We start from the raw sequence: 576,716 nt of genomic DNA on the forward strand, positions 1-576,716 counted from the left end.
TCAACAACACGCCACCAGGCTGACAGAGCACAGCTTCTTGAGGAAAGAGCTTCGTGCCCTGCAGTCCAGCTCCAGCCCAGGCGCGGCCCAGGGCATGGGGCAAGGCTGGGTGGAACGAAGTTGAAGGGTGGTGAGAAGGGCAGGGGAATCTATAAACAACTCTGAGGGGAGGTCACTGAGGTCTCCAGGCCCCCTCTCTAAGACGGTTCTAGAACCGACCAGTCTCTGAGACAAACCTGAAACCAGCCCAGTTAAGGTTGGTTTCTGATAGATCTGTCCGGTCCAGTTTGAGGGCCAGAAGCTCACAGCATGAGACCCACTGGGGGGGATCGTCTGAGTCAAGCTGGGTGAGTGTTGTCTCAGCAGACCTTTGTAGACCGTGGAGAAGGGGCGTGTAGGCCAATCAGGGGGGCGCCGTGACCCAGAACAGGAAGGCAGTGCTCGGCAAGCACCCCTGGGCACTCTGGGAGGCTGGGACCTGCCCCAGGAATCCAGGCGGTGGAGCAGAGGCAGGGAGGCCTCCTCCAAACCCCTGCTTTAGGACGAAGCTACGTGCAGGGGGCAGGCTGCTGTGGAAGTTTTTCCACCCCCTGAAAAGGCGCAGGCGATTTCCAGCGGGGGAGAGAGGGCACGCTAACCGCGAAAACCCTCTGCAGGGACTCAGGCCCCCTGGCGTGGTTTTCAGCATGGCCCCCGCCCAGCTACACGACCCAGGGTTGACGCTGAACCTCACTCTGATGAATGGGGCTTCCTGTAAAACTGGAAGAAGCAGCCCATTTTGCAGACTTAGGGCCAACATCAGCTAAAAGCACTTGTAAGAGCCTGTCGCATCCTCACAGGGAGGCCGGGAGGCCGCGTGGTCAGCTTCCCTCGGTGGTCAGTTTGCCGCAGCCCTCTCCCTTCCTCTGGAAAACAAAAGGCAGCAGGTGACCGGACTCTCAAATAAGACCCTGAACCCTCAGGGGTCACCATCCTGGAAGCTGGAGAAGGGAGAGAATGCTTTTGTTCAGCGGGGTCCTCAAAGGTAGATGACGGTAGGGGAACAGACGTCCAGAGGCCTCCGAGAAAGGTGAAAAAGAGAGGAAATGGTCCCCCCTAGGAACCTGTGGAGCTGGTTTCTGGGTGCCGGTCACAGGGCTCGGGAACTGGAGGGAAAAGGGAAGGATGGGTGTGGAGAAGGAGCAGGGCGTGGCCCCAAAGCAGTGCCCGCCTGCGCTGGAAAGGCCTCGCTCAGACCCATCTTTGATCCACGGGGCTGCGCTCTGCAGAGCTGTGGCTGGAGGATAAGCCCAGGGCTCGTCAGCAGAGGTGACCTTGGGCTCGGGGCTTCCAAAAAGGAGGAAAGATAATCCAGGCTCTTCAACTCCCCACTCATCCCTTGAACCCTTAGGGCCAAGAAACAGTACCAAAGATGACAGGCCAGGAACTCAGGGCTGGAAGTCAGAAACAGGGCCCAGAACCAGGCGGGGGAAAACCGAGTGTGTGTGTGCACCTCTCTACCTGTGCAATGGCAGTCACCGTCAGACACCTGAGAAGGACAGTGTGAGAGTCCAGACCCAGAGAGCAAAAACCAGCCTAAGAAAACGGTGTCCAAATGATGGCCTTTCTGGGGTGGGAGAGCAGGACAGAACAGTTCCTCGGGAGGGAGAATAAGCTGGCACAGACTCACCTGCTTACTTTGGCCACGGTGACACCACCTGGTGGGCAGGTCATAAAGCCGTGTGTGGGGTGGGCCGCAGGTGAGGGAGCTTTCTGCAGGCACGGAGCAAGAAACCCTGCCGACAGCTGGGGCGGGCCGCACAGACTGGTTCTCAGAGGCCAGATCCTTACCTCCTTGGTGTGTTAGAAAGAGTTAGAAAGAGACTGCTTTCTCTTTGTTGATCTCAACAGCCAGGGGAAAGAAGGTGCTGCCTTAGCAAAGTCGAAATTGGAGTCACTAGGCTTGAATCCATTCCTGTCCAAAGGAGTTGTATGTTATAAGCTCTCAGGCTTATGAGTTTTTGATATTTAAATTTTAAACCAAAGCCACCCTGAATAGTCACCACAGTACCTGAAATTTTTAACACTAATAAAAGATATAAAAACGTCAAAAAGAAAAGAAATTGAAGTGACTGTCCATGTAAATGGAGGGAAGCAGGAAGCCAGACTACTAAAACAAGCAGATCATTCCCGTTTAACTTCGAAAAGAAGTATATGATTTGTTTTACAGAACTAGTGACAGGCTTTACTTCCTAGTTGAGGCAATTATTAAAGTCAGTTTATATTTCCCCAGCCCACAATCGGGAGTTACTGAGTAATTAATAATTGGGGGTCCATAAAAGGGGCACTGTGCCCTTTAGGACATCACACGTGAACATGTCAGGGGAACGGTGACACGGACAGCCCCTGTGAGATCAGGCCTCAGGCCCGTCTGCAGGATAGTCGGGCAAGAAGCAGAGTCAGAATTCTCTCTTTCGGAAGCCTGGAACCCACCTCTTTCCTGGTCTTATTGAAAGTGGGACATGATTTTAAGTTTAAAACCACAGAGCACATCTAGCCAAGTAGTTCTCAATTTTTCTTTTGTTAAAAGTTGTAGAGCCCATCATTCAAATGGCTACTTACTATAGAAAAATACACAAGAACCAGTAAAAACAGTTCCCTGTAGGGGATGGGGGCATTGGGTGGAGAGGGCGGGAGGGAAGCAAGACTTCTTTTCGTATAGCTTGACTTCTGAAACCTATGAATTTATTGTCTCTTTGAAAAAGTAAAGCACTTTTTTAAAGCTGGAAGCTCACCATGTAAAGTGGCTACAGCAGAGCCCCCTGGGCAGGAGACGGTGGCAGGTGAGGCGGGGGCAGAGGCCCTGCTCCCATTTCTCTCGTGCTGTTTCCATTTGCTCTGCACTTGGACACCAGTGGGCCTGGCCTAATCTTACATGTTCCTTCTGGGGAAATTAAAGCCCAGGGAGCCAGGCCATCTCTGGGTCTCTCTTTCCATAGGACATATTCAAGAAGGGCTAAGTAGTACTCCATTGTATATATGTACCATATCTTCTTTATCCATTCATCTGATTCAATATCCTGTGATAAATCATAATGGAAAAGAATATGAAAAAGAATGTATATATATGTATAACTGAGTTACTTTGCTATACAGCAGAAATTAACACAACACTGTAAATCAACTATACTTCAATTAAAAAATAGATTAAAAAAAAAGGGCTAAATATACTCCCCAGAAGAAAGAATACACCCAATCCTTTTTTGAAAGATTTATTTTTAATTAAAAAATAAAAGTTATCTTAACATATCTGCATTACAGCTTCAGGGATGGAAACTTAATGAAGCAAGAAAAACAAGGTTTATCAGTTCTTGGGTCACCTGACCACCTTACAATGGATACAAAGGCACACGTGTCTTCAAACAAACTTTATTCTATTAACTCAGAACTCCCTTCCCCCAACTCTTATTTGCCCACCCTCACCAACCCCCCCCTGCCAAAAAAAACCAACCAAAAACATTAAATTCTCTTTTAAAACTACAGAAATAAGTGCTGAGTCAGCAAGGAACCTGGGCATGCTGCCCACTCCTCCATCTCGCTCTGCTTTGACGGCTGGCTGTCCAGAGGCTGGCTGGAGCATCCTCTGCAACACCGGGGGGCTTGGACCCGGACAGCCCCACGGCAGCACCCCAGCTGGGGTCGGCAGTTCCAAGGCACTGTGTCCCTTAGTCAAGGGCATCCGTGGCTAAAGCAGCCTTTCAGGAAGAGTAGGCCAAAGCCAGCAAGTCTTCCTCAAAGTCTCGAGGTGAGACCTGTGGGCAGGAGGGAGGGAGCCGGCGGTGGTCTTCTCCCCCCAAGTTACCGGCTGTCGGAAGCTTTCCTCTCCCGGGTCTCCCTGCATTCTCTCTTTCCCTTCTCCCCAGTCTCCCCCTTCCCACTCCCCCCAAGGGTTTTATTTTAGCTTGATGGCGGGGGTTCCGAAGAAGCTACTGGCAACTCCTGGGGCTGGCCTAGGGGCTCAGCCACCTCTACAGGGACACCGTGCCCTTTTGGTTCCTGCGTGTCACAGAGCCCCTCCTGGCCCTGGGAGGGCTCCCAGCGCTCCTTGCTCTGGGCCTGGCTGTTCAACTTCTCTTCAGCTTCAATCTCTTCTGACGTGGGGATGGAGTTCTTCTTGGGACGACCTTTGGGTTTTGTGGGCGCTTCCTGTCCGCCTTTAAGAACCTACGTGGGAGAAAAACAGTCATCAAACCTAAGAAATAGGGCTTCCCCGGTGGCGCAGTGGTTGAGAATCCGTCTGCCAATGCAGGGGACACGGGTTCGAGCCCTGGTCTGGGAAGATCCCACATGCCGCGGAGCAACTAAGCCCGTGTGCCACAACTACTGAGCCTGTGCTCTAGAGCCCGTGAGCCACAACTACTGAGCCCGTGTGCCGCAACTACTGAAGCCCATGCGCCTAGAGCCCGTGCTCCACAATGAGAGAAGCCACTGCAATGAGAAGCCTGCGCACCGCAACGAAGAGTAGCCCCCGCTCGCCGCAACTAGAGAAAGCCTGTGTGCAGCAATGAAGACCCAACACAGCCAAAAATAAAAAAATTAAAAAAAAAAACAACTAAGAAGTAACTCCTTCCCTCCACTTTCCCACTCCCAAGGCCTCTAAACCATTCCTTCCCAGCAGTGAAGTCACAAGTTTTGGCCAAAAGTATTCTCCACGGGTCACCTGCAGTCTTCATTCATGAAAGACTCAATGCACTTTTAGTCAATATCACTTCTATTGGTATTAAATACAATGATCATAAGCACATGAAAAAAATCCAACTTCAACGACAGGGAAGGAAATGAAAATTAAAATATGAATGTGATAACAAGTTGACAAGTTATAAGGAAAAGACAATATTTGTAGCAAACAGGAAAATAAACACATATGCCAGTGTAAAAGTGTAATTGGTACAGCTTTTTCAAAAGACAATCTGAGACTGCAAATCAAAAGTCTGAAAATGTGCATACCCTTTGACACAGAGATTCCATTTCTAACAATTTAGCCTAAGAAAGTCATCAAAGATTGGGACAATGATTGATGTGCAAAAATGTTCATCACAAAATTGTTTATAATAGCAAAAATCGGTTATAACAGCAAAAAACCATACTCTAAGGCTTCCACCATATGATTGAATACATAATTATAGTATATGGCAAAGAGAGAACACTTGAAAACCATTACAGTCATTATATAGGAGAATGTATAACAACATGGGAAATATTATTAATATATTTTTGTGAAAAACGGGTTCTAAACCAGCATAATTTAATTTGGTGGCTAGACAACTGCACACCACCCTGTTTGTAGTCTCAGGATCATGGATAATTTAAAATTTTTTCATTCTGTTTTTTTCTATACTTTCTAATTTTTCAACGATGATCATGTATAAGTATTTCTGAAATCAGAGAAAAAAGACGTCATGAAACATGGTTTTGTAGTGTTCAAAGAGGCAGCGCACAGAAGAGAGTGTTCTAGCTTTGAAAGTGGAATAACTAGATTAAATTCTAACTGTGCTCCTTATCCACTTTCTCTCTGGGAGAGTCCTTTAAAGACTCTGAGCCTCAGTCTCCCAATCTGTAAAATGGGGATAAGCATACTTTCCTGCACAGGGCAATGGTTAGGGGAACCAACAGATAATGTAGGGTAAGGGCCAGAGGTGTTCCTGAGTGTTCCAGAATCTGCCTCCCACCCTCCTTGCCTGGGTGACTCTGCTGAGACAGTGCCTCTCCTGGGAGCCTGACCGGACCTCCCAAGTCTAAGTTAAATGCCCTATGAGCATCCTATCAGAGCACTTTTCAGATACGCCTGTCACTGCATGTTTACTTGCCTGTCCCTCCCACCCAGTCCCTGCACACAGCAGGCATTCAACGACTGTCATCAAATGAACTAACTTTTCTCAACAGGCCTTTCCATAGGATTGAAGAAAGATATAAAGTAAGCAAAATAATGATAACCCAATGGCCTTTACTGATTGCAAATGACTTGCACATTTATTATCCCAATTCGTGACTTACATAAGAGTCCCATGAGGTAGGCAGGGATAATTTTTAAAATATTTTTATTACTTTGGGATATAACAGACACTCCTTCTTCCACTGGCTCTGAACTCTGGCTGGTGTAGCTATTGACCTGGGCAGCTCGTGAGAAGGGCTTCAGGAGGACCTGGATTAGCACAGATAATCAGGAGTGGGATATATTTTCGCTACTTACACACCTTTTGTAATCTTAGCTTCCTCATTTGAACAGAAGCTCTTTGAAGGTAAATCCTGCATCTGTTCCTTGCTTTGTGCTCCAAGCATCTAACTTCCAACTAACTTTCTATGCAGTTGTTAAATATTTACTGACTATATCTCTTTCCTCTAAGAGCAGCAGAGGACCTCCGGGTGCTGAATTGTAAGAATGAATGTAGTAACTTGATAAACCATAAATTCTTTTTTTAAAAAAAGCTTTATTGAGATCTAATTCACATACCACACATTTCATTCATTTATAGTGCACAACTTAGTGATTTTTTTGTATAGTCACAGAATTGTGCAGCTCTCATCAGAATCCAATTTTAGAACATTTTCATCACCCCCAGAAAGAAAGCCCATACCTGTTAGCGGCCACTCCCCATTTCTCCCCTGCCCCCCAACCCTAGGCAACCATTAATCTGCTTTCTGTTTTTACAGATTTGCCTGTCCTGGACATTTCATATGAAGGGAAACATACAATGTGTCATCCTGTGTGACTGGCTTCTTTGACTTATGTTTCCAAGGTTCATCCATGCTGTGACATGTGTCAGTATTTCATTCCTTTTTTTGGCCAAATAATATCCATTGTATGGATATACCACAATCTGCTTATCCATTCATCAGTTGATGGCCACTTGGATTGCTTCTACCTTTTGAATATTGTGAGTAATGTCTGATGTGAACGCGGGTGTACAGATACCTGTTTCCGTCCCTGCTTTCACTTCTTTTGAGTATATGACCAGAAGTGGAATTTCTGGGTCAAATGGTAACTCCGTGTTTAACCTTTGGAGGAATTTCCAGACTGTTTTCCAAAGCAGCTGCCCCATGTTCCATTCCAGTCAGCAGTATATGAGGGCTCCAGTTCTCCTCATCCTCGCCAACACTTGTTATTATGTCCTTTTGATTCTAGCCATCCTAGTGGGTGTGAAGTTGTGCTGCGTTTTTAATTTGTACATCACCGACAACTAATGAAGCTGAGCATTTTTTTCATGTGCTTATGGGCCAGTTGTATATCCTCCTTGGAGATATATCTATGCAAATCCTTTGCCCATTTAAGAATGTGGTTGTCTTTTTTAATTACTGAGTTATGTGTTCTCTATATACTTTGGATAAAAGTCCCTTATCAGATAGAAGATTTGCAAAGATGTTCTCCCGTTCTGTGTTCCTTTTTCACTTTCTTGATGATGTCCTTTACAGCACAAAAGTTTTTAATTTTGATGAAGTACAATTTTGTTGTTATTGTTGCTTGTGCTTTCGGTGTCATGTCTAAGAAGGTTTTGCCTAACCCAAGGTCATAAACATTTACTCAAAGAGTAAACATTTTCTTCTAACAGTTTTATAGTTTACATTTAGGTTTATGATTCATTTTGAGTTAACTTTTGTATATGGTGTGAGGAAAACCGTAAGTTCTCAATAAAAGCCTCCTTTTAGCTGGGCATCTGCTCAACCACTGTACTTTCAACCCAAACAGCTAACACAGAGATGTGAAGGGGACCTCTAACAAGATATAGATGCTGACAGAATCAATCTCTGGGCAGAAGACGTCCCTACATTCCTTTTCACGTAAGTCAGTATCTGATTTTGATTTCAGTCTGAGCACAGGCTGTTGAAAGCGCCCAAATGTGCCAAGATGAAACTGACATGTTGAAAGCAGCTCCACTGGGTATGAAGGAGGTTATACACCATTGAGTTGCTCCATGTAGTAATCAAGTTATAAAAGGGCAGGTCTAAGGAAGCCGCCTAATTGGCAAAAGAAAGTCCAGCCCAGCAATTAGAGAACACCACCTATACAGCTTGGCTAGACCCCACCTGGCTGTTTTCCTACAGCAGGAAAAAAAATCAAAACAATCAGACCATTTTCTAAATGGAATAAAACATTCCAGCACAAGCAATAATTAGGCGATAACTACCCTCTTGGCTGCTTTCCACACTTGACCTCTGGCCCCTGCCTCCGAGCACACCTGAGACACGCAATGATCTCACACCACCCCACACCAGCAGCTACACACTCACATGCACCCTGCGGCCCTTCTCCCAGGACCCCTCCTCCCCAGGCATCCCCAGAGCCCATTTAGTCCCCTTGGTCCAGAGAGGCCAGACAACCCCTTGCTGGTGAGGTCACACACCTCTGGGAAAAACACCTAGCACACCATCTACTTTTATTAGCCAGGCCCGCTGGCAGCCCTCCTTCGAACTCTAAAACCAGATTCTTCCATGTCCTCCTGCTGAGGATGTCAGGACCAGGCCTCTCCGTCCTTCTGGATGGGCACAGGTGGCTGGGGGACAGGCACTTTGATTGGAGAGCCTGGATGACAGAGAGGAACCTTCTACCTCTCCCATTTTTCAGGCAGGAAACTGAGCAGACAGAGTGGTTTGTCATGGTGGAAAAGCAACCTAAGGCAGAGCTGGGATATGAACACAAAACCCTGATCATTTGAATCTAACACTCTTTTTTTTTTTTTAATTTTTTGGCCATGCCACACGACATGTGGGATCTTAGTTCCCCGACCAGGGATTGAACCCATGCCCCCTGCAGTGGAAGCACGGAGTCCTAACCACTGGACCGCCACGGACGTCCCCTGAACCTAACACGCTTATCAGTATTTCATTGCATGTATGTAATGTGCAAGGAATATGTACAATGTGAAGCTGATATTTGTTTTTATTATTATTTATTTACTTTTTGGCTGCATTGGGTCTTAGTTGCAGCACGCGGCATCTTCGTTGAGGCATGCGGGATATTTCATTGTGGTGCGCGGGTTTCTCTCTAGTCGTGGCGTGCAGGTTTTCTCTTCTCTAGTCGTGGCTCACAGGCTCCAGGGCACGTGGGCTCTGTAGTTTGCAGCAAGCGGACTCTAGCTGAGGCGCACGAGCTCAGTAGTTGTGGCGCGAGGGCTTAGTTGCCCTGCAGCATGTGGGATCTTAGTTCCCTGACCAGGGATCAAACCCATGTCCCCTGCATTGTAAGGCAGATTCTTTACCACTGGACCACCAGGGAAGTCCCTACAGCTGATATTTCTGACTCCAATATTTATCTGCACTTACCCGATCTCCCGGCAGATCCTAGGCCATGGACTCATTAACCCAGTGCTTTTTTTGCCCCTTTTTCTCTCTCTTTATCTGCAGCTCTGTGGAACGGTAAGAGCCATGTAACTGACAGTATTTCCCCAAAGCTGAGAAGTTCGCAGTCTCTAGCAGGGATCTCTCCCCAGCACACTGTTTGGCAGATTTTCCGCCCGTAGATGGGATGTTCCACTCCATTCAAGCCTGAACGCTAAGGCGCTGACAGGGGAAGGCTGGTGGGCAGGGAATGAGGACGCACAAACGCCCAGGACTGTCTTAACCAGAGTCCCGGCAGCCTACAGAATTCATTTTCGTGTTATCTCTCCTGGCCTCCAAAAGTTCACATTTTCTGGAGACATGAACTTTGTGGATAGGTAAATACTTCTAAAAAAATAAGAAGAACAAGAACAACAGCTAACATTTCTTGGCTGTGTCCTATGGGGCAGGCACTGTTCCGAGTCCTCCAGGGATTGGCTCAGTTAGCTCATCCGCATCCCTAGAAGGTGGACGTTAGGCATTTAATGATGAAGAAACAGGCACGCAGAGGTTAAGTCACCTGCCCATGATGACATGGGTAGCAACTGGTAGCAGTTTCCCGGAGCTGTTGACTAGCTGGAGACTTTCGGCGAGAAACATGACGATGCACGTGGTATGTGGCCCACCCAGTTCCGTGACTAGGAGAGGAAGGTGCCGCCCATCTGGACCCTCTCACGGAACAGAACTGTACTTTGGAGCTGAAAAATACCACTGAATGATGAGGTACTTCCGGTCCGCGGCAAAGCCCAGTGGACCCTACTGGAACCAAAGCCAAGCAGAAACGGGATGGACGGTGAGCATCCCACCGAATGTGCAAGATCACATTTTCCTAACCCGCTACAGGTCACACATGTTGACTGGTAAAAACTAGTCAGAGATGCTATCTTGGTTCTGGCAGCGCTGTCCTTGGCAGAGTGCAAATAACTCTGAGAAGCAAGTGCTAATCTTCTTCCAGTTCCGATGAGGTTACTTGCCTTGAGACATCTTTCTTACTCAATTATCCTTTTCTTCCCCAGTCCCTGCAGAGACAGCCTTGAAAGAGTTTTACCAGGAGAAACTATGAAGCAATCAGGATCCCAACAATGCCTTGCTGTCCTGGAGGAGTAAGAATGTGACCCACACCCGAGCCACTTCGCTCTCATCTTCACTCCAGCCGTTCTGAGGTCCTTCCTGCGCCCCACGTACTCCTGTGACACCCTTCCCACTTTCACCTGACACGTGTGTATTCATCCGCTAAACCCAATTTAGATGGCACCTCTTCCGGGAAGCCCTCCCTTCTCTACTGATTCTGAACCCTGTAAATCCTTCCACTGTTGCCCTGATCACTCTGAATAATGAGCAGCTTACAGGTCTGTCTCCCCCACGTGACTGAGTACCTTCTTTGAATTTTATTTTTTAATGGATGGGTTGGTGTCTTATGGTCGCATCTCCATTGCCTGGTGAAAGTAAGTGCTCACGAGATGAAATGAAATGGAGTCTTGTTTCCCAAAGGGGCCTGAATCCGGTTGGCCTGTGGAATGCTCTCTGAGGTTAAATCTGCGAAGTTACTTCCATTTTGTTTCATACGACATTGATAACCATCGACACCCGGCCCACGGCTGCGCCAGCAGCGCAGTGGCTGGTGGAAAACAGGTGACGTCAGAGGCAGAGGCACACGTGTCCCCCACAGGCACCGGGCGGTGCTGGCACAGATGGCAGGCTGTCAGTTCGTTCACCGTCTGACGCATGAAAAGATCGCTGATAACCAACCTAAACAATGCCTCTGCAGCTCAGGAGACGTTGATTTCGATGATAATGATGGACAGGGAAGGAGGTGGGTGGTGGAACTTGCACAGAAAGCAGTGAAGAGACTTGCCCGAAACCAGCCAGGGAGGGGCACGCCTGGGAACACGGCCCAGTGTTTCCAGCTCCCAAATCTGGTTCCCTTAGCGATCAATCCCCCAAAAGGTTTCATGGGTGTCTTAGCATTCTAGAAGTTGGGGAGCAACAGTATATTTAACTGACTCTTATTTATCCTTCAATTTCACCTTCTCCCTGCAACCTGTCCCAATATCTCTCCTCTGGACTCTTATGGGGTTCGAAATCTATAAATAAACAACCAGCACTTAATTACAGTGTGCTCCTTTGCTGCTTCCTGGACCTTGCTTCTTCAACTGGATCATAAATTCCACGAAGACAGGGCTCTATTTTGTTCCATGACTTCCTGTAGTGCCTAGGACGAGGCGTGGTTCACGAGAGACACTGAATACGTATCTGTTGATGCATGCGATATATGTGTGTTTGTTTGTACATGTGTCTGGCATTGCCGCCTCACTGGGAAAGCATTTATGGGCCAGGCCGCCTCCATCTGAAAATCCTTCCACCTCGGGGGCAGGTCCCCCCCAGAGGAAATGATGAAATTTGCCCAGGAATTTTTTTTCTAGGGATATAATAAATGCTGCCTTGGTGGCTTTCCTCCCACTTCCATTAATATTCATTTGCAATTTATTTATTTAGTCTTCTCTTTGTTAGCAGGCAATAGCAAGAACTAAAGTTTTCAGAAAAAAAATATTGGACAGAAACAAAATTGAGAAAACTCAAAATCTATTACCTATTATCAAGAAATACTGATCAACTTTTTTTTTTTTCTGAAAACTAGGTGGTAGGGGGACCTTAGTTATTTGGTAACTGTGAAAAAAATTCATATTCCAGCCCTTGAGACACCAGGAAACATGGCTTGTGACCAGATGGCTTAGCAAATTAGAACGTCATGCAGGCAGGCCTGAGCTCCTGAGAGGAGAGGGGGCCGGCGGAATCCAGTGAGGATATGCAAAGGCCTGGGTCAGAGGCCACGGTGCATATGGTCTCTGAAGAATCGGAGCAAGTCTTCTTCCCACCCTCATGCCAACCCTCCTCTTTTCTCTGGGCTTTGACCTTGACCCTTGGGGTTTACAAGACTGGAAGTGAAACCCAACTACTTTGGATTTAACTGTGCTTTTTCCAGAAAAGAGGGGTGGTGAACCATTATGAAATGGAGTTCCTCAAAATGTAGAGATGTTTATTCTTTTTTGAAAGAGATGTTGATACTAATAAGTTCATTTTAAAACCAAATAAGGAACAGCTCATGAGCTGGGCACAAGGGCAGCATTAGGGAAGCCAGAGTCACTATGCCATGTGTGTCAGAGGCGTCTGGGTGCTGGTTAACACCCCCCGTCCTGGGAACAAGAGCAGCATTAGGGAAGCCAGAGTCACTATGCCATGTGTGTCAGAGGCGTCTGGGTGCTGGTCAACACCCCCCGTCCTGGGAACAGGACAGGGAAGCAGAATCCTGGGAGGGGCCTCGAGTTCTGCATTTGTACCTGCCACCCAGGTTACTCTGACCCCGCCCACTAGAGCTGAGAATCACTGCATTAGGGGGACACACAGCTACAAGAGCAGATGTGCCCTGTATATCCTCTAGACAAAGAGGACTGGCTTCTATTCTGAGCTATTGGTGGAAGGGGGAAGGAAGTTCTTTGAAAAGTCTAGCAGGTGGGGTTAAAACCTGCAACTGAGAAGCTTGGGGGCTTTCTTTTTATTTTATTTCTAATGAAACTGTGAAAAAGAATATCCTTCTGGTCAGGAAATCCAGGTCACAAAGAATGGCTTATCCTATTAATTCAAACAGCCTCCCTCCTAGCCAGCATCTTAAAAGGCCTTCCAATCTCTGGAGCTCAAACCGCCAAATGGTCCTTCCTGCCTTCTTACCAGCCCTGTAAGAAGAATTTTTCGTGTCATGATGGGCCCATGGTTAAGACCTACTCTCTTTCTTACCATTTTCTTCCATTTCATCCTGCGGTTCTGGTACCAAGTCTTCACCTGCAGTTGAGTGAGTCCCAGAGACTGGGCCAAGTCCAACCTACAAGGCACGAGAGACAGAGGAAGGATGAGGAAGGGGGAAGGGGCAGCAAAGGTGGGGTCCTGCTGGCTACCTCTGGGCACTGCTGCCAACGCATGGACCTCCCCATGAAACCAATTCCTCCCCAAAGAGCTTTGCTTTCCTTCCAAGAATCCTATGGAGGAAACTCTGCGAAGCTAAGAAACAGATGCCCAAGCCCAAGGACTGTCTACATTGGACTTGAAAAGAATTTCTGAGCCTTCACTGCAAAGTCCTCTTCCTGACCCGATAGGCTCTTGACTCTGATCCTGTACAAAAGGAAGGCTCTGCTCCAAAATCCAAACTGGGGAGAAAAGGTAAAGCCGTATTTTCCTTATCAGAATCCCACTCATCACTCAGACCCGGCTCAAGCCCCACCTCCCGGGGGGTGAGCCTGCTGCTGCCCCCCCCACCAAGCAGGTTGCCTCCTCCACCCAGGTTACCCGTCACCCAGGTGGCTCTGAGTTCTTGCTGGGCTCTGATTGCTTCACAGGAACTATTTCTGCCTCCCTAACTGAACTGCAAGAGTTGACTTCCTAACTCAACTGCTGCTTTTACAGTCGCAAAAGTGCCGACCGCACTCTGAATCCAGAACAAGGGCTCACAAATACCTTTCGATGGATTGACTCATCCACCATCGCTGCCCTCAACTGTTATGATGCCAGCTTCCAAAATAAACATTACACCCGTAGCGCCTCCTGCTTCCCATTTCACGGCTGAGCGTGGTCCTGCATTTCTCTGTAGCCTCCTGCAAAGCCCTGAATGTCAAAGCCGTTCCCGGGGAAGTATGCAGTTGGAGCTAATTCTAACAACATGGCACCTGTTTCCAGAGCACCACCACGTCCCAGGCTGTGTGCAGAGCCCCTGACATGTACCATCTCGTTTATTCTTTTTTTTAAACATCTTTATTGGAGTATAATTGCTTTACAACGGTGTGTTAGTTTCTGCTGTATAACAAAGTGAATCAGCCATACATATACACATATCCCCATATCTCCTCCCTCTTGTGTCTCCATCCCACCCTCCCTATCCCACCCCTCTAGGTGGTCACAAAGCACCGAGCTGATCTCCCTGTGCGATGCAGCTGCTTCCCACTAGCTATCTGTTTTACATTTGGTAGTGTATATATGTCCATGCCACGCTCTCACTTCGTCCCAGCTTACCCTTCCCCCTCCCCGCGTCCTCAAGTCCATTCTCTACGTCTGCGTCTTTATTCCTTTCGTTTATTCTTTTCACCTCTGTTCCTTCCTGCTGTGAAGTAGGTATGATTATTCCCGTCTTACAGATGAGAGATCTGAGGCTCAGAGAGACTAGAATCTCTCGGCGACCACGGTGCTGAGTGTCCACCACCTGTTTTTTGTAAATAAAGTTTTATTGGAACACAGACACAGTCATTCATTTACATATTGTCTGTGGCTGCTTTCGTGCTACAACCTCAGAGCTGAGTAGTTGTGACACAGACCGCATGGCCCACAAAGCCTAAAATACCTACTCTCTGGCCCTGCACGGAAAAACTGTGCTGACCCCTGCTAGGTGGTCCTAGAGAAAGAAGTGGAGGTAGGATTCAAGTCTGCTGACATCTGTGTGCCTCCCCCTGTACAGGGGCTCCCTCCACGCATCGTCCTTTTGTACAAGACAGGTCTGTCGGAGGGAAGCTCTCGCTCAGGCCTTCGGGGACGCTGCATCCCAAGGAGCCGCAGACAACCCGAGCGGAGCATATGAAACCGGGAAGGGAACCAGGCTGAGGCTGTCCACCTCAGTCCCTGAGGCTGTGGGAAGTGTTGACCTGTGTTTACTGATGACAACCCCAGGTCCACCTGAGCACCCACTGGAAGGACCACCTCTGGCTGGAAGGCGCCCACACGAGCTGCCCCCCCTGCCGAGGTCCCAACCCTGGTCCCTGCAGCAGCGTGGACTCGTCACGCAGCACCCCTGACACAGCTTGAGCAGGGCCCACCACTTTGGGAGGCGCCGGGGTATCTGAGGCTCGAGCTGTGGATGTCACGCCCACCGTCTCACAGCAGCCTGCACAGCCGCCAGCCTGGGCTGTGGGGACTCTCGGGTGCGGGTCCTCAGCTGCGACTTTCTCTAGCTGAGGAGTAACGAGCGACATCTCACCATCAGGAAGACCAGCGGGTACAGGAGTGAAGGTTCCAGGTGCAGCTCCTGGCACTCCAGGTGCAGCGGCCCAGCCCCCCTGCTGTGACCAGAGAGCCCAGTTTCAATCTCCGATAATAAAAACCGTGTTCCTTCCAGGAACTTCAGCTCCTGGCTTCAGTCAGCATTCACACATATCTGCTTGTCCCAGTAAAAGGGCTACTGGAAGGTGACAGATTTATTGAAAGTGATTAACAGACTGAAGCTAGTAAATTCCCAGTGCCAGCAGCCCTCACTCTCCCCACTAACGAAGCCTTGCTTCCCAAACAGCTGTTCATTAAAGCCTCAAGAGCCCAGGGGGCCATCCCACAGGTCTCCCAGGTCTCCCCCGGCTCCCGCTGTGCCTTCCCGGCCGGTTCACCTGAGGCCATCAGGTGCATCAGTGAACGGAAGGTTCAAGTTCACAGCTCTGCCACCGCATTAGCAAACGAGGTGAGCTCACTTGGGAAAAATGCGCCCCTGACTCACTCTGGCTCCAGAAACACGCTTCACTGTCATCAGCCTTCTCTCATTACCTGCCACCCTTACAAATTCTCACTACCCTGCATATTCGCTTAGACAGGGTCACCCAGGAAACTGGAGAAACAAACAAAGGGGAAGAGGGAGTGCACCGTGGGAGGAGGGCGTGCTCATGGCCCCGGTCACGTATGAGGTGAGGAACAGCTGGCAGGGCGGCTCGGGCTGCAGCCTCCACGCCCACCAGAGGGTTCTCCTCCCCCAGCAAGTGGATGAAGCCCGCATAGCTCACCTGAGAGGTGCCTGGGCAGGTATCAGGAAGCCCCAGGAGGTTTATTTAGAACAAACGTTTCTGCGAAAAAAATCTGCTGACTTCCAAAATAGGTCTAAAACGTCACCCGAGCACGCTGATTCATAAATCGGGGCACCCACCCTTCCTGGGTGCCAAGTACATGAGGCTCTCCGTTACACGCTGGGGGCATCAGAGTAGCCATTCGATACCTAGAGATCCCATTTATTAATCCCCAATTCACAGACCCGTCTCCACTGTCTGCCCGAAGGTGCCCCAAACTGCTCACGTCCGAAACAGAATACACTCCCCTCCAAACCCACTCTGTCCTCAGTCTTCAGCTTCAGAAAATGCTTGTCCCTCCTTACCTGGTGGCCCATCCAGGAACCACAGAACTCTCGGCTCTCTTCCTCACGCCAGCATCTGTCTGTTCCAGCTTCAGAACTGTTCTCCGATCTAGTCTCTCCTCTCTGTTCCCACTGTCACCACCTTAATTCAGGTCTTCAGTGACCCTCCCTGGACTCTGTCCACCTGCTTTCCCTGCTCCCTCTCTTCCCTAACGGTCACCTGTGGTGCCACCGATGTGAGGATTTGAAAAGTTAATCTGGCTGTGTCGCTTCCGGCTCTTCATGGCTGCTGACGCACGGCCTACACGACAAAGCCCCTAATCTTTGGCCAGACATACAGGGTCCTTCCCGCCTCTGCAGCCTCCTCTCCCACTGCGCCCCCCTCCACACCTGAGGCTGGAGACGCCCGACCACCTGCAGGGCCTTCAGCACACCCGGCGAGCCCGTCTGTGCCTTTTGTGTGTCGCTCCCTCTGTGCAGGGCTCTCTCCCTCCCGGGATGAAAGCTCTTCTGAAGAGTTGCCTCCTCCGAGAAGGCTTCCCAGCCCCCGCCAACATACTCAGCAACACCTCTGTGCTCCTGCAGCCCGCGGGAACGTGCCGGCACCCGCACCCGGCGTCGTGATGTCATTACCGCAGCCTCGTCCTTCCCCGTGACCTCCTCTAGAGCAGGTCTCTTGTCTGCTACTTTCTGGACCCGTAATCCCTGCCACAGTGCCTGGCACACAGCCGGTGGGTGCTCAGCTAACTGAACCGGTAAACAAGTTCCCTTCCAGTCAGTGTGATCTGCAGCCTCCTCTCTCACTTAAGTTTTGATCGAACAGCTAATAAATAGCTTAAGAGATGCATTTGAGTTTCCTTCCCTTCTCTTTAATAGGAGTAGGGTCAAACCTGATATGGACAAGGCAGTGAGCAAGAGAAAAAGTACCTGGAAAATCCTCCCAATAAATAGGATCACACATTAGCTCAGCCATTCCAGAGTGAGTTTGAAGGAACAAGGTAAGACACACACTCTTGCAGCGTATTTTTTTTGTTAAGATGCTAAATTAAAGAAAGTGGGGAGGTATTGAAGCCTATGAGTAAAGCAGGGGTCACAGCTGCCCTCACTGGGATCTCAAAAGGGTTTAAAGAAGGGACCCTCATCCAGGTCCTCTTAGGTCTCAGCCAAATGCTTCTGACTTGCTATCTGTCAAATCCAGCAAGACATCTGACAGCGCCACAGTCCCACCAATCCAGCGCGTCCAGGCAGGAGCCGGGCCGACCCACTGAGCCAGCTGGGGGTTGGGGGTGGGGGGAGGAGAAGCCTGAGAAGATCACGGACCCCAATGTGGGTCTAGTCCCACTGCATCTGATCCTAAGTGTAAGTGGCTTTAAACACCAAACCTGTTTCCCAACTGAGAGCCTGCGTAAGCATTGGCTAAGCTTTACTTTGCTGGTTGTACTGGAGAAGTTAAGTTAATATACAGAGATATAGTGAGCAGTATAAATTCAGCAGCAGGCAGGGACCCGGGCTGAGATGAAGTCACGTGGGCTGGCTTCTGTTAAACCCAGGCTGAGACTGCATGAGCCGAGGGATGGACAGATTCCTGCCATGCTGTCCTGCACAAGCTCTAGAACAGTCCTTGTGGCTCTCCATCCCACGCCGAGAACCAAAGGAGTCCCCCTTCTCCAGGGCCTTCCCGGCAGACAGTCCCCTCCCCGTGTCCTCACCTGTCTGGGGTGGACAAGTACTTCTGCTTCTGGAACTTCTTCTCCAGGCCCATGAGCTGCAGCTCGGTGAAGATGGTGCGGCTCCGGCGGGGCTTCTTCTGCCGGGGCGTGGGCTGCTCCGTCTCCGACTCGCTGCTGCCGTGGTTCTCGCCCGCAGCCTCGGCAGAGGTGGCCTCGGCGCCCGGGTGGTGGGACAGAGCCTGGGCGATTCCCGGGGTGGCGGGGACCAGGTGGGGGATGACTGTGGGCTGTCGGGTGATCACCGAGAGGAGAGGATATGCCCGAAGGGAAGCGGGGCCTGGAAGACAAGCAGGGAGGCAGGTCACACAGGAGCAGTGGGGGAAGGGGGCCAGAGGCCCTGAGAGGACCCCGGGCCGAGACCCATCTGTCTGGCAGGGCCTCCTGTTCACAAGGAGGTATAAATGGGGGAAGGCTGGGTGGGCAGGGCACACGCAGATTTGCTCAGCCTGGTCTGGTTTGAAGTGAATCTTTCTCCATCTCTCCCGTTTGAACCCCTAAATTCTGGTTTCAGAGATATGGGTCAATGGCACTGAGTAGATGGAAAGAAGTACTCAGATAAAGCTAGAAACACATACTTAAGGAAGCTGAAACAGATCTGTAATATACAGTGTACCTGAGAACCACCTCCGGTCTTTATAAAAATACATGGTTGTAACTAAAAATTCTTCCTGAGAAGTCTACATACCTTGAATCATAACATTTTTCAGAGCCGGAAGGATGCTTAAGGGTTATTTAATTCAACTCCCTCATTTCAGAGACAAGAAAACAGCCCCAGAAAGCCTAAGGGTCTTGATGGTGTCACAGAGCTAGGAACAAGCAGACTCAGGAGTCAAACCAGGTTCTGGCTTGAAGTCCAGGGCTGTTACCACATCATGAATCACACGGATGCATCATTTAGAAGAGGGGGCCAAAAAGATTTTAATTCATGTGAAAATTCAGATCCATTACATTGGCTGCCTCTGGCACCGTGTTACGGAGGATTCTCAGGCTGGGTCAGAGCCTGGCTGAGGAAATCGAGCTGAGGTTGAGTAGCAATGTCTGTCATGGGTGTGCAGGGGTAGGGGGTGTGGTGGCCTCCACCCTAGTTCTGTGCCTCTTCTGCTTTAGGAATTTCAAGGCAAGAGGACTTTTCTGTCCAAGAATCTGTTCTGTCTTTTGTCGACTGAAAAAAATTGCACAACCTAGAAGTTGAGAATTATGTTTTATATTTTTGGACTTTCTGAGGACTTCAAGCCCAGGAGGCAGCCTCTCAGATAGCTCTGGGGGACTGCTCTGAAGAGGTGAGGGGGGAGCTAGGATATACAGGAGTTTTTGCAACAAAGACCAGGTGGTCAGAACATCAAAAGAGTACTGTTAATTAAACAGAACCATGGATAGACACAGAGACTGTCATACAGCGTGAAGTAAGTCAGAAAGAGAAAAACAAATATTGTATAATATCACTTATATGTGGAATCTAGAAAAATGGTACAGATGAACTTATTTGCAAAGCAGAAATAGAGACACAGAGGTAGAGAACAAACGTATGGATACCGAGGGGGGGAGGGGGGCGGTGGGATGAATTGGGAGATTGGGATTGACATATATACACCACTTTGTATAAAATAGATAACTAATGAGAACCTACTGTACAGCACGGGGAACTCTACTCAGTGCTCAGTGGTGACCTAAATGGGAAGGAAATCCAAAAAAGAGGGGATATATGTATACATATAACTGATTCACTTTGCTGTACAGCAGAAACTAACACAACATTGTAAAGCAACTATACTCCAATAAAAATGAAAAAAGAAAGGGCTTCCCTGGTGGCGCAGTGGTTGAGAATCTGCCTGCCAATGCAGGGGACACGGGTTCGAGCCCTGGTCCGGGAAGATCCCACATGCCACGGAGCAACTGGGCCCGTGAGCCACAACTACTGAGCCTGCGTGTCTGGAGCCTGTGCTCCGCAACAAGAGAGGCCGTGACAGTGAGAGGCCCGCGCACTGCGATGAAGAGTGGCCCCCGCTCGCCACAACTAGAGAAAGCCCTCGCACGGAAACGAAGACTCAACACAGCCAAAAATAAATAAATAAATTAATTAATTAAAAAAAAAAAAGAAAAGAAAACCAGACATCTCAAGTCAATGAATTTAGCGCTTTTCTACGTATGGGAAGAGTCTGTGCTCACCGAAATCATTCCTTTGATGTGCACCTCAGCTATCTGGGGCCAGTATCCTGTTCCTTCCCATCCTGAGTCCCCTCAGGGGGCACCGTTGGGGATGGCTGCAGTGGCCAAGGGCTTCGCAGCGGGCAGCCAGGCAGCCCATTTGTCTCCACCCTGAGTTCCCTCAAGGCTCACCATCGGGGTGGAGATAGATAGTGGCTGATGGCTTGATGGCTACAACATCCTTTGTTTGCTGATAGTTTAAAGTTCAAGTGAAAAAGCTCTTCCTTTTCATTGTTCCGTAGTATTGGGTTTAAAATGTCACCATCATTACCTATGGAAATCATTTTATCCCTCTGGGCCTCAGTTTTGTCATTTGTATAAGTGAGTAAAAGTAGGTAACTTCGAAGAATTTTTCAAACTCTAATATACTGATGTCACAAAAGCACATCATCTCAAGCCCATCTTGATATCTGACGAAAACAGAGAAGATTCTGTGGCTGCCCTTTGGGACTCAGCCCAGACCTGACAACTCACTACAAGGGCAAGGTGAGTGTCGGAGCCAAACATCACTCACACTCCTCGTCCTGGGTTAAAACCAACCAAGGTCACAGAAGCACCCAGGTGCTACGTGCAAGCTCTCTCTCCTCTGGGTTGGCATTTCTCTTCTTACTCATTTCCATGCTTCTGTTTTGGACCCCAGTCATAGTTATTAAAAGAGATAACTTCTCTTGTTCTTTGACTACATGTCTAGTAAGGCCCAGTAGAAACCACAAAGCTGTTAAACAATAAATCACGACTTCCATTGACTCTCCAGCCAAGGCTAACACTTGAGGGTTTTTGTTATGGATTCTTTTAATGAAAAAAAAAAAGAATCTGGGAATGACATTTTATAATGAGAAAATCAGGATACCTGGGACAGTAGTTTTGGATCTGTATACATTATGAAATGCTACTTCTTCAGAAAAGTATCTAGGTCTTCCCTGGTGGCGCAGTGGTTGGGAATCCACCTGCCAATGCAGGGGACACGGGTTCAAGCCCTGGTCCAGGAAGATCCCACATGCCGCGGTGCAGCTAAGCCCATGCGCCACAACTACTGAGCCTGCGCTCTAGAGCGTGCGAACCACAACTACTGAGCCTGCGCGCACAACTACTGAAGCCCATGTGCCTAGAGCCCGTGCTCCACAACGAGAAGCCACCGCAATGAGAAACCTGTGCACCGCAACAAAGAGTAGCCCCCGCTCACCACAACTAGAGAAAGCCCGCGCACAGCAACGAAGACCCAATGCAGCCAAAAATAATTAATTAATTAATTAATTAATTTTAAAAAGAATAAAGTTGTAATATATTTTTAAAAAGTATCTAAAAGCTTCTTATACTGCTATTTTGTTTTTATTACCAAAGTAGCACAATTTCTTATAAAAGAATTTTAAAACAATTCAGAAATATATAAAATAGAAGTCTCCCCTCCCAGTTTTCAACCCCAAATCTTTGAGGTAAACTTCCATAATTGTTCCTGTGTATATACAGACATACATATGTTCCAAATCTAGTAATAATGTATTCTAATCTACTGAAACACATAGTTACAAAGTGTTTATTTTGTAAAATATAAACATGTCACTTTATTTTTTCTAAATGGACAGCCAGCAACCCCCAAACCCTTTATTGACTAGCCCATGACTTAAAATGCCAGCCTTGAGATACATTAAGTTCCCAAAGAAATGAAGTTGGGAATTTTTGTTTATCAGAATTCTGAGAGTCTACTGGGGAATTTTAGTCACCGGAAGTCTGAGAATCTCCTGCTTTCTAGAAAATCAGCCAAACTGGGACAAGAACCACCCTTCCCAAGGGCTGCCCTTTGTCGGGATGGTTATAAATAGGTGTGGTGCCTCTATGTGAGGGCAGTGGGTATGCGGGATGAGGAGGGGTCGGGGAGGGAAGAGTTAGGAAATCAGGTGGATCAGAGAGGGGGGCAGATTTTTTTGAGGCTGCCATGAGTCTGCAACTCTGGGGAGAGTGAAGGCTACTTTGAGAGGATTTCTGAAAAACATTTTAGGGGTGTACTGGGTAAAACCCTTGAATATATTCCTTTAAGTAAAACTAAAGATCTTCCTGTTCAAGGCTTCTGTAATCAGATTTCTGTTGTCTTTAAGTATAATTCTATAGACACTGGGCCATATGGGGCCCTAGAAATAGCTGGGTTACGTCATGAATGCATGTGTCTGTTTCTGGACTCTATTCTACTGAACTAAATGTATGTCCTAGGATAGGACCATTCCACTTTTATTATTGTAGGGTTTAGGGAGTTTTATTATCTGGCAGAACAAATTTCCCCTTTTTATTTTTTCTACAAAATTTTCTTGGCTATTGTCATCAATTATTTTTTCCAGTTGAATGTTAGAATCAACTTGTTAGTCTCTTAAAAGGCAAATCCCACTGAAAATTTATTAGACTTCCGTTGACCTTATAGATTACTCTAAGGAAAGATGATTCTTTTGATGATCCTATTCTCTGGTAGGTTGAAAGAAATTGCTGGTATTTAAAAATGGCTTTTGGAGATTTATGCCATTTGGTTCCATAAAGCTTAAGCCCAATGAAAACCTTCATTAAAAAGCAAAAACAAAACAAAAAACTTCAGAAGAATGGTAGTGATGTAAGGCAACATTCTAATCACCAAAGTCTGTAGTTTCAGGAATCTTGACCCAATGTTCTGATGCAGATTCAGTGACGAGATTGCACCTCTCCCCAGTGGCAGAGAGCACCTTCTCATGTTGGAGACGCACCCACAAAGCCACTGTGATGCTGATAAATATTTGGAGGATTCAGGAGGACCATCACTGTAGTAAATAAATACAATTGCAGTGAAGCACTGTGTTGAGGTTTTAGTGTTTGACGTGTGTCCCTAAGGAAGGAACAAGCGTGGCTGGACCAGGATACAAGGTGGGTAATGTGTGTGCAGCAAAGCACTGCATTTCCTGAGAGGCAAACCAATGGGAGCGGAAAAGTGAGACCAAACATACTCTCGCCAGCTGCTCTATGTCTTTCCTTGTTTTAAAATACGACCCGATTTCCAACAAAATAGGATCGGCCCAGAGCTTTCATTTCACAGAGCACTTACGCACCCCCATCTGATATTCTCACAAAAGCACTGTGAGATAATCCAGCCGTCTATTTATATTTTGGCTAAAAATCAAATTTAGGTTTTAAAAATAGGGGGGGAAATTATAAATTAGCTCATACACTGTGGGGTGGGGGACTTGGGTTACTGAGAAGGCAAATAATGTATAACACTATGTATTAAGTATGTCTTTCTCTTTTCCCGAGAATTATCACTATGTGAAAATGTTGACTAGAGACAGCTGTCCCGCCACCCTGGATCATTTACATACACTTGTGAAATTCAAGCACATTATCTGCTACTGAGAGGGAGTCATGCCTGTCATAAACCAAAGACTTTGTTTAAACATTTTTAGTTGACAAAAGGAGTGTAAACATGACCACAGTGAATGCATTTTCTAATAGTTGCTTTCCTTCAACCCATCCCCCTAACCAATGTTTGGCTGTGGGATGGATATCACATAACTGCGTGTATCGTATACCTAGAAATAGCTGCCTGCCAAATGTTTGGCCGTTTTGAGAATCTGTTTTTGGATTAGAAAACCTGAGCACATTCGTGGTAGGCTGATGCCCAGGGACATCCCCGGGAGCCTGGGGAGATGCGGACCATTTGGGAGGCTAAACAGAATTTTCCGTCGAGTGGATTCTGCAAACTGTAGTGTAGATCACGCATACGAACGCACTTGGGCCAAGCACGGGCACAGTGCAGGGTGGCAGATTCCAGGCACGTCTCCCCAACATAAGCCCTCCTTCCCCGCGGAGGCCAGTCCCCCCAGTTACAGCAGGACATGAACCCCAGAGCAGAGTCCCCAAAGCACAGTGTCGGCTTCCACACACCTCCTGGGGGCTCCTCTTCCCTTGCTCCAACATACCAGCCCCCAAAATGGCTCTCCACGCCCACTATTCCGGTTGACACAAGCGAGGTCCAAATGTCTGAGTGGATAAGGATCTCTAAGCTGCCTGCTTGACTGATTTATGTCCCGGGAATGTGTGACCTGTATACCCGCAGAAAGCTTCCAAGGGACAAGCAACACACATAAAGCCACAGGTGGAGACGGTATTCCTGATGGTTAACCTGAAAGAAAGGCTCAGTGGAACAACTGGGTAGCTCTGGCTGAGTTTCCTGGGAAAAATCATAAAACCACCCACACCGAATTATTCCCATCGGCTCACATCCCTGCAGATTGGCTGGTAATTTGGGGCAGTGGAAAGAATAGGACCTCACTGACTTGTGGAGTGAACTTGAGCAGGTTATCAAAACTTTCTTAGTTTCAATTTCCTCTTCTGTAAAGTAGGGCTAATAATAGTTCCCCCTTGTATCTTACTGGGAAGATGAAATGCATTAAGGTATGTGAAGTGCCTGGTGGGCATTTCATTACTGTTAGTTCCCTTTCCTTTCCTCTTTTCACTTTAGTGGTTTGATGCTCTGTGAATGAGCCAAAAGAAAACAGACGGATTTTCTTATCAAGAAAGCAGACCTACCTGTGAACTATGCATGTGCATCTTCTTATCCTCTGTGCATTCGTATGCAAAGCAAGATGAAGCAGCACTAGAATCTGCTAGCTTCTCTTTGCCAAATGAGGGTCTTCAAATGCCCTGACAGCAACAAGAGAGCTAAAGGATATCGGTGGGAGGGCTAACCAGGCCAGACATCCCCCTAAAATCATCAAGACTCCAGAAATAACTACTGTGGTTTTGCAGACCTGTATAAACAATGCACAGCCCTTCCCAAGATTAGCCGTAGGCAAAGAAGGATGAAGTTAGTGGGACACAGGACTGTACCCAAAGTCAATTTGTAAACACTGCAGAGAAAACAGAGATGGGGTGGTGAAAATTGACTTGCCTGGTGGTACGCTGAAGGTGGACTAAGGAAAGGCTGAGCGGAGGGTAAGTAGCCACCAGACGTGAAAGTTCAGTGCTTGTTTGTCTATATGCATAACCTGTAAGAATGTCAAGGAAGGGAGGAAATATAACGAGGCTGAGTGGCCTTTTAACTTTGTGATACACTAAGTTTCTAGCCCAGTAAGAGTTAATGGAATACGTGCCCCCTTTACAGGTTATGGCTTTGTATGACTAAAGAAAAGAGAAAATGTTTTAAGAGGCCAACTCAAAGGCTGACAAAACATCTTAGCCATTAATCACCTCATTAAAAAAGAGCGGGTGGGCATGTTGATGAGTTAAGTGTAAATGAATTAGAAACATGTGAAATGAATTTATTCCAAAATCCACACGCGACCGCCATAATGTAGACTCTGGAATAAGCATCTAGTTAAATCAAACACTGAAGAAGGTGCACAAAGGTTGATGAATAAAGGGATGAAAACATTTCTGGGGATTTGGAAAAATGAAGATTTGGGTAATAAAGAGGAGACCAGAGCAATGCTAGTAGGCTTGACTGCATCACGCCACCTTTTCAGAGTCTTGATTTTGCAAAGAGACAAGCTCGGTCTTACCACATTCAACCTGCAATGTCATCAAAATTATAGACACCCACAAAAACACTGGGCTGCACTGGGAGCTACGTGAAATCAATTAAGCTAGCCTGGCAGGTTTATGGTCCTTCCCATGCTGCCTAAAATGCCCTACCGCCCAAATGTGGTCATCATGCACCCTCTAGCCGTCACCACTCCACATCTCCCTCCGCCAAAGAACACACTGGAAATGGCATTGTCTTTCTCCTCCTGGCCATTCTGTTGTCTCCATACACCCACACCTGCTTTCAGCCATACCTCATAACCACTTGCGGACAGAAAGCTTCCAGAGCAGCTGTAGTTTAGTACAGAGACCGAATTAATCACTCCCACCTTCATGCACCCCCAGCTTTTTGTTTGTGTCCTTACTCACCCTTACTTAATTCAAACCTTGGAGCAAGAGTTAATGTGTTTACCCACTTATTTCTCACTAGACTGCAAACTTCTTTAGGACAGAATTAAAAAGTGCATCTTCCTAGCGAAAACTCCATGCCTGACTTGAACTGATTTTACCTGGAATCAGAAGACTGGGGCTGGAGATGTGGTTCTGACATCTCTGACAACTTTGGGCTCCGTGGCCTTGGTTAAACCATACTTCCAACCTTCTGCTTTCTCTTCTAAAAACTGACACTAATAATGCTTCTCCCAAGCTTGTTGAAGGATCACATTGGATAATGAGTATAAAAAATTTTTTAAACAATGAAGAACTATACCCAAAAAGGCAGTAATTTTTTCCAGCAGTCAAAAAGCACTAACTTTCCAAATTTTAGAGATGTCTCTATTCACTAAGAAATCATACTCCTGCTTCCTGTGCTGACCTAAACCATCCCTGTGTCTCGTCCCTTATCCTTCATAATTTCTAGTTAAGGACCTATTGTCACAGGGACAGAGGCTACACAAAGCTGACCAGGAGAAATCTTCTAGTTCACTGTCACCATCATCTGTGAACTCTACCAAGTAGCTACTCAGCCCTGTGCTAACTGCTAGAGACGGGAAGAAAAGCGATTCCTCACCTCTGTCCTCAGAAGGTAGTTATCGCACTGGAGGCATGAGACATTACAATAAAAGATAAATAAGAAAACAAAGAAGTTTTTGTGTGGCAAATGCTGAGTGGCAGAAGACCTACAGGAATTCAGGATGGATTGCTGCACTCCAGAGCGTACAGTGCCTGGTTGTGAAAAGAGGAGCCGGGGTTCTTAGGGGAAAGGAAGAACCCACAGGACCTGGAGAAACACCAGATTGCGGTGGGAGAGGAGGGCAGACACACAGAAGGTGCGGGAGGACTCAAGACTCCAGCAGTGTAAGCTGGGACGAGCGAGAGAGTGGCATGGACATATATACACTACCAAATGTAAAACCGATAGCTAGTGGGCAGCAGCTGCATAGCACAGGGAGATCAGCTCAGTGCTTTGTGACCACCTAGAGGGTTGGGATAGGGAGGGTGGGAGGGAGACGCAAGAGGGAGGAGATATGGGGATATATGTATATATATAGCTGATTCACTTTGTTATAAAGCAGAAACTAACATACCATTGTAAAGCAATTATACTCCAAAAAAGATGTTTAAAAAAAAAAAAAAAAAAGACTCCAGCGGTAACTGCTGGGATGGGAGCACCTCTTCCTCTGCCCAGTGACAATGTTTGGGTAGAAAAGATAAGGCTCGCAGAGGCTTATTTCGTTTGCAGTAAAATCAGACACTGAAGTGATGATTCCTGGCAGGCCTGAACAGTCACAAACTAGGGTTCCCCGAAGGACTCTGAGATGGATCTGTGGATTTTACACAGAACAAGAGTTGAAGGGTTGAAAGTAGAATTTGTCTTCCAAGGAGAAAGACTTAAGACCAACAGAGGATGAATGACTGGGTCTTGGGGTACATCTTCATCAATGGAGCTGGAAAAGGAAATAAGACCAATAAACCAGGCAGACATTGTAGCCTAAGAAGCAAGTAGCAGAAGTAAGAGCACAGGGTCAATGAAAATGGCCAGAGAATTTCAAGAAGGATACACTTTCAACAAGGTTACTCACTAGGAAATCTCTTGACGTAAGTTTTGAAAATTTCCCCCCTTCTCTGATACTTCCAGACCTATCTTCATGGTATAGGAATCTCCACAAGGCAGGCTGGGAAAACGTGCGTTGTGCCAGGGCCCTGGGCGGTTTCGAGGAAAAGCCACAGGAGATAACTTTCTGCAAGTGGCCCTGTGGGTCCCAGGCAAGCTCTTGATTACCCAGGAGGAGAAGCATCCACCAAACTCAGAACATCTCATGCCAAAATGTAATTTTCTAAATTCAATTTAATTTCCCTTATCTCCCTATGCATCCTAATCCTGGCTTAAATATATTCTCTACAGTTTGCCTTTGGTTGTAAAGAATTAGAAACAAAGTGGGATAAAAGAGAGTAAAATTCAATTAAGTTTAACAAATTATGGAACACCTAGTGTAGATACTATGCCAGGAACCGGGGATAAAACAGTACCCAAGACAGACCAGGTCCTTGCCCAGCCCAGCTGATGGACAGCAGACAGTTAAGGAAGAAGTAATTCAGCAAGAGGATTTAACCAAGTATAGGTGGTGAGGATCCACCTGAAAGAGTGTCATTTAAACTGAAGGATGACGTTAGCTGAGATTCTAATCAGAGAATAAAAAGAAACAGGTAAAAGTCTACAAATTTGCCAAATACTAACTGTGAAAAGAAATTTATTTGTTTTTTATAAATTTATTTATTTATTTACCTATCTATCTATCTATCTTGGTTGCACTGGGTCTTCGTCTTTGTCGCTGCACGCGGGCTTTCTCTAGTTGCGGCGAGCGGGGGCTACTCCTTGTTGCAGTGCACGGGCTTCTCATTGCAGTGGCTTCTCTTGTTGCGGAGCACGGGCTCTAGGCGCGCGGGCTTCAGTAGTTGTGGCACATGGGCTCAGTAGTTGTGGTTCGTGGGCTCTAGAGCGTAGGCTCAGTAGTTGTGGCGCATGGGCTTAGTTGCTCCGCAGCATGTGGGATCCTCCCGGACCAGGGCTCAAACCCGTGTCCCCTGCATTGGCAGGCGGATTCTTAACCACTGCGCCACCAGGGAAGCCCCCCCATTATTTTCTGATAAAAGTGTGCCCTTAAAACTTATGCAGATAACTCAGCCCAGGGACACAGAGCTAGGTTGCAAAATGGACTCAAACTCTGGAGGAATCTGCTTATTGAAGACAGGAGGATGGAGCACTGCACTTGGGGGAAGGCTCTTGTTGGAGAGAATGAAAGAATTCCTCTCCTTTCTCTGTTACTCAAGGTGCTAAGATTGAATGGCAACCAGTGTACCCCCAAACAGTAGTGGGAAAATTATACAACAGACATCAATATTTATTTGTTTGAGTCTTGCTCTTGTAGGTAATAAGGGAAAACAGTAATAAGGAGTAGGAGTAGGAATAACAGTAATAAGATTCTGCAACACAGTGAACGTGAAGCATGTGGACCATGGTACCCAACTGGCCAACCAGGACCAAAGACAGTTGCTCCCTACAGCAAGATGCTCCCTGCACTGAGCCACACCCTGTCTATTTAAGATCCAACTCTACCCTCAACAACGCCATTCAGCTTGCTTTAGCTTCAGTCCACCACGAGGTCTCTCTTTCTCTGAATTTTCCTCATCAGTAGATGGGGGGAGTTGGCTGGGCTTTAAGGTCCCTTTTGGTACCAAGATGCAATGACTTTATCAGCAATATCACACTCAGACACAGTGAGTCTCTCTTACATTTCTCAACTCGATTGTAAAGTCTTTGTCTTATACTTCAGTTTCCCACAATGTACTTCCCATACTTTGCAAATGGTATCAACTAAACAAATATTAGCTGAATTTAACGAGTGAGCTAAGAGAAAGAGTATTAATGCCTGCCTGCATGTAAACCTCCGCAGCACTACTAAATCTTGTCAGTTCACAAGGGAGTAGAGTGATGGACTAATTACTCACCTGATACCCTCTTAGGTGATCCAGATCGTAATTACAAAGGCAGAAGACTCTCTCTGCATAAGTGTCACTATGCATAGTTAAGCCTCTGAGGCCAGGTGATTTACAGTGAATCACACACTGAATAACAAAACGGAGAGATTATTTTTTTCTAACCCAGCCTTTGCTGGGATGAGGTGTTAAAGTCACAGAGAAGGTCGATGTCTGAACTAGGAGCAGAGCTCAGAACTCCAGAGGAAAGGACAAATGTGCTGTTCGTGTCCCTGTACTGCCTTTCTAGGCAAGAGCCACCAAAATGCTGAGTACTGTTTGGCCTCAGATACTTATTTTTCGTCATTCATGTGGTCTATTTATTTTAATGGTTAACTCTTTCAGTCTGCAACCCAGTGTGAAAAGCACTATGATTTAAATAATCTGAGAAGACATGGTAAATATTAACCTTGGAAGTTTCTGGGCTTTTGCAATTTCTCTCCTTTTCTTTCCAGCTTTACTGAGGCCTGACTGATAAATAAAAACTGTATAGAATGAAGGTATACAACGTGCGATTTGATGCATATATATACCTACATTATGCAATGATGACTGCAATCCAGCTAATTAACACATCCATCACCTCACATCGTTACCTTTTGCGTGTGTGATAAGAACCCTTAAAATCTACTCTCACAACAAATATCAAGTATACAATACAGTATTGTTGACTGGAGTCAGCATGCCGCACATTAGGTCTCCAGAACATATTCAACTTATAACTGAAAGTTTGTACCCTTGGACCAACATCTCCCCATTCACCCCCACTATCAGCTCCCCACAACCACTCTTCTGTTTCCACGAGTCCTACGATTTTAGACTGCACCTGTAACAGGAGGTCATGCAGTCTTTGTCTTGGCCTAATTTATTTCACTTGGCATGATGTCCTCCAGGTTCATCCATGCTGTCACAATGGCAGGATTTCCTTCCTTTTCTTATTTTATTTTATTTTATTTTTTATTGGGGTATAGTTGTTTTACAATGTTGTGTTAGTTTCTCCTGTACAGCATAGTGGAGTTCCCTGTGCTATACAGCAGGTTCTCATTAGTTGTCTATTTCATACATATTAGTGTATATATGTCAATCCCAATCTCCCAATTCATTCCACTCCCCCTTTCCCCCCTTGGTGTCCATACATTTGTTCTCTATGTCTGTGTCTCTATCTCTGCCTTGCAAACAGGTTCAACTGTACCATTTTTCTAGATTCCACATATAGGCGTTAATATGATATTTTTCTCTTTCTGACTTACTTCACTCTGTATGACAGTCTCTAGGTCCATCCACGTCTCTACAAGTGACCCCATTTCATTCCTTTACATGGCTGAGTAATATCCCATTGTATATATGTGCCACATCTTTATCCATTCATCCGATGATGGACACCTAGGTTGCTTCCATGTCCTGGCTATTGTAAACAGAGCTGCAATGAACATTTTGGTACATGACTCTTTCTGAATTATGGTTTTCTCAGGGTATATGCCCAGTAGTGGGATTGCTGGGTCGTATGGCAGTTCTATTGTTAGTTTTTTAAGGAACCTCCATACTGTTCTCCATAGTGGCTGTATCAATTTACATTCCCACCAACAGTGCAAGAGGGTTCCCTTTTCTCCACACCCTCTCCAGCATTTATTGTCTGTAGATTTTTTGATGATGGCCATTCTGACCAGTGTGAGGTGATACCTCATTGTAGTTTTGATTTGCATTTCTCTGATAATTAGTGATGTTGAGCATCTTTTCATGTGCCTCTTGGCCATCTGTATGTCCTCTTTGGAGAAATGTCTATTTAGGTCTTTTGCCCATTTTTTGATTGGGTTGTTTGTTTTTTTGATATTGAGCTGCATGAGCTGTTTGTATACTTTGGAGATTAATCCTTTGTCCATTGATTCATTTGCAAATATTTTCTCCCATTCTGAGGGTTGTCTTTTTGTCTTGTTTATAGGATTTCCTTCTTTTTCAAGGCTGAATAATATTCCACTGCATACAGAATAGTTATTTATTTATTTCACATTTCTTTTTCTATTTATCTGTCAACAAACACTTAGGTTGTTTCCATGTCTTGGCTGTCATGAGTAATGTTGCATTGAACATAAGGGTGCATTTTTCTCTTCAAGATAGTGATTTTATTTCCTTTGGATATATACCCAGAAGAGGGACTGTCAGATCATAGGATAATTCTATTTTTAATTTTTTTAGGAACTTCCATACTTGTTTTCCATGATGGCTGTAATCATGTGGTCCATTTTTTTAGGAAGCTTGAGCATGTTAGAGATTAACAGCTAATAATCTGATATTTTGCCAGCCAGTCTGAAAGACTTCTGCTTGGAAATTTTTCCTAAATTGGACGAGTAGATGTTTAGCAGGGAAGGAGGAAGTGAGGGTAGACCTCTGACTATATTACAGCTCAATGGCCCACAACACTGGCATTGATTTGTTCATAAAAAAATAATAACTCACCCTACGGTAAGGGCCTGAGAAAGGGTCAATCTCTCCAAAAGAAGAGAGGCTCAACAAGCTGCTAAGTCAATCTCATGTCCCTTAAATTCCACCCGTAATCTCAAGGCGATGGACAGACGGAAGGGACAATGGAAGGAAAGCTTATTGCGCACCACCATGGGCTAGACTTTGCACACACCATATCTCTTTTACTCCTCACAAAAATTATCCAATGATGAGGGCACATATCTGGAATCTGAACAGAAATCTGTTTGACTCATGGCCATGCTCATAATTATATCATGCTACCTTTCAAAATCCTAAAATACACCTTCCCAGGGACTTTCCTTTCTGACATCCTAGTGTTCCAGATAGTTGATGTACATTCGTGCACCATTCAAACCCTCTGCCTCTTCCAGGGTGTGCTTGTGACTTAGGTACTGGCGTTGGCTCACATGGCATAAAAATAGTAAGACCTCATAATTTTCATGACTCAGCACCCTATTCCCCCTCCCCAGAAAAGACAGGCAAAGGATATAGTATTTCTGTTTCTTCTTAAATCACAGTAATTTTTTCCCAATAGAAAGCAACATGTTTCAACGTAGAAAATTTAAATCTACAGAAATATAGACACCAAAAAAAGTTGTGTACACTCCCACGTACAGAAAAACCAGTGAAGCTCACAGATTCCTGAAAGATGTAGGAGGTCCTATTTGGAGAGGCTCTGCTTTGCCTGGAAGAAAGATGGCACCATGGCTTTAGTCCAGCAGGAAAAAGAGGACAAACAGTTGTGTTTCCTGGGGAACAGCTTGGGTTGAAACAAAGCATGAGTATGACATTCTGAAATCCATCTAACACAGAAATAATGGGCCTATTACCAAGACCAAAGAACTGAGCCAAGCCACACACATGGGCAAAGAACTCGAATTTGTAGCCAGACGCCCAGGTATTCTCTCATTTTCCATGAGCCATTTCCCCACTGACCATGTGAGAAGTAGAGAGGCATTTTTATAGAACTTGCAACTATTCCTAGAGATATGTATCAATACTGCTTCTCCCAATTAGTCAAATTTATTTCCCCAGCTGGTAGCAAGTTAACAAATGCTGTGGAAAAGTTGTACAAACACAAATAAATACTCCCTCTCCTCACTAGATTCTGAGCTCAGGATTATCGGTTCAAAAATTGTCATTCTATTAACAGAAAAAAAAATAAGGTCAATAAATAGCAGTGCAGAATTTTACCAAGATTACTTCAAAGCACAGATATTCTTTAAACTGAAGTAAATTTACAAAAGCACAGATTTTTAAAATAAGCGTATGTAATTCAATATCCTGAGATAAACCGTAATGGAAAAGAATATAAAAAAGAATATGTATATATGTATAACTGAATCACTTTGCTGTACAGCAGAAATTAACACAACGTTGTAAATCCACTATACTTCAATACAATAAGTAAATAAATAAGGATATATATTTTTTAAAATTAGGATCTTTTCTGCCTATTTAATAAGATGAACATTAGAACAAGATTTTGAAATTTAATCAGAAAATGGAAAATTATACAAATGTCAATGTAATAATTGATATATTTCACTTTAAATACATACTATTATAAACTGAAAAGGGCAATACACCTGTAGGCTGATAGTATCATCTGGCCGGGACCCCTGGGAAGGCACAGTCCTTCCCAGAACATCTCCCTTCCTGCTGTCAACACTACAGAACCCACACAAAGCATAACTAACTACCAGCGCAGACTCAGTGCGACTCTGCAGTAGGTCCACATCCCTCCAACAATCGGAAAGTATTCATCTCTGCTGTTCGGATTCAGCACAGAAAAGAGGACTTTTGACAAAAGCAACTTCTAGGCCCCAATGAGAAGAGCTTAACACACAGTTTGTCCTGCAGGCATGAGCTCTCTTCCAGGGGCCCAACCCCGAAGGCCCTGTACCCAGCAGCCCTAGGTCCTTTTTTGAGGCCAGATCCTGCCTTCCCTCTCTCATCGCGCATCTGACAGCTGAGGTGAGGACTGCCCCAGGGAAGCATCTTCCGCGTGCAGGAAGCGGAGCTGAGAGTGAGTCAGAGCACAGCGGGGTCCGTCTCTGGTCCGCTGCGTCCACGTCACTATCCCACTGTTCAGCAGAGGACCGGCAGGAGGCAGGAGTGTGGGAATGTCGCTCGAAGTACAAATAAAGACATTGGATGGGTGTACTCCTAGGACACTGCAAAAGCCTCCAAAAATAGCCTCCCACAGCAGCCAATCTACACCCCACCAATATCTCAGTGGCAAGCATCCATGCACCGAGGAGAGGAAGAACCGCAGTTGGTCATTTCTATTTTGAGGTCTATAGCGAAATTCTTAGCGTCCGGTTCGAGCTGTCACTTTTCTAAGGTAGCAATTAAATACAAACAAGTGGTGACACTTGTTAACCCGCTCACTTACTGATTAGGGGACCTGGCCGGTCAGAGTTCAAAGGGGAAATAATCAGCCCCAACACGCCAACTCCAAGTACAGCTGATGGGCGCTACATTTCTTCTTATTCTTAACTAGCAAGGATCTATAGGATCCTTAGTTTCAAAAATCTCTGGGCATTATAGCCAAAGAGAATCCTTCAGAAACACTGAGCCAGCTCGTTTCTCCTGAGGAATTTCTGAGAACGTTCGTGTAGGAAGGGCCTGTCCTGACAAACTTCTCCATCCCCGGCGCGGTTCTTTCTACTGTCCAGACACTAACGTTTGCTGCTCTTTCTTAACCAGCTTTCCTACCTCCGCCCCTAGCCACACCCTACTGCCCCCACACCAGCGTCACCTCCTGTCAAGGCTGGTAAACAATGTAGGACCCAGACACGGCATGACGCCCAAGCACTGAGAGACACGAGGCCCAGCTCAGAGTCACACGTGAGGATTTAAAAAGCACCTCCAGCCTTACCCTCTGTGCCAGCCCTGGCTCTGAACCCACCTGCAGACCAAATGGAGTATCCACATGGAGGTCAGCCAGCCCAACTACTCCAATCCTTCCCACAGACAAAGATGAAACGAGAGACAGGAGATGTGCAAAAAACCCACATCTCTGAAACTGGAAACTGGGTGTGGACTCAGCCTAAGAAGGGAGAGAAGAGCCCAGGGGAGGTCGGATCCCGGAGGAAAGAGTCTCCAGAAACAGCATCCTTGGACGATTCAGGGAGATTAGTGGGTCTGCAGCCACACTTTTACTTCAGAACCATCTAGGGTCAGCTAAGGCTTCCGAGAAGACCTAAAATGGCCTGTTGGCCTCTTTCCTGCAGGAGGAGGAGAACAAAGAAAAGTTGGGGTGAGGGGAGAAGAGTTTATTAAAACAAGTCTTGATAAATGCCTTGTCCAAACATATCTTGTGCAATGAAGGACATGGTCCTCCTTAGTTTACAACTCTTTGAACAATTTAGTTATGAAAAGCAGCCAAAAGATTCCAGGACTCAGTGCTGTGTGATCTGGGAAATGGTTTGCAAGCATCTGGTCTTTCTTGAGGAGAAGGGAGAGAGGCCGAAGGTGATGGGAGATGCACTTAATATTACAAGTTATGAGAAATGGGCTCAGCAGAGCAACAAACATTGCTCATCTGAAATCTCTGGACAGCTGGAGAAAGGGAAGCTTGCTGCCTGGAATAGTTCTGTGGGGCACTTCCCATGACATCCTGGAGGCTTGGCTAAAAAAGTAAGGTGAAGGGCGTTTCCTGATGCTTCTGGATCTCAAAGGGGAAAAGGGCTCCGAGGAGAACAATTGGCCGGCCGGCCCGACAACGTGAAGTCACAGAAACATCAAAGGGTCTGTCTTATTGGGCGATGCTAGCACGCTGATAACGCATCATCATCTTCAACACCATCAAAACGCCTATTAGGACCCTAATTATGGGGCCTATCACAGGAAAGGAACTGAGAAAGTCACAAAGCACCAAAATCATTCTTGCTCGTAATGTTTATAATGGGGTGGGTGTGGGGGATGGAATCATCTAACTTTTTAATTAAAACAAAAGACTTGATATTAAGTTAAAAGTAAAAGAAATGAAAAGTAAAACAACTACTAAATAAAGGTAAAAATAACTATTAAATAAAGGTATAAATGAGCAATATTGTACTAGTCATCATGACTTAAAATGAAAGGCTTAATGCCCTAGAGCCAAAAAGAACAGGGAGTCCATTCATTAATTGCTATCTCATTATTCGGGAGATTTGTTGACAGCTCTATTGCTCACTCTAATTATTTTTGGCCCGAACACTTTAGCCCTTAGGAAAATCATTAGTAATAATACATTTGAATTTCTCACACCTAGCTCAGGTAGTATTTTCACACACCCAGGATCCTTGTAATCAGGCACAGGGTCTTTCTTAAGCTAGCACAGGACAGCAATTGCAGAGAGCTCCAAGCAGGCTCTCATCTGTCCCCTGCTTCCCCCTGCTGTCATCCCATGCAATGCAAACACAGGACTTGAAGATACGCGTATCAACAGAGCATTATGGAAGTCTAAAAAAGGAACTGGAGACGTTTCCCATCCGAGACATGGAGAAGAGCTCATTCGGTAAAGTCTTGGGTTATTAAAGAAAGATCTGTACCCAACCTAGGAGCTGTAATTAATACTACAGAAAAGAAAACAGGGGAAATGAGAACTAAGGCTTATTCGCTCCCTGAGAAACATTACCAGTCCTACAACAGAATGAAAGATTGAATTTACGTAATTCCTTTATCTCAGAAGCTTTAAGATAAGCCATATAAAGTAGCTTAGTCACAGGGCCTAACTTAAATAATATCCAGAACTGAACTGAATCAAAGGTCATACAACCCTTACAAGCCTAGAGCTAATTTAGATAAAAGTCAAACAATTTCAGAAAAATTGCCATTTGCCTTTTTCTTAAAAGAAGGATACACATTCTCAACTCCAAAACCTCCCTACCTTAGTGAAATATAAGGAAATTCAAACTCAAATCAAACCAAAATAACCCCCGAGGTATTTATTGTCCAATCCCACATGCCCTGCTATCTTTGGATATGAAGAACGGTCGTTCTTTTCCAAAGTGCCCTACACCTTTCCCATCCTTCCCCATCCCTCTGTCACTGACCTTGTTCAGGCCCTTAGGCCTTCATGCCTTGAGCACTGAGACATCTTTTTTTTTTCTTTTTTAATTTATTTTATTAAAGTATAGTTGATTTACAATGTTGTATTAATTTCTGCTATATAGCAAAGGGATTCAGTTACATATATATATACACCTATATATATATATATTCTTTTTCATACTCTTTTCCATTATGGTTTATCGCAGGATATTGAATATAGTTCCCTGTGCTATACAGTAGGACCTTGTTGTTTATCCATTCTATATATAACAGTTTGCATCTGCTAATTCCAAATTCCCAATCCAACTCTCCCCTGCCCAACCCTCCCCTGCCCCCTCCTCCTGGGCAACCACAGCCTGTTCTCTATGTCTGTGAGTCTGTTTCTGTTTTGTAAATAAGTTCATTTGTATCATATTTTAGATTCTACATATAAGTGATATCATATGGTATTTGAATTTCTCTTTCTGACTTACTGCATTTAGTATGATAATCTTTAGGTCCAACCATGTTGCTACAAATGGCATTATTTCATTCTTTTTCATGGCTGAGTAGTATTCCATTGTGTATATGTACTGCATCTTTTTGATCCATTCATCTGCTGAGAGATCTTTTTAACTGGTCTCCATATCTTCAGGCTTTAAGGTCTTCCTAAAAAGTGCTTTTTATCATGGCACACCCTGCCTCAAAAACCTTCACGGACTCCCCAGTATCCAGATATAAAGGTAAATTCCATGTAATGGCAATCAAAACCCCTGATAAATTGAACTGGGCCCCAACTCACCTTTCCAATCAAAGGCCTACTCAACCTCACCTGCTGCTTACTCGATGTGCAAGAAATATACTTTGCCTACCCTGGCCTCCCTTCTCTGCTCACACTGGTCCTATAGATGGTGGTTATAAGCCCAGCCCAAGGGCCATACAGCCCTGGTTTTGAGTTTAACTCCACCACTTAGTACCTTGTGTGGCCTCTGACAAATGTCTTTAACCTTGATAAGCCTTGGTTTTGCCACCTGCACAAGAGAGATAGTGATAACACATAGCTCAGAACTGTACTGTGAGACTGACTGTGAGAGTTCCCGTAAAGTGCTTAACACGGCTCCTGGGAAGAAGTATGTCCTCACTGTTTGCCCTTTAAATTGTACATTTAAATGAATTATTTGCAGTTCTCTAAGGCAAAATTCAAATTCCACCTGCAACTAGAAACTTTTTCCAAACATATCTAATGATATCTCTTCAATATCTTTTTTTTTTTGGAGGGGGGGGCCACGCTGCACACCTTGCAGGATCATAGTTCCCCAATCAGGGATTGAACCCGGGTCCACGGCAGTGAAAGCGCCGAATCCTAACCACTGGACCGCCAGGGAATTCCTCTTCAATATCTTAAATTCCCAACCATAATTTAGCAGCAGCAAATAGCCTTCTGGTTATTTTTGTTTTCCTCTATTTGAAACAGAAGTCTCTTGTGTGTTATTCTCATCTGTATCTCCTTCAGAACTTATCCCATGGCTGGGTACATACTTGGCATTCAATTAATTGTCCCTAACTCTCCCAAGTACAAAAATACGTCGCTATTCCAACCTCGTCCACATGTGTTACAAACTACTTATGTGGCATACCTTGTATTATTACTTAAGTTTTTCCTGTTAAATTTCAAGATCCAATCAAGCACGTTAAGGACAGGTGTCCTACTGTATATCTGATTATCTTCCAAAGAGACTCCACGCCTGTGAGTCTCAATCCCAGTTGCAAATTAAAATGATCTTGGGAGCTTTTAAGAATATTAATTCCCAGGCCCCACTCCCAGAGGTTCTGATTTAATTGACCTGAGGTGAGGCCTGGGGAGTCTGTTGTTACAGCCAGGGTTGAGAAGTAACTTATCACCAAGTACAAACCGTAAGTCAACAAATTCTTATTGATTTACTGATTGGCATGCTTATAAACTATAATGAAGCCTCCCAGGCTTCCTGTCTCTAAGTTAATAAACCTCTTTCCTCTGAACTTTGCCTTACAGGAGCCTCATGACAATTCCACTCCTCCCCTGATTTCACATAGCCCATCACCCCAAGATTCCATTACAAAATCCCCATATAAGCACAGCTCCCCAATGATTTAAAGGGCTACTTACTGAGCGTAACTCCATCATGTCCATATTATTCTCATTTATATCTACTCTCTGCCTTTCTTTATAGACTCAGCTCTACAGGGAGGGTCACCATAGCACAACCAGAGAGACTGTGACATCTTCTGAATCACAGACCTATTTCAAGCCTGTCCAAGAATGTACTTGGAAAGAATCTTGCTATAATTCAGCCTTATCTATAATATGGCCATCACTCTGGATTCTGGATAATAATTAGACTCCTCCTTGCTTAGCCTGAGGTCAACAAAGGTCATTGTCCATATCTTAGGGCTCATGTTCAACCATATTTAATGGGTGTTCATGTAGAAACCTCCACATTTAATAGCACCTAAATAGGGAATTACCTGGTGGTCCAGTGGTTAAGGCTCCACGCTCCCACTGCAGGGGGCACGTGTTCGATCCCTGATCGGGGAACTAAGATCCCACATGCCGCGCAGCGCGGCCAAAAACTAAATTTTAAAAAAATAGCACCTAAATATTTCCTGAGCACTTGTGGTAGACAGAAGAGACATGGTCTCTCCTCTCAGAAAGCTTACAGTCTAGAGAGAGAGCACATGAATGAACAAATAATACAATAAACGAATATATAATCATACTTACAATAAGTACTATGAAAGAAGTATTCAGGCTGAGTGATGGAGAATATCTAGGTGAGGTTTGGGGGTAAGAAGGCTGAGATACAGTCTCTGAAGAGGACACCTTTGAGAAGAAATCTGAAGGTTGAGAAGAACCAGCCATAGAAAGAACGAGTGTTTCAGGATGTGGAATGACAGAGGCGAAGGACCAGAGCAGGGAAAAGCTTATTAGCACATTCCAGGAACAGCAAAGAGGATGCGCGTGAAGCAGAGCGGGGGTCTGGGGAGGCGGGAAAAGCCAGGTCGGGCGGGTGCAGCAGGCTCTGCAAGACCTGCACGCTGCTCGCTGACCGCCCATGTTCGGCGCTGTTCAACGGCTACCTTCACGTTAGGGGCCTCCGTCCTTGTTCTATTATTCCTTTTCCAATATTTTAATCCACAATTTGTCTGGAAACAGAAAAGGTATTCTTATCAAACCCTCTCATGTCACAACAAAGTAATAACTGCATGACATCGTCAGAATTTGTAAAGCTTGGCATGGGCTAAAATCAACAGATATAAATATACAGTTCAATGGCTTTTCAGGACAAAATCCAATCTCTAGCACAGCATGCAAAGCCCTGCCCACCTCTGCAGCTTCCTCATTCATCATGGAACCTGTTCTGGTCAGTCCTCCAAACACCCCCGGCCTTCTCACACCCCAGCTCTTACAAAGGTTGTTCTGTCTGCCTGGTTCTTCTTCACCCGGTTAACACTTTTAATGCTTCAAGCTTTCACAGAGGTACCAAATCCTCCAGGAATCCTTCTCCAAGCTTTCTCAGAGGTACCAAATCCTCCAGGAATCCTTCTCTGCCCTCCCCGCCACCCTCTTCCATTCCAAGAGAGTTGGTTAAATGCCCCTCCTTTGTGTAACATCTTGCAAACATTTCTATCACAGCACTGTCGCACTCTATTGGTAATTTCTGTTTATCTATGTCTTTTCTACTACACTGAGCTCAATTTCAAAACTGCATCTTAGTCCAGAACTGTATCTTAAAGACAGCATCTGGTAGAGTACTGAATATTTAGTAGATACTCAAAGTTTACTGAATGAATAAATGAATTAAATACATATAACACGGAAAACATCTGATTTATCAGCTGTTTGTGGAGTGCGGATGGGTGAAAGGGGGGATGTGAGTTGATCACATTTCAAAGAGAGCCAACCCCAAGCCAAGGCGTCCTTAATAGAAGTGCTAAACACAGACCACTGCAGAGTGTTGGGGCCAACTGTTGAAAGCATCCTTTAAGGGAGACTTCACTCTCCAGGAGAGGGTGATGGGAACAGGGTAATTAGAAACAATGCTGCAGCAAGACTTGCTAATTGAATCAGGCTATGAGCTCTTGGAGGGGAAAAAGCCACGTCTCAATAAAGTTGGAAAAAGAAATGATGGGCAGGCACAAGGGCACAAAATGATGGGCACGAAAATAATATTATTTTTTTAATTGTATTTTTAATTAATTTTTATTGGAGTATAGTTGATTTACAATGTTGTGTTAGTTTCAGGTGTACAGCAAAGTGAATCAGTTATACATACACATATATCCACTCTTTTTTAGATTCTTTTCCCATATAGGCCATTACAGAGTATTGAGTAGAGTTCCCTGTGCTATACAGTAGATCCTTATTAGTTATTCGTTTTATATATAGTAGTGTGTATATGTCAATCCCAATCTTCCAATTTATCCCTACTTGCCCCCCACACAAGGGATATTAGATGAATGTGTGGTCATCATGGTTGGTACCGTCCATCTGCTTTTTAAAGTATTTATTTAGGAGTTACCTTATGCAGGGCACCATGCTACGCTCTGTAGGTAACAAGTACGTTTAAGGGAAAAAAACTTCCATCAACAGACAACTAGTTTAAGAAGATGTGGTACATAGATACAATGGGATATTACTCAGCCAAAAAAAGAATGAAATAATGCCATTTATAGCAACAAGGATGGACCTAGAAATTATCATATTAAGTGAAGTAAGTCAGGCAAAGACAAATATTGTACGATATCACTTATATGTGTAATCTAAAAAATAATACCAATGAACCTATATACAAAACAGAAACGGACTCACAGACATAGAAAACAAACTTATAGTTACCAAAGGGGAAAGGGAGGGAGAGGAGGGGTACATTAGGAGTATGGGATTAACAGATACACACCACTATACATAAAACAGATAAGCAACAAGGACTTATTGTATAGCACAGGGAACTATATTCAATACCTTATAGTAACCTATAATGGAAAATAACTTGAAAAATATACATATATAACCGAATCACTTTGCTATACACCTGAAACTAACACAATATTGCAAATCAACTATACTTCAATTAAAAGAAACACAATAGGGCTTCCCTGGTGGCGCAGTGGTTGAGAATCCGCCTGCCAATGCAGGGAACACGGGTTCGAGCCCTGGTCTGGGAAGATCCCACATGCCGCGGAGCAACTGGGCCCGTGAGCCACAACTACTGAGCCTGCGCGTCTGGAGCCTGTGCTCCGCAACAAGAGAGGCCGCGATAATGAGAGGCCCGCGCGCCGCGATGAAGAGTGGCCCCCGCTTGCCGCAACTAGAGAGAAAGCCCTCGCACAGAGACGAAGACCCAACACAGCCAAAAATAAATTAATTAATTAAATAAAATAAGTATTTAAAAAAAAAAAAAAAAGAAACACAATAAATAAAATAAAAACCCCTCTTGTCCAGGAATCCATAACTTACTTAGTAAGGAGACAGGTAAGAAATATACACAGGAACCTATAAAGCAAGGTATTCAATTAAATGTGGAATAAAGAATATACAAGTTCTAGAAATTCAGTAAAGGGAGTGAAGACTTCTGCCTGGAATGTTCTGGAAGGACATGGCCGTGAGCCACTCTGATTAACAGAGAGGATGTTGATGGGCAGAAGGAAGGAATGAATGCAAGCATTCTAGGCAGAGGGAGCATTGTGACACAGGTATAAAGACAAAAACTTGCAGGACAGGTCAGGGAGGAAAAGCCACAGAAAATAACCAGAGACCAATGTTAGACTGTGAAACAGTTTCTAAATGTTTAACCTCTGCAACCTTTTGAAAGTCATTGTTTCTTCTCTATTCTCCCAAGCGTCTAAAGGGTATGTGTGAGCTTTCCATCCTATCATATTATTATCCAAACAATTTTATGTATCATCTTTAAATGTTAAGTTATATTATCAGTTAGGAAACTGTTTCATTAGTCCCAGTCAGGTCCATGGCCTGAACTCATAGTGTCAAGGAAGAGACAGACTAAAGAGAAAATTTTCGGAGACTGCTCCGAGGTTGGGAACAAAGGAGACAAATCTAGGGCACTCCAGAGCTCTGTGCCTGTGAGCAGGCAAATGGTGATCCCATTAAATAAGTGATAGGTGTCAAAAGAAAGACCTCCTTGGGAGGGAGGGGCACAGAAAAGAAGATGAATTTGGCTTCAGACTTGCAGACTCTATCATCTAAGTGGAAACTGATCACCTCTACTGGACAATCATCAAGTTACCTACCTTCTAGAGTGTGAGTAGACTGCTTTTGGCATATTAAGGAGGGCTGTCTTATTATACTTGAAATTACTGCATTTGGAATGTCTCAGAACTTCTGCGTGTCCAGGGGAGAGAAATGCTTCTACCCAAATGCTCTGAGGCCTTAAACCCCTCGAAGCATTAAGGGACTGGATTTTACTGTATCCGATGGAAATCTCTCTCAGATCAAGCAGTGGTCACAAGGATGCAAGACCAGATCAAGAGGATATATGTACGAATGTATATATAACCCACATATTTTTTGCATACTTCCAAATTGCATTGTTTATACAGCTGTTCACAAACTCAGCTTCTCTGTTTATTTTTGTCCTTAGAGGAAACAGAGAAGAGGGTTCTGCCTATTAGGCAAAGGGAGATCAAAGAGTCCCCTTCCCAGCCTGAGAGGGGATCCCACTAAAGCCTCCCATCTGAGCGAAGATCAAAACAAGCCTGGTGCCCTCCGAATGGCTCCTCCACTGAAAGCTCCTGAGGGCACCTGTTGGCCTCCTCCTTCCACTGCTCACACCAAATGGACAGGCTCTGCGTGCTCCTGGGAAGGAAACGTGCAATAACAGCTAGGCTCTCCAAAGAGAAAAGCATTTCCCACCGGGTTCATTAAGACAACGTGACTCTCACTGAGCAGGTAGCATCTCAGTTGTTTTATGAACCAAGGGGGAGAGGAGCCCGGAAAGGTCAGCCGACAAGCTGAAGGTATCCAGCAGTTCACAAGGGCACTTGGGAAGCAGGCAGATGGCAAATGCTTGCTTTCTGTCTTGGGCCAAGGGAAACAAATCGACACCCTCTGTGTTTTCCTTCCCCATCTCTGCTATGTGTCACCCACTTAATTGGTTCTAATCACCTGAAGCAAGACTAGAAGAGTGACATCTATTCCCGGCACCATTTTGGTTGGCTCATGAGACAGGCCTGCCCTTGTGACCTGTGAATAGGGCATTGTTCCCCACGTGAGCCTGCAGCCTCCTGCGATGACCCCTCCGATCTGGGTTTCCTTCAGGATGTGGCAAGAGCAGTCAGAACTGCAACAAAAATGGCTGTGTCAGCGGGTGTGGCTGTGAGTCTCAATAGTTCTCCTCCAGAAAAATTGCAGGGTGAAATGGACACTAGATAATCTTTCATGGAAGCTTTGATCAAATCGTTATTTAGGACAGGTTCCTGCAGGCGTGTGGTTGCCGAGGGGGAGGGGAGGTGGGGGAGGGATGGAGCGGGAGTGTGGGCTCAGCAGATGCAAACTAGTATGTATTGGATGCATGAACAACAAGGTCCTACTGCAGCGCACAGGGAGCTGTATTCAATAGCCTGGGATAAACCATCATGGAAAAGAACATGAAAAAGGATGTATATATGTGTAGAACTGAGTCACTTGGCTGTATGGCGGAAATTAATACAACATTGTAAATCACCTATACTTCAATTTAAAAAAAAAAAGAATGGGTTCCTGGTTCAGCATCCCATCCCTTGTTCTGATGCTGTCCTTACCCCTACTGACCTTTTGTTGCCTACAGAAAAGTACAAATTTCCATTTGATCCAAAATCCACTTGCCGTGGAAGCAATCAAGAACGATCTCAGCAAGAAACAGGGGTGGAGGCTAAGTTCCTGCTTTCACATCCGGGCACCCACAATTCCATATCAGCTCTACAAAAGGAAATGCCAGTCAGTTACATGGGAAACATAAGATGGACTCACAGATGGTGGCAGAGCTGTGCCATCCACAGTCACCACCAGCTTGGGAAACACCCGTGCTGAGTGAGCACTGCGACCAAAGGTGGGGGGACAGGTTGGGAAACGGTGGTCCAAGAATGGAGGCTGCCACCTGCGAGGCTGAAGCTTGAGAAGCCAGCAGCAGCCTCGTGGATGAACTGGGAATAACAGTTGCGAGGCAGATCCAAATTTCACACAGCCTTCAAGGATGCCCAAGAAGACACGGCAGCAATCACCCAATTACCATGATAAACATGAAGTTTGCAACACTGCCCTGTTACGTCCACTTCTATTTCTCCCACCACCTATTCTGTAGGTAAGAAGTAGTGGAAAGGAAGAAATTTCAAAGTAATCGACCAACAGCGACCACCATTCCAAACCAGCTCATTGCTGACTAAGAAACATAAAGAGGCTGAGGAAACCGCTGGGCTCAGAGCTCCGCGAAGCCCTGGAGCTGCCAGGGAGGCCGTCGCAGCTCAAGGAACGCAATTATTCCAAGGACACCACTGGTCTTAGCAGCTGCCAATTTCTCCAAACATTGTGCAATTGCAAAAAGAAGTGATTTGCAAACGCCATCCTCCTCCTCTGAACAAGTTCTTTACTGTGAACCGGTTGAGCTCCTGACGTGGCCAGAATCACTTCCTTCCCGCAATGTCCTGTCTTTTGTTAGACTTTTAAGCTCCCCGTGGGTTTTCGTTGTTGTTTGTTTTGGATCTCCCTCAGTGTCTAGAATGTTCTCTTACATACGTTAGACATTCGATGAGCAACTGCTGACTGATTAATTGATTTCTCTTTTAAAGGCTCTAGGAGGAAACTGTTACAGAAGGAGGTAACCAACCAGTTAATCCTCAGTATTGCAAAATGTTTCCTTTCACTTCTGAAACATTAAATGTCATAGAAGTGTTTCATAAATAGCTCCGTTTTCTCTTTATAAAATCCTGTAAATGAAAGGGCACTACTATTCGCCCTTTTCCACAGATGGGGAAATCGCAACATTCCAATATAAAACAGCCTGCCTGGTCATGTGCTGATTTTTACATCAACTCCCTTAGACATTCCTTCAAAAGGTCGTTGAGTGCTTATCCCATCTATGCTAGTATGGGACACCCAAGAGTTTTCATACACACTCTATTATTTAATCGCCATGTTAACTCGCCATAGTGTGCATTACTATGCCTTTTCTAGACACGAAGAAACAAGCGTTAAATAATTTGCCCACATTTACACACTTAATGGTGAGGGACTCAGAATTCAAACCAGGTCTGTGCCTTAAAAAGCTGTGGGCTAGACGTAGAGAATGGACTTGAGGACAAGGGGAGGGGGAAGGATAAGCTGGGACGAAGTGAGAGAGTGGCATGGCCTTATATACACTACCAAATGTAAAATAGATAGCTAGTGGGAGGCAGCCTCATAGCACAGGGAGATCAGCTCTGTGCTTTGTGACCACCTAGAGGGGTGGGACAGGGAGGGTGGGAGGGAGACGCGAGAGGGAGGGGATATGGGGATATATGTATACATATAGCTGATTCACTTTGTTATACAGCAGAAACTAACACACCATTGTAAAGCAATTATACTCCAATAAAGACGTTAAAAAAAAAAAGCTGTGGGCTATTATTAATACACAATGTATTATGAATACACAAGGTTTCTCAAAGAAACCTTGAAAAACAGAGCCAGAACTAAACTCCAAGCCTCACGACCCCAGGGCAGCAACCATTTCACTCCATCCCACATTACAATAATTTACATTTATTCATATACTTCTATGGAAGGATATTTATGTCTTCTACATATTTGTTTATTCTTTATCCACCTCCTTATCATAAACCTCAATCTTCCTACTTTCCTTTAAACCAAAAAACAGGTGCTCAAGTCTTGGCCAATGCTAAGAAATGTGTCTTCTTGACTTACATCCATCTCTAACAATTTTGCTTTCCTATCTTGTCCAAGTTTCTTGCAAGGCGATATTATCTCCACTTTCTCATTTTATATCAACTCCCAAATTGTCTGCAGTGTTGATTCTGTCCCAGCCATTCCAATGAAAACGATCTGTCCAGGTCATCGACAACCATCTCCACATCTAGACTGTGTCTCTGAAGTGTGGGTCATGAGTTTGCTTTCGTAACCAGCTCCCAGGTACTGCTGGCACTGCCAGGTCACAGACCACCGCTCTGGACACTTCTCAGCCTTTAATCAACTGGATCCCTCAGCTACATTTAACACTGCTGATGACTCATTCCTTCTGAAATTCTCTTCTTGACACTCTTTGCTGATTTTTTCTTTTATCTCTCTGACCAGGGTTTTACTTAGGCTCCTAATTTCCTCCTGCCCATTAAACACTGGGATTCCCCAAGGCTCCATCCTTGACCCGATCCCACCACTGTCCTAGCTCATCATCTTTTCCCTGGAGGATGGCAAGAGCCTCCTCACTGGTTCTCCTGCCTTCAGTCTTGTCCCTGTCAAAGTCATCCCCATAGTGATTCTCCCCAAACCCACATCCAATTGTTCTTTCCTTGCTTGGACCCAGGCAGGGACTCTCCAGAGCCTACAGAACGAAACCCCCATGGCATGCGCCCCTTCCTTTCTGACCCCGCCTCTCAGCACTTGCTCTCTGCACTTCACACCCTGTTACTATTGAGCTGCCTGCAGTTCCCAGATGCACACTATGCTGTATCAAGCCACCTCATCTTTGATCATATTTCCCCTCTTCCCAGGATGCCCCCAGCCTCACCCCAGGACTCTTATTCCCCTGGCTAATTCTTTTTTTTTTTTTTTAATTCCAAGATTTATTACCATAGGAGTACCTGATAGTTCAAGTTTGATGGAAGAATTCTCCATTCCAGGATATGCTATGCATGGCAATTAAAATAAAATAGCACAGCAATTATTCCCAGGAATCTGAAATGTCATATTACAATGAAACATTTAAACCTTATAAGGTCAGAACTATTTTATTTTAGGAGACCAGTGTCAGCATCATAAGGACTAGTTAAGTCTTTTGATAATAAGGTTAAATATCAGCTAAGGTTCAATTTGCTTCCTATGAAGTTTTTAAGTTAATCATGTGGGAAATGAAGTCACATTGTCAGAGTGAATCATTCAGAGAGGCTACAGTGAAAATTAGGGGCTCTGAGGACACACTGTGTGGAGATTAAGCCTAGATTCCCCACTTACTAGTTGTGCGACCTTCGGGAGAGCTACTTAACCTCAACCACAAATGGTTGTAGAGACCCCTGGCTAATCCTTATTCATCCTTTAAGGTTCAGCTCAGGTTTTCTCATCCATAAAGCCTCCCCCAGCCTTTCCTGCTGCTTCCTACATGGATGGGGCTGAATCCCTTCCTCTGTGCTCCCACAGTGCCTCCGTGCTGACCTTTCGCAGTGCTCTCCACAGAGTATTTAAATGCAATTATAATATGCTTATAGCCCTTTACTACTCAGTAAGCTCTTTGAGGGGATAATTCATATTGTAGCTGCTCCCTCATCCTGGCAAAGAGTAGGCGCTCCATGAATGTTTCCTGAGCTGACACACACCTGTTTCTCCTCCACCAAATAAAGGTGCTTGAGATGAGCAGCATTAGTACATGTCAGGTCTAAAGGTCTATGGTTCTAATCAAAGAGCCACAGACTCTCCAGATTCAGGAGAAGCAGCAGCTGACTTACAGTTTAATCTGTTCTCTTGGCTCTCCAGAACCACTGGTCCTCCCACTCTGCCCCTCCAGTCAATCTGGAAGTCTTCCCATGAGAACAGTAATCCAAACAATAAGCTGTCTAATTAACTACACTCCAGGAAAGCCTAGTGTGCTGAGGCATGTGTGTTACAAATGCAATACTGATGGGCTACTCTACCAGGTGGACGTGAGCTGGTCCGTGGACCGTCAAGTGGTCCGTATGATGTTCCTTGAAGAGCTATTGAAAAAAGTGCTTATGCTTTTTCTCTTTCTGAAAATATCCCTAGAGTTGAACTGTAATCCCAAAAATGGTAGGTTAAGGAGGTAAAGTAGTCAGAAAGGATTTTCTCCAAACCACTGTATTACCAAGGAACAAAACACAGTTATCCCAAGCCTTCTGAGGACAAGAAAACTCATAGCTGCACAGCCCTCTTCTCTCACAAACCCCATCATGGCCACTTGGCTCTCTTGAGGTTCCATAAGCCAAGTATTAGAACTCAAACCAAACTCATCTTTTGCAAATGGTGCTGAGCTGTGTTCTGTACAAAGTGAGCTAATACATTTCCTGACTTCCCATGCAGAATCTGATGAACTGAGCTAACCAAATGATGAACGCACCAGAATCAAAAATACTCACACACCTGAAACTCCAATGGGAACAGCAATGAGATATTGTTTTCACCTGCTGCAACTAGGATTCCAATGCTTTACAATGAACTGTGAATTGTTAAATTCTCAATCAAATTTACGTCAGGACACATTTATTGAACATCTGCTTGGAAGAGGAAAACAACTGTATGTATAGAATCGTATTTTGCATTCTCCTAAGTTTCCTGTTTGATATTTAAGGACCTCCAAGCACTTGACTAACGAGCATACTGCCTCTGTTCAAAAGGAACAGAATTCAAAAGAAGTGAAACAACTTACCCCTGTCACTCTAGGGGCTCATTACAAAATTAAAAGTAAACTCAGTACAGCAAATGAACCTCCATTCCTGGTAAAACACAAAGCCCTAACTTCATCAAGAAATATGAATAATATCCCGACCTTCCAAGGCAAAAATGATGAAAAGGGAAAAACAAAAAAAATGGATTTATGAAGCAACAATAAGTCATGATTCAAACACACACAATTCACCCTAATTGTTTGCATTGTCCTTCTACTACACAAATATTATGGTTGAGTTTATGCTGGTTTATTTTTATTTTATTTTTTTAAATTTTATTTATTTATTTATTTATTTATTTATTTATGGCTGTGTTGGGTCTTCGTTTCTGTGCGAGGGCTTTCTCTAGTTGTGGCAAACGGGGGCCACTCTTCATCGCGGTGCACAGGCCTCTCACTATCGCGGCCTCTCTTGTTGCGGAGCACAGGCTCCAGACGCGCAGGCTCAGTAGTTGTGGCTCACGGGCCTAGTTGCTCCGCGGCATGTGGGATCTTCCCAGACCAGGGCTCGAACCCGTGTCACCTGCATTGGCAGGCAGATTCTCAACCACTGCACCACCAGGGAAGCCCTATGCCGGTTTATTTTTAAAACACAACTTCTAAAGATGCATTTCAGACAGTGTTGTCATTAATATTCTATTACACTTGACACAACTTTATCTACAACATTATATAAAGACTGGTGACAAAAATAATTATCCTTGGGATTAGCAGATGCAAACTAGTATATACAGGATGGATAAACAACAAGGTCCTACTGCATAGCACAGGAAACTATATTCAATATCCTGGGATAAACCATAATGGAAAAGAATATAAAAAAGAACATATATATAAGTATAACTGAATCACTTTGCTGTATAGCAGAAATTAACACAGCATTGTAAATCAACTATACTTCAATTAATAAAGTACTAAAAGCGCTTCCCTGGTGGCGCAGTGGTTAAGAATCCGCCTGCCAGTGCAGGGGACATGCGTTCGATCTCTGGTCCAGGAAGATCCCACATGCCACGGAGCAACTAAGCCCACGTGCCACAACTACTAAAGCCCGTGCGCCTAGAGCCCATGCTCCGCAGCAAGAGAAGCCACTGCAATGAGAAGCCCGTGCACCACAACAAAGAGTAGCCCCTGCTCACCGCAACTAGAGAAAGCCCGTATGCAGCAACAAAGACCCAACACAGCCAAAAATAATAAATAAATTAATTAATTAATTTAAAAAATAATAATAATAATTTTTATTTCCAAATGGGTCTGCACTCTTAAATGATGCTTTCAACATTTTTAGGGCATTTTCCCATATCCACTAGCTTAGGCCAGATTCTTTCATGAAAAGATGTTTAATGCCAGTTATGTGCATTAGGTGACTTAACTTCTTTCAATTTCTTATCACTTTTCATCTCTGAAAGTTTTTAAAGGTTTTGCAGTTATCCTGATCATCAACTTTATGGTTCATGAAGGGGGCAAGTCTGTGTGTCTCTATCATAGGGAACTTCAAGGAAGAAAGGAACAGGTGGTGTGTGATGACATAGTGTAAAGGTCCATGAGCTGTACTGGAACCTTGCTGGTAATTCCAGCAGCCCTTCTTCTGGGGCACCGTGGGGCTGAGCTCTGTCTTTGGAAGAGCAGTCATTGTCTGCAACTGTACGTTCACATCCCATGTCCTGTAGCACTCAGTGTCCTCACCAAATTCCAGCATATTCTACTACTCCGATTCCTTTTTCATGTTTAAGCCGTTGTGAGGAGGTGCTATGCACTGTTTAACAGCTGCCATTTAACTCCGCTCCCCCTCCAAATAGGTTACACTTTAGTCTCACAGATTAACTTGAAATGAACCGTTATCCGTCATGGTAAAGTACAATCAGGATGAACTGAGAGAATTAAAAAAAAAAAAAAAATACAGCGGACACTTTAAAATAGGTAAATAAGGCCTTCAACTTAAGGATTCTCACGCTGGAGCAGGCCATTCCAGATAATAAAGTCTATTACCTAGGTGTGGCAAGCTGCATATTATAAATACTTAGACCAAAAAAAAAAAAAAAGTGGGTATGGGGAGGAGCAGCTACATTTGAAAACTGCAGGTGTAGGATCGGGGTGGTCCCCAGAAGGGGAGAAAGATCAATGGTGTGGAGGAAGCAGGGAAGATTGAGTGAGAGAGAAACCTATTAACTACAGTAAAAAAAGTCCTGTAAAGAAACACCAGGCACAGACAATTCTCAACAGTTTAGTGACTTGCAAAACTACACTGCTTTTAGCACCTCCCATATGACACTAATATGCTAGATGCTTGAGGCACAAAGAAGAATAAGGCACAATCTTTGCCTGATGGAAGCTCAGAGCCCCACAGGAGGGGCAGTCGGAAGCAAAGTCTCAATATATGTCCCGACTGAGCCCGTGCTGCTGGGGCACAGGGAGGGGGCGGCTGGTGCGTGACAGGGCTGGACAGACTGTGAATCCAGACACCGCTCCCACTCTGGCCTCTGGCAGATGGGTTCCTGTCTTTGATGCAGAAACATAAGGAAACACGTAGGATTTTTTTTTTTCTTTTTCTTAGATGTAATTCAGAGGTGAAATCCTTTGTCCATATAAGATTCAGGAGATTCAGATCATTCAATCTCTACAGCAAACCCAGGAGTGTCGGTGTTATTATACCCGCTTCACAATGCAAAAGGAGAGGCCCAGGAAAGGACCACGGCTTTCCAGAGTCACCGAGAGAGGAGCAGAGGTGGAAAAGCAGTCTCCACGGTGGGACTCCAGGTTCCTATCAGGTTCTTAAAACAGATGTTAAGCTTTCAGGGATTCTCCTGAAAGGAGAAGAAAGTAAAAACCCATCCCCTTGGCAAAAGCAGGGCTCACCAGCTCCTTAGGATTAGAGGAGCACATTTCTTCCGTGCTGAGCCGTGGCTATTTCAGGATGGGGCAGCGGGCGAGGGCTGGAGGCGGTGCTGGCGGAAAGGATGGGAGGGCTGGGGCGATTCCAGGAGCACAAAAAGCCTCACACCCAGCCCCAAATGCACGGTACTCACTGCCCACGATCGAGGCCTGATATATACACCACCAAATGTAAAATAGACAGCTAGTGGGAAGCAGCTGCATCGCACAGGGAGATCAGCTCCGTGCTTTGTGTCCACCTAGAGGGGTGGGATAGGGAGGGTGGGAGGGAGACGCAAGAGGGAGGAGATATGGGGATATACGTATATGTGTAGCTGATTCACTTTGTTATAAAGCAGAAACTAACACACCATTGTAAAGCACTTATACTCCAATAAAGATGTTAAAAAAATAAAAAATAAATAAAAAATAAAAAGATTGCTCCTGCAAAGCTGCTGCTTCCTTAAGAGGGAAAGCCCCAGGACCAGCTGCTGAGCCAGGCCTGGGCCATTACCTGTTGACATGACCCAGGATCCTTCGAGCTCCGTGTTTGTCTTCCAACACCTTCAGCGGCCGGGATGCAAGACAGTGGGAATATTGTTCACTGCCAGAAACCGGGCTCTGGGAACCAAGTGAAAACCTCTCCAGGGTCAGCAGTGGACACGGTGCAGAAAAGCAATTTAAAAAATCAAACCTCAAATTGTCATGATAGATTGTAGTAATGGTTTTCTTTTTGGAAGGATACTAAATAATTCAAGATACATTGAAGCAAAAATATATATATATATTTTTATGAAAAGAAGCTTGTGGCTTCTAATTTAGAGATGAAACTACAGATCACATCGCTGTTTTAGAGAAGTTGTATTTAAAAGGCTGACGGGCCTCGCTGTGATCGTGGCTAAGTCATTTAATTACTCTGAGCTTTGGTCTTCTTTCCAGTCAAAAAAAGCAGAGTGGACTCTAGTTCCTTACCTGCTTTAAATCTCTGTGCCTTTGCACAACTCTGTAAGTGATTTCAAAAGCTTTTTCAGGCCTATCTTTTTAAGTTGGAAAATGTTAAGGATTTCTTTTCTAGTCTCCAAATAAACAGGAGTGGGCAAAGACCCTCCGTGCTACATAATGCAATATTGTTTGTCTGTTGCTCTGGATGACAAATGCTTATTTAGTGTTTAATTTAGAGAAGAAAGTACTTCACGTTCTAATTTACACTAAGTATTTTCAAATTTGTTTATCAAAATATTTACAAAGCCTTTACTGTAAAATTGGGCAGAGTCCTTTGCCAGTGATTTTTACAATAAATGCTTCGATTTGTTTACAAAATAAAATACACAGATCATTGCCAATTCTGGAAAAAAATTAACCCAAACGGCAATTAAAAATAAACCCATTGGGGACTTCCCTGGTGGTCCAGTGGTTAAGTCTTAGCCTTCCAATGCAGGAGGTGTGGGTTCAATCCCTGGTTAGGGAGCCAAGACCCCACATTCTTCGCAGCCAAAAAACCAAAACAAAAAACAGAAGCAATATTGTAACAAATTCAATAAAGACTTTAAAAATGGTCCACATCAAAAAAAAAAATCCTAAAATAAATAAATAAACCCATTTAATATGTAGTATGTGCCCCCAAATGAAAACTACATTTATCTGTGCCAGGAATAGACATTATAATTTTCATTAAGCTCTAAGACTATGCTTTTTCATTGAAAAACTAATTAAATAAGTCCTCCTGGCCACTGGTTTTTCAAAAAGAAATTAACAAGAATGTTCAAGCGGCAATATCTATACTAAGAACTGGAAGCAACCCAAAAGTTCATCAATGGAGTGGGTAAATACATTGTGTAATATTTATACACTGGATTCTATATAGCAATGAATATGAATGAACTGCAGCTACACACAGCATAGGGGATTCTTGGAATCTATGTGATTCCAAATCTTGAATGCTACATGAAAAAGCAAGTCACAAAAATACATGCAGTATGATAACATTTATGTCAAGTTCAAAAACGAGCAGAGCTAAACAACATGTGATTAAGAGATACAAACATACGGTAAAACGCCAAACAAAAGCAGGGTATGCACAGAGAACTGAGATGCGGGTTCCCTCTAATGGGCAAAGGGCTGGGGACAGTGCCAGGGAGGGGCACAGGCAGACTCAGACTAAATGCCCTTTTTCTTAAACCAAGTGGTGGGTACACAGGTGTTCGCTGTATTGTTATTCTTTGTGTTTTATTGAAGTATAGTTGATTTACAATGTGTTAATTTCTGTTAATTTCTGATTCAGTTATACGTGTGTGTATATATACTTTTCATATTCTTTTCCATTATGGTTTATCACAGGATATTGAATATAGTTCCCTGTGCTGTACAGCAGGACCTTGTCGTTTATCCATCCTGTATATAATAGTTTGCATCTGTTAACCCCAAACTCCCAGTCCATCCCTCCCCCAACCCCTCTGTATTGTTATTCTTTTTACCCTACATATATTTTATAAATACTTTTATCTACCCAACATTTAGTCTTTTTAAATATTAACAATCAGGTGAAATTTATTTAAATCATATGCAGCCTGGAACAATACCTAAGGCAGTGAAGCATAGTGGATAAAATAGTGAACCTCATCCATCACTAACTCACTTGGCAAATTTAGGCACCAAGACATTCCCTAGGTCTCCAGCTGTGTAAGAACTTTACTGCTCCTTGGGAAAAAAAAACACAAAACAAACATGTCCTCATCACTCTAGGGGTGTATAGCCTAGAAATAAAGAACTAGGTAAGGAAAGTCCAATGAGTTGTAACATAAGAAAAAGTATTTTTAATATTGCTGAAGATCTACTCTGTACCCAATCCCATGCTTCTGAAAATAAGAAATTCTTCAGGCGTCTAAGCTCCAAATGAGGCAACACAGTTCCCTACGTGTGACAAGGTTTGACTTCTCTGCTTTTCCTCCTGTACCGTTTGCGTAGGGTTTTTGTCTTTCTGTGTTAGCATCATGGAGATCAGAGAATCTCCCTTCATGTAGTCAGTCTCTGTATGACTTAGAGTGTTACTGCCTGTCCTCTTCTCTTCTGTACTCTCCACCCAAGAAGAGGTCTATCTACCTCCCTACTTCTTTCTGCTTCCTTCTCTATTAAATGAGAAGAATAATAGTACCTCATATGATTGGGGTAGGAATTAAATAAGTTAATTCATGTAAGGCATTCAGAGCTGTGCCTGGTACATAGGAAGTATTATGTAAGTGTCTGCTGTTACGTTTATTTGTTTTTATATTTATTTTGTTTATTATTGTTATTATTGTCGTTTTGTGACTTCACCTCTGATCTGGCGTAAGAAAGTCAGATGTAGCGTGTCCCACACGTACTTCTCTTTGAGGTAGAATTTTACCTGCAACATCAATCACTTCTTCCTCTGAAGGTACTCTACCTTCCTCTTGTCCTTACCCCTCTCCACTCCATCCCAGTGGGAAGGGCTAAACCTAAAGGATTCTCAGCCTAGTGGCTGGAGAAACCCAACAACGAATAGGAAGTTATCGCCAAGTCAGATTAATTTCAATCTCCCACTTCACTAGCGCTTCATGACTCAGGGGCTGCCATAGAAAATACTGAAGCCTTACCCATTCCCAAGTGCCTAAACAAAAGTGAGAATGGGACGGAGGCACCAAGAGAATCATGCTTGGTCCTTCCCGAGAGGCCTGGCAGCCCTGACCCTCACGAGCTGACAATTCTGACAGGCACATATAGATGTGCATTTCCACCGCAGAAAGCACCCCAGCAATTAAGTGCTTTATCCAGCGATGCACACCCTTCCAGACGGGCCTGTGTGATTACACAATGTTCATGATTATTACTATTATTTCAAGGGCCGGGCAACAAATTAAAGTCAAAGAAGAAGCATATAAAAGTCACCCAAACCTCAAACGGAATAAGGTCAGTAATTCTGATGCTCCCAATCTCTCATCAGTTGTCATCCTCAGATATCCTCTGGCAAAACCAGGGAGGGTTAGAACTGCAAAGAAAAGTCCCCCAAATTCAGTGGAATCCCAGCCACCTTCCTGTAAATATTTTTGACCCCTCTCTCTGTGCAGAAAAATCTAGTGTTATTTCTAGAAAGGTTTGGGAATGTTTCCGTAGAGCTAAGAGCCTGATCTCAATTTCAGAGAGTCCTTGTAAAATTCCCCACCAAACTGACTTTCAGGCCTCCGCACATCACGGGATGACAAGAGACCCCGATCTGTGACACAACAAAGGAGGTCTTTGGGGGCCGAGAATGACATCACATGTTGTGGATCAGTAACAACCTCATTTCACAGCCGAGGAACCCTGTTTCCAACTGTCTCGTTCAAGGGTCTGTAAACTTTTCCCGAGAAGGGCCAGACAGTAAATATTTCAGGTCCTGTGGGCCACACTCTCTCCGTCAAAATGACTCCATATGTACACAAAGGGGAGTGGCTGTCGCCAGTAAAGCTTCGTGGACACCAATATCTGGACTTCATATACTTTTCACATGTCACAGAAGATTGTTCTTCTGATTTCTTCTCTTCTGTGCACAGATGTAAATGTCATCCTTAGCTCGTGGCAGCAGGAAGACAGCTGGCCGTCCAGGTTTGGCCTCCCTGGGGTCTAGTTGTCTAGGAAGATACGGAATGACCCTGACACTGAACAGCTTCCCTCATGTGGAGACTGCGCTTGTTCACCGCACCCTGATCTCCTCCAGGCATTACGTTAATACTCTTTAATCAACCACTCTTCCCACACACAGGGGAGGAGGGTCTGTTTTAACAATGGCAGAAACCGAGGCACTGAGCCGGCCCAGAAAGAGCCCGTGCGGAGCCCTGGGGGTGGCTTTCTGACAGCTCTTCTACCTTGAACTCTGCGCCCCCATTGCCTGCTCACCTCAAGTGCACACACCTCCCGCACGGTGCTGCATGAAAGCTATTACTGCATCTTAATAGGATAATAGCGATCTTCTGTGAGCCGGGATGGTGCAACTCTTTATTGCATCATTAATATATATTATCATAATATATATGATGATGAGGCAACCTGTGTGGCTAGGCGGGCCCTGGCCCAACCCCAAGTCATCGCCTGGCTGTCAGTTCTGAGTTACGCCTCTGAGAAGAAGCACGTACTCACGGGGCAATTTCCCAAATGAAATGTTCCATTCTCATTTTCAGATTTGGACAACAAATGCTGAACAAGCACGTAAGGATCCCTGTGTCAGGAGGATAATCGTTTCGTTCCCCCCGACTCTCCTCTCCCCATCCCCATCATTGCTTCTCACCCCTCACCCACTCCTGCCTACTCCCCTCCTACCAGAGTAGAAACACTTGGCTTCTCTGAATTCACAGACTGAACAGAATAGTCTCAACAAGTTGCCAAAGGTCCATATCTCCAGCTCAGTCCTATTTCCACAATGGTTCTGAGGCACTTAGGGGACCACGTCGGCGTTCTCTCCACGAATCAGTACCACCCCACGGCACCAGGATGACACATCCACGTGTCTTAGCCCACCTGCTTCCAGCTGGCCCCCACCCACCCCTGAACCTGGATGATTTCACTAGAGGTTGCTTAAAGGAATCATCAGTATAAACGGTTGGACGGGGGTGCTGCCCTGGTCACTGGGGCTTCCTTCAACCCATGGAAGAATTCCATTCACCCTCATCAAAAGGATTTTTCTCACCCTGTGGAGGGCATCCACCAATGAAAGTATTTCATCAGCAGCTACTTGGCTTCCTAAGACGCTAGTGACTAGTTAAGAAACACAGTTCCAGGAAAAATCCATGCAGAACCTTGTGCATTCAGTCCCTTCCACACAGAATGCAGTTGTAAACAATCCCCATGAGCAACTGAAAGTTGTAATATAGAGGCTTCATTTGGAACTCCCTCTGAATCCCAGACCCAGTACTATACGAGGACAAGGATTATCTCCCAACCTGCTACCTCTTTCCACACCACCAATTAGAAAAGAAGGTCTCAATTGAATTTCTTTTCTTCTCTCAGTACTCTGAGACAAGAGAATAAAAATACTCATAGTCTCTTACAAAAGAAAAGACTATCCCTAACTCTACTCTTCAAAGGAAAAAAAAAATTAAACGTGCTGAGAAATTCTGCCACTTTTCTAAACACGGTTCTTGAGAGGCACAGCCGCATGATGAAACACTTCCTAGGGGTAATTAATCCTGAGCAACTCTTGTAAAAAAAAAATAGAGTAACAAAGCACATTCTGTGATGCTGTAGTGTTTGACCAGTTTTCGCCACTCATGTATGAATTTACAAAATTCTGAATTCACACTATAAAACAGTAAGATGGAGGGAATGAAACATACCTATTCATGAAGACTTGAACTTCAACAGCTCACGGACCACCCAGGTTGCAAGAGGCCCTAGGAGGCAGCCAGTGTAATGACATAACCCACAAGAATGCCCTAGAGTGAAGTGGTTTTTAAAGGATATTTAATATTTCTTGAGCTTCATTCACCACCAATAGTAATCTTTCTCTAAAGGGCTGTGCTTCAGCCAACCAAGTTGAGGTTATTATTATAAGATAATTATTTGTAATAGAAGCTATCAATTACTGAGTACTTACATGCCAGGAACTATGCTAAGTGCTTTATACGCACTATTTCATTTAACCTACATGACTAACCCTATTAGGTAGTTATTACTATCTTCCGTTTATAGATGGGGAAATTGAGGGTCAGAAAGGCTAAATGACTTGCCTAAGGTCACACAGACAATAAAACACAAACCAACCCAGGACCATCTGACTCAAAACCTATCCAGTAAGATCACTCCACTAAACTGCTTCATAGATTTGACTCATGGCTGTAAATTACCTCAAGCTCATCTTTAAGCCATCATCTACAGTACAGTGATTCCCAAACTTGACTTTTCATTATAATCTCTTTTTAAAAATACAGATTCCCCAGAACCCACCCCAGCCCGACTGGATAGAATGTGGGGAAAAAATATTAATCTCTTATTCTTCTGTTTTAAGCCATGCCAAACAAATGGCCAGATTTTTTTTTTTTTTCCACTGAACTTAATAATGAGTATTTCGTGAAAAATATTCCAGGTCTTAAGTCTCAAGGCAATTGGCTGGCATTCAGTTGTTAAGTACTTTCTCTCTGGTTCACAAGAATGAATAAATGAATGAACGCATGCATGCCTGGGAATTCCACCCTCGACTCCCATAGAAAAGCTTTATCCAGAAGAAGCTTCCAAAGCTTGTGACCAAAGGAGACTTGGGAATGTTACACAGATACGGACACTGATGTCTAGAGGCAGTGGGATGAGTTCAGGGTCGCCCAGCCGGACGGCAGCAGGCCCCAAAATCTCCCAACCACCCACTTCCTCCAAAGACACCACTGCTGCTTAGAATTCGTCTGGAATCATTCAGAAACCCAAATAATCACAGGAAATGAAAGACAGACTGGCACATGTCAAATGATTATAAATACGTGTAAAGGAGTTAACAGGTTCAAAATATATCCCTCGGGAGCCGGCACACTCCCTGGACCTTTCTTTACGTAAAGCATGGGGCCTCCGTGGAAGGAGACAGACTTGACTTCTAATTGACATATGATTGTATATATTGTTAGGATGGCACCTGATATTGAAAGAGACAGACCTGAGTTCCAACCTCAACTCTGCCACTTCCTCATGTGGCCGTGTTGCCATTTACTCAACCTCCCCGAGTGTCACTTTCCTCCCCCCAAAACCAGTGATAATAATAACTACTTCCTACAGGGTCTCCATGCAGTTTAAATTCCTTAGTGTAGACAAGCACCCAGCGTCTGGCTCACAGTTACCATTTATAATTGTTGTTATTTTTACTTTCCAGTTCCCTGAAAAGTGAAACACATTCTGTTTACACAGCTAATTGTTCTAACTGCCAAGGCTCAATGTCCCAGTTTAAAAAATCAGCCCTCCAATAGGACATTCCTTTATGCCATCCTCCAAACCGAGGATTGAAAGCATGCTTCCAAGACACACAGCTGTCTAACGTGCTAAGAGCAATAATGAATTGCCATAATATCCAGGGATAACAAAATTAACAACATCTTCCCAAAAAAATCTCCTCTGGGATGATTTCAATCAAATGTTTCAACCAATTATTTCAGTCAAATGTTCAGTCGTGAAAAAGAAAGGACTTGGATTGGAACCTTATTCAACTATATCCCTCTCCCTCAGTGAAACTTGTTCAAAGTTAACCATAAATATCCCAAATCCTCGCCTGTACTTTCCCAAGTCGTTCCAAAGAGAAGATCCACGGCGGAGCTGTCAGATTTGCTGCCAGTGATCGGACTGTCCGGGCAGCAGGACCAACACCTGCATATTATCTTCCTCAGACAGCCACACACAGCCCTTTGGAACATCTCTCTCGATAACATTCACTCCTTTCACAGCCTCGAGCCTGGAGAGTCCATTTTACGAGGAATAAGGTTTCACTGGAGAGACGCAGGAAGGGGACAGAGTAAGGCACAAATGAAGTTTCAATCTGTTCCTTTCACTGCTGCCGTCCTGTGCATCCATCCAGGTAAGACAACATGCAGAAGGCCTCGCTCCTGCAGCCCTGAAAGTCTGTCCACTGGCAGCAAATCTGATAGATCCACCGGCCTTTCAGTCATGTCCAATTTGGCCACCCTCCTCTAGATGCGCTCATTAGTTCCTGCCGACCACGGCTGCACTGCCAAGCACCAAAGACAGCACAGCGACCCTGGCTGTTGATGGCTGGCGTGGGACGTGGGCTCCGAGGGCTTTGATCTGTTTGCTTCTCTGTTTACATATGGATTTAGGACAGAGAGGTGTGGTCTCAGAAGGAGAAATGCTTGGGCAAACTCTTGACTGTACGAACTGTTTCATTCACACCAAGGACTACTTTCCCTCTGAAGGGACACAGAAAGAGCTCCCAAAGGGCCAGGTTTTTGTCACAATATCTTAAAGCAACATTTCTACATTGGAACTATTTTGCAGAGAAAAGAAGAATGCCTTGGCTGTTAAGATAGGCTGAACAAAACACCTGTCACCAGAGTTGTCGCTGGAGAGTAATGTGGTCCAGGTTACCCTCTCCAAACCACAGGACGACCATTCATCATCCCTAACAGACAGCTCTCTGTGTGATTACCATGGTAACAGCTCTCATCCCTTCCTAACAATCCCTGATACCACACACCAAAGTTTTAAAATCAAATCATGGTTACAGAATATAAAGAGAACTCAGCCAGTTTACATGCCAATACCAACATGATTCTTCCCTGCCAAGAAGCTATATTTTAATATTTTTTTTGATTCTTTGGTATTCACAGATGTCCCTAGACAATTTTTTAAGTTAAATTGTCAATAGCAATGACCATTGGTCAAAAGCCAAGGGTGGTATATCATTTGAGCAGTTACATATCAAAGCAAGATGCAATCAAAGGCAATTTACTGGGATTTGAAACATCATTAAGAAGAAGGGGAAAGAACCTACTGACTCTTCCTTGCATGATCAGTGATGGATATTTGCAGAAAACAAACATACACTCCATCAGCAGTTCCTTCCAGCCCTAGTGCCCAGCTCAGAGCCCATTTATTCACATGCCAAAGCATTACTCGGGGGAAAGCAGTTATCTTGGTGAAAAATGACATCCCCACCCAGCCAGGAGAGGTAAGTGAGATCCAAAAGCCAATTTCAGAAGCCGCAGTGGTTGTTTCAGGGTGAGTTGTACACATGTGTCTAATTATAAAGTTCTTTCCCCACTGTGAGACTGTATACAAGAAGCTTGTATTTAACAGCTTGTCTCAGGATAGAAAGCTATTAAGAAAACCATCAAAAGTCCCCCAAGATCAAGAGTTTTATGGATATGTGGGGTCTCCCATACTATCATTTTTCAATGTTTATATTATAGAAAATTTCAAACATACAGAAAAGTACAAAGAATAATGTAAGGAACATCTTGTGCCCATGACCAAGCTTTGCCCAATCTTAATGCTTGGCTGTACTTACATTAGGCCTTTTCTTTTCCTTAATAAATAAATTACTACACAGGAAAGTAAAAATCTGTGTATAGCCCTCCCAATCCCATGCCCTTGCCTCCCTAAACAATATACAATATTGGCCTGCATGTTTTCCAGCATTATATAAATGGTATCAGACTGTAAGTATCAATCTACAACTTGTGTTTTTTTTCCTCAGCCTTGTATTTCTAAATCTTACCTGTATTAATACAAGTAGATCTGGGTCATTCATTTTCATCACTGCATAGAATTTCACTGCTTGAATATAATACACACAATTCTGTCCTTTTTCCTCTGAAGGGCAGTTAGACTCTTTGAGATTTTTCACTATCATAAACAACATAGAAATGAGCATTCCTCTACCAGTGTCCTGTTGCACACATGCAGTGATTTCTCAGGGCATAAACAGAGGTGGAACTGCTGGGTTGAGGGCATGTGTGTATCTGCTTCGAGGTGTTGCCATGCTGCTTCCAAAGGAATTGTGCCAAATAACCCTCCCACCATCGGCGAATGAGAACATCTATTGTTTCACATCTTTGTCATTGAGCGATACCATCAGAGTCTTTCATGTTTACCTGTCTGACGGGTATGAAATGGTACCTTGTTTTCATTTGTGTTTTCCTGATTACCAGGGACATCCTTTCATGCTCACTGGACACCTAGATCTTCACTTCTATGAGTTGCCAATTTTTCTACTTGCCTTTTTTCTTATTGCTGTGGAAGAGATCTTTATACATTCAGTGACTTTAGAAAGTTACTTAACTTCTCAGCTTCCATTAGTAAAGCAGAGATACTATCTCTTAGGAACGATTGGAAGCTGAATGAAAAGCACTGGGTCCAGTGCCTGTAACATGCTAAGCCTCAAAACAAGTCACTATTTCTATTACAGTAAGTCCCCTACATACGAATGAGTTCCATTCCGAGAGCGCGTTTTTAAGTCCAATTTGTCCATAAGTCCAACAAAGTTAGCCTAGGTACCCAACTAACACAATCGGCTATAGAGTACTGTACGGTAATAGGTTTATAATGCTTTTCACACAAATAATACATTAAAAAAAACAAAAAAAAATAAAGAAAATATTTTTAATCTTACAGTACAGTACTTTGAAAAGTACAGTAGTACCAGCTACATCACCACTGCTTTTACGCTTGCTTCCGGACATCCTAGGCTTGAAATAAAGATACTGTACTACTGTACTCTACACACTACTGTACAGTAAAGTACACAAAAGCACAACCATTTGGAGAGGATGTGCGCACGTGACAGTGTATGCCAGACACGTGAACTCACCTACGTGATTGGACCTGCGAACGCATTTTCGCATCTTTGAAAGTTCGCAACTTGAAGGTTCGTATGTAGGGGACTTACTGTGTCGTTATGAAGATGAATAATGAGGTTCAGGGTTTAGAGTATACATTTCTAGCCTTTCTCCCCAGTCTGTAGCCCCCTTTGGGATAAACACTGCAGAACTCGGGAAGAGGACACTGAGTACCTCTGGCTCCGATTTCCCCAGGATACAAAGACATAATATCAGGACTCTGTTGTTTATAAGTTACAATGAGGAAAGTGTGCAACGTTGACTCTCTCAGATGGTGCTTAAAAGAAACATCAGAGTTACACATCCTCCAATCTACAAGTGGCTGTGATCTTGTCTGTGAGACCCTGAGCCTGAATTTCAGCAATGGTTAAGTACCTGCGTGAAAAGACCTCTGGGAAGAGGGAAGTGGGCGGTGGAGAATGGCGGGTAAATCAGTATTAGGGACCTGTCCGGTATTCCCGGGGTGGAAACACAGCCATGACTACATGCGATGCCACCAGACCCAAGACCTCTCCATGTCCCCACACGTCATAAGTGATCCTCGCATAAGAAAAGTGAAAGGACAATCATCCTATCGCTTATCACATACAGAAGTGTGTTTTTCAATAATGACCAAAAGTACATTGACATCACTTTGGTGGCAGGCACATTGTGAAAATACTTCCCTAATATTTATCCAATATCCAGAAGCACGTGTTCCTAAGGACATGGTGGTGAGCTAGAGAGATGCAATAAAAAGGAATCACATAAGCTTCTCTGCTTGGACCCTTAAGATACTTAGTTTCGTGCTGAGATCCTCCAGATTGGCTTCTACTCAGTTGCATCCTGGCCTCTCCTTGGAGAAAGGCCATGTTCATTTTTATGAACTCTGCCAGTGGAGTCAGGGAGCATACACAGCTGACCTCCAGGCCGATCAAGCAGTCCTGACACCAGCTTCAACCGGGGGTGACTAGTGGAGTCCCTTTTTACACGTACTTGCACCTCATCTAACATTCAGAACTATCTTCCTCCGTATTCAATTTCCACCGGCACTAAAGAAACCAGAGACTTTCCTTAGTGACCCTCTGCCTGTTTTTCGCAGAGTAATCATGGGTAAGAGTCAACTCCAGACCAAATATAATTAAGCCATCTTCTGATATCTATCTGGGTGTACTGCTTTCTTCCTTAAACGTGTGCCAAGTTTCCACTTCCAAGAAGTTAAACTGCCATATAAAAATGCCCCGGTGATGATAAGTAATTAGACACTGTAATGGAAAATTAACTGTGTTTTTATTTACAGCATTCATTTTAACAAGACATTTCTTTTTCTAACTGTTATTAAGCTGCAATAAAAATAAATTAAATCCTGAGGATCTGCAAAGGTTTTCTGGTTAAATAAAAACAAAAACAAAAACAAAAACAAAAAAGAAGAAGAAGGAGAAGAAAAATCGCCTCTTCTCCTAGAGTCAGAGTATTTCTTATTTTGTTAACATCACTAAGTTGGTACACGGTCCTGGTCTGAACCCCATTCCTGGTAAATTCTAAGGCCAATTCTAATCCTGTCACCCGTGCTGTGGACAGAGGAACAACCCTTCCACTGCCATGGCAGCTGACCCGGAGGCAGTCATGCCAGGCGGGACGGAGGGCCTTCGCCACACGTGGGAAGCCTTTACCCAAATGTTCTCTCTCCTTCTCTCTCTTTTTTCCTCCCTGTTTTGCCGCTCCCAAGAGACTTGCAGCCAAGTGATTCACAACAGTCTGGCAAGCACCTGTGGGCTTTGGCAAGTCCTGGGTTAGAAGGCGGCTAATCCAGCTCAGTGGGGTCCACTCTGACGCCCCAGTAAAAACACCACCTCCTCGAGATAGGAATGGAAAACAGCATTCCCCAAGACAGAATGCAAAATGAGGCCTCCACCTGTCCGTCTCATCCAAAGCCTTGCAGCCCTCTAACCATGTTCCAGCTAAGGGTTCATCAGCAGGTGTAGCCAAGGGACGCGAACTGACTTCACTCGGAGCGGACGAGTGGCCGGCGTGGTCCGCAGGCTCCGCAACCCCCATAGAAGTTCCCAGGCTTCGTACTAAGGCGGGAGCCTCAGATCTGTGCCCTACCTAACTACCGTCTCTGTTCCTCTTCCTCCCGACCTCAAAACAAAGTGCAAATAGCACCTAAAAAATGCTTCTGGGTTAACACGGATTCAGTCGTGCTAAATGCTGGGCAGGGCCACACTCCCCCCACCCAGGCTCTTCCCTGAAGGCGCCCCAGCAGGTGTCTACGTCGGTGGGCATTTACTCTCCAAGCAGGGACAGAAGAATTTCAGAAGCCACCTTTGTGTTGCCCCCAGGGTCATTCGGAAGGACACTGAGCTACATACCAGGAGGAATCAAGTGGCTTCAAGAATTTCAAAGAAACCCACTCTTTTTCTTTTCCCCTATTCCTTCCCTTTTTTGTTTTCATCTCTCTTTACAATCTAAACAACAATTTACCGTCCTTACTGCTTTTCACATAGATTCCTGGGATGTAAAAACCTAACAATCTTCTCATTTAGATTCCTGAGGTATGTTAAAACCAGCAGCTATATACCAGCCACGCTGGGATCACAAATTTTATTTTCAAGCCAGAGGTACAACCAACACTGCAGGAAATTGGTTTCATAAAAGATTTACTGCATATACAATTTCAGTTGAGTTGTATTTAAGGAGGTTAATATGACAATTTTGATGTTGATAATACCCTTTAAGTGGAGTTCAAAGAGAAAATTCCAGACGGTAAGCAAACGGATTAAATTATCATAATGTTTCACAATTCCAAAGTGCCCACATAGACTCTAGAGGACCACAAAAAAGAGCTTGGCAGTGGCTCTACAGGTGCTTCAGAGAAAGATTTAAAATATCCCAACTGTTAGCCAAGACTTAGAATAAACTTAAAAATAATGGCAGTGGACTTCCCTGGTGGCGCAGTGGTTAAGAATCCACCTGCCAATGCAGGGGACACGGGTTTAAGCCCTGGTCCAGGAAGATCCCACATGCCGCGGAGCAACTAAGCCCGTGTGCCACAACTACTGAGCCTGCGCTCTAGAGCCCACGAGCCACAACTACTGAGCCCACGTGCCACAGCTACTGAAGCCCACGTGCCTAGAGCCTGTGCTCTGCAACAAGAGAAGCCACCGCAATAAGAAGCCCGTGCACCACAACGAAGAGTAGCCCCCGCTCACCACAACACGAGAAAGCCCGCGCAGCAACAAAGACCCAACGCAGCCAAAAATAAAAAATAATTTAAATAAATTAAATAAATTAAAAAAAATAATAATGGCAGTGCCGTCATCAAGCAAGTGTAAATATTTGTTGAATTAAATGATACTGAAGATTATAGACCTTTGGAAAGGCATTTTAACTTGCTAAATTTCTAATCATTTTCCCATTTGCTATTAGAAAAATGAGAACCAGCAAATAAATTGCTAATAAACTATTCACTCATTAACACTGACCCCTAAGGAATCCCTCAGTCTCTCTATTTAACAAAGGTGTCATAAAATTTAAGGAGTAAGGAGACAACAGCTGAGGATCCCAAAAGAGCTCAGCTCCAAATATATTCTGACCTTGGATGAGTCCTCTATCCTGTGTTTCCCTCAATTTATTTTCCCTTAGAATGGGAACAGGAGAGGCAGTGATGAGTGATTGCTAATAAAAGCATATTTGCCTCTGGCAGAAATACAAATGCTTGCTAATAAAGATCATTTTCCAGACCCCCAGTTTACATTTCTCTATCAACGTTCCAGTGCCCAGGATCCAGGTTCCCAAGATACTACAGGTTTTGGTCTCCAACTAAAAGACTGAGCTAGGATTGGGGGAATCACTGGAGCCAACTCATGAAGTGGCAGCCTGACTCCCTGACCCCCATCACACAGGTCCACACCTCATTTCATTTTTCACCAGGATGACACCCAATCTTTGTGATAAAAATGAGCCCAGGGAGGGGTGAGATGTGACAGGGTGAGAGAGTGTCATGGACATATATACACTACCAAATGTAAAATAGATAACTAGTGGGAAGCAGCCGCATAGCACAGGGAGATCAGCTCGGTGCTTTGTGACCACCTAGAGGGGTGGGATAGGGAGGGTGGGAGGGAGGGAGATGCAAGAGGGAAGAGATATGGCAACATATGTATATGTGTAACTGATTCACTTTGTTGTAAAGCAGAAGCTAGCACACCATTGTAAAGCAATTATACTTCAATAAAGATGTTTAAAAAAAAAAAAAAAAAAAAAAAAAATGAGCCCAAGGACACCACCCCAAAGAACTTGTTTCTCTTGGACCCACCAAAGAATAAAATGTTCTCAAAGCCCCCTCCTAAGTTAAACACCCTTCCCCACATGCCTCTTTTAATTGGCTGGTTAACTGTCCCTTGGGTGTGACTGCACAGCTTTATCCCGGGTGTGTAATGGAGTTGGAAAAATCTTCCTGATTTCTGAGTACCCTAATATGAAAGACAGCGGTGTACAGTGCGGGCTGAAACTACGTTTAAGCCCTGATGTGACCCTAGCACTTCGCAAAAAAAAAAAAGTATGTTATGCTTGGGAAGGTTGGTCTGTGGTCACTGGGATTCCTCCCAATCAGCTCTGTAAGACTGGCCGCTGGAGGTCACGGAGAGAGCCTACAGAACCCTTCTGCCAGAGAAGAGAAAAAGAATTAAACTATAGGTTTTAGTGAAATCACTAAAAGTCATGCAGGGGCCATGGGTTGTAAAATGTACAAATACCCATATTCACCTCCCCCCAAATGTGCGTGTACAAGTCCTAGGGTAATTCTAGGTTATAAGTATCAATAATTATAATAAGTTATAAGTAATTATGCACAGTACTTAGGTTTCTCAGTATCCTCTTATGAAAACTCTTAGGGTAAATTGTTACATCCTTGTTTTTGTGAAGCAAGTTACTCATTTTTTCCAAACAGCCCTCAAATTTAGAAACTCTGCCTATTTCTAAAGATCAAACTGAAAGAGAGATCCCTCGAAAGGAACCGTGCCGCTACCTCTGCAGTCTATTCCGTCCTGAGAAGCCAGTTCAAGGGACTCTTCCACCAAGAAACATTAATCACAACCAGAAAAATAAAACAATGCACCTGAGAGTTAAACAATATTTACGATATCATAAACTGCAAGTCATTTTTGGCCTTCAATCACTGTCAACGTTCTAATGTTTATGAGAGATCATCACTGGTTTCTAAATGGCAATACAGTTCCATTCTGAGTGAGGATTACTGTTACCAGATTTTAAAATAAGAACAACATGTCATAAACTAAATTCATTCTAAACATGTTCCATACCTTCTCAACGGTCTGAATAACAAACTTTTTTTTTCAAATGGAGGCTCTCTTTGGGCTTGGTTTTTTAATTTTATTTTAAATTTAATGACAAATGTTCCTTTAGTTTGGCTTTAAGAGAAGGATTCCTTTACTCAATATCTATTATGTGATGCAGGAGATCTATTAGGAAACTTAAATCAATCTGGAGATTGCTTCCTAAAACTAAAATTACTATATTTTAATAAGAAAGGGCCTGTTCAAACAAACAATTGTTTTTGAAGATGAGTAGTCCGTCAAGGTTAGGGTGTCTAATAATAAATTACTGTCAAGTGATTATCTACCAGATGAGAAATGTTTCCATTTCTCAGTTTACTTGAATATACATGCTCTTCTGCCCGAGGAGATCAGGATCATAAACTGACATTAGGATTTTGCTAAATCTGAACGACATGGTTTGCTTAATTACGTAGAGGCTTTTTAAACGCTGTAGCTTTTTTCCCACCACAATTTCATGTACTTACTGTGCAGAGTGGTCACTTTATTATCTTAGTTTTCATTATTTTAGCTGACAAAGGTCACGTCTGTTAGTTATATAAATCTTAAAACAGCAAACCAAAGGATGAGATAGTTCAGTAACTTTAATTCCAATTTATGCCTTTCACTTGATTTGAACATTTTATGCACTGGTTCCACCAAAAGTGCTAAACATTTATCTCTATCCAGAAAAAAAAAAAAATATATATATATATAGTTTCATTATGAATGCCAGCAACTTATTGCTGTTTTTTTAATTAATAAAAAAAAGATTAAGTTCATCCAATTTAAGATTTGTGATCCTGAACATAACTGTTAAAACCAACAAAAACGCTTTGAAAGCATGGTATTTGCAAAACCTTTGAGAAGTCGCTAATGGTATTCCCATGATCTAATACATGTAAGGCTTTAACTGTAATCGTAAACCCACTGAAAGCTTATGATCTGAAAGGATGGACTATTGTAGCCAGTTTTTATGGGTTTAATTCCACTGGCAAATCCCAGTTTCTATATTTTAAATCTCAACTAGAGCAAAATCACAACACATTTTCAAAAGAACAACCTAAAGAAATCAAGCACGGGAACAATAGGGCAAGAACGCCAGTGCCAACAACCACCCTCTCCCACAAACCATCAAAGAACTTCAAAAGCACAAGGCTGAGCAAAACTTTTAGTTCGTGAAATATGTGCGATTCACTTTTAACACTCACAAAAGTACATATGAATCACTGTATTTTCCTCTGATTTATGTCCCACACAAGGTTCAATAAAACGCAAAACTTACTCAACCTCGACTGATGACTGGATCATTGTTTTTGGAGGCTATTTATTACTCTTTTTCTAGCATGATTTCTTCTATGATCCAATTCTGTGACTGCTAAAAGCCAGGAAAAGCTGCCTTCAAGTCAATGCATGGCACGAAGTCACTAAAAAGTTTGCAGGCATCAGGCTATGCTTAGGTGCTTAGGAGAAGCTGTTCTGCTTTGTCCTAGGGACCTCCAGGTATGCAATGTCTTTTCAGGGTGCGAGAGATTTACGATTAAAACGGATCCTCTCTTTTTCCTTTAAGGGATTTGAGTTCTCATGGCAAATGATTATTTACGCTCAAAACAAGAATCAGCCTACTTCCCCGCTCCAAGATCTATGTAGACAACTCATCCCAGGTTTAATGCATGGCAGACATACAAATGTAAAAACATCAACCATATCTATCTTGTTTTTAAAATTTTTTCTTCGTATCTTGTTTCGTATATTTCTTGGCTTTTAAAATGCAGTATTACAAGTCTTGTTCTGGGCTACCAGGCCTAATTCCACCTTACAGACAAAATTTATTTTACAAAGGAGTAATTGAATATAATACTCATTTTATTACCAAATACATGTAGGAACAACTTGGTTGTAAAAGAACTTTACTGTATGTATTTACACACGTATTTACTGATTGTCCTAGAGAGCCTATCAATGGAATCAACAGAAAATGCAGTATTCCAAACACAGTGTACTAGCAGCTCTTGGCCTGAACGTTCCAAAAATATCTTTCAAAACCACTGCTATCTCTTCACTTTACTTTTTCAATGTAAGTACAATTAAATTCATTTATTTCATGCCACCCATGCAACAAATATACCCTCAAGGGGTCTTTCGGTTTGGAAATACTAAATTTTTACCTTCAGTTGAAAGCAGAGTCAATAACTTTTTTGATAAAAATTGCTTCAATTTTTTTTTTTTTTTTGCTATACCCACGTCTGGAGCGCCTAAATCCTTATAATGCCAGGGCACTATGAAACTTGGAGCTTCTCTTAATGCAAGTTTTTTAGAAATAACTTTGGATTTATTTTCTACATAAACCTATGACTTTTAAAGTATATTTATTAAGTGTTCTTTATTTTTACTACGGGTCTTGTTCTTGTGGAGAAAGCAAACCAGATTTGAGGAATGTTTTTATTGTGATCATTGTTTTTTAGTCACTTAAAACTCACAGGGTTGACCTCCTCAGCTGGCTCCACAACGCGACACATTCCAGAACTACTTCCCCAGAGGGAGATCCTTTTAAGTAAAGTTCAGCGGATTCAGGATTTTGCGGGGAACCTCAGGATACTGACTTACTTGTAAAATTCCCAGTGGAGACAGGAGGAGGTTGGACGAGTTAACTCAAGGTGAGAAGCAACGCCACTTCCTGAGACAATGATTTAAGTGCTGAACCAGGTCAAGGGTTTGAACTTTCTTCCTGAAAACCACAGCAGCGCTGGGAAGGAGGAAGGTTCTCCTGCCAGCAGATCCCAGGCGCTGCGGGGCGGCCGGCTCTCGGGGGCGCGCTGCCTTGACTGCCTTTCTAACCTTGCCATTGACACCTTGCCGGGCCCCTTCCAGGTTGCAGAGGCCTCTGCAATGCTCGCCTCGGACAAGTCTAGTCCTCTTGCAGGGGCCCACAATTCCCGGGCCCCTTCCTCTCGCCCTTGGGCGGGAGGACAGAGGTGGTCAAGCGCCCGACCCCGGCACGAAAGCGGCCGCACCCCACTGCGCTCCCGCGGGCCGTCTTACCGGTACAGGAATGCAGGGGCTTGGGTCGCACGACCAGCGACGGGCACATGGAGTAGAGGGAAAGTTTCTCAAAGTAGTCGCAGGTCTCCTTGGAGAGGATCTCGTCGATCATGAAAGTCTTGTAGCGCCTCCTGGCTGCTTTGAGCTGGCCGGGCGAGCTCAGCCTCAGCTCTGCGTGGCAGTGCATGGTGAGCCCGGGCGAGCGCCCGCCGCCCGGGGCCGCGGGGCTGGCGCGCCGGCGGGGGCTTCCGGCCGGCTCCTCGGCGGCCGGGAGGCGGCGGGTCTCGGGAGGTGCGCGGAGGGGAGCCGGCACGGGGCACCGGGCGCGCGGGCTGCGCGTCTAGACCCACCCGCGGATCAGCATCTTCGCCGAGCCTTTTGGGGACAGTGCAGCCGTCAATCAGAGCGCGCTTCCCGCAGGGCCTGGTGCGGAGCCGCGCGGAGGGCCGGCCGCTCGGCGCCCACCCCGCCCAGCCCGCCTGTGACACCCGGCGCGGACCTGCGCGCCTCGTGCCCGCCGCTCTTGATCGCCTTCTCCAGCCTCTCAGCGTCTCGCGCTCGTCTGCGCGCCTATTTTAAGACACTCGCTCCGGCTCTCCTCCCCGCCCCCCTCCTGGGACGAGCTCCAGGTGTGTGTGTGCGCAGTGTGCGCGCCCGTGTGTGCGCGCGGTGCGGGGAGCGCGCGCCGCCCCCGCCAGCGGGCTAGGCCTCCGGGGGCCGCTGCCCACGCCGAGCCCCGCGCGCCACCCTCGCGCCGGGCATGCCGCGCTCCCATCGCCGGCACCCGGCGGGCGGGCACGTCCTGGTCTGTTAGTAGAAAGAAGTCGAGACTTCGCCGAGGCTCCCGAGACTGCGGGCCCCAGAACCGGCGCCCCCGAGGAGCCGGGTGCCTTCCTGCCTCCCCACGTGGACTTCCGCGCGCCGTTTCCCGAGGACGGCGCCCGCCCCTAGCGTCCCCTACGCTCGCAGCCGGCTCCCAGCCCGCGCGTTCCGGCACCCGGAGTGTACGCCGCGATCGCGAACTTGACCGTTCCACGGAGATCCCAAACCATCAATGACCTTTGCCCTGTCCGTTATCCCAATAGTAAACTGTTAAAAAAAAAAAAAAAAGTAATCAAAAGCACGTATTCCTTTTTTATTCTTGAGCTCTGTTTATAAACCTTTTTTCGTCTCCAGAAGGGCCAGCGCAGCGGGACTGCCGGGTGCGGCGAGTCAGCCCGGTCGTGGCTCCTGGTGCCGGATACTCTGGCACCACGGCTTTCGTCCCCCGGGTCCCTGGCGACGCGTAGGTTTGGGGGAGCCGCGAAGACACGCGTTCATTGGGTGGTTTGTCTTCTGCCTCCTGGGCGCCTAACTTCCGAGTCTGTTCCAATCAGTATCTGAACGAACTTTTGTTTTCAGTTGGAATTGTCGGGCGAGGGGCGAGGGAACCCCACCCAGCCTCGGCACCCGGACCGTCCCGCTGCCCGCGTCCTGCCCCCTCGCCCGCGCTCGGCAGAAACTGCCGGTGCTGCCGGTTTCGCGCAATTATGCCTGGGAGTTAGTTTGCACAGGGCCTGAAGGGAAACGCACGGTAAGGAGACTGAGAATTACAGACGCGGATGGCCTTCTCCGAGACCGAGTTTGGGGCTGGTGACGTGTCGCGGCCCCGGGTAACGGCGGACTCGCCGCAGAGCTGCTCGCCCTGCAGTCCGAGTCGCCGCGGAAGCAAGCGGACGCGCGCGCCTGGGCCAGTGGTTCAATTCAGAGGGAAGGGGAAAGCCTGGAGAACCAATAATTAGGCACTGAGAGAAAGTAGTAATAAACCGAATCAGAACCTTGCATTAGACGTGGCCCGCAACGCGCCTTTGAGGACCTTCATTCCCGAGGTGTTCGCGTGCGCCCCGGCTCCCCTCCCCTCCTCCTCTCCATTTAGGATGCTTTTCATTTATTCTCATGACATCTCCTTATGCTCGTTCTTCTCCCGGAGCGGCGGCTCGAGGGCCCGCGAGAGCTGCGGCCAGGTGTCCCGGTGGCGGCGCGCGTCCCGCCGCAGAGCCCGGAGGTCGCCGCGCTGGGCCCGGCGCGTCCGCGGCTGTGGTGGCCGGTCCCAAGGCCTGTCCGCTGCCCCGCGCGGGGCCGAGAACGCTCCCAGCTCAGCCCGGGCAGCGCCGCTCGGCGCTGCGACCGAGGGGTCCTCCTGGACGCCGGCGGAGCAAGGACCCGCTGCGCCATGAGCGGGGGACCGTCCCAGGGGCGCGGCGTTCGCACCGAGGACATTGTTGGGTGGGGAGTTATATGTCCCGCTGGAAAGTGCAGAGCTGTCGGCAGCGCCGAGAAACTGCGTGTTTGGTGGGATTGGAGGGCGCGGCGTGGGGGAGACCCCCGGGCCTCTGCATCGCACCCGGTGACCCTGGAGAGGGACCGAGCGTTAGCCCTTCGGGCCGTCTGTCGGGCCCTCACGGTACGCGCGCCCCCCGTTACTCTTCGGGCCCAGTCTTTTCCTCCACCTCTTGTCCCGTCCTCTAGCCTCGCCGGCTCTTCCCGTCCCTTCCGCCGCCACTGGCCCCTTTCTTCCGCTTCCGTCCATTTCCCCTTCCCCACTGTTCCCAGCACTTTGGGCCTCCTCTGCTGGATCGAATTCCCCCATCTCTCTTCCGCATCTTCCATCCTGGTCTCTCTTTTCCTTCCTTTCCTCTCTTCCTTTCCTTGCTCCTCTCTTCGTTCCCTCTCTTCAGACCCGGATCTGGAGCCGCGCTCCTGTGCCCCTGCGCCCCTGCGTCGCGGCGCTGCCACCCGGACGGCTGCGGGTGGCTCGCAGGCGGAGACCGCGCCGAAGCCCCAGCCGCCCGGCCCGGCGGCAACCGGCCTTGCCTCCGCCCGCCGCGCCCTCCAGCCCGCTCTCCTCCCCGCGTCCACTTGACCGCCGGCACAACATTCGCTCACACTCTCCCGCAACTGGTCCTTTGATTGGAAATCTGCAGCTCTTTCAATAGCTAAAGAATAAATTAAATAATAGCTTATTGGATTTTCCATCTTTTCGATTTTCTACCACAGAGGCAAGAAATCTCATAGGGGGTCTGAGAGCACAAGTCCCCAGGTATTGGAAAGAGAGATTCCAGATCTCGGGAGTCTGGAGCCTTCAGCTTTCTGTCGCTTATAATCAAAGCTGAGCCTCAGTTTTTTCATTTGTAAATGATAATCATAATACCTACTTCACAAGGTTAGCCTTTCATGATCCATGACTACACAACTCTTCCCTTCAGTGGGAATGCCCACGGCACCCCATCCCCTCCCTCCTTCGCTGCCTGGAAAACTAATTCAAGGCCCATCTCAAATGTCACCTCCTTTGGGAAAGATCCCACACTCCCCAAGGCTGTCCTTGCTGTTCCTACCTCTATCTTAGAGGTTCCTTTACTGTATTATTGCCTTCTGCATATTTCTTTCACCCACTGGACAATTCGTCTTGTATCACCAATACCAGCATAGCAGTGGCACATAGTAGGTTCTCAGTACATGTCATGAATAAATTAATGCATGAAAGCTGGGATAATTATATAATGTGTGTAAGACCCAAGCACATGGTAGGACTTCAGATCTTCACTAGTTGTACTACATTTGTCTTTCTCCTTAAATGAACCTCTCTTTCCTTTATATTTTTGGTTTTTCAGCAACGGCATCTAGCCCAATTCCCATTTTGCACTCATCTCTCTCTTTTCACTCCCTCTCTCCTGATCTCAGACTGTAAAGGGCTTTCGTGGGAGGAAGCACACCCCAGCTGTCAATCATGAAGTGGGGCTTTGGTCAGGAATAGTCAGGGGTTTAGTTTCCAACATTAATGAAGTGGCTGGAACAGCAAACATCTGCCAAAGAGCCTCAAACCTTTTCCAGCTGCTGGAGACCCACAGACACTTCCCAGCCTCCTGTGACTGTACCCTGGCAGTGTCTGCCCCTCTACCGGGAGGAACACACATGGAGAGGAACAGACCTGTCTGTACCCAGCCATGCTTGCTCAGGCAGGCATGGAAGGGGATAAAAATGCACATCCCCAGGAGGCTTCAGGAGATCAGCTCCCCTCCCCCATCCGGCGCCTGATTCCTGGGGATAGAGCCCAGCCAGAAGGAAGGGGGTAAAGACACCTGTGCAAAGTTAAAAGGGTCTGATAACTAGAAACCAAAGAATCGCTCTTTCCCATTTCAGCTGACAGCCAGTGTCTCCATTCAACTAGAACACATGAAATTTAATAAAGCAAAATGGTATTTAAAAATCCTAGGATGGCATTTAAATTGCATCTAGGATCTAACCCTAGGTAAATGAGCTCAGCTTCATTTTTTTGTGTAACTATCCTTTTATAATGCTGGGCTTTGTGTCGAGGTAGATGTCAGAAGCGGCCGGGGCACAGGTCTTCCAAATACATGAACTCATTCGCAATCATCTTTTCTCCAAGTGGGGGGAGTGGAGCGGAAGCCCTCCTTACACTCCAGTAAAGTGTGTTTAATAACTTGTATTTCAGTTGCTAAGGTTTGAAATGGTTTCAGACGTGTAAAAGCAAAATAGGGAAAGCCTTGTAAGTTAATATTCCCCTGGGCCCCAGGGCTATGCCAAAACTGCTGCGTGCGGAGCCCAGCACCGCAGAATTGCACAACGAGAAGTTGAAGGAGGAGAAGAAAGCCAGCTTATTTTTAATGATGATATTAATTTACAAAAACTGCTCTCATACACTGTAAAGCATCTTTTTAAGAGAGGGCACAAATGTAATCCACTTGACAAATGGGCTTGGAAATGTCTGAATAGGTCTTTCTTTCTCAAAACATCTTTCTGGAGCAAAAGTTTACTGAAAAAAAAAAAAAAAAAAAGACGATGGTTGTGTCGACAAAGCACCTAACAGTTATGTGAAGAGTGAAAATGCAGTAAATCATCCAAAAGTTTCCAACTTTTTAGAAGCTTGGTATACAGATTAAAACCATTCGTTAAAAAAAATTTTTTTTAAAGCCATTTGTTTTGCTGATTATTTCCCTTTTTAAATTGTGCTATCCTGACATGAAACAGCCTTATTTCTGCCTATGTGTCTCAATTATCCCATTGGATATAGCTAGGAAAATAAAATTGAATCGCTCCTATCTTTTTCATAATATTGTAGAAATGGATATTGATGTTTGGAGCGTCACTGGTTTTGACTTTTTTTTTTTTTTGTACATGATACCCCTCACTAATGAGAAAGCTGCCACAAGAGAGGAGAATCACTTTTAATATGTCATGGAGCAATGCCCTGGCTGCCTGGGGCAAGTGGAAAGAACTTTTGAGTCAGGCAAACCTGTGTTCCATTCCCAGCTCAATCACTTAGTAATTTCCCTGACCTCTGGTCTTCAGCCACAACATGGGGTGATGATAGCCAACTCAGGTTTACTGGAGGATTCCACGGAGGATTGTGTGCACCGCACTAACTCATGAAATGCCAGTCTTCCCACTGCCTTCACTTTGAGTTCAATAAAATAATCAGTTCGCTTTCAAAAACCATCACAAAATAAAACTGCCTTTTTAAAAAAGCATCAGAGCCACTGCTGTTTCATGTGCTTGGGGTTGGTTTTTGTTCAACGTTCAGAACCTAGGAAGCAATTCTCTTTCAAAAACCATCACAATATAAAACTGCATATTTTAAAAAGCATCAGAGCCACTGCTGTTTCATATGCGTTTGGGGTTGGTTTTTGTTCAATGTTTAGAACCCAGAATCAACCAAGAAATAAAGAGTGAGAGGAGCTGGCGTTAGAGTGAGGGACTATCTTTAACCGAAGGAAATGGCCCTGGCCACCAAGCGTCCCTAAGTGCTACTCAACATCTGGCACCTGCAGCCACAGACTCAGCACATCTGCAGGTGTCAATCATTCTAACCAGCACTTCACAAGAGAATGGCTCATATATCGTTGTTATGGTTTCTGTCTGCAGAAAAAAACTGCCATGATCCTGCACCCACTGGGTGACATCTCATCCAAATCATCTCGTAAATTATTTTTATTCTCTTCTCTGCCTCACGCAGGCCTCGATTAGGTGTCATGTGAATTCTCTGTAATCTGCTCTAACACAGAGCCGGCCAGCAGCAATGAACCCAGCGAGGCAGGGTTGCAAAGTGAATGAGCAGTCGGTCTGTCGTTGGCATGGGCTGTTATCGAGGACAAGAAGGTTCCTGTGTCAGCCAGCGCAGGAAAAGACTTGTGGAGCCAGTCTGCCTCTGACCATACGAAGGAAAAACAACACTCGAATGATTAACTTGCTGGCGTGATTGTTATTATGCTAATACAGAACAATATTTACCAAGAACGCTGGGTGCAGAGTGCCAATCAGAATGGAATGGTCTCTGCTCTCCAAGCTCTAAGGAAAAGGAAGTTTCTATGGACTCTTGGACACAGGTGCTAATCACCCACTTAGGTCTAAGTGTAGGGGGCGGCGTGTGCACACCTGCCTGTGCCTAGGTTCTGTAAACTTGTTTTTCTTTAATATAGGAATGAAGAGAGGGGTAGGAAAGGACAATGGAAAAAAAGGGAAATAAGAGACATTCGGAAACCTTGTTTACTAAACAAATTCAAGAGGAATCTTTAATCTTAGAGGAGGAGGGAAAAGAAAACCGAGGCTAAGTGAGTCGTCCAGCCCAAAGTTTGACATTTGTTGTATCTTTCCGTCCCATGCTCAGCCTAGGTTAGCAGGCTTTTAGGCATGGAAAGATGTGCAGACTGTTTCCTTTTCTAAGGAATAAACCACAATTTGAAATCTTTCTTCTGGTGATAGGCTTTTAAGAGAAAGTTGACCTCGGTGAGTTATTTATAATGAATATTTTTATCTTCAGTAGAGATTACAACACAGCAAGTGTGCTCAGAGCAAAATGGAGAAGCAAAAAATAACATGGAGAATTCTGGCATTAAACAGTCTCATAAAAAACACTCAAAAACTTAAGGAAAATGCAATTGTATCATTTTCTAGATAATCTGAGTCAAATGAAATTCTGCTGCAATCTTTTCATCTGGGGATTTTTCTGCGGAGAAGTATTTCATTTCACTTTGAGCAGACAGCGTCACAGACAATTTTTATAGGTCTCTAATACTGAAGCTTTTCCTTGCTTTCTTTCAAAAGTTACAGAGATGCTCGGATCTAAATAGGCTATAAATTACTAAAGTAAATGACTGAGATGGTGCCAATCTCTGCGCATTTCAATTACACAAGCAGCCTGCCTTCTAAAAAGGGATTTGAAGTCATCACAGAACAGAGAAACCTCAAATTCTATTGCCAGTCCACATCCTGATACGTTTACTTAAGTCAATTATTCAGTCTCTTAGATTATGTCTACATAAGCTGCCGAAACATCTGGTCATTTCAATCAGTTCAATAAAAGATTCTGCCAAGCCAGGGGAAAAAATTAGTCAAATTAGTCATTTGTACAGCAGAACAATGGGTTGTTTTCTCAGGGTAGACAGTAAGTGGATATAGCTCAAAAGGTTTTAATTTTCTCTTCTGAAATCAGTTCCTGAAGGAGGTTGTGATTTTTATCAGTTAATGTTTGGGAGGTGTTCTGACAGATCTTCAGTCCAAAATGTCATGGGTATGAAGATGGCGTAGCCATGTCTCTGAGACAATTCTGTGCTCATTTGAATTCTACACTCTCAAGGTTGAGACCACACCAGAACTAAGCCAGACTGGTGTTTGTTAAATGTTGAAAAATAAAAGCAGCAGTACTAGAAATCACTGAATAGTGTTTATTCTCCTGGAATTTACTAGCATTCCTGTTCGCCTGTGTCCTCATTTTCAGGAAATCTGATACATTATTTGAATGACCAAATATAGGCGAATACAGCTTTTTCTTTAAATCGCTGTTGCACAGAATGCTTCTCTATAAAATCAAAACCATACAATCCTTTTATTTTTTTCAGTCTCATGTGAAATTGTCAAAGAATATTTGGAATTTCAGCTCACTATCTTTCTGGATAACATAGAGACAGCCCCAGGGAGGAACAAACGCTCAGAGAAGGGAAGAGAAAGTTCCAGGTCCCCAGCCCAACATTCTGCTTGTATTAACCCATTTTTCCTTTCTCATTCACGTTCTCATTCATGGATTTAAAATCCTCCGATCCAAAAGAGTTTATAAAATGATTTGCTTCAGAAAGCTGTATTAGAATGCAAGCTCCCACTTGCATAAATGTATTAGAAGAAAAAGACATTTTTATATTTTTGGGGGCAACATGAAATACAGATAACCCACCTATGTCTAATTTTACACAGCTTTATTCTCTGTGCATAGATTTAAAGGTTTTTTTTAAGACACAGACAATTAGAAATAATAATTGTCATAAACTGACTAATGTAAACTTTATATTAAGTCTGAGATGACTCATCCTCCTACTAAATATTCCAGGGTACATGACCTCTTAGGCTGCTGTCTGTGTATACCTTGTAAGATGTCTGTATCTTAATTGTCAAAGGTTAGTTGTTAATGAATTAGTAAAAAAAAAAAAAAAAAAAAAAAGTCTTTCTGTCTCCTTTAGGAGAGAAAATAGCTCTTTACTTTGAGGACAAAGAAATTCAAAGAAATCTAGCTTCCTAGGTAGGAGGAAGATAGTTTTGGAAAAGGAGAAAAAGAGTTTTATTTAGAACTTTAGTACGAGGAGAATCTTGCTTTGTAAAATCTGGGGTTCAGTAAAGGAACGATGCTCACATAGCTAAGGGGAAGGATTTTAGTTCTGACATGGGGAGACTGGAAGTTGGTAGGATTAAGAGTTTGGAGAATTCAGCAGAAGGACCCTAGATTAAGAATAGGATAAACTAAGGGGATCAAACAGGGGGGCAGAGGGTAGACTGTAGTTGACTTCTTGTGCAAAGAATGAGAATTTGTTTTCCATCTGGAGGTACTAATTGTGCAGAGTTTATACCTTCATTTATCCAGTATAATTTTAGAAAAGTAGGTTTTACAGCCCTGAAGACAACGGCTTAGAGACCAGACAGAGAGCAGCACATGAGGCAAGGTGCTGAAGAGATGAGAGAGAAAGAGAGGGTATCATTAAACAGAATATGCAGAAAGCCTCCTGAACCTCAAAATAATTAACATATTTGAAGAAAAGTGCTCAGCCTCAAATTGAAACTTTAGTGGGTGCACACACACGTGCGCTAAAGAGCCTCCAAGTAGGTTACTGTCCTGATGACAAACTAGGAAGCAATGTACAAGGTAATATTGTGGAATACAGAGAGATCCAAACAAAAGAGCCTAAATTAGTCACACACGGTTTGTGCGAATGGAAACTGGTTGACATTTCTGGAGGGCCGTTTGGCATTATGTCTAGAGTTCAAAATCGATCCAGCAATCCCAATCTAGGAATTTAAACCAAGGTTGTGGTTCTCAAACATGACTGTACAAATAACAACCTCCAAGGACAGCTTGTTTCAAAATTCTCAACCCATAAGTCTCTTCCCCTAGAGATTTGTAGGTGTGAGAATTGACATTTTTGAACAAGCAGCCCTCTTGATTTGTCTACTAACAAACAGAATGCTGAAGACATAATAACAACAGTGGGAAAAGCTGTAAGCAGAAGCAAATACGTTTGTTGTAAGATCCCTTAAAATGGCAGAAAATCGGAAAATCTGTTATTTCACTTCTCTGAACCTGTTTCCTGTCTTTACAATAAAAGTACACACTCAGACAAAAAAGTACACACTCAATGCCACTGCTCTGAGATTAAATAAGGATTCACTTAAAAGGCTTAGACAAAGCCTGACGCATTATTAAAGATCAATAAATATTAGCTGGTCCCACCGGCACCATGTGCCACGGAAAAAGAAACTCGAGAAACACCTTCCTGCCCTAAATTTCAGCGGAAACGCTGAATAATAAAGAAAATTTGAGTCAAGTACATTTCCGTTCTTGGCGTGCTTCCAGTAGACGTCTAGGAGGAATCTCCCGGCGTGGGCGTAGGGCTCTCGCGCTATATAGGAGAGTCGTAACGAAAGCCGCATCCTTTTTCGCCTCTTCGCTTCCAAGATGACCAAGAAAAGAAGGAACAATGGTCGTGCCAAAAAGGGCCGCGGCCACGTGCAGCCTATTCGCTGTACCAACTGTGCCCGTTGCGTGCCCAAGGATAAGGCTATTAAGAAGTTCGTCATTCGGAACACCGTAGAGGCCGCAGCCGTCAGGGACATTTCCCAAGCGAGCGTTTTCGACGGTGAGCTCCTGGCGCGCGAACTGTCCTATGTGATTCCCAAGCTGTATGTGAAACTGCATTACTGCGTGAGTTGTGCTATTCACAGCAAGGTAGTCAGGAATCGTTCTCGGGAAGCCCGGAAGGACCGAACACCTCCACCCCGATTTAGACCTGCTGGTGCTGCCCCACGACCTCCACCAAAGCCCATGTAAGGAGCTAAGTCCTTAAAGGCTAAAGAAATACTGTTCCCTGGAAAGACAATAAAGTGGAAATTGTACTTTAAAAATAAATAAATAAATAAATAAATAAATAAATATTAGCTATTATGCAATGTTGAGTGTGTGGGGGGAGGCATTTAAATAACAATGTATAATACAATTCAATTTTTGAAACATTGTTTACATACATATGTATATATGTACATGCAGAGTTGTCTGAAGACATGTTCAAATGTTAACAGTGATAACTCCTTGAGAGTGAAATTTTGAGGGACTTAATTTCCTTTCTGTAGTTTTGAGTATTGTTTAAATTGTTCTACAATTAACATCTATCATTTTTCCTCAAAAACATTTAAGTTCAAAAATAAAAAGTGTAATTCAATAATACCTTACGTGTGCAGAACACTTCCATGTACAGAAAATTTCCAAATACCTTGCTTCATGGGAGCCTCACAAAGTCCTGTGAATGAAAAAAGGACATATCTCATCATTTCTGTTTCACAGATGAGGAATCAGGGTAAGTGGTTTACTTGAGGACGCCATGCACAGCTAATGACTTTGCAGACCCGAGTCCAGCCCCAGGTCTTCTGAGTCCAAGTTCACCACACCTCCCACTGGACAATAATTCCTCAATGATCTCAGTTATAGTTTTCAACAACAACAACAACAAAAGCGGGGGGAGGGATTACAGTTATACAAATGTCTATTTTTCATTAATCCTCCACATTTAAAAAAATGCTCAGCACTAGATAAAACAGATATATTGAATACTAAGTAGGCTGATATGAAAACATTAAAGTCAGGAGATACCAAAGTTAGGTCTCAGATAGTAACCCTAAGCATCTCATGTGTCCTGCAGCTTTGGTTACTCTAAGTACAGACAGTCTCAATCACGTGTTAAAAGTTAACAGAAATCTCATGAGCAAGGAAAATGATTTGATAATCATGTAGAGTGTAGACTGTCAGCGGGCTTTCTCTGAGTTCTCACAAGCTTTTCACCTCTTAGCAGTTCAGCCGGGCGCCCGACGGAGGTTTAAGGCCGAACCGCCTTGGCTTTGTTTGGAGCGACCCTGCCCGGAGTCAGGAGCGGATTGTCAGGGAGCCGCGGTGTCTCGGCCGGCGGTGTGGCCTGCACTGCCCCCTCCCGGACGAAAGCCAGAACTGCGTCTGTGCTGTGGAGCCACGTCTCCCGCTATCAGCAGAAAAAACTCCATCACCGAAGACGGGCTTCAGCGAGGCGCCCGTAGGCTCAGAGCATCACCTGGGCCCAGACCAGCTCCCGAGGGCCTCAGGAGGTACCATTCGATTGGTTTTCAATGCAGACGTTTAAGGAATTCCCCCATTGGCTAACAAGTTCCCCTCTTCTCCACTCTGGGGCCTCCTGGACCTCAATTCTGTGTCAGAAGTGCCACGAGTTGCTATTCTGTCCTGAAATAGTGAAGCAGATCAAGGGACACATTTTCTTTGCTGGTCCTAAACCCTAGTTTCCTTTCTCCCATGAATCTGAGTTGCCTTCTGATTCATTGTGACAAGTCCTTACAGCAGAAGTGACAGTTCTAGGCCTAGCGCTTCAGAGAACTGGCAGTTCCACTCTTTCTCTCTTGGAAGCCACACACCAAGTAAGAAGTCCAGCTACCCTGACAGACCACAAAGCCGTGAGGAGACCCAAATCGGCCACGTGGCAAGGGAGTGGCCGTGTGAAGGAGCCCCGAGGAGCCCAGCACCTGAAGGAAACCCTTTCGGATGATCCAGCCCGAGCACGTTCGTGACCTCGCAGCATGGAGACACAGCAAGGAGCGGATGAACTGCCCAGCCAAGTCCTGCCTGAATTCCCAGCCCACGGAATCGTGAGAAATAACAAGTCCTTGTTTTTTGTTTTTAATTGGAGTATAATTGCTTTACAATGTGTTAGTTTCTGCTGTACAATGAAGTGAATCTGCTCTATGTATACCTATGTCCCCTCCTTCTTGGACCTCCCTCCCACTCCACCCCCCCATCCCACCCATCTAGGTCACCACAGAGCACCGAGCTGAGCTCCCTGTGCTTTACAGCAGGTTCCCACTAGCTCTCTATTTCACACATGGTAGTGTATATACAGATGAACCTATTTCCAGGGCAGGAATAGAGGCACAGACGTAGAGAACAGACATGTGGACACAGGGTGGGAAGGGGAGGGTGGGACAAACTGGGAGATTAGAATTGACATATAAATAAGTGCTTGTCTTGAACCACTAAGTTCTGGGTAGTTTCTTGCACAGCCATAGATAACTTGAAACACTCGTGCCTTCTGGGCGTGTTCAGGCTTGACCTCATAGGATGTTTCCATCCTACACTGACATGCTGCTCTGTAGTTGAATTTAGTTGTATTATGAGTGTTGTAGTTTAGTCAAGCAGTTAAGGCTCAGTGCAAGGTCAGTAGTTCAGGTTGCATACTCACTTGGTGTCCTATAGTCAGACATCTCGTCTCTACCAGGGCCCAGTTGCAAGTTGGCTGTATTTTCAAATAGAGAATCGTTGTTCACGGAACAGGCACGGCCTTGCCCTGGGGTCTCGTATGGGAGCTGGCTGGAGGTTGCATCTCTGTCTGCCAGAGACTCAATAATTTTAGGTCTGCTGGATTTTACAGTGAAATTTGTGGGACAGTTTGAAATGAAGCCTGGACCTCTGCCAATGCTTCTTGTATTGGGCTCCACTCAAAACTGACGACCTAACGGGTTAGCCAGTGCTTGAGTCAGAGCAGCACGGCCAAACGTCAGATATGAAGCTCCAAAATCCAAAGAGGCCCACAAACGGCATGCCCTTCCTTTGTGGAGAGCAGTGCGAGGTGCAGCATGTGCCTCGCTTAACAGTGGCTGTTCCATAAAAAGGAACGAAATTGGGTCATTTGTAGAGATGTGGATGGACCTAGAGTCTGTCATACAGAGTGAAGTAAGTCAGAAAGAGAAAAACAAATACCGTATATTAATGCATATATGTGAAATCTAGAAAAATGATACAGATGAACCAGGGCAGGAAGAGAGACACAGATGTAGAAAACGGACGTGTGGATATGGGGGTGGGGAAGGAGGGGTGGGATGAATTGGGAGATTAGGATCAGCATATATACACTACCATGTGTAAAATAAATAGCTAGTGGGACCCTGCTGTATAGCGCAGGGAGCTCAGCTCGGTGCTCTGTGGTGACCTAGATGGGTGGGATGGGGGAGGGGGTGGGAGGGAGGTCCAAGAGGGAGGGGATATATAAGTACACATACAGTTGATTCACTTCATTGTACAGCAGGAACTAACACAACATTGTAAAGCAACTATACCGCAATAAAAACAAAAAACAAAAAAACCGTGGCTGTTCCAATATGCCCCAGACCACAGGACTCTAGAAGTTTCACTAATAGAGCAAGCACTTTTGAGCTCCCACCCTCTAGCACACATGCATCTTACCAGAGTGGTTTGTAATTACATCTTCCAGATGCAACTAGAAAAATGTCATCAATGTCAAGGGCCAGCATGATGTTCTGTGGGAGATCAGGATGGTCAAGTCCTTCTAGACTATATGTGCCAGAGAGCAAGAGACTTGGCGAGGCTCTGAGACAGAACTGTAAAGGTAATCCTTTATTCCTCCCAGGTGAGGGCAAAATGCTTCTGCTTCTCTTTTCTGATAGGAGTGGAGGTGGGGCACGTAGGATGGGGTGGGGTGTTGGTCAGTAGTTGCCAACCAGGAGCCAAAAGCCATGTGCTGATTTGCTCCAGTAAAGATGATATATCCAGAAACACAGCTCTGATTAGCATCATGACTTGACTAAGTTTGTCTAATCTATAATCATTCTCAACTATTCATCTGGCTCTTAACACAAGCTAAACAGGAGAGTTTGAAAAAGATACAGAAACGGGAAAGATTATGTAATGACAGCATAGCGTTTTACTCTTTCTGAGTCCCGCCATAAAAACAGAAAGAATAACTAATAGAAAAACCAAACCAATGGATCACACTTACAGGGAAACTAAATGACAAGGTGTCCCCATGAACTACAAAATGCAAGCAGTGAGGACAACCCACCAACAGCACAGACCGGTAGGGCATCGGCTGTGTGCAGATGGAAGCAATGGGGTATCTGACAAGATGACAAAAGGTGAACCCAAAAATAGCAACTGGTATTCCCTGAAAAGTGTGATGGTCTAACTTAAGAACAGCGCCTGAAACTGAGCAGTTTTAACCCCCTGTTAGTACTATTTGCATGGGTAATAATTTAGCCCAATGGTAGGTGAGTGCAAGGAGTCCAAGGTGAAAATGGAAAGGTCTAGAGAGCCTAGCCTCTGTAACTCTCAAAACTACCCTCCAAGACTCCCTTCCAGAACAGGGCCCAAACTAAGGAGAAAGTCCCAAAAGTGAAATCAAAATTTCACAGGACACAGAAAATAAAGACAAAGGAAGAAAAGGCCCAGATAAAGTTGGGGGGAAGGAAGAGAGGAAGGAAATCTCAGAAAGCAAGACACCATATCTGTTAACACCCCTGTGAAGTTAGAAGAGCCACTCTCAACTATGCCTCCTTCTAAAAATTCAGAAAAACTAACTTCACATAAAAAATAGCAACAGAGGGCTTCCCTGGTGGCGCAGTGGTTAAGAATCCACCTGCCAATGCAGGGACACGGGTTCGAGCCCTGGTCCGGGAAGATCCCACATGCCGCGGAGCAACTAAGCCCTTACGCCACAACTACTGAGCCTGCGCTCTAGAGCCCGCGAGCCACAACTACTGAAGCCCGCGCGCCTAGAACCCGTGCTCTGCAACAAGAGAAGCCACCGCAATGAGAAGCCCGCACACTGCAAGGAAGAGTAGCCCCCGCTCGCCGCAACTAGAGGAAGCCCGCGCACAGCAATGAAGACCCAACGCAGCCAAAAATAAAATAAATAAAATAAGTAAATTAAAAAAAAAAGCGGGGCTTCCCTGGTGACGCAGTGGTTGAGAGTCTGCCTGCCAATGCAGGGGACACGGGTTCGAGCCCTGGCCTGGGAAGATCCCACATGCTGCGGAGCAGCTGGGCCTGTGAGCCACAACTACTGAGCCTGCGCGTCTGGAGCCTGTGCTCCGTAACAAGAGACGCCGCGATGGTGAGAGGCCCGCGCACCGCGATGAAGAGTGGCCCCCGCTTGCCGCGACTGGAGAAAGCCCTCGCGCAGAAACGAAGACCCAACACAGTCAAAAAAAAAAAAAAAAAAAAAAAGCAACAGAAAAGCATCAAAGTTAAATCCCATGGAAATTCTTACAAGGAAAAAAAAAAAAAAGAATAAGGAGCAAAATAACATTCCTACAGATAAGAAAACATGGCATAATCTTACCCACAGAAGAGAACTGTGGATTTCTATTTCAAAATAAATTTAAGTACATTTTTAAAATAATACAAGTGTATTTCCTTCTTAAATATCAATAATTCAATAGAAGAGCCATTTGGCAGGCCCAAGCAAAGAGGGACATTGGGCAGAGGGGTGGCTTAGCAGGTGGTTGAGGACAGAGGGAGGAAGGTGGCCAAGAGAGACCCAGGGGGGTGAAAAGATTGGTTGCAGAGGGTGATTGAGCAAATAAGTCATGGTTTTCATTGTCAGAGAAGAAAATCTTAAATTTGAAAAGAGGGAAAGGCAGAAGGAACACTCTGTTGTCGGACGGGAATTGGCAGTGTTGGTGTGAACTTGCAGGTTTCCATATAAAGAGAATACGTAAATGTACATGTGTGTGCCTGCATGCGCGCACATGCATTTGTCTGCCTGTGCTGCTGTAACAAGACACTGTAGACTAACCATAGGCTTAAACAATAGACAGTTACTTCTCACTGTTCTGGAGACTGGAAGTCCAAGATCAAGGTACTGGCCAATTCAGTTCCTGGTGAGATCCCTCTTCCTGGCTTGCAGATGGCCAACTTCTCACTGTGTCCTCACATGGTGGAGAGAGAGAGATAGCTCTCTCTTCCTCTTCCTAAAGCCACTAATCTCATCACAAAGTTCCCACCAGCATGACATCTAACCCTAACTACCTTCTAAAATCCCCACCTCCAAATACCATCACACTCGGGGTGAGTTCAACACATGAATTCAGCTCAACATATGAATTTAGGGTGGACTCAATTCAGCCCATAGCAGTGTGGATATACATATAATTTCTAGCTCTGTCCATTAAGACTACTTTGAGCAGCAACACCCCAATAGCCATGACCCTACTTAGTACACCCAGACCTTGGTTTCCAAATACCATTTCCACTTAAAGGAGAAATGGCTAATTCTAGGGGTGGGGCATAGAAAGTACAAGATGGGCCTGGAACAGCCTATTGCAACCAAAATAAGGGAGTTAAAATACTGATGGGGGCATATCAAAAGGGCACAGATGGGACTTCCCTGGTGGTCAAGTGGCTAAGACTCTGTGCTCCCAATGCAGCGGGCCTGGGTTCAATCCCTGGTCAGGGAACTAGATCCCACATGCAGGAACTAAGAGTTTGCATGCCGCAACTAAGACCCGGCGCAGCCAGATAAATAAATAAGTAAATATTAAAAAAAAAAAAGCGCACAGAAGTCAGCAGGAAGGGGCTTTTGCTAGACAAATCTGGGGCAAATTGAAAACCAAACTAAATGGTAAAAAAATTATATCCCATTGAATAAAATAGGAACCCATGAGCCAGCACTGATGTAAATATATAAATGAATATATAAATGAGAAGATAAATAGTAAGTGCTAAGTGGTAAAAACAAAAGGAATGGTGAAACGAGAAAATCACCCTTTGGGAACCATCATAGTTATAATTCAAATGAGAAATCTCAATGTATCCTAAACTAGTGGATTAAAGTTGGATAAATAATGGAATATCTCAATATTTTTAAAAGATCTCATCACAAAATGATAAATACAAAGGGGAAAAGTCTAACTTTACAGTGGAGAAACTTGGTACATAGCTTTAACAAAGTGACCAAAGTAACTTCACAAGAGATGGACGAAATTAACACCACCTGCTACTGGAAGTGATCCAAGGGGAAGAGCCCAGCATCACTTTTGTGATATTCCTGTTATCAAGTCAAGAACACAGGGAGTGGGGCTTCCCTGGTGGCGCAGTTGTTGAGAATCTGCCTGCCAATGCAGGGGACACGGGTTCGAGCCCTGGTCTGGGAAGATCCCACATGCCATGGAGCAACTGGGCCCGTGAGCCACAATTACTGAGCCTGCGCGTCTGGAGCCTGTGCTCTGCAACAAGAGAGGCCGCGATAGTGAGAGGCCCGCGCACCGCGATGAAGAGTGGCCCCCGCTTGCCACAACTAGAGAAAGCCCTCGCACAGAAACGAAGACCCAACACAGCCATAAATAAATGAATAAAAAAAAAAAAAAAAAAAAAAAGAACACAGGGAGTATGGTTCTCATGAGCCCTCCTTGAGGACTCTTTAAGAGAATCTGTTTCAGGCACCTAAATTGATTAGAGAGAGAATGATACAAGGACTGTTGAAAGAAAATCTTAAGTGTTTTCAGAACATACACAAAAGGTGACCATGTGAAGTGATTCATGTGTTGATTAGCTTGACTGTGGTAATCATTTCACAGTATATAGATATAAATATTGTATATATATTAAATTAACATATTATACACTTTAAATAAATACAAGTTTTGGGGACTTCCCTGGTGATCCAGTGGTTAAGACTCTGCACTTCCACTGCAGGGGGCACGGGTTCAATCCCTGGTCAGGGAACTAAGATCCCGCGTGCCGTGTGGCACAGCCAAAAAAAAAAAAATTCAATTACAAGTAAATAAATAAATACAAGTTTTACTTGTCAATTATACATCAGTAAGGCTGGAGGAAAACTAAAGATCCTGGGCACCAGGTGCATAGAAAAATAAAAGATTGGTGATGAACATTAAGCCTATGCTTACTTGTAAACGTTAAGTCTAAATGAGGATTAAAAGGGAGAGAACATGGTGTAATGGCAATATGCTCCATAAAAATACAGTACAGCTATCTGGGGAAAGTAGAGGGAAAAGCTTTCAACCTTGTAGTGATTATAACTAAATCACTTTTTAGTGAATTAGTGTTTAGTGACAAAAACATTCTATTATATAATCTAGTCGGTAGTTTCAGTGTCTTTATCCTGGGACTGTAAACTGTATAATGTGGAATAAAGTTTACTTGACCTTGTCCATTAAAGAAGCTAGAAGTAATCACCAATCCAGGGACAATGGGCTCCCCTAGTGTATTAGTCTGCTCAGGCTGCCATTAAAAAAAAAAAAAAATCACTGACTGGGTGGCTTAAACAACAGACAGTTATTTCTCACAGTTCTGGAAGCTAGAAGTCCCAGATCCAGGTGCTGGCTGATTCACTTCCCTTCCTGGCTAGTACATGGCCACCTTCCTGCTTTGTCCTCACATAGTAGAACTCTCTGGTCATCAGACTAGGGCCCCACCCTTATGAACTCTTTTAACCTTGGTTACCTCCTAAAGGTCCTATTGCCAAATACAGTCACATTGGGGGCTAGGGCTTTGACATATGAATTTGGGGAAGTGGGTGGACACAATTCAGCCCATAGTACCTAGTATCAGATTTCAAATTGAAACACTGTTTCCCACTAAAAGAAGCTAGTACTTCTTGACAAAAGCAGCTGACTTTCAGGTCTAGGGAAGGAAATGTGTAAGATAAGCCTAGAACATCTTGTCTTTCTAGATAGCAAGGAAGCTATCAAATACTACTAGGATCTTGCCAAAAAGAATCAGGAATCAAAGTAAAGAGGCTTTCACTGGTCAAAGAAAATACAATTTGAGCTTCAAAAATGAAAATAATTGCAAGTGTTTGGAACCCCTCAAACAGGTTTAAGTATATGAGTTCAAAATTATATTTTTTAAAATTAATGAGTTATCTTTGGAGAACAGTTAGCTCTCCATATTTGCAGGTTTTGCATCTGCAGATACAGAGGGCCGACTATCCGATGCCACTTTAGAAATGAAAGAGGAGTCATTACAACTGATACCACACAAATAGAAATGATCATAAGAGACTACTATGAACAAATTGAACAATGCAGAAGAAGTGGATAAAATCCTAGAAATATATAACCTACCAAGACTGAATCATGAAAAAATGGAAAATCTAGACAGACTAGTAGTAAGGAGATTGAATCAGTAATCAAAAACTTCCCAACAAGGACCAGGACCAGATGGCTTCATTGTTGAATTCTACCAAACATTTGAAAAGAATTAGTAGCAATCCTCTCAAACTCTTCCATAAAATAAGAGAGAACACTTCCAACTCATTTTACAAAGGCAGTATTACCCTGATACCAAAACCAGACAAGGACACTACAAGAAAACTACAGCCAACATCCCTGATGAATATGAATGCAAAAATTCTCAACAGGGACTTCCCTGGTGGCAAAGTGGTTAAGAATCCGCCTGCCAATGCAGGGGACACGGGTTCGAGCCCTGGTCTGGGAAGATCCCACATGCTGTGGAGCAACTAAGCCCGTGTGCCACAACTACTGAGCCTGCACTCTAGAGCCCGCGAGCCACAACTACTGAGCCCATGTGCCACAACTACTGAAGCCTGCGCACCTAGAGCCCGTGCTCTGCAACAAGAGAAGCCACCGCAATGAGAGGCCCGTGCACCACAATGAAGAGTAGCCCCCGCTCGCCGCAACTAGAGAAAGCCCGCGCACAGCAACAAAGACCCAAGGCAGCCAAAAATAAATAAATAAATTTATTAAAAAAAATAAGTTCTCAACAAAATACTAGCAAACTGAATTCAACAATACATTAAAAGGATCATACATCGTAATCAAGTGATATTTATTCCACCTAAAAGTTCATTTTTTTGGTTCTGATTTTAAAAGAATTAAAACATTTTCACAGGTCCCTAAAAATATTGTGGGCTCCAGGTGCTGGGCCGTCTGTACCCAGTGGATTAAGTTGGCCCTGGTCTTTCCATCTCTGTACCCCTAGATGCCAGTATTGAGCACGATCAATAGTCAATAAATTTCTGTTGAATGAGGGTAATATTCTAGACCAGCCTACTCCAAAAAACTGTTTGAGGATCAAATGAGAGAGTAGTTTCAGAAGAAATTTCTAAACTGTGACTTCTATGCAAATAAAGGGGATTTGGGGGAGGGAGAGAGATGTTAATTTGGTGAATGGAATTCAAGTTTTCATCCAAAAACAGGGAACACCAGGCTGCTAGCATCATTGAAAGGCAAAGCAGGAGAAAATCAAAGACAATTGTTGCCTCCTGCAGTATTTTGCAAAGACCTAGACCTGCATGGATCTCGCCCTTGGATTTGGACAGCTGTCAGGAAAATCAGCAGGAAACGAGAACAAACATATGTCAAGACACAGGCACATCAGACTGTGAAAGGCGGTCCACAGGCCCTGTTCCACCAGATGGCAGTGTGTCAACAGGGAGTCAGAGAGAGAGTTTCCAAGAGGCCCCAATTAAACGACTTTGTGCTGATGCCAAAGCAGGGGCACTGTTTGTCTGAATTACTGCTGATAATTTCTCTTTTTATTATGTAATGAAGATTTTTTTATTGACAGCAAAGAATACATAAAGGAGTACATTATTATAGTCCTTGCCAACGACAAGACTACAATCAAGATAAAGACATGCAAATAAACCAGTAATATTTATCGACTGTACACAGATTAAATCACCATCGTTATTATCAATGAATAAATACCATTGGTGTCGGCTTTTCATTGAGTTGACTTGGTGAAACTCCTTCAGAGTCTTGTGGGTACAAATTGATTCATGGGGTGTGGTTGTACATTGTGTAGGCACTCATTCCAAGAGTCGTCCAGGGCTGGAGAAGGGCCAAGTGTCAGAGGCCTCTCCCTGTGCCAAGGGCAGGCCCCGATCTTCCCTCAGCATCTGAGGACTTGCAGAGAAATCCTGCCTGGCAACGGAAATTTATTTTCTCATCATTCTGGAGGCTAGAAGTCCAAGATCAAGGTGTCAGCAGGTGGATTTCTTCCGAGACTTCTCTGTTTGGCTTGTAGATGGCCATCTTCTCCCTGTATCTTCACATGGCCTTCCCTCTGCAGGTGTCTGTGTCCAGTATCTCTTTCTAATAAGGACACCACTCACATTGGATTAGGGCCCACCCTAGTGACTTCATTTTAAATTGATCACCTCTTTAAAGATCCTATCTCCAAACACAGACACATTCTATGCTCCTGGGGGAATAGGACTTCAACGTATGAATTTGGGGGTACACAACCCAACCAATAACAATACCCCAGTTCTCATCCTGGCTCTCCCACTAACCAGGTGATGTAGTAACGCTGAGCAAGTTACTCTATGGGCCTCAGGCTTTTGGCTATAAAATGAGGTTACTGGATTACGTCATCTCTGTGGTCTAGAAGTCTGTGATCACGACAATCAATACAAGTCTGAACTTTGCAAGACCAGGAACAGGATGATTTCCAAACCAGCCACAAAGGACAATTGTCTCCATGCATAGAAATTGGCATGCGTGTGGACATAGATGTTTCTATATACTCTTGTAGGTATAAAGACAGCTTTCATCAACTTATGGGGGTTGCCTTCACATATACACATGCAATCGGTGCTTTCAGGACAATAGCAGAACAAAACACAGTAAGAATATATTTTCTCCAAGTAAGTTGGTAATTTTCCCTTTATTGCATCTTTGAAAGAAAAGAAATGTATTTAAGGACCTACAAATAATCAGTCAACTGTTAGTTTTCCAGTCACCCCATCCTCTTTCATGAGTCCTTGTTCATGCATGTGATGTTCTGTCTGCATGGATTAACCTCTCCTGTACCTATTCCTGCCCTATCTCTGCCAGCAAACAACTATATTAAGGCTCAACTCAAGTGTCATCTCCTCTATAATCTTCCAGAATTATCTGTTCTTTCCTCTGTGCCCATATGGTATATCGTCTGTAATAATAACTATTGTTGCCGACACATACATAGCACTTATTTTGTGCCAAGCAGAAGTCTATATGCTTTATGCATAACTCATTCAATTCTCACACTTACCGGATGAGGAAAAAGGATACTGTGATTATCCCCATTTAATAGACGAGGAAACTGAGTCACAAAGCAGTTAATTAACATGTTTACTCAGAAAGTTTCCATTCATTCCCAGTCATCCAGGGGAATCAAATTAAAAACACAATGGTCTCATCAGCCTCTCCCTGCTCTCCCCTATCCCCATGTCTACATCAGGCAGGTGCACCTAGAGAACAGCTAGATATAAAGCATAACCAGTTGCAACCTGCCTACTCTATACTCAACTTGTATTTTTCTCTCGGGCATCCTCCACACCAATATTCCCCACCTGATTTGGATGATGTGTTAGAAATAGTCCCTAAATCTCTCTGCGTGGTCTTCACATTTCTTGTAGAAAAGGCAGAGCCTCTGTTCATTCCAAGTGTGTACACTTGTTGTAATTAAGGGGAGGCAACACTGGAGCTCGGAAGGAGAGATGGAGGACTGGGAGTTCTGGCACAGAAGACAAATTACCCAAACAAACGCCAGAAGTCCACGAAAAGGCATTACAACACTCTCTTAAGTGACTAACAGTCGGCTAGCAGCTAGCTGTGTAACTGCAAGCAAGTCAGCAATCTCTCTGGTTCTTTCATCTGCAACGAAATAATGGTGGAACTCTATGATTGCCAAGACACTCATCTAGCTATGGAAGCCTCGTTCTGCTAAGCCATCCCAAGGAGGTTTTTCTGAAGAAAGAAATTTTCGAGACAAAGGAGAAGAAAGAGTGATAGATAGGGAATTAGAGCCTCACTGCTTTCTCTTGATGAAAAGAGACCAAATTCACAGCAAATTATCCTACCAACTGACCAGGAAAAAAACTATAGATATAAGCCAGTTATTTATATTTCAGCTTTTTACTAGTGAAAATATTTGCCTATTTGAATTGAATTGAAGACTGAATTTGCTTAACTACTGAATTTGCTTAATAGGCTGGCATTAGAATAGGAGATCTAACATGTATCTCTGTAATTTATCATTTTTTATTCTGAATTCAATCATACATTTTGTATAAGTGCAAATGTAAAACATTTTGATGCAAAATTCATAGAGCAGAAGCCTATGAAAATGAAATTAAAATGGAATCCTTTTTCTTTGACATTTAAACTCAATAACTGTAGCGTCAGATGTAGTTCAGAAGCTGCCATTTCGAAGACTTTTTAAGCACTGGACCATGGGCGAGGGGAAGGTTATCTCGGCACCCCTCTCTTCCCCGCCACACCCCAGGCCTTTCCTCTCGGCCTCCTGGCTGGAATGACCTCCCCAGGCACCCCTGCTCCTATTTCGTCTTTGACTTTTCGGGATCCCTTCCCTTTCCCCATTTCTCCACCCATGATAACTCCCAACTTGGCTTTGCCTCTCCCACAAAACTCCAGCTCCCCAGATAGCTCTCCATCCTATTCTCATCAAAACTCAGCCGCCTTGTCCTGCATTTCCCCAGGGCTGCATTCCTGAGAATCTACACTCTATTGTGGTGGCCTCTTAAAAAATCTAAGTGCTCTGCAGGTGCCTCTGTCAGTCCTTAGAAAAAGAAAGCAGAAGGCAAAGGAGGAGATTACACCGAGCTACTCTGTCTAGGTGAGCCTGCCCCAAAGCCTGGAGGGCAATTCCTGGCACTCACCTTAAAAGGGTTATTAATAAGCAGGAGTAGTTTCAGGGGAGAATACTCAGACATATGCTCATAAATATGAACAAATATTCAAAGAGAGTCACCCAGGCAATGAGCACTAAGATAGCTTGTCATGTAAGAGAAAATTCAAGGAATTAGAAATGTTTAACATGGAAAAGAAGAGACTTAGAATACCAAATATGACACAGGAAGAGGTATTTGATTTGCAGTTTTGACCCCAGAGGGCGAAGTAGGAAGAATATTTGAAAGTAATAGAAAGGCAGATTTCAATTCCACGTAAGAAAAATCTCCTAAAAAGTTAATAAGTGCCTGTTAGTGGAATTGAAACAGGAGGGAAGGGGGCAGGGCGCAACCTTTAAAAGAATGACATAGCCATAGCATGTGACAAAAACTGGTTAGAACCAACTAGGTCCAAGATTGTGGAAGATTCAACTGCCAGTGGACCTTGAGCCTCGTTATATGTTCACTGTAATGCATTAGCTACTGACACACCTACCAACACCGTGACAGTTCCGAGGCCAACCCTAAAAGGCCAAAAAGTGGGCAGTGGCCCAATTCCTGGAAATCCCGCCCCTTCCCCAAAATAGTTGGAATAATCCTCCCACTCATTAGCCTATGAAATTACCCAGCCCATAAAAGCTAACCACGCCATATTTTGGGGCCTCTCGCCTTCTGAGATGGCCCACACTCTGTCTGTGGAATGTCTTCCTCCCAAGGCCGTTCTCGCCTTTTGAGATGGATCGCATTCTGTCTATGGAATGTGTCATCTCTCTAAATAAATCCACTTCTTACCTATCACTTTGTCTCTCACTGAATTCTTTCTGCTATGAGACATAAAGAACCTGAGCTTCGTTAAGTCCTGAGACCAGATATGTGATCCCAATTAGAAGACAGTGGGTTCAAGTCCCAATCTGAATTTTGGCTGGGTTCAAGTCCCGACCGGTGCATTCAAGGCCCATCTGCATTGTGCGGTTTCAGCATGGGCTAGTCTGTGAGGTCAGAAACTTGCCCTGTGCTGCAGATAATCACATAGAGTTAACCAGTCACATTGAGGGATTATTTCTGAAGAGGGAAATGTGTTCAATAACCATTCATTGAATACTTTCTATGGTCAAGCACTGGGCTAGCTTCTGAGGATGTAAAGCTGAGTATGGTATGGTCTCAGTCAGGTAGGAAAATAATATCAACAAGTAACAACGCCACAAGTAATTCATATAACACTGGAGAACAGAATGATAGCCCACTCACTTCTTTTTTTTTTTTGAAGGTATATAAACTTTTTTTGGCTCCCTTGGGTCTTCGTTGCTGCGCGCGGGCTTTCTCTAGTTGTGGCGAGCGGGCTTCTCACTGCAGTGGCTTCTCTTGTTGTGGAGCACGGGCTCTAGGTGCGTAGACTTCCGTAGTTGTGGCACGCGGGCTGAGTAGTCATGGCTCGCGGGCTCTAGAGCGCAGGTTCAGTAATTGTGGCACACGGGCTTAGTTGCTCCGTGGCATGTGGGATCTTCCCAGACCAGGGCTCGAACCTGTGTCCCCTGCGTTGGCAGGCGGATTCCCAACCACTGCACCACCAGGGAAGTCCCCCACTTACTTTTTATATACTAAAGTTATTTCAGTACCAATCCCCGCCTACCTAAATTCCAGAAATAAGCCTCCTTTAAAGTGTCTCTCCGGTTATTTCTCAGTCTCCTAGGATAAAGCCTTCCTATCTGGCCAACCAGGAAAAGGAGGCTTAAGAACAGAAAACCATGGCAATCCTTGCAGAGCAAGCTCCAGAATTACAGTCACAGCTGGAGGGGGAAGCTTGCTGGGGAGTTGGTGTGGGATTGGAGGCTACTGGATGAGGCCAATCAGGATATTGGAGGGTGGAAAAAAGAGCTTCAGAATTTAGTGACTGAGTAGATGCAGTTTTGACCTGGAACTGGGCTTGGTACCTGAATCCCAACCCCAAAGAACCTGGTTTGCCCAGAAAATTGGGCCAAGAATGTTGGAATCACAGGGGAGAGGTGTGGACAAGAGAGAGGCACCTGAATGTGGTGAGCTTTGTGTAGCAGATGGTTTCCAAGCCAAAGGTCTGTTTAACCCTCAAATTCCTCCCTTTTGTGAATACTTCTTAATGGCCAACGAAGCAGAAATGTGCAGATGACACCGACCTGCTGAGGAGGGAAAAGAGAGCAGACCACGTCTGAAGGTCTGAGACTGATAAGGACCACACTCTAACTGCAGATGGTAGCACAGCCAGGAGCCCAGGTCCGGGAGCTTTTGCCCCGTGGGTGGTTCCTCACTGCTCTGTCATGTGACTTAACAACCAGATTTTCAGGAGAATCCCCTGGTGGATTTTCTTTATGCATGAGCGTGACTTGCCCAGACTTAGGGAAGTGGAACCGGCCTGGGCAGTCCATTTTCAGTTCCTGAATCTCAATGGTTAACACAATCTCGTGGCCTCTGGCCGTCCCTGAATCACTCTCACCTGTACCTACTCACATCACAACCCAAACCTGAACCGGCAAAGTCAACATCGCCTCTGCTGGTACGATTTCCCTTTCCAGTCCAGACACGTCTCCTGGGTCAAGATGCCGACCCAGGACAGATGGGATTCCTTTCGGCAGAAGAAACCCCGAGGCTCCTTAGTGATCCTGAGGGGGGATCTCATTTTACTGTTTGCCGTGCAAACAGGATGCCACCTATTTCAAGCACAACAGAATAATACGTCTCACGGAAATACCAAGAAGTCCTTGAGGGGGGAGAATAGCCTTGATTCTGGAGAAAAGGAAAAAATGTAATAATAATACTACCCCAAAGAAGCCACTTAGAGAAGTCAGATGATTTTCTAACACAGAGAGGCTGAAGTAAAACACCACGACCTAGAATGGATGCCAAAAGGAGGTCCCTTGAAAGAGTCAATATTGTAACATTAATATCCAGATGGCTCTCTCTAGGGCACGCAAACTCTGTTGGAGAAGGAAGCGTGTAGGAGGCAGGGTGAGAAAGGCAGCTTCACACCAGGCACGGAAAGGGAAATATGCATTTAATTTTAAGCTGTCCTCCCAGGCTCCCCACTGCTTGAGCCCACCAGCGAACAGAGGAAGGGAAAACAGTAACATTCTGGGCTGTGTGTGTGTGTGTGTGTGTGTGTGTGTGTGTGTCCTTGTCTCTCTGAACTGTTTGTACGGTTCACCCATGTACCAGGGCAGTGGATTCCAGAGGGGTTCTGCCCAACAGAGCCTGTTCTTCGAGATGTTCATCTGTGTTATTGCTGGGGGATGAGGGGATGTCCTGTGATCAAACTACTTCAGAAGTACTGGATTTATCAAAATTTTAACTATTTGTTTACTGCAGAGTTCTTAGACTGATTTAACCTGTTAGCGTACATCATGACTTTTCAAACAGGGAAATACGTGGCATTTCTCAAATTTAGATGAACAGGTACTTTTCATGGAGTGCTTTCTGGATCTAGTGTTCTAGAAAATGCTGCTGTGGAAACTTTCAGAAGCAGTTCTCTTCCCCTGTATCTGATCTGTCATTCAGTCTCTAGATCTGTCTCGCAGGCTGCCCCACCCCCGTACCTTGATCCCAGCAGCAGCCTCCTGGCTGGGCAGCCCGGGGCAGCTTCTTCAACCCAAATTCTATCCTGTACACTCCCCACTGCCTTATCTGACCAAGCCCAGCCTAACTCCTCCATCTGCCTTTGAGAGCCCACAAAATCTGCACCAATTTACCTTTACTCTTACCCAAAATAAGAACGAACATTTCTTGAGTGCTACGTGCACAGAACTGTTCTCACTTTACTTCTAGTGGCTCGTTCAATTCCTGCCCCACCCTGCCCCCGCCACGACCTCTTCTAAAACCTGACAAATGGGAAAACCCAGATACAGAGAAGTTCATGAACCAAGGTAGGAAACTCTGCAATCCAGCTGCCGGACCAAGGCTCGCTCACAGCCCCGCGCTGCTTGCCTCTGCATCCGCCTGCCTGTCTCTGCTTCTCAGGAAGCCTTCCCAGCTGGAGGGCCCTCTCTCCCGGGCCTCGTTCCATTGCATATGATGGATGAAACTGGGTCCGACCTTGGAGGCTCTAGTTAAGCCCTGTTGAGGAGTTGGGACTTTGTCCTGAGGTCAACAGGGAGCCATCAGAGGATTTAGGGAGGTGTGTGACAGCATTCAATTTGTACTATGGATGGCTCGCTCCGGAGAAAGAGGAGAAAATAGACTGGGCTGTTTGACAAAATCAGAGAAAGCTAGAGAATAAGGCTAACACACACTGCCTGTAAATGAATGAATCATTCTCTCAGCCCCATGCGTGCCCGCTCTCATCGCCCCCATTTCATAAGTGAAGACACTAAGGTATAGAGCAGTCAAGGAACTTGCCTCACGTTACCCAGCTAGAAAGTGCTAAAACCAGGATTTGAGCCGAAACTGTTTATTTCTAAAGAGATCCTTTCTTACTAGTTCCCAAGTGAGCCTTACTGCCTCTCCTGACAGTTTTTACACTATTCTTTAAACTTTTGTCCGTGCTCACAATATTCTGTAACTGTTTTTAAGCGGGCAGGAAGGGGGCAGGTTGGCTGCAGTGAACCTGCAAGAAGCTGCTGCAGGTGACCCCTTGGGATGCCCTCATGAGGTCCTGAACTCAGGCAGAGGCTGGGAAGATGCAGACGAGTGGACAGATTTGAGAACAAACCAGGAGGGAGACCCCACAGGGACTAAGGTTGAAAGAGGTGTGAGGAGAAGAAGGGAGGGAGAAGAAAGAATCAACCTCAGTGGTCAGGCTGGAAAATTGGGGGCCTCTCAGCTCTCACTGCCTTGTGCAGGGGTCACTACAGCGGCCTCCTGGCTGGGCCACCTGGCTCCCTGTTCTTCAACCGAAATTCTACTCTGGATGGCCAGTAGGCACATGAACAGATGCTCAACATTGCTAATCATTAGAGAAATGCAAATCAAAACTACAATGAGGTACCACCTCACACCAGTCATAATGGCCATCATTAAAAAGTCTACAAATAACAAATGCTGGAGAGAGTGTGGAGAAAAGGGAACGCTCCTACACTGTTGGTGGGAATGTAAGTTGGTACAGCCACTGTGGAAAACAGTGTGGAGGTTCCTCAGAAAACTAAAAACAGAATTACCATATAATCCAGCTATCCCACTCCTGGGCATATACCCGGACAAGACTATAATTCAAAAAGATACATGAGGGACTTCCCTGGTGGCACAGTGGTTAAGAATCCACCTGCCAATGCAGGGGATGTGGGTTCGAGCCCTGGTCCGGGAAGATCCCATATGCCACGGAGCAACTAAGCCCGTGCACCACAACTACTGATCCTGCGCTCTAGAGCCCGTGAGCCACAACTACTGAGCCTGTGCACCGCAACTACTGAAGCCTGCGCACCTAGAGCCCGTGCTCCGCAAGAAGCCACCGCAATGAGAAGCCCGCGCACCACAAGGAAGGGTAGCCCCCCACTCACCTCAACTAGAGAAAGCCCGCGCGCAGCAAGGAAGACCCAAGATAGCCATAAATACATAAATACAAAAATAAATAAATACATAAATAAATAAATTTATTAAAAAAAAAGATACATAAACCCTTATGTTCATAGCAGCACTATTCACAATAGACAAGACATGGAAACAACCTAAATGTCCATGGACAGATGAATGGATACAGAAGATGTGGTACATATATACAATGGAATATTACTCAGCCATAAAAAAGAATGAAATAATGCCATTTGCAGCCACATGATTACAACTAGAGATGATCATACTAAGTGAATTAAGTCAGAAAGAGAAAGACAAATACCATATGATACCGCTTATATGTGAAATCTAAAATACAGCACAAATGAACCTATCTACGAAACAGAAACAGACTCACAGGCATAGAGAACAGACTTGTGGTTGCCAAGGGGTGGAGGCAGGGAAGGACTGGGAGTTTGGGATTAGCAGGTGCAAACTATTATATATAGGATGGACAAACGACAAGGTCCTACTGTATAGCACAGGGAACTATATTTAATATCCAGTGATAAACCATAATGGAAAAGAATATTAAAAAGAGAACGTCTCTATGTGCATAACTGAGTCGCTTTGCTGTACAGCAGAGATTGGCACCACATTGTAAATCAACTCTACTGCAATTAAAAAAATACATATATCACACACACAAAAAAAGAAATTGTATTCTGCACGCAACTGACAGCCTTTTCTTTACCAAATATGAGTCAACTATGAGTATTTACAACGTGTCCCCTTATTATTTTTCTTTTTAACAGAAACCAAAATTACCAGGAAGCCTATATTGTATGCCATGCACAGTGCTAGCAATTACAGAGGATGTGTGGAGACATGGATAAAAGTACTAAAAAAAAAAAAAAAAATCTGCTCTATTGATAGCCTAGCAGGTCCATGGGAGACATGGTTGCCTACTTATGACTTGAAGGAAAAGGGAGTTTTCTCTGCCCCCAAATATCTCCCTATTGATGCCTGAAATCCTCCATTTGAGTCCATAGAACCTCCAAACAGGAGACCTTGGAGCTCATGGAATCAAATATTCTAATTATTCATATGAGGAAACGGGACCCAGAGAGATTATGGGATTTGTCCAGCATCACCCAGATTGGTACTGGACCCAGATTTAGAGTACCTGAATTCCCTTGATGTTCTCTCTCTAGAATCTTCTTGGATAATGGAAGGAGAGAGGAATACTTTGACATTCCCAGGACCTTGGAGTGAATTCCTGAGAGGCTTTCCTCTGTTCCCAAAAGAAAGTTTGCACAGGAAACTGCTTAAGAGGCCGCCGATATCTCACCAGAAGAATTCCTTTCTCTACAGCAAGCAGCTAGGATGGTGCTCCTGGTTCTTCTCCAGGTGGCGAAGGGACGTTGCCCTCGGGGACACCACTGATCCCTCTGCTGAATCATTTGGGGAACAGTCTGCAGGCCTCCTTTAAAAGCCTAGGAGTCCAGCTATGCCTTTGCCCAAGCAGATGGGCCCCAGTCCTCGAATCATAAATCTTTAGCAAGGAGGGATCTCTATCTAGCCCAGATCCCTGCCTGGAGATAAGATTTTATTATCCCTAATTTTGCAGATAAGGGCCTGAATCCCAGAGAGGTTAACCGACTTGCCCAAGGTCATATCTCGAGTAATTAGAACAGTCACTTAAGGCTATTACCTACTTAGAATCCTAGTGGCATAGAATGTCAGTGCTGAAAGTGATCTTAGAAGTACAGGGACCATATTTTCAGAACCCAAAACTAGGACATTTAGTCTGGCAAACCCAAGTGTACTTACGGGGACAGCAAACAGATTATTTGAATTGGTGATGCCCCAGAAAAGAGGGGTTTATGGCTGTGGTTCTCAGAGATCGTCCAGTCCAATCCCCTTCATTTCACAGTGAAGGCAACTGAAGCCCAAAGAGGCTCAGTGACTTGCCGGAGGTCGTAGGCAGAAATGTTTGCTGTTTTCTCAACTCTGAAGGTTGAGTCAACAGGGTGTGGGTGGGAGGAATAAAGAAGGGGCCATTGTTGCAGGCGGCTTGCCCTCCAGTGGACTGATCTGACTCCACAGTGCCTGCTTTAATCCAGGGTGGGTGTGGCTGTCCCCTACACACCAGAGAAATAACATTCGAAGCCAGATAAAGCTCGGGGTCTTGAGCTCTTCCAGATTCAGGCAGGCAGCGAGGCCGAAAGGAATCTGGAAAACTAAAAGTCCTTTTCCTTCAGGGGGTGGCATTCTGTGGAAAGGAGATGTGATTTTCTGGGGTTTCCTTTGTTTTTTCCTCCCAGAAACAAGGTGTTAAAATGACAAGATATAAACTAATCACTCCTCTGGCTTTCTAAATTCTGGTGTAAATCAAAGAAACAAGTCAAGTTGACAAGTATTTAATAAGGATCTGCATAAGCCCTGTCATGAGCTAGGCACTGTAAATATGTATTATTACATCTTCAATTTGCCCCTAACCCCTGCCTCGTGCACTGTGTGACCTCATTTTATATTTAGTAGGAGAAAAGGAGACCAAAAACCAGCTCAAGGGCTCCGGGTGAGTCCATTCCCAGACAGTTCCTTTGGCCTGGAGGCCCCCAATCTCTAGATCAACACTCCTTCCCACATTAAAAAGTGCATTTCATCGTGTCCTTTTAACACTGTGGAGTCCAAGTTAGGACTCCAAGTAGCAGATGGACCCCTTCCAAGAGTCTGCCTAGCCTCTCCTCCATGCAAATGCAGAACTACTCTGCTGATGGAGAAATTGCTTCCCGGAAAACCAGTTTCCTCCTTATTATCCTACAGGCTGCTGGGAGACACCCTGCTGTGTAGGGTGGGCTCCCGGCTCGTTTATTCTTCCCCACCACCCCCAGAAAGAGGGATTGCCGCAAACACACGCCACTCAGACTGAGATTTAGGAGACGATTTTGAATGGGAGCTGTGTTCCCACTCCCCAGTTTAGAAATTGTTTTCCTGATGCTTATTTTCCAGTGTTCCAGTTGCTTTGCACCCTCCGAAGCCCTGGAGCCAGCTTTCTCAAAGCGTCACCGCCCTCGATCCACCCGCTATTGTCGGGGTTCAACAAGTATTTCATTCATTACTTCGTTCATTCATTTCCTATGAATTTGTTTCCAAAGAACCGTAACCTGCCATTCAAGCCCACCCTCTATTCCACTGGCAAAGAGTCAAGACGGAGGTGAATGGCTGGCCTCCACAATGGGCTCCCCAACTCTGTCCAAATGAGAGCACGTTTCCTTGTCCACCATTCACCCCAGCCTTCAATCCTGCCTTGGCGAAACCAAATGACGGTGAACTTGAGAAGAGCTAATAAAAACCTGATCTCCCAGATAGCAGCTTCTTTAATTATTTAAAGAAAGGGACAGTCGGTTTAAAAACCCTTCCTGTTCCAGTTCTTTTGTTAAAACTTCTCTTAGAGTCAGTGACAGGTTGTGGAGCTGAGAGCGGGAAGGGGCTGGCCCTGGGGAGGGGGTCCAGCAGGAAAGATGCTTTCTGGATGTAAAGGAAGGGTGATGCAAAAGACCCTTTGTTTACAGGGCAGTTATGCACACGGTTTCTCTGACAACCAAAAATGCCAGCAAGGACACCTTATGTATTTTAAAGAGCAGATTGGAGAAGGCCAAGAGAACAGTCAAGTGTAACTTCTATGGGAACTTGCTGGTTCCTGTGAATATAACAGAGGAAGCATGACCTTCGGAAGCAGGTTTAGGGACTGGCTCTGCCACTGACTAGTTGTGTGACATGCGATGGGTTATTTAACTTCTGTAACCTTCAGTTTCCTCACCTATAAAACAGACCTCATAATAGCTACTGTATAGAGGTGATTTGAGGATGAGATGGGAACAGCTTAGGGTGCACCTGATACATAGTAAAGGCACCGTAAATGTTATCTTAATCATGAATAGGGCACTCCGTGAATTGGGAAGAAAGAAAGTCAACAGAGTGACTAAGTGGACTGTTCTAACACTGTTTCTGGGGGATTTGTTTCCTTGCTGGACTTCGTACCCTGGAATACGCATTTGAATTCCTCACCCAAATTTAATAAATATGTACTTCATCAGGATGAGACGCTTCATTCAGTGGAAACTCTGGGTCTTTCAATCTGAGGTCACAAAAGGAAATTCGGATGGAGAGCTGGACAGTCACATGCTTTCTCAGTAGATGCGGGGAGCCTGGAGTCAGCTGCTGTTCCTTCCTTGAAAGATGAAGTACCGGCCAGGGGGAACAGGGGAGAGGGCTGGTGGGAGGGTACAGACTAAGGAAGCAGGAACAGGAGAATAAGCAAGGAGAGGGAGAAAACAGAAACCTGCTTCCCAGTCGAATCAACAGCCGCCTTCCTCGTCTCTTTCCTGAGCTTTATGGCTGCAGTGGACTCATGTCAACAACACTTATGACAGCCCCTGCCTGGGCAAGGCAATGCCCAGATACTGTAGAAAGTGACGGGAGGATGAATTTTACTTACTAACAAACACCATGTGCGAGGCACCTTTCTAAGAACTGTATAAACATGAACTTAGTTAATCTTCAAAACAACTCACAAAGATGGGTAACTTATTATCCCTGTTTTACAGCTGAGGAAACTGAAGTCTGACTGTAATCGCTACATTTATCAAGTATTTATGATGTGGCAGGGTCTTGATGTATCTTAAACACAGTCCTCAGGACCCTATAAAATGGAGTTATTATTACTCCGTTTATTATTACTCGTCTTTTACAGATGAAGAGCTGAAGCTCACGGAGGCCAGGGACTTGCTTGCGGTCACGCAGACGCTAAGTGGTCTGACCCCACCGCTCCACACACCCCCTGGACCCCCAGGACACGCTCGCTATGCTCAGGAGGCTCACATGAGACCAGGGATGATGGCTCCGTCTAAGACAGACACAGGTGCCATCAAAGTGTAGCAAGAATGCCCTAAATCCTATCCTTCCTTCCCTTTCCCCTCACCACCCCCTGGTAGGATTGCAGCCCCCGTCTTGCTGTGGGAGGCGGGGTGGGGGGGAATGGAAATAATCAGACTTACAGAAAACCTTGAAATGAGATTCTCTCTCCTCCTCCCAAAATTGCCCTCTGTCCTGCAAGTTTAATGACAGACATTCCATTCCGTTGCTGTCACCACTGTGACCCCAGCCCCTCGCTCCCCACCCCAGGCTTTCTCTGCCCTTACTCTCCCTTTATCCCAAAGTCCACGAGATTAAAAAATAATCATCTGGGGCTTCCCTGGTGGCACAGTGGTTAAGAATCTGCCTGCCAATGCAGGGGACACGGGTTCGAGCCCTGGTCCGGGAAGATCCCACATGCCGTGGAGCAACTAAGCCCGTGCGCCACAACTACTGAGTCTGTGCTCTAGAGCCCGTGAGCCACAACTACTGAGCCCACGTGCCGCAACTACTGAAGCCCGCGCGCCTAGAGCCCGTGCTCCACAACAAGAGGAGCCACCTTAATGAGAAGCCTGCGCACCTCAACGAAGAGTAGCCCTCGCTCGCCGCAACTAGAGAAAGCCCGTGCGCAGCAACAAAGACCCAATGCAGCCAAAAATAAATAAATAAAATAAATAAATTTATAAAAAAATAAAAAATAAAAAATAAAAAAATAATAATCATCTGGCCGCAAGCCACAACTAAGGAGCCCGCCAGCTGCAACTAAGGAGCACCCTTGCCGCAACTAAGGAGCACCCCTGCCATAACCAAGACCTGGAGCAACCAAATAAATAAAATAAATAAATTAAATAAATATTAAAAAAATAAAAAAATACTCATTTGGGAAGGGAAGGGATCTCAATGAGTCAAGAGAGACAGGAGGAGAGCGGTGGCTGGGAAGGGTGAGAGGGTAGGGAGCCAGGGACCCCGAGGTGGGGCTCAGAGGCGCGTTCCCTGGGAGACAGCCAACCCAAGGAGGGTGAGGCCACAGCTCACGCTCTGTGGCAGACTGCAGCCCGGCTTCCAGAGCTGGAGCTGGGGGCCTGCACTGGCAGGTGCCTTCTCCAAGGCAGAATGCTCCTCAGTCATGAGGCAGGAAGGGTGAGAGGACGGCCAGGGTCTCTAGGTTGGGAGGTGGTACCTCTCGCACTCTCTTCCCCTCATGCAGTAACTAGAGGTCCCAAGTTTGGCCCATGCTGCTTGCAAGCCTCGCCCTTTGTCCATTCCGCAGGGGCTGAGGCAAACCTGGCCCAGCAGGTTGGTTCTGGGGCGGAGCCCTGAGACTGACCTGACCCAGGGCAGTTGTTACCCAAAACAGCCAGAGTGCAGCCATAAATCACGCCTCACCTGCTGTTTACATTCCCTTCCCCCAACGCAGGGGCTTGGGTCCTTCTGGGTGGGACTGGGAGGCGGAGCCTCTTAGCCAAGGCTTGGGGAGGATGAATTCAGACGATGGGAAAAAAGGTGGCACACAGCAGAAGGTGGGGAGTTAGCAGGGAGTAACCAGTCTGGGACAATTGCCTAGAATAAACACTATTGTCTGCCACAGGCTTTTCTGTGCCAGCCAGGGCCTGCTGAGCTGACCCTGCTTAAAGGGCCAGTTGCCATGTTCACAGAGGCAAGCTGAGATTGGTCCTGGAGGAGCTGATGGTCGCAGTGAACCTGAGGGCGGGAGCTCGTGGGAGCAGGAAGAGTCAGGAGATGGGGAGGAAGTCACAAGGCAGAGCGTGGTCCAGGAGGAAGGCTAGGAGTCAGGCTTGGTGACAGAGCATTCTGACCCCAGGCTGGCTGCCTGGCGTCATCTCGGATTGTTCCGTTTAAAAGAATGAGACACGACCAGAAACCTGGCAGCCTCTCTAGATGTTTGGGGCTGGACTTGCCATGTGCCCGCTGCTTTCTCATGCCCGGGAATTCACGTGCTGCTCCGTTTGCCCCTGTGATCCCTCCCAGTTTTCATCCTCCTCCGATGTGCTGTTCTTTTCTATCACAGGAAACTTGCATCCTTCTATTCTTATCTTCATTCCTCTGAAACCCAAACTGTGAAGACGAAAGATTTAACCATATTAAAATCCACACTTTACCCTCATTTTAACCACAGTGATGTAATCCATCTCCTACTTCCTGAGGGAGGATTTATGTCCTCCTTCTCCCTCTCCTTGAGTGTTGGGAAACTATTACCTGGATTCAAGACCCATTGACGATGGTGCTGTGGTTACCTGGAAAGGGATCTGCAGGAAATAGCCATCCTGATCTGAATAGGGACTGGTTTGTCTTCTGGGAAACTGGTCCCACCTCATCCCCGCCCCCCGCCCCGCCCTGAGGATATTTTAATTCAGGACCGGTAACAAGGATGTCCTCGAGCAAAGAGGTTTCTTGACCACAGTCAGTCAGGTGGGAGTTCATGTGGAGGAAAGAGGGGTGTTCTCTAAGGGAGAACCAAGGAGATCTATCTGTATTGTAAGAAAGAGTAAGGCAGAGAGAAAGCAAGACAGGAAGAACGGAAGAAAGAAAGAAAGAGAGAGGAAGGGAGGGAAGGAAGGAAAGAAGGGAGGGAGGGAGGGAGGGAAGGAAGGAGGAAAGGAAGAAAAGGAAGGAAGGATGGAAGGAAAGAAAGAAAAAAAGAAAGAGAGGAAATGGGGAAGAATAAAGAGTAAACACAGAGTAATAAAGCAGGGGTAGCTCGGTGCCACATGATTCTAACTTGTCTGCCTTTTTTCAAGCTACAGCTTTCACCTGAGAGGTAGTTACAGATGAACAGGAACTAAACAGAGCAGAAGAAAATCATGGGGGCAGGGCTTGGGGGGAGGGCATGGTCAAAACAGTGGGGTTAGACTTCCTTTTACTTATTTCCAGCCAAAGAACAATCAGTAAAACCCTCGATGTTTCCTTTCAGGAAATATGTAGGACTTGCTCTGTTTCAGCTTCTTCTTTGCATCTCTTCATGGGAAAGGCAGCCTGAATGCATGCTCCTGTCTTCCTTGAAGGCAAGGGCCCACCTGCCTAGCCTAATACATCGCATACAAGCAATTAATGAACATTTCTAACTTGAAGACTGCCTGGCTGGCTGGGCTCCTGTAATTTGGCTTCACAGCAGCCCCTGTTATGACATTCCCTGGCAGATGCTCTTGGACACCATAGCCATGTCTAATCTGGAAGCTCGTGGCAGAAGGACTAGCAGGCTCATTAAACCTCTTCGCAGTTTCCCACCTACCAGAGTAGGTACCACCAGCCCAGAGGCTAGCACCAAGGCACCAAAAGCAACTTCAGAGTCTTTGCCATAAGTTCTGGCAGAAGCAGCTTCCCAAAGGACCTACATCGTGCTGGTTATCGTACTAAAGTTCTGCGCTAAAAGGCGGAAACTAAATATGGTGTCTGATGCCCCAAAAGGCTCTTGGAAAAGTTTTTGCTGCCAGAAATGGGTCTTTCCTTGAGGACAGTACTCAGCCAATCAGAGTTTTTTCTGATGATGTAATGCTCTGCCAACAAGCTTTATTGGTGGGAAAGCTCTTGGGTGTTTTGAGGGTGTAGAGTTTCCACTGCAGCTCAGGGAAAATCATCTGTGGCTTCCTTTAAGGTTCTACAGAATTCCATTGTGCTTATATTTCCAACCAAGCTGAGTTTATATTTGGTACTTGTTAAAAATTTGGGAAATTGAGAAACTTTCCTTTTCCTATGATGTCAAAAGCTGCTGATTTCTCAGTGGTTGCTATTTCCCTGGACACACCTTCGGCAGAGGGCTTAGGAAGTTGCCCAGCAGAGCATCAGTATATGACAGTGGGTAGAAAATGATGTCACCACAAGTTAGGTTGTAGAAAGGCATCTTTTGGCTGGAGAGGACGTTAGTGAGCAGGCTGCACGTGAATATATTCCCATCGGATGAATTCGCAGGCGTGCACGTGCCTCAAGTCTGCTCCGCACAGAGATGCAGCACTAAAAATAGCTCAAAGCTCATTTCCCTCCTTTCCAATGTGTTGTCCCCAGCTCTCCTAGACAGAGCCCCTGCAGTCTGCCAGCCTGGGCTGGAATTAGCACACCAGTGTCTATGCTGGAGGCTGACGCTCTACAGTTTACCTTGAGCAGCAGTGGAGTTCCTCGGTTACCTGCATCCAGGAGACTGGGAGTGCCCACCCTGAACCGCAGGTTAAAAGGATGTCACCGACAGACTCACTGTCTCTGTTATTTCAGACAGCAGGCTGTTCCTGCCACTACGGCCTCTCCACGGGGTCCCAGCCTTTCCCCCGGGGATAATCGGCTCCTCCCTCACCTCATCCGGGAAAGCTCAGAGGAGCTCCACCTTGCTTCACCCTCCCCGCCCTTCAGTCAATTCCCTCTCCCAGCTTTTATCCTTGTCACCCATCTTCCCAAATGACACTTAATTACGATGTGTCAAGCTGTGTTAGTGACTCATGAGTATGTTTATGTATCTCAGCCCTTCAAGCTTCTGTGTACTGACTGTATTACTCCCCACCCCGCCGTAACATAGTAGAAACAGTGCTGGGCTTGGACTTGAATGCCCTGGGAATAAAAACTGGGATAATAATACTTATATTATTATTATGTAGGGATTTGGTAAAATTAAATGAGATGATATATACTTAACACATCAGAGGAGCTTGGTAAATAATAGTTGAATCTGAATCCTAAAATGTAAACTCTATAGGAATTCTCCATATATATATATATATATATATATATATATATATTTCCGCCAATGCCTAGTCTCTCTGAGGATAGAGACATTTAATGAATACCAGCTGGCATACTTTGATTTTTATCTTATTTATTTATTTATTTATGGCCAAGTCGCGCAGCCTGTGGGATTCCAGTTACCCAAGCAGGGATCGAACCGAGGCCCTTGGCAGTGAAATCGTGGAGTCCTAACCACTGGACCACCAGGGAATTCCCATACCTTGATTTTTAGGATACCTTTTTGGATCAGTCATCCTCTGCAAATGGGTGATTTGGGGCATCAACAAATTACAGTGACAATGAGTTAACACCGTTTGATAATTAAGCATCTGTATCCAATGGTCCCCGTAGTTTGGGAAGGGGAGAGTCAACTACTTTCGGTGGCATATTCAGGACCAAGGCAAGCAAAACTGCAATAGGCACATTGTGATGCGCTTACTTGTCACGACAAAGGATCTTTCTCCAACTACTTCCTCCTACTCTTCTGATGCATTCTTTCTTTCAGCTGACACTCAGCTAATTAATTCCTACGGAGGTGTTAAGAGATAAGGCATGACTGATAAGGCATTAGTTGATAAAGGCTTGAGAACCCAGCCTGACTTGTTTTGCTAGACCTCCTATCACACCTGCAAAGTGGCTTCTAAAACATCGAAAGCCCTTTGCAGTCTCAAAGGAAACATTTTACTTGGGGTCATAGCGGAGGGAGGGGCAGTGAGAGATGCTGATCATCCCTAAGGCCTGCCATGTTGTGGCAGCTCAGATGCCGAGGGAGGTTTTCTCAGCCAGGAATGGTAGGTGAGACCTTGCCTCCTAACCTGTCCCTTCTGGCCCTTCCGGGCATCCCTTCCTTGCTGCCAGGAGGCCAAATCACACTGACTCAGTTTACTGGGCTTCTCTCTGCCTCGCAATCACCTCACTTCTCAGCAGCTTCTGGAAGGGTTACCTTCAGAAATCTGACCATTCCAGACAAGCCCCACCCACTGCTCTTACTCCTGGAGTCCCAGCCGGGGACACCTTTTCTGAAAGGCTGCCTGGTCTTGCACATGGTTCTCATTCTCTTAGCAGGGTCCCTGCATGACCCTGGGGTGAGATGCCCTCGGCACCTTATTCGCATCACACTAATCCAAGGTCTGCAAAGTTGCTGGATGGGTAGATACCCACACGCACCTCATTTTTCAATTACATTGGGTCATTTAAACATTGCTTTCTTTGGTCCTCACTAGAACCATATGAGAATTTGGAATCTTTGATTCTTAATCCAGAGTTTTCCTTCCACACCGTGCTGTCCTGAGCACTCAAGCCCAGGCATTCATGCACAATGGATACATTCAGCTAAAGAAGTAAAAAAAACCAAAAAACAAACAAACAAAAAAGCTAACTTTTTAAAAAAAGGTTCTCTGTGTCTTAAAATATCTTTCAAGGAGACAAAACATGGGATTTTCACCCAAGGTATTCAATAAACCAATAGCAGTAGCTTGGTAAATAATGGTTACTCGGCCAGTCTAGGTGTTTTCTCCCACCCTACTTCTCTGTGTCAGTAACTGGTGATACCTAGCCACGTGGATGTTGTTGTTGGGTGAGTGGAAGAACCTACCTACAAGGTGAATAACTTTACAAGGCTGTCTTGGAAAAGCTTGTCTGAATTGTTGGGCAAGTTCTGTTAGTAGATATGCATCCAGCCTCACCAAACCTGCTTTGCTTCAGGTACTGATGCCTTCTATCCATGGGCCCAACTCTATTCCATCCCGAAGCCAATGCAGACCAAGTCAGGCAGGAGAGAAGCTGCCTCATCTATAGATCTTTCTGTCCTACCCCTTTATCAGAAGTGAAGTCCTGGGCAACCATGTACGCTCAAAGCTGCGGTCTTCCTTTCTCCTTTATTCTTGCCTACGATGACTATTTTCCTTGCTTTCCGCATAGGCATTCCAGTTCTCCTTCTCGGGTGGCACGTGTTGTGAAGCCCTGTCCCTTAGTAGGACCCCAGTCGCAGTCTCTCTTGCTAGAACCTTTTGGGGAGCTGGACCCTCCTCTCATCATCCCCAGCTGCTTGCTGGGGTCCTGATCCAACCATTCAGATCACCTGGAGTCACTGCTGCCTCCCCGACGTCAGCCATCTATCCCCACTGTCTCCACAGCCTGCCCCACTCTATGTCTGGAATGACGCCTGATTCAGCCTTCAGTTTTCCATGTAGCCCTGGTCCCTAATTTAGACTGTGGGCTCTTCTTGCAGGCCAGGGTACTGCTGAGTCGGTTTCTGTTGTCTGTCTTACGAATGTCCCTTTAAATCAAACTGATGACAAGTCACAACCTGCAGTTTCTTAAGAGTATAAACCAAATGGTAGGGCACATTTGAAGGGAGTTGCTCAAATTCCACTTCCATCCCCACCCCACATTCTTGGCTTTTTATTCTGACATTAATTCCCACCTTGGGCACTGCCCAGATCTGGCAGTCTTCCTAACTTTTTCCATCCTGCTTGGACCAGCTCTCCTCCCCGGTTTCTAGCCAGCTCACGCTTCTGCCTGCTATTTCCATGGTCTACGGGGAGAGGTCCATGTTCTGCCTCCTAGTGCCTCAGAACTCCTCATTCTTTCTCCTGGCCAGCCCTTTCCCGTCTCAGTTCTGTCTTCCCTCTCTCCACTCGAACTACGGTTGAGACTTAACTTTATGCATTAAAGAGCTAGGAGGGGGAAGAGGACACCTTTAGTCTTGGCCTCATCTTTTCCCAGTTTCCCCCCTCTTCCTCACAGCCAAGGCCATTGTTGACTATTTTAAAAACTGTAGCAAGCACGCAACCATTTATTCTGTTGTGTGTGTATTTTTAAAAATCAGTTTTAAAGTCAGTTATTTACTTGTGATGCTTTAAATTTTGGGTTTTGGATGAGAAAAACGTAATCACCGTATGTGTATGTGGCAGAGACAGTGCTCACTTAGTATACCCTATATACTACCCCAATTGCCCAGCCTCCCTTGCAGGTAGGTGAGGGCTATGCGCAAGCTCTGACAGGTCAACCAGAAATGGAAATGTCTTCTCTACCTCTCCTTTCCCCTGCATTGACCTTGAGACCTGCAAGCTGAGATGGATCCCTGAGCCACACCTGATGGACAGATGTCCCCACTGACCCACACTGGATTTTACATGCATAAGATATCCACCTCTGGTGTGTTAAGGCACTGAGATTTTAGGGTTTTGTTTGTCATCACAGCATAACTTGACATCGCTCTGACCTATGCAAGTGTGGAGGTTTATTCCTGCCACCACCTAAGAATTGCCTTTATTTTTCGGCCGAGCAGCATGTGGGATCTTAGTTCCCCAACCAGGGATCGAATCCGTGTCCCCTGCATTGGAAGCGTGGAGTCTTAACCACTGGACCACCAGGGAAGTCCCAAGAATTGCTTTTTAAACAACTTAAAATGTATATAAATCATATGTGTTGATCATGGAAAATTAGAAAATACAAATAAACGGAATAGAAGAAAATAAAAATCATCTATAATCCTACTAGCCAGAGATAAATACTGGTAACATTTTGGTGTCCGTAGTTCCTGTTTTTTCTAAGTCTGTATAAATATATATTTATTTATTATTCTGGAATCTACTTTTTTTTTTTTTGACAATGGTATGGATCTCATTTATTTAAAACACTATTTCTCACCTTTCTCAAATTGAAGACTGTGAAAAATAAAAGCAGTGCTTTACTGAGCTGTCGTTGTCCTGGGAGCAGTGCCGTGCGGGTCCGCACTCCCGCCCCCTGTGCCCTCGGCTCCTCCTGGCAGCGCCCAGCCCGCCCACCTCACTTTACAAAACAGTCCTGAAGCTGAATCCCATAAAGCTATTGTTCACGACATTTACATTAGAAAAAGAGAGCTGGGTGTGGGAAAGCCAGGTGTGCTGTTCCCTTTAAGAAAAGTTTGCTCCACAGTTGGGCCATCTTCGCTTCCTCAAGGCAAAACAGCAGATGAACCCAAAGGGGCACAAGACGACGGCCAGGAAGATGCCCAGGAAGGTGAAGGAGTCCTCCGGAGCCCCGACCCTGCAGACAGGGCAGCCTCCAACGACAACGATGGAACTGGCACGGTGCCGGCTGACATCTCGACTGTGGATGTTGCAGACCCTGGGGTGGTGGTGGGGTAACCCTGTGACGAGGTCGGGGGAGGGCGGCCGCGGGGAGGGCGCCGTAGCCGTGCGGGCCGCACGCGAAGTCGCCCTGGCCGGCCTCCAGGTGGTAGGCGGGCGGCCGCACCTGCAGCCGGGGCTTGTGGTCCAGGGCGGGCGGCTCCCGCTCGCGCTCGGACTCGGCTCCGGCTCGGACTCGCGGGGACGCCCAGACGCCCGGCGGCAGGGCTGGGCCCCCTGGAGGCGGCCGCCGCGGGCTTCCCCCGCGCGCCTCCCCACGCCTGGAATCTACTTTTTCACTTGACAAAATATCCTGCAGATTTCCCCAAAGCAATACATGTGATTCTAGAACACACTCTGTAATCATTGGGTAGCCTTGCATTATGGCAGTATCATAATTTACATACTGCTGGAGTCTATCTTCCTCTGCCTAAACTGCTTTCAGTAACACTGCTGCTCCTTTTCCACGTATTTTATCCCTTACTTCCCTTCCCACTCACAGAATGACTCTTAATCATCTACATTTATAGAATGCACATGAGACCTTCCAAAAATAACTACAGTGGCCGTGAAATTCACAAGGTGATATTTTCGGTTGGGGAAGGAAGAAGCAAAGTTTTTGCAACGTATTTATCCCTTTGATGATTATTATTGTCATTATTATTCTTATTTGCTTGGGAAATCTTAGTTTTTATTCTCTGAGTAGAAACAAATGACTTGGAGGGGACAAAGGAGATGTCAGGATGGGTAGCAAGAGGAAGCCATTTAAGTTAGGGTTAGGTGTGGCTGCAGGAAAAAAAGCCACAACAAACTCAAAACTAACAGTAGCTTAAGTGAGCAGAAGTTTATGTCACTCTTATATAAACGTCTGGGGACATCCCTGGCAGTGGGAAGACTTCACGCTTCCACTGCAGAGGGCGAGGGTTCGGTCCCTGGTCAGGGAACTAAGATCCCGCATGCCGCGTGGCGTAGCCAAAAGGAAAAATTTTAAAATAAAAAAGGAAAAGTCTGGAGGTAGGCACTCTGATACAGTACTCCATGGAGTATCAAAACCCAGACTTCTTCTACTTGCTCTCCTAAACATTTCCTTCCACTCCCAAAGTCACCTCACAAGGTTCACATGGTTGCTTTAACTCTAGCCGTTACATCGACATTCCATCCAGAGGGGAGGATATGAAAAAAAGGAGAAGAAAATGTCATTCTTTTAAAATGCACTTTTTTTGGAAATTGAACATATCAGGTCTGCTTAGTCACTTGGCCACCTATGGATGCGTGAGAAGCTGGGAAATATAGTCTTTATCCTCAGAGTTCATGTGCCCAGATAAAAATCAAGAATGCTATTGCTGGGAGTTCCCTGGAGGTCCAGTGGTTAGGATTCTGTGCTTTTACTGCCAAGGGCCCGGGTTCAATCCCTGGTCGGGGAGTTAAGATCCCACAAGCCGAACAGCGCGTCCAAAAAAAAAAAAAAAAAGGATGTTATTGCTATAGAAGAAGGAGAGAATGGATATTGGGTATTGGGGGACAATCAGATATCTCTGCCATGAGAACCACCAGATGATTAATAAATGCCAAAATTTTTCTAAAGTAAATTATTTAATTATAGGTAGTTTAATTGAAAGTAACTATAAAACTAGTCCTTCCTGGAGGAGGATCAAACTCAAGGAAAATATCAATTACATTAACAGTCAAATGTAATCAAACTCTTGCCATGAACAGATGGGCTAAGTAAATACACATTCGGTACTTGAATCCCTGCTGGATTTCTGAAATCAGCCAGCTCCCTCTGAACGAACATGTGTTAGAGGAAAGAACAACGGATATCCCTTGAGCATCTTCATTAGCACCTGCTTTCATCAGAATGGGGCTATATAATCCATCAGGAGCTGAGAGCTGCAGATTCCATGGCACACCCAGATCCAATTCCCAAATCCCTTGGGTAAAGGAAGTGAGAAGAGTAGGCTATATGGAGAGAGGAAGAAAGCTAGTCGCCTTGACAACCCAGTGACTTTGCTCCTGCTGCTTCAACTGTCTAGAATCTCTTGTCCCTTCTCTACATGAAGAAATGCTGCTCTTCTTTCTCATCGTTTAAGGTACCATTCAAATATTTATTTGCTTCCCATGATGCTTGTTCCCTGACTCTTTAATTTTGGGATCCATTCATTCATCCATTCGGCAAATACTGAGAAGTCTATCACATGCCAGGAGCGGTACTTGGCACCGGGTGGGGGGACTCACTAGTCAATTAGATGAGTCTGTGCCCTCAAGCCACATATAACACCAATTAGGATGGCTAGCCTAGCGCTCCCCCAGTGTGCTAGGCTATCTGTCTAAACAAAGGATGGAGAGCTTCTACAGAGCAGAAACCTGGTGTTTTAATTGACAAATACTTACAGAGCACTTACTATGTGCCAGCCACTGTTCTGTTCTGTGTGCATTAAGTATATTGATTCTTTCAAGTCATACAGCAACCCCATGAGTTATAGTCTCATTATTACCTTATTTCGCAGATAATGAAACTGAAGCATAGAGAGGTTAAGTGTGCCCAAGGCCACACAGCAAGTAAGCAGTGAAGCTAAGATAAACGCACATTCAGTGCTTTACTGTGAGTCTGGCTCTAGTGTACATGCTTCACTAGTATGCCATGTTTTATAATGATTCATGCTACCTGAATTCCTAGTATTTACTAGGATGCCTGGAACATAGTAGGTATTCAATAAACATATGTTGAATAGAAATGAGCCAGCTGCTTGACACTGGACAAGTTATCCTCTCTGAAACACAACTTCTACAAAGAAGAAATTGGACTGGGAGATCTCTAAGGTCCCTTGAAACTCTAAATTTGTTCCCTGTTCACATACTAGATAACTTAGGTCTGGCAGAGCTCTTGAGGGATCGTCAGACGGAGTCCTAGAGTTTAGTCTGATTTCATCTATAGCAGGCAGGGGGGAATTCCTTTAGTTGATTGAGTTTTTTAGGATGTCCCACCTTTTTGAGTCTGAGGAGTAGACGATTTATAGGTTCTGTGAATGATGTACTGTAGCAGGATAAATAGGATATCTAAAAAGTTCCTTCATTGGGTGGAAAGGTAAAGCGCTTTCCTCTTGCATGGACAGTAGTTTTGTAACAGAGAATATTTTGGTCACACTTCACTTCAATTTCAAGTGGCCTTGGATTATATTCTGAACTGCTATGGATTCGTAATAGAGGGAACACTGTAATGCTTCTCAGACCTCTAATCTTTGTAAATGTGGCTACAAACAATGCATTATCCCCAATAATAGACTGCTCTAAATTACTTTTTCAGATTACACATTGTGCCCCAAAGACCTAAGGGTACACTGCCAGACCTTTGACCAAACACCAGCAAAATCCCCATCCTCTGACCAAATGCCAGCTTCGGTCACTGTACTTTGGCCGGTCTTCTCCCCCCCTGCAGCGTCAGCTGGCCTTCACATTCCCTTCCCCACTCAGCTCCTGCTGCCTGGTAATCACTGAATTGGCAGGACTGCCGGCTATGGTGAGTAATGGTCAGACAGGGGCAGTGCACTGGGCTAAGACTGACTGTATGGGAGAACATTGGTTGTCATGAGCTTCCCTAAACCTCCATCAACAGTCGTATTATTTTCTCTGTGGAGCAGGGCCGTGTGCCCTTGCACTTGAGGATCTAATGTACCCCGACTGGTTTCGACTATTTGCTTGACTCTGAAAGCCTCTGACGTAACACTTTATCATTTTGCTGAGGCAGGAATTGAACGCACGCCCTGTGAGATTGGTATACAATTCAGAGTGAGACTCTTTGCCAGTTAGTGAGTGTTAGTCAAACACCTAACAGCTGGGCATGGCTCCTTTTAGGTATCTAAGATTTGATCTCCATTAATTTTCCTGACAACCCAGTGAGATTCTTCTTACTATTATCCCAATTTTATGCATGAGAGAATTATATGTTCTAGTGCTAATCATACATTTAAAAATTCTTGGAGGTCTAAGAGTGTCTCCTTCCCCCAGAGGGAGGAGAGGTAAGGGCCAACTGTGGGTTAAGGGGCGAGTTCCTAGCGCACACCATTGTATGGAGGCTCTGCTCTTCATTGATGGATGAATTTCTTCCCTTCATCCCCAGTCTCTATTTTTATTCCTTTCCTCCATGAATTCTTGTAAATAATGTAGTGTTTTGTATGTATGTGTTTTTAATTGACTTATGTGTCTAATTGCGCTTACATCTCATTTTCCTCCTTAATTTTTGAATTCAAGGGAATTCCCTAGTGGTCCAGTGGTTAGGACTCTGCGTTTCCACTGCAGGGGGCACGGGTTCAATTTCTGGTCAGGGAATTAAGATCCCGCATGCCACACCATGGCCAAATGAAAAAACATTTTTTTTTAAATTCAAAACTATGTTTTTAATATCCAACCATGTCACTAACTGTATATCTAGTTCAGTGCTTCAATCTGCAGCATGTTATTCCATAGGATACATTCTTAGCATTTTATGTATCCAGCCCCCTAGTTGTGGACACTAGGGGAATTTTATATATATAAATCATATATATATCTCATATCTATATATGTAGAAGTGATGTGTCACAGCACATATGTAAACCACACTTTACTAAGTACCGCCAGATGGCTTTCCAAGTGACTGTACCTGTTTCTACTCCTACCACCAATGCATACTGTGATATTATCCATCAAAGTTTTATTTGAATTGGTTTCTGATTTTCTTAAGTTTTTGTATGGTTGGACAATTACCTGGAAGTCTTAGCAAAAGAAAGGTGAGGGGAGTTGGGTGAGTTAGGGCCCCCCGGTCCCCTCCCCCCACTGATTTACCTCTCCCATCCTCCTGTCCTCCCCAATGCCCCAGAACCTGCTGGAAGAAATTTTCTCTCTGAACCTTCTCCCTGAACAGCTTTTTCCCTTTTTCTCAGAGTTTTCCCCACACATCAACAGAGTGTCCTCCTCGTTCTCTGCTCTCAGAATCCAAATACTTCCTACTTTTGTGAGGTCCAATTTAAGACCTAGTTCCTCCATGAAGCCCTGTCTAATGATTCTAGCCTACATGTGTATCTTCTCATTTTGACTGTATCTCTCTCATTTGGGGGATTTGTTTATATTCAATTTAACTCTCTTTTATGTTCTATGTTGTTTCCAAAAGAGAGACCGGGCAAATTAAACGTGTCCTATCTGGTCAGCCCCATCATTAGTTTCTTAACTGCATTTGACTTATACTCTCCCAGCACCTGTGGGAAAATCAGATATTCCCAGGCCATCTCATCCACCCCCTCAAGTCAATCCTCCATAGGATTATAGAAAGATTTCACTAGCAGAAGAAACATAGAACAAGCCTTATATCTGCAAAGTATACATCCCGGGGGCCTTGCAAAATTCCTCTCACTGATTACCCATATCCGTATTGACTCAGAGTTTGTGCAGTTAAAAAGTGTGAGGTAAGTCCCAGGTGTGTCTGTGGAACTCACTGCTGAGCTTCGGCCTGGTCCCCATGGTGCTGTCCTCACTGAGCCTTCAACAACCTCCTGCTCATTTCCTGAGCAAACACGGTTCCTAGCAGAAAATGATCTCTTTCTATCTCTTTCCCATAATCCACCCACCGAAATTAAATGAATTGGGAAAGATACCCTTTCCCACCACTGATTCACTATACTGTTCTCCATTCTTAGTTTTCACAAAAAACCTCCACTTTTTGTAACAAAAATTTCTAGTTACTAAGCCAAAATTGACTTTCTTCTTTCTTACAATCAGAATTTTGACGTTATTCAGGATGGCATGAATCTCACTGTAAAAGTACATTTCTCAATCTGTTTGGCAGCTGGAGTTTTATGTGACGGTTATTGCCATTAAAATGAAAGCCAAAGTTACTGCGTAAGACTTTCAGTGATGTTCCTTAAAGAGAAATAACTCAGGGGCACTCACCATTGCCCCTCGTCCTTTCTTCTTATTCCTCTTAGACTGTGGTCATGATGCCTGGGGAAGAGGGTAGAGCAGGTACCACTTGGGTGTCATGAAGATGCAGACAACATACGCTAAGGATGGCTTAAAAGAAAGATAAAAGGAAGCTGGCTCTCTGATGCCGTCGTGGAGCTACCACACCCACCCTGCACTCTGTTCCTCTAGGTGCTTTGTAACGTAAGAAAAAAATAAAACTTCTAATTTGTTCAACCACTGGTTTTTTTTGGTGTTTTCTCTTACACGCTGTCAAACTCAAATCCTGATTGTCATTTGTCTTTGACAAACCTCTTCTCTGGAAGAATCGTGCCCTGGTTCAAAGGCAGCTTGGTAGGAAAAAAATCTGGTGTTTTTGGAGAGCCCAAAGGTTCTCCAGGTCAGACCCCTAGTGTCCACATACCATGCTGTGCACTCTGCCTCTTTCTTCCATCTCATGAACCTTCTGTAGGTGATATGGGATATCACCCAGTGGTTTAGGCGTTTTCGGCAGACTCTTCCTTGCTGGTGGAGAATTCCTGCAAGGATAAAGCATTTTAGTTTCTTGCGGTGGGGGCAAGAGCATGTGGCCTGCTTCTGTCCAAGGAGATCCGGAAGGGAAGGCAACTGGGAAGCTTCTCTCACAGAAAGGGACCCGTGAAAACAAAGGTCCCTTCCTCTTCACTGGATATGTTGCTTAGAAATGCTGAGTCATCTTGTGATCAGTGACTCCGTGAGGGGAGCGAAGACCTGGATGGGAAACACTCAGGCCCTTGACCTATCTCCAAGTCACACCACCGATCCTGGACACGAACTGCCTTTGAACATCTGGTTAATTGTTTTTTCCACTTTCGGGTATATTCTGTTACTGGCACTTGAAAGAACTCTAAATGATACAGGGTTGTCAGAATAGGGCTGGCTGCCATCTTCACAATTTCTAGATCTGTTTCTTTGAATTAAGCTCCTCAGTTCCCTTGCCATGTAGATCCCTGAACCGCCTGTGTTGCTGGTCATCAGAAAGCCCAGACAGGCCTGAATCTGCAAGGAGTGTAGTTCAGGCTTTATGCTGGGACTCTGCTTTACAAGCGCCATGTAATTCCTATTCTAATTCTTGACTTTTTTAGTATTGTAAATTTTAATACAATCACCACTGTGTGGTATGTTATTTTTTAAAATAGTAAAACAATTTAGATGCTTGATAAAAAGTCTTTACAAGGGAAACAGGATTGTTATAAAATACCAGAATTATATTTTAAAAAATCCACAAACAGGAATTAAAATATGTGGAGTCAAACTTTTATTACCTAATTGAAATGTTTGAAAATATTTTGCATGTTTTTAGGAACAATTAATAGCCTTCAAACAAAATACCAAAGATAAATATTTTATTTGCTACAGGTAAGTATTGCCTTATTTCCATGGGTACATCCTAATATATCTCCAGATGAGATATTTGCTGCTAGTTAATCCGGTGGTATTAATTTATGCTTTAAATCAAGTAGGGACTGCAGGGTAGATAGGCTGAATATTTAACATTTCCCTTCGAATCGTCAAGATACATATAAATCTTTTTTTTTTTTAATTGTATTTATTTATTTATTTATTTATTTATTTATGGCTGAGTTGGGTCTTCGTTTCTGTGCGAGGGCTTTCTCTAGTTGCGGCAAGTGGGGGCCACTCTTCATCGCGGTGCGCGGGCCTCTCACTATCGCGGCCTCTCTTGTCGCGGAGCACAGGCTCCAGACGCGCAGGCTCTGTAGTTGTGGCTCACAGGCCTAGTCGCTCCGCGGCATGTGGGATCTTCCCAGACCAGGGGTCGAACCCGTGTCCCCTGCATTGGCAGGCAGATTCTCAACCACTGCGCCACCAGGGAAGCCCAAGATACATATAAATCTTAATCGTTCTTCGGTCTCTTTTCCCACAGTGGCAGGAGTGCTGTCTAGATGGTCAGTTCTAAACCAAGTCAGTCCAGCTCTGTCTACCCGCACAGAACACTTGAGTGAAACATGAAAATTTCAGTCAGTCATCTGAATAGTTTCAGACTCACAGGCAAGGCATTGGAGTGATTAAACTTCTCACTTTCCACAGAGATTTGGGCAAGTTAGTGATATAGTCTTTGTTTTTTTCCTGAAGAAGATACCACATGACCAAGAGGAAAGCTCTGACCTGTTATAATTAGGGAAAATAATCCTGTATCTCTGTGTATTACAACCACACATTGTTACCAAGAATGTTCAGCTTCCTGAATGTCGAAGTGGTATTCTGAGAGGAAAGACTGCTAGATAGAGATTTGGGAATTATCTTTTAGACGAGATTAACTAAATTAGTAAGGAAATAGCGGGTTAGCCTAGGATTCTGGGTCAGTCAGAAACCAACCCTGGTCTAAATAAAAATTAGATAAGTTCTTTGTGTAGCTATTACTAGAGGGCTTTGACCCCCATTCAGAAGACCCTTTGATTTTTATTCTACTGGCAAGAACCCCAGGGAGGGAGTGGGCGACTGGTGTCTCTAACCTAATCCCCAATAGCGACACTGCCAATGTTAAACTAGTTTAAGAGGTACAGGAGAAAGGAGAGCTTTTGAGACTTGAGTGTGGTGTGCCTTCCTTGGCAACACTCAGACCACGGGAGAGCATGTGACTGAAGCACTGTAGCCATAGAACCAGAGCAGGAAGTACTCTGAAGAGTCCAATCATCTTCATTTTCACAAATGAGAAAATACATCCAGGCAGATTCTGGATGAAATCTCAGATCTCTTGATTCATTTACTTCCACGTTCTTCCGGTACATCATTGGACCAAAGGACTTATTAAGAGAGTAATGAAGGGGCTTCCCTGGTGGCGCAGTGGTTGAGAATCTGCCTGCCAGTGCAGGGGACGCGGGTTCGAGCCCTGGTCTGGGAGGATCCCACATGCCGCGGAGCAACTAGACCCGTGAGCCACAATTACTGAGCCTGCGCGTCTGGAGCCTGTGCTCGGCAACGAGAGGCCGCGATAGTGAGAGGCCCGCGCACCGCGATGAAGAGTGGCCCCCGCACCGCGATGAAGAGTGGCCCCCGCTTGCCACAACTAGAGAAAGCCCTCGCACAGAAACGAAGACCCAACACAGCCATACATACATACATACATAAAAAGAATGTAAGCAGACAAGAATAGCATTAAAAAAAAAAAAAAAAAAAAGAGTAATGAAGGGAAAAAAAAAAAAGGAGATGCTCCAGCTTTGGATATCAATGATGTATATGAATTTACCCCAAAGAACACTGGGAAGTAGAAAGGAATTTGCTATGGGTCTCAAAATCTAAGAAAAGACTTCACCAAAAATGCCAAAATAGTGCCCCAAATAACAGTCTCACTTGGGTGTGAAGGACTACTACAAACGTCATGATCACTGTAATAAAAGTTGTTCACACATCTCCACCTTCAGGGTCTGGCCAATAGTGTATAAAAACAAAGGACTGGGCTACACGGGAGTTGAAGCATAACATTATTAGGACTTTGGTGATGGCTAGATTGGAAGTGGTGGGGCTGGATGTAGGGGGGAGCGGCGGGGGGGAGTCAGCTTGCTTGATGGAAGCAGGTCTGAGAGAGACAGAGAGACAGAGACAGAGAGACAGAGACACCGGTGGGAGCAAGCAAGTATTTGTTGCCCAAATTTCAAAGCAGGGACGGTTGGTGAAAATGGATGTCAGATTCTCTCTAATCCCACCAAGGTAAGGCACTCTCCTCCTGTTTATTATAGGTATTATTACCTATTATTATTATCTTTTAGAAATCTTTTTATTATTTTAATAGGTACGGAAAATTGCCCTTCCCTTGTTTTTGTTTTGTTTATTTTATTTTTCAAAACTTACCTAGTTACTTTTAAGATTATTCTTTCGATGACCTTTAGAATTTTCAGAAAAATCATCCAAATCCTGGAAATAAGACAAAGGTGAGCAGCACACCTTTTTAACGGCATATCACTTTAGGACTGTAGAGAAATGTACTTAGTTCATTGTTTACTGTTGATTAAGGCCCCAGACTTAGTGAAATTACTTGCTAACTTCTAGATTTTTGTCTGGTGGAGATACAAATAATTTCTGTCTTGTGAAACAGATCATCTCTAAGATTTACAGCCTGTTGGGAATTAATCAGTTTAAAAAAAAAAAAATCAGACTTGGCAACCTTGGGACTTCCCTGGTGGTGCAGTGGGTAAGACTCTGCGCTCCCAATGCAGGGGGCCTGAACCAGCGTTCGATCCCTGGTCAGGGAACTAGATCCCACATGCATGCCACAACTAAGGAGCCTGCCTGCCGCAACTAAGACCCGGTGCAACCAAATAAATAAATATTTTAAAAAAAATCTCATTAAAAAAACCCAAAAAACTTGGCAACCTTATCCTAACATTTCTTTGTTAAATTGATTATATATACTGAATTTTTCGAATACTCTCTGAATCAATCATAACATCTTACTGGTTGCCTCATTAATGATCTTTGACATGTGTTCATTTTGTATTTGCTGGATGATTATGATGTTACCTTTTTGAAAATTATCCTTTAACAGAATTTTTTTTTTCCTAGTATCCCTCCAAAAATATCTTGTTGAGCTTTTGATTGGAATTCATTTCATTTATAGATGCTTTTGGGGAGAATTGACATCCTTACAGTACGGAGATTTACTATCCAAGAACTAGTCTTTTTTTTACTTCACTTAGTTTTCTTCATTTAGGTACTACACATTTTTTGTTCAGTTTATTCTTGGGTAATTTATGTTTTTGTTGTTAATGGGAGTTGTTTCCATTTTTATTTTCTAACTGGTTAATTTTTGGAATAAAAGAAAGTGTATGTGCAGGGTATGTTCTATAATTATGCCTTACTTTACTGAAAGTGAGCAATAGTTTGCAATAAAAAGGTTTTTTAAGCCACCTGATCATGTAAATAGTCTAAATATGGCAATTAAAAGACAAAAAGTTTCTCATCACACACCAAAAAAAAAAATTGCAACTATGTATGGTGATAGGTATTAACTAGACTTACTGTCAACATTTCACAATATATATAAATATCAGATCATTATTTTGTACATCTGAAACTAATATGTTTTATGTCAATTATATCTCAATAAAATAAAATAATATCCATAATAAAAATAAAGTGTGTGTGTATTTATTGGATAACCTCCCATCTTACTGAATTCTTATATTATTTCTAATAGTTTTTTTTAGTTTTTTTAGATTTACTATAATATTATAATCAAATCATGATAATTTTGCTGCTCCCTTGCCAATATTTGTAATTCTTATTCTCATAAAGCACATTTAGAACACTGTTGAATAATAAATGGAATAGTGGGCACCCTTGTTTTGCATAACATTATCATACTTAGTTTGAGGTGCAGTTTTTGAAGGCACTAGAGAAAGAGCGTGTTTTTAGTAAACTGACACAAAGGAAAGGTCTCCTTAAATAGCTCAATCTCTATTTTCACTTAGTTCTCTTCTCCTATTAATCATACCTCAAACATTGACTCCTCTGTGTATTGAAGACAGGTCGGGAGCTCTGCTGATACTCACGTGCTAACATACCAGCTTTATTATTGTTATATTAATCAATTCCATATAAGCAACTGTAACGCTCTCTAAATTTACCTGGCATCTCAAAAAAAAAATAAATTGCTGCTTTTGGAGGTAAAATAATGTTTTTTATTTCTTTTTTTTTTAAAGTTGGACGTGCACTTAGAGAAAGTGGTAGGAACAGGATGCACCATTCCTGCTGCTCTTTCTACCAGGGTACCCCGTCCAGGTGAAGCGAAGGGGCCAAACAAACAGCTTTCCCATGTCTGCCAAATGGTCCTTGTCACCGCTGTGGCCTTGCCAAGGGCAGGGCCCCTGCTATAGACTCTGCGGAGCTGAAAGCTGAATACAGAATACTTTCCTGTGCTTTTGGCCTGTGGAGCAGGCTTGTCTGGCCCAGATCACACTTGAATAGATGAAAAGAATCTGTTTTTGCCTTGGCCCTCGGCCTGCAGTGGAGGCCACAAAGGCTAGTACAGACACACAGGAGTGGAAGGGCAGCTAAGAAAGGAGAGAGAAGACTTAGGAGATTTTGAGACGAAATAAACAAACCCTCAAGAACATTTCCAGCTGATGTAGATTACGAGTTATTCAAATGGCCCCTTTCCTCTTACTTGGAGAAGAGATGAAAATTGCAAAGAAACTAGTTACAGCCTCCTGTGGTTTCACTGGGATCCAGTCTCCCAACCTCTTTAAGGAAATCTAGGTAAAAATAAAGTTACAGGCCTAAAGGTGACCCTGGGAGATGAGAAACATCGTGAACAAGATGGATTTCTCCCCCCTCCCCGCCCCAGCTTGATTCAGGAATGCAAGAGTTTAACCAAAGTAAGAGAAATGCCGGTTCGTGCATGATAATGATGTTGGGGAAACTAGCAGTGGTTTTTATCAATGTGCTTTGTTTGGTGGGTAATTGTGAGAAGCAGTCCCTTTGTTTAAAAGCTGTCTTTGGAGTAGCTGAGAGCTTTCTACTCTGGTTAGAACCAATGAAATGGGATTTTTCACATCTGAGCAGTGACTGTGCCTAACGTTGCCGCCTGCAGGGCTTTGAACACAGTCCCAGGGATGCACAGGGGGATCTGTCTGCAGCCAGAACCCAGGATGCAGCAAGGAAGTAGGGTCTGTGGGACATGAGGAAGCTCCATCCTTCTAGTTACCAGGTTGGTTACTCTTGGTTATTTCCACATGATGGGAAACACGTGTTTTGGGAAAAAATAAGCAGACGATCAGGGCTATCAGAGACTATCAGGTGAAACCTCTTCTACATTTTTTCCACCAATTTAGTTCCGCCCTTGTTGCCCGCATGCTTGTTCCTGGTCTTTGCTGCTGCGTGGGGTAGTATTTTGGTATGTCAGGCGTGGGGACTGGAGTCCCCATGTCAACAACCTCCGGGATGCACGGTAAAATGCAGACTCCCAGGCCCCACCCCGGAACTGTTGAATCAGAATGTCTGGGAGGGAAGAGGAATGTGCATTTTTAATTATCTCAGGTTTGAGAAGAACCGGGGCTCTGATGACATGAAGATACGCCTTTAAATCATAGTGTTGCCGGGTATTACGTGGTCTTAGGCAAATTATTTAACCTCTGTCTCAGTTCTCTGGGCTGCAAAGCAGGGATCATTATACCTACTTAATATTGTTGTTGCAAATATTAATTACTACATTTTTTTTTTTTAATTAAGGGTTTCCCCCCTGGATCCTCATAAGGCTTAATTTTAATTAATTAATTAATTTATTTTTTATTTTTGGCTGTGTTGGGTCTTCATTTCTGTGCGAGGGCTTTCTCTACTTGCGGCAAGCAGGGGCCACTCTTCATTGCAACGCGCGGGCCTCTCACTATCGCGGCCTCTCTTGTTGCGGAGCACAGGCTCCAGACGTGCAGGCTCAGTAGTTGTGGCTCATGGGCCCAGTTGCTCCGTGGCATGTGGGATCTTCCCAGACCAGGGCTCGAACCCGTGTCCCCTGCATTGGCAGGCAGATTCTCAACCACTGAGCCACCAGGGAAGCCCAATTACTACATTTTTAATGAATGTACACAGGATAGCATGGAGCAGAGTAAGTGTTGATTCTACATCAGCAATTGTATTTGCTATCATCTCAATAAACCTTGAAGGTCAGAGCCTCCTGAGGGGCTGCAGGTCAACTGGTTTACACCTTACATGTCTGTCCCCCTTCACCCTTTGGTACCCAGTCCCCCACCCCCCCACGCCCCCCCGCCTTCATGAGCCAAGAAGAGCCAGCTGATAGAAGCCTTGGTCCTGATCTCGGGTGGCCTCGGCCTGCAGCGGCTTGAAGCAGGGTTTCGGTTCCTTGCCAGAGACTGAGGTCAGGTCGCGGCAGTGAAAGTGCTGAATCCTAGCCACTAGACCAGTGGTCAGTGACAAGGCCCTGGCCCTTCGGCTTTGCAGAAATGAATTCCCACAAAGATCGAAAGTAGTGAAACAAGTAAAGTGTTTATTAGGAGAAAACAAGAGTACAGCACGTGTGGATAGACACACTGGCTGGCTCAGAGAGAGAGTCGCGCCCTCATGGTAGTTTAAATCACTTATATGGGCATTTCTTCCGGGTTTCCTTTGGCCAATCATCTTGCTGTGCCTGGTTCAGAGTCCATATTTGGTATATCTCAGGGTCCTCCCCTGTGTGCATGCACATCTCTCAGCCAAGATGGATTCCACCAAAGAGGCCTATGGGTAGTTGACATCACTCCCCTTTTGACCTCCAAGGAGCTTTCTAGTCGGGAAGGTCTCCTTGACTTCGGGAATGAGAAATATGTGGTCTCTTATCATCTATCTGGGCAGGGCCCAGCCCCCTCTCTGGATTGTCCTGCTATTCTCTTGGAGTATTGGTCCACAGGGAACGAATCTCCAACTGCTTACCCTGGGGGAGGGGGGGGGCACCCATCTACCGCCTGCCTCAGTCCCAAGGTCAGAACAGACTCCCTTTTAGTTGTCGACCCCACTGCTCCCTGCTTGGTCCTCTTGTCTCTCTGCCCCTCGCTCTGGTCTCTGGCTTCCTCTTCAGCCTCCCTTGGCTGGCTTGTGATCCTTGCCTCTCTGTATCTGCATGCTGTCTCTGTTTGGCATTACTCACAATTCTCTGTGGAAGACTCCTTCATCCATTCTCTTTCCTGTGGATCTACCAGTGGTGTGACTACGTCCTCAATTCCTTGTCAGAGGAAGGGAATCCAGACAAACCACACTTTAAGCCCCAACTCTCTGTGAATTGACACAGACAGAACAGTAGAAAACAATTGGAGTATTTGCTTAAAAATACTGACCTTCTAGAGCTAGAGCCTTTGGTCCTTACTCCATTTTATGAAAGCCTTTGTATTTCCTTTTAAACTCCATTCCACTCTTTTGCCTTTCAAAGCCGAAAAGTGGGTCTGTGCTGAGCCTTTTCAGGAAGGAAGGTATGCTTGGTAGGGTGTGTGAGAACAATTAAAACAGCATTGTAAGCAAGACAGCTTCCGACCTAAGGAGGTGGTTATTAACTGCTCAAAGCTTGAAATGCCAACTATGTGTGGGTGGGTGGTGATGATCTCTTTCTCTTTCTCTTTCTTCTTATAATTGTGAAGCTTCAGCATTGGGTACTCTTCCCAAGAGAGCAGTATAGAAAAGAAACATCTCCAGCAAAGTTGTCCTTCCTCAATGGTTGAGTGAAAATCCAAACGATATAAAAGGAGCCTGAAGTAAAAACATCTTCATTGAATCTCAAAACCCCAACTGTAAATGAATTCATTCTTATGCCTTTGTGATGGAAGGAGTCGGAAAATTTTACTGTCCTTGGTGTCCAGGTGTGAGATGGAAGGAATGGAAGCATTCAGTCATTTCCCCAAGGTTGCCCTGTGAGTCTCTGGTGGAAAGAGAACTTTAGTAACAGCAGCAATTAGCACTTAAGTACCTGGCAGGCCTTGACATTGCTGACCCTCAGTCTCTGGAGATGGACGCCACTTCTCTCTCTCTCACACACACACACACACACACACACACACACACACAGTTGCACAGATACAGGAAACTTCACTTCTCCTTAGGCTCTGCCTTTTGCAGAGTAACCGGTATATTCTGATCACACACCTCAGAGACACACTGATTGGGACACGTGAATAAGAAGAACTATACCGTCTCCGTGGGGGTCAGAACGCACCAGACCGGAATTCTGGAGCTGGCCAATCGTAGTTATGCTGCTTGGAAGTGAAATAAAAAGTGAGGTCTCAGGTTAATTCACTGACTATGCAGTAATGAAGACAGCCTATAAGGTAAATAGATGTACATTTACAGAAAACCAAAAGATGTACAATATAAGAAACATGAGAATAAAATTAATGAGTATCTGGATCAGGTATTAAGGGAATAAGCCAAGACTGAGTGCATTTCCTATACTAAACTAAATTTAGGTAGTAACTAGTACCAGACAGCATTAACTGTGTTACCAACTGCTCAAGGATTTTAGTCAATTAAAAAGTACAACCTGAGTGGACTTTGGAACTTTTCTGGTTTGATCAGCCAAAACTTGGGGCTAAGGCCTGAGCCTGGAACCCAGCTTTGAGGCCCTTCTCAGGAATTCCCAAAGAGAGGTTTAAGTTGGAAAGCGTTTAAGGAGCACCTCTCCTGGCACTCTCACTTTTTTTTTTTTTAAACGTTGGCTTTTTAATTAATTAATTAATTAATTTATTTTTTGGCTGTGTTGGGTCTTCGTTTCTGTGCGAGGGCTTTCTCTAGTTGCGGCAAGCGGGGGCCACTCTTCATCGTGGTGCGCGGGCCTCTCACTATCGCGGCCTCTCTTGTTGCGGAGCACAGGCTCCAGAGACGCAGGCTCAGTAGTTGTGGCTCACAGGCCTAGTTGCTCCGCGGCATGTGGGATCTTCCCAGACCAGGACTCGAACCCGTGTCCCCTGCACCGGCAGGCAGATTCTCAACCACTGAGCCACCAGGGAAGCCCCAGTCTCACTTTTTAACTAGACAAAATCCTTAAGCCAATGGCAGAGGCACTGAGCATGGGATTCTAGGCATCAGCTAGTAGGTGAGGGAAGACTTCAGAATCTCATGGGTCCATGATGTGCATCTTTTAACATCAAAGATGACCCATCAGCCATTGCCAATTAGAGCAAAGAATCACAACCCTAGAAATATCCAACCATAAGAGAATCTTAGAGGAAGTATGTTTTGGACAGATGATCATATAAAAACAATGTAGATAAACATTTATCGACATGGAAAGTGAAAAAACTTGTTAAGGAAAAAAGCAGATTGCACACATTATTTTCAATATGATCTGTTAAAATTTTTCTATATAGACATGTTTGTAAAGATATGTAGGAGAAATGTACCAAAATCTTAATAGGGAATATCTCTGAACTGTAGAATTACGGATTTTTCCATTTTTTCTTTTTTTAAAAATTTTATTTATATTTGGCTGCATTGGGTCTTTGTTGCTGTGCACAGGCTTTCTCTAGTTGCGGTGAGCGGGGGCTACTCTTTGTTGCGGTGTGCGGGCTTCTCATTGCGGTGACTTCTCTTGTTGCGGAGCACAGGTTCTAGGTGCGCGGGCTTCAGTAGTTGTGGCACACAGGCTCAGTAGTTGTGGCTCACGGGCTCAGTAGTTGTGGCTCGCGGGCTCTAGAGCTCAGGCTCAGTAGTTGTGGCACACAGGCTTAGTTGCTCTGCGGTGTGTGGGATCTTCCCGGACCAGGGCTCGAACCCGTGTCCCCTGCATTGGCAGGCGGATTCTTAACCACTATGCCACCAGGAGAGTCCTCTCTGTTTTTTTCTGCCATTCTAATTTTTAAACAATGAGTTTGTATTGTTTTATCTTTTTAAAAAATCTTTGTTTTTTCAAATATAGGACACTCCCCAGAATGTTCCTGAATAACAATACCATTTTTATTTAAAATAAGCACCAAGGCCCATACTTCCTTTCGCCTCCTCAAGTAAGGAGAGATTCATGGGCAGCTTGGTAATTCATCAATCATTCATGTCTCCATTCATGATCCAGGTGTCGAGTATAGGAATTCAGGCTAAATAAAGCTGTGCTGCATCCCGAGTTCCTGCATAGAGAAGGCAGGAAATTTCCACGGTGCGGGCTAGCAGGCAGAGTCTCCAATGGCAGTAGGCTACTGTAGCTTCTTTAATTTCACCCCAGATACATCTAGAAGAGCAAGATATTCTTTGAGGTAGGACAGTACAGGTCACCTCCTTGGGTTCCTGCTATTGCCCCATGAGGGTGGTCTCTGACTCTTTAAAGTGATTCCCTGACATAAATTCCTAGAAGCATAGTCTGCTGTATAAAAGTAATTTCTGAGAAAGAGAGTCACTTCAGCCTGAAGACCCGGTTTAGAGGCTGTGCATCAGCGGATGACAGTTACATAACAGTTTGTCTTTGTTTCTCCGGCCATCTGTGACCTCTCCACTCCTTCCTGCTGACACGATCCCCAACAGAAAAATAAAATCTGTGTAGCCTAATGTACCTCCTTCCCTCCTGAGCCTTCGCGGAGAATAATAACAGCAGCTGCATGACTTTTACTTAATGTAAATACTTTATTTACTTTTGTATTTAATTTATGCATCGGTCCAGTGTTTGCACAGCTGTTTGATGTCTGTGTGCCCATAGATTAGCCTTTGCTGATTTGATCCAGCTTAAACTCTAAGCATTGAGAAACGGAGAGGGCTCCCTGTTCACTTTTTTTTACGCAGCCTCCAGCATGATACCATACAGATGAAAACTTAATTAAGAATGCCAAGATTTAGACATCTCCTTGAAGATATCTTTCTCCCTTGATAAAAAGAAAGACCAAAATTTCCTGATCTGCTCAGGGAAAACATGATGGTTGACTTTGTTTTCCTTGTAAAAGGACACCATTGTCGTATCAAGGTGACATTGTGGAGGTCTTTTCTCCCCCCAAAAGTGTACCAAATGATTTGGGGAGGTGTGGGATGTGAGACCCAGCCTGGATGCAGGGCTAGTAATTAAGGGATGGGTTGGGATGGAAAAATTGCTCTTACTGAGGTTTACTTGCCCATCAAAAAACCAAGAAAGGACCTGGTAGTGAAATGGCAATGGTTTGGTTAACCCATATACTGGAACTTAGTTTGCACCCCAGTACCTGAATGTGGATTTGTTTTTGATGCTGTCTTGTGGGAAGAGTCATGGTCAGCTGCACCAGGTATGGTTACTAGAGGCAGTGGTAGGAATGCAAGGGCAAGGATCCCCCAGTCTTCTCCCCTCCGGTAGGAGAGAGGAGGAAAAAGGGTGGACAGGGGTTTTTCTGTTTGGCTGGGCTCTCTCTTGTAATGTACAGATAACATTATCCTTCAATAACATTTTTGTCAGTTTTATGTGACCTGGCCATCATCAACTGTTTATTTAAAAAAAGAGCAATAATAAAGATCAAGTACAGGGACTTCCCTGGCGGTCCAGTGGTTAAGACTCCCCGCTTCCACTTCCACTGCAGAGGGCACAGGTTCGATCCCTGGTCAGGGAACTAAGATCCTGCATGCTGCACGGCATGGCCAAAAATAAGAGATCAAGTACAGGTTGAATTTTAGGCAGAATTTGAATCTCTCTGTGCCTCAGTTTCTCTCAATATTAATAGTGCCTCGTACCTGTTGATAATACCTTAGATCTTGTACTAAAAGGTGAATCACAAAGCACAGAAAACTCTGAATTACCTAAAGTATAACTTTCTCAGCTGCTTGACCTTCTCTATCACTGTTGCAGTGTTCATTTTTTTTTTTTTTTTTTTGGCTGTGTTGGGTCTCCGTTGCTGTGCGCGGGCTTCCTCTCTAGTTGCGTTGATCGGGGCTACTCTTCATTGCGCTGTGCAAGCTTCTCACTGCAGTGGCTTCTCTTGTTGCGGAGCACAGGCTCTAGGCGCGTGGGCTTCAGTGGTTGCAGCACGTGGGCTCAGTAGTTGTGGCTCGCGGGCTCAGTAGTTGGGGCGCACGGGCTTAGTTGCTCTGCGGCATGTGGGGTCTTCCTGGACCAGGGCTCGAACCCGTGTCCCCTGCATTGGCAGGCGGATTCTTAACCACTGCGCCACCAGGGAAGTCCCTGTAGTACTCCTTAACAAAGTATTTTTTTTGCCATGAGTAAGATGGTTGTCATTGCTTTTTTGTTAAAATTCATCAAGAACTAAAGAGAAATACTTTTAAAATTAGATCATGACTCAGGAAAGAAGGAGTGAACTGGTAAGTTTGAGTCTGTTATCAGCTTTGCTTGAGACTGGCCTTTTTTATCACTCTGAGGAGTAATGCTGTTTGTTTTCAGCATGAAATCCGTAAGAGAAAAAATTGAGAAGGGAACAGGGAAATAATATTTTGATAGGGTAGTTTTATTGTTTTGTCTGATGTGTTATGATCCCTAACCCCCAATGTATTTAGGGATCATTCATATTTAAATACAAAATACCTTCCAAAGCCAAGTGCAAGTGGTTTTATAAAAACAGTAAAATGGCATATTGGATTATTCTTCTCAAGTTGCCCAGGAAACTTAGCATTGACTGAATTAAGGTTCAGAAACATAGGTACATTCTCAGCCAACATGTATTTTGAATATAGCAGGGAAACACAGATGGTTTAGACCTTCTGAGATGCATTAAGTTCTGGAAACTGGAAGCCATAAAAGACAAAATCGTGGGAGGGGAATTGCAGGGAACACCCTGGGGAAGAAGCAGCCCTGGAGTTGAATGACCTCCCTTTGAACTCTAGCTTTCCCAAGTCACCTTCCCATGCACTTCCTCAACACTGGTTTCAGTTCTTTAGATCTCATAAAAGGCTTTGGGCCTGGGAGCATCACTGCCCAGCTAAGAAGAGTGCTGATTCAGGCAGAGCTCGGAGGGAGGGCTGGAGCACACGGTGTGTTTACAGTGAAATATTGTGTGAGCTTGAGTGACATGCATGTGTATGTGTGAGTGTGTGTGACTGTGTGCGTGCATGTGTGTGTGTGTTTTCTCACGAGGAGTAGCGATATCTCACCACTGTCACAGCCGCCAATGGGAGGTTTAGTTTCCTCCAAGTCACCTCAATTAAACATACATTTTAAATAAAGCAGCATGTTTGCATGAGAGATGCAGCTTCAAAAGCTCCCCGAGACCTGATTCCCCTTCCAAACATTTCGCTGCCCCTTAAGGATCTCATATATAGAAATGTTTGAGTTGCTTCTTTGTTCATTCTTTCATGAGCCGCCACATAATTTTGCTTGATAAGAAGTGGAATTAATACTTCTACATAAGCTTACATTTCAATGCAATTCCTTTCACTTCCTGGTCTAAGTTCACATCTGACTATAAAATGGATTCTGTAGAGCTCAGACAGTGGGTGATATACTCGGGTGACTGTATCTTGCTTTGCTACCTCAGAATGTTTTTTTCTGATCAATTTAGAAATGTTGAGTGATTTTCATGAGTCTTTAGTTGTATTTTAAAAATACATTCATTTCTTCCTCATTTCAAAATATTAGACAAAGAAGTTTGGGGAACATAATAATCATGGATAATTTCCAAATTTCCTTTCTTCCAAAACTTTTTCATGATAATTAAATTATTCTACTTTTATGATACCCAACTAAAGAAGAAATCGAGTAGGCCCATTTTGCAGATGGAAAAAGAGATGTTAATTGACTTGTTCAAGGTTACATAGTGGGACAAGATAAAAAATGAAAGGGACACTAGCCTCTCCTTAAATTTACCACATTCCTTTTCAACATGGTGATTATTTCAGTTGGAAGTGAAAAGGCACTTCATTTAATTTGCCTTTGATTTTCTGTGCCTCTTGATATGTAACTTCTACATTTCAAAACCTAATTGCAAGGTTAGGCTATGATTTTGCCGTATAGGAATTAGATTATTCATTAATGCCCCTCTCCATTGAATCTTTATATAATCTTAGATTTCCAGTATAATTTGTTTTGATTTGATTTGCAGTGAATTGCAAATGATATCATTTTATAATTTGCACTTGTTCCCACTTGCAATAAAGATACATCCATAGCAATAAAGAATGGCAGAAAATAAGTGAGGATATAGATCCTGTATTCTGACAGTACCATTTATTCATGTATTAGGCAACATGGATACAATGGTGAATAAACAAAGTCCTGCCCTATGGGATGTTCATTTTAGTGAGAGAGGCAAATAATAAATAATCAATTTCAAAACACAATCATGGGGACTCTCCTGGTGGTGCAGTGGTTAACAATCTGCCTGCCAATGCAGGGGACACGGGTTCGAGCCCTGGTCCGGGAAGATCCCACATCCCACATGCCATGGAGCAACAAAGCCTGTGCACCACAACTACTGAGCCTGCGCTCTAGAGCCTGTGCTCCGCAACAAAGAGTAGCCCCCACTTGCTACAACTAGAGAAAGCCCGCACGCAGGAATGAAGACCCAACGCAGTCAAAAATAAATAAATAAATTAAAACAAACAAACAAACACAATCATTGATAAGTGCTGTTAAAAAAAAAAAATAGCAGAGGAAGGGGAGAGAAGGCAGAACTATTTTAGAAAGTAGTTGAGAAGGTTAATTTAAAAGCTAGGAAGAGGGACTTCCCTGGTGGTCCAGTGGTTAGGACTCCATTGTTCCAATGCAGGTGGCGCGGGTTCGATCCCTGGTGGGGGAATAAGATCCTACGTGCCGCCCGGCTCAGCCAAAAGATTAAAAAAAAAAAAAAGCCAGGAAGAGGTGGTTCTCCCTGGTTTAAAGACCACGTAGCTGGAACAGAGTGAATGGAGAGGTGAGTGTCGGCTGAAGAGATTTGCAAGGCTGGGGAAAGGACTTTGGATTTTATTGTAGTGTTATTAGAAGCACAGAGCACTGAAGAGTTTTGAGCAAAGAGAATGACTTCTTACTCATATTTTAAAAGAAATTCTCTGGTTGCTGAGTTGAGACTGGACCATGGAGGGGTAAGAATAGAGGTAGGAGACCACTTAGTCACCCAGGGGAGAGATTGTAGGAGGCAGACGTGGGTGTTAGCAGTTAGGAGGGAGGAAAGAGATTGGATTCAGAATATGTTTTGAAGGTAGAAGTGGAAGGATTTCCTGCTAAAATGAATGTGGTGTTTGGGAGAAAGGGTTGTTTTTGTCCTGAGATGGGGAAGACTTGAAGGAAGCAATTTTGGGTGTTGGTTTTAATACAGAAAGTCCAGTGTTCTGCTTTGGACACATGCAGTTTGAGATATTCAAATAGAGAGGTCACGGAGGCAGCTGGGTATAGGAGCCCGAAGTGCTGGCGAGAGGTCAGGGTTAAAGATATACATCAGTGAATGGTGGCTATTTAAGGGCAAGGGCTGGGAGAGACTGCCTTGGGAGGGCTCGTGGAAAGAGAAGAGGAAAGGCCCAAGGTCAGAGCCGTGGGGCAGTGGACATTTAGAATTCTGAAGTGGAGAAGGACTCAGTGGAGGAGAGAGCAGTAGAGCTAGTATCTGGCTAAACATTCAAAAGCAGATATGTAGATAGGTACAGCTGGTGTTAAGGTTTAGCGTCTGGAAGAAAAAAAACCTTTGTGGGAGAACAGCCAAAAGTTCTATATTATTGTGATAGAGGCTAATGAACCAAAATGTGACCGGGAGAGGACAGAAGAGGGGAAGTTTATCATTTTAATGACTGCCCTGGGGATTCAGCACTACTGACCACTTCCTAAGATGTTGCCCAGTAGTAGTTTCTTGTGGTAAAGGGTTCAATGTTTAGAGAGGCTACTCCGTGGGCATCCAGCTTAGCTAGGAGGATGCTATACACAGACAACACACCTTTTTCAAAAATCTATTTTGTTATCCCGTTTAATGGGGACACAACATGGAGCTGGCCCTTTGGCCAGGAAGAAAATAAATAAACAAGGCAATGTCAAATGTCACTTTGGGAAAATTCTCTCTTAAGCCTGGCTGGCTTTCAGCAACTCATTTTTCTCAAGTCAGCTGTTGAGCCTTCAGTTTGGGGATGAGAATAAGTTTTCTCTCTCTCCCTTGCTCAAATTTCCAGGTTCTCTCTAAAACTCAAGGTTAGGCAAGCAATGCAGTCGTCTCTGTGGCTGCTCTCTGTGCTGGCTCGACTTGTCTGCACCGTGACGCTGCTTCAGTGCCTGGAGGGGACTGCAGTGCAACAGATCTGAGATGCCAGGAGTGAGCCCAGATGCTACTGTCAGGAAGACAACAGTGTCAAGGCCGAGAAAGGAGGCCAGGAGGAGGCCTCCGACAGCTTCAGAGACAGAGGGAATTTGCCTTCTCCCCGGCTCCCCCCAACCCCTCACCGTGAGAATACTGAATCAAACTATAACAAATGCAGTTATTTACCGTTTTACATCCAGACAGGCTTTTTCTTTTTTTAGGGAATGTTGCAATTATTGGAATATATGTATTGAATCACTAAAGGTGTTACTAGGACAGAGGTAATTGGTTACAGACTCTGAAGCACCAACTTCAGATGGCTGCAGAGTTGCCCAGAAATCACAGCCTTCTGTTTATCTGCAGGTATAGCAAGAATAACTACTTACCTGTAGGCTATCTGGATGCTTCTTTCTAAGGAGGGGAAGTGCTGGCTCAGAACGAGAGTAAGGAACATCAGCACCCTTGAGCTCGCTCAAACACCCCTGACATCTGGAATACACAGCAGGAATCCATTTCTTCTTTCTCTGAACTAGACAGAATACCAATGGGGGGAAAGTTACCAAGATGTTTTGAGACCCTGGAATAGAGTATCTGTGTCATCCAATGTATGTAGAGATCCCAGTTCCTGTAGGTATTATTCACCTTCTCCACCAGCTGAGCATAAACCATTTAACATTCGGTCAGTACAGCTGAATTTGGGGGTGTGATGGCCAAACTCTGGGATGTGAAGTCTTTCTGAAAGAATACAGAATGTCATTATCTTAGCTGAGAGTAGCCAAGGGATGAGAGCCTTGGGCAAAACTCCATTCTCACGGTGACTTGGTTAAATGTCCCATCCTGACCTCCTCTTGACATCACAGGAGATTTTATGTTTCATGCTCACCAATCCCTGGGAACAACACAAGCTATTAAATCCCTCTCTGCATACTCTTCTCTCTCTGGCAGAGATGGCTCTCTGTGGCCAAAAGGTGAACCCATGGAACTCCTGCAGTTGGGAGAAAGAGTTATTTTTAAACTATGTGTTTGTGTGAAGCTGCAGGTCTCTAGTTTTCTTCATTCACCTGGCTGTTTCTCCAGCACTTAGAAGTACCCATTAAGACCGTTACAGATCCTAAGTGTACCAGTTTCAAGTAGATGGCTACCATACCAGGATACATTTCTTTAAAGTACACGTCTTTAAATTTTCCAGTCCAACCCTGTGCTTCTATGGGAAACTCATTCCATCCTTTCCCTCCTTCTCTGCTAGAAAACATCTAGAATTTTGGTCTTTAAAAAAACTCTGGTTATACTGAAGTTGGCAAGAGTGAGATTATTATGCATGTTCACTCCCTAATTTCTCTCCAGGATGTGGTGAAACCCTGCTTCATGTCCATGCCCTTGAAATTCTGCTAACTGTGGTCAAGGCCACGTTTTATATTCAGTGACGCCCACTGAAATGACTAAACGCCGAGTGGACCTGAATCTCTGCAGTGACATTAGATGATGCAGTATTTGGCATGGGTGGGTTTGGGTACTGGGTTAAATTATGTAGGTTAACCCCCTCCCCAACATTTAGATTCCAAAGGCGTCAGAAGGAGGGAAAGGTACAAATATAAAAGAAAAAGATCGAAACAAAAAAGGGAGAATGTCAAGATCTGTTCTGTTACACAGACGCTTGTTGCAGGTCGAAGTGCTGCGCAGCCTTCAGAGGCTGAACAAAAGGAACAAGGGCAGTGCCATCTACGGGCAGGGGTTCACTTGTCTCCTGGCCATGCACCTTCGGGGGCTGCTACTCTTTCACCCTTTCTTGTCCTTCCTCTCCCCTGCCAGGTCACTTCCAATCTTCTGGTCCATAACCCTGAATGAAGAAGACAACCAAAGGAACTTTTAGGCCCAGATTCCAAATAATAACCGATGCGAGTTGATTTTACACCAATATGCGCAAGAGATGGAGAGAAGAGGAGCTTCCCGACTTGCGGCAATGCCCCTCTCCTCCGCCGCACGGTGACAGTACCCAGGGGTCAGCTGGCAGTGGAGAGGAGCCACTGCCATAGTCTCGGAGGATGTGTCTTCCTGCTGCTGCTGCTGCTGCTGCTGCTGCGGCAGGTTCAGTGTTTTTGCACCGCAGCGCAGTGCAGAAGCCGAGGCTGCAGACCTCGCCCAAACCCCCGAGCCGGCGTCCGGGCCGCGTTCCCGCGCCCCGCCGACCCCAGAGCCTCGGGGCGGGGGGGGCGGGGGACGAGCCGCGCGCCTCTCGCCGCCCTCCCGCCGCGCACGTGCGCTCCCGGGACAACGGCAGGCGAGGCCCGGGCGCGCCCCCGCCGCCCTCGGCCGCGCGCGCGCTCCGCCCGCCCTCCTCGCGCGTGCTCGTGCCCGCGACGACGGCGGCGCGCCTCTTCTCCCCGCTGCGGGCGTCGCGGGCGCTGGAGGAGGCGGAGCGCGGGAGGCGGAGGCCGGGCCGAAGGCGGGCTCCGGCGGGCGCGCGCGCCGCGAGCGGGGCGGGGGCGCTGCGGGGGCGGCCCGAAGGCGGCGGGCGAGGGGCTCGGAGGCGGAGGACCGCGTCCCCGGGGCCGACTCGGCCGGGTGAGGGCGAGCGCGGTGCGTGTCGGAGGTGGGGACTCCGAGGCCGCGGCCCGGAGCCCGGCGTCCCCGCCCCCGAGCCTGACGGGGCGACGCGGCGGGATGAGGCGCTGGCGCGGGGGGCGCCCGGCCGAGCCCCCGCGGCTGCCCTGGGCGGCCAGGCGCTAGGCTCGGCGCGCGGGCGGTGCTCGGCAGCGGCGAGGACCGGGACGAGGACGAGGACGAGGAGGAGGAGGAGGAGGGCGTCGGGCCCGGCGCCCCGCAGGGCAGACACGGAGCGGCGAGCGGGGCGCAGCGACGCCGCGGCGGCGCGGCGGAGCCGCGGGGCTCGGTAAGGCGGGGGCCGCGGGAGGGCCGGGGGCGCCGGTGACGTGGGCAGGCGCCGCAGGGGAAGGCTGCGGGGGCCTGGGTTTCCTTGTCGGGAGAAATTCTTTTTAAAGTAAAGGTTGGGGATCGAATGTTCTTAGAAGGCCATCTCGGGTTTCCCCCGTCCCCGCCGACTCCCTCCCCGGCCTCCCGGGGCGGACCGCGCTCGGGCCGCTGCCTCCCGCGCCCGCCGCTTCCCCGCGGCCTCGTCGGAGCGGGCCGGGCGGTTCCTGGCCTGCTGCGGCGCTCCGGACCCGAGGCGCGGGCGGCGGGCCTGGGGGCTCCGGGGGCGTCCTCGCCGTGCCCGCCCCCTGCCGTGCTCGCCGGCGCACCCGTGGAGTTTTCCCTCTCATCTTTCTAATTGGCTGAAGTTGCCACTGCACATTGGACGGTGCTGGTGACTTAGTGCCCTTTTCCCCCGCCATCACCCCCCACGCCCCCGGCTTGCCTTTCTCGTTTTGTTGACTTGAGTAAATATTCATATTAAAAAATTACCCAAACAGATGACGAGAAACGGCAGAGGGAGAAAGTCAAAGCTGATTTCTTAGCTGTCGTCTACTTCTGGACCCTTTATAACTCCACCTTCTGTTGCGGAAGCTTAAGGAAGGTGGGGGGGAGGAGGAAGAGACCCCCAGCAGGATGCTTGGGATGCAGTTTGATAGTTATCTTTTAGGAAATAGAATTTGAATCATTATAATTTTGATCCGCATGCAGAATTGCAGTCTGCTTTTAAACTGCTTGGGGCACTGCATGATGCTACATGGATAGCTGGCAGCTGGGCCACATTGCATTGTTGTCAGCATCTCTTTTATTTTCCATTCTTTCAGAGTTTTGTTTGGCACAGATTTAGACCTTTTAAGTCAATCTGAATGGGAATAACTTCTGATACGTTGGTTGCTTTTGTAAACGTTGTCTGTATTTGTATTTCTGTTGGAAGAAAAAAAGCATATGGTGCTAGAGTGCCCTGGCTCTTAGAGTCCAGAAAATGTGCTAGTTTGAATCAGTAATTGAATTTGTTGTAATAGTTTTGGGTAGTGACTGTTGTGATTCATTATTTTTCCTTATTGGGTAAATTGAAATCTAACTCGGAATCTTGACATTTGGTCCTTGAACTTGAGAGTGAAGGAAATAGAAGCTTTAATTGCTGCTACAACACGACCTCAAAGTTTTTCAAGCCCTCATTGGTGTGAATTATTTTTTAATAGGGCTGTTTGTGAAGATGGGATATTATGATGTTGTGATTACCATTTTCAGGAATATCTGGAGTCTACTTCATTCCTAAAATTGGGTGTGTGATGCTTTATAGAATAAGTATTCTAGAATGGTGTGAGGTTGGAACTATGCTCAAGCTGGTTATCTTCATACCATCGTCCCTATAGCCGTCCGTGGAATAAAGCAGCACTTTGGACAGAGACTTGTCCAGACCTAGCTGGGGTGGAAGCCCAGTTTTTTACTGTATGGTGATGCACATTGAGGTGGGTGATAGCGTGTAAGTGGGCCACAGAGGAAATGTTAGTTGGAAGAACCTTCGTTGGTTATATAACTTTTTGTTTTCTAGGGAGAGACCAAGAAGCAGACAGGCAGGCTCAACTGTCATTAGTGTCTTTGATGTTCGTTTGAATTCCAGTAGTTACGTTCCTCTTATTTTCTTTTCCTAACCTCCACATTATTTTCCAATCACCAGAAGCTATTCCACAGTTGGGCCAAGACTTTAATGGCATTTCATTCATCTCCATTTCTCTTTCTCTTATTCTCTGTTTAGATGACTTGTTCAGCAGTTTCGCCTTTCTAAGTTGGTCTGGGTGTATTGTCTGCATAGTACACATAGATTCACTATTGAGTCTAAATGCATTTAACAAATGTCAAGAATTAGCAGCTGTTTTCTTCAGAAGACTGTGATAGCAGAATAAAAATCGAATGAAATGAACTAAATGTTTTCATTGCATTTAAAGATTTTGACAAATATTCTTGAAAATCTTAAGGGTTTAACCCATTAATGTGAAATTTGATGTCCATGGAAGTAGTTAAGAGGCAGCGAGGACTTGAAATCAGGTCGTAGTTGCAGTTATGCTGCTTAGTAGCTGTGTGGCCTCGTCCCTGCTTTGGGCAAGTTATTTACATTTCTGAGCCTGTTTTCCGTAGGTGTAAAATGGGGATGAGAAGGCTTGCACTGTCTTCCTTACAGAGGAGGGGTCAGATGAGAGAAAGGGTGTGAAAATGCTTTGTAATACTTCTTATATGCGTAAGGTATTACTGTCATTACCTATAAACTTAGTATTGAACTGTTTTAAATGTCTTAATATCAGTTTTAAAAAATGCACGTAAGGAATTAGAATGTGTTAGATCTCTTTGAGTTCCAGAATCTTGTGATTCTATTTCATTCTTAGGAAATCCATATGTGGTGTCTACAGTTTTGGACTCCGGAGTTTTTGATTATTTTGGGACAGATGTCAAGTTTATTGAGACTTTGAGCTTCTTTAAAGTATCAGTTCAGAATATTAAAGGAGATTACAAGTTAGGAGTTATGAAAAGAGCTGTTTAGCAAAAAATATTTTATATTTGTCTGCATTATTTAGGACAGACATTGGCAAAATTCAGCATGTAGGCCAAATCTGGCCTGCAGCTTGTATTTTGTATGGCCTATGAACTAAGAATGAAAAATTTTTAAATGGTTGAAAAAAATAAAAAGAATATTTCATGATGTTCAAATTACATGAAGTTCAGATATCAGTGCTCATAAATAAAGTTTTATTGGGATACGGTCATACTTGTTTATGTATTGTCTGTGGCTGCGTTGGCAGTACAGCAGCAGAGTTGATTTCTTGCAACAGAGACAGTATGGCCCGCATAGCCCCCAAATTTTATTAGCTGGCCCTTTCCAGAAAAAGTTTGCCAATCTTTGATGTAGGACTTAAAATTTTTGCTTTACTTAGCACAGAGTTATTTCCTATCATAGCATTATAGGGGTTAAGACCCCTGGAAAGGTAATAATTTTTGCTTTGGAGTCAGATAGACTTGTATTTGAGTACCAGCTGTGATATAAACTTTGATTCTGGACAAACAAATTAACATCTTGGTGTTCAGGTACCTCCTTTGTAATCAGAGAATATAGAATCTGTCTTAGAAGGTTGTGATGATTAAATGAAATGTCACATGTCAAAGCTTAATACGATTTAGGCATACAGTAAGTACCTAGTAAGTTATACATGACAGTGGTCATAAATTCTAGTGTAAACAATAAGCCTAAAATATTGCACATCACCTTGCCCCAGTATTGTAGAATTGTTCTCCTGAGTGGTATGCTACTTGGTATGGAATTTTCTCCTTTACTGAAACAATTAGTTTAGTTAACAGCTGATAATTGGAATAGCTTGAGAAGTTTCCCATATGTTGTACTGTATTTTTATTAATCACTTGCTTATTTAGATGATTAAGAATGGGTGAAAAGGTAATTCTGCTCTGTTTTTCAGAGATCCTGGTTCTTGATAATTTCTTGGTATTAATGTATGTTTGCAAGCTGAATTTAAATACCAGTTCTCTGTTGGTTTTGGTGTTTCCTGTTTTTATTTTTTTGAGAAAGATATTTGAGAAAAAACATTAAATAAGGCCAAGGTTAGATAACTTTTTAAATGTATTTGACATTCTAAGTCTTCCTCATGATTTGCATTAGCATCTCTCTAATATCCTCTTCAGAATTGGAATAATAAAACTTAATTTTTTTCCCTAAAGATAGACCTAGTGTACTATCTAGAAGCTTCGATGTTAAGCTGCTTTCTGAAGTATTTGGTTTAAATTATCTTACAATTGACAAATTGGATGTGCTTCCCAACTTCAAGTGCTGGTTTATTTAACATTAATCCTAAACTAAGAGTGAGCAAATAAACAGAGGCCATTGTTCTGACTGAGTCAAACAGAACAGAATTGGGGCCAGTGTGACTCTTGCCATCCTACAAATTGTGCAGTTTTACACCTTGGATGTTGCTTACATGCAGTGGGATGATCCAAGGGAGACATGGGAGGGCACTCATGCTGTCCCCATTCTGTCCTTGGTGGGGCAGAGGGCCTTTCATCAAACTGTAGAGCTGCAGCCCCTGGAAAACTACACTGCAGGGTTCTAATTGTAGCACCTCAAAAACAGTAGAGGCCTAAAGAAGACCCACATGGAGACAGTATTCTCTTTTGAGGTTAAAACATATAAACAACAAAACCAACCAGAGATTTCCTCTTTGAAGAGATGCAGGTTGAGAGGGAATATTCCCCATGGTAGCAAAACGTAAAGATTTGGTAAAATAGGTGTTTATAGTTTCATAGTATACCTGGACAAGGGAACTTCCTTGGTATTTAAAGGAGATTGTTTTAGGAAGGTAAAAGGAAGTGAGAAACAAGGTGTTTGGTTTAATTTCTCATAAGAAATTTATGAATCAGAATGTTCAGAGTGGAAGTAGAATTCTGATTTTCAGGGAGATCCTATTATTTGGCTTATGATCATATATTCATTTACTACTTTATTTTATGCCATGGATCATAGTATACATTAGTATTGGAGGCTGTGGAGATGGAAAGCACTGAGTGGAAAAGCATACGTGACCCATGTGGTATGATATGTTTACGTTGTCTCTGTTAGGAAAGATAGGTACCACGCTCTGGGGAAGAATTCTAAAATAAATATTCCGTTCATTTTCCCTTAAAATAGTAAAATTTTTATTATCTGGGGTTCAGCCTTGTGGTCTTGGGCAGGCCATTTGATTGCATTGTTTTTATTCTCTTGTGTGTAGGATGGAACGGTAATTCCTGTTCCTCTTTTTATTGGAGAGGTATATGGTAAAAGGACTCTTAAGATGAGTAGTATTTTCAACAATTTTGAAGAACATATTATGTGTACTTTATAAATTACCTAGTATATTAAGGACAGACAAAGGAGATTTTTGTTTAACAGAAAGGAGATTTGAACTTGAAGTCAGGACCTGGGTTCTTGTCTTGGCTCTGCTGTAAGTAATCTGTGACTTTGGATGAGTAATTCATCTCTCTAAACCTCATTTTCCTTATATGTAAAATGAGGGGTCAGACTACAGGTCTCTAAGATCCGTTCTTGCTCCAAAATTCCATGATTCTCTGATTTTTTTTTTTTTTTTTTAAAGTAGGGACCATCCTCTTGCACTTGCCCAGTTTCCATTGACCTTTTACCTGAGGAGAACCTGAAATCCAGTGGTCTTCCGGATTCGGTAACAATCCTGGCTCCGGTAGGATGCAGGAAACCAAATCTCTTTTATCAGTGAACTGAAAAGTATCCATTCAGTACAAGTGAGTATTTTGTACCATGCTAAATGCAGTGGAAGATAGATATGAAAGAAGGTGGCATTGAGTCTCTGCCCTTAGGAAGTGTTCATTCCACTGGGGAGATAAACTATATTATGAAGAAGAATATCTATAAAAGAGTAGACAAGGGGACAGTGGGATGATCCCTGATCTGGCAGTTCGAGGACTTGGATGTACTATTGGAGAGGATACTTTGTGGCTTTATGGCCTTGTGGCCTTGAACATTTGTAACATGAGCTTTGTAGACTGTCTCCAGCTCTGAAATTTGGTCATGTTCTCTTTGACAGAGAGGCAGCATCTTTGAATCAGCCTGTTAGGAGACAGCTCAAGTGAGAACTACTCAATCCAGGCCAGATTTTTATGTTCATTTTGCATAATTGCTTGATTTACTGGATAGAAGGAAAGGGTTACTTTAATTTGCTGGAAATGCATTCAAGGGGCAACTTTTCTTCTGGAAAAGTCAAGCATGTGAGAAGTGACAAGAGACCAAAGTGTCCCTGCTTCTTGGTCAATAACTCTGAGCCCTGGATCTCATTCATTTTTCCCTTCTTAAGGCTTTCACTCCTGCCATTATTTTTTTCTTTAAATTATCATTCTCTCCTTACTGGATCATCTCTTTTAGTATGCAGACATGCCCTATATTACTTGCAGCAGTGATGATTAACTGTTCACCAAATGCCATTCTGTGCAGCTTCATTTCAGTAATAGGGCCCTCAGGTTTTCTCTGGCACATGGATGCCCAACTAGACTACATTTCCTAGCCTCCCTCTTACAGCTCGATGTGACCACATGATGAACTTTGGGTAAATGGATATGACCAGAAGTGATGTGAGTGATTTCTGTGTCATGGCCTTAGAAAGGAAAGCAGGTTGCTTTCTGCTTCCTCTTCCTTTCTGCCAGGAGAATGTAGTGCTGGTGCATGTTATTCAACCTTGCTGGTGAGAGCAGCACTTTAGGGGGGATGGATCGGTAAGATGGATCCTCGGATGGTCTCGTGGAGCAGAGCCGCCCTACCACTGCTCATTTATCTCTGGGTGGTTAAGTGAGAAGGGAATACAGTTTTGTCTTGTTGGAGCCCCTAATACCTTAACTGAATAAATCACCTCTGTTAAACCAGCCTCTCCTCCACCTTATGTTTCCCTTCAGCTGTTGCCCAATTTCTTTGTTCCCGTTTGCAACAGGAGAGGTTTATGTTTGCTGTGTCTACTTCCTTACCACTGATTCTCTCTTTAGCCTGATCCGTTTGAGCTCCTGTTTCTCCACTTACTGACATTGTTTTTAATCAAGGCTGCAACGACCTGTGTCTTGTCAAAGCCAGTGATGAGCAGTGTCTATGTCTTATTGACCTCTCATCAGCATTTCACATTGGCCAACTACTTTCTCTGACCTCGTAGCTACTCATTCTCTATGTCTTTTTGCAGCTTATCTCTACCCACCCCCACTCTAAAATTTGGAGTGTCCCTGGGCTCTCCTCGTGTGATTTCATCCATTTCCATGGTTTCAGATACCATTTATATGCTGAGGGAGCTCAGATTCCTTTTTTTTTCCCCTTGAACTCTAGACTCATCTAACGCCATTCCTCCACTTGGATGTCTAATAGACCCCTCAAATGTAACGTGAACAAAGCAGAACTATGAGTTACTCTTTCTTTCATTTACTCTTCCCTCCACCTTTCCGAAGTCTTCATCTTCTCAAGTGAAGTGACACCACTGTCTACCCAGTTGTGCAGGCCAAAACCCCTGGGGTTATCCTCCATTTTTTTCTTCTCATCTCATATTAAAGTCCCGTCAGCTCCACCTTCAGAATACAAACTGGACGTGACTACGTTTTTTAATAGTTTTTTCACTGTTAACACCTAGGCTGGCAGCCTTTCTCCTCTGGAAAACTGCCAGCAGACTTCCCTGCCTCTACTCTTGCCCTTATTTTCCTCACCTGTCCTATAACAGGAGTCAAAAATAATGTTAAATGTTAATCAGATTGTATCACCTGTTTACTGGCTTTCCAATACACTTAACACTAAAACTAAAACTTAAAGGTTTATTATGGAAACAAAATCTCCACTGTGGCCACTTATGAGGCCCTGTATCAGCGGTTTTTAGTTGGGGAAGATCTTGCCCTTAGAGGACAGTTGCCAGTGTCTGGCTGTCAGGACGGGGTGGACGGGTGGTAGGGGGAGTGTGCTGCTGGCATCCAGTGGGTAGAAGCCCGGGATGCTGAGCATCCTAAAGTGCACAGGACAGCCCCAACCGCGATGAAAACTGTCGTCCAGAATGTCTGCAGGGCATGGTCTGGCTCCTTGCTTCCTCTCCAACCTCGTCTTTCTCTGTCTTCTCCTTTGTTCACGGGGCTGCAATCACAATGATGTGATTCTTCTTTTTTTTTCCTTAATAGACTTTTTTTTTTTTTTTTTTTTGAGCACCTTTAGGCTCAGCAAAATCGAGCAGAGGGTACAGGTATTTCCCACATCCTGCTGGCCCTCATACACACAGCCTTCTCCACTGTCAGCGTTCCCCACCAGAGTGGGATGTTAGGTACAACTGATGGAGCTGTGACAGCACACCATCACCACCCAAAGTCCGCAGTTTTATTAGGGTTCATTCTTGGTGTTGTACATTCTGTGGGTTTGGACAAATTTATAATGACATACATCCACCATTGTAGTGTCATACAGAGTGGTTTTCACTGCCCTGAAAACACCCTGTGCTCCGCCTATTCATCCCTCACCTCCCCCCACTCCCAACCCTTGGCTACTCACGATCTGTTTAATGACTCCATAGTTTTGCCGTTTCCACAGTGTCTTATAGTTGGAATCGTACAGTATGTAGCTTTTGCAGATTGGCTGCTTTCACTTAGTAATGTGTATCTAAGTTTCTTCCATGTCTTTTCATGGTTTGATAGCTCATTTCTTTTTAGCACTGAATAATATTCCATTGTCTGAATGTACCACAGTTTATCCATTCACCTGCTAAAGGACATCTTGGTTGCTTCCAAGTTTTGGCAGTTATGAATAAAATTGCTATAAACAATCCGTGTGCAGTTTTTTTGTGGACATGTTTTCAACTCCTTCGGGTAAATACCAAGGACTGTGATTGTGGGATTGTATGGTAAACGTATGTTTTGTTTTATAAGAAACTGCCAAACTGTTTTCCAAAGTGGCTGCATTGCCACCAGCAGTGAATGAGAGTTCCTTTTGTCCCACATCCTTGCTGGCACTTGGTGGTGTGAGCATTCTGGATTTAGGCCATTCTAATAGGTGTATAGTGGATGATGCTCTTTTTTTATCTCTTGAAGAAGCTAAGCATGTACCTTTTCAGGGATTTACAGTTGCTGTTCCTTTTGCTTGGAATGTACTTCCTTCAGATCTTTGTGTGACTGCCTTCTCCTACCCCAGAGAGGCCTTTGTGATTACTGTGTACATGCAGTACCGCAGTCTTTCTCTTCTATATTACCCCATTTTATTTTCTTCATTTTAGTTTATTTATTTGCTTATGTTTTACATTTATAATCCCTTTCTCGGCAAGCTGTTTGAGGGGCACGGGCTCTGTCTAGATATGTACTGTATCCCTAGCTTTCCTATTAAAACATATTTGTTGATGCCGGAGAGGTGCCATCCATCGTGGGGATGGGAAGACAAGCTTTTCAGTGATAATGATAAATCAGAGCATCCTGAGAGCAGCAGGGAAGGTTATGATTTTCTGGAGGATGGAAAAAATCCCTTGAGACAAGGCTGCTTTAGTCTTAAGTAATTAATTTTGTAGAATGGAAGAATTTACCTCGATTTTTGTAAGGAGGCAAATGACAAGAGTAAGCTGACAGCAGGGACTTTTTAAGAGAGAAAGGTTACTTCAGGGTTTAACTTCCATTTTGCCTTGTGTCTCATACCCTTGTCTCTGCATGTAGAGCTACACGTTCATACTGCAGTTATATAGGCCTTCTGGTTATACATAGTTTTACATTTTCCCAGTATCGGAGTTTCTTCTACATTTTCCTTGGAAGAGAAGCACATACCCTCTGCTTCTGTATTTTCAGTGACTGAAAACTCAGTTACTCACCTGACAGCCCAATTCTTTTTTTTTTTTTTTAATTGAAGTATAGTTGATTTACAGTGTTGTGTTAATTACTGCTGTAGAGCAAATTGGCTCAGTTATACATATATATACACATTCTTTTTCATGTTCTTTTCCATTACGGTTTATCACAGGATATTGAATATAGTTCCCTGTGCTATGCAGTAGGACCTTGTTGTTGCCCAGTTCTTTTTAAAAGTTCTTATTTTTAAAAATTCCTCATTATATTAGAGTGGAATGTACCTGCCTGCATTTCCAACACCACACAGATCTGCTCTGTTTTTCACATGATGGCCTTCAGCTGTCATGGAAAAATGGCTGGTTCTTTGATCTTCCCACCAACTTTTTCTCTTTCCAGGCTAAATATACTTATTTTCTTCAACTGTTCCTCATATGCCTAAGATTTTTAGCTCCTTTTCCAGGAGCTGTTTACAAGTTATTAATCAAGCTAACTGATACAGATGTTCCATTGCCTACCTTAACAAAGAAAAGTTCATAATGACCTAACTCAGGGTCAAACAGGGAATTCTCAGATTCCTCTGAGTTCTGCTGCAGAACATGGTAAAGGGCAAAGACCCAGCCTTCAACCCAAGATTCCATTCTCCCTCCAGGTTCCTTGCATGAGGGACTTTTTGCATGTGCACATATGTGGACACTTGAATCCGTGCATCCCCGTTCACCTTTCAGACAGCAGCTCTTTGATCATCCCTTGGACCCAGCGATGTAAATACCAATGGTGGGGTCATCTGCCATTGGGAGGATCAACTCACTCAGGGAAGAGACCTGAGCAAAGCCTAGAAGTAGCCAGGATATTCTGGGGTCCTGGCAAAATGAGGGCTGGGTGTGTAGGCTGCAGTTGGGCATACCTTTTAGGTCCTGAGATCAGCTGGCCCCATGCATGGTCAAGGGTGTGGTCAGAGGGAGGCCAGTGCATGGCCCTTCAAAGATCCAGGCCTAGGACAGGGGTTTATTGCTTAGGTCCAAGGTATTACTGTTCTGTCATCGTCAGACTCTACTCTTGATTCTGTTTCCCAGAGCCAGTTATTGTGGAAAAAGTTAAATTCCCTCTTACAAGTGTTCCAAATTAGACATCGCATTTTAATTAGAGCTTCCTAACGAGTGTGCCAGACAGCACTCTGAATGTGTTACAGATAGGGCAGAAATACTGATGTCCTTATTCCTCAGAGAGGATTATCAGTGACAGAGTGGCAAGAGCTTCTGCTGATCACTGTTGGCCAGCAGCAGCATGGCTTACTTACTGCCGTGTGCCTGTATCTGTACTGTCATTTTCTGTATGTGTCCTAAGTGCAAAAGGCTGAGAAACCCTGCTCTAGACTGCTGTGTGGTGACTCTGCAGGTCTCATGGTATAACGTGTTTACATACAGCTTTGAGAGCATTTTCATCAACATTAATATTTGGTCCACCTGATGATGTTGGAGGTGTCAAAGTAGGTTTGTGCCCTTCTTATTAATGAGGATATAGGTCCAGGTTAAGTGGCTTAATCTAGCTACACATTCTCACTCAAGTAGGGCAGTCGAAACTAGAACTCCATTCTTCTGACTCTTATTCTGGTATATTCTCTCTACTAACCCAAATTCTTTTTCTCGTACTTTTTTTGGACAGCCTATCACTTCTGGTTCATTTAGGGCATGCAGGCAATTACATTTTTTAGAGTTTTTCTGTCCCAACTTCTGTTATGTTGTTTCCCTTTATTGTTACTTTTTAACCTGAAGACTCAGCTTGACATTTAATCTCTATTAATTGGTATCATTTTTATCAGATTCAAACAATTCATCCAGTGTCTTGCAACTTAATTGTGTTATGCATTTTGATAGCTCTCTTCCCTAAATTAGTGTCCTATTTAGTTGTTACAGTGACGTTTGTCTGAAATGGTCACCCTGCATTGTTTATAAAAGGTTAGATTACGTTAAAGCAGGAAAATGTGCAATACATTTTAGAAATCTTTCTTTCCTAAACCAGTTATGATTAAAAAAAGTTCTGGCATGTAAGTGTAAATTCACTTCCCTTTTTATTTAGTGCCCATTTTGTATTGATCTTTACAGAAGTTATTTTATTTAAACCTCAGTAACCTCACTTACTCATGTTACCTGAGTGCTGGATTGATTCATAATTCAAATCTAGGTCTGTTTAACCTCAGAGTACCTGTGCTTTTCCTCAGTACTAGTCTATAAATAATGTGAAATGATTTCTAAACATTTAACTTGAGCTGAGAAAGGGATGTTTCCCAGATTTATATTCTTACATTTGGAATAAGTAATTCTCTGTTACTTATGCACAGGACAGGCCCCTTCACCGCACCCCCCGGCCCTCTCATTATCTGGTCTAAATGTCAGTAGTGCCAAGTTGAGAAACCCTGCTCTAAAGGTTTTAAGTAGTCAAGGTTTTACTTTGAATATGTGTGTGTGTATTTAGCCAACAGCATCATGGTGATAGGTGCTAGAATGGATCAGAGATAGTTTCTCCTACTCCCTGCTTGGGAACAGGTTGTCAGTGACATTAGAGCATGATGTTTTTATTCATTTCTGTTCTGTGTTGCTTCTAGAGAATCTGGGATTTAATGCTAAAGGCTTTCTGAGTTAGAAAAGGTTAGGCTTTTTATATTGTAATACTTATGTTTGTTAGAACTTTTGATGGGTAAAAACGTGAAATATATGAAACTTAGCTGGCATTTTGGTATTGACCTGCTAACCAACATAACTTCTATGAGAAGTTGTATTTATTGGTTAAAAGCACAGATTTGAAGGGATGGTTGCTTAGCATTCTAACACCAGTTCTCTTTTCCCTTGTTTTTGAGTTGCAAGGCATGACTGGAACGTCACTGTAGCACCTTTCTCAATTTCTTTACATTAATTTTCCCAGACTTGATTTTGTGTTCCTTTGTTCTAGATTGCTGTACCTACCTCCTTAAACTAAAGTTTAATTCTGTTTACTCTACCTGATCAAGAACCATCAGAGGTTCTGTATTCCTGTTATACTTATTAAATGCTCTTGCTACTACACGTACTAAACTCTCTTGCTTGATTTTCAAGGAAAGCTTTTTTTTTTTTAATAACCCTCAATTCACGATTCAGTGTCACTAAATGATACATATCTGTCTTTTTAATACTATCAGTAGCTCCTGTTACTGCTAACATTTATTTATTATTGATATGCCAGAAACTATTCTAAGCCCCTTACATGTATTATCTGGTTTATTATCGCAATTGCCCCATGAGGTAGTTACTCATACTATTTTTTTTTATTGTGGTAAATTTACATAACAAGATTTACTATCTTAACCATTTTTAGGTGTCCGGTAGTTTTAAATATATTCACATTGTTGTGAAACAGATCTCCAGAACTTTTCCATCCTGCAAAACTAACACTCTGTGCCAATTAAACATCTCATTTCTTCCTCCCTGCAGCCCCTGGTACCCACCATTCTACTTTCTGTTGTTATGAATTTGACTACTTTAGGTACCTCATATAAACGGAATCATACACTGTTTGTCTTTTTGTGACTGACTTATTTCACTTAGCATAATGTCCTCAAGGTTCAACCATGTTGTAGCATGTGACAAGATTTCCTTACATTTTAAGGCCGAATAATATTCCATTGTATGTATATATCACATTTTATTCATCTCTTCATCCATTGAGGGACACTTGGGTTGCTCCTGTCTCTTGGCTATTGTGAATAGTGCTGCTGTGAACATGGATGCAAGTATTTCTTTGAGATCTTGCTTTCAGTTGTTTTGTATGTATACCCAGGAGTAAAATTTCTGGGTCATATGGTAATTCTGTTTTTAACTTTTTGAGGAACTACCATAATGTTTTCGACCCCAGCTGTACCATTTCACATTCCCACCAACAGTGCACAAGGGTTCTTATTTCTCCACATCCTCATGAACATTTGTAATTTTCTGTTTTTTTTTTTTTTTCTTGTACCATCCTTATGGATGTGAAGTGATATCTCATTGTGGTTTTGACTTGCATTGGCTTAGTGGTAGTGATGTTGAGCATTATTTTCAGAAGTTTGTTGTCAATTTTCATATCATCTTTGGATACATGTCTATTCAAGTTCTTTGTCCTTTTTTTTTTTTTTTTTTTGGCTGTGTTGGGTCTTCGTTTCTGTGCGAGGGCTTTCTCCAGTTGAGGCGAGCGGGGGCCACTCTTCATCGCGGTGCGCGGGCCTCTCACTATCGCGGCCTCTCTTGTTGCGGAGCACAGGCTCCAGACACGCAGGCTCAGTAGTTGTGGCTCACGGGCCTAGTTGCTCTGTGGCATGTGGGATCTTCCCAGACCAGGGCTCGAACCCGTGTCCCCTGCATTGGCAGGCAGATTCTCAACCACTGTGCCACCAGGAAAGCCCTCCATTTTTAATTTTTATTTTTTTGGCCGCGCCATGCGGCATGTCGGATCTTAGTGCCCTGACCAGGGATCGAATGCCTCCTGCAGTGGAAGTGCAGAGTCTTAACCACCGGACCGCTAGGGAAGTCCCTGTCCATTTTTTTAAAATCAGGTTTTTTGTTGTTGTTGACTTGTTGGAGTTCTTTATATATTCTGGATACCAGTCTCTTACCAGGTATGTGGTTTCAAATATTTTCTTCCATTCTGTGGGTGGCCTTTTCACTCTGTCGATGGTGTCCTGTGATGCACAACAGTGTTTAATTTTGATGAAGTCCAGCTTATCTATTTTGTCTTTTGTTGCCTGTGCTTTTGGTGTCATATCCAAGAAATCATTGCCAAATCCAGTGTCCTGAGGTTTTTCCCTTACGTTTTCTTCTAAGAGTTTTATAGTTTTAGCTCTTTTATTTGGATCTTTACTCCAGTTTGAGTTAAATTTTCTGTATTTTTTAAGGGTCCAATTTTTTTTTTTTTTTTTTGCATGTGGATATCCAGTTTTCCCCAATACCAATGTTGAAAAGACTATCCTTTTTCAATTGAATGGTCTTGGTACCCTTGTTGGAAATCATTTGCCCATATATGCAAGTACTCCTACTGATTTTATAGATGAGGTGATTGATACTGAGATGTGACTGATAGATAATACTAATACATTAAAAAAAAGAATTAGTTTACCGCAAAGTAATTTATATTTGGTACAGTAAGATGAAGGAGGTTTTTAGGGTTGTGAGGTCTTTTTTTGTGTTGTAGTCTTCTCCCAGGAGAATTGTGTCAGTAACCCAGTTACTGTGTTTGCACCCCAGTTCTGATAGGTTGCCAACTCCATGCACTAAGTCAGTGATTTTTTCAAACTTTTCTAGCAACAAAACCCTTTTTTTTCCCCCTCAAACAAAATCATAGGTGGACCCCCAGGGTTTTAGTGATAATTAGTATTTTGTTATTATATATTCATCTAAAAAAATCAGTGTATAATATTTACCTATTTTTGCTAATTATTATAGCACGAATTCATGCATTTGTGGTTTCCACTGTGTTGAAAACATGTGCATATTATGGTTTTAAAATTTCTGCCTGTTATCGTTTTAAGCATAGGGAATGATGTATGAGAACACCTTCAAATCGAATGTTTGCAAAACATCTGAAGCTCTTCCATGGATGTCAAGTGTGAAAAATACTAGCTTAATTAGGTATCTTTGAGGTTCAACTTGTGATTATGGAGAACCATTTTTCTTTTTTTTTCAAAGATGCTATCTTTTTTTTTTTTTATTTAATGAAAGCTTCATTATTTATTTATTAATTTATTTTTGGCTGTGTTGGGTCTTCGTTTCTGTGCGAGGGCTTTCCCTAGTTGCGGCGAGCGGGGGCCACTCTTCATCGCGGTGCACGGGCCTCTCACTATCACGGCCTCTCTTGTTGCGGAGCACAGGCTCCAGACGCGCAGGCTCAGTAGTTGTGGCTCTCGGGCCCAGTTGCTCCGCGGCATGTGGGATCTTCCCAGACCAGGGCTCGAACCCGTGTCCCCTGCATTGGCAGGCAGACTCTCAACCACTGCGCCACCAGGGAAGCCCCCATTTTTCTTTATGCAAAGTTGGCTAGAGAGTTAATATGAGAAAGTCTTGACTTCTTTAGTGCTGAGATGCGGGGCTAATTTAATAGCCTAACAGCTGGCTCAGACCGACCTCTTTTCATTTTTATACTCAGGATCGAAGGGTTAGTGCCAAAAGATATCTTTTTTCTGTGTGTCCTATGGTGGTTTAAACTTAAGGTCAATTCAGATCTTGTATTTTAAGATACTGACATTGATAAGGATACCAGAATTTGTGTAGCTAGTTGTAAGAATTTTATTCTTTGAGATTTGATTTTAAGTATGTCAGCAGCATTTGTTAAGTTTGGAAGATAGTAATTTTGGGTTTCACCATTCTTATTAGATAAAGTAAGGTCTTCAAAAAACGAATCACTCTTTTTTTAAAAAGTTCTTTTTCCTAATGGAGTGTCTCCCATGAATTAACTGTATTATAATGAAATATACTCTTTTCTAAAGCTGTAATCATTACTTAATCACTGTGCAATGGCATTAAGTAATTTTGTAGAGCCCAAGATGCTTGAAAATTGGTATAGCTGGTGATATTTTAAATTTAGCAACAATAAGAAATAGTCCTATTCAGGCTATATAATACAAGTGTTGGAAAAGGTTCTGTTTGATTTCTTTCATACTCTTTTTTTTAGAGCTTTCGCAGCCCCCAGCTTTATTGAAATATTGTTGACATGTAACGTAAAAGTTTAAGATGTACAAGCTAATAATTTGATACAGTATATATTGCAAAATGATTACCACAATAAGATTAGTTAGTATCTCCATCCCCACAGGCTATTACCATTTTTTTTTTTTTTTTTTTTGGTGTGGTGATAACATTTAAGATCTACTCTCAATATCTTTCAAGTGTATAATAACAGTATTGTTAAATGTAATCACCATGCTGTACAGTAGATCCCCAGAAAACATATTCATTTTATAGCTGGGTGTTTGTACCCTTTGACCAACATCTCAGTTTCCTCCACCCCAGCCCCTGGCAACCACCATCCTACTCTCTATTTCTATGAATTCAGCTTTTTTTTTGGTTCCACATATAAGTGAGAACATACAGTATTTGTCAGGGTCCATTCATATTGTTACATATTGTTTCCTTCTTTTTTTTTCTTGGACAGGGTCCATTCATATTGTTACATATTGTTTCCTTCTTTTTTTTTCTTGGCTGAATAATATTCTGTTGTATGTATACCACATTTTCTTTATTCATTCATCCCTTGATGGACACTTAGGTTCTTCCCATGTCTTGGCTATTGTGAATAGTGCTGCTCTTCAAGATAGTGATTTCATTTCCTTTGGATATACACCCAAAAGTGGGATGGCTGGATCAGGTGGGAGTTCTGTTTTTAACTTTTTTTTTTTTTTTTTTAAACATCTTTATTGAAGTATAATTGCTTTACAATGGTGTGCTAGCTTCTGCTTTACAACAAAGTGAATCAGTTACACATATACATATGTTGCCATATCTCTTCCCTCTTGCATCTCCCTCCCTCCCACCCTCCCTATCCCACCCCTCTAGGTGGTCACAAAGCACCGAGCTGATCTCCCTGTGCTATGCGGCTGCTTCCCACTAGTTATCTATTTTACATTTGGTAGTGTATATATGTCCATGACACTCTCTCACCCTGTCACATCTCACCCCTCCCCCTCCCCATATCCTCAAGTCCATTCTCTAGTAGGTCTGTGTCTTTATTCCCATCTTGCCACTAGGTTCTTCATGACCTCTTTTTTTTTTTTTTTTTTTTTTTCCCCTTAGATTCCATATATATGTGTTAGCATACTGTATTTGTTTTTCTCTTTCTGACTTACTTCACTCTGTATGACAGACTCTAACTCCATCCACCTCATTACAAACACCTCCATTTCATTTCTTTTTATGGCTGAGTAATATTCCATTGTATATATGTGCCACATCTTCTTTATCCATTCATCCGATGATGGACACCTAGGTTGCTTCCATGTCCTGGCTATTGTAAACAGAGCTGCAATGAATATTTTGGTACATGACTCTTTCTGAATTATGGTTTTCTCAGGGTATATGCCCAGTAGTGGGATTGCTGGGTCATATGGTAGTTCTATTTTTAGTTTTTTAAGGAACCTCCATACTGTTCTCCATAGTGGCTGTATCAATTTACATTCCCACCAACAGTGCAAGAGTGTTCCCTTTTCTCCACACCCTCTCCAGCATTTATTGTTTCTAGATTTTTTGATGATGGCCATTCTGACCGGTGTGAGATGATACCTCATTGTAGTTTTGATTTGCATTTCTCTAATGATTAATGATGTTGAGCATTCTTTCATGTGTCTGTTGGCAATCTGTATCTCTTCTTTGGAGAAATGTCTATTTAGGTCTTCTGCCCATTTTTGGATTGGGTTGTTTGTTTTTTTGTTATTGAGCTGCATGAGCTGCTTGTAAATCTTGGAGATTAATCCTTTGTCCGTTGCTTCATTTGCAAATATTTTCTCCCATTCTGAGGGTTGTCTTTTGGTCTTGTTTATGGTTTCCTTTGCTGTGCAAAAGCTTTTAAGTTTCATTAGGTCCCATTTGTTTATTTGTGTTTTTATTTCCATTTCTCTAGGACCTGGGTCAAAAAGGATCTTGCTGTGACTTATGTCATACAGTGTTCTGCCTATGTTTTCCTCTAAGAGTTTGATAGTGTCTGGCCTTACACTTAGGTCTTTAATCCATTTTGAGTTTATTTTTGTGTATGGTGTCAGGGAGTGTTCTAATTTCATACTTTTACATGTACCTGTCCAATTTTCCCAGCACCACTTATTGAAGAGGCTGTCTTTTCTCCACTGTATATGCTTGCCTCCTTTATCAAAGATAAGGTGACCATATGTGCGTGGGCTTATCTCTGGGCTTTCTATCCTGTTCCATTGATCTATATTTCTGTTTTTGTGCCAGTACCAAACTGTCTTGATTACTGTAGCTTTGTAATATAGTCTGAAGTCAGGGAGCCTGATTCCTCCAGCTCCATTTTTCGTTCTCAAGATTGCTTTGGCTATTCGGGGTCTTTTGTGTTTTCATACAAATTGTGAAATTTTTTGTTCTAGTTCTGTGAAAAATGCCAGTGGTAGTTTGATAGGGATTGCATTGAATCTGTAGATTGCTTTGGGTAGCAGAGTCATTTTCACAATGTTGATTCTTCCAATCCAAGAACATGGTATATCTCTCCATCTATTTGTATCATCTTTAATTTCTTTCATCAGTGTCCTATAATTTTCTGCATACAGGTCTTTTGTCTCCTTAGGTAGGTTTATTCCTAGGTATTTTATTCTTTTTGTTGCAATGGTAAACGGGAGTGTTTTCTTAATTTCACTTTCAGATTTTTCATCATTAGTATACAGGAATGCAAGAGATTTCTGTGCATTAATTTTGTATCCTGCTACTTTACCAAATTCATTGATTAGCTCTAGTAGTTTTCTGGTAGCATCTTTTGGATTCTCTATGTATAGTATCATGTCATCTGCAAACAGTGACAGCTTTACTTCTTCTTTTCCGATTTGGATTCCTTTTATTTCTTTTTCGTCTCTGATTGCTGTGGCTAACACTTCCAAAACTATGTTGAATAATAGTGGTGAGAGTGGGCAACCTTGTCTTGTTCCTGATCTTAGTGGAAATGGTTTCAGTTTTTCACCATTGAGGACAATGTTGGCTGTGGGTTTGTCATATACGGCCTTTATTATGTTGAGGAAAGTTCCCTCTATGCCTACTTTCTGCAGGACTTTTATCATAAATGGGTGTTGAATTTTGTCGAAAGCTTTCTCTGCATCTATTGAGATGATCATATGGTTTTTCTCCTTCAATTTGTTAATATGATGTATCACGTTGATTGATTTGCGTATATTGAAGAATCCTTGCATTCCTGGAATAAACCCCACTTGATCATGGTGTATGATCCTTTTAATGTGCTGTTGGATTCTGTTTGCTAGTATTTTGTTGAGGATTTTTGCATCTATGTTCATCAGTGATATTGGCCTGTAGTTTTCTTTCTTTGTGACATCTTTGCCTGGTTTTGGTATCAGGGTGATGGTGGCCTCGTAGAATGAGTTGGGGAGTGTTCCTCCCTCTGCAATATTTTGGAAGAGTTTGAGAAGGATAGGTGTTAGCTCTTCTCTAAATGTTTGATAGAATTCGCCTGTGAAGCCATCTGGTCCTGGGCTTTTGTGTGTTGGAAGATTTTTAATCACAGTTTCAATTTCAGTGCTTGTGATTGGTCTGTTCATATTTTCTATTTCTTCCTGGTTCAGTCTCGGCAGGTTGTGCATTTCTAAGAATCTGTCCATTTCTTCCAGGTTGTCCATTTTATTAGCATAGAGTTGCTTGTAGTAATCTCTTATGATCGTTTGTATTTCTGCAGTGTCAGTGGTTACTTCTCCTTTTTCATTTCTAATTCTATTAATTTGAGTCTTCTCCTTTTTTCTCTTGATGAGTCTGGCTAATGGTTTATCAATTTTGTTTATCTTCTCAAAGAACCAGCTTTTAGTTTCATTGATTTTTGCTATTGTTTCCTTCATTTCTTTTTCATTTATTTCTGATCTGATCTTTATGATTTCTTTCCTTCTGCTAGCTTTGGGGTTTTTTTGTTCTTCTTTCTCTGATTGCTTTAGGTGCAAGGTTAGGTTGTTTATTCGAGATGTTTCCTGTTTCTTGATGTAGGCTTGTATTGCTATAAACTTCCCTCTTAGAACTGCTTTTGCTGCATCCCATAGGTTTTGGATCGTCGTGTCTCCATTGTCATTTGTTTCTAGGTATTTTTTGATTTCCCCTTTGATTTCTTCAGTGATCACTTCGTTATTAAGTAGTGTATTGTGTAGCCTCCATGTGTTTGTATTTTTTACAGATCTTTTCCTGTAATTGATATCTAGTCTCATAGCGTTGTGGTCGGAAAAGATACTTGATACGATTTCAATTTTTTTAAATTTACCAAGGCTTGATTTGTGACCCAAGATATGATCTATCCTGGAGAATGTTCCATGAGCACTTGAGAAAAATGTGTATTCTGTTGTTTTTGGGTGGAATGTCCTATAAATATCAATTAAGTCCATCTTGTTTAATGTATCATTTAAAGCTTGTGTTTCCTTATTTATTTTCATTTTGGATGATCTGTCCATTGGTGAAAGTGGGGTGTTAAAGTCCCCTACTATGATTGTGTTACTGTCGATTTCCCCTTTTATGGCTGTTAGTATTTGCCTTATGTATTGAGGTGCTCCTATGTTGGGTGCATAAATATTTACAATTGTTATACCTTCCTCTTGGATCGATCCCTTGATCATTATATAGTGTCCTTCTTTGTCTCTTGTAATAGTCTTTATTTTAAAGTCTATTTTGTCTGATATGAGAATTGCTACTCCAGCTTTCTTTTGATTTCCATTTGCATGGAATATCTTTTTCCATCCCCTCACTTTCAGTCTGTATGTGTCTCTAGGTCTGAAGTGGGTCTCTTGTAGACAGCATATATATGGGTCTTGTTTTTGTATCCATTCAGCCAGTCTGTGTCTTTTGGTGGGAGCATTTAATCCATTTACATTTAAGGTAATTATCGATATGTATGTTCCTATTCCCATTTTCTTAAATGTTTTGGGTTTGTTATTGTAGGTGTTTTCCTTCTCTTGTGTTTCTTGCCTAGAGCAGTTCCTTTAGCATTTGTTGTAAAGCTGGTTTGGTGGTGCTGAACTCTCTCAGCTTTTGCTTGTCTGTAAAGGTTTTAATTTCTCCATCAAATCTGAATGAGATCCTTGCTGGGTAGAGTAATCTTGGTTGTAGGTTTTTCTCCTTCATCACTTTAAGTATATCCTGCCACTCCCTTCTGGCTTGCAGCGTTTCTGCTGAAAGATCAGCTGTTAACCTTATGGGGATGCCCTTGTGTGTTATCTGTTGTTTTTCCCTTGCTGCTTTTAATATGTTTTCTTTATATTTAATTTTTGATAGTTTGATTAATATGTGTCTTGGTGTGTTTCTCCTTGGATTTATCCTGTATGGGACTCTCTGTGCTTCCAGGACTTGATTAACTATTTCCTTTCCCATATTAGGGAAGTTTTCAACTATAATCTCTTCAAATATTTTCTCAGTCCCTTTCTTTTTCTCTTCTTCTTCTGGGACCCCTATAATTCGAATGTTGGTGCGTTTAATGTTGTCCCAGAGGTCTCTGAGACTGTCCTCAGTTCTTTTCATTCTTTTTTCTTTATTCTGGTCTGCAGTAGTTATTTCCACCATTTTATCTTCCAGGTCACTTATCCGTTCTTCTGCCTCAGTTATTCTGCTATTGATCCCATCTAGAGTATTTTTAATTTCATTTATTGTGCTTGTCATCGTTTCTTGGTTCCTCTTTAGTTCTTCTGCGTCCTTGTTAAATGTTTCTTGCATTTTGTCTATTCTATTTCCAAGACTTTGGATCATCCTTACTATCATTATTCTGAATTCTTTTTCAGGTAGACTACCTATTTCCTCTTCATTTGTTAGGTCTGGTGTGTTTTGACCCTGCTCCTTCATCTGCTGTGTGTTTTTCTGTCTTCTCATTTTGCTTATCTTACTGTGTTTGGGGTCTCCTTTTCACAGGCTGCAGGTTCGTAGTTCCTGTTGTTTTTGGTATCTGTCCCCAGTGGTTAAGGTTGGTTCAGTGGGTTGTGTAGGTTTCCTGGTGGAGGGAACTAGTGCCTGTGTTCTGGTGGATGAGGCTGGATGTTGTCTTTCTGGTGGGTTCGTCCACGTCTGGTGGTGTGTTTGGGGTGTCTGTGGCCTTATTATGATTTTAGGCAGCCTCTCTGTTAATGGATGGGGCTGTGTTCCTCTCTTGCTAGTTGCTTGGCATAGGGTGTCCAGCACTGTAGCTTGCTGGTCGTTGAGTGAAGCTGGGTCTTGATGTTGAGATGGAGATCTGTGAGAGATTTTCGCCGTTTGGTATTACGTGGAGCTGGGAGGTCTCTTGTGGACCAGTGTCCTGAAGTTGGCTCTCCCACCTCAGAGGCACAGCCCTGATGCCTGGCTGGAGCACCAAGAGCCTTTCATCCACACGGCTCAGAATAAAAGGGAGAAAAAATAGAAAGAAAAAAAGAAAGAGGATAAAATAAAATAAAATAAAGCAATTATAATAAAAAGTAAGAAAAAAAATTATTAAGAGTAAATTTATTAAGAAAAAAAAATTTTTTTTAATTTTTAAAAATAGATTTATTAATTTTTTATACTAAAAATAAGAAAAAAATTATTTAGAAAAAATTTATTAAGAAAAAAATTTTTTAATTTTTTAAAATAAAAAATATGAAAAAACTTATTAAAAATTTTTTTTAAAAATAGAAAATAAGGAAAAAATTATTAAGAAAACATTTATTAGGGAAAAAAAAATTTTTTAAGCCAAAAAAAAAAAAAAAAAAAAAAAAACGGACGGACCTAACCCTAGGACTAACGGTGAGAGCAAAGCTATACAGACAAAATCTCACCCAGAAGCATACACATCTACACTCACAAAAAAAAGGAAAAGGGGAAAAGTTAATATATCCTGCTCCCAAAGTCCATCTCCTAAATTTGGGATGATTCGTTGTCTATTCAGGTATTCAACAGATGCAGGCACATCAAGTTGTTTGTGGAGCTTTAATCCGCTGCTTCTGAGGCTGCTGGGAGAGATTTCCCTTTCTCTTCTTTGTTCGTACAGCTCCCGGGGTTCAGCTTTGGATTTGGACCCGCCTCTGCATGTAGGTCCCCTGAGGGCGTCTGTTCCCCGCCCAGACAGAATGGGGTTAAAGGAGCAGATGATTCGGGGGCTCTGGCTCAGTCAGGCCGGGGGGAGGGAGCGGTACGGAGGAGGCGGGGCGAGCCTGCGGCGGCAGAAGCCGGCGTGACGTTGCAGCAGCCTGAGGCGCGCCGTGCGCTCTCCCGGGGAAGTTGTCCCCGGATTACGGGAGCCTGGCCGTGGCGGGCTGCACAGGCTCCCGGGAGGGGCGGTGTGGAGAATGACCTGTGCTCGCCCACAGGCTGTTTGGTGGCGGCAGCAGCAGCCTTAGCGTCTCATGCCCGTCTCTGGGGTCCGCGCTGATAGCCGCGGCTCGCGCCCGTCTCTGGAGTTCGTTTAAGTGGCGCTCTGAATCCCCTCTCCTTGCACGCCGCGAAACAAAGAGGCAAGAAAAAGTCTCCTGCCTCTTCGGCAGCTGCAGACTTTTTCTCGTGCACCCTCCCGGCTAGTTGTGGTGCGCTAGACCCTTCAGGCTGTGTTCACGCAGCCAACCCCAGTCCTCTCCCTGGGATCCGACCGAAGCCCGCGCCTCAGCTCCCAGCCCCCGCCCGCCCCGGCGGGTGAGCAGACAAGCCTCTCGGGCTGGTGAGTGCTGCTCGGCGCCGAGCCTCTGTGCGGGAATCTCTCCGTTTTTCCCTCTGCGTCCCTGTTGCTGTGGGATCCGCGCTGATAGCCGCGGCTCGCGCCCGTCTCTGGAGCTCGTTTAGGCGGCGCTCTGAATCCCCTCTCCTTGCGCGCCGTGAAACAAAGAGGCAAGAAAAATTCTCTTGCCTCTTTGGCAGCCGCAGTCTTTTTCCCGGACTCCCTCCCGGCTAGCACCGAAGCCCGAGCCCCAGCTCCCAGGCCCCGCCCGCCCCGGCGGCTGAGCAGACAAGCCTCTCGGGCTGGTGAGTGCTGGTCGGCACCGCTCCTCTGTGCGGGAATCTCCGCTTTGTCCTCCGCACCACTGTGGCTGCGCTCTCCTCCGTGGCTCCGAAGCTTCCCCCCTCTGCTACCCGCAGTCTCTGCCCACGTAGGGGCTTCCTAGTGTGTGGAAACCTTTCCTCCTTCACAGCTCCCTCCCACTGGTGCAGGTCCCGTCCCTATTCTTTTGTCTCTGTTATTTCTTTTTTCTTTTGCCCTACCCAAGTACGTGGGGATTTTCTTGCCTTTTGGGAGGTCTGACGTCTTCTGCCAGCGTTCAGTGGGTGTTCTGTAGGAGCAGTTCCACGTGTAGATGTATTTCTCATGTATCTGTGGGGAGGAAGGTGATCTCCGCGTCTTACTCTTCCGCCATCTTGCCCCTCCCTCCTGTTTTTAACTTTTTGAGAAATCTCCATATTGTTTTCTATCATGGCTGTACCAAATGACATTCCACCAACAGTGCACAAGGGCTCCTTTTTCTTTACATCTTTGCCAACACTTATTGTCTCTTGTCTTTTTGAGGACAGCCATTCTAACAGGTGTGAGGTGATATTTCATTGTGGTTTTGATTTGCATTTTCCTGATGATTAGTGATGTTGAGCACCTTTTCATGTACCTGTTGGCCACTTGTTTGTCTTCTTTGGAAAAATGTCTATTCAGTCCTCTGCCCATTTTTTAATCAGATTTAAAAAAATGCTCTTTTTCTTTTTTGGTGTATTTAAAAGGTAGTGTTTAATAATTGACTTTGTTGTTGATACATTTGGGAAAACAAACAGGTTCCCATATGCATGTTCAACTGTTCTCTCTTGTAGGGATACATTCTGACCTGATGTTTTAAAAACTTCCCTAAGTGTGTAAACTGTATTTTGAAATGGTTTTAAAATAGTAGATTTAGCCAGATTTTACAGCTCTTTATTTGTAAATTTGGTTAAACTAATAACTCAGCATTCATTCAGTAGATATTTACTACCTACCTATTAGAAGTGGATTTGTAGGGGATTAAAAAGTAGGGATTTTCTTTTGCTATCTATATTGTTAGAAATTAAAAAAAATAAGACAGCTAGAATAATATTAAATATAGTACAGTATAAACTTTTTTAGAAATTGAAGAAAAGTTAAAAGCTCAAAAGGTATATTTTAATTCTATTTAGTTTTTGTGGCATGCTCGATTTATTCTGTCATAAGTAAATATTATTTGTGAACATTTTGTTAGATTTCCATATTTTCTCTTAATTTGTGTGTGAAAGGCAGACATTTCCCTGTTTCTTTTTTAAGTAAATAAATTTATTTATTTATTTTTGGCTGCATTGGGTCTTTGTTGCTGCGCGCGGGCTTTCTCTAGTTGTGGTGAGCGGGGGCTGCTCTTCGTTGCGGTGCGCGGGCTTCTCATTGCGGTGGCTTCTCTTGTTGTGGAGCACGGGCTCTAGGTGCACGGGCTTCAGTAGTTGTGGCTCACGGGCTCAGTAGTTGTGGCTCACAGGCTCTAGAGCGCAGGCTCAGTAGTTGTGGCCCGCGGACTTAGCTGCTCCGTGGCATGTGGGATCTTCCCGGACCAGGGCTCGAACCCGTGTCCCCTGCATTGGAAGGCGGATTCTTAACCGCTGCACCACCAGGGAAGTCCCCATTTCCCTGTTTATATGAAGCTCCATCTTCACTTATCATATGGTGATATGGCAATGGCTAGCCATAAACATCAATACGTTTAGTTATAAAAATCACCAGAATTTGAATATTTTTTTCTATAGGAATTTCTATATATCATTGCTAGTAGCATATTAATTTCCTGCTAAATAAATAAGATTCTAATATGATCAGTTTGCCCTTCTTTTCTTTGCACCATTAATATTCTAGGAATCATTTTAGATTCCTAGACATGTTTAGAGTCTAAGTTACTTCGATAAACAGAACAAGTTGCTTATCAGCTCTTTGCTCCTCGTAGGAAGCAGTTCTCATACATTTATTTGCTTAAGAGTATGTCTTGAAAACTATTTGGTGAATTCCTCGTTACCTGCTCGCTTAGCATAGGAAGAGGTGGAAACAGAAAAAAATGCTTGGTTTTTACTGGTTTTCTTTCTTTTAGCATTACTGTCTAATCAAAACAGGGGCCTGGGCTTCAGCATATGGAGAACTGAGTTCACGTAACTGGCTGACCTCTTGGAAGGTAGAAAGGGAAGGTCTGAAACAGGAGAAGAGGTTTAGAAAATCCTTTAGCTTAGTCTTAGCTAGACTAGTGATATGAAAAATATTATGATATTCTTAGTGTTTAGGATTAAGGGCTTTAGTAGAAGTAGAAAAAAAGAAATGCTTGGTTAAATGAGCTGATAAAAAGGCCCTAGTGGTTTAGAAGTATTTCTGAGTTACTGAAGTTCATGCAACAAGATCTGGAATAACTTTTCCTTTACTTTAGACCCTCTTCCTTTGTTTAGCCCTGTCCAGAGCCACCTTATACTCCATTTCAACAATATTTCTGTATTTCTGTGATCTTTGGTATATGCAGTTCATTCTTTTTGCTTCTTTCAGCTGTATTCCTTTCCATTGCATGCTCATTAAAATTAAAAACATTGTGATCTTGGACCCATTTGCTCTGAGGAGTATGGTGTTTAGCACACTGTTGGAGGCTCAGTAAGTTTTCAGAAGTCTTTTCAGCCTTCCAGAGTGTTTGCCTTAGTTAGAAACAGTTCTGGAAAGTTTTCTTTGTGGAGGAAACTGCCTCTTATCTTTGTACTGGCAGAGTCCTTCCAGCATCATGCTTCAGTTGATTTGTGTTCATTTACCAGCTCTGCTGCTAAAACTTTTTTTTTTCAAAGATGCTTATGTAATTCCTTTTTGGATTACTTACTGGTTAATTTTTTGGGTAATTATGTTTTGATTAATTATTCAGCTATAATAAAAGTATTGTATGAGAATAGATTTTGGAGGTTGCTGTTAGCACATGAAAGTAGTAGGAATTTATTTAAAAATTGGTTTAAATGGACAGTTTTAACAATTAAATGTTTGACTTCTATGCTTAAAGAGTTGTTAAAGTATATGCATAAAGGTAAAATTACTTGTATTCTAAATTATATTACTGTATTTATACTATTTTTCAAACATATTCTTTAGACTCTTTTATTTTAAAATAAATTTTATAACTTTGAGATTTCTTATTTAGATGTATTTATTGTCACATTTTAAGAAAGAACTTTTAGATTTACAACTCTGTATAAAAGTCAATAATAAATTTCTTTACTTTTTATCATGTGGGTATGATTTAAAATAGAGAAAGGCAACAAGGATGAGAAAAACCCTGAAAAAGTCTTTAACAAAAGCTTTACTAAATCATGTTATAGAAAGTATGATAATTATGACAAGAAATTGTTAAGACCATTACTGTCAGTGATGTTCTTTGTGTTTGGCTAGAATCAACATTCATTTATGCCCAGGTAAATAAATTATTTTATTTCACAAAAGAGATTTAATAATTTATGGCTGAAGCGTAAATGAAATACTATGGCCCTTCAGTTAAGTAATGCACATGTAGGCCTCAGATGTAAAATTTCAGTCAGTGTAGTTGTTGCAGCCCATGTCATTGAAGGAATGGGGACAAAAGTTTGTTTGTAACTACCATGGAACTGAGTACAAAGACGCCAGTGACCTTTGAACTTCTGTGGCTGTGCGTCTGAACAAGGAATTGTTTGAGGATGGGAAAAGCTGCCAGTAGACTTGGGATGTGCTTTTCCCTTGCTTTCTATGGAATTGTTGAGTGACCCTCCTCCAGAAGAACAAAAAAGCACAAACCCAAAAAACAAAAAGCTTAATTGGAAGAAATTCTTATTAGTCCCAGAGGAATCTCATGTCCACACAGCGAAATCTAATTAGATATTCATATCCCAAAGTGTGATAGTCTCTATAAAAATATTGTCTCCACTTACAAAAATGGCAGTGTTAATTACTGCTTTTTATGCATTGACTAATCTGGTAGATGCTCGTGGTTTCTTCCTCTGCAGTTCTTGTTATCTTCTTCGTAAAAGCTATCCTGCAGCTCTTCTGGTTGAAAAGTCCTTCTGTATCTGGGTCACACTAATTCCTTAGCTTTCTTTTTTACATTGTTTAAAGGTTGGGCATTATTCAGTCAGTGAAACCTATAAATATTTGGCAAATGAATGAGTGGGTTAATAAATCCACAGGAAAAGTGTTATTTTTTTGTGTGAGAAAGTAGGAATAATGGCATTTGCAGTAGTGTTTTTTTTCCTTTATCCCAAGGTGGTTAATAAAAATCTAGTAATATCTCTCAATATGAGAATACCATAAATGCAGTATCTCTTTTGCAAATATAGAGTAGCTTGGCCTTTGAGTCTTGGTTGCATTAGCCAGTGTTCAAACTGGGCTCAGATAACAAGGTTTTATTTCAAGTCTGTTGTCCTTGGAAAGACTAAGGAATCAATACTAGTATTACCATTTCGGAGAAAAGCTGCCTCTGGCTTATGTTGTTGCATATCTCTCACCCATGATTAATAAGGCAGGAAGTTTGTATTTGAAACTAATGCACTGATTCACCATTGAGTAGTGCATGTGCTTTGAGGTAGTTCCTCTTTCCCATCAATAATGCATTTGTGTATTTTTTTCCGTATACTTTTGGGTAGTTCTCTTTCTGATCAGTGGTCAGCACCATGGTTTGGTTTATACGTTATGATATATGTGGTCATATTGCTTAACCGGGGCCATTGGGATTGAGTCTCTGACTTTAGGAGGAGCTTTGTCTCTGTGAGTGGTAAGAGTTAAGGTGGGAAAAATGAGTATGGTAGTTATGATAACTCTTCTAAATGTCTTTATGTATTATGTATGTCTTTATGTCTTTATATATTAAAATCCTGATTTACCAGAAGTTTAACATAAATTCTTAACTTATTGCTACTTGGAGAATTTTGTTCATCACACTCTTATGGAAAGTTACTTAGGAGGTTTAGCCTTGAGTCTTGATTTATCAGCTACTGTTATGAAATATAACAATTTTTAAAAATAAATGTATTTATTTTATTTTATTTATTTCTGGCTGCGTTGGGTCTTCATTGCTGCGTGCGGGTTTTCTCTCGTTCCGGCGAGCGAGGGCTACTCTTCATTGTGGTGCATGGGCCTCTCATTGCGGTGTCTTCTCTTGTTGCGGAGCACGGGCTCTAGGCGCGTGGGCTTCAGTAGTTGTGGCACGCGGGCTCAGTAGTCGTGGCTCGCGGGCTCTAGAGCGCAGGCTCAGTAGTTGTGGCGCAAGGGCTTAGTTGCTCTGTGGCATGTGTGATCTTCCCAGACCAGGGTTCGAACCCGTGTTCCTGGCATTGGCAGGCGGATTCTTAACCACTGCGCCACGAGGGAAGCCGGAAATATAACAATTTGCTGCCAGAAGTTCTTCAGACTCTTGTTAGGCCTGTTTAAATTGCCTAAGATGAGCACGGCCTCCAGATGTTTGTTATCCTGGAGACCAGCTCCTCTGGAGGCAGAGATGTAGCACGGAGAAGACTGTGGCTGAGACCCGAAGGAAGGTAGGTGAAGAGTGGGCGCTAGGAGACGGGCGGGGCTGAAAAGAGATCAGAGGAGGTACAGACAGCTGCAGATGAGAGCCTCTCAGATCCCAGCTAAAGGAAACAGGAGAAACTGGAGGCATCCTGTAGAGGAGAAAATCCTTAAATGTTTTGAAGATTACAAAAAATTAAATTCAGCTTCCTTGGGTTAATTGATGTATATCTTTTATTCAGTTTTGCTTTGTTTTAAAGTCTTTCCTGTGATATGTATTGAACTTAGTTTAAACTTTAATGTGATAGTTGTTTAAGAGAGAACAAGCAAACCTTTGCACAAAATAGAGAATATATTTGACAGACTGCCTGAAAATTGCGACGTAACATTTAGTGAATTGAATATTCCCCTTTAAAAATCTTCCAGTAAGTGTATTGTTACTGATTTGGATGAAAATAATTTTTTGAATAGTCTACTTTATTTTATTAAAATGGATGGTTTATTCAGGGGAAGGATAAAGAGGAGGACTAAAGAATATGGGAAATACTGGTTGAATATAGCATTATTCACATCTGTTACATCGAGAGGACATGTTTGAGTTCTGATAACTGTATTTCAGCAGAAAAGTGCCATGTTACTTTATGAGATGGCAGAGGCTAACTAAAGTTAATTTGGTTGAATGGTGAATAATGCTTTAGGTCAGAAAAGGGCAGAATGAGAATTCACTGTTCATTCTGAAAAAATTTGTCAGGAAATAAATACTCTCTTTAGAATTTAAGAAGTTCTGTTTTTTTGGGGTTTTTTTTTTCGGATTCGTTATTACTACATCTAAGAACTGGGTATTTTAGAAAACGTCATTCAACTCTTTTGTAATTTCCGGTTTAAAAGATTAAAATTGAAATATGAAAGGAAAACAATCTGGACATTGAGCTTCAGCTGCTAGCTGGAGAAATGGTGGGTGTGCCTGGCCTTGTGATGTTACAGGGCCTGAACTTTTAGATTTCTTCCTGTGGGAAATAGTGTGAAACATGCTTCGGAAAAATAGTTGCCAGAGTTGTACCACAGAACATTGCCTCTAGTGCCATGAGCCACAGACTTGTAAATTGCTAGATTAAAAAAATATATTCAGTATTAGTAAAGACATCAAGTACTCATCATAGCTATGGCAGAGATTCCTCATTGCCTATCCTGATATCCATTTCCCTATGTTTCCTTTCTAATAGAACTTAAAGTTTTGCTAGAAGCAGAAGTAGGCCTAGCTAAAAAAACTGTACATTTCTTAGCCTCCTTTCCAGCCCGAGCAGCCACGTAACATAGTTCTGGTCAGTGAGATGTAGGCAGAAATTTCTGGATGAAGTTGTTTTGAAAGCCCTTTTACCTGTTTTTTTTCCTCCTGTGTAGAAATCAGACACCATGCCTGGGGCTAGACCAGTATTCTAGAGGCCTTTAGAGGAAAGCCAGGAGATTTACAGAGATCTTCCCCCATGTATTCCTGAGCTGCCAAACCAGTGTCAGCAAGTGCCTCTGTGCACTTCCATTTGATGAGAAGAGTAAACCCCTGTCTTGCTTAAACCAGTATGATTTAGGCTTCCTGTTACATGCATCAGAACATTATTCCTAACTGATATAATTATTTACATGCCCGTTATGATCTGCTTCCTGGAGATTTGGAATCGTCTTATTATAATTTAACAAGGGATTTTATCTAACTTCAAATCCGGAAGACCTTGGGAGTTTTGGAATTATTTCTGTCTTTTAGACTTGATTGGACCAGCTGGATATCCAGCTGGATGGATATTGGTTACCAAGGAGGTCTGAGGAAATGTGAGGAAGTATTCATAAATAGTCTAGCATCTCCCACTGTCACTTCATCCTCTCTTTCATTTTAGTTCCTGGCTTCATCTGGCTACATAATCTATAGTGAAACTACTGGAGCTCCCTCTGAATGGAGAGGATTTCAGGTAGTTACAGCACAGTCAGGAATCTGACTGATGACCTGATCTCCCTCCATACCAAAGTTAACTGTGGAGACCGTTTCCCTTTTTAAAAAAAACTTATTCAGGTGTAATGTACATACGGGGAAAGTACACAGATCATACATGTACAGCCTTATGACTTTTCACAAACTGAACATATCTGTGTAACCAGCATCTTGATCAAGAAACAAAGAAGTTCCTCTATTGCCCTTGTGGATTATCAGTGTCCTTCTAACAGCATACATTAGTTTTTACCTGTATTTGTATTGTATATACATGGAATCATACAGAATGTACTCTTTTGTGCCTGGCTTCTTTTGCTCAGCATTTCTGTGAGATTTGTCCATATTGTTATATATAATTATAGGTCATTCATTCTCATTGCTGTGTAGCATTCCATTGTGTGACTATATCCCAGCTTATTTATCTCATCAACTGTTGGTGGGCACTTGGGGTGTTTCCAGTCTTGACTTATGAATACTGCTGCTAAGAACATTCTTTTGGTAAACATATGTAAGTATTCTGTTGGGTATGTACTTTGGAATGGAATTGCTGGATCATAGGGTATCAGTGCTTGAGAGTTTTAGCTCCTCTGCCTTCTCATCAGCACTTGATTTGTCATTGCTTTTAACCTAGTCATTCTGGTGGGTGTGTATTTTGTGAAGTGCCTGTTTGTCTTTTGCCCATGTTCTGTTGAGTTGTAGGTCTTTTCTTACTGTTTGTGGGAGTCCTTTTTATATCCTGGATACTAGTCCTTTGTCAGGTATTTGTATTGTGAATACCTTTTCCTATTCTGTGATTTGTTCTTTCACTCTTTAATTGTCTTTTGAGGAATAGGTCTTTATATAATCCAATTTATCAGATTTTCTTTTATGGTTAGTGCTTTTTGGGTAATGTTGAAAAGTATCTTTGCCTACTCCAGCGTCACAAAGATGATGATCTATATTTTCTTCTAAAAAACTTCATTATTTTACCTCTTATATGTAGATCTTCCCTCCATCTAGAATTGACTTTTGTCTAGATATGAGGGAGAGGGTCACAAAACATTTTTCTCCATATGGTTATGTAGTGGAGTCAGCACCATTTGTTAAAAAGATTATCCTTTCTCCTCCACTACAGTGTTAGGTTTGTCGTAAATCAGGTAACCAGATGTGTGGCTTGTTTCTGGACACGATTCTATTCTGTTCCATCAGTCAGTTTTTCTACCCTTGTGCAAGTAGCATACTGTTTTAATTATTATAGCTTTATAATGGGTTTTGTTAACTGTTAGTGTTAAGTTCTTTACCATCTTTGTTCTTCTTTAAGATGGCCTTAGCTAACTGGTGATTGTCAGCCGGTTATGTGGAGTTAATATTCATTCTGTATGCCTTCCACCCTCTACCATACACATCCCTCAACCAGCTGTCTGAAATACTGGCTTAATCTACTTAGCTGTCAAGAGAACTCAGTTAGGACCTCTAACCTCTTAGTGGATTTTCAGATTTATTGAGTAAACAGAAAACAATTTCTTTTCTGTTTATTGAGTAAACAGAAAATGTGATGAATTAAATTATTCATCACATTTAAACTCAGTGCTCACTTTTAGCATACATCACTGCTGTGTGCAGTAATCAAATATTTAGTTCAAATGTGTATATTTAATTGCACTGAGGCTTAATTTTCTCATTTGTAAGTAATCAGCTGTTTTGTTTATTATGACCAACTCTGTAGATACTGTGTTTGGGGTTTTTGAAGCAAAAAGATGAAACAGGAATAGTAAAATAAAAATAAGACGAATCCATCTGGAAGACTGAATCATCTGTGCCTGACATTTAAAGGCAGTGATCTTTGTTAGTCACAATGTGATATTGTCAGTTGGAAGAAATTTCTCCTCAGTATCCTGCCTTCTTTTCCCCTTCCATTTCATGATGAATCAATTGAGGGAAATCATAAGTTTTTAAACTAAAATATTAGTTATTTTTCTTCAAAATGAGTCATTCATAACTTATTTTCTTTGGAGGCTGGAGAATGGGAAGGAGTCAGGGAAGTAGGGGTCTTCTGGTGACAGTGACTGTGCATTCCACGTTCCCATATGACACACGTCATCATGTATGGTACGTCAGAGTTGACCCTGGAACAGTGCAGGTGTGAACTGTGTGGGTCCACTTACATGTGGATATTTTCCAGTAGTAAGTACTACAGCACTACGTGGTCTGTGATTGGTTGAATCTGCGGATGCGGGGGTGGGAGGCGCCTATAAATTATATGCTGATTAACCCTTGCATTGTTCAAGGTCCAACTATTTAAAATTGAGATTGTCTTGGGAAATTGAAAATATATGAATTATTACAGTACCTTTGGGGAGCTTTCTTTCTAGTTTTTAAACTCGGGGGCCAGACGATCAGAGAGCTGTATACATGTGTGCTGCATGAGTTTTTAATTCCTCTCTCAATTAATAAATGGTGAGTTACAAGGGTTCATGTTTGCTTCAGAAGTTGGAATTGAACTGAATGTGAGTTAGGCACATAAGGCTCTAACCCCACCTATTTGCTTTTAATTACAAATAAAGAATATACCATTTCATTTATAATGTAATTTTAATATAATTAAACTTGAATAGTTAAAAGTTGCATAATTATATCCTGCATGAATTAGAATAACTAACCAATCCAAATCTGCTCAGATCCCTGGCAGCAGTCCATTTGTACAACCATGTGGTAGGCAGTTCTCCTGTGTTAGCAGGTCTGATACAGATTTTTGCCTAAAGATCTTGGTGGCAGCATTTTTGAACAGGTACTTACTGAGTGCATATTGATTTTCAAATACTTTGTAAGCTCTGGCAATACAAAGATGAGCAAAATAGGTGTGTTACCTGCCATCACAGACGTTTCCAGCTAGAGTTGTATAACTCTGGGTTATAATGCCGTGTGTTTGCCTACTGGTAACAAGAAATAATTTTTTTCCAGCTTTATTGGGATATAATTGACATATATATAATATTGTGTAAGTTTGATGTGATGATTTGACGCACATATATATTGCAAAATGTTTACCACGTAAGGTTAGTTAACACATCCTTCACCTCTCAAAATTACATTTTTGTTGTTGTTATGGTGAGAATATTTAAGATCTACTCTCTTAGCAACTTGCAAGTATACAGTGCGGTATTGTTGACTGGAGTCAGCATGCTGCACGTTAGATCCTCAGAACTAACTCATCTTATAACTGGAAGTTTGTACCGTTTGACTAACATCTCCCCATTTCCTCTACCCCCCAGCCCCTGGCAACCACCAGTCTACTCTGTTTTTATGAGTAAGTGATTTTTGATTGCCCTGTGAGTATTCAGGCCTTCTGCTCCAGTTAAGTATAAAGTTTCTAGGACAATATATTGCTATCAGACTTTTACATATTGTGGACTATTTTTCCTCAACATGTAATTAGTTAATAGTGTGTAACGTAGCTGGATTTAGCCGTTTGCACTCTGTGCAGAGCATATTCTGTCTGAAAATATTAAGGCTCTGTTTCTGAGTGCTCCTGGAAACAGGCACTCAAAAATTAACGTGCACTGCACGTTCTTTATGTATCACGTTTCCTTATCTACTGCTCTTTTTGCTTGGATTGGGAAATAATGAGAATGTGTATGCTTACCTATCCATAGACTGTGGCCATATTTGGTATCAAGAGTATGTCCTTATTCATAGATAAGAGCTGTCTCCATATATCACAAGTTCCTGTTTAAGAAGCAAAGTGAGGTAATGAACAGGGAGAGGATGGATCCCTATCTGACAGAATTTAGGTGGCCACTCCCTAGGTGTCCAGGAGTAGGAGGGCAAGATTAGGACCAGTCTTCTTCAGAGGTATGTAGGTTTGGTGCCCCTTCCTTTCCTTGTTGTCTTCCAAAGATCCTCCCTCTGTCTTCTTAACTTACCCTCTGGCTCTCCAGTTCCTTCCCCCAAAGCACACCTGGATTTAATTTATCTATGTAGTTCTACTTTTACACCTTTTAAACCAATGTCAAGTTTGTCTGCCTCTTGCCATCGCCACTGCTACATCTGATAGATATTCTCTTTCAGTTATTGCAACAGCCTCCTTACTGCTCTCTGCCGAAAACTTTTCCATTCCAGCTCATTCTTCCTTCATTTTGGAGCCAGAATAATTTTACTGAGATGCCCCTATGGGTATTCAGGGAGTTTCCCTAGGTGCTTTTCCCTGGTTGGGCTTAGAGTTTGGCCTGGCGAGAGGCTAAAGCATGCTGTGTAGAGGGAGTAGCATTTACAAAGCTTTGATACTTTAACTGATGGCAGCATCATTACATCAAGTAGACAGCCTCCAAGAAAGACTGCAGTTCTTTCAGACCTGATAGTCATTTACCTCTAGGCATGCTGGCAAAGTCAGTTATATTACTTACTGGTGGTATATCCTTACTTTAATTCAAGCACAAATACACTTGAACCTTGTTTCTCTTACACAGTTGTATTTGGAAGACCTGTTCTGCCATTTATATCTAAGAGCTTGTTCCTATTATTTTCCTGGAGTATTTGATTCACTCTGCTGTGTTTGTTTGGTTAAGAAGAATAACTGATTTGCAATGGTGATCAATATTTTGCCCAGTTCAGCAAACATCTTTGATGAGTTGGCATCCCCTGTCGAGGAGAGAAGTTGCCAGTTAAACTGTTAATGGAAAGCAGTGTATTAGCATAGACAGCATCCTGAAAATGCACAGGTACCATCTACTAATTAGCTGACCATTGTTGCCTCTTAACCAGTTTGGTGACAGTATATCCTAGGGGAGTTTATTTTCCTCCATTGATAATCAAAGATTAGACATGACTACAGTTGAGAGTAAAGCTGTTAAGCTGGAAGTAGACCAGTTAGTGTAAGTGATGGTAAAGGTGTTAGAGAAGATAAAAGTAAACTGTAGTTGTAAAGGTAATGTCAGTTTAGAATTGCTCCTAAACTATAAATTATCTCCCTTTTCTGTGGTGGAGGTGATACAAGGGTGAGGCATGTAATCACATTGGCATGTTTGAGATAAATGTCCTTTGTTGTTGTCTTCAACCCTCCATATTTTTTGCTCTATTTCTTCCATAATATTTTAGTTATAAAAATGTGTAATTAATATATTGTTGATGTGTTTCATTCAGTAAGTTTCTGTCAAATATAATTTTAAAGTATAGTTGCATTTAAACATTGAGCTTAAGCAAATTAGATGTTTTCTGTGTTTTCATGAATACATTTACATGTATTCGTATAGTCCACTTACTTTTAAAAGTTTACTGTTTTCTGCCATGTGTTTTTTACATTCAGAGGCACATTTTCTTCTTATTGAAACTGTTTCAAGATTTTGTGATGTAGGCTGGTGGAAAAATGATTCATTTGACAGTATTGTATTCTACAGTCAGGGTTATTGGAGTACATCATATTTCATTAAGGGAGAAAAGCTTGAGAAAAGGAGAGTCTGTAAACCAGATAAAAGTAACAGTGTCTGTTAACTTCATTATCTTATCACCATCACCTTGGGAGTTACTTAGTGGTGCCTCATCAAGATAGGACCAGTCTACTTATTGTCTACTGGTTTAGAATTCTCTTAACCAATATCTAAGAAATCACAACTTGCTGGTTTAAATTATAAGGTATTTTTTGGATCTAAGCCAAATTCAAAGATGGGTTTTATAGCATTCAGTGTAATTTTTTTTTTAAATTTACATTTATTTATTTATTTATTTTTGGCTGTGTTGGGTCTTCGTTGCTATGCGCAGGCTTTCTCTAGCTGCGGCGAGCAGGGGCTACTCTTCGTTGCAGTGCGCAGGCTTCTCATCGCGGTGGCTTCTCTTTGTTGCGGAGCATGGGCTCTAGGCGCATGGGCTTCAGTATTTGTGGCTTGCGGGCTCTAGAGCGCAGGCTCAGTAGTTGTGGCGCATGGGCTTAGTTGCTCCGTGGGATGTGGGATCTTCCCGGACCAGGGCTCGAACCCGTGTCCCCTGCATTGGCAGGCGAATTCTTAACCACTGCGCCACCAGGGAAGTCCCCAGTGTAATTTTTAAACATCTGTTCCTTGAATAAATAATTCTTTAAAAGGCAAAAATAATGTAATGGAATTCATACACTGCTGTGGGTGTGTTAAATGGTGTGATTTTTCTGAAGGGCAATTTAGGAATATGTATCAGGAGCCTTGAAGCGCTACCTTTGACCTAGTAATTCCACTTCGAGGATCTTAAAGATTTAACCAAAGATACTCATTGTAGTATTATATCTAATGAAGAAAATTTGGTAAATCATAATATCCAACAAAATATAGTTATGATATATCCATATAGAAGAATGTTACTTAGCCATTATAAACTTTATTACTTAAGACTATTTAATAACAAGGGAAAATCATGATATAAAAGTGAAAAAGGTATGAAGAACTCTATAAGAAGTTGAGCTCTATCAAACAAAAGCTAGCAGTTAAAAGCATGAGTCAGGGGACTTCCCTTGTGGTGCAGTGGTTAAGAATCCACCTGCCAATGCAGGGGACATGGGTTCGAGCCCTGGTCTGGGAAGATCCCACATGGCGCGGAGCAGCTAAGCCCGTGTGCCACAGCTACTGAGCCTGCACTCTACAGCCCACGAGCTGCAACTACTGAGCCTACGAGCCACAACTACTGAAGCCCGCACGCCTAGAGCCCGTGCTCCGCAACAAGAGAAGCCACCGCAATGAGAATCCTGCGCACTGCAACGAAGAGTAGCCCGTGCTCGCAGCAACTAGAGAAAGCCCGCGCACAGCAAGGAAGATCCAATGCAGGGAAAAAAAAAATAAAAAAATAAATAACTAAAATAAATTAAAAAGCATGAGTCAGCCCTGCATATAAAAGATCTGGAAAGATCATCAAGCCACATAAGATGCAGAAAAGCAAGGTATAGAATAATACACACACGTGCACAGAAAAACAAGATATTTATGAAAATACACTAAATGAACCATATTTATATTTGTATATAAGCATGTACAGGCATAAAGAAAAGTCTTTTTAGTAAAACTGTTAATAATGACTGGAACTGGAGATAAGAAAAGGCTTACTTTGACTCCTACTTGACTTTTAACAATGAGAGCGTATCCATATATTAATTTGTAATTTAACGTAATAATAAAAAAAAACCCTGAAACTTTTCTATTTTATAAAGAAAAAAATTCACTGAGATGTAAGCAGTGGTTATCTCTGGATGGTAGGAGTTCAGATAGTTCTTAATAGTCTTTGTATTTTTTTGTACTTCCCAGAATTTTGGCAATGAACAGGTATTATTTTTATAATCTGAAAAAGCAAGATTTTTTAAAAAGCTGAAATCACAGGTAATAGCGTGGTCTGGAGTAAGGATTGCTGTTATTCAGATCCTGGCTGTAGCATTCTAGAGCCTTGTGACCTTGGGGCTGGGGCAGGGGGAGCTGCTTTACTTTTTCTCACAGGATTTTTTGAAGATTAAATTAGGTATGACATATGTAGGTTAATTTTTATAGTGTCTGGCACGCATTTGGTGCTTAATGAACCTTAATTTCCTTCCTTCTTGTTTTTTCTCATTAATGACATAATAAACTCTTCAAAAGAGATGGAAAATACCATAAAGCTATTAACAAAAACACAAATGTATTCAATAATTAGACAGTTGAAGAGCTTACAGTGTGATAGTTTCAGAAATAATCCTGCTACAGTATACGAAGTGAGAATATTCCTTAGAGCAAAACAAAGAGCTATGGTATTTCACTTCTGATGATAGGAAGAGGCGGGTATCAATCCTCACCGTTCTGTATGAACCAGTTGTTAGTCAGCAGTAACATTGTTGTCTAAGTATAGTTTAAAAAATTCTCCACAGGTTCAACCTGAATAGTTTTTTTAAAGCTTTGTTATAGATAAATTGCTGTTTTTATTCATCATAGCTGTCAATATTAAGAAATAAAATTAGGGTATCAGGGTAAGTCTTATATTAGTAAATTAATATGTAAAATGAGATACCTTAATTTCAGAGGCTATATTTCAGTGACATAAGATAATTAGGGAAAATAGACATCAACATAAAATTCTCAAAGCAGTTAACGATTGTATTCTTCGTACACATTTGTTAGACATACAGTAGAAAATACAGACATCTGCTTTTCCCTGTTTTGCAGAGGAGGTATCACAAGCTTAAAGAGGAAGATTGATTGATATCAGCTGGTGAGGTGGCAAAGTAGGATCTCATCCTAAATACATTGGACTTGAGAAGCACCAACATTGCTGTCTCTGGTATTGCTGCATCTGATGTTTTCATACAAGGAAGCAATTTTTAAAAACACGAATTCAAAAAGATACATGCACCCCAGTGTTCACAACAGCATTATGTATAATAGTCAAGGTATGGAAGAAACCCAAGTGTCCATCAACAGATGATGAATGGATAAAGAAGCTGTGGTATGTATATACAATGAAATACTACTCAGCCATAAAAAAGAATAAAATTCTGCCATTTGCAGCAACCCAGATGGACCTAGAGAGTATTATGCTTAGTGAAATAAGTCAGAGAAAGACAGATACTGTATGTTATCACTTACGTGTGGAATCTAAAAAATAAAACAAACGAATGTCTGTAACAAAACAAACAGACTCACAGGTATAGAAGACAAATTAGTGGTTACCGGTGGGGAGAGGGAAAAGGGGAGGGGCAAGATAGGGATATGGGATTAAGAGGTACAAACTACTGTGTATAAAATAGATGAGCAACAAGGATAGATTGTACAGCACAGGGAAATATAGCCATTATTTTATAATAACTAGGTGGCGTATAATCTATAAAAATACTGAATCATGATGCTGTATACCTGAAACTAATATAATACTATAAATCAATTATACTTCAACACAAAAAAAGGAAACAATTTCTTTAAAGGGCTGAGAGGTTTGGATAGGTATCAAGTGTTCCTGTTAGTTCATTTGTTTCCTTATTTAGTCATATTTCTCAAAGGAATACATTTGATATCATGTATAGCTGGCTATGTTTCTTCTTGTAATCTTTCTCTTGAATCGCAACCCTTCAAGAATGCCACATAGTGAAAAACAGTTTGGGATAGATTTTCGTGTGGTAGAAAATGAGTGTGCTTTGGGAAACCACTCTGCTCATGTGACTCTGAGTCAGCAGCAGGGTCTCAGCTGGGAGCCTGCACTTATGGTTTGGCATGAGCACCTCTTTTCTTGAGTATCTACTAGTAATAAAAATTTCAATATTAATGCCAATTCAGTGCTTTTTATAAATGTATGAAATCCTTTAGAATTGAGCCCTCTGAGTTCATTTCCACTCTGATATACATATTTTCCTTTATTCTATATGATTTTTTTTTCTAAAAAGCTAAAAAAATATGTTGGAATATATTGTTCTTTCATACCCGTATCCGATCTTTTACCTTGTAGATTGGTCAGTGGTCAGTGTTTTTTTTTATGTCTCAGTAGTGTCTTTATATTTTTAACCTTGTAGTTGTTTGACTCATTATAGGTTTTCTAGGAAATTTTTTTGCTGTTTTTAATGAATTTCAGAATGGTTCTCTTTTGACTTTGTCCCTTATTTTAATGGCATCCTATTATTTTCCTTATCTAATTTAGTGTATTATTGTCATCCTTGCACTACAGCATTTGTTGTAAGAGGTAATCTGAGGGGCATTGTGTTACCCTTTTCTCTTGGTTGGCTAAATGACTGTGAGAGAGGCAGTGGACTCCAGGCTCCAGGAGGGCAGAGACCATGTCAGCTTTACTCACTGTCCACTGTGTCTTGCACAGCAGGTGGTACATAGTAGGCACAAGTACAAGTACACAAGTACACGAGGGTGTGTCTAAGCACGGATAGAGCAGAAGGCACCTTGGGGTCATAGGTCACTACAGCTTGAGTCATCAGCGTGTTGTTGGGGGTGTGGAGCACGAGAAAATGAGGAGAGGGAAGATTCAGCCAGGATTTTAGAAGTATGTGGAGAAACGAGTAATAGTGATAACAGTACTTTTTTTTTTTTTTTTAGCATTTTAACCTTTTTTTTTAATTTTTGAATTTTATTTATTTTTTTATACAGCAGGTTCTTATTAGTCATCCATTTTATACACATCAGTGTATACATGTCAATCCCAATCTCCCAATTCATCCCACCCCCCCATCACCCCCCCGCCGCTCTCCCCCATTGGTGCCACATGTTTGTTCTTTACATCTGTGTCTCTACTTCTGCCCTGCAAACTGGTTCATCTGCACCATTTTTCTAGGTTCCACATACATGTGTTAATATACGATGTTTGTTTTTCTCTTTCTGACTTACTTCACTCTGTATGACAGTCTCTAGATCCATCCACGTCTCTACAAATGACCCAATTTCGTTCCTTTTTATGGCTCAGTAATATTCCATTGTATATATGTACCACATCTTCTTTATCCATTCGTCTGTCGATGGGCATTTAGGTTGCTACCATGACCTGGCTATTGTAAACAGTGCTGCAGTGAACATTGGGGTGCATGTGTCTTTCTGAATTACGGTTTTCTCTGGGTATATGCCCGCTAGTGGGATTGCTGGATCATATGGTAATTCTATTTTTAGTTTTTTAAGGAACCTCCATACTGTTCTCCATAGTGGCTGTATCAATTTACATTCCCACCAACAGTGCAAGAGGGTTCCCTCTTCTCCACACCCTCTCAAGCATTTGTTGTTTGTAGATTTTCTGATGATGCCCATTCTAACTGGTGTGAGTTGATACCTCATTGTAGTTTTGATTTGCATTTCTCTAATAATTAGTGATGTTGAGCAGCTTTTCATGTGCTTCTTGGCCATCTGTATGTCTTCTTTGGAGAAATGTCGATTTAGGTCTTCTGCCCATTTTTGGATTGGATTGTTTGTTTTTTTAATATTGAGCTGCATGAGCTGTTTATATATTTTGGAGATTAATCCTTTGTCCGTTGATTCATTTGCAAATATTTTCTCCCATTCTGAGGGTTGTCTTTTCGTCTTGTTTATGGTTTCCTTTGCTGTGCAAAAGCTTTGAAGTTTCATTAGGTCCCATTTGTTTATTTTTGTTTTTATTTCCATTACTCTAGGAGGTGGATCAAAAAAGATCTTGCTGTGATTTATGTCAAAGAGTGTTCTGCCTATGTTTTCCTGTAAGAGTTTTATAGTGTCCAGTCTTACATTTAGGTCTCTAATCCATTTTGAGTTTATTTTTGTGTATGGTGTTAGGGAGTGTTCTAATTGCATTCTTTTACATGTAGCTGTCCAGTTTTCCCAGCACCACTTATTGAAGAGACTGTCTTTTCTCCATTGTATATCCTTGCCTCCTTTGTCATAGATTAGTTGACCATAGGTGTGTGGGTTTATCTCTGGGCTTTCTATCCTGTTCCATTGATCTATGTTTCTGTTTTTGTGCCAGTACCGTATTGTCTTGATTACTGTAGCTTTGTAGTACAGTCTGAAGTCCGGGAGTCTGATTCCTCCAGCTCCGTTTTTTTCCCTCAAGACTGCTTTGGCTATTCGGGGTCTTCTGTGTCTCAATACAAATTTTAAGATGATTTGTTCTAGTTCCGTAAAAAATGCCATTGGTAGTTTGATAGGGAATGCAATGAATCTGTAGATTGCTTTAGGTAGTATAGTCATTTTCACAGTATTGATTCCTCCAATCCAAGAACATGGTATATCTCTCCATCTGTTGGTATCATCTTTAATTTCTTTCATCAGTGTCTTACAGTTTTCTGCATACAGGTCTTTTGTCTCCCTAGGTAGGTTTATTCCTAGGTATTTTATTCTTTTTGTTGCAATGGTAAATGGGAGTGTTTCCATAATTTCTCCTTCAGATTTTTCATCATTAGTGTATAGGAATGCAAGAGATTTCTGTGCATTAATTTTGTATCCTGCAACTTTGCCAAATTCATTGATTAGCTCTAGTAGTTTTCTGGTGGCATCTTTAGGATTCTCTATGTATAGTATCATGTCATCTGCAAACAGTGACAGTTTTTACTTCTTCTTTTCCAATTTGTATGCATTTTATTTCTTTTTCTTCTCTGATTGCCATGGCTAGGACTTCCAAAACTATGTTGAATAATAGTGGTGAGAGTGGACATCCTTGTCTCGTTCCTGATCTTAGAGGAAATGCTTTCAGTTTTTCACCATTGAGAATGATGTTTGCTGTGGGTTTGTCGTATATGGCCTTTATTATGTTGAGGTAGGTTCCCTCTATGCCCACTTTCTGGAGAGTTTTTATCATAAATAGGTGTTGAATTTTGTCAAAAGCTTTTTCTGCATCTATTGAGGTGATCATATGGTTTTTATTCTTCAATTTGTTAATATGGTGTATCACATTGATTGATTTGCATATATTGAAGAATCCTTGCATCCCTGGGATAAATCCCACTTGATCATGGTGTGTGATCCGATTCTGTTTGCTAGTATTTTGTTGAGAATTTTTGCATCTATATTCATCAGTGATATTGGTCTGTAATTTTCTTTTTTTGTAGTATCTTTGTCTGGTTTTGGTATCAGGGTGATGGTGGCCTCATAGAATGTGTTTGGGAGTGTTCCTTCCTCTGCAATTTTTTGGAAGAGTTTGAGAAGGATGGTGTTAGCTTTTCTCTAAATGTTTGATAGAATTCACCTGTGAAGCCATCTGGTCCTGGACTTTTGTTTGTTGGAAGATTTTTAATCACAGTGTCAATTTCATTACTTGTGATTGGTGTGTTCGTATTTTCTATTTCTTCCTGGTTCAGTCTTGGAAGGTTATACCTTTCTAAGAATTTGTCCGTTTCTTCCAAGTTGTCCATTTTATTGGCATAGAGTTGCTTGTAGTAGTCTCTTAGGATGCTTTGTATTTCTGTGGTGTCTGTTGTAACTTCTCCTTTTTCATTTCTAATTTTATTGATTTGAGTCCTCTCCCTCTTTTTCTTGATGAGTCTGGCTAATGGGTTATCAATTTTGTTTATCTTCTCAAAGAACCAGCTTTTAATTTTATTGATCTTTGCTGTTGTTTTCTTTGTTTCTATTTCATTTATTTCTGCTCTGCTCTTTATGATTTCTTTCCTTCTGCTAACTTTGGGTTTTGTTTGTTCTTCTTTCTCTAGTTCCTTTAGGTGTAAGGTTAGATTGTTTATTTGAGATTTTTCTTGTTTCTTGAGGTAGGGTTGTATAGCTATAAACTTCTCCCTTAGAACTGCTTTTGCTGCATCCCATAGGTTTTGGATCATTGTGTGTTCATTGTCATTTGTCTCTAGGTATTTTTTGATTTCCTCTTTGATTTCTTCAGTGATCTCTTGGTTATTTAGTAACATATTGTTTAGCCTCCATGTGTTTGTGTTTTTTACGTTTTTTTCCCTGTAATTGATTTCTAATCTCATAACGTTGTGGTCAGAAAAGATGCTTGATCTGATTTCAGTTTTCTTAAATTTACTGAGGCTTGATTTGTGACCCAAGATGTGATCTATCCTGGAGAATGTTCTGTGTGCACTTGAGAAGAAAGTGTAATCTGCTGTTTTTGGCTGGAATGTCCTATAAATATCAATTAAATCTATCTGGTCTATTGTGTCATTTAAAGCTTGTTTCCTTATTAATTTTATGTCTGGATGATCTGTCCATTGGTGTAAGTGAGGTGTTAAAGTCCCCCACTATTATTGTGTTAGTGTCGATTTCGTCTTTTATAGCTGTTAGCAGTTTCCTTATGTATTGAGGTGCTCCTATGTTGGGTGTATATATATTTATAATTGTTATATCTTCTTCTTGGATTGATCCCTTGATCATTATGTAGTGTCCTTCCTTGTCTCTTGTAACATTCTTTATTTTAAAGTTTATTTTATCTGATATGAGTATTGCTACTCCAGCTTTCTTTTGATTTCCATTTGCGTGGAATATCTTTTTCCATCCCCTCACTTTCAGTCTGTATGTGTCCCTAGGTCTGAAGTGGGTCTCTTGTAGACAGCATATATATGGGTCTTGTTGTTTTTTTTTTTAATTTCTTTAATTTATTGCTTTACTTTTTTTTTTTCTTAAGTATTTATTTATTTATTTATGTCTGTGTTGGGTCTTCGTTTCTGTGCTAGGGCTTTCTCTAGTTGTGGCAAGCGGGGGCCACTCTTCATCGCGGTGCGTGGGCCTCTCGCTGTCGCGGCCTCTCTTGCGGAGCACAAGCTCCAGACGCGCAGGCTCAGTAGTTGTGGCTCACGGGCCTAGTTGCTCCGCGGCATGTGGGATCTTCCCAGACCAGGACTCGAACCCGTGTCCCCTGCATTGGCAGGCAGATTCTCAACCACTGCGCCACCAGGGAAGCCCTGGGTCTTGTTTTTGTATCCATTCAGCAAGCCTGTATCTTTTGGTTGGAGCATTTAATCCATTCACGTTTAACGTAATTATCGATATGTATGTTCCTATGACCATTTTCTTGATTGTTTTGGGTTTGTTTTTGTAGGTGCTTTTCTTCTCTTGTGTTTCCCATTTAGAGAAGTTCTTTAGCATTTCTTGTAGAGCTGGTTTTGTGGTGCTGAATTCTCTTAGCTTTTGCTTGTCTGTAAAGCTTTTGATTTCTCCCTGGAATCTGAATGAGATCCTTGCAGGGTAGAGTAATCTTGGTTGTAGGTTCTTCCCTTTAATCACTTTAAGTATATCATGCCACTGCCTTCTGGCTTGTAGAGTTTCTGCTCAGAAATCAGCTGTTAACCTTATGGGAGTTCCCTTGTATGTTATTTGTCGTTTTTCCCTTGCTGCTTTCAATGATTTTTCTTTGTCTTTAATTTTGCCAGTTTGATTACTGTGTGTCTCAGCGTGTTTGTCCTTGGGTTTATCCTATATGGGACTCGCTGCGCTTCCTGGACTTGGGTGGCTGTTTCATTTCCCATGTTAGGGAAGTTTTCGACTATAATCTCTTAAAATATTTTCTTGGGTCCTTTCTCCCTCTCTTCTCTTTCTTGGACCCCTATAATGCGAATGTTGTTGCATTTAATGTTGTCCCAGAGGTCTCTTAGGCTGTCTTCATTTCTTTCCATTCTTTTTTCTTTATTCTGTTCCACAGCAGTGAATTCCACCATTCCGTCTTCCAGGTCACTTATCTGTTCTTCTGCCTCAGTTATTCTGCTGTTGATTCCTTCTAGTGTAGTTTTCATTTCAGTTATTGTATTGTTCATCTCTGTTTGTTTGTTCTTTAATTCTTCTAGGTCTTTGTTAAACATTTCTTGCATCTTCTCGATCTTTGCCTCCATTCTTTTTCCGAAGTCCTGGATCATCTTCACTATCATTATTCTGAATTCTTTTTCTGGAAGGTTGCCTATTTTCACTTCCTTTAGTTGTTTTTCTGGGGTTTTATCTTGTTCCTTCATCTGGTACATAGCCCTCTGCCTTTTTATCTTGTCTATCTTTGTGTGAATGTGGTTTTTGTTTCACAGGTTGCAGGATTGTAGTTCTTCTTGCTTCTGCTGTCTGCCCTCTGGTGGATAGTCCATCTAAGTGGCTTGTGCAAGTTTCCTGATGGGAGGGGCTGGTGGTGGGTAGAGCTGGCTGTTGCTCTGGTGGGTAGAGCTCAGTAAAACTTTAATCCACTTGTCTGCTGATGGGTGGGGCTGGGTCCCTCCCTGTTGGTTGTTTGGCCTGAGGCGACCCAACACTGGAGCCTACCCGGGCTGTTTGGTGGGGCTAATGGCAGAGTCTTTGATGGCTCATGCCAAGGAGTACTTCTCAGAACTTCTGTTGCCAGTGTCCTTGGCCTCACAGTGAGACACAGCCACCCCTGCCTCTGCAGGAGACCCTCCAACACTAGCAGGTATGTGTGGTTCAGTCTCCTATGGGGTCACTGCTCCTTCCCCTGGGTCCCGATGCACAGACTACTTTGTGTGTGCCCTCCAAGAGTGGAATCTCTGTTTCCCCCAGTCCTGTCGAAGTCCTGCAGTCAAATCCCACTAGGCTTCAAAGTCTGATTCTCTAGGAATTCCTCCTCCCTTTCCCAGACCCCCAGGTTGGGAAGCCTGATGTGGGGCTCAGAACCTTCACCCCATTGGGTGGAGTTCTGTGGTATAAGTGTTCTCCAGTTTGTGAGTCACCCACCCAGCAGTTATGGGATTTGATTTGATTTTGATTGCGCCCCTCCTACCGTCTCATTGTGGCTTCTCCTTTGTCTTTGGATGTGAGGTATCTTTTTTGTTGAGTTCCAGTGTCTTCCTGTCAGTGATTGTTCAGCAGGTAGTTGTGATTCCGGTGCTCTCACAAGAGGGAGTGAGAGCACATCCTTCTACTCCACCATCTTGAACTCTGTGTGAAATTTAAATACTTCCAGTTGGAATCAGTACTAAAACTGACTTGAGAGTGACCCCTCTTTAAGTCAGTTTCTGATTCATGAACCAGCTCACCCAAGCTCAGGTTGACTTTGATGTTTAAAGAACTGTGATCCTTTTGAAGGTAGGGATAGTATTTTATTGATTTGACCAGGGACTAGTATCATACCTGATCCTGGTGGGCTGTCAATAAAGGTTTGTTGAATAAATGAATGAATAGAATATTATCAAAGCTTTAAAGAATATTTGGATAGGTTCAGAGCTTGATTTCCTTTTGTCTATGTAAATACTATGAAATAATTCCCAGTAAATTATTCAGGCAGAGTATCTCTTAAAACATCATTTATGAGAATAGCAATAACTACCCCAAAACACTGGTCATAAGCCTTAAGAGTACTATTATTTAAGATGAAGAATTATGCATGTCATCCTTTGCCAGTTTGAACTAAGAGAGTGGGAAAATGATAGTGACGTACTAGGCTGACAAGGAGGCAGTAAAATTGTTATCCTCATACATTGTTGGGGGTTTATAAAATAGTTAATCCTTTTAGAAAGCATTTAAAAGTATAAGAACCGTCAAAGCATCTATACTTTTGGCTCAGTGTTATAATTTTTAGAATCTAATGAAGTAGTCCAAAGTAAGGAACTAGCTATATATAGAAAGATGTTAATTGTAGAATTACTTATCCAGTTGAAGAATATTATAGTGTTAAACCTCGAGTAAGTTATCTCTCTGCCTCAGTTTTCTTTTCTGTAAAATGGAGATAATAACAGTACCTTTCTCAAGTTGTTGTGAGAAATAAATGAAATTATATGTATATTAAAGTAGTATCTGGCATATATAAAGCACTCAAATTTAGCTGCTCCTGCTGTTGTGTTTTATTACTGATGAGTAGTTCTCTCATTTCTTGGAGTCTTTTATGTAATTATGCTAGGCATTATGTTGGGTGAATGGGAGATAAGTAAATAAAAGTTGTGGTTCTTGTTTACAGGAAACTTAAAATTCATTTGGTGGTGAATATAATATATTTATAAATATTTTAATTACAGATCAGTATGTGTTAAATGACACAAGAAAGTTACAAAATGCTGTGAGTGCTCTAATACAAGGAAGACTGCAGATTGCTTTGGGTTTGTCGTGGTGGAGAAGTGACATTTTCACTGAGCTTTGAAGGATAAATAGGATTTTGAGAAGTAAAACTATGAGAGATGGTATTTCATGGGGCACATGAGCAAAGACAGAGATTGGAAAATAGATCATCTATGTGTGTAGTGGAATAGAATTTGGGGTAATAAAGCAGAGGAGAGAGGAAGAGTCCCCATGTTGGAATGGTTTGAATGCCAAGTTGAGTTTTTATTTTATTCATGTGACATTGCTAAATAATGGCTTTTGTGAACTGATTAGAGCTATGTTTTAGGAAGATTGAATAACTGCAGAATGATTTGGTGGAGGAAAAAGAGATGGGAAGTGGGAAGACTATTTCTTCCTCCCCTCCCCTCCTTCTCCTCCCCTCCCCTCCTCCCCTCCCCTCTCCTCCCTCCCCTTCCCCTCCCTCCCCCTTCCCCTCCCTCCCCCTCCCCCCTCCCTCCCCCTTCCTCCCCCTTCCCTTCCCTTCCCCTCCCCTCCCTTCCCCTCCCTTCCCCTCCCTCCCCTCCCCTCCCCCTCCCCTCCCTCCCCTTCCCTCCCCTTCCCCTCCCCTCCCTCCTTCCTTCCTTCCTTCCATCAAAAAACATTTGTTGTTCACTCCTGTGCCGTGTTTTATGTTTTATATTGAGGATAGTAAACTTTATCATATTTATTGCTTGACCTGTGGTTGTTAGTGGTATTTCAGAATGTAGATGATGAAGACTGAAACTAGTGTGGTGTTTGTAGGCATGAAATATTAGAAGTCAAATGCATTACAGAGGTGGCATGGCAGGCTTGATAACTTTGTATGTGGGGTAAGGGAGAGGTCCAAGTTAAAGACAACTTTTAGGTTTTAAACTTGAGTGACTTGGGACTTATTGCACTTCTTGTTCCTAATGCACATTGGGAAATAAAGAGGGTGTGCTAGTGTATGTGGACAAGTGGGATTTTCTATTAGATTTATTTCGTTTGCATTGCCAGTGGAAAATTCAGTTGATTCCTTCTAGGAAGCAGGTAGCAATGGGGAACTGGGACTTGGGGAGTAGGGAATAGGGGTGGCCAGAGATGTTAAGAATATAGATTTGTAATCATGTCTGCAGAAGTGGTAGATAAAGCCTGAAGTGAATTAAACTGTCATGGGAGAATGTGGGTTTGTGCTCTTAGTGGGGGTGGGTCTGGAGCTGAATACTCTTCATTTTAAAAGAGTCACTTTATTCCTTAAAAAAATTATATATGCCCATTATAAAAAACCTGGTGGTATGGAGGGTATATCCAAAATCTTACTACTCAAAAGTAACTGTCATTAATATTCAGGAAGATCATCCTAGACTTCTTTTTATACATATTTGTAGGTAGTTAGAAATAATTTTGGAAATTACTATTTATTGAACAGTGTATTTTGTTTCATACCATGACTGTCTTTAACAGTCCAAATCCCTCAGTTGTTTGTTTGTGATATTGAGTTCCTACAACTGTAGCCCTGAATAGGGCTAGGAGGAGTACACTCTCGGTATGTTGCAAGAGCTTGCCTTGGGGGGCAGTGATCAAGGGAGGTGACAGGAATGTGACACATGATGGAACTAGTTGGCCTCAGGGTTCCAAGTAGAGCTGTGGTATGGTAGGTTAAAGATGACTGCACAGTCTTTGCCGCTCTTTAAAGGAGGCATTTAAATTATACTAAGAAAAACTTTTTTCTGTCACATCATTAAAAACAGTTACTTCTGATAGCACTTAGTGAATTTAAGTGGTATTTCAGGATTAGTTTGTATTAATATTATAAAAGCTAGATTGCTACTATTGCAATTCCTGTCTTTAAGCTATATCGCATAGATATATTTTCAAGAATATATTATTCATATATAGAAAATGTAAAATTAAAATCTGTAAAGAAATATTTCATGAACTTAATGGTGTCCAATTATTTCCACTTGTATCATGCTGTTATATGCTCCCTTCTGAGTAGGGAAGAGTTTGATCTTGTTGACTAGCTATAAATGGGGAGAATGCGCTTACAGCTTAAGAATTAAACAACTTGGTTTAGGTATTGATATTTGATGGGGTTGGTTATCTGAAAGTCAAATCTTAAGATAGTAATCTCAACTAGTATAACTGGCAAGTGGGACCTGCATCTTTAAAAACTGAAGTTTTATGCCCAGAATTAATTCTACAAACATTTTATGTGCAGGTGATATGTAGGAAATGAAGATTACAAAAAACAGTCCCTCCCCTGGAATTTATATAGTCTGAGAGGTGAGAGAAGGAATTTGTATGAACAAGGTAGAATGATAGTTGCCTAAAAAACTACAAAATGCTGTGGGGTCTCCAAGAGGGAAAAATCTGTTTTTAAAAAAATTGTATGTGTATGTCTTGTAAGTTTTTGGGAAAAAAATTTCAGGAAGAGTGGCATTTGAGTTGGATTTTAGAGAGATGGCTTGGTGTCAACAGATTGAGGCTGGTTTGATGGATTAATGTGAGAACAACACAGGTGGAATAGTATGGAACATATTTGGAAAATGGCCAGTAGTGTGTGTTGGCAGTAATGTGGAGAATGAGGAGGATTAATTGGAGATGAAGTTAAGGCTAATATGCTAAGGAGTTTGTACTCTATTTTGTAGGCGTTTGAAAACACTTGGAGGTATTTTATTTGAGCAGGAACTGATATCATTCAATTTGTATTTTAGGAAGGTTTCCTAGATGGACTAAGAGATAGTTAATGGTAGTTAATGTGGAGCCTTCAGTACAGGGACACCTCCTGGCTCTGTCACTCTTGGTAATCTGATCAATCACGGGTTTACTCATCTGCAAAGTGGTGGTAATGATAGTACTTAGCTGTTGTGATGAATAAATGACATTATGCAGTGGAGTGCTTACTGCAGGTCTTAACACAGAGTAAATGCTCACAAAAAATATCTGCTACAGAAGAATATGATTTTGGAAAAGGGCAAAAGCTAGAGGTAGAAAGAACACACAGGAAAGAGGAAAGTCAGTCTGTACTAACTAACAAGGTATATAATATGCCGGGGTTTTAAAAATTATGGAGATAACATTTTATTGCACTATTGAAAAGTCTTAATTGTGTTTGTTAGATATATGTGTGCATGTATTTAAATTAAGTTCTCTGAAAAGGCAGCTGGTTATATTAAATCTCGCCTGTCTTTGTATCAGAGTGACCTTAAGCCTGCATGAACGCATGGGTTAGTGATTTTTGTAGATACACAGTGTTGGTGGAACAGGAGATGATTAGTAAACCCAGCTGCCTGGGAAGTCATTGATAGAAGAAAGACCATCGCTGAAGTTTTCACTCAGTGCTTCCTCACCGTGCAGCTTTTTTTCTTACTGGGTCATGAGAAATGAGAAGAGGTGGAAAAGAAAGGACATGAAAGGGCAAAGGCTCCATTACTTGGCTTTGTTGTTAGGAGTTATTCCTGAGAGGGTATAAAAGTTAGAAGGAAGAATCCTTTAACATAAAGGTGCTCTGTGTCCTCAAAGGGACTGTGAATAAATTCCGTGATTGATTGGCCTTAAGATGAGAGATTCAGGGTGAATTAATTTTACCTAAGCTTATGGGAAGAGTTAGGATTAGTCAGAACTGTGATTGAGAAAATTGAAAATTACCTTGAAACATCAAAGTCTTTGGGGTCAGATGCGACTCTGCTTTTTCTCCAGTTCATACCCACTATATGAGCAAACTCTGTTGTCCCTACCCTCAAAACAGATCTTGGCTTGGGGCATTTCTCACTTCCTCCATTGCTCCCACTGTAGCTCAAAATCACCACTACCTCCTTGACTAGACCAAGGCAACAGCCCTAAACTGGTCTCCTTGTTTGATTTGTGTCTAGCTCAGAACTAGTCTTTATATAGCAGCTGGGTTAAACCTCTTTAATATAAGCAAGGCCATATTCCTCTTTCACAGAAACCTTAGTAGATTCCTATTTCAGGTGTTCTTAGTACAACTTGGAAAGCCCTGCAAGGTCTGGCCCTATTTCTGGAGCCTTTCCTCCTGTCACTCCACTGATACTCTATTGCACACCCTAAGCTGCTCTTGCCCCAGGGTCTTTGCACTTGTGGATCCCCCTGCCCAGATGGGCTTTCCACAGGTACCCACGTAATTCACTCAGTTTATTCAGGTCTCTGTTCACAGGTCACCTCCTCACAGAGGCTTCTCTGGTTACCTACTGTAAAGCAGGCATTCTCCGTTCCCTTTAACAGGCTTTATGCACTTATCACTACCCAACAAATACATCTTTTAAGAACATTTGTCTTCCCCATTAGGATGTAAACTCCAAGAGAGCAGGGATTTTGTTTTTTGGAGTATTCCTACCAGCTAGGACTTAGTAAATGGCCAGTAAATATTTGTTTAATGGATGAATGATTTATAAACAAAAGGGGATTTATATTTCTTTAAATCTGAAATTTACTATTTTCATCAATATTTACTTATTATCAGCTATGTACTGGAGCAGGCAAAATGAAAATATGAAATATTTAAGAAAAGGAACAACTAGGGAACCATAGGATTATGATAGGATATCCAAGCAGCTTTTGCTTAAGATCGTACTTGGTGGTATAGAGGATATAGTCTTTAGAAGCTTCTTTCCCTCTGGCTGTAAATTATCTTTCTTATGACATTGTCTATGCTAAACTTGAGGGCTGACAAAAATTGTTTGATTCTTACAAATTATTTAGTAGCTGACTGATTTTGTAACTCTCTGGTTAACAGTGTGGTCTTAATCTTGTGTGATTCTTTTCAGAAATACAATTTTTAGGTCTTATAGTATCTAGAAGTTTTCAATCTTAAAGTGAATTTCAGCTCTAGATCTTTTTGACAAAGGTTCAAACTCTCAGTTCCAAATATCAGAGAACTGTGTTGAATTTAAATGGCTAAGTGAGGGACTTCCCTGGTGGTGCAGTGGTTAAGAATCCGCCTGCCAGTGCAGGGGACACGGGTTCGAGCCCTGGTCCGGGAAGATCCCACATGCCGCGGAACAACTAAGCCTGTGCGCCACAACTACTGAGCCCGTGTTCTAGAGCCTGCGAGCCATAACTACTGAGCCCACGTGCCACAACTACCGAAGCCCGTGTGCCTACAGCCCATGCTCTGCGACAAGAGAAGCCCCCGCAATGAGAAGCCTGCACACCACAACGAAGAGTAGCCCCCGCTCGCCGCAACTAGAGAAAGGCTGCACGCAGCAACGAAGACCCAGCGCAGCCAAAAATAATAAAATGCATAAACTTATAAAAATAAATAAATAAATGAATGAATGAATGGCTAAGTGAAAAACAAACGTTGCAAACACCAGAATGCTCTTTGGGATCATTAGGAAACCCAGCATGCCTTAGTGCATAAAACTAATGTAAGTCATACTTAAATTTAAATTTGAATTCTTCCTTACTAGTATTATAATTTTGCACAAGTTTTTTAACCTTTCTTGAGCCTGTTTATCTAATGAGTAAAATGGGTTTAAAATTATCTAGCTACCGTACAGGGTTGATGTATGAATTAAGAAGATATTTGTATCATATAGTTTGTACATAATAAATGGTAGATAATATTATATAATAGTATATGCATGGGTTGCTGTGAGTGCGTATGTTTTTGTATTTTGATAGTTGTGATGTTTCTAATTTTCCAAAGGTATTCGACAGTATTAACTAACATATTTTAAATCTATCCAGTTGTCATGAAATCCAGTCAATTTGTTTTACGCTTTTTATTTTAAAAAGCAGGTGTATTTTGAATTAATATGTTATTCAAAATAGTATTAGATAGGGAGGGTGGGAGGGAGATGCAAGAGGAAGTAGATATGGGGATATAGGTATATGTATAGCTGATTCACTTTGTTATACAGCAGAAACTAACACACCATTGTAAAGCAATTATACTCCAATAAAGATGTTAAAGAAAAATAAAAAATAAATATAGTATTAGAAGTTATGAACATGAGAAAGTGACATAATTTCTGCTTTTAGAGATTAAAAAAACATTTTTAGGATCAATATTTTTGAAGCTCTGTAACTGTGTGTGTGTGTTTTTTTTTTTTTTAGTATATTTATTTATTTATTTATTTACTTGGTTGCGCCAGGTCTTAGTTGCGGCAGGCGGGCTCCTTAGTTGCGGCATGTGGGCTCCTTAGTTGTGGCTCAAGGGCTCCTTGGTTGTGGCACGTGGGCTCCTTAGTTGCAGCATGCGAACTCTTAGTTGCGGCATGCATGTGGGATCCCTGACCAGGGATCGAACCCGGGCCCCCTGCGTTGAGAGCACGGAGTCTTAACCACTGTGCCACCAGGGAAGTCCCTGTAACTGCGTTTTAAAATTATACTATGAAGGGGCAGTTGGCAGAAGAGATCGTGCTCCAAGGCCGCCGGCTCACTTTCTGCTTGGAGTTCTCGTGGCCCGTGATTCAGCCTCTGCTCTCGACCCGGGGTCCATTTGTTGGGCGTCCTGGTTGCCCTCTCTCACCCGGCTGGGGCACAGCAAGGAGGCCCCATCTTCCGACGGCGTCCTATGGAGTAGGGTCCCGGACCGTTGTCCTGAAGAGCGAGATTGAGCTTGGCCCCCTCCCCCTCCTATCCCTCCCTCCTTCCTTCCCCCGCAACGTGGCTAACCACAGCCCCGCGCTGAGCCGCAGCCCCAGGCGGCCCAGCAGCAGCAGCAGTGTGGCGCGGAGGCGCCACCAAGCCAGCAGCCTCAGGCAAGCAGGGCAGTGTGCTGCCGCTGTGGAGCCACGGAAAGACTGTGGATCTCAACCCCATGACCGGACCAGTATCCCGTCGTCGCCTTACTTCAAAGTGCAGCTCTACGAGCTCAAGACCTACCACGAGGTGGTGGACGAGATCTACTTTAAGGTCACACATGCTGAACCATGGGCGAAAGGAAGCAGGAAGACAGCTGGCCAAACAGGGATGTGCGGAGGGGTTCTAGGCGTTAGGACAGAAGGAATTGATTCTACAGCTTTTTGCCTGTTATACAGATTATTTACTCTGAAGTTAACTCGCAAGCAAGTGATGGGTCTTATAACACACACAGACTTTCCATATATTAGAGCCCTTGGATTTATGTATATAAGGTACACACAGCCCCCTACAGATCTATGGGACTGGTTTGAATCCTTCCTTGATGCTGAAGAGGACCTAGATGTGAAGGCTGGTGGAGGCTGTGTAATGACCATTGGAGAAATGCTGTGGTCTTTGCTCACAAAACTGGAGTGGTGTTCTACCTTGTTTCCAAGAATTCCGGTTCCAGGTCAGAAGAATATTGATCAACAGATTAAAACGCGGCCAAGAAAAATCAAGAAAGATGGAAAGGAAAGCGCTGAGGAAATAGACATGTTGAACGCAGGTGTTCAGGGTCTCCAAGGAGATCACTGAGTCCACGGAGGTCCGCAAGAAGATCCAGAAGTAGAAGCCATCATGGGGAGGGCCATGGGTCTTCTAGTTTTGACCGAGAATTAGAAAGAGGAAAGAACGCCGGCGACCAGAGCGTGAAGCCAAAGAAGGAAAAAGAAAGGCGAAGATCCCGAAATATTGATCGGGGGCTAGAAGGTAGGCATAGCAGGAGTAGGGAAAGACATAGAAGCCGTAGTTGAAGTCGTGATAGGAAAGGGGATAGAAGGGACAGCGATCGGGAAAGAGAGAAAGAAAATGAGAGAGGTAGAAGATGAGATCGTGACTATGATAAGGAAAGAGGTAATGACCGAGAAAAGGAGAGGTCAAGAGAACGGTCCAAGGAACGGAGAAGTAGGGGTGAGGTAGAAGGAAAGAAATATAAAGAAGACAAAGATGATAGGCGGCATAGAGATGACAGAAAAGATTCCAAGAAAGAAAGAAAACATAGGAGTAGAAGTAGAAGTGCGGGGAAACGAAGTAGAAGCAGGAGCAAAGAGAAATCAAGTAAACATAAAAATGAGAGTAAAGAAAAATCAAATAAACGGAGTAGAAGTGGCAGTAGAGGAAGAACTGACAGTGTTGAAAAATCAAGAAAAGGGGAACATAGCCCCAGCAAAGAAAAATCTAGGAAGCGTAGCAGAAGCAAAGAATGTTCCCACAAATGAGATCACAGTGATAGTAAGGACCAGTCTGACAAACATGATCGCCAAAGGAGCCAAAGTATAGAACCAGAGAGCCAAGAAAGACAACATAAAAGCAAATTGGAGAGTGTGTGAAAATTTTTTGTATAAGTGGATCACATTGAATCCTATAAATGTTGGATTAAATCTGCTTTTTTTTTTCCTCCCAAGTTGAGATGGTGAAGTAGTTACACACTCTTCAAGCTCCCTGTAGGCTGCATTTTCATTTCCTCTTTTGTGTAGGGAAGTGCCTTTGTAATCCCATTTATTGCATTGATGTTTTCACCCAACTGTTGAGTTTGATACATGATGCACAGATTATTCTTGCATTTTATTGTTTAATTGTTTTTGAGATGTACAGTCTGTACATATGTCCTGAAAATGTTTTAATTCCTTTGGCATGGTTGCTATGTTGGTTAAGTTTGTATAAGGCAATAAACTGCCACTAATTCTATTTTTGTTTTGTAGGTGTGGGATTATGGTTTGTGTACTGAAGTTAGCATGGCTGTGCTTTTCGTAATAGAATGCTAAAAACTTTGAAAATGGATCTTGGATGTCTATTATAGGAGAATTACCTGCTTTCAGTGTACATGAAGGCAGCAGTTGTAGGATTCACATTCTTGTCCACTGTGTATTATCTTGGAAGGCTCTTGTTAATACGTCAAACCTAATATTCTCCGCAGTTAACTTTAGAGAGAATTTAAGAGAAGTTAGTTTCTGATGCAAAGGTTTCAGTTAGGCTGTGATTTGATCAAAAGTCCTTTTAGCATTCTACCTCAAAGGGACACTGTTAGTATACCTAAAATTTATTCACTAAGTTTTCCTTTTTTATTTGAAAAAATACATGACATGTAATCTTTTTCTTGAGTTTTTCAGATTTTAAAGTACTATATAAAAGAAATTAATGTCTAAAGCCTAGCATTCTTGCAGCAACCCTATACTAACGTGAAATTGGGAGGGGGGGGCAGATGAGTAGAGAAATAGATGTAAGCCTCAAGCTTCCAAAGCATTTTTATAAATGGAAAATACTTAAATTATGAAACAGCTTGATATAGTGTCCTTTTTTTAAATTCAAAACTTTTTTTATTGATAATGAAGATTGCTGTTTGAGGTTTTAAACTTAATCTAGAACAGTGAAGTATTAAAAGTAATGCTATGCTGCATTATTTAAGATTATCAGCAAATTATTTGATAGACTGTTCTAATGGCTTGTATTCTGATTAAGAGAAGGATCGTGAGTGTGGAATAAATACTAGATTAAATCCTTTAAAAAAAATAAAATTATACTGTGGCTGTACCTGGTCACCTCATGGATGTTAGTGTAGGACCAGTGCACAGAATGGCTCAGTAAAATAAAATCACATATTGAAGTTTTCAAGTAGCGGATTCCAGCTTTATTAGATAATCTTTTGATGCTTCTACAAGCTTTTTTATGGTTAACATTTTGCGGTGTAGTTTTATTCCTTAGATGCTTTTTTAGTCTTCCATCTCTCAGGTGAGATAATTAGCTTCATTCCATGAAATACGGATTTTAATGAACCTATAGGCAACAATAAGAAAAACATTATTTCTCCTGAGTCCTCTGAATATGAATTAAGAAGGCAATAAGATGTACATAATAGACTTATAAAAACAGTGCTGCAGTAATGACTGATTTTAAAATATCCAGTTATATACAGTTCATTTGATACAGCAGTTATGGCAATATTCTGGTCATTGCCTATAGAATATATTTGACTTAGAAACTCCCTCTGAGTCTTCATACGCTACCCCCCTCTCCTCTCCAGCTGTGTGGAGAAATATAAAAATATATGGTTAAGCAGAGTCAGTGGGTGAGAAAATGGAATAGACACTCAGGAAGTAGGCAGTTAACTTGAAAGCTGCCTTAGAATAAGCTGAATGTGCTGTGTAGGAATTTTGCAAATTGTCATTAAGATTTGTGCAAATGTAAATGCAAATACTGGGTTCTTCTGATAGTTTGCTCTTTCAAGTACTGTACACAGGGGTACACTGCTGGAGGCTACTGCAACCGAAGTACCGGTTGAGCTATATAGTCTTGTACAAAAATATAGAGAACTGGAGAGTAGTAGCAGGGAAAGCAGTCCAGCAGGGAGCAATCAGTGTTTGCTTAGAGGAAGTCATTCGACAAAACTTGGCTAAAAAACAGGTTGCAACTGCAACCTGCCTGCTTTATCTGTGTGAAATGATTTATCATTCTTTTATTTGATGTCTGCATATACAAATATAAAGGTGGTCAGTCACCAGTGGTCACCTATTCTACATAGCAACTCACACATTGTGTGTGAATGTCAGCAGTTATTCACCAGGCAGCGGCATGAAAAGGCCGGACTCAAACGTGTCATCTTTAAAGGAACTTCAGGTACTAAGCATGGAAACCTTGTCCATTATAGCAAATCAGCAAAAGGTTATATTATTTTTTTCAATTTGTGCATTAATACCTGCTGAATAACTGTACTGTCAAGTACAATAAATAAATATGTCATCACCATTTAGTGGTAATTCAAACCTAGCAAGAACTGATAACCAAAATCAGGAATATTTTGAAATACACTAGCCATTTTAGTTGATCTGTTATCTTAACTGCTTTCAAATCAAATGCAAATTTCTGGGGAAAAAAAAAAGAATAGGGATCTTGTAAGTAGAACCCTATTTTATTATTTGTATACATTTTTACTGAACTGGAATAAAACCAGCTGATGGTAGGTTAGTAAGTCACAAACACACTGTCGAGGTACAGCTGATGTCAGATGTGAGTTAAGTAGCTCTAAATGTCTTTGCAATTTCGTATCTGTCTTAAAAATCCAGATGACTTTTACAATGCCCACACCATAATATATTTAAATTTATATAAATATAACAGTGTTTAAAATTACCCCTCCCCTGAAGATGTGCTGTATTAACTTTTTGTATTCCTTGGCACTTGTTATAGTACTTCCATTTTGAAAAGTAATGTGAAGATGGTAGGTTTTTGATTTAATTATCTGTTTTAAAATTTATTAGTTTGAAATGTCCCACACGAGGAAGTACAATCACCATTTCACTTTTGAAGTCTGTGGTTGGGTGTACAGGCAGGTACAGGTCATTTTAGATAAAAATACTGTTATCTAACACTGAAGAAAAACCCCACAATTCTTATCAAAAAAACAAATAAGGCCAGTTTTTAATTTCCAGTTAAAAAGGTGAACTATCTTACTAGTGATTCAAAAGTTGGACATGAATTGATACTGGTTGTTGGTACACTTTTGGTAATAATAGATATAAATCTTTTTCAAGCGGAAGAAAATGTAAATAAAAGGAGAAATAAGCCAATCTTATTTATATGTAGGTAAGATATATAGCATTCAGGGACTTCCCTGGTGGCCCGGTGGCTAAGACTCTGCACTCCCAGTGCAGGGGGCCTGGGTTTGATCCCTGGTCAGGGAACTGAATCCCGCATGCTGCAACTAAAGATCCCGCGTGCCGCAACTGAGACCCGGTGCAGCCAAATAAATAAAATAATAAATATATATTAAAAAAAAAGATACATAGCATTCAGAACATGAAAAGAGTTGTTAAAAAAAGCTTCAAATAAGATCTGTCAGAACCACTGAACAGTGCACTCCTTGTGAACGATATTTTCATCATCTGGATTGCGAGTGTATACAGTTAAGATAAGAATAGCTATCTTGGAGTAGTTTCTCTTTGAAAAACACCAGTGCTCTTCAGAATGTATTTGTTTTCCATTATAGTCTTCTTTTATTATTTTAAAATTTTAGAATTTATTTTTTGAATAATAAATACATTCAGATCTTCAAAATTCAAAGGAAATAGCAGAGTTTATAATATTCACTCCTTGTGTCTCCATCTAGAGATATTTTAAGCATCTGCAAGTATGAGTATAGTTATTTTACATGTATATGTTTTTCTTCTCCCTCCTTTAAGCAGAAATTTTAACCTACTGTATGTATTGTTCTGTACCTTGAAAACTTTTTTTTTTTTTTTTTTTTTTACGTAATTCTGTATCATTATGTGAAGTGTCTCCCTCATGGTTCTTTTCTTAGGACTGCCTGGTATTTTCTTGAATGGCTGTATCCCTTTTTTTTTTTAACCAGTGCCTGTTGTTATACTTTCAGATTGTTGCCCTATTGTCTTGACTCCATAAATATTTTAGTGTTGAAAATCATTTGTTTCGTACTTTCAGGCAGAAATGGTTCGGAGTTACGAAAAGAATAAAGACTGTTGGGAGCTGGGTGAGGAAGGGTAGTCCTCAGCTGGTTTTTGATTGTTGAAGAGTTCATTTAAGGACTTTTAAAATCTGCTTTCATTCATGTCTGTACATAAATGATAGCATTCTACAGAAAGGGCTTAAAAAAAACTTGAACAGCCCCAGGCAACGTTCAGGCATCCACTGGGAGAACCTTGTGTCATAGAGCCAGAGATCTGGGTTTTTATTTCCATTGAATTGGGACTGTGGGCAAGCCCGAAATTCTGAACTGACTATATCTTTTTTACTTTACTTTCTTTATATTGTTTTGTAATAATAATAATAATAAACCCCTAGTTGTAAACAGTTTAGACAGTGGTTCCTATATTCATTCTCGTGCTTCCCTTTTAATATAGTTTTATTGCATCTATATGTTCCTAAGAATATTTTATTTTTAAAAAACTAGTTTTAAATTTTATAAAAAGATTATGATGCTCTGTCTAATCTCTAGAATTTCTTCCACTTAATATTACATTGCTGGGCTTCCCTGGTGGCGCAGTGGTTGAGAATCTGCCTGCCAATGCAGGGGACACGGGTTCGAGCCCTGGTCTGGGAAGATCCCACATGCCGCGGAGCAACTGGGCCCGTGAGCCACAACTACTGAGCCTGCGCGTCTGGAGCCTGTGCCCCCAAACAAGAGAGGCCGCGATAGTGAGAGGCCCGCGCACCGCGATGAAGAGTGGCCCCCGCTTGCCGCAACTAGAGAAAGCCCTCTCACGAAACGAAGACCCAACACAGCCAAAAATAAATAAATAAATAAATAAATAAATAATATTACATTGCTAAAATTCATCTATATTATTACTTGTCACTAAAATGTATCCATCTTATAATGTATGTATATCTCATTCTATGATTATGACTACAATTTATTTATCCAGTTTTCTGTTTGTGGACATTTGAGTTGTTTCCCAGGTTTTGTTATTGTGAACAGTGCTTCTAAGAATATTTTTATACTTGTTTTCTGTTGTACTTGTGCAAGAGTTTCTCTTAGGTATAGACACTAGGTAGGTGTATAGCTAGGAAATGAGGAGATCCTCAGGTATGTACCTAGGACATTAGTTGCTAGGCATATGTGAATGTTCCACTTCAGGAAGTAATGCCAGACTGTTGACCAAAGTGCTTGTACTGCATGCAACAATTAAGTTCCCAGTTCTGAGTTGTGCGTACAAATTGGGTTCCTGCTCTCATGGGAATTATAGTCTAGTTAAATAAATACAAGAAGATAATTTCAGAATTGGTGCAGTGTTATGCAAAGGATAGATAATGTTGGGAGCTGGGCGATGGATGGTCTTTAGCCAGTTTCTAATCATTAGGAGCAGAGTGATGGCAAGTGATTAGGAGGGTTTGTTTTAGTTATGGAAGGCCTGGGGTGGGGTGGTCATTTGAGGTGAGACCTAGATGAAGAGGCAGCTGGGTCAAAATCAGGGACCCCAGGAGTAGAGAGCGCAGAGGCACTGGGGAAGGAACGAACAGGGTCTGTAGCAGGTGCAAAAAAGCTACTCTGGTTGGAAAGCAGTGGAGCAGGAAGGAAGTAAGAGGTCAGCAGAGTCGGAGCATGAGAGGGTGGTGAAGAGCCATTAGAAATTTAAATAGATGAGTGATGTGAGCTTATTTAGATTAAAAAAATATATATTTATTTATGGGGCTTCCCTGGTGGCGCAGTGGTTAAGAATCTGCCTGCCAATGCAGGGAACACGGGTTCGAGCCCTGGTCTGGGAAGATCCCACATGCCACGGAGCAACTAGGCCTGTGAGCCACAATTACTGAGCCTGCGCGTTTGGAGCCTGTGCTCCGCAACAAGAGAGGCCGCGATAATGAGAGGCCCGCGCACCGCGATGAAGAGTGGCCCCCGCTTGCCGTAACTAGAGAAAGCCCTCGCACAGAAACGAAGACCCAACACAGCCATAAATAAATAAATAAATAAAATTAAATTAAAAAAAAATATATATTTATTTATATTTATTTTGGCTGCTCCGGGTCTTAGTTGTGGCACGCTGGATCTTTTAGTTGCGCCATACAGAATTCTTGGTTGCGGCATGCGAACTCTTAGTTGTGGAATGCATGCGGGATCTAGTTCCCTGACCAGGGATCAAACCTGGACGCCTTGCATTGGGAGTGTGGAGTCTTACCCACTGGACCACCAGGGAAGTCCCGCTTATTTATATTTTGAAAATATTACTCTCGCTACCATTTTGGTAATGAATACCAGATCGTGATGTGCAGGAATGGAGAAAGGGAGATGGGTTAGAAGCAAATGCTAGTCCAGTTGAAAGATGATGATGGCTTAGACTAAGGTAGCAGCGCAGAGGAGAGAGATAGTGAGGTTCAGGATATGTCTTACAGATAAAGTGACAGGATTTGCTGGTAAATTAGTTTTGGATTTTTAGGGAGATAGAAGCTTTTAATTTCTAGAACATGGTCTTTAAAACCAGTATGTTATTAATTTAGAAGCTTTGTCTCTGCTCTAAATAATGTACTCAATGATTTTAGTAGAGTTAATTGATTTTCACTCATCACTTGAATCTGTTTTCTGGGATGTTGCAAATGTTTGCTGCACAGATGTTAAAACTGGTTCCTGGGTCTAGCTCCAGACCTTTCCTGTACACTTCTATCACTGCAGTCCCTTTTCTGGCCTCTATCTGGGGACATCTGTCCTTGTTCCACCAGCCATTTCTTGTTCTTTGTTCTGCATTCTTTTTTTTTTTTTTTTAATTTTTAAAATTTTTGGCTGTGTTGGGTCTTCGTTGCTGCGCGCGGGCTTTCTCTAGTTGCATCGAGCGGGGGCTGCTCTTTGTTCCGGTGTGTGGGCTTCTCATTGTGGTGGCTTCTCTTGTTGTGGAGCACAGGCTCTAGGAGCGCGGGCTTCAGTAGTTGTGGCTCGCGGGCTCTAGAGTGCAGTCTCAGTAGTTGTGGCGCATGGGCTTAGTTGCTCCGCGGCATGTGGGATCTTCCCAGACCTGGGCTCGAACCCATGTCCCCTGCATTGGCAGGCGGATTCTTAACCACTGCGCCACCAGGGAAGCCCCTGTTCTGCATTCTTGCTGTCACACTTACTTTGCAGGGATGTGCAGAAGCTGCATCATTTGGATTAGGGCCATGACATCCAAACCTGAAACTGTGGATGGTAGGTTGGGTCAGAACAGCCTGAGGCCTTGGAGATTTGGACTGAGGAAAGTAGTTGAGTCTTAACTGTCAGAATTTCTGCAGAATCCAATTACTTTTGTTTCTGTGAAATTAGAATTGATAAGATACAGCTGATTCATAAATTGATGTTAGGTTCAAACACATCTTTTAATGTAGCCTTTACATTTTAATCAGATTAGTTTTTGTAAATCACATCATGTTGTACTTTTGCTCAGAAATTCTGTAATTGTTTGTGACTGGAGACTCTGTACTCCAATAGTATCACTTATTCCTGCTTCTCTTTTTATATTGCCACCACCCAGGGCTGGTTTTCTCTTATTTGAAGACCAAGTTCAATGGTACTTTTTACCCACACACCTGCATTTGTGTCCATGGTGCCCTGTCACTTTACCAGTCCTTTAATTCCAGCTGATAACAGCAAAAGTGGTACAGACCTACTTTTGCTACAGATGATGGAAGTTTCAGAATAGGTTATATTGCTACACATATAGCATCTAAGGGTAGGGGCTCAAGCAAGAGCTCAGGGAGGGGCACAGGAAATGTGCACTGAGATTCTACAGAGCAAGGAATGTCATGGCAGGTACCATGTTGGGTAGCTAGTTGAATTGGTAGGGGAATGTCTGGAAGGGGAGATTATATTGGTGTCTGGTGGCTGCTGTAACAAATGACCACAAACCTGGTGGCTTAGAGCTGCAGAAATTTATTCCCTCACGGTTCTAGAGGGCAGAAGTCTGAAATCAAGGTGGCAGCAGGGCCACACTCCCTCCACAGGTTGTAGGATCCTTTAGCTCTTCCAGATTTTGGTAGCTCCAGGCTTCCTTGGCTTGTGGCCACATCACTCTTGTCACTGCCTCCGTCTTTACATGGTCTTCTCCTTTGTGTCTTAATCTCCTCTTCTGTCTCAGAAGGATACTTATAACAGGATTTAGGGCCCACTGGAAATACAGGATGATTTCATCTCAAGATCTTTAACTTCAAAGGTCTTTTTTCTAAATGATGCAACACTCACTGCATGTGAATATTAGGACATGAACATATCTTTTTGGGGACCACCATTCAACCCACTACAGTGATCAAAACCTGTGAAGTCCTACTTTAAACCTAGAAAACTAAGGTAATGATCAAGTGGGGAATCAAAGATAGAAACAACTACCTTTGGGTTTTGTTTGTTTGTTTTTCCTAGAACACATTTATCCTGACAGAGCCTCCCCTTCAAAGAAGCATAAAATTCATAAAGCATAAAGTTCATATGCTGAGTAGGTCTCCCCATTCCACTCTGGAGAGGTGGTTTAGTTTGTATAAAAGTGGCCAGATTCGTTCAGGTAGAAGATTAAAAATAAATAAACATTTTTCTTTTTTGAACAGCTAGTATGGAGATCTTTGGGAAGAATTTCCTAGAATGCTGTATATGTATATATATGTATATACATATTATATAGTTACCATTCTTTCGGCAGATATTTCAATTATATTTATTTTTCTCCACTTTGTAAAAGGTTTCAAAACATAAAGTACAGAGAATCACAGCACTTAGGTGCCCGTCATCTAAACTTAATAAAATTTTGCATTTTGCCATATTTACTTTGGATATATATTTTTAAGAAGAATAATGTAAGTATAGTAGGCTATTCATCTTACATATATATTTTATAATCTTAAAATTATTCGGCACAATGCTTTGACTACATTTTTGGGTTTAGTTGTTCATAATTCATATTTTGTACTATGTGTTATTAGTGTTGTCAGCAGGACTTCTTTTAAATCAGTATTTAACTGTGGGTATTTTTTTTTTTTTTTTTAAATGGGACTTTTATTTATTTATTTATTTATTTATGGCTGAGTTGGGTCTTCGTTTCTGTGCGAGGGCTTTCTCTAGTTGCGGCAAGCGGGGGCCACTCTTCATCGCGGTGCGCGGGCCTCCCACTATCGCGGCCTCTCCCGTTGCGGAGCACAGGCTCCAGACGCGCAGGCTCAGCAATTGTGGCTCACGGGCCTAGTTGCTCCGCGGCACGTGGGATCTTCCCAGACCAGGGCTCGAACCCATGTCCCCTGCATTGGCAGGCAGATTCTCAACCACTGTGCCACCAGGGAAGCCCCTAACTGTGGGTATTTTGAAGTGAGATAGTTTATAGTTCTGAAATAGTATGTAATGTTTGAAATTGATTAAATTGATTCTTAAAAGAAAATCTTGGGGCTTCCCTGGTGGCACAGTGGTTGAGAGTCTGCCTGCCAATGCAGGGGACACGGGTTCGGGCCCTGGTCTGGGAGGATCCCGCGTGCCGTGAAGCAGCTGGGCCCGTGAGCCGCAATTGCTGAGCCTGCGCGTCTGGAGCCTGTGCTCCGCAACAAGAGAGGCCGCGATAGTGGGAGGCCCGTGCACCGCGATGAAGAGTGGCCCCCGCTTGCCACAACTAGAGAGGGCCCTCGCACAGAAACGAAGACCTAACACAGCCATAAATAAATAAATAAGCAAATACTTAAAAAAAAAAAGAAAATCTTATTTGAAAACTTTAATGTTCGATAACTTGTCAGTTATCAAGTAGTAAACTCTCTTGAACTCTTGCAATAGCTTTACAGTTTTTTGTTTCATGTTTTCCAAAAATTTTGAAATGTTTCAAACAAACAGGAAAGAATAGAGAGAAGCATAAACCAACATACCAGCTTCATTAATTCCTTATGTTTTACCAACTTGCTTGATATTTAAATAAAAGTAAAAATAAAACATTACATATATAGTTGAACCTCTGATGTTATTTTCCTTTCTTCTTACCTAGAAGTAACCATTAACCTGAATTTGGTACACTATCATACTCATTCATGATACCCTTTCTATTAAGTACATACATCTAGCCATAAATAATATGTACCGTTTCTTGGTGCATATTACAACTATATAACAAGTATCATATTTATTACTCTGCAGCTTTTTTCTCATTTTAAAAATAAATTTATTTATTTATTTATTTTTGGCCGTGTTGGGTCTTCGTTGCTGTGTGCAGGCTTTCTCTAGCTGCGGTGAGCGGGAGCTACTCTTCCTTGCGGTGCACGGGCTTCTATTGCGGTGTCTTCTCTTGTTGCAGAGCATGGGCTCTAGGCGCGCGGGCTTCAGTAGTTGTGGCTTGCAGGCTCTAGAGTGCAGGCTCAGTAGTTGTGGTGCCCGGGCTTAGTTGCTCCGCGGCATGTGGGATCTTCCTGGACCAGGGCTTGAACCCGTGTCCCCTGCATTGGCAGGCGGATTCTTAACCACTGCGCCACCAGGGAAGCCCCCTCATCATTTTTTGATAGTCATGTAGCTATATGAAGATACAGTTCATTTTAACTATTGTGTATATTTTCACTGTGTGAGTATTCCACAATTACTTCATCCATTATCTCAGAGATATTTAGATTATTGCAAATTTTTTGCTGACTCTGCTGCATGGAACAGCCTTGAACGTTTACTTCTGCGTGAGTTTGTTATGGTGTCCTAAAAGTGAGTTGCTGGGCTGAAGAGCATATGTAGCCTTAGGTTTAGTAGGTTTAAACAAATTGATCTCTAAAGGGGTTGTACCCATTTGTACTCAGACCAATTATGTATTAGAATTCCTGTTGTTTTGTATTCACTGCCAAGAATAGGTTAGTTCAGATATCTTTTTATTATGGACATTTTCAAATATGTACAAAAGTAGAGAGTAAATATAATGAATTCCTACGGACCCCTCACCTAGCTTCAACAGTCTTTAATATATGACCAATTTTACTTTATCCACAAAGCCGCTTCTACCACCCAGGATTGTTTGGAAGCAGATCTCTGCCGTCGTATCATTTCATCAGTAACTATTTTCATACACAATGCCTGTCTTCAGAAGATAAGGACTCTTTTTAGTAGCATTGGTATTTATTTAGCATATATCTTTTTAGATTGAAGTATAACTTTTATATAGTAAAATGCATGTCTTAGGTGTACTGTTCTCTGTTTTGATAAATGGATATATTTGAGTAATTCATAGCCCAGTCCAGAGCAAGTCCATCCCTCCAGCTGGAAGAGATCTGTGCAGATCTGACCTCTGTGAGGGAGACAGAAGTAAAGGAAGGTGGGTAGGAAAAGCCCCAGACTGTGGCATAGTTTTCAGAGTTTTGGCAAAGCCAGTGGGGAACCATTGAGCCAAAGTTACCTGTCAGGGGAGCCACATGGTTCCCAGGGACAGGCTTGCCTTTATATCCCTGTGGCACTCAGTCCTTATCTGGGGGCAGCCCGTGAGAAGACTGGTGGACAGAATTCCAAAGACAGTCCCCAGGATTCCTGTCCCCTGGCTGTTCTGTCAAACACTGATCTAGGTACTGTTGTGAAGGGATTTTTACAGATGTAATTAAAGTCCAAGTCAGTTGACTTTAAGTTATGGAAATGACATAGGCCCTTTAAAAGAGAGTTTTCTCAGGTTGGTGACAGGAGGGGAAGTCAGAGAGATTTGAAGGCAAGAAGGATTAGGTGTGCCGGTGCCGACCCAGAGGTAGAAGGCGCACAGGTGAGGAAGAATGTGAGTGTCCTCTAGAAGCTGAGGGTGACCCTTGGCTGACCGCCAGCAAGGAAACGGGAACCTCAGTCCTGCAACTGCAAGGAACTGAATTTGGCCAACAACCTGAATGAGCTTGGGAGCAAATTCTTCCTAGAGCTGACAGCTGAGAGTCAAGCCTGGCTGACACCTTGATTTTGGCCTTGTGAGACCATTTATTAATATTATCACTGATCTCATCAGAAAAGCTATCAAGCTCAGTGTCAGATACAAATTTTTCCAAAAATCTGACTTTACTTGAAAGTTCAGATTTTATCATTTGCCACAAACACTGACAATTTTTTTCCTTGAAGTGAGAGACTTGCTTCATTTCTGAGAAAATTCCTGACAAATATGGTTTGAGTAACCGTAATTGGTTCTTCTTTCAAATAAAAATGTCATTCAGTGAAGAATGGAACTAGTTCATCCCTTATTGCAGTCACTCGAGTGATTTCCTCAGACACCTCAATCTGTTGTGTATTGAAGCCTGAAGTACTTTATGGGTACTTCCCCTGTCATCACACAGAAAGAATATTAAAGAGATACATCGATTCACGGGTCACAATTGAATACAATTAATAATTTTTGCTGCTTCAAACGTATTTTAAATGAAAGTAGATTTTGCTTTTTGGAATTGTGAGTGCATGTTAGTGAAGAATACGATGACTTGCTATAGTTTATTACACTGCCCTTGTTCATAGTTACACCAATATTTTTATCTATCTGCTTTTACACCATCATGCAACACAGTGACAAGGTGATAAGTTATTATGAAAATAGTTTTACCGTGCCAGACTCCTGAAAGGATTTTGGGGATTCTTAGCTATACAGGTACACCTTGTTTTATGGTGCTTTGCTTTATTGTGCTTCACAGATAATGGGGTGTTTTCAAATTGAAGGTTTGTGGCAACCCTGTATTGAGCAAGTCTACTGGTACCAGTTTTCCAACAGGATTTGCCCACTTTGTGCTTCTGTGTCATATTTTGGTAATTCTCACAATATTTCAGACTTTTTTGTTATGGTGATCTGTGATCAGTGACCTTTGATGTTGCTGTTGCAAAAAGATTATGACTTGCTGAAGGCTCAAACGATGGTTAGCATTTTTTAGCAAAAAAATTGATATTAAATTGATCAAATATTAGTTAATTACATTTTTTAAGACATAATGCTATTGTGCTCTCAGTAGACTGCAGTTTAGCGTAAACATAACTTTTATATGCACCAGGAAACAAAAAACATTTGTGTGACTTGCTTTATTGTGAAATTCGCTCTACTGCAGTGGTCTGGAACTGAACCCACAATATCTCTGAGGTATGCCTGTACGTTGAGAAATGCTGCCCTACATCTTTTTGTCTTGTCAGTTCTTCAGTTTTAACCATCTAGTGGGTGTACAATTGTATCTCGTTGTGGTTTTAATTTTCATTTCTTTCATGACTAATGAGCATTGAGTACCTTTTTATGTGCTTATTGGGCACTTGGATATCCTCTTTGTCGAGGGCCTGTTGTCTTTGAAATGCCTCTTCTGGACCCTATGATGGAGGTAGACAACCTTGGAAAGCCCGCTTTTAGACCCAGCACACTTAACATTTTTACTGGGCATCTGCAAGTCAATTAGGAAAAAAATGTCATTTATTCAGTACTATGTAGTTTGTAATTTTTTTTGTTTTTAAAACCTTTTTTTGAAGTATTAACATCAGTTCAGCAAGATGCTTTTCATATTTATTAATCTTTTAGTTTTTTAAGTTACTGATTTTCCATTTTCTATTTCATTTATTTTTGCTTATCTGCATTATTTCTTTCTACCTATTTCTTCCTAGGTTATGAGTGGCAATTCAGATGATTGGTTTCAAGTCATCTTCTTTTCTAATTTAAGCATTTAATGCTATAAATTTCCCTCTAACCACTGCTTTAACTGGATTTTACAAGCTTTGATGTATATTTTCTGTATTGTTAAATTATGAAATATTTTAAATTTCCTTTTAATATCTTCTTTGACCCATTGGCTGTGTATATGTTGCTTAATTTCCAAATATCAATATTTGAATCTTTTCTAGATATCTTATTACCAATTTCTAATTTAATTATGTTATCAGAAATTTTACTCTGTAAACTAAATCTTTTGAAATTTGAGCCCTGGTTTGTAGCACAGCATATGCTCCATCTCAGTGTTACGTTCCACATGCATTTGAAAGAATGTGTATTCTGTGTTTGTAGTGTTCTATTAATGTCCATTAAAGCAAGTTGATTTAACAGTATATTATCCAATTTTTCTATGTCCTTATTATTTTTTTGTCTAGGATTTTCTAGAGAGGAAGAGAGGTGTTAAATTTTCTAATTATGGTGTGGATATCTGTTTTTCCCTTTATTTCTGCAGGCATACCTCAGGTTTTGTGGGTTCGCTAGACCACCATAATAAAGCGAATATTACATAAAGTGAGTCACATGAAGTTTTTGGTTTCCCAGTGCATATAAAATTTATGTTGACACTAAACTGTAGTCTATAAGTGTCTAATAGCATTATGTCTAAAAAAACAGTGTACAAACCTTCATTAAAAAATAATGCTGTTGAAAAAATGGCTCAGATATATCGACTTGCTCCAGGGTGGCCACAAACCTTCAATTTGTTAAAAACACAGTATCTGCAAAGCACAATACAGGGAAGTGCAATAAAATGAGGTATGCCCATATTGGTGTTTACTTCATGTATTTTGAAGTTTTGTTATTTGGAGCATACACATTTATGATTAAGTTTTCCTGATGAGTTGACTTTTCTTATATTATTTGCAAAAGTCCCATTTTACCTCTGCTAATACATTTTTTTCTTAAAAAGTGATTATATTAATATAGTCAAGTCAGCTTTTCTTGGGCTTATTATGTTGATGGTTTATCTTTTTCTGTTTTTATTCTCAACCTATCTTTGTCTTTATTTTTATTTTTTATTGAAGAATAGTTGATTTACAATGTTATGTTAATTTTTTCTGTATAGCAAAGTGACTCAGTTATACCCATATATACATTCTTTTTTATATTCTTTCCCATTATGTCTTTATTTTTAAGGTGTATTGCTTGTCACTAGTATATAAATGGGCCTTGCTTTTTTATCCAGCCTGACAACCTCTGTATTTTAATTAGAATATTTACTCTATTTATATTTAAACTACCTGCTAATTCCAATATCTCGGTCATTCCATGGTTTGTTTCTGTTGACAGCTTTTTCTCTTTACAATGGCCTAGTAATTTTTTGTTGTATCCTAACCATTATGGGTGATTGTTGTAGAGAGTCTGTCTTTTCTGTTATCTTTCTCTGAGTATCAATTTGGTTTTAGTAGGCAGTAAAATTACTGGGTGATCACATTTAACCTTTGGTACCTTAGTTTTGTAGTGTACCAGGGTGGGCTGGTTTTGCCCTAGTTCAAGAGGACCTCTTTAATCCTGGGGTATAGCCTTTACTCTTCAGGAAGGAGCCTCAGTGTAAAGCCTGAGGTTTTTACCCAGCAGTTTTTAGGCTTGGCTGAAATTCTGTTTCCTCTGGGGTGGCAGCAGCTGAGATACCATCTCAGCCTCTTTCAACCTTCCAGCCGTTGCTCTCCGGTGGGCTCCATGGAGTCTTTCTTGCACATGTGAGTTAATGGGTCAGCCACGAATTTGAAGTGAGCTTATTTTTAGAGTATAGGTCTCCTCTGCAGCCCTCTCCTTTCTGGAATTTCTACATTCAAATTTACACTCACTTTGGTGACCCCGAACTCTGTCGTTGGACACCTCCAGCAAATAAGACTGTGGCTTTCTGCTGGAATTTTGGTTACTCCCACACTGTGGGAACTGGGATGTGCTCTCGGGAAGAGCTTAGGTATGTGGACCTTACCCATGAGTGTAGTTGTTTAAGTGGTTGAATCCCTGATAGTTTTGCTGGTGTTTGGTTGCTGTTGTAGGTTGGGTTCCTTTGGGAAGCAAACTCTGTGGGGCAGAGAGAGATGTGAAGGAAGTTTATTAGTATATTATTGGTATTGACACCTGAGGAAAAAGGGGGAAGAGAAGGGAAGGAAGAAATGGGTAGAGGGAGAAGGTGGGCTGTGATGCATTTTTAGAAAGGCCGTAGCTGACTCTGTAGGGGGTTCTGAAATGGGATGGCCCTTCAGAGTTTATAGCCATTCATTAGATGTTCTTCTTCTGTCTTTTCAAGTACTTGTCTTATATTTTGTTCACAGTTGATAGTCCTTAACCTGTTGGAGATAGACAACGTGGTGGAAAAATATAAGCTGTTATACCATTACCAGAACCAGGATTTCCCTAGGTTTTAAAATTGAAAGTTATTTGATTTTCTGGTAGTGTATCATGCTTACATTTGACAGTGTGAAGACACTCCAGGTGGTTTTCATTTAGTTTGAAATACTTGCTTGTTAGTGTATTTAACTTAATAAGAAAATGCTACTCTACTGAGCTTTCATCTGTAATCAGAAAATGTAATTGTTTGCCACATGTTTAATAGCTGTCAAAAATAGGGCAGGATTTCTTAACATAAAACAACAACATCAACACAACAGAGTAAATATTTGTACAAGAACCGTAAAGTATGTGCTATATAACTATAAAAAGTTATTTTATATATTGAATACTATATGAAATTTTAGGCTCTTATTTGTTAGATTTTTACATTTTAAATGTTAGCCAGTCATTGAATTGATTTGATGTGAAATCACTTAGTCCAAAGATATTTCAGTCTTATTTTAAAAAAAGTTTTACTGTCAGTTCTCTAAGTTGTGAAATATTACTTGTGAGAAATTTCATTTAAAAAGCATATTCTAGTTTAACGTGATGCCACAAATTTAGCCTGGAGAAGACAAAAATACCTAAACAGTTGTTTGCTTTCCTGCCATATCCCAACAAAAATGCTTTACCTTAAGATGTTTTGTAACCAGATTAAAAAAAAAAAAGTAAATCGAACAAACTAGTAAATATGTTATGGAGTACAGTTGCATCATTCATTATATGTTTTACTTGCATCCTCACTGTAAATTTAAATGAGACAGATTAGGGAGAGTGAAGATGAAAGCTCCTTGACCTTTGTCCGGGTCCAAAAAGAATGACTTTTTTCAGTAGCATCTGAAGCATTTCCTCAAAGATATGGATTGTGTATTCGGAAAAAAATTAAGTAGTTTCTTTTGAAGTATGTTTTAAAAAAGAGTCTGGATTGGCCAAGTAGTATAATGTTAAACTTGAGGTTCATGTTCTTAGCCTGTGTTACCATTGTTACCATAATTATTTCTTTTACAAGAGTGCCACCTGACGTTCCAGTTCTTCAGTAGCAGCTAACTGCGTATTTTCATCTAGCAGCTTATACATAATTTTGTTGCTTGCTATCTGGCCATGTTAATGTAATATATATACATAAAATTATGCAGACTTTGTCCCAGTTAAGGTGATAATTAAAATCCTTAAGTAACTTAATTTAAAGATTGGCTCATTTTAAGAGATTCAGTTATGTGATTCTTTTCCTGTGTCCCCAAACCTTGCCGAGCCTCTCCATATCTTACCTTTTGTTGCCCTTGCAACCTCTACAGGCTTCCAACCCTCAGCTTGGTCCCTGAGTCATATCAAATAAAGATAGCTGTACAAGTGGGGTGTTCTAGGGAGGTACCAGGTAGGTCCCTATATTGAGAATTCCTTGGGAACGAAGCTTTCAAGCAGCTCCAAACCTCTGGTGTCTGCCAGTTTGCTGGTTTTCATGGGTTGTAGGTTGTTGGTTTTCAAGGCTACCGTGGAAATGCGAGGCAGGGGTGGGATTAGGTCAAGTTAAAGCAACACAAAACTCACTCTTTCTACTGAGATTCAGTCATTTTTATTGAAAAAAAAAAATGCTCCCTGGATTGCTGCAAGCCTTTGGTTAATTTTCAGAATTTTTTAAAAACTGAGGAGAGAATTTTCAGAGGTTCTTTCTTCACCATTTTCACTGATATAACTCTCTTGGCCGGTATTTAAACCTCAATAAATGTGGGTTCCTCTCTTTGACTCTCTTTGGTTTGAATTACTAAGTTTTTAATACATAACCATTCCGTTGTAGAGCTTTTGTAATCTGAATGCAGGGACCAGAGCCTTCTAAAAGTTTGAATCTCTTGCCACGTCTTCTAGTATAATTCTGAGAGTTCTGCAGTGATGGCAGGGTGTGGATGCTGTAGTCCCCAGTACGGTGGCACCGCCATCTGTTTGCCACATTTCTTGTGGATGTAAAATTTCAGTTAGTGATAATAGTGCAGTTGGTTCATCTGTTTTCTTGGTTGGCATTTTATTACTTCACCGTCACCGTGGAGCCTGTGAGCTCATCACCAGTATTCAAAATGAAGGCCAGTAAATGGACTTGGCGTCTTTTTATTTCTACACAGAAATTTCTGGTATTGGCTCTTTTTAGCCTTACTTCAAGACAGTACCACAATGTGATTTGGTTCAAGTGGCATATGTGTGGGCAGGTGTCCAGCTGATTCTTTCTTTGCCTGAAACTTCAGTTCTGGTGAGCATGGTAGACCTTGTTAACTTAGTTCCTTAATTTTCTTTGGTTCTTTGTGGAATCCTGGCCTATAGAAACTTGTTTTTGGAAAGTTGAATTTACTTTTCATTTTGTCCGCTTTTACTCCTTTCACTGTTTTTGAAATGAATGTTCGATATTTAAATTGATATTTAAATCTTTATTTCAGATTTTAAAAAATGTCAGCAAAAAGTCTGAATTCATAAAAGTAAGCAGGTATCTTTTTCATTTTGTTTCCTGAATTATGCCAAGATTACATTTAAAAATATCATCAATTCTGCTTTTCCTGTTAGCATTCCTGGTGTTACTCAGCCTTCCACCTTTTCTTTCCCTATAGTGCGAATATTTGACTAATTATTATGTCCTTCCTGTGCTTTAGCACTCAGTCATGGATTGTCTGGCAGCCTGGGTAAAAGGAAAATGTAAAAAACAAACAAACAAAAAATAAACAATCTGCTATTCCACTGATACCACAGATCAATAGCTAAGCTTAAATAGTTGGCTAATGAGAAATTTTCAAGCATTCAAACATTCTAAGCAAGCTAGAGGTGCAGAGTAGCTAAAATTCAATAATATACTGGGTCTGTTCTGTTCAAAATATAGCCACTAGCCATTTGTGGTTATTGAGCTCTTGGGATATGGCTGTTCTGAATTGACATGTGTACTGTAAGTGGAAAATTCATATGGAATTTCAAGGGCTTAGTATGACGAAAGAATGTAAAATAGATCATTAATTTTTAAATATTGAATACTTGTTGAACTGATAATGGCTTGGATATATTAGAGTAAATAAAATATATTATGAAAATTAATTTTACCTGTTTTAAAAAGTTTTGTTACTAGGCTATTAAATTTTATATGTATGTCACTTACATTATTTCTATAGGGGAACTCACCATTGCACTAGACTCTTGCTAATGGATGTGTCTGAAACGTCAGTGTTCTCAGTTTCTAGAAGTTATTTTTTCATTTTTAATTTCTGTACACCTTTTTTCCCCTAATCAGAATGTATAGCATCATCTGAGTCAGTGATTTTTAAACATGGCCTCACATCAGAATTACCTAGGAGACTTTTAATAAATGCTGATGCCCTCACCTTATCCTTAGAGAATTTGATTTAGTTGATGGGTCTCAGGCTTTGGAAAGTATTAAAAAAGCTCCTTAGATAATTCTAATGTATCGTTAAGTTTGAGAACTGTTGTACCATTTGGTTCAATTCTATTTGTTAAATAGTTTGTAGAAATGAATAGATATAACTTGGAGCAAAGATATTATTACCATTATGGATTCTGCACGAAAACAATAACCAGGCTTTAAGCTGTAAAGGGAATGCCTAGAGGTTGTTAACAATGCAGAGTTTTGAGTCGTGCTAACGGAATCGTTGCAGGGTTGATCCTGGAAATCTGCCTTTTTAATGGCCTTGTAGGTGATCGTGATGCAGGTGGGTCACCATCCGTTGAGTGAAGCCAGGCTGGATCCCAATCAGAGGACATGTGTTTACTGAGGAATTGATGTCCCTTCATGTTGGGAAAACCTGACTCTGGCAAGGCAGACATTTGAGTGTGTATTCTCCTCTCACCTTTTCTGTGTTGGGACAGCTTGTTTTTTTTAATTTAGGTTGCTGTAGTGATTTCTGTATATATTGATTATTAAAAAAACATGCAGCTGTTGGAGAAGTTGATAACATTTGTGCTGTTTGCATTAAAAAGGAGTGTGAAAAAAAAAAAAAAAAGGAGTGTGTATGAAGGACGTTGGCAGGGCTATGTTTTGGCCATAATTCACAATTTCATTTTAATTGAATATTCGCAGTATGCAGTAGGCTCATTTGGACTGGAGAGTAACTTTACTGCAGCTTTTGCCATATACCTGCTTTTGAAAATGACCCTCCAGCATTCTGCTGTAACACTCAGTTTAAAGCCTTTATTGGGCATAAGATATATTCTCTGCTAGTAAGCAAAAAGTAGTAAGAGTAACATTTGGGCTTCCCTGTTCAGCGAGCTGTCTACATTTTTGAGTTAATAACCCCCTGATAAAAGTGGCATTTTTCGTTTTGTCTAGAAGTGAAAGGTGACCTTTGGTTTTCTGTTGTATTGTTGCACTAGGGCTAAAATAATTTTTTCCTTTCCCTCTTTCTCCCAAAGCTTATTCACATGTCTTTATTGTTAGTCACAGTCTCTGTTACTCCAAGTCCTTTGCCATATACAAATCCTTTCTTTTGCCTTAAAATTCACCTCCAGTTTTAAAATCTTTTTTCCTTGTTTTGTCTGTTCTGTGCTCTCCTGGACGCTCCAAATGGTGAATGAACACATTATAGGTACTTAAGCCACAGTATTTCAGTTAATGATACTCTGGTTTTAAAAAAGTTAATTCATTCTAGAGAATGTTCCAGTTAAAGGAAAAGCATATTCGTTGTTAAATGACCTGCTCTGCCTGATCCAGCTTTCTTAAGCAATTTATGCAAGTGCTGTCGTATTAAAACCCCCACTTACCCAGAGTATAATTCCTTTTCATTGTTTGTCTATGAGCTTTAGAAAAAAGAGATGTGTTTGGAAATGGGATTGCCAGGATTTGTTTTTTTCATGACAAAGTGGTTATGGCTCCCTCTGTTTGAGGCGGACTGAGTTGTGTGGGATGGAGAGTGAGCACTGCGTATGTGTGGATGGGTCGTTAACGTGAACGTGACTAATCTCTGGATTTTAGGTACTTTTTATTTGCAAGTAGGAGCATGTCTCTATCTTCCATTTTCAGTCTGGGAGAGAGAATATTAATAATTGCATGGCAGAAAAATAAAGTTGTGGTCTGACCTGAGAAAGTTTGAGGCAAGTCTTAGTAATTATCTTTACAAATAATGTTAATGTTTTTGAAATTATCAAAATATTAGAAAAGTTTGAAAATTACTGGAGAAATTATATTTCTGGGCCAGAAGAATAGAGATTTTGGCCAGCTAGTCTGAGAGACTGCCTAAGAATTTGTGTGAGATTGTAATTCTCTGCTCTTTTGTGCTTCCTAAGTAAAGCATGGTTTGCATAACAGGCCTTAGAAACATTTAGCTGAAAAACAGGTTTAAGCTTTCTTAGGTATCATTTGGAGGAGAGGAGTAATAGAAAAGTTACAGGAAAGGTTCCTCAGCCTGAACTCAATAAAACAATAGGAGCAGAAGGGAAAGATATGCTTTATTTGTAAATCTTTAACCATTTTTATAGTTGATAATTATAACTTCCGAAACATCGTGGAGAAAGTACGAGAAGACAATTTCTGTATATGTATTCCTTATGTACACATAACTGAAATTTGCATTTTCTGGTAGGATAAAAGTACAGCTTTCAATATAAAGCTATTTCTATTTGAACTAATGCCCCAACTAAAAGGTGAAAAGAATTTTGAAAATTCAACTATCAAGTTCTCCAAGAGCATAATCTGAATTTGAAACCTAGCTGGTGTGTGTTTGTGAATTTAGCACCCCTTCCCAGTGTGGCCCGAAGACTGGTTGGTATAGGATATAAAGGGCCCTCTTGCCCCTCCTCAGTTTTGGGGGCCACGTCAGTGCTGCCCGTGGGATTGGCGTTGACTGTCACTAGGTCTGCAGTGCAGGCCGGCTTCTCTTTTTGCTGAGTGTTGCTTCTCCCCCTCACCACAGATGTTGATCCCTCTGGTACTTCCTAATAAAGAGTCTACATGCCACCATCACCTGGAAATTAAAACTCTGTAAATAATTTTTGATCAAAGAGGAAATTTTAAAATGTAGAAAATGACAAAATATATTAGACAAAATACGTTAGAACCTATGGGATCTAGCTAAAACCATATTCTCATTTTATTGCACTTCACTTTATTGTGCTTTGCAGATACTGCATTTTTACAAATTGAAGGTTTGTGGCAACCCTGTGTTTGTCAGATGATGGTTAGCATTATTTAGCAATAAGGTATTTTTAAATTAAGGTATGTGCATTGCTTTTTTAAACATAATGCTATTGCACATTTAATAGACTGCAGTATAGTGTAAACATAACTTGTATATGCACCAGGAAACCAAAAAATTCATGTGACTTAATTATTAAGATATTTGCTTTATTGCGGTGGTCTGGAACAGACCCATAATATATCCAAGGTATGCTTGTGTAGGAAGATTATTTGTCTTAAATATGCATATAATAAGCAAGAAAGAATTAATGAATTATCCATCTAACTCAAGGAGAGAGAAAACATCATAAAATAAATCCAAAGAGAGCAAAGGAAGAAATGAATGAAGACTGGTGGGCATGAATAATGGCCTCTTAAATATGTCCCTGTCCAAACCCCAGAACTGTGAATGTGTTGCTTTACATGGTGTATTAGTTTACCATGGCTGCTCCAACAAATTACCACCAACCTGGTAGCTAAAACAATGTAAAGCTGTTCTCTCAGTCTCGGAGGCCAGAAGGCTGAAATCAAGGTGTTGGCAGGGCCATGCTTCCTCCAGAGGCTACAGGGGAGAATTGGTTCCTCACTTTTTCTTGCTTCTGGTGGCTGCTAGTATTACTGTGCTTGTGTGCTTCACTCCAATCTCTGCCGCTCTCTTCACATCACTTTTCCCCCTTCTGTGTGTCTAATCTCCCATTGCCTCTTTCTTATAAGGATACTTGTGATGGCGTTTAGGGACCACCTAGGTAATCCAGGGTTATTTAATTATCTCAAGATCCTTAATCATATCTGCAAAAATCCTTTTTCTAGGCATTGGGACATGGACAAGTCTCTGGGACTCATACCAGATTGCCACACATCGGCAAAAGGGACTTTGAGATGTGATTAAATTAAGAACTTTCGCATGGGGAGATTATCTTGGATATCTGGGTAGCCCAAGGGGTCCTTAAAAGTGAGAAGCAGGAGAATCATTGTGAGTAGCAGAGGTGATGATGGGAGCAAAAGGTTGGAGTGATGTGTGGAAGGGGCCGTGAGCCAAGGAGTACAAGTGGCCTCTAGAAGCTGTAAAAGGCGAGAAACAGATTCTCCTCTCTCCCCAGGGGACCATCCCTGCTGACACTTGGACTTCAGCCCAGCGAGACTGATTTTGGACTTCTGATCTCCTGAACTTTAAGATAGTACATTTATGTTGTGTTAAGCCACTAAGTTTGGGGTGATTTGTTCCAGCAGCAGTTGAAAATGAATTCAAAGATCAAAGCAGAAATGAATACATAACAATGCATTGAGTGCTAGAGTGTGTTCTAGGCAATTTGCATATATGAGCTCATTTAGTTCTCACAATAACCTTATGAAACAGGAACTTTTATTGATAAACCGAGGCACTGGAAAGTTACATAACATTTTCAGTAAGGTGATAGATTTAGAGAAATTGAATAACTGTTTTGTTTTAGAAAACAATGAAATAACTAATCTGTTAAGTTTCATTTGGAAATGAACATAGGTACAGAAGAAATTTAAAGAATCATTGGATTTGCTCAACTCTGATGAAACCAATATGAGAAACTGAATGAATTGGGTGATTTTTCTAGGAAAGTTGTTGTAACAACCAAGCTTACCCTAGAAGATAGAGAAAATGGAAGCGGAGCGATTACCATAGAAGGAAGAGAAAAACTTGTTAAAGAGAAACCCTCCTTTTTCGCATCCTAATCTACCAGACTTGGGTGATACTGGAGAGGACATCTACCATAGCTTTATGAACTGGATAATACCAGCGCCGTTTAAACTGGTGGAGAGAATAGAAAAAGAAGGAACAGTTTCAAAACTTTTAAAAGATGCTAGCGAAACTTGGCAAAGATTGTACATTGGAAACTTGATCAGTCTCACAAATGAATAACAGTGTAAAAATCCTATAAATATTAGCAGAATCAAAGCTCATTAAGGAGTAATACACCATGGTCAGATATGATTATTTACTAACCCCAGGAATGCAAAGATAGTTCCTTTTGTAAATCACCATACGAATAAATCAAATCAAAAGTCTGATTTCATCACTTATGTAGATTTTGAAAAACTATTTGTTAAAGGATAAAAGGAATAGATGGCTGTTTGCTCCAAAATGATTAAATCTGTGTGTGTGTATGTGTGTGTGTGCGTGTGTGCGTGTGTGTGTGTGTGTGTATGTATGTGTATGTGTCTGTTTCCAAAAGCCAGCATCATGATTACTGAGCCAACACTGGAAATGTTATCATTAACCAGAATAAAACAGTGATAATCAGTGGCAAGAAGGACTTCAAGAGGAAAGTGTTGCTTGAAGGATGAGTCATTGTTTACCAAGTGAATGAGTGAAAGCCTCTTCAAAGGAAAGGGGCTAAGCAGTACAAACATAGTCATGGCGACGTGAAAAAATTGGTGAGTTCAGGGAAGTAATTTTCAGATATGATTTGAGTGGAGCTGATAAGGGGAAGTAGTCATCCCTTTGTACCTGCGGGCTTGGCATCGGCGGATTCAACCAACTGCAGATCAAAAATATTCAAGAAAAAAAGTTACAGAAAGTTCCAAAAAGCAAAACTTGGATTTGTTGCAACTATTTACATAGCATTCACATTGTATTTACAACTATTTACATAGCACTTGTATTAGGTATTATAAGTAATCTACAGATGATTTAAAGTAAATGGGTTATATATGTTATATGCAAATACTCCATTTTATATAAGGGACTTGAGCATCCTTGGAATTTGGCATCCCTGGGGGGTCCTGGAACTGATCCCTCAAGGATACAGAAGGATGACTAAATTTTATTTATTTATTTATTTATTTATTTATTTATTTATTTATTTATTTATTTATTTATTTATGGCTGCGTTGGGTCTTCGTTACTGTGCGCAGGCTTTCTCTAGTTGCGGCGAGCGGGGGCTACTCTTCGTTGTGGTGAGCGGGCTCTTTCTCATTGCGGTGGCTTCTCTTGTTGCGGAGCACGGGCTCTAGGTGCGTACACGGGCTCAGTAGTTGTGGCTCACGGGCTCTAGAGTGCAGGCTCAGTAGTTGTGGTTCACAGGCTTAATTGCTCCACAGCATGTGGGATCTTCCCGGACCAGGGCTCGAACCTGGGTCCCCTGCATTGGCAGGGGGATTCTTAACCACTGTGCCACGAGGGAAGCCCAGGGATGACTAATTTTTAAAAAGCCTTTCATATTGATTTTTAAAATCAGTATATAGTGTTACCTGGAGAAACCATAATTCAAAAAGATACATGCACCCCAGTGTTCACTGTAGCACTATTTACAATAGCCAGGACATGGACGCAACCTAAATGTCTGTCAACAGAGGAATGGATAAAGAAGATGTGGTACATATATACAATGGAATATTACTCAGCCATAAAATAGAATGAAATAATGCCATTTGCAGCAACATGGATGGACCTAGGGATTGTCATACTGAGTGAAGTAAGGTAGACACAGAAAGACAAATATATCTCTTATATGTGGAATTGAAGAAAAATGGTACAAATGAACTTATTTACAAAACAGAAGAAGAGTTACAGATGTAGAAAACAAACTTATGGTTACCAAGGGATAAGGGGGGGAGGGATAAATTGGGAGATTGGGATTGACATATACACACTACTATATATAAAATAGATAACTAATAAGAACCTGCTGTATAGCACAGGGAACTCTATTCAGTACTCTGTAATGGCCTATATGGGAAAAGAATCTAAAAAAAAAGTGAATATATGTATATGTATAACTGATTCACTTTGCTCTACACCTAAATCTAACACAATATTATAAATCAACTATAATAAAAATAAAAAAAATAAAATCAGTATATAGTGTTGATGAGAGGAACTCATTGGACTTAAGCAAGTTTTCATTGTCCTTGTAAGCTTTAAGAATATATTTTTTGGAAACTCTGATTGCTTGCTTCAGTATCCATGAGCTGCACTTTATCCATGGGTTAGTTCTGAAGTCAGTGGGCAAGGTGACGTGAATGCCTAGTTAAAAGTATCCTTGAAAACCCTTTAAATTTGCTATAAAGAACAGAATAAAAACATATTGTCGTCACTAAATTCATTATAGTTTTTTCCCAGCAGTGAAACAGATCTGCTATTTTTCTTTTAATTGAGCACCAAGTGAAATATATTGTCAGATTTTTTAAGAAGCTCTGTTATATTAAAAATGCATGTCTTTAAATTACTTGGAATCAAACCCAGTGCTGAATAGGTATTGTTGAGTTTGCATAAATTAATCACATGTGAAACTCTGCCACTCTAGCTCTTGTACATAGAGGTTGTACTAGATACTTGTTTTCTCCTCCCTCCCTCCCTCCCTCCCTCCCTCCCTCCCTCCCTCCCTCCCTCTCTCTCCCTCCCTCCCTCTCTCTCTCCCCCTCCCTCTCTCTCCCTCCCTCCTTCCCTCCCTCTCTCTCTTCCCCCCCTCCCCCCTCCCTCCCCCCTCCCTCTCCCTCTTTCTCCCTTTCTCTCTCTCCCTCCCTCCCACCCGCCCTTTCTCTCTCTCTCTCTCCCCCCTCCCCCCCTCCTTACCTCCCCCCCCCCCCGTTTCTCTCTCTTTCTCTCACTTGCTCACGCACTGACTTTCTCACTCCCTTTTTTTTTTGTTTGTTTGTTTTTTAATTCAAGGTTTTCTCTTACTTCCAGACAAAGCACAGCATTCTTCAGTCAGAACATCACCAGTCAGGGTGTTGAGAATTAACTCCGCTGAGTGGCTTTACACTCCCAGACCTAGCGGTCTACCTGGCTATTAGGTAAAAAGTTTCATAGCTCAGAAATACATCATATGAAATGTTAGTTCAAGATGTGTGTGGACACAATGTTTACCTGCTGCAAGGGCAGAATGTTAAGGCAACGTCAGAACGCAGAGGTGTTTTAAAACACTACCCCTACTCCCCACCTGGTAAGCAGAGCCAGACCACGTTACTCAACCCTTAATACAAAAATGTCCCCAAATAACCTGCTGAACTTGACTTTGCAGTTTAATCTTTGATATTTTGATGGCAGTGAGAGAGAACCCTGGGGCTATACTTCCCTTGCAAAAAAAACTCAACATCTGATTTACTCAGAAGGTTTAAAATGAGGAAGGAAAATATAAAATAACTTGTCCTTCGCTTGGCAACCATCCTTTTGAGTTAACTATTTTTATACGGTATCCAGGGCATACCTGGGTATGGATGGCTAATTTGGATATAGAAAACATCAAGGGTCACTCCTGGAAGAATCACAAACAAGACAGTAAAGCTCTCCATCAGTACATCGACAGCATCAGGGTAAGCCAGAAAAGAACTTTACCAAGAGGTTGGCATTTACACTTTTTGACAGAACTGAAATACACTGAGTTACAGAGCAAATTCACTGAAACGACAAAGAAAAATCTGTCCTTGTAAAGGCTATTCTTTCACCCCCCAAAAAAGTGTTTCAACTCTGATACACCACACAACCCGTTAAGAAAATGAAGCGCGGTGTTTAGCGATGGGCATCCTAACGACCGTGAGAGGCGCCGGGCTGGGGTCAGTGGGGCGCGCGGAGAGCCCCTACTTCTCCGCACAGGCCGCCGCCGTCTCCTTGTTGAAGCCGCGGATGGAGAGGTCGTAGACCACCTCCTCCACTTTCTTCACGTCGTACTTCAGGCCGTCCTAGCGCTTCCGCAGGGAGTCGTTTTTGAGGTTGAGGAGGCGGAAGCCGGAATCCAGCTCGTTGATGAAGGTGGAGATGTGCAGGGGCCGGGAGTAGTCTCCGGCGGTCACGCTGTTGACCGACAGTCTCGACAGTTCACTAGCAAGAATGAGAACTCCCGAGAGATAGTCTTCTACATCCAGATGAAATCCCTTCTCCCGATCTGGCTCAATGCCAAGGATCTCCGTGACCGCCTCTCGAGTCACCAGGGTCTCCGACTCCAAGTACACGACGAAGGCTGCCAAGAAGACCAGGCGCTGTAGCACAAACCTCCAGTGCTCGTGAAACCTGTAATACTGTTCAGCAGGAAACTTGGTCTTCAAAGACGTCAGATGTGTTTTTACTGTACCAAAATGTTCTCGAGCTTTCAAACACCTCTTTGGAATGTCCTGAAACCCAGCACCCTGATGGACCCCTTGCAGTAGAGTTAAAATCTCTCGAGCTGTTTGTTCTAAACTCTGTACAACTTTTCGGATTTCCTCTCGGATGTCCTGCTCGGCAGCCAAAAAGCCCTGCAGCTCCACGAAGATCTCGCTCACAGACATGGCGCCGGCCGCACGAGTGTCAGCCAGGGCGGCGAGGGTGGCCAGCCGAGTTCGTTCGGGAGACAACCGGCGCCGTCAGTCACAACGCCTGCCACTGCCGCGGCCGCGTCCACCGGGCCCTGCGCTCTCTCACTCCCTTTTTGCAATAGCCCTTGATTTTGGTTTGGGAGTCCTTTCTTGCCCCAGTCTTGGTTCCTTAGGGACCAAGCAGGACTCCACCTTCCTGTTGCAATGATAAAGTCTGTGACTCAAGCCCAGGCCAGTCAGCAGAGAGTCTTTCCGACAAAGTGATCTGTTCAGAAGTGGGTAGGAAATCTTAAGATGGCCCAATTAAATGGACTCTGTGGTGCCTCCGGAGGAGGAGGTAGTGTGGGAGTGTGGCCCCCTGTGGTTAGGGCTGAGGAGGCTGGTCAGAAATCAGATGGAAGTGGTAACAACACATGTGGCTGGGCGCGGCTCCTTGTCCTAGGGAGTTGTGCGCGGTCTCTGTGTTCCTAAGCGGTTTGGTTCAGCGGGGTGCAGCTTTCTGCATTCGCTTAGTGCCTGGTTGTTTCAGTAAATAAATTGTATTGGAAAACATCCGTGCCCATTCATTTACTCTTGTCTATGGCTGCTTTTCTTCTACAAAGGCGGAGTTGAGTAGTTGTGACAGAGACCATACGGTTCACAAAACCTAAAATATTTATTATCTGGCCCTTTACAGAAAAAGTTTGCTGACTCCTAACCTAGTGCTTCTGGCAGATGAAATCATGTATAAGCAGATGCAAAATTCATGCTGTGTATAAATTGGTCCCTAATATAACAATAACTTTGGAACAAATTTGCCTTTTCAAAGCAAGTATTGTAGCAGAACTGTCTGTACATGAAACCTAAGACTGTAGCCAACATCTGGAGAGACACCTTCCTGAAGCCATTTGAACCCTCTGAATGTCTCTGTACCTAAAGGGAGAGCAACCTTTAGGTATTTTCAGTCATATGATGCAACAAATTTCTTTTATGTTTAATCCAGTTTCAGTTGCATTTTCTATCCCTTATAATAGAGTTCTCTAGAAAAATATTTTTTTGGAGTAGTTTTAGATTTACCAAAAAGTTGCAGATGGTACAGAGTTCCCATTTATCCCATTCCAATTTCCCCTTTTGTTAACATCTTACATTAGTATAGCACATTTGTCACATATAATGAACCAATATTGACACATAATTATTATCTAAGGTTCATATTTTATTTGAATCTTGGTTTCTACCTAATGTTCTTTTTCTGTTCCAGGATACCAGATACCTTTAGTCATCATTTCTTCTTGGGCTCTTCTTGGTTTTGACAGTTCTCAGACTTTCCACAGTTTTGATGACCGTGACAGTTTTGATTAGTACTGGTAGGTTATTTTGTAGACTGTCCTCACTTTGAGTTTGTCTGACTTTTTCCTCATGGCTAGAGTGGGGTTATGGGATTTTTGGGGGAGTACTACTGCAGTTCTCTTTTAAAAATTGCTTCTTGAGCAACAAGCATGGACAAGATAAGATAAATATGAGTTATTGTTCTTCCCTTCAAGATTTTTATAATTTTTATTTTTAAAAAAATATTTAAAACATACCTACCTTCCTCCTATAAAACTAGAGTGTGTAGTCTCCTTCCCTATCTTTTCCTGCCCTCATTTAATGCCTCATTTATCATTCCTGTAGCATCTTCATGTAAGATTTGTCATTTTGGCTATGCAAAGCACTGTGTCTATTTGAAGTAAATCTGTTTTTAAATGGCTTATGTAGGGTTATGAAAATGTTGCACTATTAAAATGTTATCTTTAACATAAAAATTTAATTCAAGATAAGGGAACCTGTCACATTTTTAGGAGTTTTGGTTTAATATTTATATTTGCATAATGCAGAATTCACCTAATGCAGCTGAAATAGGGCACACTATTTTTGGCATGTCTCGCAGTACGTTACTTAATGTGGGTTACAGGGTGCTGGGGTGATGTCTCAGGCTCTCACATCCGTCACTTTTCTCCATTACTGTTACCTGCTGCCAATTGCAGGAAATCTCAGTACATTATTAACATTCTGTCATTTGCCTTTGGCAAGTAGTTCTGACAAATGGAAGATTAAAATTTAGCTGCTATAGGTTTAAACCACATCCTTTGTGTCAGTAATACCCAGTACCTCCTTGGGTATTTTTCTGGTTTACCTGAAGCAGTGATTTTGTCCATTTTCAATGAAATGGGAGTTTCATTGAGCTTCGCAGTGTGGTCCTGCCTTGGGGACATCTCTTGATTACCCTGTATCTCAATTTACATCATTTAAATTTCAAATAGCAGCACTTCCAAAGTGAGTCAGAACATTTGAGGCTTAGACAAATGAAAACTCATTGATTATTATTATTTTTTTTTAAAGATTTTAATTAAAAAAAAAAGTTTTTAATTTTTATTTTTGGCTGCGTTGGGTCTTCGTTGTGGTGCGCAGGCTTTTCCTTGTCGGGGCTTCTCTTGTTGCGGAGCACAGGCTCTATGCGTACGGGCTTCAGTAGTTGTGGCGTGCGGGCTCAGTAATTGTGGCTCGCGGGCTCTAGAGTGCAGCCTCAGTAGTTGTGGCACAAGGGCTTAGTTGCTCCGTGGCATGTGGGATCTTCCCGGACCAGGGATAGAACCCATGTCCCCTGCATTGGCAGGCGGATTCTTATCCACTGTACCACCAGGAAAGTCTCACTCATTGATTCTTTATACTATATTTTATTTGAAATGTACAGTTATGAAATATAAACCTTTGATGTGGTTTGGAAAATAAAATTCAGATATCATATATATTTTGGGGACAACTAGGTAAAGGCCAGATAAAAATATAATTTGAGATCCAAATCAGTCATGTTTGGTGGTCCAAATAAGGTTTGTTTATATGTAAAATGAGCAATTTTTTCGCCCCGAAACTAAAACTTTTTGTCTTCTTGTAAGTATCCTGGATTACAAATATTCAACTACAATTACTTAAGTACATAACATGTTATGAAGTTTCCTAGAACATTGTGTATAAGCATACTTTGCTCTAATTGCCATCTAGAATGTTTACAGTTGTACTACCTTATGTACTGTAGTAGCTGTAAGAGTCTACCAACTGTGGTGGATTCATATGAACATTTAAATAAGAAATATTAATGGAGAAATAGTGTACATTATGTTGAGGCAAATTAAGCAGTATGGTTAGTAATGGTTAGTATAGTAGTACTGGTATAGCCTTAACGAGAATAATTTGCCTCAATAGATAGAATAACTCCAAAATAAAAAAGTCCAAAGGTTGTCAGAGCTCTGAGCCAAGAAATGACAACTTCCTACCTGTCATATATTACAAATACCATGTGTTTCCTTCCATTTCCCACAATGAGGGACTTATTTGTATATCAGGCAACTGGTTAGAGGGTATAGTTGATAGTTATGTTACTATTTCACTCATTTCCAGCCTCTCAGTAACCACATACATCTCATGAACAACCCTTCATATTTGAATTGATAAATTCTGAGTTACAGGATTAAAAAGTGGTATTCTTACAGTTTTAATACTCTTCATTTAGGAATGCTATTTCTTTCACTTGGATTATTGACCATTTCAGAAAGTAAAAGCATATCATTTGGGAGGCTTAATTTTTGTTCTTATTGCTCTCTTATGTGAATACCTGATCATTATACAGCTGGGCTGTCGGATAAATAGAATCAGCTGAAGAACTTCAAATGCAAATTCTAGAATTTGGTCTCTGGAAATACAGTAGGTCTGTGTGTGTGGGGGGGAAACCTGTCTTTTTTTAAGCTACTCATGTAATTCTGATGCCTAGTGGTACATGTTTGTGTAGTTCTCTTACGTACCTCCTGAGGAGCGCCTGCATTTGGTTTATATGGAAGGCACTGAGATGGGTAGGGGATGAATAACTGTTCTGTTGTGTTAGGTGTCCAGTAGTTGTGACGGTAGCAGTTTTATTTTGTAGTAAAACTCTAATGGGCCATAACGGAGTATGTAGTAAATATAGTAAATATTGATACCGTTTTTAAAACATTATTTTTTATACAGTTGTTTTTGCAATAATGTGTAAAAATACGGTTGCACAAATCACTCAAAATATGTACAGCTTTGTATCCAGAGCACTAATAAAAGCAATAACGATCCTAATAATAGCACAGTTAAGAAGATATATCAAATTTTGAATAAATAAAGAAATATTACAGTTAAGTTAGGATTTTACCTTTTGATTAATTAATTAATTAATTAAAAAATTTTTTTGAGCTGTGCCACGTGGCATGTGGGATCTTAGTTCCCCAACCAGGGATCGAACCCATGCCCCCTGCAGTGGAAACGTGGAGTCCTAACCAGTGGACCACCAGGGAAGTCCTAGGATTTTACCTTTTAAATAGGGTGATGGTTGCTTGATAGAAAGTGGTGGAATGAAGGGTTGAGACTGCTGATAACAGGGACAAAGGCCAAGTACACCAAAAGGAGGAAGCACCATGCGAAAAGCCCAAGACGTAGGATGGGACCAAATTGAACCAGCAACAAAGTGGTACGAGTGGGCATCATGTGCAGTCCACTGATCCCTGTATTTTGCCTCCACATTCACCTGTGTAGAGAACTTTGTGTTAAACTGGACGTACCTGGCTGAAAACATAATGTGTGGGAAAAATTGTCACATATAATCTGAATTATGTTGACACATTCCCCTACTTACCAACCTCATATGAACTAATTCGTGTTACAGAAATGTGTTGTAGCAGAAGAGATTATACTTGGTGACCATTTTGGGGGCATGACTTCGTGGTTAAGTGCATAATCTCAGGCTCCCTCCACCCTGGTGTCCCTTGGGCAAATCACTTTACCTCTTTATGCCTGTTTCTCTTGTTTTTTTTTAATTAATTAATTAATTTATTTATTTTTGGCTGTGTTGGGTCTTCGCTTCTGTGCGAGGGCTTTCCCCAGCCGTGGCAATCGGCGGCCACTCCTCATCGCGGTGCGCGGGCCTCTCACCATCGCGGCCTCTCCCGTTGCGGAGCACAGGCTCCAGACGCGCAGGCTCAGCAGTTGTGGCCCACGGGCCCAGCCGCCCCGCGGCATGCGGGATCCTCCCAGACCAGGGCTTGAACCCGTGTCCCCTGCATTAGCAGGCAGATTCTCAACCACTGCGCCACCAGGGAAGCCCTCTCTTGTATTTTTAAAAGTATTTTGAAAGTGTTTTTGAAAGTATTATGGGAAAGCAGAAAGGAGAATACTTTGGACTGGGAAATAATTTGAAAATTTCTTGGTGGAGGAGATGTTTTACCTCTTCCTTCTCAAATAACCCAGCAGGTTAATACCACTTATAAATTGTGTGACTTTGGGCAAGCCTCAGTTTCCTCATATGTAATTCAGAGACAGTGTTTTGATCACACCATCTCATCAGAATTAATATGAGATACTATGTGAAAATTTACCATATAGTTGAAAGGTAGAAAAAGGAAACATGCACTTCTGTAGTTAAGTTTACTAACTGACTTCAGAGTAGATGGTCTTCAAGATTTCTTCTAGCTTTGAAAGTACTGGAATCTCTGAAACTTCTATAAGTTCTAATAGTTGTTTCCAGTTCTCTGTGTTCTCTGACACAAATGTTTCTCTGGCCCTTCATCCTCTTCAGCCTTAAGTAGCCACTGGCCAAGTTCTTCTTTACTATCACGTCATAGAGATTTGCACCAGATACTCATTCAGGCGGATGTTCCTAATTTCAGAGAAGATTGCCTAAGAAAAATATCAATAACAGCATAAGAATTACCCGCATATTGATTCACAGCCTGTGTCCATGCAGTGGAGCATTCTGTCACTTTGGTGTCATTTGCAGAATGTTTTGAGGAAGGGTATTGATACCCTTACTGATAGCCCCAGATATTCTTGTTAATGATTTACATCTATTTCATCCGTTAATTTTTAAGGAATTAAGACAGAGTTTACTTTTTGCCTTCTGCCTTTTTGCCCTGATATTGCCTTAGCTGATCAGAGACTTCATTTCATCCAGCTCTTCCTCCCTCCCTATCCTTGTTTAAAACCAATTTTTGTGTGTGTGTCGCTGATTTCAACTAAATTAAGTTCTCATTAAAATAATTTTCACCTTAAGGTTTGAATGCGCAACAAGCTTGACCCTCTCACAGATAATTTGCTTTTCAAATGGTTGTTCATCAAAATAAATCTCTAAATAATTTATGAGTCATTGTTCCTAATGAGTGTGTGCATATCCTTGAACTGTTTTGGGGCAGAAAAAAGGATTGAGAATCCTCTGTTTTAAAGCCACACTTGGAGAAATAGCCTCAGTTTTTTCCTTGGAAAACAATGCTGTAAGTGACCATACTTTCCTGTTTGTTTATTTCCTGTGTTACACCTGTTTTTATTATTAAGCTCTTTAATGTTAGACTATATAGTTATTGAAAGATTATAATGAATTCACTTCTCAGTGCTTTTTCTTATAAATTTAGTTTTCTAATATCTGTTATTTCAGATGTAAAATTCGCACCCTTCACTTGGTTTAGTTTCTTTTAGTCACTTGTTATTTGCTTTGAAATATGTCAGAGTGCTTTCAAAACAGTAAACCACTGTAATAGTCTAAGGTGGTATTTTTGTTTTGCTGGTATCTACTTTGTATTTTATATTTGAAAATGACAGAATGGGTGATGATACTCACTGGCTGGTTGTTCAACTGTCAGAAAAACCAGTGCATGGTGAATTGTCTTTTCCATTTGTTCACTTAAGAATGCCTTGTTAGTTTGTGGATATAGTTGCTATTTGTAGAATCTTTCACTGTTTTAGTAGTTCTTTGACTTGGAGATTCTGATAGACTGGCCAAATAGCTAACAGTGTTTTCTTGCGGGGCAGGGAATGGGGAGGAGATTTGTCTAGTTCTCCTTGGCAAATCTGTGTCGCTTGATACTAACAGGTTGGATTTCCAAGCTCATGAAGGTTTATTAATGTTTACACCTCTGTGTTACATTATATCATGAATCCATGTTTTCTCAGATATGCAGCCTGTTATAGATATATCTTGGATCTCTTGATTCCTGCTAATCATTTAATATCAAATGTTTAAGAGTTGATGAACTAGGTTTAATATACTAGAGTGGGATAAGTCCTGCATTTCACCTGTTTTCACGTAATTGATAATTTATTCCAGTATATCAATTGTTCCTTTTCCTGCTCAAAGAGGAGTGATTATAATGTTTCTGTCCTTTAAGAATATTTCATAGTTCACACAGCTTTTGTGTTGTCCTAAAATATAGAAACTAATTAGTGGCAGACATACTGGGTAAAGTCTTGGTATTAGTCATAGATTGTTCAGGTGTGTGCAGGTATTGCCATTGCCCTTAGCAGATTGTGTAGGAGGACATAAAAATGTCATAGATGATATAGTAGAGGATGCAAGAGCCCTTTTAGGTTAGAAGTTAAACAACACTTGAAACTTCTTAATGTGCTGTACCTTGGATAGCTACCCACTATGCCTGGTTAAGTCATGCAAGAATATATTATCTATGGCCCTTTGGTTACTTTTGTCTTTGCATTTTGTATCATTTTACCATTTTGCTGTTCATTTGATTAATGTTTATTTTAGAAGGCTGGTAGGTAAGGCAAAAAACATGAAACCAAAGCATTCAATGTAGCTTTTAGGAATTAATGCCTGTAAAGGAAATAAGAGAGCTAGAGGAACCGGTAGAACAACACTGTTGGGATAGATATAATCAACAAGGCCTGGAATACTAGAGGTTATACAGGACCTGATTTCTTCAACAAATACGTGACAAAAAATGGAGAAGAGGAAGCCCGTAAATCTCAAGATTATTAACTAAATTATTAACTAAAAACTTATTAACTAAAATGTCATGTGTGGGCTTTCTGATTCAAACAAACCAACTGTTTAAAAAACGGGTTTGTAACAATTGGAAAACTTTGTACACTGAACTGGGTATATGTGATATTTCTTCAGGTGAGATAGTGATATTTTAGTAATTTATAAAGGAGCCCTTATGAGAGTTTTGATTTCTCTTCTGAAGGAGTTTAACATTTTTTTAGTAGATCCTAAACCTAGATTCATGAAACATCTTTCTTTTAATTATACCTTCCATTTTTTTAGCATCTTTTATTTACAGATCTTGTGTTCCATAGGTGCTTTATGTATACTGTTTCATCTAATCACTTTGATTGCAATATGATTGGGCATGTTTATTTTGTTCAGATGAGGAAATTGCACTTCAGAGATCTTAAGTAAATTGCCCAAGTTCATATAGGTAATAAGTGGCACGGAAGGAATTTGAATTATCTGAGCTTCATTAAATTAAAAAAATCCAACATTATTTCTAAAATGGAAACCATGGACTCAAAAGTAGTACTGTTGTTTTCAGTTGCTTTGTATATTTAACTTGAATGCTACTTGTAATAGTGAAACAGTAGCTTAATGAATTGTATATCAGTAAGCAGCAAGTTAATTCTGTTTCTAAACATACTTATCTTACCACAAAGGTATAGTGATATAATTTGAGGATTCTGAATTGACACTTAAAAACAGCTTTATTGGGCTTCCCTGGTGGCGCAGTGGTTGAGAATCCGCCTGCCAATGCAGGGGACACGGGTTCGAGCCCTGGTCCAGGAAGATCCCATATGCCGCGGAGCAGCTAAGCCCGTTTGCCACAGCTACTGAAGCTTGCGCGCCTAGAGCCCATGCTCCGCAAAACGGAAGCCACCGCAATGAGAAGTCTGCCCACCGCAACGAAGAGTAGCCCCTGCTCGCCACAACTAGAGAAAGCCTGCGCGCAGCAACAAAGACCCAGCTCGGCCAAAAATAAATAAATAAATGCATTAAAAAAAATTAAAAAGAAACTTTATTATTTGGCAAGTACTGCTTGAGACATCATAAAATGTACTTTGTATTCATTATATCTTTTGAAAATATCATGTGAAAAGCACCACAGATTATAATATTAATGTCTGGTTCTAACAAAAACAAGAAATCGGCAAATAGTCAATTCTTAATGTATCATTCAAATTTAATGCCCATACTATAAGTGTAAAGACTGTATGAAATTCATAAACCACTTCGTTTCACTGTTTCCCTTTTCAAAAATTCACAAAATCCAGCCCAGGAATACCTTGTTCCAATACTCAAGAGCTCCAGGTCCTCTTGCTCAAAGGAAAAAAAAACCCGAAACACCATGGTAGCAGCATTAACATATTCTAGCAAGTGAAATTAAAGTAGTCAGGGGCTGCAGAGAACTCTGCATCTACCTTGACACTGGCACACAGAACAAGCAAGCTGCACTAAACTTAAGCATTCCACTGGCTGACTCAGTAAATAACAAAACACTTGCTTTATGAGACATGTTCAAAGCTAAGGATCTCAGGGAATCCTCACTGGCTAAGCAACCACCTCACTAAATGATGATAATTACATCATCATTTCTAATCCATACATTAACCTTACAAGGCTGTTATTCCTCTTTTAGAGATTACCAAACTGAGATGCAATTTGTTACTTGCCCCAAACCATACCATCTTATAAACAGTATAGTTGAGATTTGAGCCCATGTCTGTTTGACTTCAAAATACTTCCACTTCTGTTGAAAACTGCTTTTTCCCCCCAGGTTTTATAAACGGAACTTTTTATGAAACGGAACTTTTTTTTCATGAATATATTCTTGTGATAGGGATGACATATTCAGATAGCCATTTTGGGGGGAAATTTTATTTAGTTCTTTTGAACAGTTCAGAGAGCTGTCCTTGAATACAAGTTTCTAATGAAGCAAAATCTTCTCTAACATCAAATGTTCCATTTTCTAGCCAAGCAGACCAAGCTTGTCCACAGAATGCTTCACAGCTATGACTCTACACATAGATATACCAAATGGACTCTTCAGAAAATTATGTATTCTAAACATGAATAGTGTGTGTCTGAGTATAATGTATACATGTGTATCAAATAATTGTATCAGAAAAATTAAGCAAGAATCCTTCTAAAATATTTCCAGTGACTGAAGATTTTCCTCAAATGTTCAAATGCCATCCATCATTAACCATTCTTACACTATGTATTCATTCTAAAATTTAGTGGATTTATATCTTTAAATTGTTTTTCTCTTGAAAAAAAAAATGCATTCTACTTTGGGACTCTTCAACTGTTGCTAAGAATGCTTTTCCTCTTCCTGCAGGGATTAGGAACTTCTCTTTCCCTCACCTTCCTTACCTCTCTTGGTCAGTGGAAGATGAAGAATCAACTGGTTCTAAACTGCTGATGATGACTCCTAGGGTTGAGGTCAGAGACTTGTGCTCTAAGAAGCTTGTTGTGGAAGTGGAGTCTGGTCAGGTTTTAAGCCAATCAGGAAAAAGGGTTAAAGCCACCCTGTGGTCTGCAGGAAGGGCCAGTCCCTGGCTCAGCTTCTGGTGCCCTTGGGACTGACTCTGCCTGGTTCCTGTCCTGCCTCCCTGCTATTCATTATCTTCTGTTTTTTCTAGATTTTCATAAGCTACCAAAGAAGGGAACAGAAAAAAGAACGCATGTTGATTCTGAAGTTAAAAACATTTTTTTAAAACTTCTAATAGCACAGTCAAAACTGTGAGAACAAGTGTTGGGAGGTCTGCTTGGTGTGTAAGTCAGCTTGGGAGGGGAGGAGGCTCTCACCGCAGCAGGGGCGCGGGACAGGGAGGTAGGGTTCTGATGTGGCAGCAGAACTAGAAGAGACTGCCAGAGTGATCTGACGTTAGTCAGGCTGCCCGTAGTGCGCTGTGTACAGATACTGCTTACAGGTCACTTTTTCTTGTTTGAAACGGCTTGAGGAAGGGAGGTAATCAACCATGAGAGTGGAAGAGCAAAAGAAATGATTAAAAGGAAAGGTAAGTAGGATTCATGAAAACACAGGATTTTTTTTGCCAGATTGCCCTGCATAGAGGTTATACCAATGTATATTTCCACCAACAGTCTATATTTATTTTCCCACATCTTCTTCCAAACACCTTGTTAAAACTTTTACAAATCTTTGCCTGATAGATAAAAAAAACATCTTATTGTGTTTTTTTGCATTTTTATTATGAGTGAAGTTAAATACTTTTTTTTATGTTTTAAGATTCTTTCATATTTTTCTATTATTATTCTGTTTATGCCCTTTGCCTAGTTATCTTTTGGGTTGTTGGGTTTTAAAGAGTTATAGGCACTTTTTTAATATGTTAAGGAAATTAACCCATTGTGATATGTTCCAAATATTTTTTCTTAATTAATTACATTTTACTTTATTCACAATTAAAAACTTTTTTTTTGGTTAGGGAAGATTTTAAAATTTGTATGTAGTAAAATGTATCAGTCTTTTGTGGTTTCAGGGCTTAAAATTATACTTGGAAAGGACTTCCTCGCTGTGAGGTGATAAAAGCTTTCCCATGATTTTCTTTTATGGTTTTCTCTTTACATTTAAATCTTTGATCCATTGGGAATTTATTTCAATGGATGGAATGAGGAAGGGATTAAATTTAATTCCATCTCTTTGGAATCTTTGGAAAATGATAGGGGATTCATGGCATAGAGAGATCTCAATAAATCCTTTAATTTTTTTTTATAGTTATTCAGGCCAACATTTCTCTGGATTTGTCTTGAGTGAAAATCATTAGACTAGTTTGCAAGATATCGCTGTATAAATTGTTCAGGAGTTTTTCCAGTGTAGCTGCTCTCAAGAACAGTTTGTTTTCCAGATTTGTTCCCAGACCTGATAACAAATTTCAGTTTCTAGCAGGAATATATGTAATGTCCGTGGATTAAAACTGTATAATTTTTGAAGCAACGAGATTAAAACAGTAACACATAATGTAATTGTAGTTTTGTAGAAAGGAAGAAGTATCGTATAAACAAAGTCAGCTAGAGGGTTAATTTCCCTTATTTTCAAATATGAAAATTCAAGGGTATCCCAGTGGATGCCTTTTAAAATTTCATCTGGTCAGATTTAATGTAAAACCAGGCTCGGCAGTGTTTGGCTGCTCAGTAAAGGGCAGACGCCCATGCATGGGTGACATGTCAGTGGTTGGTACCAGCATGCTTGTTTTTTAAGTAACAGTTATGTTGTTGCCAGTGTTGTAGATGCTATACTTTTCACTCATTTCCCAGCGAGTCATTTTATTGCTGCTCTAGGCATCTGCAGTTTAAGTTATGTGTAAAAACGTTGCATGCTTTTATTTGCTGTATTTGTCAGCATCTTTTAACTTACGATATTTACTTTTTTTTTTTCTTTAGAAAGCCATGGACAAGCCTGGCTGCTGTGTCCCACTTTGGATACTTGCGCAAAGGTGTATATGGCAGTTATTATTGTGGGGAAGGAAAGACGGATGTAATACTAGAAGGCACGAAGTTGGGCAGGTCCCTAGACCATGCTTATCTTCTCTATAAATTGTGATCCTCCCTACCTCTGAGATCTATAACTGTGCCTCCCATTGTGCTTGGCCCAGGAGACCTTTTCATGCAGTGTTATCCTTTCTAGTTTTTAGTTGACCTTTCTTAAGTCTGAGATAGAGCTTTTAAGTTTAATTAGGTCCCATTTGTTTATTTTTGTTTTTATTTCGATTACTCTAGGAGACGGATCTAAAAAGATGTTGCTGCGATTTATGCCAGAGAGTGTTCTGCCTATGTTTTCCTCTAAGGGTTTTATAGTATCTGGTCTTACATTTAGGTCTTTAATCCATTTTGAGTTTATTTTTGTATGTGGTGTTAGAGAATGTTCTAATTTCATTCGTTGCTTGTAGCTGTCCAGTTTTCCCAGCACCACTTATTGAAGAGACTGTATTTTCTCCATTGTATATTCTTGTCTCCTTTGAGGAAATCGTAAACAAAACAAAAAGACAACCTACAGAATGGGAGAAAATATTTGCAAATGATGCATCCGACAAGGGATTAATTTCCAAAATATACAAATAACTCATACAGCTCAATATCAAACAACAAAAAAAACCCAATCAAAAAATGGGCAGAAGACCTAAATAGACATCTCCGAAGAAGACATACAGATGGCCAACAGGCAAATGAAAAAAATGCTCGACACCACTAATTATTAGAGAAATACAAATCAAAACTACAATGAGTTGTCACCTCACTCTGGTCAGAATGGCCATCATCAGAAAGTCTACAAATAATAAATGCTAGAGATGATGTGGAGAAAAAGGAACCCTCCTGCACTGTTGGTGGGAATGTAAATTGGTGCAGTCACTGTGGAGAATAGTATGGAGGTTCCTTAAAAAATCAAAAACAGAGTTACCGTATGATCCTGTAGTCCCACTTCTGGGCATATATCTGGAGAAAACTATAATTCGAAAAAATACATGCACCCCAGTGTTCAGAGCAGCACTATTTACAATAGCCAAGACATGGAAGCAACCTAAATGTCCATCGACAGATGAATGGATAAAGATGTGGTACATATGTACAATGGAATATTACTCAGCCATTAAAAAAGAACAAAATAATGCCATTTGCAGCAACATGGATGGACCTAGAGATTGTCATACTGAGTGAAGTAAGTCAGAGACAAATATCATATGATGTCCCTTATATGTGGAATCTAAAAAAAAAAAAGGATACAAATGAACTTATTTACAAAAGAGAAATAGACTCACAGACATAGAAAACAAATTTATGGTTACCAAAGGGGAAAGAGCAGGGGGAGGGATAAATTAGGAGGTTGGGATTAATATATACACACTATTATATATAAAATAGATAACCAACAAGGACCTACTGTGTAGCACCGGGAACTATTCTCAATAATTTTGTAATAACCTATAAGAGGAAAGAATCTGAAAAAGACTATACACACACACATACACACGTATAACTGAATCACTGTGCTGTATACCTGAAACTAACACAACATTGTAAATCAACTATACTTCAATTAAAAAAAAAAAGTCTGAGAGAAAAAAGGATATAAGTAAGAGAAGTCTGCATCTTGAAAGCTTCTATTTTTTAACTTATTAGCTGGAAAGTTTAAGAAGAGAGAAATAGTTATTAAATGAATTATAGTGAAAACTCACCTTCATTTGGGTTCTGCATTTGGTTATGTAGGTCACAGAGCCTAAGGCAGTGGGAGGGGTCCGGTATCACAGGTGTAGCAGTCTGACACAGTGAGGGTGCTTCATGGGATTTCCTGTCTTTGCCTCACCTGCAATTAACCTAGCACGTAATAAACTTCGGCCCAGCATGATCACATATCACTGGTGCCTCAGCTGCACACCTGTGTGTACATCAGTAGAGCTGAACAGCCTGAACACTGCTGTTCTTTAGTCCATGGCTTGAGGTTTAAATTTTTGAAGTACAAGATGGAGACAGAAAGTGAGAGTAGCACTTCAGGAGATGACAGTGTCTTTTTGTTGGATTCAGAAGTTATAACCCAGGTGAATGACACTGAAGAGGGAGAAAGGGAAGAACATTTCAGGTAATTATGGAATTTGCTGTCAGTTCTCCCTCTCTCACCTTTGTCCCTCTGTCCACATCCTTCACTTGTGCTACGCAGCCCTCCCATCCTCTTTGTTTTAATCTCTTTTCCAGTGAGACTTCTTTTCTCTGGGGGAAGGTTTGGAGCTGAAGAGGACAGGTTTCTAGTTGTATGTAGCACTCTTCATTCCACAACTTGTCCTGAGCTTGTAAAAGGCATTTTAAATGACTTGTTAGAACACCAGGAAGAGAAGGTGTTAGACAGGTTTTGTAGTAGCATTTCAGGAATTTCAGGTAGAGACTGAACTACTTACCCCTTCGTATATCTGATTTGTACCTAACAGATGTGATTTGGATTTGAATCTAATAGATTTTTCTTCTTCTTTTTCTTGGAATATGTTCCTGTGTGTGTGTGTGTGTGTGTGTGTATGTATGGCTGCTTTTGTTGCCTTATTCATGTGTATGAAACATTTTGATTAAGTACAAATTAATTGTTTCATGAATCAAAGCCTCTGACCTTATATCTCACTCCCCTTATATCTCCCCTGCCCCCCGCCCTGGCAAATCTCTCTTGGTTTGATCTCTAGCTGTAACTTCATAATTGAAGTGTTTGAGAATGCCTCCTGATTAAGCAGCTCTCCAAGTCCCTTTCATTGGTGAAGAAAGAGGTCTCACCCAGCTTGTAGACACAGCGCCATTTGTGTATAAATTGTGTTGTGCTGTTACAAATTTTAGGAGGCTTTATTCTGGCTTTTCTTTCTCAACACGGTTAGCAAATTAATTCTTTTGGAGGTATTAGAAAAAACTCTTGAAGTTTGTACTGCATATTATCACTGTCAGCCACATGGGCAATTAAACATCTTTTACAGTCTCATCTATGAGTAATTGGGTAGGAGAACAGATCATTATTTTAATCAGATCTTGTCTTTTTTTTTTTTTTTAAATTTTATTTATTTATTTATTTATGGCTGTGTTGGGTCTTCGTTTCTGTGCGAGAGCTTTCTCTAGTTGCGGCGAGCGGGGGCCACTCTTCATCACGGTGCGCGGGCCTCTCACTATCACGGCCTCTCTTGTTGCGGAGCACAGGCTCCAGACGCGCAGGCTCAGCAATTGTGGCTCATGGGCCTAGTCGCTCCGCGGCACGTGGGATCTTCCCAGACCAGGGCTCTAACCCTTGTCCCCTGCATTGGCAGGCAGATTCTCAACCACTGCGCCACCAGGGAAGCCCAGATCTTGTCTTTTTGTTTAGTGTTCAAAGAGTCTTTTCTTTCTCAAGTTAAAGGATTTCTTTATCCACAGATTTTATTTTTAAAGTCTAGGTTAAATTACAGAAGAGATTGAATATTAGGAACTCTTGATAACCCACACTAAATTTGTTAATCAGTGGTTAAAATGAATAAGTATGTTTTACATTTTAAAGAATAATTCAGTGTTCAAAGTATGAAAATGAACTATTTTATTAACATATGAAATTCTTTTTTTGTGTCAGCCTTCTCATTCTCTCCATAATTTTATTTTAGCCTTTATTTTTTTTTTAATATTTATTTATTTGGCTGCTCCAGGTCTTAGTTGTGGCACACGGGGTCTTTTTAGTTGCTGCATGCGGGATCTTTTAGTTGCAGCATGCAGGCTCTTAGTTGTGGCATGCGGGATCTAGTTCCCTGACCAGGGATTGAACCTGGGCCTTCTGCGTTGGGAGTTCGGTGTCTTAACTGCTGGACCACGAGGGAAGCCCCTGGCCTGTCTTATTTGAGTAAAAGCTGCTTCTCTCCCAAGGTGTGCTGGTGCTTCACATATTGCATAGTTTTAAATGTGGTCAGTGTGTCATGGACAGTTAGTAGGAATGAGGTGTTTATTATGTTTGTGTTAAAACTGTTTGGCCTGGTGTTAAAATTGTGGAAGTTATTTTGACATATTTGTCAAAGGAAGAAACAACCTGGACTTTGTTGTTGTGATAGATTTGGTACCGTGTTCCTCCATTTACTTGTGAGGCAACAGGAGGCTGTCTGGGATTTTCTTTTTTTTTTTTTTTTTTTTTTTTAAATTTAATTTTATTTATTTATTTATCTATGGCTGTGCTGGGTCTTCGCTTCTGTGCGAGGGCTTTCTCCAGTTGCGGCAAGCGGGGGCCACTCTTCATCGCGGTGCGCGGGCCTCTCGCTATCGCGGCCTCTCGTTGCGGAGCACAGGCTCCAGACGCGCAGGCTCAGTAGTTGTGGCTCACGGGCCCAGTTGCTCCGCGGCATGTGGGATCTTCCCAGACCAGGGCTCGAACCCGTGTCCCCTGCATTGGCAGGCAGACTCTCAACCACTGCGCCACCAGGGAAGCCCTGGGATTTTCTTTTGACAATTCAATTTAAAAGCAAATCTGTGTAAGATTGAGCTTTTCTTTTCCTTAGGACTATGTGACCACGTTTTCATCCTGAGAAACTGAGCTAGTGTATGCATTGTTTTAGGAAACCGTGATACTTTAGGGCATTTGTCTGTTTACAGTATTATTTCATAGCTGAATGTCACCATGACTCTCCCAAACCAAATATGTCTTTGAGGTTTGATCTTATTTCATTTATAAGTGCAACAAAGAGATCAAGGTAAGGCCACATTCCAAGCAGCGTTTCTCACCTCTTCAGCAGTCAGACGTAAGGAAATGTGGCATCAGAGTGCTTGCAGAATGTTCACAGTGGCGTTCCAGCTGAAACGCCTTGCAGAAAAAAATGTGTGTGGGTGTCGAAGGTGGTGAGGGGCGGATAGTGGGAGTTGCAGCTGTAACCTTGGGAGAACCAATTATAGATTCAGTGCTGTACATGAGAGTTGTTTCTGTAAAATCAATTTGATAGTTAAAAATATATATAGAAAGGTTTTATGTGTTTCTTTAAAATCTGTGCTAATACACATTAACCAGACTGTCATTATGGTTACATACTCATTACTTTCCATGCATGCACACACACAGAATAAGGGCAGAAGATTGTGTGCTCTTCTTTTTCTCTGAATAGCTTCTGAGCTGGGTTTTAAATTCATTCTTAAAAGAATAGCATTGTGTCATTTGAGGCAGCATGGCTAAGAGGGTAAAGTCATAGCTGCCTGAAATGTAGGTTTCTGGTACTTCCAGTCGTCATCTGCTTCAGGAGGAGGTACTCACAGAGGAGCACTATGCCCAGTAGCTTTTGGAATAACTTTTATTTTTGGACTTGGTTGGAGTAAGGGGTACCTTTTCTTACGTTATAGCTCTGTGGGAAGTTGGTCAGTCTCCCTTCATGGCAGTAGTTCTAACCTGCCTACCACTGACTCACAAATCTCTCATTTTCTGATTTCTAATTTTGTAAAGTTAATATCTATCATACCATTACGGTAAAAGAGTTCTTAGACTAGAATATTTCGAGATCCTCAGAGTCTTTAGAATAGTCCTTAGGGATCATTAGAAATGCTTCTGTAAATATGAAAGGGGACTATAAGGCAGAAAGGAAAAACAAAAATGTTTTAATTCTTTTAAGAGAGAAAAATTTATTTAGGAGTTATATGCAGTGTACTAAGCCAAATATGATATAGTGTATCAGTTATATGTTTATTAATCCTGTAAAGTAGGTATTATTATTTCCTATCTTCCAGATGCAGAAATTGTAGCTCAGAAAGCCACATACACCATATCGTCAGTATATGGTAGAGCAAAATCTTGAACCCCAGGGTAACTGATGTTAAAAGTAAAAGACTTAAGTTTTATAAAAAATTTTGATATGTCTGCTGCTAAATGTTATTTTCTAGTAAGTAATAACTTTTAAGAGGCTACAGCTTATTTCTCAGTTCTGAAATTCCTTCTTTGAGCACCAGTGGTGTATAAATTATGCAGCCAACATAAAAGTGAAGTAGTGCATACAGTAATGTGACCTTTTAAAAATATGACCTCGAGGACACCTGGGAATTATCATTAATTCACAATCATGAGAGGTTCTAGTTCTTTGGCATTTGAGAGTAGAAATGTTTATCATATGATCTTTTTTTTAAAAAAAATTTTTATTCATTTATTTATTTATTTATTTTTGGCTGCGTTGGGTCTTCATTGATGCGCGTGGGCTTTCTCTAGTTGCGGCGAGCGGGGGCCACTCTCCGCTGCGGTGCACGGGCTTCTCATTGCAGTGGCTTCTCTTGCTGTGGAGCACGGGTCCCAGACACGCGGGCTTCAGTAGTTGAGGCACGTGGGCTCAGTAGTTGTGGCTTGAGGGCTCTAGAGCACAGGCTCAGTAGTTCTGGTGCACGAGCTTAGTTGCTCCGCGGCATGTGGGATCTTCCCGGACCAGGGATCGAACCCGTGTCCCCTGCATTGGCAGGCAGACTCCCATCCACCGCGCCACCAGGGAAGCCCTATCATATGATCTTGTTTAATGTTCTCTGGTATCTCATTGTTGGCAGATTCATAGCCTAGTATGTATGACAAACAATGACATATAGTTTGAAATGTTTACAGAGATAGTGCATAATTAAACCACATTTCTAGAACTTGTATACCTTTAAAATTAAGAGTCTACAGATGCCCAGATCGCTCAGTCAGATCTTCACTTGTATCTCCATTATAAGACAATTGATTTTAAGTGAGAAGAGAAGCTTCTGATTTTAGTTAAACCAGATAATTTGGTGTACATATTTTAATTTTTTTGCAATGTCTCTATTGGTTTATAGCATCAGAGAACTAATAATAATGGCTCATGCGTTTGATTGGTTGGTTGGTTGCTTGCTTTATTCATTCTCTGCCTTATTTGAAATGAGGCCATGAGTTAGAAGATACTGCAGCAGTCCAAATAGGTAACAAGGGCTTGGAATATGGTATTTCTTCTATGTTCTTGCATTTCTTTCAGATCTAGGATGGCTATTTTCATGGCTAAATTCCTCTGGAAACCCATAAAGCTATTTCACAATTCTCTGCTTTTAGTACCCTGACTGTTATTTTGTCTTCTATAGAAATTCCTCATTTTAGGGTTCCCAGGATAGAGAGGTAGCATTAACAGCTTACCAGTGACAGATATATCAATATCACACCCAGGCCTATTTTATACTCTCTGACTTTTCCTAGTCATCACACCCTTAATAATCTGTTATGTATGATACCAAAAAGGATGTGTATTTTTGCATTAAAAAAAAAGATATTTCTATTACTGTGTAACTTTGGATGTGTGATCTGGAGTATAGTTTAGCCCCTAAAATATTCTTTCAATATGAAATATAACTATCACCCAATATACTCTCATTAGTGTCACAAAAATAATAAATTTAATGATAATCAGCAGAGTCTGATGTGAACACTGCTTAATCTCAGAAAATTTTATTCAGTATTGGAGTCTAGCCAATTGGCTGTCTTTGTAATTAACCATGAAGCATGCTCCTACAAGACTTTCTTGGTATTTCACTAATTAAACTCTTTGGGATGGAATCCAAGGTATGTTTATCTGTATGAGTTTTATGATGTACAAGAAGGACCTTAGAGCACAGAAACTGTATAAAACTATATAGAAGTTCCTGGTTATTAAGTTGTTTATTTAAAGTTAAAATTTTAACTTTCTTTTTCTTTCTATTTCTCTTTAAGCTTTGGATTCAACTTAACATTAAACCCTCGTAAACAATCAATTGCATGTTCAGACTTAGTAAATGAAAATCCCTGAAACACTTAAAGCTCTGTTTATAAATGTAATATAGTCAATTTCCTTTTTTAAAAAAAATACATAAAGTGACAAACCTGGGAAGATTACAATCAGAACAAGCAAAACCTTTCTAGATACTTAATTTTAGAAGTTCTGCTATACTTTTACTTTCCATTAGTGATTAGCTTCCCTTTTCCATGCTCTCATATGCAGATATGCATTTTCTGTATTATAATTTGCAAATCAAACAGTTTCTTTAACTTAGGTAGGCTGTTTTTTCCCCTCTTGGTGCTCTCTTTTCTTCCCTATTTCCCTTCCTTTTAAGATAAGGTCTTTAGAATACTTCTTTCAGTCCCCTTCTCTCTGGATGAGACTTTTGGTACTCTTCTGTTTAACACCATTCTCCCCTCACCCCCAGGCCTAGTGTTTTGCTGTAATGGTTTACTATTTTTTATCATTCAGTCAGATTCAGTTATATGTGTCATTGTTGTTTGCTCTCCTTTTTATCATATTACATCTTAATGTATCTGTTCTAGTTCATTTGTTATTTGGTTGATATTTTCTTGTGTATTTTGTTCAGATAAGTTCTATGAGTGATGTACTCTGATTTCTTGCATATACTCAATGCTGTTTTTTTCTTTTCCGTTGTAGGCAACTTATTCTTTCTGAATGCTTGTAAGATTTTCTTTTTATTTGTAGTTATGTGTATTTTGTCATCAAATCGTCAGCTTGGAGCTCAGTGACTTTCAATCTACAGATTCAAGTCTTCATATTAGGAAAGATTTTTTAATGTTGTCTATTATTAATTTAATTATTACCTCTTTTATCTGTAATAATTTTCTCCTTGTGGAATCTATTTATTGCATATTTAGTCTCCTTAATCATTTTTTCATGATGTATTTATCTTTACATTTTGATTTTGTGATTTGAGGTATTTCTTGTACTTGTTCTTTAGGCCAGGGGTCCCCAACCCCCAGGCCGTGGACCGTTAGGTACCGGTCCGTGGCCTGTGAGGAACCGGGCCGCACCGCAGGAGGTGAGCAGGCTGGTGCGCCAGTGAGCGAAGCTTCATCTGCCGCTCCCCACTGTTCGCATTACGGCCTGAACCATCCCCCCCCGCCCCGTCCCCATCCGTGGAAAAATTGTCTTCCATGAAACTGGTCCCTGGTGCCAAAAAGGTTGGGGACCGCTGCTTTAGGCCACTGATTTCATCCTTTTCTTTAATCTTTCAGATTCAATTTGAGTATAGAAGTAATTTCTAAGCATTCTTCTTCACGTATAGATATAACATATCCACTGACATAATATTTATACAGTGATAAATTTAGATTATTGTCTTTCTTCTTCAGCTTTGTAGCTTGATTCATTCAATGTACATGTTCTGTTTGTTCTGACTGAACAGAATTGAAGCTTTTACTGCTAAGCTAAATATTGCCCTTCTTTGTTTCCTCCCCCTACGGTGTTTTCTCCAGCAGTCCCATGATGTGTATAGCTCTGCCTGCTCTTAGGTGCAGATACCCACATTAGGAGCCCTAGTCCTTCTAATTGACTGTTAAATTTATTTACAGAGTAATTTTCAGTTTTTACTAACTCCTTGGGGGCAAGTACCTCTTTTGTTGTGGAGAGAAGTGGGAGTGTAGCCTCCTTGAACCTCTGTTTTTCTCTGCCCGTTTACCAGTCAGTATGATCCCATTTGCTTTTTTGTCTTCCAGAAGTTGATCGAGATTTCTGGCCTGCTGATCCCACCCATATTAATCTCTTAAGGAGTTATTTCCTTTTATTTGGCTTACTGGCTTTTCAGAGACTTGGAGAAGGAGAGCTCTGTTTCTCAACATATATGAGGTCTTGAATTGGAAGTCCACTGGTAGTTATTTTCATGGCTTTTGAGAGGAAACTTCTGAAGGGGGCATTCAGTGAGGCAGAATCTTGGTGTCTGTCACCTAGTCTAGTGGGTCTCTAGAGGTGAGAATGGCTTGTTTTAGTGTCCTCTTCAGACTGGGAAGTGGGAACTTCTAGGAGAAAATGGTCTGTCACATCTGGAGTGACTGAGATGTGCTAATATATTTCAGTCTTCCCATCTGCAAAATAAGGCTAATAACAGTGTATCAAACAGTAACCAGTTAGAAGATATAATGGAAGAAAAGGTGCCATTTTTAAGAGCAACAAAGAAGATAAAATACTCAGAAATGAACTTAATAAGAAACTCTAAAACCTATATGAGGAAAATTTAAAATATCACTGAAGGACATAAAAGAAGTTTGGAACAAATGAAAAGGTATACCTTGTTCATAGCAAAATATTCAACATCATAAAGATGTCACTTTATTATAAATTTAATGTGATAATAAGAATCCTTGTAAAAACCTAGGTAAATTGGTTTTGAAAGAAATTGACCTTGACCAAATAATTTAGCAAAGAAACTTTGGGGAAAAGAAAAAAGCAAGGATGTTGGATACAGGATTAGTGTGAGCAGACATTGCTATAAAGTGTCAATAGTTAAAACCTTGTGGTACCGGTATGAATAGAGGGCATAAGGGAGTAAAATGGAAAGCCTGGAAATACACCCTAATACATAGGCAGATATGGCAAAGATGGCTTCTCAAAAACCAACAGAGACATTATGTTTTTGTTTTTTTGTTTTTTTAATTAATTTATTTTGGCTGCGTTGGGTCTTCATTGCTGTGTGAGGGCTTTCTCTAGTTGCAACAAGCGGGGGCTACTCTTCGTTGCAGTGTGCGGGCTTCTTGTTGCAGTGGCTTCTCTTGTTGCGAAGCACGGGCTCTAGGCGCATGGGCTTCAGTAGTTGTGGCACGCGGGCCAAGTAGTTGTGGCTCAGGGGCTTAGTTGCTCCGTGGCATGTGGGATCTTCCCAGAACAGTGCTCAAACCCATGTCCCCTGCATTGGCAGGCGGATTCTTAACCACTGCGCCACCAGCAAAGTATTCAGGAAATACTTTGGGGGAAACTGGATATGCATCTGTGGAAAATAAAATTGGAGACCTGCCTCATACCAGGGATAATTTCCAAATGGTTGAAGATACAATGTATTAAATGAAAACATGAAATATTCAAAAGAAAACATGGGAAATTTTTTAAAAAATTGCTTTAGGTCAGGAAAGGCATTTTGAACTGACTTAAAGTGCAAACCCCCCCGTAGAGCTCTGTCAGCTTCTGGTCCGTCAGGAAGTCTAAGCTCTGCTCTGAGTCTGACGTGGCCGACTGCAGGGAGCTCTGCAACCCGTTGGGACCAAACCACACCCCTCGAACATCTGTGTGGCTGACAGGGTCTTGATGCTCCGGCTGGGTGTCAGGCCTGAGCCTCTGAGGTGGGAGAACTGAGTTCAGGACATTGGACCAACGAAGACCTCCTGGCCCCATGTAATATCAATTGGCGAGAGTTCTCCCAGAGATCTCCATCACAACGCTAAGACCCACTCCACTCAACAACCAGCAAGCTCCAGTGCTGGACACCCCATGCCAAACAACCAGCGAGACAGGAACACACCCCACCCATTAACAGAGAGGCTGCCTAAAATCATAATAAGTTCACAGACACCCCGAAACACACTACCGGATGTGGTCCTGCCCAACAGAAAGACAAGATCCTCATCCACCAGAACACAGGCGTCAGTCCCATCCACCAGGAAGCCTACACAACCCACTGAAGCAACCTTACCCACTGGGGGCAGACACCAAAAACAGCGGGAACTACGAACCTGCAGCCTGCAAAAAGGAGATCCCAAACAAAGTAAGTTAAGCAAAATGAGAAGACAGAAATACACAACAGATGAAGGAGCAAGGTAAAAACCCACCAGCCCAAACAAATGAAGAGGAAATAGGCAGTCTACCTGAAAAGAGAATTCAGAGTTATGATAGTAAAGATGATCCAACATCTTGGAAATAGAATGGAGAAAATACAAGAAACATTTAACAAGGACCTAGAAGAACTAAAGAGCAAACAAACTGATGAACAACACAATAAATGAAATTAAAAATTCTCTGGAAGGAATCAATAGCAGAATAACCAAGGCAGAAGAACGGGTAAGTGACCGGAAAGATAAAATAGTGGAAATAACTACCACAGAGCCGAATAAAGAAAAAAGAATGAAAAGAATTGAGGACGGTCTCAGAGAGCTCTGGGGCAACAAAAATGCACCAACATTCGAATTATAGGGGTCCCAGAAGAAGAAGAGAAAAAGAAAGGGACTGAGAAAATATTTGAAGAGATTATAGTTGGAAACATCCCTACTATGGGAAAGGAAATAGGCAATCAAGTCCAGGATGTGCAGAGAGTCCCATACAGGAGAAATGGAAGGAGAAACACGGCAAGACACATATTAATCAAACTCTCAAAAATTAAATACAAAGAAAAAATATTAAAAGCAGCAAGGGAAAAGCAACAAATAACATACAAGGGAATCCCCATAAGGTTAACAGCTGATCTTTCAGGAGAAACTCTGCAAGCCAGAAGGGAGTGGCAGGACACATTGAAAGTGATGAAAGGGAGAAGCCTACAACCAAGATTACCCTACCCGGCAAGGATCGCATTCACATTCGACAGAGAAATTAAAACCTTTAAAGACAAGCAAAAGCTAAGAGAATTCAGCACCACCAAACCAGCTTTACAACAAATGCTAAAGGAACTTCTCTAGGTAGGAAACACAAGAGAAGGAAAAGACCTACAATTACAAACCCGAAACAATTAAGAAAATGGTAATAGGAACATACATATTGATAATTACCTGAAATGTAAATGGATTAAATGCTCCAACCAAAAGACACAGACTGGCTGAATGGATACAAAACAAGACCCATATATATGCTGCTACGAGAGACCCACTTCAGACCTAGGGACACATACAGACTGAAAGTGAAGGGATGGAAAAAGATATTCCATGCAAATGGAAATCAAAAGAAAGCTGGAATAGCAATTCTCATATAAGACAAAATAGACTTTAAAATAAAGACTATTACAAGAGACAAAGAAGGACACTACATAATGCTCAAGGGATCAATCCAAGAAGAAGGTATAACAATTGTAAATATTTATGCATGCAGCATAGGAGTGCCTCAATACATAAGGCAAATGCTAACAACCATAAAAGGGGAAATCGACAGTAACACAATAATAGTAGGGGACTTTAACACCCCACTTTCACCAATGGACAGATCATCCAAAATGACAATAAATACGGAAACAAAAGCTTTAAATGACACATTAAACAAGATGGCCTTAATTGATATTTATAGGACATTCCATCCAAAAACAACACAATACACTTTCTTCTCAAGTGCTCATGGAACATTCTCAAGGATAGATCATATCGTGGGTCACAAATCAGCCTTGGTAAATTTAAGAAAACTGAAATTATTTTTTCCGACACAACGCTATGAGACTAGATATGAGTTACAGGAAAAAATCTGTAAAAAATACAAACACATTGAGGGTTCATAATACACTACTAAATAACCAAGAGATCACTGAAGAAATCAAAGGGGAAATCAAAAAATACCTAGAAACAAATGACAGTGAAAACACGATGGCCCAAAACCTATGGGATGCAGCAAAAGCAGTTCTAAGAGGGAAGCTTATAGCAATACAAACCTACCTCAAGAAACAAGAAACATCTCAAATAAGCAACCTAACCTTACACCTAAAGCAATTAGAGAAAGAAGAACAAAAAAACCTAAAAGTTAGCAGAAGGAAAGAAATCATAAAAATCAGATCAGAAATAAATGAAGGAAACGATAGCAAAAATCAATAAAACTAAAAGCTGGTTCTTTGAGAAGATAAACAAAATTGATAAACCAGTAGCCAGACTCATCAAGAAAAGGAGAAGATTCAAATCAACAGAATTAGAAATGATAAAGCAGAAGTAACAAGTGACACTGCAGAAATACAAAGGCTCATGAGAGATTACTAGAAGCAACTATATGCCAATAAAATGGACAACCTGGAAGAGATGGACAAATTCTTAGAAAAGCACAACCTTCCGAGACTGAACCGGGAGGAAATAGAAAATACAAACAGACAGTCACAAGCACTGAAATTGAAACTGTGATTAAAAATCTTCCAACAAACAAAAGCCCAGGACCAGATGGCTTCACAGACGAATTCTATTAAACATTTAGAGAAGAGCTAATCCCTATCCTTCTCAAACTCTTCCAAAATATAGCAGAGGGAGGAACACTCCCAAACTCATTCTACAAGGCCACCATCACCCTGATACCAAAACCAGACAAAGATGTCACAAAAAAGAAAACTACAGTCCAATATCATTGATGAACATAGATTCAAAAGTTGTCAACAAAATGCTAGCAAACAGAATCCAGCAGCACATTAAAAGGATCATACACCATGGTCAAGTGGGGTTTATCCCAGGAATGCAAGGATTCTTCAGTATACACAAATCAATCAGTGTGATACACCATATTAACAAATTGAAGGATAAAAACCATATGATAATCTCAATAGATGCAGAAAAAGCTTTCAAGAAAATTCAACACCCATTTGTGATAAAAACCCTCCAGAAAGTAGGCATAGAGGGAACTTACCTCAACATAATAAAGGCCATCATGGCAAACTCACAACCAGCGTCATTCTCAATGGTGAAAAACAAACCATTTCCACTAAGATCAGGAACAAGACAAGGTTTTCCACTCTCACTGCTATTGTTCAACATAGTTTTGGAAGTTTTAGCCCCAGGAATCAGAGACAAAAAGAAATAAAAGGAATCCAAATTGGAAAATAAGAAGTAAAATTGTCACTGTTTGTGGATGACATGATACTATACATAGAGAATCCTAAAGATGCTACCAGAAAACTACTAGAGCTAATCAATGAATTTGGTAAAGTAGCAGGATACAAAATTAATGCACAGAAATCTCTTGCATTCCTATACTCTAATGATGAAATGTCTGAAAGAAATTAAGGAAACACTCCCATTTACCATTGCAATGAAAAGAATAAAATACCTACGCATAAACCTGCCTAAGGAGATAAAAGACTTCTATGCAGAAAACTATAAGACACTGATGAAAGAAATTAAAAATGATACAGAGAGATGGAGAGATATACCATGTTCTTGGATCGGAATAATCAATGTTGTGAAGATGACTATACTACCCAAAGCAATCTACAGATTCAGTGCAATCCCTATCAAACTACCAATGGCATTTTTCACAGAATTAAACAAAAAATTTCACAATTTGTATGGAATCACAAAAGACCCTGAATAGCCAAAGCAATCTTGAGAAAGCAAAATGGAGCTGGAGGAATCAGGCTCCCTGACTTCAGGTTATACTACAGAGCTACAGTAATCAAGACAGTATGGTACTGGCACAAAAACAGAAATATAGATCAATGGAAGATGATAGAAAGCCCAGAGATAAACCCATGCACATATGGTCACCTTATCTTTGATAAAGGAGGTAAGACTATACAATGGAGAAAAGACAGTCTCCTTAATAAGTGGTGCTGGGAAAACTGGACAGCTACATGTAAAAGAATGAAATTAGAACACTTCCTAATGCCATACATAAAAATAAACTCAAAATGGATTAAAGACCTAAATGTAAGGCCAGACACTATAAAACTCTTAGAGGAAAACATAGGCAGAATACTCTATGACATAAATCACAGCAAGATCCTTTTTGACCCACCTCCTAGAGAAATGGAAGTATAAACAAATGGGACCTAATGGAACTTAAAAGCCTTTGCCCAGCAAAGGAAACCATAAACAAGACGAAAAGACAACCCTCAGAATGGGAGAAAATACTTACAAAGGAATTAATGGACAAAGGATTAATCTCCAAAATATACAAGCATGTCATGCAGCTCAACATCAAAAAAAAACCCAATCCAAAAATGGGCAGAAGACCTAAATAGACATTTCTCCAAAGAAGATATACAGATTGCCAACAAACACATGAAAGGATGCTCAACATCACTATTCATTAGAGAAATGCAAATCAAAACTACACTGAGGTATCACCTCACACTGGTCAGAATGGCCATCATCAAAAAATCTACAAACAATAAATGCTGGAGAGGGTGTGGAGAAAAGAGAACCCTCTTGCATTGTTGGTGGGAATGTAAATTGATACAGCCGCTATGGAGAACAGTATGGAGGTTGCTTAAGAAACTAAAAATAGAACTACCATACGACCCAGCAATCCCACTACTGGGCATATACCCTAAGAAAACCATAATTCAAAAAGAGTCATGTACCACAGTGTTCATTGCAGCACTATTTACAATAGCCAGGACATGGAAGCAACCTAAGTGTCCATCGACAGATGAATGGATAAAGAAGATGTGGCACATATATACAATAGAATATTACTCAGCCATAAAAAGAAATGAGATTGAGTATAGTGAAGGGTATGGACCTAGAGTCTGTCATACAGTGTGAAGTAAGTCAGAAAGAGAAAAACAAATACTGTATGCTAACATATATATATGGAATCTAAAGAAAAAAAAAAGGTTCTGAAGAACCTAGCGGTAGGACAGGAATAAAGATGCAGACGTAGAGAATGGATTTGAGGACATGGGGAGGGGGAAGGGTAAGTTGGGATGAAGTGAGAGAGTGGCATGGACATATATACACTACCAAATATAAAATAGATGGCTAGTGGGAAGCAGCCACATAGCACAGGGAGATCAGCTCGGTGCTTTTTGTCCACCTAGAGGGGTGGAATAGGGAGGTTGTGAGGGAGCCGCAAGAGGGAGGAGATATGGGGATATATGAATATGTATAGCTGATTCACTTTGTTATTCAGCAGCAACGAACAGAACAGTGTAAAGCAATTATACTCCAATAAAGATGTTAAAAAAATGCAAAAGTCCTAAAAGGGTTCTGAAATTCAACTACATAAAATATAAAACATCTGCATTATAGAAAACAATAAGCAAGGACAAATGACAGCCTTTAAAAAATACTTGGAATTCATAATACAAATGAAGAACTAATCTCTTTAGTATATAAAGAACTAAAAAGATATAAGAAAAAGACCAAGAACCCAACAGAAAAATGGGCTACTGTGTAAAAAGAATTTTTTACACTGTATTGTGTTTGTCTTTCAGGTATACGTGAACATATATAAAAATGACATCTTACAAACTTGTAGCATAGTTAGTAATAGCAAAAGATTGGAAATAATTGAAGAATTCATTAGTAGGGGATTGGTTCAATAAATTTTGGAATATCTACACAGTGGACTATTACACAGTTGTAAAAACAGTGAAGAAGCTCTTTATATACTGATATGGAAAGTTCTGCAGGAAATATTAGAGAACTGCACAACAGTGTGTAAACATACTTTTTATGTAAAAAGTGGGGTGGAGATGGAGGAATAAAACTGTTCTAATTTTTTACGCAAAGAGTAGCATATTTACACATTGCTTTTTTACTTTGCTTTTTGTGGATATATTCTTTAATATATATGAAAAAATTATATATGTAAATATATATATTCATAAAGTCTGGAAGAGTATATAAAGTGGGGAATTTAATGGGTAGGAATTGGGCAGACTGGAGACAGGGAAGGGAGGAAGATTTTTCACTATATACCTTTTGATACTCTTTTGATTTTTGCATGATAAAGTTATACCTGCTAAGAATTATAGTATATCAGGTATTTTCAGTTGGAAATAACCAAAACTTGATTCCGCTGCCTTCAGTAAACCTCCATTCTGTTTTCACCACCAACATAGCTAACCCTGTTATTGTTAGAAGTTCAGTTTCTTTATTTTCTGGGAATTCTAGGAATATTAGATATTTGTAAGCGCTTAATAGTCTGTATAAACGAACCAGAACAGAGCTCCAATATTTTAAGGTGCTTTATAATCTAATTTATTAATATTCTCTGAAGGTAGGAAAATATATTACTCCCTATGATGACAGGTAATAACTCTTATCATTTAGAGACACACACAGCCACCTCGTAGCTTCAGTTTTACAACTTAAACAGAGAACACCAAACTCACCAGTTTAGGTATATCTCAACGAGATGTTCTTCTCTTCAGTAAAATTTAAATATATTCTTTCACAAACAGACAGGCATAAGTAGACTAAAACCCATTTCTCTGACAGAGAATAGGTGCCTTTCTCTGTCAAATATCACCACGTGGTCAGACCATAAGAAAACTTCCCAGTCATTCCCTATACCAATGGGGAGTAACTCACTGGCCACCAGTGTCACAGAACCATACCCAGCTGGGCAAAGAACCAGAAATGAACAAAAAACAAAGATTGGGAGATACAAGGAAAAAAGTTCTGTCGCTGCTCGGAATTCACTCCGGGGATCAAGGGAAGAGACCCCTGGGAGCAAGCAGTCCCTTAGGCGATGTGTCACTTGGGCTTCTCTGTGGAACTTCAACTCCGTCAAGTATGATTTTTCATGTTATGAACAAGAAGCTCATAAAATATAAAGTGAGTGTGTGTCAGAGATTCAAATAATTTTTTAATTAGGGAAGCAGCAAGATGGTAAGGCTAGTTCCTACAATTTGAAGAAAGTGTTGTTCTCTCTGCTTTTTCCTTTTGATTGAAAATTTCCAGGTTCAAGTCTGGAGATGTTTTACACAAAACTCTTGTAAATATAGCATTAGATTCTTCAGGTTTTATGGTTAATAATCTTAACACTTCGTCTTTTCTGTTAGATATGCAACTATAATTTATCACTTTAAGGGTAAAATTTGTCTAATTTTAAAAGCATAGAAGAAAATAGTCAATTAAAAAGATACTAAGTTTTTGTGGAGTTGATTCATTGTTATATGACACAAAATGTATATAAACATAATTTTTATACCTTTTATGATAATGTGTGACATTTGCCAATAAATTTTTATTTTATACTTTGTTAAGGTATAACTTACATATAAATAAAGTCCACAGATCAGAAGAATGGAGCTTGAAGAACGTATAGAAATGTGTACATTCATATACTCACAACACAGTCAAATATAAATTATTCTCAGCACCCTACAAGACCCTTGCCCCTCCTATTCATTACCTCTCCCAAAGGTAACCATTCTGACTTCTGTCACAATAGATTAGTTTTGCCTGTCCTCTAACTTCATGTAAATAAACTACGGTATGTAGTTTATTTACGGTAAATAAACCGTACTGTACGGTATCTTCCCTCCAGCTTTATTGAGATATAATTGACTTATAACATTGTGTAAGTTTAAGGTCTACAAGGTAATGGTTTGATACACATATAGGGAACAGCATGTACTCATATCTGGCTTCTGTTTCTCAACATTTATGAGATTCATCCACTTGTTGCAAGTTGCAGGAGTAATTTTTTTTTCGCTTCTGTGTAGTATTATATGGAAGATAGTACAAATTATCTATTGTATTTTTGGTGGGATTTTTTTGGTCTTAATAAATAATTGTATGATACTACTGGTATATATAAATACATTCTATTTTTGCATTTGACCTTATATTCTGTGATCTTGCTAAATTATCTTATTTATTCGGATTGTTTTTAGAGTCTTAGATTGTTTACATACTGTATCATTTTCAAATAATGAGAATTTTATTTTTTCTGTTCTAATTTTTATACCTCTTATTTATTTCCCTTACCTTTTTAAATAAAACTGATTAAGAGGGACTACCCTGGTGGCGCAGTCATTAAGAATCCACCTGCCAATGCAGGGGACATGGGTTCGAGCCCTGGTCCGGGAAGATCCTAAATTTCACGGAGCAACTAAGCCCGTGTGCCACAACTACTGAGCCTGCGCTCTAGAGCCCGTGAGCCACAACTACTGAAGCCCACGCGCCTAGAGCTCGTGCTCTGCAACAAGAGAAGCCTGCACACCGCAACAAAGAGTAGCCCCTGCTCGCCGCAACTATAGAAAGCCTGCGCGCAGCAACAAAGACCTAACGCAGCCAAAAATAGATAAATAAAATTAAAAAAAAACCTGATTAAGATCTCAAGGACAGTGTTGAATAGAAGACATTCTTGTCTTGTTCATGACCACGTTGACCATGCTTGTCAGCGGGAAAGCATCAGTTTTACCATTAAGTGTGATGCTAGGTGTGTGTGTTTGTGTGTGTTTTAATAATCCTCATCAAAACATACATGTATTTAAAAAATCATGAATAAGTATTAAATTTTACCTATTGAAATTATATGTTTTTATTCCTTTATTTTAATGATGTGGTCAGTTTATAGGGATTGATTTTAGAATATTAAATTAATTTGTATTTTGGACTGAAACGCACTTGTTCACTATCCTTTTTGCTAATATTTTGTTTAGGAGTTCTGCAACTATGTTCATGATATTGAACCATAATTTTTTTTTCTAGTAGTGTCTATCAGCTTGTTATGAAGGCTGTCCTGGCCTCATGGAACAGGTTGGTAGGTCTTCCTTTTACTTTTATACTCTGGAAGAATGTATGTAAGGTTGTTATTATTTATTCCTTAAATGTTTGAAAGAATTCACCAATGAATCCATTTGGGCCTGCAATTTTCTTACAGATTCAATTTCTTTAATAGCTATAAGACTATTTAAATCTTTTGTTTCTTGTTTCAGTTTTGATAAGTTGTGTTCTTCAGGGAATTTGTTCATTTAAACTAAATTCTCAATATATTGGAATAGAGTTGTTGGTAGTATCCTCAGAGTCTTTTTTTTTTTTTTTTAAGTATTTATTTATTTATTTGGCTGCGGTGGGTCTTAGTTGTGGCACGCAGGATCTTCGTTACCACGTGCAGAATCATCTTTGCGGCGTGTGGGATCTTTAGTTTCCCATGCAAACTCTTATTTGCGGCATGTTGGAACTAGTTCCCTGACCAGGGATTGAACTCGGGCCCCCTGCATTGCGAGCGCAGTGTCTTAGCCACTGGATCACCAGGGAAGTCCCTCTCAGAATCTTTTTTAATGTCGGCAGGCTTCTAGTTATATCTCCATTTTCATTCTTTATATTTGTGTTCCTTGTTTTTTTCTCAATGTTTTTTCCTAGGCGTTGTCCATTTTATTAATCTTCCAAAGAGTCAACTTTTGGCTTTGATTTATTCTATTATACACCTGCTTTCTATTTCATTGATTTCTTTATTATATTTTTTTCTTTCTTTTTTGAATTAATTTTCTGTTCTTTTTCTAGATTTTTATGATGGAAGCATAAATCATTTATTTTTCAGCTTGTCTTATTTCAGATAATATACATTTAGAGATGTGAATTTTGCTCCGGTTCAGTTGTATTCTACACACTTTAATGTGTTTATTTTTGTTTTTCAGATCAAAATATTTTCTAATTTCTACTCTGATTTTGTGTACTTGACTCATGAGTTATTCAGAATTTTGTTTCTTAATTTCCAAACATTTGGGAGAATTTTTAGTTATCTTTCAGTAATTGATTTTTTAAAAAATTTATTTATTTATTTTTGGTTGCGTTGGGTCTTTGTTGCTGCACGCGAGCTTTCTCTAGTTGTGGAGAGCAGGGGCTACTCTTTGTTGTGGTGCGCAGGCTTCTCATTATGGTGGCTTCTCTTGTTTTGGAGCATGGGCTATAGGCGCACAGGCTTCAGTAGTTGTGGCACACGAGCTCAGTAGTTGTGGCTCACGGGCTGTAGAGGGCAGGCTCAGTAGTTGTGGTGCACGGGCTTAGTTGCTCCATGGCATGTGGGATCTTCCCGGACCAGGGCTCGAACCCATGTCCCCTGCATTGGCAGGCAGATTCTTAACCACTGTGCCACCAGGGAAGTCCCTTTCAGTAATTGATTTTTAGTGTAATTCTATGGTGGTCACAAAACAGTTCATTCATGATTTAAATTTTTTGTATTTGTTGCTACCACTTCATGGTCTAGCATGTGGTCTTTTTGTAAATGTTTCATATACAGTTGTAAAGAACGTATATTATGTAGTTGTTGGGTTTAATGTTCTAGTTCAGGTTGGAAAATTGGGTTGTTCAAATCTCCTATATACTTACATTTTTTTCTTTTCGCTTGCTTATTCTATCAGTTACTGAGAAACGTTTGTTAAAATCTACAGCTGTAAGGTGGATATAGCTACTTTCCTTTTAGTTCTTTCAGATTTTGCCTTATGTATTTTGAAGCTGTGTTATTTGTTGCATATGGATTTTATTATTATTTTACTCTGTTGATTTGACACTTTTATCATCATGAAATGTCCCCCTTTACCTATTTTTAATTAGAATGTTTAGTCCATTTACTTTTTTATTGAGATATAATTTATATGCCATAAAATTCACTCTTTTAAAGTATACGATTGTGTGGTTGTTAGTATATTTTCAAACTTGCACAAACACCACCACTACCTAATTCTTGAACATTTCAGAAAGAAATCTCTTATTCATTGGTAACAACTCTCCATTTGGTCCTCCCTCAAGCCCCTGGTAATCACCAGTATACTTCCTGTCTCTGTGAATTTGATTATTCTAGACATTTTGTATATATGGAATCATACAATATGTGGTCTTTTGTGTCTGACTTCTTTCATTAAGCATAATGCTTTTACTTTTCATCCATGTGGTAACATGGATTAGCACTTCATTCTTTTTTTAATGGCCAAATATTATTTTATTGTATGGATCTGGTAAATTTTTTGGTTCATTTTTCAGTTGATGCTCGTTTCTACTTTTTGGCTATTATGAATATTGGTATGCATATTCATGTAAAAGTTCTTGGTGGACATATGCTTTTATTTCTCTTGATTAAATACGTAGGAGTGGAATTGATGGCTTATACAGTTTTTCTATGTGTAACATCTTGAGAAACTGCCAAACTGTTTTCTATAGTGACTGTACCATTTAAATTCCTACCAGTAATGAATGAGGGTTACAGTTTCTACACATGCTTGCTAACTAGTCCAGTCATGTTAAAAATTATTAATAATATCCTTGGACTGAAGTTTACCATCTTGATATTTGTTTATTTGCCTTGTTTATTCTTTGTGCTTTTATTCTTCCTTTACTGCTTTCTTTGGGATTAATCAAGTATGTTTTATTTTTCAAAATTTTCTCCTCTATTAGCTTTTTAGTTGTACATTTATTATTCTTTTAGTGGTTACCATAGGGATTGTAACATATATCTTTGGAATGTTGCATTCTTCTCTAAAATAGGACTTATTTCACTTCCCAACCAATAGAGGATTCCTAAACTGTTTGGCTGCATGTACCCCTCCTATCTTTTGTGCATTTTTATGTCTATTATAAACCTTGTAGAACATTATTATTGTGTTTACATCCATTTTTACGTCAATATTTACTTATGTTTCCCCACTTTTTGTGCTCATCATGCATTTCTGTAGATCTGGATCAGTTTCTTTTGGTCAGAAGAACTCTACTATTTCTTTTATTGAAAGTCTTCTGATAATAAATTCTTTTAGCTTTTGTTTGAAAATAAGTTATTTTACCTGATTTATTAGTGGATAGTTTTGTGAGGCAGAGGGTTCTATGTTGGCAATATTTTCCCTTTTACTATGCTGAAGATTTACCCTATTATCTTCTCATTTCCATTGAAATGTCCTCACATTGTTATCATTGCTCCTTTGAAGTCAAGTTGTCTTTTATTTTCTGGCTGCTTTTAAGAATTTCTCTTAGTAATTTTTTTTTTTTTTAGCAGTTTGAGTGTAATATAGGTGTTTATTTTTTTTAATCCTGCTTGAGATTTGTAAGATTCATTTGATCTGTAGTTTGATGACTGTCATCAGTTTTGAAAATTTTTCAGCCTTTATTTTTTTATTTTTATTTTTTAAAGATTTATTGATTGATTGATTGATTGCTATGTTGGGTCTTCGTTTCTGCGCGAGGGCTTTCTCTAGTTGCGGCAAACGGGGGCCACTCTTCATCGCGGTGCGCGGGCCTCTCAGTGTCGTGGCCTCTCTTGTTGCGGAGCACAGGCTCCAGACGCGCAGGCTCAGTAGTTGTGTCACACGGGCCCAGTTGCTCCGCGGCATGTGGGATCCTCCCAGACCAGGGCTCGAACCCGTGTCCCCTGCATTAGCAGGCAGATTCTCAACCACTGCGCCACCAGGGAAGCCCCTCAGCCTTTATTTTTAAAACATTGCTTTTGTTTCTTTTTTAAATTCATGTGTCTTATCTCTGAGTTATGAATTTAGACATATTTGAGGCCTTTTTCACGTATTTTATGCTGTTTTGTGTATTTCTGTCACTTTTTTCTTAATGTGCTTCCATGTGGATATTTTATACTGAACTGTCTTCCAGTTCACTAATCCTCTCTTTAGTCATGTTCATTGTTCTATTAAACTGATCCAATGAGTTCTTAATTTCAGATATGGTATTTTTCAGTTTTAGGATGAACATTTTGTTGTTTTTCATAGATTACAGTTTTCTGTTGGAATTCTTCATCTTTTCATCTATTTCTTTCATTTTATTGAACATTAATCATAAATGTTTTTGGCAACTTGATAAAAATGTAGCTGAAGTTTTCTTATCAAGTTGTATATCACTCTTCTTCCTCTGCTTTGTCCTAGGCAAGTAATTGTTTGTAATTCATCTCATCTTGGAGATTCCTGTTTTACGTTAGAATTTAGGCTAGTTGGTTGCCTGGAGACCTCAGTTTTCTGATGGATCCAAAAAAAAGTTATGATTTCCTAGATTATCTGCTTTTTCCTCTTGTTAGGCTGGGAGCGATGCTCTTTACAGCTTTCTGCATTGTAAACAGAAGCCAGAAATGCATAATAGCAATTTTAAAGTCCTTTTCTGATAATTCTAAAATCTGAATGAAATGTGAGTCTTTTTCTGTTTTGACAATTTATTCCCAGTGTTTATTCATTTGTTCCTGTTTATTATTATTATTATTATTATTATTATTAATTTTGGGGGTAGTCCTTGTCATGTTTATTGGATGCCACACAAGGTGGATGAGAAATTTGCAGAGGGTCTATAGGATGTTATTTTCCTCTGAGGACAGTTAATTTTTCTTCTGGCAGTTCTGATCATGTCAAGCCTTGATTTTAAGCTCTGTTAGAGCTTGTTTATTGCTATTTTGACCTTACTCCCAAGGCATGACTTTTCTGGAGTCTCAGTTGAGAGCCCAGCATTTTTCTTTTCAGTACTCCTCTATCTTGGCAGTGCTTGCCTGCCAATCTCCATCTCCTCAGCATGGCTGGGCTGTTGAAATATCTGCTTGGCTTTTTGTTGCCCATCTGCTGTTTTTTGATAGGTTTCTTTGCATCTTATCCTGTATACTTATGTAAGCTTAGGAATCAGTTAACAATTTGAGGGGAATTTTCATGTGGATTTTTAGGCTCCTTCTATATAGGTCTTTTGGGAGGCATTTTTCACTCTGGAGCCTCCTCTGCTTTGGCAACCCCAGTCTCCAGGCTCTGCCTCCTCAGCCCAGTTAAGGTACAGCAGTGTGCTTGGGCTCTATTTCCCATCATTGGTCTAGAAAATCTCTTATACCAAAGAATGATTAAATGTGGAATTTGCTTCGTGGGCTCCCCTGCTCTCCAAGGATGTAGCCCCAGAAATCCTACCTGTAAAGCTTGCTTTCCTGTGCCTTCAGGCAAGTAGTTTTATATGTTTTTTTCAGCATTCATAGTTGTTCTCCTTGAGAATGCTAGTTCAGTACACTATGTTCCATAAATTGGAACCAGAAGTGCCATATCTCTTTTCTCATTTTGCATGTTCACTAATGCTTAGCAGAGTTCTATAAATATTGATGGCTGTTGCAGATCTTTTCAAGGTTCCAACTGTGTTGAACAGATAAAATCAGTACTTATATAATAATTACCATAGACAATAAAGGATAACTAGTTATAAACCTTAGTTTTATCTCCTGGAATAAAAGCAGGTGTTGGTACATCAGGAAAGAGCTCTGAAAGCAGAGCAGAAATGGAGAGCCAATACTAGCCACTAAAGCTCTTTTAACTGAACTTCAAATATGGTATGATTATCTGTTCTTTGAATTGTGATCATTGGAAAGCTTTCCTAGAAACAGGAGCTCTTATCACAGTCTTTCATGTTTTGATCTCTAGGAAGATGAAGTCCTCAGTACATTCTGAAGAGGATGATTTTGTTCCAGAACTACACAGAAACGTTCACCCTCGAGAGCGGCCTGATTGGGAAGAAACACTTAGTGCAATGGTAAATCAGTTTTATGCATATGTATGTATGTATATTTTACTTACATAAAGAAAAGGAACTGAGGAAGCATTACTCACATAAAAAATTTTTTTGTCGTTTGTTGCTTTGCTCATTTGTTCAGGAAATATCTGTTGAGCGAATTATCTATTCAAGGCACTGTTTTAGACTCTCTGGGCAGAGCTGTGAATAAAACACACACATTTCCTGCCTTTGTAGCTTATATTTTAATGAGGTAGGAGGAGAAGCAAATAATTAAATATATAATATGTCATGTGGTGGTATGTGCCATTGTAGAAAATTAATGCGGAGTGGTGGGGTTACAGAGTGGGAGGAGAGAGTGTGAAAGAATAGTTGCTAGTTATATAGGATGGGCACAGATGGCCTCTGGGAGAAGTTGAGATTTGAGCAGACACCAGAGGGATGTGAGGGAGTGTGTTTATCTGGGAACCGATCATTTTAGGCAGTGGAAGAACAAGTTAAAGGCTGTAGCATAGAAATAAAAAGCAAGTTGGAAAAAACACAAGTAGGACATGTGGCTGAAACTGAGCTGGGAAAAGTAGAGGAGATGAGGTCAGAGAAGTGGTTTGTTGTACTCCATTATAAGGACTTTGGTTTTTTATGCTGAGTGAGCTGGGAAACCATTGGAGGATTTTTAGCCAAGAAGTGACATGATCTGGCTTAAAATTTTAAAGGAAGTCTCTGGTCGCTGTGAATAGGCTAAAGAGGGAGGCAAAAAGAGGAAATAAGGAGACCAGTTAGAAGGTTATTATGTTAGACGGACAGTGATGGTGGCTTGAACCAGGATGGTAGATGGGGAAAATGGTTCGATTCTGGATGTAGTTTTACAGGTAAAGCCAAGCGTTTTTACTCATGAATGGGACAGAGAGAGTAAGATAAAGAGATGTCAAGGATGAGTTCAAGTTCTTTGGCTGATCAGCCTGAAGAATGGAATTTACGTTCACTGAGATACTGGAAAAGCAATTCTTGTTTGTTGGGAGTTAGGTGGGAAAATCCTATGCAGTGTAGTTTTTCCACATAAGTTTGAGATAGTCATTTAATCTATTATAACTTTTATAACTTTTTGTAATTCAGATCTGTTAATAAGAACAATGAAATTTGTTTTGCAGAGAATAACATTTTACTTAATTGGAGTTAAAAGTTAGTGATTCTTATCAAAATTGAATGCAAATGTTCATTTGTCAATGCAGGTTTGCAATGAGATTTTACATATTTCATTTTTGAAAATGCCTTTTCCCTCAGGTACTGCCAAATATATCAATTTATGAGTATATGATTTTAATTGAGCATATTCATTGCTTAGAAGGTGTTTATGGAATTCTGTTAGTTTCTTTTCTTGATATTTTCCTTTTAGCATAACATTACATTGCAAATTTCTGCGCTGAGGAGATGTGAAATAGTCTCATCAAAGACAAACATGCCCCACACCCCTATTGAATCAAGTAATCCCTGGAGGTGCCAGCATGCCACTGAAAGGATATTCAGTAAATTCTTTTGCTTATTTAGAAATCTTTCACAGTTTTCCTATGTATTTTGATAACCTGCAATAAGTCTACATTGAATTTATCAATGGGAAGAAAGGTGGTATCTGTTATGTGGTGGTTTGTTCACTCTGTATTAAAATGTCATATGATGCGTAACATAGAAAGTTACTGAATTCTGTTTTCTGGAGTTCACATTGATTTGTCTATGGAAATTACCATTTGTATCATATGTTCTTAGCATCTTTTATTATTATATTGGTACTCTAATTTCTTTATTTGTAAACTTTTTTTTAAAATAAATTAATTTTATTTTATTTATTTTATTTTTGGCTGTGTTGGGTCTTTGTTGCTGCACGCAGGCTTTTCTCTAGTTGCGGCGAGCGGGGGCTACTCTTCGTTGTGGTGCGTGGGCTTCTCATTGCAGTGGCTTCTCTTGTTGTAGAGCACGGGCTCTAGGCGCGTGGGCTTCAGTAGTTGTGGCACGTGGGCTCAGTAGTTGTGGCTCGTGGGCTCTAGAGTGCAGGCTCAGTAGTTGTGGCGCACAGGCTTAGTTGCTCCACGGCATGTGGGATCTTCCTGGACCAGGGCTCAAACCCGTGTCCCCTGCATTGGCAGGCAGATTCTTAGCCACTGAGCCACCAGGGAAGCCCTATGTGTAAACTTCTTGAAGGCAAGTGCTATGATTCTATTTTTTGAAAAAATCATTACACTCAATAAATAGTACATTGCAAGGTTGCAAAAAGTGTACAGTGAATGATGAAGAGGATGTAAATGAGATTAGAGCTGCTGTTTTACTACACTTTCTCTAGAAAGTTATACTGATTTTAATGAGGAAGTAAGAGTAAAGAAAGTTTGGGACCTTTTTCTCTTTCAGTAATAATATGTGTGAAATATTATGTTGAGAATGAAGTTTTTTAAGAGAAACCCTTATAAAATGTTTTTCCAAAACAATTCCATTTATTTAATTTTTTAATAGTTTTCAAAATAAAAGGGCTTAAGTGTTGAACTTTTATTGATTTGTGTGGTGTGGCCAGAATATTAGTTTTTTAATACATATCTAAAAGAATGTCAGAAATTTCTGAATTGTTAAGAATTTTAAAAAGTTTGTAAACAGTCATTTTTAAATTGAGATATAATTGATATGTAACATTATATTAGTTTCAGATGTACGATATGATGTTTTGGTATATATGTATATTGTGAAATGTTCACCACAATAAGTCTAGGTAACATCCATTACCACACATAGCTGCAGATTTTTTTTCTTGTCATGAGAACTGCTAAGATTTACTCACTTAGCAACTTACAAATATACAACTCTGTAAATATTGTATATTTACTATAGTAACCATGCTGTACTTTATGTCCCAGGACTTACTTATTTTATAGCTGGAAGTTTGTACTTTTTGACCACCTGAACCCATTTCGCTCACCCACCTTTGGCAACCACCAGTCTGTTCTCTGTATCTTTGAGTTCAATTTAATTAATTAACTAATTAATTATATATTTTTAAAGCTTCCACATATAAGTGAGATCATATGGTATTAGTCTTTCTGTTTTTCACTTATTTCACTTAACATAATGCCCTCAGGTCCATTTATATTTTAACAAATGGCAAGATTTCTTTCTTTTTTATGGCTGAATAATATTCTTTTGTGTATATATACCACATTTTCTTTATTCATTCATCAATCAATGAATACTTAGGTTGCTTTCATTTTTTGGCCACTGTACATAATGCTGCAATTAACAAAGGGGTGCAGATATCTTTTTGAATTAGTGTGTTCATTTTCTTCAGATAAATACCCAGAAGTGGAATTGCTGGATCATATGGTAGTTCTGGTTTTCATTTTTTTGAGGAACCTCCATAATGTTTTCTGAAGTGGCTGCACCATTTATATTTACACTACCAGTGCACAAGGGTACTGTTTCTCTTTTCTCCACATCCTTGCTGTTACTTATTTTTTATCTTTTTGATAATAGCTATTCTAACAGGTATGAAGTGATAACCCATTGTGGTTTTGTTTTGCATTTCCCTGATGATTAGTGATGTTGAGCACCCTTTCATGTACATGTTAGCCATTTGTATGTCTTCTCTGGAAAGATGTCTATTCAGAGCCTCTGCTCATTTTTTTAATTGGATTTTTTTTTTTTTTTTTTTTTGCTATTGAGTTGTGTGAGTTCTTTTATATTTTGAACATTAATCCCTTACTAGATATATGACTTGGAAAAATTTTCTCCCATTTTCTTTCCCTTTCTTCCCATGAAAGGTTACCTTTTCATTTGGTTGATGGTTTCCTTTGCTGTGTAGAACTTTTCAGTTTGATGTAGTCTCACCTGTCTATTTTTTGCTTTTGTTGCTTTTGCTTTTGTTGTCAAATGCAAAAAGTCATCTCCAGGACTGACGTCAAGGAGCTTAACTACCTATGTTTTTTCCTAGGAGTTTAATGGCTTCACGTATTATGTTCAAGTCTTTAATCCTTTTTGAGTTAGTTTTTGTGTGTGGCGTAAGATAGTGGTTCAGTTTTGTTCTTTTGCATGTGGCTGTCCAGTTTTCCCAACACCATTTATGAAGAGACTGTCCTTTTCCCATTGTATATTCTTGGCTTCTTTGTCATAAATTTATTGACAGTATAGAAGTGGACTGATTTCTGGACTGTCTGTTTGTTTCCATTCATCTATGTGTCTGTTTTTATGCCAGTATCATACTGTTTGGACTACTATAGCTTTGTAATATAGTTTGAAATCAGGAAGCATTATGCTTCCAGTTTTGTCCTTCTTTCTCAAGGTTACTTTGACTATTCCATGTCTTTTATGGTTCCATATAAATTTTAGAATTGTTTCATTTCTGTGAAAAATGCCATTGGAATGTTGGTAGGGATTACATTGAATCTGCAGATTGCTTTGGGTAAAATGAGCATTTTAACAGTATTAATTCTTCCGATCCATGGGTATGGAACATCTTTCCATTTGTTTGTATCTTTTTTACTTTCTTTCATCAGTGTCTTATAGTTTTCAATGTTCAGGTCTTTCACTTTCTTCGTTAAGTCAATTTCTGGGTATTTTATTCTTTTTATTCAATTTGTTGAATCTCAATTGTAAATGAGATTGTTTTCTTAATTTCTCTTTCTGATAGTTCACTATTTGTTTACAGAAATGGAACTAATTTTTGTATAATGATTTTGTATTCTGAAGCTTTACCAAATTTATTAGTTCTAACAGTTATTTTTTTGGTGGAGTTCTTAGGGTTTTCTTTATATAATATCATGTCATCTGTAAATAGTGATAGTAACACTATCACTTTCCAATTTGGATACCTTTTATTTCTTTTTCTTGCCTAACTGCTCTGGCTAGGACTTCCAATACTGTGTTAAATAGATGTGGCAAGAGTGGGCATCCTTGTCTTGCTCCTGGTCTTAGGGGAAAAGCTTCCACCTTTTCATTGTTGAGTATGATGTTATCTGTGGCTGTATCAGATATAGCCTTTATTATGTTGAGGTACAGTCCCTCTATACCTGGTTTGTTGAGAGTTTTTATCATAAATGGATGTTCAATTTTGTCATTTGTATCCCTGGATGAAATCCCACTTGATCATGGGTGTATGATCCTTTTGATGTTTTGTTGAATTTGGTTTGCTAATATTTTTTTGAAGATTTTTGTATCAATGTTTACCAGGGATATTGGCCTGTAATTTTCTTTTCTTGTTGCATCCTTGCCTGGCTTTGGTATCAGTGTAATTCTGGACTTTTAAAATGAGTTTGGAAGAGTTTCCTCTTTTATTTTTTGGAAGACTTTGACAAGAATTGGTATTAATTCTTCTTCCAGTCTTTGGTAGAATTCACTGGTTAAACCACCTGGTTCTGGACTTCTGTTGATTGGGAGCTTTTTAATTACTCATTTAATCTCCTTACTGGTAATTGGTCTGTACTACATAGTCATTTTTAAGTCAAAACAGCAACAACAGTAAACCCTAAAATAGGGCTCTATCCTTTTGTGATTTATGGCTTATGATTTATTTATTACTCTTCATAAATGTGTAGCTAAAACTAAGTTTTTTAAGAAATCTAATAAAAGGCTATAGAATTTTTCTAAATTACTAAATTGAAATATTTATTTGCAGTTATTTAACAATGAAATCATTTAGGAAATAAATATTAGGATCTTAAAAAAATAAGATTAAAAACCTGAAAAGAGAGAGAGAGAATCTTTCACCAGTTTTGAATATTTTAACTAAAATCACCTTAATTGTCATACTTCTTAGTGTTTTTCCATTCACTTTATTTTTAGTATTGATCATTGCAAAATTCTCAAAATGGAGCCTGTTAATTCTTGACTTTTTTTGTTAGGAACAGTTTCAGTTGCCTTTTCTACCATTAAAATAAATGTGTTCAAGGCTCAGTGCTTCAGCAGGTCATGTTGTAGCAAATGAAGTTATTATTGATAAAATAAAGTCAATGGTCCTGGCTGAAAATGCTCACACATATGCTAACAACCAGAGTCAGGAAAATTAAAACCAGTTACAAATTTTGAACTTCCAAAATACCAAAAAATTTAAAAAGGAAGACAGAAAGTTAATGCTCAGTGTTGTCAGCACTGTGTGTGCTCAGGCACATGCTGTCCCCCTCCTCTGCCTTCTCTCCCTCTCCAGCAACAAGTGGGTGCTGGAGCGTGCGCTCTCTCTCTCTCTCTCCCTCTCTCTTTCTCTCTCTCTCTCTCACACACACACACACACACACACACACAGAAATTCACACTCGCAAATCACAGTCACACCCACTCACTCCTGAAGGTTTGGTCTTTTCCTGTCTTCTTCCTACCTGCTAAATGTAGGCATTCACAGGGGTCTGTGCTTTGTCTCTTTATGTTTGTTTCTTGCTGGTTCTTTACTGTTCCTGTAGATTTCACTGTCATCTCTGTACAGATGACTGCCATGTCCATAGCTCTAGCCCTGTAAGAGTTCATTCCCTACGTGAAGGTCCTGCAGAAACCATGGGCTACACATTTTCACTAAATCCCGTCTTTCCTCTCCCTGAAATGAGTTGTTTCTTTTTAACATTACAGTTTATGTTAGTAACGCTAACTTTATTCCAGTCCCCCAGGTTCAAAACCTTGCATTTGTTATAAATGGTTTCATTTCATTTTTCTTAAAAGCAAAAGCTTGATCATTTTTGCTCCAGTCACAGTGGCCTCCTTACTTTTTCTCAAATAAGCCAAACGTTCCCCTACTTTGGGGCCTTATATTTGTGTTCTCTGCTCCTGGAAAGTGCTCTTCCTACACAGTCTGCAAAGATTGCTCTCGCTCTGCCTTCAGACCTCTCTTCAGATGTTACACTTCAGTGCTGCCTTTACTTGCCACCTTAGGTGAAGTAATAACCCTGTCCTCTGCTCTTTCTTTCTTACTCTGTTTTAACTTTCTCCGTAGTGCTTGCAAATCCTGAATATTTGTATGATTATTGTCTTTCTTTTCCATTAGAGTGTAAGCTCCTTGAGTATGAGGACTTCATCACTATTGTTTACTGTTTTAGCACCCGTGCCCGGCATAGTGAATTCTCAGTAAATATTTTTTGAATGAATGAAATTGTCATTCTCTGGACAAATTGAACCATTTGTTTCTCCTTGAAAAATGCCCTGAATTTTCCTACATTTTTATATCATTTCTCAGATATTAATATGAATTCTTTTTTCTTTTCCTCTTTCTTCTCTTCTTTTTTTCCCCTTCTCTCTTGTCTTTCTTTTTTTAAAACAAAAGTGAGACCATTGGTACACTTTTCTTAGACTTTTAAAAAATACTCTTTGTATTTGGACTTTTTCCCTCTCTATTGCATACTTTCTTTTTTTTTAAATTGAAGTATAATTGACTTACAATATTATGTTAGTTTCAGGTATACAACACAGTGATTTGGTATCTTTATACATTATAAAATGAACACCAGGATAAATCTAGTTACCATCTGTCACCATACAAAGTCATGAACTATAGTCAACCATGCTATACATACATCCTCGTGACTTATTTGTTTTATAGCTGGAAGTTTGTACCTCTTAATCCGCTTCATTATTTCACTCAACCCACTACCCTCCTCTCCTCTGGTGACTACCAGTTTGTTCTATCTGTGAGTCTGTGTTCTTTATCCATTCATCTATTGATGAACACTTAGATTGCTTTTATATAGTGCTGCAGTGAACATAGGGGTACATATATCTTTTGAGTTAGTCTTTTTGTTTTCTTCAAATAAATACCCAGAAGTGGGATTGCTGGATCATATGGTAGTTCTATTTTTAGTTTTTTGAGGACCCGTCCTACTGTTTTCCACAGTGACTGCACCAGTTTACATTCCCACCAACAGTGCACGAGGGTACCCTTTTCTCCACGTCCTTGCCAGCACTTGTATTTCTTGTCTAATGCCTGCTTTCTAAAGAGGAATGAGGATTGATAGAGCAGCTGGATTATTTCTTTCGGAATAAGTTTGAGGAGGAGGTAATTTTAGAGGAGGTGTGTATTTTGTTTGTTGTTCCTTGGATTGATAGGTGTCCATCATATGTGGTGCTGAGACTGGTTTCTTTTACCCATCAAGCTAGGAAAACATTTGCAATTTGAATAAAAGAAAAGAAAGACATTGCAAATGTTCCTTAAATGAATATCTTTAGCTCTTTTATTACTGTTTGATGTTTAACAGTATTTTTGACTGATGACTGGATTTTAATTATGATTCATAGATGCTGATAATGTTTAGCATGCTTACATAGAAAATGCAGAAGAGTGGTTTTTAAAAAAAAAGACCAGTAATCCGATTTCCCATAGTGGTGAGATTATTTTGGTATGTTTCCATCATGATTTCTTTTTTTTTTTTTTAACATCTTTATTGGCATATAATTGCGGCGTATAATTGCTTTACAATGGTTAGTTTCTGCTTTATAACAAAGTGAATCAGTTATACATATACATATATCCCCATATCTCTTCCCTCTTGCATCTCCCTCCCTCCTACCCTCCCTATCCCACCCCTCTAGGTGGTCACAAAGCACTGAGCTGATCTCCCTGTGCTATGCAGCTGCTTCCCACTAGCTATCTATTTTACATTTGGTAGTGTATATATGTCCATGCCACTCTCTCACTTTGTCCCAGCTTACCCTTCCCTCTCACTGTATCCTCAAGTCCATTCTCTAGTAGGTCTGTGTCTTTATTCCCGTCTTGCCCCTAGGTTTTTCATGACCATTTTTTTTTTTTTTTTTAAGATTCCATATATATGTGTTAGCATACGGTATTTGTTTTTCTCTTTCTGACTTACTTTACTCTGTATGACAGACTCTAGGTCCATCAACCTCACTACAAATAACTCAGTTTCGTTTCTTTTTATGGCTGAGTAATATTCCATTGTATATATGTGCCACATCTTCTTTATCCATTCATATGTTGATGGACACTTAGGTTGCTTCCATGTCCTGGCTATTGTAAATAGTGCTGCAATGAACACTGTGGTACATGAGTCTTTTCGAATTACGGTTTTCTCAGGGTATACGCCCAGTAGTTAGAGGAAAACATAGGCAGAACACTCTGTGACATAAACCACAGCAAGATCCTTTTTGACCCACCTCCTAGAGAAATGAAAATAAAAGCAAAAATAAACAAATGGGACCTAATGAAGCTTAAAAGCTTTTGCATAGCAAAGGAAACCATAAATAAGACGAAAAGACAACCCTCAGAATGGGATAAAATATTTGCAAATGAAGCAACTGACAAAGGATTAATCTCCAAAATTTACAAGCAGCTCATGCAGCTCAATATCAAAAAAACAAACAACCCAATCCAAAAATGAGCAGAATACCTAAATAGACATTTCTCCAAAGAAGATATACAGATTGCCAACAAGCACATGAAAGAATGCTCAACATGATTAATCATTAGAGAAATGCAAATCAAAACTACAATGAGATATCATCTCACACCGGTCAGAATGGCCATCATCAAAAAATCTAGAAACAATAAATGCTGGAGAGGGTGTGGAGAGAAGGGAACCCTCTTGCACTGTTGGTGGGAATGTAAATTGATACAGCCACTATGGAGAACAGTATGGAGGTTCCTTAAAAAACTAAAAATAGAACTACCATACGACCCAGCAATCCCACTACTGGGCATATACCCTGAGAAAACCATAATTCAAAAAGGGTCATGTACCACAATGTTCATTGCAGCTCCTTCATGATTTCTTATAATCAAGGAGTTTTTAATTTAGCATCCATATAACCATGATTTTCTTATACAAATTTCCCCAAATTGTTAGTTTCAAAGAATATTGCTTTGTTGATATATTTCGCTTTCTCATCATGTCTGGGAATATGATTTGACAGTTGTGAACCATATACAATTTTATGTTTCCTTTTTTTCTCCATTTAATATAAGCTTTCTACCTTGTTATTAAGGTGCTGCAGCAAAGAGAAAATTGAATATTCCCCATTTTACATTATGGGAAGTGTCATAGGTGAAGGAGTTGGCTGGTTTACTGGAGGGAAGAGATCTCTGGAAAAGACTGGCTGGTGGACATAGTGTAGGGACACCTGTGAAGGGGGAATACAAAACATTGCCATGGATAGGGAAAGAAATTAAGTTTTCCTCCTCATAGCAGAAAAGAGTGAGGGTCTTGAGAGCTGCAAATGGGAAATGGAACAGATTTTAGTGTGCACAGTGAAACACAGGGTTACAAGGGAGAAGGCAGAGATGCCTCTTGCACTGAGTCAGATCTGTATACCTCCCATCAGATACCTACCCCACCTGCAGAATTTGCACTTTCTTCCAGGGCTTGCCTTCGTGTGGGCAGCATACTCCTGTGAGGGATGCTTCAGCAGAGTCTTGGGCAAGTACGAAGTCAGTGCATTCTGTGGAGTTCTGGAAGGCATGAGCTTCTGAGGCTTTGCATCACAGTCCTGGGAAGAGAGAGAGTTTTAATTGCATGAGAAGTAAAGGAGCACTTAAAGCCTGAGGTCACTTGGGAATTTCTAGGGTCTTAAATGTCCACATTGTTAGTATTCATTTTCTGTTGCTGTGTAAGAAATTACAACAAATTTGGGGGCTGAAAACAGTACCCATGTATTATCTTACAGTTCTGTCGGTAGAAAGTCTGGGCAAGCTGAGCTGGGTTCTCTGCTCAGGGTCTCATAAGGTTGAAATCAAGGTGTTGGCTAGGCTGGGCTCTCATCTGAAGACTGAAGAATCTGCTTCCCACATCATTCAGTTGTGGACAGAATCTAGGTCCTTGTGATTCCTTCTGGTTCCTAGGTCTGAGGTCCCTGTTTCCTTGCTGGCTGCCAGCAGGGTGTGGGGTGGCGTGAGGACTTTCTCCTCCTATAGGCTGTCTGAATTCCTTCTCACTTGGTTACCTCAATCTTCAAAGCCAGCAGTTGCACCTCAAGTCCTTCTCATTCAGTAAATCCTCTTTGACTTTCCCTTTTGCTACCAGCTGGAGAAAACTCTGGTTTTGAAGTGCTCATGTGATTAGATTAGGCTCACCCAGGTAATTTTCATACTTTAAGATCAACTGACATGAGACTTTAATTACATCTGCAAAATCTTTTCACAACATTACCTAGGTTAATGTTTGAATAACCAGGAGGTGGGAATTTTGGCAGGGGTGGGGTTGGGGGCCCTTATAGAATTTTTTTGCTTAACAGTGTTATATAGTTTTTCTTTGTTATTTATGCTTCATAACATGTTTAACGTATGTGATAACATTAGTTGATGAAAATTACAAATATTCAAGAAATTTTAAAACCACTAATACTCCATAAAACCTATTGCTTGGAAGAAATATATGTATACAATGTGTTGTAATTGGTATTAAATGAAAGCTCTTAATAAACAAATGTAATAACTACATAATACCCTATAATACAGAATGTGTTTTTGATATTTTATTAATTAGTAGGACCTTGAGCTTGTTTTATATTCTTCACTTTGATGAATATCTTTATGGTGAATTTTGCCTTTTCTTTTTACTATTATGGGGAATTACTTAACCAAAGAATGTGAGGATCCCTACATTACTTATCAAGAAGTTTTGTTAATTCATATAATAATGGTTAGGGTCTTTTGTGCCATATATTTTCAATCTTAAAAATTTTTAGTCTTTCATATTTTGATAGGAATAGAGCTGTTTCTCATTGTTGTAATTTCTCATTTAAAAAAATTCCACTGTCTTTGAACTTTTTTCCTTCCATACGCCTGTATTAGAGGTAGTAGGTTTTGTGATAAAAATTCAGTTTAACTCGTGCAGCTAATGCACTATGGCAGGTTGCTTCTTTCTTGGTCTCAGTTTCCTCTCTACGGTGGAATGGCTGAATGACATTTCTTGCAGCTCTGTGATTATGTATTAAATACCTTCCCATACTCTTTTTTCCTTATTTAAAAATGTGTAATACCCATTAGCATTCTGCTGGTACCTGTTAAGATAGACTTTATAGTATTTGGAGAAGATAGTCACACACATAGACAATATGGAGGGGGCAGGCATTGTGTGGGGCTCACTGTGGAAGCAGCCAGCACTATGGTTCTGCATCAGAGGATAGTGTGTTACACTGATGCTAAATCAGTTTACAGTTAGCCATTCAGCATTAGAGTTTTATTTGGATTTGTGATCAAGAGAATTGGCATTTGAAGGATTGTTTAAAGATCTGTACTAGTGGTAGGAATGAGAGAATACTTTTCTGGGTTAGAGAGCATAGAAGCAGACAGGATAAAACATTGCCAGTTCCTATTTTTGCAAGTTTTCAACATCAAGTTATGTTTTCCTGAAATGGATGAACTCTACAGTATGTGGTTTAACTGGTTCAGATCATGGAGAAACAAATACTTTCCTTGTTATAGATGACACATTGTTTTCAGACTGCATTAGTTTTTTACCAGTGAGGGTTTTTTTTTTTTTTTTTTGGCTTATATTTAGCTTGTGGTAAACTATAGGGCTTAGATTTTGTTACAGGAATTCTTGTCAAATAAAGTGTGTTCCCCCATACTTATGTAATTGAGTTTTGAATATAAATTGAAGGCTTTAATTTTTATTCTTGATGAACTTCATAATCATTTTAGTTTGTCTTTGCAACCTATTTAATAAAATCTCTTGAATTCTGTCACTCAGAGTATTAATATGCTTTTAAGTTTTCTCCTGTCTATAAAATTGATAAATATGTCATATATGTTTTTCTTTTATAAAAATTTTGATAAATTTGGGAATAAAACAGCCCTGTGATCTGCTGCCTCTTTCCTGTCACACAGTAACTTGCAGTGTCATTGACACTTACTTCACATTCTTGAGTATATGATCAGCTCCAAATTCATCTCATTGTAGTAATATTGAATTCCCATTTTAAAATTGTATCCACCAGCCTATCATAGAAGACTCAGCTATATGCCTGGCTGTAATCTAGTTTCAGTATGCCTTCTACATTTGTCTGTTGCCATTCTGCCAGCCTTATTTAAATACTGCCACCCGCCCCCCAAAGGAAATGAGTAAGGGTTTCTACGTAATGTCTTTGCTTTATATTTGAACTATGTCTTATGCTGAAAACCTTTTTAATGATGTTAACAATTACTAGTTTGCTTTAATCTACTTTTAATAGTTTCAAAGGAATAATGCAACTATTATTGAAAACAATTTGTTTCCTTTCATCTCTAGGCTATATCATATTTGGATGTATTACTTTGCATTACTGTCATTTGAAGTAATTCCTCTCTGTGTGCTTAAGCCTCCAGCTTTAAATGATTATGTTCATTTGTTTTATTTGGGTTTTGATTTTAAGAGTTTGCCTTCTTCCGCCATTTTAATTTAACTTAGTTTTTACAAATATTTAAAACATTTACATGGCCCTAAAATCTGAATGACCGAACAAAGCATTCAGAAAAATCTGGCTTCTATCCCTCCCTGTCTCTTTGTTCTTCATATGTGAACATTTTATTATTTTTTTCATATGTGAACATTCTAATTGGTTATTGTTTCTCACTTTTTTAAGTGTAACAAATTATACATAATATACATTTTATATACAAAATGTTCATATTTACCTTCTTTTTAGATAAAGGATAGCCTGTTCTTATGTAATGTTTTTTCCCCCACTCAATATATGCAGAGGGTTACTTCATAGCAATAGATCGAAATCTTCCTCATTACTTTTATAGCTGTGACTATTCCATTGTGTGGATGGAACTCAGTTTATTTAACCATTCCCTTTTTGATGGGCACCTAGGTTGTTTCCACCCTTTAGTTACTAGAGATAGTCCTGCAGAGAATAACCTTATTCATATGGAACTTTGTAGTTTTGCCATTATAAGAAGAAAATGGTAAAAAAAAAAAAAAAGGTTCCATTTATTAAAATGACTGTCTTTTTTCCTGACTTAATTGCAGTCGTGCCTTTGTCCTGAATCAGATGGCCATATCATTGGCTGTTGCCTGAATTCCCTAATGTGCTCTATTGATCCACTTTTCTGTTCTTTGGGAAATACCATATTTAGTTATTTTAATTTTATAGCAAACCTTGTTATCTGGTAGAGTAAGTATTCCAGCTTTGCTCTTCTTAGCCTTGGCACTTCTATGTCTTTTGCATTTCCATATACATCCTTAGAATTACCTTGCCAATTTACACAGGTAAATCTGTAGATAATTTTGGGGGAAACTGACACCCTGACAGTATTGTGTCTTCCAAGCTGTGCAAATGAGATGTGTGTATGTGTATAATATATCTATTAATTTACATTTTCTTATATTTTGAAAAACATTTGTAGTTCTTAGTGTAGAGGTTTTTCATATAATAGGTATTTTCCTAGGTATTTGATGTTTTCCTCAATGTTATTATAATTATTGTTGTAGGTAAAAATTTCTTGTTGTTTTAAAATTTTATTTTCTGCTAATATATAGATATGTAATTAATTTTTGTACATTTATTTTATGCCGAGAGACATTGATGCATTCTTTTGTTAATTCTAGGAGTTTGTAAATTCTTTTGGATTTTATATGTGCACAGTTTTTATTCCTTTTACCTTCCATATTGCACTGGCTAGGCACTCTGTAATGATGTTGAATAGATGTGGTAATTGCATGCGTCCTTGTTTCGTTCCTGATATTGGAGGAGGGAACTTTAAATATTTCATCATTCAGTATGCAGTTTCCTTTAGTTTCTTTCTGGATTCTTTTTATCACATTAAGGATGTTCTCTTCTATTTTAGTTTACTGATTTTTATTTTTTCATGAATAGGATTTGGAATTTTTTCAAGTGTGTTTACTGCCTCAGAGATGATTACGTGATTATTTTCTCCCTTTTTCGGTTAATGTGATGAACTACTTTGATTTGTTTTCAGATGTTAAACTGATCTTGTATTCCTAGGATAATCTACCTGATCATGGTGTTTTATCTTTTAAATCTATTGTTCGTTTCATTTTTCTAACTTTTTATATTCTCCTTAGAATTATTATTTTATACTTCAAGTAAGATGTAGAAACCTTGCCACCGCATAGGTTCCTTTATCTTCCCCCTTTATGTCGTACTTTTTTTTTTTTTTAAACTAAATAAAATCTGTATTAACCAGCAAAAGAACAAACAAACTTCTGAAGTTTAGAAAAAGAACTAAAGTACATAAAAATAACATTTGCGTAAGTCAAGATTTGATATGATTGGAGTTAAATGTATGAACGTCTTTATGTTTTTCTGGAAGATGGTGAGGATATTGATTTACTTTTAACTTCGGTTGGTTACCAGCTTTAATAGGTTATGCCACAGCAGTAACACCAAAATTTCGCTGGTTTTTCATCAAAAGTTTATTTTTTCTTATGCAATGCCTGTTGCAGGTTTGGGTGACTCTCCGGAATACTGAAAAAAGAAAAAGGTTAAAATGAAAAATAGCAAATAAATTAGAAAGAATGTTATTTTAGTTAAATGAGTTAAGGTTCCTGTATTATTCTAGAGCTGTGCTACCCAGTAGAGCACCCAGATGTGACTTTTTGCATTTAAATTAATTAGTAAAATTTAAAATTCAGTTCCTCAGTTTACAGCCACATTTCAAGTGCTCAATATTAATATGTGGCTGGTGGCTACCATATTAGACATTTTGGGGGTTTATATTTGTATCTTATGTAATAAGATCATTTCTGGAATTTATAGGTAATATCATTAGGTCCATGTTGTGAGCAGTGACAAAATTAGTTTACACCTGTTTTTCTTCAACTCAGATTATAGTGCTTAAAAGTATTATCTTTTTTTTTTTTTTAATTCAAACAGGAAGTCACAAAAATTACAATCATCCTCATCAGTTCACTCAGTCCCATGTAATTAATTTTTTTTAATCTTGATCTTTTGTTAGCACTTTTATGAGTTCATCAGTTTTTCATTAGAGTTTTGAAAATGCTTATTCATTCAGTTCGGCAGTACAGTCAGTTACCAGAAACCTGTACTTGTCAGAGTCTTTTCCATGAATTCCTTGAAGATGAAACCCTTTTATAGGAACATATTTGCAAAAGCATTAGAGTACACCCAGAACTGTCTGTAAATGACGAAAGACTTAAAAATGACCACGGTTAAAGATTTGATGAAAGTTCATAATAATGCAATTGTATGTCGTACTTCTTTAAAGTATTACATCAAACAGTGTTATAATTTGGCTTTCAACTGGCACATATATTTTTAAAAACTTCAGAGGAGATTAATGATTTATTACATTTATCCAATTATTTACCGTTTCTCTTGCTCTTCCTTTATACCAGAAGGTTCAAATTTTACTCTGGTATCATTTTCCTTTTACAAGAAGAACTTTCTTTAGCATTTCTTTTGGAGCCTATGGGCTGGTGATAAATTCTTAATTTTTTTTCATCTGAGTATGTTCTTTTACTTCATTTCTGAAAGGTATTTCCACTTGATGTAATTTTTGGGTTGAGAGTTCTTACAGCATTTTATAAATGTTTCTCCACTATCTTCTGGTCTTCTTGGTTTCTAATGAGAAATCCAGTAAGGATTTAAATCCTTATTACCTTATACATAATATTTATTTTTTCTCTGGCTGCTCTCAAAATACTTACTTTATATTTGGTTTTCAATAGCTTATGATGGTTTGTGGTGTTCTTTGATTTTATTGTTTTAATTTTGCTAATCTTCTTAAATCTGTAAATATATATCCTTCAACTAATTTGTAATGTTTTCTGGAATTATTTCTTCAAATAGTATTTTTTTTTCCTGTTCCAGTATGTTTCTTTACCATGGGTATATATGGGTTTATTCACATTTTCCAACCTTTTAAAAAACGTCTGAGTATCTGCTCTTTAGATTGGATAAATTGTCAGGTTCACTAACTCTTTTCTTCTGTCATCTCCATTCTGCTGTGGAGCCAAGACAGCATGTTTTATTTCAGATACCACATTCTTCAATTTAAAGTTTTTCATTTGGTCTTTCTTTTTAGTTTACATATTTCATTAAGGAGTTACTGTTTTTCTGTTGATTTCAATATCTGATGCAGCACGTTTATAATGCAGTTGTCTGTTGAACAACATGGGTTGGAACTGCATGGGCCCACTTACATGCAGATTTTTGTCAGTAGCAAATACTACAGTATTGCTTGATCCATGGTTGATTGAATCTGCAGACGTGGAATCTCGGATATGGAAGACCTGCGTATACGGAGGGCCGACTGTAAGTTATACTTAGATTTTCGACTGTGTGGAGGGAGGATCAGTGCCCCTAACCCTGCCGTGTTGTTCAAGGGGCAACTGTGTATGAGTATATATGCTTTAAAATTTTGGTAAGTCCAACATCTGTTTCATCTCATATTTGGCACTTCTTTATTATCTTTTCCTTTGGGAATTGTTCATATTTTACTGGTTTTTGGTGTATTTAGTAATTTTGGACTGTATCATGGACATTTTGAATGTTATGCTGTGAATCTGACTCCTGTTGAAATCCTCTGGAGAGTGTTGACTTTTTTATCTTATCAGGCATCAGCCTGATTGGGTTTAGATTGAAATTTCTTTCTGGACTTCTTTAGCTGGTGGTTTCAACGTCAGTTCAGTTCCATAGCATTTGCTGTACTCTTATCTTTATTGGGGATTTTGCACACACTGTCTGCTCTCAGATGATGCTTTTCATGGTTTCTCTGGCTGGAAAGATGGAGCTTTAGCGCATGCAGTTTTTCCTAACTGGGGCTGCTGTAGGTCTAAGTAGAGAGAGAAAAAACGTGAGAGGAAGAAACCCCAAGGATTACCCCCACAGCCTTTACACAGCAGGGTCCTCTTTTATTGTTTCTCTCTTCAGAAGAATGGGTTCTTCACTTAGGGTCTTATGTGCCCATGCTGCAGCTGAAGTGCTGCTCTCAGGCCTGTCCTTGGGCCATGTTGAAAGAGGAAAGAGGAAAAAAATCTCTTGGTTACTTTCCCCACATTTGAGGGGCATTTCCCCCTCAAGTCCTCTGGGCAGAAAGTTGGACTTCCTGAAGAGTTTTTCTCACTGTGCCTGTTACTCATATCCTGATTCTGCCTGTCTTTGGGTAATTCAAGAGGTAATGGGCGGGGAAAAAACCAGGAAGTGCACTGCCACTGCATTAGTCATTCTTCATTCAAGTTTTAACTTTGCTCCCCAATTCACCTGCTCTCATTAAATCTTTTAGAGTAGTTGCATGTTTTAATTTTATTTCATTTTATTTTCTGTAGAGTTTTTATTGTAAACAGTAGAAGAGACTGGAAACCTCACATTCTGTTTTTGAAATAAATTTCACTGCATATAGAATTCTGTAGACAGTTGTTTTAAAAAGCAGTTGCAAGAACTCAATCCAGGTGTTCTGTCTTTCTCATATTTATTCCTGTGAATGTAATGTGTATCCTTTTTCCCCAGCTGCTCTTAAGATTTTCTCTTTATCAGTGGTTTTCAGCCATTTGATTATGATATGCCTTGTTTTTTTTTTTTTTTAAACATCTTTATTGAAGTATAATTGCTTTACAATGGTGTGTTAGCTTTCGCTTTATAACAAAGTGAATCAGTTATACATATACATATGTTCCCATATCTCTTCCCTCTTGCATCTCCCTCCCTCCCACCCTCCCTATCCCACCCCTCTAGGTGGTCACAAAGCACCGAGCTGATCTCCCTGTGCTATGCGGCTGCTTCCCACTAGCTATCTATTTTACATTTGGTAGTGTATATATGTCCATGACACTCTCTCACCCTGTCACATCTCGCCCCTCCCCCTCCCCGTATCCTCAAGTCCATTCTCTAGTAGGTCTGTGTCTTTATTCCCATCTTGCCACTAGGTTCTTCATGACCTTTTTTTTTTTTTCCCTTAGATTCCATATATATGTGTTAGCATACTGTATTTGTTTTTCTCTTTCTGACTTACTTCACTCTGTATGACAGACTCTAACTCCATCCACCTCATTACAAACACCTCCATTTCATTTCTTTTTATGGCTGAGTAATATTCCATTGTATATATGTGCCACATCTTCTTTATCCATTCATCCGATGATGGACACCTAGGTTGCTTCCATGTCCTGGCTATTGTAAACAGAGCTGCAGTGAATATTTTGGTACATGACTCTTTCTGAATTATGGTTTTCTCAGGGTATATGCCCAGTAGTGGGATTGCTGGGTCATATGGTAGTTCTATTTTTAGTTTTTTAAGGAACCTCCATACTGTTCTCCATAGTGGCTGTATCAATTTACATTCCCACCAACAGTGCAAGAGGGTTCCCTTTTCTCCACACCCTCTCCAGCATTTATTGTTTCTAGATTTTTTGATGATGGCCATTCTGACCGGTGTGAGATGATACCTCATTGTAGTTTTGATTTGCATTTCTCTAATGATTAATGATGTTGAGCATTCTTTCATGTGCTTGTCGGCAATCTGTATCTCTTCTTTGGAGAAATGTCTATTTAGGTCTTCTGCCCATTTTTGGATTGGGTTGTTTGTTTTTTTGTTATTGAGCTGCATGAGCTGCTTGTAAATCTTGGAGATTAATCCTTTGTCAGTTGCTTCATTTGCAAATATTTTCTCCCATTCTGAGGGTTGTCTTTTGGTCTTGTTTATGGTTTCCTTTGCTGTGCAAAAGCTTTTAAGTTTCATTAGGTCCCATTTGTTTATTTGTGTTTTTATTTCCATTTCTCTAGGACCTGGGTCAAAAAGGATCTTGCTGTGACTTATGTCATACAGTGTTCTGCCTATGTTTTCCTCTAAGAGTTTGATAGTGTCTGGCCTTACACTTAGGTCTTTAATCCATTTTGAGTTTATTTTTGTGTATGGTGTCAGGGAGTGTTCTAATTTCATACTTTTACATGTACCTGTCCAATTTTCCCAGCACCACTTATTGAAGAGGCTGTCTTTTCTCCACTGTATATGCTTGCCTCCTTTATCAAAGATAAGGTGACCATATGTGCGTGGGCTTATCTCTGGGCTTTCTATCCTGTTCCATTGATCTATATTTCTGTTTTTGTGCCAGTACCAAACTGTCTTGATTACTGTAGCTTTGTAATATAGTCTGAAGTCAGGGAGCCTGATTCCTCCAGCTCCATTTTTCGTTCTCAAGATTGCTTTGGCTATTCGGGGTCTTTTGTGTTTCCATACAAATTGTGAAATTTTTTGTTCTAGTTCTGTGAAAAATGCCAGTGGTAGTTTGATAGGGATTGCATTGAATCTGTAGATTGCTTTCGGTAGCAGAGTCATTTTCACAATGTTGATTCTTCCAATCCAAGAACATGGTATATCTCTCCATCTATTTGTATCATCTTTAATTTCTTTCATCAGTGTCCTATAATTTTCTGCATACAGGTCTTTTGTCTCCTTAGGTAGGTTTATTCCTAGATATTTTATTCTTTTTGTTGCAGTGGTAAACGGGAGTGTTTTATTAATTTCACTTTCAGATTTTTCATCATTAGTATACAGGAATGCAAGAGATTTCTGTGCATTAATTTTGTATCCTGCTACTTTACCAAATTCATTGATTAGCTCTAGTAGTTTTCTGGTAGCATCTTTTGGATTCTCTATGTATAGTATCATGTCATCTGCAAACAGTGACAGCTTTACTTCTTCTTTTCCGATTTGGATTCCTTTTATTTCTTTTTCTTCTCTGATTGCTGTGGCTAACACTTCCAAAACTATGTTGAATAATAGTGGTGAGAGTGGGCAACCTTGTCTTGTTCCTGATCTTAGTGGAAATGGTTTCAGTTTTTCACCATTGAGGACAATGTTGGCTGTGGGTTTGTCATATACGACCTTTATTATGTTGAGGAAAGTTCCCTCTGTGCCTACTTTCTGCAGGACTTTTATCATAAATGGGTGTTGAATTTTGTCGAAAGCTTTCTCTGCATCTATTGAGATGATCATATGATTTTTCTCCTTCAATTTGTTAATATGATGTATCACGTTGATTGATTTGCGTATATTGAAGAATCCTTGCATTCCTGGAATAGACCCCACTTGATCATGGTGTATAATCCTTTTAATGTGCTGTTGGATTCTGTTTGCTAGTATTTTGTTGAGGATTTTTGCATCTATGTTCATCAGTGATATTGGCCTGTAGTTTTCTTTCTTTGTGACATCTTTGTCTGGTTTTGGTATCAGGGTGATGGTGGCCTCGTAGAATGAGTTGGGGAGTGTTCCTCCCTCTGCAATATTTTGGAAGAGTTTGAGAAGGATAGGTGTTAGCTCTTCTCTAAATGTTTGATAGAATTCGCCTGTGAAGCCATCTGGTCCTGGGCTTTTGTGTGTTGGAAGATTTTTAATCACAGTTTCAATTTCAGTGCTTGTGATTGGTCTGTTCATATTTTCTATTTCTTCCTGGTTCAGTCTTGGCAGGTTGTGCATTTCTAAGAATCTGTCCATTTCTTCCAGGTTGTCCATTTTATTGGCATAGAGTTGCTTGTAGTAATCTCTCATGATCGTTTGTATTTCTGCAGTGTCAGTGGTTACTTCTCCTTTTTCATTTCTAATTCTATTAATTTGAGTCTTCTCCCTTTTTCTCTTGATGAGTCTGGCTAATGGTTTATCAATTTTGTTTATCTTCTCAAAGAACCAGCTTTTAGTTTCATTGATTTTTGCTATTGTTTCCTTCATTTCTTTTTCATTTATTTCTGATCAGATCTTTATGATTTCTTTCCTTCTGCTAGCTTTGGGGTTTTTTTGTTCTTCTTTCTCTGATTGCTTTAGGTGCAAGGTTAGGTTGTTTATTCGAGATGTTTCCTGTTTCTTGATGTAGGCTTGTATTGCTATAAACTTCCCTCTTAGAACTGCTTTTGCTGCATCCCATAGGTTTTGGATCGTCGTGTCTCCATTGTCATTTGTTTCTAGGTATTTTTTGATTTCCCCTTTGATTTCTTCAGTGATCACTTCGTTATTAAGTAGTGTATTGTGTAGCCTCCATGTGTTTGTATTTTTTACAGATCTTTTCCTGTAATTGATATCTAGTCTCATAGCGTTGTGGTCGGAAAAGATACTTGATACGATTTCAATTTTTAAAAATTTACCAAGGCTTGATTTGTGACCCAAGGTATGATCTATCCTGGAGAATGTTCCATGAGCACTTGAGAAAAATGTGTATTCTGTTGCTTTTGGGTGGAATGTCCTATAAATATCAATTAAGTCCATCTTGTTTAATGTATCATTTAAAGCTTGTGTTTCCTTATTTATTTTCATTTTGGATGATCTGTCCATTGGTGAAAGTGGGGTGTTAAAGTCCCCTACTATGATTGTGTTACTGTCGATTTCCCCGTTTATGGCTGTTAGTATTTGCCTTATGTATTGAGGTGTTCCTATGTTGGGTGCATAAATATTTACAATTGTTATACCTTCCTCTTGGATCGATCCCTTGATCATTATATAGTGTCCTTCTTTGTCTCTTGTAATAGTCTTTATTTTAAAGTCTATTTTGTCTGATATGAGAATTGCTACTCCAGCTTTCTTTTGATTTCCATTTGCATGGAATATCTTTTTCCATCGCCTCACTTTCAGTCTGTATGTGTCTCTAGGTCTGAAGTGGGTCTCTTGCAGACAGCATATATATGGGTCTTGTTTTTGTATCCATTCAGCCAGTCTGTGTCTTTTGGTGGGAGCATTTAATCCATTTACATTTAAGGTAATTATCGATATGTATGTTCCTATTCCCATTTTCTTAAATGTTTTGGGTTTGTAATTGTAGGTGTTTTCCTTCTCTTGTGTTTCTTGCCTAGAGCAGTTCCTTTAGCATTTGTTGTAAAGCTGGTTTGGTGGTGCTGAACTCTCTCAGCTTTTGCTTGTCTGTAAAGGTTTTAATTTCTCCATCAAATCTGAATGAGATCCTTGCTGGGTAGAGTAATCTTGGTTGTAGGTTTTTCTCCTTCATCACTTTAAGTATATCCTGCCACTCCCTTCTGGCTTGCAGAGTTTCTGCTGAAAGATCAGCTGTTAACCTTATGGGGATGCCCTTGTGTGTTATTTGTTGTTTTTCCCTTGCTGCTTTTAATATGTTTTCTTTATATTTAATTTTTGATAGTTTGATTAATATGTGTCTTGGTGTGTTTCTCCTTGGATTTATCCTGTATGGGACTCTCTGTGCTTCCAGGACTTGATTAACTATTTCCTTTCCCATATTAGGGAAGTTTTCAACTATAATCTCTTCAAATATTTTCTCAGTCCCTTTCTTTTTCTCTTCTTCTTCTGGGACCCCTATAATTCGAATGTTGGTGCGTTTAATGTTGTCCCAGAGGTCTCTGAGACTGTCCTCAGTTCTTTTCATTCTTTTTTCTTTATTCTGCTCTGCAGTAGTTATTTCCACCATTTTATCTTCCAGGTCACTTATCCGTTCTTCTGCCTCAGTTATTCTGCTATTGATCCCATCTAGAGTATTTTTAATTTCATTTATTGTGCTTTTCATCGTTGCTTGGTTCCTCTTTAGTTCTTCTACGTCCTTGTTAAATGTTTCTTGCATTTTGTCTATTCTATTTCCAAGATTTTGGATCATCCTTACTATCATTATTCTGAATTCTTTTTCAGGTAGACTACCTATTTCCTCTTCATTTGTTAGGTCTGGTGTGTTTTGACCCTGCTCCTTCATCTGCTGTGTGTTTTTCTGTCTTCTCATTTTGCTTATCTTACTGTGTTTGGGGTCTCCTTTTCACAGGCTGCAGGTTTGTAGTTCCCGTTGTTTTTGGTATCTGTCCGCAGTGGCTAAGGTTGGTTCAGTGGGTTGTGTAGGTTTCCTGGTGGAGGGAACTAGTGCCTGTGTTCTGGTGGGTGAGGCTGGATGTTGTCTTTCTGGTGGGCTCGTCCACGTCTGGTGGTGTGTTTTGGGGTGTCTGTGGCCTTATTATGATTTTAGGCAGCCTCTCTGTTAATGGATGGGGCTGTGTTCCTGTTTTGCTAGTTGTTTGGCATAGGGTGTCCAGCACTGTAGCTTGCTGGTCGTTGAGTGAAGCTGGGTCTTGATGTTGAGATGGAGATCTCTGAGAGATTTTCACCGTTTGATATTACGTGGAGCTGGGAGGTCTCTTGTGGACCAGTGTCCTGAAGTTGGCTCTCCCACCTCAGAGGCACAGCCGTGATGCCTGGCTGGAGCACCAAGAGCCTTTCATCCACACGGCCAAGTACGTGGGGATTTTCTTGCCTTTTGGGAGGTCTGACGTCTTCTGCCAGCGTTCAGTGGGTGTTCTGTAGGAGCAGTTCCACGTGTAGATGTATTTCTCATGTATCTGTGGGGAGGAAGGTGATCTCTGCGTCTTACTCTTCTGCCATCTTGCCCCTCCCTCCTCGCCTTGTTGTTTTTAAAGTGTATATCATACTTCACATTTATTGAGTTTTCTGGATAACGTGTTTATAATTTTCATGAAATTTGGAAACTTTTTACCCATGGTTTTTTCAAAATTTTTTTCTATGCCTCTTCTTCCACCAGCCTCGGGAGAGGACGGCATTTTCCTCTCCTTTTTTGCCTTTGGTTACACTTACATTAAATGGCTTGATATTGTCCCACATGTCGCTGTGACTTTTTCCTGTCTTTTTTCTTTCACAAAGCACAAAAACTAAAAAACCAAAAAAAAAATTTGGGGGGGGGATAGTTTTTCTTGCTATTTCTTTAAGCTTAACTGATCTTTTCTTCTGCTATGTCTAATATGCTCTTAGGTGTTTTTAGTTACAGATGTATTTTTTCATCAATATTAGTCCCTTTGATTTTTTTGTTTAGTTTTCATTTCTTTCTTCATTATGTTTGTTTTTTCCCCTCCTTGAGCATATTGAGCATATTTACAAAGTGTTTTTACATTTTTTTCCTGCTTGTTCCATTAGTTTTGTTATTTCTAGGTCTGTTTCTAGTTAGTGAGTTTTCTCCTGGTTATACCATTTTGGCTAGATTTCTTAGGCTTTTCCTGTATATGTGGAGAATAGGAATGACAAATTATTTCAGGTTCATTTGTATATGAATATTTTCATTCACTTGTAGTAGTTTTCTCCTTTCTGGGAGTTTCCCTTTAAGGGGCAGTTAGTCATATGGCAGCTTTGAAACGTGACACCTGTTTCTCCTCCCCAGTAATACTGCTGCTTTCTGTTTGGGCTGTATTCCTTCTTGCTGTGGTTTGGGAGTGTTTGCAGCTCAGCAGTTTGGCTGAATATGGAGTTCATCTTACATAATTTGTTTCTCTCAAAGATCATATCACCTCTTATGTCTTTTCTGTATGGTTGAACTTTAGTGCTTAAAACAGTTGGTTTACACATTTTATCCAGCTTTTCTGGTTGTTTTAGTTTAGTTCTAGATCTTAGTCTAGTCCTGGCTGGTGTTGAAAGTCTCTTGGTTGGTTTTGATGTCTGTATTAACTGGTATCGTAAAATAAGTTAGAAAACAGTTTTCTTTTTCTGTTCTTTGGAATTGTATTCTTTCCTCGTTCCTCATTGTTTTAATAGTGATCATTAACTATTCCAGGCAAATGTAGAACCAGCTTAAGTTCCATAAAAATTTCTTTTGATATTTTTCTGTTAATTTTTAGTTGAAGTTTAACTCTCTTCTTTCACGTACTGTAATAACAGCTAGATTTAGTCATGTACATCAAAATAGTAAGAGTAAATATTTTTAACCATAAAAACAGAGCTGTTAAAATGAGTAATTTTATTTTATTAATTTAGATGTTCATAGATATTATTTATTAGCCAGGAGAATTAAAAAACGAGAGATAAAAGTTTTGATTTGCTTTCCTGGGGTAGTATAGTACTGAGTTTCTTTGAGCCTTTTCCTTGAATGATACTAAATTTTAGTGTTGTAATGGGGGTTGGGGATGTCAGGTATTAATAAAATATGTACATATATCACTCCATTGGCTCTTGCATCAAGGAAGTTATCTTCTTGATGAATGGAAAAGTCTTTGATTAGAGAATGAGACAAGGCAGTTTGCAATAAAATGTGAATAAAAATGTAATATAATGCTTCAACTTGCTGTATATAGGGTGAGTCCTGTGGATGATTTAAAAAAAGAAAATATCAGAATTTGGCTAAGTTATTGGGATAGGCTTAAATGGTAGGTAGATTTTAATTGCATTTTGAAGATAGGGCTATCTTGAGGGGTAATGAACACATCAGTTACATTACACAGTGAAAATAAGAGGTGTAAAACTGAGCCATGGGGAGGAGTGAGGAGATAAAAATAGTTAATAATCTATTAATTCCCTTTTTCTTCTTGGAACACATCTTTTGTGCCTGTTGTCTGTAATTCAAGGGTGAATGAAACTCTCCAACCTTTTAGGAAGTCAGTTTATTGCTGGAGATAAGTATATAGGGAATTTAATTTAATTTAACGGTGGGTGCTTTTATGAGCATGCTATGTTCCTTAAGTGCTATTTTCCATTGCCTCTGTTGTCTCTTTAATTTTCTATTGATGAATGGCACTGTTTCTGTGAAGGTGATATAAATTCTATTTTGGAAGCATAAATAAGTGACGATTATAACATGAATAAATTGGGAAAATTGTGTGTTTTCCAAGAATGAATGTTACTTAATGAATATTTTCTAAAAGAGAACTTAATTTTTGATTTAGAGCAACAGAATAAAATGGCTCAAGCTAGGTGCTTTCAGTAGAAATTTAAGAAAATTTATTTTATTAAAAAATAATATGTAGGTAAAAATGTTAGTTTACCACACAGTGGAGTGATAGTACTATATTTTCCTTTTAATTCCGTTTTCTGAATCTTAAAAGAATTAATGATACCACTTTTTATGCTTGGAACTTTTCTGGACTATGGGAAAATATTGCTGGACAAAACATACATGGTTACAGGCTTGTTGAACTGTTGGTTCAAAAATATTTTCTTGAATCCTCTCAGGTTTCTTGGACCATTGCTTTGTTCATTTGCCTAACTATTACCATTTTGTCTTTTTAGGCAGAGGTCTTCCTGTCAGGCCCATTTGGATAGCCTGTGAATTTACCTTTGGGTCATGTTTCTACCTACAGTCCAGTCAGTTGTGGTTGAAGAGGTGTGTGGTCCATAGTGTGTCTCCCCATGTGGATCATAGGCCTGGCAGGCTTCCTCATTTTCTCCTTGGGTGTGTGTTAGGGATGATGGCCTATCTAGCACAGTGAGCTTGTTTGCAAAGGACAGTTAATATTTTAATTTTCAATCTGCCAAATAAAGTCATCACAATTTACCAACTGGGGCCAGTGCACCCTTTTCAACTCCTTTATATTTAAATTTTAAGTCAATTTATGAATAATTTACAGAACAAATATTGAAAAACCATTTTGTTAGAAATTTTAATATGAATTTAAGCATAGCAGACCTCTTAATGTCAAGTGAATTTTGGTGCACAAGCATCATAAAAGCTGAAAGAATGTCGCCACCCATTATTTTAGCAAAACAGGTGATCCAGGTTGTTGTTGCAAAATTTTCTGTGATAAAATCCGTTCAGCTGAGTGACCAACTGGAGGAAAATACCGTGTTTTCTTTTTGTCCTTAGAAATATATTACTCACTTATAATTTTTAACAGATTGATATAATCATCAATCTGAGATGTCATATGTATGTGACCAATGTCACCAGCATTATTAAAGTCTAGGGTGCTGCACACTGTCTCTTTGCACCCATCCTTTGATGTGTCTAATCATTGTAAAAAATCTTTGTCAGTTTTCTCCTCTTTTCTATTACGGATGGAAAATGAAAAATATGGAATTCTTCAATATATTCAATGAAAGCAAAATGTCAACTACAAAGATGGTGTCTCCAAGCTTTTAAAGTGTGTGTTTTTTTTTTTTTTTTTTGAGGTATAATTGATTTACAGTATTATATAAGTTTCAGGTATACAGCATAAAGTACCTTCTTTAAAGATGATGCAGCAGTTTGGGCAACACAACATAAAAACTAGATGATGATTTATTTCACTATTGCGTCAACATTGTGGGTCAGTGGTTGACAAATTCCACTTACTGGCTGCCGGTCTTTGCAAATAAAGTTGTACTGCACATGGATCTATATTCAGTCATTTACACATGGCTGCTTCTGTGTTGTAACAGAGTTGAGTTGTGGGAGAGACAGTGTGGTCCATAAACTTAAAATATTTACCATCTGACCCTTTAAGAAAAAGATTGCCAATGCCCTTTCTAGGTGTTTCCCTTATTTTTATTTTTTTTAAAAAAGTATTTTAAATTTTAGTCTTTTCTAGTGTGGTAGGGTTAAGAATCATGATGAACACTGATGAAACAATACCTAGAATTTTGAAAGAACTCTGTTTCAAGATAGAGGAGAAATTATACTGAGACTCTATCTTAGATTTATGAAAAGGTCCAGTGAATCCATAATGTAATCGCAAGACAGAATGAGTTCTATTTCATTACTAAAGAATATAATAAAATTTTTTCTCTTTGGAAGACCTGTAGGACAGAATAAAAAGACTCTATGAACAATTAATGATGGAATAGCTACCATTATAAATAAGCTAAGGAGGTTTAACTATTATTGACTATAGCAAGTTTAACCATACTAAAGACCAAAACCTAAAAAAAAATGGGTCCAGATGGTATATATATATCACGTGTTAATTCTTGTAAGTTCATACATTGTTACCTCATATTTTTGAGAAGTCATGGTTTTTAACATTTAACTAAACTGTCTTTGCCATTTTTTTTTTAAGCATCTTTATTGGAGTATAATTGCTTTACAATGTTGTGTTAGTTTCTGCTGTATAAAAAAGTGAATCAGCTATACGTACACGTATATCCCCATATCTCCTCCCTCTTGCGTGTCCCTCCCACCCTCCCTATCCCACCCTTCTAGGTGGTCGCAAAGCACGTAGCTGATCTCCCTGTGCTATGCGGCTGCTTCCCACTAGCTATTTTACATTTGGTAGTGTATATATGTCCATGCCACTCTCTCACTTCAACCCAGCTTACCCTTCCCGCTCCCTGTGTCCTCAAGTCCATTCTCTACGTCTGCGTCTTTATTCCTGTCCTGCCCATAGATTCTTCAGAACCATTTTTTTTTAGATTCCATATATATGTCTTAGCATACAGTATTTGTTTTTCTCTTTCTGACTTACTTCACTCTGTATGACAGACTCTAGGTCCATCCACCTCTCTACAAATAACTCAATTTTGTTTCTTTTTATGGCTGAGTAATATTCCATTGTATATATGTGCCACATCTTCTTTATCCATTCATCTGTCGATGGACACTTCGGTTGCTTCCATGTCCTGGGTATTGTAAATAGTGCTGCAATGAACATTGTGGTACATGACTCTTTTTGAATTATAGTTTTCTCAGGATATATGCCCAGTAGTGGGATTGCTGGGTTGTATGATAGTTCTATTTTAGTTTTTTAAGGAACCTCCATACTGTTCTCCATAGTGGCTGTATCAATTTACATTCCCACCAATAGTGCAGGAGGGTTCCCTTTTCTCCACACCCTCTCCAGCATTTATTGTTTCTAGATTTTTTGATGATGGCCATTCTGATCGGTGTGAGGTGATACCTCAGTGTAGTTTTGATTTGCATTTCTCTAATGATTAGTGATGTTGAGCATCCTTTCATGTGTTTGTTGGCAATCTGTATATCTTCTTTGGAGAAATGTCTGTTTAGGTCTTCTGCCCATTTTTGGATTGGGTTTTTTGTTTTTTTGATATTGAGCTGCATAAGCTGCTTGTATATTTTGGAGACTAATCCTTTGTCAGTTGCTTCGTCTGCAAATATTTTCCCCCAGTCTGAGGGCTGTCTTTTCGTCTTGTTTATGGTTTCCTTTGCTGTGCAAAGGCTTTTACGTTTCATTAGGTCCCATTTGTTTATCTTTGTTTTTATTTCCATTTTTCTAGGAGGTGGGTCAAAAAGGATCTTGCTGTGATTTATGTCATAGAGTGTTCTGCCTATGTTTTCCTGTAAGAGTTTTATAGTGTCTGGCCTTATATTTAGGTCTTTAATCCATTTTGAGGTTTTTTTGTGTATGGTGTTAGGGAGGGTTCTAATTTCATTCTTTTACATGTAGCTGTCCAGTTTTCCCAGCACCACTTATTGAAGAGGCTGTCTTTTCTCCATTGTATATTCTTGTCTCCTTTATCAAAGATAAGGTGACCATATGTGCATGGGTTTATCTCTGGGCTTTCTATCTTGTTCCATTGATCTGTATTTCCTTTTTTGTGCCAGTACCATACTGTCTTGATTACTGTAGCTTTGTAGTATAATCTGAAGTCAGGGAGCCTAATTCCTCCAGCTCCATTTTTCTTTCTCAAGATTGCTTTGGCTCTTCGGGGTCTTTTGTGTTTCCATACAAATTGTGAAATTTTTTGTTCTAGTTCTGTGAAAAATGCCAGTGGTAGTTTGATAGGGATTGCATTGAATCTGTAGATTGCTTTGGGTAGTATAGTCATCTTCACAATGTTGATTCTTCCAATCCAAGAACATGGTATATCTTTCCATCTGTTTGTATCATCTTTAATTTGTTTCATCAATGTCTGATAGTTTTCTGCATACAGGTCTTTTATCTCCTAAGGTAGGTTTATTCCTAGGTATTTTATTCTTTTTGTTGCCATGGTAAATGGGAATGTTTCCTTAATTTCTCTTTCAGATATTTCATCATTAGCGTATAGGAATGCAAGAGATTTCTGTGCATTAATTTTGTATCCTGCTACTTTACCAAATTCATTAATTAGCTCTAGTAGTTTTCTGGTAGCATCTTTAGGATTTTCTATATATAGTATCATGTCATCTGCAAACAGTGACAGTTTTACTTCTTTTCCAGTTTGGATTCCTTTTATTTCTTTTTCGTCTCTAATTGCAGTGGCTAAAACTTCCAAAGCTATGTTGAATAATAGTGGTGAGAGTGGGCAACCTTGCCTTGTTCCTGATCTTAGTGGAAATGGTTTCAGTTTTTCACCACTGAGAATGATGTTGGTCGTGGGTTTGTCATATATGGCCTTTCTTATGTTGAGGTAAGTTCCCTCTGTGCCTACTTTCTGGAGGGTCTTTATCATAAATGGGTGTTGAATTTCGTCAAAAGCTTTTTCTGCATCTGTTGAGATGATCATAAGGTTTTTATCCTTCAATTTGTTAATATGGTGTATCACATTGATTGATTTGCGTATATTGAAGAATCCTTACACTCCTGGGATAAACCCCACTTGATCATGGTGTATGATCCTTTTAATGTGCTGCTGGACTCTGTTTGCTAGCATTTTGTTGAGGATTTTTGCATTTATATTCATCAGTGATACTGGCCTATAGTTTTCCTTTTTTGTGATATCTTTGTCTGGTTTTGGTATCAGGGTGATGGTGGCCTCATAGAATGAGTTTTGGAGTGTTCCTCCCTCGCTATGTTTTGGGAGAGTTTGAGAAGGATAAGTGTTAGCTCTTCTCTAAATGTTTGATAGAATTCGCCTGTGAAGCCATCTGGTCCTGGGCTTTTGTGTGTTAGAAGATTTTTAATCACAGTTTCAATTTCAGTGCTTGTGATTGGTGTGTTTGTATTTTCTATTTCTTCCTGGTTCAGTCTCAGAACGTGCTTTTCTAAGAATTTGTCCATCTCTTCCAGGTTGTCCATTTTATTAGCATATAGCTGCTTGTAGTAATCTCTCATGATCTTTTGTATTTCTGCAGTGTCAGTTGTTATTTCTCCTTTTTCATTTCTAATTCTGTTGTTTTGAGTCTTTTCCCTTTTTTCTTGATGAGTCTGGCTAATGATTTATCAATTTTGTTTATCTTCTCAAAGAACCAGCTTTTAGTTTTATTGATCTTTGCTATTGCGTCCTTCATTTCTTTTTCATTTATTTCTGATCTGATTTTTATGATTTGTTTCCTTCTGCTAACTTTTGGGTTTTTTTGTTCTTCTTTGTCTAATTGCTTTAGGTGTAAGGTTAGGTTGTTTATTTGAGAAGTTTCTTGTTTCTTGAGGTAGGATTGTATTGCTGTAAACTTCCCTCTTAGAACTGCTTTTGCTGCATCCCATAGGTTTTGGGTTGTCGTGCTTTCATTGTCATTTGTTTCTAGGTATATTTTGATTTCCTCTTTGATTTCTTCAGTGATCTCTTGGTTACTTAGTAGTGTATTTTTTAGCCTCCATGTGTATGTATTTTTTACAGATTTTTTTCCTGTAATTGGTATCTAGTCTCATAGTGTTGTGGTCAGAAAAGATACGTGATATGATTTCAATTTTCTTAAATTTACCAAGGCTTGATTTGTGACCCAAGATATTATCTATCCTTGAGAATGTTCCATGAGCACTTGAGAAGAAAGTGTATTGTGTTGTTTTTGGATGGAATGTCCTATAAATATCAATTAAGTCCATCTTGTTTAATGTATCATTTAAAGCTTGTGTTTCCTTATTTATTTTCATTTTGGTTGATCTGTCCATTGGTGACAGTGGGGTGTTAAAGTCCCCTACTATGATTGTGTTCCTTTTGATTTCCCTTTTTATGGCTGTTAACCTTTGCCTTATGTATTGAGGGCTCCTCTGTTGGGTGCATAAATATTTACAGTTGTTATATCTTCTTCTTGGTTTGATCCCTTGAGCATTATGTAGTGCCCTTCTTTGTCTCTTGTAGTAGCCTTTATTTTAAAGTCTATTTTGCCTTATATGAGAATTGCTACTGCAGCTTTCTTTTAATTTCCGTTTGCATGGAATATCCTTTTCCATCCCCTCACTTTCAGTCTGTATGTGTCCCTAGATCTGAAGTGGGTCTCTCGTAGCAGCATATATATGGGGCATGTTTTGTATCCATTCAGCCAGTCTGTGTCTTTTGATTGGAGCATTTAATCCATTTACGTTTAAGGTAATTATTGATATGTATGTTCCTATTACCATTTTCTTAATTGTTTTGGGTTTGTAATTGTAGGTCTTTTCCTTCTCTTGTGTTTCCTACCTAGAGAAGTTCCTTTAGCATTTGTTGTAAAGCTTGTTTGGTGGCGCTGAATTCTCTTAGCTTTTGCTTGTCTTTAAAGGTTTTAATTTTTTAATTTCTCTGTCGAATCTGAATGAGATCCTTGCTGGGTAGAGTAATCTTGGTTGTAGGTTTTTCCCTTTCGTCACTTTAAATATGTCCTACCACTCCCTTCTGGCTTGCAGAGTTTCTGCTGAAAGATCAGCTGTTAACCTTATGGGGATTCCCTTGTATATTATTTGTTGCTTTTCCCTTGCTGCTTTTAATATATTTTCTTTGTATTTAATTTCTGATAATTTGATTAATATGTGTCTTGGCATGTTTCTCCTTGGATTTCTCCTGTATGGGAGTCTCTGTGCATCCTGGACTTGATTGACTATTTCCTTTCCCATAGTAGGGAAGTTTTCAACTATAATCTCTTCAATATTTTCTCAGTCCCTTTCTCTTTCTCTTCTTCTTCTGGGACCCCTATAATTCAAATGTTGGTGTGTTTATGTTGTCCCAGAGGTCTCTGAGACTGTTCTCAATTCTTTTCATTCTTTTTTCTTTATTCTGCTCTGCCGTAGTTATTTCCACTATTTTATCTTCCAGGTCACTTATCCGTTCTACTGCCTCAGTCATTCTGCTATTGATTCCTTCTAGAGAATTTTAAATTTCATTTATTGTGTTGTTCATCACTGTTTGTTTGCTCTTTAGTTCTTCTAGGTCCTTGTTAAACGTTTCTTGTATTTTCTCCATTCTATTTCCAAGATTTTGGATCATCTTTACTATCATTACTCTGAATTCTTTTTCGAGTAGACTGCCTATTTCCTCTTCAGTTTTTTGGTCTGGTGGGTTTTTACCTTGCTGCTTCATCTGCTGTGTATTTTTCTGTCTTCTCATTTTGCTTAACTTACTGTGTTTGGGGTCTCCTTTTTGCAGGCTGCAGGTTCATAGTTCCCATTGTTTTTGGTGTCTGCCCCCAGTGGGTAAGTTTGGTTCAGTGGGTAGTGTAGGCTTCCTGGTGGAGGGGAATGGTGCCTGCCAGTGTCCTGTGGATGAGGCTGGATCTTGTCTTTCTGGTGGGCAGGACCGTGACTGGTGGTGTGTTTTGGGGTGTCTGTGAACTTCTTATGATTTTAGGCTGCCTCTCTGCTAATGGGTGGGGTTGTGTTCCTGTCTTGCTAGTTGTTTGGCATGGGGTGTCCCGCACTGGAGCTTGCTGGTCGTTGATTGGAGCTAGGTCTCAGTGTTGAGACGGAGGTCTCTGGGAGAGCTCTCACTGATTGATATTATGTGGGGCCGGGAGGTCTGTGGTGGTCCAGTGTCCTGAACTCAGCTCTCCCACCTCAGTGGTTCAGGCCTGACACCCAGCCAGAGCACCAACACCCTTTGGGGAAGTCTGAGGTCTTCTGCCAGCATTCAGCAGGTGTATTGTAGGAGTTGTTCTGCATCTAGATGTATTTTTGATGTATTTGTGGGGAGCAAGGTGATCTCCATGTCTTATTCCTCCACCATCTTGAAGGTCCTCCTTGGCTCTTTTTTTTTTAATAAGAAAACATTTTTAAAAATTGAACTGATGTTGTGAATTTCTTCTCTTTTTTATTTTATTGAGGTATAATTGATGTGTAATACTGTATTAGTTTCTGGTACACAATATAATGATTTGATATTTGTATACATTGTGAAATGATCACAATAGTAAGTCTAATTAACATCTGTCACCATACATAGTTACAAAATGTTGTTTTTTTTTCTTGTGATGAGTACTTTTTTTAAAAAATTAAAAACAAATTTTTTTTGGCCACACCACACGGCATGTGGGATCTTAGTTCCCCAACTAGGGATCAAATCCATGCCCCCTGCTTTGGAAACATGGAGTCTTAACCACTGAATCACCAGGGAAGTCCTGTGATGAGCACTTTTAAGATCTACTCTCTTCGTAATTTTCAGATGTGCAATACAGTATTATTAATTATAGTCATCGTGCTGTACATTAAATCCCCATGACTTATTTATTTTATTGTTGGAAGTTTGTATGTTTTGACCTCTTCACCTTTTTCACCTATCCACCACCCCTGCCTCTGGCAATCACCAGTCTGTTCTCTGTATCTGTGAGCTTGGTTTTTTTTCATATTGATTTGATTTTAGATTCCATGTATAGGTGAGATCATACAGTATTTGTCTTTTTCTGACTTAATTTCACTTAACATAATGCCCTTAAGGTCCATCCATGTTGTTACAAAAGGCAAGATATCGTTCTTTTTTTTATGGCTGAGTAATATTCCACTGTATATATTTACCGCATCTTCTTTGTGGATCTCCTCTTAACTCAGTTTAAATGCTCAGCCCGCATTATTCTCCCCTATTGCATTATGTGACATTGGCTATACTAATTTTTTCTGTTACAAGTCATAAATTGTATAGCATAACTTTGTTTTTTAATATAGATATTTGGATTTGCTGTTTGCTTTCTCCAGAGTGTGAAGAACTTTTTCACTTTCCAGTTTCTGTTGTTAAAATGATGCAGGTGAATGTTTCACTAAAGTTATAAAATCACTACTATGAAAACTGGCAGAGTAAGACGTAATTTGGAGGTATTACATAGATGGTACTTTCAAATTTTAGTGTGAGAAATGTATGTTGTGATCTCCTAATTACGTTCACATATACCATTTAAACTTTTATTAATCATTGTAACCACGGTTATTTTGTTCCAACAACTCTTGGGGGAGATTTCAGTTTGTGCTGAGGCACATAATATAATAATTGCTTTCAAAATTTGATTATAAGAGAATGAAAATTCTTAGTTTAACAAAAAATTTTTTCCTTTTACAGTAAAGTTAAATATTTTTAGGTGAATATTTTTCCTTATTCTTAACAATTAAAAGTCAAGTAAGTTATAATTTTAAGAAGAGATTATTAAATCTGTATGTATTTCTTTTGGTGTGGAGTCAGCAGATCCATTGAAATGAACTATAATCTGCTTTTTTAAATCTATTCATAATAAAGGGATAGTCATAAATCTTTTGTCTTTATTTTTTTAAGGCAAGAGGAGCAGACATTCCAGAGATTCCTGGAGACCTTAGTCTTAAGACATGTGGCAGTACAGCCAGTATGAAGATTAAACATGTGAAAAAGTAAGTATAATTTTACAGCGGGTTTTAAGTGAATTTCTATAAATGGAAATCAGTTCTTTTGTTCTGTTAAAACTTTTATCCAGATTTCTTACTAAATGAGCTCTTACTGTCCATACATTAAATTATACTGTTAAGCCTTTAATTATCACTCAGCTATTAGCAGAATAGGTCTGAGGATTATCTGCTTATCTAAAAATACACTTTAATTTTGTTCTTATAACAACTTTTATGTTATTGTGTATTAGGTTGCATTTGTTCAATAGGAACAATCCAAGTATGTCTTTTTTGGTACCTTTAATACATGCTCTCAGTCATTTGGAAAAATCACTTTTGGTATTTGAGTTATGAAATTGCTGTTTCTCAGCTATGCCTTTGAGAAAGCCTGAGATGGATGCCAGTGTTTGACTATTAAGTGAAGTATCTGAAGGTATCCGTTTCAGTTTTAGACAGAAAAACTGTCTTTTCACCTGGTGAAGGGTTAGATAGCTATGTTTTTATTCTAAGTAGAGGAAAGACAAGGATAAAAATGTTCATTCTGTATACAGACCCACCAATCCAGGACTGATGGGCTGTGACAACATTCACAGGTAAAATCTGCTTTTGTATATGGTGGTGGGAATGCTGCTTCTGCTTAGAGCAGGCTGTTGACAGTTTGCATAACATTCACCGAAAGCCTAGTTTTTCTAGGGCCATTGACGTGGGTCAAGATTAGAAGAGTACTATAGTGATGCTTTTTATTTTACTTTATTTTATTCTTTTGGTTTTGACTTGTGCACTGAATGTAATTTCCATTTGATCCTGTGTATTTCTGAAAAGGTATGTGTGGATATATGTGCTCATGTGCATGTGCTTATTAAATAGTTTTGCTTGTTGCATGAGCTCTTCAACCTGTTTTATTTCCCCCTTAAGTTTAGTAGTTTTGACTGTTCCAGTATCTTGTATCTCATTTATTTCATGTACTTCAGGTTACCCTTCACTAAAGGTCACTTTCCGAAGATGGCTGAATGTGCACATTTCCATTATGAGAACGTTGAGTTTGGCAGCATACAGGTATATTCGAGATATTTCCTGCATACTGAATCAAGACATACTTATATCTTTATCTGTGTATCTGATAGGTGACACTTAGAAGTAGTTTTTTCTATTGATGTCTTATTGGTTGATGTGAAGACTTTTTTCTCTTCTATTGACTAATGTTTGACACCTGATGACTCCTGTTTCAAGTGGAAACAGTGTAAAAGAATCTGTATACATTTCAGAATTTCTATCAGATTCCTAGACAGAGTTTGCCACTGTTTGATAGCATGAACTATTTTAGTCGTTACCTGACTCTTGTGTTGGGTCATAGTGGTGATGGATAAATCAGAGTTGGGGTGAAGGTGGAGTAGGGGTTAGGGAGAGAAGTGCTAATGGAGTTTTTTTTCAATATTTTTCTTATTATAAAGTATATTATGTATATACATGTATATAAAACACATTTATAATATATTTTATATACATGTTTATGTACATTTTAAAGCCTAGGTTAAGAGATAGAGATTTCCTGTGTCCCTCTTGTGTTTCATTTGCCTTCCCTACCCGAGAGGTCACTTATACCATGACTTTTGTAATATTCATTACCTTACATTTTTAAAATAGTTTTATTCTCTTATATGCATTCCTAATCAATATGGCATTAAGGTTTACCTTTTTGAACTTAACATAATTGTAATTATTCTAATTTGTTCAGCAAATACTTACTGAACAAGTACTATGTACAAGGCGCTGTTTTAGGTGCTTTGGCTATATTAGTGAACAACAACAACCAAAATCAAAGACCCATTCTTAAAGAGCATAGAAGACGGCCAAGAAGATAAGAGTTATGGTAAAAAAGTAGAACAGGGTTAGAAGGATCAGGGGTTCTTGGGGGTAAGTTGAAATATCAGACCAGTTTGGGCTTCATTATTGAATGTATTCCTTCTTGCTTCTTTCATTTAATATTGTGAAATTTATCCTTGCAGATGTATGTACTCATAGTTTGTTCAGTTTGTTCACAGCTGTGTATTAATCCATAGTGTGCGTATGTCACAAGTAATTTATTGATTCTTTTATTTTTTTGAAATTTGGGTTATTGTCAGTTTTTGGCTGTTTTAAACAACATCTCAGTGAACATTGTTCTACATGAATCCTGATGTACAAATGCCAACTACTTTTTAAAGTGGTTTACAAATTTATACTCCCATAAGCAGTAAACGAGAGTAGTTGTTCCACATCCTTGCCAACTCTTGGTTGTTTGATACTTGTTAATTTTTACCAATCTGAAGGGGATGTAATTCTCACTGCATTTTGATTTGCAGTCTCCTGATTTCTGATATGGTTGCTCAGCTCTTCAAATGTTTATTGGGCATTTGAGATTCCTATTTTTTTAAACTCTAGATCAAGCCTTTTGCTCATTTTGTTTTATAGATTAGCTTGTATTTTTCTTATTCATTCATGAGAATGCTTTACATATTTTGGATCTTAGTCCTTTCATGTTGCATCTAGTCCTTTATTGTTTTTGTATGTGAACTAAAAACACTTTCTCTCACCCTGTGGTATGTTTCTTTCACTCTCTTTATTCTGCTTTTAGTGTTCAGGCATTGACTATTTTATTCTTTATTTTATGTAGTTGTATGTTTGTACAAATCTTCTGATTTGTAGTTTTTCTGTCATATTTAAGATGCCCTTCCCTGCTCTGAAGTTACGAAGATATTGTCCTATTTTTTTTCTAAAAGTTTCATAGTTTTGACTTTAACATTCAAGTTACTTGTAATTGATATTTATGTATAGTGTGAAAAGGAGTGATGTTAAACATTTTGAACCCTTAGTGTGACAACCAGTCAGAGTAGATATAAACCATAGCACTGGAGGTGAGTCCTGATGGCCTTCTCCTGTGCAAAGCATTGCCCCTATAGTTGCATGGATCATTGGTGGTACAGTATCTCAGTATTTTAACACTGTGATACCCACCAGTCTTTTTTAAAAGGAGTCCAATTTTATTATTATTTTAAAGTGTGTTTAGCTATGTTAGAGTTCTGTGGTGAAACAGAATGAATTTGTGTGCGTGTGTTTGTGTGTGTGTGTGTGTGTGTGTGTGTGAAGAGAGAGAGGGAGAGATAGATAGATACTTAGATTTTAAGGAATTGGCTCGTGTGGTTGTGGAGCTTTAGTAAGTCCTGAATCTCCAGAGTGGGCTGAAGACCAAGGGAAGAGTTGCTGTTGCAGTTTGAGTCCAAGGGCACTCTGCTGATAGAGTTCCCTCTTCTACAGGGGAGGTCCGTCTTTTTTTCTATTAAGACCTGCAACTGATTGGAGGGTAATCTTCTTTTCTCCCTCTGCCTCTCCCTCTGCATTATGGAGGGTCATCTGCTTTACTCAGGGTCTACTGAATTAATGTTAATCTCATCTAAAAAATAAGAGTACCATTTGGAATAATGTTTGCCCAAAAGCTGACACATAAGATTAACCGTCACAGTCTGCCCCTTCTCAACTTGGCACCCCTTAAACCATACTTATCGCCAAATAAAGACAATAACAAAGTCATACTTCTGCCTAGCACCATCAACTATTTTTCATACAACCAAAAACATTAACCCTTTTCCTAGAGGAGGATGCAAAGTCCTTGGGTAATATTTACCCTTCTTGATAACCGATAACTAAAATACTGTGATGTAAAGTTAAAAATACTTAAATACCATGATATAAATCTTACATTATATAAGGTGATAAGAGAGGGAAGAAAACAAAGGTATTTGTTACACGTGCATGCGTGCGCACACACACAGGAACATATTCATAACAAAATAAGGAGGAAATGCTCATGGCAAGTATAGTTCTTGATTCTGTAAACAGTCATATGGTTGTAGGTGGTGTTACAGTTGCCTTCATCCACTACTCATTCTGTATTTCCCTCTGCCCTCAGCAAGAACCTCGGCTGGTTGTGGTTCTTTACCTGGTGAGGCAACCCAAACCTTCATTCTGGGTCTGGCCATTAATAGTCCTGCCTGAACTGGGTTTTTGTTATTTTCCATTGAGTTTAATGATGGGGCATGGTGATACTAAGGACACCCTAAGGGATCCCATATATTCCAGACATACTCTGCATTACCTCCATTGTGAAGTAGCTGTCCAGTTTCCCCCTGGTAGTCAGGATCAGGATCAGTCATACCAGCCAGTACCATAATGCCCTTCTTTTCCTGTTGATCTAGAGGCATGAGGAGCCCAACGTGGCTGAACAGCATTCTTAACTTCCAGATCATTGGAATCATTGTTGTGTTTTCTGGTGGAAACATTCCTCCCCTTGGAACTAAGACTACTAGGCCAGTAGAGCATATAGTCATGGAGACAGGAAACACTAATTTTGCTAGTGAGTCACTATGAGTAACACTGAGTGGTACCACTCCCATTTCCACCCCCTTGATTCCTGGTTCTCCAGTCTGATTAAAGACACTAATGACTCTATGTCCAATAGTAAAGAGAGCATGGATAGTCCATGGCATGATGGGGCAATAGAGATATGCATGATGCGCCATTGGATGCTTGGAATCAAACACTTGTAGGAGACGAGGTTCTGGATGAACATATATATGATATAACATTTGAACATTTTTGTCATACTAATGAGTATAATAAGGTTTTCATTTCCCTGATGATTAGTGATGTTCAGCATCTTTTCTTGTACTTATTGTCCATTTGTATATCTTCTTTGGAGAAATGTCTATTGAAGTCCTTTCCCCATTTTTGAATTGGGTTGTTTAGTTTTTGTTGTTGAGTTTTAGGAATTCTTTTTATGTAACCTGTTTGTGTCTTTTAATCTAAAGTGAGTCTTCTTTTAGACAGCATATAGTTGGATCACTTTTTTTTTTTAATCCATTGTGTCCATCTTTGTCTTTTGATTGGAGAGCTTAATCCATTTCATCTAGGGTAATTGCTGATTAGGAAGAATTACTTCTGTCATTTTGCTATTTGTTTTCTCTGTGTATTATAGATTTCTTGTCCCTCATTTTTTGCATTAGTCCTCTTTTGCTTTTAGTTAATTTTTTGGTAGTGAAATGTTTCAATTCATTTCTCATTTCCTTTTGTGTCTATCTATAGGTATTTCCTTTGTGGTTACCATGGGGGTTACATTTAACATCCAAAGTTATAACACTCTAATTATACCAGCTTAACTTCAATGACATACAAAAGCTCCGCTCCTTTACAGCTTGGTCCCCATACCTTTCAGTTGTTGATGTCATATAATTACATCTTTTTACATTGTGTGTCCCTAAAACATAAACTAGTAATTCTTTTAAATACGTTAGTCTCTTAAATTATGTCGAAAACAAAATGTGGGGTTACAAACTAAATTTCCAATACTCGCTTTTAGACTTATAATTTTAAAAAGTATTAGTTTCTTAAGTCACATAGAAAACAAAAACTGGTTACAAAGCGTTGTTACACAATCCCAGCTTTTATGGTTGCCCATGTATTTACCTTTACTGAGGTCTTTATTTGTTCGTATGTTTTCTAGTTACTATCAAGCATCATTTCATTTCAACTTGCAGGACTCCCTTGAGCATCTCTTGCAAAATAAGCCTAATGTTAATGAACTTCCTCAGCTTTTGTTTATTTGGGAATGTCTTATTTTATCTCTCACTTTTGAAGGGTGGTTTGCTGGATATGTATTCTTGGTTGACAATTTTATTCTTTTAGCAGTTTGAATTTGTTGCCCCACTACCTTCTGGCCTCCAAAGTTTCTGATAAGAAATCTGATAATCTCATTGAAGATCCCTTGTATGTGACTAGTTGCTTCTCCCTTGCTACTTTTAAGATTCTTTCATTGTATTTGGATTTTGAAAGTTTGATTATAATGTGTCTTGTGTGGGTTTCTTGAAGTTCGTCTTACTTGGAGTTTTTTGAGCTTCTTGGCTATTTATATTCATATATTCAATCAAATTTTGGAAGTTTTCAGGAAGTATTTCTTCAAATATTCTCTCTGTCCTTTGTCTCTCTGTTTTGTTCTGAGATTCCTACAGTGTGTATGGGATGGTGCCCCAGAGGTCCTGTAGGCTCTGTTCACTTTTCTTCACTCTTTTTTTTTTTTTTCCTGTTCCTCAGACTCAGTAATTTCCATTGTCATATCTTCACGTTCACTGATTCTTTCTTCTGATTACTCAAATTTGCCCTTAAGTCCCTCTTGTGAAATATTCATTGTTGTTATTGTACTTTCAGGTGCAGAATTTCTTTTTAGAAACTTGTCTTTTTGTTGATATTTCCATTTTCATATGTCATTTTCTTTACTTTTTCTACATTGTCCTTTAGTTTTGGAGGGCATCTTTAAAAAGTTATCTTAAAGTCTTTTCCTAGTAGGTCTACTATCACTTTTTTTTTATGGTTGTTTCTGTTGATTTATTTTTTTCCTTTGGATGGGCTATAGTTTTCTATTTCTTTGTGTACCTTATGGTTTTTTGTTGATTCAGACATTTGAACGTGGTAGTAGTAACTAACTTCGGAAATCTGATTTTTGCCCCTTCCCTGAGGTTTGCTGTTTTTTGTTTTTGTTTATTTTATTGTATTTTTAATTGTTGTGGCCTCACTCTGTGCCAAGGACTAGCCTGAGGTGTAAACTTAAGGTCTCCTCAGGTATTTCCTGAGCCTGCACGTGTCCCTGGGCATCTTCCCCATGTATGCAGTTCGTTTTGAATGTCCTAGTCTATAATGTCTGGCTCCCCAAAGGGGAAGAAGAAAAATTAAGGAGGGGAAAGGGCACTGGGCCTTTAAATTCTTTGGAAGTTGCTTCAGCTAGTGGGGGAGGGGCTTGCAACAATATGGGGGGTGTAACAACATGACTGTCTGCCTGTTTGCGCCTCTGCTATCAGCAGCAGCCATCAGAGCCCAGGTCCTTCTTATTTATGGGGCAGGCTCCTTTTTGCCCACCCTGGCTCTCACAAGCTGCATGCAGGCTGCTCTTTGAGTGTATGCGGCATCTGCCGAGGGGCTGGGGATGGGGAGCTGCCACTGTGCTAAGAGCTGAGATGGACCAAAATTCTCTGCAGTGTATCCTCCAAGCCTTCACCTGGAAGTCCCAAGCCTTCAGTAGACTCCAGAGTTACAGAACAATTGCATCAGATTCTGCCAGTGCAATTACTGTCTAGGTGGGAGATTCCTGATGCTTCCTACTCCACCATCTTCCCAGAATCCTCCTTCTCAGAATCCTTACTTGTTTTTAATATAGGATTGACAGTATGTGCTGTGGAGAAAATAAGTAGGAAAACTTAGTAAAATGTGTTTGGAAGACGTCATCAGCCTTAAGCTTGGTAGCTCTGTTATATCCTCATCCTCATAGGTATTCATACTGTCAGTTGACTGACTCAGTTGTTGCCTATTAATATGTCCCAGTTGTGGGACATTCTGCAGTTGCATACCTTCGTTTTTTTTTTTACTCTGATCTGAGGAATTTCTCTTAGACTTATGGATTTCTTGTGCTCATATTTATAGCTCTTTCTCTTCCTCAGATATTGAGAATTTATAGTTTCAATAGGCCATTGTATCCTAGAAAATGTCACTGTCCACTAAATTTTAAAAATCTGACAGTATTATATTTAACTTTAAGGCTTTCAGTTATAAAATGAAAATAATTATTCTTAATCCTATATGTTATAAATTCTGATTCTCAATTTATTTAGACTGAGAGACACAATTGCTTATAAAATAATTTAGATGTAAGGGTTAATTTGGGCGAGTAGTATCATTACCATATAACATACAAAGGAAATTTTAATGGTTTCTCCTTTGAATTGTGGCATTGTGTCTCTAGCAGACTTCTCTGCATCTTCACTTGGATGACTAATAGCCCCTTAAATTTAGCATACTTAGAACAGTCCCCTCTCAGACCTGCTCCTCCTGCTGTGTTCCCCAACGTGATGAACCAGTTCCTGACCAGCCAAACCTTGGAGTCATCTTGGATTTCTTTCCTTTTGTTACTCCTCACATCCAGTCCATCAGCAAAACTCTTGGCTCTGTCTTTAAAATATATCCAGGATCTGGCCACCCCTGTCTGTCTCAGCTGTCACTTAGGTTAGCTGTTGTCCTTTCAGGGGGATTATTTCAGTAGTCTTATATAGTTGGCATAACAACAAGAATGATTCTTTTCAAATGTTAAGTCAGATCATGTCACTTTTTCAGAACCCTCCAATTATTTCTCCTGTTTTTCAGAGTAAAAGTCAAATTCTTTGAAATTCCCTGCATGGATTACAAGCTCTACCTCTATCCTCTTTGACCTCATCTCTTACTCCTCCTCCCCTAAGACTTAGAATTCTGGCCACAGTTGCCTCTGCTCTCCCTCCAGTGTACAGGCTCCCTCCTCAGGACCACTGGACTCTCTGTTTCCTCTACTTGGAAAGTTCTTCTCCCTGGATATTCACATAACTTGCTACCTTCCCTTTTTTAAATACTTGATCAAATGTTGTCTTCTCAGAGCAAGTGTACTTTCTGTACATAAGATGGCAATTCCTGGTCACCAGCATTTTTCATCTCTCTTCTGTAATTAATTTTTCTCCATAACATTTACCACCATTTGGCATGCTAAATATTTTATTATTATTTATTCTTTTTTTTTCCACCTCAGCATCTATCTAGAACAGTGCTTGACACATAAAAAATCACTCAATGAATATTTGTTGAATGAATGGATGAATAAATTTGAAGAAGAGATAAAATTTGCTTTAAAAATGCTTTTTTAATATTTTGGTTTTTTTCACCATTTAAATTTGCTCTTACAGGATAAGAATATATTTTCCTTATGAGTGTACATTTATTTATCTACAGTAAAGCATCAAATAGAATGGATGATGAAAACTACAAATGCAAGTTAAAATTCCCTTTATGCCCTATTTCTTTTATTAACTATTTATTATGTGTCTGTCTGGAATTTTTCTATATATTTATAAAATAAATAGCAGTATCTCTAGATAGAGCTATAGCTATAACTATCTACCTAGCTATCTATAACCTTTAAAAAATATAGCTAGATGGAATTCTATACATACTGTCTTGAAAATTGCTTTTTTACTTGAAAGTATATTTTGCATTTTTTTTTATTTCAGTAATTTGGATTCACCTCATTCTTTTTCACAGCTACATAATATTTCATTTTATTATTATACCATAGTTTATTTAATCAGTTCCCTATTGACGGATATTCCAGGTTTTATTGATATGAATATATCCATTAAATAAAATCCTGTAAGAGGATTTGCTGGGTCAAAGCGTATGTACATTTAAAATGTTGACAGTTGTTGCTAAGTTTATTTGCTTTCTGTCTCTGTAGATTTGCCTATTCTTGACATTTCATATAAATACAATCATACACTATGCTGTCTTTTGTGCTGGCTTCTTTTACTTGGCCTAGTATTTTCAAGGTTCATCCATGTTGTGGCATTTATCAGTACTTCATTCCTTTTTATGGCTGAATGTTATTCTGTTGTGTGGACCTACCACATATTGTTAACCATTCTTTAGTTTGTGGTCATTTGAGATGTTTCTGCTTTTTGACCACTATAAACAATCATGTATGATTTTTTGTGTGAACATATGTTTTTGATTCTCTTGGTTTTATATGTCTTGTTGAATATAGCACCCTAGTGGGTGTGACTAGACAGATGTGCTGTTGGCCATTTACATACTTTTTTGAAGAAATGTCTATTCAAGTCCATATTTTAATTGGGTTATTTGTTTTTTGTTGTTGTTGTTGAATTGTAAGAATTCTTTATATTATTCGGAATACTAGACCCTTATACATAATTTGCAAATATTTTCTCGCATCCTGTGGGTTGTCTTAACTTTCTTTATAGTGTCCTTTGAAGCATAGAAATTTGTAATTTTGGTAAAATCTGATTTATCTGTTTTTTTCTTTGGTTGTGTATGCTTTTGTTGTTACATCCGAGAAATCATTGCCTAACCCAATATGAAGATTGATATGAAGATTTATTCCTGTGGTTCCTTTTAAGAGTTTTATGGTTTTATCACTTACATTTATGTCTTTGATCCATTTTGAGTTAATTTTTGTATATAGTGTGATGTAGGGGGTCCAGATTCATTCTTTTGGATGCGAATATCCGGTTTTCTGAGCACCACCGTTGTAAAGACTGTTCTTTCTCCCTTGGTCCTGGCACTCCTGTTGAAAATCTGTTGACGATAGATGTATGAGTTTATTTCTGTACTCTCACCTCTCTTCCTTTTGACTATATATATTCTATGCCAGCACCACACTGTTATTATCACTGTAACTGTGTAATGTGTGTTGAAATTGAGAATTGTGTGTCTGCCAACTTTGTTCTTCTTTTTCAAGATTGTTTTGGCTATTCTGAAGTCCCCTGGATTTCCATGTGAATTTTAGGATCAGCTTGTCCATTTTTGTTTTTTTTTTTAAAAAAAGGGCAGTTGAAATTTTTATAGGAATTACGTTGATTCTGTAGTTCAATTTGCAGAATATAGCCATCTTAATAATATTGTCTTCAAGTCCTTGAACATGGGGTGTCTGCCCATATTCTTTAATTTTTTTCAACAATATTTTGTAGTTTTCTGCATACAACTGTTCCAGTTTTTTGGTTAAATTTATTCCTAAGTATTTTATTCCTTTTGATGCTGTTGTAAACACTGAGCATCCTCCAGCATTCCTGTTTTTAATTTAATTTGTGCCTGATAAAATAATTACCAAGCCTGTGTATTCTTTTCCCAGTGAATTTGGCAACACATGTGCTTTAGATTGCACAGCTGTGTTCAAATCCTACTTCAGCTCAGTTCTAGCAGACCTTAGCCTATCTCTGATTTTCCTGTTCAAGTATCAGTTCACTATTTTCAGTTGTAACACGTGACATAAAATGGCATTGTCCTGTTGAGGAGAAAGGATACTGGTGTGGGGTGGAATGGGTGTGGCCAGCTGGCAGGACACTCTCATTGTGCCACACAGTCTTGACCTTGAGGGAGATTGTCAGTTAATCTAGGTCTTGTTTTCCTTATCTTCCTACTGGATACACTAGAATAGCCAGATGGCAGCTAATGATCCTTCTAGCTAAGATGAACTGTGAGCTCTGACTTAAATGAACTGGGGATGTGACAAGGTGAAGAGGTAAAAGGTTGTAATGACACAGCAGGAGAGACTGTACCATGTCATGTTCTTAGTTCTTAGTCCACTTTTATATAGAGCATGAATAAGCTGTCTTTAAAAATTAGTACAGATCATTACTCTGGTCACAGAAATAGATTGTTGAAGCATCTTTGTATTCCTAGGACACACTCTACTTCTGGGCTAAATATTTAAAAAATAAATTCCCTTTTTCACTCTTACCAGGATTTTATGATTTTTGTGTCTGTGTTCATTAGTGCTGTTGGTCTGTGTATTGTACTTGTCTACTAGCCTGAGTGAGGGAACTTCACTGCCCCATACCCTTTAAAAAGTAAATGTCTTGGAATAGTTTGTGGAAATGGGAATTACCTGTTCTTTGAAAGTTTAGTACAATTTTCCTGTTTGGTTCCCATTTGAGGGCTTAATCTTTAATTACCATTTCAACTTATAATTTGATTATTGGTCTAGTCAGGTTCTTTTTAGGTCTAGTCAATGTCTCCTTAGGTCAGTTTTTTTATCTTTTTCTGAGAAAATTGTCCGTTTAATGTAGGTTTTCAAATTTGTGGGTATAAATTGTTGTGTACAAGATATTCTTAACACTTGGTCTTACCAAGAAACCAGCTTGGGATTTTATTCATCAACGTGAGACTCTTTGTCTTCTCCCTCCCTCCTTTCATTTCTCCCTCCCTATTATTAATTAACTATTAATTCCTAAGCATACTTTTTTCCTTAGATAAATAAAATTGTATAGGTACTATTGATATTTTATTTGTTTTTGGTCATTGTTTTTTAATAAGTGCATTTGAGTTTGGACATTTTCTCCCTGAATAGTACTTTGAACAGACTCTACAGGATTTGATATAAGTGCTATATTTTATTTACAGAAATTGAAACCTGAAAAAAAAAATAAAGATAAGCAATTGCTAGAAAGGGCTGCTTCTTATTTATTAAGTAAAACCACATGTAGTTTTAAATTCTGTATATTTATTATCTTTATTGCACTTCTCCTCGTTGTATCATCTCCATTGTGCAAAAACAAACATTTATTCACATTCACGAACTATTTTTCAGTAAGAAGGAAAAAAATCTCTTGCCACAGGTGAAGATATATAATCAGTTTATTCAGCTTGATGCTATTGAGGCGTGAGTCTCTTTCTGCTGTGCTTTATGTGATACCGCCATCTAGTGGGTAGAACACTAAGTGACTATGTGGGTTTACATTTTCTTTTATCATTCAGTTATCTGAAGCTGTGAGTTAATGTTTCTTTTTATCCAATTTCATATAAAGCATTAAGTTAAATTAACCTGAATGCGAGAGCTCAGGTTTTGACTGAAATACAGCACAGAAAAAGTATGAATGTAATACCTGTTTCCTGAGTTTTCTCTACTGAAGCTGCTGTGCAAGGGGCTCGGAAACGCTCCTGTGGCATAATTCTCGACTTTCACGTTGTGCTTTGTCTTCAGTCAACACTTCCTATCAGCAGACACAGTCTTGCCTTGATACTGAGAAATGTGGAAAAAGTTAGTAAAGTTTGATCTGAAATGTTGAAATGTTGAGGAGTAAAAGTATAAAATAAACGCCCCTCAATCTTCATTTCAAATGAAGTAATTGGAACTATAAGCCAGTATTTATTGAATGCTTTCTGTGAGCCAAACATTATACTAAGTACTGTTTGTATGTTGTCTCATTGACCCTTCATAACAGTTTCAGTTGAGGAATTTGAGGCAAAAAGAGCTTGAGAACTTACCTAGGATCGCAGCTACTAAGTGGTGGGGGTCTGTCTTTGAATCAAGGCTGTAGAGCTGTTCTGCACATTCTTTTGTAAAAGTACTAGAGAAGGATACACTGACAAAACTACTGTTTTAAGCAGGAAGAAACCATAGTTTTGAAAGGCCTACATCTTTAATGTATTTGAAGGTAAAAAAGTATGATGATTAATAGTGCAGTGTAACCTGTGTGCTCTTAAGTAAATTCTTTAACTTTTCCGGGCCTGTTTCCTTGTTTGTAAAATAGGGATAAATATATCAATTCCAAATATATATATATACTTTCCTGATGACCTGAGGGTAGTGGTGTCAGGACTGAGGCAGTGGATAAAGAAAAGCTTTGCAAATAGGAGGCTTTATAACTGTAAGGAATTTTGTGACAAACTACCCCTCACAAGAGAGACTGTATTGATAATATTCTTGTTGATCTAGTAATCAGTTTATTTAGATGTAATATTTCTTTTAATATAAAAACTGGCCTTATATAAAATTGTGAAATGGAGAATGTTAAAATAACAGGTGCATTTTCTGTAATTATAATTAATTAAAAAATTTAGCTCCAGTTTCAGATAGAATTAAACCTATAGCTTAGAATATTCAAATTGTAATGTACTTAGAAGGTTTCAGGTTTAAAAATAAAGATAAAGGAAACAGAAGAAAACACATCATTGCATTTTACCCTATTGAATAATAACGTTGAAAATCTTTTGTTAACAAATCATTAACAGATAAGATCATATATATCGATTCCACGTTTTCAGTTTCAGTATTTCAGTGTACTGGTATAATAGTTAACAAGTTCAATGGACTGTTGACTAAGTGTGGTTTCTTTGGGAAACAGACTGAGTTTTCTTCCTGATTAAGAATTCGTATAAATATAGGCATTAAAGTTTATAGAAATAAATACCAGCAACAAGTTTTGGTAGCTATTTGTGAGACTTTCAGACATTAATAAAAATGAAGTAAGTCAATGAAATGGTATTTCCCCCATCTTCTTAATACTACCTGCAGTTTCAATATTAGCTTGTAGATGTTTCCAGTTAAAAATATCTTATTTAGAAGTATATACTATTATGTGTGTAACCATTTGAAACAAAAGCTGTGATAATTTTACTATTCCTAACCCTACCAGAAAGTTAAGTTTTCCTCAAACCAAAACAAATGTATTTCACCCCTACTTTTCTGCATATTCTGTAGTGACACCTCCTCTTATTCCTGGAAATCTTTGTCATTTGAGGGGAGGATTTAAAATGAAGAGTTCCATAGTGAGTTATCAGTGCTGCTGTCATCCAGGTACTAGATTTTAACTGTATCTCATATGAGATTATCCAGTCCAGGAGTTCGGTGTGCAAAATTGGTTGAATGATGAAAAAATATATCCTATGTTGGAGTCACATTACACATGCAGTTGACTTCCAGGAATTTGACTGAATATTCTTATAAAAATAGTATTGTTGAGTCTGAAACTGAGAAGGGTCTGAGAGGCTAACAAGTCAGCTCGCCACAGTTTCTCTCTCTCTCTCTCTAACAGAAATGTGAGGTCTCTACATCAGAAATCAGACCTTTTATAGACTCATAGTGTAAATCGTGTTGGTTCCTTATGCCTCAGTTCTCCATGAGGTGATGTGAGAACGAGATATACCCTATGTGTACACTGGGATTTTGCACCACGAGAGACAAACTCTGAAATTATGAAACTTGGAGTTTATATAGGATAGCTGGCACTTCTGTCCATTTGCCTTTCTGGAGATGGAGAGAGGGAACACTGCTCTGGAATGTAAACACATCCTCTCTGGGGAAAAGAAGGAAAGGTGTCTTTTTCACAAACAGATGGCTCTGGGGAGAGAGAAGACTTTGTGTCTCTCTGGAGGGTTCTATTATTTGGGTTCCCATTCAGTCTTCCTTTAACCCTGCTGCTAAAGCTGTTTGTTCAAAAAGTTCTGACCATATAGAAGTGTGAAAATATTCTTGAAGTATTGTTTCCTGACAAGTGTATATTCTGGAGTGAACATCTGTAAGATGGGAGATGTGATTCTGCTGTTCTGTCGTTTAATCTCATTTCCCATGTATTCTTCATGCTGTGGACCTCTCGTTGAGCTGAGGGTGGTTCTGGTGTTTAAGGATGAGCAAACCAGTTCCTTCACCTGGTACTCACCTGAGGAAACAGTGCTCTATTCCGGTTCTGGAAGGAAAAACTGACTGTTAAGTTTATTAAGATGCATGTAGGTCTCTAGCTTTTTCCTAAGAAATTTGAATTGAAGTTTTATCTCATTGATTTTTGCCCTGTGTTCTGAAATTAGAACTTATTTCACTTATTACCCACCTAAGATGTAACTCAAATGTAGAGTTGTTCTTCCAGTTGGCATCCTCAGCTCAGGTGTTTTGAAGTGGTATTTTCAGTGTTGAGTCTTAGGATGTTGATGGTTGGGATGAGCAGACCACATAATATTGTGCAACAGAAATTATTTTTCATATTTACATATTCTACTACAAGCTATGGTGGGTGAAGAAAACTCTTTACAAACTCCATAGGTATGTCATAGTGAAACCATAATAGCATTATAAAAGGTGAATAAAAAGAAGAGAACTCTTTCTTTGCCCCATTTGCAATCTGTTGATCAAGCTTTGATGAATGGTTTTTATGTGGGTGGGGTGAGGTATTTTTACCTAGCTTTACGCTGACTTCCATTCTCCACGCAGAGAAAGGACTTTTTTCAACATTGGAAGGCTTGCTGAATGGAGTTGTATTTTTAAAGATCCTAACAACACTAATTTCAGATTTGTTTCCATGGTGATAGAAAGTGAATTCAGTATAGGAAAAAAAACTCCAAAAATAGATTTGTAAGGAATCCAGAAGTATGGGACTTGGAAATTCTGTTTTCCATTTCTTATAGGCAAAGGATTGAGATATCATTAAGTTGAAGGAAGTAAAAGTAAATCATTATGTTCATGTCATAAGTTTCTATAGGTAAATGTAGCCTAATCTTTCATAGTGGTTTAGAAGATAATTTGGAGAAATGCCATCCTTCAAGGCTCATCTAAGGTATTTGGACTTTGCCTTTAAATTAATTTCTTAGTAGGAACTGACAAAGTATTGAGGGATTTTGAGAAGAAAGTACCATGATCAGTGTGTAGTAGGAAGTGGAAAGAGACCAGTTAGAAGACCACTATAATCATCTAGTCTGCAATTGTCTAGACCAGGGGTCCCCAACCTTTTTGGCACCAGGGACGGGTTTCGTGGAAGACAGTTTTTCCACGGACCGGGGCGGGGGGGTGGGTGCTTTTGGGATGATTCAAGCATATTACATTTATTGTGCACCTTATTTCTGTTACTATTACATTGTAATATATAATGAAGTAATTATACAACTCACCATAATGCAGAATCCGTGGGAGCCCTGAGCTTGTTTTCCTGCACTGGATGGTCCCATCTGGGGGGGATGGGAAACAGTGACACCCGAAGTGTGTTGCTTATGTCCAGTCTACTCCGTGATCTCGTTTTGGTTGCTGTCACTGCAGAATACCCTGCTTCACAGAGATAGGAGGTTGGGAATGGAAGCAGGCTTTTCAGTGCTTGTGTGGCAATCTCAGGATATTCTGCCTTGACTTTAATCCAGAACGTATGGAGATTTGAAGTTGTCTCAGACATACTTTTAAGGCCACCGTCATTTGCGATCTCAAGCGGTTGATCATCTTCTAGCATGGACAAAGTCGATTCACCTGGCTTATTCACAAATGGGTCACGGATCCGTTCCTTCCCAGTTCGGGGGTCTTTTGTGGTTGTGAAGTAATGCTCAAACTCTTTTGAAAGCTGAGATAGGTGATCATGCACCAGCTGGGAGAAAGAAGGCCCTGGCTCAGTCTCTTTCAAAATCTCTGCTAATGTTTGAAACATGTCAAAAATCCCAATGTTCACTCATTGCCCCCATAATTCCAGTTTGGCTTTGAATGCAGCCACTTTATCTGCCGACTTGAACACAGTTGTCGTTCTCCCCTGAAGTGACAGATTGAGTTCGTTGAGCAGGTTGAATATGTCACACAAGGAAGCAAGTTTTGCGACCCATTCTCTGTCACTGAAATGTGCTGCCAGTGGTGACTGTTCTTCTAAAAGAAATCTCTGGAGCGGCTCTCATAACTCAAAAGCTCTGACCAGTGATCTACCTTTAGAAAGCCATCTCATTTCTGGTATAAGAGAAGACGTGTGTGCTCTGCGTCCATCTCCTCACAGAGCTGCGTGAACAGACGTGAGTTAAAGGCGTGTACTTTAATGTGGTTGATAATTTTAATCACATCCTGCAAAACGCTGTTAAGTTCAGGTGACATTTTTCGGCTAGCCAGCCTTTCTCTATGGATGACACAGTGCGTAGACTCACATTCAGAAGCGACCTCTTTGACCCGAGTAGTGAAACCAGAAAGCTGTCCAGTCACGGCAGCCGCTCCATCTGTGCATATACTGACACAAAATAACCAATTCAGTTTTCCTGATACGTAATCATTCAAAGACTTGAATAGTTCTGCAGCTGTGGTGTTGGTTGGCAACAAAAGTGCACATAACATATCCTCATGCACATGCTCCTGAAAAATATATCGTGCAAAAACAAGCATTGTTGTCTTGTTGTCAACATCGGTAGACTCATCAACCTGGATTGCGTACCACGGTGACTCATTAATCCTCTCTAACAATTGTGCCTCAATATCCTCTGCTATTTCATTAATTTGTCTAGTTATGGTGCTAGCCGAAAGAGGAACACGTGCCACCTTTTGAACTGCAGTGTCTCCTAAAAGTTCACGACACATGTCCTTAGCAGCAGGCAGGATCAACTCTTCACCCATAGTAAAGGGCTTCTCTTAGCTTTAGCAATGCGGTTAGCCACTAAGAACGATGTTCTCAGGGCAGACACATTTGATGAAGTGGTGGCCTTCAATAATTTCTTCTGTTCTTCGTGTTCACGTTGTTTTCTTTTGAAAAACTCCAAAGGCTTGTCTTTTAATGAAGGGTTCTTGGTCTCCACGTGGTGAAGCAGTTTTGAAAGTTTCCTGGCTTGGTTGGATAGCCAGTTGCCACATATTATACAAATTGGGCTTGGAGAATGTGAATTACCTGTTGTGATGAACCCGTAATTTAAGTAGGACTCTTGGTATTTTCCTTTAAATGAAGCTTTCTTTTTGTTGGCAGTCTTAGAGTCTTCTGCTGTCTCATCATTGGGTCTTCCCCCCTTTTCAAAGAAGCTCTCCAGTGATGTTTATTTTTTACTCATTTTGGCTAGGGTTAGCTTGTGGGCTTACCAAAACTATGACTGAGACAACTGCGCAGTATGGGAAAGAGGCGCGGACGGAAGTGGTGAATAAAATAATGGGCGGGCCATGGGTGAGCTAAAACAAGTGTCGGATTCTGACTTAAAGCCTGTAAAGCCTCCACCAGATGCAGCTGTACGATTGCAGTTCAGCAACTCACTTGCCACTGTAAAGCCTGCCACCAGATGCAGCTGTACGATTGAAGTACAGCAACTCACTTGCCACTGTAAAGCCTGCCACCAGATGCAGCTTAATTGTCACTTGCCACTCACTGATAGGGTTTTAAAAAAATATTTATTTATTTATTTATTTATTTTTGGCTGCATTGGGTCTCCGTTGCTGCGCGCGGGCTTTCTCTAGTTGTGGCGAGCGGGGGCTACTCTTGGTTGCGGTGCGCGGGCTTCTCATTGCAGTGGCTTCTCTTGTTGTGGAGCATAGGCTCTAGGTGCGCGGGCTTCAGTAGCTGTGGCTTGTGGGCTCTAGAGCACAGGCTCAGTAGTTGTAGCACACAGGCTTAGTTGCTCCGCGGCATGTGGGATCTTCCCAGACCAGGGCTTGAACCCGTGTCCCCTGCATTGGCAGGCAGATTCTTAACCACTGTGCCACAAGGGAAGCCCACTGATAGGGTTTTGATATGAGTCTGCAAGCAATTGATTCATTATGGTCTCTGTGCAGTCAAACCTCTCGTCTAATGATAATCTGTATTTGCAGCCGCTCCCCAGCGCTAGCATCACCACCTCAGCTCCACCTCAGATCATCAGGCATTAGATTCTCATAAGGAGCACGCACCCTAGATCCCTCCCGTGCGTGGTTCACAGTTGAGTTCGTGCTCCTAAGAGAATCTAATGCCCCCGCTGATCTGACAGGAGGTGGAGCTCAGGCGGTAATGCAAGCAATGGGGAGCAGCTGTAAATACAGATGAAGCTTCACTCGCTCACCTGCCGCTCACCTCCTGCTGTGCGGCCCAGTTCCCAGTAGGCCACAGACTGGTACCAGTCCGTGGCCCGGGGCTTGGGGACCCCTGGTGTAGACCAGATGCAGCGAGGCCCAGAACTTAGGGAAGTAGCAGTGGAGAACAGGAAGAAAGGAACAGGTGTGAGAGACAAGTTTTGGGAGACAGGAGAGATTAAGGAATCAAAGGTCTAGGTTGGATCTTAACCCTGGGAATATGAAAAGAAAGGATGTATGGAGAGGAGGGGGTGGTAGAGGAATCAAGGGTGATTAGGTTGGTCAATTGGATGAATAGTTATATTTATTTACTTTGAGAATTCAAGAGGTAGAAGAGAATATGCAGGGAAAGAGAATGAATTCAGTTTTGAAAATGAGTGCTGTATTCCAGTGAGACAGTGTTTGCTTATTCAGTCATTCATCAAATAATTAGTGATCCCCACTTAAATTCCAGATACTTTTCAAGATGTTGGGGTGGGTATACACCTACCTCATTTTTTTCACTGTATATTGTGTTTAAGAAATCTGTCAATGTGTATTACAAAGATTTTTATCCCCATTTGTGACTCATCTTTTCATTTGGTTTATTGTGGCCCTTTGTGATAACTTTGATGGACAGTTGCTATTACCTGTTTTTGTGAAGGGGTCTAGAGTTGGGGCTCTCCTATTCCTGCATCTTCCTAATATCCCTCCTCAAATAATCTCTTTATGTCTGTCTTTTTCTTTTTCCTCTGGGATTCCCATAATGTATTGTTTTGGTCCTCTTTATGGTGTCCTACAGTCTCTTAGGTACTTTTCATTTTCCTTAATTCTTTCTTCTTTCTGTTCTTTGGAGTGTATACTTTCTTTTTTTTTTTTTGGGTTGTGCTGAGTGGCTTGCAGGATCTTAGTTCCCTGACCAGGGATTGAACCCGGGCCCTCAGCAGTGAGAACGTGGAGTCCTAACCACTGGACCACCAGGGAATTCCCTGGACTGTATACTTTTATTTGCCCTTTCTTTAAGTAAACTGATTCTTCTTCCTGCCTAAATCTGCTATTGATCTCTTCAAGTGAAATTTTCATTTTAAATAGTGATTTGTCATCCCCCAAGTCTGTGTTTGGTTCCTTTTTTTTCTTTCTTTTTATTGATATGCTCATTTATTCATACATTGTTTTCCTGCTTTCCTTTAGTTCTGTGTAGTTTCTTTGAGCTCTTTGAGTATATTTTATGTAGTTTGTTTAAAATCTACTAAACTGGAACTTCCCTGGTTGTCCAGTGGTTAGGACTTCTTGCTTCCACTGTAGGGGGCATGGGTTCCATCCCTGGTCAGGGAACTAAGATCCTGCAAGCTGCACTGCACAGCCAAAAAAAAAAAAAAAAAACTACTAGATTTTGTATCCGGACTTCTCAGGGATATTTTCTTTTGTTTTATTTATTTTTTCTTGTGAATTTTTTTGTGCGTATCTTGTGATTTTTTTTTTGTTGCATACTGGACATTTGACTGTTATAATGTGTAACCCTGGAAATCAGATTCCACCCCTTTATACAGGTTTGCTGTCTTTTTTTGTGAAGGCTGCTGTTGTCTGTGACTTTTCCAGACTGTTTTTGCAAAGACTGTATTTCTTGTCATAGGTGCTCACTGAAGGCTCCCTTCTTTTAGCTTGTGTTCCAGAAGGGTTTTGTCAGGGAATTCCGTGAATGCCGGGAGCTAAAAATAAAACAAACAAAAAGCCGCTTCTCCAGTCTTAGCACATTTCCTTTGTGGTGGGGGTGCTCATTCAACACTTAACCAAGCTGTTTACAGCTCTGTCTTAGCTAAAGTTTAATTAGAGGTTAAAGGTTAGGGTCTTACTATGTCCTTTGCGAGCATATGTCTCACCCTGAACATGTTCATGGGCTTCTGCTGTTTTCTAGAGTAGTGAGAAAGTTCGTTCTGAGAGTTTTTGCTTGTTTTTTCATGTTTCTGTGAACGGACTGGAGTTTGGAGCTGCCTACTCCACCATTTTGTTGATAACCATTTGACTATACTGTTTTGCTTTTAATTCCCCCCACCCCATCTCCTTGCTTTAATTTGGAAATTTGCTCTCTCCTTCCCTCCCTTTCCTTCCCTCCCCCTTCTGTTCTACTTAGGAAGACTGATCTTCTTCTATTCTTAATTCTGTTGCAGGTATTGACATTTAAAAATTTTACCTCCCTCTTTATTGTTTGGAAGTTACAGCGGGGTTTTTCTGTTCTTTTAGTGGCTACCATTAAAAATTTAACTTGAACACCTAATTTTTAGTCTAAAGTTTATCAGTGTCTTTACTTTTTTTCTCAAGCAATACCAGCACTTAGAATGTTTTAAGTGGGATTACTCTTTCTTGTCGTCCGTGGTAGTGTTGTTCAGGATTTATAGTTTCATCTCTTTATTTCTTATAATTAATCATTATTTTTGTTATACGTTAAGATTTGTTTAGATGTAATACTTATTTGCTGAATTCTTTGCTCAATATTTCTGCTTTATACCTTAGTTCTTTATCCTGGAATCCTTTTTCATCTTTAAGTACATATTTTGGAAGTCTTTTTAGTGAGGATTTGTTGATGGGAACTAATGAGTTTTGTGTGTTTTTTTAAAATGTAATTTATTTATTTCTTTGCTTACTTATTTATTTTTGGCTGCATTGGGTCTTTGTTGCTGCGCGTGGGCTTTCTCTAGTTGCAGCGAGCGGAGGCTACTCTTCATTGTGATGTGCGGGCTTCTCATTGCAGTGGCTTCTTTTGTTGTGGCGCACGGGCTTAGTTGCTCCGCGGCATGTGGGATCTTCCCGGACCAGGGCTCGAACCCGTATCCCCTGCATTGGCAGGTGGATTCTTAACCACTGTGCCGTCAGGGAAGTCCAAACTCATTAAGTTTTTGTTCATCAGAAAATGCTTTTTTTGTTTTTTGTTTTTTTTTGCTCTTTTCTTGTAGGTTTAGGTATGAATAAAACCTAGGTTAATTTATTTTCTTTTCTCAAAACTATTAAGATAGTCTCAAACTTCTGTCTATTACTGTTGAGAATTTAGGTGTTTTATGTTTACTTACATATTTACGCTTTCTGATGTTGTTTATTCCTTCCTGAAGTTCTGGGTTTTTGTCTAGTACTATTTCCCTTCAATCTTAGAAAGTTGTATTAGCTTTTATTGTTGCACTGGTCTGTTAGAGACAAATTCTCTCAGCTTTTGTCATTTGTAAATGTGTTTATATTTCTTAAATTTCTGAAGTTTATTTTAGTGAGATATAGAATTGACAGTCTTTTTCTTCCAGCACTTTAAATCTGTTTCTCTTTGTCTTCTGGCCTCTCTTATTTCTGGTGAGAATTTAGCTGTCACTTATCTATTTTCCCCTTAATGTTATATGTTTTTTTCTTTGCCTGCTTTAAATATTCTTGTCTTTATTTTGTTGTTCAAAAGTGTGATTATGATATGCCTAGTAGTGATTTTTGAAATTTATCCTATTTGGGGTTCACTGTTTCTTGAATTTGTTAGTTGGTATCTTTCACCTGTTTTAGAAAGTTCTCATCTGTTGTCTCAGCAAATACTTCTCTGCCCCATTCCAATCCCATTTCCTTCTGGTACACCAGTTGTACAAACTGCTTGTCTGTCTGGTATTCTTTCAGAGATCTTTTTTTTTTTTTAATTATTATTTTTTTTTAATGCTATTCTTGTCTGCTTACATTCTTTTTATGTATGTATGTATGTATGTATGTATGTATGTATGTATGGCTGTGTTGGGTCTTCGTTTCTGTGCGAGGGCTTTCTCTAGTTGTGGCAAGCGGGGGCCACTCTTCATCGCGGTGCGTGGCCCTCTCACTATCGCGGCCTCTCGTTGCCGAGCACAGGCTCCAGACGCGCAGGCTCAGTAATTGTGGCTCACGGGCCGAGTTGCTCCGTGGCATGTGGGATCTTCCCAGACCAGGGCTCGAACCCGCGTCCCCTGCATTGGCAGGCAGATTCTCAACCACTGCGCCACCAGGGAAGCCCCAGAGATCTTAACTGTACTGTTATTTATTTATTTATTTTTTGGTCATTCTTTATTTTCTCTCTTTTTTTTCAGCTTGGATACTTTCTGTTGACCTGTTTTCAAGTTCAGTGATTCTTTCATTTACTGTGTTCAGTTTGCTGTTAATATCTGACATCATAGTTTTATTTTTAGCATTTCTTTTGAATATATTTGTAGATCAGTCTCTGCTAGAATTCCCTGTATACTTATATTCTTACATATTATCTTTTCAGACTAAATTTTAGAATTTCTACCATAATTAATTTACATTCTTTTTATTATTTCAATATCTGGGCCATTTCTGTGTCTGTCCCTTATCCTGTTTCCTCTCTTGACCTTGGGTCACAATTTCTGGCTTCCATGTATGTTTTGTAATTTTTTTATGCCGAATATGTTATATAAGAGACAGTAGAGACTAAAGTCAATAATTTTTATCTTCAGGAATGGGCTTATCCCTTCTTCTTCCATTCTGTTCGATTGTTGTGGTAGATTATGTTAGTCATGTTTGATGGGGCCCTGAGTCAAGCTGACCTATGGCTGATATAGACCTGGCCTTTGGCAACTTTGCTTTAGCTTATCATTACTTTTAAATATTTTGAGTGTAAGTTCAGGAAGTTTTTTTTTTTCAGCAGGGAAAAGTGAAAATTGGTGAGATCTCTTTGTGCTTTACTGCTAAGCCCGTAGTTTTCTGAACTGAGGCAGAGCAACCCACCTGGTTGTTAGTTCTCTTTGCTCCCCAGCTTTTTGTACCAACAAGTGCTCTCTTCCGGCTACCCTTGCCCAGGTCCTAGTGTGTAGCTGCCTTATACTCTTATAGCACCTGCGATGCCTCAGTGGGGTTTCTCTCAGCTTTTCTGTGCCACCTCCAATCACCAGTTGTTAAATGCCCCGAGAGCCTCAGAGGATCTTTCTCAGCTTTCTTGCCTTCTCTCCATCTCCACTGTGCTGCCTTGTGCTTGGGGAGACTCCACACACTTCATGGGTTCATATCTCTCAGTTCTCCTGCTCTCTCCCCCTGCCCCGCCGTTGGTGTGCTGACTGTGTCCACTTGGTGAATACCTGTGGGAGTCAGTTGCTGGGTAGGTGTTGATGGTGCTCCTTGGAGTTTTAGTTTGTCTGTCACTCCAGTCCACATGCAGTCAGTTGGGGTTTGGCTGGTTTCTCCTTACCGTGTCTAAGGCAGGTTCTTTATCCTCCTGCATCTTTGCCAGGTGTCTGAGCACATCCATACGAATCTCTTCTGTCTCAGGAAAGTCTTGTCCCTGTTTGCAACTTAGTTCGTGTAGGTTTCTTTTCACTTTTTAAAAAACTCATTTTGTAGTTAATCTGGCTTATTTTTGGCTAGTGTGAGAATGATCGTTATCCTCTGAACTTCTCCTACTTAATACCAGGAGTTTTTTTGGGTTTTTTTCTTTTTTAATACTTCCAGTGATACTGCTTTCAAAAAATAGAGACTATATTCTCATCAACTTTATATTTCTTATAATATTAACTATAATGATAGGTAATGTCTATTAAGTACTTACTGAGTGCCAGGCACCTTGGTAAACACTTTAAATACATTATCTCATTTAATGAACTTGAGAATAGGTGTTATTATATCATTCCCATTTTCCAGATGAGAGATTAAGTAGGTAGGTCAACATTATATAACCAGTTAGTGGCACTTTTGAACTCAGGGTTGTCTGTATCTGGAGCTGAGTTTGCAAATTCACATCCCTAGATGGGAAGGATATGTAAATAAATGAGGGAAGTGAGTAGGGTGTAAAAAAATAACAAAGCAAGTCGCATGATGAATGAAGTTAACATTCAACCTAGATATTGACTAAAAAATAGAGTAATCACTTCTGTGACAAAGTCTCTGGGAGAATACTTGCCTCATTCAGAGAGGGGTGGTCACTTAGCTCCAGCCACTTGTTGCCCATGTGAGAATATGGGTCTAGTAGTTCAGATTTTCAGATTTTTTGATAGAAGTCAGAAATCTGTATTTTTCATATGAAACCGCTTAGTTTCTTAATGTTAGCTGCTGGTTCAAATAAAAATAAAATAAAATCCAGTGTTCAGACCTGCACGGTGAGTCTGAAATAAAATGTGTCTGCGGGTCCAACCTGTTCTCTGGGCAGCCAGTGTGCAGTCTCCGTAATAGAGCCTGAGCTCGTTTAGACCACCGGTCATGCTGTCTCTCAGGGCCCGCCTGAATGCCTTCCTTTCACATTTGTGCTGTACCTCAGGGACGTGAAGGCCTGCTTTGGAATGAATGTACTATTTTATTTACTGCTGTTATACCATTGTGCTAGTTTAGATATAACCTACAAAGAAAATTTTTAGAAACGTATTTTTAATTTCTTATTTATTTTTTTAATTTTTATTTTATATTGGAGTATAGTTGATTAACAATGTTGTGTTAGCTTCAGGTGTACAGCAAAGTGATTCAGTTATACATATACATGTATCTATTCTTTTTCAAGTAGAAACATATTTTTTTAAAATCCTGAATTCTTCATTTTATCTGCTTTAAGCAATAGAGTTCTATTATAAGGCATATCTTACATTAAGTTGATGAGAGGGACAGGTATTATTGAATGCTTATTTTATTTTGTTCATTAATCATGACTTTCTCTTCCTCTCTTTTGCCCTATCTTCTTTGACATAGCTTTCACTTTCAGAAGAACAGAATGAAGTAACAAAAAATGGCTGTGAATCTAAAGAGCTGGTCTACCTCGTGCACATTGCTTGTCAGGTAATTTTGTGGATGTGTTCTCCATTTCACATAAAATTTAATGAGAATTAAATATGAATGAATAACATTGAATAAATGAATGAATAAATATGAACAAATAACATTGACTGTGGTAACACAGATGTTTTATTTTATTCTTTCTCCCATTCATATTGGCATTTCTGCATATACTCAGAGTTGAAACAATCAATTTAATAGAGTCAATTTAATAGATATTTAATTTACAAACATAAGTGAAAATTCTTCCTGTAAGAGTAAAGGAAATAGGACTTCCCTGGTGGCGCAGTGGTTAAGAATCCACCTGCCAATTCAGGGGACATGGGTTCGAGCCCTGGTCCAGGAAGATCCCACATGCCGTGGAGCAACTAAGCCCATGCACCACAACTACTGAGCCTATGCTCTAGAGCCCGCGAGCCACAACTACTGAGCCCGCGTGCCACAACTACTGAAGCCCGCGCACCTAAAACCTGTGCTCTGCAATGAGAAGCACGCACGCTGCAACGAAAGAGTAGCCCCCGCTCGCCGCAACTAGGGAAAGCCTGCGCGCAGCAACGAAGACCCAGCGCAGCCAAATAAATAAATAAAAATAAATAAATAAAATCCTTTAAAAAAAAAAGAGTAAAGGAAATATATTGTTTATTGATGATGAGATTAAATGAGTCAGCTACTGGTCACATATTACAATAAAAGAACAGACTAAGTAGTGTCTGCATCAGATGTGCACTTTTCTAACCAAGATGGTAAGTTCTGCTGTGGTGTAACAATGTGTGTATATTTCAGAAGTGTGCTGTTTCTTAACTCTTAGTATTAGAACTTTTTTGATGGTAATTACCATGACTTGCTCTTAATGAGATTTAAAATATGTCATTTGTAGCATTGATTATTTCCTCCATCAAGTAAGCAGTTAGTTTCTTTATTCTTTGTTCATTGAGCCTTCTTTGAACTAGTCATTGTAAAGCAAGTGTTTTCGAGGAAAGCTTTCTTATGTACAAAGTTTTTAGTTTTCTTTGAGAGAGTAAGATAGGGGAGTTTATAGGGTTTTTTTTCCATAAAGTATTATTCATGTACCTGAAATTAAAAATTAAATAATCTGGAAAAGTCTAATGGCTACTTCATATGGGAAATACTTAAGTTCTTAGTCTTGGTGTGACTTTAAGGGCAAACCTTTTATAATTAAGTGCTTTTATTTGTAGGTGAGAGAATATGAGATTGGAAATTGAACTTAGCTTGTATATATATGTTCAAAGTTACATATCATTTATACATGTTTTACTGTATGTCATCTTGGTTCCTTTGAGGAAGTGGGCAGCTCTGAATCACTGTTTTGTGTCATATTTCATGAAAATGCTTCTATTTGGTGAGTTAGTTTTTAAGTGAAAATATCAAATGCTTTTATGATGAACCATTGCTGATACAGGAATATAAAACATTTTTTCTTTATCTAGAGTACATGATTGACGTGAGTCATGAACTTCTTATTCCATCTAAAACCTACACCTTTTAGCATCTTCTCTTCTTACTAGTGATTTCCATTTGTTCTGACAATGCAAATATTTTTATTCTCATAAGCAAAACATAATGTCAAAAATACCTGTGCTGTTCTTAAAAAATGACCTTCAAAAGGTAAGCATGGTATTTTGGTACCATACATTAAAACGTATAATCGTTACTTGATTATGCCTCCGTGAATTAGTGACCTAGATAATTAAGGCTATTTCCTGGTTGTAAATATCTTGTCAAGCTGCTTAAAAAATTTCAGACTACTTGTTATACTATTTACTACATGAAAGTAGTAATTTACTGCATTGTCGTAATGCTGTCACGTTTCTCCTCTGCCTCACACTGTAAGTAATCGTTGATATGTCCTCATGGCTTACCTTCTGTATTCTTGCCATATATGTCAGCCATAAACCACATTAAACTAGAACCATTTTTTTTTTTATAACCAAGAGAGACTCACAATCAAACCTTCTAATTTTGCAAATGAGGAAGTTGAGGCCCAAATTATGGAAGTTGCTTTCCTAAGCTATATGAAATCTTAGCAGGAGCTACTAAGGGCTTCAGTTTCCTGATTGCCAGCTTTTCTTGCATCACCTTGGAATTTGCAATCTACAACAGATTTTAGAGATTGCTTAATCTTCAGATGAGATACAGTCACCCTTACGCCCTGTATTCTGTTCGTTATAGAAGCTAATTTCATATTTCATATCTTTGCTAATTTCTAATTTTTAATAATGTGCACTTGAAATTTTTTTTATTTAACCAAAATTCTTGGTCCTTCATCTTAACCCACTTTCTTCGCTTGTTCTTTTATCTTAGAAAGTGTCCAATTAAACAGCTGTGATCTTTTTCCTTTCTGTAGGTTAAGTGATACTGATTTCTTTAGGTATTACCTTTGAATCTTGTAATGGAGTCTTTGTCTCTGCCTTTTACAGTTTTAATTTCTTTTTAAATTGTGAACCCAGAAATGTAAGCCATATCTTCCATACTGCATAGATCCAAATTCAGTAGGCATTTTTTGATCACTTATACATCTAGTACACAAGTATTATGGCATGCAGCATATCATTTAATTCTTAAAACCTCTGTGAGGCAAATAGTCTGGTTTAAAAACATCAGTTTTTAAGTGTTAATTTTTTTTTATAAATTCATTTATTTATTTATTTATGGCTGCATTGGGTCTTCGTTGCTGCATGTGGGCTTTCTCTAGTTGTGGTGAGCGGGGGGTACTGTTTGTTGCGGTGGCTTCTCTTGTTGTGGAGCATAGGCTCTAGGCACATGGGCTTCAGTAATTCTGGCATGTGGGCTCAGTAGTTGTGGCTCATTGGCTCTAGAGTGCAGGCTCAGTAGTTGTGGCGCACGGGCTTACTTGCTCCGCGGCAGGTAGGATCTTCCTGGACCAGGGCTTGAACCCGTGTCCCCTGCATTGGCAGGCAGATTCTTAACAACTGCGCCACCAGGGAAGCCCCTAAGTGTTAATTTTAAAATGACTAATTTAAACCTAGCTGTTGCAAGAATTTATTCTAACATGTGCCCTAATGAAAATTCTGTTCTGATCTTTCCCCCTCTGAGTATAGTTTTGTTGGTTTAAGAATAATTGTTGCTTAATGAAATACTTAGTATTTTATTGTTCCATAGTAAGCTTTAGAGAAGTTGAAATGAATGGTTCTTATTGAAGTTGAATTGTATGAACTACCTTTGTATTTACCAGAATTCATCAATGTATAATAGTTTATTTTTTCTGAAGATCAAGTTTTTCATAAATATTTACATTAGAAGGAAATGGACTATCAGTCAGGAGGCCTAAATTTGTCCCAACTGTGCCATGACTAACCAGCTGTGTGGCTGACAGGGTCTTGGTGCTCTGGCCAGGTGTCAGGCCTGAGCTTCTGAGGTGGGAGAGCCAAGTTCAGGACATTGGTCCACCAGAGACCCCCAGGCCCCACGTAATATCAAACGGCGAAAACTCTCCCAGAGATCTCCATCTCAACGCTAAGACCCAGCTCCACTCAACGACCAGCAGTCTACAGTGCTGGACACCCTATGTCAAACAACTAGCAAGACAGGAACACAACCCCACCCGTTAGCAGAGAGGCAGCCTAAAATCATAAGAAGTTCACAGACACCCCAAAACACACCACTGGACGTGGTCCTGCCACCAGAAAGACAAAATCCAGCCTCATCCACCAGAACGCAGGCACCAGTCCCCTCCACCAGAAAGCCTACACAACCCACTGAACCAACCTTACCCACTGGGAGCAGACACCAAAAACAACGGGAACTACAAACCTGCAGCCTGCAAAAAGGAGACCCCAAACACAGTAAGTTAAGCAAAATGAGAAGACAAATACACAGCAGATGAAGGAGCAAGGAAAAACCCACCAGCCCAAACAAATGAAGAGGAAATAGGCAGTCTACGTGAAAAAGAATTCAGAGTAATGATAGTAAAGATGATCCAAAATCTTGTAAATAGAATGGAGAAAATACAAGAAATGTTTAACAAGGACCTAGAAGAACTAAAGAGCAAACAAACTGATGAACAACACAATAAATGAAATTAAAAATTCTCTAGAAGAAATCAATAGCACAATAACTGAGGCAGAAGAACGGATAAGTAGCCTGGAAGATAAAATAGTGGAAATAACTACCACAGGGCAGAATAAAGAAAAAAGACAGAAAAGAATTGAGAACAGTCTCAGAGACCTCTGGAACAACATTAAACGCACGAACATTTGAATATATAGGTATCCCAGAAGAAGAAGAGACAAAAAAAGGAACTGAGAAAACATTTGAAGAGATTATAGTTGAAAACTTCCCTAGTATGGGAAAAGAAATAGTCAAGCAAGTCCAGGAAGCACAGAGAGTCCCATACAGTATAAATCCAAGGAGGAACACACCAAGACATATTAATCGAACTCTCAAAAATTAAATACAAAGAAAAAATATTAAAAGCAGCAAGGGAAAAGCAACAAATAACATACAAGGGAATCCCCATAAGGTTAACAGCTGATCTTTCCGCAGAAACTCTGCAAGCCAGAAGGGAGTGGCAGGACATATTTAAAGTGATGAAAGGGAAAAACCTACAACCAAGATTACTCTACCCAGCAAGGATCTCATTCAGATTCGACGGAGAAGTTAAAACCTTTAAAGACAAGCAAAAGCTAAGAGAATTCAGCACCACCAAACCAGCTTTACAACAAATGCTAAATAAAGGAACTTCTCTAGGCAGGAAACATAAGAGAAGGAAAAGACCTACAATAACAAACCCAAAACAATTAAGAAAATGGTAATAGGAACATACATATCGATAATTACCTTAAATGTAAATGGATTAAATGCTCCAATCAAAAGACACAGACTGGCTGAATGGATACAAAACAAGACCCGTATATATGCTGTCTACAGGAGACCCACTTCAGACCTAGGGACACATACAGACTGAAAGTGAGGGGATGGAAAAAGATATTCCATGCAAATGGAAATCAAAAGAAAGCTGGAGTAGCAATTCTCATATCAGACAAAATAGACTCTAAAATAAAGACTATTACAAGAGACAAAGAAGGGCACTACATAATGCTCAAGGGATCAATCCAAGAAGAAGATATAACAATTGTAAATAATAATGCACACAACACAGGAGCACTTCAATGCATAAGGCAAATGCTAACAGCCATAAAAGGGGAAATCAACAGTAACACAATCAAAGTAGGGGACTTTAACACCCCACTTTCACCAATAGACAGATCATCCAAAATGAAAATAAATAAGGAAACACAAGCTTTAAATGACACATTAAACAAGATGGACTTAATTGATATTTATAGGACATTCCATCCAAAAGCAGCACAATACACTTTCTTCTCAAGTGCTCATGGAACACTCTCCAGGATAGATCATGTCTTGGGTCACAAATCAAGCCTTGGTATATTTAAGAAAATTGAAATTGTATTTTTTCCGACACAACGCTATGAGATTAGATATGAATTGCAGGAAAAAAACTGCAAAAAATAGAAACATAAAGGCTAAAGAATACACTGGTAAATAACCAAGAAATCACTGAAGAAATCAAAGAGGAAATCAAAAAATACCTATAAACAAATGACAATGAAAACACAACATGGGATGCAGCAAAAGCAGTTCTAAAAGGGAAGTTTATAGCAATACAATCCTACCACAAGAAACAAGAAACATCTCAAATAAACAATCTAACCTTACCCCTAAAGCAGTTAGAGAAAGAAGAACAAAAAGAACCAAAAGTTAGCAAAAGGAAAGAAATCATAAAAATCAGATCAGAAATAAATGAAAAAGAAATGAAGGATACAGTAGCAAAGATCAGTAAAACTAAAAGCTGGTTCTTTGAGAAGATAAACAAAATTGGTAAACCATTAGCCAGACTCATCAAGAAAAAAAGGGAGAAGACTCAAATCAACAGAATTAGAATGAAAAAGAAGTAACAACTGACACTGCAGAAATACAAAGGATCATGAGAGATTACTACAAGCAACCTTATGGCAATAATATGGACAACCTGGAAGAAATGGACAAATTCTTAGAAAAGCACAACCTTCTGAGACGGAACTGGGAAGAAATAGAAAATAAAAACAGACCATTCACAAGCACTGAAATTGAAACTGTGATTAAAAATCTTCCAACAAACAAAGCCTGGGACCAGATGACTTCACAGGTGAATTCTATCAAACATTTAGAGAAGAGCTAACACCTGTCCTTCTCAAACTCTTCCAAAATACAGCAGAGGGAGGAACACTCCCAAACTCATTCTACGAGGCCATCATCACCCTGATACCAAAACCAGACAAAGATGTCACAAAAAAAGAAAACTACAGGCCAATATCACTGACGAACATAGATGCAAAAATCCTCAACAACATACTAGCAAACAGAATCCAGCAGCACATTAAAAGGATCATACCCCATGATCAAGTGGGGTTTATCCCAGGAATGCAAGGATTCTTCAGTATGTGCAAATCAATCAATGTGATGCACCTTATTAACAAATTGAAGGAGAAAAACCATATGATCTACTCAGTAGATGCAGAAAAAGCTTTTGACAAAATTCAACATCCAGTTATGATAAAAACCCTCCAGAAAGTAGGCATAGAGGGAACTTACCTCAACATAATAAAGGCCATATATGACAAACCCACAGCCAACATCGTTCTCAGTGGTGAAACACTGAAACCACTTCCACTATTATCAGAACAAGATAAGGTTGCCCACTCTTACCACTGTTATTCAACATAGTTTTGGAAGTTATAGCCACAGCAATCAGAGAATAAAAAGAAACAAAAGAATCCAAATAGGAAAAGAAGAAGGAAAGCTGTCACTGTTTGCAGATGACATGATACTATACTTAGAGAATCTTAAAGAGGCTACCAGAACACTACTAGAGCTAATCAATGAATTTGGTAAAGTAGCAGGATACAAAATTAATGCACAGAAATCTCTTGCATTCCTATACACTAATGATGAAAAATCTGAAAGAGAAATTAAGGAAACACTCCTGTTTACCATTGCAACAAAAAGAACAAAATTCCTAGGAATAAACCTACCTAAGGAGACAAAAGACCTATATGCAGAAAACTATAAGACACTGATGAAAGAAATTAAAGATGTTACAAACAGATGGAGAGATATACCATGTTCTTGGATTGGAAGAATCAACATTGTGAAAATGACTATACTACCCAGAGCAATCTACAGATTCAGTGCAATCCCTGTCAAACTACCAATGGCATTTTTCACAGAACTAGAACAAAAAATTCCACAATTTGTATGGAAACACAACGGCCCCGAATAGCCAAAACAACCTTGAGAAAGCAAAATGGAGCTGGAGGAATCAGGCTCCCTGACTTCTGACTATACTACAAACCTACAGTAATCAAGACAGTATGGTACTGGCACAAAAACAGAAATACAGATCAATGGAAGAGGATAGAAAGCCCAGAGATAAACCCATGCACATATGGTCACCTTATCTTTGATAAAGGAGGCAAGAATATGCAATGGAGAAAAGACAGCCTCTTCAATAAGTGGTGCTGGGAAAACTGAACAGCTACATGTAAAAGAATGAAATTAGAGCACTCCCTAACACCATACACCAAAATAAACTCAAAATGGATTAAAGACCTAGATGTAAGGCCAGACACTATAAAACTCTAGAGGAGGGGGCTTCCCTGGTGGCGCAGTGGTTGAGAATCTGCCTGCCAATGCAGGGGACACGGGTTCGAGCCCTGGTCTGGGAAGATCCCACATGCCGCGAAGCAGCTGGGCCCGTGAGCCACAATTACTGAGCCTGCGCGTCTGGAGCCTGTGCTCCGCAACAAGAGAGGCCGTGATAGTGAGAGTCCCGTGCACCGTGATGAAGAGTGGCCCCCGCTTGCCACAACTAGAGAAAGCCCTCGCACAGAAACGAAGACCCAACACAGCCATAAATAAATAAATAAATAAATAAATTTAAAAGTAGTAGTAAAAAAAAAAAATCCTTCTTTAACAAAAAAAAAACTCTTAGAGGAAAACATAGGCAGAACATTCTATGACATAAATCACAGCAAGATCCTTTTTGACCCACCTCCTAGAGAAATGGAAATAAAAACAAAAATAAACAAATGGGACCTAATGAAACTTAAAAGCTTTTGCACAGCAAAGGGAACCATAAACAAGACGAAAAGACAACCCTCAGACTGGGAGAAAATATTTACAAATGAAGCAACTGACAAAGGATTAATCTCCAAAATATACAAGCAGCTCATGCAGCTCAATATCAAAAAACCAAACAACCCAATCCAAAAAGGGGCAGGAGACCTAAATAGACATTTCTCCAAAGAAGATATACAGATTAACAACAAACACATGAACGGATGCTCAACATCACTAATCATTAGAGAAATGCAAATCAAAACTACAGTGAGGTATCCCCTCACACCAGTCAGAATGGCCATCATCCAAAAATCTACAAACAATAAATGCTGGAGAGGGTGTGGAGAAAAGGGAACCCTCTTACACTGTTGGTGGGAATGTAAATTGATACAGCCACTATGGAGAACAGTATGGAGGTTTCTTAAAAACTAAAAATAGAACTACCATACGACCCAGCAATCCCACTACTGGGCATATACCCTGAGAAAACCATAATTCAAAAAGTGTCATGTACCACAATGTTCATTGCAGCTATATTTACAATAGCCAAGACATGGAATCAACCTAAGTTTCCATCGACAGATGAATGGATAAAGAAGATGTGGCACATATATACAGTGTGCCACATATATGCCACATGTATGTGTCACATATGTATATATATATGCCACATATATATATGTGGCATATATATATATGGACCTAGAGACTGTCATACAGAGTGAAGTAAGTCAGAAAGAGAAAAACAAATACTGCATGGATATTGAATCTAAAAAAAAAAAAAAGGTTCTGAAGAACCTAGGGGAAGGACAGGAATAAAGATGCAGGCGTAGAGAATGGACTTGTGGACACAGGGAGGGGGAACGGTAAGCCAGGATGAAGTGAGAGAGTGGCATGGACATACATACACTACCAAACGTAAAATAGATAGCTAGTGGGAAGCAGCCGCATAGCACAGGGAGATCAGCTCGGTGCTTTGTGTCCATCTGAGGAGTGGAATAGGGAGGTTGGGAGGGAGATGCAAGAGGGAGGAGATATGGCGATATATGTATATGTATAGCTGATTCACCTTGTCATACAGTAGAAACTAACACACCATTGTAAAGCAGTTATACTCCAATAAAGATGTTAAAAAAAAATATTTACAGTCATGTGAAAGCTGCTTTATGTCCCCGTTGATGGAGTAAACAGTTGGTTTTAGGGGAATGCTTTTCTGTCTCAAAATATCTCCTGTACTCTGATGCTTGAAATTCCACCATCAGAAATGCATTCCTCGGTATTAAATAACTCCTCCACTTGGTCGGTTTAGAATATGTTGTTACTAAGGGGGTGGAGTTGATTATTAACGTTTGAAGAGCATCTGTGTATGAACACAATGTATTGAATATAAGCAGATCGCAAACATTCTTATTTAAACCTAAAAACTTTTCTCTGAAATATATGTGTTACTATTCTCATTATGTAGAAGAATAAACTGCTGTTCGTAGGTGTTAAGTAACTTGTGTAAAGTCCCCTATTTGGGATAAGGCCAGGCTGAGATTTAAATCAGGTCTTTCTTTTCACTGAACTTCATCATACATACGATTAATTCATAGTACTAATTCTTTTGCATGATAAACTTTCTCATGATAAAAGAGTCTTCAGACGACATGGGTGAAGACTGTTCTTCTCAGAAAGGACTGCAAGTATGTGTAGATTTTGTCTAACTCTTTCCACCTCTATTATTACCAAGCTATATCTCAAATGCTGTATCTTGTTAGGCCATTGTTGATAGCATCTGCGTTTGCACCCTATACTTGATTATAACCCTTCAACTGCCAGAATGAGGTAAAATGTAAATTTAAACATGTTACTCTCATGGTTAAAACTCTTCAGTAGATTTCCATTGAATTTAAAACTAAACCCAAACTGCTACCAAGGCCTGTGTGGGCCGTGCAGGATCTGGACCTTGCCTACTTTTTCTAAGCATCATGGGACAATCTTCTCACTCCTACGCTTTGGTCTCACTAGCTTTCAGTCAGTTCCTAAAAGACCCTGAGTTTTTTCCGGCAACAAGGCATTGACCTTTTGGTGAGCTCGTCACTCCATTCACACACGCAGTTGCTGTGTCTGGTGCTTGCTCAGTTCTCAGGAGGCAGGTTAGATATCACTTCTTCATAGCACAAAAGTATCATTATTTTATTTATGTATTTATTAACTTAAAAAGTATTTTTTTCCTCACTAGAAATAAATTCTAAGCAGTCAGAGGTTTGATGGTACTTTCTCTGTTGTATCTCTAATGCTCACTCCAGGGCTTGGTACTATGTAGGTGCTCAGTAAATATCTGGTGAATGAATGAAAGAAAGAAGAACAAAATTTTGTCTTAGAAATTTGATCCTATATACACTGGTATTTTTCTTTTGCTCTCATTCTTCTTTATGAGCCTTGTTGAGAATTGTTGATTTTTGTTATCCTTGGAGAGCAATACTTACTTGATAGTAATAATTATTAAGGTTATAAATTAGCCACAAATGAAAATTTAGACATGTATATAGTGAATTTTTTGTCCTGTTCTTCATAAAATAATTGAACTTCTGAAATACTCTGATCATTACTTTATTCAGCCCATTTGGAAATTCCATGATTAAGGTTGGTTTTTTACATATGAAATTTAAAGTTTTTCTTCCACATCTACTGAAAAGATAGGTATTTTACTATTTTTAGAATTTTACTCAGTGACTTTAAAACAGTTTGAGAGAATTTGCAAATTATGTGTTACGGTTTTAATTTCCTGCATGTAAATCTGTATAAAAACGCAGACTTTTTACTATCACAAGAACAGTTTTTAAAAGTTGAAAGAAATCAGTTTATTCATATATGAAGAAATGAATTTTGAAATCCAGTCCCCAGTATTTACCTTTTGGGGCTCTGAATTTTATTTCCTTTATGTGGTTGCTTATTGATATTTATTTCTTTCAGCAAGACTCTAGAGAGAGAAGAGAACATGATTGCTTTTTATAAATTTAATAAACTTTTTTTTTAGACCAATTTTAGGTTTACAGCAAAATTGAGTGGAAGTACAAGGTTCCCTCGTATCCCTTGTCCTCACACATGCACATCCTCCTCCACTATGGACATTCCCCTGCTAATGTCGTACATTGTTACAACTGATGAGCCTACATTGACGTACCATTGTCATTAAGGGTTCATTTATGGTGTTGTGCATTCTGTGGGTTTGGATAAATTTATAATGTGTATCCACCATTATAGTATGTGGAATAGTTTCACTGTCCTATAATCTCCTGTGCTCCACCTATTCATCTCTCACTTCCCCCTCATCCCTGGCAACCACTGATTTTTTTCTTAAATTTCTCCATACTTTTGTATTTTCTACAGTGTCTTATGGTTGGAATCATATAGTATGTAGCCTTTTCAGGGTGGCTACTTTCACTTAGCAGTATGCATTTAAGTTTCATGTCTTTCCATGGCTTGATACTTACTTTGTTTTAGTGCTGAGTCATATTCCATTGTCTGGATGTACCACAGTTCATTTATCCATTCACCAGCTAAAGGACATCTTGGTTGCTTCCAGGCTTTGGCAGCTTTTAATAAAGCTGCTGTAAACCTTTGTGTGCAGGTTTTGTGTGGACATAACTTTTCAGCTCATTTGGGTAAACACCAAGGAGTGCAATTGCTGGATCTTGTGCTAAGAGTATGATAAATTTTGTAAGAACCTGAAAAGTCTACCTAAATGACTGTACCATTTTGTATTCATACCAGCAGTGAAGGAAAGTTCCTGTTGCTGCCCATCCTCTCTAGCATTTGGTGTTATTAGTGTTCTGGATTTTTGCCACTCTAATAGATGTGTAGTGATATCTTCTTGTTTTTATTTGCCTTGCCCTGATGTCATATGGGGTGGAGCATCCTTTCATATGCTTATTTATCATCTGTATCATCACCTCATCTTTTTGGTGAGGTGCCCATTTTAAAATCAGTTGTTTGTTTTCTTATTGTTGATTTTTAAGGGTTCTTTGTATATTTTGGTTAAAATCCATTATCAGTAGATATGTTATTTGCCAATATTTTCTCCCAAGTCTGTGGCTTGTCTTTTCATTCTCTCGACAGGGCAGAAAATCTTAATTTCAGTGAAGTCCAGCTTATCGAGTCTTTCTTTCATGGACTGTGCCTTTGCTCTTGTATCTAAAGAAAGTCATCACCAAACCCAAGGTCATCTGTATTTTCTCCTATGTTATCTTCTAAGAGTTTTATTGTTTTGTGTCTTATGCTAAGGTCTTTTTGAGTTAGTTTTCGTGAAAGATGTAAGGTCTATGTCTAGATTTATTTTTTTGTGTGTGGATGTTCAGTTGTTCCAGCACCATTTGTTGAAAAAAACCATCTTTTCTGCATTGTATTGCCTTTGCTTTTTTGTCAAACATCAGTTGACTGTATTTAGGTGGGTCTGTTTTGGGCTGTCTATTCTGTTCCATTTATGTATATGTCTATTCCTTTCCTAATACCATATTGTGTTGATTATTGTAGCTTTATGGTAAGTCTTGAAGTTACTTACCATCAATCCTCCAACTTTGTTCTTCTTCTTTAATATTGTGTTAGCTATTCTGGGACTTTTGCCTCTCCATATACACTTTAGAATCAGTTTGTTGATATTCAGAAAAATAACTTGCTGGGGTTTAGGCTGGGGAAGGATTGTGAATCTGTAGATCAAGTTGGGAAGAATTAACATATTGGCAATATTGAGTCTTCCTGTCTGTGAACATGGTATATCTGTCCATATTTAGTTCTTTGACTTCTTTCACCAGAGTTTTATAGTTTTCCTCATATAGATCTTGTACATATTTTGTTAGATTTATGCCTGAGTATTTCATTTTTGGGGTGGTAATGTAAATGGTATTGTGTTTTTAATTTCAGACTCCACTTATTTATTGCCTGGTATATAGGAAAGCAATTGACTTTTGTATATTAACCTTGTATCCTGCTACTTTGCTATAATCACTTACTGGTTCTAGATGGGTTTTTTTTGTTTTGTTTTGTATTTTCTACCTAGATGATCATGTCATCTGTGTACAAAGGCAGTTTTATTTCTTCCTTACCAATTTATATATCTCTTATTTCCTTTTCCTGTCTTACTGCATTAGCTAGGAGTTCCAGCACAGTGTTTTAAATCAGTGATGAGAGAAGATATCCTTGCCTTGTTCCTGATCTTAGTTGGAAAGCTTCAAGCTTCTTACCAAAAGTCAGTTCCATTTCTGTAAACTATAACAACAGATTACCAGAAAGAGAAATTAAGAAAACAATCCCACAATTGCATCAAAAATAATAAAATACCTAGGAATAAATTTAACCAAGGAGGTGAAAGATCTGTACACTGAAAACTGTAAGGCACTGCTGAAAGAAATGGAAGATGACACAAATAAATGGAAAGATAATTCTTTGCTCGTGGATTGAAATAATTGATATTGTTAAAATGTGCGTACTCCCCAAAGCAATCTACAGATTCAGTGCAATCCCTACCAACATTCCAATGGCATCTTTCACAGAAATAGAAGAAACACCCCTAAAATTTGTTTGGAACCACAAAAGACCCCAAATATTCAAAGCAATCTTGAGAAAGAAGAACAAAATTGGAGGTATCATGTGCCCTGATTTCAAACTATATTACAAAGTTACAGTAATCAAAACAGTATGGTATTGGCATAAAAACAGAAAAATAATCAATGGAGTAGAATAGAGAGCCCAGAAACAAACCCACACGTATATGGTCACTTAGTTTACAGCAAAGGAACCAAGAATATACAATGGGGAAGGCACAGTTTCTTGAATAAATGGTGCTGGGAAAACTGGACCACCACATGCAAAAGAATGAAAATAGACTTATACCATACACAAAAATTAACTCAAAATGGTTTAAAGGCTTAGATGTAAGACCTGAAGCCATAAAACTCCTAGAAGAAAACATGGGTAGTATTCCCCTTAACATCAGTCTTGGTGATGATTTTTTAAAATCTGATTCCAAAAGCAAAAATAAACAAGTGGAACTACAAAAAAACTAAAAGGTCTGAACTGCAAAGGAAAGCATCAAGAAAGTAAAAAGATAACCTGTGGAATGGGAAAAAATATTTGCAAACCACGTATCTGATAAGGGGTTAATATCCAGTATATACAAGGAACCCCTGCAACTCAATAGCAAAAAACACTCTTATTAAAAAATGGGCAGAGGTCTCTTCAGTCTCTTCAGCAAGTGGTGTTGGGAAAGCTAGACAGCCTCATGTCAATCAGTGAAGTTAGAACACTGCCTCACACCACACACAAAAATAAACTCAAAACGTTTTAAAGACCTAAATATAAGACATGACACCATGAAACTCCTAGAAGAGAACATATTCTCTGACATAAATCATAACAATATTTTCTTAGGAATATCTCCCAAGGCAAAAGAAATAAAAGCAAAATTAAACAAATGGGACCTAATCAAACTTAAAGGCTTTTGCACAGCAAGGAAGCCATCAACAAAATGAAAGGACAGCCTATGGAATGGGGGAAATAGTTGCAAACGATGTGACCAACAAGGGGTTAATACCCAAAATATATAAACAGCTCATACAGCTCCATATCAAAAAAAACCAAACAACCCAATCAAAAAATGGGCAGAAGACCTAAATAGACATTTCTCCAAAGAAGACATAGAGGTGGTCAACAGGCATATGAAAAGATGCTCAACATCACTAACTATTAGAGAAATGCAAATCAAAACTACAGTCAGGTATCACCTCACACCAGTTAGAATGGGCATCATCAGAAAATTTACAAACAATAAATGCTGGAGAAGGTGTGGAGAAAAGGGAACCCTCTTGCACTGTTGGTGGGAATGTAAATTGATACAGCCACTATGGAGAACAGTATGGAGGTTCCTTAAAAAACTAAAAATAGAATTACCGTATGACCCAGCAATCCCACTACTGGGCATATACCCAGAGAAAACCGTAATTCAAAAAGACACATGCACCCCAGTGTTCATTGCAGCACTATTCACAATAGTCAGGTCATGGAAGCAACCTAAATGCCCATCGACAGATGAATGGATAAAGAAGATGTGGTACATATATACAATGGAATATTACTCATCCATAAAAAGGAATGAAATTGGGTCATTTGTAGAGACGTGGATGGACCTAGAGACTGTCATACAGAGTGAAGTAAGTCAAAGAGAAAAACAAATATCGTATATTAACACACATATGTGGAATCTAGAAAAATGGTACAGTTGAACCTGTTTGCAAGGCAGAAATAGAGACACAGATGTAGAGAACAAATGTATGGACACCAAGGGGAGAAACGGGGGGTGGGGTGGGATGAATTGGGAGATTAGGATTGACATGTATACACTAATATGTATAAAATAGATAACTAATAAGAACCTGCTGTATAGCACAGGAACTCCACTTAGCTGTACAGTAGAAACTAACACAACATTGTAAAACAATTATACCCCAATAAAAAAATTAATATTAAAATTAAAAAAAAAATAGGTATCCCCTCACTATGGTCAGAATGGCCATCATCAAAAAGTCTACAAATAATGCTGGAGAGGGTGTGGAGAAAAGGGAACCCTCTTGCACTGTTGGTGGGAATGTAAATTGATACAGCCACTATGGAGAACATTATGGAGGTTCCTTAAAAAACTAAAAATAGAATTACCATATGACCCAGCAATCCCACTACTGAGCATATACCCAGAGAAAACGTTAATTCGAGAAGATACATGCACCCCAATGTTCATAGCAGCACTATTTACAATAGCCAAGACATGGAAGCAACCTAAGTGTCCATCAACAGGTAAATGGATAAAGAGGATGTGGTATATTTATACAATGGAATATTGCTTAGCCATAAAAAAATAATGAAATATTGCCATTTGCAGCAACATGGATGGACCTAGAGAATATACTAGGTGAAGTAAGTTAGATGGAGAAAGTATGATATCACTTATATGTGGAATCTAAAAAACAATACAGATGAATTTATATACAAAGCAGAAACAGACTCACAGACATGAAAAACAAATTTATAGTTACCAAAGGGGAAAGGGAGGGGGAGAGGGATAAATTAGAAGTATGAGATTAACAGATAGCGACTATTATACATAATATAGATAAGCAACAAGCATTTACTGTGTAGCACAGGGGACTATATTCAATATCTGGTAATAACCTATAATGGGAAATAATTTGAAAAATAATATAGTATAATTGAATCACTTTGCTGTACACCTGAAACTAACATAATACTGTAAGTCAACTATATTTCAATTTAAAAAATCCAGAGCTTTGAAATAAAAAGTCGACATCTGTTTAATCTCTGTGATGGAGGTATACATATGTTAAATTAATTTTTGTAATTTTCTGATATTTGGAGTGTTGCATAATTTTTGAAATGTTTATGTGTGAAAGAAAAAATATTTGCAACTATGCGATAAGTTTTTCTTTTTTTCTGCTTTGTTGTTCATTTTTATTTTTTATTTTTGCCATTCCAAAGGAACAAGTATTTAACCACCTGTTGTCACTCAGGAATGCTTTGGGTAGAAGGCAGTGGTAGGACTGAAAAAACAAAGGAGCTTACTTGAGCGAAGAGTAAAAGAACAACTTTCCATAGTAGAAGAAGCGCACTTAAAAATCATGTAGGCAAGAAAGGGAACATTTCATACGTGGAAGAAATGCAAGTGATTGAGCATAACTGGAAGCAAAGACACGGCATGGAGGAGTAGTGAGTGGGATCACACCAAATTTAGAGGCCCAGACGATGCAAGCCCTGATATGTGCAAGTATGTTTGCACTTAATCTTGTGGGGCAGCGGTTCCCAACTCAGGCTGCTCATCAGATTAACTGGATCTCATTCCAGATTTATTGAACTAGCATTTCTTAGAATAGGAACCAGGAGACTGTTCTTTAAAAATATCTGACACATCTGTTCTCTTATTTCATTCTAACAGCCCTCTGAAAGAGGGAGGTGGTATTGCTTTCCGTCTGTGTAATGGAGAATTGCAGTCCACAGTAGGACTAGACAAGTTTATCCTGTTAGTTGTGGACATACCTGTGTTTAGAATTCAGCACCTCTCCCATGGAATGGTACCTTCTGCTTCTGCCCCGTCTGGCGGAGGCAGATGGAAAAGAGCTTCAGCAGAGATGTTTCCTGCAATTCGGAGATGGCTGCTTTGTCTCCCAGCCCCTCCAGATTGCTATGAGATGAAAGCCCCCATGTAAAAGTGGATTGAACTGTCAAACCAAATGGTGTGGAGTGGGGACCAGCTCATCATTACTGCCCACGGGAGCTTTTGAAGGCCTTTTGTCAGTGTGACCTGACAAACTTTGTATTTTGTGTTGGGGGAGGGGAGTGGCGGAGAAGATCAAAAGCAGGGAGGTCAGAAATGATGTCGGTCTTTAATAAAGCTCGGGCTACAAAGTGATAGATTCAAGAGAAACTTAGAAGACAGTGTGTAATAAATATGCTCTGTGAGCAGATTTTCATTTCTAATGAGCTTGTGAGTTTAGGCAAGGAAAGGAAGAAAGACTGAGAAGTGGGGAGATATAGTGGGTTCTAGATAATATATGCACACCAAATGCTTCTAGATGAAATTTCATTAGTATTAATTTTCAGTGTATTTCCAGTTTCAGTCACAGAAATGTTCATGGTAAATGATCAGTGACCTGGTTTTATTTTTCTTTAATTTCTGGTAATATTCTCCCACACAAAATCATTTTATGGTTCTTTCTGTGGGTTTAAGGTCACATGCTATCTTCCCATCTACCAGTTATTATTCCCAAGGAGAGCCAATGGGCTTGATCAGTGGTAGAAAGAGGTTTAGTGGACAGTTCTAGCTTATTTTCCATTTTTGACATTTTAATGTAATATAACTCACTATAGGGTTTTGGAGTTTAACTATTTATTGTCAAGTTAATTAGTAAATATAAAATCTCATGAATAACATATCGTTACGGAACAAATCCTGGTTCCTAACCATTCCTAATAGAGACAAATTATAGGAGTCTTTTTTTTTCTTACTCATAGGGCAAAAGTTGGATCGTTAAAAGAAGTTATGAAGATTTTCGGGTACTTGATAAACATCTTCATCTGTGTATTTATGACCGACGATTCTCCCAGCTCTCAGAGCTTCCCCGTTCTGAGGCCCTGAAGGACAGTCTAGAGGTAAGCATTCAGTACTTTGCAGAAGTAATCACTATAAATTAGCAGAATTTTTTTTGCCAGTATACTAAATAAAAGCTTATATTGAGCACTCAGGAAGATTCGTGGGATTAATTATTTCTTAACTGAAAAATTAGTAATGCTGTTAGGATATTTCGAATTGAAATAGGTTCAGTGTATAATTTTATAAGAAGAATCTCATATCTTAATATATAAATGGGCAATATATATGAGCAGATCATTTTTCAAAGAGAATGCAAAATATAGAAGCAAAAATATGGAAAAATGTTGACCTCACTAATAATCAAAGAAATGTGTATTCAAATGATGCTGTTTACTCAGTTTATGATGGCAGGCTGTGTCCATGCACTTATTTCCATTCCTGCCAAAAATTTCTAGTAAAAATATGAGTTTTTTTTTTTTAATTTAAGAGGAAAGAGATTCTTTTATAACATCAGAAAATAAAAAGAACCATCAGGGAATCAAAACTTGTGAGGAATCTTTGAAAGTAGATGGGGTGAGATTTATGGGGGCAAGAAAATACAGCATAAGAAACTTGTACAGGAGGACTGCAGAGGGACAGATAAACTAGAAATCTTCAGTGTGAAAACCGAATAAACAAAGTAACAGAAGAGCAAACAGAGGGCTTTCAGAAGCATGATTACCACCCTCAGAGAGAAAGTGAGGCAGTCACATTCATGGAATGAGAACAGAGTTTTAAAAAATAAAAATCAGAGATCTTAGAAATGAACATGTGGTTTTTAAAATTAATTTTAATAATAGCAAACCTTAACAGCTGGACTACATGCAAAATGGACATAGATGAAGAGAGAATTAGTGAGCAGGAAGGGCCAGCTTTGTAAGAACACAGCCCCAAAAGGGACACAAAGTTGTGAGAGAATTGTTGGGAATCACAGAGAATAGATCCAGAAGTTCCTCCAAGTTCCTGTTTCTCTTGTAGGAGTTATAGGAGGAAAGAGTGGTTGGCAGTAACTAAAAATGTAATAAATTCCCCTAAATTAAAAAAGGGCCTGTTTTCAGATTAAATGGGCCCATTAAGTGCTAAATATAATAAGTGAAAAGACACACATCTAGAAACATTGTGGTAAAATTTCAAAATGCCAAAACAGAGAGGAAACCGAAAAGGCTTCCGGAGAGCGAAAACAAGGTTTTTCTCAACGGAACAAGAAACGTATTGGCGTTGGACTCCTTGGCAGCCACAGTGGATGCTTGAAAACAGTGGAAGTCCTGAAGGGGAGCCATTTCAAGTCTATAGTTAATTCCCAGGCGATTATGTAGTGAGGGCAAAGTGGAGACTTCAGTCATGCAAGAACTGACACCACGACACGGAATGTCCTCAAATCTCAGGAATGTCCTAAAACCGCAGATTCTTTCGTACCATAGAAAGGCTGGACGTCTCTTTGCCTCCTTTTCCCTGTCTGTCTTGTCTGTTGTGTATTTCTCAGACTGTCTCAGAGCATGACCACTCCCAACAGGGGCCAGGTTCTCATTTCTTTTTAAGACAGCAGCCAGACTGAGCTGAAATTTTGCCTAATTCCTGCAGCAACTCCTGTTAGGTCAGCTAATGTTGGGTCCCATTCCTGGACCCATCCGTTGACTCGTGGTGTAGGATCACGTACGAACTGTCCTGCCATGGCTGGGTGTGTGACGACTGCAGCAGGCCTTGAAGAAAGCATTTCAGAGTAGCAGGGGGAAGCCAGGTGGAAAAGCAAGTATGTCTCTGCTATCGTTTTACATTTTCAATACAAAAATAGAAAGAGAAGGCAACCAAATTAGAAGCTGTACAGTGGTATGAGGCCTGATGATGAGGGGCTAAAGTGAAAGTTCTGCACCAGACAGGAAGTTATGTAAGTGCCTGTAATGTCAGTTCATGGAACTGTTAAGCCTCTGTGAAGAACCTCCGTAACTATGAAAATGCATAAAAATCTGCAGATTTTTTTTCTCCCAGAAACAACCAACTTACACCAGTTTCTTTGACAAAGAGTGTAGTATCTTTATTCTGTTACCACTGAATCTTCTCTTTTTCTTTAGTCAGTCACTCAGATGCTTATGGCTTACCTGTCCCGCCTTTCAGCTATTGCTGGCAACAAGATCAATTGTGGACCTGCCCTTACTTGGATGGAGGTATTAATCCAGTTCATCTTTTATTAAAGTTAATTTTTAAATTATCTACTTAAGAAATTTAATATTAATTTTCGTAGCTGTTGAGTTTCAGGAATTGAATAAATGGCGCTTATTCTCCTCTTCTGGAAGATAGATATGTGATATATTAAATATTTTTCATCTCAAATCTTTCTTTGATAATCCAGGAAGCTAATTTTAATATTATTTTATGAATCACAATGACACTTGTTATTTTTGTATTTAATATGTTAAATAATATTGATATATTAATGTATATACATTTAGCAAGGTGTATGTGTATATATATGTATATATACATATTTAATTGGCTTAGTAACTGAAAATAGTTTTTAGTCATTGATGAACAAGAGACAATTAACCTTTTAAAGAGTCTGATTTAAGAACGTCTTGAGTGATAGAGTATCCTCCTGTCAATAGGTTAGGTTTTTCTCCTTAATTTGCATATGTAGAGTTACATTATTCTCTCCTCTCAGTGGAAATTGGGAAGGCAATGAAAAGTAGAAAGAATATAGACCTTAGAGCCAGGCCAACTTGCTCTGACATCTTGGTTCTTCATTATTGGCTGTGTGATCTGGGACAAATTATTTAATGTCTCATAATTTACATAACCTCTTTTAGCTTTAGCATCTTCATCTTTAAGTGTTGATAATGATGATAAGTATCTTTTAGAGTTATGAAGATTAAAGTGTGTATGTTATATGTATAATACAATGACTGGCATATAGTGAGTACTCAATAAGTGGTGGATTTGTTTTTTTTTTTTAATATTCTTTGGGTTATGGTTTTTCTAAGTCAAGTTGAATTATATAGATACACAAAGAAACTTGCAAGTCCCACGTCTTTAACCATCTCATAGTACATTTTCTTTGTTGCAGATTGATAATAAGGGAAATCACCTTCTAGTCCATGAAGAATCGTCCATTAACACTCCTGCCGTCGGTGCTGCCCATGTTGTCAAGAGGTACACTGCTCGGGCCCCGGATGAATTGACCTTAGAGGTAAGTGACTAAAGACGCCATGTGTTAGCTCAGTCCCTGCTATCTTTGTAGCCTCAATTTTAACTGTTGCAACCATTCCCTTAATGAAAAGCACCAGGTTTTTCTGTGCATCATTGTCTTTCAGCCTGGCATGCCATCTATTTTTATTTTAATGACTGTACTCATTCTTGAAAATTCATCTTAAATGTCTCCCATTTCTTCTAGGAAGTCTCCTTGATCTCCTTCCCTCTACTCCATGGAAATACATACCCCCCCAGAACCTGCACTGAACGTCATTCTGAGCTGTTCTCAAGGCTTATCTCTGACATGTCACTTACTACATTCAATCATAATTGTTCTCCTGTCTGTCTCTGTGAGCTTCTTGAAAGCCAAATCCTCTTTTGTCTTTGTGTTTTTAGCACCTAAAAACAATACCCAGTGATACTTTCTTCTCATTGTTCATAGACTGAGGTAAAGACCAGATGAAAAGTGAAATGAACATTTCTTGCTATCAGATGCAAAAGGAGGAGAATTAAGTTTCTTCCTTTAATATTGGCTGATGAGAGACCAAAGAAAATGCTGGCAGTTATTCAGTTTAAGAGGAAAAAAAGTGTAAATTTTTACTGTATAGAGTTCAAACTGTTCTCAAACTAAATTTTTAGCTCTATACACAAAGGAATCCTTGGTCTTGAAAGATACCATGTCTGTTAGCAAATATGGTTTTGTGAAGAGGATTTTCATGACTGGAAAAATTAGTTGTGAATATACAAAAAAAGTTCTTAAAGCAATATTGTGTACATTAGCAACATTGCTCTGAAGTGCTTAACTGGTTTATCACAGATATCATCAGTTATTTTGATTGAAGAATACAACTTCCTTTAAATATATTATTAAAAACTATTATTGCCATTTTCATACTTAAAATTTTGTAAAAGTTTGTACAAACTCATTAGTTTGTCTTTTAAAGTGAAGAAAGTCAGCTTAGTGGGAATGTTATATTGAACCATCTATTAAAAGAAGTGTAGTTGTCATTCAGTTTTACATGTACTAAGAATAACCCAGTAATTGTAGACATCTTAGAGCTTTCCTATATGATGAAATAAGATATGTCAAATGTTTAGCACAGTGCCCGGCACATGGTAAGCGCTCGCTAAATGTATTAATAGAAGCTGCTGTTGTTCTAAATATGAGTATTTAAAATTGCCTTTTAGATTCACTATAGTGAATCTGATCACCTTTAGTAACAGCGGTTAACAGAGTATTTTAACAGAAGTGATGATGGTATGATGCCTGATGTTCAGACATCTTATGCTATCAATCAGGCTTTCTGAAGTTACTACAGGTGTTAGCTGGACCACAGTCTTTGTGCTGCTTAACTTCTTGTAAACCTCTCCTTAACAAATGGTTAAGATTATTAAAGTCCTTACAGAAAGAAGTGTTAATGTTTTACCAGAAATAATGAGCCAGAAAATAAGATAGTACTTTACCCTTTTGTTACAGTTAAGCTTTAAATTCTAGACAGACAATTGCTTTAAAAATTGATTTAAAACGTTTCACTTAAAATTTTTTCTCCTAGGTGGGAGACATTGTTTCTGTTATTGACATGCCCCCAAAAGTGTTAAGCACATGGTGGAGAGGCAAGCATGGATTTCAGGTAGGCAACAAAGAATTTGGTGTGGAAAATTCAAAGGTCGTTTTTTCTTTCAGTAATATTTCTGTTTATAATATGTGCTGGCAGTGGACTTTGTCATCAGAAATTTTGTCTGCAGTGATAAAAAAAAATGTAGATGATGTTAGACTTGGGTTTCCTTTTCGAGTTACTGTTGTGGTTGTTTTGATCTCCTTCTTCTTTCCTGTATGGTGGTACAGCCGAAGTGTGAGCAGAATCCCGTGCCTGGTGACCACTTCTCGGTTATCGGGACTGTGCTCCTGCCTTGCTTTTCACCGTGGTTTAAAATCATGAATCACATATGTTTTCTCTCTAGAATTAAGTCAGCTTGATCAATATTTTTTTAACGCATTGTAACTGTTAATGTAAACAATGTATGAATTGCAGAATAACAGCAGAATCTAAAGCTGTCTCTTTTTCCTTATATGCCTAAGTAATTTGAGACCTGATAAAGGCATATTTTAGATTGACTAGCACGAATTTCCATAGGATAGAAAAGTTTCCTTTTATCTTTTAAAACTATCACTAGAAGAGCATCTAAATATGCCTTAAAATTGTATCCTGAATATATTTGTTGTCTGTTTATAAAAGTGTTCCTAAAATGCTGCATAGATTAAATGCTCGTGCTGTACAGTTAGAAATATTAATAACTATCATATAAATATCTTGAGCTTTAAGTGCATATAAAATAAAAGCTATTAGGTTTTTGTAAAATGTATTTTATCAAAAATAATCATACACTTGAAAACAGGATAGCGTGGTGCTTAAGAGCATGGGTTCTGGTGCTAGATTGCTTGGGTTTTAATCTTGTGTTACGTTGAGCAAGTTATTTTACTTCTCTGTGCTTTAGTTTCCCCAACTGTAAAATGGGGATTGTAGGACTATTCTTAATCTCGGAAGATTATCGCAAAGATTAAATGTGTCAGGATAAAATATGTAAAGTATCTAGAGCAGACCTGATGCATACTTTTCACTCAATAAATGTTGATTTTTAAATGTAAATAATTCAGTTTTTTATTTTGCAGATTTAAGTTTATCTCTCTCTTTATCTGTTATAAAAGCATTTATAGCAATTTAATTTGATGGTTAAAAGCAAAAAAATCATCTTTATTACCCCACAAATTTTCTTATTTGTATAATTTGCAGTCCTTCTTTATCTGTGCTCTGATTTCTTAATTGTTATGAATAATTGGTGCTTCTGATTAAATATAAAACTAAATGGAAAACTGGTGTTACCTCTTTTTCTTATTAAGAGGTCAATTCTCCATGTTCATGGAAATGAGCTATAAATGTTAGGGTCCCAAAGATGATCAAAAAGTAAATTTGGCTTTAAAATGACAGTTATGTTTTATTCTTGATATTGCTGCCTTTCTTATAATCTTAGACAAGTCACTTGCTTTCTTTGGACTTTAGTGTCTTCTTAGACAGTTCCACTCGTAATCCCGTCAGTCCTTCTTAACATTTTAATTCCATGATTGCAAAATAACGGGTTTTCCCTTCTTTCATATAACAGATATTTATTGAGTATTGACTCTGTGCTAGGTATAGATTTATCTTCCTAACTTTTATTTAGAGTTAAAAATTAGTTTATTCCCCAAACAAATTATTTAATATAAAAACAGGTTTTTAAGCTTTCAGGACTGATTTATAATTGATAATGAAATGTTTTTCGTACAGGATTGCTGGTCTGTTTAGACCGTGTTGCAGTATGACTGTGAGAAGAGGAGTTGCTTTGGGGGCGTGGGGGCTCCCGTGAAACCAGGAGCAGGTCTTTAAATGTCACTGTCAAAACTTCATTTAAAAAAGGAACTGAATACTTTAAGGGAAGAACCCACACAATTCAGTCCTCCTCGCTCCCGTCTCCAAGTACAGTCACACTCTGAGATACTGGGGTTAAAGGCTTCAGCATAAGAATTTGGGGAGATATTATTTAGCCAGTCCCGGATGGCTAGGTGGGTGGGGCCACTCTTAGGGCTGCTTGAAGGCCTTTCCTGGACTCTCTCTCATAGACTTGATAAAGAGTAGGGCCCTGCTTGAGCCAGGCTGGCTCCTAGGCCAAGGGCAGGCAGAGTGTAGGGCTGTTGGCCGTGACTGCAGAGAGCTTGAGGGCCTTGGGAGGAAGGAGCCCTGGGAATGACTGCTTCATGGGTGCCCCTCCCCGCCCCACTGTCCTCAGGCAGCATCTGAGAAGGGGCCAGTGGTACTCACAGGCTGGTACAGGGCCTTCGTTTCACTCATGGCAGAAGGCCCTCTGGGCACTGACACCGTGCCCCGAGGTAGGACGAGGAGGACAAGCGGTACTGGTCCCCTCCTCAGGGCCTCGCAGATGAGTGGGAGGTTCTGAGCCCAGCAGGACGCCCTAGGAGATCTAGGAGGGGCTCCTGGAGGTGGTGACTTTGAAAGGCAGAGTCTTGTGCATGTCTTCAGAGGAGAGGATGTCCAGATGACCTGGGTAGACCGGCTAGACGTGAAGCAGCCATGTGACCGGTTAGCCAGCTTGACCTGTCCTGGTCACACAGATGGACTCTGTAAACTGAGCTTTGTCATTGAGCCATGAAGGAGGAAGCACAGAGGCAGGAAACCTGTCTTCCTGATACAGTAGCAGGAGACGAGGGGCTGGGCTTGGCCTTGGGGTAGCTTGGACAGTGGTCTTCCGGGAATCAAGGCCATTTAGAGCTGACCACTCTCGGGAGAGAGGGTGAAGGGGAGCAAAGATGTGGGCTGTTGCGTCCCAGGATGGAGGCCAGCTCTGAGCTGTGGCGCTCTGGCCGCTGAAGGGACGTGTTCTGGGAATGCGGCGTCGGCGTGCAGGCAGGTCTGCTCAACCTGACGTGTTTATAGCGTGTTACGTGGACTCCCCTTTCCTTTTTTCTCAGTCTCGTGTGTCGTTTTCTCCGGCCAGCTGTCGGGGCATGACAGGGTACACGCGGCGTGCAGAAGCCTTTCCCTCAGAGCCCTGTGAACTGATGCTGTGCAGTTGCTGGCTTGTGACTTTGTTTTATTTTTTTTTATTATTTAAAAAATAATTAATAGATTTTATCATTTAGTACAAGTTTACAGAATAGTTGACCAGATAATACACAGAATTTCATATACTCCCTGCCCCACACATGTATACAGTTTCTCCTGTTAACATCTTGCTTTACAATTCGTTGGATAGAATTGGCAAAATGCTGAACTTTATTACCCACAAGCTGATTAGCAGAGTTTACCTACAGCACAGTGTAAGCACTCTTTCTAGAAAAGTGGTCTGAGGAACACCGGGGCCAGAATCACAAGGATAAGAATACAGTGTGTCAGTATCACATCCTCCTCCATAATGATGGAAACAGTTTTGGGGTTTGCTTTTTGTTACCTTTAATGAACCAATATTCATACATCATTATTAACTATAATCCATATTTTCATTAAGTTTCACTCTTTGTGATGTATATAGTTCTGTGGGTTTTAACAGATGCATAATGACATGTATCCATCATTACAGCTTCATACAGAGTAGTTTCACTGTCCCCAAAATCTCCTGTGCTCACCTATCCATCCTTCTCTCCTCCTAACCTCTGACAAGCACTGATTGTTTATTGTCTCCATAGTTTTGCCTTTTCCGAAACATCGTATAATTGGAATCATATGGTATGTAGCCTTTTCAAACTGGCTTCTTTCACTTAGCAATATGCATTTTAGGTTCCTCCATGTCTTTCATGGTCTGATAGTTCCTTTTTTTCACTGTCTAATATTCATTTTTATGGATATGCCATCATTTATTTTTCCATTCACTTATTACAGTGCATCTTGGTTGCTTCTAGTTTGGAGCATTTATGAATAATGTTGCTGTAAACATCCATGTGCAGGTTTTTGTGCAGATGTGGTTTCACCTCCTTTGGGTAAATACCACAGAGTGCACTTGCTGTATTGTATGGTAAGATCATGTTTAGCTTTGTAAGAAACTACCAAACCGTGTTTTAAAGTAGTTGTTACCGTTTTGCCTTCCCACCAGCAACAGCGGTGATGCTGCTCTGCATTCTCATCAGCGTTCGATAGTTCTCAGTTGTTGTTGTTGTTGTTTTAACCATTCTGATAGGTGTGTGATGGTATTTATTGCATTGTTCTCTTAATTTGCAAATAAAATTAGTCCAAGGAGTGGCATTTACCAGTATAGTGAAGGGTGCTATACTGCCATCTTCATTTGTTACCAATGTTACCAATAACTCCTGCTCTCCCTTCACCACTGATTCTCAAACTTTACTTGATACGCTTATGACATGTTACATGGGGAACATGTTAAAACATAAAATCCTACGACCTAAGCCCTGAAATTCTGTTTCACTGGTTGTGGGATAGGATTAAGACTGCATTTTTATCCATGTGATTCCGGCCCAGGTGTTCCTCAGACCACTCTGCTGGAAGCAGTGCTTACTCTGAGCCGTAGGTAAACTCTGCCAATCGGCTGGTGGTTGATAAAGATCAGCATTCTGCCAGTGTGTGTATTGTTTTAACCTAGGCCGTAATTTTGCCGTGGGAACAGAAGGGTTAGTTCGTCCATGTGTTTAAATTATACTGTGACTATGTTTCTTTTCTTAAACTTCTGGGAGTAGGAAGTGTGAAATTATATTAACTATAGTAATTTGAAATTCCGAAATCTGTTTTTTACTTGTCTTCTAAAGAGTATATTGAATCTTTTACCTTTGTTTTCTGAGGTGTTTCATCACATAATCTATACTTCAGCAAAAAAAAAAAAAAAAGCTCTTTGCTTTTTCTTTCTTGTTAAAAATAAATGTCATCAGCTTTTGTACTTACCTGGGACTGTGGTTGGAAATGTGAGGTGAGGTGTCTGGAAAGTCTTTTTTTCTTATGTAAAAGCCATAACACAAATGTCAAATGTTAAAATCTTTGAGGATTATTTGTTTGTTAGTGCCATGTTTGGCAAAATTTTATCTGGGAGCCACTGGCATCAGAATGACCCAAGAAACATGTTAAAACCAGATATTACTAATCAGAATCTCCGGGGATGGGGACAGGAATCTGAATTTTATCAAGTTCCTCAGGTGATGAATAAGCACAAAACGTGAGAACCACTGACCCAGCCTCCCATTGTTTATCCTGTGTACAGATAAAGGAAGAAATTGAACACAGTTTAGTGAGTGTTCTCCTTTCCCCCCAGAAAATCTTCTAAAATGTATTTGGGATACAGTCAATCTAAGAGATAAAATACCATTTAGAGAGTGACAGAACTCTGTACAGCTCATGTTCTCTTGGTTCTCCACAGGATGATCAAGGATCGGCTATTTTATTTTTCCAAGTTACCCCAGAAGGTTGTGTGAGGATTTCTGTGTACAATGACAGAGAAGCAAATCTTGGACAGTAAACATTCCCTTACCTCAGGAGTTTAATGTGGTTCCAAGTAGCTTATTTTCAGAAAGGTATTCTTTATCCCAAAGGGAAGATATTTGGAAACCTTGTCACTTGTAGTAAGTAGTTTAATAGAGGAAGACAATTTACCCACTTATTTATATGAAGACCATCATTTAATGTACGGAATTCAAAGCTACACCTTTTCATTACTCAAAATTAAATAGAGCAAAATATTTCCTCTCCAGTTAAGTAATGGGAAATCACATACTGTAATTTTTCATCTGTAATGTTCTAGAATTTCAAGGGAAGAGGGAGTATGTGGTACTCCAGTATAAGGAATTGTAACACTTCTTGGTGCTCTTACGTGTGCTTTCTAAGTGCTTTCCATTAACCTTTAATTCTCACAGTCTATGAAGAAGGTACTATTATTACCTCTCTTTTACTGACAAGGAAACTAAAGCAAAAGGGGACTAAACTACAAGCCCATTGTTATTTCGCTGTTTAGTGTCAGAGCTTAGGTAGAAATTTAGGCATTCTGGGCAAAGAACAGATCATAGTAGTAATTTAATGAACCAGTAGTGGCTTCTGCTTGTCTACATGTGTGAATCATAGATTTCTGTATTAGAAAAGATGGTAGTGGATCATCTGGTCCTAAACTGTCATTTTAAAATTATAGAAATCCTGAGACAAAGGAATTTAGATAGATTGTTCTGATTTACAAAGACAGTAAGTCAGTGATATAGCCAGAACACAAGCTTGGTGAGTTCCAATTTTGTATTTTCCCCCCCTTGGATCACAAAAATTTGTAAATTTTCTTAAATTATTTTCTGTGTTACTTACTGCAGTTTTTTATTTTTCTTATTAGTGCCATTAGCAGCTGCCACTGATGTTTAGAGAGAAATTAGTTTCTAGATAGCTCCTTTTGTTAATTTGTAACATCAGAATATGTCCTAGCAAATGATGCTTAAACATTCAGTTTCATGGAAATTATTGACAAAATGGCTTAGAGTAGTAGTTCTTAACCTCATCAAACCCTATACCCCCTTGTTATGATAAATAATTTCTAAAATCTTTCCTTATGATCCTGAAATGAAATTTACAAATGATATACCAACCTACAAGCACAATTTCAAAAAAGTCAGTATAATTTTTCACATATAATATAAAGGAGAAATAAAAGGAAAGTAGTTGTGTATTTAAAATACACAGTGTATATTTAAAATATATATACTTGGGACAACTGCATGGACGTCTTGTTATTTCATATCTAGTCCACAGACCAGTAGCCTTAACATCAGTCAGAAAATATAATAAAACCCATTTGTAATAGCATCAAAACTATGAACTACTTAGGGATATATCGGAAAAAAGATACAAAAGATCTGTGTACTGGAAGCTACAAAGCATTTCTGAGAGAAATTAAAGAATATTTTAAAAATGAGAGATATATACCTTGTGTATGGGTTGGAAGTCTTTATATTGTTAAGATGCCATCTCTTCTCAAATTGATCCCAATCAAAATCTCAGCAGATTTTTTGTAGAAATTGATAAGCAGATTAAACAATTCATATGGAAATGCAAAGGACCTAGAAAAGAACAGCCAAAACAAATTTGAAAAAGAAGAACAAAGTTGGAGAACTAACACTAATTGATTTGAAGACTCAACTATAAAACTGCAGTACCAAGAGAGTGTGGCATTAGGGAAAAGATAGACAAGTAAGTCAACAGGACAGAATAGATTCCAGAAGTAGACCCACACATACATGGGCTGCTTATTTTTGACAGAGGTTCAATGTCAGTTCAGTGAAGAAAACATGGTCTGTTTTACAAATGATGCTGGAACAGTTGGATTTCCTTATGCCTCCAGAAATCCTTTGATTTATTTCTTGCACCGTATGCAAAAATTAACTCAAAATGGATCACATACCCAAAATGTAAAGCTTAAACTATAAAGCTTATAGAAGAAAACATAGGAGAAACTTCTGTGACTTTGGGTTAGGCAAAGTTTCTTAGATGTAATATCAAAAGAACAATTCATAAAATAATAAATTGAATTTCATCAAAATTTAACACTTCTGCTCTTCGAAAGACATTACTTATAAGACAATAAAAAGACACACCACAGACCGGGAAAAAATATTTGTGATGATTATATCTGATGAAGGACTTGTATCCACAGCATATAAAGAACTCTCAAAATTCAACAAGAAACAGAACTCAATTTAAAAAGTAGCAAAAGTGGGAACAGACACTTAACCAAAAAGATATATGACAAACAAACACATGAAGAGATGCTCAACACCAGTAGTCATTAGAGAAATGCAAATTAAAATGACAGTGAAGTCTTGTTACATACTTATTAGAATGGTGAGGATGTGGAGGAATTGGAACGCTGACACAGTTGGGGGGAATGTAAGATGCTACAACCAATTTGGAAAACAGTTTGTCAGTTTCTTAAACATACACTGATGACATGATCCAGCCATTCGACTCCCAGCTGTTTATCCAAGAGAAAAGAAGGCTTACATTAATACAAAACCTCACACATGACTGCTCATAGCAGCCTTACATATAATGGCCTCAAGCTGGAAACAACCCAGGTATCTCATGAACAAGAGATTAATGCATAAAGAAATGGTGGTATTTGTACAGTAGAATATTACTCAGGAATAGAAGGAAAGAATTATTGATAAATACAGCAACATGAATGATCCTCAAAATAATTATGCTGAATGAAAGAAAACAGACAACAAAGAGTACATTCTGCATGACTCTATTCATATAAAATTGTAGGAATTGCAAAGTAATGTATAGTGATAGAAACTAGGTTAGTTGCCTGGTGAGCAGGGGTAGGGGCTGGTAGGGAGAGGGAGAGATTACAAAGAGATACAAGGAAACTTTGGGGGTTGATAAATATATTCATAAATTTAAGTGTGGTTACAGTTTTATGGGTGTCAGAACTTATCAAAATGTACACTTTAAATATGCACAGTTTGTCAGTTATACCTCAATAAAAGTGGGAAAAAACTGCAGAAGCATCTGATTTAACTTTTCATGTATCTAATCCTATTGACAATTCCTGTGTTTTCTACCTCTGTGTCTCTTACATTCATATACTTTTCTTTCTTCCTCATGCCAAATTGACTTGGGGAAAAACTACTAAATTGAAGGTTCTGTTTCTCTCCTTTAAGCCCATCCCTAGCCTGTTCCTGCCTTATCTTTTTCTTCTGTTACTATATTTTTATTACCTGCTTCTCTACCCTCATGGGCCCTGGATGCTCGTCTTTTCTTTTCCTTCCATCTTCCTAGAGTAGAAACTCATTTTGAGTGCTGCAAAATATACTGAATTTCCCTCGCCTTTCTCAGCCATTTACATTAGAGCTTTAGAAAATGCCACTGCAGCAGAAAGAATAATACGATGAATATAATTATAATAATATAATTTAATATGAATAAGACAGGATGATATAGTTCATAGATCATATTGTTAGAGTTCCAGTCACTTTTAACATTGGACATTTTGAGTTTATTAGAATTATTTATATTTGGTGAAATACTAGCTTAAGTATGCATCAGAAAAGTATAAACGTTCATTAACTATATTTTTAGGGTTAGTTATGTGTATATTTTCAATAGAACACAGTTTCATTTTTTATGATGGAAATTTTATAATAGGAAAACAATCTATTTGCTTTTCACAAGTATACAGAGTTAACTCTTTTAAATAAAAGTTATCTTAACTGTAAACAGTTACAGTTAAGAGTGATTTTGGCTTCAAGAAACAAAAGTGAACAGAAAAGGTAGCATTGCAGCAGTTGAGTCAGCAGCTTAATGATGCTAGGCAGAATTCTCTAAGATTCTCTTGGCCTTTCTTTAAGGTCAAATGATGGCTACTGCAGATCCAGTCCCAATACCTACGTACACAGCATAAAGAAGAGAGAGAATAGTAGCAGTAAAGCTTTTTACAGGTGCCGTGGCTACACCTGAATGCAAGGAATCTGGGAAACTGAATATTTAGTTTAGCTAATATTTAGTAATATTACACTTTATAATAAAGGGAGACAGGTGAGCAGGGATTGGAATTAGGCGTTAGATGAACCTATCATGGACCTACCTCTACATAGTACACAGTAGCATTTCCCCCATATACCTAGACCTGATGCATTGAGACATTCAAAAGGTGAAAGTGTAACTAGTATGTATGATACAGTTCCCCAAAGAAGATCATTAAGCTTTGTTCAGTCTTTGTGAAGAAGTGATGGAAAATTAGTTTTGTTTGCTGACAGACGCTCGAGCTTATAAACTAGGCTAGGTGCTTTCACACACATTATTGAAGTAGCTAATGTTGTCCCATTTTTACAGATTAAGAAACAGACAGATGTTAAGCAATTTGCTCCAGATCACAGAGCCTAGTAAATGGGTGGTCTTTTCTCTATAGCAGACTGCAGAAAATGTTTACAAATTGAAATGAATTAGAATTTTATGGAAAGAATGGTATTTGACAGTGAGGAAACTTAAGTATACACAAGCAAAAGGTGGTAGGTATTGTGTGTCATATCCATACAGTGGAGGGGCTGGAGCCCTCTAGATCTTCCAGTGGCCAGCATATTGAGATAATAAAGAATAGACAGCATTTCTCAAGTGCTTACTCTATGCACTTTGCTTATACTGATCCATTTAATTCTCATAACAACTCTTATGAATTAGGTGCAATATTATTATGTTTAGAGGAAGAAACTGAAACATAGAGGCTAAGTTATAAACCCGACCTAGTAAGTGGCAGACCTGGAGTAGAACCCAGGCCCTCTTAATCCTGGGGCTACACTTAACCATAAGTGATTATCTTATAACTGATTTGCATAAGAGAGAATGAGAATGATCTTTCAAGTTGATTCTTGTCTGGTTCTAACCAATCTTGGAAGAATTTCTACTTGTTATTAGTTAAATAGGAAGTTGAGTAAAGTATGATATAGAATTTCACCAAAAAAAGCAAATACTTGGAGCATCATTTTGGAAGGCAATGCATATAGGAACTCTAAGACCCAAATTTCACATATTTCAAACAAAACTGATAATTTGTTAATAAGCCCTTTTCAGCTCATGATAACTAGTTACATCTTAATAACTTTAAGAACTAACATAGAATATCAATCAAGAAATTGAAGTAAGAATGCAGCAAGTGAGCATGTGAAAATAATCCCACACAGATGGAAATTATACAGCTCAGAACTTCACGATGAATCATACTCTTGGAAGACCATTCCTTTCTTCCCCAGAGTCTGTCAACAGAGGGATGTACAAAGTGATGTAGTTTTCTTGTTTCAGCTTTAACATCTGCTGCTTGGCAGCCCAATTATATTCCCATCTAAGAAAACATCTATAAATATTGGTAAAAATTCCCTTTTTACTTTTGTTTCCTGGCTCTTTGTTTCTGTATTCATTCTGTTGGCTATGTAGTATCTCTGGGTGATCTGGAGCTCAGTATTTTACTAATAAAACTCCTTGGGAATCTACCTAACACCATGAGCAATTCTGCTACCAGGTCAAATTGGTGTGTTTTTTAAAGCCAGAGTCTGTTACCACTGCCGAGATTGGTTGTTTTCTTCTCTTGCTTTCCCACTTATCCACTACTGGGCTCTTTAACAACAGTGGATACCAGGATTTTAAGTGAGCGATTGTTTCACCAATTTATTTTAGTCTTGTCATTTTTCATGGAACCTGTGAGAGAAAGAAGGGAAAATTTGCAAAAAAATTTGAATGAGGTTTAACGTTGATTTTTTAAAAAGTCATATAGAGAAATCAGTAAATATGAAAATTGGCAGTAGAGGTGTTAACACAACTAGATTGAAATTTCAGCAAAGTAAATTATTAACAGGTATAAATTATACCTCTTGCATGCATAGCTTGGTATCAGACTAAATATTTTAATTGGTGTAAAAGAAGTTTGGGAAATTAAAAGGTAAAACTAGGAAAGCAGGCTTAGATATTTAGACAAACAAAACACGTAACTCTATATACTCATAGCAACAGATTGTTTTATTGTTTGTATAATTGGCATCATCAGTGATTTAGAGTCTTGGAATAACAGAATCATTGGGAGGGGCTGTGGAGCACATTACTGGAATTGAATTGGCAGTGTTCGTACACTGGTCTGTTCTCTGGTTTAAAATCCTCTCTTTGCTGCTTTTCTTCCTTAGGTGGGACTCTTCCCTGGACACTGTGTTGAGTTAATTAATCAGAAAGTTCCCCAGTCAGTGACCAACTCAGTGCCAAAACCGGGTGAGTACACTTTTTCATTAATGTGGTTATTTATCAGCTGCTTAAAGATTAAGATTTTCTCTTCCAGTCAAGCACATAGCTTGTTTAGCTATTCTTTGCATTTATTGTCATAATATGCATTCTTAATTTTATGTGGTTTTGATTTTTAATATATTCTTTTTTCTCTATTGATCATTTCACAAAGGTTTACATGCATTCAAAATTTTAGACAATTTTAAGAACTGTTTGCTCCATTAAGCTTTGTCATTATTTGTTTTTACAATTATATAGTAGGAATGTAGCTTATTAATGAATAAAATGATAAAAGAAAATACGAGGTTTAAAGAACTGACGTGGAGATAGTATGATTAGCTGAAAATTAATAAATGAAGGGAATGTATATTTTATCAGTGCCTGTGAACATCAAAACTATTTTAAACAGCATTTGTTATCATTAATATAGTATATTTACAGTGCTATATAAGTATGTGGAGTATTTTACAGATATGTAGAGCAATGTGTTACAGGGGGTAAAAATTAAAAAATGAAAATTTTTGTTTTTATTGGGGTGATTTAATCTGGACAAATTTTACAGAATACCTCATCTGGAACTTTTTAATGTGATGTAAATTTTTGGAAAGAAAATAAAAACAAAGACTAAAAGATTTTAGAAGGAGGAGGGAGTAATCAAGTGTATTTCTCCTGATTGTATTACATTCCCTCTGCCCTTCTCTACCCTCACCGTGGGATTCCCAGTCTCTTTTCAAGGCATTTTTATCCTCTGTTAAATCCCCCTTCTTTGGGTAAAACTTGTTAAACATAAAAACACTTTCTTAGTGAGTACTTATTCATTAGTGGTTGTGATGGCTGTAGTTTTCTTTCCTTGTTTAAATATGGCATCAGTAACTTAAAAAAAAAAAATCCTATGCCCATTAGCAGACACTGCTCCATCGTCTCCCTTCCCCCCAGCCCTAAGCAACTACTAACCTACTTTCTGTCTCTAGATTTCCCTGATCTAGACATTTCACATAAATGGAATCATATAATATATAGTCTTTTTGTGACTGGCTTATTTCACTTAGCATAATGTTTTCAAGATTCATCCATATATCAGTGCTTCATTCTTTCTTATGGCTAAATAATAGTCCAGTGTATGGATATACAATACTTCTTTTATCCATTCACTTTGGGTTTCCATTTTGGCTATTATGAATAATGTAATACTTAGTGTACAAGTTTTTGTATAGATGTATGTTTTCATCTCTTGAGTATATATCTAGGAGTAGAATTGCTGGGCCATATGGTAACTCTGTGTTCAACCTTTTGAGGAACTGCCAAACTGTTTTACAAAGTAGCTGCACTGTTTTACAATTCCACCAGCAGTGTATGAGAATTCCAGTTGTTCCATATCCTTGTTAACTTTTTTTGTTGTTGTTGTTATTGCTGTCTTAGTGGGTATGAAGTGATATATCTTTGTGATTTTGATTTGCATTTCCCTGATGGCTAATAATGTTGAACATCTTTTTATGGGCTTATTACCCATTTGTATATCTTTGGAGAAATGTTCAGATCCTTTGTATATTTTTTAATTGGGTTGTCTTTTTATTATTGAGTTGTAAGTGTTCTTTATACATTCCAGATACAAGTCCTATATCAGATAATATGATTTGAAAATATTTTCTCACATTCTGGTTTGTCTTTCGTTTTCTTGATGATGTCTATTGAAGCGGAAATGTTCTTAATTTTGATGAAGTTCAATTTATTTTTTTCGTTTGTCACTTATGCTTTTGATGTCTTATCTAAGAAGGTGTTGCTTAACCCAAAGTCAATATTTACTCCTATGTTTTCTTCTAAGTTTATAGTTTTGGATCTTATATTTTAGTCTATGATCCATTTTGAGTTAATCTTTGTGTGTGGTGTGAGGTCCAACTCCATTGGATATCCAGTTGTCCGAGCACGATTTGTTGAAAAGATTATTCCTTCCCCATTGAATTGACTTGACTCCCTTGTAGAGAATCAGTTGACCTTAGACACATGAGTTTATTTCTGGATTTTCAATTCTCTTCCATTGATCTATATGTCTGTTTTTATGCCAGTACCACCCTGTCTTGATTACCATTGCTTAGTAGTAAATTTTGCAATTGGGAGGTCCTCCTACTTTATTCTTTTTCAGGATTGATGTGGTTTTTCTGGGTACCTTGCAGTTCTATATGAATTTTAGAATCATCTTGTCAGTTTCTACAGAGAAGGGAGCTGGGATTCTGATAGGGATTTACTGAATCTGTTTATCAATTTGGGAAGTATTACCTTTTTGCCAGTATTTATTAAGTCTTCCAATCCTTGAACATGGGATATTTTTCCATTTGATTATTAGACCTTTCATTTCATTCAACATTTTGTAGTTTTTTTTAGAGTATAAGTTTTGCATATCTGTTGTTAAATTTATTTTTATTCTTTTTGATGCTATTGTAAATGGAATTGTTTTCTTAATTTCATTTTCTTATTGTTCATTGCAAGTGCACAGAAATACAATTAATTTTTGTATATTAATCTTGTATCCTGAAACTTCGCTGAGATTTTGTTAGTTCTAATGGTTTTTTAGTAGATTTCTTGGGATAGGCTAAATATAAGATCATGTCATCTGTGAATAGAGATATGTTTACTTCTTCCTTTCCAGTTTGGATGTTTTTTATTTCTTTTTCCTGCCCAATTGCCCTGGATATGTTACTTTGTTGCATATAAGTTCTGAGAACAGGCATCCTTGTCTTACTTCTCATTTTAGGAGAAAGCATCTAGTTGTTCACCGTTAAGTAAGATTTTAACTGTGGGGTTTTCATAGATGCCCTTCATCAGGTTGACGAAGCACCCTTCAATTCTTAGTTTGTTGAATGATTTTATCACGAAAGGGTGTTGGATTTTGTCAGATGCTTTTTATCCATCTATTGAGATGATCATGGGTTTTGGTGGTCACTATTTTAAAGTTATTAAAATTCAACATCAAAAATTTATTGTTATTTCTTGTGCATTATTTTTATGTATTTCTGCTGCATAAGCTTAACTTTTATTAATTATAAAGTCTTATCTTTGATAATTTTGCCTCAGAGATATACTGTTTTTAAAAATTAGCTTAATATTGGTATTAAATTGTATCAATCAAATATTATACTTTCTCATGTTCTGAATATGAAAGTGATTTTCTAATAGTGATAACGTCCAAAACTTTTAAAACTTGAGAAAGTTAATCAGTTATTGGCAGTTCTAGAAAATAGGTTTCTGTTAATAGACCTGTGTGGCATTGTTAATTCTAAATTAGTAATGATATATAATGACAGCACACCTTCAAAAGCTAGTATTTTATCTTTTGTGAGCAGCATTGCAGGGTTGGCATAGGAAAATGTGCATTCTTACTACATTTTGAAAAGGATGATGTGAATTCTATCAGCCTCAGGCTTGTTTCACACTTTAAAACTGTCTTTGCCTGCAGTACAAATAACTTTAATGTTCTATTTATTTTTAACATTGCCATCTGTCACTGTTAGATGCCAGATCTGAAAGATGGCAGCTATAGTTTGAGACTGCAACTTAAAGCTCCCTATATTATTGCACAACAAGGGCAATAGGGAAAACTTTCCCTTTGGAACTCTTCTTAGGGCTCTCCATATGTCCAATTATTTGTGTATGTAAAAATAAAATTAATGAGTCACTGTATCCTGACCAAGATAGCATGTATCCATGGTTCCTTAAGGAAAAGAACGTGTGTGGGGTGGAGGGGGCAGAGAAAAGAAGAGGAGAGAAAAGAGGAAGAAAGGTAGACGCTTGTCCCAAAGAAACTGGCATTTCGTTCAGTCCCCACAGGTTCTGGTTGAATGGCAGGTGAGGCTGAGGTGGGAGGAAGAGGAAGGAAGCCCATGAGGATTTCTGTGTGTTTATCCGGTGCAGCATTTACTGAGCAGTTATTTACTGGTGTCTGTCTGCACGTTTTTAGTGTTCTCAGCTGTTACCTCCTCGGATGTTTGTTTTGCGCCCTTCTGTCTCCCTCCTCCTCCACATGTCAGTTACGTCTTTGATGTTGGCTCATTGGTCCTCTCTCCAGCTTGGGTGCTTTCTGTTGACCTCTTCCCTCTGTGCAGGCTTCTCTGAATTCTAATGAATTCTTCAGTTCTCATATCAGGTATTTCGTTTCTAGGATCAACATTTGGTCTTTTTTTTATAATTTCCATGGTGGAGTCCCCACCTTCCCACCTTATCCACCTTTTCTTCCAGAAAGAAAGAAAGAGGGGGTTTGGGGGAGGGAGGGAGAGGGCAGAAGGTGGAGAGAGGGTGAAGAGAGAAGAAAGGCAAAGCTTACTTTTGAAGCATGAGCTTCTAAAAATGAAGGACTAGGGAATTTAGACAAACCCTCCCTCTGAAAAGAGAAAATTTGGACAGAAATGTAAAAATATAATGTCTCTTTGAAGCACTGGAGAGTTAACAAGGTAGTAAACAATTACTGAGCTAAGATTAAGCAGAAGAAGGATATCCAGAGACGTGACCCCAGTGTATGGGGACATTAGCCCCCTAGGGTATCAGCTGATGGAGTAGGGGATGTCGCAGCACTCACGGAACAACGGATGGAGTTCAGAGCCCAACAGGGCAGCGTTGCTGATGATGCCCCAAGCTTTGAGTTAGGAGTTTTCTCGAAATTGACAACTGATTCTAAATCGATTCTAAAATTTGTATAGAAATGCAGAGCCCAAAACACACAAGACAGTTTTGAAGAACAAAAAAGTGGGAAAATTAATATAATAGATATCAAGACTTATTGTTAAAGCTTCACTCATTAAGATACTGAGATTAATGCAAGGATAGACAGATAGAACAGTGGAAAAGAATAGAGTCCAGGAACAAACCTGTGTCCATATAGATGCTTCATTCATGCACTGCAGAGCATTGTGAAAAAGACAGCCATTTCTATAAATGTTGCTAGGTCATGGAGAATTATAGATCTGTATATGAAAGGTAAAACAACAAGACTTTTAGAAGAGAATACTATAGAATATCTTCATGACCTGTTTTCATGATCTTGGGTTAGACATAAAGCAGTAATAATAACTGAGAAGCTTAATCATTAAACTTAATTAAAGTTCAAAATGTCATCGTAATATGCTATTAAGATAGTGAAAAAGGCAAATCACACAGTGAGAAAGATATTTGCAGTACACATATCTGACAAAGGTCACGTAACCAAAGTATGTAAAGAGTCAGTAAGAAAAGGACAGATAAACTGATTTTTTTAATTGAATGAAAACTCGCTCAGGTATTTCACAACAAATATCAAAATGCTAAATAAGCACATGACAAGATGTTCCACATCATTAGTCTTTAGGGAAATGCAAGTAAAAACTTTATTAACTCACAAAAACACACCCACCAGAATGCTTAAAATTTAAGAGTAGCAATACCGGGCTTCTCTGGTGGCGCAGTGGTTGAGAATCTGCCTGCCAATGCAGGGGACACGGGTTCGAGCCCTGGTCTGGGAAGATCCCACATGCCGCGGAGCGACTGAGCCCGTGAGCCACAACTACTGAGCCTGCGCGTCTGGAGCCTGTGCTCCGCAACGGGAGAGGCCGCGACAGTGAGAGGCCCGCGCACCGCGATGAAGAGTGGCCCCTGCTTGCCGCACCTGGAGAAAGCCCTCGCACAGAAACGAAGACCCAACACAGCCATAAATAAATAATAAATAAATAAATTAAAAAAAAAAAAAGAGTAGCAATACCAAAAGTTGGCAAGGATGTAAATCTGTGGGAATTCTCGTGCGCTGCCAGGGAAGCGTAATGCAGGACAGGCACTGTTTGACACTGCCTACTAAGTTTGACGTGTATATACCTTGTGACCCCATGGTTCCATTCTTAGGTATATGTATAGAATGTTCATAGCAACCTTATTCCTAATTGTCAAAAAACTAAAGAACTCAAAGGTATATCCATAGTGGAATGGATAAATAAAGGCATGTTCATTCAGTGGATTCTTCTACACCAATGAAAATGCAATGAGTAGGGCTGTGTGGAGCAACATGGATGAGTCTCACAGAAATAAATATTGAGTGGGAGAAGCCTGATGTATGTACATACTCACACTGTGTAATTCCGTATATATAAAGAGAGAGTTCAGAATCGTACAGTTCAGGACTGTTTTGTGGTGACAAAGTTTGGACAGTGGTTACTTTTGGAGAGGAGAGTGAGTAGATGGGTAGGAGAGAGGATTCTGAAGTGCTGGTAATGTTCTGTTGATCCAGACAGTGACTATACAGAAATGTAATGATGTGGAGCATCTTTTCATGTGCTTACTGGAGAAATGTCTGTTCAAGTCCTTTGTCATTTTTGAATTGGTCACTTTGCATTTTTTACCTCCTATCCAGGTAAATGTTCCTTACAGTATCGCTTTAATACACAAATGTTTGAGATTACATTTTCAAAATAGATTTTATACTTCCATACTGTGAAATACTCTGCAACCCTCAAAAGGAATGAAGTAGAAGCCTATGTGCTAACCCAGGGAATTTTTTCTGTGATGTATTGTTAAAGGAAAAAGCAAATCACACAACAGTATAATCCCATTGTAAACTCTTGAAGAGGATCAGGAAGGATACATACCTAACTGGAAAGCGGAATGAGATTGTAGCTATAACAAGAGACATTTCATTTTTTCCCTCTGCTCCTGTATTGTTTAACTCCTTTACAATGATCATATATTACTTTACATAGATTATAATCTACCCTTCACCCCACCCTGTCCAAATAGGTAATTTCTTAGGGCCTTTCTTAATGCAACCACCCCATAAAATAGATACTTTGTGATAACAGATTTATTTAATGTTTATACCTATGTGAAAAGCAGCTCAGAGAGGTGAGAGCACAGGCCTCAGCCTTGAACTTTAATGCCTGTGCCATGTGTTACTGTCCATATGCATGTCATTTGGCTTCTCTGATTTTTAATTTCCTCATCTAAGAAGTGAGGCAAGATTCTTTTAAAGATTAGAGATAAGGCATTTAAAGCCCCTGGATACTTAATAAATATCAGCTGTTATTTTTTAGCGACATGTTATTTACTATGTTATATCATTTAAATTCAGGAGTGTCTGAAACTAGGTCTATTTAGTTTATGTAGATGCTTATTTAATATATTATTTGTTGGTATAAATCTATATGCAAATATTTCACAGTATACCACTGAAACAAATGAATTGCAGTAGTTTTCATGGGACCATGGTGAGGAAGGGAGCTTCTCTGCATGGTCACTTGAATAGAGTTTGCATCACAGATTTTTGTCTGAATTTTTTTGTTAGCAGACATAGAAGTAGCTGAGGCTTTTTTTCATTTTGGGGGAAGACTTATTAATCAGATGTAATGCTGATGAAATCCTTATAAGTAGTTTATAAGGTAACACAGCCTGAATTTGTGGCATAATTTTGAAATTAAAAAGTCCTTGTATTATCCTTTTAGGAAACTGGTCCTCGAGTATCTTGTGTTTTGTTGTTGTTGTTTTATTTGCAGTTTTGCCTAATTATAGTGTTTTTTCTTTTGTTTTCATTTGTTTACTTCTGGATTATTTCCATTTTCTTTCTTTGAATGTCCAGCACTTTGCTCCTCTGTAACCATGTTTCCTCACGTCACTTTAGTATGAGGTGACCACTCTATAGCAAGTAAAAAGATTCAGGTTTTTACTTACCCGAAATGGAATGTTGTATTGAATATTCTTCCCATTGAACACATTACTTTATTACTCTGGAGGCAAATACCTTAAGAATCAGATATGAAAATCAGTACCCAGTACCCTAGGAGGCATTGATGTAAGATTTAAAAGAGTTCCAAAATGCTAGAATGCCCGGGTGGTTTTCTCTCCAAATACATGGTAAGGGATACATCAAGATAATACTTTCTCACTCTGCATCAGGGAAAAACAGAAAATTCATAACATCACACATTTGCAGTTGCCTTAGAGTTTTTGAATACTGTATTTTTATTATTTAAGTTGGAATTTGAATCTCGATACAGCCCTGCAATGTACTAAGGATGCGGAATGTATTTCTGTCCCCCACACACCGCTTTTTTTTTTTTTTTTTGAATTTTATTTATCTTTTTATACAGCAGGCTCTTATTAGTTTTTTAACTAGTGGAGCAACTGAGACTCAGAAAACTCCACGCTGTGCCTGAGCTTTCATAGCTGAACTTGCAAAGTCTCTGACCTCTCCTAGTAACCACCGTCCACACCTAGGTAGCCCTGGCTGTGCACCAGATGGATTACACTCATTTGCGATTGTTTAGCTCAAAACCCAGAATTTTCCCACCATGGAACACTGAATAGAGGTAAAATTTATTGTTTTCTCTCTAAAAACAAATATTTTGGTTTTATTACAACAAGAGTAAATAAAAATGTATTTCTGTATATGAACAGGAGAAATCAGGGCAAAAGATGTGTTGAATGGAAGATGAAGAGAAGTGCTTATAGGAACCTACTTAATTTGCTAATTTTGTTTCAGCCATCATTCTTTCTAAGGCTTCTCTAATCAATTTAAAGAAGCCTTTGCATAGTTCCTCATTGCCTGCAAAGCACACCTCCGGACTACGCTACTGTGCCATTTTCGGCCGTCTTCCTCTTCCGTTCTCCTGTTCTGCTCTTTCTCCCTGTGCGCGCTGGGCCCTGTTTCTGTGTCCTCAGAACACGCCACGTGGTCTCGTAGCTTTCCCTCTGCTCCTACTCCTCCGACTGTTCCTGCAGTCTGAAATGCCCTCCTCCCCATTTTGCCCACTTGAAATTTTCTTTGTATTTAGACTCAGGCCATAATCTTCTTGTCCATGAAAGTTTCCCTGACCATCTCTCCCCGGCCCGACTCTCCCGGGCCTGTCTCTCCCTGGCCCATCTCTACCTAGGCCCATCTCTCCCTGGCCTGTCTCTACCTAGACCCATCTCTCCCAGGCCCATCTCTCCCTGGCCCGTCTCTCCCTGGCTCATGTCTCCCTGACCTGTCTCTCCCTAGGCCTGTCTCTCCCTTGCCCATCTCCCCCAGGCCCGTCTCCCCCTGGCCCGTCTCCCCCTGGCCTGTCTCTCCCTGGCCCGTCTCTCCCTGACCCGTCTCTCCCTGGCCCGTCTCTCCCTGGCCCGTCTCTCCCTGACCCGTCTCTCCCTGACCCGTCTCTCCCTGCCCTGTCTCTATCTAGGCCCATCTCTCCCTGACCCGTCTCTCCCTGACCCGTCTCTCCCTAGGCCTGTCTCTCCCTGGCTCATCACTTCCAGGCCTGTCTCTCCCTGGCTCATCACTTCCAGGCCCGTCTCTCCCTGACCCATCTCTCCCAGGCCTGTCTCTCCCTGGCCCGTCTCTCCCTGGCCCGTCTCTCCCTGACCCGTCTCTCCCTGGCCCACTTCTCCCAGGCCCGTCTCTCCCTGGCCCATTTCTCCCTGACCCGTCTCTCCCTGCCCTGTCTCTATCTAGGCCCATTTCTCCCTGACCCGTCTCTCCCTGACTCGTCTCTCCCTAGGCCTGTCTCTCCCTGGCTCATCACTTCCAGGCCCGTCTCTCCCTGGCCCGTCTCTCCCTGGCCCGTCTCTCCCTGGCCCGTCTCTCCCTAGGCCCGTGTCCTGTTTGTCCTCAAGTCAGATCTAACAGCAGCTGTTTCACTTGCTCATGAAATTGCAGTCTCCTCACAATTGACAAGTGTGTCTCATTCATCCGTATCTCCCCCACAGGATACGTGCACAGTGGATGCACAATTAAGGCCTGTGGAATTACTTTATCTTAATATTTACTACTAAAATAAAATTTTAGAATACAGCTTTTAACTTGTAATCCCTGACTTCAGAAAACCTCAGTGATTTCCCTTTGTGCCAGAATTATATACAAAATCTTTAGCCTAGAATTTAAGGTGCTCCATAAATACTGAGAACTCACTTATCTTTGTGACCTGTTTTTCCCTTTGCTCCTCTCTGGTCAGCATCAGAACATGTTTCCTTATTCTCCACTCATTTATGCTTTGGCTCCGCCCCTTCCCCTGCCTGTGGTCTTTCTTCTGCCTGAGATGACTTACTCCGCTCTTCACGGAGGCTCCTTCAGCTGCTGCTTCACAAACTCGATTGCGCCTTCAGTCTGCCTGAGAGAGAGAGAGTGAAAAACTGTAGACCATCATTCGTTAGGGTGGGGCCTGACATTCTGTATGTCTAAGAAACTCCCAGGTAATTCCATAGTACTGGTCCTAAGACTATGTTTTGAATAACGAGGGACTACATTTCAGCCTACGGTAGCTATTCTTTGTGTCACTCATTTGGAAATAGTGTATGGCAATGAGTTATTTTGAATTTGATGCTTTACTTTTTGTGTGTCTTTCTTCTTCACCTAGATCGTTTTGCTTGTGGATAGATATTCTATTTTATATTAATTTGTATCCTTTATACATAGTGTTTGTATTAGAACAGTTGATTAATAATTATAAACAAGAATAATGTCCACTATAATTATCAAAAATGTTTCCTAAACTCCCATTTATGTTTTAGCCAGTGCTAGGGGTGGGCTCGATCTAATCCTTGCCATAAATAAAGCAACTTTTCCATTTCTGATCATTTCCAGTATTCGTTCATTCACTGATCAGACATTTATTGAGTGCATACCAAGTACTAGGGCTAAAATGGTGAACACAACAGACAAAAATAGTGTTATTTTGTTGTTGATATTCAAGTGGGATGAGAGGGAGAGAAAGAGGCAAACAGACACATTATATATATACTAAGGTAGGTAAGTGCTCTAGAGAAAAATGAAGCCTGGAAGGGGGGTTGGTACAGGGGTTAGGAAGTACTGGGATGTGGTTCATGTGGGGTTGTAATTTCAAAGGAGGGTAGAGTGGTTGGGGACAGGCTCATTAGAAGGTAGCTTTTGAGCAGAGATGTGAAGGAGATGAGGAGCAGAGATACGCACGTACCTGGGGGAAGAGCTTCGGAGAGAGGGAACTGCAAGTTTAAGGGCACTGAGCCGAGTGTGAGTCGGGGCTGTTGAAGGATCAGTGGGAAGGCCAGCTTGACTGGAGCAGTAAGTGAAGACATAGGATGAGATCTGGAGGTGAAAGGGCGTCAGATTCTCCTTGGGGCTCGGGTGCCACTCTGTGGATTTTGGCTTTCATTTAAAATTAGATGGGAAGACGTTAGAAGGTTTTGAGCAGAGCTGTTTGACCTGCCTCACCTTACGTAAAGGATCACCTTGCTTGCTGTGTTCAGGACAGGAGATGACATGGGTGTACGCTGTGGTGATGAGCCCACCAAGAGATGTTGGTGGCTTAGACCAGGAGGGTAGCTGTAGAAGGAGTGAGATGTGATCTAATTCTGGATATGTTTTTGGCCATGAAACTGGCAGAGTTTACAGACGTACTGTCAAGGGTTTGAATAATTCGGGTAATTTTTATGACAGAATGATTGGAAGGTAGCCTTTGCCTTTCCAGTGAGTTGTCTTGTTGCCCCCGCTGCCCACACGGATACATCTTAGTCCTTCACAGGATAACCTCCATTTGTTAAATACAAGAGAAAAATAACAGGTGACCTCTCCTGTGCCATCAGCAGTCTTTAGAAGACAGAGCATAATGCTTTTCAGTCAGCCATATTTTTTAACTTTTTATTTTGAAATAATTATAGTCTCAGAAGAAGTTGCCAAAATAGTACAGAGAGGTCCCATATACTCAAAACCCAGCTTCTCCCAGTTGTAACACCCTACATAACTATACTGTACATTATCAAAACCAGGAAATCGACACTGTCGCAATGCAGGGAACTAGATTGACAGACCTCCCTCCAGCTTCACCAGTGTTTGCACACACTCATTCTTACTCTGTGTTTTTATGCGGCACGGAGTGCAGCCTTTAGGTTACAGGTGAGGGTCATTTTGTCACTCTCCTGCACTCAGGCAAACTACCGTCGAATTTATTTATTCCTCTCTGTGCTCATATGTTAAGTTGTACTGAGTATTCCCCCAAATGGCTTTTCTACAGCATGGATTCCTCTTCCCCTTCCCCCTTCCTTCGCTCTCTCATTCCTCTTTCCCTTGCCCTCCCTTGCTGTCTTCAGTGCTGAGGAGGGGGTGGAAGGAGGGGTGGCTTTGCTTTCTTCCACCATGAATAAACTTTAAGAGCCTCATTTCCTATTCAACAAAATCCATAAATTCACAGCTGTTCCATTGGTAAAAATTAACATGTTTTGTTCCTGCCACACACTGGAATTCTCTGTGGTCTTTCAAATTGTGAAATCACATCGGTTCATTGTTTTTCTTATTGTGGCCTACCATTTATCAACACTTCTTTATTCACCACTATGATCAGAAAGGAAGGAATGAATACATTTGATCAGTAGCAGATTTTGGCACTGTGCGTGATAAATGCTCCCTGGGTATCTTGAATTCAACAATTCCTACTTGTTTGACCTTGGCAATTGCTTAATCCTCTGCCTTGGCTTCCTCATCTCTAGCATGGGAATAGTATTCGAATCAACTTCATAGGGTTATAATGAAGACTATCTGTAAAGTACTTAGAATCTGTCTGGCACGTGTAACATTATTTTGTTTACTAAAAACAAATATGTGAACATGAATTTACATTGGTATTAGTAAAAAGTCATTTGGAACAGAAAATACGTTAATCTCTTCCAATTCATTTATTTCTTCCGATAATTCTAATTGGGTTAACACAGTGCAGTACTGTTATTTAGTATAAATATTGAATCTTTTCAATGTTTTTATGAGTAGAGCTACAATTTTAACACTTGGGCAGTGTATAAAGGAGGAGGTCATAATCAGGAAAACTTAATTCTGGATTTTTTTGGTATTGAAGTATAGTTGATTTATACTGTTGCATAATTCTGGATTTTTAATCCTGAAAAAACTTTTCAGGTTTTAAAACTTTTTATTTGCATATTAAAAAATTGTGCATTCCAATCTCAGAATTTTTCACACAGAGGCAGTATAAGTTGATAATTTTTTTTGTCAGTCTAAGTAGAAAGCAATCACAGCTCATTATCAGCAAAGATATTCAGAGTTATGTTTTCCTAGCCTGTTGCTGCCAGTTTAATGATTCAGCCTTTTACAGACAGTACTTCCTTCTTGATCAGTTACTTTTCTTATTTTATTTGGGCGTAAATACCATCATTTTTATAGGATACATTGTCTCCCACGTGGATAGCAAATATAAACAACTGAATAGTAAGTGACTTTTTAAAAAATTAAAGACTGAATATCAGTTTCATAGTGGTGTTATTCTGAGCAGAAAATATGCACCTGTGTGAAGCTGGTGGGTGGAGTCATACTGGTGAAGCCTGTTTAGCAAGTGTGGTTGGGCTGGGGCGGGTCTCCTGTGCTGCAGAGCAGGACGTGCAGAGAGAGAGGATTAAGCTCCTCCAGGCAGCACTCTCGCACACGCAAGCTGCTCGGCTTGACGAAAGACCAGAAACAGGGCCAAGAAGACTGCTGAAAGGGGCCCCGAAAGCAGAGCTGGAACCTCAGAGTGCCGTGAAGATTTGACTTGGAGTTATCCCGTGGTGGATAAGGTCTGAGCCAGTGTGATTATGATTCATTGGGCACGCTTTTGCATGGAATGCAGAGCCGTGGTATCCTGTCGAATCTACTGCTAAGTGCAGTCACCTGGAATAATTGTAATTATTGATCCTAAAACTTGTGCCACAGCAAGAGGTAAGGACATCTCAATCAATTATTCAAATGTTTGACCCCAGCAATACTCAGAATATTTCACTGAGACTGTTTTTATATTACATTTGGGCACATGCTTCTTTGGCTGCTTTTAGGTGAGTGGTTAATTATTTAGTTATCCAAAAAATTGAATAATTGAGCTTTAAGGTTTGTCATGTTTGTAGAGAGATGATCATTTTTTCAAGTAGATCGTACTACATAGGTATTATCTCTTACTTTCCTAGTTTTAGGAAATACTCATTTTAAAATTTCAAATCAGCTTATTTCTTAATGCTTTCTAGACCTCAGGTTAATGTACAAAAGTTTGCATGTTTAAAAGAACATACCTTTGTTTCATAAGCAACAAGTGTATATCATATTTAAAAATTTTTCCTTGCTGGGTAAATAGCATCTCAATTATTGACTAATAGAAAATAGGCAGCACTGCTTTACCATAAAGAATTTGGTAGACTGTATAAAGAGACTGTTCAAATTAGCGCAAGGAAGTAACCCTTCTGCCCTTTTATCTTCAAGTATTGGTTTTTTTTTTTCCCTCATTGACATCAGTAAGGATAACTGTCTCTATCCATGATATATTTGTATTAACTCTTTTTTCCTCGTGCAGAGATTTTCTTACCATTAGTGTAGTATTCCATATTTATATGGTGCTTCTTCAGATCTTGGTTATAAATGCTTTTCATTAAGATAACATGGAGACCACAATTTTCTCTGAATCACAGGTTAGTCCTGTTAAGAAGCTGAACATTTTTCTTTTCTACTACTCTTTAAATAATATTGATATTTTAATTTTCAAAACGACAAATGGGGGAACCTCAGAATTTAGAGCTCTTTTTCACTGTCAACTTTTAAAGAGGCACCAGTTGCTCATATGATAATGGTTTGAGACTGTAACTTCTCTTTTTTAACATATTATGTAGTACTATATGATATTCAGTAGGAGAGAGCAGAAATCTGAAGTTTCTTAGGTTAAGTTTACACATAAGACAATTAGAGGGGGAAGAACTAGGAAGTGACTCTGTGTTTGTGTGCACCCTTCCTTAGTGATCTCAGCCCTGAATTTAGGAGGTACAACCAGATGTGATCAAACCTGGTTTGGAAAGCTGACTCAGGTTCTGATTAGCCCTGTACCGTGGAAGATTATGAAAAGTGTTCAGAGAAATTATAGTGGTGAAGTAACTCCTGTTTATTGACACTTGCTGAGTTAAGTGGTTGGCATATGTAATTTCATGTAAGCATTGTAGTAACCCCGAGTGATAGTACTGTTATAGTCATTCTCATTGTGTATTTGAGGGAATTGAGACTTAAATAAGTCATTTGCTCAAGACCTTGCAAATTGGGAAGTGATTAGAGAATGGATTCAAGCCCTTAGGTCTGTCTGACTGCAAGGCTCATGTTCTTATTTCTCATGCCAAAGGTCAGGTCTTTTGTAGGGCAGGCTTCTAAGACTTCTGCCTTTAAATAAAGAGTTCTTGTTATCAGTTCTGTCTTCTTCAAATATGGAGCTTTGCCCCTCCAGCTCCTGCAGAAGAAAATGTTGGGGCGGGGAGTTGGGGGAAACAGCCCACAAAAACAAACAAAACCCACCCTGATCATATCAGTGTTACACACAAAACTTCATAGCTTAATAAAGTGCAGAGGGTTATTTGACACCAAACTGAATATGATTACATTTTAATCTAATAAAAAAATAATTTCAAGAAAAGTATTTTCACACTGTTAAGATTAAGGTTCTACATGTTCAGACTTATAGAACTTTATGATGTTACTGGATTCCTAAGAATATGTAGTTACTATAATTTAATTTTTATAAGAGATATATAAATAAGTGTTCTCTTAAAATAGTACTAGTTTTTAAGCTTCATATCAAATAGTACTAGTTCATCCTGGAAAAATAAGAGCTCAGATCACTTAAAAATTCTTAGCAGAGATGCTTCTATAGTCTTTTTATTATAACCCACTCTAGTATTAGAATCCTTTAGTGTCAGGAATTTATAGCCACCTCATGTTTCCTCCTACTCTCCTCTGCTAAAATGCAAATCTTTTTATTCTGTATTTAGAAATGAAATTAGTCAGAGTCTTTTATATAACTAAAGGGGTAAAGTTAAAAAAATTTCTTACTTTGTTTTTGTACAGAGTTGAGGAACAAAACCAATCACATTTATTGTTTTAATTTGTAATTTAAAATTTTAAAATAAAAATCAGTATCAGGGGCTTCCCTGGTGGCGTAGTGGTTGAGAATCCATCTGCCGATGCAGGGACAGGGGTTCGAGCCCCGGTCCGGGAAGATCCCACATGCCGCGGAGCAACTAAGCCCGTGTGCCACAACTACTGAGCCTGCGCTCTAGAGCCCGCGAGCCACAACTGCTGAGCCCACGTGCCACAACTACTGAAGCCCGCGCGCCTAGAGCCCGTGCTCCACCACAAGAGAAGCCACCACAATGAGAAGCCCACGCACCACAACGAAGAGTAGCCCCTGCTCTCTGCAACTAGAGAAAAGCCCGTGCGCAGCAACGAAGACCCAAGGCAGCCAAAAATAAATAAATAAATTTATTTTTTTAAAAAAATCAATATCAGTTTTAGCAGGAAAAATGTAAAATTTACTTATATTACCCTAAAATCACATAAGCTAAATTTGAGCATTCTTATTACTATTATTTTTAACATCTTTATTGGCGTATAATTGCTTTACAATGGTGTGTTAGTTTCTGCTTTACAACAAAGTGAATCAGCTATACGTATACATATATCCCCATATCTCCTCCCTCTTGCCTCTCCCTTCCACCCTCCCTATCCCACCCCTCTAGGTGGTCACAAAGCCTTTATGTTCGTTACTGAAATTCATAGCTCCTAGAAAAGTAAATGTATCATGTAAATAATGTCTTATTGTAACCTGATGCCCATTTTCCCAAGGGAACTATGATTTTTAAAGCTTTAACATAGCACTTCCTTTGTGGTTTATCACTGTTTATGTCCTGCTCTAGCAAGAGCAGCAGCATGAGGTTGCTTTGGTTTCATTCTTAACCCTGAAAAAGAGACATATTTTTATTCAAATACTCAAATATTTTAGTTAACCACAGGCATGCTATTCCACGTAAGAGTTGTGTTGGATATTCTGAAGAAGCAATTTGTTGCCAGTTTTCTGCTTCTCTTTTTCCAGATGAATTGTTCTCATCTCCTCTGTGTCTGAAAAGCTCTTCTCTAAAATTTACTACAGATTTATTTTCTAGATCTATTAGTGTCATCCATTTGCATTCCACTCAGTAATGCCTTTTGAAATGCCTCCTCTTCTCTCTTACGAGTAAATGGAAGCCTATTTGACTTATGTAACTGTTAGTAGCTTTACAAGTTTTCAAACAAGAGCCATTACTGTAGGTGCTATTTTAAATTCAGTATTGCATGAACGTGACATTTCTCAAATACCTGGTTTCCTCCCTTTGAGGCTGGAATGTACAGATATCAGAACTGTTACAGTCGTCCACATTCCAGAGCCTCATCCCTGGGCTGGCCCCAGATATTACCCTGGCAGCTGTTACACACATCAGTTAGAGAGCTGTGCTTTTTCTCTTACTTCTGGAATTGTTTATGATATATTGATCAAAGATGATTCTCTACTTTCTTATTCCATAATAACTTCAACAGTATGTTAAGATTTAATACTCAAGCTTATCTACATATTTTCTTTGACATCTACTTTGGGATGGGTGGGGGACGTCAGTGAAACTCAAGGCTGAAACTGCTTTATTCCTGCTTTAAAAATTAGAAGAAAACTCAGTAGTTCCTATGAGACAGTGAGGATTTTGCATTTTTGAGTATCAACCTGGTAGAATATAAGTTTTCAGAAATTCCAGAACGTATAGATACTATTTACCTTTTTTTCTCTTACTACAGTGAATTCCTGAAACGTAGTTCAAAAATTAATCTTTATAAAGTATATGGCACTTTCTAGTAAAAACAATATTATAAATGGCCATTGTAGTGTTCACCAGGGACTTGCTAGCAAATAAATCAAAGAAACAATAGTGTATCATATATTATGATATTACTGGAATTTCTATATTTTCCTTCAATTTTCATTGGAGATCTGGTTTAGGATTCAGTTTATCTTTTTCTTCCTCTTGCCTTTTTTAGGACTGGGAACAGGCCAGTGAGTGGAGGCAGGGAGAGGGCAGATCTAGCAAGATAGACCAGAAGATTTACAGAGAGAAAAATAGAGTCAGTGACAGAGTTTCTTAGATGTGTCCTTATTCCATCAAATAAAAACCTACTCTGAGTTTGGTTTGCAAGAAACTCTTTAACTCTGATTTGGATGGTGTTTTTTGTGAGACTAAAAAAACATATCATCAGAATCATTCATGTGTATTTGCAGTCATTGGCTTAAAGAACTTCCTTTACATCATTATTCATCCTTTTGCTTTATTTATGTTAAAGCTCTTCTATAGTATGAAAAAGGAAAAGTTACAAAAGGTTTTATATTTCAGTTACTGGAAGAAGTGTTTTTAGTTCAGTTTGTTTAATATTTGAGTAACATATAATCTTGCTCATACAGAAATTTTTCTTTAAAAGTTTGTCAAATTACTACTCTAGTGAATCAGTTTAATTTCTAAGTCCGTTTATTTTCAAATAAAAGCTTTGTTGGTTTAGTTTAAAACTAATTTAACTGATATACTCAAAGCTATAAACTAAGTAAATATTATATCATATTTTTCCCAGCATGAGTGCTGACTAAACTGGTTCAAAAGCTATGTTTCTGAGTTGCTGACAGATCCTTTCAGGACATGCTAAAAATAAGTTAATTTTGGCATCTCTTCTCAATATCCCTTTTAATAAATTTGAAAATGCTAAGTAACACAGTTCACTTCAGCTATTTAAGAATGTAAATATAAATCTATATCATATTTCTTTGCTGCTATTTAAGGCATCAGCAACCTATTACAGTTTTCCCGTTTTTAGAATTCTTTGTCTATACTTGTACCCTATAGAATTCTTTTATGTTTGTGTTCTTTTATTGAATGACACTTCTAATATGTTTGCAGGATCCCTGTGTTTTTTACAGTTTCTAAGAGGGACTCTTGCCTTGGCTTAAGGCTTTAGTTTTTTAAGTTGCCACTTGCCTTCTCCAGTCTTTCATACTCGTTTACATCCCTGCAATGGATACAGGGCAAGTAGGAGTAAAGGAGATTTACCACATGAGTATAAAAGCAAGACTTTAAAAGTGCATCTAGTTTGTCACGTTCAAAACTTAAAAATTAAACAAAACAAACTAAATGATTATCTTAATAGATACAGAGAAATCATTTGATAAAGGTCAACACTTGTTCATTTTATGTATCTTGGCAATTAAGAATAGGGAGTTTTAAAAATCTATTTAAGGTTTCTACCCAAAAACCCAAGAAAATTTTATTCTTAATGGTGAGACATAAGAAACAATCTATTTGAAGTCAAGAACAAGATCATCATTTATTCAAGGTTCAGTGAAATTAGACAAAAAGACATGGAAGGGATAAATATGTACTATTTGTAGATGATTATCTACAAATCCAGAAGAATCTACTGTCAAATTATTAGAAGTAATAACAGTTGAGCAAGGTTGCTGAATGAAAGAGAAATAATACAGTGACAACAGAGTACCTAATATTTATTAAGGTTTTTTTTTTTTCTATCCAGCAGAAAAAAAGTGCTTTATATTTAATTCTCACAACATCCTATTAGGTAATTACTATTTTTAACTTTTTCATAGCTGAGGAAAATGAGGTCTGAGAATTAGGTACCTTGTCCACAGTCATACAGCTAGAAGTCACAGAGGCATGATTGGAACCTCAGTAGTCTGTCACGCCATGCTAATTGTGTTTCTATATACCAGTAATAAATTATTAGAAACTCTCATTTAGAAAATAGTACCATTTACAATAGCAATGAAAATCATAAAGTTCCTAAGAATAGCTATAACAAAAGTAAGTAAGACCTTTATGGAGAAAGATTAGAAAAACTTACTGAAGGACATAAAAGAATCTTAAATAAATGGAGAGATATACTGTGTTCATTGAAAAGAAGTCAGTTTTCCTCTAAAATAATCTGTAATTCAGTGCAGCTTCAATCGAATTCCCCAAAGTTTTTTTTCCTCCTATAATTAGAGAAGCAGATGCTAAAATTTGTATGAAAGAGTAAAGGGCTAAAAATGTAAAGGCAGTTTTGAAGAATAAGAAAAAGTGGAGGGACTCATTTTTCCAGGTATTAAGACCTATAAAATGCTAGAAATGAAGAAAGTGAGGAATTGATGAAGAGAGACTGGTAGGATTGAGAGAACACAGAAACAGACCCTCACATACTGTACACACTTTTCATATAAGAATTAACCTTACAAAGCAATAGAGAAGGAATTATCCAGTAAAAGGTGATGAAGTAATTGGTTGTGCATAAAGAAAAAAGCAGTGCGATTATATCTCTGCCTCATCCTAAACATACAAAAAAGTTCAAAGTCAATTAAAAACCTTAAAGTGAAAAAGGTTTAGGAAATAAAAGATTTAAAAGAAATAAGACAGTATGTTTATGACCTTGGGTAGGGAAAGATATCTTAAAGCATGGAAACCATACACAAAGACGTGATTAGAAATTTAGACAAGATAAGCCAAAGACTGGGAGAACATGTTTGTAACATGAGTAACTGACAGGGGACTCGTTTCCAGATTATATAAAGAATTCTTGCCCATCAGTAAGAAAAAGACAACCAAATAGTAAAATGGGCCAAGGATGTGAACAGTTATTTCACTGAAGAGGAAGACTGAATGACCAATGAACATGAAACAATGCCTAATCTCATTAGCAAGCACAGAAGTGCACTTTTAAAGTGGAATAAAATTTCATACTGATCAGATTGATAGAAATGAAAAAGTCTGACAGAACTGAATAGGACAAAGAAATGAGGAGTGGAATCCTGAAGTACACCCTATGGGAATGTTATGTTGGTAAATCATTTTAGAGAATATTCTAGCAAAGTTGAAATATGGTTGAAAAGTACATACTCTACAGCCCAGATGTCCTACTCTTCAGCGTGAGTGCCAGAGAAGTTCTCTCAGCTGTGTCAGGAGACACCAGATTGCTCAGTGCAGTACTGGCTGTGATAACAAAAACTTCAAAACTCTCTGGATGACAGTCGACAGAATGGGAGTGCAGCTGTAGTATATACTTACAGGGGAAGACTATAATGCAATTAAAATGAATATACTGGGCTTCCCTGGTGGCGCAGTGGTTGAGAGTCTGCCTGCCAATGCAGGGGACACGGGTTCGAGCCCTGGTCTGGGAGGATCCCACGTGCCGCGGAGCAACTAGGCCCGTGAGCCACAACTACTGAGCCTGCGCGTCTGGAGCCTGTGCTCCGCAACAAGAGGGGCCGCGACAGTGAGAGGCCCGCGCACCGCGATGAAGAGTGGCCCCCCGCCTGCCACAACTAGAGAAAGCCCTCGCACAGAAACGAAGACCCAACACAGCCAAAAATAAAAATAAATTAATTACTAAAAAATAAAAATAAATAAATAAAATGAATATGCTGAGCCACAATTATATATTCTCAAAACAGATAACTTTGAGGAAGGTTTGATATAGTATGATTCCATTTCTACAAATTTTAAAAACTTGCAAAATGATAATATATATTGCTTATGGCTATGTACATGTACAGCTAAAGTATAAAAACGTGCATGGAAATGACATAAATCGCAGCAATATCTTTTTGGATCCATCACCTAAAGTAATGGAAATAAAAACAAAAATAAACAAATGGGACCTGATTAAACTGAAAAGCTTTTGCACAGCAAAGGAAACCATAAGCAAAATGAAAAGACAACCTACAGAATGGGAGAAAATATTTGTTGTTTTTGTTTATATGTATCTGGTAGGTTGGTTACATTTCCCTGCCTTGGAGAAGTGGCCTTTTGTAGGAGCTGTCCTTGGCGTCCCAGCAGCGAACTCCCCTCTCATCACCAGAGCTTTGTGCTGGGCTTGGGTCACAAGCGGCTGACTGTGGAGCCCCGTGGGGGCCTGGGGCTAGTGCTGGCTCACTGGGGCAGAGTCAGGGTTCAGGAGAGCCCGGGGCTGTTGCCTGCCCACTGGTGGGTGAAGCCAGGTCTCTGGACTAGTGCTGGCCTCCTGTAGGGCAGGGCTGGGTCCTGGGTTCTGGCTGCAGAGCCCAGGGGTCCTAGAGCTGGTATCAGATGGCTGGTGAGTAGGGCTGCTTCCTGGCACCCTTGGCTGTGGAGTCTGGGATGTCCCAGAGCTTGTGTTGGCCGGCTGGAGGATGGGGCCAGGGCCCAAAGCATGCTGGGCCTGCTGCCTGCCTTCTGGTGGTTGGAGCTGGGTCCCGGGGTCTCTTTCTGGAGGTCCCTGGGGGTCCCAGGTTTATTGTCTGTGCACTGTTGTGTGAGACCGGGTCCTGGGTCCTCTGGTGGGCCTGGCTGTGTCTAGGGGTGGCTGTGGGCTTTGGGAGTCTTAAGCAGCCTGTCTGTTGGTGGGTGAGGCTGTTTCTACACCCAGTTAGTTGCTTGGCCTGATGCGCCCCGGCACTGGCGCCTATAGGCTGATGGGTTGGGGGCTGGGCTGGGTCCTGAAGCTGATAAGCTAGAGAGAGGATTCCAGAATGGTGCTTGCCAGGACCAGTGTCCACATGGTAGACCGGACTCCTCAGAAATGGCTACCACCTGTGTCTGTGTCCCCAGGGGAGCTGCAGTTGCTCCCTGCCTCAGAGAGACTCTCCAAGATCAGCAGGCAGGTCTGACCCAGGCTCCTTTCAAATCACTGCTTCTGCCCTGGGTCCCGGAGTGTGTGAGATTCTGTGTGCCCTTTAAGAGTGGAGTCTCTATTTCCCCCAGCCCTCCGGGGCTCCCAAAAGTAAGCCCTGGTGACTTTCAAAGCCAAATGCTCTGGGGGCTTGTTTTCCTGGTGCAGGACTCCTGAGCTGGGGAGCCCAGCATGGGACTTGGACCCCTCACTTCTTTGGTAGAAGCTCTGCAGTTAATACCAATCTCCCGCTTGTGGTTCATCCACCCCGAAGGTTTGACTGTATTGCAACTCCACCCCTCCTACCTATCTCGTTGTGGTTCTTTTTTTATATCTTTAGTTGTAGAAGATCTTTTCTGGTAGGTTCTGGTCTTTTTCATCGATGATTGTTCTGCAAATAGTTGTAATTCTGGGGAGCCCATGAGAGGAGGCGAGCTCAGAGTCTTTCTACACCATCTTGGCTGATCTTGAAGAGCAGAATTTTTTTTAGAAAACTAGTCTGTGTATATAATAACAAAGTAAGGGAAAAATCAATTTGACATTGCTTAGAGAAAAGTCCTTTCTCCATATCTATTGGTATAAATATATATGTTGTTGTACGTTAAATGAAAGCAAGTTTATGGAATTTTGTATTAAAATTTGAATCTTTTCATGTTTATTTAACATAAAATATTTCAAAGTATGCAACAGAGACAGAATTTGAGAGGTTATAAAGACCCTTAAATATCCCAGAGTCCAGTTGCCTGTATTTCTATTCCAGTCTCTTAAATTTCCATCAAATGGTCATCTAATCTATGTTTGTAAAAATTTGAGCAAAAGACAGGACGTTGTGTACAATTGTGAAAATCCATTGGACATGTAAACCTTACACTCATACTTTATTATACCTTAGGTTAACCAAGATAATCTCCTCAGGTATTATGCATCCCACCTCTACCCTCTCACTTTGTCTGCTTGGCCATATGAATTCATTACAGATCTTAGAACTTGATGCATATAATCAAATAAACCTAATGCCAAGGCCCTTATCTGACACAAATCATCTTCCTTTAATTTAATTTACTGAGAAATTACTCCAAGCCCAGACTTCTCTCACATCAGTCTAGAAGATTTCTAAGACCCAATTTAGAGAACTCTGATTTAAGTGAAGTATTATGAGAAAAGGAGAATTCTTAGGATTTGCTGGAGAAATACTATACTTGTGTAGTTAGAAACTCCCGGTGCCCTGCCTCTCCATGTCAAGGTTCACCGTGCCCCTATAAACTGGTTGTTGGTATCATAAAGATTTATCTTGGAGATACTAAGTTGTGTGTCATACTGCTAAAGCTTTTAACTACTGGAAGAACTGGTCTGGTTGGATTTGTGTCAAGTTTGAAAGACGATTGCAAGCATGAAATCTTGTCTAAATGATATGGAAGAAAGTAGCCTTGTGGCACATGTTGCATTTTAACCCTAGAGTAGGGAATTTGAATACACAGTGGTATGATTTGCTTTTGTCTAAGTACTGTTTTGTGTTTTATTTTTTATGCATTTTATCTGTGGAAATGTCTGTTATCATTTTCATTTCTCTGATCCACCATATTTGGTGGACCTTAACCCTAACACACTTCCCACTGCATTCCAAGGTTCCTTTGCTGAAGTGGGTTTATAAGCACTTACCTGTCTAAAGCCAGTCCCCCACTCTCCCTTCCTCAGGAGAAGTCTCCTGATTTCATTGACAGTATTCCGTGCTCTGTTCCTCGAAAGGTAGTTTTACTAAGAAGTTTACTAGTTTGTTATAAGAAAATGGGTGGGGGCAGTGTAGTGTCCAAAAGAAACTTCTTTTAGCCATTTTATTGTCTAAGAAATGGGAAGAAAATATAAAGTGAAGAAAAAATTAATATGAAGAGACATTTATATTTGGAAGTGTTGTTAGATCTTCAAATTTGTAACTGAATTGAGTATTTTTATTAGTTTAAATTTCCAGTGCAATGAAATTTGTCTATCTCGATAGGTAATTGATTATTTAATTATGGATGCCAGAGTTTTTCACCATAACTATCTCTAAATTGGAATGCCAATTGTAATAACAATAACAGCAACACTAAAACTGTGTAGAACATAGTTCAATCTTTCTTTGAAGACTTAGAAATTATTTAAGATTGTATGTCTGGTCACCATTATGAATATTAGTTATTTTGGTATCTCACATTGGGATATAGGTTGGCAGGAAGAGACCACACCCACCCCTCATTCCCATTACAAGTTTAGGTTTAAAGTTCCCAATTTATTTAGTAGTGTTTTTGGAAAGGTGACAGAAGCAGCGTGGCCACGCCGAGTAGAAGCCGGGTTACGCGCATATCAGCACAATTTCCCAGAACCCACAAGTGCCAGATGGGGGCACAGAGTTGCTATTGACAGTCTCCACTGGTCTTAATTTTGTGTCATACTGCAAGCTCCTACTTGAGTCTTAGGTCATTATTTAGGAAAAATAAATATGAATGGTCTTTACCCTACAGGAAAAGATAGCCAACTTTCCTTCTTCTTGAGCCAAACTTAGGACACCAAAGACAGTCAAAGCTACCAGGTGTCCTCGAAAGTCCTGTTCTACCCAGGTTGCCCTCTGACTAATGTAATTTTATTGTGTATGAGAGTTTGGTCGGAGGAGCATGAATACAAATCTATTTCCGTATAGGTATCGCTGAATTGTGAACGTATTTCCTGGTTAATATATAATTAATTTCAATCAGTAATTCGAGATACGATACTGCTAACTGATGTGAAGGAAATAAACCTATTGCTCTCTACTTGCAGGGAGCCCAGTTCAATATGGCAAACTATCATGGCAGTTTTTTTTAATGTTCTAGCTCCATTTATGCTGAAAATCGTCACTCCCTTCCTTCCTTTCTTCTGGGGAGTATTTTAAGAAGTCATAGTCGTTCTTCATGATATTCAAATCTTTATGACGTTCCAAAGCTGGCCAGTGGGAGTCCATTCAACTCAGTTCTTTTGACATGGCTCCTGATGGGTGTGGGTGCTTCCCCTGCTTTCTGTCTCAAAAAAATATCCCAGTCTCACCTTGTGCTTGCTTGCTATCAACTTGCAAACAGGCATTTCTCCAAGGAGTCCTGGTTTATTTTGTTAGGGAATGATATTTAGAAATCCAGGTCTGAGACCAAAGGCATTCATGCAACTGGAATGTCATTGTTTCTAAGCCTTTTCAGTAGCTAGAGCTTAGGGAAAATGTGTGTATATTTTAATTTTGAGTTCATGTTCCAACTCATAGCTAACATTAGGGTTATTTTTTCTTAAATTCCTTTATTTTATTATTGTATCTCCTTTCTCTCATACAGTTGAAAGAAGTTAAATATTACTTGGTAGTTGTTTTGTCCCTAGAATATACCCTGGTAATCATGTGCAGTTAGTTTATTGTTTACAAGGCATTTAAAATATTTTCTCTCTGTTGACAATGTTACCAATTTGATATATTATTAGATACATTTCTTAGGTTATTTTCAATCTTAGGATTTTCTTTTTTAACATTCTAAATTTATATTTGAACGTGTAGAAAGAACATTAACATAATTCAGAAGTCAAACTACCTAAAAAGGTATATTCAGAACAGTCTCATTTTTTATCCCCACCCTTTCCCCACCCATTTTTTTTACCCATTATTATTAATTTCTGGTTTATCCTTCCAGTGTTTCTCTTTACAAAAATAAGCTCTTATGTACACACATACATGTGTTTATTATGTGTTGTGAATTTATGTGTGTGTGATGTATTTATTCCATATCCTTTCTTATGCTAAATATACTGTTCTCTACCTTCCTTTTTGACTTAATATATTTTGGGGATTGCTTCATATCAATAGTTAGTGATCCTCCTTTAAAAAAAAAAAGCCAAACAGCAGTCCTCTGTGCAGATGTATCCATTAATATTCAATCAATTTCCTGTTAATGCACATTTAGGTTTCTAATACACATATTGGGTTATTTTTAAAGTAACCTTTCTAAAGTGTTTAAACTCTTCAGTGTGTTTTCATTGCATAAAATCCAGACTCTGTATTATGGCCTCTAGTGCTGGCCTTTACCTACCTCTTCAGCCTCATTTCATACAGTCTTCCTTGTTCACTACACTCGCATCTTCCAGTTCATATATGACTTCCTCGGACCTTCCCTGACCACCTTATCAAGGTATTGGGTTGGCCAAAAGGTTTGTTCGGTTTTTTCCGTAAGATGGCTTTAGTAGCGCTTAGTTGTCTTTAACTTCATTCGAAACAATTTTGTTAGATTGTATCGTGGCAGCTGTCATATCAGCGTGCATTTTAAAAAAACTTATCAAAATTGGTGAATTTTTGTGTAGCCACTTTAATATTGAAGATGGAAGGAAAAAAACAACACTTTCGGCATATTATGCTTTATTATTTCAAGAAAGGTAAAAACGCAACCGAAACGCACAAAAAGATTTGTGCAGTGCATGGAGAAGGTGCTGTGACTGATTGAACGTGTCAAAAGTGGTTTGCGAAGTTTTGTGCTGGAGATTTCTCGCTGGACCATGCTCCACGGTCGGGTAGACCAGTTGCAGTTGATAGCGATCAAATCGAGACATTAATTGAGAACAGTCAGTGTTATACCACTCGGGAGATAGCCGACATACTCAAAATATCCAAATCAAGTGCTGAAAATCATTTGCATCAGCTTCGTTATGTTAATCGCTTTGATGTTTGCGTTCCACATAAGTTAAGCGAATAAAACCTTGACCGTATTTCTGCATGCGATTCTCTACTTAAACATAATGAAAATGTTCCATTTTTAAAACAAATTGTGATGGGCGATGAAAAGTGGATACTGTACAACAATGTGGAATGGAAGAGATCGTGGGGCAAGCGAAATGGGCCACCACCAACCACACCAAAGGCCGGTCTTCATCCAAAGAAGGTGATGTTATGTATATGGTGGGATTGGAAGGGAGTCCTCTATTATGAGCTCCTTCCAGAAAACGAAATGATTCATTCCAACAGGTCTAATTGGTACTGCTCCCGATTAGACCAACTGAAAGTAGCACTCGACAAAGAGCATCCGGAATTAGTCAACAGAAAATGCATAATCTTCCATCAGGGTAATGCAAGACCTCATGTCTCTTTGATGACCATGCAGAAACTGTTACAGCTTGGCTGGGAAGTTCTGATTCATCTGCTCTATTCACTAGACATTGCTCCTTTGGATTTCCATTTATTTCGGTCTTTACAAAATTCTCTTAATGGAAAAAATTTCAGTTCCCTGGAAGACTATAAAAGGTACCTGGAACAGTTCTTTGCTCAAAAAGATAGAAGATTTTGGGAAGATGGAATTATGAAGTTGCCTGAAAAATGGCAGAACGTAGTGGAACAAAACAGTGAATATGTTTTTCAACAAAGTTCTTGGTGAAAGTGAAAAATGTGTCTTTTATTTTTACTGAAAAACCAAAGGAACTTTTTGGCCCACCCAATAGTTTGTTTTTCTCATCACTATTACTACATTCTGTTTATTTCCTACTAGCAGTTAAAAGCAATCTGAAATTACCTTGCTGTCTTAATTTAGGCTGTATCATACAGTGGCTAAGAACTTGGGTTTTGAGCTAGACCGCCTGACTTTTAATCCTGGTTCCATGACCTTAGACATGTTACTTAGCACTCTGTGCCAGAGTTTCTTCCTCTAAAAAGGGGGTAACAATAGTATTTTCCTTATAGGATCCTATGAGAAATGAATGGTTAATAAATATAAACACTTATGCAGTTGTTGGCACGTAACTAAGCATAAAATAAATGCCGGCTGTGTGGGTATTATTATTTGTTCATTGTCCTTCTCTCCTCAGTAAGCTCTGACAGCAAGAGCTTGTCTCACTTGTTGCCCACTGTACTCTCAGTTCCTGAGGTACAGGAGGCACTTACATGTTTGTTGCTAAATGAATAGTAGTTAAAATTCAGTTCCCATCCCTTTGAAACATTCCTGGAAATCTGACTAAAAGAATGTTTTCTCATGTACATCATATGCAGTTGCCAGATCCAACAGATATTTTCATCAAATTCGGCGTCCAAGTACAAATGCCTACTTTTTAACATGTGTCTTGGAAGTTCTGGCCAATTATTAAAATCTGAAAAAGAAATCAGAAATTCTTCTTATCAGAAACAGGATGGAATTACCATATTTACTTTAACACAATTATATATCCATGAAATCCAAAAGGATCAACTAAAATTCTCCTAAAATGGTTGAGAGTTTAGAAAATGATCAGATTTGAGCCATACATAAAGAAATAATTTTCCAGTATACCAGTAACTACCAGTTAGGACTGTAATTGAAGAAAACTATTATTCTACAAAAGCAGCAAAAAAAAAAAAAAAAAAGGTAAAATACTTAGCAATATCCCTAACAAGAAATATGTGGAATGTGTCTTTTCATAAAGAAAATTAGAAAACTTTACTGCGAGATATAAAAGCTTTAGAAAACTGATGACACACCCTGTTTCCAGGTAGAAATATTGACTATTATAGAAATTAAAATTCTTTCAAATATATAAATGTAATGTTAAATTACCGTAAAGCAAACTCATTTGTTTTTATTCATTAATCTTCTCACAATTATTTTAAAGTTTGTTAGAGAATGTTCAAAAATGAACAAAAATGGTTTGATGACCATACTTTTAACAACAAATATTCATAACACACAATCTGCTAGCAACTAGGGGAGAATAAAACTCATACAAGTCAGTAACTTTTAATATACTAATATTACAAGTGTGACATACTTCTGAAGTTGCCCCAGTGTGCTATAAATGTCTCAGCAGATAAGAGACCATGTCATTTAACTTTGTAGCAAGGATCTCAGATACAAGCGAGGTTGTAATTTACCCAGTGTCACAGCATGTTAGAGATAGCATCAAAATTATACTGACAATTCTAAGTAAACTTTAAGTAATTGGTATAGAAAAAATAAATTTCCTCTTTAATCTGCGTACAGTCTAGGATGACTACCTTGTCCCAGTTTGCTCAGGACTTCCCTGGTTTTAGCACTGAAAGGCTCATGTCCCAGGAAACCTCTCAGTTATGGGCAAGCCAGTTACAGTTGATCACCTTTGTACAGTTCATAGAAAAGATGCTTAAGTCTGTAAATAGAGTTTCCCCCAAAATGTAAAGAGAGTGTTTAATCTGGTCAGAGTAACCCATCTAGTGGTCCATTTAGGCCACAAGTTAATCTCAGTACACAGAATTCCTACAGGAGGATTCATCAGTTCAAGGGATTTATGATTTGGGTTCACTCAAGAAACTACAGCAGGGTTCAGTAAGACTCCTGTAATCATATACAAACTGAGTAGGAGGATTGAGGCCATGTGGCTTAGTGTTCTATCCTGCAGCTAATCTCTGATCTTATGGTAATTTGTTGTGTGTTGACTTCTAGAGTAATTTTCCCTGCAGGCTGCACTTCTCAGCAAAAGTCAGTTTTCTAAGGATTTGTTTGCTTTCAGATCTTTTGCTGTTATCTTTCTAACATATAAGTCAGTGGAAATATCTTACTATATGTAACTTATCTCTTGCCTTGATCTACAAAGGATTTAAGGTGACATATTTGGTGTACTATAGATGAATGTTAATAGAAAATCTAATGCTTTTTTATGTGTGTGTGTGTCTTGTACTTACATAGCCATTAGTTTGACAAGTGTGATCTATATCATAATGCAATGAGAAAGAGGGAGTTGTTTATTTTTTCAGTTTTACATTCCAGATTGTAAATGTCATGAAAATTTCTAACCACTAAATAAAATATTGTAGAAATTAACTAGAAAAGCAGTTTCTAGATTTACACCATTTTAAGTCTTACTTATCATGAAGATCTCCAAAGCAATATAAAACTCAGGTCCCAGTTGTCATCCTGTAGCACGCTTGGGTAGCATTGGGAAGATGGCTGGTTTACCACGCTTGATTTAAAAAAGTCACAAATTATAATACTTCAGTTTGCTCACAATCCCATCAAATAAGATCACAGGCTCTTGAGAAGAACATGCAAAGCCCTGATATTATTTATAAAGCAACTGTTTCTGCAACTTCTGCTGAAAATTTCCTACAGAATATAAAGTATACTTGTAATAGATTATTTTGTAGTCAGCTGTTGAGATCTGCATTTCTTTTCACACTAAGTAAAAATGTGACCTCTTGCCCCAACTAAGGTATTTTCTCTTTATTATTATTTTTTAGTATCTAAAAAGCACGGCAAGCTCATTACTTTTTTACGGACATTCATGAAGTCTCGTCCAACAAAACAGAAGTTGAAGCAGCGTGGGATCTTGAAAGAAAGGGTATTTGGTTGTGACCTGGGGGAGCACCTTCTGAATTCTGGTTTTGAAGGTAAAAATAAAATTTATGAACTCATAATTTTAGTTTCTGACCTCTCCCTGTTGATTTCCTATAATCAGTTAAAGTAGATTAGGCAAGCAGTACCTATTCCAAGTAAGTTCAGCAGCACGTATGGAACGTTCTCAGGTACTCACCTGAGTTCTGGGGTAGCTGAGAATCAAGGGGGGCCTAGGAATGCACTTTGGCATCAGAGATGCTTGTGATCTGTTCAGGAAGAGGAAAACATTCACACAGAGGGTATAGTAGCTCTGCTAGTTTACATTATTTTCATATCTGTCCAGATAGCTTCCTCAGCCAGTTTTCCTTCTCACAGTTTATTCTAAAATGTTGATTTCTCTTTTGAAAAAAAAGTCATAGTTTTGAGACTGTGTATTACCAAGACCAGCCTCCCAACTTTTATAACTAAAAACTTAAATTCCTTTTTCTGTAAATTAAATTCTTATTCAAGAATTCAGTGCTTGGATGAATGGATGGATGTGATCATTATGAGGGAGTGCTTTCCAGTTTGTTATTAGCTTTCAAATATCAATTCAGCAAGTTTTAGTTGTGCTTAGAAGTTTTGGTTGTGTTTCCATTCTTAGTAAGTATGGTAGAGAGGACAGATGCCAATATATAATTTCTTTATGAAAAATAACAGGTTTAATAACTGTAATGGTTATATATCCCCTAACTGTGATAAAATCTATTCTAGTGGAACAAAGGGTTTGTAGGTGTCATTGATTTTTTCATAGGACTTGTTTTATTTGCTGCACATATTTGAAGCCAAATATCCTTAAAATGAGATAGCTTTTTTAAAAAGTGAGAACTTTGTAGAAAACTAGGTAAAACTACATTTGGTACAAAATGTAAAAAATATTTTAAAACTCAAGGTGAGGAAACTCTGTTGCCCGAATGTATTTCTGTTTGAGGTTATTTGGCCCTTTCAACAAGAGGCTTTCTTAAACTATTGTAAATATACGGGGATTTTATAATCAGAGCACACTGGAAACAAGCAAGGCCCAAATAACCCCTGAAATTAATCCTTTAGGTAATCGTATTTTTCTAACCAAAAATCATGATGCACATTCTAATGTGTAACACTGTACCGTGTACTCCTGGCCTGGAAGCCACTGCCTTGAGAATGGAACTTGCCTTTTTCGTCTATGTTACACAATGCTTGCATGATGCCTGGCATATAAAAGGCTGAATGTGTGAAGGGAATGACTGACTGAATAAATGAAGAGAAAAGAACAGAAATGAAACTGAAACTGTCAAGAAAAATAAAGGACCAATTTTTTTCATACTTACTTATACTTCTTTTAGCCATGATTCTAATTTTAAGGGTCATCAGTTTAAACATTTACTTCCTATTGTATTGTCATTTGATGATAAAAAAGTACTAAAAATATTAAATAAGAGTGGTTTAGAAGTGTATTATTTGGAGAGTGTGGGAATAATTCTTAAAGTTATATCACCTTTTGGAAGAACCATTTTGGAGATTTCTAATGTTATGTTTTGACTGGGTTATTATTTAATGTGCACTTGGCTGGTTGGTTAGATGGTTTGAGGGAAAAAGGTAGTTAATAAAATGCCTTTTTATACTAGGATTTCTTCTAATAATATTGGGTTCTCATATTACTTTCTTATGTTAGTGAAAAAAAGAATTCAGATCTTTTCTCTTTTTATCTTCCTATACTGTTCTTCAGTTTCTACTCTCTGTTTTTCAAAATGAAAGTTTATGCTCTTCTCTTTCATTTTGCTACTAATTTTAATTTTATGTCTCATTAGTCTCTCTTAAAATTCTAAGTAATAGCAATGTTCAGTTATATAGTTTTATTTATGAAGCTCTATGATGTGATTGTTTTTTGGACATTCAGTCCTTTTACTTAGGGAACATAAAGTGTAAAGAAACAGTTCAGATGTTTTCCATGAAGTATGATGTCTGTAGAGGCTTAGCTGTATAATCAGGGAAAGACCTCTAATTCCCCATATTTTCAAGTTTGCCTACTTGTTTGGGAGAACATAAGCAAGTATGAATATAATATCACATGGTTGTAAGAATCCCAGAGAAGTTATCTATACTTTTTGACAGATGGTACGTTATTTTTTTTCAGGCTTTTTTTTTTTTTTTTTTTTTTGGAGTATAATTGCTTTACAATGTTGTGCTGTACAATGAAGTGAATCAGCTATATGTATACCTATATCCCCTCCCTCTTGGACCTCCTTCCCACTCACCCCATCCCACCCATCTAGGTCATCACAGAGCACCAAGCTGAGCTCCCTGTGCTATACAGCAGGTTCCCACTAGCTATCTATTTTACACATGGTAGTGTATTTGTGTCAAATCTAATCTCCCAATTTGTCCCACCCTCCCCTTCCCCCTCTGTGTCCACATGTCCATTCTCTACATCTGAGTCTTTATTCCTGCCCTGAAAATAAGTTCATCTGTACCATTTTTCTAGATTCCACATATATGCGTTAATATACGATATTTGTCTTTCTCTTTCTGACTTACATCACTCTGTATGACAGACTCTAGGTCCATCCACATCTCTACAAATGACCCAATTTTGTTCCTTTTTATGTCTGAGTAATATTCCATTGTATACATGTACCACATCTTCTTTATCCATTCATCTGTCATTGGACATTTAGGTTGTTTCCATGTCCTCGCTATTGTAAATAGTGCTGCAGTGCACATTGGGGTACATGTGTCCTTTTGAATTATGGTTTTCTCAGGGTATATGCCCAGTAGTGGGATTGCTGGGTTGTATGGTAATTCTATTTTTAGTTTTTTAAGGAACCTCCATACTGTTCTCTCTAGTGGCTGTATCAATTTACATTCCCACCAACAGTGCAAAAGGGTTCCCTTTTCTCCACACCCTCTCCCGCATTTATTGTTTGTAGATATTTTGATGATGACCGTTCTGACCGGTGTGAGGTAGTACCTCATAGTAGTTTTGATTTGCATTTGTCTAATAATTAGTGATGTGGAACATCTTTTCATGTGCCTCTTGGCCATCTGTATGTCTTCTTTGGTGAAATGTCTGTTTAGGTCTTCTGCCCATTTTTTAATTGGCTTGTTTGTTATTTTGGTATTGAGCTCCGTGAGCTGTTTGTGTATTTTGGAGATTAATCCTTCGTCCGTTGCTTGATTTGCAAATATTTTCTCCCATTCTGAGGGTTGTCTTTTCATCTTGTTTATGGTTTCCTTTGCTGTGCAAAAGCTTTTAAGTTTAGTTGGGTCCCATTTGTTTATTTTTGTTTTTATTTTCATTACTCTAGGAGGTGGGTCAAAAAAGATCTTGTTGTGGTTTATGTCAAAGAGTGTTCTTTCTATGTTTTCCTCTAAGAGTTTTATAGTGTCTGGTCTTACATTTAGGTCTTTAATCCATGTTGAGTTTATTTTTGTGTATGGTGTTAGGGAGTGTTCTAATTTCATTCTTTTACATGTAGCTGTCCAGTTTTCCTGGCACCACTTATTGAAGAGGCTGTTTTTTCTCCACTGTATGTTCTTGCCTCCTTTGTCATAAATTAGGTGACCATATGTGTGTGGGTTTATCTCTGGGCTTTCTATCCTGTACCATTGATCTATATTTCTGTTTTTGTGCCAGTACCATACTGTCTTGATTACTGTAGCTTTGTAGTATAGTTTGAAGTTGGGGAGCCTGATTCCTCCAACTCCGTTTTTCTTTCTCAGGGCTGCTTTGGCTATTCAGGGTCTTTTGTGTTTCCATACAAACTGTAAAATTTTTTGCTCTAATTCTGTGAAGAATGCCATTGGTAGTTTGATAGGGATTGCACTGTATCTGTAGATTGCTTTGGGTAGTATAGTCATTTTCACAATATTGATTCTTCCAATCCAAGAACATGGTATATTTCTCCATCTGTTTATGTCATCTTTGATTCCTTTCATCAGTGTTTTATAGTTTTCTGAGTACAAGTCTTTTATCTCCTTAGGTAGGTTTATTCCTAGGTATTTTATTCTTTTTGTTGTGATGGTAAATGGGATTGTTTCCTTAATATCTCTTTCTGATCTTCCGTTGTTAGTGTATAGGAATGCCAGAGATTTCTGTGCATTAATTTTGTATCCTGCAACCTTACCAAATTTATTGATTAGTTCTAGTAGTTTTCTGGTGGCATCTTTAGAATTTTCTATGTATAGTATCATGTCATCTTATTTTTATGAAAATTCTGTAATGCAAGCTAGGAGAGCCTGATAATGCAGAAATAAAACCCTGTCCTCTGAAGAGTTTTCTTCCAAGGCAAACCTTTTGTGTACTTGCTTGAGTTAGCATGCTAACTTGGAGCATGCTTTATGAGAAACATCTTCTAAAAAAAAATACAGCTTTGTTTTCCTTTCTCTCTTTAAGTAATTATGTTAATTGCCCCAATAATCTCTAAATATATTTTCTTTGGAATAGCTGATAGAAATTTTCCAGCCCCAGATTTTACTATTCTACCTCTCGTTTGCAGAGTAGAAGCCTAAGGCATTGCGGTTATCATTGATGGAACAATTTTAGAAATAGGAGTCAAACTCATAAAGATACTTTATATTTTGCATTTTGCATATCATTTTGACATAGAGATTGCTTATATTATCAAAGTCAATCCACAAAAAGTACCCAACAATTCTGCCTGCCCTTTATCTCTACCACATATACATATTCCCTTTCTTGTTACTAAAATTCTTGAATGCTTTTAGAAGTAGAAAGCATACAGCTGAAAATGAATACAGTTCTACATGAAGACCAAGATCCCTATTCTGCTGACTTGGTCAGATAACTTCGTCAGGCTCACAGGGTACTGTAAATTAATTCATTTGCTAATTTTCTACATTGTGTCAAGACAGCGCTCCTGGATTTTGAGTACACAAGGATGAACAAAGCATTTTTTTTTGCCGTTTAAGAGTTTGACCAAGAAGGAGTAATAGCTGTATAAACAAATATTAATTCAAAAATGGCATAGTTCTGTGGGCACCTAGAACCTAGTGCAGCTACCTCTACTTGGGACTTTGGGGGATATTCAAAGAAGGCTTGCTTAAGAGTGATAGTTCAGTTGGGTTTTGAACAACAACCAAGAGTTTTCTATAAGAAGATGGTAGTAGAGGAAGAATCCAGGCAGAGGAAATTGGTCAGAGGAAATTGGTTTTCCATCACCTGGAAATTGATGGACTTATAGAATGGCTAGTTAGTATGGTAAAAGATGAAACTTCACTTGGCCTAGAGTTGTGAAATATGGTAATAATAAAATAAGTGCAAATGGCAAAGGACCTTAAAATTCAGGCAGTGTATTTCCATAGTTAAAATGTGGCTCTGTACTTGGACTGCTTGAGTTAGCACCTTATTTCTGCCATTTGTTTACTGCTAGTCCGTGGGTAAATCTTCACCTCTCTAAGACTCAGTTTCCTCTCTGTAAAATGGGGATAATGATAGAACTTCTCCCACAGGATTTCTGTGAGAATGAAATGAGAGTATCCATTGTAAAGCACTTAGCCTGGCACCTTATACATGCTCAATAATATACCTGCTTTTTAATAAAATTATTCAAAGCTAAGGAGTCTTAAGTTTTAAATGTAAGTTACAGGATCTGATAGAATTTAAAAGACAGGATGCAGGAAGTACAACAAAAGGCAGGAAAACCAAGGAAAAGTCTTCTGTAGTAATAATGATAATATACTGTAAGTGAAATACATTAGCTAAAATTATCTTATTAAAATATCTTAATTGTTTCATTCCCCACTCTGCATGTTTCATCCCTAATATAGTAGTTTTTTGCACACCAAATAATGTTCTTCCAAGCCATTCTTTTCATGGATTGTAACTTAAAACTTAAAACGATGAAAGGAACATAGCTACTAAAGCCTGTGAATTCCTCAGTCTGCAAGACAAATGAAGTTCAGATTTCAGTAATTGTAAATTTTTGAATGGTTAGGAAAATGTTTTATCATAGACTTTAAACGTTCTGTTCTAGACCGTTGTTCAGAGAGGTAACCAAAGTGCCTTTCTCTTCTTCCTGCTTGTTGTCGGTGTCGTTTATGACGAGCTGATACTGTCGGTCAGAAGTCAGTAATTTTAATGCAACGATAGGCAGGAAATTAAAAGATTCCATTTACTTGAAATTGCTTTGACCTTCGCATTATGTTGATGTTTTGTTTATTGGATATAATTGGAATTAGCATTAACTATAAAAATGATAAAAGAAACTTTTAAAAGTGAAAAATTGAAGCACTTAGAATAGGTAGTTGTCAGGCTGGGATAAGCATTTAACTTTGCATATTCATTTACTGTGTACGAAGTTCAGCTGAATAGCTGTATTTTTTTAAAATCTAGAATGGTTTTAGAACTAAACAGTTCACCTTACTAACATGATCTAAATGAGTCTGTTGCAGAAGATCTTAGAGAAACTATGCTAATAATGTATGAACTCTTCCACTTACCTAAATGTAACAAAATAGAGCCAGTCTTGATTATTTAGCAACCAGTTATCTAGCGTAGATGTGAAATTAAGTAAATATGCCCGTCAGTTTTTGTAGTAGATTAATTTCCCCCCCTTAAAACTTTAATTTGCAAATTTCATTTTGCTAAAACATTCTCATTTTTTGTGACTTTGTTTCCACTGAATACTCTCAATTTAATCCATGTCTTCAAAAATTCTCTCTAGTGCCCCAGGTTCTTCAAAGCTGTACAGCGTTCATTGAGAGATATGGCATCGTGGATGGAATATATCGTCTCTCTGGCGTTGCCTCCAATATCCAGAGACTACGGTAAAACCTAATATGGCATTTTCTTTTTCGTTCCTACTGTAATTCATTAAAATGAAACTGTTTCAAAATTAAGTCACTTATATTGATAACCGTAATTTTCTGTAAGATAGTTTAGATAAAGTAGGAAATAATATCCATATTGTTCTCTGTGTATATTTTCCTAAATGCCATCTCTTCGTTTGTAGTATCAGAAAACCATGTCCCCTAATCTCTTCAATACTTGTATTTTCTCTTTGCAATATTTGAAGATTTTTAAAAATTGAATTTGAACCTATGATAACCATGAGAGATGATAATTTACATTATAATAGAATTATTCTTTAGTTAATTATAATTGATGAGAGCGAACTTTCTAATCTCCTTTCACCTGAGCTCTGTAGTATATGTTCAAGTGTGCATGTATTACATATTGCACATCCTCTCCCATTATAGTCTCAGAGACAAGAATAGTGGTATCCTTTACACCAGCAATAGAATTTTTAATTTTTGCTTAATCTCTTAGATTCTAGTCTATTCTTAATATGTTATTATCCTTTATTTTTCACTGTGGTGCATGATAATTGCCATTATTCTATAGGATTTTAATTGTTCTAATTTGACCACAGAGTTCATCTCTATTTTCAGGAATACATGTTAGGAAAATAACTGAAATTTATTCTTTTCTTTTTTTTAATAGATCTTTATTGGAGTATAATTGCTTCACAATACCATGTTAGTTTCTGTTGCACAACAAAGCGAATCAGCCATATGCATACACATGTCCCCATATCCCCTCCCTCTTGAGCCTCCCTCCCATCCTCCCTATCCCACCCCTCTAGGTCATCACAAAGCACCGAGCCAATCTCCCTGTGCTATGCTGCTGCTTCCCACCAGCCAACGGTTTTACATTTGGTAGTGTATATATGTCGATGCTGCTCTCACTTTGCCCCAGCTTCCCCCTCCCACCCCATGTCCTTAAGTCCATTCTCTATGTCTGCCTCTTTATTCCTGCCCTGCAGCTAGGTTCATCAGTACCTTTTTTTTTTAAGATTCCATATATATGAGTTAGCATATGGTATTTGTTTTTCTCTTTCTGACCTACTTCACTCTGTATGACAGTCTCTAAGTCCATCTACCTCACTACAAATGACCCAATTTCGTTCCTTTTTTATGGCTGAGTAATATTCCATTGTATATATGTGCCACATCTTCTTTATCCATTCATCTGTCATTGGACATTTAGGTTGTTTCCATGTCCTGGCTATTGTAAATAGTGCTGCAGTGAACATTGTGGTACATGTCTCTTTTTGAATTATGGTTTTCTCAGGGTATGTACCCAATAGTGGGATTGCTGGGTCATATGGTAGTTCTATTTTTAGTTTAGTTTTTAAAAAAAAATAAATTTATTTATTTATTTATTTACTTATGGCTGCGTTGGGGCTTCATTGCTACACGTGGGCTTTCTCCCGTGATGAGCGGGGACTGCTCTGTCGTGGTGTGTGGGCTTCTCATTGCAGTGGCTTCTCCTGTTGCAGAGCAGGGGCTCTAGGCGTGCAGGCTTCAGTAGTTATGGCACACGGGCTTAGTCGTTCTGGCTCACGGGCTCCAGAGTGCAGGCTCAGTAGTTGTGGTGCACGGGCTTAGCTGCTCCATGGCATGTGGGATCTTCCTGGACCAGGGCTTGAACGCACATCCCCTGCATTGGCAGGTGGATTCTTAACCCCTGCGCCACCAGGGAAGTCCTATTTTTAGTTTTTTAAGGGCCCTCCATACTGTTTTCCATAGTGGTTGTATCAATTTACATCCCACACCCTTTCCAGCATTAAATTGTTTCTAGATTTTTTGGTAATGGCCATTCTGACTGGTTTGAGGTGATACCTCATTGTAGTTTTGACATGCATTTCTCTAATAATTAGTGATGTTGAGCATCTTTTCATGTGCCTCCCAGCCATCCGTATGTCCTCCTTGGTGAAATGTCTACTTAGGTCTTCCGCATGTGTTTTAACTGGATTGTTTGTTTTATTGATATTGAGCTCCATGAGCTGTTTGTATATTTTGGAGATTAATCCTTTGTTGTTTCATTTGCAAATATTTTCTCCCATTCTGAGGGCTGTCTTCTTGTCTTGTTTATGGTTTCCTTTGCTGTGCAAAAGCTTTTAAGTTTAATTAAGTCCCATTTGTTTATTTTTGTTTTTATTTCCATTACTCTAGGAGGTGGGTCAAAAAAGATCTTGCTGTAGTTTATGTCAAAGAGTGTTTTTCCTATGTTTTCCTCTAAGAGGTTTATAGTGTCTGGTCTTACATTTAAGTCTTTGATCCATTTTGAGTTTATTTTTGTGTATGGTATTAGGTAGTGTTCTAATTATATTCTTTTACATGTAGCTGTCCAGTTTTCCCAGCACCACTTATTGAAGAGGCTGTCTTTTCTCCATTTTATGTTCTTGCCTCCTTTGTCGTAAATTAGGTGACCATATGTGCGTGGGTTTATCTCTGGGCTTTCTATCCTGTACCATTGATCTATATTTCTGTTTTTGTGCCAGTACCATACTGTCTTGATTACTGTAGCTTTGTGGTATAGTTTGAAGTCGGGGAGCCTGATTCCTCCAACTCCGTTTTTCTTTCTCAAAATTGCTTTGGCTATTCAGGGTCTTTTGTGTTTCCATACAAATTGTAAAATTTTTTGTGCTAATTCTGTGAAGAATGCCATTGGTAGTTTGATAGGGATTGCATTGAATCTGTAGATTGCTTTGGGTAGTATAGTCATTTTCACACATATTGATCCTTCCAATCCAAGAACATGGTATATTTCTCCATCTGTTTATGTCATCTTTGATTTCTTTCATCCGTGTTTTATAGTTTTCTGAGTACAAGTCTTTTGCCTCCTTAGGCAGGTTTATTCCTAGGTATTTTATTCTTTTTGTTGCAATGGTAGATGGGAGTGTTTCCTTCATTTCTCTTTCTGATTTTTCGTTGTTGGTGCATACGAATGCCAGAGATTTCTGTGCATTAATTTTGTATCCTGCAACCTTACCAAATACATTGATTAGTTCTAGTAGTTTTCTGGTGGCATCTTTAAGATTTTCTATGTATAGTATCATGTCACTGCAAACTGTGACAGTTTTACTTCTTCTTTTCCAATTTGTATTCCTTTTATTTCTTTTTCTTCTCTGATTGCTGTGGCTAGGACTTCCAAAACTATGTTGAATAAGAGTGGTGAGAGTGGACATCCTTGTCTTCTTCCTGATCTTAGTGGAAATGCTTTCAATTTTTCACCATTGAGTATGATGCTTGCTGTGGGTTTGTCATATATGGCCTTTGTTATGTTGAGGTAGGTTCCCTCTATGCCCATTTTCTGGAGACTTTTTATCATAATTGGGTGTTGAATTTTGTCAAAAGCTTTTTCTGCATCTATTGAGATGATCATATGGTTTTTATTCCTTAATTTGTTGATGTGGTGTTTCACATTGATTTACATATATTGAAGAATCCTTGCATCCCTGGGATAAATCCCACTTGATCATGGTCTATGATCCTTTTAATATGCTGTTGGATTCTGTTTGCTATTATTTTGTTGAGGATTTTTGCATCTATGTTCATCAGGGATATTGGTCTATAATTTTCTTTCTTTGTGATATCTTTTTCTGCTTTTGGTATCAGGGTGTTGGTGGCCTCATAGAATGAATTTGGGAGTGTTTCTCCCTCTGCAATTTTTGGGAAGAGTTTGAGAAGGATCGGTGTTAGCTCTTCTCTAAATGTTTGATAGAATTTGCCTGTGAAGCCATCTGCTCCTGGGCTTTTGTTTGTTGGAAGATTTTTAATTATGCTTTCAATTTCATTATTTTTGATAAGTCTGTTTATATTTTCTAATTCTTCCTGGTTCAGTCTTGGAAAATTGTACCTTTCCAAGAATTTGTCCATTTCTTTGTGGTTGTCCATTTTATTGGCATACAGTTGTTTGTAGTATTCTCTTATAATCCTTTGTATTTCTGCTGTGTCAGTTGTGATTTCTAATTTTATTGATTTGCATCCTCTCCCTTTTTTGCTTGATGAGTCAGGCTAAGGGTTTATCAATTTTGTCTATCTTCTTAAAGAACCAGCTTTTAGTTTCATTGATCTTTGCTATTGTTTTTTCATTTCTCTTTCATTCATTTCTGCTCTGATCTTCGTGATTTCTTTCCTTCTACTGACTTTGGGTTTTCTTTGTTCTTGTTTCTCTAGTTTTAAGTGTAGGGTTAGATTGTTTATTTGAGATTTTTCTTGTTTCTTGAGGTGAGATTGAATTGCTATAAACTTCCCTCTTAGAACTGCTTTTGCTGCATCCCATAGGTTTTGGGTCGTCGTGTTTTCATTGTCATTTGTTTCTATGTATTTTTTAATTTCTTCTTTGATTTCTTCAATGATCTCTTGGTTATTTAGTAGCACACTGTTTAGCCTCCATGTATTTGTGTTTTTTACAGTTTTTTTCCTGTACTGATTTCTGGTCTTATAGTGTTGTGGTCAGAAAAGATGCTTGATATGATTTCAATTTTCTTAAATTTTCTGAGGCTTGATTTGTGACCCAAGATGTGATCTATCCTGGAGAATGTTCTGTGTGCACTGGAGAAGAAAGTGTCTTCTGCCACTTTTGGATGGAATGTTCTATAAGTATCAATTAAATCTATCTGATCTAGTGTGTTATTTAAAGCTTGTATTTCCTTATTTATTTTCTGTTTGGATGATCTGTCTGTTGGTGTAAGTGGTGTGTTAAAGTCCCCTACTATTATTGTGTTACTGTCGATTTCTCCTTTCATGGTTGTTAGCATTTGCCTTATGTATTGAGGTGCTCCTATGTTGGGTGCATAAACATTTATAATTGTTATATCTTCTTCTTGGATTGATTCTTTGATCATTATGTATTGTCCTTCCTTATCTCTTGTAACAGTCTTTATTTTAAAGTCTATTTTATCTGACACGAATGTTGCTACTCCAGCTTTCTTTTGATTTCCATTTGCATGGAATATCTTTTTCCATCCCTTCATTTTCAGTCTGTATGTGTCCCTAGGTCTGAAGTGGGTCTCTTGTAGACAGCATATGTATGAGTCTTGTTTTTGTATCCATTCAGCCAGTCTGTGTCTTTTGTTTGGGGCATTTAATCTATTTACATTCAAGGTTATTTTCAATATGTATGTTCCTATTACCATTTTCTTAATTGTTTTGGGTTTGTTTTTGTGGGTCTTTTTCTTCTCTTGTGTTTCCCGCCTAGAGTAGTTTCTGTAGCATTTGTTGTAAAGCTGGTTTGGTGGTGTGAATTCTCTTAGCTTTTGCTCGTTTGAAAAGGTTTTGACTTCTCCATCGAATCTGAATGAGATCCTTGCTGGGTAAAGTAATCTTGGTTGTAGGTTTTTCTCTTTCATCACTTTGAGTATATCCTGCGACTCCCTTCTGGCTTGCAGGGTTTCTGCTGAAAAATCAGCTGATAACCTTATGGGGGTTCCTTTGTATGTTATTTTTTGTTTTTCCTTTGCTGCTTTTAATATTTTTTCTTTGAATTTAATTTTTGTTAGTTTAAGATGTGTCTTGGTGTGTTTTTCCTAGGTTTTATCCTGTATGCGACTCTCTGTGCTTCCTGGACTTGGGTGACTATTTCCTTTCCCATGTTAGGGAAGTTTTCAACTATAATCTCTTCAAATATTTTCTCAGACCCTTTGTTTTTCTTTTTTTCTTCTGGGACCCCTATAATTCGAATGTTGGTGCGTTTAGTGTTGTCCCAGAGGTCTCTGAGATTGTCTTCAGTTCTTTTCATTCTTTTTTCTTTATTCTGCTCCTCGGCAGTTATTTCCATTGTTTTGTCTTCCAGCTCACTTATTCGTTCTTCTACCTCATTTATTCTGTTATTGATTCCTTCTAGTGTATTTTTCATTTGTTATTGTGTTGTTCATCTCTGTTTGTTTGTTCTTTAGTTCTTCTAGATCTTTGTTAAACACTTCTTGTTTTTTCTCAATCCGTGCCTCCATTCTATTTCCGAGATTCTGGATCATCTTTACTATCATTACTTTGAATTCTTTTTCGGGTAGATTGCCTATTTCCTGTTCATTTATTTGGTCTTGTAGGTTTTTACCTTGCTCCTTCATCTGTGATGTATTTTTTTGCTTTCTCATTTTTTATTTTTTTATTTTTTTTATGAGTGGGATTGTAGTTCTGCCTTACTGGTTGTTTGGCCTGAGGCTTCCAACACGGGAGTTTGTAGGCTGTTGGGTACAGCTGGAGTTTGTAGGCTGTTGGGTAGAGCTGGGTCTTGGTGCTGAGGTGAGGAACTCCATGAAACCTCACTCTGATGAATATTCCCTGGGGTCTGAGGTTCTCTGTTAGTCCAGTGGTTCGGACTCAGAGCTCCCACCGCAGGAGCTTCGGCCCAGCCTCCGGCTCGTGAACCAAGATCCCACAAGCCGTGTGGGGCAGCAAAAAAAAAAAAGAGAGAACACTAACAAAGTAAAAAATAAAATTAGACTACGAAACAGATATGTTAGAAAGGATATAAAAATAAAAGTATACATGAATCAACATCCAGAAGATACCTCAGTACCACAATAGTAAAGAAAAGAGGAGGAGGGAAAAGGGAAAAAAATTTTTTAAAAGGGAGCAAAGGCCTTGGCTGTGGAGGGCAGGGCCTCAGGAAGGGCGAGGTTTGGCTGGTGGGTGGGGCCTATGCTTAGGACCCACAGGGCTGGAAAAGGCCCTGGGGGCTGTGGGGGGTGGGGCTTAGGCTAAAGGAACAGAAGGTCTCAGAGGGCGGGCCACCTCACCTGGGAGTCCAACAGGCTTTCTGGGCTCTAGTGGGCGAGGCAGTTGCGCTCCTCTCCTCTCCTGCTCCTCCGGTCTGGGAGGCTCCCTCCTGCCTACCTCTCCTGATCTCCCAGCCTCCCTCCTGTGCCCCCAGGACCAATACGGCCAGGGGTAGGGGGAGGCCTTGGAGGGCAGGGGACCAGTCTGGTAGCTCAGCAGGCTCCCAAGTGGGCGGGGCAAACGCCCTCCTCCTCTCCTCTCCCGCTCCTCCTGGATGGCCCCTCCCACCTGCCTCTCCTGATCTCCCCGCCCTCAGGGGCGCCGATCCTGTCTGGCCTCTACTTCTCCTCCCCCCTCAGTCCCCCTGCGTCCTACTCGTTCACTTCGGGGTTCCTCCTGCCTCCTTGGGGTCAGAGCCCCCCACCAGCTGCCGGCAGGTGCCCTAGTTGCGGGGAGATGCTGACTCTGCGTCTTCCCACACCGCCATCTTGACTCCGCCTCCACAAATTGATTCTTGTACTGAAAAAGGTTTCAGTCTTTAGTTTCAGACGCAGCAAATCTCATATTCAGATTGTCCACGTACATTAATCCTCTAGGTTCATAAGTGGTCTCATGTCTGTAGATTAATATTAGTTCACCACCTCAGAGTGAGCTGAATCTGCCTTAGTGTTCTGAGCACAAGTTTTATTTCACTCACTTTAATGCTGCAGATTTTGCTTTCTTTTAAAATTTGGTGTTGGCTGGGAATTGCTTTATATTGTTTCTGGCTTCCTTATCCCTCTTCCATAAAGCATTCCTGAACTGTACTTCTTGTACCTGAGGAATTTCTGCACATAGTCATACATGGACCAGCTGCCATTCAACTTTAGTTTTCAGAATTGCCAAAACATTGGGTATTTAAACCATTAGGAATTAGAAGTCCTGTTTTCAGATCTGTGTGGTAAGAGCTTCTCTTTCACACACATTTCAGAGATTTCTGTCCATTTTAATATTAAAGCTATTCCCTTAATTTCCATTTAGAAAAACACTTGTTTCATGATTAGACATTTGATTACTACTGAAGTCCAAATATAACTTGTATGAAATATAGTCATTTGAAGAAAATATTAATTCACTGAGGTAGAGGTTAATACTTTGGACCTTTCCTTTCTGTTTTAAAGTCATATTTGCTTTTCTTTCAAAAAAATAGTTTTGTTGTCTCTCATCTATCTTTTTAGCCATGAATTTGACTCTGAGCATGTTCCCGACCTGACAAAAGAACCCTATGTTCAAGACATCCATTCCGTGGGCTCCCTGTGTAAGCTGTATTTCCGAGAGCTCCCAAACCCTTTGCTCACCTACCAGCTGTATGAGAAGTTTTCTGTGAGTACAAGTCACTTTTAAGTCAAGTTCTGTTTGGAGTTTTGCTGTGGTTTTTTTCCAAAACGTGTGAAGATTGGTTTGGTCATATGAGATAGTTGTATGAGGAAGAGGGGTCCTTTAAAGAAAATAAAAACACTTTACTGCTAGCTGGTCCACAGTCTTCACTGTTTTCACATTTTCACTCTTTCGGTTTCTGACTTTGAGCCACTAATCTTATGACCCTCGATATTGGTTATCACAAAGTTTTAAAAATATTATCTTTTAATAGATTTCAGTATCCATATAGTGTGGAAACAAAGTTTACTTCCTTGAATACTACATTGTTTTTCCTCATAGTTCAGCATCAAAGAGTAAAGTCAATTAATCTCAAAGTGAAACTGAATTGTAAATGAAGAACTTTCATCTTTACCAACAAAGCCTAATAGTTTATTTTGCATTATGGTTGTTCTAGGATGCTGTTTCAGCAGCAACAGATGAAGAAAGGCTGATAAAAATTCATGATGTCATCCAGCAGCTCCCCCCTCCACACTACAGGTAAACCACATGTAAAATACCAGCCAAAAGTAGAAGTCAATTGTGTAAAAGTGGGTTCTGGGGTTTCTGTTTAAATTTACTTGGAGTTCTAACTATTTAAACTTCCGTTTTTCCATACATTTGTATTTATTTGTCTTTGTATTCTCAGGGTCTGGCACAGTGCTTGGCATCCAGTAGGCACTTAACAAATGTTGTATGAATGAATGAACAAATGGATGGTTGACTGAGCCTGTTTGTTTGTTTGTTTTTTGAGACACTGAGAAATTGCTGAAGGTGGTGGGTGTATGACCACAGGTGTGAATACTTTGTGAATTGCTTTGCTTAAATCCAAAATATTGACACAGTGCTGGGTGCCTGTTTATTTGTTTACCCAGAAGAGGACCCTTAAGGAATCTACACTGTTTTAAATTCCTTTTCTCTTTTTGCTGTTTTGTCTGGGGGATTTCCATTGCTTTGTCTTCTAGCTCGCTAATCCATCCTTCTGCTTCATCCAGTCTGCTCTTGAATCCCTCTATTATATTTTTTCTTAGATTATTTTATTTTTCAGCTCTGTAACTTCTGTTTAGAACTTTCTTATATTTTTCTCTTTGTTAAAGATCTCTCTGTTCATCCATTCTTTTCTCAAGTTCAGTGAGCATCTTTATGACCATTACTTTGAACTCTTTATCTCTGTTTCATTAGCATCTTTTTCTGAGGTTTTGTCTTACTCTTTTATTTGGAATATAATCCTTTTTCTCTTCGTTTTGCCTGACCCTCTGTGTTTGTTCCTACGTATTAGTTGAAACAGCTGTCTGCTCCAGTTTTGAAGGAGTGGCTGCTGAGAGATTGGGGGGGGGGTCTGTTGTCTCTGCAGTGCCCTGGGGGTGATAGCCTGACAACATCTGTCTGTCCGATTGTTTCAGTGCTCTGGGGCTCAGAAACGCAAGCCCCCCAGTCCCCAGTACTAGGCGTTCACGGGGGTGCTCCCACCTTCCAGATCTGGCAGAGGTGGGGTCAGAGCTCAGGGAGGAGGGAGCTCCATGTTTGTCATATCCCTCCCACTTGTGGGTCACCCGCCATGGGTGGGGGTAACTGGCACGACTGCATCTTTCCCCTCCGCACCATCCCAGTGGGGCTTTCCCACCCTGCTTTTTTGTCCTTTCTGTAGAAGAGCTGCCTTGCCAGCCTTTTGGTCTTTTGTGGAGAGAGTCATCCTATGTGTAACTAGTTATAGCTCTGGTGTGTCCGTGCCAGGAGGTAAGCTCAGGATCTTCCTACACCACCATTTTGAACCCTCTCTTTTGTTGCTGCTTTTTAAAACCCAGTTTAATTTGTATGTTAGCTTCGACTCTCAGAAATACTCTTGCTATGTCTGAGAAGACAGAATAAAATGGAGGATGACTGCCATTTAGTGAGAGAAAGAAAATGGCATAAATTATGGATTGATTATAGTGTACAAAGAAGCAAAAAGATAAAATTTTAAAACTTCAGTTATTGACAAGAAATTAAATTCAGTAGGTGTTTTAGTAATTCACAAATTAAGTAATTTAGTGCTGACCTTTTCAAAATGACATTGTTCATATATATATTTTTTAAATTGGCACTAAATTTGGCACTAAATCAACGTGAAAATTTTCAGTCAACATTAAAAATCAACACTTTTTTTAGTCAACTCTGTAGCTGTAAATGCCTGGCAGTCGAGTCAGGAGGTAACTCAGCATTGGCTTGTCCTGTTACTGTGGCCTGTCTTAGGAGGAACGTGAGAACTTTGAGGGGGTCTTAAGGACCCACTGAAGAGTGAAAAAAAACCTCAAAAGAACTTTTGTGAAGGAAGCTCAAGAAATTTAGGTGTTTAGCCCTGAAAAAGAAGGTTGAGAAGACAAATCTGATCAATACACAGTTATTAAAAAATATTTTTAAGGGGGACTAGGACTTTCTTTAACTTACCAGAAAAAGAAACCTAGTGCAATACAGAGAATATTGGCTTTGGTAGATAGACCCAAGTTTGAATTTCCAGTTTCATCACTTACTAGCTGTGTGGCCTCTCCAAGCATCAATCTCCATATCTGTGAAAATACTAACAATACTAACAATACCTTCTGAAGAGGATGCTTTTTAATGTAATGAGATCAAATGTGTGAATGAGTCTGGCCTTTAATATTTTTTTTAGTATAAAGTGTAGCAAGACAGATGATTAGATTTAAGCCGAGGCTTCTTTATAGTTTTACATGAGGTACTACGTGAATATCTTTTCTCTCTAAATTAAAATGGTCAATATAACTTATGTACATGGTTTTAAAAAGTCAAACGCTTATGCAAAGCTGTCAGCAGAAACCCAGCAGTCCTGGGGCTTCCCTGGTGGCTCAGTGGTTAAGAATCCACCTGCCAATGCAGGGGACACGGGTTCGATCCCTGGCCTGGGAAGATCCCACATGCCATGGAGCAACTAAGCCCGTGCGCCACAACTACGGAGCCTGTGCTCTAGAGCCCGCGAGCTACAACTACTGAAGCCTGCATGCGTAGAGCCTGTGCTCCGCAACAAGAGAAGCCACTGCAATGAGAAGCCCGTGCACCGCAACAAAGAGTAGCCCCCACTCGCCGCAACTAGAGAAAAGCCTGCACGCAGCAACAAAGGCCCAATGCAGCCACAAATAAAAAAAAAACAAAAAACAAAAACTGGCAGTCTCCTCTCCCCGTTCTAATTTCTCTTACCCAGAAGTTATTATTCTCAACTCTTACTTCTAGAGTTTACTCCCCTGGTTTTTTTTGTTTGTTTTTTTGTTTTCTAAAATATGTTTATTTATTGATTGATTTTGGCTGTGCTCGGTCTTGGTTGCGGCATGCAGACTCTTGGTTGCAGCACGCACGTGGGATCTAGTTCCCTGACCAAGGATCGAACCCCAGCCCTCTGCATTGGGAGCGTGAGGTCTTACCCACTGGACCACCAGGGAAGTCCCGTCCCCTGTTTTTAAATAGCATGCTTATGTTTTTATTTCCTGATTTTTCATTTTTAGGTATAATTATTTGCCTTCATTTTGTGGTAAATGAGGATGTAGCTGTAGCTCCCCTCCCCCAGTAGCACACAAACACACGGCCCCTTCTCTCCTCTTCCTAGTCTGGTTGTATCAGCATTTGGTGTGCAGCCAGAGTTCATTTTCTATGTTGTTGTAACTACTTAACTGTTATTCACAGCTGCATCTAATAGTATACTAGGATTTTATTTCCCTTCTGGGATAACTGTGTGTTTTCATGGAGTGATGGCCTGTTTTTGGTTTGCTGAGTATCTGTTTATTGCTGGTCTGTCCCCTGACTCTCTCACAGAACTGTGGATGTTCTCTTAGTTGTATTTAAACATATCAAGCAACCTTTTAAAAGAAGTTTTTCCCCATGAAAACACCCCTCCTGGTGCCTTCTGTCCCGCTGCTCTGCCCGGGCTGATTGCTCTCTGGATCTCCGTGCAGCTCCAGCCCTTCACCTTCCTCCTGGAAATTCCCTCCATCACTTTCTTCACGAGTTAGATCCCTTCTCTTATGGATCTCTGGCTGTCACCTTCCATGTTTCCACGTAGAAACAAACACAGAGGGTCAGGCAAAACGAAGAGAAAAAGGATTATATTCCAAATAAAAGAGTAAGACAAAACCTCAGAAAAAGACGCTAATGAAACAGAGATAAAGAGTTCAAAGTAATGGTCATAAAGATGCTCACTGAACTTGAGAAAAGAATGGATGAACAGAGAGATCTTCAACAAAGAGAAAAATATAAGAAAGTTCTAAACAGAAGTTACAGAGCTGAAAAATAAAATAATCTAAGAAAAAATATAATAGAGGGATTCAAGAGCAGACTGGATGAAGCAGAAGGATGGATTAGCGAGCTAGAAGACAAAGCAATGGAAATCCCCCAGACAAAACAGCAAAAAGAGAAAAGGAATTTAAAACAGTGAAGATTCCTTAAGGGTCCTCTTCTGGGTAAACAAGTAAACAGGCACCCAGCACTGTGTCAATATTTTGGATTTAAGCAAAGCAATTCACAAAGTATTCACACCTGTGGTCATACACCCACTACCTTCAGCAAACATGTCACCTTCTGCTTTCCTAGTGTACATCTTCGGTAGCTCCGTGAGAAAAGATGTATGGGAGGTAAATGTTTTGAGACTTTGATATGAAAATGCTCTTATTCTCCTCGAATATTTGACTGATAGTTGGCTATAGAATTTTAGTCTGTAAATAGTATTTTCCCATAATTTTGATGGTATTACACTATTGGCATCTAAGCAAAAATGCCGCAGCAAAGTCTGATACTAGAGCGCTACTTTTTTATATGATCTATTTTGTATTGTGTGTGTCCTTTCTGGATGTTTTTAAACTTGGAACATACCTAGTGGTCGGTTTCCTTAGTGACTCATCTTGGAGTGGGTTCTTTTTCATTCTTTGCTCTGGGCGCTCACTGGGCTTGGAAACTGCTGAGAAATTTTCTTGTATTATTTCCTTGATGGTTCTCACTGCAACGTAAACCTCATCCCTTTTCTTCATTCTCTTTCTGGAATTGTTTTAACTCTTGAACTAACCCTTTTAGTTTCTCACCTTCTCTTTGTCAGTTTCCACATACGGGTTTCCTCCAGTCCGTCTCATGATTAAAAAAAAAAATTCCTTCTGAGAGCTAACTGCCTGCCTTCCCTTGCTCCCTCTCTTCCTTGTTTCTCCGAATGTTTCTCCTTTATAGCATCCTATTCTATTCTTATTTCATGGATCTGTCTCTTCTCTCTGTGAGAATATTATTGGTCATTACAGGTTGTGTTCTGTTTTAAATTGTTCTCTGCTCTTCACAGTACTTGTTTCCTCCTCATGTGGCAGCTCATCTTTATCAAGACTTTGCAGAGCATCCACTGAGTTTTCATAGAAATCTTTTTAAAATTTTGTTTTGTAAATGTTGATAGCATTTAACTTAACTATGAATTAAAGTAACCTTGAATAAACAGTCATAGAAACACTTAACATTGGCTTTAGGTAAGCTTATAATTCAAATGATATTAGTCAAAGTATTCAGTATGTTAGCCAGAGAAACTTATTGTGCCTTGGACATCAATCATCAGTATGTTTTACAGAGGGAATTGAGAGGGTTATTGGTTAATCTTGTGGGTGAATTAAGAGAACATCAGTAAGAAGAGGAGGAAGAAACCCTATCATATATCATACAGAGAGAGAGTATATATGTGTGTATATATAGAGAGAAAGAGTATGTATGTATATATCATATGTATATATACATGTGTATATTGTATACATATATATGTATATATTTCTCATGTAGTGAAGTACAAATGTCTTCTATATATTTTATATTTTACACAAATAATCTCCCACCATTTGTTTTTATATTCCTTATATATTTATCCCCTGCAGTATAGTACATTTATATCACCTATTATATATAATTTCTATATATTATAGAAATTATAATGTAGGGCTTCTGGAGCCAATGGCCTGTGTTAGCTGTCTGACCTTGTGACCTTGGGCAAGTTCCTTTGCCTCTCTGGGCTCAGTTTCATTGTTTGTAAGAGAGAGCTAATAGTACTTTTCTCATAGGATTGTTACGAATATTAAAAGGAAAGCACTCAGAACAAGGCCTGTTAAATAATTACTATTTATATGAGTTAATAACCATTATTATTATCATTGTTATTGTCTGCCGTGTACCTTTATGTTTTTACTCTGTTGTGTATTTTATCTCTACAAACACACATACACAGAAACATAAATGTGTGTGTGAATATATATATATAAATAATATGCTCACACACATACATATATATTTCCTACTATATTGATACATATAGCTTTTTTACTATATTATGCTTATCTACTCTACTATTATTTATATTTCTGCTACCAAAGTATATATTCTTCTTTATTATATAGATATTTCTTAATAATATATAGGTATTTCCCCAGGAAATTACATGTATAGCTCCCTTGCTGTCTATTTAATCTTCCCTCTTGAACATTATGTACCTTTCCTGCTATGTATTATATATTGTACAAATATCCTTCTATATGTTTCTTATATTTACTGTATTGTCTATTCTAGATGTAACCCCTCTAAAGTATAAGCTCCCTGAGGTCACGAACCCTGTCTTATCACTGTGTTCTCAGAATAGAAACCTTGCACAGAGTAAATGTGCAGTTACATATTGCATATGCATTTTACATATTTTGTACACTATACATTTTATAGATTGCTGATATATGTCTACGTATATGGAATACATATATCCTAATATTATCCTCTTTTCTCCTGATGTGCATTATATTACCTACCACGTATGCCCACCTGTTTCATACATATTACTCACTGTATACATATTTCCTCCTTGGCATCTATCTCCTATGTAATGTGTTTTTATATGTAATTTGTGTTTCTCCTACTTCAAATATCTCTTTTCATTCAGACTTTCTAAGATTTTAACATTCACATTTTCTAATTCCTTAAATGTTCTTGAAAAACATGATTCTTAATAGTGTTCTTTCATGTGAATGGGCCATATGTTATACAAACCTTTCCCCTAATTTGCCTATTTAATCTATTTGTATGCTGAGAGTTTTTGCTCCAATTTTGAACACTGCTATGAGGGCCATCCATTTACCTGAATCTTCTGGGGAATCAAGGTTATTTTTTAGGATAAAAACCTGGGAATTCTTGGAAATCAAAAGATCTTAAAAGTTTCTTCCCAACATAAAGCAGTTTTCAACTTGTATTCCATAAAGGTATATGCAGTTTATACTCTGCTAAATATGAAGAGCTCATTTCGTGGCACTCTAACTAAAATTCTCCTTTAGCTTTTAAAAAATCTTTACAATTAGATGTAAAGATTTACAGTTAGATGTAAATCTTTACAATTAGGTGTGTGAATAAAATGGTGTCTTTTGTTTTAATTTGCATTTCTTTTAAAATACATTTCTGAAGTGCTTTAATCTTTACCTTCCTTCTTCTACTCCTCTGACTCCAAATAATAAAATTTTACATTGTGTTCTAAATACATTTCTCAAGCTTCCTGTCTCTACATTGTCTCCAGGCCAGCCTCACTTCTGTCTGTGTCTTTCCTTATTTAACTTGTACAGAAGAGGGACCGAAAATTACCCTTTTTTTTTTGCCAGCTAGAGTAGATACTCAATGCTATTGACGAGCACAGACTTTGGAGCCAGGCTGACCTGGATTTGATCCCAGCACCGCTTGTCTCTATAACCTGGGCCAACATTGGCTCTCTCGCCCATAAAATGGGGGATGGTAACACTGTGCTTGTGGGGTCTGTTGTGAGAATTTGGTGAGATTCCCTTTAGAGGCTTCTTGAACAGTGCCTTGAGCTGTTATCTTCCTTTTCTTCTCAAATTCATGTCAGGCTCATCTGAATCTTGAAGGCTTATATGTTGACCACAATTTAACTTTAATTTCTGTTTCAAATAATAGTCTTAAACTTCTGTCTCCTGTTCATTGTCTTTAACAGTTTTGTAAGCTGATAGGTAATACCTCTGTGTTTATCTGACTTGACTTACATTTAAGCTGATCATGCTTTATTTCCCAAAATACTCTGCCCTATTGTTTAATCTCTCTCTATATAAAAAATTACTTAAATAAATCACACTTAGAATGTATAAGATAAACCAGGATATTAGGATTTGAAGTAGGCTTTCTATTCCAAGAGCATGTTATTTGTTCAAATATTTTCCCCCTTGGTACCTACTGGAATTTTTCTTTTAACTCTTTTTAGGCTTGTGAAATGTTGTTTTCTTTTACAGAAGAAAAGTTTAAATTCTTTCCTGTTTGCATGTCTGCTGCAAGTAGAATAGCATAACTTCTTGATAGTATTTGTCTAGAAACTAAATTTTGTGGAGGATTCACTTCACTGGTGTCCCTGAAACTAAATTTCTAACAGGCAGGAGCAAATATTCCTAAAGATTTCTTTAAAACTAAGGCTGTTTAGTTTTCTGAGCCAGTTCTATCAGAAACTTTCACTTCTTACTGCATCTGCCTTAGACTTTTTTTCTTAGTATTCTGTAGATGTAATTATCATACATAAAATGTAGAATCCATAATATTCGGACAGTTCTGTAGCAGTAATAATATTCAAACCTAATAGGCAGCAAAAAAATTTGCTGGGGTTTGTATGGTTTCTTTTTCCATTTTGCCATTGAAAACTTACAAGTTAATTAGTGGAGCTTTTATGCTCTATACTGATACATGGTGTTTCTTTTTGTTAATATGTTGTATTTCATTTTCCAGAACGCTGGAGTTCCTAATGAGACACTTGTCTCTTCTAGCTGACTATTGTTCCATCACAAATATGCATGCAAAAAACCTAGCAATTGTTTGGGCTCCAAACCTGCTAAGGTAAGTTGCATTTGACTTATGACCTGAAGTAGAAACAGAGTGACCTTAAATAAAAGTAATTCATCAGTGTTCCTTAAGGATAATTTTTTTAAATTAATTAATTAATTAATTTATTTATTTATTTTATTTATCTTTGGCTGTGTTGGGTCTTTGTTGCTGTGCGCAGGCTTTCTCTAGTTGTGGCCAGCGGGGGCTACTCTTTGTTGTGGTGCGCGGGCTTCTCATTGCAGTGGCTTCTCTTGTTGTGGAGCGCAGGCTCTAGGCGTGTGGGCTTCTGTAGTTGTGGCATGCGGGCTCAGTAGTTGTGGCTCGAGGGCTCTAGAGTGCAGGCTCAGTAGTTGTGGCACATGGGCTTTGTTGCTCCGCGGCATGTGGAATCTTCCTGGACCAGGGCTTGAACCCGTGTCCCCTGCATTGCCAGGTGGATTCTTAACCACTGCGCCACCAAGGAAGCCCAAGGATAATTTTTAAAAGTAAAACTAATATGTTGTTTTTATGAGCATCTTCCTAAAACAGGCAATTGGGGTTTAGCCAAGGCACTGTGAAAGTATGCTTTCTTCCTCTGGTTTGTCTGTGATTTACACTTAAAGCAAAAAATAATGCTCTTTAAGACTGCTGTTTTGGGGACCCTGTGATGGTAATGTTGTTTACCCCACAGATCAAAACAGATAGAATCTGCCTGCTTCAGTGGGACAGCAGCTTTCATGGAAGTGAGAATTCAGTCTGTGGTTGTTGAGTTCATCCTCAATCATGTTGACGTCCTTTTCAGCGGGAAGATCAGCGCAGTCATTCAGGAAGGGGCAGGTATGGCTCTAACAGATGTTGTTCACTACCAGGAACATGTATTAAAACCTCTGCCAGATTGGGAAACTGCATTTCTTATCTCAATTTAATAAATCTGTCTTAGTAGAAAGCAGCTAATTTATATCTGTTCCCCAAAATGCACAATATAACAGTTATTTTGTATGTTTTTAGTGACTACTAAGTATTAGACCTATCATGATCTAAGTTCGTGGCCCATAAAAAATGTATCATGTCACCTATTATTGATGTATATAAAGGTGTAATATAGAGCAGCAGAAGTAAAATTCCTTCCAAAACTAAAAATACATGAATGATACTAGGCCTTGCCTAGAATCTTTTAAGAAAGGAAAATAGTTAAATTACTTAAGGAATTTTATATTTGTATCTATCACTGTTAATAACCTGGTATGTAATCTTCTATTCCTCACTTAGTATAAGGCTCTATTACTTTTGCCATTTAAAAAACTTAATGAAGAAAATATAAAACAACACAGAAAGGGAGATAGATGGATGGGCAGGTACACAGATTGTTATACACACCCACAGATACTTATATTTTTTTCCCCCGTGTCATAAAGTTTGACTCTCTTCATTGCTTTTTTTTCTTTCCAAAGCTTCTCTATCAAGACCCAAGTCCCTGCTGGTTTCATCTCCATCCACCAAACTGCTGACACTGGAGGAGGCCCAGGCACGAACACAGGCTCAGGTCAATTCTCCAATTGTGACTGAAAACAAATATATCGAAGTAGGAGAAGGACCTGCTGCACTTCAGGGAAAATTTCACACCATAATTGAGTTCCCACCTGAAAGGTAAAATTCATTTAGTCCTCCTCAAAAATGTGCGTTTCATGGCTATTTGTTATTTTCTTTTCTTTTACTTTTGTATTTTAGTATTACTATATTGATTCTGTGCCGGTCCCAGAAAAACCTGTTCCTTCGACTCTGGATGTTACTTCATAGGGACTGCTGTGAATGCTTCTCGAAAAGCATTACAACATCATGTCATTGTTGGAACGGAGAGGAAAGTCTGCTGTACAGGGAATATTGTTAGGAAAAATGATACATTTCCTCTATGTCGGGTGTCATTTTCTCTCTGAAATATGTTGTTGAGAAATTTGTTTAGAAATAAACGTTGCGACAGCTTATTCAAAAAACAGTGAATGGATGATGGCGTGACATTGGTTCCCACTGAGTTCAGAGTAGACCAGCGCTCCTCACAGGGCATCTCCCGACCAGCAGATCGTTCTCAGCCAGCCCCAACCCCAGACCCACTGAACCAGAACTCTGGGGTGGGGTCCCGCAGTCAGTCTTTTATCAGACCTTCCAGGTGGTTCTGATGTGTGACAGAGTTTGAGAACCACTGCTGTTCACTCTCTCAGTGTCCTTTCCAGCTCCTATTCTCTGTTTCTCTAAAGAAATGATAATAACACGGTTTTTATATCTTCTTTACTAAGTTACTGCGGGAAGACTAATGTATGTGAGTTAATTTTGACCTCGGGTTCCTGCTTTGGCTATTACATAGGAATGTGAGGACTTCAACTCCGTGGATTTGGATAGTACTAATGAAAGTTGAGAATTTATTTCCGCATGTTAGTATACTTCTCTAAATTCCTTTCATTTCCCTTGATTAAAATGTCCTGACAATAGTAAGTTAGAACATCTTTGTCATTCTAAGTTTATCTTCAGTTTCTTGAATGTATATGATACCTGTATAATTTTCTCAAAAACCTCTTTATAGAATAGTAATCAAGAGTGTCGATGCTGGGATACAGATAGACCTGGGTTCCAACTCTGACTCCATTATTTACTAGTTTTACAACATTAAGGAAGTCACTTCAACTTCTTAGTGTCATAATTTCCTCAGTTGTAAAATGAGAATAATAATACCTACCTCATATGGTTTTATGTAACTTAAATGAGATGCTACATATACAGCTAGCATAGTGCCTGGCATTCAATATATGTTAGTTATTTTTCTTAATACTTTTCTTCTTTTTTGGCTTAATTCTCTTTCCTCACACCTAAAATCATTTTCTTCAACTCTATTTTATTTTTGGAGTTTTAATACTTTCTATTCCCAAATATGTCTTATTCTCACTTATTTCATGGATTGTGAGGTTAGATCCAGATATGAAAATCTGTATAAGAGTTATCTTTGTGAAACTAGTTACTACTATTAAAATTCATACATTTAATTTTCATTTCCTGAAATGAAAGCCGCGCTGAGTGGAGTGTGCTCTGTGGAAGGTGGAGGTGTACCGTGTCGGCTGGGCCTCTCCAGGCTGCTTGGTTCTTTCCATCGTTTATTCTTTGTCCATAAGTAAAGGTGGCCCCTTGGGTGTCTTAATACAGATTATTTTCTCTCATAGGAGGAGGCCTCAAAATAAAATGAAAAAATCTCCTGTGGGCAGCTGGCGTTCCTTTTTCAACCTGGGGAAATCATCATCTGTTTCTAAACGAAAGTTGCAGCGTAATGAGAGTGAGCCCTCAGAGATGAAAGCCATGGCTCTGAAAGGTCAGTGCCTCACACCTTCCCTTCACCCTGCGCTGCGGGAGCGCTTTGCCTGCAGGGCCACACTTCCCAGCCTGTCATGCGGCTCTTCTCTAACTCAGACACAAACTCACCACATTGTTATAACAGGCTTCAACAGGATGCGTCCTAGTTGTGTTGTTACACGTGAATTGTCTTCTTTTACCAGTGCTTTATCCCCAAATACATATGATATATAAGTGTGTAGAAGTTCCCAATTCCTTTGGAAACTATATAGACTATATATAGTGTGAATGTGGTTAAAAATTCACAATATATTTGTAATGTAGTTTGTAGACTGTTGGTAATAAAAAAATAACTGCTGTGGTATTTAAACTTACTAGTCTACATATTTATAGATTTTAAAAATGACAAAATCATATTTCAACATGCCTCTAAGAGTTTATAAGTCTTATAACCAAAGAAGGTTATCTTTTTACCAGATGATTCATTGATGAGAGTATCTTATTGGATAGATAAATCTATTACTGTGTTGTTGAAAGTACTGCTCTTTTAAAAATCATTTAAATCTACTGATATTAACAGGTTCTGAATCTAGGAAGGAAAGTAGTGCTTACTTTTTGGGTAATGTTAGAAATACAACATTCAGTTCATTTAATTCATCATTCGTTCAGTTTGCAGTCATGTACTAAGCGTGTGCTAGATATTTTGATAGCAGCTTCTGCAGGTAGAAAATTAAGACACCACCCCTGCCTTCCGTGTCTTACTTGGGACATCATATGTGTAAGAAAATAAATTTCATGCAGAATCATAGCTATTGAAATAGAGGCTTATGTGAGGTATTTATGGCAAGAATTGTCAGTTCATGTGGGGAGAGAAAAGAGAACCTTGTTTGGGTTTTGAAGGATAAGTAGGGATTCACCTGATCAACAAGGGAGTGAGAAAGGTATTTCAGGAAGTGGGAGCAGAGTGTGTGCTGGTGTGTGGAACAGGGAGCCATGAAGAACGTGGCTGGTGGGATGGTACACAAAGAGGTTCCGTTCTTAGGGGCCCGGGAAGCTTGCTGGAGTTTTGGTTTTGTCCTGCATTCCTTGGGAGGGGGGGGGTCATTGAATGGCTTTGTTACCGAGTCCAAGCTTGCTCTGCTTGCTGCACGACAGCGTGCCTGTACATCAGAGATGGGGTATTGAGCCAAGGAATACGGCCAGCAGACCGAGAAGATGGCAGACTGAAGTCTCAAAATAACCATCTTATCGGGGTTTGGATGCCAGTTTCTTTTATATATAGACACAGAGAGGCGGAGGAGATGAGGAAGTAAAGTAAAAAGGCCATAAGTTTTGCATATATCACCTGGAATGGCCAGCCTCTCGGAGGGGATGTGTTAATTTCTTCTTTCTTGCTGCCATCCCCAGGTGGGACAGGGTCCGGATGTTTCCCCGAACAAAGGCACTTTGGTTTAACATTCAGGCAGAGGAGCAGGGTTCCCCGAGGCAAGCCATTATGTATAGATAGTATCCTTTTAGTGAACAAAACCAGCGGAAAGCAAAGGTTAAAGTGAAAGAGACAGATCCAACGTGTAGTCCCGGTTTGTCTCTTCCCTGTTACACCTTCAATATATAACATGATCGGGTTTGGGTTTAAGAAAGATGACTTTGGCAACAGCATAGGGAATATATGGGAAGAGGACAAGACTGGAGGCTGGACAGTAAATCAGGAGACAGTTGCAATTGTGCAGGCAAGAAACGATGAGTGTCTGGAATAAGCAGTGGCCATGGGAGTGGGAAATAGATTTGAGAAGTGTTCAGGAAGCTGAATCTACAGGGTGGGTGACCAAATGGTGGTGAAAAATGAGAAAGATGATTTTCAGGTTTTGATTAAATGGTAAGGGAGTTGGTGGTGCCATTATGCCTGTAGGGAATAGTAGGTTTGGGAAGAAAAATAATGTGTTAATTTTGGACATAGTGAGTTGGACCCGCCCAAGAGGTGATTAATAGTATGGATCTGGCATTCAATAAAGGGGTTTAATCTAACTAGAAATGCAGATTTGAAAGTCATCAGCAAACCAAGGGTGAAAACCCTAGGGATGTATTTTATGGCCGCAGGAGAGCCTGTTGAGTGAGAGAAGCGAGTTGGGGGCTGAGTCCTGGAGAAGAGCAGTGTTTAGAGGGTGGAGAAGGCAGAGCTGTCATGAAAGGAGAGTGAGAACAACGGTGCCTAGGCAGGGACCAGAAGAGCTGAGCGCCAGCCGCAGAAGTCACGGAGGAAGGGCGTCCAAGGACGTGTCAGCAGCCGTGAGCACTGCCCGGAGGCTGAAAGAGGATGAGGATGTTTAACAAATAAGAGTCAACGTGTGTAATTAATTAAATGACCTGTGTTAGTTTCCTAGGGCTGCCATAACAGTTTGCCACAAATTGAGTGGATAAAAACAACAGGAATTTGTTTCCTCACAGTTCTGGAGGCTAAAAACTGAAATCAAGGTGTCAGCAGGGCCATGTTCCCTCTGAAGGATCCAAAGAATCCTTCCTGGCCTCTTCCAGCTTCTGGGGACACCTGGTATTCCTTGGCTTGCGGTGGTACCACTCCAGTCCTGCCTCCATCTTCACATGGCTTTTGCTCTGTCTCTCTGCATCTTTTCTTCTTAAAAGGATACCAGTCATTGGATTTAGGGCTCACCCTAAATCCAGTTTTGTTGCCGAAATATCGGCTTCCCTGTGCACCGATGCCGAACAGAAATATGGAGACAGAGATTTTGGAGGAAGAGAGAGATGGCTTTATTTTTCTGCCAGGCAGAAGGGAAGACACAGCAGGCTAGATCCTCAAGAACTGTGCCCCCCTGTCCTGGGGAATTACAGGGGTTCTTACAGGTGGAACTCCCAAGGATAAGTGATAGGATCAAAGTGGTGAAGGTCTTGCATTCTTCTTCTTCTTCCAGTATTTTAAAACAGTCACTGCTGGCCTCAGGCAGCCTGTTAATTGGGTCCGTTCATCTCTGGGTTATCAGCCTGCCACCTTCTTTCTGAAATGTAAACAGCTACAAGGGTTGATTTGCTGCAAGAGAATGCAGCAAGAGTAAATGCCAGGTGCAGGGTACAATTCATATGGAATCAGAGAGTAATTAGCTTTGTGAAGGACAGGTCTAGCTACAAGTATTTGTTAGTAGTAACAGCTAAAGAATAACCAGGATTGCTTAACTCTTTCAGGGCTGTTTATGCTGTTTCCCCAGCCTGTTCATTGTTGCTTATTTTTCTTGTTTATCAGAAAAGTCTCATTTCTGTTTTCGCTGCAACAGTATGAGATCATCTCAAGACATACTGATCTTTAGGAAATATAAAAGCAAGTTTTAAAACTCATCTCTATTCTCAAGTTCATAATCCTTTAGAAAAGATTTTTCACATAGGAAACCACTTGAGAGAACAGTACAACACATTATAAAATACAATGCAACATTGAATATGGTTGCAAAAATATAATTACTCTTGGAAGTTTAAATATGTGCACAGAAAAGCACTGTTCCCTTTCAGTACATATGTAACGGTGAATAAAGCCTGACACTGTTTGGTTTCGACTCTTCAGGTGGCAGAGCAGAAGGGACCTTGCGCTCAGCGAAGAGTGAGGAGTCTCTCTCTTCTCTCCACGCAGCCGATGGTAAGACTAAAGCATCAGTTGTTTTATTCTAGAATATATTTCATAAAAGGACACACAATTAAGTATATTTTATAAATACATGCTTAATAAATAGGCTATAGACTATAATTTCCTAAAAATACTAGTATCTATTGATATTTAGCATTGTCCATTGATGTTTTAATATGGTACCAGTCTTTATTTCTTCACTTTTGACATGATTGCTATTCAATTTACATAAAAATAGGTGAAGTGTTTTAAGTTAACCATTTATATTTATTAATGCCCAGCGGAAAATGGTGTTAATAGTATTTCTTTCTTTAAATTTCACAATGAGAGCACAGTGTTTGTTTCAAAGTATAAAATTAAGCAGTTTTGATGTTTAGACCAGTAGTCTTTTGTCTTGCCAATTTAACCTGACGTTAAATCTCATACATCACTTTGGTTAGAGGCAGCCCTCATTATCTGAGGATGATTAGTACCAGGAGAAGGCAACTTAAAGTGAATCTGCTTAAAATGGGGACCGAAATTTTATGGTAAATAGTACAAAAAGATTTGATTGCAACTTGAAGAACAAAACTAAAAAATTTTGAAAATAACTTTTTAGCTTCCGTTTAGCATAAGTCGGGTTATAGTTGCAACTCTGTACTAATTTTTAGAATGAACAAAGATTACTTCCATGTTGACTTGGAGGGAGGTAGAACTTTTTTGACAAAACCATGTAGTTTAACAAATAGGACATCCTCCACGTCATGTTTGGCTTGTGCGGCAGTATGGTAAAAAAGGCCCTCGTTACAAAAATAATCAAGAGCTGCATTGATTTCCCGCGGACTTTTCTTAATCCATTGGTATTCAAATTGTGCTCTTTTGAAGTTTCCTGGGGTGTCTTCCTTCTGGTCAACTTGCTCATCCTCATTTATAACTTCTAACTGCCAGGTCCTCATTGACCAATGGCTCTGCTTGTGATTCAACAAATCCTCGCATTTCACTTCAGTTGGGTGTCTGACATCTTACTGGTTTTCCAAGATTTTCCATTTCACTGAAGTTAAGAGAATGGTTCACAAAAACAATGCAGTGGGCTGCGTAGGTGCTTGTATTAAGCAGCAAATAATATTTGAGTAGGGATTAATTTTGTAAGTGGTCAACACATTAGTGGATGTATTTGTGTTAAGACAGTGCCTCTTTATAGTACATTTTCACTATGGCAATTCTAATCATTGTAATAGAATAATGAGATAGAGGACTTTTTTTACCAGTTGGATGTTTAGCAGTACCATAAAATCAGGTAATACTCTACCACTCTTAAGACCTCTCCTTGAGAAACTTAAAGCCTGTTCTTGTTAAAGAAAAAAAAAATATTTTTAAGTATTTGAAAGGAATCCTTTACTAAATATATGTAAACACTTTTTTTTGAGAAGTTCAATTTTGTAGAAATTTGGGTATGAGGATTTTTCCTCAGAAAAACAAACAGAAAACCCTTTTTGCTATTGTATATCCAAAGTACCATTTAAAGTGGTTAGTTCTGCCTCACACATCATGTGTGAGGTCAGTGATAAAATCAGACAAAAAGAAATGAAAAACCTGGGCAAAGTCACAAGAGTCAGTGTTGGACTAGTAATAGAATCTAAGACTTTTGAGTCCTTTTTCCTATTGAAACCATCAAATGCATTCTCCCTCTGATTGTATCAACTGTGTTTGTTATTTAGCATTTGCTTTGGGAGTTCCGTCTGTGTGCCCCAAGAGACAGTTATGTTTTCTTACTGTATATGGTATGTTTCTGCTGTACTAAGTAGATGATTTATCATGGCACCGTGTATCCTGTGACATTCATACTCTGATACTGTATCCATTTCTACCAGGTGATTCCAAGCTGTTCCGACCCAGAAGACCCAGATCTAGCAGTGATGCCCTGAGTGCCTCTTTTAATGGAGAGATGCTGGGGAACCGCTGTAATTCCTACGATAATCTGCCTCACAACCACGGAAGTGAGGAGGAAGTAGGGCTGCTGCACATTCCGGCTCTCGTGTCTCCTCATTCAGCTGAGGATGTTGATCTGAGCCCACCAGACATCGGGGTAGCCAGCCTGGATTTTGATCCGATGTCATTTCAGTGCAGTCCTCCTAAGGCCGAATCAGAATGTCTGGAGAGCGGGGCTTCCTTTTTAGACTCATTGGGATACTCCAAGGATAAACAGAGTACCAATAGAAAGGACACAGAAGCAGGTGGTAGCCAGTCTCAGACTCCAGGAAGCACTGCAAGTTCTGAACCTGTCTCTCCTCTTCAGGAGAAACTGAGTCCATTCTTTACCCTGGACTTGAGCCCAACTGAAGAGAAAGCACCTAAGCCAGCCTCGTTCACTGAAAAGGTCGTCTATGCTTTCTCTCCAAAGATTGGACGGAAATTAAGCAAATCCCCCTCTCTGAACATATCTGAGCCAATTTCAGTGACCCTTCCCGCTCGGGTGTCAGAAGTCATCGGTACCGTCGCAAACACAGCAGCTCAGAATGCACCTTCTCCGGCCTGGAACAAAAGTGGCGAAGAAAGTGATGTCATAAATAGATCCCCCACCCAGGTAGTAAAGATAAAAGCAAACGAGAGAGAGGCCCAGGAAGGGTGTGAGTCTGAAGTCCAGCCCCTGGACCAGGTGGCTGCTGCAGACGCAGACCCGCCAGGGAAGGAGGAACCTGCCTCAAGCAGTCAGAGTAAGGCTGTACCTTCTGGACAGGCTCAGACAGGTACCATTTGTTTTCCTCCATTCTTTCTGTAAGCTAAGAGGGATCTTCAATCCTGTGTGCCAACTGTGCCTTTTAAGAGAGAAATTTACTCCACAGCTAGCCTTTAATCAAACAGAATGTTTTTCTAGGTGGTGCTGATGGCTCAAAGCCCTAAATTAAAATCAGTCAAACAAAAAATCCCCCAAAGGGCCAGTGGTCCTGCTTCAAACCTTCGTAAAGTCCCCTTATCTCCTTGGACAGTCAGAATTCCTGGATAATTTTTGCACAACTTCGTAGCTCTTGATTGTGTTTTGTCTTCTGATAAAATACCTATATTATAGCCTTACAAGTTAACCAGCCAGCCTACACCATCAAATATAAAAACTATTCTTAATAACAATCTGCAAGCACTTGAAGCTTGTTTTCTAAGCAATCTTTTCTGAGCCAGGTGAGGGACCTGCTTCACCCCCATCTCTGTAGCAATCCAAGAGGAGATTGCAGTCTTAAACACTCCTTGTTTTAGTTTTCCTTCTGAACCAGATGTGTTTTCTACAGCATTTGCATGTGGGATAGAAGATCGTGGATTGCCATTTTGAAATATGGAAGGCACCCATTTTTTTAGTGATGAAATGGGGAGTGTTTGGCTTTCCGTGTAGGATAACACAAGCTACCTTTTCACTTTCATTTTTTTTCCCAATTTCCCACCAGGAGCAGATACCCATGACCCCCCTCAGGATTCCGTTCCTGTAAGTTCAGTCTCTCTTATCCCACCACCACCGCCTCCGAAAAATGCTGCCCGCCTGTTGGCGCTGGCCTTAGCTGAGTCTGCACAGCAAGCCTCGACCCAGTCGTTGAAGAGACCGGGCGCTTCCCAGGCTGCTTGTACACATTATGGAGACACAGCAGTGGCTGCGACTGAAGAGAAACTGCCTACTGCCTACTCTAGTGCTACCCTAGATAAAGCCTATTTCCAAACCGATAGGCCAGCTGAGCAGTTCCACCTCCAGACCAAGGCCTCCGGAAACTGTGACCAGCCAGCACCGGATACGGCAGCTACTGGGGTTTATACCCATTCCAACGCCACTGAATCTGGGGAGCAACGACACCCAGCAGACATACCAGGCAATCAGCCGCCTCGAATCTATTTATCTGGGGACCCAGAAAAGGCCAGAGTCGCTTCAGTTCCCTTAACAGATTCTGAGTCTGATGATCACATAAGTTTCCCTGAAGCCCAGGCTGTGAAGACCAGTATGCCGACTGTCTCCTTTGTGGACCAGGGTCAGCTTCATTTCTACAGTGGAGATCAGCCTCCTTCTTATCTTGGCGCAAGTGTGGATAAGCCCCATCACCCTTCAGAACTTGCAGACAAAGCTCCCGCACCTTCTAATTTGCCTAGGGACAAAATCTACCCTCCTTCTGGGTCCCCTGAAGAGAATACCAGCACAGCCCCCGTGGCTTACATGACCACTGCTCCAGCAGCAGCTGACGTGAGCGCCAGGGAAGCCAACTGGGATGTGGTCGAACAGCCCAGCGCAGCAGGGTTCACCGCTGCCACCCTCCAGCTCAGTCACAGAACTAATCGTCCCCTCCCCCCGCCTCCTCCCCAGAGACCCTCAGAGCAGCTCCCAGTCCTGGGGCAGGTACAAGCCGCAGCCAGTATAGGACTGAACAACGCCCACAAGGTAAGAAGGGGGGAAGTCAGCGAGGGGAAATGTGTATTTTTCCGAAGGTATGTCACTTTCCAGCAGGGTGTGTTGTTTATCTTGAGTGAGGTCTGACATCTGCCTTTAAGTCCTGTGGCAGGTTTCCATGAAACATTTCCCAGTTGAGGTTGGCATCTGCCTTTATTGTGATGCTGGTTTTCCTCTGAAAAAGGCGTGGTTACTCGATGGCTCTAGTTGAACGATACCTGCTCCCTTTAGTTCCCAAGCATGTAGGTAGTTTCTTCATAGAAGTACGAAGAGATTGTGAACAAACGAGTCAAGCCGGGCCTTAGGTGTCAGGGCTGCAGGGTTTTCCCGGCTCCGTCACTGATTCACTGTGGCTCTGTGCAAGTCGTCCAACCACCTCTGCCAGTTACTCACGTCTGCACTACCAAAGCGCTGTATTCTCAGGACATTTGAAAGACTTTCTGCCTTACAGACTTTTTAGCGATATCAGAGGTGACAGTGTCCTAGGACTTTTTGTTATTTTCTCAACATTAACCAGCAGACTGTTCTAAAGTTAAGCACCTGTTTGGATGAGAGAATGTTATACGCAGAATGCTAAGGGTTTTTGTGGTCACCTTGAACTAAAAGGACTTCACTATCTAGTCTTCTGTGCGGGATGCTCGTTCTAGTGGCTGCTTCTCAAGGGGAGCGTGTTTGCAGCCCTGCAGTGAGGACCACGTTTGGCTTCTGCTGCCACAGACCAGCTGGAGCACAAGGAGGGAGGGAGAGACAGGGGCTGTTGGATGCCACCTAGACGAGTCCCTTCCTGTCCTTCCCTGGACTTGGGGCTGAAAACTGTCCACTGGGCAGCCGTGAGTCACTTTAAAAAGCTCTCCAGATAGAATCGATGCTTCTTGTTTAACAGAATGTTCTTGGTGTGGAGCCTGAGCTCCACAGATAGACCAGGTGTATGTTTTTAACCTGGTGGTTATGTGGCTAAACTTCTGTTTGGTCTGCACAGTAAGACAGTGTCATGGGCACCTCATCCCACGTTGAAAACCTATCGTTCGTAAATTAGAACAGCTCTCCAAAGGTGGGATGGCTGCTACACCAGATGGCCACACAGGCCTTCTTTTCGTGGCAGTGGGGACAGGCAGGTCTCTGTCCTGTCCAGGGTATCTGCACAGCTTGGGAAATTTCAAGCTGCTGCCCAAATGGCCTCACCTTGTGAGTTGTGAATTTAATAGCGTTTGATTCCATAGAGGGGAGCAGAAAAAACAAACTCATAATGTTATCATCTTTCAATAGGTTCAAGGAGTAGTTCTGGCTCCAGAGAGGCCGCCTGAACCCAGAGCCCTGGGTGAGCCCACGCCTGTCCTGGTCGGCGACGGCGGGGCAGCCGCGCAGTGTCCCGCCTCTGCCCCTGCTTCCCAGCCCAGCCTTCCTGAAAAGGTGCGGGAAGGCGCCAGGGCCCCCCTGCTGCACCTGCGCGGCGAGCCCATCCCCGTGCACTCCTCCTGTGGCTTCCCTGCCCTGGGGCCCCCCACCAGGACCGTGGAGAATAAAATCGCCGCTGCCATCCACTCCGGCGGCGCAGACACGTCCAGCAGCTCTGGGCACCATCCCTTTGTCACGACTTCCTCGGCCTCCGTGGAGGACGTTTTGCCTTTACCACTCCCTGTCCCGCAAGCCAAGCATGCCTCTCAGAAAACTGCTTATTCCACCTTTGCTAGGCCTGATGTCTCCACCGATCCCTTTGGTCCAGAAAACTGTCTGCATTTCAGTATGACTCCAAACTGCCAGTACCGCCCCCAGAGCGTTCCCCCTCATCACGGCAGAGTGGAGCAGCGCCAAGCGTGCGGTTCCAGATCAGAGCCACCGGCCTCCACGGGTCCTCGGTACAACACGTACGTGGCCCCGGGAAGAAACGTGTCTGGACACCACCCGAAGCCATGCAGCCGGGCCGAATACGTGTCCTCTCTGAGCTCCTCCGTTAGGGGCAGTTGTTACTCCGAAGAAATGCCCCTGTACCCCACCATCCGCAGGGTGCAGTCTCTCCACACCCCTCCGTCGTCCATGATTCGCTCTGTCCCCATTTCGAGGACAGAGGTGCCCCCAGATGATGAACCAGCCTACTGCCCAAGACCCCTGTACCAGTATAAGCCATATCAGTCCTCCCAGGCCCGCTCAGATTATCACGTGACTCAGCTCCAGCCTTACTTTGAGAATGGCCGGGTGCACTACCGCTACAGCCCCTATTCCAGTTCTGGTTCCTATTACAGCCCAGACGGGGCCCTGTGTGACGTGGATGCCTACAGCACGGTGCAGTTGAGGCCCCTTCACCGCCTGCCCAACCGCGATTTTGCTTTCTACAATCCTAGGCTGCAAGGAAAGAACGTGTACAGCTACGCTGGTTTGCCTGCACGTCCCCGGGCCAAGATGACTGGCTGTTTCTCTGCTAATGACCACAGTGTAGTCAACATGCCTCCAGTCGCCGACGTAAAGCACACTTACACCTCATGGGATTTTGAGGACATGGAAAAATACCGCCTGCAGTCCATCAGGAGGGAGAGCCGTGCGCGGCAGAAGGTGAAAGGGCCTGTTATGTCCCAGTATGACAACATGACCCCCGTGGTGCAAGATGACTTGGGTGGGATCTATGTCATCCACCTGCGGAGTAAATCAGATCCTGGGAAAACTGGACTTCTCTCGGTGGCAGAAGGAAAGGAGGGGCGGCACCCAGCCAAGGCCCTCAGTCCCGAGGGAGATGACCGTCTCTATAGGAAGCATCTGGAGCCAGAGTTCGACAGAGCCCACCACCACGGAGGACACGGCAATGGACAGTCAGAGAAGCCGACCCTCCCTCAGAAGCAGAGTAGCCTCAGGAACAGGAAGCTGCATGACATGGGCTGTAGTCTCCCTGAGCACAGGGCACGTCAGGAAGCAAGCCATAGGCAGCTGTGTGAATCAAAAAACGGGCCACCTTACCCACAGGGAGCCGGCCAGTTAGATTATGGGCCCAAAGGGATTCCGGACACTTCTGAGCCAGTCAGCTACCATAACTCTGGAGGGAAATATATTCCATCAGGGCAGGAGTCTCTAAGACTGAACCACAAAGAGGTGAGGCTCCCCAAGGAGCTGGAGAGGCCTCGGGCTAGGCAGATTGCAGCCCCAGAGAAACACTCCAGAGACTGCTGCAAGGAGGGGGAACACCTCGTGCAGTCAGCAGTCCCACCCCCTAAGCCAGAGAGGAGTCACAGCCTGAAGCTCCAGCACACCCAGAACGTGGAGAGGGACCCCGGCGTGCTGTACCAGTACCAAACACACGGCAGGCGCCAGGGCAGTGGGACTGTCGGGCCCCAGTACGATAACCTGGAGGGCTACCACTCCCCGCCCCAGCACCAGCGAGGAGGCTTCGGAGCAGCGGCGATGGGCACGTATGTGCCCCCCAGCTTTCCCCACCCACAGAACAGGACATACGCTACAGCTCTGGGGCAGGGCGCCTTCCTGCCCACAGAGCTGTCCTTGCAGCATTCTGAGACACAGGTCCATGCGGAATGAGCCCCGGGAGCAATAGAGTTGAAGCAGCCTCTGCTGGACAGTGGACTGTTCTATTTTTTTCAGTAACCAAAAAAAAAAAAAAAAAAGGCTACAAAACCCCCGACCACATTTAAAAAATAAGAAGAAAAATAAATCGCCATCTTTTTCCCCCTTCCCTGCTTCATCACCACCTCTTCCATCTACAAACTGTGTCATTTTTGTCATTTAAAGATCTGAAAGATTGTACAGCACTGTGTTGAAAATCTCATAAAGAAATTTGTTACAGACCATACTTGCCATATATAAGGGCTGATTTGTAAGAGCCTGAGGACTGCCTTTAACTGAATTTGAGTTTGACTTCGTCCTTCCTAGCATTTTCTGTGTCCTTCAGAGCAGCTGATGCCCACTTCCCTGAAGGTCTTTGTGTGTCCTGTCTGTTCCCACTTGCTTTCCCAGTAGCCACGTCTTGCCTAGAGGGACACCCGTTTTTCTCACTTCATTCCCCCTGTCTTAGAAGGGGCTGTGTGTTATATTAGAGTAGAGACAAACTTCTCCTTGATCCTTCACATAAGTCTATTGGACATTTAGAAAATTATAACAAAAAAAGGAATTCAGACTTTAAGCATTTAATAGTCATCACAAAATGTCAGACCACTTAGATCCGGGCTGAACCATGCTTTTCACACCCTTCCATAGTTTCTCCTCACAGTTCAGTGAAGAGACTCATCTCACTGCAGAGGGATTTTTAAGTTAGAATTAAAGAAACTTCTTAGGTGGACGTCAGTGACCTTTGTTAGTACCAGAAAATGACATCAGTGGCTCTAAGCTGCTGCCTGCCTTCAGTTTTTTTTTTTTTTTTTTCTCAGTAATATTTGGTAAATTGTGATCCTAGTGAAATATTTCACACCATTTGTTTTCCTGAAGCAACTTTAGTTTTTCATTTAAAAAAAAAAAAAAACAGCATGGTTTGACCGGATAAACACATAATTTATCATGATTACAAATTTACATGTTAATTTGTTTCTAAACCAGGTGTCCTGGGAATTCTTAAAGTAGCTACAGGTTATCTGTTAGTAAACTGAGCGTTCCTGCAATAACCACTTAGCACAGCCCGTTTCACCTGCTGGAATTCTGGGCAGTGACCGTTTACACCCTGAGGAATGAACGTACTGTTTCTTCCCTCTGTCCTTGTGTGATCAGTCTTACTGTAATTGCCATCCACACCAGCATTTCAGGTATAGTCCTTACAACGCTGGAGACATGTTAAACATGTTCATACCCAGGACTTTCTTTTGAAAGTTGCATTCCATTTTCTCAACCCACCTCACCACGTATGCCAGACTAGAAGGCAGTCCTGTATTTATAAAACGAGTTGAGATTGTCATGTCATTCCATAGCTCTTTATAATACTTGATTTTTATACATTCACATGTTTTAAATGCTCAATTTGTAGAAGATACTAGGAGAATTTCATTCCATTTACTGGATGGTTGCTGCTCTGGCTTTTTAAAACTTGGAATTTTATTTAGAGCAAAGAAAAATCTTCTAAGAGGCTAAATTCATGCTGCTATTATTGCTGTGAAATTGTATAAAGATTAGGATTCATGCCAGTTTTTTTTAATCTAAAATATCATGTGATTGCATTTTAAGGGTTTATATTTAGAAAATAATAAAGTTTTAAGAGCAACACATTTACCTATATGTGGAAATATGCTGTAAGGTTTTCTTTCGTTCCCCCAGAATTGATCAGAGAGATTGAATAAAGATCATGGTAGAAATCCTAAAATTATGGAAAAGGTCTGCAGAAATTCGGGCCTCTAGATGAAAAGTGCAGACCCACCTGGTATATAGTCACAATGTTAGGGAACCTGATAGGATACTTCCATTTAGCACACACACATCAAGAGCTCTGTGCAGGAATTTGCTCTTTGGTGAATATGCAGCACTAATATTTTTTCAACCACAGCCATCTTTTTGTCAGTAGGCAATCCATTGTCCCCTTGAGATAATACAAGCCCTGTAAGCTCTCACCGACAGCAGGGGGACTAGGAAGTGGAGCTGGTGTGACCCGGAGATACAGATGGCTTTAGGAACTGAGAGCCTAGAAGGGTGTGGCTGAAGGTGTCCAATTTTAACGTGTGGATTTGTCACGCACATTATTTACTCCTGAAACTAAGGTCTATTTTATAAATACTAAGCTTAATTCTTGAAGGCGGTTACTTTATTAAAGTGCTATGGGTTTAGAAATGTCAGGTAAATATTTTGAATACAGAATAATGACTCAAATTCCTGGTATAAGTGTGAAACACAAACTTTAGGTAAAATCTACAGTTGTTGCACTTAGTGTAGGTACAGCCTTAACTCTGGGTTCAGTTATTTGAAGGACTTTGCCAGTATCCTTCCCTTTCTCATATTGTGGGTAGGCGGCAGGTCACTGTGACCCGGTTACCTCAGCATGGTTCACCTTGTGTGTGACTTCACAGATTAACTGTTTTGACATGGAGCATTATGATGAGGAAGTGGAGCTGCCTTATGCATTAAACCCAGAATTTAATTCTGTTGGTATTTTCACAGCCATGTCTCCAGATTTTATCCTTTTTGGAAAAATTCTGATACCACAGCTTTGTTTGATTGAAATAAATATTCCCTGGATGTCTGGCCAGAGACTTTGCTAACAGCCCCGGAGATGCCATCTTCTTTCAGTAAATTTCATCTGAGCCTTATCACTTCCTGTAGTCAGTTTCCTTCTAAACATGCAAGTCCCTGGGGATGGTCCCAGGATAGGGCCTGCACATTTTTATAATGGCAAAGCATTTTTTAAAAGGGTCAGGTTGAAATATTCTAGGACTAATCCTGTAAAGAAGAGGGACCATTAATGTGAGTGGGGATAGAAGAAAAGGTTATTACCACATCTGAAGCAGCAATAGACATATACAGTGTAAATTTGAAATTTGCCCTTTAGTTTAAAAAAGGAGCCTGCAAAGTCCATATATCTGTTCCCAGCCCTGTCAGTCACCCATTCAATATGTTGGCAAAGTATCGTCTGAGCAGTGTGTGTAAGAAGTAATGAAGAAAGCAAAAGGATGTCAGAAAGTTAATTCCAAATGGTTAGAGGCATGTGATTTTTAGTACTGTGTGTTAACAGAAATGTCAGGAATGGTATATTTTAACTGTGTGCAAGCTAATGTCAGTGTGCACAGAGGGTCTTTTTTCCTTTCTCGATTAGTGCTGTTAGTGTTCAAAGAATAAAAATGGTTGTTTTACAGTTTAGATTCCAAGGTAGCAAAATCTGATTTTTCAACCATGACCTGCATGAGAGAAGCATCCTAGGAAGTCTTAGATCATACTTCTGAGTTCTTAACTTTAATTTATATAGTGTTTTTTTATGTTTTAATATTTTTGTGAACTGGTGTAAATTGTTAATGCATATAAGCTTGTGTATTTTTGTAAATAGTTTGTGATTTATTTCTTGACCCATATGTAAATATTTAGAGTCTCATTTCTTCAAAAGTTATTTGAAGCTGAGTTGTGGGTTTGGGGTTTTGTTTGTTTCTTTGTTTGTTTTGGATGGGGGTGGGGGGAGAGAAGGGATTTTGTACTCTGATAACCCAGATGGAGATACCTTGTGGTTTAAAGCAAATGTCCCACTGAAAGCAATTCAGATATCAACAAAATTATTTCAGGTTAAAACAGACTTCCTTGTGTATGTGTTTCCTTTTTAACCTAATATGAATTATAACAAAATAGATGGGGTAATTGGGGGTATTCAGACCAAAAGATTAGTGTTTGTATGACACAGACTATTATACCAAAAGGAATATTATTTTATTTGAGGGAAGGGACTTAATGTCTCCTGTTTTTATCTGTCACAGTACGCTGCCTGGCCGACTTTTCCCCAGGTCAGACAGTACCTTTAGAACTGCAGAAACCTTGACCTGCACCGGAGGGTCTGGGCAGACTTGCTGCACGTAGGGCTGCCCTCAGGCATCTGTGCACTGGGCTGCCGCCTGGCTCCCAAGCTTGCGGTTTCCAGGAGGCTGAATTGGCTTCTTAGGGTTCCCCAGAAGGGGGCTCTGAATAACAACCTTATTTCTAAAGATTCCCACACAGCATCTTGGACATCCTGTGTACTTTGCAGAGTGAAATGACCAGAAAAGAATCAACTCCTACACTCAGTCACCTGTGGCCAGGTGGTTTGTGGATAAAAATAAAGCATTCAAATGTGACAGCTGCTGCCAGTAACCCACCTGCCTGATGGGGGTCCAGACACCTTCCTGTGCCAACGTTCTCAAAAGAAATGCTTCATATCAACCAGGACTTTGTGAAGGAAAAGAAACAAAACAAAACACTTCAATATTAAGCTATTGGAATCCTAGTTTTCCTACTAGGAAAGATAAATTACAAATTATTCTTCATCCTAAAATATTAGGGCCTGTCCCTTTTTGCCAGTAAAAGGGAAGTTGCCTGTTTAGTACAGATGGCCCTGGCGTGCCAGCCATCTTTTCTATATCTGTGTACCACACTCCAGACCGGAAGCAAGATGTAACATCTGCTTTCAATAAACACTCCCAGCCTGAACATGTGTTCCCACGGAAACTGCTCAGATGGGATTAAAGACATGTATGACATTGCCACTGGATCTTCTACTTAATTTTCTGAAATTCTCGATACCAAGTATTTCATTACCAAATTTCCTTCATACTGATGAAAATATAGTACCTACCTCTTAAAAATGTATATTTATTTGTCATTGAGGAATCAATGATAAATACATTGGTGGTGGTTGGGATTTTAGTCATTCGTGGTCCTGTGGGAAAAGGCACACTTTAAAGTGATACTGACTCCCTATTACATTAAAACTTTGGGCACCTGCATCCACCTGAAATAAGACATTTTAGTTGCTATGTTTCTCACATAATTGAGAGTGTACCTCTTAAAAAGAAAATTGTGAGGTTTAATTTTTATTTTCAATATTTTAATTAAAATATTTCCAGAATATATTTCAAACCACAAACTTTGCTGTCAGTATACCTAACGATTCACCATTTACATCTATGGATCACTATACCACAAGATAGTGATACCATTGGGACACACTGAGATAAAAAGTTCGCTTCTATACCAAATGCGCTACCACCACTGTCCTATTATGTTCTTGCGGTTTTTGTTTTTTTTTTAATTTCCTATATCCTCCTTTTCTTTCTGCTGTCACTGCCTGCTGCTGTCTACGTGGTACCTGTAAAACTCCCTCTTCCTCTAAATAACCATTCAAAATAAATAAACTTGTCAAATAGGTGAGCAAAAAAAATTCTGAACTGGGACCCTGAAAGATTGGGACTTTGTGTCATCTGTTTTTCATTACTTGGAGCCTCTGATTCTTTTCTCCTAACAAGGTACTTGGGTAGCCGAGATTCAGAAGGTGAGATTATTATATAAGATGCTTAGAAGGGAGAATGAAACAAAAACTCTTAAGAGTTCTCCCTGCATTTGACATTTTGTGAGAAAGCTACATGATTAGACAGACTGGCATTTTCCATGTGAATAACTCCCCATAGAGGAATGCTGGCCCACAGAAGACATCCAGCTCCACCATGAACTCCGGTGGGAAGAGAGAAGGGAGTGCCAGGCACATACAGCTTCAGCTGTCATCAAGTCATTCAATTAGTGCCCTTTTTTTTTTCATTTCCTAAAAACATTTTGCAAAACACCCTGAGATTTCTCAGCCACTTGTTCATGTTTTAAACTGGGCAAGAAGTTCTCAAACTTTAGAATCCATATAAAGCACCTGGATAGCCAGTTCAACGTAAGATTCCTTGAGCAACCGCCGGACAGTCTGATTCAGTAGGTCTCGGACTGGACTCAGGAATCTACAATTTTAGCAACCACTGTGTGATTCTGGTACAGGTGGTTGAGAAATACTAGACAGCAGCTGTAGTAGGCTTCTCGCAGAGGGAATACCAGTTCCAGTTTATAGAGCTTCGCCACTTTTTCGCATTTGCACCTTGGCTCCCCGTCACTTTTGTGATGGCTAGAACAGAAGTTTATCATTAATTTCTCTGTCCCCGGTGATTACACATTAAGCCCAGATTCAATTATTTATAGCAATGACACATAGAAATTAGGTCTAACTGGGCTGACAAGCAATGTAGAAAACACTTTAACATTTTCTAAAACTGGTAAGATGCTTATGACTGTCCATACCATTAACTCCCATTATATACTTACATAGTCAAGTCCTGGGTGTGAGCCATTCAGGCTGGTTAGGAAGTGTAGTTCACGCGTATTGCTATTCAGACAGTCAACTCAAATACTGTATTCAGGGGAAACAAACAACTCTTAGAACCAAGTGATCTGCTTTCCTTTCGCACCAAAACTTTTACAAGAACTACGAGCACATAATTAGCTTGTTTGACTTTTTAGTTTCATGTATTTTATCAGTTGTGGGCAATGGTATAGAAATGTTTTTAACAGCCAATGGTGACACTATGCTTACTATATACAGTGCTAGTCACTGCTGTAAGCCTTGTACATCTGTTAACTCATTTGTTTCTCGTGGGTTTATAGATGAAGCCAAGGCACACAGAGGTTCAACTCTTCACCCACTGTCGTACAGCTGGTAAAGAGTGAGGGAGCTGAGATCCAGACCCAGGCACTCCTGACACGAGTTTAGGCTCTAATAAAAGCAGACTTTAAGGTTGGGTAATTGAATCCTGACTGCTACTAGTTTTAAAACCCTTAACTGAACTACTAAGTCCTTCTAAAACTATTTCTAAAACTCATACTAAGCCATGGCTTCCTCATCTCTAAAATGGGAATAATAATAATATTACCTACCCCTTGGGGTTGCTCTGAGGACTAAATTAGATAATAGATGTTCCTAAAGGGCTTAACAAGAGAGCAAGTACCCAATAAAAGTTATCCAGGCTTTGTATTGTGAGATGGTGCAAGACCGCACAGCAGTTAAGGGAAAGTTATGTTATGCTTATACAATTGTATCATTAAGAATTTAATCAGTTGGGTCAACTTTTCTGAAAAACTGGAAGGTTTCACATAGTTGACATATATCTTGCAGGAAGAGAATCTTGACCAGTAGAGATGCAAGATGTAATTTAGTGGTTAAAAGGAAACTCCAGAGTGAGACTTGGAGTGGGACTGGCAGTGGAGAAAGCCCTTGCTTTCTGAAGATCCTTGGCGGTTGTTTTGCGGACACCTTTACGTAGATCGCCCCGGTTACGACCACTGATGACGCTACGTCTGTCCTGTGCTACAGCAGGGTTCTCTCCGTCCCATTCCATTGACTCATAACTGCAGCTCAGGGAAGTGGTCTTATGACCCCAGGGAGCGGTGCCTTCTCTACTAACGGAGCAGCTGTCAGCAGGCCTGGCTTCATTGTGTGGCCCCAGCGGCTCGCAGGCTGGTTAAAGCACACGGTGGCCGGAACAGGAGCCGCGCTCAGACTTGCCGCAGAAGAATCACAGGGGAAAACAGACAGCGTGCTTTACACAAGAGTGGCTAGAGCGAGATGACTTTGTCTCTCCACTTTTGAAAAGGAAAACTTAGGGGCAGTTATAAGGGTCTTTCCGTTATTTTTAAACACACGACCATTTTTCTTGATTCAAGATCCAAGGAAGGAAAATGCTTATTCAGAGAAGAGAGTGTAGTGACTGAAGTGATGGCAACTATTGTGCTAACAATTTATTGGTCGATTACCATATACCAGGCTCTTCTAGGCATTTACATGTATTAATACTAACTCGGTCTTTCAACAGTTATGTGAAGTAGCTTTGTTACTTTTATGCCACTTGACAGATAAAGAGACTGAGGCCCAGAAAGTTTCAGTGATGTGCCCGAGCTCATTCCTCGGAGGTTTGGGGGATTCAGGCCCCAGCTCTCTGACTCGGAGGCTGCACTTTTATCACTTCTGTGCTGCCCGCCCAAAGGGGGTCTTCAGAGGTCACGAACACCCTAACCCTGGACCGGCCAAGACACCGGGCTGTGAACTTGCAGGGAACTCACCCCCGCCTCAGGCTCGCCTAGGCTGGTGCTGTGGTGACGTCACCACCTCTCAGTACCTTCGCACAAAAACGGTGTACTTTCTGCTCAAGCCAAGTCCGCCGCAGGTCGGGCGACTCTCCCGGGAACATCTGTGCGGCGTCCGGCTGCCCCCGTTGGGCCGCTTCATCTGAGACGCGTGTTCCTGGGGTGGCGGCTGGAGGGTCCTGGACGAGGAGCTGGAAGGCGGCCCCAAGGGGAGGCAGGGGCTCCCGCACACGGCCGGACCGGAGCTGGTCTCCAGGCCCCGCCGCCCGCAGGCCCCGCGAGGCCGCCGCGCGCCTGGAAGGAGGCGAGCCCGGAGCAGCGGGCAGCTCGGCGCTCTGCGCACCGCTCGGCTCTCAGCCCACCTACGACGGTGGCAAGAAGCTGGCCCTGCACCCACAAGGCTCCGGTCACTGGCTGGAGAAAAGCCTCTGGAGGTAAGGAGCCGGTGTACCTCGCTCAGTCCCGACACACGCAGGAAGGCTTGCGGTGCGGCGGGTGCTCTGTGAAGGCTGTTGGGGTCAAACAGCCCTCTGCCCACCCCTCTCCCGCTCCATCACTGCGGCCTCACGCAGCTCCTGGTTCTTCCCTAGACGGGCCGCGTCCCCTCGCCGCACCTGTGCACACACGTCCCTCCCCTGCACGCTCAGGTCCCCGCGTTCACCTGGCTTGCTCCCTCACTTTAAATCTTTGCCCAAGTGTCACCACCTTAGAAATGACCCCCCCCATCTAAAATAGCATCTCGTACTGCTCTCAACCCACTTCCTCCGCTTTCCTATGCTACACATGTACATCCGTGTCTCCTCGAGAATGCGCCCTCCGCGAGGACAAGGACTTTGTTCGCTATTATATTCTCACGCCGTAAACAGGGCCGTAGCGGAATATGTGCCTCAGTGCCTAGTGAACGAATGACCGACGGGTGCCCGTCCTCCATGGTAATGCAGTGCAACGTGTGAGCTCAGAACCCTTAGTCTGGACACTGGAATATAACCGGTTCTCTCTCCTCAGTGGCAAGAATGGACCCAACCTCACTTGTTTGCTTTGCTTTCATGTGTTACAAGCACGTTTGGACTAGTAGTGTTGCTTGATGGCCCCAAAAGGAAAGCAAGTTAGCTTAAGTTATTTCAAATTCAACTGCCAGAGTGACTAGATGCTGCCAGAATTCGTCAGAAAATCTTTTTTAAAGGAGGTCAGATTTGAAAATTGCTTGCAAGGTAGTGAAGGGGAGTTACTTGGAAGAGAGGAATGGAGATGTTCTAAGTGTCCGGGAAAGACTTCCCTCCCACTTTCACACTCATCCTACAAAGCATTTTAGAGTGTGGGCCTGAGAAGATGTAATCAACCCTTTTCCTCAAGGCCACAGCAACTTTGGAAAAGAAGGAAAAATCAAGGCTTGAATCATTTTCAACAAACATACAGAGTAACCTATTTACCAAGGGATGATAGCCTCCAGAAACATAAATGGGTTAGCCCCTGAGTGATCCACTTTCTCTAAGTTACAGGAGCTTAAAGGGGATAGAAAGTATAGGAAACCATCTCACTGATATTACTTGGACCCTACAGGTTAAAGTTGCTGGGCCCCTGGAACTCTCTGAAAGGAGCTGCCCTGGCTCTGGATTTCACTGTTGCCTGGCCCCTCCTGATGTAGGAACTACCCTTTTTCTTGGTGCTCCTCTCAATGCCACTTAGCAAGTGTTTTATACTGATTAATGGGGGGAAATGGTTCTCTTCCTACCAGAGTTTATGATGATTAGGGTGCCAAAGGCTATCTTAACTCTTAAATAAACCTAGAACACGTAGGAATAGCTTCTAGCCAAAAGCAGCCAATGTTGGACTCGAAAAAATTTTTGCTACCCTAATATGAGTATTCCAGGATAGTGTACGAATGTTGCCAAACCCAGATTCGTGTGCCTGATGCACAGTGAGGCCAAACAAACCGAAACATCAGTTTGGAGCAGAGAAAGGTTTTTTGCAGGACCAGGCAAGGAGAAAGGGTGGCTCGTGCTCAAAAAGCTCAAACTCCCCGATGGTTTTCAGGGAAGAGTTTTTATGGGCAAAATTTGTGGGGAGCTCTGCAGGGTGTATGACCTCCCTCTGACTGGTTGGTGGGGAGGTCACAGGGTGGTGATCCAGGAATCTCAATCATCAGCCTTCTGGTTGCAACCAGTCCGCTCGGTCTGAAGTTACGATCCTCCACCTGGGTGGAGGCCTTCGTTACTGTAGAAGAACTCAGAGATTGCTATATATTGTTCTGTATATCCCTTGAGGAGGAACCAGGACTCTGCCCCATCTCTGCACTATTGTTTCTTCACTGCCTTTCCTTTGTTTCTGCATTCCCTCACTCCTCTAATTAGTAACTGTTTGAATCTGCCCTTTGGAACTCAAGGAAGGTCTAGGAGGCTGAAAACCTTTTTCCTACAAACAAGAAACGGGACGCAGGAAGGCTTTTGCGCTCGGGAGGGCCCCACAGGTCCTGCTCGGTTTCACTAATACCATCACTTTCCTACTTTAAGGTAATTTCCTTGGTTTTCTGGTGTGATTACACCTCACAGAGATGGGCACCTTTTGTCCCCTATCTTAGAGAATGGGACGCTTGTCCAAAGACCTCCTTATTGTCCAGGAAGGTTCCTGATCATCTGCGCTGGCTTCTCCTCAGTTCTTCAGCCACGAGTTCCTCTCACCTGTCACCCACATCCCAGTGAAGGAGGGGAGGCTTGGGTGGGAGGAGGCGAGCATGAGAGTCACAGCCCACGTACACACAGGGCTCTCAGGGGAGAAGGAGGTAGGCTTGTTCTGATTGGCCCTAAATGGTGGAGGCAATCAGACATGAGAACCATGAGCAAGGATGCTGTAAGAGGGATGGGAATGTTGGATGGGTAATTAGAACAGGCCTGTGAAGACCCTCCGAGCCCTGAGGGTGTGTGGTGTTCCTGAAATCTTGACGATTGGTGGCTGATGCCACCTGGACGTCCTTTGGGAGCCGCCTGCTCTGCCACCCAGTGGTGCCCTGTTCTCTGCACCTGGAGAACCCTTCTCCCTCTCCCGCTGCGGGCCACTGCCCCTCCAAATAGCACTTGATGTTAAATCCCAGCTCTTCAGCCTGCTCGATATGATCCGGCTCCCTGACACCTCTCTCCCTCCCCCCTCCCATCACAGTCAGATGCTGCCTTTTCCTTATTCCTACATCCCAGGTCCGCCAGGAACGCCCTTCTTATGGGAGGCCGCTTCTCTTCACCGCGTTCTCACTCCATCGGAGAGCCTTCCTTGATGACCCAGTTCAAGGCCACTTGATCATCTCACCCTCTTAATTCTCTAAATAGCACTTATTATTCAGAAATGGTTTGTATTTATTGTCTACTAATTGTCTGCATCTCTTAACTAGTTTGTAAGCCCTACGAGCCGGGGACACACGGTACATATGCAAACAGGTTTGTTGAATGAACGAATGAATAAATAAATCATTTTAAGAAAGAAAGGGGTCATGGAAAGAAGAACTTCAGGAAACTGTTATTTTGCCCATGTTCAGCCCTGCGCGGAAGGGCTGCCTTTGTAACCACGGGCGTCTCCAGATGCCAAAACCTGATCTTCCTGCTGCCTGGAGAGCGGGGTTTTGAAGAAGCCGCCAGATGGCGCTGGTGACACGCTCGTTCCTCGCCAGCGTCCTGTGTGTGGACCAGGACGGCTGGGGCTCCCCGATGCTCCGTAGGCTGCTTTCTCTCTCCTCTCTTCTCATCCACTACCACAAGTCCGGGCACTTCAAGGGCACGGCACGGCCGCAGAGGCTGGGAGCTGATGTGAGGAGCCAGTACTGAAAGCAGGGGGGTAAGATTGGAGCTGTGACACACAGCACTGGGACAAAAACGCCATCCGCCCAAGAACGCTAGTGAGGGGTTGCTTTCATTAGGAGACTCCGTGATTTCTAAGGATTATTTCATGGTTTTCAATTCTCGAATACTGTTTATTGCTATTTTTAGGAAATGGCATAAACATTTAGAGACTAGCTTCTCCATTTTCACATGCTAAGTCCAGACAGGGCTTCTGAGCCCCAGCAAAGTTTCCAAACTCTGATGTGGACACACATCAGAATTCCCTGCAGAGCTTTTTTATTTTTAATTTTATTTATTTATTTATGTTTTTGCAGAGCTTTTTTAGAATATAGATTTCTATGCGCCACTAAATGAATTGTCTCTTTGATGGCCAGAGAACTTGTTTTTTAAATTAATTAATTAAAAAAAAATTCTTATTGGAGTATAGTTGATTTACAATGTTGTGTTAGTTTCAGGTATATAGCAAAGTGAATCAGCTATATGTATATATACATATATACACATATACATATATCCACAGAACTTGTATTTTTAAAAGGAACTCCTCAGAAGAATCCGTGTCATCCGTGATTTAGATGCCATCGTTCCCAGAGCGGAGCCATCCCCTCCCCCAGGCTCCGTTCTAGAACCAGGTGGCTCTGCCCACCACTCCCCTGCTTGTCCAGGGCTCACCTGGCACCAGAGCAGTGTCACAAGTTATGTTTCACGGTCGTCACTGTAAATGAGAGTCTCCCCAGCCCACAAAGACCACATGGTCCCAAGGTTTGCAAAATAATGGATTAAATAGGTTTGTTTGGTTTTTTGACTGCAGAATTTCTTGGAGCTCCACATGGCACGTGTACATGAAAACCTCTGAGAAGGAGTATTTGGTGTTGGATTGTAGAGCGTTTGTTCACCGAATATTTCTTCTGAACACTTTTTAGGAAACATGTCTGGTTGCATATGGTCTGGACTGGGTGTCAGGAGTTTTTGGTTTTGGCCACAGCTGCTTTATTAATAATAATGTGACCACCTTATTTATCCCCACCTGATTCCACACCAGATTTGAGGGAACAGGCCATGGGACTTTGCCAAGTTACTCCATCTCTTGAAGCCACCACTGCCTTGTCTGTAAAATGGGGAGAGTGACCGCAGACAGGACAGCCTCAGAAGCAGTGCGGGACAAATGAAGCCCCTCATCATCTGCGAAAGCGCTCTGGAGAGAGTGAAGTACCAGACAAGTAAGAGGCGGCTGTGCGTCTAGCAGAACGTGAGCCTTAGTCCAATAGCTCCAAAGAGTGGAATGTTTTCAGGCTGGCATATACATTTATAACCATTATCATAATAGCTGTCATCTGTAACAACTTTTCTACACAGTAAGTCCCCTACATACGAACAAGTTCCGTTCTGAGAGCGCGTTCGTAAGTCCAATTTGTTTGTAAGTCCAACAAAGTTAACATAGGTACCCAACTGACACAATAGGCTATATAGTACTATACTGTAATAGGTTTATAATACTTTTCATGTAAATAATACATTAAAAAAACACAAAAATAAAGAAAACATTTTTAATCTTACAGTACAGTACCTTGAAAAGTACAGTAGTACAGTACAACGGCTGGCATCCAGGGGCTGGCCTCGAGTGAAGAGGCAAGAAGAGTTACCGACTGGAGGAGGGAGAGGAGGTGGGAGATGGTAGAGCTGAAGGATCGTCAGCAATAGGAGACGGAGGGCAAGCTGCAATTTCACTCACGCCTGACGTTGATGGCACAGGTTCTGGTTTCTTGCTGGATTCAATTCTATCTACACTCTTGAAAAAATGATCCAGTGACGTCTGGGGAAAAAGTAGTTCTTTTTTCTCATCATAGATGACACGGTAGCACTGAATTGCATTCTGAACGGCTGCTGCAACCTTCATGTACCGTTCGGGTCCTGTGCCTCAAAAACTAACAGTGCCTCCTCAAATAAAGAAAACCCCCCTTGCCATTTCCTGTATTGTGAATCTCTTCGGTTCTTTAGTTACTTCTTCCTCTTGTCTCTCTTCATCCTTCCTCTGGGCCTCCAATTCCTGGCGCTTCTTAACAGTACCAGCTATATCACTGCTGCTGTTTACGCTTGCTTCAGGACACCCTGGGCTTGAAATAAAGATACTGTACTCTATACAGTACTGTATAGTAAAGTACACAAAAGCACAACCACTTTCAGAGGATGCACACATGTGACAATGTAGGCCAGATACTTGAACTAACTTAAGTGATTGGACACGCAAATGCACGTTTGCAGCTTTGAAAGTTCGCAATTTGAAGGTTTGTATGTAGGGGACTTACTGTAATGAAAATCATTCACATAATTAGTTTTGAAAGTCAAACAGGATCACAAACCTTATAATAAAACATCAGTTCCCACTCACTTTCCAATTTCTACTGCCCAGAGCAAACTTTTTCAATTCTTGTAGGTGTGTCTCTGGTATTTTTTTTTTAATTAAAAAAAATTTTTTGGCTGCACCACGAGGTATGTGGGATTTTAGTTCCCCAACCAGGGATTGAACCCACACCCCCTGCAATGGAAGCTCAAAGTCTTAACCACTGGACTGCCAGGGAAGTCCCAATCTTCTGGTATTGACCACCTAATTTTTAAAGAACAAAGTCTTAATTTTAATCTAGTCAGATACATCAATGTTTTCATTTAGGGTCAGTGAATTTTATGTCCTATTAAAAAGTCATTCCCTACCATAAGGTCACAAATTTAGAAATTTTATTGTTTTACCTTTTATCCTGTGACTCAAATCTAGCTAGAATTGATTTTTCCATATAATGTGAGATGGGGTCAGCTTAGTATTTTTTTTTCTATATGGATATAATTGTCTAACACCAATTATTGAAAAATATTTCCTTTTCCCAAAGCTCATCAATGCCATATTTTTTATAAATCAAATGTTGGATATTCATTTAGATTCACTCATATTTATCATTTCCATTGCTCATACCTTACTGTATCTTTGAACTTCTATGTGGGATCATTTCTTTCTGCATGAATAACATTTACTATTTCCTTTAGTGTGGGTCTGATGTTAATTACTTCTTAGTTTTTGCTTATTTGAAAATGTTTCTATTTCACCTTCATTCTTGAAGGACATTTTCATGGATATAGGCTGGCTATTATTTTCTTTCCATTGTCTGCTGATTTCCATTATTTTTTATGAAGAAGTCAGCTGTTAAGTCTAATTGTTACTCCTTTGAAGGTATTGTTTTTTCACCCCTCAGTCTGCATTTAAGATCTTCTCTTTGTCTTTTTTATTTATTTTTAGTATTTTTACAATAGTGTGCTTAGATATGGAGATGATGATGATGATGTGTGTGTGTATTTATACAAATACATGTAATATATTTTTTAATGTAATTTGCTTAGGGGTATAGAACTTTTTAAATCTATGGCTTAATATTTTTCAGCATGTTTGCAAAGTTCTCAGCCATTATATCTCTAAATATCATTTCTGCCTCGTTTTCACTCTCCTCTCCTGGGATTCCACATATGTGTATGTTAGACTGTTTCACTATATTTTCTCTGTCTCCTACTCTCCTGTTTTCCATTGTTTTGTCTCTTCATGCTTTATGCTGGATATTTTCTTTTCACCAGTTCATAATTCAGATTTTTAGCTTTTCAGAGTAATCTATTATTTAATACATCACCGAGTTTTAAAAATCGACATTTGTATTTCTCAGTTCTGGAATATCCTTTTTTCCTTTAATAGTTCTACTTCTCTGCCAAAATTCTTGATATTGTCTTTTGTCATCTTGAACACATATGCATAGATATTTTAAAGTCTATGTCCGATAAGTGCTATTTCTGTAGTCCCTGTTAAGTCTGTTTCTATTGTCTATTTTTTCTCTTAGCTTGTTTTCTTTTCTTCTTGTGCACTAGTTATTTCTTATCATGGGCTGAACATTCTTTTCAAAAAATTGTTTGCTAAAATAATTTGAGGACTAGAATAATATCACCTTCCTCCAGAAAGGATTTATGCTTGCTTCTGCTATACATCTACGGATGCCAACACTTGGAGCTACCTAATCCAGTACCAGACATGGAGAGAGCTTGAAGCTGATTTGCAGTCTCCTTGAGAACAATCTGGTTCTGTTCAGTTTGCTCCTAGGGTGCAGACTTTCCCAACCCAAAAGGAACTGGGTTCATCAGGCCACTCCCCTATATATTGGCTCATCCCTATGTTGGTGAGCTCCACACTGCAACTCAGGTGCATTAAGCCCTGCAATGTGCCACATGCAATATGCAATGTGCCCTTCAGCCAACTCCTCTAGAACCAACCCATACTCCGAAAGGGGAAGTGGTCCCAACTACTGGGCTTACCTCTCTGGGCTTCTGCTCTCTCTCCTAGATCTTCTCCCAATAATTCATCATGATCTTGTTAGCTTACTATCAAGAGCTAACAGTGCCTTTGAGAGCAGTTTTTAAAAGATTTTTATCTACCTCATATTTGTCCTCAGTCAGAAGTTTGTTCTAAATTACTGAATCTCCATTACCAAGAGCAGAAGTCCTCTTGGTACTTTCAGCACAGGGCCTCTGGCCACCAGCATTTATGCTTTAACATTTCGTATCAGACATTTCCAGTAGGCAGGGGTTGTATTTGAGAATATACTTGATGGAAAGAGAGAGAGAGGAGCATTCAGTATGGTGGTTCAAGAGTTTGGGGTAACTCTGAACCACAATCAACCTTCAGCTACAGCCCTTTGGTTCAGAGATTGGCTCAAGTAAGAAATTTTGTTCTTTTCTTTAAAAAAAAAAAAAGGTTCTTAATACCATGGATTCCATAGGGTCCTTTCGAAATGAATCATGTCTATATGGATACATTTCTCTTGAAGTTATAAAAATGTATTTAAAATATCTTCTAAAAGAGAAATAAATACCAAGCCCTGAAACATATTTTAGATTTAGATTTTCCAACTCAGGCTATTTGGAAAATAACTGAAAAATATTTGTGTGACTAAAAGAAGCTCTTCCAAGCTCCCCTTCATTACCTGACTTGTTCATTAAAAATGCATCAATGGATTTTCACTGCTTTCCTGTGCTAGGCTCTGAATATTAAGAGTATGTACTACTTTGCCTCAGAGAATTTATAATCTAGCTAAAACCAGAGAGGTGAAAACCATCTAAAGTAATAAATATGCATAGGGTCATGTAATGAAATGTACATATATTATAGAGCCTAACAGCAAGAGAGAACATTTATGAGTTATTCCGCCTCACTGATTATTTATCATAACTCTCATGGCAGTTCCTAGTTACTGACTACCTTGGGCTTCCTCTAAGAAAATCAAAAGTAACTGGGTCATCTAAGCAGCTTCTATTTATTAATAGTCACTAGGACCTATGAACTAAAAGTGGTATAAAATGATAGACAAAGGAACAGGCGCAGGAGATAGACTACCTGGGTGTGAATTTTTATGTGGGTGTCTTAGTTGGGTGACCTTGGTTAAGTCACCCCAGCCCTCTGCTTACTTTTCTATAAAATAAGGATGAGCGTACCTAGTTTATAACATGCTTGTGCAGAACGAATGAGTTGAGATCAATAATGCACTGAAAACCAATTCTGGGGCATGGTAAGACTCTCAGTGTAAGTTCTTATTTTTCTTAATGTGTAATCATGGTTAAACATTTACTTGGGGGAATTGAGGTGTAAATAGGAAAATACTTTGTGAATTATTAGCAACAACATACACATAAAGAAGGAAAGGGGAAAATCCATTCTGTTCCCAGCCAAGAGACGTTTAAACCAATAGCCTTCCTGCCTCCACTCACATGTGAGGTGTAGAAAAGCAGTTTCCACTTTGTCCTTCCAAAATATCTCTTTGATTTTTCTTACACTCATGCCTGAAAGAACTGGCTGGTGGCATTTCTTACTGAAGGCAATTTTACTGAAAGCATTTTTACTTTGTGCGCAGCCTTAATGAAGAGGGTTCACTTAAGTCCGCATCCCCTGAACTCTCACTGGTGATATGGCTGTTCTCCCACCCAACTCAATTCTCTCCTCCTGCCCCACCTGCAACATTTAACTCTGGTGCTTGCATTCATCTCATTAAATTTATTAAATAGCCCGGGATAAATACTTAAATAGAATTGTTATTTACTAATCACTACCTACGCAAACATGCCGTCTTGTTAAAATTTAAATTGATCTAAAATGGACATTAAACTCTTATTTTTAACTTCATCCCACTGGCTTCATGGACTATCATGTCTATGTTCTTTTAATTAGGGTAACATTTTTGCCTTGACTCAGCATATGGATAATTTAGCAGTGGTTACATTCTTGTTTATTAAAACACTTTGTATTCAAATTAAAAAAAATAAAATGGACATTAAAAAAGTTACTTTCCCTAATTTTAAGCCCCATTCATCAGGCAACTTTTCTTCTGCCTCGCCCTTTGATGTTGACAGTCCTAAACATTTTGTCCTCAGGCTTTTTCTTTGCTCTCACATTCTTCCTGAGAAATCACATTTGCGCCAAGGATTTCCTTCCCCGTCTCTCTGTATCTTTTGTTCAGAATTTCCTCCTGAGTCCAAACTTCCGTCCAACCTCCCCCTGGACTGCTCCCCTCGGGGTAACCCCAGGCTCCTCAAACTCAGCATATCTAAAGCAACTAAGAATTTTCCTCCGCAAATTACATTTCCTTTGAACCCCCCTAATTATCCTTTATTGACTCGATCACTCAAGTTGGAAACTCCAGAGCTGACCTCCTCAAGTAGCTGCAGCCCCGCCGCTGGTGCTCAGTTCAGACCTTCATCATTCCTCACCTGGAGTATTACGATAATCACTTGTCTGGCCTCCAGTTTTTAAAATATGTCCCACAAAGTGCAACCAAAGTGATCAATCTTATTACGTCATCCCTTGGCTTAGGTTCTTGAATGAACCTCTCGATCAATGGTGCCATTGTTTTCAAAGTAAAGTGTGCTTGAGAATTACCCAGGCGTCTTGTGACTACGTGGGGTCCTGGATCCACCACAAAGATTCAGAGTCAGTAGACCTGGGAACGGGGCTCAAGAATAACACTGTTAGCGAACATGTCAGGCTGCTCTGTACAGGTGGTCTCGGTGGCATTCTGAGAAGCGCTACTCTGCAGGACAGTCCCGACCCCTCGGAATGGCACGAGTGCGTGTTACTTTCTGGCATGGACTCACCTCTCTAACCTCATCCATGTCTATTCTCCCATTCATGTCCTAAAACCCAGCGTTCAAGGTCAAGCCCAGGATGGCATTAGGCCTGAGTTAAAGGCCTGCTGTTCACTCATTCTCACTTTGCAGATGTAACAAGACGAGCACCACCTCCAAGCTGTAATAGGCAAAAATGAGAAAAGTACCATATTGCCAATAGCTCAGACTATGCTAATACCTTGCAGTCACGGTTCTCTTATAAAAATGGAAACGCTGAACACTCCTGAGCAGAGGATGAAGGGAAGGAAGCCAGACGCCTCGCCCATCAACAGTGTCCAAGTCTAGAAAGTCGCCCTCAACTCACGCGCCCAACTGGTGAGCTTGGCCGGCCTGTGTCTGGCAGCGATCTGAGAGCGACGACGGTCGCCGAAGTCTGTCCGAGGGGACAGCCTTAGAAAGGTGTGCTTCTTGCCTGGGAGCACAAAGTTTAAGAGATGTACCACACATGGCTACGATCGTTAAGCCACAGTAGCGGCTCCCTAGTGAGACGTAGCTAAGTAGAACTTCTCCTGCCTTGCTTTGGAAGGGTGTCAGAGGAGGTCGGGAAGCCTGGGTGGAGGGCAGAGGTTCTCTCCCTGACACCTGTGGCTCCCAGGTTGCTGGAGAAGCGATGGAAGCAGAGCCCCTCATGGACAGAGGCCCACACTCCTTGCCATCACAGACTCTTCGCGATACTAGAGAGAAAACATATTTAGGCAAAAACCATTCTCTGCAACATTATAACTTTTGATTCAGGAATGAGACAGGGAAATGCAAATTACATCTCTCAGAGAATGTAAATGAATTTTTAAGAAGCAAATGAGAGTGTTTCTCAGGGTAAGATGTCTCATCCGGTTTAATTAAGAGCCCCAGGATTTCTATCCAGTGAGCGTTCATCACATCAGCTTTCCCTTCTCTGTAATAAAAACACAGTCAGTGAGAAATCCCCTCAAGACGGGGAATAAAGAGCTCCCAAATATAAGCATCTTTCCAAGAATTTGGAGGTAGAAAAAGGAGTTGTATGTCTGAAGGTTGGAAACATGTATCGGGGATAAAAATTAATATTCTGCCTGTGATAATATCTTTAGTGGGTAGTGCTTCATTCAGAATCAGATGTGTCTCCCTTCCAGATAGGAGCCGGCATTCACGGGGTAACTATAAAGTACATTCAAGCTGGTCCAAAATTAGGATCCACACAACGGCCAGCTCCACTTCCGGCGAAAGCTGCCCTTTCACCTTCTGCTATCCTCCCATCCATCCCTCGTTTTACCTGGGGTCTGAGTTGCATCTCTTGGTCGGGCCTGGTAATTAGGATGAGATGAGGTCACGGTGAAGCCAGGGCTGGGTGACAGCTGCTGAGCACGGCCCGCGTGGGTGGGAACCGGTCTGCAAGGTGAACACGGTGCGGTCAGTTTCCCGAGGCTGAGTGGACACCCCCTGCCTGCTCTTCATGTGCCTTCATGGACCTTGAGAGAGGCCTGTTGTAAGCTGAGGAGGAGGCATGGAGCAGTGCTAGAATCAGCTTTCTGGAGAAACCCCCGATTTCCCGGCACACGGGAGAACCATCTGCACATGGAAACCCGGCCCCGCCGCGGGCTGACTTCCCAGCTCCTGGCTGGGCAGCGACCTTGTCCCTGCTCACCCGGCCGTTGCCTCTTGACCTCTGGCACTGGTTGCAAATGGGGGGCTGGCGTGCCTGGGTCACCCCCCCAAGGCCAGCGTGCCAAGAACAGGCGAGGGCCCAGCCCATCCGCCAAGGGCCCACGGGCATCTCCAGGGAGGCTCCGGACTCGCTTCCGGGGAGCTAAGCCCTGGGTCACCTTCCTCTCTGGCCTTGGCCCGTTTAGAAAGGCCAGACCTGCACCCCTAGTCAGCTGGGGAACAGTGTGCAGGAGACCACTTTCACAGGACCTCCAAATTCTAGGAAGGAGAGGAGGGGTGCGGAGCAGGCAGTGAAGAAGGTTGGATGCCTTATATTATATCATTTCTCTATCTATGTATCTCTATCTCTATGTCTAACTGTTGCCACCATTATTGTACTCTTACTTTGTGCCATCTTATCAAATCCTCACAACCATTATGTGAGGAAGATATAATCATTACCATCTGCAGGTGAGGCCTAAGAAGTTAAGTTCCTCCATACCAGTGGTTCTCAAACCTTTGCTAACATCAGATTCACCTGAAGGGCTCGTGACAGCACAGAACGCAGAGTTTCTGATTCAGCAGGTGGGAAATGGGGCCCGAGAAGTTGCGTTTCCAACCAGTTCCCAGGTGGTACTGCTGCTGTAGGTCCGGGGCCCACACGGTGAGACGCAGAGGTGCCCACAGCCTGTGGGGACACAGACAGTGGCCGGCCACCTGAACTGTGAGATGTGCCGTGGCAGCAGGGCCGTGGCAGGGCCTCGGAAGGCCTGGGAGGGACGCAGGGCTCTTGTTTACACAGCTTCTGGGCAGGGGCGCGGGCCTTGCCACATGACAGTCGAGGTAAACGGCACCTCCTCCTCCTCCCATCCCTATTTTTGGAGCAAAACTACTCCAGGTGTATCAGCATGGGTTCCATCCCCACATGTAATTTGTACAGGAAAGTTTGATATAAAATAGTAGTAACTCTTTACAGGAGATTAGCTACGAAGAAGGAATAAAGCAGCTCTGAAGACCATCCTAAGGCTGAGTGAGGTAGATGATTGCAAGGGGGCCTCCTCGCCACCCCGAGCCTAGAATTCCAACTTTGTTTGGAGCAGGTGAGGCGGAAGCCTGCTGGACGGTGAGAAGCTGACTGGCATGCCCTGGGCCCCAGCTGGGCCACAGGTGGCAGACCGTGGTTGGAGAGCGAGGAAACGCAGGTGTGGACCGGCAAGCTGTGAGCGCCCCACTGGGTTAGCAGGAGACCAAGGAGGGTGGGCGGGGGATCACGGGCCAAGGCTGGCCAACCCTCCTGGGGAGCCAGCAGGCCGGGGACCCAGGTGGGGACTGGGAACGACGCTTGCTGGAAGGTGAGCACCATGGCGTATTCAGCTCCCACACGTCTGGCAGCCCTGGGTAAGCAGGAAGGAAGCACAGACTCGGGAGAGAGGCCCCTTCCTTCTGCGATGTCCGGCCAGTGCCCTGTGCAAGCTTAACCTCATGCCGGCTGGCGAAGAAGAAATATTTACAGGGCCCGGTTTCGTTATCACAGAGTAAGGCACCGAAGGGTGCAGTTGGAGCGGAGACTCAATAAATTGATAACTGCACGCACCAGCGATCCACTTAGACTACAATGTGAATGGCCTTTTGGAATTGAGAAGGCACGGCAGCCCTGAGAGGCATTCACCCCAGTTGGCAGGTGGTTAGGAAAGTCGTCCTTGAAATACTTTCTATTCTGTCTCGGAGAACCCATGGAAATTGGCCAGAGGAAGGAGAGGAAAGGCATAGTATGAAGGCACAGAAAACGGAGAAGATGATGGACTTTCCTAAGAAGCCAATCAGGAGAGAGAACTGCAGATACTGAGGTTTCATCTTCTCAAGCGTAAGTCCCATTGCAGAGAACACCACCTCCTGGGGCCAAAGTGGATGAGAGAAAGCTGTTGCCTCTTGTCATCCTCACTCCTCTCGGACTCCCGCCCTTCCCCGCGGCCATCCTCCCGCTGGCCACCCCACTCCGCTCTCCTAGCTCAGCCCCCTTACACTCCCGAGCCCCGTTCCTTCACATCCCTCCCAGGAGTTTATGAGTCCCCAGGATGTGATCCGGGGGCCTCACTGGAGGTGATTCTTTGCCCCCGCGTCCCTGCTCTCTTGCTTTGGCTCATAGTGGGTGAACCTTCTAATGCTGCTGGTGCCACAACCCGCGCAGGCCAAGGGCCCTTCCGCCACAGCCAGTGTCCCTGAGGAGGCCTGCTGTCCGGGGCCAGGTCCCCCAAGGTCACTTCTGCCTGAGACGGGTGTGCTAATTCCACCTCAGTGAAGGGGGCCCGAGGCCGCCTGTCCTCCCTGCCCTGGGAGCGGGGACAGAGCAGAGGCTGGTCACCTCTCCCCTCCAACACCAGCTCAGGGTCTTGACCGAAACTTAGCCCTTGAGTCCTCCAAGGAGTGGGTTCCCATCCAGGAGCCCCTGAGGTTCACTGTGATAACAGGCCAGGGGTGGCAAATGGGTTTCATCTCATATTTAGCCCCCAGATGTTCGAGAGTAGCTGCCCAGGACACCTTACTGAGGACCCTCTAGGCAGGTCCAGAACCGGGAGGGAAGAGGGCGGTGATGCATTCCCACGACCCATGGAAGCGTCACCCTTGAAACTCGACTTGGGCAGCCCCCTGCCTCTGAGCTGTGCGCCGTCTGAGCCCCACGAGCACAGCTGGGACCGCGTCTGCTCTTAGTTACCTCACTTCTCCAACAGGAGATGGAAAGGGAATAAAGCTTGCTTTGACGTGAAAACTGGTTTTTACGCCACGTGTGAGCTGCAAGCACCAGCCAGCTGGGGGTAGGAACACCCACTTCTTCAGAAGAAGCGGCTGTCTTTTCATCGCATGGAGGCGTCACGTTTCTGGAAAGGGCACCCAGGTGTTCTGAGCCATCTTTCTCCTAAATTAAGATGGGTTGCAGCAGGAACTCCTAGAGAACCAGACAGGTCCGGACAGGAAAGCAAATCCCTTAAGCTGGGTCTAGAGGTGGAGGTGGCCCCTGAGGAGCGCGTGCCACTGTCCTCCTGCACCTGACGCGGGGCAAGACGCTAGGAGGGAGGCGGGACGGTGGACATGAACTCCCGAGACCCTGGCTCCCAGAGGCTGCAAGGCAGGGAGGGAGGCGCGGCCCCAGCTCGGCTCTTTGCCCTTCAGATCACGCGGGCCAGTCGGGCGCTCGGCGCCGCTCCAGGAGCAGGGCAGCCGCTTCGCCCCAAGGAGGGGCCGCGGGCGTGGCCACGGGCCTGGAAGCAGCTCTTCCGAGGGTGAATGTCTCATGGCTGCCGAGCTGGGGTCCCCCCAGAACGGCGGGGAGAGGGGGCCTCGTGGGCAGAGCGTGGCCTGCGGGCGTGGCCGTGGCCGTGGGCGCGGTTCTCACCTTCTCCTCCGCGGCTCACTGGGCAGCTCCCTCTGCGTCTGGCTGTTGCTTGATCGCGCTGGGAAGGAACTTGCTCAGGTCGCAGGAAGGATGCTGGGAGCCGGTCCACGCAGGCACTCCGCACGGTCGTCACCAAATCGGCTGCGAGGACAGACTGGTCCGACTCGGGCTGGGGCTGGGGCCGGGGCACGAGGCGCTGCCCGTCCGTCCTCTTCGGCCCAGGGCCTGACCCCGCTGCTCTCAGCCTCCGGCCGGAGCGCGCACCCCCCGCCGCTTCCGTCCGGCGCCGTCGGCTGGCTCTGTGCTCAGCGCCCGCGGGCAGAGCCGCCTCGTCCGGAGGGCCCCGGGGGCGCCGGCTCCGCACCAGGCTCTTCCCGGGGAGGACGGGCCGCGCGCCCCGACGGGAGGACACGGGCCGGGGCGCGGGAGGCGCGGGGGCCGTGGTCCGGAGAAGCGGAGCGGGCGGCGCGGGCGGCGGGAGGGCGGAGGGGCTGGGCCGCGTCCCGGCCTCACCCGCGGGGCCCGCATCCTCGCTCCTCTCCGGGCCCCGCCGGCTCTCGGGCGTAGTTTTAGCCGCGGTGTCAGGGACGAGGGCCTCGCTGGGAGTCCTCTCCTCAGGGCCGTGTCCCGGCAGCGGGGAGCAGTGCGGCCGCCGCCCCCTCTCCACGCCCGCGCGGCGGCGACCCCGAGAATGGCCGCTTCCGGGGACGGTCCCCCGCGGAGGGCGCGCCCGCCCGGCCCGCAGAGGCGCACGGCGGCGGGAGGGGGTCGTCCTCCCGCAGCTCGGGTTGGCTGGCTGCGTCCCGCACACAGGCCTGGGCTCCGGCCCTGCCGCGTCAGGTAACCTTTCCCTCGCCCCGACCCCAGCTCCAGAGACTGCGCCGTCCCCCGGGCTCCCCTGTCACTCACATCCCTCAGTCGTCGTGTTGGAAGGTGCCGTCTGTTTCCCGCTGGGACTCCGCGGGGCCAGGCCCTCTTAGTGTGGACTCTGAAGCCAGACCGTTGGCATCAAAATCGTGTCTCCACCCTCCCAGCTGGGACTCTGGGCCCCACCTATCACTTCTCTAAGCCTCACTTTCCCCACCTGTGAAATGGGCACAAAAATTGTCATTTCCGTCTCCTCCATCTCCTCTCCCCTTGCCCCTCTTCCTCCCTCCCCCCTCCTCCCCCTCCTTCCCCACCTTCCCCTCCTTCCCCTCCTCCTCCTCCTGAACTTCCCCCCTCACCTCCAGCTCCCAGAGGCTGGGTCCACAGCTCTCCATTTGGACAGCTGGCACGTGGTCTCCAGGTAGATGGTGCAGGGAGTTCAGCTTCGGGGCAGGCAGCTTTCAGCTCTAAGCCTGGGCCCTGATGAAGTGAATGTTAATCATTAATATAATTTCTTTCCGGAGAATCATAAGATTTTACAGCTGGAAGCGGCCTTACAGAATCATTATAGCCCACATGTTACACTTGTGGAAACAGAGGGCTGCTGCCGTCCCTAAAGACACAGGGCTAGTAGGCTAGTAGCTGACTGTGCTGTGGGCCCCACTACCCCACGCCCTTCCCCCAAACCCAGTCCAAGCTTTTGAGTTTGTAAAAGCATCGCCTAGATGCGTGAGTATAGCCCAGCCCTGCAATATCACTCTGGGTGGATAGACCTCTCCCCTGGTGATCCAAGGAAAACTGTAGAAGGAATAAACCAACCCTAACAATATTAATAATCGTTATTACCCCAGTGCTGTCACCACCGCTTCTGTTTGTATCCTGCACTTTTTTTAACCTCTTAAGTACTGGCCCTAATGACAAATGAGGAGAAGCCAATTTCAGCAGACAGGGTCTCCCCAGGGAGCTCAGAGATGCTCAGGCTTCAGGCAATGGGGTCTGGAGGCAGGGCCTGGGCTGCTGGGAGACCCAGAGCCCCATGGTGATGCTGCAGGTGCCTGGCACAATTTGGAGCCTAATGAAAACCAGAAGCGACCTCGTGGACTTGTCTTTGCCAGTCACTGCCAGAAGACTCTGTCCCCATTAAGTCGTTCAGTCTCTGAGTCCGATAGCTGGACTCCCAGCCTCACGTGACTTGGTGGCAGGGTCCTCAGGTTTGGTGACCTGTCCCCCCACCCCCCCCAGCTCTGGGCCCGGACAGCGCTGGGGCTGTACAGGCCTGATAAACAGTTCCAAGGGAACGGCCAGCCCTGCTCTGAAGCCTGGGCGGCTGGAAGGCAGAAAGGTCTTTTCTTCAGGCTTTTGGAAGGAAGGAGAAGTTCACGGCCGGGGTGTTAAACAAGGAAGGGCTGAAAGGAGAGAGTCTGCAGCAGACAGACACACGCACGGGGACGCGCGGTGAGGAGAGCGAGAGCGAGATGAAGCCGTTTCAGCGTCCCTGCGGCCCTGGCCCTGAGCTGGCCCCTCCCACACCCGGCTTTCTGATCAGAGGATCCTCAGGGTGGCAGTCCTCGACTCCGGGACATCTTCCGGAAGCTGGTAACGAAGACGGCGCTGGAAGCTTAGTGGCTCTGAGGATGGGGGAGGGCTCACGGGGACAGGCATTCATCTCCAAAACTTGCAGGGCACGTCTCCTGGAAACCAGATTCAGGGCTGGGCCGGGAGGCCGGAGGAGCAGCCGGCACCCCCAACCTGGTCCTGGGCCGCCCCTGCACTTCCGGCGGGGGGTTGGAGCGGGCGAGGCGGAGGCTTACAGGCTCCTCCCCCAGAACTCCCCGCCTGGGGCCGCAAGGTCGTGTTGCTGATGGAGCCACGTGTTTCAGCGACGAGAGGGAGGAAGAGCTCCCTTTCCTTGCTGTCCTTGTCTCCTCTCTCCTGTGCTCTGATGACCTTGAAGAGCCTTCTGTTCCTTCTGTCCCAGTTCGGTTTCCATGGGAACCGGAGTGGCAGCGTCATCTCTCTGCTGAGGTGAGATGCCCCCAGGATGCCATGAATACCCAGGAGAAAACTATCAGAGGAGAATAAACCATCTCAGAAATTACCCTGCAGGGCCCTTCCTTATATTCTGCTTCCGTCTTCTCCTGAGTTAGTTAGGTCTTTCGTTTTGAGTCCTCAACTTCAGGGCGGCTGCGGGGAATGGGCATTCTCTTCCATTTCATCTGGATCTTTGGTCCTTAGCAGCTGTCCTGCACCTGGTTGCTGTGATAATTACTTACTTAGTAAATTCATGGGTGAGGGCCGTGATAAGATGAAGTAATGTGATGTCCTCTCAATAAATCCAGATAACCACATGTGGCTCCTTGAGTTCTGTCCTCTCCCCAAATTTGCCATCTGACAGAGTGACTTCATGACAGAGTCATGAACTGCTGTAGATATATTTTATTTGAACTTCTCAAAAAAGCTGGTGGTACATTTAAGAGTGATCACTTACAGTCAAGCCGATTGACAGCCCCTGGACTTTCTAGAATGGGCCGTGGGCTGCTCAGCAGGTCCCTGGACAATGGGACAGATTCGGAATGGCTGTCTCCTAACTGTGGTTCTTATAGAACTGTTGAGAGCATGGACTCTGGAGCCAGTCTGCCTGGGTTCAAATCCCGGCTCTGCTACTTAGGAGCTGAGTGAACCTGGGCAGGGCACTTAGCCTGTCTGAGTCTCAGTGTCCTCATCCATAAAATGGGACAATAATGGATTCTATCTCATAAGTTTGCTGTATTAAAAGAATTAATACACGTAAAGTGCTCAGAACAGTACCTGTGCATAGCAAGTCCTAGACATCTTATTATTATCATTATTATCCTATTTTATTCATTCTGAGATGCATTTTTTCCCCATTTTGACATCTCTGAAATCTGAAGTTTTTTTTTTTTTTTTCTGTCTTCTGGGAACATAAAATATGGTGTGCCTTACAATGGATTGTGTTTCAGATTCAATTAAACTCATTATTATTGTCATTGTTATTATTCCATCTCTAGCACAGTCTCTGGTCAATAACGGGCACCATATACTTTTGCAAAGACTAAATAAATTCTCTCTAGGTCTTCCCTTCCTGGAGTCCTAGTAATGAAAGGTTTGCCATTATGATCATCAGTGTGGGCTCAGCTGAATCAGGCAGACAAACAGCACTGATACTAGAGGTGCAGTCCTTTCCTTTTCTTCTCCTTAGCCATCAGGACAGACATTCTAGCTGGTCCTGCAGTGTTGGGGAGGTAGGGGATCTCAATCTGCATCATTCTGGCAACCAGAGGGAGTTTTGTGTCTGTTTTAGACAGAGTTCTCTAGAGAAACAGAATCAATACGATGTGTATTTAGGTTTATTTTAAGGAATTGGCTCATGAGATTACGTGGCTGGCAAGTTCAAAATCTGCAGAGTAGGTTAGCAGGCTGGAGCCCCAGGAAGGAGCCGATGTTCCAGTTCAGGTTTGCTGCAGAATTCCTTCTTGCTTGGGGGTGGTCAGTCTTCTGTTCAGGCCTTCAGCTGATTGGAGAGGCCCACTCACATTATAAGGGGCAATCTGCTTTACTCAACGTCCACTGGTTTAAATGTTAATTTCACCACAAACACCCTCACAGAAACCTCCAGAATAATGTTTGACCCAATATCTGGGCACGTTGGCCCAACCAAGTTGACGCATAAATTCACCATCGCAGTGACTTATAGGGGAGATTCCTGGTGTGAAGGGTGTGCATTTGTTAAGACCATCTTTGCCTTGGAGAGCCCACCCCTCCTCCCTTGGGAGATCCTGAAGGGCTCGGCTGGACTTTACAGTAGTATCTTCTGTTGTCCCCACTGCAGTCCTGCACCATAGGCAGGAATAACTTCATTTTTCAAATGAAGACAAAAAAAATCTGAGTCTGTATGTCTTATTATTAATAGTAGATAACTCTGGGAAACTAGAAGATGCCTCATTCAAATCCAGGTTTCTCTGACTTTAGCTCTTGCTTGTCAAGGATACTAATAGTTTTTACTGTTGCTATTTCATTATTATATTTAACACTGATGCTTACTGTGTTTCAGGCCCTATTCTAAGCACTTTACGTAGATTCACTTTCTTAATTAACTCAATTTCCTAACCTGCCCCTAGAATTCCGAAGACAGATGTGACAAACAAGTCATCTGAAGGTGAGAAGTGCCTGCAGCGGACATTGCCTGGGCGTGGCCACGGGCAGGGCTCTTTGCTGCCTGGGGCTAGTTATCGCTCTCTCTCCTGCCAAGCGTCTTCCCTGCTATTTTCACTGAGCAACTGATTAATGCCTGTGCGGGGTGGACATGCCCACGCCATGGTGTTCTCACCTCGTCAGTTCTTAGCACCTTCTAATGGCTTCTGAGATTAGCTCCTATCTTAGTTTGCCACGTTTGATGAGGCCGGGGAACATAGACAGGAACCAGGAATGCTGTCAACACCCCAGGCTCTCCGAGGTCCACCATCCTGCTCTCTTGTTTTGCACTTCTTCTTAATTGCCAGTAGCTCAGCCCTACCATCCTCCTGAGAAATGAGGACCTTGTTAGCAGGACATCCATCTGTCTCTGAGCATCGCTTAAGGGCTGGAGTCCTGATGTGCATAGGGGAGCTATGAGGTTTTCTCCTTACCTTGACTCCTGTATGGGTTCATTTTGGCAGTAAAAATCCCCTTTATCTTTCATGTTAGGTCAGAGGTTGGTGTTGAGGGAATCAATAAAAGAAAGGAAATGCTACCTTGATGGACAGGCTAGCCGGTAGGTGTTCGGCACATCCAGAGGACATGGGTCATCATTTGGTGTAAGTGATGAGTGCCACAAAGCCCCTGGGCATTCAGTGGGACGAGGAGGATGGAGGTTGGGTGGGGGAAGAAGAAAAAGTGGTGCTAACTTCATCTGGGCAATGAAGGATGAACAGGATTTTAAAGGTGTGAAGGGAAGGGAGAAGGAGGTGATGGGAAAAGCCCGGGAAGAGTGAACATCTCTCGGAGAGGGATTCTCCACTGTGCTGCGCATCCCACCCTCCCTTTTTCTCTGGGATTGTCTGTTGATGATCCCTTCACTGCTGGGCGTTTTCTGCTTCTCCTCTTTGGTTGATGTTTCCCATCAGCATTTAAATACACTAAGTCTGTAGCATCTTAAAACAGCAGCACACAATCAAAACTCTAAAACTGTCTTCCCCCAATCCATTTATCTCCAGATGCCCACTGCCCTACTTATCACGGTCATCCAGTGGCTCAAGCCCAAAATGAGGGAGTCAGTCTTTATATCTCTCACCCTACTCTGTCCACTTCTCTCATTCCTTACTAGGTCCTGCCAAGTTTAACTCTTAAATATCACCTGAAGCTGTCCACTTCTTTTTATAGTGAAGGTTAATTTTGTGTGTTCACTTGGCTGGCCACAGAATATCTAGATTAAACGCTGTTTCTAGGTATGAAATTAACATGTGAATTATTGGACTCTGTAAAGTAGACTGCCCTTCCCAATGTGAGCGGACATCCTCCATTCCATGACGGGCCTGAATAGAGCAATAGGCAGAGGCGGGGGGAATTTACCCCTTTTTCCTGCCTCACTGCTGAGCTGGGACACCTTGTATCATCCCCTCCTGCTCTGGGGCTGGGATCTAAACCGCTGGCTCCCTTGGTTTCGCAAACGTTGGACTCAGACTGAATTATACCACCGGCAAATGGCAGATTATGGGGCTTCTCAGCTTCCATAATCACATGAGCCAATTCCTCATCATACATGCCTACATACATTCATACATACACACTCTCCTGTTGGTTCTGTTTCTCTGGAGAGCCCTGACTAATACAGATGTGGGTACTGACAGTGGTTGTAAAGGAACAGAATTTGAAGGATGAGTTTTCTGAATTGGTTGTGGGGTTTCTGGAATTGGTTCTCTAATTTGATTAGATTTAAAAATGCTAATCACTCTATTTCCAGTAGTAAAGAGAGCACTGATAGTCCATGACGTGAACTGTTTATGGAGATGTGCAAAATATCTTCACTGGATACTCCTAGTCGATTAAGAAGTAAGGTGACCAAGATACTCCTAGTTGAGGAAGAAGCAAGATGCTACGTGACCGTGTATATGATACTTTTGATTTGGAAACCATTTTTGGAAATGCATATAATGACCTTAGGTGGTTGCTCCTAATGTCACTGGACAAAGTGGCAAAAGAAAAGGATGAGCTCAGGGATTGGAATTCCCAGCTCCAGTGCCACATGTAGGACCTGAGAGTATCGGGGTGTGCCCTCACGACACCCTCAGCTTCTGGAGCTGCAGGGCTGAGACGGCTGAAAGTCAAATGCAGATCTCTTCCTGCTGACTTACTACGCAAAGTGATGCAAGTTGACTTACAATGCAAGTGGCTGACTTACTATGGAAGTTGAACTCCCAGCCTCCTAGGGTGTCTGCTGTTAAAGTGAGGGCATTGGTTGGGGAAGAATGGGATCCTGAGTTGAGATGGGGACCTGTGGGAAGATCATGATGAGGCTGGGGACATTAAGCTCCTGAATTCTGATAATGTCATCTTTACCAGTGGAAGAGGACTCGCCACCCCAGAGGCAGGGGCATCCTGACCCCCATCTGAGGGGATTAACCCTGCATTGCCTGGAGAAACTGTGATGGCCTCCCCTGAGGCAACTGTCTTGCAAGACAATACTGATTCTCTTCCTGCAAACCAACCCCCATATATACACACACACAACACACACGGCAGAACCTCCTATGGGTTCTGTTCCTCTGGAGAACCCTGACTGATACACACATCTACTGATTTACCTCTACTGCCCTAGTCCAAGCTACCAGCATCTCCTCCCTGGACAAGTACGTCTCTTACTGACCAGCTTCCCCACATCTGCGCCTGCCCTTCCTCCATCTTATTCTCCACACTGCAGTCAAACTGATCTTTTAAAAGTTACAAATATAATTTTTTGCTCCCCTGTGCAAAACCTGCCAGCAGGCTCTTCTTGCTCTGACCAGAGCCCTGAACGTGGCCTGGAGGCCTGGCGGGGCCACTCCCGAGAACCTCCCCAGGCACAACCCACGTGACACTGGGGCTCACACCTGCCCGTTCCTCCAACATCCCAGGCTCCCCCTCTTCCTGGTTTTTGCACAAGCTATTCCCTGGGATGTTTTCTTCTAAACCTTTACCTAACTCATTCCTGCTGGTCCTTTGGAGCGCAAGTCCAATGTTGTGACCTTGAGGAATTGGTCAGTGACCGCCGTGCCCAGCAGCCCTCATTCTCCTGCTATATGTTCTCTCGCAGCCCTCGGTCCAGAGCGGACCTCAAAATGCTTATTCAACACTCATTGTAGAATTCCTTTTTGGAGTCCCTCCCGTCGCCCCAGAATGAGAACTTTGGTTGGTCTTGCACACACCAGGCCCTCGGTGACCCCTAGGGCACCCGACCTCTCTCTGCTGCTAGCTTCACCCTCCAAACCACGGATCTGCCCGCTGCACTTTCTCACCTAAAACTCTTCAGTGGCTTCAATGACCCACAGCTCTACTTGTCAGTCTTTCCACTTGGATGACGGGGGACTAGGAGGCCCCATAAGGCCGCCAGTGTCAAGCATGACGTTTTCTTGAAGTTTCATGTTGTTGTTTAAAAATGCATGTGAGGTCTGCATTTCAATCTATAGTATCCATCTGCGAAAAAAAAAAATTGTGCTTCCCTACAAAAACCTGCAAGAAAATGGATGCTCCAAGCACTTGCCTCGCACTGACCGTGGGGCCTTCACAAACCACCATGACCACCGTGCACTCCCAGAAATATGAGTCCCTAAGTCTGAGAATTGCTGCTTTGATGTCATTCATCACAGATGATGTTGAGGCCCAGCCCTATGCCCGTGGTCCACTTCTGGGTTTTCCACAGACGCAGCGGACAATCTCTACTCCTGCCCCCAAGTTCTTGCTTCTCTCTGCTTCTCTGCCTGAGAGTATTTTTTTTTTTCAGTACAATAAGAGCTTGCTCAGCCAGTGTGCAGGGCAGCCCAACCCTGAAAGTCTGGGGATTGAAAAACCCCAGGGCCACCCTCAACTGATGAGGGAAGAGCGTTGGTGTGTGAGTCCCCTCGCCAGCTTCTCTCCGTGGGCCAGTCGTGAGCAAGTAGCATCTTCCAGGAAGAATGTCCAGGAGATGTGTGGGGAGGGATGGTCCTGAGAAAGGGGAGACTAAGCAGAAGTGGGCAGAGGGCCCCCAGGTCACTGTGTGGGTCTGCAGTCTATGAAAGGAGGGGGAGAAGGAAGGAGGAGGGGGCAGGAAGACCCCCAGACTGCGGCGATGCGGCTTGGAGAAATTCTTGGGGGCCCCGGGGAGCGGGGTGTGGGAGTGGTGCCCACAGGGGAGCCTCACGGACACAGCAACTGATTGCCTGCCTGCGGAGCTCCTGGTTTTGGGTTTGAAAGATGAGGCAGAGCCTGGAGTCACCTGCAGCTGCAGGCTGTCAGCTAACTGCATTCCTCCAACTGGTCTGTCACGAAGGGAAATGATTATGTCCTTTTGCAGAGGAGATTAAGTAACTGGCTCTAGAACATGGGCAAGCTGTAGATTCAGGGCTTAACTCCAGGTTCTCCGGCTCCAGGGTCCGTATGCTTTTATTATTTTTTAATTAATATTTATTGTAGTGTAGTTGACTTACAATGTAGTGTTAGTTTCAGGTGTACAGCAAAGTGAATCAATTACATATATATTTATCCACTCCTTTTTAGATTCTTTTCCCATATAGGTCATTACAGAGTATTGGGTAGAGTTCCCACGCTATACAGTAGGTCCTTGTTGGTTACCTATTTTATATATAGTAGTGTGTATAAGTCAATCCCAATCTCCCAATTTTTCCTTCCCCCCCTTTCCCCCAGGGTCCATACGCTTAATCACGAACCTGTGAGGCCTTGGAGAAGCGGTCATGCCATCCAGTATGCTGAGCAAACAGCAGGATTGGGAACCACAGGAGGTGGCAGCCCCACGGTGCACGTGCGGTGGGCAGCCTGAAGCCATCAGCATCCAGACATTTCAGAGCCCTCGGAGCCCCGGTGGATCTCCCAGGTCCTCTGCTCACATCGGTGACCATGGACAGTTCAGAAGGGCAGGGTCTCCAGCGCTGCTGCAGCCCTAGAGCACTATGTCCCAATCAGCCCCACCCCAAAGGCAGCACGTGTCCCCAGGGCCGCCCCCTGTGCCTTCGCCCGCCACTGCCCTGAGTGACAGTGCAGGGGACCCCCACCCCTCCAAGGTCAACAGATGGTGGCAGCTGAGTGAGCAAGGAGGTCGGAGGGACCTGGTGGGTCTCTGAGCACAGCTGGCCTCTGGATGACTCCAGTCTGCGGAAGCTGAGCCCTCCCTCAGAACTGTTGCCCTGTGTGAAGGATCAAAGGGGATCTGAACCCTGTTGGCCAGGAGGGGCCAATGCCTGGCTGCCCTGCACCAGAGCGTAGGTGTGGAGCACGGCTGGGTTGTCCCGCAAATCCCGATCCCAAACCCTGAGCAAGGGCCTCGCACAGAGCTGGGTACGTGCTCTGTACATCAGGGAAGAATCAGGGAGTGAAGGAAAGGCCGAGATGCCTTTGCCGAGGAGGAGCAAGCAGGAGTGGGGGGAGGGGGAGGAGGAAGCAGGTGTGGGGGGAGGGGAGGAGGAAGCAGGTGTGGGGGGAGGGGGAGGAGGAAGCAGGTGTGGGGGGAGGGGAGGAGGAAGCAGGTGTGGGGGGAGGGGGAGGAGGAAGCAGGTGTGGGGGGAGGGGAGGAGGAAGCAGGTGTGGGGGGAGGGGAGGAGGAAGCAGGTGTGGGGGAGGGCAGGAGGAAGCAGGTGTGGGGGAGGGGAGGAGCAAGCAGGTGTGGGGGGAGGGGGAGGAGGAAGCAGGTGTGGGGGAGGGGAGGAGGAAACAGGTGTGGGGGAGGGGAGGAGGAAGCAGGTGTGGGGGGAGGGGGAAGAGGAAGCAGGTGTGGGGGGAGGGGAGGAGGAAGCAGGTGTGGGGGGCAGGAGGCCCTCGCAGTCAGGGAGCAGAGGGTCCTGCTTAGAGGACCAGCCCAGGAACAAGGCTGTCGGGTGCATAAGACGTAGGTAGGAGGTCCAGGAGGTTCTCGGAAGCCCAGTAATTGGGTGGAAAACTCTGGTATGCAGAAGTAAAGGACAAGAGAACAGGAGGGACTGAGGGAAAGGTGGGAGGGGCTAAGATGCCTCCTTTAGAGGCTGGTTAAACGGAGGGGGCATCTGAGGGGAGGGGAGGGTGGAAAATGAAGGTTCCTTTCTCTGCAGGTGGCCAGCAGTTTCAAGGGAGAGGAGCTAATATTTACAGAGATGCCACTTTGAATGGGGCACTTCACATGAAATCTCATATAATTCTATGACATTCCGTGAGGTAGTTATCGCTGTTCTCCAGCAGGGAAAGAGATGTGGAGGTTTAGTGTGGCTGAAAAGGCTTTTCTCTTTCCAAGATGGTGTGCACACTCCGAGTTCAGACAGAGACACTTCCTGCATTAGCACCTCTTGCTCCTCGGCTGTGTGGCATTTAGATACTGGGGAGATGTTAATGCAGCCGTAGGATATTAATGTTTGTGCGTGGTTTTCTATTTATAACTCTCATTGAAATCAGTGTGTAAGGCAATGGTTATTATAATCAATTCAAATGTCAGTAAGGAAAAAGTGAGCTAAAGAATCATGAATTAATGGCGGCTGCGCATCTTGGAGGGGTGTGTGTCTTGTGTATCTGTGTTGTAAATGGGTGAATGAAAAAATCACCATCTATTGGGCTTTTTCTAAAACGTGGCTGAAGGATTTTGCTACAGAAACTTGAAGCACAACTGTCCTGCCAATGAAGAGTAATGATGGGTGGTCACCCTGGAAGAGAAAGGCATGACTCATAACACACGAAGGCCATCTTTAAGTGAATAAAATGAATAAAGTGGAACTATTTGGGACAGTTCATTGAACTGCAGCGGAGGCTGCTTCTGGATTACCTTCCAGAACAGGCTATTCTAGGCATAGTGAATATAAAGTAAGAGAGATGGCGTAGAGTGAGAGGCAGTAACGTAGGAATCAAATCTTATATTATCTATTGATCAAGTTCTTCGCCCCTGGTTAATTCCTTACGTTTTCTTCCCTGAGTCTCACACTGCAAAAGAAGCCCATTGTTTGATTCAGTACACCTTTCTGCCCACCAGCTATTTCAAAGGATTCAACAGTCTGTTCTCCAGTTGATGTGAAAATGCAAATCTGTAAGGAGACTATGGAAATTTCACTCTTTTAATGAGCTACCTGTCAGACATCACAATAAAAACCAACGAGGTGACATGAGTTTAAAAGAATGCTTCAAAAATGAAAATAAGGCATTTAAATGGGCAGTGGAAATCAAAAGAAGTTGCAAAGCTACAATGTAAAAAAGAACTAATTAGGAGAGAAATTCAGAGCAATCTAGACGGGGCAACATGCAAGAAAGAAAGCAAAATAGGCCAGATTCAGAGGGAAGAGAAGAGGTTATTCGAGTGAAACCCAGGGATCCTCTTGTTTGAAGATGGGTCCTCTCTTGTTTGGCCTTCCCGGGAGCTGGCATGCTTGGGAACAAGCAGGTCTCTGTGGTGGGAACTCTGAAGAATGTGCTCTGCTTACGGGGTGGATAAATGTTGGGTCCTTTTGTGTTCTCACCTCATGGCTCTTCCATGCGTTCCTTGCTCAGCATCTCCATGGAATCCTGTGGGCTCTAGAAGCAGTATTTGTGCATGTCTGTGGGAGGGTTCCCTGAAGTTATCATCCCGTGGAGTGCTGGAGGCAAGGGGCCCTCAAGATCTTCTCTAGTTCCTTTTCAGACTCCTCCTTTCCAGCGTGTCCATTAAATGAAGGAGTTCCTCAAGCGCTTAGCAGGTGTTTAATCCTGTCCGAAACGTCCATTAGACATTTGGTCCATAAGCCATTTGGTCCAAGCCAAAAGACCCTTGATATTTGGTCACATTTGGTCCCGTCTCAAACATCCATGGAAACATTTGGTCCATGCCAAAAGTCCTTGATATTTGGTCCCATCCAAAACCGCTCAGCATGGACCAAATATGCTCATGAACTTTTGGATTGAACTGAATTTCAAGTACCTTTTGGCATGGACCAAATGGCTTATGGGTGTTTTCGGCAGGACCGAATGTCCTGCAAGACCTCAAGGATCAGCCCTACGCCTGCTTCTCTTTCCGCTTCTACTTTCTTCAAGGACAATTTCATCTGTGAACTCCGCTCCAATTCCCACTTTTTAAAAAAAAAAAATTTATTTATTTATTTATTAATTTATTTATTTTTGGCTGCGTTGGGTCTTCGTTTCTGTGTGAGGGCTTTCTCTAGTTGCGGCGAGCGGGGGCCACTCTTCATCGTGGTGCGCGGACCTCTCACTATCGCGGCCCCTCTTGTTGCGGAGCACAGGCTCCAGACGCGCAGGCTCAGTAGTTGTGGCTCACGGGCTTAGTTGCTCCGCGGCATGTGGGATCTTCCCAGACCAGGGCTCGAACCCGTGTCCCCTGCATTGGCAGGCAGATTCTCAACCACTGCGCCACCAGGGAAGCCCCCAATTCCCACTTTTATGCTGATAGAATCTACTGTTCTGTCCTCTGGGCTCCAAACTTACATATTCAAATGGTTAATTTTGAGTGTCCTCAACCATACCTCAAAGGCAAACACGCAAATGCAGTGGTTTGGTCTGAAACCAAGCTCATACTAGTCTCTCCCTTCCCACCACCACCTAGATTAGATTCTACTCCAGGGGAGCCAGGCTCAGGGGATGACCCAGCTGTCCAGTTGGTTCTGAAAACCAAAGGCCTGGGGGTTGTCCCTAACACTCCCCTCTCCCCAGGGTCCCATCGTTCTGTTCATTATTCCTCTTGTATTTTCTCAAACCTACTTATATCTTTTCAGCTCCTCTGCTGCCTTCTTAGTTCAAGTTGCCATCATTTCTCACCCAGCTGGCCTCCTAACACATCCTCTTGCCATTCTCCATTCTTAATCAAGAGTAATTATTTTTAAAAAATGATAATCTTTTGGTAGTGTTCTATGGCTCTTAAGATAATCAAAATCTCCACCACCACGGTAACCTTGTACAGCCCAGCTCCTGCCACCCACCAGACCCCGGCTCCCACACCTTCCCTCTGCCCCCATGCTGTGCCCCCCACCTCCCTTTTAGATCCTCCAGAATATCTTTCCCCCCTCACCCAATGTGAGTGTTTCTCAAAGCAATACCTGCACCTGGAGGGCTTTTCTTCACCCCGACTCTTCCTGATTAAGCCCTTCTCATGCTTCAGATCTCAGCTCAAATGCTGCTTCTCCAGACCAGAGAAGATCCCCTGTTATACGCTTTTTGTACTTTCATTGCACCATATACACAGGACAGACCAAAAGTTTACACTATGTGTGATTTTATTAAATGAATGCCTGGCTCCCCACTGGAATATAAGCTCCTCAAAGACAAGAGCTGTGTCTCTTTTGCCCAGTGTGGAGACTCCAGTCTTGAGGGCTGTACCAGGTTTGTGGTGTCCTCCCACCCCCCGGTACAGGCACTCCGTGGAGTTTGCTCAAGGATGGGTATGTGAGTGAGAGGGCTGGTTCCCTCTGTGGGCCTTGAGTTTCCAGTTGGGAAACACTTCCTCTCTCTGGCTGTCTTCAGGGATATGAACGAGAGAGGGCGGCAGGGCAGGGGGCAGGATGGCCAGAGTTTTTCCAGGTCTGTAGAGGAAAGGCTGTGATTCCTTTGTTTTTACTTGGAGCATGAAAAACATCCTGAAAACTGTGTTCACAATTGTTACATCAGAAAAAGTGATGCATGGATCCAATCCATGCCTATGTTTTAGCCGGGAGGAAGCCAGGAAAAATCCTAATACTCAGACTTGTTCTCTGCATACTGTGAGCTCTGTACACATTGCAGATGGTAAATGGCTGATGGAACGTAGGGGTAAGTGCTGCTGGTCGACCAGTTCTCCACAGACTAAGCTGAAGACGATGAACACGATCTGAAAGTGGTAGGTGTGGAGGATATGAAGGTTTGGCCTGGAATGCCTTTTAATAGCACATTCTACATGTGCTAAATCATTAATACTGATTTGATGGCCAATCACTGATTTTATAGACAACACTTGCATTTTGGGTCTTTCAATAATTCTTCATGAACGTGTTCATGTATTGTACCTCGTTCTTTCCTCTAGTCGCCAACAACATGGGCGTTTCTGTGTCTATAAAACAGATTGAGATGACTGGTCAATGAGATGAATCAGAGCAACCTCTGCCCAGTTCTGCTGTGGGCTCCCTAAGGGCAGGGACCATGTCTTAGTCAATTCTGTGCCCCCAGCTCCTGGCAGGATGCTCAAATCATAGGAGGTACTCATCAAATGTTTGCTGAGGAAGTGATTGCAAGTTAAGTCTGGCCTGAAAGGATGCCTGAAAAGACTTCTGGGGACATCCTAATTCCACTCGTAAAGAACCGTCTCTTGAACGCTTTCATCCTGAAAATGTTTTGGTTTTGCTGTTGTTGTCTTAAATACAACCTTATTGCTTATGCAGAGGAGGAAGGAGAAGTAAGTTTAACTTGGGGGCTAATATCCTTGGAGTAGCCTTTAGAGAAAAAAATCTAGAGAGCAATGAGGCGTTAAGTGGCGGAATGTGGGTGGGGAGGGAGGGCAGAGTGTGGGCATCTCGGAGGCTCATGATTGAAACTGGGGAGGGAGATCCTGCAGGGGAGAGGGGTCGGGAGCAGAGTGAGAGCCGGATTTCTCTGGGCGTCACACAAAGCAACGCCAGTTTTCGAGGTGTCATGCACATGTCATACACACGAGCAGCGCTTTACAGAATGAAATTTCCTTTTTTAAAGTGGAAACTTGAAAGGCTTTGAAAAGAGACTAGTTTTCTCTTTCGGATGCTGCCTGGAAGTGTTGCCGTGAAGAGAGCCTGCTGTCTGTGTGAGATGAATGGGAAGAGCTCAAGGTCAGGGCCACACAGGAGGAAGCCTTTTTCCACATTCTTAAGTAGCCAGAGCGCAGCCCGCGTAGGTGGCTCGTGAAGCTGCAGCCCAGGCACAGGTGGGAAATGCAGCAGGTAGACATGGGTGTGGTTAGTGGCACTTATAAGGGTCCTCACATAATCTGATCAGGTCTGACATGTATGGGATGGGCAGTCATACTTGGAATGAATTTGCTCAGAATGGCTCCTGAGTTTACAACTTGTTAATGTTTATGATGAAGTATTTAGAATTATCTGTGGCATTTAGACCTTAAGGTCCTAGCTTGACAAGAGCCAGACTGAGCAGCTCAAAACGTCGCCATGTGGCCGAGAAGCTGTGAGCCCCGGGGGGAAAAGGGGTCCTGTTCCTGAGCCCACAGCATCTCAAAGAGACGCGTGCCTGGCCGCCTATCTGATAAACTCTCTGCATTGCTTTCCGCTGTCATTGGAATAAAAGCCACACTCACAGCCCTGTCTCCCCATCAGGCAGGTCTGAACTCTACTTGCCCCGCCCCCAGGGCTGCAGCCTCCTGGCCTTTCCTCCCAGTATCTTCCACTGCAGGCCTTTCAGAATCACTCAGCGCCGCCACCGCACCTGGCAGCCCATCCCTTCTCACGAGCCCGTCCCAGCCCCGCCGTTCTCCACCTCAGGCCCCTGCGTGTTTCCTCCACAGCCCTTCTTGCAAACTCTCATCCTTTCATTCGTTTGGGACTTTCTCTTTCTCCCTCCGTGATCCCCACCAGATGGGAAATTCCAGGGGGGGGCAGAGACATATTGGTCTCCATCGCTGCTGAATCCACAGTGCCTGTTCCTGCTTCTGGCGCCTAGAAGGTGCTCCGTGAACATTGACTGGGGAACGTGTGGGAAGATTGGGGCAATGAAATCAGAGAGACTTTGGATGTGTGCAGAGTTGGTGCCATGTTTTCTGATGAGTAGTTTTTAACCTTTAACGGATGAGATGGCATTGGAATGCCGAGCACACCTCTGCCGAACCTGGAGGGAAAGGTCGGGATGAACCAGGGTCCAGGTTCTCCTGCTACCGTGGACCCACTGGGATCCTGGGATGCTTGTGAAGAACAGCTACCCCACGGGATTCTCTCCTTATGTATGAAAAGGCCACAAGGACCCCTGAAGGTGGGGGTCTGTCCACTGGGCAGAGTTCTCGTCTGGCGCTCACCCTGGAGAGGAGGCAGGTGAGGGCTGCACCCAGGCTGGTCCCGATGGGAACGACAGGCAGGTGAATAGCTAGGTTTTTACCCATCAGGTGCATCTGGATTCAGCAAACACCCCTCCCCTCCTTCCCATCTGTCTCCATGGACCAGATCCAGCTGGACTTTTCCTCTGTGAGCAGACAGATGGTGGGCGAATTCCTCAATAACCATGGCTGATGACTTCCTCAGGTTAGGAGAGAAAACGGTCACTGCTGAGAAGGGTCAAATCACACAGGGCTGTCTGTAGTCTCTTCCATGAGCATGGTTAAATATTTTTATTTTCAAATTTTTTTAGTTTTACTATTTAAAAAAAATTTTTATTGGAATATAGTTGATTTACAATGTTGTGTTAGTTTCAGGTGTACAGCAAACTGAATCAGTTATACATATACATATAGCCACTCTTTTTTAGATTCTCTTCCCATATAGTTCATTACAGAGTATTGAGTAGAGTTCCCTGTGCTATACAGTAGGTCCTTATTAGTTATGTATTTTATATATAGTAGTGTGTATACATCGAAAGATGCTCAACATCGCTAATTATTAGAGAAACGCAAATCAAAACTACAATGATGTATCATCTCACATGAGTCAGAATGGCCACCATCAAAAAATCTACCAGACTTCCCTGGTGGTGCAGTGGTTAAGAATCCACCTGCCAATGCAGAGGACACGGGTTCGAGCCCTGGTCCAGGAAGATCCCACATGCCATGGAGCAACTAAGCCCGTGTGCCACAACTACTGAGCCCGCTTGCCACAACTATTGAAGCCCGCGTGCCTAGAGCCCGTGCTCCACAACAAGAGAAGCCACCACAATGAGAAGCCCGCGCACCTCAACGAAGAGTAACCCCCGCTCGCTGCAACTAGAGAAAGCCCGTGTGCTGCAACAAAGACTCAATGCAGCCAAAAAAAAAAAAAAAATCTACCAACAAGTGACCTAGTAGTTAGGATTCCAGACTTTCACTGCTGTGGCCCCAGGTTCCGTCCCTGGTTGGGGAACTGAGATTCTGCAAGCCACGCAGCTTGGTGACCAAAAAAAAAAAAAAAAGTGAAAAGACAATAAATGCTGGAGAGGGTGTGGAGAAAAGGGAACCCTCCTACACTGTTGGTGGGAGTGTAACTTGGTAAAGCCACTATGGAGAACAGTATGGAGGTTCCTTAAAAAGCTAAATATAGAACTAGCGTATGATCCGTGAGCATGGTTATTTACGAGGCGATTTGGAATGTGACCATGACATTCGGTGTGTGCACACAAAGGGCTCCTTAATGCACGTACTTATCAACCACGTTCTTACTACCAGCAGCCTCACGCCCTTAGCCCTGGATTTCTCCACTTACACTGTTGCCACGGGATAGAAGAATGATGTTCAAAGAACCATGTGCCCACATTCTCATTAATTCCTCCCCTGTGATTTAGGATGTTTGCCTTCACTAAGAGAGTCGGGGTTATTTTAGTAGCAGTTTCTGAGTAAAGGTAAATAGTTCCTTAGAGAAAAAAGTCTGCAACATTTCTGTTTCTGAAACTCCTTCCTAGACATTTATCTGCCGTACAGAAGCCAGCACGCTTTACAGCAGCACCTAAGGGTCCAAAGGGATGCCCAGGGCACGCGTCTCACCCTGCTCCTCTGACTGGGACAAGCGAAGACTGGACCTTCTGGGCAAGGTCGGTTTTCTGAAGAAAATGTTCAGATTTTTGCATTTTACTAGAAACCTGTGTGTAGTTCTCCTTCCCCAAATTGTAATCCAGGCTTGAGTGGCAAATGTGTCTGTTGAAGGGCCATTTCTTGCCCCCTGACTTGGAGTTTCCCTTCTGATACTGAACAGTCTTTGTAGTACAATCCCCAGCAAAGAGGCATCCCTGCAGGTGAACAGCCAACTGTTCCCAGAACTTCCTGGCCTTTGTGCGTGTTTTGTATTCCACATCACCACCATGAAGGCCATCTCACCCTCAGTATTACCAGGTGCTTTTGCCCAAGGCTAATTTAGAGGCCCTGTACCTGCTATGGCCTTGGTCACATGCACTGATTTGCTTGTGCTTACATATGGACTGAATGATTGTGTCCCCTCCAGATTCATATGTTGCAATCCTGACCCCTATTGTGATGGTACGAGGAAGTGGGGTCTCTGGAGCTGACTAGGTGATGAGGGTGGAGCCCTCACGAATGGCATCTGTGCCCTTGTAAAAGAGACCCTGGAGAGCTCCCTCACCCCTTCCACTGTGAGAAGATACAGTGAGAAGACAGCCTTCTAGGAACCAGGAAGCAGGCTCTCATCAGACACCAAATCTGCCAGAGCCTTGATCTTGGACTTCCCAGCCTACCAAACAGTGAGAAATAAATGTTTGTTGTGTAAGCCACCCAGTCTGTGGTATTTTTGTCATAGCAGCTGGACCAGACTAAGCCATGCCTGGTCACATGGGTGGGCCACAGAGCCAGACAAGGGAGCTACTCCCACACATCAGTGCTGCATTTCCTCCACAACTGAAAACACCGCATCCCGTCCTAAATCAAAGCCCTGGAGAGCTGTTTTATCCTTTCAGAATGGTTTAAGTGAGGGACCTTTCGTTAACCTATTTCGTAGATCTGAACTGTTCAATTCCCATCGGTGGACTGGAGCGGAAGGGAAGCCAGTTGTAAATCCTCTAATGACAATCTCGGCAGAAACTGTTAGCCTTCACTTGAAAATCTTGAAGTCCGGTGCCCATATGACACAGCCCAGCCTCCTCTGCCCCTCCCCCATTGTTCAGTAAAATCAATCCTTTTGCTAATTAATGTGATGAATGCAGAAGCCAGTGCAGGGGCTCGCTGCACTGGGTGCTTTTAGACACTCATTATTATTATTATTATTTTAACATCTTTATTGGAGTATAATTGCTTTACGATGGTGTGTTAGTCTCTGCTGTTTGACAAAGTGAATCAGCTATACATATACATATATCCCCATATCTCCTCCCTCTTGAGTCTCCCTCCCACCCTCCCTATCCCACCCCTCTAGGTGGTCACAAAGCACCGAGCTGATCTCCCTGTGCTATGCGGCTGCTTCCCACTAGCTATCTATTTTACATTTGGTAGTGTATATATCTCAATGCCACTCTCTCACTTCGACCCAACTTACCCTTCCCCCTCCCTGTTTCCTCAAGTCCATTCTCTATGTCTGCGTCTTTATTCCTGTCCTACCCCTAGGTTTTTCAGAACCCTTTTTTTTAGATTCCATATATATGTGTTAGCATACGATATTTGTTTTTCTCTTTCTGACTTACTTCACTCTGTATGACAGTCTCTAAGTCCATCTACCTCACTACAAATAACTCAATTTCGTTTCTTTTTATGGCTGAGTAATATTCCATTGTATATATGTGCCACATCTTCTTTATCCATTAATCTGTCGATGGACACTTAAGTTGCATCCATGTCCTGGCTATTGTAAATAGCGCTGCAGTGGTACATGACATTGTGGTACATGACTCTTTTTGAATTATGGTTTTCTCAGGGTGTATGACCAGTAGTGGGATTGCTGTGTCATATGGTAGTTTTACTTTTAGTTTTTTAAGGAACCTCCATACTGTTCTCCCTAGTGGCTGTATCAATTTACATTCCCACCAACAGTGTAAGAGGGTTCCCTTTCCGCCACACCCTCTCCAGCATTTATTGTTTGTAGATTTTTTGATGATGACCATTCTGACCTGTGTGAGGTGATACCTCATTGTAGTTTTGATTTGCATTTCTTTAATGATTAGTGATGTTAAGCATCCTTTCATGTGTTTGTTGGCAATCTGTATATCTTCTTTGGAGAAATGTCTGTTTAGGTCTTCTGCCCATTTTTGGATTGGGTTGTTTGTTTTTTTGATATTGAGCTGCATGAGCTGCTTGTAAATTTTGGAGATTAATCCTTTGTCAGTTGCTTCATTTGCAAATATTTTCTCCCATTCTGAGGGTTGTCTTTTCGTCTTGTTTATGGTTTCCTTTGTTGTGTAAAAGCTTTTAAGTTTCATTAGGTCCCATTTGTTTATTTTTGTTTTTATTTCCATTTCTCTAGGAGGTGGGTCAAAAAAGGATCTTGCTGTGATTTATGTCATAGAGTGTTCTGCCTATGTTTTCCTGTAAGAGTTTTATAGTGTCTGACCTTACACTTAGGTCTTTAATCCATTTTGAGTTTATTTTTGAGACACTCATTATTTAGGTAGTGTAGATTCTGAATATTTATTAATTTTTTTTTTTTTTTGGTCCATATGGCATGCAGGATCTTAGTTCCCGAACCAGGGATAGAACCTACACCCCCTGCAGTGGAAGCGTGAAGTCTTAACCACTGGACAACCAAGGAAGTCCCAGATTCTGAATATTTAACATGAAAGAATGTGTGAGAATGATCTGGGGGAGGGAATGAATGATCAGGAGAAGCACATCTCTCACATCCTCTGGGTGCCAGTGCCCTCACCCCGCCCTTTGCCTGGAGGCTGAGCCTGACCCCTGGTCCAGCTCTCCACCTCCAGTTTCCTCACCCAGACTCCACCTCCACTCTAGTTTAGATATTGATACTGTGTTTTTAGACTGGTGAAAACAAGAAGGACAAGTTTGCTTAAACTGGCAGTGAATTCGAATGGGAAACCAATGGCCATCTACTTAAAACGAGAAAGAGTTCTGTAAGATCAAATCCACTTTATTGGATGATTTTTTTTTAGCAATGTAATGGTGTTCTTTTTAATAAGAAGACTGACAAATCCTACACTGGGAGGAAGGGATTTGACACAGGAGTTTAAGAGGATGTCATTAGCAAAAACCAAGTTGAGCAGAATAAGTGGCTTCTTCCCCAAAGCAGTGACTCCCCATCTAATCTCTTTTCACAGCTCATTAATTCTCTCAGGATCAGAAAAGAGGTGTTTCCCAATTATCCTGCCACAGGAGAACGTTGCTGGGGGCTGGAAGCTGACGGTCCACAGCACGGCACAGGGGCGACCGGAAGAGGTGGGGTGGCCTTACCTCTGCAGCCGAGCTCAGGAGCTGCCCTGGGGGCCGGGGTTATGTAGGATGAGGGCACATCTGTGTTTGTTTGGGAGACTCTGCTGGGCCCAGAGGCCCTGCCTCCTCTGATTACCTGTGGCCTTGAGCAAACGAACTAACCTTGCTGAACCTCAGTTATCTCTTTGGTAGCAAGGGGTTCCTAAGAGCTTCTCTGCAGTGTTTTGAGAATTCAGTGCCATCTTCCGGGCAAGGGCCTAACCCATCGCTGGGCACGTAGTAGGTGCGCAGTAAATGGTGTTTGTGCAGAGATGTGTTCAGGGCATATTCTTAGACAACAACAGGCAACTTTTGGTGGGGGGGTTCATTTTAGTTTCTGGCGACTTCCGTACAAAAACTTCGAGTTTCTGTGGCTCTCAGCTCACGGGAGACACAGGGCTGAGGCATGCTGGAAGGCAGGTGTGGGACCGGCATGCGGCAGGAGGTGCCCAGCTGTTACCAATCACGAGCAGGAGGGCTCCCCCAGACAGACAAGGGCTCCTTCCCCTCCGTCAAGGCTAGCTGCTCCGGCCAGGGCCTCAAGCAGCACGAGGAAATGACAGAAAGTGGGCTGACTGCACAGCAAGTGTGGCATCTGGAGGGGAGAGTCACGGGCAAAACCCATTCAGCCTGGCCCAGGACGAGGGGCCTTTGGGCAAGGCTGTGGAGACCTAGCAGGTGTCAGACTGATGGGGAGAGGAAGACTAGTGGGGACTTACCTTCTTAGCTCCTGGGGGCTTCTCCCTTACATGGAATGGTTCCAGAGAGGAAGGACATGGAAGCTGAGGCAGGAAGTTAGCTCCCAAGACTTTTAGGGTCTGACCCATGAGAATATTCTTTGGGATCTTGGAGATGCTGAGGCCTGTGGGAAGCCCCCCTTACAGCCTGGCTCACCTCTCTGTGGCCCATCAGAGGCGATGGGTGATCTCAGAGCCGTGCAGCTAAGGGCTGGGACCCACAGGTGGCTTGTGGGCAGATGCAATGTTTTTAAAGTGATCTCCAGTGAGGTTCCAACCTTCGTCAGACTTTACATTGAGTGAGTCCATGTTTATACAAGAACTTCCAGGAAATGATTTGAAGAATGTTTCAAAACTTTAGTTAGATCAATTGGTCATCAAGAAAGGCTTGCCTTGGGATACAAAGGGCAGTCGTTTTGCATTTGAATTTTCTTGAGACAAAGCAGCTAATGTGTACACTGGGATTACTACCTGCTTCATCCCAGTAGAGTGAGCTCTGGCCCGTCAGAGGGCTTTCGAATAGGACTGTGCTCATCTCTTCCTCTTCTGTGGCCTCCACAGCATCTCTAGGTGGCTGACGGACGTGATGTGGCCCAGGTTCCTGGAGGCTACTGCCGAGCTAGGGAACAGGAGAGTGGCTCACGTGGCCACCTGGGGATGCTAAGGAGGCAGGTGTGAAACAGGCCCAGGACCCAGTCCAGCTGCAAGGCTAGCTTCTCCCATGGTTTCCCCGTCCTTGCTTAGCTGCCTCACCGAGGGCTCTAAACCTGCAGGCACTGATCAGTTTTGACAAAAGCAGCATTTAGATCTGCTGGGGGTGGGAGGGGCGCGGGAACAGTCCTGCAGTGCAAGCCTTGGATCTGGCGGGCCTGGGCTGAGGACTGGCCCCCCATCTGACAGTTCCAGCTGTAGCTCCTCCACCCCCAAGGCATCCGGTCTTAGTAACGGGCTCCCTGCCTTAGATTCCTGATTGTGAGCAGTTCCCCACTGGGATGCGCCAGCCTGCCTGTTCCCTTTTCCCCGGAGGGCAGGATTCCAGCCCATTCCCATTCCCTCCAAGCCCTGCTTCACCGCAGAAGGATGCCAGGAGCCAGGACTCAGCACCGCGCCTCTGTCGGGAAGACCCCACCACTCACTGATTTCCGGCACCCGCCTGTCCAGATCCAGCCCCTGGGCCCAAGCACCGGGGTCCCCCTCCCCCCAAGTGTGGATGCCTGCTTCTCTTCTCTGCAGCCCCAGGACCTGGAAAACCCAGACCCAGGGGAACTGGGCCTGAGATCCAAACCCGGTCCCCTTGGCTCTGCCTTAACTTCCTGCTCTTACTCGTAGGGAAGGCCCTTCGTGTCTGGGGCAGGAAGACGCTTCCATTTTCAAAGGCCGGCTGAGAGCTGTGCAGTGGTGCTGAGGTCTCCCTAGTTCTGTGGCCAGAACATCTGACAGCCCTCTCCAGGTCTAGGTCAGCTAATGAGGAACCTGTTGGCCTCCACTCATGCCAGACGTGCCCCATCGCTGTGACAGCTGCACCTTCTGTCCGTCCTCTTCCTGCGCCTCTAGACTGGAAAGGAAAAACCTCTGCCATTGTCTTTTTTTCTTTTTTTTTGGTGGTGCCACATGGCTCGTGGGATCTCAGTTCCCTGACCAGGGATTGAACCCGGGCCCTTGGCAGTGAAAGTGCCAAGTCCTAACCACTGGACCACCAGGGAAGTCCCATGCCATTGTCCGCTCAACTCTCTCTTAACGTTCACCCCCTCCCTGATTCTCCGTGTCTGCAGGGTGAGGGTGACGCCACCCCCTCCCCTGGCCATCATCTCTGCTCCCCGGGCCCAGCCGCCGTGTTAGACTCCCGCCTGCCGGAGGGGAGGCCCAGGGCCCAGGCCTAGGCACCAGCTGAGGGTCGCCAGCCTGGGCTCAAAGGCGGCTCCGCCTCTGCGGGCACCTCTCCCGTTGCTTCGTGTCCGTATGTCGCCTGGTGACAGAGGTTGAAGTCAGCGATCTCGGCGACAGTTGCTGCTGCTGCTGATTTTAAAGTTCGAGTTGCCTGCCTTTCTCTGTGCTTCGTCCCTCCCCCTCCCTGTTTCACACCCACTGGCTCTCCCTGTCCTCTGACCTCAGCATTCTCCCTGGATCGCACCGTGGGCTTTCTGAGATTGTGAGTGAAACCACAGTGAAGCTTAGAAGAACTTTGAGATTCTTGGGCCAACAGTCCCAGCAAAGATCCAGCTGCTGGGGTTCTCTCTCGGGTGGGAGGTGCAGGCATGGTGTGGCTGGGAAGGCCAGGAAGTGACCGACGGAGACGCCGCACGTGCCCGAGGTGCTCTGCGGCCCAGGGCCCCGACTAAATGTCACCCAAAGGAAAGCAGTGATCTGTAGGCTACGTTAGACACGCAGAACACAGCAGGGGAAAACACACACTTCACAGGTAATGCAGGGATTGTCCAGCAAGGGCCTTGCACTCTGTAGCACACTAAGTGGTCACTGGTCACAGATTTGCAAGGAACTGCTGCCAGACTTGGATCAACCTTAACCCCGAAGTCTGTGAGCTCCCCCGAGGACGGGGGTTTGAGCTTCTGGGCAGGCAGAATCTCCCCGCCCTGAATCCACAACAAGCCCCAGGGTGATCAGAATGAGGGGAAGGGGGCGACAGCCCTCTCTAGGTGTCACCCCTGGAGGGCTGCTGCCAGTGGGTGTGTGAAACCCAAAGAAAAAAGTGATCCGGGCCAGTTGGCAGAGAGAAGGGTGTGAGGACAGAGGCCACCTGTGTGTTTCATTGTGGGACAACCTCTCCTGGCCTGGCCCTTAGCCAGTGTGACAGAGGCCAGGGGAGAAGAAGCAGCCCTGCCATGGGGGCCCAGGCAAGAGCCGGCAGGTGCCAGGACTGGGTTACTGCTCCTCCCCACAGAGCCTGACGGCTCCTGGCTGACCCCCAGCACACTCAGCTGACCCCCAGCCCTGCAGCATCTGTGCTCATGAGAAGCCAGTGAGGGGAGGTCGCGGGGAGAGTACCGTCCTCACACCGAGCCCCTGGTCTCCCAGGACCCACTGGGACCCTCAGGCTCTTCCTCTCCATCCTGCTCAGCCTCTGCGTCCAGCTCTGCTCCAGCACAGCCTCCCGGCAGTGGGGAACTGGGGAGGTACTGCAGGAGCCGGCCTTCCCGCTTCACTTCTGCCAGCTCCTTGGCACAGCAGCTGGGCGTGTTGGTTTCATAGGTGTCGTGGAAGGTGTTGTAGTCCACCTCATAGAAGCCCTTTTCCAAGGTGAGGACTGGAGTGAATCGGTGCCCCCAGAGCACCTCCGTATCCATGTAGGAGCTCCGTGCTTGGCAAGTCATGCCTGGGTGAACAGAAGGCACATGTGTTAGGAGTGGCCACAGCTATCCATCCATCATCCACCCATCTATCCATCCATCATCCACCCATCTATCCATCCATCTATTCACCTATCCATCCAATCACCCACCAATCAGTCATCCATCCATCCATCCATCCATCCATCCACCCTATCATCCATCCCTCCATCCATCCAATCATTCATCAAGCGCTTGTTGAATGTCTGCTTTGTGCTAAGCACGATGCAGATAGAAAGCTGAATAGGACACGGTCCTTGCCCTGAAGGAGCTCAAGGAGTGATGGAGGCAGAAAATTAGAAATTAACAATGCAAGGTTTTGGAGTTGGTTCCTAGAGACTGGAGTGGATAATTCAGAAATGGATGTGGTTCCTGAAAATGCATTAAGTTCTAAAAGAGTGAGACAAGAAAAGAGGCAGGAAAAGGGTTTGAACAAAGATAAATTCAGCATGGCTGAACCCAGAGAAACTGACAGGCACTTAGAACACCCAGGGGTTGTTTTGGGTGGATACACACGGGCAGAAGCCTACATGTGCGTACACACACACACACACACTCAAAGCATGGCTCCTTGATTGGAGCATGCTCCAATGTCTCCATTCCCTGTCCGCTCAGCCCTGGCATGCCTGTGTTATTTTTAGGTGCTGCTTTCTCTCCAGAGAGGGCAGCTTTGTTTATGGATGAGGACGCCTTTGAGCTCAGGGCCATGGGGAAGCAGCTTTCTGATATTTAATCTTTCAGCCAAGGAAGGTCCTAGCTTGTGCTTTTCAGGGACTGCTCCAGCCCCCCAATTTGGACGTTCTCTGGCAGGGGTCTCATACACACCAGACCCAGGGCAGAGGCTGCTCCCCACTCGGTGCTCGGTGCTGGGCAACTCCAGTGTACCCCACATGCTGCGGCTCGCAGCCTGCTGTCTGCTCTCAGGGTGCTGCCTGCACCAGGCCTCTCCCCTCGGTCCTTGGACAAGCCCCCCAGCTCAGCAGAGGTGCAGAAGCCCAAGCTGGGCACTGACCAGCCTAGGCACAGGCCAGGTGTCTGCAGGCTCGGGGGCCTCAGGAAAAACAGCAGGACAGGACCTCCACGGAAGCTTTGGGCCAACCCTCTTGGGGTCTTCCTGTCCTTCTTCTGTCCCACCGCTTGGGAGGGGGCTGTCCCATGGCTGGAAACCTACCTGTGTGTCTGGCAGCCATGTTCCAATGCACTTGGAAAGGACAGAAACCCCTCTGGGTGGCAGGCACTGCGCTTCACATATGCTACTCCATTTCATCATTTAACCCCGAGTGAGCCTGTGAAGTTTATTATCCTCGTCTTGCTGACAAGTTGAGCAATCTGCCCAAACTCACACAGGCAGGCTGCACAGAGCCGTGCTGGTCAAACCAGCACGTGAGCTCACAGCCCGTATTTGGCTCCATAGGTGTGGCAAGCAAGCTCTTAGCGATGCTGAGATCAGAGCCAGTGTGGGTGGGTGGTCTCCTTCTCGTCTCCCTGCAGACCCAGGGTTACCCAGGTCATGCGGGCAGAGGAGGTCAATCAGATGGGGCAGGCCAACCTCAGGACCTGACTTTGAGGCATCGTGAGGGAGAGGCCAGCGGGTGGCAGTGAGGGCGGGGGTGGGGCAGAGGGGCCGTGCTTAGGCACCGCTTTCCTGTTTGTCCCTGCGTCTCTGACCTGACCCCTCCTTTGTGGGCTCCAAGTGGAGCTGTTTTCCCAGAACCTCAGCCCACGTTCTGATCCGAGCCCGGCACCAAGGTCAGGGTGACCCGCAAGCCCCTGGCACTGTGGGAGGAGGCTCCCTGCATCCCAACTGTCCTGGCCCCAAGGGCTCTCTTGGCTGCCACCATATGCCGCCTGGCCAGGCTCGGCCCCCGGCAGATGGCCGAGCAGCTCCCTCCGCCCAGGTCTCTGGGGCCTGTTCGCACCCCAGCCGTTTCCACTGGCTCCGATCAGGAGGGTCTGTGGCTGCCCGGTCCGAGTCTCGCACCCAGCACCCAGCTTCTCAGGAGGCCAGGAAGGCTTGTTTGGCCACCTTTGTGCCAGGCCCCCAACGTTTTGGGGGAGAATGTGGTGTGGCAGACAAGCTGTAGCCACAGACCTGAGCATGAACCCTTCCTGTCTGCACAAAGCTGCTACTACATCTTTAACAGGAGCTTAAAGCCAGCCCTCCAGTGTTGTTGCCAGATTAGAAAAATATGTATATTCCGAGCCCGGGTGAGATTTCTGCAAGTCATCCTTAGGGTCAGACCTGTGGCTCAGATTCCTTCGTGAGTGAAGAGAAGCGAAGCAGGAGAAGGGGAGGAAGCAGAGGTGGGTGCAAGGTTAGCGGGGGCTCCTCGGCCCAGGAAATACAGCGGGGACACGGGGTCCCCCAGGCCTTGGGCTCCCCGAGCCCCGCACAGAGCTCAGTCTTGGGAAGCGCTCGGCTGCCCTTGAGTCCGTCGCTGGGCAAGGAGGGGCTGGCCGGGCACGTGTGGGTGTGATGCACGGTTTTTTGCACACCTCGTGTTCATGGAGCCCTTTCCACAGGGAAGATGAGGGGCAGCCAGCTCCACAGGGGCCCACAGGGGCCCATAGGTGTCTCTCCCAAAAGAGGATTCTGTGACTTTGGGAACCTTGGGTTTGGGAAATGCCCCACCCTGTCCTCTCCTCAGGAGGTGATTCACACGTAAAAAGGCAATGCCAAGTCCTACCGTAAGAAGCCGGTTCACCTTTGTTTAACCCGGAGTTTCCCAAAGTTATTTGCTCACAGAAGTCTCTTTGGGTGACACCTGCTCCATGATGGCAGTTAGGTGTAGCCTGTTGGAAACCAGTGCTGGCTTTGGGTCACCTGGCTTTGACCTGCATCCTGGCTCCATGACTTAGGAGCCCTTGCTCCTGGGCAAATAATTTGCCTCTGTCTCTGTTTCCATATCTGCAACTGAAGGAAAACTACCTCACTCGACGGGCTACTGCAAGTTTAGAGTCTAGAATGGGCCCAGACGTTGGGCGGGTTCTGTACACCTGAGCTGCTCTCATTCCTCCATCTTGAGGAACGGTACCCCCCAGATCACCATGCAGGGGTCGGGCCGGTTGAGCTGCCGTCTGGAGACTCCACCTTCTGGAGTCCTGGCAGTGGCCTGAGGGGAGGGGCCGAGGAGGAGAAAGCGTCTCACCTGTTGCCTCCACCATCCCTTCCAGGATGACAACGATTTCAAACTCCTCCTGATTCAGCTGGGCCCGCGACATCTCCCAGAAAGGGCTCTTCTCGTTGATCTCGTGAGAGATGATGAGCGGGGACACCAGGAAGAGGCGGTCGTCCCCCGTGTCGAAGCCCACGTTGATGTCGGTCTGGTTCAGCGGGATGAACTCCCCCTCCTTGGTCTGCCGGGACTTGATGAGCTTGGCGCGGATGGAGGCCTCCACGATGTGCGAGTTGCGAAGGTCGCCCACCCGGAACATGAGACAGAGCTTCTCGTCCCGCAGGGAGATGACGGCGTTGCTGGAGAACATGAGGGTCTCGGCCCTCTTCTTGGGCTGGCTGATCTTGACGAACATGCACCCCACCATGAAGGCGTTGACGATGGAGCCGAGGATGGCCTGGACCAGGAGGAGGATGATGCCCTCCGGACACTTCTCCGTGATCACCCGGAAGCCGTACCCGATGGTGGTCTCGGTCTCGATGGAGAACAGGAAGGCAGACACGAAGCCACTGAGGTTTTCGACACAGGGGATCCACTCCCGGTCCCCGATGTGGTCCAGGTCACCCCGGATGTAAGCAATGAGCCACCAGATGAACCCGAAGAAGAGCCAGGTGACGGTGTAGACCATGGTGAAGACGAGCAGGTTGAAGCGCCACTTGAGGTCCACCAGGGTGGTGAAGAGGTCGCTCAGGTAGCGGTAGGTCTCCTGGACGTTGCCGTGGTGGACGTTGCACTTGCCGCTCTTCTCCATGTAGCGCTGCCGGGGCTTCTTGCCCTCTGCCAGCAGGCGCGTGCGGTCGGTGGCGATGGGGATATAATCGCGGGCCTGCTTGGGAACCTTCTTAGGGTCCCTGGGAGTGACCCCAATCTCCATATCCTGGTTCATGGCATTCCTAGAATCGCCAGCCATAGCTGGGGTATGCTGAATTAAAGAAGACATAATCAGATGGCCAATAGGCACAAGAAAAGATGCTCAACATCGGCTAATTATTAGAGAAATGCAAATCAAACTATGAGGTACCACCTCACACCAGTCAAAATGGCCATCATTAAAAAGTCTACGAATAACAAATGCTGGAGAGGGTGTGGAGGAAAGGGAACCCTCCTACACTGTTGGTGGGAATGTAAGTTGGTGCAGCCACTATGGAAAACAGTGTGGAGGTTCCTCAAAAAACTAAAAATAGAGATGCCATATGAGCCAGCAATCCCACTCCTGGGCATATATCTGCAGAAAACTCTAATTTGAAAAGATACATGCACCCCTATGTTCATAGCAGCACTATTTACAATAGCCAAGACATGGAAGCAACCTAAATGTCCATCAACAGATGAATGAATAAAGAAGATGTGGTACATATATACAATGGAATATTACTCAGCCATCAAAAAGAATGAAATAATGTCATTTGCAGCAACATGGTTGGACCTAGAGATTATCATACTAAGGGGAGTAAATCAGAAAAAGAAAGACAAATACCATATGGTATCACTTATATGTGGAATCTAAAATACGATACAAATGAACACATCTACCAAACAAAAACAGACTCAAAATATAGAGACTTGTGGTTGCCAACGGGGAGCAGGGGTTGGGGGGAGGGAAGGAATGGGAGTTTGGGGTTAGTAGACGCAAACTGTCATATATAGAATGGATAAACAACAAGACCCTACTGTATAGCACAGGGAACTATATTCAATATCTTGTGATAAACCATAATGGAAAAGAATATGAAAAAGAATATATATATATGTATAACTGAGTCACTTTGATGTACAGAAGAAATTAACACAACATTGTAAATCAACTATACGTCAATAAAAAAGAAAAAAAACTTCATCAGTGAGGTGGACCATTCTGATTCACAGAAACCCTGAACTTCAAGGTCACTCTGCCTTTGTGCCCTCAAAGGCCTCTCCTCTAGTGTACAGTGGACCAATAGATGTGAACCAGCAGCAGCCTGGGAGATGCTCAGGGCAGGGACCATGTTTTCTTATATTATTCACTTATACCCCTGGTGCCTAGTACAGGTTCTAGCATATAATGGAAGCTCAATAGTTGTTTGTTGAATGAATAAACGAACACATTCCAGGTGCAAACTCCACATTTAGTGTTTAAAGGCTTTAAAGAAATCTGGGAACGATTTAAAAAATAGTAATTGCAACACTTTATTAAATGGCTACTGTATTCCATGCCTGATACATGGACAGTCACTTGTTATCTCCACAACAACCCGTGGGAGTGAGAGCTTGTAATCTCCGTTATAGAAACACTGCACTGTTTGCTCAGGCATCAGGCTTATTTCCAACAGTCTCTCTCCCTCCTTTAGAATGTAAGCCCCCCACCCCCTGGCTCAATTTGGGGTCTGTTTTGTTCCCTGATACATCCCAAGTACCCACAGCATAACCTGGCACATACTATGTACTCAAAAATTACTATTGAATAAATGGATGAATACATAAGAAATGAGTCCCAAAGAGGATAAGTGACATGCAGGTGGAAGAGCTGATATTTGGGTTCTCGCTGGTCAGGCCCAAAGTCTATGCTGTTTCCTTTATCCCTCCCTGTCTTCCTTCTTTTTATCTGAGATCTTAGCAGCAGACAGAAAGGAAAAGGCAACATGTGTCTGATTCACCTTGCGGTCACTCCTACTGTCTGAGCCGAAGGTCTGTGGCCGTTTGAACCCTTACGAATATGAAAAATTGCTGTGTAGACCCACCATTAAAAATTCTGATACAGTAATTCCCTGCCCTCTAAGAAATTGAGATGGGCAGCCTGTTAATGCCCCAAGGTTTTCAAAAGGACTATAAAATATTTTTGGAGTATATGCTGCACTTTAAAGAAACACCCAGAATCCTGTAGTACTCAGTCCACCGTTTTTCTGATATTCTGCTCACAGTCATTTAAAATGCGCCCAAGACTCTGATGAAGCTGGGCAGGACCGTGAGACTGCAACAGCAATAGCTTCAATGTCTGCCCAGTCCTGAGCCAGGCACCTCGCTAAGACGCTAATATCGTATGAGCTCATTTAATCCTCACAACAGAGCTCTTACACTAGTACTGTTATCATCACTCCATTTTCAGACAAGGAAAATGAAGCTCAGGTGGTAAGTGGCTGACTTAGGTTTGGGATCTAGGTCTGCCTGGCTCCAGCCCAGGGGGTTCACAGCCCCCAACACCCAATGGCCTGCAGACCTTGAGGTTCCAAGGAGCAGACTGAGACTGGTGAGCTGCTCCTTCCAGAAGGTTCTAGGAGCTTCTGATCCTGGGGATACTATCATTCAGCCCTTCTTCATCTTTATAAGCAAGTTCTTGACTTCACAGTTACGCCCCTTCCCAGGAAACTGTGTCCCTGATAGAACAACCTAGGTGAATGTTCTATAAACCACGAGCCAACCGCCTGATTGGCTGAGTGAGGAAGATCTCACCCATCCCAGAGAGGCAGACCTTTCCTCTGCTGCCTGAGTGGCTGCAGCAATTCCAGGGTAACCTTTAAAATACCATAGTGAGGGGTCATAGGAAGTGCTGTTTGTCTCAGACATCCACTGGCCATTTCCCATTCTGCACAGGCCACCTGCTCCTTGCCCCTCGCGTGGTGGTTGCGACGATAAATGGAACGAGGAGGGCATGCTTGCTGCTGCAAGCAGCACGATTTCGCCCTGCCCCTTGGCCAGGAGACCGCGGACTGAAAGCTCGACCAGAGAGTGCCCAGAAATGGGGAGAAACGTTGCTGATCCTGAGGCTCTGGGTGCTCCTGGGGACCCCAGCTGCTGGAACCCAGACGGGGGTCCGTTAGGAGTGCTGCCCGTGACTTCTCAAGACTCCGACGTTGGGCAGGGCAGGCTCAGCACCGGCAAGAATGAGTCACCGGCCAGGGCGCTTGAAAAGCACATCAGCTGCCCTCAGCTCTTTCAGGAAAGGAGCTTTCTGCTGATTTCCTGCACTGTTTCCTTCTTTACTTTTAAGCATACTTTCATACGTTCTTGCAGGAGAAGGCCTTGTTCTGTGATGGAAACAGAAAAAGGCTTTCTGGGACACCTCAGCCCAGATCTGAAAACGTTTTGTGTCCAGCAGACAGGAAAAGAGGTTGGCTTCTGATTTGATATTGGCACCCGTTCTCCACTTGAGCTCGAATCCTCTGCAGGAGTTATTACTCGTTCATCCCAGGGTGAGATCTGGATTCCAGCTCAGCTTCCAACACACCTGCTCTGTGATCCAAAGTAAAAGTCTTAACTTTCTTTGCTTCAGTCTGATCTGCTATAAACCTCGGATACTATTCTCCACCCCTCCAGTCCTGGCAGTCATTATGGGGACCCAGGGAAAGGATATATGAAAATAAACATAAGTATAAATGTAAATAGTTACAAACTCTCCTTGAATTGAAATTTAATGCAATTTCCCAATAACCCCATTTTAAAGAAGACAGAGGCCGGGAGCATCTAAGTCAAGTATTTAAAGCCCCAGTGTGCAATCTGCAGGGCAGGTATCAGGCAGGGTCCCTTGACTACCTGGGTTCCTTCTAAGAGTAAGCAAGTTGCCCACCCTAGAAATCTTGGTCTCCAGCGCTGTGGCCCAACAAGTCAAAGGGTTTTCATGGACGATGAAGATTCTTTAATCAGATTTTCAAGATCCATTCTATTAATTTATGCATCCATTGAACAAACACTAATTGATGAACTATTAATAGTTCAACTCGTGTGCTAAGAGCTGGTGATAAAGCAGTAAGATGAATGCAGACCCAGGCCTTGTATAGTTTGTATTCTAGCATTGCCTCTTTGAACCCCGGGATCTGTGGAGACAGAGGAAGGGAGAAAGTGTTGGCCTGGCCGTGGCAAGCTGCTTGTGGGCACTGATCTCTGCAGAGCCAGGAAGAGGGCCTGACTTGAGCAAATCCCATTCAATCTCATCAAGCCCAACACTGCTCTTCATCTTTCATTCTCTCCTGCGTCCCTGAATGGAAAGCTGTGCCGAGACACGATGAAAGCTCTTGGGAAAGACAGAGCTTCAAGTCCAGCAAAGTGGTTGAATCTCTTTGATATAAAATCACAAGTGGAGAAAGAATCAAAAGAGGCAAAATCAAAGGCAGTTGTATTTTAGATAATGCATTAGTGAATCTGACATCCATTTAAATGCACCTCTGCATTAAGAATTCCAAAAACACCTCTCACGTCCCCAGTGAAGAAAACTCTGTGTCATGGGGGTGCTTTAGGAAGTCATGGACACAGCAGCTTGATAGAAACTGCACTTGGGGGCCAGCAAGGCTTCCTGAAGACAGCACTGGCCCGGGAATCTTGTCTCAGACTCAGTTCCCCTACTGTGAAATGGGCATAGCAGGTGCCCTTAGCAATTTCTTCCTTTCTCTCTTAGATACACTGGATCAAAGTCTGAGTTCCCTGAGCTTTGGGATTTGGCGTGAGATTGGAGGAAGAGTAATGGAGGGAATATACCCATTTCTCAGACTGAGATACTTGTCTACGTTCTATATGAGTCTATACGGCTGTACTGCTTGTTAAATATGAAAAGACTCCAAACTTGTTGATGAATAAGTTGCTCCAATGCCCTCAAAGACCCTCCAGGTGAACAGGAAGTATAAAAGGTCTTACCAGTAGAGTATGTACTTGGAACAGAGAGGGCACATGAGAGTAGGAAGAATTCTTGTTTTTTTTTTTTTTAAATCTTACCTACATCTTTTTTTTTTTTTTTAAATATTTATTTATTTATTTGGTTGCATCGGGTCTTAGTTACGGCATGCAGGCTCTTTGTTGTGGCGCTCGGGCTTCTCTCTAGTTGCGGTGCGTGGGCTCTAGAGTGCGTGGGCTTAGTTACCCGGCGGCAGGTGGGATCTTAGTTCCCCGACCAGGGATCGAACCCGTGTCCCCTGCATTGGAGGGTGAATTCTTAACCACTAGCCCGCCAGGGAAGTCCTGAGAGTAGGAAGACTTCTGAGAGGCCCCCATGATTCCTGCCCCCATACACTCCCTGTACACCCCCGGACATGGGGATGGGGTTCTCACTCCCGTGCCTGGGTTTTGTGCTGGCCCCGTTGACTTTAAGCGAGGCAGATCGTTTGGGGGTGAGCCAGACCTAGTCAGAGAAGCCCTTAAAAGGACTGGGCTTTTCCTGAAGCAGGATACTGGAGGCACGAGAAGAATTTGACGAGACAGGTGTTTCCTTTGCTGGCTTTCAAGACGGAGGGGCATTGTGGCAAGGAATGTGGGTGACCCTCAGGAGCCAAGAGCAGCCGCTCACTGACAGCCATCAGGGGAACGAGGACCTCAGTCCTACAGCCGCAAAGAACGAGATTCTGCCACTACCACAGGAGCCGGAGGAGGGCCTGAGCGCCAGACGCCGTGCAGCTGCTGACACCTGGGTTTTGGTCTCGTGAGACTCTGAGTGGAGAACGTGACCATGTGGCGTCTGGACTTCTGACCTTCAGAACCGTGAGCCGACCAATGGCGTTTTAAACCAGTACGTCTGTGGTCAGATGTGACGGCAGAAATAAACAACTAAAACACGACAGAAGAGGAAACCAGGTAATGATGAGTTAGGCACCAGATTGCCCAGCTTCCTACTTTACCTTGAGCTGAGGGACTTCTGGGGAAGTGACTTCTCTGTAAGCCTCAGTTACTTTATCTGTAAAATGGGGACAATAATAGTGCCACAAAGAGGGTTGCTGTGACGATGAAACGAAAGGGGTGTGCATGGTGCGTGGCTGATGGGAGCTCTCCTAAGTGGTAGCTCTGTTATCCTCTGTCTAGGGGTGGGGGTGGGAGTTGGGGGGGGGGCAGGAGAGCTTCAAGCATCAAGGACGAGGAAGGAGTACCACCAGGGCCCTGTGCCTGCCGCGCCAGCATCGTGCTGCCATGTGGCTTCATTTCATTCACTCCTGCGAGGAGGGCATCGTCTTCATCTTACAAAGGCGGGAGCTAGGAGAGAGCTTAAATAACGCGCCCAGAGTCACACAGCATCTGCTGGGAGCTAAGACCCAACGCAGTGTCTAGATTCCACAGTGGCTGCACCAGTTTGGCGCCTGCGGCTTGGAGAGGAAGAGGTCTTAGATGGCTCTGGGCTCTGTGGGGTCCTGGTGGGGAACCCCTCCCTCTCTTTCCCCAGAAGCCGTGCCTGAAGAACTTTCTAAGAACCTTCACTTTAGGTTCTTTTCACACCGAGGCAGAGACGGTTCTGGTGCTCAGATCAGGGCGTTTCTCTTGCATGTGACCTGCCTTCTCCACACGGGAGCGTGGGAAGAGGAGGAGGGGAGGCACCAGGGCTGGGGGGACAGGGGACCCCTGAGCGCAGTGGCCTGAGCATGGAATCGGGGTCACCAGCCTGGCTTTCCGTGACCATGACCCCTCTTCTCCCAGCCACCTGTCTCGGGCCAAATACCCCCACTGGGCTTGGAAAGGGCTGCTCCGGCCTCCTTCCTGCCTTCTGGCCCCCGGACGGTTCAGAGGCCCGGGAAGAAGCAGCAGGCACCTGGCCTCAGCCCACAGGCCGCCCACCTGGAGCCTGGTGTAGAAACAGCAGAGAGAGAGGCCAGGGCCCATGGACACGGGAGACCCAGGGGCTGGCCCAGAATGAGTGGGACTGGCCCGGAAACTGATGGCCGAGCAAGCCCCTCTTCAACCAGGAGAAATCGGCCAGCAATTCCAGCCCCCTAGAGCCTGGGCCCAAACCGCACGATGGGCTGGCTCCTCCCAGGGGCCAGCCCTGGTTTCCCAGCTTTCACGGTTACTAACCTTGAAAACAAAACCAGAACTCTTTGTAGTGCATTCTGAGGTTTAATGGCAATGAGTCAGTAGTAATACATCTTTAAAAACCCAGCAGATATTTTGTTTAAAAGCCTCATCATTTTGCAGCTATTTGCAGCTATCAACTTAGGTGGGAGTCTATTCTCTATTTCCTGGATGTTTTATGGTTTCCTTCTTGAACCCAAGCTCAAAAAGTATCTGGGTGACACCACACGTGTGAAAGCCCATTGGAGACCGTGGCACACAAGATTCATTCATTCATTCATTCCTTCATTCAGTGAGTCGGTGACCCCCACTGAACGTCCCCTGCAAACGTGCATGATCGCCCTGGGGGGTGTAGAAGGAGGTGGCGCAGCAGTTCAGCCCTTTCCTGTGCTTTCCATTCACATTCCCAGGGGTCTTGTTAAAATGCAGATTCTGGTGCAGTAGCTCTGGGGTTCCCAGAACCTGCGTTTTCTCAAGGAGCTCCCAGGGACCTCGATGATCTGGTCCTCAGGCACCCATTGTGGGTGCACCCATTGTCGGTGCCCACTGTGACCAGCTGGGGGCTGGACGCCATGCTGAGGCCCAGGTCCCACAGCCCAGAAGCCCGACCCTGGCTACTCTCATGGCAATGGAGACGGAGGACCCCTGCTCTATTTTCTGCCCTCAAGGAGCTCACGGAATGGTGGGGACACACAGGCAGACGGTGCACTAGAGAGTGACAGAGGGACCAAGGCACAGTTCTTGATTCAGCTTGGCCTGAGTGCGTGAGGAAGAGTAAGGAAAGACTTGGTGAAGAGGATGCCCAGCGGGTGGGGTGAGGTGAGGCTTCTTGACATGAGACACGGGAGTGGACCCTCATAAAAGCTCAGGTACTTAACACCCACTACATGCCACCGCTGTGCTGGGTGCTTTTTATGCATTGTCTCATTTAGTGCTCACACATCTTAGCAGCCTCATTTACAAATCACAGAAGCAGAGTGATTTAGTAACGTGCTTAAGCCCACTCAGTTATTAGGAGGCAGGACTAGACATGTTTGACTCCGAACCTCTAAATGCCGCTCTAAAACACCTGGTCCAGGAGGCGGCTGACGACACATTCCTATCTGTGCTTGGAAACCAATTCATGATTTACTGCCGTGCTGCCCGTTCTCCCTGGGCTGCAGAGTAGAGCTGGGGCCATCCCCCCTCTCCTCCATCCACCCTCCTGCTTTTCTCCTGAGCTGAAAGCTCCCCATGCTTACATCTGCTCTTGGACTTTTTCTCAACACAGCAGTATTTGCTCACACAGGTCCCCAGTTGCTCCAAGGAGACAGGGTGTCCACATATCCCAGCCAACACCTGGTGTCTTGGTGTAAATCACCAAGCGCCCCTTTCACTCCCAGAAGCATCTCTGTGTGGATGCTCTGGGCTCTCCCAGGGCAGAGACCACTAGCCGGTGGCCACTGATCTCACTGTGAATGACTCTGGCTGGACTTTGCTTCATGTCAGGTGTGTCTGCCTCTGCCAGGAGTGGAGCCAATACCTGTCCCTCCTGAATGGGATGTGCACGCTGTAGTGACCAGAACCCAGGAGGCTGGTACCCAGCTCTGCCGCCTCCAAAGGCAGATGAGTGAGGTCAGCGAACAGAGCTGCTGCTTCTCTGAACACAGACACACCTCATGTGCGTACTGACCAGACAGTGTGCTTTCTCTTATTTTTATTCAAATATGAGACTTCTCAGACCTTCTTTTCCACATTTTTGATAAAGAAAAAGATTTTAAAAGATATAATTCCTATTCTAGAAAAAGCAATTATACGAACCCATGGTAAATGCAATCAAAACTTGCTCTGGGTCTTGGGGACACTATAGGGAGTGGTGGGGACTGAGGTGAGCAAAGTACACGTGTGGTGCTACAGGGGGCAGCGCTACTCAGCTGCAGCTAATTACTGTCATGCAAGAACGTGGAGCTGGTGCTGCAACATCTTCCACTTTCTTTTTCTAGAAAAGCTAGAAATGAAGACTTTTAAACAGGAAATTTCTGTTTTTCAATGTTGACAACTAATTCAACGATTTCTGAAACACCGAGCGAGCCAAAAAAAAATCTATCTGTGAGTCAGATTCAATCTGTCAGCTGCCAATTTATACTCCTGGGCTCCCGAGGCAGAGAGAGGCTCCTTCCCCACGTGGACATGTTGGCTGGGACTTTGAGTTACGCTGAGCGTGGTGCTAAGGGTTGTGGTCATGCCAATAAATTCTCCTCAGAGCCTCCTGTTTGCACTAATGAGTCTGCCATGTACACCGCCTGTCAATCCTCAGTACAAAGGAAGCCAGGAGGCCAACGTAGGACTCACACGATAGCAAAGAGACAGAGAATGGGCTGCTGCTCGGTGCCCACCATGGTCCTAACCAGCCCCGTCTCCCCGCCCATAGCCTTGTCCCCCCTCCCCAGACCCCTCTGTCGTGCAGAGGGCTGCTGTGGCCCCCTCTTCTCACCGTGCATCCTCTGCCTACCTGCCTTCTCCTCCCAATCACACCCCTTGCAGTTATGCTGCAGGAAGCAGGGTCTCCGGGAAGCATTACGTTCTCCACTTCACTGATGGCAGAAGTGGTTCCCAGTGGGAAGAGATTCTGACTAGAAATGCTTTGAGAAGGTGGAGGGAGCGCCCTCTCCGGGGTGGGGTGGTCGGCTGTGGGACCAGGAGGTGCATCAGGTCAGGAGTTGTCTCTGGCTGGGATGTAATGGAGGCTGAGTATCCATCATTAGGGGATCCTGAGCCAAGAGGGCTGTAGAGCACAGCGGGAGGAGCGGGGTGGACCCCAAGCGCTGGCTTGTGCCCGGGAGGCTCCTCGCTGTCGCAGGCTCACAAGGGCTCAGGACATGTGTGCTCCTTTTAGCCCTGCTCCTGGGCCAATGCCCAAGAAAGGGATTCTGCCGAGGTCTGCTACAGCACACTGAACGTTGGCATCCCTCTCTCTCAGATGCAAAACTGTCCCGTGACAAGGAAAACAGATATCATATGATATAGCTTATATGTGGAATCTAAAAAAATGGTACAAATGAACTTATTTACAAAACAGAAATAGAGTCACAGATGTAGAAAACAAACTTATGGTTACTAAAGGGGAAAGGTGGGGAGAGATAAATTAGGAGATTGGGATTAACATATACACACTGTTATATATAAAATAGATAACCAGTAAGGACCTACTGTAGTAGTACAGGGAACTCTACTCAATATTCTGTAATAACCTATGTGGGAAAAGAATCTAAAAAAAGAATGGATATATGTATACGTACAACTGAATCACTGTGCTGTACACCTGAAACTAACACAACATTGTAAATCAATTATACTTCAATAAAAATTAAATAAAATAGTCCCGTGACTGCATGAGGGGGGCATGTCCCAGGAGAAGGGTGGGGGGCTTTCAGCGGAACGTGGAGCCGGGACCGCGTGGCTGGAGGAACAGGCCTTGCCGGGCGGGACCCTTGGTCACCGCGACGTCTCTGCACGCCACCGTCCTGACTGCTAAGCTGCTGAGGCTGCTGCAGGGGAGCCGCTGTGCAAGGTGTGGGAGGCTCAGGGCATGAGCGTCCTGTGCTGCCTGCGACTGCTCAGAATGACCTTCCCTGGGGAGCTGTCACAGACTGCCCGGTCCCACCTGCTCAGGCCTCCCGGGTCTCCTTCCTGGGGCTGCCTCTGTCCCTCCCAGGGGAGCCCTTGAATCTGGTCCCTCAGCATGGGTGGGACTGTTGAGCAAAGTCAAGGTAGGGGTGTGGCTGCAGGGCCGGGGTCACTCCTAGGTAAGTCACCTGTCCCTAGGTTTGCCTCAGACATGCCCTGACCAGAGCCAGCTCTTTAGGGAGCATCTATCCCATGTGTGCTGCTTCCCCCATGCCCTTTGCACTCATTTTGTTTTTGTTTTAAATATGTGTTCAGTTTACTTCCTGCAGTGGGTTATGCTGACTTATTTTATTTAAATAGCCCTGGAAGTGAAATGTGTGTATGTGTGTGTGTGTGGTTTTTTTTCTCTGAACCAGATGTATATTAACCTTATGTGTATTCACTCACCTAATCAGCTCCGCAACACTGTGGAGAAAGCGCAATGCGTCCATTATACAGATAAGGAGACTGAGACTCAGGGAAGGTCACGTGGCTGGGAAGCCTCAGGACCCACTTGAACTGACACTAGGCTGACCACAGGGTCCACGCTCTCCCACTCTCCCACTCGACGTCCATCCAAGTCCGGAGCACTAGACAGAGTGCAATCTTGATCCTGAATTATAATCCCAACTTTCCTGGCCACATACCTTGCCCTGAACTACACATCATTCCATAGATCCCTACCCTGGGTCTCTTTCCTGTATAAGAAATGGAAATATCCACAGGAATCGTAGTGTCAATGAAACACCTGCTATTTTATCAGGAAAATTTTACTCCACCAAATACCAGTATAAGGCATTCGGCCCCCTAATCCGAATTGTTACTGGATAAGGGCAGGTATGAGGTATGAAATAATAGCAGTATTATTACTATATGGAATTATTATGGAATAATAATGGTAATTGCCATCTCCATGGGGCCCATTCATAACTCTTGGACTGGCTCATGAGAATCCTATGATTTTAGTCCCACTTTGTAGTTGGCTAGCTGTCCAAGGACACACACATGCTGGTTAAATCACTCCCACGACGATGACACTTGACATGGAAACACAGACTATGAGGTTTTGGGTAATAAAAATGCCGGAAGATTTAACAACAGGTCTAGCAGGTGGCCTTGACCCCTGGCCGCACAGAGAAGGGGCTGGTCAGTGCCAAAAGGGTGAACCTGGGCCCTCAGAACCTCGGGCAGCCCAGACCAGGCCACTCATTCAGACTGCATCCTCGGACGGGTCTCCACCACGATTCCAAGGAAGGAATAAAAGCTTCTGCGTTATTTTTTGGTATCTGGAGAGGAACATGAACCTTATTTGAAGTGCTGTGGACTAATCCTATGCTTACTTTGTCATTAAAGACAGAAAAACATGGGGAGTTTGCGATACAGATAAAAAGCAAAGAGAGAAGGATTAAATGGTGTTTCACTGAAGGGTTTTTAAAGGAAGACAGAGTTCTCGTCTGAAAGGAGAGCAGACAGATCTGGCATTTGCTTGTGGAGTTCAATTCTTTGGAGGAAACACAGACAAAAAGATCATTTTGATGGTATTTAAAAGATCTAGTTGAGTATATCTGAGTGAGTCCAAATATGTTCACTAATTTTTTAAAAATAAATTTATTTATTTATTTTTGGCTGCTTTGGGTCTTCATTGCTGCATGCGGGGTTTTTCTAGTTGTGGCTAGCAGGGGCTACTCTTCGTTGCGGTGCGCGGGCTTCTCATTGCGGTGGCTTCTCTTGTTGCGGAGCTCGGGCTCTAGGTGTGTGGGCTTCAGTAGTTGTGTCCCGCAGGCTCAGTAGTTGTGGCTTGCGGGCTCTAGAGCACAGGCTCAGTAGTTGTGGCGCACGGGCTTAGTTGCTCCGCGGCATGTGGGATCTTCCTGGACCAGGGCTCGAACCCGTATCCCCTGCATTGGCAGGCAGATTCTTATCCACTGCGCCACCAGGGAAGTCCCTATTCACTACTTTTTTTTTTTTTTTTTTTTTAAATTAATTAATTAATTAATTTTTGGCTGTGTTGGGTCTTCGTTTCTGTGCAAGGGCTTTCTCTAGTTGCGGCAAGTGGGGGCCACTCTTCATCGCGGTGCGTGGGCCTCTCACCATCGCGGACTCTCTTGTTGCGGAGCACAGGCTCCAGACGCGCAGGCTCAGCAATTGTGGCTCACGGGCCTAGTCGCTCCGCGGCATGCGGGATCTTCCCAGACCAGGGCTCGAACCCACGTCCCCTGCATTAGCAGGCAGATTCTCAACCATTGTGCCACCAGGGAAGCCCTTCACTACTTTTTAAAAGGGCAAAAATCAGGCTTAATTTGAGGTATGGACTATGGATTTGAAAGGCTTAATCACATGTACCTGTCAAGCAATTTAACGTTTTGTAAGTACCTCATTGTTGGGCAATGCATCTATGGAACTGCAGTTGTGACTCAACTTCCCAACTCAAGTTCCCAACTCGTTTGGCTCCCATTTGCTTAAGATGGAACATTTGTTGCCCTCCTTGGCAGGTGCTGCGGGCCCTCATGGGTCCTTACGTCTATTCGTCTTAATACTCAGCCATGGTTTACTGGTCGCAATCCAGATTCACCCTCCCAACTCCCTGCAGGGGATGCATGAAAAATCACGAATAAAAGGGCATGAAAATCAAATTAATTCATTTTACATTTTCCCCCCATTCGTGTCTGTCCAGCCAGTACTTTTCCCTTTGAAGCCGGCTAGCTCTCTGAAAGTGAGCAGAATCGTTGTAATACATTCTCTTCACTGTAACCCTCCACTGTGAGTATGTATCCTGCATTAAATAATAAAGCAGATTAATAATTAAATCAAAATGAAAAACCACTTGTTTCCTCTCAACAGTCCCAGGGACAGATTTCCTGGGCTGGTACCAATTTATCAACGACGATCAGAGAATATGAGATACAGTAGCGCAGAGAGATGGTAGCAAGAAAGCAAGATCATGTGAATACAAACAGACTTACATACAAGTGAAAAGATGGCATGGTGACAAGAAGGTAAGAGAACCAGTGGGAAAGGACCAGAGACTCAGGGCGTGACAGTAATAATATTATCCCAGATTGTATTTTAAATGATTTATATGTCTTGACTCATTTAATCATTTCAGAAAAGATGTGACATAGGTACTGTTTTCCCCGTTTATAGATGAAGAAAGAGAGTGAGTAAACTGCCCTAAAGCTAGTGTCATGGGTCTGGACTTGAACCCAGGCTGACTGGCCCTAGCATCACACGCTACATCTACGGAAAAGAAGGAAAAGGGAGCCTCCACGTGATGCAGTAAAGAGGAAGAAGACGAACATCACGGGAGGCTGAGTGACCAGGAGAAGCAGTGAGAATAAGAGAAACAGGAAGCAAAGAGAACTGAGTAAAGGACTGAGCATGAAAGACTCTTAAGGCAGCACAAGATGAAAAGAAATGACACAGTGATGAGAAGTGAGTGAGGGCATCAGAACGTGAGTTGGGAGAAAGAAAAGAAAGAACAGAGAAGAGAATCAGTCAAGGGGAAATAAGCCTATCTTACTTGCCCTTTGCTATGCCATTATACCCATTTTACAGAAAGTAAAATGAAGGTCTGAGGAACTAAGTGATTCGCCCAAGGTCACACAGTTCCTGGCAGATCAAAAGAAACCGTGTTAAGTACAAAATGCCAATGAAAGAAACCAAAGAACATCTAAAAAATGGAGACACATACTCTGTTCATGAATGGGAAGGCTCAACACAGAAAAGATGTCAGCTCTCCCCAGGCTGATGTATAGATTTAATGCCATTCTTATCAACCTCCCACAAGATTTTTTTGTAGATACAGGGAAGATTATTCTGAAATTTATATGGAAAGGCAAAGGAACTAGACTAGGGAAAACAATTTTGGAAAAGAGTAAGACGGAAGAAGCCAGTTTACTCAGTTTCACAACTTACTATACAGGCAGAGTGATCAAGACCATGTGGTTTTTCAAGCCCCTTGGAAAGCCTTCTGTGGTCCAGTGGGACCTCCTTGGCCCCTGCATCTCTCTGGCGATGCTCCCCGACCCCCGATGCTGTGGCACGGCTGCCTTCCCCCTAGTCAGTCCTGGGAGAGGCTCCAGGCAGGACAGACAGGGTGTGTAAATGACCCAACCTGTATCACAAGTTCCTACACAAGGTCTGGCCTGTGGTAGGAGCTCCATACACATTTTTGAAGGAATATGCGAGCGACTTTTTAAGTTCATCCAATAAAGGGCACTTTCCAAAGTGACTGAGGCAACCTGACTCGGGACTGTGTTCCCTGATGTCCAGTGGGGTCGTCTGCGATAGCCCAGGAGCGCTGGCTGTCATAGCCTTGCTTGTGAGGTGCCTTGGACCTGGGCCCCCGTGGACCTGTTACCCCAGCTGGACAGCAGCTTCCTGGGGCAGGGGTGGCCCCTCATCCCTGCTGCTCTTGTGACCCCCCAGCCAGGCTCTGGGGATCAAGTTCTCAACAGCCCAATCTTGGGGGAGGGGGGAGCAGACTCCAAGTGCAAGACGTGGGGCACAGGTTCAGCCCTGGATGACACGTTTCCACTCTTGCCTTTTCCCTTCTTTTCCTTTATGAGCAGCAAGAAATAACACAGGATGATGGCACGAGGGCCTACCTGACTTTAAATGCTGGGAGCCTGAAATGTAAGAGAGGACATAGTGGCAGGTGGCACACACGGCCCCAAACAACCAAGTGTCAGGAGATGAGAGTGAGAACCTAAAAGCTTGTCCTTTTCACCATCGATCTCTGATCCCCCCCTTCACTTCCCTTTTCAGTGTCCCCACCAGCTTCTCTGGCCACCATATGGGTTGACCCTTGGTGACCAGGAAGTGCCGTTGCCACCTGCCAAACTGGTCAGATATCCCTGACCTCTGCGCCTCGGCCTGCTCTGGTCTGGAATGATGATGGAACTTAACATGGATGCACAAGCCAGGATCTCCAGGGTCATGTGTTAAAGGTTTGGCTCTGACATTTAGCTCAACAGGGCCGTTGGCCAGTGTAGCTGCCGTCCTGGGCTCTGGGGACTAGAATAGCTCACTTATCAGAATGTCAAGGTAGGAGGCGCTAGATAAGCTGGGCTGCACTGGCAGAGGCCACCCCTCGGTCCCTCAGCAGCCAGGGCTCCGGAAGGGGAAGCTGTCCCCTCTGGTTTAAAATTATTCCAGAGAAAGCCACTCCACAGGTCTCTTAGAGAAATACATTCAGGTGTTTGTTTTTTTTTTCCAAATGTCTCCCTTCAGTCCTTTGTGTTGGCTCTCCCATCCTTCTTATCTTGTCTTTAGGAAAAACAGAGCAATTCCTCCATGGCTGACAACAGTCTTACAGACAACTGATGATGGGCCCTGGCTCCCAATGGCCCGTCTGTAGCTCAGACACAGTGGAAATTTAATCTAAAAATGGCTCCTTCCAACCACCTAATGGATTCCTGGGCCACACCCTTCTCTCCATCATCCTCCCATCTGCAGCCTAAATATTCAACCAGGATTGCTCAGAAAATGCAAACTTCTGCTAACGTTCTCCTAAGTGGAAAGCATAACTCTCCCTGCCCGAATGATCACGTTCCAAGGTTTTCAAAAATTAATTATTCCTGGCACATGCTCGGAGATCAAATCGATGGTTGCTGAATTGATTTAAAAACAAAAAACAGACATAGACGCAGTTTTCAAGTACGTGAATGCACAGGACGCTGCTGGTGGCTTTGACCGCAGGACGCAACGAGAGCTTGGCCACATTTGGAGCAAACAGGAGGGAGGGGGGCACCCCTGCTGTCACCTCGTGCTGCTGGTCAGCATCCTCACGGGCCACTAGGGCACCTCTAGTGTCTCCTGGATGGGAAACCCGGGAGGGTGCCGGCAGAGAGCCCCAGGGGGATCTTGCTACGCAGCCTGTGGGGTGGGAAGAATGCTGGTGACAGGGCCACACTGATTCTGCTGGACCCACAGATAGAGGGAAGAGCTCTGCCCGGCTCAGGATGTGCCCGAAGACTCCGGGGAACCCAAGTCGGGGAGTCCCACTGGGATCTGACCCTGGGCAGTGCGGGCCCTTCTCTCCCCTCCCGTTTCACCCTCGCCTCTGCCTCCTGTCGCGCTGCTTGCTGCACGGAGTTCACCCATCTCTGCTTACTGTCGGCGGGCTACTTAAATAAGGAAGGCTGCGGGAGAGTCTGTGTCTGAGTGATGCCCTTCCTGTTGGAGAGCTAGACAGGGAATCTAGAATATGGTTTGGGGAAACTGGGAGCCCCGTGCTTTCGTGGAAAGCACAGACCGTTTCTCTATGGGATGTTTCCTCTTTCAGCGATGGCCCTGGTGCTGTTCTAATAATTGATGCTGTTGTAACAATTTATTATCAATCTTGTGGTGAATGAACGGAGCCTGAGAAGTAGTAAACACTCGATAAATGCCCCAAAATATTCCTTCCAAGGTAAAAGAATGCTTGTCTTTTTCTAGCCTTAGGTTCCAAATCTCTACTCTGTGAACTTAGTTTCAGATTGTGTGGGTACAGGATGGTGTAGGGGGGCGGGATGAGGTGAGGTCAGGGGAGGCTGGGAGGAATAGTGGGAAAAGCACTGGATGGGAAAAGAAAAACACAACCTCATTACATACGTAAAATGCCTTAGGTCACACAGGAAGCGTTCATAAGTGACGATTCCCTGATATCAGTGCCAAAGAGCACCCCTGCCCTGCACCCCAGCACTTCCTCTGAGGGCCCTGCCTTCCTCTACTTGGAGTGAGGGCATCTCAGGCAGGATCAATAGCTGAAAATCACAGCCGACCAGCCTTCTCATGTGGGAGCCCAGCCAAGGGCCCTTCTCTCTAACGCCCACACCAATGGCTCTGCTAGATTCTCCCACTAGATTTTAGGAAGCCCGAGGGCCTCTGTCAGCCAGCTGATGGGATTTACACCTGGGTTTTAAGGAAAGGTATAGATATGGGAAGGCCAGAACACCTTTCAGGCTTGCTGTTTGACAGTGGAAACAATCTGGATTTGAAGCCAGAGGACAAGCATTTAGAAGTTAATGGCTGCTTACTAGCGCTCAGAGCTCTCCAAGCTTCAGCCTCATCTATAACGTGGGTGGGATGAGCTCCACGTCACAGGACTGGAGTCCAGATTACCGCACATGAGCGTGTCCAGCTCAGTATTTGGTTCATAAATATTAGCTTCTTTTCACTGCCTCCCTCCCACATGGAGAAGTACTTTGGGAAGCAGAAAGCCGTACGATGCATAGCTTAGTGATGAAAAAGAGGTACGGTTTGGAGTCAGGCCCAGGTGAGAATCTCACTTGAAGGCTGTGGACCTCCAGCAAGTTACGTAGCCTCGCTCAGCTGCACTTTCTCCCCTGTAGAACGAGGTTGGTGATATCTGCTCCATTGAAAGGCTCAGAAGACAGCAAAGTGCTGGGCATGGTTTGACCCAAAACAACCACTCATGTGCCTGTGGGTCTGCTGGTGTTTGAAAGCACTCTCAGAGCAGGTGCTGAGCTGGCCTTGTCCGACCCGATGCTTGGCACAAACCCTGGAGCTTCGGGGCCAGAGCTGGTTCAAGGAGCCGGCAGCGCACAGGCTGCCCCGCAGTCCAGGGAGGAGGAGAGACCTGGTTGAGGGGAGGCACCACAGCTCTCCAGGGAGATACGTGGGTTTGGGGAGCACAGGAATAACGGTGCCATTCCCTAGTCCCTAACCCTGCCCTTGGAGATTTGCCCCCCGGCCTTTCCGAACAGTTTGAAAGATGTTTAAAAAGAGATACGGAGGCACGCAGGAGGTGACCGGGGTGGCAGGAGGGCAGAATCGGCAAGGCCATGTTGCCAATTTGGCCAGACTTAAAAGGAAGCAAGACTAAGCTGAGGATTTAAGGCTAAAAGGGCTGGCCGCCCACCCCGGCTCTCCATGCCCACACTTGAAGGCAGAGCGGCTGCCCAGGGGAAAGATTCCCCCTCCCCACTGCCCCGGCCTCGCCCACCCTGATGCGGGTTTTGGTGCCACAGGATCCCAGCTCTAGAACAGAAGAGCCACATTCACAGCCCTCTGAAGCCTAAGCTCCCAGCCCAGGGCAGCGCGCCGGCTTCGGGGAGCTCAGATTTCCTGGCTGAACTTTGGACCCATCCTAAGCCCTTCCCTGTCCCCAGGGCTCCCAAACTGGCAGGTGCCGGGGAAAAGCCAGCTGCTCGGGCAGTGGGCACCCTGAGAGCACCCGTCCTGCCTTCCAGAACCGGTGAGCTGGGGAGAAGCGGAGGAGGAAAGAAGACAACTTACTTGTTGAGATGGGAGCTTCCACGCCACACTGATGCTAACTTCTGGGGTGCCCCTCCGAGGCGGTGCAGGAGCTTTCAGGGCCCGGGAGGGGATGCTCCAGCCCCAGCCATCAGGGCAGCCTCGGACTCTGCCGGGAGCCTCTCCCTGCGTGGGGTCCAGTGGGCAGAGGCTTCTAAGCCATTCTTTCCCTTCAGACAGACATTCTGTCCCTTCCCTCGCCAGCCCCTCCGGTCCCAGCCACTAGTCACTCCCTTTCTCCAGCGACAGTGGCAGGAGGCGCGCGCTCTCTCTCTCTCCCTCCCTCCCTCCCTCCCTCCGTCCCATCCTCCCTCCCTCCCCTCCGCCCTCTTCTCTCCCCTGGTTCTCCTCCCCTTCTGCCCCCAGTACAATGAATCTCCGTGTACTAATGTGTAATAACCGAGGTAAAGGACCACGGGCGAAGCGGTGGGGAGGGGGCCGGGGCCGGGCGGGGGTTCATTGCGACGTGATGGGGGCGCCGTCAGTTCTGAATGAATCCGAGGGGGAAGGCGGAGAGACACCCCGCGGGAGGGGGCCGGCGGCTCTGCGCTCCCTTCCCCGCGGGCCCCGCCCCCTCCGTCCCCCTCCGTCCCTCCCCCAGGTTCCCGCCACCTCCCTGCCGCATCTGCTGCTGGTGCCGGGGCTGCTTCTGGTCGTGCAGGTGCCAAGGACAGAGATCCGTGCGCGCGCGCCTGTGCGGGTGTGTGAGCGTGTGCACGCGTGTTTAGGGGGTGCGGTGCAGCCGACCGAAAGAAGGAAGAAACTAGGCGAGCAGAAATCTTGGATCAGAGCCTTGCTCATTCACTCCGCCGTGCGTTGATGGGGCGGTTGGCGAAATTTAGTTGCGCTTCTTAGATGGAACCCAGCAGGTGAGAGGCTTTCCTTGGGAAGTTGGAGGGGCCACAGGCTTGGCGCTGCATCCCCAGCCCCACGGACCTTGCTCCCATGGGTGGAGTGAGGGTCTGGGGTGCCCTGACTCACGGGCTGGAGATGGGGCAGGTCCAGAGACAGGAAACAGGCCTGCGGCTCCCAGGCTCTGTGCTCACCCCTGGCCGTCCTCTCCAGAGGCATGTGGCCTGTGGCCGCGCAGGAAGAGCAGGAAGTGTCCCCTCTGCCCCAGGAGAAGCCCCGAGCAATCCAGACGCAGAGCCATCGCCTAGCAGCCGCCTCCCTTTCCTCCCTTTTTGAGCTCCTCCCTGCCTGGGGTAAGATGAGTGCCTACGTTCATTCTGTAACTCCTGTGAGTTGTAGGAAAGCCAGCTGCTAACGTCACATCCCCTCCAAAGGGAGGGCTGCTGTCTGGGCAGGGCCTGCAAGCTTCTCCGAGGACTGGCCCATCAGGGGGGCCCTTCCTGGCCTGTCTCTGCCTGTTGCCCAGCCTTTGGGGATCCACAACCCTGCCCTAATCCCCGAGCCTGTCTCCCCTCAGGGGCAGGCACACCAGATCAGGCGTGTGAAACCAGTGTCTGCCGGGGCAGGGACCCTGGCTGTCATGTTCTCTGCTGTGCCCTCAGCACCTAGCACAGGTGCTCAGTGAATATTTATCAAGTGAACATTGTCAAAAACAAGAAAACCGGTTTATTAATTACAAGGAGATGACAAATGCTTGTCACTGGGGCTAAGATGCACCAAACCTGTCCTCTTCTCCATGCACAGTAACGTGGCAGCAACCGAGCAGCTTAGTCTCACGGTGGCAACCTGGGGGCTCCTCTTGCCGTGGACCAGTGTGTACACAGCCCACCGTCCAGGCACCGTCCCCAGGGATACAGCTCAGAGCAGCCGGGGTTGGTCTCCTGGATGCCCCTCCCCTCTCTCTCTGCAGAGGGTCTTTATGCAGTGAGGCTGCAATGGTTCTGACTAACCAGGAAATCTCTCGGTCCCCTTAGGGGATGTAGTCTGTCTTCCTGCTCATCCATCACAGGCTGATCTTAGGGTTTATCACTCTGAGAAGAAAATTCCCGAGTCCTACATTTCCTAGTTCGCAGAGAGGCCTTGGCGGTGTAGGTCTGTGGACCACATGACACATGCTGTAAGCATCTACTGAGCCCAGGAGGTGCTCTGTCTTGGGGTGGCAGCTGCCTTTGGGTTCAGTATAAAGACCATGGCATTTCTTCTGCCCTGATGGAGGGAGCCTGGCTGATTTTGAAGCAAAATGTAGGGTAAGAAAATGTTATTCTGTAACTATTCTCACAGTGATGGGCCTTGGACCAGGAGGCAGAGAACCTGGGTCCAGTTCCCCGCCTAGACCTGAAAAATGAGAAATAGGATTCTATTCTTGGCTGGTTTTTGCAAATTTCGGTGAGCCTTGACTTTTTCATGTCCAAATCCCTCAAAGATCACAGGTGACATTTGAGCATGGGGGACACAATTGAAGAACTACTCAGGGGGCTTGGAAGGTATAAGTGCATCTTCCATTGTCTGAAAATTGATGAAGCTGGGGCTCGAAAGCAACGGAGAATTCAGGTGTGTCATCACCAGTAATTAGCACGCAGAACCCCTGACTCTGTGCGCCCTCCCCTGCTTCTTACCTTCCTTCATCGAGCAAGAGATGAATTCACAATTAAAGTTTTCTCTTCAGAATATGACACACAGGAAATTATTTTTTCTCCTATTTATAGAAATTCCATTTGCATTTATGAGGCTGGTAATGAGCCAGATAAAATATTAATTAAAAGAGTTTGTTGAGTTAGACTCTGAAGTCCTAACTAAAACTCTTCTAAGACAAATATTTTAAGTATTTTTTTTCATGTCAGGAGAATTCTTCATACATTGGTTGTGTGTGTTAATCACCTCGTCTGTAAACAGTAGATATGTCTCAGTCAGTGGTACTTCTCTTTCTCATGGTTTCTTTATGCTAAAACCGCTCCCCACATGTATATACATTTTGTATATATTGAATGTGTATATTGAATAGTGACTATTGACCACATATAAGTTAAGGTCTGCTATGTTTGTGACACTCTGATGGGCACTAAAAAGTGTAATGGTGGGCTTTGATCTCAAACGCCTAACAGTCTAATTGGGAGGGTCAGCCTATGTGCAAGAAAAGTTAGCAGACAAATTAACAACTTGGGATTTTAATTCCCAGGTGCTAATTGATGGGATGGTGGTGCAGAGTTGATAATAATGCTAACACAGCTTGGAGAGGGAGCCGAGGGCTGACATCTGACTGCAGAGAGAAGTGGGGCATGAGGAAGACTAGGGCTGGAATATGAGTGGGCTTGTATGAAAAAGCCTTGGGGAGGCAAGCCCTCAGGGACCCGCAGTGAGGGAGGGGTTGCTGCTGGGACAAAGGGGAGGTCAAGGGTAAGAAGTGATGACAAGTGGCTGTAACTGACTGAGTGCCTACTATGTGCTGAGCTCTGCTGGGCAGGTGCTTCACAGAAGTCAACGCTTTTAAGCTCCTTAACAATCTCGTGAGGGGGGGTAATGTTATCACCCTTTCTCAGAGAGAAAAACGGAAGCTCAGGCAAGTATCCTCTCATTGGCACAGTTATTAATAGTGGATTTCCAAACCCAGTTTTGTTAGATTACACAATCATATTCCTCACTGCTAGGGGCTGAATGGTGTGTCCCTGCTCCAAATTCAGATGTTGAAACCTTAACCCCCCAGGCCTGCAGACTGTGACTATCTTTAGAGACAGGGCCTTTAGAGAAGTGATTAAGTTAAAATGAGTCTGTTGTAACAGGCCCTAATCCAACTGGGTTGGGGTCTTTTTAAGGAGAGGAAATTGACACACAGGGAGATAGCAGGGAGACACACACGCAGGGTCAAGGCCCTGTGAAGACTCAGGGAGAAGACAGCTGTCTGCAAGCCAGGGAGAGAGGCCTCAGGAGAAACTGATCCTGCCCGCACCTTGATCTTGGACTTCCGGCCTCCAGAACTGTGGGAACTTTCTGTTGTTAAAGCCCCCAGATCTGGGCCATCTTGTTAGAGGGGCTCTAGCAAACCAACGCGCTAACATGATGGATGGAACTCTGCTTCTCAGGACCTTGCACCCCAAGCTGTGGAATTTAGACTTTCTTCCACAGATGGGAATAAATGTTGAAGATTTCTGAGTCGGGGAGAATTATGAAAGTCATTTTTGAAGATTTTCCTGGAGGTGGTTTGTATATTATTCACTCATTTGCTCATTTTAAGGAGCACCTATTTTGTGACCTCCGCCATCGCAGGGACCGTATCTGTGTGGTCCACCTCTGAGCACCACTGGCTCTGGTGCTTGCACAGCTTCTGGCACCTAGACGGTGATAAATAAATGTTTGACAAGTGAAAGAAGGGTTAGATTCTGAGGAGGGAGAAAAGGCATACACAGAGCTTGCCTTCAAAGAGCTTCCAGTCTGCTGAGGGTGGCAGTCAGTATATAACTAGTTCCACAGACTAATCAGTTTAGGTGGGGCAGCGATGAAGCAGTACCATCCAACACAGCTTTTGCAATGAAAGGACGTTGGGTATCTGTCCTGTAGACTGGGGCCCATGTGGCTCTTGAACGTCTGAGATATGGCTGCTGCAGATAACAAACTGAATTTTAAATCTTATTCCGTTTTCATTGAAATAAGCGGGACGGCTGGTGGCTACCATGTGGCACAGTCTAGGATTAGAGGCAGGGGACGCGTTCGTGGGCCACGCACTGGTGCTGTCCTGCGGTGACAAGGGCATGGGGGGATAGACCCTGAGGACGCACAGTGTGGGGCACAGCCCGGCAGCGTCAGCACCATCCCAGGCCCCTTGTGAGAAATGCAGAGTCTCAGGCTCCGCCCTAGTCCTGCTCAAAGAGAAGCTTCATTTTAACAAGATCCCCGAGTGATTCCCACACACACTGGGGTTTGAGAAAGAGAGAGAGAAGACACAGCTGAGAGAGACTCAGCAGGTGCCAGTGCCCGACAGCACGCAGGGAACAGGGAGAAGAGGAGTAGAGCTGGGCTTGCTGCTGAGCTGGGCTAAGCTTCCCAGAATCCCCAGGGGCCCTGAGGCTGGCCTCCCCTTGTGCACACGGAGCTCCTTCTTGTCCCCGCACTACGACTCTGATCACCGCGTGCTGGGGCGTCTGTTTTCCTGTCTCTTTCCTCTACCTGGAATCTCTAAGTTCCTTGAGGCGGACGACCTTGCTTTTTTAAATCCGTGAAATTCACAGAGTCTGGCACCGTCTCTTTTATTCAGCAAATGCTTACTGAATGCATGCATGTCTGATGATGGGAATACGAAAGGCAAGAGGAACAGGGGGCTTGGAAAGCAGAGAAGCAGAGTGTGATTTTAGGCAGAGTATGTGCTAACCAAAGGTTGGGCGGGTCGCCCGCATGGAATTGTCTGAGAAGAGGAGGGAGTGGGCGTCTGGGGTTGAGGGCATCAGGGATAGAGGTGTAGACTTTGGGATGCCATCCACGGAGAGGAGGAGACTGGGACTCTGAGGCCAGTTTAGATATTTGGAGGAGGGCGGAGAGGGATAGGAGATGTGGACAGAGCTGGGGGCCATGCTCACACCTGGGGGGAGGGAGGAGGAGGCAGGTCCAGAAGGGGACAGAGGATTGTGATCAGAATGACCGGTGTGGTGGCACCACCCTGAAAGGATGAGCGTGGCAAGACCTCAGAGTGGGCGGAGTACCAGATTCCATCTCTAATAAAATATTTACTAAATGGTACTTATCTCATGAAGACTTGTGCTCAACGCAGCAGGGGGGCAAGAAACGTGTACCCACAGCTCCTGCTGACCGCAGAGCCAGAAAAATCAGGGACAGTAGAGCTGAGGGTAAAAGCCACTGCTCCGGCTTTCCAGATGTCACTAGTAACTTCGCAGGTCATGCTAAATGTGCCTCGTGCTCATGCCTGATCGCCAAGCCGGTGCCTCTGCTTCCCCGAGTAGATAAGCATCTACCTGTTGGGAGAGGATCCCAGATCACCTTTCAGGGACTTTCATGGAATTCTGGCTGTAGCACAATTGTAGCTTCAGCTTTTCTAACAACAGCTTCCCGTTCCTGAGTTTCCTCTTATTCCTGAGTCTGGGCCCAGGTGCCCGAGGGAGACATTTACCACAGTCGGCTGCACGGTTGATTTTATTAAATCACCGCCTGTGCGCCTAAAGGCTGGGGAAACCCAACAGCCAGAGGACTCTGGATTTTGTCCCCAGATTCCAGTTTTCAGTTATTGCAACGCTAGGAGCAAATAATTTTTTCTTCCTGCTCCATGAGAGGGACAATATTTGAAGATAAAAGAAAACAAACAACTTGACTTCCTTCCTATCTTTATTGATCAAATCTCACTTTATTCTGTTTTATGGAAAACACCATAGCATTACTGACCAGCCAGCCCTGGCCTTGCTCTGGCAGTTTCCACAAGTGGCCAATAGCACCATCTAGTGGCTGAAAAGGATTTCTCAGTCGGTAGAATACCCTATTGACTCATTCATTTATCTTAACCTTTAGTTTTGGTTTTATTAAAGTAACATATGCTTTTATTCAAAGCGTCACATTGTTCTAACTAGGTTGATGCGAAAAAGTCAGAATTCCTCCTCCTCCTTCTCTCAATCTCCAGAGGCTACCATCTTTCCTCTTCGGTTATCTTTTCCCCTTGATTTTACCCACTGTGTCTAAGTACCATGTTTATAGTCGTACTTTTAGATGCTTCGCTCTTAGAGGCTATCACTGAAGATGGAACTTAGCTTCTTCCTCCCCTATCCCTACCACATATGCATACTCTTCCCATGTTCCATTCTCCCAGTGGAGTGGTATCGCCATTCTCCTTGGATAATATTCAGGTTTAATGTTATCAAGTCTATAAAATTCTACTCATAGCTGATCCATGCAGTAAGCCAGACTACTTTTTATTTCCTGCACAACTTTTAGTTTTCCGTGGAGTCACTAATTTTCTTGGTTCTCTTTGTTCTATCGTGAGTCTCAAGGAAAATTCTCCACCTACGGTTTCAATCTCCTCTCAAGATGTCCAGGTACGTAATGTGTCCTATTAACTTCATCTCTTAGAGAAATCTCCCCAGGAGCCATCCACTCCCTTTGGTCTGGATAGATTGCCCTCTGCTGATGCATAGCTGGCCTCCGGCATCTCTTTTCCCTCCACCCCCCCCCCCCCACCTCCTGTATCACATCCTCTGTTTCCTGTGTCTCCTGAACTTTTCTTCCTTGGTTCGCTCTCTCACTTTGGAGGAACACATTCTATAGTTGTTTTGTGGGAAAGAGAGCATTCAAGGTAAATTTTCTGAGACTTTGCTTATCTGAAAATATCTCTACTTTACTTGATTGACAGCTTGGCTAGCATAGAATTCTAAATTGGAAATCTTTTTCCTTCAGAATGTTAAAGGGGTGTCTTCATTTTCTTCCACCTTTCCATCACGTTGTTGAGATGTCCAGGGCCAGTTCCATGCCTGATCCTTTTACCTGTCCTCTTTCTACTTTCTGAAAACAAGTGAGACCCTCTGTGTGTCTGTAATGTTCTGAAATTTCACAGTGATGGGACCTGGTTGGTGTGGGGCTATTTATACCTGTTGCTGGGCACTAGGCAGCTCTTTTTATCATTGCCTTCCATTCTGGGAAATTCTCTTGCCATGTTTCTTTGATGGTTTCCTTTTTCCTATTTTCTTCATTCTCTCACTCTGGAATTCCTGTCACTTAGATTTGGAACTCAGAAAACTCTCATTTCCTTATCTTCTTCTCCCAATTTCATCTCTCTGTGTTTTGCTCTATGATGTCCCAGTAGATTTCCTCAACTTCTTCTTTCAACCGTTCCACTGAGATTTTTGGTTTTGCTACCATATTTTAATTTCCAAGAACCTCCTTTTATTATTCTCTTAAGGTTCATTATTTTGGTAGCATCCTTTCCATTTAAGGTTTCTTCCCCCTGTGCAGTCTCTGTTTCCTCCAAGACAATTTTTCATGTCTGTTTGTTTTAGCTCCGCAGATACCTGGTAACCTGCTAAGAGGAAGCTCTGGGCCCGAGGATGGGGCTTGACAGCTAGCTGTCAGGCACTCTGGAAGATGCTCTGTCTGGACCATTTCACTGCAGGCACCCCCTGATAGTATTTTTCCTTTGGGGATATTCAGATTCCTCGGGAAAACTCTCTCAGTCTCCTGCTTGGAGGGTCAAGTCCTGACCGCCAGCCTCTGGAATCAAGTTGGGGCGAGATCTGGGGGCCTTGACATCTGCGCTGGGTATGTTTACTTAGCCTTTTTTTTCTCAGGGTATGAAAGTCCATCCTTAATGGTGCTGTGCGTCCCTCCATCCAGATGCCCTTTGTTTTACCCTAGAGAATAAACCTCCAGTCTTGTGCCAGGGAGGCTGGGAGAGGTTTCCTGCCTGGGCCGAGTCAGGGAGAGGATCCTTCCTAAACAGACTCAACCAATCTTCCTCCTTCTAACTGCTTCCTTCATCCCCCACCTCCAGAGGCAGACTGTGCTACGAATAGCTACACCTCTGGGGATTCTGACGTGTCAATTGTGCTGGTCCTGGTTTTTTCCTGTCCAAGCATAGAATGTATCTGTTTTCTGGTTTTCAAAAATGTTGTTTTTATTGTCTCCTGTCTGGTTCTTTTTACCTTTAAGGGTTAATGCCTGTTTAAAAACTGTTATTTTATTGGGATTTCAGATGAGAGCAAAAGTAGAAGCATTTCTTTAATTCACTCTCTTTATACTCAAGTCAGTCATTCATTTTGAACCATCCGTCCTACTGACATTGGTTGACCCCTTGCTCTGCAGCAGACCCTGTGCCAGGTTCTGGATGTGCAGTGATGAATAAGGCCATATTCCATGCCCACAGGGATGCCTACCCTTGTGGTAGCAGATAAATAAATAGTTATGCAAGCGTATATATATAGAAAGGGCACACAGCTAACGGTGATGTTCGGGTGTCTCCATGGAGGTCAAGTCGGCTGTCTTCCAAGAGATCCCAGAAAGTGACATCGCTTAGAGCATTTGCCAAGACCCCCTTGCAAGTTCAATCAATCACCTGATTTTTGAGTACAACCATCTCCCAGCAACACCCGTTCAGGTCTAGCTTCCTAATGTCTAGACGAGAATGTTAACTCATTAATTTGCAGTGAGCACTCTTAAGTCTGCTGGGAGCTAGAATCCACATGAGGTCAACACATCTCTCCCTACAGGGGGAGCCAGAGGGGATTCAGTGCGTGACTGGAACATTGCTAGGTGAGCCTGGACTCCAGCAAAGGGCATGAATTGTAGATAGACTAGGTGATTATTGGTCTTGGCTATTGACCAAGAAGGCAGGTCATGTTCAATGAACTGGAATGTTAAAGTCTGTTGAATGAGGCTTGCCCTTCCCTCCCTAGAAGGTGCCTGATTCGCAGTGCACCGGGGGATGTTTTTAAATTCAGATACATTAACTCGCTCTCTGCATGAAGATCCCAAGGGGCTGGGATTTTTCTAGAGCGGTTCACACTCTCTCCTCCCTGTATTCCCCTCTCCCTGCCCACAGCCGCTCAAACCCTCCCCAGATGCTCTGGTAATACGAGATTGTATTGGGTCAGGGGACATGGTTACTTATTAAATGGCGGGTTCTGAATGAGATGCTCTAAATCTGTCTGATGGTGGACACACCTGCTGGGGGATTGAAGAATCTTATAACGTCGTTGTTGAGCTCTAGAGGTCACAGAAAAAGACCACCTTGCCTCCTTTTGTAGTGACATCAGAAAATACCCACTGGGCAATCGTTCCCAGAGAATTCACTTCCCCTTAGCTCCAGAGAACCGGGCTGTTATTCGCCCCAGTGTCCTTTTGTAAAGGAAGGAATCGAGCCCCAAGGCTGTTGGTGAGAGTGGCGGGTGGAATCTTTCTCCTCCGCTGAGGATTTCCAGGCGACAACCGGAGGAGAGGGCGCTCCCGGCTTCTGCTTGGTGAGCCGGGAGGATGGGTGAGGTCAGGATGGGAGGGGGCTTGCACAGATGGGGGTGGGGATGGGAATAGCCCGTATCACCTCTGCTCCAGGGCAGCTGGGGTAACAAGGACAGGACTGTTAACCGGACACGGAGGCACGAGGCCAGGAGCATCACCCACCTTCCTCTGCAGCTACTCTCCCTTGTTTAAGTGATCACATAAGGTCATGTTCACAAAAGTGCTTTGCAAAGGACCAGATAGAAAAAGGGAGGCTACTGTGATGGTTGTTTTATAGGCAGTGCTGAGACCCTTTTAAAGAGCAGAGTTCACCCTTGGGATTCTTTCGCAGGAAGGTAGGAACGGCCCTGCATCATGGTCCCCAAGCCTAGGTCAGGCCCTATGTGTGCTCTCCGGTCTCCAAACAGTGTCCCAGCCACCCGGCACCTCCAATTCTGCAGCCCACGCAGCCCCCCGGGGCCACTGGAGACAGCTGACTCTATTCCCACGTCACAGTCTGGGGAGCACGGCGTGGCCTCTGCTGTGCATTCGTTGGTGCAGGACTTAGAACTAAACCCAGGATTCCTAGTCTCTGGTTCTATTTGACCTTGGTATTCCGTATAATGATAAAACAGCAAGTGATGTTCATATAGCGTTTAGCAATAACAAGACACTGTCACACAATACCGTGTAAGGCAAGTGTAATTTGTCCTTTTTCAGATGAGGAAGCTGAGACTCAGAGAGGTTATGTAACTAACCCAATGTGACACTGCCACGAAGGGGCAAAGGCACACATCAAACCCAGATTTTTCTGACTGCAAGTTCAGTGTTTTTCCTACTAACTCGAGCTCCCTGAGGCTGTCTCCCTGAACTTGAGGCCCTTATTCTAAAGCATGTTTCCTCCCCCTGAATGAAATCTTCATGGCCTTGCACCCAAAGTCACTGAGGGGCCCGAGAGACAGCAGGGACCCAGGCCGGAAGGCCATTGAGACCCGCTCTTTGGAATCCAAGTTCTTAATATTCTGGGACGGACTGGGCGTCGTGGTTTGTTCTGTAGGCACCGCGGGCTCTGACGATTGTCCCAGGGCATTCCTTGTGGGTGGATCTTTGAGCAACGAGGTGCAGGGCTGGTCACCGCGGTAGGAAATGATTGTCACATCGGCTAACTTGGCTGCAAAGGCATCAACTTCAAGGTCACTGGACTGGCCCAGGGCACCTGTGCTTCGTCACTGTAGAAGTTGGCAATTTCCAGAGCCTGGGTTTGCATGCCCGAGTCGAGAAGCTGACCACCATAAATACGCGAGCCTGGGCCAAAGTGCCTGCCAAGTACCAGCTCGAGGGGCGTCTGGTCCCTGCCCAGCCCTCCCTGCTTCCCGGGGCATTCAACGAACAGAGGGGTGACTAGCTGGGACTGTGTGAACTTACTTGTCTTGACTTTTGATTTTACGGGGACACATGTGAGCAACTGAGAATCTGGAACAAAGTGTCCGAGACACTGAACTGAAACTCTACAAAACCACAGGCCAGTGTTGCTGCCACCCTTCCCTCTACCTTCCAAAGGATCCCAGCAGGACCCCCTGGTCCTATGTCCACCCGTGTCCCCACCTCACACCTGCTCCCCAAACAGACGAGTATGAAGGGCAGGCATCCACCATCCCTTCCTGCTCTGGTCTGCTGTCCTGGCTGGACCTGCATGCTCTGTGGGCTTCCGGTGAGTCTGGGCATGCCTGAGGGAGTTATGGGTGGTCCTCTGAGAATCTGTTGGTTGCCACAAGGATTATAGCTCTAAGATAAAAGCATCGGCCAGACTACGTGACCAGGGAGCCACCCTTGGTCTTCAGAGTGGAGGCATGATTATGACCACCGCATGGCAGGGGCCGCTCAGCCCCGTCCATCGCTCAGGCCCCATGGATGTGTGGCTGGGTCCTGGCAAGGCTGTCTTGGTAGCTTTCCAGCAAACAGAAGTCCCCACCCCTACCCCAAATGAAAATTGCCTCCTCTGTTCACTTGGCCATAGCATGGCGCAGAATAGGGACCCCTGTGTGTCTGAGTGGCCCCGAGGGAAGGAAGGCATAGGCTGCTCTGTGGATATGATGTCACCACTGGGTGCCAGGGCAGCAAACAAAGAAAAACTACAGGATGCCTGTACCAGCTGGGAACTCCAAGAAGTAAATGTCTTTTGTGGGATGGCGGTGCTTTGCAGGGGAACAGGCATCCTGTGTTCGCAGGGTGTGCACGGCAAAGGGGAGGGAACTCCATTGCGGTCGTTCATTCATTCTTTGGACAAGGTTTCAAGCTTTGGAGCTTGGGAGCTCAGAGAACTCGGGGGATGAGGAACCCGTTTCCTGGGAACATCAAATCAGCGAGAGAGAAAGCCATGCTGAGGCACAAAAGCGGCAAGGAAAGTACCCCAGAGACTGCACGAGTTAGGGGAGAAAGACTTGGCCGCTGACTGGGGTCTGGGATACTTCGTGGAGATGCCCAGGGAGATAGCCTGGAGGCAGCGCCCTGTCTTCCCTGCGGCCCCCTGGGGAAAGGAGCCAGGGAAGCGGTGAGGCTTCAGAACGCAGGGCAGGGTTTCTGTGAAGCCACCCCCGGACCTCTTGGGCTGTCTTCCTGCCCTGTTTGTATTCACCACTTCAGTCCACGAGACAACCTCTCTCTCCCAAGTGCTAGGATGACCTATATATTTCATCCTTTCCCAAAGATTTACTTATTTTTTATGATTTTTAAAAATTGAAGTATAGTTAATTTACTATGTTAATTTACTTAGTTAATTTACTAAGTATGTTAATTTACTAACAAACTAATGTTGTGTTAGTTTCAGGTGTACAGCAAAGTGATTGAGTTCTATATATATTTAATACGTATCTATGTGTGTGTATACATATATATACACACATATGTACGTTCTCTTTCAGATTCTTTTCCCTTATAGGTTATTACAACATATTAAGTATAGTTCCCTGTACTATACAGTAGGTCCTTGTTGTTTACCTGTTTTATATATAGTAGTGTGTATATGGTAATTGCATACTCCTAATTTATCTCCCCCTCCCCTCCCCTTTGGTAGCCATGTTTGTTTTCTATGTCTGTGAGTCTATTTCTGTTTTGTAAATAAGTTCATTTGTATCATTTTCTTTAGATTCCACATATAAGTGATATCATCTCCAAAGATTTATTTTTATATGCTTATTCTTTTAAACTTATAGTAAGTTACTCAGGTTTGTTTTCTTCCAGGAATTCTCCCATTAAACAAGCACACACTGCAAAAAGAAGAGAAATGTGAAAGAAATTTAAAAAAAGAAAGAGGGCGCTCTCTATAACCTGCGTTTGCAATTTCACCATCAAGCCCAGGGCGGTCTCCCCCAGGCGCTGGGAGAGGGAGTCTGGGGTCCTCCTTGAGGGTTACCGTGTTCTCTGCCCGGTTCCTGGATCCTCAAAGACAGGAAGGACACTGGGGGAGAATTCTGTTGATGAGATTTGCTCGGTATTTACACCTCCACAGCGCCATGGAGTTAGACTTGGATTTGAGTTCCGCTTCCCCGGAACTCATTGTCTGTGCAAGCCAACCCCAAATGAGCCATTCCTGTGCAGGCTGGGGGGATGAATGGAATCATCCCCAGGAATCATCCCCAGGAATCACCCTGTGAGTGCAGAGGGGCATTGAGAAGAGCATCACTTTCCAGGCCAAACTGGCTTCCTCTCCTCTTCTCCCCAGCCCCACCACTCTTAAGTATTGAATGTACTTTGTATAATTTTAGTGGAATTATTATTGTTATTAAAGAGAATAAAATTTTTACAATCCCAACTGGCTTTTCCAAAGTAACTAGCTGCAGACTGAAAGGAACAAGTCCCCAGCTCATACTGTGTGGTAGCCTGCCCCTAATTCCTGCTCTGATTTTTTGTGCTGTGACCATGTTCTATTTGCTATACCCAGGGTAACAAAGAAGAGCATCACATCTAGAATGACAGAGGTGTTGGTCCTGTCCCATGTGGGCTGGTTGGAGGGCACCTCTGCAGAGCTGGGCTCCAAGGGCCAGGTTCTTAAGAAGACTACGGGCAGGCTGGAGAGTCTGGGTGGAAGTGGTTGAGGAAGGAAGCTTGGAAAATGTGGGCAACAAGGAGATGACCTCTAGGTTCCCTTTCAGTGTGGGAGGTTTGCGAATCTATGAACCTCTCTTTCCATTCCAAGAAGGCAGCTGCCCCGGGAGATGGGGGTACAACATCTCTCACATTGCTGGTCTGGTGTCTAGTGATCAAAAATACGGGGCCAGCCAGGTTCACATAGGAACTGAGCCTTGTCTCAACCCCAGTCTATCCTGGGTCCCTTTAGGAAGGGCATTTGAGGCCCTGTGGGAACTGATCTTGCTAAGCCTCTGTGTCCTCTTCTCTAAAATGAGGATTAGAAAGATACATCTCTGCCTCCTTCACAGAGACACAGACAAGACAAAACAGCAAAGTGCCTTGAACTGTAGATCAGAAGAGATTACAGTAAGTCCCCTACATATGAACGAGTTCCGTTCTGAGAGCGTGTTTGTAAGTCCAACAAGGTTAGCCTAGGTACCCAACTAACACAGTCGGCTATAGAGCACCGTACTGTAATAGGTTTATAATACTTTTCACACAAATAATACATAAAAAACAAACACAAAAAATAAAACATTTTTAATCTTACAGTACAGTACCTTGAAAAGTACAATAGTACCAGTTACATCACCGCTGCTTTTACGCTTGCTTCTCGACATTCTGGGCTTGAAATAGAGATACTGTACTACTGTACTCTACACAGTACTGTACAGTAAAGTACACAAAAGCGCAACCACTTGTAGAGGATGCACGCACGTGAAAATGTATGCCAGACACGTGAACTAACTTACGTGATTGGACATGTGAACACACGTTCGCATCTTTGAAAGTTTGCTACCTGAAGGTTCGTATGTAGGGGACTTACTGTGTTACCTTTACCCAAGTGCTCCCTGCCACACCTCTCTCTTGGGCTCGTCCTGAGTAACAGCTGTCACAGAGCAACCCCTCCACCATGGGACCAGGGACCCCGACTCCAGCATGCTGATGGAAGACATGGGGACCCACCGGGTTCAAAGCACACGGCCCTGGGGAGGCGTCCATTCTCAGGGGAGGGACAATCCAGTCCTGGGCGTTACAGGGAGCCCACCTGAAGGGAACCCCCTGCAGCCGTGCTCTATGTATCTCAAGGGTTGGGAGGTGGAAAAATACATTGCTGCTGAGTATTGAAGTAGCACCTGCTTCAGGGGAACGAACATCTATTTATTCTTGGGAGCTTTCCTGAGGGGCAAGAAGGCCTCGGGGCACAGCTGAAGGCTGGCTCCTTTTCTAGAAAGCCAGGCAGAAACAGAAACGAGGGCAAATCTGCAGCCTCTGGGCATCTTTTCTTCCTCGTTTAATGGTATGAGTGGCAGGGCTCTACAAGGAACACGAGTGAGACTCTGTGTGTGAGATGTGGGCTTCCAGGATGTGTCCCCACCATGTCTTAGAGGAGGAAACATTTTATATTTGTCAGAAATGTGCTAGAGATGTCAAAATAGGCAGCAATATACGTAAATACAAAAGTCTGGATAAAACATGGCAAAATTCCTCAAGATAGAAAATACAAAACAAAGAACTCTGAGCATCATTTTACGTTGAGACCCATGGCTCTTGCATTCTGAGTGTCCGTCCCCTCCCCCTAGAGCCAGGTGACTCCCACGGTAACGTGGATAAAGGTCAGATCCAGGCACAGCCTCTCCCTCTGCCATCTTGTCCCCACCTGCCCCTCTTCTGCCTCATCCGCCAAGACGTCTGTTCTTAAACCGACGTGTCTCCCCTCGAGTCCTCCACGTGCTCCAAACTCACTGTTGTTCTTCAGCCTCCAAGCTACCTCTCCTTCATCCGCTTCCCACCTTCCACCAGCTAGTTTCCAAGTAACTAGCTGCAGACTCAAAGGAGTGTAATTCTACCCTCCTGATAGCATCCAGCTATACATCACCATCTATATGAGGCTCTCCCAATTCCTCCAGCCAGAAGTAACCTCTTCTTCCATCTATTCATGACACTTCCCATGAATTTATGCCTTATTGTGTCTGTGATGTCTTCTCCCCTACAAAGCACTAAACTCTTGAAGGGCAGGGACCGTGTTTTACTCATGTTGTAACTTCCCCAAGTGCCTGGCGCTGTGGCTTTTACAGGAAGGCCCTCGACAAGATGTTAGTGAATTAAACGGAATCATCAAAATCCTCCCTTTGTTCAATCCTATTTTTTTTTAAAATGTCCCTTGACCTGGAATTTCTCACAGAGCCATGGATGCACTACCATCTTCAAAGGCAGTAAATGTTTCAGAGGGAAGCATTTCATCTCTTGCACACAGATTTCTCAAAACCTTTCCATTGTGAAGCCCATGTAACGGTGTTCTTTCCTTTTTGTCACCTCAGTGGGATTACCTAGCTCCCCTCTGAGGCAAACATGTTCAGACTGTACCACATCTCTTTCACCAGACACTTGTTCTCCGAAAAAATCGAGGCACAAAGATGAAAGAACACGTTCCCGCAAAGAGTCCCTCTGTCTTTCCCCATTTAGGAACTGGAGGCCTGTCTGAGGGGCCATGTGTTCGCTTGTTGTGGAATCACCTTTGCTGCCCTTCCTAAATCAGAGGACACGGGTCACATCTGTAGGACACAGCAGATCTCTCCCCTTATGTGCAGAGAGGAGACAGCCTGTAGATTAGCAGCTAGAAAAGTAGATTCCAACTCTGTGTTAGAATAACATGTCCATGTGCTTGTTTTGCAAAAAGGACGTGTGCAGGAAGGGACTCATGGTCTCCCACTCAGTGCAAAGATTTTCCCACAATCCCCCTTCTGTCTCCAGTACAGGGCTTCACCCCCAACCTCAGCTACATTTGAAGAACCCCAGTCCACACTCTCCCTGGCTTTCTCAAATCCTAGGAGTGGGGATTTTGTTCCTGATAAGGAATTTCAACCGGTTTTCCTGTCTTCTGCCCCGACATGAGCACTGCCTCCAGGGGTGCCTGGGCTCCCACGCCCTGGGCTTTGAGAGCTCAGCTTGCCCCTAGACGCCGGCTGACTTGTCCCTCGGTGGGTACTTGTGTTCAGCCCTTGCTGCTCTACCCTGTTCATATATTCTCCAGCTTCTTGAATTTTGTACAACTTTCTTGACCACCTTTGTTCCCTTTCCTGTGCTCTTTGTCTTTGTGGATTTTCACCTTTTAAAATTCCTTTACCCCCATTTTTGTTGAGTTCAGGAGGGAGCAAAAATAAACATTTGTTTCATCTTCCGCATTTTCATCTTACAATTCGTTAAAATTTCCTTTCCTGATTCCCAAAATGATGAGTTCAGTGCTTTGCCAAGAATATATGCTCTACCCAAAGTGTGCAGTTAGAACTGCTTTTTAACTAACCAGAGCAAAGGCAGGACAAAGACTTGCACCTCTGTTTCCCCCTACGGGAAACTGTGCCCGCCTCGTGGTCGATCATCTCAACAAGGCAGTGGTTGTCAGGGCCTGAGCTTCTCATGTAGGCGAGAATTTAACCTCCGCCTGGTCACATACTCAATGTGTCCCCAGAGACGAGTCTTTCCCTCTTTATCTGTGTGTTGATTAAAACGACACTTTCCCAAACGTTGTTAGGATGACATGAAGTGACACGGCACAGACTGGGAGCCCACCCCGGGTCAGGTTCCCCCTTGCTCCGCGCAGACCAGGAAGAATTCGTCTTGGCAGTGTTGCTGTGATTTGCTGCTCTCACCTGCTATTCATCGCATACCCACTCCTGGGACCCAGAACTGGCTCCGTTTTGCAAGGCCTGCCTGCCTTCCCTGCTGTGTGCTCTGCACCTGGTCCCAGCCTTGCAGAACTTGCTGTGAGCTGCCCTTTGTTGTGTGAGAGGAATGCCGCACATCCCCTAACCAGACAGGCACCTCTAAAGACCGACTGTTTATCCAAATTGCTCCCGTTGGAATATTAGTCGTGAATTGGATAATATCTTTGAAATGTTCCAATTGTCTTTAAAGAAAAGAAAAAGAAAACCAGTCCGTCGACTCTGGTCCCCCAGCTCAGGTGCAGAGGTTGGGGCTCCTGGCTGTGTTTGAGGAATAAATGCCTGTGAACACCAGCGCAGCGGGACCAAGGCAAAGCCCGGGGGAAAGGCACTCTGCTCACTGTCACAGGCTGCCAGGCCCAGGAGGATTGTCTCTGTGACCGCAGAGGTGGGAGAAGCAACGGACGGTGGAACAGGAGCAGAATTTCTCCATGAGGACCGTGGGTAGGAAGAGAGACTGAGAAAACCAATCATGTTGGTTTCATGCAAGATGCAGCATTCTACCAGATCAGGTGCCTTCACTGGCACCTTATAACCAAGGCTCCTGGAGCTGGGAGAAGCAGCCGCCCTGCCCTCCCTGTTGCTTAGCAACAGCCTCATTCTTATTCCCAGATGGTCCCCAGGGGCCGTTCTGAATTGGGGGGCAAGGAGAGGGAGGACGGAGGTAAGATAACTACCTGGTCTCCATAATAATGAGACGCCTGGCTCCATCCTGCAAGGGACCTGACTTGCAAATGAATGAGGCACTTAAGAAAATGTTTATTTTCCTCATTTTGGGTCTGTTCTGTGCTGACTCCGAGAATTCATGCTTTCCAGTTGTCTGGAGGCTGATTGGAGAATGAAAGGCACATCTGCAGCTCACACTGGCCCAGAGACCCACCGTGGCTCTTCGGGCCCCTGCTCTGAAATTGAAGATGAGAGCCCTTTTCCTGGATTGCCCTGTGTGAACCCGGTGCCTGCCCTGCAGTGGCCCTGACAGCTCCCGTCCTGTCTGAACAGCCCAGGAGAGAGGGAGGGGAGGTGGAAGCACCCTAGGCTGCCCTGGAGTCTAAGGAAGGTTCCAGTGGCCACAGGGGAGTCCTCCAGCCACGGTTGCTCTGGAGGAGCCCCCTCTCCATCACCAGCTCCCTGGGTGTGCCCCGTGCTCAGCCTTTATGGGGCGCAGCTGCTAGGGCCCCCGGTCGCCCACTCTCCCTGCACTGGGCGTCTGCAGGCTGCATTCCTATGCTCCCCACACCCAGACTTGGGGCGACGTGCTGCTCAGGGGTGGGGAGGGGGAACCTGGGGTGGGAGGTTATCCCCCGGGTGGGGTAGGGATGCCAGGGAAGGTAGGTAGAGGACCACACAGTGGGGGATTGAGAAAGGAGGTAACTTTGGAGAGAGGGGTGAGCCTAGGGAGAGGGGGTAGGGACTGCTTGCCCACAGGGGACCTTCTGTGAAGGGAAGAAGTCATATTTAGCACAAGCTTTGGAACTCTCCTCTTGTTCTTTTTCCCGTGGCACTGCTGCGCCCTAGAATAGGTCTCCTACAATCAAACTTCATATGGGAAATGCTCCTATAAGTTCTTTTACTTACACCTACTCCATTCTTTTTGCTTTATTATAAAACTGATGATACTTATACAGGTTTGAAAACACAATTTCCTTTCCTCATGCAATTATCAGTTTCTATTTTATCGTCTTTATGAAAATCAAAATGTATACCTTCTCCTGGTATTCCTGTGTCAGAATCCCTGGAATGTGGTCTCCAAACTACAGTCCAGCTCTGCAGCTTCTCCTGTTCTTTGAGTCACTTAGACTGGAGTGAAATCTGATACTTAAGATCATCTCGTGAGGTGCTGAGTGGAGACCCGCAAGAAGGTGAAGGTGAAGGGTGCCTGCATTCACCCTCCAGCCCCGTGCGGCCCCCCGACCGCTACTCCACGAGCACAAAGTGACAGCTTACTAGGGGAACTGTTTTCTGACGCTCCAGTGGTGACTAGCAGTGAAATGAGTGAGGGTCCACAGAGGCCACTAGGACAGGGAGGAACCCTGACACCAGAATAGCCCAAGAGGGCGTAAGACACCAAATATGAACCAGAGGGAGATGACCCTAAGGGGTGGGATGGGGTTGGAAGGAGGAAAGAAAGCAGATACTGGGGTGTGTTGATTTCCCGAGCCTTCACTCAATGCCAAGTACGTGCCAAGTCCATTCCATCCATCACCTCACTACCCACTGCAGACCTTGAGTGAGAGAAGCTAGGACCTTACCCCCAGTGAGACGCTAGTGCCGCAGGGCTTCCTTGCCTTTACAGGGCTCTTCTGTAAAATCTCGGCTGCAGAGCTCTGCACTGAACTGGGACCAGAGTGGCAGATAATGGCCGAGGGAAGGTCAGGCCAGCCTGACCTGTGGTCACTGAGGAGCGTCCCTGAGCAGGAGACATTTTGGAAGGGCTCCTCGAGGACCCCGGTGCCCCCATCCGGGAGCATCCAGCCTTCACGCATGCATTTGGCTGGGACCCTCAGCAGGTACATACTGGTTCCAGCACGGCTCCATAAACAAATCCCTCATAATTAGCCCTGGCGGCTCAACACCTCTGCTGTATCCGGCCCACTTACCTGCCACGCCTCCTCTTATTGGAACCGGTTCTAAGTAAACTGTGTTCTTTGAGAGCCGCTGCATACAGATGAGTCGGCAGCCGGTCTGAGCTGACCCACAGACTCATAAAAACGAACAGGGCCCCGGGCCCCGTCACCTGGGCCATCCAAACTCTTGAACCAAAGGTGCAAGGACTCGCTCACATCAAGGACCTGGCTGCTTTCTCGGGGACCAAGAAACTGGGCTTTTGTCTCTGTGTTCACGCTGGCAGTCCATGAGGTAAGGGGAGAAATGCCACATTGCTCCTTTGGGGAGTTAATTAAAAAGGAGTTAATTCTGGTGGAAATTTAGCCTTCTTTTCCCCACCTCAAATCTAGACAGACTGTCCACTGTTCCCAGGGCATAAAAGTGTGCTTTTAACTCCCTTGCTTGATGCTCTGTATCTTTTGGTTGCATGTGGATGACGAGCCATGAGCTTCCTCCTGGCCACCCTTGGCCATTCCATAGCCCCGAGCATCACGCCTGGTTCCACCACCTTCTCCTCGTGGTGGTGGAGACAGACGTGCATGGACTTCTGTTCCTGATGGCTTCAGCTCCTGCAAGGGCAGACCTCTCTCTGCCTTTGCCATCATTCAGGTAGAGAGTAAGGGTGCTAGTGAGGTCCACTGTGGAAAACGCTGAAGGATCGACTGGGTGGCATGTGTTAGTAAGACTCTTTGCTTACCTGCACCAAAATGCCTTTACTTCATTTGACGCAATGCTGCGTGATTCCGAGTGAATGCATCTGGACTCCTCACTGTTTGTTCAGCTCCCTAAATACAGCTTTGACAGATGCTCTGCACAGTGAATGGCAGTGTTCCCTGTGTTCCGCTTCGTACGAGCCCGAGAATGAACAGTCCTGGAGCCCCCTTCTCCAAACATCCATGTCGTATAGATGCTCTGCATAGTTGCTCAAAAGATGTCTGTCTTTTGCGATTGGCAAGCTTTAGGAAAATTGTGTTTGCTTTTTTCTGTAGTTGGGCGAACAAAATGAAGCCAAGCATCGTGATGGGAAGGACATCATTGTCAACAAGGACTTACCCAGCTCACTGGCAGGTGCCCTTCAGTCATACACTTAGCTTGAGTTGTCTTAATCTGCCCTGTTTTGTGAAAATGTATCCCCACTAAGTTAGCTTCAGTTTTTCAAAACACAGTGGAGTGCAGTGTCTGGGAAGGTGTGAACCATCAGAAAAGATTTTTTTGAATACATAAGGCATGAAGATGGCTTTTCTCCTGGGTAAGAAGGACATCAAATCAGCTCAGGTGCAGGGCTGAATTCGCAAATCAGCACAGGGAGCAGATGATTTGTGAATGGTTCTTGGAGCTTTGATGCTGTTGGTGGCTTTGGTTTTCCGTGATTTTTTCCCAAATACATAAGATGCTGTAATTGCCAAGAAACACTCTGCAGAGTTGAGACTCAGGATTTCTCAGGCATGTCTTTTTTCCTTTTCCCAGCAATTCATTTTTTCTGTGCTGGGTTACAAATCTACCCTGGACCTTTTCACAGCTCAATGATTTTCCAAGGATTCAGCTTTGATCACGTGCTTTGCCTCTTACCTGGCATGTGGCTTCCGTGGAACGAATGCTTCTGAATTCCTCTGCTTAGAGTTCTCACTGGGATTGCTTATATGTCCTGAGGTTGATCCAAATTTCACTCCTCCTGGTTCTACAATTTAAGATGCTAATCATGACCACTGCGTTCTTCTCTGCATTATTGCCCTTTCCATTAATATTATTATTAGGCATACAGGTTTTTTTCCCCATTTGCCTTTCAACAAGCTTATAATGAGCACCCACTGTCTTCTGGGAACTCTTTGAAGTCCCGGGAAATTACCGAACAGCCCCTGTTCGCATGGAAGTTACAGTCTGGGGGGGTGGGTTGTGCACATGGAGGTAGACTGTACCACTCCAGCAGGATAAATGCCGCAGTGCAGTCATGATGTAATCGTTGCCTGTACAGGAAGGACTGCCCAGTTTGCCTATGGAAGGCCTCCTCGTGGAATTGTGACCCTCAGCTCGCTGGGTGGGCAGGATGGGGCCGCTGGAGACAGGAGGAAGGACATTCCAGAGTAAGGAAACAGCATTTACAAAACCGCAGAGGCATGAGAGAACATGGCGTATGCAGGGAATACTGAGCTGGCACGGCTGGGGTGGGTGGACGGGGAGGGGAGAAGGACGGAGCTGCGGCGGGAGAGCTCACCACGAGGGACCTCGTGCGCGATGCCCAGGAGCGTGGCGGTATCTTGAAGGTAGTGGGAGGCCACGTGAGGTCATATTTACAATTTAGAAAGGCTGCTTTGTCTGCAAAGTGCAAAGTGGGTTGAGCTGGGGTACGACCATTGCCAGGAAACCAGTTAGGAAATTACTAAAAGGCAGAATACCCGAGATCTAGGACAGACTGGCTGTGAGGATGAAGCATAGCCCTGACACGGGAAACTGAGGGTTGGCTGGTCTCATTCCGGAAATTTCCCCAAAGTCCAAACGATGAGCAAACTTTGAATGGAAAAGAGCGTTTTCTCTACACTGAGCCTCACGCACCCACCACGGCTTCCTGGGCCCAGAGAAATGAGTTAATGGGCCCGGATGTTACAGGAGGCCAGTGCTGTGTAGGGCAGAGGGCTGGCCTTGCAGGGGCCCCCTCCTCAGAAATGTAGCCTCCGGTCATTTGCTTTCCTCCATCACTGAAGTAAGTGCCTGCCTGTCTGCGGTGAAGGAGTATCTCTTTCTCCTTCTCTCCTTGATCACCCGGGTCTAGATGACGTGTCGCCCTGGATCTCTGCTGAGCCCCAGTGTCACCCCTTAGGAGGCAGGGCAGAAAAGGTGTCTTTCCCGGCAGTGGAGCTTAAAGTGGAGACAATATCAGAAATAATAACAGAATTGCTGAGCGTTAGAGGCCCTTGTCACCGTTACAAGTACTGGTTACAAGTACCATTACAAGTACCATTAATTGCCCCAAAGTATTCCCTACTCACACTGAGAAGATACTGAGCTGAATCTTCCTTGTGGGTCATTCCTATGAGTAGGTGCTCTTTTCTTTTTTTTAAAATATAGAATAATTTTTCTTTTTCTTTTCTTTTTTTTTTATTGGAGTAAAATTACTTTACAATGTTGTGTTAGTTTCTGCTGTGCAAAGAAGCCAATCAGCTACATACATACCTATATCCCCTCCCTCTTGGACCTCCTTCCCACTCACCCCATCCCACCCATCTAGGTCATCACAGAGCACCGAGCTGAGCTCCCTGTGCTATACAGCAGGTTCCCACTAGCTGTCTATTTTACACGTGGTAGTGTATTTATGTCAAACCTAATCTCCCAATTCGTCCCACCCTCTCCTTTCCCCCTCTGTGTCCACATGTCCGTTCTCTACATCTTCGTCTCTATTCCTGCCCTGCAAATAGGTTCATCCGTACTATTTTTCTAGATTCCACATACATGCATTAATATACGATGTTTGTTTTTCTCTTTCTGGCTTACTGCACTCTGTATGACAGACTCTAGGTCCATCCACGTCTCGAGTAGATGCTCTTTTCAGCCCCATTTTGCAGGGAGGTAAAGATGACAGGGACAAAGGGAAGGGAACTTAAGTCCGTGTCTCCTGAGTTTTTTCTAGGGGGCCACCTGGAATAGGATGACGTTGATAAGACAATCACCCCGTGCTGGGGTCAGTGGAGAGGCTGCCATCTCAGGCCTGGTCACTCACTCCAGGCCCACCCCAGGGCGAGGGGACAGCATCTGGGTCCACGTGACCCCTGTCCAGTCACAGCGTCTGAGACACTCTGGGCGGGTCCCACAGGCAGAGAGCGACAGAGCTGGAATTCAGACCCGTGTCTATCTGACCCCAGCACCCACCATATATCCCTCCTCCTTCCACTTGGCAGGCGGGTGACAGGTCCCGGATAGTGAGATCTCACAATTCAGAGGATCTGGAAAAAGCAGCCCGCTGGGGTTTAAGTGAGGATAGACTCATGTCAGACTAGCCAACTTTGGGTGCCCCTAGGACTTTTCTCCCTGGACCTGAAGTAACTCCTGGGATCCAGACAGGACTCAAAGTGTTCCAGTTTAGTTTCTGTCAGGCCCGAGAAGAAGAATATGCCAGAATATGTATCATGTTGCAAGTTCAAGTCACAGCCGAATGAATTTATTGGCACAGAAATCAAAGTTTGCCCAACAATTAATTGAGGATAGTTGAATATATTAATTAGTTTTAAAGACTCTGCTTCCCACTGTCTCTTTTCCCCACATCAGCTCGGCATCTTCAGAGGTGGAGGTGATGGTCAGCCTGATAAGGGGGTCAAGAGACAGCTCCAAGGGACCATCCATCTACCTTCATCTCAAGGTCAATAAAATCATTAACATTTCATAGGTTGAGAAAAGAAAGTACAGGGCAATGATGACTTAGGCTAAAGCCAAAAGTAAAGAAAAAAGGACCAGACCTTCCCAGTCTGTTCTGTCTCCTGGATTATATATGATTCATGAGTAATATTAGCTCTGCTCCAGACAGCAAAAGTGGTTGGCTTGATTATGTAGTTCATAATCTTCATGAACAAGCAGGGAGTGTGTATGGAAATGGGAGAAACAGAACAGAATAAAAACAAACAACTTCAAAAAAAGAAAAAAGATGAAAGAAAAATTCCTGGGGAGACATATAGGAGGTAGACCTAGAAAAGCCAACAATAAGCAAAAAATAACCTAAGGTCAAGGGGCTCAGAAAAGCCCATTCTCTGCTCCAGATGGAATGATCCTAAGCCATCCTCGCTGGCTTTGTTATGAAGGATGTTCAGAGAACTTTCCCCATCCTCGCTGTTGCCTTGTCAGAATCCACGAGCAGACAAAGGGAGCGATGCCCTCGCCCCTGAAACTCCCTGGGTCTGTTTGAAAAACAGCACAAAGGAACCAAGAATAATGCAGACAATGGGCAACTTCAAGACTGCTGAGAATCCAAAGATGTTCTACCCCAAGTAGTTCCTTCTCGAAAACTCTAACTAAGGGCTTTAGCTGTTAATATAAAACTCAACCCAATACCATCCCATTAAAAAACAGAGCATTGAAACGAATTCTTTTTTTGGCAGATTTTTACAAGATTTTTATTTTATATTGGAGTAGTATAGTTGATTCACAATGTTGTGTTAGTTTCATGTGTGATTCAGTTATACATATACATATATCTACTATTTTTCAGATTCTTTTCCCATATAGGTTATTACAGAGTATTGAGTGGAGTTCCCTGTGCTATATACAGTAGGTCCTTGTTGATTATTTTATATATAGTAGTGTGCACAACTAATTTTAAACAATCATTCTAAGGGTTCATCAGAACCCTCGCTCACTCATTGTAGGAAAGAAGAAACTAAGGGCTAGAAGGGTCCAAGACTTTCCAGTGTCCCCAGGTAAAGCAGAAACCTGAATTCACCCAACAGGGCTTTGGATCTGTAACTTCCTCACCCAAGGAAGCCTGTTGTTTTTTCCCTAAATCGGTTCCCCAGTGTGTGGTCTGCCCCGGTGGGCATGTGTCTGCCCAGGTTCCGACCTGCAGTTATTCAGCCTTGTAAACATTCATAGAGGCAGGTGACCCATTTAGGCTTTAAGAGAACATTCTTTTTGAATACTCTGAAATATGCAAGCCAGAAATTTCCATGTATTCAGAATTTTCCAATGTCCATCCGTGGCCTTCCCTCTCTTCCAATTGCACAAACACCAATGTTTCTTAGCTCAGGTTCAGAAATTGCATCTACCAGGGGGTATAAATGTGCCACCGTATCCCCAGGCAGCAGATTTAAATATGCAACACAACACGGTTGAAAGCAACAGGTTAATACGTCTTTGCAGCAGGAACCACCACAGCTCTCTCAGGTGACTACCCTCGGGGAAGACTCATGCTTCACTGCCCTTGATTAAACGTTCGGGAGCTTTCTGGCTCCGTCCAGATCTGCCATTTGTCCTTGAGGAGCTTGACAGAGCTTGGAAACTATGAATAACTGTTGCTAGATTCTCACAGGCAAAGACTCCCCGAAATGTGGCATTTTGGGGTCCAAGTCACTGATAAGATGTTGGGAGAGATAAGAGTAATCCCTGGCTTGTGCTGGAAGGCAATCAACCGTGTCAGGGATCAGGGGATTCAGAGGTTCTGAGGGGTTGGACCGCTGATGAACTATGCATGGGGTGGAGAGGGCAGGAATCGGATTCAGAGAGAAGTCACAGGAGTGGTCAGGGGATCACCCGGAAGATCTCTGGGGAAGCCCACGCTGTGCTGGGCTTTCCAAAGTGGGAGGTCCCTGTCCCTACCTTGCAGAAATTTCGGGCCCCTGGGAGGACAGACAGGTGGGAATGAGAGAGGCTTGGGAGGGGCACATTCTACCCGATGGGGCTGGGCTCTCCCCTCCCACCCAGTCTGCTCCCAGAGTGGCCCCAGTGGGATGGGCGGGAGGGGTGTCGAGGAGAGAAGGCTCGTCCCCTCTCCCAACTGCTCCATCCCCTTTGATGGAGAGGAGAGGGCAGCTCTGAGAGATCCTAACTCAGACTGCTTACCTGGACCATTCCGAGCATCCCTTTAGAGCCTGGGGCTCTTGCGCTCCTTTATCCAAAACCACTGTGAGTGAGAGCACGGGGTTTCCTTCAGGCGGTGCGGACGCTCACCACTGTCAAGACAAGGACAGGATGAAGTCCCCTGGGGAAGGAGTCCAGCTGAGAAGTGGAGAGAACTGTGTCCAAGATTTGGATTTTATTCACCTTTTTATTAATACATGATTTCCTTTGGCCTGTGGTGCTATTTGCAGTTTTGGATTTCTACAGACAAGAATGCTTCTTTAAGGACCTGGTGGCAGTGAGAGGGGGGTGTGGGGAGGGTAGGGAAGGGGGCCCAGGCCAGGCTTGTTCCTGGAGCCATGTGAGCGGAGAGATTCGTCACTCAGGGCATGAAGTGGGCAAATTCCTTCCCAGGAGTTGACTCTAGCGACAGTGAAGGGAAGCTGAGAAACAGGCTGTCATTTGAGAAGGTCGCCGAGGGATGTGGGCTAAAATTGCTCCCTAACATGGGAAGGGCTGGTTTTCTCATACCTGCTGAAGGCAAGAGGAGAGTAGATTCAAATCTCAGCCTGAGGACGTGGGTTAGGTATCAGGGGGAATCTGGGTGCTGAGAGGCAGGAATGGGTTTCAGAGGGAGATGTTCTTTATACAGACAGGGAACCAGCGTCCGTCTCTCTGGGGGAGGGGTTCAGGGTCTGCCTGCCCACAGGCAGGGTGGACTTGGAGTCTTTTCCCACTCCAGGTCCTGGAGGGAGCAACCATGAGCCCCTCACTCTTGGTCTTGTGTTCTGGCAGCAAGGAGGCGAGTCCCCAGCGATCCCACTGCCTTTGGTGGCTCGAAGGGGCAGGTATCTGATTCTTAGCTTAAGTGTGGACCTGGGACAGACACTTCCGGCCACCTCCCCTGGCTAAGCCTTTCTTCAGGCCGCCTGGAAGCACCCCATAAACCAGCCGCCTGGAAGCTTCCTTCCTGCCCAGGCCCCAGAGACACCCCCCCAGAAGTACCATAACCCCTGGCAACCAAGGGGTCAAGGCCCCGTCTCTTCCAAGCATCCCCTCTTCTCCCTGCTGACTCTTTACTCGTACTCTTGTTCTGTCCCCACCCCCTGCCTGATCCCTGGTCCCCACCTGCAGCTACCAGACAGAGCTGCTCGGGGAAGCAGGCCTCTTTAATCCCCTCGGCCGCCTGCTTTACTCGGGACAGAGCCTGGGCGGAAGCTGGCGGTGCAGCGGGTCCTGTCTCTGCTGGCTTAGCCCTGCGGGTGAGGGGCTGCAGGGACTCCAGCAGCCAGACCGCAGGCAGACCAAGTCCCCAAGACAGACATAGTAAACGCCATGCACCTGGTGACTAGCGACCAGATGCTGAGCCATTTCCAGGCCTGGCTGTGACGGGGGATGGAGAGAAGGCATGACACCCACAGAAAGATGCCGGTTTTGCCTTTGCACTGTGGACGCTCCCTGGTCCCTGCCCCGGAGTTAATGAGAGTAATCCCGGGCAGGGTGCGCAGTGGGGTTGCAGCGCAGGTGCAGGGAGGGCTGGGGAGGGGCGCAGTCACAGGAGCTTGGTCAGCTGGTCTCCAGGGTCCTGTGTGCATGGGGTCCAATGGGCGGTGCTTTCACTTTTGTTCAGAGAGAAGCTTCTGGAATCCCTGACTTAGAACTAGCAAAGAGACTTCTTGAGTTCTTTAAGCTGCCTCTTCCTGCATTTAAAAATTCATCCGTTTCTACATTTATTCACTCCACACAACGAAGCCTATGGAGGGTCAGGCACTTATTTGAGACAGATAGTTATCACTTCTATTTTATTTTTTAACTTTTTAAAAATTATTTTTATTTTAATTTTTTAAATTGAAGTATAGGGGAGTTACAATGTGTTAATTTCTGCTGTACAACAAAGTGATTCAGTTATACATATATATACATTTGTTTTTCCATATTCTTTTCCATGATGGTTTATCCCAGGATATTGAATATAGTTCCCTGTGCTATACAGTAGGACCTTGTTGTTTATCCATCCTGTATATAATAGCTTACATCTGCTAACCCTATTGCTTCTATTTTAAATGGTCAATATAGATAAGATTCTTCATTGGAAACCTGCTGTGCATCATATCATCCTTTCCATCAGAAAGTTCTTCCTTGTGTCTAACTGAACTCCCTCTTGCTACGAGTCCAGCTCACTTTTCTATAGTGTGTCACTCATTCGCCTGAACTCTCCCAAACGCTCTGTCATTTAATTTGTATGATGGCCTCGGGAGGTAGATATGTTATTATTGTCATCTGACAAATGGGAAGACTGCAGCTGGCTTTGTGCCCATCCGGGGGTGCAGGCAGGGCAGGTTTCCTAGGTCTGCCTGAAGTGCTAAAACTCTCTGAGCAACGCCCTGGGTAGGAGCCAGCAGGTGAGGCTTGGGAGGAGGCCGAGTTCGGCTCACCTCCGGCCTGGGGGAGGACTTGCCCTCTCTCATCGTGGCATTGCTTCCCCCCACCATCTTTAGCTCCTGTTGCCCTCTACTCACTGCCACTTGTCAAGGTCACCCCTTGTTGTCATGGCTTTCTCAGCCCTTATCACCATCTATAATTACCCTGTTTATTTGGTTCCTTTTTGTTATCTGTCCTGTTCTCTCCACCTCCCTGAATACCAATCTCCTTCCTGCTCTATCCCCAGCTCACAGCACGGAGCTGGGCATGTGATAGACTCTCAGTAAATATTTATTGACAGGAGGAAAACAAGGAAGGAACAAGCAAAGAAAGAGCAAGCAAAGAAGGAAAGAAAGAGGGAAACAGAGGAGGGCCTGTCTTTCCCCAAGGCCTTCCTGCCTTTCCTCCCCGACCCTAGACCAGAATTGATTCAATCTTTATGGAACTTCTGGTAGAAGGATCCAAGGAGACTCGGGTTCCCATCCCAGCTCTGCCTCATCTGAGCTATTTAACCTCTCCATACCTCAGTGCCCTTCCTTGTAAAATAGAGATAATTATAACGACTTCATGGGGTCGCTGTGAGGATTGAATGGACTAATTTCTGCAAAGCCCACAACACAGTCTCTGGCATGTGCAGACATGCAATAAGCGTTCATTCTTTTTCCTCCGCAATGATTTCAACCCTTCCGCCCCAATCCTGTAAAGCAAAATCAAACCCTGCAGCGTCCCTCCAGCCACGTGTGAGAGGTGCTGTGCCTGGCTGGAAGGGGATCTTTTAGGGAACACACCGCCCGCCTTCCGTCTGTGCCAAAGAAAGTCACATTGGAAGGGATGCATTTTAATGAGTTTCTTCCAATAACTAAGCAGAAGGTGGACACATATCCCACCAGAGGAAGCTACAGTAGGCTGAATTCTAACTTTCTAGCTCTGGGAACATGGGTCAATAACTTGGCTTCTCTGACCATTTTCTCCTCTATACCCTGGGAATAATGATGATACTGTGTAAGTCACAGAGCAGATGTAACTGTTGAGTTTACACATGGAGAGTGCCTAGAACATAAATGTTCGCTATTGTTGATCTGTGGGTTAGAGGAAAAACTACCCTCACGCTAAACTAGATTCAAGAAAGCTTGATAGAACTTTCTTTCTTTCTTTCTTTCTTCCTTTCTTTCTGCCTCTCTCTCTCTCTTCCTTCCTTCCTTCTTTGTGCGAGATCTTAGTTGCAGCAGTCGTGCTCCTTAGTTGCGGCACGTGGGCTCCTTCGTTGTGGCATTAGAACCCTTAGTTGCGGCATGCATGTGGGATCTAGTTCCCTGACAAGGGATCGAACCCGGGTCCCCTGCATTGGGAGCGTGGAGTCTTAACCACTGCGCCATCAGGGAAGTCCCTGATGGAACTTTCATTAATCGCCAGTTACTTTTGTACATCTTATCTCCTTTTCTCTTCAGATAACACGGGAAGATTGACCCGCTTCCCATTCTTCATTCATTCATCAGTTCACTCATTCAACAAACACTAACTGTAGCCAGAGAGACAGATAGCTTTCTGACAATGGTTAACTGTCCATAAAACATGGTGGTGTGCAGATGTAGAAAACAAACTTATGGTTACCAAAGGGGAGGGCGGGGGATAAATTAGGCGGTTGGGATTAACAGATACACACTCCCATATACAAAATAGTTAAACAACAAGGACCTACCATATAGCAGAAGGAACTGTATTCAATACCTTGTAATAACCTATAATGGAAAACAATAAAATATATAGATATATATATATATACATATAACTGAATCACTTTGCTGTACACCTGAAACTAATGTGATATTGCAAATCAACTACACTTTAATTAAAACAAACAAGCAAACATGGTGGTGTGTAGGTGACTTCTTTAACAGCCATTCTCCTGTGTCCTTTATTTCAGAACTCACCACTGTATTGCTTGTTCCCTTGGAGCGGGGGTTTTCCTCTGGGTACCCCTGCTTGGTCAAGTGTCCCCTCATTTCCAGCTGCTCTTGCTGGCCAGGGCTCCCTACCGTCCTCTCCATCACCTAGCCTCCCTGAGCCTTGCACTTCATTGGATCTATCTCATTCACATTTTCTTCAGAGTCTCTGAGCTTTGAATATAGTTCAGCTGCTTCTACACTTTTAAAAACTTTAAAACCCTTGACCAAGTGAATAAACTCTAAAAATAAACAGTAAAAAAATTCTTTTTTTTTTTTTTTGGCCACGCCATGTGGCATACAGGATCTTAGTTCCCCGACTGGGGATGGAACCCACGTCCCCTGCATTGGGAGCACAAAGTCTTAACCACTCAACTGCCAGGGAAGTCCCCAAAATCGGTAGTTTTTTGATCATGGGAACGAACACTCAGAAACACATCTATTTCTTACATACCTTTCCATGCACAATATTGAGTTCAAAATACATGAAGTTTATGTGCCACTGCACACAGTAGAAAACCTAAACTTAACTTTAAAAGATTAGGGGGGAAAATGCCCACAAATGCATATGATAGGAGCATGCACTATCTCCCTGTCACCTCTTAGACTTGGCATTTATGAATTCACCACGAGTTGTTTTCATACCATCACTGGATGTTTACTTCGTCATTAGTTGCGTGAACAAGTAAAAATCATGTTCAGCTGCATCTTGGAGGAAAATAGCTTCTCTCTCTCTTTCTCTCTCTCTCTCTCTCTCTCTCCCTCTCTCTCCTCTCTCTCTAGAGGGGCAATGGAGTCCAGTGGGTGGCGCTGGATATAAAGTTGTGAACAGATCACACCACGTCCCTGCGCTTGTGCACTTCTAGCCAGAGGAGGGCACGAACTTTTACTCTTTTGAGAACTATTTGTAGAGTTTCTCTAATGGTGGATCTGGGAGCTGAGAATTCAGAGGAAAGCAAGATAGGCTGCTTTCGTGGAGTGGATATATTCGACTAGAGGGGAGCTAGACAAGAAGTGAGCACATAATAAATAGGCAGATAAATGAGATGACATCTGATATTGACGAGATGCAAGCAGCGGGCTTGACTGAGGCCACGGTGCTACCTGGGATTGGATGCTGAACGGCCCTCAGAGGAGGTGACCACGGAACTGAGTCCTGACGGATGGAAAGGAGCCAGGACAGCCCCAAAGGAGGGAACAGCAGGTGCGAAAGACCAGGGCAGGGGCAGTGTGGCACGTGGTCTGAGCAGCACCGTTGGTGGAAGCACAGTGACGTGAGGTAGGTCTGGGCAGAGCCCGGATTATACAGGACCTTGTGGTGGTTAGGATGAGGGGATGCCAAGGAAGGCTTCCGCCAGGCAGCAACACGATCTGATTTACACGAGAAATACCTGCCTCTGACCTGGCGAGTGTGTCAGGGTGAGGAGAGAGAGATAGCAGAGACATGAGTGAGCAGGTGATCTCTGCAGCTAAAGCAGGAGTGATGGTGGTTTGGACAGCAGTGGCAGTGATGGAGATGGAGCCAAGGGGACAAAGAGCTTCTGAATATATTCTGTAGGAAGAGCAGAGAAGACTTGCTGATGGATTGGATGTAGGGATGAGAGACAGAAAAGAATCAAGATTGAATCAAGTTTTCCTCAATTGTTTTGCCATTGACAGAGCTGAGGAAGGCACGAATTCAACAAAATAAATATATAAGAAACTATATTTGGTGCTAAGAAAGAAAAGAAGAGGGTGCTAGGGACATTTTTTTAGAGTAGAATCTCAGCCACAGATGCCCGGTGGAGATGCACCTCTCAACCCCACCCAGGGCTCATGGGGTCTGAACTCCTGCTAAGAGCTTTTGGAGAAAGGATTGTGCCAGGTGCCAATCACAAGCCCTGTGCTGCAGCAGCCTCTGTTTCTGGAAGGCTGGTCATGCTAACCTCAGAGGAAATTCAATTGGTCTGGCATAATTGGATCTTCGTGGTCTAATCTAATCTGGTCGTTTTATGGGCAATCTTTTTCTTTTTGATCGTCAGTCTTTTCCCCCAGCTTTGTTATTTTTCCCTAGCAGCCAGATAAACAAAGTCTTTGCCCTTTGGGCTTCATGTTTGCAAACACGCTCCTTACAGGCCCCCTTAAAGCAACCAGGAGCCCGCTGCCTTCCCCTCCCAGAGGTTCTGGGGGGAGAGCCTTCTTGAAGAGCCAGGCAGGACAGGGCTAACAGAGGCAGAAGAATACTGCCCATGGCCTGGCATCTCCCCCCACGGGGCCACACGCCCGCCCCTGCATTTTCTCTGCAGCTCACGTGGGCCCTTCTGAGTCTGTCCTTGGATCTGGCAGGAGAGCCAGCCGCCTCCTCCAAACCAGACCTGGGAGTTCAAATTATTCCTCAAATGCCAAATCAACACTGGCTGTCTCTTCATGAAGGCTCCTCAACTCTGCCAAGCACGGAAGGAAGCTGACCTCACTGAAGTCCCCACGTGCTGGACCCTCTGCTGTGTGTTCTTACACTGAAGCCCGTCTCAGCTTGTGAAACAGGCATTCTTATCTCCATGTTCATGGAGAACACTCAGGTTCAGAGAAGCAAAGTCATTTATCCTGTTGACAAGCGGAAGGAGTGGGGTTTAAATGGAGTCCACACCACCTTCCAGCCTGACCTTCACTACCTTTGTGACACCTGCTGAACCCCTCTTTGCTTTGCCAGCCCCACCTACTGGCCTTCTGCAATGATGTTCTCAGTCTTAGCGCCCACAGCTCGGACCCCACACCCCCCAGGTACCGAGGAGCCAGCATTTCAGTCAGTGCTAAGCCCACTGGTCTTTGCAACTCCTAGTGGCCTTCCTTCCATCCTCGCTTCTCCATCTGGCCCGGGGGAGCCCGAGCAAAGGGGACCAAGCCAGGACTAGGGTGATGCTGTGAAAAGCCCATTGCTGAAAATGGGTTCAGTTATTGGGAGTGTGGATCGACTGGAAAAATGAACCAGGAAACAGTGGCTTTGGCTCTGCAATTTAGGGCTGCGCAGAGCAGCAAGATACACAGACAGAAAAAGAGAGGAAGGAAGGAAGGAAGGGAGAGAGAAGGGAAGGAAGGAAGGAAGAAGCAAACATAACTCACCACAAACTCCAGGGTCTTTATTGCTCCTAAGCTTTTCTTAGTGACTTTCCGTTTTGTCTTGTTTATTTCCAGGTTTAATAGATTACATTGGGAAATTAGGTCTGTGAAAACGCAGGCAGTCAGCTCAGACGGGCATCAGTCAGCAGCAGAGCTGGAATTCAAGTCTGACTCCAGACCACGTGTTTCAAGGCCAGAGGCTCCGGGGAGGCTGCACGCGCTCTCCAGGTAGACTGGCCTCTTCCTCTTTTTGCAGGAAGTAGTTCTCACCACGGGACAAGGGCCATACTTTAGTTTCTTTGCCCCCAAAATGTCATTTATTTGTGATGATCCAGGATTGGTCCTGATGGTGTGTCATCAAACAGGTCATTGTGATCTATGTTAATGCAGGTGAGGTTTTTTTTTTTTTTTTTAAGGTCGGCAACTGAAAATAGAGAGGGGTGACCCGTGTTCAGGAAGCGTACATGGAAATCCAGCCCCGCCCTTGAGAAAGGGGCCAGGCCAACCTCCGGGAATGCACAGTGGGTGGTTTTCTGTCCCTCCTTTGAGAGGCCCTGAATTTGGCCTCCACACAGCTCTTCCCGCCAGCTGTCACCAAGGAGGCAGCCAAGACCCCCCTCCCATCCTAAGCTGCTTCACGCCCCCTCCTCCCTCCTCCGTGTGGGTGGGCAGGCGGAAGGACGTGGGGGAATGTGGCCTCGGAAGGACGTGGGGGAATGTGGCCTCGCGAGTGGTTTCAGTGGTGCGATGGGATTCTGGCTCATCTGTCAAGTTGCTGAGTCTCCACAGAGGTCGGTCTAAGAATGGATAACTAATGTCGCTGACTCCAGGAATACAACAAGGGCCATGGGCAAGGAACAAAGGTCAAGAAAAAATAAAGATGAAAAAATGTACTGAGTAAAGGGGACTGCCCTGGCGGTCCAGCGGTTAAGACTGCACCTTCCGACGCAGGGGGTGCGGCTCGATCCCTGGTCGGGGAGCTACGATCCCAAGCGCCTCGCAGCCAAAAAACCCGAAACATAAAACAGAAGCAATATTGTAACAGATTCAATAAAGACTTCAAAAATGGTGCAGATCAAAAAAAATATTAAAAAAAAAAAAATGTCCTGCGTGAAGGAAAGAGCAGGAGAGAATGGAACTGAGCTCCCACGAGGGTGAAAGAGGGTGAGGGAGTGTGGGCAGGCGTGGCCAGCACAGTGGGCCGAGGGGCAGCCTGACGAGGCCAAGGCCACGTGAATGCCCGTCCGCCTCCGGGCGACCCATCAGATGGCACATGGGTCCGCGGGCTCGGGGGACGGTAGACCTGCCCCCAAGCTCAGGACCTTGGCCCGACCTCCTGCCCCGGGAGCTGTGAGGGGCGAGTGAGCAGAGCTGACCCGGGGCTAAACCCTGAGCTGCCAGGTCAGGGTCACGGCGTGTGGGACCCAGGCGAGGGTGGACGGCGGGGCGGCCCCACGCTCTGCCTCGGCTGCTCCCACAGTCACCACCGGCCGGGCTGGAGGAGAAGGGCTTGTCCCACGGATGCCGGGAGAGGCGCAGTCTCTCCTTTGCAGGCAGGGCGCATGTTGAGGGTGAGGATGGACAGAAGCATCTTTGGGCGCCTCCAGACTCTTATGACCAAGGAAATAATTTGGATGTGGTGCCTCCATAATCACGGTGGCACTTGCTATAGGAGGAGGGGGCCAAGGTCAGCCGAGGGCCCTACAAGGGCCGAGGGTGGTGCTTCCGGCTGGCGCTGGGAGAGAAGGGAGGAGAAGAGATGGAGAGGAAGAAATTGGAGAAGCAGGACACAGATGGGGGCAGTTTGGCGAGTCCTGCCGTGCAAGAGGTACTTGATGTGGCTTTTTCCTGTACCGGCTCTATTGAAATAGTACAATATGATATGATACAATACAATATTGATATAATATAATATAAAATAATATATAATTCCTATACCATGAAATCCACCCATTTAAAGCTACAATAGTGGGTTTTGGGTATAGTCACAAAGTTGGACAACCATCACCACCATCAATATTAGAACTGTTTCATCACTTCAAAAAAGACACTCCGTACCCATTACAGTCACTCCCCACTTCCCTCTCCCCCCACCACTGGGAACTACTGATCTAACTTTCTCTCTATGTAGATTTGTCCGTTCTACACATTTGTACAAATGGAAAAACTCCATATCTGGCCACGTTCACTTAGCACAATGCTTTCAAAATTCACCACTTTGTAGGATGTATCAGTACTTCATTCCTTTTTTATGGTCGAATAATATTCCATTGTATGGACAAACCCCATTTATTTATTGATTCATCAGTGGATGGACATTTGGGTTGTTTCCAATTTCTGGCTGTTACGAACAATGCCGCTATCAACATTTGTGCACAGGTTTTTGTGTGGACATGTGTATTTTCCAGTGAATCCCCTTGGAAACAAATAGGCGTTATAATCACCAATTTATTAGGAAAAACTGCGGAGAGGTTAAGTAACGTTTTTAAGACGGAAAAACTTCTTGTGATTCAGTTTGATTACGATTAGAAGGGCAAATAAGAGGAAGTAAAGTGGAATTTCACTTCACCTTTTCCAGGACACTATACACACCAGTGAGTAAAAAGAGAGGAGAGGAATGAGGAAAAGTGCGTCAGCCGGGCTGCCGTGGGCTCCGTGGGCCCTCTCGGGGGCAGGTCTCGGCGACGCCTCGGGTTTGCCCACCCTGGCCCGGCTCTGAGTCTGGGGGAGACCCGCCTCCTGCTCGCTCTCTTGTTTCAGGGGCAGACACTTGTCAAGAGCCGCGCAAGACAGTTGCTGGAGTAGCTCGTCAAACTGTGAGGAGGCGGGTGGGATGTCTCTGCAGCCATGTCCCCACTCTGAGAGGATCCCCTGGGGTGGCCCTGCCCGGTGACAAGAAGAGCCCCAAAGAGAGGAATTCAGCACAGGCCCAAGGGCGGCTCTAGGACACAGAACTACAGGGTCATGGGGGCTGCTGAGTCTGCTTCCCTCTGCCTCCAGGGCTTTCCCAGAAAGTTCTTGGACATGGGAGGGTGGGTGACGTGCCGCCCCATTAATGCAACTCCTTTGGCTCGGCGGAACCCAAGCCAAAGCTGGTAATCATTGACCCTCAGAAGCTCCCGGGGCAGAGCAGCAGGATCCACAGGAGGGTGGGCTCTGCAGCTAATCCCCTGCCCTGTGGTTAGAGCCTTGCCCTTCTCATTACCTTTCTGGGAAGCATGCTGCTATTGCAGCCCGGACACTGGTGAAGAGAAGCCCAGAATTTAAACGCATCACAGATAATGACACGGTTGGATCTTTCATTCAATGTATGGCTGTAACTTGAAAGAGAAATTAGAGCTGGAGGTTGCATTCCTGAAGGTGTTAATGGCTGGATCACTTTCCATGCCTAAGTGCTGCCTGAGCTCTTTCCATCCATCTGTAATAGATATGAATGGGCCCATTTTTCAGATGAGAAAATCGACACACTGAGAGATTGGATGGTACCCCGAGTTAGGGCTAGTGACTGACTGACTTCAGATTCAAACCCCACACACCCACCTCTTAAATCCTGCCCTGTAGGCCCGTTGCTGGGGCAGTGACAGGAAACATAAGCTAGGATATAGGACTGAAAGGCCCCCAGAGGTCCCCTCCAAACGCAGGAACCTGGGGTTCTGCGCCTTCTCTTTGCATGTCTCTTGGAGCGGGGATGGACCAACACGACACCCTTCACCTGTGGGTACAGCATCATGACTAATAGCCCCCCAGGGCCAAACTCGAGGCATCAGAATGATTCTATATTATATTCTATATTATAAATCTTCAAGGTTTGGGATTCTATATGTTTTCTTAAAAACAAAGTGTGCTTTCTGGTTGCAGACACTCAGGAAAGCATGTTCAGGGTCTCTAGTCCACATGGAATTCATTCCTTTTTGGGCTGGAAAGACTGAATTGATGTAATACCAACCCAAACCACAGAGAGCTAGAAGGGTCAGACTAATAACGGGGTCTCTGCACACATATAAATACAACTTTTGGTAAACATTAAATTCTTTTATTAAACATCAGTGCCATTTGAGGTGGGTGCTTGAGAGAGATTTAAAAATTATTTTATTACATATGTGTGCAGTTTTCAGAAAAACAAACTACACTCATCCCCCAATACACATACTTTTACAAGCCAAACAAGGGAGAAAATGATTTTTTTATTTGAAAAAATGATTCTTTGCTTTATAAACTTATTCAGTAAAGGATTCCTTTAAATATCTAATATTCTAGTGCATATATCATACAACTTACTATACACAAGCAATTTCTGTTCATATACTATCGAGAACACAATTTATTGGTTTTGGTTTCAGCATAAGGTTTATATCTAGACTTGTATAATGATATTTTCATTGTAATGGATTTCTTTTGAATAGAAATGAGAATGAAAGGCCATGAGACTAGAAATGCCTTTGGGTCTTTGTGTTAATTTAATTTTCAGCTATAGTTTCACCAGAAACTAGAATTCAACGGTTAGGGCAGTGACTCTCAGGAGGTCTGGCCTGAGTGCATGGTGGAGGCCTGAGAACTGACCCTCCCACCCTTTCCATGGCGGAGGGTTCCATCTGGTCCTGGGACAGACTGAATGGAATTTCACCCAGGATTCTCTAGGGACCTGTCATCTCTCTCCAGATGATAACCATATTTGTTGTGTTTTACTAGGTATCTTCCATACTGTGTTTTCACCCCCAATCCTGAGCCCAGCAAAGGCAACTTGGCAAATTCCAAGCCCAACAACTGGAATCCCAAAGCCAGCAGCTCTTGGGTCACTGCAAATTCCAGTCATACATGAAGCTTTGAAAATCATCTCCTGCACCTCTTCAGACAGAGGCAAGTGACTTCATGTCCACACTGGCTTCTCAGTAAACAAGCAAGTGGACAACCCAGGTTGCAAGAGATTTCACACTTGTGGCTGGGCAGACACCGTGGGCTTCTTGCCCCAGAAGGTCCCTGCTTCAGGGCACCATTGCACTGTGCTCTAGAGGGCGCTGTTCACAAAGGATACAGCTGGGAGGCCCTCCACCCAGGTCTTAATGACCATTTCACAGTCTACAGAGGCTTTTCTCAGCCCTGGGCTTCCCTTCCTTCACTTTGAGCTGTGCATCCTCACGTTTCCCTTGGTTTATCCTCTTCACTTTGGCTCAATCCATGCATAGCCAACAAAGCCATGCCTTCTTTTGGTAAAGTACAGAACTCCCTAAAGTTGAGAAGATAGACTCCTTAGAAAATCTTTAGAATAAAAGCCAAGAAGACCCAACTCTGTGACTGTGAGTTTCTCTCATCCTCTAGGGTCCTCTCACTCTGTGGTCACCATTCCCCACAGCCCCCAGCTGTCCCTTCAAAACTCTGAATCAGGCAGAGATGAAGGGACCCCCCTAACGGGGGTCCCTTTGCAGAACCGAGACATGCTAACATTTCCAAAATACTTTAAAAAACAACTTTGAAGAACAACAAGGAAACAAAATTGAAAATACACGTAAAATTAGTGTCAACTTCCAAAACACAGGTTTCCTACTCCACAGCAGAGGCATGCTGTCACCAAAGACTGGTGAGACCCTACGGACACCTGGTTTGGGGCCAGCCTCACAGACTCCCAGGCTGGCTGTCCTGGTGGGAATATCACCTCTCTTGATGCTTCCTGCTGGGTCCCAATCCAGGTGCCAGGAAGTGATACAGGTCTTTGTGGGGAGAGTAGAATTATCTTAGGATGACCAACGGCCCTTGTAAACTAGTTAGCTAGATAGAACTTTAAAACTGAACTTGAACATTTTAACCCCTTTTAATGATTTTGTATATTTAAATTTGGTCCTTCATTTTCACATCCTGATACAAAAGCCTGCAAATATACATGTGCGAGTGTGACTTCTGGAAGCAATGGTATGGAATCGTCATTTGGTTATAAAACGGCTTTATGACCTCTTAGTTACACCTCTTCTGTGTGCTCTTCTGCCTTTTGGGGTGTCAGTGCCTTCCAGCCAAAGAGCACCAGGGGCACCCCAGCGGTTGAACAAGTTGGCTTGTTGCAGCTAGTGAGCACCTGCGCCCTGAGGAATTGTGGGAGCCTCGCTTGAGAGAGTGTTAGGAAGCACGTAAATAAGATTTGGGCTTCTTCTAGGTGATTTGAGAGAGTTAAGGAAGCAATACGCTGCTCTGGGTTAGATGTCAAGAAATAGGGGTAATTCTGTGATCGAGTATGTTAATACATCTTATTATCTAGAAACAGAGAAGACCCGTGTAAAGCTAAAGCTGTTATTGGTAAAGAAGCAGGGATCACTCACAGTGCCAGCACAGGGGGACATTTGGTCATTTTCATGGTTTGGACAATGTTCGTGTTTCTGTCTGTGTTCAGACATGATTCTGATGTTGATATCCTGTGAAACTGGGTTCAACAAGAGAACACCAAGACCCAGCTGTGAGCCCCAGGACAGTTCCCGACAACACCGAGACCTAGATGTAGTGCCAGGCTGGCTCCCAGCTGTCTGGAGCTGCTTTCTCCTTTTCAACGGCGTCTGTAGATTGTCAGTGATACAATCAAATGCTACTTAATGTCTGTGGTAAGAGAAGAAGGGCATCACCCCTGGTAGTGCACCAAGGAAAATTCTCTCCCTCTATCCTGTTCTCACCTCTCCAGGATAAGGCTTCTGCACTGATGATGGACAAATCCTTTATACAAACGTGTTTGGCTTTCTCAAGTCTTCTATTCCACAGGTCAGGATGGGCTCTGAAGCCAGTACAGTTCACAGACATCGACGTGTTGTCAGAACCTTTGTCACCCTCTCTCTCAGGAGCCTTGTCCCTCGCCTGGGTGTCATTTCCCCACACAGCCCCTGTGACTCTGCAGAGCAGACCCTCAGTGGCCTGGGTCGGTGATGCTGGTTAAGCTGCTGCACGGGTTTAAATTTCTGAACTAATAATAACAGCTGCTACTATTTATTGTTACTACTATTTATACATTTATTGTGTAATTGCTGTGTTCTAGGAACTTTGCATATGCGATTGCATTTAAAACACACTACAGCCTTTGAGAGCACATTCTTACAGTCATTTCACAGGTGAGGAAGCTGAGGCTCAGTTAGCCTAAGTGGCTTGCTCAGGTCACCTGGCCATCAAGTGACAGAACTGGGATTCAAGTCCATGTCTGCGCTCAGCCCACCTGGACTTCCTCCAGTCTACCTGCTGCCTTTGGTTCTTACCTGTGCCATGAGCATCCTGCACCAGGGCTCCCACCCCCTCTTGATCCCCATGCATGGCAGATCTCTATAGTTATTCAGGTGATGCTCCGGAGATGCCTACAGAAGCCGGTGTGTCTTAGGAGAGCACCAACACCTCCAGACCTTATGATTCACTGGCTCTTGTTCCCAAACTCTCTTCTCTGGAAGGAACCGGGCACCTAGGAAAGTCTGTGCTGCATTCCCACCCTGGACACAAGCAACTTGTGGCTTCACAGGGGAGGGGGCCTGTGAGGACACTCGGCCCCAGGGAAAGGTGGGGTATTACTGAAGTGCAGTCCCAAATCTAGCCTGGAAGGGTCCTGAGGCTCATGCCCTTTCACATGTCCATGAGGCCAGGAAAAATGATTTCCACCGGCCTTGCCAAGTTCTATGTAAGAACCCAGGCTGAGCCCAAGTGAGCAGCCTGGTAGAGCTAAAGACATCAGAGGTGGTCTTCCCTGCTGGCGCGGTGGTTGGGAGTCCGCCTGCCAATGCAGGGGACGCGGGTTTGAGCCCTGGTCCGGGAGGATCCCACGTGCTGCGGAGCGGCTGGGCCCGTGTGTCATGGCTGCTGGGCCTGTGCTCTGGAGCCCCCGAGCCACGGCTGCTGGGGCCCGCGTGCCTGGAGCCCCTGCTCGGCAGCAGGATGGGCCACTGCGGCGAGGGGCCCGCGCACCACAGTGAGGGGTGGCCCCAGCTCTTTGCAGCTGGAGGGGGCCCACGCACAGCAAGGAAGACCCAACGCAGCCAAAAATAAATAAATAAATAAAATAGTTAAAAGAAAAACCAAAACTTCTACTGAATACAGAGGGACAAGTTCATGATTTAAAAAAAAAAAAAAAAAAAAAAGACAACAGAGGTGATTTCTCTTGGAATATTGAACAAAAAGGAAACAATGCCCTCTGTCGACAATAGGTCTCCATATAAGTATCCCCAGTAGCTGGCTGGCTGGCTGCTCCTGGGCACTGAGGGTTTGCAAATCCAGCTGGGTGGCCATCCTCCAATAGCTTGAGGCCGTTTTCATAGAAAACAGGAAGTCCTCTGCGGTATCAGTTAGATGCATTTGTTTTAGCTCCTCAGCAAAGGTGTGTTAAAGAGTGTAAGCTTGACCTTCAGCCTGTTGCGGTCTCCTCTCTGGTGGATGCTTGAAAACCCTGTGCTCAACCCCTTCAGGGCAGCAAAGCTGCCGCATTGCAATTACTGGATAATGACTGAATTACTACTCATCCTTGAGCAGCTTGACAGCAGGGAGTTACCTCTTTTGCTTCCTAGTGTAGCACCTGGCATGTAGTAAGTTCAATCAGTAGAGAGTTTGCTTGATTTCACTGATTAAGAAGGCAGAGACCTTGGGCCATGATCCCATTGCATGCCTTGCTACGGTAGGCCCTCAGGAAATGTTGGTTAATGGCCTGAAACAAAGCCATCAATTTTCATGGAAGCTTGAATTTCTCCTTCAGCACCGTTGCAAAGGGACTACAGAAAGTCACTTGACTTCTGCTCTCAGGCTCAATAACTCCTATTTTCTACCTCTGACAGACAATGCTGACTCTCAGAAATGTCCTGAGCGAATTCAGGCTGTGTGTGAGCTGTGAGAGGTTGGACTGAAAGGCAGACTACAGCAACTGTTTTTTCATCTATAGAGAGGAACGATAGCCTTTGTAATTCTAAATGAGAGATAAAAGCAACATCTATTTGTCTTCTCTCTGGTACAGTGGCTGCTGAGCATGCTGGGGTGGGAAGAAGGCAGTGTGATATTGGCCATGGGAAACCCCAAATTCTCCATTACTTGTTCTCAGGGGGTTGCATGCAAAAGAACGACCTCTGTCCTGGTTCTTTAAATACCATCAAGGAGCACAAACTGTAGGTACCTCACTTAAAATGCAGAGGGGTTTGGTTGCCATAGGTATTGTATGCAAATAAAGCATGCATTTTTATGGAGAAAAGGCGATTCAGGAGGAAAATGTTTATTTTCAAGAATTTGAAAGGCTGATCACCGGAAGAGAGTTCAGACTTCTTTAGAAGTATCATGAGTTGTCCCCGAGGCAGAACTAGACCGGGTGTTGTTGGTATCAGTTTCTCCTCTAGGTCTAGATGAGAACATCTCGCGGGGCACACAGACGCTAAGTGAGCTGGCCCTTGCTAGTGCTGGCCCTTGCTGGTTCCAGCCGGTGTCTCGCGATGTCCCCCAGCACTGTCACCTATTTACTCAGCAATTCTTTCAGTTCCTCTGTGCCCCTGCCTCTGTCACATACACAATTTACAGTTTCAGTGCCGCACAAAAATGTCTCTTCCAAAATATGTCTATTGGACGGGGAGCCATGTAAGTGATAGCAGACTCATTGCTTTTATGCATGCTTTGTTTAATTGATTGATTGTCATTCAGCAAACAGTTACAGAGTTCCCACCATGTGTGACTCTAATGTCATCTCCAGGCCTTGGTCTCCATAGCACTTCTGTGCTCCTCAAATAACATGCTCCCAGAGCACTTCCATGGTTTTCTACCCTGGCAGGTATCATACTGCGTTTGACGGTTTATCAGCTCGTTTGCATCTCCCACCCAGACTAGAAGCTTTTTCACAATGACAGGGACTGTACCCATTTGGTAAATGATTACTTCCGTGATGTCTAACACACATGTTAGAATCCACACATCCCTGTTGCTTAATGATGGATAAATAAATTAATTGACACAAAAGTGAGTTTTCTGTCAGTTGAGGTGTTTTCGCAGGGGGTTGGGGGATGCCTAATAGAGATCTTTGAGCAGAGACGTGTCCTTTGGGTATTATACAAACCACACCACATTGTAATTGCTGATTTACTGAGCTCACTTCCCCCTTCGACTGTGAGCTCCTTGAGAACAGGAACAGAGTTCTATTTGTCTTTGAAATCCTACACAATACACTCAGTGTTCGGAAAGTTCATACAAAGTCTATTTTTTGAGAATGGACTGTTCACAGAAAAAAAGAATGCTGGAGCACTGAAGAAAAAAGATGGCAATAATATAATCCACTTGCTTTGCCAGGCCATTAAGAAGACTTTGGTAAATATTAGCTAATGTCCAGCCCTATGCTTGCTATTAAGATTTACTGATTTCAATAGAAAGTGACCTAAAAACTGTGCATGTTACATAATCCAGGGCCAATTTCTAACCGCCCAATAGTTCCAAAAATACATATTGTATCTGTCTGTGGTAGGATTAAATGCCATTGTCTAAGCGAAGTCGGATATAGGCTGTGTATAATGGGACTGCCATGTGACTGATGGGTTTGGTCAGAGGATGAATTTATCCTGTATTCTTGCATTCTCTAGGTATAAATCTTCTCACTGTCTGAGTAAATAAATCAACAGCATTGGTTAACCCAGTGCATGTAGAAAGTACCTTCAGTAAATGCCAGAGTTTACAAAATAAATCCAACAATAAAGGCTGCTTTTAAATCTCAATTTCTTAAACAACAGTGACTGCTGTGTAGAGAGATTACATGGTATCTTGTTTCTTCCTGGTGTGATCTTATTTTTGTCTTACAAATATGTACTTACCTACGTCTGTATCATTCACCTGTATCTTTGTGAACACTTAGAAATCTCAGTATCTCAGTGTGTTTCAGGGAATATGCTGGGAGATTGATGATAACTAATTGTTTCTGGTGAAAGGTATTGGGCACAAACTAGGAGAAAGAGCGAGAGAGCTATAGAGCATGGTAAAGGAGAGGAGGAAAATGCCAGAACAGAACCTGTGCCTGCTGCCCAGGGACCTTAGCTGGTGGCTTGTCAAGTCTTAGCACGATGGTATTCAAGCCATGCGAGGTTTGGGGAAAAAATACATACCCAGCTTGGGGCTTGGTCTGAGAACGACCAATTACCTTGGTTTAAACCACACAACTCCACTATCAAATTAATGTTTTCAGGCTAATACAAATTAGCATCAGTCCACTGGCCAAAGCCTACCATTAATTAGGCTGGGTTTAAAAGAAATCAGCCTGCCTACAGAGACCAACTCCCAACACTACCTCCTTGCTTTCCCCAGCGGTGGATGCTGCGGGTCGGAGTATGTTTAAGATGTTGGTAAGTGTGGGCGATCTGGGGAAAGCTCTTTTTAAGCTGGTTGCTTTCGTTCCTGCTCTTTCCAAGGCCAGGCAGGTAATATTTTCTTAGTAGTCCAGGCATGGAAACCCACACTCATCCAAGAGATAAATCAGGGGGGACAGGCATGGAAACCCACACTCATCCAAGAGATAAATCAGGGGGGACTCATTTACTCTACAGAAATACTCTTTCTCTTCAAAAGTGAAATGAGTTTAGGTGGGACTACAAGAATAGTGGGGGAGAAAAGCTCAGAGGTTGGTGTGTTAGGAGCTACGTCTGGAATTATAATGTATGACAAAGAGGATGTGGATTCGACTGATGAATGTTGGCTTTAGAAGTTATTGTTTTAGGTGAGATCCACGCTAGGAAGAGCTCTGTAAACAGTATGAGCTTCCACGAACCTGGGAAAGGGAGAGAGTCCCCAGTGGATGGACACAAGGTTAGGGGAGATGTGAGCAGATAAAAGGGAGAGATTGCAGAAGGAAGAGACCACTTCCCTTGGTGAGCCACACTTGGGACCATCCCCTCATATTCTTTGGGACTTGAGGTCAATGAGGGTTGGGTGAGATGAGGGGCAGGCCCCTCTGAGTGCACTGCTGTCTGCTCTCCTGGTTACATTTTCTTTTTTTTAATATCCTTAGAACCTGTCCTTCCAATCACCACAGCCGTGGTTTTCTCATCACCACTTCTACCTGGGGTCTTCTTGTGTTTTCACCTGGTTTAAGGCCATGAGCAAGACGTGGTAGGATATCACTTTTGTTTAAAATTTATCACTAAGTTGGTTTCGCTTCCTAGTTTGTATGAATAAACACATTTTTGAAGGGGGATTTTGAAATCTATTTTAGAAACATGTTTGCATTTGATTAAAAATACCACGAAGACAACCATAACAGGCACACCTTGGGAGTGGGGTGGGCACAGCTAGGGGAGGAGACCATCTAGTGTTTATGACCCCGGGGGTTCATCAATGCTGTCTGTTTGGGGGGAATCCCTTCAGTTTTGTGCCGTAAGATGGAAGTTACAATAATGTCATCAATGAGACCTTTGACCAGATGGTATTTTGAAGTGCTTAATTCATTCACGGAATGATTCCATTTATGCTTATTGCATAAATAGTAAGCGCCCATGGTCTGTGCTAACAGCTGGGATAGAGGAGTGAATAAAACATGGTTCTACCTTTGTGCAGGATTCTTTAAATCAGAGTGCCACATCCTTCAGCTTGCGGGCAAGGAAGGAAGTAGGAGATACCGATGGTGAGCATCTTACTATTCCTTTTGGGAATCTTGGCATCCCAGGCTTGTGATCCACTGAGAAAACTTCCGAGATCTTATGATACAACTTGACCAAACAGTATTGAGGAACTCGGTTCTAAATAGTGTCGAGCAAAAAAAAAAAAGGAAGTTGACCAATGCTTCTCTTGAAATGTTTCAGAGAAATCTGGTGTTAGAATATAAAACGTTATAACTGAGACAGAGTGAGGTAGAGATTCCTCTGACCTGGAAGCAGGGAGCCTTATGCTCTAGTTGTCATCCTGCCATGGTTAGGTCCCTGACTTTGCTGTTGTCTTAATTTTGTTGAAGTATAGTTGATTTACAATGTTGTGTTAATTTCTGCTGAGGGACCTGACTTTGGAAATGTCATTAAAATTTTCTCAATTCCTTCACTAGATAAATGAGAGAACTGAACTGGATTATAATTTCTCTTGCTATGTGAGTATCCATAGCAGTACACAAGATGATTTAGGTAGTATACTGATGAGCCTTTTTTTCATGGTTATTTATTTCTATATATTAACAAAAATGTAAATAGTGCATCAAGCTTCTGCTTTCACAGATATTTTTGCTTAGCTTAAGACTAAATTTATTAAAGAAAAAAGGAGAATTCATTTAAAGAATGCTATCAAGTAAATCATAGTACAGGCCGTAATTTGTTATCATAAACATTTTAAAAAATTTATTTTATTGAAGCATAGTGGATTTACAATGTTGTGTTAATTTCTACTGTTCAGCAAAGTGATTCAGTTATACATATATATACATTCTTTTTCCTCTTCTTTTCCATTATGGTTTATCACAGGATACTGAATATAGTTCCCTGTGCTATACAGTAGGACCTTGTTGTTTATCCATCCTATGCATACTAGTTTGCATCTGCCAACCCCAAACTCCCAATCCATCCCTCTCCCACTTCCCTTCCCCTTGGCAACCACGAGTCTGTTCTCTGTGTCTGCATTATCACAAACATTTTTAAGGTTGGGTGTGACTAAGGTCAGAAAACACATGGATGTATGCTATCTCAGGTTCCTTTACATGTCTATCTCCCTGTAATTATTTTTTCTCTTTATCTTTAAGCAATATGGTCTTGTAGCAGAAATTTTCTACTGACAATAGTATTATGGTGTCCAGAACAAGGTTGTCAGCTTGCCCAAGCAATCATTCACCCAGATTGTATTGAATGGCCGTTTCATAGACAGTTAGCTCTTTATGTGAGTCACTTAGTGCACTAGTGTTATACACATAATTTTGTTCTGTTTTGGTTTTCTTTGATGTGATTTCAGGTCGGGTGTTGACAGAAAGAATGTTCAAACATCTTCAGAAATGGTTTGTCACTCACTTTCTTGGTCATTCTCGGCGAAGAGCAAGGCTGGTCTCCAAAGATGGAAGGTGTAACATTGAATTTGGCAACGTAGAGGCACAGTCGAGGCTGATATTCTTTGTGGATATCTGGACGACTGTGCTGGACCTCAAGTGGAGATACAAAATGACCATCTTCATCACAGCCTTCTTGGGGAGCTGGTTCTTCTTTGGCCTCCTGTGGTATGCGGTCGCCTACATTCACAAAGATCTCCCTGAGTTCCATCCTTCCGCCAACCACACCCCTTGCGTGGAGCACATTAATGGCCTGACCTCAGCTTTTCTGTTTTCTCTGGAAACGCAAGTGACCATTGGCTATGGATTCAGGTGTGTGACGGAACAGTGCGGCACTGCCATTTTTCTGCTTATCTTCCAGTCTATCCTTGGAGTCATCATCAATTCTTTCATGTGTGGTGCCATTTTAGCCAAGATCTCCAGACCCAAAAAACGTGCCAAGACCATTACTTTCAGCAAGAATGCAGTGATCAGTAAGCGGGGTGGGAAGCTCTGTCTCTTGATCCGAGTGGCTAATCTTCGGAAGAGCCTCCTTATTGGCAGTCACATATACGGAAAGCTTCTGAAGACCACCATCACTCCTGAAGGAGAGACCATTATTTTGGACCAGATCAATATCAACTTTGTGGTTGACGCAGGGAATGAAAATTTATTTTTCATCTCTCCACTGACAATTTACCATGTCATTGACCACACTAGCCCCTTCTTCCACATGGCAGCAGAAACCCTTCCCCAGCAGGACTTTGAATTAGTGGTGTTTTTAGATGGCACGGTGGAATCAACCAGTGCTACCTGCCAAGTCCGGACATCCTATGTCCCAGAAGAGGTGCTCTGGGGCTATCGTTTTGCTCCCATAGTGTCCAAGACCAAGGAAGGGAAATACCGAGTAGATTTCCATAACTTTAGCAAAACAGTGGAAGTGGAGACGCCTCATTGTGCCATGTGCCTTTATAATGAGAAAGATGCTCAAGCCAGGATGAAGAGAGGCTATGACAACCCCAGCTTCATCTTGTCCGAAGTCAGCGAAACAGACGACACCAAAATGTAACAGTGGCTTTTCAACACGAGTAAAGCAAAATCTCGAAGATACCTAGTGACTAGAAACATTATGGAGCAATCAACAATTTGGGGGTATGACAGTGGGACAAGAGCCTTTAAAATCTCCCTGCACAATGTCCCTGAACCCCATAACCATGATCCTACAAGACATATAGCTCTACAAGGCAACTGCATAAGAACATGCAATGGGTTTATAGGAAACTGGAATATGGGAGCCATAGGAGCTCACATAAAATCTTGAATAGGATTATTTGAAATCATGCAGTGTTGATGGGAACAGACAAAAATCATTGAAAGCCTCATGGACAGACCAAATGAGATCTTTTTAAGAGTATTCCCAAAGAAGATATAAGCTTTAGATAGGATCAGGGAAAAACGATGTTCTTATTTTGGTTCTACTGATAAGAAAGAAGCCACGTTTATTTTAACATTGGCTTGTATCAAAGGAAAAAGTGTCTTCTGAGTTGGGGGAGATGAACCAATCAAAGTAATAAGAAAAGACGGATGCACAGTGAACATTTGTGAGGCACTGGCCTTCTCCAGCCCTGGTTGTTTGTGCTTTCATCTAAGTCTGGGTCATGCTGTGTTTCCAGAGGAACAAAGGGGAGGCTTGGCCCATGGACTCCGCATCTCTACATATAGGAGAGGAGCACAGGGCCCAGCCTGCTAGACGGTACTTCCAGACCCTGTGGCCAAGCTGGGTGTTGCCCCAAGGACATTTAGACAGAGGCTAAATCACCACTCTAGAATCTCAATGAACACTTTCCTGCAAGAAAGAATGTTTGATTTGAAAATGAGGGTGATATTTCTTCCAATTTGTGTTAGATGGGATAAGGGGCTTCAAATCTGTTAGAACAGTATTTCCTGATCTTCCAAGAAGGCAGTGAGGAGTTTGAAGGAGCAAAGACAGTTTAGAAGGGAAAATACTGCTAATGCTTCTGAGAAAAATGTATCTTGTGTTTTTCACCTGAGGATTTGTAACTGAAATGCTGTCTCTAAAGGAGAAGTATGAAAGGGAAGGGAATGGGATATGACCCCACAGTAAGGAAAGTGCTAGATCTTCCTTCCTCTGAGGGCCAACACCACATCTTCATCAAAGAGACCAGTGTAATATAAGGATTGATCTGCAGGGGAAGGTTTTACTGTGAATGTCTTGTTCAGTTTCCTACTTACGTTATTTTGAATGTATACTGGAAAAGATGGTACCCAAAGCTGCTTAGGAATCAAAATGTTTTCAGTGTGTTGATTAATACATTAAATCTCTGAAACTGTGATGTACTTTCCCCAAGTGTCAGTCATTGCACATTAATTGTGACAGACCACTTGGTAACAATCCTCCTGCGGAGGGTGGGCTTTCTTCTGGGAGAGGCAAGAGTGGTGGCCCGTTTTGTCTTGAATCCAGCGTGCCCAGGAGGACACGACCTCAGGTGTAGATGTGCCCCATCCCATGCAGCCCCATCAAAACACTCCGGTGTGAGTCTAGGCACATAGTCATGGATACCAATGACTTTGTTTTTGCAGGCCTGGGGTTGAGGTTGTACAGATACACACATACACTCTGGTCCTTCCGACAAAAATGAGTGAGGAGTCTGATGGGTTCAGAGTTGCGCACTTTGTCCGTGGCCATAACGGTGGATGCAATGGGACCACGTGGGAGATTACTCTGTGCCTGTAAGTGTGTTGGCATCTCCATTTAATCTGCTGACAAAGCTAAAGGAAATCAGGTATAACAAGCTCGAGGGAGCTGGAATTCTCTGCTGGCCCATTGTCATGAGGGTTTATGACTCTGTAGTGTCTTTATAGATGGAAGGGTCAGAAGACATGCCTTCTAGTCTGTTCTGCTCCTTTTAGCAGATGTTGGGGGATGCTGGTAGTGAAGTGATCGCAGGCAATCCATTCCTCTTGATCGTTAAGAGAGCAGAACGACTGGAATTGTTGCGAATGGCCTTTCTTTCTGGGTTATTCGATGGAAGACGTCTGCTTTCAAATATTCTTTTATTAGGATTGAGGCATTCTGCCCTTTGAAGTCTACTTTTTAATGCAAATTCCCATTGAAACTTTAGTAACTGTTAACATACTTACATCCAACAAAGCCCCGAGGAAATGAGGCCCTGCAGGCACCATCCAATGGTCCTAAGGGGTGGCTGGAACCCCAAAGCAGCATAAGAACTCTGGACATTTGGAGAGAAAGGGTTACCACAGGCATAGGAACTCAGTGAGTAAATAAATTAAATGGAAAACAGAAGGTTCCAGAAGGCCAACTTGCCCATAGTTGAATGCCAGTGCTAAAGGCAGGCTTTTTATTCCAATGTGGTAACAGCGTTCCCACCAGGACCTGATCATATAAGCACTGCTACTGCTACAGGTGTGCCATATAATTCTATTTACTGATTTACCCATTTTTAAAAGCAATTCAACATTTCTTTTTCCTTTCAAGAAAAACTGCATCTCATGATGCATCACCATATTCAGCGTTTCCCTTGGTACTGATTCCTCTTGAATGGGCTGTTTAACTCTGTTGCTCTGAGGTTTTGACTTGGAGAGTCTGATCCTGGTTTAAACTTCCAGGACTTCGGTTGGCTCAAGCTCCAGTATTTAGAGTTAAGATGTGGGACACTGTCTAAAAATTTATTCCTCAAGACAGAAAGGGTGGAAGGAAAAGATCCTAAGTTGCCAGATCTAAGGAGTGAGATGCTCAGCTCATCTGTCTGTTTTCACGGACAGCAAAGAACTTCCCTGGTAGATCGTGGGGACCGCTGAGGAGGTGTCTTCCCTCGAGATTTTTCATAAAACGGGAGATGGGTCCTCCACAGGGTGACTGTGAGTAGCGCGGGGGCTTGTCCCCTGTCCAGAGCAAACGTGATGAAAACCTCGGATGCCCAGGATGCAAATGAAGCCCTGGCCCCGCCCCCGGGCCGTTGTCCTCCCCATTCCAGGAAGTGTATGTCAATCAAAGCTTGACAGGGGAGATAGAGCATTTTATTTTGGAAGCCAGAAGTTTGAGAACAATGACTGGAATTTCCTCTTTCTGTCCAGCAAGGGCTGTTTGTCACTGGGGAGATAAAAGTCCAGGGGTAGGGAATAAAGGTTATCGGGATCTGCGCCACACAGAGCCGCGCTGGGGGGCGCCGCGGGAGGAGGGGTTACGGAGGAAATCTATTTCAATGCCTGTCATTAAGTTTCCATTAAAAGAACATTCAGTTAGGAATTCAAAAATAATTTAATCTCCCCAGCCAGATGCACCCAGCTGGACTCCTTGGAGCTGAGCCCTGCAGAGAGGGAGACCTTGCATGGGGGCTGCGGGGGCGAGGGACGGGTGTGGGCCCTTCTGCATCTCCATCCCAAGCATCCTCCACCGCCCTGGATGTCCTAGAGGCCGGGAGCATCTTTCAGGCGAGTGGGGAACCCCAAGTTTCTCTTGTGCTATAGTAGGAGAAGCTTACTCTAGGGCTACTTACTGACTTCTTACTATGTCTGAAGTTCTGTTTAAAGCATTTTGTATACACTACCTAATTTTATTTTCCCAATGATCCTGTGAGGTACTATCATTCCACCTATTTTTCACCCGAGGCAGCTCAGGTAAGGAACTTGTCCAGAGTCACTAGCTAGTCAGTGGCAGGGCTGGGACTCAATCCCACATCTGTCTAGAAGGCTTATGGGTTTAAAATCGTTCACGTCTACATCCTCTAACATGGATCACCCTCTGGGAGGACCCACCAGGGCTGCCAGGCATTTACCTGGATCCCCTGGATAGTCAGCACCCATTCCTGGTCCCGTCTCATGCTTTGGGAGAAACCCCTCACTGCTTGGCACGGGGTAGAGCCCCTGGCCAGTGCTTAATAAACATCTTTGGACTTGCATATTCTGGGGAGACTGGTATCTCCTATGTCTGCATATACCTTAAATATCTGTACTAATTAGATATACGTTGGTTTATTTCAATCTCTCAGTAACCCTTCATTTGAGGGAGAGACAGATGTTATTGTTTTGATAGATGGGGAAATGGAGCCTTGGATAACCCTGGAGAACAGTGGTCATATTCTGTATTCACCTCTGTGTACCTATAGCACCAACACACTGCCTCACATAGTCAATAAATGGGTTTTGAATCAGTAAATGAATGAATGATTTGCTCAAGACAACATGGGTAATAGTGGCTTTCAACCCACATCTGCCCAAAGAACTTTTGGCCAAGCTACGTTATTCACTAGCAGAGGGTCCGTGACAAATAACTTCATCGAATCTCAGTTTCCTTATTTGTTAAAGGGAGCTTTGAAACAGGGTTGGGGGAGGATTAGATGAAATAATCGATGGAAAAATTCCTCTGTAAAAAGTAAATGACTTTTGACATGGCAAAGCGGGGTAGGAGCGTGGGTTTGAAGCCAAGAGCACTGGTCCCCGGGGTGGACTCCCGGCCACCTGATGCTTCATGGGCAAAGGAAGAAGGGACCTGGGTGGGGCAGTGACAAAGATCAGAGGTCTCCTGAATACTGCACAGGCTATGAGTTGGGGGAATCTGAGTAGAATCCTGGTACCTTGGGCTTCATTTCAATCCAGTGGGTGTTCATTGAGGGCCTCCTGTGAGTCAGGCACTGGGGATGCAAGAATGAGGGTGCAAGGATGGTTCCTGTCACTGTGATAAAGGATCCTGAGGGGCTTAAACCAGCCTGGGGGACCAGAGCTAAATCAGAGAAGTGCTGATTGTAGAGAAAGTAATTTTTTGCCTTATGAAACATGCATATAATAGTTTCCAAAAAGTGGCATTGACATTACTGCTAACAAGAAGACTATTGATTATGGATTCATAATTATTGGGAATTAAAAAAAATCTTTAGAATATATCCTACTGGGATGTACAGTCAACAGACTGCTGTAAAGTCACCTGAGGGAGTTCTTTTCTCTATGTGACCATGCAGCAATCTGACGTAGAATTAGGTCCCTTTGTCTCAGCTTATTTCCAATGATGAGAGCCTGCTTATTGTTTTCACTGTTTTCTTTGGTTAATCGTGCAAAGAACGGTTCTATGGTTTCAAAATCATAGAACCGGATTTAGAAAACTCATTTCTATTCCTGTGGCCTCTCCTTTCCCTTCCTCTTAGATCAAGGTAGCCATTCTCATTAGTTTTATCATGATGCTATTTCTTTTTGAAAAATATAAGCACTATACATATACTTATATCCCCCCATGCTTACACAAAAGGTAGCATTCTAGAAACACCGTTCACTTAGCGATACCTCCTGCAGATTACTGTGTGAGGACCATTGTTGATAGAGAATTCCAACACCTGTGGGCTCCCCAGCCCACTTGCCTTCGCTGGCTTTGCTGTGGTTGCTGGGATCTTGCTCCAGAGGCCCCTGCTCCTCTGTTATGAGCCTGAGAGATCGGGGCTGTGCTTGTTTGGCATTCCTCTCCCATTGCAGAGCGCCTGCAGGGCTTACCCTGCTTGGGACTGAGCTGGATTCTCAGAACCAGGGCTCTTGGTGGCAGCCGATCTGCCTGGGCTAGCAGCTCTTTAAGGATCAAACCTTCCTGGAAGTCTGGCTGGTGAGAAAGTCAGAACAGGTGCCCTCAGGAGAAACAACGCCACTCCGGAACCTGGTCTAGGGTCTCTGCTAGGAAGAGGGGGGCTTCATTCCCGGGGCTTCTGGGTCATCACCTTTTGATGAGGATCCAGGCACCCTTTGGGAGATGGAGGTCACAGAACCCACCACTGTATGTGAAATTTTGTGCATAGGTATTAAAACTGAATTCAATGAATTAAATAACTAAGATGCTACAACTGAAGTATGAAGAAAATGTTGAGGGGGCCAGAGGAAGGGGAAGGCTTCCCAGAGGAGGTGGCAGCCGAGCTGGGCTTAGTGGATGGGTAAGATTGAAAATAGGGAAAGGGGTAGGCTAGAGAGCTGAGCACAAGCTGATGCACACACATCCCAGACTAATGGAAGAACAGGATGTACATTTGCTTGGGTCTCCTGGGAGGTGATGTGGTGTTTCCATGGCCACAGCATCGGCACAGGAGGGAAGCATCACTCTGTGGTCAGAGGAGCCGGAGGCTTGGTGCTGACCTGAGGTCGCATCCTGGATCTATCAGTCAACCACTGGAGTCCTTGCAGGGCGATGACATGATTAAATGTGTGTTTTAGGTATCTATCTCTGGTGTTGGTGTTCAGAGTGGAGTGGAGAAATTAGAAGCAGAAGCTCGCTTTTGGGGGCTGGGGAAGAAAGTGTTAGCATTCCCATTTTCCAGGAGGGGAAACCTGCTCAGAGACCACATGACTTGCCCAGGTCACTAGTGATGCAGCGGGAAGGTGGGGCGAGGGCCCTGGGCTTCTGTTTTCGAGTCGGTCAGGGCTCTTTCCTGGGGCCACCCACAAACCTCACGCCTGGGGGTCACCTTTCCTGAAGGAAAGCTCACCAGGAAGGTGGCAGCCAAGGTCAGCGGGACTGCTCACCAGGACCAGAGGGAGTGAGTCTGGGGAACGGAGAAGCACATCCTTGAACTGGTTCCTTGGGGACACAGAGGTCACATGCATCTACCATGGCACTGAGCAGCCAAGGAGTCTGGGAAGGTGAGAGGCTTGTCCACGTCCCAGAGGTGACTTTCTCTGTCCGAGTGACATGAAAAGTAAGCGATTCACTGATGTGTGGGCTCTGGACCACCAGCACTGTTGGTTTTAGTTGAACTCAAAGTGGCGGTGAGAGACCACAACCATCCTGACGGCTTTCTCACTTCCCCATGTCGCTGGTGGTGGCCACACACGACCTGAGCCTGGGACCGCCTCTGAAGGACACGCCCTGCTGGCAGCATGGAAGAAAAGACGGAGGTGATGAAGAGCAGAAGTGAAGGCAGGCAGCCCAGTGTGAAGTTCAGGGCCTTGGAAGACAGACACACTTGGGCAAATGCAGCTTTCCCCGTTGGCTGTGCTGTCTAAAACTAGTTCTTAACCTTTCTGAACCGCTTTTAAAGAGTTAAAAATTTTTCTATTTTTTTAAATTCATTTTCATTGGAGTATAGTTGATTTACATGAACCACTTTTTAAAAAATCGTAAATAACAATAATCCCTCTTTTAGAGGGTCACTGAAAGGACAACAGTATGAAATAATACATAATGAAGCAGTAGGTAAAGCACCCAGCACAGAGCCTGGTACAGCCTCCCAGTAGACGGTAGCTTGAGTGATGCTACAGCCAAGGAGATGATTCTGATGATGAAGGCAAGGTGGGAAGGTGAGTCTGGCCCTGTGGTTGGTCACACACTGTGCCTTATCCTCTCGGCCTGAGCCCCACCGCTTCCCTTTGCTTTCGAGTCCCAGCCTTGATCTTAACCTGAGACAAAATAACTCACCTTCCTCCCATCACTGCTTCTGCTTCCGCTGCAAATGCACCAAATCCCAGAAGCTTAGCGGTGAAAAGGCCCTATGAAAACCCTGACCAACCCTGTCATCTTACAAGTGGAGAGACTCAGGGTCCTGGAAGGAGATGGCTTATTCAGTGTGTCTTCATGGATCTCGGAAAGCACTGGCTGCTGACCTGGCCTGTGCTTTAGACACTCCATCAGGTGACCAGGGGAGTAGAAACAGGTGATATTACGGCCCTACCTGGAGAGGAAGGGGAGAGGGAGGGGAATCAGCACAAGCCGTCAGTCGTAAGCAAGCTGGCACCTTACGTTAGTGCCTCTGGCCAGCAGGTGGCGCCATCCACTTCCAGATCACGAAAGTGAAAGTGGTCTGAAGTCCGCCTCCAACTGTTAGGCAGGCGGTGGAGAGAGCGCTTTCGCAGACCCGGCAAGCTCTTTAATAGCCATTATGTTGTTTAAATATTTAACAGAGAGACATAAAATATCTGGGTCATCTAATCATTACTGGGCTGATAAAACAACGGTGAAAGACTTTGGAAAAATAAATATGATATCAATGTAGAAGTTTATAACTCTAGAGAGGGTATGGTGGCAGAAGAGACAGTTGTTACTGTTTATTAAGAGGCCCCTAGAGTGCAGGAGCTTTCCATTTTCTCTGCAACAAGCTGAAATAATATTATTATCCCCATTTTATGGGTGAGAAGACTGAGGCTCAGAGAGGTTAAGACACTTGCCCAAGGTGGCGAGCGAGGGCACAGCTGGTATATATCTACATAGTCAACATTTAGAGCTTTCTCATTTAATCCTCATAACTACCCTAGGAGGGGTAGGAACAACCTACGCATGCAAGCACAGGTCATGCTGTGTCAAAATTCACGGGTTTCCACCAAAAACAGGCCAACTCCTGTCTCCTGGTCAGGGCCCAATCCCGACCCTTCTAGTTGCTTTCTTATGAATTTGGTGCGTCACTTACTCTCGCTGAGCCTCAGCTTTGTCACCTGTAAGATGTGGATTATAACCACACAAGCCTATGGAGATCAAGTGGGGAGACACAGGGTTCATTTTAAAGCAAAATTCTATTTTATGGCATTATCTGTACTGCAGTCACCTAATGGCTCAATTCACATAAAGACGTACACAAGGCCATTTGTCACAGGATTATTTGTAGTGAAGAAAGGCCTCCGCGTACCGCAACAGGGAGATGGCGTTAGTGCTGTGTGGACCAGAATAAGGTGAGATGCTATGCTGCGTTCAACAAACGTTTGGGCACACAGCAGCGTCCTGGGACATGCTGGAAGACGAAATGCACCGGGAGCGCCGTGGAGCTCCGATTCCAGAGACAGCTGACAGGAGACACAGTTGTCAAAGGAGAGACCAGGCACAAGGGGTCCTAACCTCGTCAGGGGCACCCAGGAGGGCTGCCTGAGGAGCAGACATCAAGGTGAAGCCTGAGGCATAAGGAAGAGTTAGGCAGATGATGGGGGCGGGGTGAGGAAGGATCATGGGGTGGGCCGTGCTCCAGGAATACACCACTACGCGTTACAAATCACATTTAACAAGTGTAATGATTTTAGACAATGGTCTCAAAAATGTCACATGAAAGAAGTATGAACCAAAAATGATAAAATTAAATTTTATAAAAATTGTTTAATTAAATTAAAAAAATAAAACTTGAAATATTTTTAAAAAACATACAATTTTGTTGCATATATATATACATATGTGTACATACACATGAAAGAAGACTCAGAAGTAAGCACAAATCCATTCACTCACTCATTCATTCACTCATCAAATGTGTTTGGAGGGCCTGCAGTTCTGAGACTGCTGAGGGCAGGGGGGATACACAGTGAGGAAGATGGTCAAGGGCTTCACCTTTACGGACCTACTTTCTAATGGAGGGAGGCGGAAAATAACAGTACATGCATAGCTTTAAGAAAATTTCACATAATGATACAGGTCACAAGGAACATTCAGGAGGGTCAGGACTCAGAATGACTGGATGGGAGGAAAATGCTTTAGACAGAGTGGGGACGGAAGACCTCTCCCAGGAGCTAACACTGAGAAATGGCCAATGGTAAGGAGCCAGCTACGCAAAGATATGGGAGGAGAATATTCTAGGCCAGTGGTCCTCAACCTGTGGCACACAGGCATCACATGGGGAGATTTAAAAAATACCAATGCTCGCCACCACCAACCCCCATATTCTGACTTAATTCCTTAAGGGTATAGCCTGGGCGTTAGGACTTTTCAGTCCTTCACAGGGAGTTTTACAAGCTTTCCTGGTGACACTAACATACGCTGAGGCTGAGAACCACTAGACTAGGTGGAAGCAAGTATAAGTGATGCACATGATTATCTGATCATCTTTGGGTGGTAGCATAATGGTCATTTTCATTGTCATTTTTTACTATTCTGTATTCTACAGATTTTCTTTTAAGCCACGCATTTCTTTCACAATAATTTTAAACAAAAGATAACTTAGACAACAAACTAGTGAATCTAACAAAAAGAGAGAAGCAGACTCACAGATATAGAAAACAAACTAGTGGTTGCCAGTGGGGCGAGGGAAGGGGAGAGGGGCAAGATAGGGGTAGGGGATTGAGACGCACAAGCTATTATGGATAAAATAAGCTACAGGGAAGTACTGTGCAGCGCAGGGAATATAGCCAATATTTTATAATAACTATAAATGGAGTATAACCTTTAAAAATTGTGAATCACTGTACTGTACACCTGTAACTTATATAATATTGCACATCAACTATACTTCAATTAAAAAAAGATAACTTAGAGATAATACATGATAGTATCTAGGGATCTAGGTAAAGATCTAGGCCTGGACTGGATCTAGGAAATTTGAATTCTAGCTGCTGCTGAGCGAATAAATAGCAGTACGGTCTTGGGCAAATTCCGTTACCTCTCTGTGCCTCCGGTTTTGCTCATCTCTAGAATGAATGCTGTAATTTCATGATTCTAGGAACTGGAGTTCTGAATGAGGAAGAACTAGTAGACACCCGAACAATTATAAACCTGACTTCATGCGAGGGAACGTCTCCAAATAAGAGCCAACTCTAAACTTCCAGCTTTAGAGAATCTCATCAGATGCTTGTTTTGTGCTTTCATGTAGTTTTCTTGCGAACTTCATTTCAGTTGTTTTCTTATGTCGGCTCTTAAGGAAGCACAAAAGGATGAACCATGCCCTTCTCTTCATCTCGTTTCTCCTGCCATGACCTCACTCTGCTACCCACCCCGTCACAACTCCACCCCAGTGCTTTGGAGGCCCTGGTTAGAATCGTCCAAGGCCAGCTGGCAAAGTGCCTTCTGTTAGGCCTCCCATCTTTGGCAAGACTCTAGCCCATTTCCCAGGATCATTCTCTTGCTTCTTTTACTTCCTCCCCAAAGAACACGAGCCTCAGGAGTTGGGCACTCAGGCTCTTCCCCAGCCACGCCACATCTTTAAGAACTTCATCATGGCAAGGTGAAGAGGAAGGAAAGGCAGGCGACATTGTTTGTTTACTGTTCTGCTTCCTGGTTTCGTTCTGGTTGTGGTCAAAGTCACCAGGGTGTGGGGCTCACCCCCCGGCTGTGTGGTCATGATTTCTGCTAACTAAGAGGACAGCCAGGCTCTGCCGTGGGCAGAGCCCTGAATTCATGTTCCTCTCCTGACTCTGGCCCCAAGGAACCGTCGCTTCATTGCTGTGGGTCTCAGGGGAGGTCCAAGTGATGAGAGCCGATGGAGCGCATCTCTTCCCGGCTCTGAGTTCAGAGCTTTCACAGTGGTTGCCTGAAGTCGGCCACGTGGAAGTCTTTATACTCTGGAAACCAACAAATGCTACAAATCAGGCCCCCTGCTGCCACCCCATCTCAAGAGCCGGTTATTAAACGTTTACCAGCATACCACTGAGGCTGTCTGCCAGGCGGGGCTGTGTCCACATCACCTGAGAGGGCTTGTTATAAACGCAGAATCCCTGGGTCCCACTGCACACCTCTGGAATCAGGACATTTTGATGCCCTAGGTGATTCCAAAGACCTGTACACTGGACACTGGTTTTCTAATGACATGTCCTTAAAGGTTATTTTTAGCTCTAAAAAACTCTGCTTCTGGTTGTCACCTGCTCATAAGTTGGTGACTGTGACTGTGGCTGCTTTGCCTCAGTGGTCAAGCCTGCTGACATCTTCACCTGGAGCAGATAATTCCTGCTCTCTGGTCTTAAGTCGGCCTGATCCCGGGATGGGAGGACTTGTAACTAGCCCGTCCTCGCTAGGCTTGGAGGGAAAGCAGGCGAGGTTGCCAAGATTTCCTTCGGAAGAGGCTTCCTGAGGGAAAGCTGAAGAGCACGAGGCACAGCGAGGCCCCCAGGGCGTCCTTCCTGGCCCTGGTTTCCTCCTGGGTCAGGAAGCCGTCCTAGCTCTATAGGGGCTGGCCTGCGGCCTGCTGCTGATGCCACGGTGGCCTTAATGGTAGCTCTTGCTTTGATCTGGGGAGGAGAGGAAATCACTGCCAAAGAGAGACAGAGATGTTCTGAAGCAGACACCACTGTCTTAAAATTCTACCTGAGCACACCTAGCGTCCTGCCAGCAAACAGACCACCAGCTCAATAGCAGCCCCCAGAAAGGTCTTCTCCAGCGAAGTGAGGGCCTGCCCAGGTTGGGGAAGGGCCTGTGGTTGAGCAGGAGGGCGGTGCCAAGTCTGTACCCGCCTCCATAGCTGTGGCGTTCTTTCTGGATCCCCTCTTGCCTCTGTCAGGACAGCACCCTGCCCTCCTGTGATCTGACCTGGACGGGAAAGGTTTACTGCATCTCCTTTCTGTGTCCTTAGGTTATTCCCTTGCCTCTCATTTTCTGCCCCCAGCCGTTCTATCTTCCAGAGTTAGACGGTTCCTGCTTCCTAGGTCCCATACCTTTTTCAGGCCCCAGCCTTCCACCCTTGGCTTTGGATAACCCCCTCTGGCTGCCAGGGGCGGCCTCCTCAAAGCCTCTTTCAGATGTTGGTTATGGCCGTAGGCTCCGGTCTCCCCACATTGACTAAGCAGCGGCTGCCGCTTTCCTCCCTAGCTCCCCTCACCCACCCTGCCGCCGCTGGCCTTGGGAAGAAGGTGAGCTTTGCGATCTGTAGATGCACGTGAAGGCTTCTCAGAGGCTGGGGGCGGGAGTGGGAACGCGCAGGAGCGCCCCTGAGGGCATGTCAGTGCTGACCCTGGGCGGGAGGCCGGGCAGCGTTTGCGCGCGTAAAATGGGCGAGAGGGGACCCACGAAGGGTCAGCCGAGGTTTCGGCTTCCTCCTGATTTGCCCCCGCCCAGGTCTCCCCTCGAATCAACATCATCTTTCTAAGAAAGCCACTTTATCACTGCCAGGTCACATGAGGCTGGACCGGGGAGGGCCTCACGGTGGAGCCGGATCCCCGCTGCCCCGCCGGGCAGGGGCACAGCCTGGCACCCACGCGGCCCCCGGCGCCTCCCGGAGCGGCTCCGGCTGTCTGCCCGCCCGTGCTCCAAGGCAGCGGGGTGGATGGCCAGCATCCAGCCCGGCCGGCAACTTGAAAATACAAATAAAACAGAGGGGAAAGAAAGAAAGAATAAGGAGCGCACCGGGCAAGCCAAAGAAAATATAATTCCCAGGCCCGGGCAGGCTTGGGGCCTGCAGCCGGGCCGGGCCGCGAGCCTTTGGCACGGGAACCGGCAGCCCTTTGTGCTGCCCTCGGCCCCCACCCGCGCCGCGCGGCCCCGTCCTAATTGGAGAAACACAATCCGGGTTTGCGCCCGACGCGCCCGCGGCGGTGGAGGCCGGAGAGGCCGGCAGCGCCCTGCCCTCAACAGGGCCCGGCTTGTTCTTTGTGCGGCAAATATTTATTTTGGTTCAAGTGGACCCCTTTCCACAAAGACCACCTGGTTGTGGTCAATAACACCTATTTTCAGATAATCTGCCGCTCTCTAGGCAGAGCCCAAGGAACTCACCCAAACAGAGACCTTTTCAAAGGGAATTGTAAATGGGCTGGATTCACGGCGGGCCGGAGGGGGACCGGGTAGGGGCAGGGGGGAGAGGAGGGGGAGCCCGCGGGCCTGGGTGGTCAGGCCAGAGCTGGGCGAGGCTGCCAGGTGGCCGGCTCTGCTCAGACCTGGCTCTCTACCCTGGCTGGGGGTGGGGCTGCCCCGGGGGGCGCGGGGAGGGCTTCCAGGGACCTTTCTCAAAACAAATTCCAAATCTTTCTTCTGTGGCCAAGTCTTGCTGCGGAGGTAAACTTCTAGAAACTCCGAGAGCAGCTTCCTCTTCCGCCCCAAAGAGCATCTAACTTGTCAAATGAGGATTCGGGGATGCCGCAGCTGTGAGGCTTCCCGTACCTTACTTGCAAAGTGAGCATCCGACCCCGGGTCTCTCTTGGGACAGCTCTTGATGCAGGGATGCACGCTGAGCACCCAGGGGTTCCCAGCGCTGGGATGCAGCAGGGCACAAAACACAGGGACCCTGTCCTCAGGGAGCTGACATTCCAGCGCGGAGAGCCAGACAAATCAACAGGTAAAACACTTAGTGATGTACAGGAAGAAGGAAGCATGTGAATAGGTATTTTGAAAGCTGTAAAGTGCTTCGTGTGTCAGCTCTGAGATGGAAGCAGCGCTCCCGCTGGGCCAGTTTGTCCCCTCCACGGCAGGTGTCAGGAGATGAGTTCACGCAGGTGGAAAACCCCAAGGAGGCTCAGAAGGTACTGTGAGCTCCAGACACGTCAGGGGTGGACCCAGCAGGCCGGAGTCCACGTCCACCTACTAACGAATTTCAGAGCCTCGGAATCCCTGAGAAGGAATTGGGCTGGATAACGTCCATCTCTTGGTTTGTCATGAGGGTTAAATAAAAACTGAGACCACACATCCATCAGTGTTAATTCCTCCCTGCCCCAAATGCCATGGAACCATGGCATGTAGCCATGTAACCAGACTTCACAGTCTGGGCCCAGTGGAGGTGCGGTCTCTTTTTGTAATATGACAATTTTAGGGTTTCCATAACATAATTTAAGATTTGGGGGCACAGACTGGAGACCAAATAAGTTCTGGAAGCTGGGGCTTGGGATTCCTTCCACAGGAGATGCTACTTGGGGTGGTCCCGCACTCGGGGTCATCCTCACTCTGTCGGTAGGGATGGCCTAGGCCGGCCGGTCTGGGTGCCTGCCGTGCCCTCAGCCCCACTGGGGAGAAGCTGGGCTGATCTGGAGTAGGTGACACCCCCTCTCCCGGCTGCCGCCCCTGAGCCCTGAGTTGAGGATAGCCAGTCCACGGACTTCAACTGGATGGACCTCGAGGTGTCAGAGTTAGGTGACAGTAATTCGCTCGGCAAACCTTCTCTCTCAAACGTTTTAACGGGTTAAAGGTAGGGTTTGAGGCCCGTGGTAGTGGGAGGACGGGTGGGAAGATGTGGGGAGTGTGCCTTAGTCATAGGGACATAGGCGCACTCTCCCTCACACCCCTGGGTCCCCAGGAGCTTTCTTGTTCCGGCTCCAGGAGGCTGTCTGTCCATTTTTAAGAGGTCTCCATCTCCCCCATCGCCCATGGGTGTTTTACAGTCAATTCCCAGTTCTCCAGGAAGCCTGAGTGGGTGCCTGCCCCTTACAACTCACAGAGCCCACCTTCCCTGCAGTCTGTCTAAACAATGCAGGGAGGCTCTTCAGCCATATGTGGCCAGGCTGGGGAGAGGGGAAGGGCAGACCAAGGGTAGGATGGGTGTGCACGATGGTGTTAAAACCTCAGCAGGTGAAACCGTTTCAAGAGTTTTCCCTCTTTGTCAGTAAGGGCCTCCATGCTGTCAGAGGACCTGCTGTAAAATCTTGAAAAGGAGCTTCTCGTATCCTGATGCTGCTTTCTCCGCACTCGGATGTGGCTGGAAAGAGGGGATAGACTGATTTACTTCATCTTTGCACTGGTTGGGCCAGGCTGGGGCTGCATTTATGTCACTACTCGTCATAAGAATGTGGCCTTCTCCCTCTGATGAGATGTCCTCAGTGTTGATTCCTAGCTCCGAGTTTGCTGAGATTAAACTTGGATTCAGACAAGCTGGTGGGGGGTTGATGGCCCAGGAAAGATTATGATAAGAAAGGGGCGAGGGCCGGGAAGGAGGCTGGTGTGTCGGAATTCGGGATAATTGAATTTGCGGTGCAGCCAGCAGTTATGACCTGGGTCATCCGCTGAATCTTTGGTTGCAAATCCGCTAAGACCAGGAAATTCCATGATTAGGCCAATCTTTCCATTTTTTCTCAAGATGGCTGAAGATTTAGCTAGGGACGGTTTTCATCTTCTAAAGATACTGACTCTGAGTAAACTAGTATTTTTGCATTAAGATTGTTTAACTTATGTCCTGGAAACCAAGCATCGGTCCCTCTGTCTTTTTGTCACAATTTCTCCCAGGAAATCCAGCAAGCCCTCATACTCAAAGGACATCTATCCATCTGCCCTGATTACCCAAAATGCTGGAGGCGGAAAGGGTTTCCTCCAGGGACCTACTGCATGTGAGTTATGTGGCCATAGTTTTGACTCCAGTTTTCCCTCCATTGCCTTTTGGGCGTTTGCTAATGCAAAGCTGTGGGGCCGTTTGTAATGAACTCTCAACAGACTGAAAAACTGATGTCCTGAAAACGAGTATTTCTTGCCAAGTAAGATATAACCTAAGTGCACACTGAATGCAAATGTGATGTTTATGGAACCTTGAGAGTTTTCTGGAAGCTCTACAAATACTCCGGATTTCCCTCTTGGACTTAGGCGAATCCCCTCGAGGTGAGGGGCTTGCTTCTTTAGGGACACAGTCTCCTGAGCGTGCAGAGCAGCGTAGGGGATGACTGTCTTTGGCCACGAGGCTCATTGTGGGGATGGAAACTCCTGCTCTGCTCCACTGCTCCGTCTTCACTGCCCTTTGCCCCAGACCTTCCAGGGTTGGCTTTGAGCCCAAGTGGCAGCCCTCTACTTGAAAAATTGGATCCATCGGAGTTTTGTGCCTTGGATTCTGATCAGGTAATCAGCGAAGTTTGTAAAGATTCAATGCGAAGGGAAAAGACTGCAGATCATCAGAAATACTCTTTTAAAAGCAGGTTTAAGCTACAATTTGATTAGCTTTGCTTTTCAGAAATGAGTGGCAAGCTCATATTTCTTCCTCACACACTAAGTATCTGTGGATAGAAAATTCATATTCTCCACTTTTTAAAGTTCTCAGATAGAGGTCTGGTGCAAACTGGTTTCTTAGTGGTCATATGTTCTATTATTATTTTTTTAAGACAAAACTTTGAGTTACTCAGAAAAATGCTAGATAAGTAGAAGGTCCTAAAAAGACAGAGAAAGAGCAAAAGAAGGGAAGTTTTCAGGAAGAGCTGGGATGTCTGGAAAGTATTCCTAGAGTATATGTGATGCTTGACTAGACGTTTCTGAAAACCAGGGCCTCCGGGCACCGTAATAATCAATGGGGAAAGAAATACTGCATCTTCTGGGGAAACCAATTGGCACCAAACACTGACTCGGTAGAAATTGCCAGCAAATTATAACAGTGCTCTGGTCTTATACTTTAACTGTGTCTTCCATGTTTTTTATTTTATACATGTATCTCTGGGGTTAACTGTAACAAAGCAGAGCAGAGGCTCCCACCCCCTGCCTCTCAGAATTGCTGGGCAAGTGGGCCTGGACAATTTCTGTCCAGCAGGTGCAGTTTGACAAACAACAGACATGTATCGGATCCTTCTATAAAGGCAGGCACTTGCTAGGTGCTAGGAATAAAAAGAAAGAATTAGACACAGTTCCTGCTCTTCATGTCTTTATAGTCTAATGAAGGACACAGATCTTCAAACACAAATAGATTCTGCGGTCTCAAATTGCTGTGTCTTAGCACTGCCCCAACACCAAAATTAATAAAAAGTCATGCCATTTTTGCCTCCGTTTCTATCAGAAAACATTAATGGCATATCCCAGAGCATTGCTTTTCCACACTCACCAGCCATATCCTGTCCCTCCTCCTGCTTCCAATTGTTCCCCTGGATACCCAGCACAAGATTTAAAAAAAAAATTTATTGAAGTGTAGTTGATTTATAATGTTGCATTAATTTCTGCTATATAACAAAGTGACTCAGTCATATATAATATACATATATATATATGTATATGTATATATATATATATATATATATATATTCTTTTTCTTTTTCATGTTCTTTTCCATTCTGGTTTATCATAGGCTATTGAATATAGTTCCCTGTGCTGTACAGTAGGACCTTGTTGTTTATCCATCCTATATATACTAGTTTGCAACCCCTAATCCCAAACTCCTAATCCTTCCCTCCCCCACCCCCTCCCCCTTGGCAACCACAGGTCTGTTCTCTATGATTGTGAGTCTGTTTCTGTTTCATGTTTCATGTTCATCTGTGTTGTATTGTAGATTCCACATATAAGCGATATCATATGATATTTGTCTTTCTCTGTCTGACTTACTTCACTTAGAATGATAACCTCTAGGTCCATCCATGTTGCTGCAAATGGCATTATTTCATTCTTTTTGATGGCTGAGTAATATTCCATTGTATATATGTACTACATCTTCTTTATCCATTCATCTGTCACTGGACACTTAGGTTGTTTCATGTCTTAGGTATGGTAAATAGCTAGCACACAATTTTAAAATGTCATTTTCTCCATCTATCCCCCATTCCCAACTAGCTCCTAACTTGTAGTCTCTCTAGTTAATTTCCATCCCTTTCTCTCCTTTCTCTAACTGTTCTCCAATTCTGCACCGTGAAAAGTGCAGGGGTGTGTGTGTGTGTGTGCACATGCCCTTTTGTGCACACACACACACATTTGGATGCGAGAATGCAGAGACAGGCAAAAACCACAAGTTAATGAATCTTGTAATCCCTTGTCCCCACCCACGTCCACCACATACACATATCAATGAGATACATGCAATCTTCACTGTATGCTCATGGATCTTCCCTTTTTCTACTTTCCTTCCTTTCCCGCTTTCCTTTTCCTTTCTTCCCCTTTCCTTCCCATCCTGAAGTATTTATTCCTGAGGCCACAAGTGGAGCAGAGCAAGGTAAGTATCAGTGCAGTGGTGTCAGTGCCTGAACGGGGCACCAGATGGAGTGTCCTGGAGTGTGGTGTTTGTGCCCGAGCGGAGTAAAGAGAGCATCCATGGGGGGGACAGGGGTGCAGCTGTCACAGCAGTCAGGTTTGAGCGGGTTGAGGGTGGAGTCCAGATAGGAGGGAGTCCCAGCCAGACAGTCCCAGGCCTGTCCCAGGATGCCAGAGCTTGAATGGGGAGAGGAAGGCATCCATATGGAGGCGTGGCCTGGTGTAGGGTAAGGAGGGTGCCCATGCAGTGGGGTGGCCAGGATGGGAATTGAGAACCACAGCAGGGTTCACGTGGGGGAGGGGTGGGGTGCAACAGAGATAGGAGACTGGTTACATGCAGAAAGATTGATACGTAAGTGTATATATTACGTGTAATGGAAACCATGTTTCTCGTCGAACAAGAGAATAACAAATGTGGGAAGGGAGAAAAACTGGGGTGGGTCTTGTGGTGTTAGATTGGAAATAGATGCATCTGAGTCAACTCCAGGCTTTCGAGATATGTGTATAGATATAGAAATAACTATAGATATAAATGTCTATGCATATGAGACGGTTAATTTCATGTGTCATCTTTTTTTTAAATAAATTTATTTATTTTATTTATTTATTTTTTGGCTGCGTTGGGTCTTCGTTGCTGTGCACAGGCTTTCTCTAGTTGTGGTGAGCAGGGGCTACTCTTTGTTGCAGTGCACGGGTTTCTCATCACGGTGGCTTCTCTTGTTGAGGAGCACGGGCTCTAGGCGCACACACTTCAGTAGTTGTGGCACTCGGGCTTAGTAGTTGTGGCTCACGGGCTCTAGAGTGCAGGCTCAGTAGTTGTGGCACATGGGCTTAGTTGCTCCACGGCATGTGGGATCTTCCCGGACCAGGGCTTGAACCTGTGTCGCCTGCATTGGCAGGCGGATTCTTAACCACTGCGCCACCAGGGAAGACCCATGTGTCATCTTGATTGGGCTAAGAAATGCCCAGATAGCTGGCAAAATATTATTTCCAGGTGTGAATGTGAGGGTGTTTCTGGGAGAGATTTGCATTTGAAACAGTAAACTGAGTAAAGAAGATCCTCCCACGCCAAGGTGGGTGGGCACCATCCAATCCAGAGACGGACTGAGTGAAACCAAAAGGGGGAGGAAGGGTGAACTCTTTCTCTACTTGAGCTGAGATGTCCACCTTCTTCTGCCCTCAGACGTTGGTGCTCCTTGTTCTTGGGTTTCCACAGTCAGACTGGGACTTACACCATTGGCCTTGCCCACCCCTCATTCTCAAGCCTTTAGGCTCACTTGGACTGAATTACACTATGGGTTCTTGAGCTTGCAGACAGCAGACTGTGGGTCTTCTTGGCCTCCGTAATTGTGTGAGCCAATTCCTATAATTAATCTCTTCTTATATCTATCTATCTATCTATCTATCATCTCTCTATTTATTATCTATCTATCTATCTATCTATCTATCTATCTATCTATCTATCTATCTATCTATCTATCTATATTTTCTTGGTTCTGTTTCTCTGGAGAACTCTGATTCACACAACGCATGTATGTATATAAAAGTCTATGTATGTGTACATGATGTATATGCATATATACACATAAGCTTCCTAGCTCTGTCCACTTGAGAGGTCTTGGGAGCAACAACATTGCAATAGCAATGAGCACACCCAGCACCCTGAGATTGGCTTCTAAATATCATTTTCCACTAAACAGAACCAGTGATCTTTGGAGAAATGAATGACTCCAGAGATGAAACAGGGAGCCCCAAATATGTAACTGGGGGAGAAAGCAAGAAAGTGCTCAAAGACTGAGGGGAACACGTCAAAGGACATGGAGGCCAGCTTGAATGACCTCCCATGGGGACAATGTAATCATCAAAATAAATAATTGTAAGAACTGTCATACCCACTGAATAAAATAGGAAAACACCAGTCTTTAGAGATATAAATAAATGAATGAATTCATTGAAATCTGATGATGAATGGAATATTTACTTAATTTCAAAGTACCTCCCCACAAAATACTTATTAATTACAAAGGGGAAAAGAGTAACTTCACAGTGGAGAAGCCTGGCAGACACCATACCCTAATCACATCATCAAAATGGACATCATCAATCCTGGGGTACACTGAAATTGTCAGAGGCAAGGAGAAGGCAGCAGCATCAACTCTGTGACATCAGAGATGCCTAGGCTACATCTAATCATGGAACACCAGACAGCCCCAGATTGAGGGCCATTCTGCAAAATAACTGGCCTATAATATTCAAAGTTGTCAAGAGTCCTGGAAGTTAAGGAAAGTTGGGAGTGTCCCAGACTAAAGGTACGTGACAATTAAATGCAATATGTGATTCTGGATGAGATCCTTTTGCAAAAGACAAGACATAACAGGGCCACTAGTGAAGTGTGAGTGGTGCCTGAGGATTATGTGGTTGTTTGTCCATGTTCATTTTCTTATTGTCACGATTGTCCCAGATTACGTGGGAGAACGTTGTTGTTTATAGGAAATACACACTCAAATATTTGGTGGTGATAGAGCATCAGGTTGGCAACTCACTCTCAAATGGTTCCCTAAAAATGTTCTTTGTGCAGTTCCAACTTTTCTATACGTTTGTGATTGTCTCAAGCTTTTGTAACTTTTTAAGTTAAAAAGGTATATTTGTAATATGTGAAAGAACGGAGGAGTATGATTTACTCCTCTGTCTTAGGATGAGAGAGAAGAGACCAGGACAGAGTTTTGAATGATAAAGAGGGACTGCTCATCAACCAAGACAGTATCTGGTATTTCTGTCGTTCTTTTCAACATACACAGCATTTTTACTTACAGTCTCATACTTAACTCCTGTCATAACATTGTGCGGTTGTGACTATAATCCTCATTTTACAGATGGGAGTCAAGCTCAAAGACAGTAGTTATAATTAGGGAGGTGGAAATGCTGGGCTTATGTCCAGACCTCGCTGACTGCATCCCTGTTCTTTACGTATCCACTCAGCATATAGTTACTGACTAACTGCTGTGTGGCCAGGAAGGCAGCAAACGAAACAGAGGCTCTTCTCTCCTGGAGCTTACAGGCTCTTTGGGTCTGCAAAAAAAATCTGGATTCAAGCTTACTAGGCATAAAATCCCAGCTCCCAGCCTCTATTTCTCAGCTGATTTGAAAACCCAACACAGCATTTCTGACAAAAGTGCATTTTTAGCATTCCTTCACAACAATCTCATTTCCAAGCGTTCTGCAACTTGGAAGCCTGGTCTGCTGGGCTTTAGGGGTACACAGAACCAGTGAAAGGCAGGAGGCCAAGTGGGGTGTGGCGAGAGCCGGGGTTGGGGAAAATCCAGTGTACTCCCACTTTTCACTCATTTGGAAAATGCCTTTCTGACTGTAAAACAAAACCTACACTGTATTGCACCACCCAGAGTGCTCTCTGGTTACCAAGGACTGAATAAAAGTTCCTGGAGAAACCTAGCAAATACTAACAGGTAACAGTGATTTTATATATATATATATAATATATATATATACATTTTATATTATACACATGATTTTATTTATGCATATATATTTCCTGTACAGTATTTTGTAAAGGGTTTTCCATGTGTGTCATCTAATACCTCACAGGAGCTCTTGCGGGAGGTATTACTCAGCTGCCCAGTTCATAGGTGCAGATAAGTTGCCCAGTAGGTGGAAGGGCCAGAATTTGAACCCAGGGCCTCTGGAGTTACATCCCTGCTCATTTATCTGCCTAAATTGCCTCTCTCCTCCCACTAAGAAAACACATGAGGTAACAGTTAAAATCCAGAGGGTTAGTTGAGCAATGGTAGGTGAGTGGTCTCCCTGGAAACTTTTTCTGTTTCTCCCTAGAGCTTTTAAGCTAAGTGTAAATTGACTATGAGCTTAGGAATTTACCAGCTCAGACAGACTGAAACAATTAGAGAGGAGGCCAAGTAAGAGTG

General features: G+C 42.4%; 7 protein-coding genes, 1 non-coding gene and 2 pseudogenes across 23 annotated transcripts; 4 read left to right on the forward strand and 6 right to left on the reverse strand.

The window, feature by feature from the left end:
• Window positions 1–3,934: 3,934 nt before the first annotated feature.
• On the reverse strand, window positions 3,935–72,805 carry BARX2 (BARX homeobox 2). Its single transcript, XM_061202705.1, has 4 exons — window positions 72,619–72,805; window positions 18,205–18,502; window positions 13,144–13,228; window positions 3,935–4,203 (listed from the first exon to the last, which is right to left on the reverse strand). Exons 1-4 carry the CDS (start codon window positions 72,803–72,805, stop codon window positions 3,937–3,939), a joined length of 837 nt encoding a protein of 278 aa, XP_061058688.1. The 3' UTR covers window positions 3,935–3,936.
• Window positions 72,806–82,573: 9,768 nt separating this feature from the next.
• Window positions 82,574–83,019, forward strand: LOC133098979 (small ribosomal subunit protein eS26-like). The gene has a single exon (XM_061202435.1). The coding sequence runs from the start codon at window positions 82,613–82,615 to the stop codon at window positions 82,982–82,984; it is 372 nt and encodes a 123-aa protein (XP_061058418.1). The 5' UTR covers window positions 82,574–82,612; the 3' UTR covers window positions 82,985–83,019.
• Window positions 83,020–115,619: 32,600 nt separating this feature from the next.
• On the reverse strand, window positions 115,620–116,237 carry LOC133099094 (membrane protein BRI3-like; annotated as a pseudogene).
• A 25,999-nt stretch (window positions 116,238–142,236) lies between these two features.
• On the forward strand, window positions 142,237–433,534 carry ARHGAP32 (Rho GTPase activating protein 32). 6 transcript variants are annotated; one of them, XM_061203062.1, is made up of 23 exons: window positions 142,237–142,315; window positions 265,901–266,009; window positions 301,858–301,949; window positions 302,495–302,536; window positions 302,915–302,999; window positions 327,739–327,825; window positions 346,042–346,179; window positions 348,229–348,321; window positions 349,218–349,340; window positions 350,896–350,973; window positions 362,535–362,616; window positions 393,285–393,434; window positions 400,086–400,188; window positions 408,147–408,291; window positions 408,743–408,825; window positions 417,079–417,186; window positions 417,845–417,990; window positions 418,605–418,800; window positions 420,360–420,505; window positions 424,055–424,126; window positions 425,965–426,840; window positions 427,528–428,501; window positions 429,777–433,534. In XM_061203062.1, the coding sequence occupies exons 2-23, from the start codon at window positions 265,905–265,907 to the stop codon at window positions 432,027–432,029; spliced, it is 6,177 nt and encodes a 2,058-aa protein (XP_061059045.1). In that variant the 5' UTR covers window positions 142,237–142,315; window positions 265,901–265,904; the 3' UTR covers window positions 432,030–433,534. The 6 variants fall into 6 exon arrangements, with proteins under 6 accessions (XP_061059045.1, XP_061059046.1, XP_061059048.1 ...); XM_061203063.1 differs by lacking the exon at window positions 302,495–302,536; XM_061203065.1 differs by lacking the exons at window positions 142,237–142,315; window positions 265,901–266,009; window positions 301,858–301,949; ... (1 more) ...; window positions 302,915–302,999; window positions 327,739–327,825 and having other exon boundaries at window positions 346,171–346,179; window positions 348,272–348,321.
• Window positions 197,521–199,267, forward strand: LOC133099097 (pre-mRNA-splicing factor 38B-like; annotated as a pseudogene).
• Window positions 226,928–227,982, reverse strand: LOC133099020 (translin-like). Its single transcript, XM_061202488.1, has one exon. The coding sequence runs from the start codon at window positions 227,863–227,865 to the stop codon at window positions 227,281–227,283; it is 585 nt and encodes a 194-aa protein (XP_061058471.1). The 5' UTR covers window positions 227,866–227,982; the 3' UTR covers window positions 226,928–227,280.
• An 18,253-nt stretch (window positions 433,535–451,787) lies between the features above and the next one.
• On the reverse strand, window positions 451,788–457,348 carry LOC133099100 (uncharacterized). The gene is made up of 3 exons (XM_061202562.1): window positions 457,313–457,348; window positions 456,087–456,984; window positions 451,788–452,440 (listed from the first exon to the last, which is right to left on the reverse strand). Exons 1-3 carry the CDS (start codon window positions 457,346–457,348, stop codon window positions 452,379–452,381), a joined length of 996 nt encoding a protein of 331 aa, XP_061058545.1. The 3' UTR covers window positions 451,788–452,378.
• A 23,150-nt stretch (window positions 457,349–480,498) lies between these two features.
• On the reverse strand, window positions 480,499–480,571 carry TRNAE-UUC (transfer RNA glutamic acid (anticodon UUC)). Its single transcript has one exon. It is a non-coding gene; the product is annotated as a tRNA-Glu (tRNA).
• Window positions 480,572–481,291: 720 nt separating this feature from the next.
• Window positions 481,292–505,260, reverse strand: KCNJ5 (potassium inwardly rectifying channel subfamily J member 5). Its single transcript, XM_061203082.1, has 3 exons — window positions 505,009–505,260; window positions 485,362–486,310; window positions 481,292–482,199 (listed from the first exon to the last, which is right to left on the reverse strand). Exons 2-3 carry the CDS (start codon window positions 486,296–486,298, stop codon window positions 481,877–481,879), a joined length of 1,260 nt encoding a protein of 419 aa, XP_061059065.1. The 5' UTR covers window positions 486,299–486,310; window positions 505,009–505,260; the 3' UTR covers window positions 481,292–481,876.
• Window positions 505,261–525,351: 20,091 nt separating this feature from the next.
• Window positions 525,352–555,608, forward strand: KCNJ1 (potassium inwardly rectifying channel subfamily J member 1). Of its 11 annotated transcripts, none has more exons than XM_061203099.1 (5): window positions 525,352–525,560; window positions 539,378–539,530; window positions 551,265–551,365; window positions 551,810–551,876; window positions 553,181–555,608. In XM_061203099.1, exon 5 carries the CDS (start codon window positions 553,201–553,203, stop codon window positions 554,317–554,319), a length of 1,119 nt encoding a protein of 372 aa, XP_061059082.1. In that variant the 5' UTR covers window positions 525,352–525,560; window positions 539,378–539,530; window positions 551,265–551,365; window positions 551,810–551,876; window positions 553,181–553,200; the 3' UTR covers window positions 554,320–555,608. The 11 variants fall into 11 exon arrangements, 7 of the variants coding, with proteins under 7 accessions (XP_061059082.1, XP_061059085.1, XP_061059083.1 ...); XM_061203101.1 differs by lacking the exon at window positions 525,352–525,560 and adding an exon at window positions 527,375–527,389; XM_061203102.1 differs by lacking the exon at window positions 539,378–539,530.
• The last annotated feature ends 21,108 nt before the right edge of the window (window positions 555,609–576,716 follow it).

Source organism: Eubalaena glacialis, chromosome 10 (genome assembly GCF_028564815.1).
Source record: "Eubalaena glacialis isolate mEubGla1 chromosome 10, mEubGla1.1.hap2.+ XY, whole genome shotgun sequence".
NCBI classification, from domain to species: domain Eukaryota; kingdom Metazoa; phylum Chordata; class Mammalia; order Artiodactyla; family Balaenidae; genus Eubalaena; species Eubalaena glacialis.

What these genes read in the sequence shown, in the direction of transcription:
- BARX2 (XM_061202705.1), bottom strand. Translation starts at nt 72,805, where the DNA reads ATGCACTGCCACGCAGAGCTGAGGCTGAGCTCGCCCGGCCAGCTCAAA. An exon ending in GCCCCTGCATTCCTGTACCG is followed by an intron (nt 18,503 to 72,618) that starts GTAAGACGGCCC and finishes CTTGTCTTCCAG; the next exon opens with GCCCCGCTTCCCTTCGGGCA. An exon ending in TACTTGTCCACCCCAGACAG is followed by an intron (nt 13,229 to 18,204) that starts GTGAGGACACGG and finishes CGTGCCTTGTAG; the next exon opens with GTTGGACTTGGCCCAGTCTC.
- LOC133099100 (XM_061202562.1), bottom strand. Translation starts at nt 457,348, where the DNA reads ATGGAGAGCTGTGGACCCAGCCTCTGGGAGCTGGAG. An exon ending in CCAGCCTCTGGGAGCTGGAG is followed by an intron (nt 456,985 to 457,312) that starts GTGAGGGGGGAA and finishes TGTGAGTGACAG; the next exon opens with GGGAGCCCGGGGGACGGCGC. An exon ending in AGTGAGCCGCGGAGGAGAAG is followed by an intron (nt 452,441 to 456,086) that starts GTGAGAACCGCG and finishes TTCACCTTGCAG; the next exon opens with ACCGGTTCCCACCCACGCGG.
- KCNJ5 (XM_061203082.1), bottom strand. Translation starts at nt 486,298, where the DNA reads ATGGCTGGCGATTCTAGGAATGCCATGAACCAGGATATGGAGATTGGG. An exon ending in AGGGATGGTGGAGGCAACAG is followed by an intron (nt 482,200 to 485,361) that starts GTGAGACGCTTT and finishes CTGTTCACCCAG; the next exon opens with GCATGACTTGCCAAGCACGG.
- LOC133098979 (XM_061202435.1), top strand. Translation starts at nt 82,613, where the DNA reads ATGACCAAGAAAAGAAGGAACAATGGTCGTGCCAAAAAGGGCCGCGGC.
- ARHGAP32 (XM_061203062.1), top strand. Translation starts at nt 265,905, where the DNA reads ATGAAGTCCTCAGTACATTCTGAAGAGGATGATTTTGTTCCAGAACTA. An exon ending in TCCAATATCCAGAGACTACG is followed by an intron (nt 400,189 to 408,146) that starts GTAAAACCTAAT and finishes CTATCTTTTTAG; the next exon opens with CCATGAATTTGACTCTGAGC. An exon ending in AGTCATTCAGGAAGGGGCAG is followed by an intron (nt 417,991 to 418,604) that starts GTATGGCTCTAA and finishes TTCTTTCCAAAG; the next exon opens with CTTCTCTATCAAGACCCAAG.
- KCNJ1 (XM_061203099.1), top strand. Translation starts at nt 553,201, where the DNA reads ATGTTCAAACATCTTCAGAAATGGTTTGTCACTCACTTTCTTGGTCAT.
- LOC133099020 (XM_061202488.1), bottom strand. Translation starts at nt 227,865, where the DNA reads ATGTCTGTGAGCGAGATCTTCGTGGAGCTGCAGGGCTTTTTGGCTGCC.